General features: G+C 41.5%; 19 protein-coding genes across 49 annotated transcripts; 7 read left to right on the top strand and 12 right to left on the bottom strand.

The window, feature by feature from the left end:
• The first annotated feature begins 56,807 nt into the window (after positions 1–56,807).
• On the top strand, positions 56,808–215,421 carry camta1a (calmodulin binding transcription activator 1a). The gene is made up of 22 exons (XM_044351738.1): positions 56,808–56,871; positions 92,654–92,789; positions 154,874–154,945; positions 181,168–181,321; positions 185,746–185,886; positions 186,560–188,874; positions 191,117–191,243; positions 191,920–192,054; positions 204,464–204,550; positions 204,584–204,660; positions 204,829–205,025; positions 205,126–205,204; positions 205,369–205,717; positions 205,848–206,323; positions 207,144–207,322; positions 207,590–207,833; positions 208,690–208,761; positions 208,994–209,014; positions 209,140–209,339; positions 209,690–209,764; positions 210,168–210,198; positions 212,366–215,421. Exons 2-22 carry the CDS (start codon positions 92,670–92,672, stop codon positions 212,396–212,398), a joined length of 5,184 nt encoding a protein of 1,727 aa, XP_044207673.1. The 5' UTR covers positions 56,808–56,871; positions 92,654–92,669; the 3' UTR covers positions 212,399–215,421.
• Positions 215,422–218,305: 2,884 nt separating this feature from the next.
• Positions 218,306–220,788, bottom strand: LOC122982897 (urotensin-2-like). The gene is made up of 4 exons (XM_044352516.1): positions 220,003–220,788; positions 219,434–219,559; positions 218,912–218,955; positions 218,306–218,815 (listed from the first exon to the last, which is right to left on the bottom strand). Exons 1-4 carry the CDS (start codon positions 220,106–220,108, stop codon positions 218,702–218,704), a joined length of 390 nt encoding a protein of 129 aa, XP_044208451.1. The 5' UTR covers positions 220,109–220,788; the 3' UTR covers positions 218,306–218,701.
• Positions 220,789–224,185: 3,397 nt separating this feature from the next.
• On the top strand, positions 224,186–241,881 carry ccdc187 (coiled-coil domain containing 187). 2 transcript variants are annotated; one of them, XM_044351397.1, is made up of 13 exons: positions 224,186–224,627; positions 225,013–225,105; positions 230,932–230,994; positions 231,570–231,708; positions 231,989–232,079; positions 237,641–237,719; positions 238,278–239,645; positions 240,178–240,299; positions 240,420–240,491; positions 240,608–240,742; positions 240,922–241,010; positions 241,116–241,210; positions 241,294–241,881. In XM_044351397.1, the coding sequence occupies exons 2-13, from the start codon at positions 225,057–225,059 to the stop codon at positions 241,440–241,442; spliced, it is 2,451 nt and encodes an 816-aa protein (XP_044207332.1). In that variant the 5' UTR covers positions 224,186–224,627; positions 225,013–225,056; the 3' UTR covers positions 241,443–241,881. The 2 variants fall into 2 exon arrangements, with proteins under 2 accessions (XP_044207332.1, XP_044207333.1); XM_044351398.1 differs by lacking the exon at positions 238,278–239,645 and having other exon boundaries at positions 224,224–224,627.
• A 171-nt stretch (positions 241,882–242,052) lies between these two features.
• LOC122982233 (tumor necrosis factor receptor superfamily member 9-like) lies at positions 242,053–247,474 on the bottom strand. The gene is made up of 7 exons (XM_044351399.1): positions 247,073–247,474; positions 246,427–246,546; positions 246,175–246,312; positions 246,017–246,089; positions 245,766–245,881; positions 245,492–245,668; positions 242,053–245,348 (listed from the first exon to the last, which is right to left on the bottom strand). Exons 1-7 carry the CDS (start codon positions 247,203–247,205, stop codon positions 245,233–245,235), a joined length of 873 nt encoding a protein of 290 aa, XP_044207334.1. The 5' UTR covers positions 247,206–247,474; the 3' UTR covers positions 242,053–245,232.
• A 2,907-nt stretch (positions 247,475–250,381) lies between these two features.
• dvl1a (dishevelled segment polarity protein 1a) lies at positions 250,382–274,017 on the bottom strand. 4 transcript variants are annotated; one of them, XR_006403496.1, is made up of 17 exons: positions 273,565–274,017; positions 268,564–268,633; positions 265,579–265,700; positions 262,870–262,988; positions 258,828–258,966; positions 258,321–258,414; positions 258,114–258,183; positions 257,877–258,016; positions 256,569–256,645; positions 256,090–256,157; positions 255,886–255,963; positions 255,618–255,752; positions 254,898–255,065; positions 254,569–254,784; positions 254,274–254,323; positions 253,499–253,537; positions 252,397–252,464 (listed from the first exon to the last, which is right to left on the bottom strand). XR_006403496.1 is itself a non-coding variant. In XM_044351962.1 (16 exons), the coding sequence occupies exons 1-15, from the start codon at positions 273,732–273,734 to the stop codon at positions 254,313–254,315; spliced, it is 1,677 nt and encodes a 558-aa protein (XP_044207897.1). In that variant the 5' UTR covers positions 273,735–274,017; the 3' UTR covers positions 252,397–252,464; positions 254,274–254,312. The 4 variants fall into 4 exon arrangements, 3 of the variants coding, with proteins under 3 accessions (XP_044207895.1, XP_044207896.1, XP_044207897.1); XM_044351962.1 differs by lacking the exon at positions 253,499–253,537; XM_044351960.1 differs by lacking the exons at positions 253,499–253,537; positions 254,274–254,323 and having other exon boundaries at positions 250,382–252,464; positions 273,565–274,015.
• Positions 274,018–275,015: 998 nt separating this feature from the next.
• Positions 275,016–286,609, bottom strand: LOC122982850 (matrix remodeling-associated protein 8-like). 2 transcript variants are annotated; one of them, XM_044352440.1, is made up of 10 exons: positions 285,453–286,609; positions 280,753–280,779; positions 280,322–280,630; positions 280,132–280,233; positions 279,574–280,035; positions 276,825–276,983; positions 276,643–276,673; positions 276,446–276,525; positions 276,287–276,340; positions 275,016–276,164 (listed from the first exon to the last, which is right to left on the bottom strand). In XM_044352440.1, exons 1-10 carry the CDS (start codon positions 285,478–285,480, stop codon positions 276,139–276,141), a joined length of 1,278 nt encoding a protein of 425 aa, XP_044208375.1. In that variant the 5' UTR covers positions 285,481–286,609; the 3' UTR covers positions 275,016–276,138. The 2 variants fall into 2 exon arrangements, with proteins under 2 accessions (XP_044208375.1, XP_044208376.1); XM_044352441.1 differs by lacking the exons at positions 275,016–276,164; positions 276,287–276,340 and having other exon boundaries at positions 276,450–276,481.
• Positions 286,610–286,690: 81 nt separating this feature from the next.
• aurkaip1 (aurora kinase A interacting protein 1) lies at positions 286,691–289,042 on the bottom strand. Its single transcript, XM_044352442.1, has 4 exons — positions 288,936–289,042; positions 287,917–288,022; positions 287,355–287,818; positions 286,691–287,009 (listed from the first exon to the last, which is right to left on the bottom strand). Exons 2-4 carry the CDS (start codon positions 287,966–287,968, stop codon positions 286,893–286,895), a joined length of 633 nt encoding a protein of 210 aa, XP_044208377.1. The 5' UTR covers positions 287,969–288,022; positions 288,936–289,042; the 3' UTR covers positions 286,691–286,892.
• A 3,472-nt stretch (positions 289,043–292,514) lies between these two features.
• rap1gapa (RAP1 GTPase activating protein a) lies at positions 292,515–350,095 on the bottom strand. Of its 15 annotated transcripts, XM_044352086.1 has the most exons (26): positions 335,274–335,453; positions 323,941–323,976; positions 312,111–312,204; positions 307,191–307,226; positions 305,953–306,000; positions 305,462–305,500; positions 305,138–305,329; positions 303,635–303,738; positions 303,076–303,154; positions 302,899–302,952; positions 302,704–302,787; positions 301,699–301,799; positions 301,423–301,552; positions 300,532–300,687; positions 300,368–300,439; positions 300,181–300,267; positions 299,911–300,051; positions 298,631–298,762; positions 297,142–297,219; positions 296,053–296,162; positions 295,734–295,853; positions 295,436–295,571; positions 295,204–295,315; positions 294,874–294,953; positions 294,554–294,601; positions 294,161–294,277 (listed from the first exon to the last, which is right to left on the bottom strand). In XM_044352086.1, exons 1-25 carry the CDS (start codon positions 335,315–335,317, stop codon positions 294,593–294,595), a joined length of 2,274 nt encoding a protein of 757 aa, XP_044208021.1. In that variant the 5' UTR covers positions 335,318–335,453; the 3' UTR covers positions 294,161–294,277; positions 294,554–294,592. The 15 variants fall into 15 exon arrangements, 14 of the variants coding, with proteins under 14 accessions (XP_044208023.1, XP_044208015.1, XP_044208012.1 ...); XM_044352088.1 differs by lacking the exons at positions 294,554–294,601; positions 335,274–335,453 and adding an exon at positions 350,071–350,095 and having other exon boundaries at positions 292,515–294,277; XM_044352080.1 differs by lacking the exon at positions 294,554–294,601 and having other exon boundaries at positions 292,515–294,277; positions 295,436–295,553; positions 295,734–295,850; positions 335,274–335,455.
• A 581-nt stretch (positions 350,096–350,676) lies between these two features.
• Positions 350,677–361,377, bottom strand: nt5dc2 (5'-nucleotidase domain containing 2). Its single transcript, XM_044352715.1, has 14 exons — positions 360,900–361,377; positions 357,279–357,463; positions 357,116–357,190; positions 356,974–357,029; positions 356,646–356,739; positions 355,258–355,386; positions 354,720–354,780; positions 354,526–354,628; positions 354,320–354,421; positions 354,054–354,135; positions 353,833–353,919; positions 352,437–352,577; positions 351,867–351,931; positions 350,677–351,308 (listed from the first exon to the last, which is right to left on the bottom strand). Exons 1-14 carry the CDS (start codon positions 361,360–361,362, stop codon positions 351,047–351,049), a joined length of 1,905 nt encoding a protein of 634 aa, XP_044208650.1. The 5' UTR covers positions 361,363–361,377; the 3' UTR covers positions 350,677–351,046.
• A 5,668-nt stretch (positions 361,378–367,045) lies between these two features.
• Positions 367,046–385,788, bottom strand: zgc:162200 (uncharacterized protein LOC558638 homolog). 2 transcript variants are annotated; one of them, XM_044350956.1, is made up of 10 exons: positions 385,598–385,780; positions 383,658–383,990; positions 381,109–381,321; positions 380,745–380,897; positions 378,264–378,779; positions 375,034–375,915; positions 373,855–374,034; positions 372,571–372,722; positions 370,930–371,290; positions 367,046–369,779 (listed from the first exon to the last, which is right to left on the bottom strand). In XM_044350956.1, exons 2-10 carry the CDS (start codon positions 383,907–383,909, stop codon positions 369,774–369,776), a joined length of 2,715 nt encoding a protein of 904 aa, XP_044206891.1. In that variant the 5' UTR covers positions 383,910–383,990; positions 385,598–385,780; the 3' UTR covers positions 367,046–369,773. The 2 variants fall into 2 exon arrangements, with proteins under 2 accessions (XP_044206891.1, XP_044206892.1); XM_044350957.1 differs by lacking the exon at positions 370,930–371,290 and having other exon boundaries at positions 385,598–385,788.
• A 231-nt stretch (positions 385,789–386,019) lies between these two features.
• On the top strand, positions 386,020–389,373 carry apex2 (APEX nuclease (apurinic/apyrimidinic endonuclease) 2). Its single transcript, XM_044350959.1, has 6 exons — positions 386,020–386,222; positions 386,326–386,409; positions 386,677–386,857; positions 387,232–387,375; positions 387,743–387,812; positions 387,961–389,373. The coding sequence occupies exons 1-6, from the start codon at positions 386,108–386,110 to the stop codon at positions 389,113–389,115; spliced, it is 1,749 nt and encodes a 582-aa protein (XP_044206894.1). The 5' UTR covers positions 386,020–386,107; the 3' UTR covers positions 389,116–389,373.
• Positions 389,374–389,808: 435 nt separating this feature from the next.
• LOC122982921 (sodium-coupled neutral amino acid transporter 3-like) lies at positions 389,809–402,619 on the top strand. Of its 2 annotated transcripts, XM_044352559.1 has the most exons (17): positions 389,809–390,210; positions 391,101–391,229; positions 394,816–394,938; positions 395,067–395,151; positions 395,282–395,397; positions 396,581–396,654; positions 396,762–396,854; positions 396,991–397,075; positions 397,189–397,271; positions 397,477–397,535; positions 397,637–397,762; positions 398,019–398,098; positions 398,220–398,320; positions 398,506–398,630; positions 400,777–400,921; positions 401,044–401,147; positions 401,273–402,619. In XM_044352559.1, the coding sequence occupies exons 3-17, from the start codon at positions 394,898–394,900 to the stop codon at positions 401,375–401,377; spliced, it is 1,422 nt and encodes a 473-aa protein (XP_044208494.1). In that variant the 5' UTR covers positions 389,809–390,210; positions 391,101–391,229; positions 394,816–394,897; the 3' UTR covers positions 401,378–402,619. The 2 variants fall into 2 exon arrangements, with proteins under 2 accessions (XP_044208494.1, XP_044208495.1); XM_044352560.1 differs by lacking the exons at positions 389,809–390,210; positions 391,101–391,229 and adding an exon at positions 391,301–392,989.
• A 166-nt stretch (positions 402,620–402,785) lies between these two features.
• On the top strand, positions 402,786–408,164 carry LOC122982332 (wiskott-Aldrich syndrome protein-like). Of its 2 annotated transcripts, XM_044351536.1 has the most exons (12): positions 402,787–403,059; positions 403,965–404,105; positions 404,286–404,372; positions 404,570–404,666; positions 405,019–405,048; positions 405,151–405,186; positions 405,298–405,496; positions 405,637–405,815; positions 405,922–406,299; positions 406,432–406,493; positions 406,602–406,713; positions 406,802–408,164. In XM_044351536.1, exons 1-12 carry the CDS (start codon positions 402,958–402,960, stop codon positions 406,858–406,860), a joined length of 1,482 nt encoding a protein of 493 aa, XP_044207471.1. In that variant the 5' UTR covers positions 402,787–402,957; the 3' UTR covers positions 406,861–408,164. The 2 variants fall into 2 exon arrangements, with proteins under 2 accessions (XP_044207470.1, XP_044207471.1); XM_044351535.1 differs by having other exon boundaries at positions 402,786–403,059; positions 405,922–406,493.
• Positions 408,111–424,845, bottom strand: sema3ga (sema domain, immunoglobulin domain (Ig), short basic domain, secreted, (semaphorin) 3Ga). Of its 2 annotated transcripts, XM_044351534.1 has the most exons (19): positions 424,638–424,845; positions 424,381–424,543; positions 422,355–422,491; positions 419,202–419,362; positions 419,006–419,068; positions 418,771–418,890; positions 418,475–418,568; positions 418,245–418,364; positions 417,980–418,125; positions 412,400–412,514; positions 412,227–412,296; positions 410,682–410,826; positions 410,364–410,586; positions 410,183–410,271; positions 410,045–410,086; positions 409,768–409,925; positions 409,602–409,669; positions 409,373–409,500; positions 408,111–408,899 (listed from the first exon to the last, which is right to left on the bottom strand). In XM_044351534.1, exons 3-19 carry the CDS (start codon positions 422,464–422,466, stop codon positions 408,522–408,524), a joined length of 2,232 nt encoding a protein of 743 aa, XP_044207469.1. In that variant the 5' UTR covers positions 422,467–422,491; positions 424,381–424,543; positions 424,638–424,845; the 3' UTR covers positions 408,111–408,521. The 2 variants fall into 2 exon arrangements, with proteins under 2 accessions (XP_044207469.1, XP_044207468.1); XM_044351533.1 differs by having other exon boundaries at positions 424,381–424,845.
• Positions 424,846–429,237: 4,392 nt separating this feature from the next.
• tspy (testis specific protein Y-linked) lies at positions 429,238–435,790 on the bottom strand. Of its 2 annotated transcripts, none has more exons than XM_044350993.1 (8): positions 433,257–435,790; positions 433,070–433,147; positions 432,852–432,963; positions 432,328–432,482; positions 431,799–431,875; positions 431,342–431,505; positions 431,011–431,058; positions 429,238–430,812 (listed from the first exon to the last, which is right to left on the bottom strand). In XM_044350993.1, the coding sequence occupies exons 1-8, from the start codon at positions 434,169–434,171 to the stop codon at positions 430,754–430,756; spliced, it is 1,608 nt and encodes a 535-aa protein (XP_044206928.1). In that variant the 5' UTR covers positions 434,172–435,790; the 3' UTR covers positions 429,238–430,753. The 2 variants fall into 2 exon arrangements, with proteins under 2 accessions (XP_044206928.1, XP_044206927.1); XM_044350992.1 differs by having other exon boundaries at positions 431,342–431,508.
• Positions 435,791–435,940: 150 nt separating this feature from the next.
• si:ch211-167b20.8 (protein phosphatase 1 regulatory subunit 3A) lies at positions 435,941–445,940 on the top strand. Of its 2 annotated transcripts, XM_044350991.1 has the most exons (5): positions 435,941–437,086; positions 440,341–440,387; positions 441,009–441,091; positions 441,475–441,501; positions 443,958–444,045. In XM_044350991.1, the coding sequence occupies exons 1-4, from the start codon at positions 436,224–436,226 to the stop codon at positions 441,499–441,501; spliced, it is 1,020 nt and encodes a 339-aa protein (XP_044206926.1). In that variant the 5' UTR covers positions 435,941–436,223; the 3' UTR covers positions 443,958–444,045. The 2 variants fall into 2 exon arrangements, with proteins under 2 accessions (XP_044206926.1, XP_044206925.1); XM_044350990.1 differs by lacking the exon at positions 441,475–441,501 and having other exon boundaries at positions 443,958–445,940.
• A 2,758-nt stretch (positions 445,941–448,698) lies between these two features.
• LOC122983219 (probable G-protein coupled receptor 173) lies at positions 448,699–454,618 on the top strand. 3 transcript variants are annotated; one of them, XM_044353002.1, is made up of 3 exons: positions 448,699–449,286; positions 450,585–450,626; positions 451,463–454,618. In XM_044353002.1, exon 3 carries the CDS (start codon positions 451,629–451,631, stop codon positions 452,835–452,837), a length of 1,209 nt encoding a protein of 402 aa, XP_044208937.1. In that variant the 5' UTR covers positions 448,699–449,286; positions 450,585–450,626; positions 451,463–451,628; the 3' UTR covers positions 452,838–454,618. The 3 variants fall into 3 exon arrangements, with proteins under 3 accessions (XP_044208937.1, XP_044208938.1, XP_044208936.1); XM_044353001.1 differs by lacking the exon at positions 448,699–449,286 and adding an exon at positions 450,410–450,450; XM_044353003.1 differs by lacking the exons at positions 448,699–449,286; positions 450,585–450,626 and adding an exon at positions 450,409–450,450.
• A 3,728-nt stretch (positions 454,619–458,346) lies between these two features.
• wdr13 (WD repeat domain 13) lies at positions 458,347–465,136 on the bottom strand. 2 transcript variants are annotated; one of them, XM_044351056.1, is made up of 10 exons: positions 465,031–465,136; positions 464,396–464,485; positions 464,039–464,270; positions 463,517–463,626; positions 463,129–463,259; positions 462,714–463,021; positions 460,750–460,930; positions 460,442–460,583; positions 460,157–460,275; positions 458,347–459,273 (listed from the first exon to the last, which is right to left on the bottom strand). In XM_044351056.1, exons 2-10 carry the CDS (start codon positions 464,434–464,436, stop codon positions 459,089–459,091), a joined length of 1,449 nt encoding a protein of 482 aa, XP_044206991.1. In that variant the 5' UTR covers positions 464,437–464,485; positions 465,031–465,136; the 3' UTR covers positions 458,347–459,088. The 2 variants fall into 2 exon arrangements, with proteins under 2 accessions (XP_044206991.1, XP_044206992.1); XM_044351057.1 differs by lacking the exon at positions 464,039–464,270.
• Positions 465,137–466,901: 1,765 nt separating this feature from the next.
• LOC122982062 (protein-serine O-palmitoleoyltransferase porcupine-like) lies at positions 466,902–480,908 on the bottom strand. Of its 3 annotated transcripts, XM_044351055.1 has the most exons (18): positions 480,129–480,748; positions 479,890–479,998; positions 478,876–479,050; positions 474,046–478,586; positions 473,180–473,322; positions 472,884–473,076; positions 472,698–472,741; positions 472,354–472,535; positions 472,119–472,249; positions 471,999–472,019; positions 471,718–471,732; positions 471,482–471,607; positions 471,283–471,383; positions 471,083–471,159; positions 470,928–470,991; positions 470,640–470,725; positions 469,319–469,429; positions 466,902–469,046 (listed from the first exon to the last, which is right to left on the bottom strand). In XM_044351055.1, exons 5-18 carry the CDS (start codon positions 473,313–473,315, stop codon positions 468,945–468,947), a joined length of 1,389 nt encoding a protein of 462 aa, XP_044206990.1. In that variant the 5' UTR covers positions 473,316–473,322; positions 474,046–478,586; positions 478,876–479,050; positions 479,890–479,998; positions 480,129–480,748; the 3' UTR covers positions 466,902–468,944. The 3 variants fall into 3 exon arrangements, with proteins under 3 accessions (XP_044206990.1, XP_044206989.1, XP_044206988.1); XM_044351054.1 differs by lacking the exons at positions 466,902–469,046; positions 469,319–469,429; positions 470,640–470,725; ... (9 more) ...; positions 472,884–473,076; positions 473,180–473,322 and adding an exon at positions 480,810–480,908 and having other exon boundaries at positions 475,220–478,586; positions 480,129–480,259; XM_044351053.1 differs by lacking the exons at positions 466,902–469,046; positions 469,319–469,429; positions 470,640–470,725; ... (9 more) ...; positions 472,884–473,076; positions 473,180–473,322 and having other exon boundaries at positions 475,220–478,586; positions 480,129–480,557.
• Between the last annotated feature and the right edge of the window lie 9,926 nt (positions 480,909–490,834).

The raw sequence follows: 490,834 nt of genomic DNA on the forward strand, positions 1-490,834 counted from the left end.
TCAGGACAGCATTGTTTGGCTCATATTACTGTTTTCTATGCCTCCCTGAGAGTTAATGTTTTGTTTAGGTAGCACTTGGTTGAGGTTAGGGAAAGAAAAAAAAAATGAAATTGACAGTTGGTAGGAGAGAAGAAGCAAATAATTGTTTACTGTCTCAAAATTGGGCCTTTTGTAGACACAACCATCTACCCAGACCATCTCCCTCTGAGGTTTTGCATTGATGCAACTTGCACCTTTCCTTCTGAGAAACAACAGTCAACAAAAATTATCGCTTTTCCGTTGAGGACAGTCTCAAGAGTTCTCACACTCCGCGGGGCAGGACGGAGACATTTTTCTATCGTGAAGTCTTTGTTACAAACATGGATTGTTGATTCAAACCTTAAGTGGGACTTAAAGGAGAGACTGTGTCAATTGCAAAGCATTCAGCTAGTTTTATTGGGCCCGCTTTGCCTTATGGGTGCTCTCTGTTTAATTGAACACTCATTAGAGAGTACACTGTTATACCTCCACAGTTTATAGTGACATTCCCCCAAATGTAACATAATTAGGTTTAGGCAAAATGGTGGTCTGAATGGATCCAGATCTGCACTATAACTGCATATAGTTTGTGCTCGCGCTGGCTGGTCATAAAAGAAATAATTTTGGAAAAAGTGTGTGACACTGGCTGGCACCCAGAGCATATGACTGGAACAGGAAGATTACAGGCACGGCTAAAAGGGAACAGTAATTGAATTCCAGAGATCCTGACGCACATTACACCAGACCAAGAGACAAGAGAAAGCTTTTTTGCTCGATGAGGGAAACTGGAGGGTAGAGAGAGGTGAGTCCTCTCACTACACCGCCCCTCCCCCTGTTAGTGCCACTCAGCAATGCTGGAGCCATTGCTGTGTTAACAGTTTCTGTTCTCACGGGATGGGAGAGCCCTAACTGTCGCCCACCTCCAGTTGGCTGAGACCGGTGAAACCACTCCACTGTGTCTACTTTATATTGGTGGTTAGACGACACAGCGCTGCCAAGGATTGTCTTCTCTACTGCTGAACATTTAATAGAACCAAACTACCCATGAAAGACAAGCCAAAAGCCTTTATCACACTACTTGCAAATCTGAGAGAAGGAAAACCCGCCATATTTGTCTAAGAGTATCAAGTGTCTGTACACAAGAAACAGCTGGAAAGTACAATCAACACATAGTCAGGATAACCACATATTTTGCCTTGAAACAAATCTTGTAAACATGTCATTCTGTGTTTAAGTAATCCCATAACATGATGACAGAGGAGACAATGAAACTGACCATTTTAGAGCGAATGTAAAATGGGAGATGCTGCTGTATAGAAAGAGAACATCCTTATTTATCCTCCAAAAAAGCATCGAATTGCTGTAGTCAACCACTTCAGTTAATTTGTTGTTTTTCTGCTCTCCCTTTTTATTCAAATGAAAAATTTTCAGCCTCACAGATTTTGAAGCACAGAATGAGTAGAAAATGAAATGTGAATAAACGGAGGAGTTAAAATTTATTACAGCACATATGGATATATCCTATATTTTCCCCCCATTCAAAAGATTTTTGAAATTGGTGAAATCACTGTATCATCTAGTTTACTGCAACTGGAAACCTCAAGAATATTATTGTCTTAATTATTCAAATCATACCAGAAAACATCTAATAAGCTACAGTATAATGCTTTAACAGTTCAAAACAAATAGCGGAGCAGTTATACATTAGCCAGCTTATCAGATAGTTATGCATCACATCAGCGTTTGTGCCTCTGTTTTGTTTACACCAACAAAGTTACACCGTGGAGATTTAGTTGAAATAGAATATCGGTATGAATGAAAAAAAAAAGAGTTCAGTATACATCCACCGCACTTCAAATCGCGACAAATGCTCCGATTGTAGAAATGACAGAATTAATCTTTTAAGCACCCAACTTCAGCTAAGTCTGGAGGATAAACATGTATAAACTAATTTGCAATACCAAGTTTTTGTTTAATAAATGCAGCAAAATGAAAGAAAAGTCCAGAGAGGAGAGATTTAAAATAGATGTAACAACAGTGGAGAGGAGGGGAGATTGAATCTGTCCGTTAAGGCTCTTGTTGGATCTCGCTGGTACCCTGGGTCTCCTTTAGCCCTCGACTGATGCTGCTGCAGCCCTGTTAATTGGCCTAGGCCAAATAAATCAGGTTAAAAACAAATTGTGTAGCCTCTGCCCTTGTTAGACCAGAACACAAAACTTAGATCAATCGAGAAAGATGGAAGCAGATAAACGAGCAGAAAAGTGATTATTTGGTGGGTAAATGGTGCTATCAAACCTCTGACCCACTAATTTACCAGCTCGCAACAGCACAGTCACCTTCCTTCTTGCAGCATAAGTAAAGATGACTATATGGTGCCGAGGAAAAAGTTCCTCTGCCCTCTTTCTAAAGTTTTCTAAGAGTGAGGAAGCACATAGTGTGGATATTGCGGTGGGTGAGTGAGGTGGAGGTTCTGGGGTGCTTGAACTCTCTGTGGTACAGGCAGTAACAGTCTTTACATTCAAGAGGGAGAAGATCAAAGAGTGTAAGTTTAAAGGGAGGAGGGGCGGTTTTAGAGTCTCTCCTCCGTTTGGGAGGCATCCAGGTAGCTGCGGTGTGTATTGATGTGGAGCACCGTCGCGAGACACACTTTCCCATCCTTATTTCCTCTTGTCCTGTTGAAGCTAAACGGGCTGTGCTTCAAAAACACTGCTTTATCAAAGACACCACTTAAATTGTCTCTCCCTTTTTTCTGTGCAGCTCCTCTGTTCTTCTGATAAATATTATGTGTCTTTCTGGCTGAAGCGCTGTAGAGGAGCCTTCGGAGAGTGACTGGTTAGAAGTAATCCCAGAGAGAGGTCGAAAAAGGAAAGATGCTGGTTAGCATTTCTTCAGAGATGCGGCGTAGAATCGTGAACTGAAGTCAGATGCTGTTTCAGCATGCATTGTGTGCTTTTTCCCACAGTGTTTCTTTATGTGACCCACAGGGTCTAATAAGACACTAGAGGGGGTTCTTTCAAGCTGCTCTACAAATGACTTTGCTCCACAGTTCTACCTGTGTCCTCCTCTGGCCCAGCAAAATAATCAAATCAAGGAGTGGGTTGTCATTCAGACCAACAGGATGTGTGATCTGGAGAGAGGAACAGCTCTTGGACACTGTTTATTAGTCCGGTTAAACTGCTACACAGTCCTTACAATATGATGTCTGACACTGATGCCTAACCGCAAATCTTCTTTAACTAGATATCCCCCTCTGTGTTTATTCTCTCGTCACTATAATTATTGCACCTGTCCTGCAAAACATCCAGACTGTATGCCAATGCATGGCATTGCATGAGCCCCTATTAAAAACCTGCAGTCACAGGGATTAGTGTCTGCATTCTATACAGATTGGCACACTGTCAAAAGAAAGGAAACCAAACTAGAGCAGGGGTAAATAGGGGCTGGCAGAGATTATAACAGTGGATATAATAAGGCTGGTTTCACTCTAATTGTGACACCAAGCCAAAGCTTTGCAATTAGAGTGCAACAAGCAACACTTCTAAGTCCACAGAGCAGTGGGGGGATCAGAAATCCTCAACAACTTTAAGCTATAGTATCAGATTATGTCACTATTAATTAGGCGCTGTATGAGAACAACCCTGTACTGTGTCCTCTCTTCCCCACATGTAGCCAAGCAGGCAAGTAAACTTAGATCAATAATTACACAAGGACTGGCTCCTCCACAGTTCTGTCACCAAATTTCACACTAATTGGCCACACCAGCTGAGAAACCCAGAAACAGACTTTTATTGAATCAGGGTATGACTGTGCATAGTCTGGAGGGACACTTGCTTTACCTAAAGTAGCGACGTTTGAAACAAAAGGCACTCATGTATCAATACAGAGCAGATTCAGAGCAAACTGTTGTGTCCATTTTAAATGAGGCTTGGCTGTGTATTAGGCATGCAAGCATAGTAAGCATTAATCTGTTCATGCTTACGTATATTACACAGCCAAGCATAATTATGTGTTATATTCCCAACTAACCAACCATATATTTTCAGCCCAGTAATAGCTGTTGTTGTTTACAGTGTGTGTGTGTGTGTGTAGTGTGTGAAAGTTCTGTCACAGTTGTAACGTCTATGTTTATTTGTATGTCCTCATTTGCCTTTTAATGCTGGCTAGTGTTATCCTGCCTATTGATTGAAGAGAGTAAGGTGCCCAGGAGTCCTCTGGTTTGATCCGTGTAACATCCTTTCCTTAATTTTCCTCTGCGAGTTTAATACTGAGTACACAGGTCCCTCTTGACAAAAGCCTGATCGAGTGAAATGTTGAGCCATCGAAACAAAAGAGGTGAGAAACAACAACATCTAGAAACAAACGAATACGGAGACGGAGACTTGAGAGGCACGTCTTTCAACTGTCATGGATTGACTTGAGATTCAATTTCTTACTCACTCTCGCACCGAACGGTACACATAGAAGACTGAGAAAGGGTAGTTTTATCATTGCTTATGTTTAGAGGGACGTACGCTGTATGGCATGGTACTGTGTTTGTGTGCATACAGCAGATATTTCATTGGTGCACGACTGTCTAAGAATCAGATCATGTAGTAACAACTTTTCTTTGATTCACCGAGTGGCATATCGTCGCTTGTTTAAAGATGGTTGGGGGGTACTAGGGGCCCCCGGTTGACACAGAAAGTCAGACAGCCAGCTGTCACATGAAAGTTTGCTTTCCATAGCTGACAGGTCCATCTTTTTGGTGTGTTTTTCAAGCAGGTCTCATCCAGGTAAACAAAGAGATCAAAAGCTGACTCTGTGATGTAAGGCCTTCTGTCCTTAGATCTTGGGAATTTCTTCTGCCTCCTTCCCTGTGCCATATCTCTGATCGAATTTTAATGATAAGCTCACTAAGACTGAATTGTTATCTCGAATCACTACACCAACCTCTCATATCGCACACTTCCTCACCACTAAATCCTTGAGAGCTGAATGACCGCATTCCTCCTGAAAAGTTTCTGTCCGGACAGTTATCTCTTTTGACAGTTGCATACTCCGCAAACATTGTATTTCTGTTTGCAGGCCGGTTTTTGATTAGCGGCGGCGCTGACGCCTTTTAATGGTGGGAAAAAAATCTACTCTGGATCTGGTGCTAAGTGTTTTTTTAAGGTTGGGTGAAGTGCTGTAAAAAGCACCATCTCCTCCCTGAGGGGACACACCCACTCAGCAAGGGTGAGAGAGAGTGCTCGTGTGATGGTCAGAGAAGCAGACATCTCTGGTGCTGAAATTGAATCTGGTCCCAAGTTTGTAGTGGAAAAGCCAAAGTGACAGAATAGTAGATAATAGGTTTGCTGTAACGTCACGCCTGAGTGTATGTCCACACTTGGGCATTTCTGGAACAGTCCAGTTTCTGACGTCCTTATGACAGGCCTCTTCCCATTTCTTTTCCTGTTACACGGCTTTGCAGCCACAGCCCATTTTACTTCACCGCTTTCAGCATGCTCCATGGATTGCTCTGTTGCCTATTACTCTGAGTGCTGAGCTATCAAAAAATGTCTGATTTGTTATTGATAAAGTAATGTTAAAATGGTCATAAAAATGAAACAAAGCCCATTTGTGTGTTTGCCCAGTAGGATACAGTGCCTGCGTCTTTTTATTCTCTTGCTCCATTGTTTTATTGTTGTAAAGCCCATGTAATCCTCTCCACTTAAAAATATAAGTGAACTATGAAAATAAATAATTATTTAGGAGCTATTACTGTATATTGTAATTCAGTGTTGTAGGACACAATGTGCAGCAATGGCCCAAAACAAAAAGCACATCAGACAAGTTTTCTGTTTTTATTTTCTCCTTGCCGGCCTCATCTTCATTTAACCTGTCCCTTCAGCTTCCCTCTCTCCGTCTCTCAGTCACTCCCTTTCTCTTTTTTTCTCCGACGGTGACCTTGAAGGTATTCCCTCTCTGTTTGTTCAGACACACAGAACTCTCTGTTTCTTTTTCTCTCCCTTCCGTTCCTCTGTTTTCATTAGCGGGCTCAGTCAGCCTGCCTAGGGACAGCCCGGTGCTGTGCTCACGTTACAGGCCTATTGACTTCGGAAGAGAGAGAAAATACTGTGGACATGATTCACCATGCATGAACCTCGTGATACCAGTTTTATCTGTACCTTCTTTTCAATGGAGAAGGGAACAGATAAACCACAAGCGTCACCCTCACTTCAGGCATGTCAGTAATCAGATACACAGACAAGGCTAATTAATATTTGGAGATACTGCCATGCAGTCACACACTTGCACTGGTTTAAAAAAAAATGACATGGCGTTAACTCAAAGTGCACATGTCTCAGACTTAACCGAAGATGTGTAGCTGTTTAGTGTTACTGTTTTTTATGACTATAGTTCTACATGTTTTTCACTAGTCATTATCTACTACCTGGAATTGCTACGGGGCACTGATTTTCAATTTTTCAATGTTAAAAAATTACCTCAATTCAAAAGGTGACAAAGTGATGGAAAACATTTTTTTGTGCTAATTAATTTTAGTTTCATTCATTATGCATACTGAATACTCAGAGTGATGACAAAGCTTGTGAATAGAAATGGAGGTGGGTGTTCAACCCTCACTAACTTCTGTGGACCAGTCTGGCACCATATTGGGCATTAACCTTCAATAACCTTTGTGAGTAAATTGTGTGCATATTTGTATGAGCTCTGAAAACAATGATGAAGGTATTGGCAGGAAGTAATAGCCCACGGAGGTGGATGGGTGTTTTATCACAATTGTACCCCATTAATTAACTAGGACTGCCCTGGAATTCACTGTCTGTTCTTCTTTCTCTCTCCTTCTCTTCCTCTTTTCTAACGTGGAAGGGTGGGATGGGGGTTTGTCTCTGTTTATATCTGCAGCTGTACAATCTGAGCTTTGAACTCTGCCACTGTGGCATTATGGTAATCAAAAATGGAATACATTTGAAGAACTGTTTAATGCAGCAGCACACTGGGCTCTATATATATACACACGCACACACTGTTTTTGACCCTATGTTTCTGGAAGGAGTTGGGGATAAATTTTGTGGTGCGCATAGCAGCCCACATTCAAGTGATGATGCACCTGATAGGTTGGCAGCCATGCAGCAATCAGTTAAATGACAGACAGACAGGCTCAGAGCACAGCTGCACAGTGCAGTCTAAGCCAATTGTGTGACAATCAGAGGCTGCTATTTTAGGTTTCCCTCCCCCTACAGAGAACAGATTTCAGTGAATCAGTTGGCCCTCAGGCATCATAATTATGCAAAAGGCTCAGAAGAGAAAAGTTGTTTGTTCCACTATTGTTTTGACTTTTTCTTATCGCTTAATCATCTGAGAAAAGTGGTTGTGGTAATATATAGAGAAGTGTGAGCTTCTGTTGACTATAAACATAAGGCTTGAAACTAACCTGAAAGTCACATTAGAAATACATCCATATGTACAGAATCTGGAGGCATGCAAATGATTCAGATTTTGCAATTAAATTTTTTTTTTTTAACTAAATAAAGCTTCCATATGTATTTATTACTTCCAAAAGTGTGAAGAAGTTTTGAAAAATCATATAATTAATTATGTAGAAGTTATTGGAATTGTCCTCTGCACACTTAAACTTAAAGGTGCAGTGTGTAGGATTTAGTGGCATCTAGCAGTGAGGTTGCAGATCGCAACCAACTGAATACCTCTCCTCCCCCTCCCCTTTGTCCCTTCTGGGCTACTGTAGAAACATGGAGGTGCAACATGGCAGGCTCTGTGGAAGAGGACCCACTCCCTATGTAGATATAAAGGGCTCATTGTAAGCTAACGAAAACACAACGATTCTTATTTTCAGGTGATTATACACTAATTAAAACATTCTTGATGAATGTTATATTCCATTTCTGCCAAGTCCGTTCTGCTAGATGCCACTAAATTCTATACACTGCACCTTTAAATATGCTACATGATCAAGGGCAATTGCCGCATTAAGCTACATGTTCAGGCTTTTAAAAGGCATAACATACAGCTGCAGCAATGTCGCTCACCTGTAGCTCACACTCAGGCATCAGTTTGAAGGGCAGCTTGTCTTAAGGTCTCCCCACTTGCAAGAGACCTGTGAGAGGAAAGGGCACAGGCTGCCACTCTTTGACCGGCTCTCCCCTGCGGTGAAAAACAGAGCCGAAACAATTACAGGCCACTGTGAGGTCTTTCTTATAGTGATGTCTGAAAACACACATAAACACACAGGCTCACGCTGTCAAGCCAAAGTTATTAAAACTAATTAACTTTAATTAGCATTTAAAAAAATTCCTGCTGCCCTTTAGAGATTTAAGTTGACTGCTGTAAGTAACACAAATCCATCCGGACCTCCAGGATGTGTGTGTTAAGCCTCTGGTCAGTCTATCAATGCAAAGTGAGAAAAGCTGTTTCACTCCCCAGGCTGCACTCCCCCTCCAGCTGCACGGAGCACTACAAGTCCTCTTCGCACCCATGAAGGTGGAAGACTTATGTGTTAATCCTGAAGCCCCCACCTAAGCCCCTGTAATAAAGCACGCTCTCAATCAGGACCTGTCCCCACCCTGCAGGCTAGGCAGCTTAGGCCTCTGCAATCACTAGCTGGTGAGCCACTGGAAAGCTAATGAGCCCTCGTCTAGACGTCCAGCACCTGCATTCATAGCTGTTCTAGTGGGAGCTCTCTGGGGTGTAGGTAGACTGCAGGTGGAGATGATGGAGGTCTGCAAAAGGCCAGCAGTGAACCCCACCAGGGGGATCATCTGGTGACCGGTAGTTTGCTGGTCTGCATACATAGTAGTCAAACATACTGCTGCTATGGCCCCGATGGACCACTTGAACCCATGGCTAACCTGAAGCTGAGCACTCACTCAGAGGGAAGGCTTGTGGACTTCACAGTAAATTAATTAATGATGTCTAATTCTGTGCAAAGGTCTAGTTGTTAAGCTTACGCTCTCTTTACAAAGCATATGTGGACAGTTTCTGGCTCCCTGTAGACTACTGTTGTGCAAAATGCAGATAGGCTATGTTAAAGAGCACAATGCAGATGTTCTGTTTAGAGTTTGTACATCTGTTGTACCTGCAGAGAATTCAGGATGTGGTTTCACCTAGAGTGATACCTTGGCTTTTTCTTCCATTCCATCTGGATGAGGGAATATTTACTGAGAGGTTCAGTCTTTTTTTGTGCTTTTAGTGTGTTTATGATACTTGTTACGACCAAACAGAGAGATAGAAAAAAATATGGGAAATAACAACAATTTATTACCCCTATACTTGTTTTATGCTAAAATGATCTTCCATTTTCTTTGCTTTTATAACATATTTATTGGTTATCACAGCGGTGGTGTTAAAAGCTGAGCTCATCTGAAGCATTTTGCATAGTTCTTATGAACTGCGGGCCCAGAGCTTAGTTACAACTAACCAAATTTCGGCCATGGATAACAGGACCTCATTTATGTTGGGCATAATTGTCCAGGCTCCAATTATATTCTCAACACAGGAACAAATCCACTCTGATTGAGGGACCAACTAAAAGAGCAGTGAGCTTGTGTCCTGGATGTTTTCAGAATCCTGTTCAGGAGAGTAGAGCACTTGTGTAAGTGTTTGTTATTCAGGTTTAATTATGTCCACGGGGCCTGGGAGTGTAGGCCAATCTACACAGCGCCTCTTTAGCCTGAGCCACAGTGGACTGGCTTGATGTCTTCCTCTTCTTTCCTCTGCACTGAATGAGCAATTAAAGGTCATATCAATTAGAGCATGTTGTGGTCTCCAGACTCATTTTGAAACAGCTTGCTCCTGTTGCGCTGTCAAGAAGGAATAAGTATACAAATGTAAAGCTTGGCCTTCCTTGCTTAAATGTTATTTTTTTAAATATATTTTGTATAAATCTCTGCTCCAACGTTTTGAGTTATAGTGGTAATGAGCTGCTTGGCTTGGTCCTCACTGACCATAAAGTATATATACTGTACGGTCTGTATAACTCATTATTTGATCAATTAATCAAACCAAAGTCACGCAATATATGATAGAGATAATCAGTCATTAGCATAAAATCACACTCTATAACCACAATCGTGACCTCCTTGCTAGCAAACAATTGGTTGCAAGTTTTGTGTGTGAGTGTGTATGTAATAGTTAATGTATATGCTAATGTATGAGGCTTAGTTTTCATAGGTCCAAGATACAGTTAAGTCTTATTTGTTATTAAAATACGTTTTAGGGTCAACAAAAGCATGTTTTATTCAAGACTACAGTACAGTGAATATGAAACTATGTCTGAAGTACACTTTGCAGTCATTCAGTGGTCAGATATATTACAGCCTTGGTACCAGAAGCAGAACAAAAATCTATTTAGTCTAAATATAGAGGGTCTATATTTTCATCTCCCTTGTATTGGTGTGCAAACAATCATTCACAAATGAGAGACAGAGAATTGTTTTCATTGATGATCCATGAATCCTAATGAAGAAGCATGCACAAAGAGACATATTGCAAAAGGTGATACGTGCTGTTGCCATAGTGAACCCCCCGTCATTGTGCACTGCTAGATTATGTGTGTTTGTTTGCTAGTGGAACCACTGACGGAGGTTCCTTGGCAGTGTTGCAGCGAGGGTGGGTGTGTGTGTGTGTGTAAAGGGTGGTGGTGGTGGTAGGGGGGGGGTGGATTCCTGAAGTATGATTAGATGAATTTTAATTCATTCATTTATTCATGAAATTCAATGGGTCTCCTGTCTTCTAAGAGACAGCACACCAAATGCCCTTGCTCGTTTCATCATCACTCTTTGTATTATTTGTAAAGAAGAAATAAATTGTTTCCATCTCATACAAATAAGAAAAGGAAGAACCAAAGAAAGCAATATTACAGCGGAGCGCAAACATGATCATGGTGAGACAAGTGGTTTTGCATCAGTAGCCTACATTAATGGTGTGACACAGTTTTTAGTTTGTTTTTGTTGATAGCGAGCTGTTTGTGTTGATGACAGGTGGTGTTCCGTCTGCAGGCCCATTTCACACAGAATGTAAAAATCTGGGCTGCTGTAATGTGAATGTAGCGGTAGATTGCCAGGAACTATGGAGGGTCTCATGTAGGGATAACCGATATACTGGCGGGAGCATGACATGAATAAATCAGAAGGTGCCATAATATATATATATATATATATATATATATATATATAGGGTCAGATTTTTCTTTTTAAACATCCATGAAGAAAGTCATTTGGGACAGTTAGCTCATCAGTGGCTTTCCTGATGATTATTATAATCAGACTAGATCTGAATGAGTGGTATTAGCCAGAGACCACAACCTTCCACCAACCATCACCCACAGGCCATTAGACTGAGGTCTTCCTGTCACAGTGAGGTTACTTAGTGAAGCATATTCTATCATAGCTGCACATTTAACAGATAGACCCATAAATAGTCCTTCATTGCTGTAGATGAAAGTTTTGGGGGGAATGTGAGCAAAGTTATTTTTATTTGATTTCATTTTGTTAAATCTCATTTTGCTTTGCAGTAAACATGATCTTTCACTCCTGGAGGGCTGTGCTGCTCTTCTGATTTATACTCTGTATGTGCAGTCATGGGAAGTGCATGCATATATCAATACCTGTCAGCAGTCTCATACAGTAAATTAGGTGGCTTGATCCAGCCTGCCTCAGAGTGGTCTCCTCAGTGTCCTCCTTGGGCAGGTAAAACCAAGGTCAACGCAGGAATACCCATGTACTTTATAATAATAAAGTACATGGTACATATTTTCCATAAACAGTACAAAGGCATCTAATCAAATAGAAGAAGAGAAGTAGAATGATAGCCTTAGAGACCCATCACCTGTTGTTCTCTCTACATCCAATTTTGCTAAAAGTGACATGTTGCAGCAGCGTGTTTGCAAGGGATCTGTCTCTCGCTTATATCCACATGCAACAGCTAAAAAAAAGAAAACAAAAACTAGTAGATGTGCTTCAAAGAATGACGCTTTCATGTGCCGGGTTTAGTCAAAACAATTATCTCTTATTCCTTTGGATGTAGTGATTTTAAATGGATTCTTCATTATGTGTAATCACACGTATGACACATGTTGCCTCATCAAGGATACATAAATCTAACAAACAAACGCTTTCTCTTCTTCTTTTTTTCATGTCTATGGATCCTCCTGTGCCGTCAATGTCATCAACAGGTAAACACAATCTTTTTTTCCTACTCTGATAGTGTATAGTATATATTTAGTTTTAACAGATACACAGGGCACCAAGAATGGTCAGATTATTTTCCTGTCAAACTCCCCTTTGCCTCCCTTGACCAATCATATTTGATGTTTGCCACTGAGTGCCTGAGTGCGGTTGGGGTCCCCTGCTGTCTAAACAAGCCCCCACCCCCTGACTGTGCAGCCCTTTCCTGAGCGCTGTAGTGGAGAGAAAAGGGCAAGAGAGCAGCGCTCAGGCGAAACAATAGCACCGTGAGGAGATGTCAGGCCCTGGGAGCTGTGAGGTGGATGATGATATGAGCCCACTGGTGTTGTTGTTTCTCACTCTGCTGAATGCTAACACATGGCCCCCTGTGGCTGGGCGTCGACCCACAGTGTGGTCAGGACCCCGGTGGTAGTGATGGGAAGGGGTGGGTGGGATGTAATGAGCCCAGTCTGGACTGCTGGGCCGTGTTCTGTTGGAGCAGGTTTTATGTGTATATGTGTGTGTGTATGTACGCTTACATGTGTGTTTTAGTATGCCACCGTGGATGCGCAGTGCCCTCCTTCTGTGTTCCCTGTTGGCGGATATCAAAGGCCTGTTGTAGTGTGACTCCACCCGTCTGCAGCCGCCTGCTGCTCGCCTCTGACACTGTCCATTAAATTTAAGGCTTGATTTCACTGCCACAGTCTCACTCAAAAATATTGAGACTGACGTTTTCGCCTTTAGTCGAACAATTCAGTCTTATTTTTTTGGAAAACAACTAATGTCATATTTAAATAAATATATCACAAACAAAGCAATGCAGGAAAGAAAAAAAACATACATAATTGGTATTTTTATCGTGATGGTTTGCTGCATTTCCTTTTGCTTTTGTTTCACGTAAACATCGAAGCCGGACACATTTTGAGAGAAATACGGATGAAAAAGCAAAGTTTATCTGAACCATAAAATCTTCACACCAGAAATGTGATTTTTGCATTCATTCAGTCGAAATGTCTGCTCATCTCTATCACATTGCATCATGGGTGAGTAAATATAAATTAGGGTTTTAGTAATCCTATTTGAAAGTTTGTTTTACTAACACGGTTAACAGAAGTAATATAACGTAGAGGTGAGTCTTCATCCCGTCCTCCCAATGTACACTCGGGGTACTTTATTTTTTCTCTGTTTCATTCTTTTTTAAGTGAGCCTGGAGGACAGCCTGCTGGCAGGCGTGGATGCAGAGAGGTTTTCTCTAGCAGTACATGAGTGAGGGAGACAGATGGAGCATGCCAGACAGTGGTTTGTGGATTTATCCAGATTTAGGAAGGGAGGAAGTGAGGCTGGATGTGAACAGAGTGAGAGAGAGAGAGAGTCGGGGAGGCAGGGAGGCGATAGGAGGCAGGAGGGCCAGCTTTCAGTGGAGGATTCTGAAAGGCTGGAATCCTCTGGATGGGGGGCGTCCCAGCACAGTGGTATTGTTGTTTGAATTGATTGTGTTTTATTTTAGCACACTGCTCTGTGTATTACTGTTTTGTCATCTGCTGAGGAGAGCGTCCTTGCCTTCACATTGAACTCCATTACATCCCTCCCAGGACTCAGAGCTGTCTTTCACATTGCTTGATTGGCTGCTGGAGCTTCTTGGCATCTTGTTTTATCTCCCACTAATTTGGCTTCCCTGGTCTCTCAACTAATATTAACAATATGAGATAGTTAGCGCTTCCTCCCTTTGTCATGTCATTTAAAAGAGCTGAAAATCATGAATAACATCAAAACAATTGCCGGAATGTGATAAACATCACTGTTTATCAAGATAACAGTGCAATAAAAAAATGGAAAATGGCTGTATTCACAAAGAGGAAAACTGCTGTATGAATTGATCAAGAGATAAAAGATGACGATAACTTATCATAGCAGATGTTTGCTTTCATAGGAAATATCCCTTTGATAATCTACTTTTTATTCCACATACCGTTGATGTTTACAAAGCTTCAAGGTTGTTAACTCCTCCTCAGGGGAGAGGAAAACATAACAGCCATTCTGGGATACAGGATGAAAGAAAATAGAGATGTTTTTTCCTTTTTCACAACATTGAAAAGGTTGAACACATTCTTTGTAAAGGCACTCTATTATACTATGCTGTCACAACATTTCACAGGTTAATATAGTAGTCCATTTGAGGGAAAGACTGAAATCCAATTTAAAGAATATCGAGGGGTTCCTTGCCCCAAAAAGTTTACCCCATTTCTCAGTGTGGTGGCTGCAGTCGTGAAGCGAAAAGGCGACTCGGATGACACCTAACTGTGGCGTGTACATACGGGATTTTTATCCGCATTCACAAACAATTTCTGTTCTTGTGAGTGGACCAGTGGGTTTCTGACAAATGATACCTTTCATCCTTCATCCATTGGTTGAGAATACATGGGGTTTGTTGGATCGGTAAGAATAAATCAATTTTCAAACAGCTAAAAAACATTGGACAAGGCTCTCTCTCTAAGCCTGCCATTATTCCACTTGCTTGCATCCTGCGCTATCTAGGGTAACCCTTCTCAGTCTGGTATCCCTGCTTATAGCCAATCACAGGGAGGCTTCTGTTTGAGTAAACCAAGGTATAATGGAGCGTCTCCCTGTAGAGGAGTCACGTACGAGTGGTTTTCATTCATTTCATTTGTAAACGTCGGTGGGGAATGGCCCTCTCAAAAGGCCTTGAACAAGAAAGCGCTTGAGAGAGACAGAGTGAGGAAAAGAAAAATGCTGTGCAGCAAACAGTGAAAAGGGTCACAGTCAAAAAAGGCAGGAAGATATAATAAAGGAACAGAGGGATCCAGTGGACTTCAGAGAGAGAGAGAGAGAGAGAGAGAGAAGCAGTGGAGAAAGAGGAGAGCAAAGGTTTTTAGAGAATAACTAAGTAAGAATAGTTTGATTCACATTTGTTGGTTTGGGAAATAAAGCCTTTTACCACACAACAAATGTCTGAGGAGTTTCAGATTTCTCAAGAGACACACAGAGTGGCCATTTAAGAGCTGACCACAGTTCAGCAGGAGGCCAGAACAGCCCGGAGGACTGGTTGAAGAGCGGTTTTGCCAACTCTTTTTGTAGGCCAAGCCTGAGAAGTAAAGCCCATGGCAACTGTACAAAAGTGTGCAGTAGTAGGGTGAAGTTCAAATTCAAGGACAAGATTTGGCAACTGAGTTCATGAGACGGTGACTGTCCCCTGTAAGTAGTTTGAGCCGTCATGGATCATATAGGAGCCTGCGCTCTGCGTTTTCTTCTCTTATGACCTCAGTAACAGAGAGGATTTTGGGATAGGTTGTGATGCAGACCAGTGGGACCTGGCAGAGTATGTGGGATGTTTTACTTTGTCAACATCTTGATTAATATACTGACTCGTATCCTGCAGTCGCTGTATGGACCAAACCATCAGGGACAGCATATGCAGTGCACCGATGAAAGAACGAGAGAAAACAAATCACCTCATTCTTTATTATAACATGTGGATGCCCTAGAGTGTAGCAGCTAAATAAATTAACCAGCAAATAAATAAATGATACTCATCAGTGCCTGAAAAGGGGGAGGAAAAAAAAGACAGACATGCAAATGTGAAGAGTAGATAGTTCCTCATTTAGTTTACATCAAAAGATTTGTGCAGTGTAGTCCCCCTATTCTGTTTTTCTCACTTGACTCACTCTTTTTGATTCCATTCGTGCAACGCAATTATGACAATCGCAGTCTGGAAGATTGGCAAACAAGAGATCATCGAAAAAACTGTGAATGGAAAAACAAAGAAGCTTGATGAGAGAAAGGGAATCTTAATTACAAATCTGCATGAAGATACAGTAGTTAGATCCTAGCCTTAGGTAGAAATATCAAAAAAAAAAAGGTGATAAAACAGGGCCTGTTTGAAACTTCTACTGCCATCCATTCTTGTTACGTGAGCAAAAAGTTTTTATAGGACCTACTTGTATCGTTACAGTTCTATCTCTGTGAGAAAACAGCTTGTGCTCTGGAGCGGCACACTGCTCGATGAGCTGTGCTGCTGGTGAGAGGAGCTTTATTGTCAAAGCCTCCTCTGTCACAGCACCTCCCTGTGGCCTCTGCCTGCACCCACAGCCTGCCAGTCTTAGCATGGTGGAGATGGTTCCCTGGGTAAGGATTATTCTATCACAGTCATACTTCACACAGTACTTTACATCGTTACTCTTAATTTCCCTCCTTCATAGACAAGAGGCTCCAACAGAATTTTCCCTCTCTCTCCCTCCCTCTCTCTCTCTCTATTCAACTTCCTTCTCTTCCTTCTCCCTCATTCTCCCACTTCTCTCTGCCCTCACAGGCAGATTGGCTTTCTTCATCTCGCCTCCTTCACAACACCGGCCATTTTCAATTCTCCTCGTTCTCCTTCAAAAGAGCCCCCCCTCTGTATTTCCCTTGCACCCCTCCTTCCCCAACCTCCCCGACTCCACGCTTGTCTCTCTGGGGAGTTTGGAAGGGAGAAGGGGGCAGTCATAAAAGATAAAGATGAAAGCGAACAGAGAGAAACAAACAGGCAAACAAATAAGACCCCTAAGTAAAGCAGCCTTTTCCATCTCAGTCGCGGCGGGGAATACTGTGACAGGGAAACTCTGCTGACATGGGCGGGAATCAAAGCTAGTTATGGGAGGGGGGCGTAGCGATGGTGCGTCTATGAGTGTGTGTGTGTGTGTGTGTGTGTGCTTAGCGGACCCATTAAAGGGCTAACCACCTAGATGCAGTGTGGATGAATCACTACCATGACACCTGGATGAAAAAAAGGGCTAATTTCCATGTTGTGCACCCACCATAAGTACGCTGTCAGAAGACTAATATGTCTTGGATGAATGCTTAGATGTGTGCTTCCAGGGCTCCACACTAACTTTTTTTCACCACCGTCCCCGAAACCGTCCCGCAAAACAATTATATCTGTCTCGAAGTGAATGTAAACCGTCCCAAAATCAAAATGTTGCTTCTTTACTTTGTAAAAGCAAGGCAGAGTTTTCCTGGGTCCCCCAAATCACTGAATCTGCCCTTGTTCATGTATGAGTTTTATCTTTAACAATTTACTTTAGAGATTAGAGATGTTACTTTCAGTAATTGTCAGCGTTTCCATGGTGAGCTGTGCCTTTGCAATATAGTTTCATATTTATGTAGCCTACTATGTATGCCGCCTGCTGCGGTCCCGTTTCTGCTCCTGATAACCCATGCGGCCTGGAAAGATTGTAGCATGCTGAGTGCACCGGTTTCTCCAGCAATCTCTCTTGTATAATTGTTGAAATAATTGTTATTAGTGTCTTTGTATTTGTTAGTATTCCCCATTGTTAGTTCGCTTAGTTGTGAGTTAGTGGGTAATTCGTGCCTGAAGCTGCGGACCACAGTTCTGCTGCTCGGCTCTGCTCTCTGCTATGTTCACATTTTAGAGCATGTAATTAATATTTTCCTCATTTATGATGTATTATTTCACCACCCGCGACCCACTCGCCATTAAAGGTAATTTTTATGACCCGATCCGCGGATTAACTACGGTGCCCATGGATATAACTGCAATCTGCGCATCGCTGTTGTCCACATACAAGCTATGTTTGATAAGTGTTCAAGGCTTAGATTATAACAAAAATAAGACCACAATAATATATAGAAATGTCTAAAAGTAGCCTATGCTTTAGCTAATATGATTATACACAGCCATGGTAGCGCCGGGGTTGGTTTAACCAGCACAACATATTTACGAGGTCCTGCCAGCAAGCTGTTTGTGGCTGAGGGGGGTACCACGGGAACATTTCAGGTCTTGCGCTGAGCAGCCAACCAGTGATAGTAACTATAGCAACAGCATGAGAAGCTGCACTCCATTGTAGTCAGCGCTCGGTTCAGTTTGAAATTTTATAAGCAATAGTTTAAGATAAATAAATAAATAAAAACTATATATAAAATCCCTTTCGTCCCGGAGGCGTCCCAGGGAAGAACTCTGTTCATCCCAAACACATTTTCTACCGTCCCCGGGACGACAGGATGCCGTTAGTCTCAAGCCCTGTGTGCTTCCATGATGTATTTTCTTATGTGTTTTATTGTCTGTCTCTGCCTTCCTCCTAGCCCATTAGTGTATGATGGTGTCTAGTAGTGTGTGCATGTTGCTTCAGTCAGAGGGACTCCGTAGGATCTAATGAGGCTAGGCTCCCAGCCATCTCAGCAGCCAAGCCTTACTTACCGGAGAGGGCTGGATGAACACAGGGCCAGGGCAGGGAGGTAATTAGGCAGGGAGTGGTGGTCAATGACGGGCCGCCCCACACCCCAGGCCTCCCGCCTCCAGCTGCTTTGTGCGCTGTGCGGCCCGCACAAAAGGGCTGATGAGGAGGCAGGCTGACCTTCAGGCCTGGCACATGCTTCCAAGGGTGTCTACTAAAAAAACCTGCTGAGCCATTGGAGGTTCAGCTTCCCCGTACACATCCCGTGCACACCTCCGCAGGACTATCTAATGCTCACGCTTCTCCTAAACTTTCAAAATCTCCAAACCCCAAAGCTGCTTGAAGAGAATTTGTGGAGTGAGGAGTGAATACAGATCAAGTATCACCATTTGGCATCAACTGCTGGTTGAAGTTTTCCTGAGTTGTTCTCATTCTTCTTTTTTGTTGCTGTTTTTTTAAACTTTCATCCGCCCAATTTATCCTCTGCTTTCTCGACACAACAGGCTACATTCGCAAATGGCTATGTCAACTTTCTGTCCCTGACTGTGTGTAAAGTCCAATACTATGCAGACAGAGAGTAATCACCGCATGGAGGGGCAAAAGATTTATTACACTGCTGTTTGTATTGTTGTTGCTTAAAAGTAAATTCTCATGCACAATTGCAGAATGAATCATTTGATCTTTAGCATCAAATAAGTCGTTGGCTGTGGCTGTGACATTGGAAAATTTATTCCCTCTTAGGCCATAAAGCTGGCCATGGGCGGACAAGCGTCTCTCTTAGATGGGCCATATAAAGGCACAAGACCCAATAAAAGGAATGTCACAGGAAGTGCACTGAATGTCATTAATAATAAATCACAATTGTCTGAAACTGACCTGGCAGCAAGGATGGACGTAGTGGAAGACCTCAGAGTGGAGGGAGAGCACCTCTATTTATGTCAATCACAGCCTCGAATCTGGCCTTTTATTACAACGGGAAGCAATTAACCTTTCAGAAAACAGTGTCACTCAAGCACAGACAAAAGAGCATTTTGGAGATGTTCAACAAGTCCTGAGACAAATGACTTTGATAAGGTTGGTGTTAATGGTCAACCTGCAAAAATGAGAGCAAAGTTCACTTTCCCTTTACGTTCTGCAAAAATCCTTCCCCTCACAGTTGACACAGCTCACGGTGGCTCCTCCTGTCTTGATCTCTCTCTCTTTATTTACATGGTTAGAAATCTTGTTTAGCTGAATAGTTATGACTGTATGTTTTGCAGTGCCAAATAACAGAATGATGTAGATGATAGCTAATAATTTAGGTTGCATGTTCAGTGAGGCGTGAACTTGGCTCAGCACAAGTGAGGCAGAAAATGGTATCTTAGCTCAGCAGGTGCTCAACTTTCACCTCCATTTTTAAGAGGGTAGCGTGATCCTCAGAGCCTGAAAATAAATAAATAAAAACTTAGGGCCAAATCCACAAAAGGATTGCACAGCTTTTGTGGCCGCTAAACATGTGAGACAAAAAGAAGGACGCACCGCAAACTGGGCTGCCAAGCAAATAGCGTCATGGTGCACCTGTTCCATTACCATGTATGTAAATTAGGTAATATTCATACATTCGGTGCAAAATTGCAAATAAGTGTCATTGTAAAAACAGTCAAATTCACAAAGACCAGCGCTAATACCACACGCAGTTAGGGTGGAGTTATTAGCGTCTTCAGAGAGTTGGTGTTAAATGCGCGCACACTCACCCCTCACTCTCTCTCTCTCTCTCTCTCTCTCTTCAAATCTTCAAGCTTGTGAGACTTGAATGATATTGAATTGATATTGAATGATATCAAGGGGTGAAATCTTCAGTCAGACATTGGTAGAGGGGGAGAGGGTGATGGGCGGGATCAAGTGGGTATGGGGTTTTTAGGCTTATCTCTGACTTTCAGCGACTTAAATATAAAAATGTCCTGACAGCGCTGATGGAGCTCAGGATTCATCCATAAGGGCTGCTTTAATACAACAGTTCCACTGTATAAACCTGGAATCTGTGTGTAACAGCTGACCTGTGTAGATGCGTAGCAGAACATAGAACATTAATTACTGTCAGATCCTGACCGATCCGGTGTTAATGAAGTTACCGCCGCTGTGCTGTGCGCGTAAATGCGCATAGCCCTCTTTCCCAGTTTGGAGACGCACATATCGTTTGATGCTGCAGCCAGCTGTGACACACAGCCAGCTGTGGGCAACAAACAGAACATCACTACTGATGTTTCTGCAAAATCCTGGATACATTCAGTGACACCTGAACAACATTAATGTAAGATTCAGACATTAATCTAACACGTTTCAGACCTGAGACACATTAACAGCTGTAGCCTATTTTGATGGACATTTTTAGGTAAATTATGTTATAGATGCGAAAGACTAGAGAAGTAGAATAAGCGAAATACATGAAAGTTGGTCTGTGATTGTGCAGAGCTCTGTGCGTGAGCAGCACATTAAAGACACGCAATTTGATGCTTTTTTGCTCTCTGCAGTTTTCATTATGGATCAATTTGTGTGCTGAAATGTGAAGAAAAGTCTGAAACACTGGAAACCGTTCACTCAAACAGACGCAAAGCAAGGGCAAATTACACTCAGCTGCAGAACTTTGTGGGTGTGTTTGCGCTAGTATATTATTAACACAAAATCTTTTGTCAATAGGACCTTAAAAAGGGGCAGAATGGTTGCAAATACTGCGCAATTCTCGGTGCTATTAGCAGGCGCAATCCATTCTTTGTTGATTTGGCCATTAGTCTTTGAGGGGGGATAGTGAGATTAACGTTTGACATATGTGTGCACGTGTACAAATACAAACCAGAACGCATCAGAACATGCAAAGAGAGAGAGAGACACACACATACACCCATATAGTGTACACACTCAGCCCATAGTGCAATCTGTTAACAAAACGCTACATCTTTGTCACCAAACAGCTGGACTCAGATGAAGTTAGGCTATTAAAGAGTTCATGTAAATAGATTTAAAACTGAGCTGTATGTAGCAGCAGGAGGGACGACTCAGTGAAACAGGCAGTCGGTGTGAATGTAATTCATGTTTGCTGGCGAGGTTAGTGTGGAAGAATGTTTTTGGTTGTATGTGTCTTAATTGGAAGGCTTCCGGACCCCGGGGTTAGCACACCTGCTCCTCTATCTGTGGCTGCAGTGGGAGTCTCCTTTCCAAAAATCCAAAATGAGCTTAGAGGGTATGAAAGTGAAAGAGTGTGTGCGTGTGCATGAGTGTGTGTGCGTGTGTGTGAGGGGGGTGGGGAGGATAGGGAAGATAAATTGAGAAATAACTGGTGTGTGTGTGTGTGTGTGTGTATACGCATACATTCTCAACATCCAACGCAGCACAATGAATTTGGGTGAGATGATTGTGTTTGGCTGAGGATCAAAAGATCAGAATAGGTCCTGCATGCTGCCTTTAGTCCACAACTAGAAGGTTTTAAGAGCAAAAAGGCAACATTTCAATCCCGTAAGGATTTTCTTCAGGTCTACAAACCCAAAGACAAGAGGTCATTAGATTGGTAAACAGGAACAGATCAATCTGGTTAAGATTACTACAAATTATATAGCAGCCTTTGTGGGATACAAAAAGAACAAATCTATAATAAATTTCACTTCAGTGATAATTGGACTAAAGTGGATCAGTCTTTAAAAAGGTGTCCATTTAAATAGACTAATAAACAAAAATACTGTACGACTCATCAACCTGGTTCTCCTTTTATTGCTTATAAAAGTCTTTGTTGCCCCCTTTATTTGAATTTATGGGTTGTCATAAAACAATATATCCAATGTTAACCTGCATGCATAAGGGATTATTTAGATATGAAATTTAAACCTAGATATTTCTAGCATATGCCAAAATCCTTGATTGTGGTTTTTAGAAACGATGGAACTCTCCTTTTGCTATTGAATTTATCATTGACATGATTTGTTACAGTATGTACAGTAAAGTACAACAATTTTAAGTTTAACAATTAATATCTTCGCTTGGAGTAAGCCTATTTTTAGTCCCAAACATGGTTGTTTATATCTCGGCTTCCCTGATTAAGCCTTCAGTAATTTAGTTTTACAATATAGTGAGGTGGTTTCATTACATGGATAAACTTGTTTGTGAGTGGTAATATTAGTTTTGGTTCATGATCAGTTTTGATCCTGCAGCTCTTTAACAGGGTTTACTCAAGAGTCAGTTTTACAGCCTGAGAAGAATCTGACACTGTACAAATAATAATAAGAAGAAAGGGAGATGGTATGAAAACCAGATTTTGTTAAAAACAAATTATTCTAAGCTACATGAGCTGGACAGAGGGGGCTTTTGAGCAAGCCCTGAGTAAAAGATAGTCAGATCCACTAATGAAAAATACAAAAAAGATAAGAAATGTCCAGTGACTTTTTTTCCCTTCTGTTTCATCAAACTCTAAAATTATTAACTCAGTTTTTAATAAACACTGGCATATCTTATCATCCCATCCATAGCTAACGTCTTTATTCAAAGATCTCCTCTCATTGTATAAAAAAAAAGACAGAAATCTCAGAGACTATTTGGTTAATGCAAATTTTTAACTGATCGATCTCTTAAACTACTATAATGGGTATTTATTTTCAGTACTTTAATTGCTGTATCAGCTGTTGCTGCTTACTAATTAAGTGACCTCTCCTATATAAGGAGGAGCTAATCTTCTTTTTTTTCCAGCTTTGTACAGTGTTCATGACATTTTCTTTTCTTATCTTTTGTCCTGAGAGAGGCTTTTCATGTCCCTCAAGACTTTTAGAGTGCAGGAAATCTTTTACATGTTAATCTTCTGCAGATGGGTTCAAAGTAATTGTCGAGTCTCACTTCTTACTCTCATACTTTAGTTTTTCTACTGACCCTGCTACGGAAATACTGAATACATTATTTGTTTTTTGCCTATGTTGGCTGCCGTGTTTCAGTGCAGGACCAACATGCTTTGATGCGTTAGCTGTTCCCTGCAGGTTTATGGATGTTTTGGCCCTGCAGTCACCACTCCCTTAAAGAGGCTTCTACTCTGAGAGATTAAGACTGCCAAACCTTCACCTTTCCCTCTCCTTTTAGAGTAATTACGCAATTCTGCCTCTCTGAGCGAAGAGGGGAAAAGGCACTCAGATTCATTGAATGCTAATTCAAGCAAGAAATCCAAAAGGGATCTACATATTTTCACATTATGTGTACAAGGACGGGGCGAAGTAAAATAATAGCCTGATATTGTTAAGCAAGATATTGTTTAGCTCTCACAAAGACTTCTCCCCAACAAAACAATACTGCAGAAAGAGAAGGTCTTTGAGGTCAGGGGGAGACATCATGTCACAAGGCTTAGTTATATTCCATCCTATTTATAATGGATGAGATGGAGGAAAAAAAAGCGTTGCACAGTCTGGCTGAGACCTGGCAAATATTTTGGCATCTGGATGCTTAATATTTCATGAGATAAGATGATGGAGTCTAGGTAGATGATGGACACCACGCAGAGTGCCACTGGTATTTGTGTCTGCTTGTTATATATAGCCAGATTTACTCCTTGTTCTGTGCCATGGACTTGTCATAAGACAGTCCTCTACTCCTTTTTGAGATGCATAGAGGGGCAGAGAAAGCTAGTGGGCTGACTGAGGCAATTAGGTCTATTATTAGTACGACAGTGGAAGGATTGATGCGCACAATAGTCAGTGTGTAAGCAGAAAGCCTGGCTACGTGAAGGAAATTTTAATGGTGAGAATTTCCTAGATTATATGGGCCTTCATTAACATTTTCACACATGGCTGCCTAACAAATGAGAAAAGAGCCCTGGCATACCAGCAGATTTATCACGTGCACACAACAGACCGGCGAGCTCCTTCTTCCCCTCTACGGTGCAGAACACACTCTGTACCGCTCTCACAGCAGCACTGGCCATGGGCACTTTGGGTGTCTTTGGCTTTTGAATAATGGGACAGCAGGACTATGATACTGTTCCACGCTACATAATATATAAAGGTACTCGTTGTATACCTGGCTATCACTTCTCTGGTATGTTCCCCAGACAAACCAAGGCTGGTTAATGACAAGATGCTGCACTGTCAGTGCTGTCTGTCAGATTTTTCCAAATGAAGAGAACAGGCTCTCAAACACAGTATTCTGGATTTACTCCTAAATTCTGTATTCCCTGCCTTAATTTGGCATGAATTGTCCCTGTTAGGAACTGATACACAGGCAGGCCTCTTGCCTGCAGGGCAGGCCCACTTGAATTAACTGTGTTGCACACTTTACATTCTCTGCTCCCTGACATCTTGAGAAATGTTCCCTGGGATCTTTTTTTCCCACAGAGAAGTTCATTAGAATGACAAATAGCATCCTGCCATAAAGTGGAAAACATCAACACGGCACGACAGAAACTGCGATCTGAGGCAAGTGACATGCAGGGAGGGAAATGAATTAGACTCCATTTGATTCTATGCGATATCAGTAGCCACGGTTTCACTATCCTGTCGGTTCAAAGTTTCTGCTGACTCACTCCTGTTTTTTTTCTTGGTTGTTCTGCTCTCTCCATGGGTTGGAGTTGGATAGCTTTGTGCTCCTTCAAGTTGGCAAAGCCCATGGGGCTATTTCCTTTAGCTCAGAACTAACATATTTGATTTAACTGATCGGCTGGATGATATTGAGAGGTTCTATTTGAAGAGTTGAGCCCAGCTCTCTCAGAATGGTCTAATCTCCTCAATCTTGCAGTAGGTGCCATGTCAGCAGCAGTTCAGGTTGGAGGTAGAGTAGAGAGGTCAAAGTCGTTCTCTCCACTCAGCTTGTTTTGAGGATCGTTGCATGAACGACCTGTTGCCATGACAAAGCCAGCAGCTCAGAAAGCTCCTCTCCTCTTCATCCTCTCATGGTTGCCCTGGCTGCCTGCCAGCCCAGCCCTCCGTATCAATAATGAACGTTTTAAAGAGCAGCTTAGGCAAGTGCAAGCCTACCTAATGTCCTTAAAACAAAAGGAGATATTGCCATGGACAGGGGGGCTAGAAATCAATTTCCCATTTGCCGCTTTAATTTCAGCGAGATGGGCGGAGAGATTAGGGCCGAAGGCACCTGTAAGCCCCCTCGCTGATGAGCTTTACCTGGGCTTGCTGCACTGGCTGGCTTGACCCCCTAGCTAATTAAAGTTCTCAAATTGATCTGCAAACAACATGATACAGATCTGTCCTTTAGCACCCTCAGCAACACGTTTCACTGTGAAAACTGCCCCATAATGGCGTCATAAAACAAACAGTTGTGGTTGTTTGCTGACATCTATGCTGCCATCCATTAGACTGCCTTATTTTTGATAATGGTGACGGTCACTTCAGTGGTTAATTGCATAAACACAGCCAATAGCGGTGCCTGTCTCTTGCTGCAGCATTTGTTTATCTGTGTTTGTATGCACATGCATGTGATTTATGTGTTTTACTCTTTTTTGACTGACTGACTTTATGCTAGGTGTGTCCTGGTTACTCCAAATTATAATCAGATGCGTATAGAAAAGTACGACATAGTGTACATAAATTTGTCAACGATACAGCAGATATATTAACTGCTTGCAGATGTTTACATGTTTATGCTACAACATATGATGCAAACACCATGTAAAGCACATAAAAAAAAGTGTTTTCAAATCTGAAGTATTTATCTATAACATCAAATATCAGTACATAAATGAATACATCAAAAGGCAAGAATTAAACTTCTAAATACTTCTAAATAATCATCCTTAATCATAAATTATTATTGTCACTCACTTAATCTGCTTTATCGGAATAGTGGAGGTGTAGTTTGATCAGATTTGATTGACAGTGGCCTCTCCCCGGTAAAATAAGCAAATAACCCAACAACACCTGTCATCAGAGTCTGATCTTGTTAAAGTCCTCCTCCACTCAAAAATGTGTTTTGCTTATTTTTCGCTTCAGTTGGACGATTTGAGCTTCACAGAACAGAATAATGTATGTACAGAGTTTGACACTAGCAGGCTGTTTTCAAATTCTTGTGCCGAAGGAGGGAAAGTTTCTCTTTGCTCACCTTAAATCTCAGTTTAAGGTGTGTTTGTACAAGCATGATTTTTGACACCGCAACTAGTTCGGAGCAAGTCGTGTTGCAATATTCAACTTACAAAAGTGTGATGTGGAAACTTGAAGCCTCCAGTGCACAAACACTGAAAATGGACTTTTCAGTGAAGTAGGATATATCTTGTATCCAGCAGTTAAACTTTTGAAATAAACAATATTTACATATTTATAGATTCTGGATTTTTTCAGTGAGGGAGAAGGAGGAGATGTAATTTTAAGAATTTTTAACAAGGTATTTGAATTTTTTTTTGTTGTGGAAAAAACATCAGACACAAATTATTCGTCAAAGCAGAGTATATAAATCTTCAAACGTGTCTTTATATTCTGATTGGTGCCCCTTTCCAACACAGCCCTTCCCACGTCTTCTTAGTGAGAAGAGCACAGACGAAATACAAATACAGAAATGTCATGTGTAATAATGTAGGACCCTATCACTTATACTGCAGTATACAGCTGATTCATAGCTTTTCAGGGACTTTTCACGGCCCTGGTAGGATCACAGATCACCACAGAAAACACTTAATATACAACCAGTCCAGATTCCCTAGCCCCCCCATGTCAGATGCATCCAAAACATGGTTGTACTCCCAGGTGCTGTTCATGTCACACAGTCCTCCCTACCCTCCGTTCCTGTCTGTGTTTGGGCCCAGACAGTCACTGCACCCTGTCCTTCTCTCCACAGTGTAAGGCCTCTCTGAGGCAGCTGTGCTGAGGTAGCATTATGCTTCATGTCACGCTATGAGAGCCTGAAAGTCCTGAACACATTGTTGGGCTTACAGTGCTGTAGCCTGTGTCTACTCCTGCATCTAGGAATCACGTGAACGTAGCACAGCTCTGTCTTTGACTTGTTTTTATATAGAACTACAGGAATCTAGCACATCTTGGGACTTATAGGGAGCAGTATTTTTCAGTTTGTATTTTTTATTAGCAGATCGGAGCAGAACACAAAAGTTACCACGGCCTGAACTTGGTCTAGTTTCCTAGCCAGTGAAATTACATAATGGACCATCTTAGTAGTCATGTGCTTTGCTTAGAGGAGTTATTTTTAGCAACCTGCATGTTGCCCTTCCCTCTCGTACAATGGTTGTCGGCCCCATTGTGGTGAATTTTTAACAAGGGCCTTTTTCTAAGCCCCTCAGAGGAGTTAATTAAAGTGATAGAGGCTAGAGCTGATGAGCCACACCACCCTGACCTTGAGGCTCTGCTTTCCCCACCTCTCCACAATTATACCTGCATAATCAAGACACACATGCAGACACAGACACTCATGTATGTGCGCACACATACACATCATCGAGACAGCCAAAAGGGCCCCCGACCAGAATCCCAGCCACATTCCCACCAGTGCCAGAGCCAGTAAATCACCATGGAGCACCAATAGTCTTACCATGCACTCAGACATTATCACAAAGGGTGGCTACATTGTTTTGTAGAGACAATTTTTATTTTCCAGCAAGATGATCGCAGCGATGTACTATGTTTGTGTATGGGATTTTCTGTTCTGTTTGTTTGTGTGACTCTCTCTCTCTCTCTCTCTCTCTCTCTCTCTCTGTCTCTCTCTCTCTGTCTTGCTTTTTCTGTTCTCTCCCTCTCTCTCTCACCTTTCCCCCCTTTTCTCTGCCTCTCTCTGTGTCTCCCGTCTGACGGTATGGCCTCTGTGCAAAACAGGAGACGACTTGGTATTTTGTGATGTGGTGCATGCAAATGATCTCACTGTCAAGGCTGCTTATTCTAATATGACAGCGTAGTGAGTTATCTGGTCCGCTCTATATTGGCAACCAGATCTGCAGCTGCCAGCTAGAGGGTAAAGGAGCTCAAATGTTTGTGTGTGTGTGTGTGTGTGTGTGTGCTCGTGTCTGTGTGTGTCATCAAGCTAGACAGTCCGAGACAGAGAATAGATGAAGACATGCAAGAGAGAGAAGCCAGCTAAGACAGGCATCATATAAGCAAGAGATGGGAAGATGGCTATGAGCGAGAGAGAGAGAGAGAGAGAGAGAGAGAGAGAGAGAGTGCGTCTTCCCAGCCCTGTCCCCTCCTCTTCTACAAGCCCCATACGCGTCCTACTCCTCCAGTGTTAGTGCTGTTTAGTAGAGCTGTCTCTTTCAAGAACGCCATCGAGACATGAATAAAGAGAAAATGAGGAAAAAAATGTTTTGGCGAGAATGGGATGTCACAGCAGATAAGCATCATCAGCTGCTCCATATTTATTATGTGCAACAATTTGACTAACCAGAGAATTTAGATTAATAACATTGGGCCCCGGGAAGTAATTTCCTTTTTGCAAAAGTGATTTACATGGCGCATCGCGAAGAGAACAGCTCTCGCAGGCCTTTTTGTTGTGTCAGCTAAAAATAATGACATTTAAAGTACCAACCAAGGTTAATAGGCTTCCTCTATGATTATGAACTTTTTGTGCAAGCCCCTCCCTTTGTTCTCCCTACGAATCGACCCACTGCTTTTATAGTTTCAACACTCACACTCACAGTAAACCACCAACCTCCTCATTTCCATCGCCTCCCTCGGACACCTCTCTACTCTAAACCCACCCCCTTATGCAGAGGGATGTTCCTGTCAATCGGGAGGGAGTTACTATTACCATACAGTCGCAGCTTAGCTTTGCAATGGAAATTGGGAAGATTTTTGGACCATTACCTTAGATATTGGTGTAATCACTGTGCCATGGTCCAGTTGAGCAAGTAATTACACATTCTCTGGGAATGAAACCTCCAAACTAAATGTTTCTACAGGCAGCTGCCAACATAGTTTATTTCAACAACACCTTTTCATGGTAAAACACAACTCTGCCAGAGGAGCTGTTTGACGTGAGAAGCTCTAAAGCTCTAATGTACCTTACCCAGGCTCACCTTTTTCTGAGTCAGCATACGCAAAGCAGCCGCAAAGAAATGTACTGCACTATACAGGTGGAAATACTGGGATTATATTTTATACTGTGGATGCAACTCCTACATCACTTTACGCTGTGTTTGTGGTTAGGTTGGGAAGTGGGTGGTTAGGTGCTGGGGGGCTTCTAAACCTCTCTATCTCCGGTGGTAAAGCTGCTGCTTGGGCAAGGCCGGCCTACCCCCGCCCACTCCCATATTTTGGATAGATCCACTTTTGATGTCGGGTTCCTCCTCATGTCGGGCAGGTGTTTTTAATGAGGTGCGCCCAGCATCCCAGGCAGTCTGCGGGAGGGTAGAGTTATTGATAAATCATTAACGTCGGTGGAGGACGTGTGGAGGAGTTGTAGCTTGCTCTCCTCTGTAGAGCTGTCTTACTGCTGAATATTTCATCGGCACACAGATGTGCTGCTGTCTGTGTAACTGCTCATGGCTCCTCAGCTCTGCCATTACGTAGCAGTGGATAGTAATCCCCACACCTCATCCACTACACAAATGAAAAAAACAGGTTTGATAAAGGAGTTGCTGCACCCACCTTGTCCCAGCAGCCACCTCTGCTATGCTCAGAACCCCTCCCACACTTTGGTAAAGTGTATGTAAAGAAGGGCAGCTGCCTACAACACATGCCCCTTGGTAGGCAGAAACAGCAAACAAATCTGTGTCATAACAGAAAGAGGCGTATTGTGAGTTTTACCCAACCGTGGCAATGCGGCACTTCTAATGCTGCAATTCCATTAGACTTATCTCCAGTGGGGGAGACAGAGAAACGACTGCTGAGTCAGACCAGAAGGGGCCAGGGATTACTTATTCCCCATGTCATCTGTACAGAAGCGTGTAGCTCATGTGCTGTCCTTATCCCCTGCTTCCCTCTCACCAGTGCTTACTCTCCTGTGATGCCATCCTCAGTGCACCCATTTGTCTCGACTGTGTAACACTGCCACCTCCTGTCTCGGAGCCCTGGGGTGCCAGCAGGCATGGCCAAAGTGCGGGCAGCTTACAAGAAAGTGGGAGGAAGAAAAATGAAAGAGGGAGGAATAGGATTGATAGAAAATAGAGAAAGGCAGGGAGGGAGAGAGAGGGGAAGAAAGAGTGGGACGGGAGGGGGGAAAGAGAGAGAGAGAGAGAGAGAGAGTGAAAGAGATCTCAGAGCTCACCCAGCCCTGATCAAAGAGCCGTCTCCCTAATCCTCCAGATTCAGCAGTCAGCCTGTCTCTGAGCATTTCCAGTTGCAGACAAAAAGGAAAGGAAAAACACTTGCGGCTAAACTGCCCTGAAGTGGTGCTATTTTTACTTTGTCAGTAAGGCAAAAAAAGTGGGACCCCCTGCTGGGGGTGTGCACAAGGACCGGGCAAAATTAGAAGAACAAAGCACAGGAGAGAAAGAGGAGAATGGTTTTCTTATAGAGCCACTTAAACAGGAGGAACTGTGTACAATCATATGTTTAAACAGCAGTCAGTAAGACTATGTTTACAAACAATATGTGGAGTCAAAATTTGGTCTGAAATATACTGTGGTGGATGTTGTCTGTGAAAGACTGTACTAGTCTGAAAAGTTTCCTCCGTAACAAAATCAGATGTCAAGGTTCAGTACGAGATCCAGTGTTTTTATCCATATTCATGTTTCTACTTTGTTGTACCTTCTGAAATATGGTGTTTAGTTTCTCTGCTTGCCAGCGATACTCGGTTATATGTACAGGGAAAAAGCTAGAACCTCTCTAAGCTTGACATATTACATTTTTTTATTGTTAAGCTTTGCTGAAACATAGATGTTGATCGTTGGACAAGCAAAACACACTGTGGGCGCTCACCTTCAACCTCAGCGCGGCATTACCATGTCCAAAGTGTCAAAAATCAAATCTTTTTTTGTTGCTGTGTTTTAAAGCATTGCTGAGTGTTGACATTCATTGCTGGGATAAAGTACTTTGACTTCTTGGGCCATAGTAACCCTCCTTATTGTGAAAACATACTGTAAGTTTAGTAAATGAACACTAATGAGAACAATAACAAAAAGCGAAGATGTTTTATTAAGCATTGTGGAACTTCACTTGAATAATACTTTTAATAATGCACTGTAGATGTTAAATTAGTAGTTTAATATTTATGTAGCTACAGTTCTTTTGTTGCAGTTTCTGTTGTTGCAGTGTTGACATTACTGGTGACTCTTAGAGGACTCACTGACCTGTTATGAATAGACTGAAAAAATGGTAAATATACTTTGCTGTAGCTCATAATTCTGTGCAACTCATAAAACCATTCGGAAACAATTTCACACGACCCCTTTGACACCAAACATGCTTTTTCTGCTGGGGGACTGTGTCTGTATCACAACAGCGTCCAAAAGATCTCAAGGCCGCTGTAACAACAGAAGATAATTGTTAGGCGCATATGCATGAAGCAGAATTACAACGGCAAAGACTGAATGGGGTAAAGATGAGAGTAGAATACAGGGCTATTTGCAAAGCCCAAATTTGGTGTCCTCTGGCACGTTCTAATGCCACTATTCCATCATATACGCTAATTATTGCATGTTTTAATGAGTTTGCCTACTGGATTGTAACCATGTAGTGAATTATTGTAAAGGAGAATTAGGCTTCTTGTGCGCTTTAGCCTGCACAGTCTGTAAATAGCTGTTCATATTCAAAACCACACCTTTTCCTGAACTTTTTGAATTAAGATATTATTAGACTTTATTTATTATTTTATATTAATTTATTGACACCTTCACTGTAAGGTTTATCAAGACCACAAGGGTTAATATATTGTTTTACTAGAAACATAAATGCAATCTTATTCAACGAAAAAGAGGAGGAAAATCTAACCTATGTATTGGTTTCAAATTAGATTATTTATAAAATAAACCTACGCCAAAAATACAGTAGCTCTAAAATAACTAATCATGTGAATCACTTGACTGAAATCATGTGAATCTGCTGAATCAACTCAACTTCTAGTCATCTTCATTTTCATCTTCACTATCATCCTGAGTGTGAGGCATAGCCTACATTTAGCCTGTTCATTTGACAACATCGCCTATTTTAGTGTGTTTGCAATGCGTCTTAGAGATGTCAATAAAAATAATTAATTCATGCGTTCATTCAGTAAGTCCGTGGACGTCTGTGTGGCGTACATGGAAAATGCAGTGTTTTTAATACTTATTGCGCAATTGTCAAGTTGCTGCCACTGGTGTTTTCCCATCTAATGAGGATGTCCCCTGTCTCTGCAATCAATGCGATTCTTAATGTGTTTTGTCATCAGTTATTTTGCTAATATTTCTCATACACTGAAGACGACTCTCTGCTCTCTACTCGGCAAGGCACAACCTCTCAGCTGAGCGTGCTCACACACACACATTCATATAGAGCGCATAGGGGCAGGACCGATACAGACAGATAGGCTCGTTTCTCTATCATCATGCTCGCGTTGTTTTGAAGTAGAGGCTTGTGGTCGTAAATGTACACGCATAGCGAATCGCAACATGTCAATCAAAACTATTTTATAAGAATCAAACATTAATATTATAAAGTAACCGGCTAGACTTAAATGAGTAGCTGGCTGTTTGGCTGGTAGTGGGCTGTTTGGCCGACAGCCGGCGCTTATGAAAAGCTCTGAGAATGAATGCATTCTCAGATGGAGATGGAAAAAAAGGGGACTAGGTGGAAAGAAATAATGAATGAGTTGAGGAAAAAGGTGCAAGGAAAATAGCGAGGAATGGGCTAAACGGGAGCCTGTAAATCAAAGAAGGGAGTCAGGATGGAGGGAGAGAGGTGAGGTCAGTCAGATGGAGAAAGAGAGGGAGGAGAACTGGCCAGCAGCAGTGGAGGAGGAGGAGGAGGAGGATAAAAATGTGTGGTGAGGTAATGGCAGTGATGAATAGCCTGTGGCTGATCAGTAGAAGCCAGGTTGGTGTTTGAAGATTAGATTTTAATACAGCGCTTTGACTTCACTCTGCTTGCAAAATAATCACAGGGAGAAAAAAAAGCAAATTAGGAATTATTTCATACAACACAAACTGATTATGCCAGTTTGCCCTTGACGAGGAGAGCCTGCACAACCTGCCATGTTTAGGTTGTTCAGACCTATGTTATAGCGGGAGGTGAGTCAATAATTCAAACATAATTTAAAAGCAACTTAGTGTGATAGCAGAAGCGCAACCGTATTCGTGAATGTTTCCTTACAGCAAATGTGGCCTAATGCTGTTTGCCAAATTGCCAGCATGTATGACATCAAAGGCTTCTCTGTCCCAGCATGTTGTCCTGATTTGTTGAACACTGTTTCTGGACTTGCAAATAAACAGGAAAACACAACTATTGTGATGCATTAGATCCCATCTGTCTTCAAAGTGATGAAAAGATTTGAATAATTTGACAGCGATGCGGAGAACAGATTGACAGCCATCACTTGAGATGTAGCTCTGTTTGATTTTTCAATCTAAGTTTTGTGTAGTTTGTGTTTACCGGCTTTGATTTATCTTTGTCTAGTGGTTTGAGTGCTGAGAAGTACACGTGAGACGTTTAATGACTTTCTACATACATCAACTAAACACGGAGGCTGCTGCATGTGTAGACGTTAAAGCTGGGCTGTAGTTATATGAATGAGATGTTCATGAAAAGATTTCACTCTGTGTTCACTTCAGAACTGGATTGCCAGTGTCTGTCGTTTAACTTCTGTCTGGCCGGCTCTGCTGACATGCCTGAAAATGTATTGATTGATTTGGAGGCTTGATAATTGATATGAAATGTGATAAAAGATATGTGCTTCATTATGAGGCTCTTATAAGTAGGTGCGCTGAGTACACCTCTTTGTATGTGCATGTGTGTGAACAATACTAGCCATAAGCAGAGAGAAGATTCAGTTCGGCTTGCCAACCATCCCGGTGGCCAGTGGGGGGACTAAAATAGTACTCTGTCTGTTGCCAAGGTTACAACATTGACAACATGACGTGACCATTCATTCTCAATACTGTATCTCCCTGGCCTTCTGTGAGAAAGTGGCTGCTAATCTTAGCCCTCAATCTACCCAGCTGTCAATGTGAAGAGGGAAGCAGCCGAGGTATGGGATGAAGGGAGTCGGGTCAGCGCCGTCCCCCCTCGCGTTGCGCCCCGTTTTACTCATCCACCCCTCCCCCTCCTCCCCCCCCCCCCCCATCCGCCGCCACCCCACAGCTTCTCTCTTGGCGGTGCGTGTTCCGTCAGCTTGTAGATAAAAGCCATCGGTCCCCCCCCCCCCCTCGCTCCTGCCAGTGTGTGATGGGTGAAAATAAGAGCTGTTTCTATGCAGACCCGTGTGTCACGCTTTGCAGGTACGTGGTGGCATGAGGGGAAGAGAAGGGTTGAATGGCAACCGGATGGTAGTCACAATAAAACTGTAATTGAAAGATATGCTATCGTGACTATTTCAAACTTTCAAGGAAAGTGGTATCAAAGAGACATTCCTGCTAAAAAAAGAGAAGAAAGGGAACCTCTTTTAATTAAAAAACAGTGCTCAAAGGGGCGACCAAAAGTTGAAACTAGAGGCATGTTTGGCATGAATAAGTTGCCCCTCTTCTTTGTGTGGTGACACTGACAAATAGAGCTCCGTGTGTGAAAAGGAGACTTATCTTTGATGGGTAATGAATTCAAAGTCATGGAGATGAACGTGCTCTTTGAGGTTCAGAGGGCTTTAGCTGAAGTCATATTATCTCACTCCAACAAATGGAAGCAGCGCTGTCACATGGTGCCATCCCCGCAATTTGATTCGTCAAAAAAAAAGGAGAGAGTGCGATGTCTCTCCAGGCACAGCTGTACTGCTGTTGTTTCTGAGGTATTGTCATTTCGATAGCAATACATTTGTACATGCTGGTCATCCTAGCTCACTTTCAGTATGGTCAAGTTGTGTAATAGCCTGTGTAGCACACATAGCAGTCCTGGATAGACAGAGAATTGATTTTTGTGGTACACACATTGCTAAAGCAAAAGCTACAGTACAGTGGGTGTGCTGCTCTGATGTTGTTCCAAGTCAACAGTTGCCCTAGCTGAGGACACCTGCAGGCTACCAGTGGCCAGACACACGGATATTTAACCAGTTCTTTGTGCTGAACCTTTGTGTTTTTATGACAGACACAGTTTTCAAGACGTGCACAAACCCATTTCTGCTCAATTGCTCCCAGCGGCGTCTCCAAATAGATTTAGCAATGATACTGTGAGAGGGGAGATAGGGAGCAGGAGTGAGAGAGGAGAGAGAGACCTAGAGAACAATGAGAAGCCAGTAAGGGAGAGTGAGAAGAGAAAAAAAAAAACTGTCTGAAAATGAGCCAGAATGGGATTTTTGCAGTTCAGTTAAGAAAGGCTTTGAATGTATTTGAATCACAGACTTGATCTGCCACCAGCCTATTTTTATTAGCTGCTTGACAGTGCAGCATAGTGTTGGGATTACAACCAGCGCCTGTGTTATTCAGGGTTCCTCACAGCTAAATTTGTATTTGAGTATTCCTAGCACGCCTCTGCCTCCTCCTAGCACACACTTTAATGCCTTTCCAGTTTCCTTTTTTGTTTTCAAACTACATAATTTTAGTGTCGCGGGTCACATACTGTATTAGGAAACAAACATGGTACCAATTAGAAACGCTTATCTTGTTCCCTTTCTTCTCCTCATTTTTAACGAGTGATTCCTCATCCTAATATCTTGAGAGAATGGAGCAGATATTCAAATGAGTTCTTTTATTATGGACAATATTAAAGCTAGGCTTTGACGTTGTTCAAACTCTTAATTGAAAAGAAATGTATTGTATCCTCTTGAGTGGTGTACATCATATCCCTCCTCCATCCCCTGTGCGCTAGTTTATGTTATCTGTGGCTAATTTATGCCACACTTAATTTGGCCTTGATTGTAAATGTCCGGGGTGAGATGAGAGTCTTGTCGCTATTGTGCCTGTGCCTGAGTTGTACACGGTCTCGCAGGATTAGATGATTTTGAATTTCAACTGCGGTTCTCAAATGAGCATGTCTCTCATCGGATGAAAACCTCTTTATCGTTGCGACAGTTTTTCCCATCTGCTTGTTCTCCTTCTGAGGAGAACTGGGGACAAGGAGTTTAGTGTTTACACCGAGAGTAAAACTTAAATATTTTACAAGAAGGCAGAGATGTCTCCCCTCTGCCATTGTTGTTGACAGAAGTTGCTTTGAGCAATTTTCTTTTAAGCATCCTTCATTACTGGCAAACATAGTGAACACATGCGGTGGATTTGTCATAATTAAACCATGGCTTGGCTTGGACTAAGAGAAAGATGCAATAAAGACGACAGTTTATTTAGGATAAACTCCCCAGCTCCTAGGAGCTTCACAGGGGGAACCTCCACACACTAAATCTAGTTGCACGAACATATGAGGGAATAAAGTGGCTCTATTAAATTTGTTGACTCCAAAGATCCTCTCTGAAGCTGCAGCATATTGCATTTGTTGGCTCTTCCATCCCTGCTAGCCTTCTCCACGGCTCCTAGGATTGAATCAGACAGTGCCCAGATCCTCACCATTGCATGGGATGAACACTATTGAATTGCTTGGCTTGTAGATCCACAGTTCTAACTTCTTTAGACTATATTGAATTTACCATCCTGGGCAATCAATAATACTAAGTTTTGCAGGCAGTATTGAACTCTATCCTCACACATCTACCCGGTGGTTGGTTTCTCCCCAATTGCTTTGGAATCTGCAGGCTGTCATGCACAAAAGAACTGATTCTGAGTTGGCATTTTAAAACAAGGTTCATAAAGCCATGGGAATTGTGCAGACAGGGCCACATAGTAAAACAAAAGGAGTGTTCACCTCCCTAGTATGTAGTCAGATAAAAATGTGAGTAGAATCATTTTCCGGCTGAGGCGAGATGGAGAGGTAGGATCATCTTCTTTAAGTTCTGTTGCAGTGCAGATGTAGTGAAACATGGGCAAACTATTTTTTTTGTGTGTCTGATATATGTGCTGGATTTCTCATTTATTTTCGTAATCCAAATGATTGTAGTGTCTAATGGGACACTGTTCAGAAGATTATTGTGTCCTCTGAAAGCCTGTCTATGATAACAGTAGGCCTAAAGGGCAATAGCATAGCTGTGCATTGCTGTGGCATTCAGTGCATTGCGATTCACCAGTGGCCCCCTGGGTAATGAAAGGCCTAATAAATGAATCCATCAGAGTGTCTGTGTGTTGCTCTCTGTGTGTATCTGGAATGCAGTCAGGCCCAGACGTGCCCAGTCTCCGGGCACACAGAGGAAAGGGATGCCATTGCTGGCAGGCCTGATGAATGGGTGGCACGCCGCACCATGACAAAGACGAATGTGACAGCCCCCGTCCCGCAAAAGGGGGGCGGTGCTCAACTACGGAGGGGAGATCATGTGATGCTGACCACCTCCCCTTCCTAGTTACATCCCCTTCTGGCTGAGCTCAAGGTGGTGGAAGAACCAGAGGGAAAAAGGAGGAGAAAGACGAGGGGAAAGAATATCAGATGATCCTATTGAGTGACTTCCTCCCTCCTTCTTCCCTCACAGTCATCCTCAAACATTACGTACAGCGGTACAAGAGGCATGAAATCAACAGAGGGGCACCAAACTATGCAGTATATTTATTTTCCGTGGAGTAAATGATGGGAAATAACAAACACTTCTTTAAACTGAGTGCAGTATTTAATAAAGGCCCTTGACAAAATAACAGGCTTAAACAAACACAGAGGAATTCATCAATAGATCTTCTTCGACCAGAATTGATGTGGTAATCTGTGCAAGATGGTAAATAGTGGAAGGCCCGAAGCTCTATTTGGTTTTCAACATTATTAGAGGTGGGAGGAAATTAAAGACTGCAGATCAATAGCAATATTTGTTTTATATTACTTAGGTGTCCTTTGATTGTTTGCATGAGTGAACGACTGGAGTGGAGCGGAGAGTTTGGTGACTGTCTCTATCAGATAACTACATACTATGGTCTATTAGGCAGATCACTTACACTTAAGATGAAGATTCTCTTGTACTTGTCCAAGTGCCTATCAGTAATCATTCCTGTTTCAGGGCAGCTTATTATCATGCGATTTGAATGTGGAGAAGGGGTTGTTTGTAATGAAAAAAAAAACTTAATGCTTTTCTTATATGGTGTTTTAGTATGGTGCAACTGCATGCAGGATTTTTTGCACTATTACCCAAAAATGTCAGTCCAGACTGGCATTATGTTGCAGTGCAACTGGAGAAAACCTCTTTGACCTCAACTTCCAAACTCCCCAATAGACAGAATCATCTTCTCTGTGGCAAGGAAGAGAGGAGGGGGGTCGGTTAACTATCCCCTCCAAGATGGGCCTCCGGTGAGAGGGAGAGAAGCACGGAGGGGTAAGTCAATGGGAAACTGAGATGATTAAGAGGCTTTCACTGTTAACAGAAAAGCGAGGATTGGTTTCTATTGCGCCCTCTTCTTTTCATGGCCTGGTCTAGTGGACAGGGTGGTGCTGTAGTCTGAACAGAGCCAAGACTTGCCTATTAATAGACTATTGAGTGCTATTGATCCTTGGCTCGTGTGACACATAAGATACAATGAGCCATAGATCCCAGTAAAGAGCCATGTCTTTCTTTTCACTTTACCACAATTGCATATGATTATAGGAGTCTGAAGATCAGTCAGAGAGGCCTAGCTCTCTCTAACGATGACCAGAAGTGTGATGGTGCTCTGGGTAAAAGCCGACTGCAATTTGGAAACTTTTGTCATAAACACAAAAGCTCTTGAGCAAAATGGCCACAATGGAGACTTGGCTTTGCCTAGACTGAATACTGCCCCTCCATAATTTGACGGATAGGTTTTTTGTGTAAACTACCCAAACATGGATATGTTTCAAAAAGTGAAGATGCATCCAAGGTGAGAATAACTCCAAAAAGCTCCTATACAATTACGGATAAATTAGAGGGATAATGACAAGAGGGAATGGTGGTTATATCAATAACCACTCTAATGGTCAATTCCAGAATGCTGTCTGCTGTGTGCTAGATTTAGTGTAATGGATAAGGTGCCTGTTTAGCAGAGGCTTACTTGTCGCCAAACGAGGGAACAAACCTCAAATAGCCAAATTAAAAACTGAATAATAGATGAGCGATGCCAGGATGAGAGAGAGGAGAGTAGACAGCTGTAATTTCTACTCTTGGAAAAAAAAAAAAAAGACGCGTTGGCATGTAATTGTTGAGAATTTATAAGGGCACAGGAGAGAAAGAGAGACAAGAGGAGATACCCACTGAGAGAATCACCTTTACAGAAGGAAACTTAATAATGATGGTTACAACAGGTGAAAGTCTACAAAATCTTCAAAACATTGTAAATGCCGTTGTTATTAAGGTTGACTGCCAGTCTGTATGAAAGAACGCCTCTCTTCCATGAGTTTTATCCTCTTTGTAGAAAACAGCGGTAGTAGTCTTGAAATGATAAAAGTTTAGAATTCTGTTAGAACGACAGCGAGAGAGTTTATTTTGGCAGCAGCTTTCATCCAAATGTTATTGAATGCCTAACAAGGTGGTGCTCATTGTGTGCAGTCCATGGGGCATTATTCTGAATCTGCATATGAGAGGGATTTCTAAGGAGCCTGTCTGTGAGACATGTTCAGTACCTCCACCACCTCCAGAAGGCCATGCCTGAATGAAGCTGTGACCTCTGTCATGTGTTCAGAGACAGTCCCATTATCTGTGGAGAGGGCTGAAACCTGTAAGATTATTTAAGGTATGCAAGACGGCTGCCATAGAATGTATTAACTATTAGTTATACAAATATTATTCCTCCAATAAATATAAAAAATTATGCATCTGGGTTTGCATAAAGGAACAACTAGTTCACTAACAATGAACTATGGCATTATGGGTAATGAGGGTGAAATTGGTTCACACGGCAGAATATTATTAGCCCCAGTTACTGTCATCCGGAGGAGTCAGCTTCTACAGATTCGCTAATAACAGGAGTCTGACTCATTCTGTGTTTTTAGGTTGTTGGGTTTCCACTGAGCTTGTTTTTTTCCATGCACCTGTGAGAAAAAAAAGGACTTCCCTGCTTGGCGGCTGGTGATGCAATCTGATATGAGTGGGGGCTATGTGATCACAGAATAGCCTCTCTGGTGAAGAGGTGAAACTATTACTGCACCATTGAGTGCAGGTCATTTGCCACAGCCACCTGGCCTTCTGATCGCTGCTTTGGAGAAGGCTGTAGTAGCCGGATTGGTCTCTCTCCCCCCTGTGTTATCCTGTGTGCCTCTACAAAAAAGAAGTCCATCTTAAAATGTTTATTTTTTTTAAAATCAAAGGAGAAATACCTGTTTGTAATTCAATTTTAATAATACAAATTCACAATTTCTTAGTTTTTTTTTAGGTTCTAGTCTTGACAGATGGTAGAACAAGGCAAATATACACCAAAGTTTACCTTAACTTAAAATGTGGAATTGTAATGATGATTGCAGTTTTCAATTCAAATTTTCTTCTTCAAATAATATTTTGACTTACTGAGATGGATTTTTAAAAATATTTTCTAGACCTTTATGAGATATTGTTGAGAAATGACAAGAAATGAGTGAGAGAGAGAGATGCAACTAAAGGATTATAACAGGGGACATTACCCCTAAGCCACAGAAGTGAAAGGGGCAGGATGGATATTTTTTAAAGTGTGGGTAAGCCAGGCAAGTGCCTAATTGTTTTTCAGTCCAGCTTGTTGACACTATGCTGTGAAGAATCATGCCATTTCTTCAGGGAGGCTCTACATAGTACTCTAGCCTATACAGATATTGAATAACAACATTTCACAGGTTGTACATTGTAGACCACAGAGGGAAAAGAGATTCGGAGATGGCAAGATTGCTTTCAATCCTATGTAAAATTTATTTCATCGCATTTGTATGGCACATGGATCCAAGTTGTTGTTTTTATACACTTGTCCTCCAGAACATGTTACCATCATGACATGTCAAATGGGACATTTTCTCATCAAAGTTTCAGTGCTGTTTGGAGAGCCTCAGAGAAGCGATTTATATTGGAGAGACACTGAGGAGGAATCTCAACAGCGTGTTGGTGAAGAAGGCATGCTGGCTTCCCAGCTCACACACACAGATGGACGGTGTGTCAAGGGAATCTCACACACACTGATCAGAGGCCCCCCTCCCATCCCGCAGTGGGAGGAAATGGGACTGAACGAGAGGAGGAAGAGCGGGAGAAGGAGTTAATCACCACACTAATGCTGCACTTCATCATCGTTTCCTAAGCCCGCCTGCTCACCCTCACTGCTAGTACTTGACTGTCTACACAGCGCCCCCTGCTCCTAGTTTTAGCTATGGCACTGTTGAAGACTAGACCACAATGGGTTTATCACTCAGTTAGAGTAACTGGAACTCAAGTAGGATAGCGTGTTTGTGGAAGAGACACACAAAACAATATATGAAAGCTGTTGATCCTTAAAGGTGACTCAAGTGTCCGCCAATAGGGAGAGGATTTGAACTGACCTTGGCTGTCATGCATCAGATATGCATGCAGGCCAAAGTGCTTTTTGTGCTTTTTCATGCATGCGTATTTGACACTGGTCCTTGGAGGAGGACTACTTATTTTTGCAAAGGCCCACACGTGGTGTGCTGACTCTATGCTATGTTTGCACATAGCTCGTGTGACGTGTATGCACGTGCTAGTATATTTTTTTGCATGTGCACTTGTCTTAGTACTATGTGTGCATAAGTGCATGTAGGATCTATGCCGTGCACAGAGATGGATCTGAGGCCGGCGGTGAAGGTGAGTGAGTTTAAGCAGGCTCCTCCCTCGGGCTCTTGTTCCACAGACAGTTACAAACAAGATCTTAGGAAGTGCTGTGCTGTGCTGCCGTGCATGGCCACCCGTCAGCCTGGCCTAAAAAATATGAGCCCATGTGCGATGCGCATAACTCACAGTCTTGCTGCCACACTCGCCCCACTTCCCTGGCAGGTACTCCCTCAGACCATAACAGCCACCACAGCCTCTTGAACCCATTTTAGTCTCCCGGATTAAATACTGTAAGGTGCCATTCATGCCCAGGCTAGTGCACAAACCCTGTCTCTGTCTCTGACAAATGCACACATTATACCCCTGTTGAGATCTTTGTACAATGCATGCAAAGCTAATGCCAGCTTTATGGCTTTTATGTTGCATTTGAATAGCTGAAATGTTTGCTGGTACCTTCACAATTTGTGAAAAATAGCTATTGGAGAAATTGAACTGACATGGCGTCCTTACACAGGGTTGTTGACACACTCATAACCTCTACCGCTTTTAGGTATTCTGATGGTGACTCACATGGACTGATGATATTGTCTCTAGTGGTAATTTAAGGTGTTAGATATGTGCAAAAGGGTATCCATCTGCTTTTCAAATCATACCTCTTGCCCATACATGGGAGAACTATTTGACCAGACAAGTGCCTTACAAGCTACAAAGGAACAAAAAGTGTCTTTTAAGATGGGACCATACAGTCTCAGACGTTGGTACGGCTACAGCGTGATGTGGTGTGGTTGTGTGGTGCGTGTGTGACTGTGAATGATAGAGTGACAGCCACATGACAGGGCTGAGCTGTGATCACAGCTCTCTTGAGGAGACACCGATGGCAGGGCTTGGCTGGATGCCTGTCAGTTTGTCTATCTGTCTGCCTCTCTGGTCATACTGTAGATACGTATACACACTCAAACGTACCTGGCTCAGTGCTTAATGGGTGCTTGTCTGTCATACACATATGCCCACACACACACAGTCAACAAAGTGGTGATGGAGACACTACGGTGCAGTGATTTCAGCTTTGGTTCCACATCACCTCCTACTAATGGTGGTAATTAATTGATGAATGAGGTCAAATCGGAGATATCCAGGCACGTCTCAATTCAGATACAACCCTGTCTCATCCCTGTGTTCACCTCTCCGCCACCCCCCAAGTTGTTTTCTTAATGCGCAGTGCACCACATTCCCTCTGTGCTCATCTGCATAAGACCTTGGGATGAATGTTAACGATGTTTAATTAGACAAGACGTGGGATGGATGAGTGGGTGGAGGCAGTGAGGCCAGGGTGGTGCTGCCCCCCACTGGGGGGAGAGAACACATAAAACACACACATTGCAAACCTGCAATCATTCACACACATGTGCGCACACACACTTGATGAACAATAAATGACCATTAAAAGGCCAAAAGCTACAGCTGAACATGACCTTACATGTGATTGGTACATTCTGACTTAAGGCTATGAGCTCTGCAACCCATATTTCACCAACATCAAGGGCGCAGACCCCCTCATTGTTCATGAAATATAAATTAAATATTTGTAAATGCAATATAGTATTTGTAGGATATTATGTAGTGATTACTAACTGCCCTTGATAGTAAATCTAATTAAAAAAAAAAACTTTTATTTCTCACAAGCTTTCTGTCTGGAATCGACTATTTTCTCATGAAATTAATTGCCCCAAAATGAGAGCATTCAGCATTTCATGAAATTAAATTCACCCTCCTGGCTCAAGCCCTTGACTGCATTCAGAGAGTGTTGTACTACTTGAATACTGGTTAAGCACAATGATCCCATTCAAAATTAAAACTTTACTTTTTGGACTAATTAAACTCCACCCTACTAAGATTTCTGGTCCACAGTTGGTTGACTGAGCACTGTGACTGGGATAAATGCTAGGTGAGTGCACTGCCATCCGTGCCTGAGGCTGGCATGCTGACTTCTCATGCTTATCTAAGACATTGAGACAACTTTCTTGTCCCAGCTCGCCCTGTATAAACATTTCCACTACACTGATCTGTGAAAGAACATCAGGCAGCAGCTTACTGTAGGGTAATCCAGTAAATGATGGCGCGTCGTTTCGACAGTGCAGCCATTGCAGAGATAAGGGGATGCAGATGTTTCTCGCTAGCTGCTCCCAGATGAGGTGTCATTATCCTGGCTTGGTCTCAGACCTGCTGTTTTCAGCCCATCTTCTCAACTGGGTGACTGACTGTGGACTGAATTCGAAGACACACTCAAACGTGCACTTTGTGTCTATTGCTCGCTGCTGTCTCCTCCGGCTTTGGGCTTATCTTGTGGTCACGGCCAGACAGAGACACCTGCGAATGCTGTGGATTAGCAGGCTGCCTGGGGTAAGGCGTTTAATGCAGTGCCCCAAGGATCCTGGGCTAAAGGCAGGCTGAGTTGTGAGGCTGAAGCAAGCTCAACAGAGGCATCTCAGAGCCTAGATTGAGATCAATGACTTCTCAAAGCTGCCATATAAAACATTCAATGAAAGAGTCATTTGAAAGAAGTGGGTAAACATGCTTTGATTACAATAGAGAAAATGGGAGTGTGTTTGTTCTCTTTAAAGTCTCGCTGAAACAACAACAAGGCTGCTTGTTCTCCTTTGTGTTGGAGATGCCATGTTGAATCTCCACTCTTAATTAATTTGGTGAGCGCAGAGAGGGTGCGTTTGTCACCCCTGCTCTCGCCTGTTAGTGCTATTTGTCTCTGGGTGACCTTTGATTTCACACTGCATTGGTTTCCTCCCGTTATGGACAAGAGGCGGTTTTTGCTGACAACAGAGGAAACCTTATCTTTTAAATAAGTAATTCCTCAACTGCTCAGTGAGTTCAACAGCAGCAAAATATTGGGATTGCTGAAAAGGCAGGCACAGAAGCACACTGGGGAAAAGATCTCCTCTCTCTATATGCTACAGCACCTTCGCCCAACTCTCATTAAAAATTCCACAACGCAGTGTTTGAACAAGGCTCTCTACACAATAGTATATTCTGTACTACAGTACTGCTTTTGTTTGTAGACACGCTGAACTTGTAAATGCTTGTTTTTCTTTCTCATTTTGCCTTAATGCAAACACAGGTAAGTTCTAGGCTTTAACGGCGGATTCATATTTCATGCAGCATTGTTTGACTATGTCAGTTCTTCGGAGGCCATGTGGTTAAGAGGTCTCTTTGTGAGTGTGTATGGACAGCTCTTGGTTTGGCATCTGTTCTGTGTGTGACTTAGAAGGCACAGAGGGGGCAGGTTTATCGTTGTATTGTAGAGGGGTTCAGGCGGTGACACAATAGCACCAGCCAGGCCTCCTTGGCACCAGCTGGGGCCCAGAGCTTTAGGTTTTTGGGAAGAGAGCATTGATTGGGGTGATGGCTGGAGTGACTGAGGGGTGGGACGGATGAGGGAATTGCAAAGGGATGGATGTGTTGGCACCTGGCTCTGTGGGTTCTGGCTGGGTGCTGGAGCAGTCTCCAGTAACAGTGATGCATGGCCATGAATTATATTATGCCTTGGCAGCTGCTTACTCCCAGATTCATTTCAGCAGTCATTGGGTTATTTATTTATTTGTTTCCACAATTTGTCAAAAGAGTTCCCATGTAAAAGAAAAAAAAAAACTAACAAGATTAAAAAATGAGGCCGATTTAGAGTATTTTACCGAATGGGTATTTGTGCAGGTAAAAGCATTATGACAGCTTGCAAAGGTGTAGCCGCTAAATTCTGATGGAGTGCTTTGTTTCTGCCCAAATGTCACTGCGTGAAAAAAAGATGGTGTGGCGAAGTACAAGACGCTTTTTCTCTGAACATCTCTTGAACACCTGCCTGAAAACCTGCCGGGATAACACCTCATTCAATGGCTGCCTGTGAGCTGTAGCAGCTCAGGCTGTGTGAGATAGAAGTGATGCCTTGGGCCTTTTGTTCAACTCTGACATGGCTGTTCAGACACCTTTGTTCTGGGAGGAGAGGCCCATTCACAGCGTGCCCGGGGAACAAATTGAATCTGGTTGACAATTAATAGCCGTGCGGCATGTTTAATTAAGAGCATGTAGCCAGCAAGCGACGTGAGGGAGATAAACAGAGGAGAGCTGCACTGAGCCAGACTGGGATCACAAAGGAGCAGGCCAGTGGAGCGTCTGGCTGATCGATTCCCTACCGTCTGCAGAGAGCAGCCCTCACAAAGAGCAGACTGCGCCTCCCCTCTCAACAGGCCAAACTTTTAGAGGGGAGAGATGTGAGATTGATAATGCACACAAGGCAGATGGGAATATGCAGATAGAGGCAGAAAAGTTGAAGAAAAGTTAGCTCGATGAAAAATAGTGTAAGCGAAACCCATACAGCTTCACAGATGCGCTTCAATATTTGGTAACTTCAGTTTGATAAAAAATGACCTTGAACATGATGATTTGTGGCGTTGAATGGTCATTGACTGCAGCTCATATGGATGGTTAGTGTTACATAGATGTCTGCTGTTGGGGTCTGCTGTTGGGAGACAAAACATGCATGCCGGCAAGCTGGTTTGACTTCAGGCATCTGTGACCTTCACAGTCCCACATTCCCGTTATTGTAACATGAACACAAAGCAGCAGAAAGCCAGGAGAGAGAGAGAGAGAGAGAGAGAGGAAGAGAGAGAGTACTTGACAGTTTGTCTGATAGGCCGAACAATACCAGCCATGGCAAGGCGATGCTCTGGACAGATAGTTACACACAAGCATGTACACACACACACCAGTTTGCACAGCTATCCTTGTTAGGACATTGCATTGACTTCTATTAATTGTGGACAGCCTAACTCAAACCCTTTTAAGCCAAACCTAACCTTAACCATAACCAAGTCATGCCTAACCCTTACCTTAACCTAACCTCAATTCACATCTATCCCTAACCTCTAACCAGGACTTCAGAAATGACATTTTGCCTCATTAAGACCCCTAAGAGGTTCCCTGAGGTCCTCATAGTTCATGAGGACTACTGGTCCCGACAAGGTTGGTGTTTTTAACGGAAAAGGTCCCAGTGAGGTATCAAAAACGTGTGCGCACACACACACACACACATACACGCGCGTACACACAAGCACTCACACCCACTTCAATTAAAGAGAGCCCTCCTCCAGAACTAACAATCACATCAGTCAGCGAGATGGCAGGAGCTGAGAGGAGATAAAATGAGAGCAGTTCATGTGAGGATTTGACTGATACTGTATGTGTGCCCGCAAGTACAGTGAGTGTGCGCAGTGTGTGTGTGTGTTTTATGCTCGGACATGTGTGCGCTGACAGGCGTACAGAAAGATGACAGGAACAGAAAAGGCAGTTGCAGGGATATAACTTGTTCATGTAAGAATTAAAAGGGTATGTGTGCGTGTGTGTGTGTGAACATGAGTGTGAACCATACAGACGTGTGTACAGGAAGTAGCAATAGAGGATAAAGGCATGAGTCTGTCAGACAAAGGGTGATCCTTTCATGCTGACGAGGAGTTTGGGGAAAAAAAAAAAGACTTTCTGCCAGCTAATTGGCCTGAGCTGGAAATCTGGCCATCCCTTTGGTGAAATTTCAGACTTGTCTCGTCTTCATGTCTTTTCTCTATGTCTCTAGAGCAGAGCGTGTCACTTTCTGTGGTTAGACAGGACAGTGTGGGCTCAACATTTCATCCTGTTTCTCCTCACGACATAAGATGTAGTCGATTAAAGACATAACATTTTTCCACAAAAATCTTCCTCCTCTTCAATCTGTTTCTTAGCCTCTTTCTCTCCTGCTCCACCTCCTCCTCCTCCTCTTCCTCCTCCTACTCCTTTCTCTCCTTCACTTCTTTCCTCCCTGCCTTTAACATGGTGAGCATGCTTTAGTTTGTGCGTATCACAGTTTGTTCTCTCGCAAACGTCTCTCTGCTGTCAGAACATTCTGCATTTTTTTGTATAAGAGCTCTTTCACTTTTGCTGCAGATTGAGAACAGGCTGAACCAAACACTATAAACTTTACATAACCCCACATATTTTCAGCACAGCATGCTACTTCAGCACAGACACACACGCGCACACACACACACACACACACCCTCACACATATGTGCGCTGCATGCTAAAAGGCATACGTGTGTGACTCTATGGTCAAAGATAACTGCAATTTTGGAGGAAGACCTGTAGGTGGTTCTGGGGTGTGTCTCGGATTGAAAGTTAGAAATTGGTTTCATGCAAGGGTGCTCCAGTCATTTAGCTGCACTGAATAGTGGAATTCAGAGGATAATGCAGGCATTAATTGATTTTGGAGCCTGAAATAAAAAGGCTTTCAGGCTCACATGAGACAGAACTCTGCTCATTTGTGCCTTTCGAGGAAGACGGGGGAGTCTCTCCTCCTCTACCCTCCCCTCTTTGGATAGGTCCTGCAGGAGCCTTAAAATGAAAGCTGACATCGGTTGATTGATATGAAGTGAATGGTGACCTTCTAGATTCCACTGTCACTTCATTTATGCATGATACCATCGCTCCTTGACTTTTGGGAAAATTTGGGTGATATTTGAGGATATAGTGCTTAGATTCTTACAATGTCTCCACAGGGAGAAATCATACCTCAATTATATTTAGATGACATTTAATGCCCTCTCAGTGGATTTTCACTTGAATATCCTCCTCACACAAAGCATAAGAAAGCAAAAAAAAATGTAACATTTATGTCTGCACTCTATTAAATTGTGAAATTACATTAAGAATCAAACAGACTTAGCGGCTGTTGGCTGTGCAATCTGACACGGCACTTTCAATATCTGCTGTCTACCAAAACAAAACCATCTGTCAAATAGAAGACATACAGTAAAGAATTAAAGAGAAGGGAGACACAGAAAGAACTAGCTCCTCTAGTAGGTTTGATTGCCGCTGCGGGTTTTTTCCCCCTTTTTTGTTTGACAGAAGTTGGGTTTGAGGGGGAGAAAAGTTCAGCAGCAGAGTGGGGTAACAGTCTGGAGTCTCGGCAGTGGGCCTGGGGTAAGGTCAGCATCATGGAGGCTCCACCACTCTCCGTTCTCCTTGGTTGGGCTATCAGCAGGGGGGAATAGACATCCTGCTGCATAGATGATGAAGAGGACGTGCAGAGTGGACGCCAGAGGTCAGACAGCCAGAGGGCACCAGGAAGTGAACCTGGCCGCTTCCCGCCGCGCCCTGCAGCGCACCACAATGCATCCGCGTGCGCACACACATATACACATTTTTTTTGTTCAGTTTACTAATGTAGTGCTCCATATTTCCACCAAGCTTCCAACACGTCTTAAAGTCTTGCGAGAAGTTAGAGCCAGAGGGAGGAAGAGATAGGAGAGAGAGGTGTAATGGAATCATTACACAAGACACATCTCTCAAGGGTACAGCAGCAGGAGGTCCCATATGGGCTTTACATCAGCAGGCACACACATATCCACAGCAATAACCACAGGGTCACAATGCTGCCTAATTATGGCTGACAAAGATGGATGTATTTCATCTCAGTCAACTTTATGTACAATTCTCATTCAGTGTCCCTAACACTCCGCACGGTGTAGATCCATTCCCACATAAACTCCTCTCATCAGTCCTCCAGGTTTATCTGGTGCTCGGTTGTGCACCAATCTCTCTGCTTTTCTCTTCTTGAGTCTTTTCTGTTTTTGCTGCTGCTTCCTCCACTATCTCCCCTGTTCTAACACAAGACACGCCGCCGCTGCTGCACAAATGCTCATAGAAATAAATGATGCGGACGCACAGGTGTGTTCACACAAATTCGTTTACAAGCATAAGGGCCTCCTGAGTTCTTAGAGTGTGGGAGGCAGTGGCTGACCATAGTAGTTTTTCAAGGCCTAATTATGTTTATTTTGCAAATAATGTCTTTTGCGAAATTATGTTGCAATTTAGAAATATTAATTAAAACATAATAACGTCTTCTCCGTCTCTTGTCGCAGTCACCTGCTGTCCCTCAGAAAGAAATGTGAAGCTACTTGGTCCCTGACAGCAACTGTAGTTAATTTTAATCAATTAACTTTTTTCTTCTGCTGTAATACTGCAGTTTTATTGGTCTAATCGGAGCTTGCGGTATTGTGCCTGTTTCTGTATTTGGTAATTGCTTTTGCACTTGACTATTTCTTACAGCTTTCTTAAAGCTGACAGACTTTTATTGGTGGAAAGGACCCACAGCACTTGACATGCTGGCTGCTAGATTGGTTAATGAACACTTGTTCTGTCTTAAGAATATACAGGCAGGTGACAAATTAAACAAAATGCCAGCATAAAGAGTCTTAGTAAAGACACCAAAAGACTCCAGTACAGCTTCTGTGTGTCTTGGCATAGATTATAATCTCTGGAACTCTGATGGAGGGATGATTCTTCCACAAAGATATTCCCGTATTTGGTGTTTCAGTGAGAATGGTGGAGAGCTCTGTCTAACACGCTGGTCCTAAATCTCTCATAGGTTTTCAGTTACATTGAAATCTGGCCACAAAATGATCTGTATCACTGTCATACTCTTTAAACCATTCAGTGACCCCTTGTGCCATATATGGAAACATCTGCATTCATACTGTTTTCCCCTCATTTATTCTGGTTTTACCTTTAATTTGTCACCCCTCCGTAGAGGCACAGGTGTTTGCGTGTGCGTAAATTCAAGCTGGTCTGTTAAAGTAACAGTCCTAAAGACCCCTTCTCTGCAGCTATTCTAACTTACTGTGAAGTCTTCTGCTTGTATGAAAGTATATAGTGCATAGAACTAATATAGTAAACAAAAAGGAGAGTGCTGGTGGAGCAGCTGCTGTGGGTAACATTGATTGTGGGAGCAGAGAGGCGTGCAGCGTTGAGGAGCGAGAGGAGGCTCCCCAGGAGAATGCCTCCTTTTTCAGAACAGTCTTATGACCAGCATGCCAAGCAGAAATGTGAAGAGAGGCATTGACCAACTTCTGGAAAACATCTAAGCTATCCGGGATCAATGCCAAATTGATCCCAAAACTATGTATAATGTAGGGCAGTGGACGGCTTGTCTCACTCTTCCCACCTCCTGTAAGGCAAGAGAGAGCCGGACCTCAGGAGCTGAGGAGGTACATAGTGAGCTAGATGGAGAAAAAGAACAAAATTGCCTGAGGTGTGTTTTAAACATACGGTAAGGCCTTTGTGGTGAAAGTGTACATGTGTGGTGAGCAGCTATCCTAGGTGTAATGCATGAGCATGCATTTTTGTTAACTCGCTCACCGTTCCCTTACAGAACTTTGCTCAGCCATGATGATGCACTTTTTAAAAATCGCTCGGGTACATCAGTTGCCAAAACGCAGGGTGGTTTATGATGGTAGATAAGCTAAAGCACATCAACTATGTTGCTCTCTCACAATGGAGCAACAGAGTGGACACAGTGTGACTTCCTCCCCTCCCTCTCAGCTTGGGCATCCCTAGGAAGCCCCGTGCAGGTCCTAATGAGCAGTGCACTGGAGAGGGCATCTTTTTAACCCAGCACAGGGACTCATAGAACAGCCTCACTCCTCTTCAACAGATGCCAAGTGCAGCTGTCAACAGCTCCATACTCCATCGCTGTTTACTTTCACTTTCTCAGCTCTCTCACTCTCCTCTTATGTCTCTGTTTCTGTATCACCCCTCTCACTTTCTCTCTTTTCCTCTGTCCTGACCATTCGTCTTGATAGCAGATCCACTGCATCCTATTATGAGCCATGCTCAAACAATCTTAAAGGCTAGCTGGAGGTTACAGCTCGCTGGAATAGATTGACTCTACCTCACTACTTTCCCCAGCTTAAAAGAGTAATACGGCCATATGAGATTACATAGATACAGTGTGTGATACATTATTGCTAGTGCATTAAGAATTCATGAAGTATAAACAAAAAAACCCAAAATGATTCAGCAAAGGCGCTTTTGCTTGCAGAATCGAACCGAAGCGCACTTTTTTAATCAACATACCTTCACGCTTCTCCTATTTTAAATGCATTAACCACTGTCATGGGAAAAAAAACTTTAAACTTTGTTCCTACTCTCTCCTTTATGATTATTCTCTCCCTTTTCAGTAACTCTCCCACCCTCTTTCTCCATCCCTTTCTCCAGTGCCCGTCTCTATCTCTTCTATGTCTAATTGCATTTGAATTTTTTCTGGTGTAATCTTGTGATAGCCTGGAGCTTCAGCAAACCTCTCCACCCCCTGAAACCCCTGCCAGTCCATTTGTGCCTGGCCCTGGGCAGGTTAGTTTCCTGGGCTGCCCTGGAGGAAATATCAGATGACCTGGCACTCCACAGTAAAACCCAGGTCATCAGGGAGGGCTCCTTTCACCGTATCCCTCCCTTGGTCCCCTCTCATCCACTTCCTGCTTTCAAGTGCAGGGCAAGGTCAAAGCTTTGAGGACGCATTCCCCAGACTTCACCACAAGGCAGGCTGGAGGCGCTGTGCTCTACTCTGTAACCAGACTTTGCTCCATCTATTCTTTCACATCTTCCTGCTCGCTCATATTCATTTCATTAGCTCAAGCTTTTACTGCAATCAATACTGTTGCTAAAGTTAGGTTTTCTAATACAGCTATTCATTAAATGCCTTTTCATTAGTGTCACTAGAGCACCAGTATAACTGGAATAATACTTTAATGGACAAACACATGCTGTAATTGTTGAATCTTCTTTTTGGGTGATGAAGACTGGTTTTAAATGACTAAGCTCACAAAGAATGAGTCATTACGCTATGTTTGTACATAATGTGTCTAGTAAATTGTGGGTTTTAAAAAAACGAAGATTAAATTCTCAGACAATGATGTAAGTGTTAGTATTTTAATGTAGGGGCACAGAAGGGAATGTGCTTCAGAGTTTTGTGGAGCTCTGTATTGTTCCCACCTCTCATTTTCTGTCAGCTTAAATGCACTGTGGAAGCAGAAGGAGAGGAGAGACATTATGGATGGTGTTTAGAGACAGGTGTCTGATGCGTCCTGAGATAATGCCAAAAGACTCCTATCTCTCCTTCTAATGGAACAGCGACAGTTGTTTCAAGTGATCAGGTCTGTCATCCAAATGCTGGAGCGTTGGTCCTCTCAACGCCTCTCTTTTCTCCCATAAATCAAAGTTGCTTGTGAGACGGAGAATGAGAGAGAACAGCAAAACAATCTAGCCTCAGGTCATCCCGGGACAGTGTATCTACCGTGGAATATCTCCATCAAACACCGCTGTCATGTTTGACTGTCTTTTGTGCTGTACGAAAAGGTGAAGGTCTAATGAAATCTATCCAATTAGGTCTACAAAGAGTTGCTCCTAGAATAGTCATTTCAACTGATTCTGAGACGATCAAAATGTGGGACAAGTCAAATAGTGTTTATTTTCTGAGAGTTTACTGCTGCTGCTCCCTCCCTTGGTGCAAAGAAGTGAAATGGGATGAATATGTTAGTGTCATTTCCCATTTCAAATAGGTAGACATTTCAAAAGCTGATTCTCTCTGGAGAAAATGTTGTACCTCCAGAGTGAAAATATCATTTGAAAGGCGAGACAGTAAAAGCCAGTCATCTTAAAATGAAAATTTTCTTATGGTGGCTTTCCTTTTCACCTCAGCGGTTATGGGAAAGTGGAAAAAAAATGAGATTGAGTGAGACTCAGATAGGAGAAGGTGCGTGGAGGCTATGAGAAAAGAGAACCAGACACGAGACACGCTGATGAGTACAGGAGTGACACCTCCTGAAGAGCATGTTAATACCGTGCCAGGCCGAGACAGGTAACCGGTAATCAGACCCTCTGATTGTAACACGGTAGACAGAAACACACACACACACACACAAACATTCGGCTCTCCATCTCCATCAAGTCTGAAACTGCTAGACTGCTCCGTCATGTTTTGGGGTGGCCCCCCTCTCCTAACAGTGTGTCGCAGCTTTTACAGAGTCAAAAGAAACAAATGAGATGGCTGGGTTGCAACAAACAGCTCTGGGTTGTTCTTTCCCCTGGAAAATGAAAGGCCCCCCTTTTTTCTTTTCAACCACCGTGTCAATTAGAGGAGGTATTGCTCATACTCACTCTCCGGTTCACTGCTAGCTTATGCTGATTGTTATTTATTTAGATCAGCCTTGGAAGGGAATTTGCCTCAATTTAAGCTGTGCAGAATACAGCCCTTACCAGTACAGTGTATTTTCAACAGCACCCGGAGATAAAACCTCAGCAAAGATCATGTCAATGAGGAGGTTAAGGTATAAGGGGGAGGATGTACAAACAGCCTTGCAGGAGCAGGAATCTGACTTATGAGGTAGAGTGAGGTAGGAGCTGTGTGTACAGAGAGCCTCCTCTTAATATTTCCCCAGCGACGGAGAGCAGGCTAGAGGCGTCGAGGTCAGCAGATAGAGTCCAGAGCCCATTGACAGCTGCTGGTTTGACTGTGATGCACCATCAGTGTTCAGCACACCGCTTGCCCGCTTTCCCCCCCCCTCCACCACCCCTCTTGCACTAACCCGCGAGCGTGTTTGCTCAACCTGAACGCATGCTAGCCTCTCATTATGCTGCCCATGCAAACTTTGTCTCTTTGCAGCTGTTTAATGGCTGCACGTCTGTTTTTGTTTGTTTCCTCACCCTAAGATTATTGCACCTTTATGGTTGGTCGGGGGGTTGGAACAATCCCTGGCATCTGTTCAGAGAGGGAGGGGTACGCAAAGAGCCAGAGGTAGAGACTCACTTCTGTTTTTTTTTTTTTTATTTATTTATTTTTTTTAAATACGAGACCACACGGCCCCCTATTTCATCCTCTGCCACCGAGGCTGTGGCTGTGGCTGGATTTTAAAGACAAGAGTGATGGAAGGGGATGTGTGCTAACAGGCACAGAGGTCACTGAAGGAGCTTCCCGCTGCCGTTTATCCCTCCAAAAATGAACACAGAATAGCAGGGATTAATCGAATCACTGCCGTGTTAGTCTAATTTACTTACAAATGTATGCAGAAAAGTAACTTCACTCTGACCCTGGTAGTAAAGCATTATTTTTTTTTCCTTCCCTGTGAACACTATAATTATTGTTGGCACAACTATCATCACATTTGCTCTGTACTTTTTCAGTTCTCCAAAACAAGATTTTTTTTGCTCACTCCAAGACAGTTTTGCACTGTGGTTACTGCTTTTCTCAGCTTTATTGTTTTTTTTTTTTTTTTTAACTTTCTGATAGGCAAAGTTATAAAGGAGAGGAGCAGCCCTGAGCTCCTCTTGACAGCCTCATACCCTTCCTATCTTTTTCTCAATTTGAGACTCCATCTTGTCATGGCTTCACTGCCTCCGGTCGTTATGGCAGAGAACAGGAAGTTAATCAACGCAGCATTATCTTCCAGCCTGCACCTGGAGGCAAGGGTGCCAGTCATTGCTCCAACCCCCTCTCTGTTGGGACCCCTGCCAACCTGGGAACCCCTCACACCGCAGCACCCTGCAGCATCCCTGTGGGCTACCTCCAGTGTGTCGTGTCTCCGTGCCAGGTCACACTTGTGACACAGCCTCGATGAGCCAATGGGCTTGCAGTGGTGCATACTTTATTTTGTGTGCGTGCGTGCAGAGAGGAAAAGAGGAAGGGAAGAATGTCAAAAAGCCAAAAAAAAAAAACTAAAAAAAAAACTATTGGCTTGGTTTATGTGATCGCTGCACTGCCACATATGTCTCATATTTTTTCTGATATAGAGAAAGCTGTTTTTTTTTCAGACATTATTGTCCCATGTGGACAAGCAAAGTATCAACATAAAGCCCTGGAGTCTTTTTTTTTTTTGCAAACTCAAGCCTTACAGACCAAACAAGACTATTTGAGCAACATATTCACACTTAAATGTTTGTTGACACGCCAACATGCGGTGAGAAGTACATCCTTAGAAACTGAAAAGATGATATTTTTGTGGAAGATGTCAGCAGGTATATCTTTGTGTCTAGCTCTCTCTAACAGTCTGAGAAGCTGACAAATGTTCTTGCTGAAGAGTGAATTGCTGGCTGTCGCTGGTAATCATTAGGTTGTCTACCAGCATCCAAAGTGCTTTTATTTCTGCCCATTAGTTTGGTGAGAAAATGGCCGGGTATGGTCTAGCGTGTTCCCCCTTTACACTCAGACTGATGCAGTAGGCAGGGCAAGCATGGGAAACATGAAAGTGTTTGAAGTATCTCTATTTATGCCAGTGGCAGTTTGGGCTTTTTTTTTTTTTTTTTTTTACTTCAGTGTCTATAGCATCTCTTTGTACACAACTGACTCCAAAGGATCTACAGCTTTTTCTGAAGTAGCAGTACACACGCATGTCAATATTGTGAGACTGGCGTGTAATTATTATTCAAAGGTTAAAGAGTGGATTGATCCATAGAGGAGTGTCAAGGGCAGATCAAAGGGATTTGGTGGAGGATCCGGACCAAAAATGTTAAAAGCTGCTCACTCTCAAACACAGTCAAATCTTTCTGAGAGCACCTTGATGTCCTCAGAGGAGAACTTGATCAAAGCTTTCGTAACAAAGATAGTCTCAGAAGATGATCTGACCTCAGCTGCATTTCGCTTCTGTCTTTCACTTTACTTTTACCAGTCTCCATTTACCTGCCTGAGCTCCCCGGCACTGCCCCTGTTTCTGTCTTTCCTGTGTTTATGCTGCTGGTTAGACTGTCTGAATATCAATGAAGCAGTCTCACCGATGTATTACAAACACAAGAGAACAGTGATTAAAGATGACATATCTAAGCCTCACTCCCTTCCTCTCTCCTCTCTTCTCTTTTTCACAGGAGATCGCAGCTTACTTGATAACATTTGAAAAGCATGAAGAATGGCTAACGACATCCCCTAAAACAAGGTAAGACAATTACGCTCCCGTCCTGTTTTTAAACACCAGTTAAGATTCATAGCCCTAAAAGTATCACATTCGGGGGGAAAACCGAAATTTCCATTCTTAGTTTTACACATTTTTTTCTTCAAGACCATTTCCCTTATGCACAGCTTGCAACCTCCGTCAAGTTAAATGTAGCCTGTTTAATATTACAGGCTGCTGATGGCTGTTCTGAAAAGTTTACAGTTTTCAGATAAATGGTGGAATATTAAAATTGACAAATAATTGCCTTTTAGCAAGCCAATTAACATAACATGCACTGGTGCAGCATCTGCTTTGAATGGTTTGTTAATGTGTTCCTATCTGTCTGCACATTCACCACTCAACTAATAACACTGTTGGAGCTGGGGGTGTTTGTCTGGGTCAGACATTACACCCACATGTGAAACAAAATGCCAAGAGCTGCAGTGATATTTGAAATACAAAAGGGACGCCGGTGCAGTTAATTTATTTTGTTAATGTATGCAGATACATATAGGGGCAATTTGCAAATGAAGAACACATTCTCCTTGGCTTTTTCAGCAAACTGGAACCCTTGAAATTATGTTAGCTGTGTTTTAAACTAATTTGGTCCGTGGCAGCGTTGGCTGTGATGTCATTATATAAGCTATGTAGTATAATATATAAATGCAATGTGGCTTTGTGATAGCATTCCTCTACATTTGACAGTAGTGGACAGCCCTTTCCCTTGAGTAGCTTTTGCTGATCTCTCCGTATCGGACAGCTACAGGATGGACATTCTTGTTCTCTTTCGGTCTGTCTTGTCGTTGTCACACTGTCAGACCCCAAAAATCATTTCACCCGCTACAGCAAATACAAGCTGTTCACATAATGTTCCCTTTTCTAACGTTTACATGCTCATGCATTTTGAATCAGCTCAATATGTTAAACCTTTCTTTCTCTTTATCTGCTGGCTGGACTTTGCTTTGCTGGCATTATTAGCAGTCCTCATCCATGTGTAAACGGACCCTGGGCTTACCGACATAGAACCCATTCCTCACGTCCCTCACCCCACCCCTCCTGTCTTCCACTGCCTCGGAGGGACATTGATAATAGTTCTGCATAAAGACACTGCCAATTAGAATACGTTCTCTGGTGTAATTATGGAGCATGGGCCAAAAGAGCACTGAGCTCACCTGTTTTTTATCAAGAGTGTCCCCTCCTCCCCAAGCGTCCTCTCTCGAACTCACCAAAAATTAAACCGGTGTCATGCTTATTTTAATCATGAGATATGGCCTGCATAGTGTTAGACTTACCTTTATTACTCTTTCCAGAATGTACAGATGTTGTTATGTTGCTGTAGTATAGTAAATGACATTAAAGAACAAATATAAAAGGATTTAAAAAAAAAAAAACAGACTGTGAAGCGCCACAGCGCTGGTATCCTCCAGCACAACACAGGCCAAAAATGACACTTGTGTGAAATGTGAGAGACTTTTGATCCAGTGACTTTCGAGCCAAACGGTCCTCTGGATGCTCATGGCCACAGTCTGTCACCACTGGCTGTCTCTTATGCAGCGGTCTCAGCTGCCAGTGTGCTCAGGGATTTCAACCCCATGTCATGTCTCAGTGCAGGTGCTGATATCTCAGCAAACGTGTCACCAGGGAGCAGCCTCTAGTGTACACCTGCAGGTCACCTGACAACACAGCAACACATCCTGTGTTTTAGAGGAGCCATCACTGCAGGACGTGTGATGATGTGTGTATGTGTGTGTGAACTTGTGTATTGAATCTGTGTGATTCAGAGAGGCATGGAGGGAGCAAGGTTGTGAAGTGTTTGTGTTTTCCTAGATGTCAGTGAAAGGGTAGAGCATAGTGATGGATGTTGGGGCAAGGAAAGGTTGGGGGGAGTGAAAGGGTGCAGCGTATATGTGTGATTGATGGGAGCTGATTGATGGCTGGCATCTATATGAAAAGCTTTCTGCTCAAGGTCACGGGTGAAAGGTCAAACTTCGGACACCTGTGGTTAAGTGCTGCCTTATCATTTGTCATCACACATCGTGGGGTGTGTTTGTGGGTGGGTGTGTGCATCTGACTGTGGGTGTGCTGTCTGCATGTCTGTGTGTGGGTTGACCCCTGTGGGGAATAGGCTAAGTAGGCTAATTCTCTCCCTGCCAGCGCCTGTAGACAGGGTCAGTGGGGCATGATGGGAGGCAGAGATAAGCAGCAGGGTCATACACGGAGAGGCACCGCACTGCATGGCTGCACCGCATGCATGTAACAACTCTGACACATGCAGGTCGTAAACATGGGAGTGGGCCACAGCCAGAGCTCAAGGAGCTGACGCCAGCTGTTTGACCAAGGTGACACGCGATGCAGGACATGCCCTGAATAGAGATGGCATCCTGTCAACACACGGAAGATGAGATGAAGTGGACCAATTACATGCATGCACAGATGTATTTCACTACGCTAATGCTCGTGCACATCAGCCAAGCCCCTACAGTAACAGCGGAGTCGGTGCTGTCTTTTGTTTGGGTCTGTTTCTGTTTGTTTATCATTTCAAAATCTGAAGCGTGCCAGGGGAGAGTGGTGGAATACTGAGTGATTGATGTGCCTAGCTGTAGTAATACACATTCCCTTTCAGATAGGAAGTGCAACAGTGCTTAAAATCAATACCAGTGTTCTCCCACTGACTGCTTGAACAGCACTACAGCTAATTCAGGCCGCACCTGTCAGAGCTGGGGAAATCTTTCCCTCTTCGGGCCTTACACTTTAATTTACACCCACAGCCTCGCTGGCTTCCATTTCCATTAAAGGGAGAGCCTGGCATTATGGCTTTAATGAAGGCCGCGGCAAGGCTGTGATTTAAGATGGCCGTTACCCCGCACCTTCGCTCCACAGGAGGGAACACACTTAAAGGGACAATTAGGATTTTCCTCTCCTACATCCTTCCAGATAGCAATAGTCATTCTTTCCTTTTGCCTTTTTAAAGATGTGCCACGTTGCTTCAGCTGATGGGATCTGAGGGTGCCTGTGGGAGGAGAGTGAAAACACAAGCAAAGCACAGAGACATTATGGCTCCAAATCCAGACAATAACATGTGATTTGACCTCATCATAGGCGTTACATTATGCCCCTGTTGAGAGCAGGCATTCTTTATCCATCATAAATGACACAAATGTCTCCTTGAGGGGCTTTTTCAGGGGTGTTTGTATGCTGACAGATGGAGAAACTATTGACTAGAGGGTGTCATAGATTGGTCAGCCCAAAGAGCTAATGGACACCTGTGTGTCGTATAGTGATAGCTCGTTATCCTGAGCATCCTTCAAACGGCACATGAGTGGAACAAACTCACATTATTGTTTCTTTTCTCCACTGTTTGTTTTACAGGACGGTTTAACAACAGCCCTTCTCAAAAACACAACAGGGAGAGTCTCCTCACCAGATCTCTCTGTATGTGTGCGTTTGTCTGTGTAATCTCCTTTCTTGAATAGAATAAAAACATACAGTAGACTTGTTATAGCTGCAGCTATAGTGGTGGGCTGTGTCAGCCACAGGCTTTGACTTCTACACAAGTTTGGAACACACACAAATTCACACGTGCTTATATGACCACAGAACACACACTCTCTCACACACACACACACACACACCCACACATACATTGTATATTGAAACTATCAAACAATAAGCACCAGACCTTTGAGGGTCCTGCAGTGACACTGAACTTAGCCGCCCCCACGTCCCAGCGCAATAGCCCTCTCTCCTCCCACATCCACATCCACAGCAGCAGCAGCAGCAGCACTCCAAAATGAAACCAAGTCCCTTTAGACAGCTTCCAAAGACAATGCTTTTATTAAAACCTACAGCAGCGGCGCCACCCCAGAGGCGCGGGCACACCAACAACAGAGTAGAGCAGAACTGAGAGGCAGCCTGAAATCTACTAATGACTGTTTGTTTGCTATTGTGTATGGTGTTTGCCATTGTGTACGGAGCCTGTGAATTTGTGCAGATCTGTGTGACTGTTTGTGTACGTGAGTGTTTGTGTGTGTGTGTGTGTGGGTGTGAGTGAGAGAGAAACAGATACTGTAGAGGGGATTGTGCGTACGCATGTGTGTATACATACGTAATTGTACTCTTGCGTATGCACACGGTATGTCTAAGAGCCTGAGAGAGCATGACTACGCATTTGAAAAATGCATTGTGGAAAAACATATGCAGGCATTTATGAATGTATTGAGATGGTATGTGTGTCCATAATTGCCAGTGAATCTGTGTGGATGTGATTTGAATTAAATATAGAGTGCTTGTATGTGCTTTGTGTGTCTTTTTTTTTCTGAGAGAGGTAGTATCTGGGTGAGTCTGCCACCATGAATAAAACCTCCTATGTGTAAACTCTGTTTCTGTCACCAGGTCTGGCACATGGTGTGAGGAATTGCTGGGCATTCTCTCTGTGCGTGTGTGCGTGTGTGTGTGTGTGCGTGTGTGTGTGTGTGTGTGTGTGTGTGTGTGAGTGTGAGTGGGGGTGGGGGCTGATGTGTAGGATGTGCCTGAAAAGGGCGTCTAATGCTTTGTGGCACTCGTTGGCTGGCAGAGTTTCAGAGGAGAGTGGAAAAGGACAGGAGCAGCAGGAGAGAGAGATAGGGAAAGAGGGAGAGAGAGAGAGAGAGGGGAAAGCACAAAGAAAGCGGGACATGCACAGAAACAAAGGCATAAAAAGATAAAGAGGCATTAGATAAGATCTCATTGAAATGAAGGAGGACATATGGCACTGAATCAAGCCAAGAGTTATGAAAAAAGCCAACATGTCAAGTAGATGTGAAGAGACTGCTTGGTGAGGTGAACTAGTGTGATCTCTTTCATCTCTTTGCTCTGCATGTCCTTCTCTTCTGTTGTTTTTTTTATCCCACCTCACCATGACTAAAAGTTTAGTTTGTTGCATAGTGACACTTCTCCCCTGGCTGCCCCATTCTGTCGAGCCCTGGAGGACACTGTCCCACGCCGCCTCCACCTAGTCAACAGCTCTGACAAGGACAGCTATGCCCACCTGGGGCTATGTGGGCTGTGTGAAATAAAGCCCGTGAGGGAAAGCAGAGAGGACAGGAGTGAGGTGAACCCAACGAGTATGAGGTAAGAGTGAATGAAAAAGAGAAAATGAAAAATGGTCATCGAAGGAAGAGTGAATATGATGGAGCGAGAGCAGTTTAGAAAATGGAAACATGTCAATAAGAGAAGCCAACAGACTAGATGGAGATGGGAGGAATAGTGATGGATGGCGTGAGGAGGAGGAAGAGTGAGGGGGGGGGGTTGGGGGGGAGAGAGGATTTACGCAAAGAGACGAAAGAGAGGGAGAAAGATGGAATAGAGGGGGATTGAGCTGACAGAGGGCGAGGGAGAGAAAAAAGAGAAAAATAGAGTGGGTAAACAGCAGATAGAGATGGAGGGAGGTGAGCAATGGATTCAACTGACAGATAGAGAAAGGTCCTGTGGTTTTGGGGCATGGGAGGGAGAATGCAAACGGTCAATAGATTACAGCTAGTGCTGGGCCGAGTGCCTGGGCCTCAGACTCCAAGCCAACTTAATAGCGCCTCTTGTTTGTCTGTCCTCTAAAGTAATGCCCAAGCTGAGTCCAGGGAAGAAGCCTGAGCCTGAGGCTAGTGGAAATGGACAGGGGACTAGATATATGTTAGTTCTCATCCCAGCTGCTGTATATTACCCAGGCCAGCTTGCCCACCGGAGACTATTCAATAGAACATAGAACATCATCTAACTTTATCGCCTTTATTCCCTCTACACTCACCAGGACTACTGCTGAAGGCCAGGAAGGGCAGTCCTAGGAATTAATCCTTTTTATTATGTGTCCTTTTTTTGTATGGTAATACACATCGTATCGGTATTGTATTGTATGGCACGTTTTTACCTGTATTGCTGTGTAGCTTTCAAAAAAGAGCACTGAAGTCAAAGATACTTTATTCAGTGATGCTGAGGTTATTCAAGCTGAGGAGTATTTCACAGCACAGATAATGGAAGCTGCTTTAAAAACAAGCGGGCCTAGCCTTGCTCGGTATGTGAATGTGGAAGAGGAGGTGGAGGGGAGGAAGGAGTGCAGCCAGTGGCTTGCCACAGGAGAGAGGGGATAAATAAATAGAGGAGGAAGTTGATGTCAAGCAGGTGTTCAAGGAGAAAGTGTCAGCCAAGCGGGCCGAGATGGGGAGAAGTGCTGCCTCTGCAGCCTGATAATAAAGACTTAATTCAATTAGCACTTCTGCACCGGTGAGCAGCGTGCAGGCTGGCTGTCATGGAGCGGGCCATAGACACAGCAGAGCACACCCTCAGCCACCTAGACACATAGACGACCAGCATTACACCGACCCAGCACTTCACTGTGCTCTCGCTTGTTCTCTCTCTCTCTCTCTCTCTCTCTCACACACACACACACACACACAGAGTACTGTAGACCTAACGTATTATTCACACCTGAGTCACTGTGCAGTCCAGACACTAAAGCCTGCCTACACATCCCTCCTACACACACACACTGACACTCTCAACACACACACACACAGCACCTCATTCCTCACCCTCATTCCTCCCTACAAACTAAACTCTCTTCAGCTCCTCTCCCTTCACCTCCTTGATTTTCTATTTTCAACCCCCCTCTGCTCTCCACCCCCTCTTGTACCATCCTCTTCCACCTCGTCGCTCTGCTCTGTTGGTGCCGAGTGGCCGTATGTTGGCTTGTACAGTGAGGATTGTAACTGCAAGTCCCTATTTTCAGCTTGTCACGCCCTGGTGCCCAGTTGGGTGCTGTCCTGTAGGCATATGGTGTAGCGGATCCCGGATCCTGGCCCTTTAGAAAGCACTAGGGGGCATTTCAGTGAGCAACATCCTCCCATCCCACGCACCGCTCCATGGCATGCTCTAGAATCTGGTTGACCACTCTGTGCTTTGGGTGTGGTCCTAAAACATTTTTTCCTGACTGGTCACTTCGCGGTCCCATGGGTGGTACAGTGGCACCTGAGAGCAAAAACACAGTTTTGCTGTTTAAAGAATACACGCAGGAAAGTGGAGGATGGGGAAAAGAAGATCAGGAAGTGGCAGAGGAACAAGAGGAGGAGGAGGAGGAGGAAGAGAAAGGACAGGACACACAGCTTCAGTGATACCGTTTGCTGTTATGTAAAGAGAAGTAGAAAATAGGTCCTGGATGGCTGCCAGAGAGCTGGGTGAATCACCAGCAAAGAACAGGCACGACATGGGCGCACACACAGCACACACACATGCACACACACACACACACACACACACACACACACACACACACACACACACACTGGCACACATTCTGTCCCATTTCTTCGCCCCAGCTGAGCTTCACAGTACAGGAAGTACAGCGGATGATGAGTTGCCACGTGGCACCATTCAATGTGTAAAAACGGCAAATGGCAGTACTGACCTCTTGCACCTAATCACCATTTAGCGACTAAGAAAGAATGGCAGCCTTGCTTGCTATGAGTCTGCTATACTATGGCCTTCTTTGTGGATCACACACTAACACACACAGAGCATTCAGGTTCATAGCCCCCTTATTTAGTCGACCTTTAGCCCTCACCCATCTGGTTTGACCACAGTTTGTCTCCATCCTTCACCGTATGTCTTTCTCGCCTATTTAATTTTTTTTTTTTTTTTGTTACGCTGAAGCTTCTCCCTAAAGAGCACCGGCTCAATTAGCATGAAACACACAGAGTGTCTCTTACGTGTCTTAGTCGAGAAGTTAGTGAGCCTGTTGATTCTGATGAGACATCTTCATTACTACAGAATTGTATTCGACAGAAACCCCAGCCCTCCCATACCTATGCTCCTTTCCTCAGTCAGTACTTTACCCAGGCAAGACCCTTTACTTAAACTGCTTCATTAACGATGGGAGAGGATGGAGTGGGTGGAATGTGGAGGATAGCCATGTATTAATTTTGCATCAGTGAATTAATCAATTCAAATATAAGTCAATTGATAAATTATTCAAATCTTTTTTGTCGTGCACATTTGAGAGGAGTGTGCAGAAGGAAAGGTGAGAACCATTTCAGATTGGATAATTAATATTCATAACTTTTTTAAATGAAGTAAGAAAAATAGCTTTCAATTCAATATCAAGTTTTTTAAACACTGGTATAATTAAGAGTGCTTGAGAGAGACAGTTCCCGTGATGGTACAATTCCGCACAATTAAAAGCAAAGGGTTTGATTTCTCCTTTCCTCCTTGTCTCCCCCTCAACTCACTGTAATAGCTACTACCATCCAAATTGTGCTGCCTTTTCATATCCCTGCTTGACTGATAGAACTCCGGAAGAGATAAATAAATAAGAAGATGATGAATTCTCCTTATCCACATCATAAGCACAGATAATTAACAAGCCAGTGCAAAATGCGCACCCTCCACCTGCAACCCACTGCTGCCTTGCTGAGAAGTCTTGTATTTGTTTACTGTATTTTCAGTTTTTCATCATTTCCCAGTGCAGTTCTTCATCTTTATTATTATTTTTTTTTTTTTTTGGTTTGCTGGAGGGTGGTGCCCGGGAGAGTTATGGAGACAGGTCAGCCAAGATTTAAAGTAGTCCTGTGCCTGACCCAAAGGAAAGCACTGCTGGATACATTAACATGATAGCGATATGATTATGTCGGAATGGACATGAAGGGTTTCAATTATTTACAGGTGATGTGCCCGTTGAATTGGCAATGAAGTGGCTCGTAAATTACCCCCTCTGTCTAATCAAGCCTCCAGCGGAATAATGGAGCAAGTACTACCAAGGTGGATGCTCTCTCTCTCTCTCTCTCTCTTTTTCTCTCTCTTTCTCTCTGTCTTTCTTTCTTCTGTGTTTTAGGAAGGGAGTGGGGGGTTGGCTACTTTCACAGTAGGATGATGACACTCCAAATGACATTGGTTGAAAGGCAAGAAATGTGCCAGTGAGCGCAGGTTTAAAACCTCTCCACTTCATCACTGCTCAGTGCTTTACTGTGCTTTATGTCACCAGACAATGATACAGTGACAGCCAAGCATCAAAATGTGCAGCACCAGCACCTAATGTGCGCCTTGGTTTTGTGCCTGAAAGAGAGAGGGTATGAGACAGACATATAGACACATAGAGAGAGAGAGAGAGAGAGAGAGACTGAGAACCAGACAGGAAAATACAAGGCTGTTGTAAAGGTTGGCATGGCTGCGCTCCAATCCAGCCTTCCCAATAGTAGCGACGCTTCAGATAAAACACAGCCAGCCACCAGTCGCTGACTCCTTTCTAGCATCTTCTTCTAAGACCTGTGGTGTGGGATTCTGCTCAGTTTACTGATGACCTCTTTGATTAAAAGAAATCAAATGCCAAAGAGTTTAATAGCCTGTTTTAATGTGTCTCCTGTGAGTGTGTGTGATATCTTGCATATCGTACTGAAATGCAGACTTGGCACGATGGAAACTGCCAGCACTAACCACCAAGGAGAGTAGCCCACCAATAGGTACAGAGCCACCTGCGCTCTTTGTCTCTGTCATAAACAGAGACTACATATTGACATCAGTGTTTGTGGTGCAGAGATTGTTTTGCACACCAAACCATGTTAACAATCACACAGAGGTTCTCAACTGTGTTGGGTAATAGTCTATTAAACCTATTTTAAGGAAACAAAGACAGGGATTCGCCTTCCCCACCCACCACCATCACAATCCATAATCACCTTAGGCGGTTTACAGTAGAAAAAGGAGAGGGAGAGAAAAGAGAGCTAGAAATGACAGGAAGATGGAGAGGCAAAGGGGAAGTGAGATAAAAGTGAAATGTAATGGAGAGAGAGTACCACCTACCGTTCTGGTGTCTTCTGGCAGAGAGAATCATTTTGAGTGGAAGACAGGGTGGTCTGTTCTCAGCCAGAGCCTTAGCTCTCTTTCTCTTTTACCCTGAAGAAGTGAATCTGGGGTGACTGCACCCACAATTAGGGCATGAGAGGATTAGTGGCGAGTGGGAAGGTGGTTGGGGGCTGTTTTTTGTTTGTGTGCTTACTATTCCCTGCTATGCATTGTGGCTGTGGATCTGCGATTTTTTTTTTTTTTTTTTTTTTTCAATCCCCATGTTTTCAAAAATAGAAACATCACAAACAACATAACAAGCTAATATGCAAGAGGAGAAGAGGGCAAAATAAGAAGTTCAATGTGTGCTGCGCTCCTGTGTGTGTTAGCAGTTTTGTGCATTGCTGCTCTCCAGCTTTCCCTGTCACCACATAACATGTCCTGGGAGCCTGTTTACTCTCTGTTCCCTTCTTAATGCCTTTACAGACGCCAAATCCCCAGCAACCCTTAACATGTCTGAACATCCCCCCATCTTTGCATCTATTTCAATTTCATTTCATTTTCATACTGACAAACACAGAGCTCACAGGGGGAGACTAAGCATTAGGGTTATTATGAGTTTAAAGCACTTAAAAGCTTTTGGCCATCCTGACACTAGGAGATGCAAGGGTCCAGAGGAGCAGGAAGGCATCACGCTCCAGTTTTTAGACAGAAGCAAGTCCCAGATGTGTGTGCTTGAGTGTTTTATAAGTGTGTATGTGTAGGTTTGTGTTCTGTATGCACATATATATGCATGAAGGATTGGTCTGTCTCCAGGAGCCTTGCGTCATGCCTATAGCACTCCTCAGTGTGGCTTGTGGCAGACTGTATTAGCTCACTGCTCCGCAAGTCAAATTCTGTATCATGGCATCTTAGGCTGACTCTTTAGAGCTTTCTCCCTCAGGTCACACATGGAATTTAAGAGCTTTTCTGAGGCAAAGAGGTGTGACTCGCCCTGAGACTCCCCTCATGCTCTTTCTCTGCATCTGTGTCTCCTCTCTCTCTCTCTCTCTCTCTCTCTCTCTCTCTCTTACTTATTCCTCCTCTCTTTATTTCCCCCTGCTTTGCTGCTCCACTCAAGAGTCATGGGGCGCACACTCAGCAGTAAACCAATTTCATTTCGTATGTTTTCACATTTTTTATCCAATCATGGCATGCTCAGAGGTTTCAAAAGCCACATGACACTTTTATTGGGGCCTAATTAAGGATCTCTGATTTAATCCATGTAATTTAATAGAGATCAGTCATGGGTGTAAGGCCCTGGCTCTGTGCATAGGGAAGTGATGTTGTGGCATTGTAACCCCTGCTATCTACTGCAACAGGTCAGGGTAAAAGGGCTTTACATGAGGACTTGAATGAATGTATGGTGTCCACACTCCACCTGTTGGGCGACGGGGGTACAGAGGATGAACGAAGGCTTTCAGGAAATTTAGACTAACGCCCTGTGGCATTTGTACCCAGCTTCTATCAAATGCATAAATGTTTTTTTTAACTGAGAATTCATTTTGAAAGCAAATTTTGATTTAGTTTTAGTCATAGTCTTTTGACTAAAGGCTAAAGTCATATTTTAGTCATCTGAATTGTTTTAGTTTTAGTTGACTAAATGTCATAAGACTACAGTACAAGTACAGCAGATGTAGATACAGTAGATCTACAGTAGATTTAGTTGACTAAAATCTAACCGGTTTACTTAAAGTGTAATGCACTATTTAAAAGTTTCTCTAGAATTTCCAATTAATTTTCTGTATATACACAGATAGCTCTACAAACTCACTATAGACTCCTGGAGGAAACATCTATTTACCTGTTATTATGAAACATATCTTTATTTATCTTAAAATCAAACACAAGTAAAATTAAGTCTCATATAAAAGAAACAAGAATACAGCCTTCCTTTTTTGCAAAAGACCATTTCAGACAATAACAAAATAACAACAATGAGCATTAGACCTGCTCCCCCTGAATGATTAGATATACTCTACTGTCTCCATCATTAGAACAAAGTCCTCGTCTTCAGTCGTTGTGACCAGTAATCCTGCGCACCCAATCCATTTTGCTATGCCCTCCTCCTTGGTATATTGTTCGTTAGAGTCACTTTTGTACTTAGAAGCACTTGGAAGAGCTGTTGAAATATTCTGCTGGGGTGCACTAGCTTTATTTGCAGTCAGTGGCCCATCCTTGTCATCGGAGGTCTTCTGTATCTGTGAGGTTGAATAAAGGGGAAAAAAATCAAGTTCTAATTTTTCTCTCTGTCACCCCCTAACCTCCCCTCCCCCTCTCTCACCCATACACAAGTACACCCACATAGCTCCAAGTTGTCTCTATACTACATTTCTGCTCCTTTATCCTGTCATATGTCTAACATTAAGTAACAGTAACGTTAAGTTAACATGACATGCCGGTGTGGTACTCAAAGTGCAATGTAAACATTTCCTCAGATGTGTATTCTTCTGTTACATATTTGTTTCAATTTGAGGACAGTGAAACCTTACACTTATTATCTTTAGCATGTCTAAGATCAGCTACTCTCGGTCATTCACTTCTTTAATCAGTAAAGGACAGCTGTTTGTGTTTCTTTTAGCTGGTATTGTATTACAAGTTTCGCGAAAATACACCAGCTCAGGTTAGCTAATAAAATAACATTAGCTTGAGAAAAAAAAAAATGAAGTGTGCTTACCTTTGCATGAATTTCAGGATGACTCGTCTGAAAATGTTGCTTCAAATTCGTCTTGTTTTTGCCGGTGATTATCACTCCATATGGTTTACAAAAGCTTTTGTTTTTACGTGTCATCAAATGTGAAATTTATCCATATGTCTGATCTCTTCCCAACTTATCTCTCCCTAACATTTTCGTCTGGTATTCATTCGTTTGACTAAAGTGTCAGTAGATTTTGTCATCATAAATTGTTAAAGAACACGGGCACTCAGGTGGTTTCACTGCCACCAGCAGATCAGTCTGTACCCAAAGCCATACGCTCCGTAATTGCCTCTTGGCTTGCTCATTGTTCTCATTCATTTGCGTCTTTGCATACAAAAAGTGGCTGAAGTACTTTCAATTGTTAGTTTTGTTTTTCAGAGGTGTGTCTACATCATTGAATGATTGGTGCCGGCTGCCTCATTACAATTGTTCACACTTACAGTCAACCCCCGAGACTGTCTGACAAGTTTTAGCTAAGTCTTGGATTGTGATAATTTCAGTTGCTCTCACAGGAGGATTGAAATGCAGTTCTGTGCAGCATTTTCTGAGCCTTCCAGTGAATGACTTGAACAGGAGTGAGAGAGAGAACTGCATGGCATTGTTCTGTCCTTTTCAGTGGCCCTTCACAGCCCTCCAGCCAGCCAGTGTTGTGACGCAGTGTTTAGCAGAGAGAAAGCAGAAGAGCTGAGAACAGCCCGGGTTGGCTGGGGTGAGGGATTGCGTGCTGGGAGGTGTCTAGACGGTCAGGGATAACAGGCCAGACAGAGAGAGGGAAGGAGACTGGCAGGGGAGTCTGGGCCAAAGGGAGGCCATGTAGAGGGCACGGCTGGATGGGCACCTTATCTAAAATCACGTCTAGTCGCTGTGGACTTGAGCTTCTGGACACTAACGGCATTGACAGTTGACAGGGCTTCCTGGCCCAATACACCATCACTCACTCCTGCCTCAGTCAGTGACATCCCTCTTTGTTTCTACCCTGACTATCTGTCACTTGACTCTGTGTTGTGATGCATGTAAAATGCAGCCCAACCACTAAACCAGTCAACCAGCAAATTTTAATTGTTCTATGTATCCACAAGAACTCACATTGTTTCATGAAACCAATGTCTAGCAGTTTTCTCGAGATATGCACTCTCTCTCTGAGACATCCTGTCTGGCTCTGCTGTGCTAAACTACATAGCTTTCCTCTGTACAATCACAAATTCATGGGATCTCTTGACTCTTATACGAGGTAAGAGTTTTTTCTAGCTGATCTGTGGCAGATGAGGAGAAAAAGTGATGACTAATGTCTCCTATGTGTAGGACTTGGGCTCATCGCTCTACCACTCATTATGCCTGAGCCCTACGACAGTTTGGAGGGCGTTGGAGGCATTGCCACATTGGCCATATGCTTTCCGCGGCTCCTATCTGTCAGAATGTCAGGACGTGGCAGGGGTGCGCTTTTCTGCACCAACAGAGGAGTGGAGTGCAGCACTACAGGAGGGCCTCATTACCAACACACCCCGCAAAAGAGACTCGGGGATGGGCGAGCAGGCATACTGAGCGCTGTGTTTAGAACCAGAGGGTGAGCCATTTAAAAGGCACTCAACCCAACCAAGCGCCCCTCCCTCCCCGTGGCTCCATTATCACAGCAGAAAATGTGACACAGGATTTTTCGAAGTAAATGCTTTAACAAGTAACAAGTAATTAAAGCAAACAAATTGATTCCCCTTAAAATTTTTAATAGAACTTTTGCCTTTGTATCTCCATCTAGCCAAATCCCCCCCTCACCCACAACTCACCTCTTTATCTAGATTGCCATATGGGAATTTATGTTATGGCTCACACTCTCATATAGAACATCTAAACAAAACCAAGGTTGACAGTTATTTGATGATATGTCACAGTGCCTGCTTTTATTGGTAACCAGTGATGCTGCATCACTGGTTTCAAGTGTTTAAAGTGGAACTTGCACTTTGCACCAGTCTAAACGCCTAACTTGTTTTCTTTCTAGCCTGTGCATAGATCATTCTGCACTTAGTAAGGGTCTACAGAGCACAGTGATTCCAGTTGTGCATGGTAATTCACAACAGGAAGTATTAACGTCCCTCACAATTCACCTCCATCCACCATTGCTCCATTTAATATATATTGGGATTCTGCTTTTAGTTAGTCAAGGCAAAAATCTAACTTTTGACCTTGACAATCTGTAATCTATACTGTCTGAATTAGGGTGCATTAGTGGAATTAGGGTGCATTAGTGGCTTCTCACTCAGGTGGTTGAAATGCTCAGTGGAGGGAGGTTCCATTAGAAAACAGGGGAAACTTTAAAAGAGATATTCAATATTACTTTTCAAGGGAGACATTATTGTTCAAAAAGTTATCTCGGCTGGGGGAAAGTCACTGTTCAGTCAACTAATGACTATCAAAGTAGTTCATCTAAATCTCCACTTTATTTTCAAGCTGCTTTGCTTTGCTTTTCTGCAAAATTGCTCTAGCCTTTGAATTGGTTTATTTACAATATGTATTCATGTAGAAAATATCTATTTAAGATGGATGAACTGCTGTGTTCCTTATAGACAAGATAGTTGGTTGGTCACAAATATAGATACCTCAATGTTAATAGGCCTATATTTTGCATCCAGGAGCAATATTCTGTTATAATAACATCATAATAGGTCATGAGTATATCTATATCTAAAATATTCATGATGTTTAACATTGTCATATAATCATGGAGGGTAAAATGTATAAATCCTAATATTCTGTACCATTAAGATGTAGAAATTGACCTATAAGATAAAAGATTAAAAAAGACTGATACAAACCAGCTGCTCATCTGTATAATCACATCTAAGCAGGGCTGTATTATAGTGTTGTGATTTATCACAGTGTTTAATGATACAGTCATTAGAAACTTTTCAACTACTGTATTGTGTATACAGGGTACTGTAATTCAGTATGCTCTCCACTCTTCCAGAGATGACCACAGGTTCAGGTGGGATCAGTTTGGGATCAAGAGGGTGGGGCTCATTGCAGTGTCACACAACGCCATCCCATGTCCCCTAATTAAATCGCCCAGTTCCATGTAGCGTGGAAGCTAGCGGCTCGGCAGATGTAGCGCCATGTTAAACTTTATGTTGCTTGAAAATGGCTTCCGCTCCAAGTGCATTTGAGACAGAGATGGTTTGACTGTAAAATTATGTGTTTTATGGCACCGTTATCAGGGCGATATTCCTTAAAGATGCAGCGCTGCACACTGTGGCATTCTCCGTCTGGAGAAGGGAGCAAATTGATATGAACAGATCAACAGAGCTATGCCCTTCTGGACGTCCTTGGCACCATACTTGGCCCTGAAATTGATTTCTCTCCATATCTCCTATGCCAAAAAACTCTCATTCAGAGATTTTATACTCCCACTGCTGACACATTTTGTTCAGGTTTGGAGAGGATGTACTGTTGGAATGTCATTCATTTCCTCCCACATTTCTCTCCACACTTTTAAAGTAACCTAATAGTATTGCAGGGTATTGGATAGTGGTATTTGTCAGTTTTGTGTATGTGCATGTACAGGTACATGCATGTGTGAGAGCCCTGTGTGTATGAACTGCCAGGAGCAGAGAGATTGCTTTTGATTTAATGGCTATTGTGCTTGACTTTGTGTGTGTTCCACTGTAGCGACATGTCCTTCACTTGCCTCTGCTGTAGTGGGTAAACTCTCTCAGTCCAACATTATTTCACACACTCACACAAACACACTTATCGTGCCTTGGCTATGCTCCATTAGGTGGGCTGTGTCTTAAACAGAAGGCTGACGTCATCGCTTGGCTGGGGAATATAGGACGGGTTGTATGTATGCGTTTGTGTGTGTCTCTGTTTGTGTGTCTCTGGTCTCTGTTTTATTTTCAATGTCCTTATTGTCTCTCCCAAGGGACACCCCTCCACACACCCTCCGCTCTGTATTTGTGGCCTGCTGAATTCTATTGATCAGCTTGTGAAAGCTTGAATGCCTGAAGAGGAGGACAGAGAGAAAGTATGAGAGAGGGAGGGTGGAGAGTTTGCCCATATGTGTTTTCAATTTATGTGTGTGCATGTTTGTGTGTGGTACTGGTGATCAAATAAGAATAAAAATAAGGATTTGGCTCCATGTCTTTTTGAGGTACAAACTTTAGATCTTGCATTTATTAGTCTCATTGGTGATTTACTAATATTGTTGCTAAGGACGCATAAGCTTGTGTGAGCTGCCTCTATATGTTGCTTTGTTTGTTTGTTCATCTTAAGACCTATATAATAAACTTTGCAGTCAACTACCAGGTTGTAACAAAGGCACATGAGCAAAAGGCAAAAGCAGCAGAGCAAAAGGTCACCTCCTCCACTGTTGTCACGGATAACAAATTACAGTTGAATTTTTATAATTTGTGTAATTTTGCTGTGTGTGTGGCTTTTAAAGGTTGAGAAACTGTTAGAAGTGTAAATTTAGCAGTTGGCATGTTCGTGCACAGGGAGGTGTGAATGGAGGTTCCCTCCCATAGATAGGGTTTTTCCATTGGCACTTTTGGCCACACTGACTCAAATCATGCCACGTTGATTTGTGTTTCCATTACCAGTTTAAACTGAGTTGTGCTGAATCACGCCTGGTCATGCCCATCTCCAGAGTCAGACCAAAGCGTCCCCTCCTCCAAGTGGGTTGCGGTGATGTCTCACTGACTGTGGCCAACCTGTGATGACCCCCCTTCTCCTCCTCTGTGTGTGTTGTGACACTCAACTCATGTCTGTGCTGGAGACCGGAGAGAAAGCGGTTTTTAAAAGCCTCTCTGTGTTCAGCTCTCAGTACTTTTGTAGCTTCTAACTGAATCTCTTCGGTTTGGAGTTTAGTTCCTCTCCTGTGTTTCTGTTTGTATTTTCAGATATCTGTTTTATTTTACCGTTTCCTGATCACTTTCAGCTGTATCGGAGCCGTGTTAAGTTACCGCTGATGAAAACATTTCCTGCTGCTGCTGCTTCATATTAAAGGCTTCCCACTGACAAACTAACAGATGACTTTTATTGTGAAGAACTTACAGTAAATTAAATGTGTTTATCTGCCATTTTACAGCCGTGACTTTGACTAGTAGTCACAGCCATGACGTGTACAGCCCACTGCTTTTCAACTCAAGACAAGCGCGTCATCAGCTAAAGATACATCTTCAAGTGGGTAGCCCTGTTGTAATGGAGATGCAAATCCCTGTTGTGCTGGGCTGACACGCTGAGTCAAACCGAGTCAAGCCAAGCCAGCACATATGTATGGAAAAGGCCTAAGAGACAGACTGCTACTGTTCAGACTGTCCCTCGGGGCTGCATCACTATCAACTAAGCTGCTAGTAACTCAACACAATACAATGTTGGTACTATCAACATGGTTGGATCAGTGTTTGTTGCCGTAGGAGGTTGGAATTCCTCCCTTAGATCCAACAATCTCTCTGCTGAAATCTGGCTGAACTCTAAACAACCTTGAGGATATTTTTTTTTTATTTTACATAAAGGATAGAATAAAAATAAAGAAACACCACCATGAAGACATTGGGAAATCTGTTCTGTTGTCTTGGCATGTTGTGTTGACTCAGTAAGACTTACCTGAATATTTGTTTTAACTCACACACAGTGACTCTTCAGGGAAATGGACAATAGGACTGTCACTTTTTCATGAAGTCAAATTTGAACAAATTTGAACTAACAAGTAATTTGTTCGAACTAATTCAAACACAACCCATACACCATAATGTGTCGGAGATACAATTTGCTGTCACTGTCATCTGGCATATGGCCAGCAATGTCCATCCAACAGTGGTCAGAGAGATTACTTACCGTTAAGTATAGTCTTTATATTTTCGCGTGTGGTGTCATTAAATTGCACTATGTGTCTTGAGATTGCACTTTGTCAGACGACGTGTAGAGTTGATGTTTCTCTGCTCCTTTGATGCTTCCACTGCTTCACTTGTGTGGTGGTGAGTTCTCAGATTTGTTGTCGTTGTAGAGTAAGACAGCTGCATTTTACAAAGCTGGCAAAGAGTTTATGTTTGTTGGTAATTTTGCCACCTATGGTGTAGCCTCCAAAATACTTCCACACAGATGCTTCGGTGTCGTGATTATCCGCCCAGCATGGCTTAGCTCACTACTGTCCTTCTTCATTTTTATTTATTAGCTTAGTTCACTGATAGGTCAAAGAGCATGCAATAGGTCAAGCTGAACGTGGTTTTATGAATGCCCTCTGCTGGACCGCAAGGCAAACTACATCAAACGGTCTGTTGCCTTTATAGGCTGTAAATTTGAATAAAAAGTTACAGCCCCAATGGACAACACAGTATTTGCCATTATTCTATTCTATTCTATTCTCATATTGGCTCAGTGGACATGGGGTATTTTTCTGGCGTTGTTTCAGGCCACTCACCTCGTAAAGGGGGGCAAGGTCAATGCTAATCACTGCTTACATAATGGATTTGCATGATCGTGTGGGTCTTCCATCTTAATGACACCAGTGGAAAATGCCATCTCATACTTTGCTTCAGAATATCCCATCAATGCACAAATTGCATCCTCTGTAGTGATTAAGAAAGCCTTGACACATGGCTAATGTTTTTATCACGCTGTTCAAACCACTGGGTGACCATTTGTGTCTTGTTGATAGGGACATTGACATCCTGGAAGGCACTGTTCCCATCAAGAAAGAGATGCATTATGGGATAAAGGCAATTGCTGAAAATTAATATATGATCAGCATAGAGTTTGCCTAGCTGACAAAGAAATGCTGAAACCAAAATCATGACAGAAAGTTTACCCCTTGTCAGTGCAGAGCCACCTTATCTGCTGTTTATGCTGATGCTTTGATCACACCCTGTAAATATAACATGTAGGCAATGACAATAGTCTTCTGACTTGGCCATCACGCTCGTTATGTGTGACACAGAAACTTCTACTCAGGCTTTTCTAAATTCCCAAAAGGGCACACATTGTTTTTGGTCTCCTTTCTACTTTAAGCTCCAACAAATGGTGAATGAGGCACAAAACAAAGAGTCCTTTGAAGAACAAAGTGAACCTGGCACATACAACGACTGGCTGGAGAAGAATCCTATTGCAAAGATTGCATGCTTTCAAGACAGGGGAGGGAAAAGCATCCCTAACAACAAAATGATATAAATTACCACTGTTATGGTCTATACGGTTCAATTTAATGTGCTTGTAATGATAAATTATTTTGGTTATGAATCTAAAGTGGACCTGAGTGCAGTCGGAGCAGCAGGACTGTTAGAACAATTGCAGCTGTCTCCCAGGGCTGTGGCCATTAGTCAATAAATTAGAAAGTAATTAGTTTCTGCTTCTGTGGCTCTATTTGAAGCGCTTCACACAGGTGTAATGAAAATTTATTGGAGCTGTTGATCCGGAGGAGAAAAGAAAAGTAGAGGATTTGTAGCGTGTGATTGTAATGCAGGATTTCCATCTGCCTCTCTCCTTTTTTGCTTGCAGGGACAGGTAAAGTTAGCCATAATGACCAGTATAGAGAGATTTGGCTTCAGTGTTTGGTGCTTTGTCAACATGTCAATTAGATAGCGGCTATAAATATTTTTATATGTGGATACTTAATATGACAGGACTTCTGGTGAGAAGAGCTAAGTGAAAATGGCCAAAATCAACCCCCAGACATTCATCCACCAAACTCTGTTGTCTTATTTACAGTCATAAAGGGTCCTAAGGGCAAAGTTATGGGCAGATAATTCACATACAACATACAGCATCACATCTAGTGAATTAGCATTAAATTTCAGCAAGGTAATGTTTTCTTCTTTCTAATTTAAAAACGTCTACAGTGCTCACACAAGCCTAAGAGAAAGAGAGCTAGTTCCCTGGACTGTCTGTTTCATTCTGATTCTGTGTGCTTTTTGGCCAGCGGGCATCTTATCACCCTTTGCTCTTCATACAGCGCGCATATTTTTTTCAGTGCCATTTGATGCACAGTCTGTCTTCTTACTCCTACACAAAAAAGGGAGAACGTCAGACTTCAGCCATCAGGTTTACCTAATTGAACAGCTTCACATTTCTCTTTCATGGCATTGTGTGTGGATCAAGGCAGTCACACGAAGCTTTTTGTTGGCAGACAACATCAAGGCTATTTGTTTTGTCTGGTGGAATGTAAGGTCAACAGGAAAGGGAGAACAGAAATTGGAAAACGCTCGCGCAACTGTGATGTCAATGAACGGCATGAAAGACAGACAGAGGGAGGGAGCCAATGTGGCAGCATATGGGTAAAAGAAAAATTAGAGGTGAAAGAGAGATGAAGCGGAGAGAGGAGGCAGTGGGAAGATGAAGAAACAAGCACAGCCGTGAAGTTGTGAAGGCAGCAAGAGAGAGAGGGAGAGAGAGACACAGGAAGAGCAGGAAGGACGAGGAGTAGAACAGAGACGGGCTGGACGGATGAATCAGGACAATGATGCAGATCGGTCCCAGCTCAGGCTATGGCCAATTAGAATAAAATTAGCTGGACCTTGGCAAAGGCTAGGGCGCACAGTAGGGCAGGAAGAGAGGGGAGGAGAGGTGGGGGAGGGGCAAAGGGGGAGAATATCCCGGTGATTAAAACCAAATGATTAGTGGTGTGTAAGGCAGAGGGCTAGAGAGCTGGGGTCACCTGAGCCTGGAGGGAGAGAGAAGGTCTAATAGTAATGAGACCAACCTTCCCTCTCCTCGTTGGCACCCTCCTCCTCTCGCCGTCTCACCACCCCTACCTTTTCTCTTGTTCAGACTCCATTTTTTCCGATAACCATTTTTCTCCATCTCCTACTGCTCTTTATTTACACATTTCTCTCTTTTTCTATCAGTGCGCCTTTCCCTGTCTGCGCCTCCTGCCTTCCTTAAGTAAACCCTATTGCTGTCTATTACTGTCTCTTGCCACTGGCCAAACGCACACTAATGCTATTGTTGTGGGAGACAGTGTAGCTTTTTGTGATAAGCAAAGATTTATGAGTGGTTTGTTTATCTTTTTTAATCATGAGTGTAGATCTGCAGATGTATGGTAATAGATGGCTTGAGCTGCAACAAAAACTCTGGCATCTGTGGCAGATTCCCCATGCACCGGTCAGAGCGCTCACTACTGTCTAAACCAACAATTGTCTGAGATATAAAGCAGTATTTTGTCCAATATCCACGGTTGCGTCTCACAGAGTAGACGAGGCCAGATAACATGGATAGTCATAGGAATCCCCAGTGTCTCGGTTCGATTGGGCTTTGAGCTGCCTCCCATGAGTAACTCACAGATCCGGTCTTGTAGGCATCTTCTGTACTATGTGTGCATATGTAATTTTGTTGGTGTATGCAAGTACGTGCTTCTGCATGTGCAAGAATGTAAGCGTGTGTATCTATCAATAATGAGGCCTACCCATTGGCATGTTTAATGGCTAGAAGCATGCTAATGCCCAGAGGCAGCCTCATTGATGCATATACTCTTTAGGCATCAAAGCACAGCCTAGAAGGGTAAAGGTAGTGGGTTGTGTGTGGAGGAGCACTGTTTTTCCTGCTCTCTCTGATGCTTGCTATACTTCCTCAAGCACCGTATTCACCACCACCATCCTCCACCATCACCTTACTGCCTGCTTTTTAAGTCCAATTTTGGGCAACCTGTTGGAGCCCGACAAACATTTTAAAACCAAACTTCATTTATTCCACCAACCCAGATTGGTTTGTTTTACTTTGATGTAGCCCAGATCCTCTTTTTTTCTTAGTCCTCACCTTACCCCGTCTTGTTTTTTTTTGTTTTTTTTGGCTACTGGAGTGCCGAAAAATTGGACAGCTTCAAATATGTTAAGCTTATACAGTAAGCACCTCAATGTCTTGCCATTCTTTCATGTCTTTCTCAACTTTTTTTTTCTTTCATGTCTTTCTCAACTTTTTACAAATGAGAAAAGCTTTGCAAGAAAGGACCCCCACCCACCTAGAGGAGCAGCAGAGCAGTTAATCAGCTTCTCCTCGTGACGTCTGCCGTGAATAGGTAGAGATATCATTGTGTCTTTTTCCAGGGAGGCAGCCTGGGTAACACCAATATGGTGCGAATCAACAGGCAATCATGCAGAACATACGAGAGAGAGCTCTGATAGCCTGAGAGAAATCCAGCTCCTAGATACTACTCCATGCCCCAACTTGCCTTAATTACAAACCTTTGCAAGTTTCCCTAAATTAGATTTGCCTTTCTGTGGGCACACTATTTCTGGTAAGTCAGTATTATTTTTGCAAGACACTTATTTTGCAAGAGCAAAGACCTGATGGTTCCCTTTATCTTAAATGTCCTCTGACTCCCTGCTGCCCTTTTCCTTTCCCCTCTTTTTTGCTCTTTCCATTCATCTCTCCATCATACTCTCTGTCTCTCTTGTCTCTTTCAAACTCTCATTTCTCAGTTTATTTTTCCACTCTGCTGTAGCTGAGCAAAATTTCCTCTGCAGAGAGGTAAAGTACAGTAGGCCCATCAGCCCTGGAGGACTAAAGGAGATCAGAAGACATGTCAGAAGTCTGGTGGGTCTTTTCCACACAGATCCAACTCAATAATGTGGTTGAAGCCCATAGAGAAAGAGCAAACACAGCCCTGGGTCCTGACCACGGGTCTGCAGTCATGGGAGACAAAGATGGGCCTGACTGCAGTCAGACAGACAGGCCCGAATAAAGAGATATATCCACAGGGTGGATTGGTTGCTGAGAGAATGTATTTCTGCGTGTGTTCCACTCTACAATGGCAGGAAACACAGGTAGCTACATGCACAGAGGGAGAGAGAGAGGTAGAGATGTGACAAATAGACAGTGTCCTATATGTGACCATTGTTTGAGTTGCCAAATTGCTCTGTTGTTGGCCAGCGTTGTTTGCTACAGGACACCGTGATGAGTTTTTCAGTTTGGAGAACATCGGAGAGAAGGAAAAAGAGAGCAAATAAAGGCCTTCCCTGTTGGCCATCTGTGATGACTTAGCCAAGCCAGGAGACTTATAGCACGGTCTAACACATAAGGCCCGGGGACTTGTATCACTTTGAAACAAGAAAAGGAGAAACAGAGTAAAACTGCCAATGTTTGCTGCAGAGCTCCCTATGTACAGTATTGTACTGTATTACAGTGCCCCAGAATGGCCTCTGGTCGGAGGTGAGCGGTGGCAGTTTCAGCTGGCCGTAGGGACAGTGGACAGGAGGCCTGGTCAAGTAGACGACAGCGAGGGTCACAGGGTCCCTTGGGGAGGAGATATCCCAAAGGGGGTGGGCAGATGGGGTCTGGAATGAGTGTGTTCTCAGACAGGTGGATGGCTGTCACCCTCATTTCGCTTCCGCCAGCAAGCAGGTGGCCTCTCCCTCCTCCTCTTCCCCTCAAGGGTCACCTTCACATGGCACTGCTTCCCCCTGCGTCCCATCCTATCTTATATACTGTATGCACACACACTTATGCTCACACATGGACACACACACATACCAATGGTTCTCATACTGTGTGACTCTCAGTCAACCCCAGCACCTGGGGGCTGGGTGTGTAAACAGTCGCTCTCAAGGTTGAACCCAGGTGTTTCATTTCCATTAAGGCCTTCATCACATTCACAGCCTCCTCCCACTGACTTTGGTCATAACACAGACGGAATAGTCATTAAATTTCAGATTACCTTTTCTTTGCCTTTGTAGATGTTGAGATGTACAGGGTCTATTTTAGATGTCTGTCTATGAAATAATTATCTCCCAACTCTCTGCCCCTGACATCTTCAAAAGAGGATGTTCCATTGATGATTTTTGCCCTACATCATAGCTTTGCTCTTGCCGCGACTCTAAAACCCAATATAGCGTAATTAAACTAACAAAGTGACATCAATAAAGACAGAAGTGCTCTGTAATTACAGTCTGTGCTAGGACATCATAAGCAGGCAGTGTCATCACCCTAACGAAGGAAATAAATCGATGGCAGACAGACAAAGCCCCGCTTTACGATCCCCCTCTCCTCTGACACACAAAGCCAACCATAAACACGAGTAAGGCGAGAGTTTAATGGCAATCTTAAAGTTGCAGAGGCCACTAGCTTGTCTTTACTGCTCCTGCCCAGGAATACAATGGGTGCCTTGACACTTTCACCACTCCCTTCCTCTCCTTCATTAGTTGTGCTTCTCACTGTTTCTTTCCCTCAGTCTGCCTTTTCCCTTCTCCTTCCCTCCTATATGGTGTCTGGTCTCCTCACCCTCTGGAGACACATGAGTGGCAGGCCTCCCCCTTAATAACTGTGTATTCCAATTCTGACACGGTTGCACAAAACAGACACACATAGACTGACACAAACACACACACACACACACCCACAAAAAAAAAAAAAAGAAAATATGTTGCAGGATTCAAGATTGGCATTCCCACATTGCCTCTTCCTGCAGAGCGCCATGTGGACAGCGAGGCTAAATGTCAGGGAAAGATATTTAATTCCACGTGCACACACACACATGCATACAGCCGCACTCATAAACCCTACACAGACAAGACACCCCACACTGATAGTGTGTGGAGTGTGAGGCTAAATGTCAAGGGATGATGTAAATTCACATGATTGCTTCCAGAAGTAGTTCATCACGATGCCAACGCCGGCCAGATCAGTGTCTCATTGTCCTCCAAGAATTCTGCTGAGCAGGACAGTGGGGCTCCGGCAGGAACAGCAGACCATGTTTGTGTGTATGTGGGTGGCATGGGGAGGGTCCTCTAAATATATGAAAGCCACTGTCTCTCTCAACTCTGTGTTTCATCAGGACTGACCCAGTTTCCTGAGAAATACATTGTATAAACTCACTGAGGAGAAATATTCTGTAAGGTACATATATATATTTCTATGTGTCTATACTGTACGTCACAGGCTTCAGCTCACACTAGCCCTGGCTATATCAAAGACACGAGAGAGACTCAGATCAGAAATAGAGATATGTGCTATGTTTTAGTTTTGTATAACACTCTTCACACATCCAACGTGGTCTCTGGGCAAAAATAGTGGATCTCACTCAGCCTTCTTTCCCCCTACACATCATTTGTTCAAAGCAAACCCTGCTGAATACGACATTTGAAAAAAAATATGAGCAACTGATGAGTTGTAAAGTTGTGTATACTACTAAGTACGTATATGTACCACATTGATGAATAAAACATAAGTTCCATTCAAGAGCATGTCTCCCTTTGCCAGGCCCTATATGCGGCACAGAGCCAGAAGCAAACTCTTTTCCATGCTGTGGCTGTTGCCTTGACTCCCCACCCACCACCACCACCACCACCACCCCACCCCCACCCCCACCCCTAAATTCTCACTGCCTACTTGCTGAGGTGACTGATGAGCAGACTCACTGGTGTGTCAAATATGGGGGAAATAGTCAATCAGCCAGGCCGGTGTGACAGGCCTGCGTGCTGCTGTAGTTTGGAAATGCTGCTGCAGGAAGTGTGTAAAAGTCATGTTCTGTGCCAGACTGAGGATAAACATTTTATGGTTGTGGAATAGGAGGGTTACACCTCTTCCCTCTCTGGAAGGCATGGCTAGATCCTCATTGTATCTGTGTTTAGTCCACCCCAAGCTGTGTGGGATTTATTACGCTATGCTGCTATCGTGCCAGCCGGGCTTGAGTGTGTCTCTGTCTGTCTGTGTATTTGTGTTTGCGTGTGCTGTGTATCTGAGTATGTTTTTTTTTTTTTTAAGAAATAAAAGGAGTAAGGGAAGAAAGGATAGAGAGAATGGTTGTGTGCGGATCATTTATGGAGGAGAGAGCGTTGATGTGATTTAGTGTGTGGGAGCTCCATGGGCCACTGAACTTGGAAAATGAGAAGGCAGAGGTGGCCATGATTAGAGGTGCGCCTTGCTGACTACATTGAGTGTATTCAGATGTGTGTGTACATGCACCATGTAGATGGCTGTGGGAGTCTGTAGCTGGACGGGGGTAGATAAACAAAGCGGGACACACACAGACAGTCTATCATCTTCATTGTCCGGGGTAGAGCCTATCAGTGTTGGTGTGTATAACCAGGAGAAGTAGAGTTGACTTATCCTCTGCTTCGCTCAGTCACACTATGTGTGTTTGTATGTGTGTGAGGGATGTGAGGTCCTGGCCCCAGCTGATGCATCAGAGACGGAGCGGAGTGATCTCAGACATGTGCCAAGGGCCAAGGTCAAGGGTCATCATATACAAATATACCCAGAGAAATAGAGTGTGAGAGAGCACCGGGCCTGGGGGACCACTTGACTAACACTCTCACCCATAACATCATATACTACCCACATCCCTCCTTTCAGTCAGTCTCCCCGTACACTCCTATTTTTCCTCAACAAAACATGCCAGAAATAATTTTAAAATGTAGTTGGTGTCAAAACTTTTTTTTTTTTATTGCAAATAGTTAACGAGTGATATTTACTATAAAAATAGCAGTAGATGAGATGAAAAATGCCAGGAGTTCATAAAGGAAAGAAAAACAGTTCAGCTTAATATCTTTTAAACATGACAGTCTTTATGTCATTTAAGTTTTGTATTTGTATTCTCTTTGTTTTGACACACAGACATAATAAAACTATTTAAGCCAGACCCGTCACTTACATATCTGTTTAGTCTGTGACAAATAATGTCACTTTCAGAAACACAACTTCCTTATTTATTCAAGGTATTTCTTCTTCAGTCACGTAGTTCCATGAGGATTGTCTATATATCATCCTCCATCCATTTAAAAGTAACTGCAACAGATCTGTTTACAGTACTGTTTCATGGTCAATGACTGCAGAGTATCCACAGCATCTACAGAAGCAGAATGGTCTACTTTTAATTGTCAACAAGTAAACAAGATTTTCTTTTGTCTGAATTATTTTTTTTTTCTTTGTGTCATCAGTGTACAGTAGATTTGCTGAGTGTAGATGCAATTTTCTATGAATGCCCTGCTCCACATTGACACAGTTGTACACATTTGTAGCTGGAAGCTTCCCAATACAACCACATTTTGATCTTTCGGCCAGCTGAGCAGCTATAATCTTTTTTTGTAGAAAGTTGGATCATACTGATAGTCCCACACACTCACTGCTCTCCTGCTGCCATGCTGCAGCTAAAACTCATTTTGATGATCAATAAATTAACTGACTGCAAATTATCCACAGCAAGAATAAAAATACTTCCATTGAATATTTTTTTCTAATTGTCAACAGATAAAAAGGAATAACTAGCATATATATTGCTGTTGTTGTGGAAAAGAAATGCCATCATACTGGCATAAGATTCTCATTAACATACAGAGCACCACAGCTTTTTATGCAAGCAGATAGCTTCCTTTATGTTTCTTTATAATGAACAACGCACAGATGTGAAAAGGATGTCTAAAAATAGAAATCAAAAAAATAAAATTCAAAATTCACTTGAGTTTTTTCTTTGACCACTGAATTTACTGGGAAACATGACTGTTTTTCGCTCATTCTCCCTTTTATCTCATATCAAGACCACACACAATACAGTAGGCTCCGCTCTGTTGTCGCTCTGTATACTCAACATTCTGGCATGGATAGTGTTTACGGAGGCGAATCACAGTGTGTCAGTATTTGTGTAAAATCCCTACACCACACACAGAGATCAGAGAAGAAAGCAAGTGCTATACCATGAACTTCATCCTGGAATCCAATCCAAGCATTACCGCGGAGGTGGCTTGGTCTCCAATATGTTTAGTGTTACCTCACAATCGTATCAGCTCTGCAATGCAAGCAATGCTTGAAATTCGATTTGATCTGCATGGCCACCATCACTTGACCATGGCTGGTGTCCGTCCTTCTCCCCCCCCCTCATTCTCTATCTGTGGCTGAGCTGCTGCTGAGCCCTGGGCTCCAATTAATCCCATGATGCCTGGCTGTGGTTGGTATGGTGACCAGACAGGGCACAGAGAGAGCTGTGATTCCCAGGTGAAAGGTGGGATAGACTTTCTGATTCGCTCCAGCACACAGATAGAGTTACAGCTCAATTTCAACCTCTTGCCCTCACTGGTCTATCCTCATGACTAAAATAGGACCAAGGAATAGGAGAAGGGAGGGGAAGAATAGCTTCTTTTTTTTTCTTTCTCTCTGTTTTCCTTTCTGTCTCACTCACTTTTCTCACTCCTTTTTTTCTCACTCCCTCTTTTCAACCCCACCACACCCGCATCCTTCACTGTGCTGACATTTTAGTGACAGAAGGGACTCTGAGATGGGCTTTATAGCTTGGTCAGCTTGTAAAGCAGCACTTCCAACTCTGTAGTTCTGTTTCACTTTAAAAAGTGGAGTTTTTTTGACCTCACTGGCTCTTTATCCTTCTCTCTTTTCAGTTGTTCCTACTGCTTGTGCTTTGTTCTTTTACCTTTTTTGTGGACAAGGCAGGATTTGTGAATTAATCATAAGTGGTTCAATAGCTGGCCCTAGCTCTGCTCCGTCACTGGGGGATCAATAGGGGAAGGTCAGTGGCACTGTGGTGACTGCTCTGGAGGAGAGACAAGACAAGGGCCATGTCGCTCCATCCATAAGTTCGGTCTGGCATGAAGCATGATGGGAAGGAGACCCTGTCCTTGCCCCATCCTGTCTCTGCCCTGGTCTCTAGAGATACAGGCAACTGCCCTCTTCTCAGGTAGACTTCAAGGTCCCCTTGTCATCCCCATATCATCTTGGATTTTGCCCTTACTTTTTAAAAATCTGTAATATCTTTATTTTAAAGTAGTAGGTGTTTCATACTCATGAAGAAAAGTAATAATTTGCACCTTCATGTAAAACTCTTGCCAGTATAAAGCGGTTCACAATTTCAAGGTTTTACAGTTTGTGCTCCAGCTTTATGATCTAGGTTTTGATTCTCTTTCTTTTGCTTTTCTTCTTCTGATCCATCCTTGCTTTTTATTCCCATACTTGCTTTCACACTTCTATGTTAAAGACCGCCAATGAAAAGTTGATGTTACTTGTTGAACGTGGCATTAAGTAAAGAGAAATAAAAATCTTTGATTCTCTGCTCTGAATAGGGCTTTTGAAAGTACATGACCACATCATTAACTTGGTGGCTAAAATTCTCCTGCTTTCCATTTAAATAAAAAGCAAGGTTTTTGTTACTAATAATGAAAACCTGACCTTTTCTTACTGCAGTCTAGTTTGACTTAGATTTAATTGCATTAGTATTTTCTTACCATGGGAGAACATAAGCTGCTAAAACAGCAACTTTACCCCACGACATAAAATAAGGCTGTATGCAATTCCCTGCTGCTCATGCATTATTGAAAGTACAAAAGCATCCTCTTTATAGAGTGTCATAATAAGGCAGTGCTACAGGACTTAAGTCTACACATGCACGATGCACACAGCATGTAGTTGTCAGCAGGAGCCGGGCTATAGAGAAGCTTCATTCTGATGGCACCTTTATTTACAACGTACTGAGACACACCACGGATGATTTGTGAAGATTAGCAGAGGGGATGTGAGGTATGAATCATCGTCTCTATAGTCACTATTTCCAAGTAAGCATATGCATACTGACTAAAGGCTGAAAATAGCATTCACCACAAATATGATGTGGAAGCCTTTTGAGCAAGCAGTTGAAAGTCATCAACATTTCAGCCCAGTTAAACATATTATACGCGCTCACACACACACACACACACACACACACATACAGCAACAGTGTGCATTTCACGAGTGAATAAGAAATGTCTTCACAGCCAAAACCTTACAAGCACTGAAATTCAAATTCCTTGTCACCTAAGCTGTACATCAAAGCTATGATGTGTATGTGTTGACACAGAGAATGGAGTGGTGTAACCAGTGTACGACATTGCTATTTGTAAATAACCTCCCAACCTCATCCACTGGCACGAGCTGAGAGCTTTAAGTCTGAGAAGTGATGGCAGCCTCCCTGAAATGTGCATGAAACCGGCTTAGCGCTATCAGCGCAGCATCACCGCCAGTCACCAGCCTCCCTCTCTTTCTGCAGGGCTGCTGTGGACCAGATAAGAGCAATGGACATACACCACCCTCCTCCCCTACTGCTTCCATCCGCCTTATGTTGTCCCCCAACAATCCTCCCACCCTCCCACACCAATTCACCCTTATCCTCTTTACAAGGTCTTATAGGGACAGAGACACTGATGTGTAGCTACAACCGTAATTTATATTCTTTGTAAATTGTCTGTGATTTTTTCATTCAGATAAGTGCGGGGGGAACATCTGTTTTGTGCTGGAAGGCAGTGGGCCGGGGCCTGACTTCTGTGGCAATCACTGGCAGTATAGATAGAGAGGAAAGAAGGGAGGCTCACAATCTGTCTCCCTCTCCTGAATTACAACTCCAGGGGCCTAGCTACCCTCTCATCATTACTGTCGTATTTACTTGAACACATTGGGTAAACAAACATTGTTCTCCATCTGTACAGCCTTGGAGATCAGTAGATGATACCATGTTTGGCAAACTTCATCATTCATCTCAATCTATTTCATGGCAATTATTGTGCCTCTCTGTTTTCTCTCTTAATTATCTTTAATACTGTCCAAAGATGACTGTGGCATTTCAGCCTTTCCAGACAGTCAAGAGTAGAAAGAATAGAAGGATGTGATATGATTTAAACCAAACATGTTGCTTAACTTCCAGCTGGCTGACGCACCACAATACCCCTTACTCCCTTACTTACCATGTATAATGAAGCACTCATGGTTGAGGGCTAAGGCCACTCAGGACTAGAGTAGTAAGAACTGTGGGCGTCACAGTGGCCAGACGTTGAGGCCTCATTGGCAGTCAAAGAGGAGCGCGACCTGCGGCGTCTCGACATACGAACACTAGCGGGGGAGTTGGAGGGGTTCAGAGCAGTGCAGACATTGAATCTCAATCCCGGGGCCGTGGCAGATTTACATTTAAAGTAGTTTTAGCAAACGCCCCACTTCCTGATGCATTCTTTCGCAGGGCTGAAGGGAGCAGCTTATCTGCGAGTCATCAGTCGCACGTGATGCGTCCAGATAGGAGCTCCCAAGACAGAGCCCGCACCTTTCTGCTCACACATCCGGCGCAAAGATGATGCGCCATATAATGGAACACCGTCGCTTGAAGTATAATTACATTACATGTGGAAACACCTCTGCTCAGTGTCGACACCTCCGGATGTGTATCAGTTTGCACGCGCACACATGTTTTAACACATGTGACCTATGTTTTACCTGTGATTGACAGAAACAGTAATGACCAGCATCAATGTGTTATTGATGTTCTGTCATTCTTCTTGCTGTTAATGTTATCCCAAGATGAAGCAACAGGGTTACTAGAAACTTGGTGCGTGTGTGTGTGTGTGTGCGTGATTCATGCATGTGAGTGCTCAGGGGCATATTTGTTCCTCATATTTATACTTAATAGGGTCAGTGTGTGACACCAAATGCAGGTGTGCATATGTGTGTATGTGGATGTGTTTAGATGAGTAGTAGGTATAAGTGTGGTTGTTGACACAGTGGGGTAAAGGCTGTGATGGCTGAAGGCTCTGATGGGTAATTGAGAACAGCAGGTGTCGCCTCCCTTCTGAGCCACTTCAGGCCCCAACCAGCTCACCCTCCGATCTTCAAAGCCTCTGCTCTCCTCTCTCCTCTCCACCTTCCTCTCCTCTCCTCTCCTCTCCTTTCCTCTCTCCTCTCCATCTTCCTCTCCTCCCCTCTCCTCTCCTCTCCTCTCCTCTCCTCTCCTCTCCTCCCCTCTCCTCTCCTCTCCTCTCCTCTCCTCACCTCTCCTCTCCTCTCCTCTCCTCTCCTCTCCTACCGGCTGTACTGCCAGTTGAGCTTGCTGGAGAGAAAAACAGCATGTATGGTATTAATCAAACCCAGGGCACCATGGGGAATAGGGCAGAGTGAGGGTGTGGGGGAGGGGGGGCTGGAGCCCAGCTATTACTGCTACACCGGTTCACCAAGACAGAAATATTTCATTCTCTGTAACCCTTTTGACAAGAATACATCCAGCAGCACAGAATTCATACCATCATATACCGGAATGCCAATTAAAATGCTGTATGCTTGTCTTACACTTGAGTACACTTGATACAGTTGAGTAGTTTTGAGTCCGGTAATACAGAAATAGCTTATTTCATGTAATATAAGTAATATATTGAGGACATAATGTGTTAGATTTTTTTTTTTTGGTTGGCTATTCTATGAATAGCAAGTTACCAAAAATGTGTATGAACTTATACACTAAGCCTGTTTTTGTTATGCATAATGTTTATTCAATTCAGATCATTTCTAAGTTCCATTACTGTGTTTTCACAGAACATTTTAGTATGATTCACCAGAGCTGTGGAGTCTCCCCACTGATCCCTGTTGGAACAGGAGAATCTCTCACACTCAGAGATTTGTCTTTCTCAGTCTGTCTGTTTTAGCTTCTCTGTCTTTTCTCCTTTAGTGCCTATAGACCTTTAGACAGTAGAGCTGAGCCCGTGAGCCGGTGGGCCAGGGCTCCCCTGCTTTGGCTTTGTTTCCCATGCTGAACACGTCACCAGCCTCATAAACCCCCCACCCTCCCCTGACTTTTTCAAATGAACAAATCTGATTGAGCGAATGCCATTACCTGGGTAAATGAATGATTCCTAAAGGACTGGACAAGGCCTAACACCACCCTGAGGGTAAAGCTTATTATCGCTGCAAACTCCAAAGAGGAGAGAGACGGCTGTGGAGCTTGTGTGCACTTTGTCAGAGGCCTGTATTTCCATATTAATCTGCCACATTTAGGCATCTGAGACAGAGGGCCTCCTGTCACGCTTCTTTGATAACAGAGCAGTTAGCTTTTTCTCCTCATGTATAAATATGTATAATTCTGATAAGATTAATTGAAACGACTAAGTATACAGTGGTAGGAGATGAGTAGGAGGGAGAAGGAGGGAGACAGCGGGAGAGAGAAGAGACACATTATGTTGCCAAAGCATGCATTTTAGACTGGCCTCTGCCTCAGACCTACTCCAGTGTGGGTGCCTAGGCTCTCTCCTCTGGGTCCAAAGTGCCTTGAATTGAAAATAGCATCTACCTAACAGTCCCTCAAAAATAGCTGAGCGAATAAGTTTTTGCGCCGAGCCGATAAATACGGCGTGGAGCCTCTGACACCGAAGCCTCACCCCAATTTCCAGTGCTCTGGAGGAGATCAGATAGCCCTGTGTCATTTGATTTTCTGCCTTATCTCATCCGCGCCCATCTTTTTGTCTCACGCAGGGCTACATTTTAAGAAGCACACACTCCTTGTATCTTTTGAAGGACAAAACCCAGAATGATATCGAAACAAATAATAGGATCACACTGTTGTAGAGGGCCGTTCCTGTGTTTGATTGATACCAAGTGCTTACGTAGGCATGTCAAATGAGTGTCCTTCAAGTGACATTTAGGATGCAGATCTGTAGAAGTGCATGTCGAGATTGCGGCAAAGTTCTTAGTTCATAAGAGCCATTTATGATCACGCCTCCACAATGGGTGACATTACGGATGTTGTAAATTAGAACACAATTTACACTTTGTGTATATCCCATACAGCCATTGAGCAGTTCCACTTCTCAAATTGACCAATAAAAATGTCTGTTTAATAGTTGTTTTCTGCAAAGTATGCTGAGTACTAAAAAAGAGAGGGCAGTGAGTGAGGAGAAGACAGCAGGAGAGAGGGAGGTGTGGGAGAGTGGAGGTTAGGGATCCTGAAAGATGAAACAAGAGGGAGAGAGAAAGCAGAAGAGGAGTTGGAGCGAGGGAGGAGACAAAGACAGTCCCTGGTGCACAGCCTGAGTTGACTGACGGCAAGAAGAGGGGGCTGTAGAGAGAGGAAGGCAGGAGGAAAGGGAAGAAGGGAGATCAGCAAGGAGTGAGCACGTCAGTGTGTGAGTGGCGTCTCTCATTAGAAGGTGCTGTCAGGGGCCACAGAGGGGGACTGCAGGGACCCCACCTCCCCCCCACCACTCCTCCCTTTCCACTGGCCCTTGAGATCCGGGCCGAGAAAATGATTGATGAGTGATACCAAGATAAACACGCGCCCTGGCCCCCAAAGGCAGCCCTGCAAAATGATGCATGCAGCGTTATAAATAAACCATATGAAAAAAACAATAAACAACAAAACAATGCAAAACAAGCTTTGGGTTTTCTCTATTTTGGATATTGTTACAGAAGACACAAATCAACCCGGCTTTTGTTCTTTGCTTTGATGAGACTTTTTCTAGTTTAGGGGGGTTTCTAGTTTTATATGCATGTGTCTGTGTGTCTGTGTGTGTGTGTGTATTGTGCTTATGCATGTGAACAGCGAGCACAAGGCTAACAAGGCCCACCAGCTGACTGGATGGTTAAGCCCCCCTCAACAGTTACATTGCCTCCTCAGCAGCTTGGGCAGGCGGCTTTCCCACTCATTCACTATGAGGCACCGAACACCGAGGCAAACCTGTTCTCATTTGGGAGAGCTCCAAATCATAGCAGCTGTGTATAGTGTGTGTGTGTGTGCTGGTGTGCCTGCGTGTGTGTGTGTGTGTGTGTGTTGGAGGAGCGCAAGAGTGCATGGTAAAGTGTAGCATATTGTATGTATGGATTCATACTGACATACATAGCTACCCCACACTACACAAACACACACACACACACACACACACACACAAAACTATGTTCAACTGCTCACTAATTGTTGAGTAAGTCATAAATGTTTTATGTTACACTTTCTGTTAATGTTTAACACTGAGAGCCAAATGCCTCTGTTACAAATCGAAGTGGAAAGGCAGATTATCATCAAATAGTTACATTATATCATTATGAGCCTACAGGCTGTGGTCTGGTGGAGGGAGAATGAATTATGAATGGAGTGTGAGGGAGGATCTTCTCTTCCCCCTGGGGACTTCCAACACCACAACTCATTTAAGTTGGATGAATGAGAGATAAGGAAGGAACCCCCCCTCCACCTCCATACTGCTTGCCTCACACGCTGGCCTTCATGTAATTTACTCCGGGAGAAGGACTGTCACTTAAGCTGCTCATAGCACACACACTTCTCATTGGGAGAAATGTATGCTGAAGGGGGCTTTGTTCATTGTCAAAGCGTGCATACCAATGCTGAAAAACACCATAAAGAAGTCTTGTCATCTAAGTCACTGGTGCATTTTCTGCAGACTTGTGTCGGGCCTCTTTGTACATCTCTGAAATGAGTCCCTGAGCTGTGCTGTAGCTTTGCCTAAAAATTCTTCTCATCTCATCTCTCTCTCTCTTTTGCTCTCTCTCTCTCTCTCTCTCTCTCTCTCTCTCTCTCTCTCCTGTCTTTTACGGATCCAGGCCGCAGAATGGGTCGATGATATTGTACAATAGGAAGAAGGTGAAGTACAGAAAGGATGGCTACTGCTGGAAGAAGAGGAAAGACGGGAAGACCACACGAGAGGATCACATGAAGTTGAAAGTGCAGGGAGTTGAGGTGAGTGGGCTTTACAAGAGTTTTCGGATTTCGAGGGAGCGAATGGGGAAAGAGGCGGGGGTAGGGGTGGGTATGGGGCGGGCGAGGGCCAACCTTCACCCTGACACAGACAAACACAGGTCTACAGTGAGCTCTCCCCTGGCTGTAATGGAGACAGTCACATGCTGCTGTCTCCAAGGAGCCTCACCAAGAAACAATGCGGCACAACAATAGTTTTCCCTGGGAAGCCAGTGGAGTGGAACCGATTGTTTGTACCTTATTAAGGCTCTGGATGTTGCCTTTGCTCCAGAGAGCCTACATTAATCTTGCTGGCTCAAAGCAGTACTGTGGAGCTAGCGTTCCCTCACCTCACTCCAAGTCACTCCCCATACCAGCCGCTGCCATAAAAGGCCCAGTTGTATCTGTCCTTGGCTCACCTATGCTCAATTTCGCTCGACCTGAGGTGGTGGCAATGCAGTGTTGGCACCCTGGCTGATTTATCAGCATTCCCACACATGAAACCAGGCAAGTCTCAGGCCCAAATTCCTTTGCTTCCTTTGATTTCAATAGTGCTGAAGTTTGGGTTCTGGTCTCTTTCACATATTTAGCCAAAAAGCACTGATGCCAGTAGCACAGGAGTTGAGATAGAGTAGAGGTAGATATATGAGGGTGGGAAATTTTGGTCTCCCATTTGTGTGTGCGCACATGCATGCACACCATTCACACACACATAACCACACACCTCAGGGAGTGGTGTTGTTTGTGTCACACAGTGTGACAAAGACAAAGCTCAGGCATTCTCCCAACAGGGGCTATGCTCTCTGTTTGTACTCCTCCAGATATTTGTCACTCCAGGAAAATGGCCTCTTTCTTCGCCTAGCTAGCTCAGTGTCACCTCTGGTCCTGCAGTAGTCTGATAACCTGTTGGGACTGCACACATCCATCCTTTTGGACTCAGTTACATATTTTACAGTTTCTGACAGTCCTGGCTGTACAGAAGGTTTAGTCAGCCAACTTGCATTACTATGGTTTGGAATATAGATTATGTTCACATAACGATGTCTTTAGCTTACAGGAAAATCTCAAACTTATGGATATACAAAGTCTGTTTTTTTTTGTTGTTGTTTTTTAGGTGTTTGTTTCAACAGCAGGAGAGGTTCATAATTGCCAGTTTCACTTTTTAATGTTTGTTGGTGGCAACTAATGACAAATGAAAATCATTGTTAATTTACCAGGATGCTAAGACTTGAAGAGAGAAGTGTTTTGGTGTGAATGTACCAGGCCTTTTTAGGCTGTCCAACTAAGCTGTGTTGGTTTTCACTTGTATAACCATCTTCAGCTCTACTCAGGCCCCCACCTAAATTGCAGTGGGACATTGGTGTAGTATAATATTGTTGGAAAATTAGCTGACTCTTTTCTGGTAAAATTGCTTGTACAATCATTACAAGAGCAAGCTGTTTTCCCAAACCAGTCCTAAAGCATACATAAACAAAATGAATTAACAAATATTTAAAGCAGAAGATTTAAGTGTTAACAAATGTCACATGGAAATGTCCCTGTGTCTACCTCGTCTCTTGTGTCTGCTATATCTTCTCAGCGAGAGCCATTTCAGCACAGGTGGAAGCACTGTCCCCCAACAGAGCACTGGACTGTACTCCACTGTCCTATTTTCCAGCATCAGTGCTGGTCAATGCTCTAGAAAAGCAGACATTTTTCTTTAGAGTCACTGCCTCAATTGGCACATCACAGCTACTGTATGTTTGGTACTTTCCATGTCCTGTGGTAGCATGTCTTCTCCTGTGGTCTTGTAGCTGTCACAATGGATGAGGAGAAACTTATTGTTAAGGTATAAAAATATCCAGACCTCCGTGACCAACAGTCTCAGCTTTATAAAGATAATATTTAGAAAATAAATTTCCAGGCAAGCCATAACTTAAGACATTGGGTCGTAAGGTGAGGAATCAAGAGAGATAAAACAAAAAAGACTCTTGAATCCATGGCAGCAGTCCAGATTCATTTTATATGCTACATATTGTGCTGTATAAGCTGCGTGGTCCTAACTTGCCATGCCACAGCGTGTGCTAGGGTCTTCAGATGACATGCATCATATGATGCACTGCTTTCCTGTGGTGGCAGGTTTTGAACTTTAGCCAGACTGAAACAGAAACAACACATGCTGGAAAGAGGAAGGAGGGAGATTTCTTTCAGCTTCCAATTTCCGAGGCACAAATGTATGACTAGCTAAGAGCTTGCCGGCCAGTGGGCGTCACTCTCAAAACAACGATTGCTGTAATGTAAGAAAAACTGAATAGAATAAGAAATGCATATAATAACCGTTTAGTGTTTTAGAATGAGCTTTTCTTTACATCCGAGTCGTCACTTGACATGAACTTTGAGTAATGCACTGGTGACTATTTAAGTATTTTATGTCCATCAGTAGCAATAAGCAGTCAGAGGCTCAGATACAGTACATTTGTCAAATCATTAAACGTGTGTTGCGCAGTGTTTGCAACTTAAGACAAAAGGTCTCACTCACACACACACACACACACACACACACACACATTAAGACTGATGGCTGTTCACTGAGCTGAGGGCAGTAACTTGGAAGACAATGTAACGCTCCATCCTGTGACTTTGTTCTGTGAGCTCCTATATGTTGTAACCAGTCTAATTTACCAGAGCTAATTGCTGTGTGAGCAACCAAGCCAGAGCAAGATGTGAAGGTGAGTTTAGTGGAGAGACACAGCACAGGTAGAAACTGACTCAGGACTGCGAAGCCACATGAGAGCTCACAGAAATAGGACCACAAACAGCTATTTCATATACTGTAGAGACTGCGTTGTGTGTTTCTGTGTGTTTGTGTGCACATCCACATCTTGCAGCCTTGGAAGACCTAAGTCATGTCCTTTAAACACCTCTCCCCCTCAAGACTGACAGAGAGGGGTGATCCATCACTGTTGTAACCAGCCAATGATGGGATCCATAACTCAACATGCACAGTCATGTTTACTCTAAGCACATACAAATGACTTGACCTTTGCCCTCGGTTCGGTGAGGGTATGAGTCCACAGGAGAGGACGAAGAGATATCTATTTCTGCTCCCTACTCTAGTTACTACTATTTAGAAGGAGAAAAGAAAGATCCATTATTCATCATACCTTCACAAGGCAGAACCCAATGAGTTGACATAACTTGAGTATAACCTTACTTGTTTCTTTACGTCACTCACGCTGTGCTGTAACTGCTCTGATTCCCCAGCCATCCAGTGCTTAATAGAGGTTCTGTGGTTATTACATGGGCCAGGTTTAGTGCACAGAGAGGACAAGTGTTATGGGTGGTTCAGGCCAGTGATGTTCAGTGGCTCTGGTGAGGGAGAGGGTGTAAGTCCAGGCGCGAGGGGCCTTCTGGGGCCTGCAAGAGGCAGCCTAGCGTGGCAGGAGTAGTTGTCAGTGTGTGCTGCTGCTGCTGTCCTGTCTGCTCTGCAGTGCTGGCTCAGCAGCCCGTGTAAACCAAAGCTCTACTGTCTTGCGCCCCCTCTCTTTCCGTCTCTACGTTTACCTCTGTTTTTGTGTCTTTCTCCCTCTTCCCTCTCCGTGTCTTTCATTTCCTTGCCTTTTAATTCTTTCACTAAATGTTTCACTGTCCTGCTCTATCCCTCCACCTCTCTTTCTCCTTACTGCCTTTCTCTTCTCTCGCCTCCTCCCTCCACCACCCTCCAAGTCCACAGTCCAGACGGACAGAACCTTGAGTTGGGCGGTAATGCTCCCTGTTCCCTAAAATTGGAGCGCAGGGCATGTTGCGGCATTAGCGCTTAACAGGCCGTGAAATAGCAGCCTGCCTTCCTGACGTCTCCCCCATCACTCCAGGTGAGTTGGCCAGACGGCTGGATAAATGAGCAAGTAGCACCCCTAGCACCCAGCATGCGTTTGGGGCACCTGAGGAGAGATGTCCATCAGTGATTATGTCACCACACCCTGCTCTTACCGAGCTCAAGTTGTTCACCAGCTCTCGGCCATAGCCAAACTTCCATGAGGATCCTCCCGTCAATCAATCAGGCACCTTGGTTACAACAGGTTTTGATTGGCTTTATTCTTCCACAGAGTGATGTCATCTCAATTCAGGCTTTAGGTCTCTTGGTGTACATAGCTCTAGCATCCCCTGGCTTCTTGCTGTGAAATAGCAGAGACCTCAAACACATCTGCTTTGACAAACTCTAACTGATCTCCGTTCTGCTTCTTGTCAAGCTTTTACCCCAATTTTACCGTCTCTTCTTTGCTGATTAGCTGTTAATGTGGACTCAACACCCCCATCTCACCCACTCCTCCTCTCCTTCTATCCTATCTCCCCATTATTCCTAAGCTTTAATAAACTCCCTCAAACGCAGATCGATTTTCTCTTAAGTGAAGGTGGCAGTGTCTCTGACTTATTTCATTACCACAGGCTAATTATACCGATTGAAATGAGCTTCTCTTCTTAAGGTGTGCTGTGCTGCTCTGCGTCGCCCCCACTCTCCAGACTTTAATGCCAATACAGTTTTCTACCAATTCCCTAACTCCCATTCCTGCCTCAGCTTCACCTCACCATCCCTTCACCCCACCCTCTCACTCTCCACCACCTAAATAATCAGCTGGTGCGTCCTTAGCCCCCGTAACTTGTCATTTCATGTTGGATCCACCCTAATGTGTGATTTCAACTGTGCAACTGTGCAATGAAGGAAGGTAATGGAGCATGCTGGTGGCTCAATCGCCTCTGTTCATTGATAATAATGAAGACAAATGTCAAAACATTAGTTGCTAATGTTGTAATGGAGTGGATGCTAGTGAATGCGTGCTGGATGCTACACTGCATTGGCTTTCAATATCACATGACCTTCAACATTTAACTCCTCTTTTTATTAGTAGTCTAGCCCTTCCTTTTGCAGCAAGTCAAACATTAACATTTTTTGTCCATCCAAGCAAATTTTTATCTGAATTCTCATGACTCTCTCAAGGCACAAGTTTGTACCTTAACCTTTTTCTCTGCTAGTTAATATATGTTGGGAAGATATAACATCCCAATTTCATGGCCACCTGGGTGGGTAGCATTCATGTAGTGGGTAAGTTATATTCGAACTAGCTGTATATCTGTGAAATAGAGGTGTTTTGAGTGGCTGTATGTTTTTTTTTTTCAGTAGCAGTGGTAGCTGTGATTTACAGATGCAGCAGCTGATATCACCAGATTGTGAGGCCAGATGTGAGAGGGCACTAAACAAACCCCTGTTTCTGAGAGGAGGTGACACCATGCATGCTTTCCCTCCTGCCCCTGCTCCAAGTCAACTGTGAAATTAAGATCAGATTACTGATACAGGCGATGCCCAAAGCAAAAAAGTTTGTATTTTCCATGTTTATTCAAACTTGTAGGCTGTCTGTTAGACAACAGTCAGTTGCCTGCTTTGTAAAGACAGTAAATCGATTACTGTTTCCATTGTCTCCTCTCTCTCGCTCCTCTCCTGGAGCCAGCTTTGTTATTCACTGTTTTCTTTCTTTGCCTTGGAGCTCACACAGCTAGCTCTTCCTTTTTGAATTACTTGATAGTGGAGGAGTTAAGTCCAATCTATGTGTGATATTCTAAAGATGGTTACCATGGTTATAACTCTTAACCTTATGCTCTCACATAGAGCAATAGTCAGTGAGTGGTTGCAGAGGCACATGAAGTATATGGTTGTTACTACTGGTACATTTATTCAGGCTAATATGAGGTGAACATAAAATTGGAAAGACAATGAAATGTAAAAAGCTTCACAGTATAATAATGAACAAAATCACACTGGATACAAATTAAATTATAACAAAGGCCTTTATTAGAAATTGCAGCATTTAGCTTTAAATGTTACCTTCCACAGTAGGTTGGTGATGGAGCAGGATATCCATTTTAGTTATTGTGTGAATTTTTTTTATCCAGCACAGTAGATTAAAGCAGTGATCCTCTCCCCAGCATAATGGCTTAATGGGGGTTGTTATGTTGTTATTAGCGACTGAACCAAAGCCTTCCCTCATGAACGCCTTACTCCCAGCATTGGGAACGTCCACTTTACCCATGGTTTTCCTTTAAGCCCACTGTAATTAGTTTTCCTCTCTTACTTCTTACAATTGCCGAATCACTCAGTAGCAGTTAAGCCCTTGGTCTGCCTTTCATGCTGACCCCCCTATCACCATTTCAATCCAGTAGCTGGATTTGAGGGGCTAATTTTGGAAAGGTTGCTGTAGAGAGCAAATGTATAAGGGGCCTGTCAAAAAGCAGTGCATTATCGACAGCTTCCGTAATTTAATTTACCACTTGTTGCCACATGTTGCAGTGTTGTCATGCTGAGGCATCTCCACAGGGGACTTCTTCTTTATTGAGACGGTGATGGAGGAAATATCCCCCAAGTAAACGGCCTGAGGAATATTTTTATTTGTCGCAAAACTTGAGGACTTCCATTTATAGACTGGACTTTATTGAGGCTGCTCACTACAGCTCTCCACTTCCCTTCTTGGTTCCTGTGAAAAAGAAAGAACTGTCAGCAGTTATATACACCTTCTTCATTTCCACTGTGGGAAAAAACAATTCAAAAGAATCATGGAGAACAGTAAAATGAGGAAGTGAAGATTACTTGAGGCCAAATTACTTTTGCTTATTCTTCCGGGACATTTGGCACAAAGATCTTTTGAGACATACACAGGGATGCTTCCCAGTGCTTCACATGTCACTCATTATCCTTATTATTACTGTACAGTAGACGCACCAAACCATTGATATATGGTACCCCCCTGGGAGTGGTTGAGCAGAACCAACACCAGATATGCAAAGTAGGGGCAAGAGGTTTGGGGAATGGGTGAAGTAAACAGAGCGCTGCAGGCAGTGAGCAAGCTTTGCATGACTCTGTGGTTTGCTCTTAGAGTGTGAATTCTCCTTTTTTCCCCCTTTTTTTTTGGGGGGGGGGGGGTCTCGTGAGTGAAACAGATCCCTGGGCAACACAGGGCCTGGGTTTTATGTTAATGAGAAACTTTCACCAAGGCTTCTGCCTTCTCTCAGATCCAGACCAGAATACTTTTCATACTTTTCAGATATTCATACTGCTCAGACCAAAACACCATTACCAAGTGATACAGTGTGCAGTGTTATATACCAAAAGGCCTATTCTTTAGCCGAAAATGGTCTAGACCTCATTCCATCGCTCGATTCAGTTGAATTCAAAGATAGAGGTTCAAAGGAAAGCAAGTTGTTTCGGCGTCAGTCTTACACTACTTCTCTTATGTGAGGGTGCAAGTCTTTTGTAAAATCTGTGTTTAATGATCTATAACCAGTTTTTTTGGCAGATTCATACAATTCTTGGGTGTTTCTGTCTACAGGGCTAGGACCAAAGGGTCAGCTGAGGTCTAAGGAGTATTGAGCAGAATGAAAGAGTGGTTTTCTGAAAACCTGTAAACTGCATTATATAGATTGTGTGAAATGCCGGGGATATCTCTTTGGGATATGCCTTTTACTGAATCTGCAAGTCTCCCTTTTTCTCCATCTATCTTTATATTGCTGCTTTTCTTCTGTCTCTCTACCTTACTCCCCTCTGCTTCTTCCCTTTGAAAAAGCTGCTTACTCCGATGGTCTCCGTTAATATGGGGCCATTCCTGTAGTGAAGGCATACCCCTATGTCAAGAGCAGCAGTTTTCTTCGAATGCTGTAAGGCCTTGGCAGAACCATCTCTTCTTTCCCCTGCTGGCTCTGGAACACTTGGGTCTTTTAATATCCTTCAGATAGGGAGCACAGCACCGGTGTTTGGGATACTACTATACACGGAGGGGCAAGGGCTTTGAGCAGGAAACATTCAGTGACATTATCTACTCTTTACTCAAATAGGCAGTGCAGCTGGCCCCACAATTCTACGGGAGCTTTTCTGCCTCGTCTGCAAAAATATATGTGTATTGACGTTTGCAGTGAGATGAATTTGTTAATACTCAAGCGTCTAGCTCATTGGCTACCTTTATCTTTCCTTTTGCTTGGCTATTTACAATATTCTGCTGGCTAGTGCACATGGCCTATGTATTATTAACCAGCAACACAGAGGTTTAGATGTAATTTGCTTCTGTGTTACATTTAATAACTGCAAAATCAAAATGTACCAATGTTCCAACATTCACTCTTCAAAGGAGGTATAATGAGTGGAGCTGCAAAGTTCAAAGAGAATGGTTAAGTGTTTGTATAGAATTATACAGGGTGAGCAACTGTGCTTTCCTCAGAGTGATATTGAAAGGTTTGATATTTTACATGAAAGGGCGCTAAAGAGGAGTTTAACACAGGAAACAGGTTTAACCCTTCTGCTTTGGGCAACAGAGGAAATACTAATGCTGATAAAAGTCTCTTCATTAATGGTCTTGCAAGTTTTTGTTAGTCATAAATTTGTCTCTTCCTGCCTTCTATTTTTCTTCTTCTTCCCATCATCTGTTCTTGTGTTTGTATTGCAGTCTACATCTCTCTTATTCCATTCCTGGCTGACACATCAGTGCTAACCTTGTTCTTTTCACAGTGATCTGAATAGATGTTCCCTTCTGTGTCCAGTACACCACATGCATCTTTGTCTGTCCTTTTTTCTTCAGTTTCTGATGATTTTCAAAGCTGTTCCTGTTTGATTTTTTTGGTTGTTTTTTTTTGGTTGTTGTTGTTTTGATATGTATTTTTTTGTTGATAGATCTCAAATCAAAAGCAGCTAACTACAGCAGCAGACTTATGTGGATTTCTATTGCACATTTAAATGTGGACAGACTATGAGTCATTTGTTAAAGCCCAAGGGGGTGCTAAGCTTGTTCTGCATTGTGTGTCGACACTGGTCCCGTGTTAATGTCACTGTCACCAAATAATGATGCATGCATATAGACAGATGCTCTGACACGCACGCATACTCACACACACACACAAATTATTGCATCTACATTGTTTAGTTTCACTGACAGAATCTCAGGGGGGAAAAATCCTTGTTATTGTATGTATGTATGTATGTATGTATGTATGTATGTACGTATGTATGGCTCATGTGAGTCCATTTCCACACTCAATGTACACATAAGCAGATAAAGTAAAACCTCATTCCATAAATGGTGCCTGTTATTGCTAGAAAATTACATTTAAAGATACCAAAAAAATCTCCTATGTAATAAATGAAAATGGGAGAGATAAAAATTCATCAAAAAGACTGTAGACTGTGGAAAATAAAAGAGCAAGAGAGGGAGGAGGGAGCAAGAGACGCTTAGAAGGTGGATGGATGGTAAGGGAGGAGGGAGGGTGGGGAAGGAGGGAGGTAGAGGCGAGTGTTGAGCGGAGAGGAGAGAGAAAGCCGGAATGAACGATATATAGCCCCTGGCAAACAGAAAACAATTGTTACACTGCCTCCCATAACCCACTTCAACCTTAAACAGCAGATTTTTTTCACTCAATTAATTTCTACACATTGGAGCAGGGGCCTTGGCTGAAGCTGGGCTTTTATGTGCTCCTGCTGCTGCAAGGCCTATACACATCTCTGTCTCTCTCTCTGTCTCTCTCTCTCTCTCTCTCTCCCTCTCTCTGTCTCTTTCTCTCTGTCTCTGTAGCTTTCTTTTTTTTTTTCTCCAGAAAATGAACATTCTGCGTTAGAATAGACTGGAACACTTGAGAGATGAAGCCTGAATAAACAGGGAAATATTATATATTGTAAGAATGGCGCGCACACAAACAATTGATGAAAACTATCCTTTGATTCTCTCGTAGAACATGAAATTATTTAATATTTAAGATCAGTATCATCAAAGTCTGCCACATGATTTAAAACTCTTAATTATACAATTAGCTGAATTTACCCCTGTATACAGTTCTTCAGTGTTGTTTACCATGCATTTCATGTAGAACTGATAGAAATCACAATTTTGACTATTGATTCAAATGGCAAAATCCCTTAATAGTATTTTTAGAAATACACCAAATGGAAAACAAGTGATATTAATGCAAAGGACTAATAACAATAATAATAAAAAAATAATGATAGTGGTAATAATAATAATCACACACAGGAGAAAACCAGGCCATGGTGGCCCTATGTGGACAGCAGGTTGACTTGCCTGAGGGCAGAGAGAGGGAGAGCAGGCAGAGACAGATGGACAGATAGATAGGGGAGGGCATGACTGAGCTGTGTCTGTGTGTGGTGAGTGAGGGCCAGTCGGAACAACATGAATCATGGCTCCAGTTGAGAGAGGAGGAGATCAGATCAATAACAGCCCAGAGGAGGGAGAAGAGCGAGAGGGAGAGAGAGAGAGAAAGAGGATGAAGGGAGGACACAGGAGGTGTTCATCACTGGACCACACTGACTCCCAGCATGCTCACCTTTTTTTTTTTCTTTCTCAGGCTGCATAGTTAAAGGGAACCTATTATGCTTTTCTTTATTTTCAGTTTTATATTTAGTGTTGGAGGTTCATATTAAAGTGTCAAATAATGAGGTAAACGCATGCAGAAGTAAGCAAAAAGCACTGGCTTCAGACTGCTCTGAACACTCGGTTTCCAACGTTTTTTCCTACTTTCAGCACAAGCTGATGTCAGCTTGTGATGGATTTCTTTATAGAGACATCTGCTATACTGCTCCGCTCCACTAACATTATGGCATTTTTCCATTGTTTCTGGGGTAGTCATGCTGAGCTATGACTCCATTACACAGCACTGCAAAGTAAAATAAGTAGGTGTGTTGATTGTCTGCAGCTCTTCATCAAACATCATTATCAGCTGTTTCTGCTTGTACTATGCCTCCCTGCATTATTTCTAACTGATCCGCTGAACAAAGAGCCCCAAATATCACCATATGTTGTTGTGTCGACCGGTTTTTAGCACTGCTAACGAAGCGCCGCTAATTCAGTGAGGAACAAGTTTAGTTTCCTGTAAATTCTTCACAATAGAAGTCTCCTGCTGTTTAGTCATTTAAAAGCTTTTAATATAAAAGCAAGACATTTGGATCAGCAGTAACTCAACACGAACCTGATACGGCAGCGCCTCGGCAGGCTTCCAGAAAGATGGCCAATCAGAACAGAGTGGGCTCATCAAGAGGGGGGCCTTAAAGAGACAGGAGCTAAAACTGCCTGTTTGAGACAGAGGCTGAACTGAGGAGCTGTATAAAGGGCCAGTATAAGATAAATATGGAGTTTTTTTGAACTGTGAATCATGCAAAGCTACTCTAGTGGAGTCCCAGAATAAAAATATAGAGCTGGAAATGAGCATAATAGGTCCCCTTTAATATATTGCGCAAAATGCTGGTTAATAAAACTTAAATGTAGTTAGACACAGGCAATGTGCTTATGTGTAAGTATGACTTATTGATTATTTAAATGAAGCCACGCAGAGGCTAGTCATTCTTTGAAAAGAAGTGTCAGGATACTCTTGTGCTCGTTTCACTACAGCAAATTATTTACCTGCACTTAATCTAAGGAGCCAGTCTTAAAGTGCACTTAAAAATATTATAGTCTAATTATGAGTTTGCCATTTGATCAGTTGAAAGGAAAGTACTGAACGATTAATTCTCGCTTTACCCCCACAGAGCTTGTTTGACTGTGCAAGTGCAAATTTAGTTCCTTGTCTGTGTAATAAGTGTGTGTTTTTGTCTTTAAGCAGGGGGAGTGCAAAATCACAGCAGTGGTCATTTCTCATTAAGTGACCAGTGTGCCTAGGGGAAAGGTCTGTTTTTACAGAAAATGTGTGTGTGTCAGGAGCAGCTACAGGGGTAGTGGCCAGTATTGGAGTGACTGTCTGGATGTTTAAGCATGCTACCCACACGAGCGTAAGATGGCCAAGCTCTCCCCTCCACCATTGTACTGTGGAACAGGCAAGCAATTTTTCTCATCCCTCCTTTTTTTTATATAATTTGGTCGATAAAGGTGAAGGACGTTTCATCGCTATTTCTCCCTCCCGACACCCTCCTCCTCGTGTGCTCTGCTCTGTCTCAGAGTGAAATCCCGAGATAAAGCTCGGCGGCGCTCCATGTTTAATGGAGCTTAATCCCACAGATTTGAGATACGGAGCTGTGAGGTAATTCCCTCATGCCCATCTTCACTAAGACAGAATGGTCATGTGACCACCTAATTCTGCCCCTTTGCTAGACACAGACAGACAGGTGGACAGACAGAAAACCAAAGAAACATAGCTGCCAAGGACAAACATGTTTTCAATTTTTTTAATCAGCAATAGGGTTGTGTTTTTTTCTCAGAATCACAGAATACTCACCATCTCATCTGCTGTAAAACCAGTTATTTTCTGCCATACTTTCCCCTCAACTGTGCCTCAGTAAAAATGTGGTCATGTTTACTTTGGCTGGTCAGTCAACCTCCCTCTTGATGGGGGATTTATAAATTAATCTGCAACACAGAGACGAATATGAGCCAAAGTGATGAGTTTGGGGAGTCATAACTAAAAGCTTAGTGTCCACAGACAGGACTCCAGCCACAGCGTCACATCAGGACGCTTGGAGAGAGTTAAGAGGGGTTGGCTGGTTTGAGACTATTTGGAGAAGCCATGTGCTGGGAAGTATTATACCCACCAACAATCCTCCTTAAGTGATGAGCTGACACTAAGCAATTTACTATTCACCCTGCCAGTGAAAATATTTTCAATCCGAGTGCATAAAGCTCCCATGGCAGGCAATACGCCAAGCCCTCTTCTTCCATCTGACACTTTTTGTTTTAGAATAGCCACTGTGTGGTTCAATTTACCCCAAGACATGCTTGTCAGGCCCACTTGACATGAGTCTCGTTGTCAATGTGTAAAACAGTCCACATGGATGATTGCAGAGCAGTGCTGGTTGTTAGTGGTAGTGAGTAGGGTTTGAGAGAAAGGAAATGTGCATGTTACCAAATATACCTTTTTATATACACTTAAAAGCAAAATAAGGAAACAAGCAGCCCCACTTATTTAATCAGTATTAGTATGAGGACTAAACTACTTGCAGCTCCCCACAGATTTCCTTGTCTGGTCTTATTCTACCTTTTCTCCTTCTCTGTTGTTTTCTCCCCATCTATCCTTACCACTCTACAAATTCTCCTAGGTATAAGACACCTAATTGTCACAGGAGTAGAGGCAAACCGCAGAGTGAAAAACACAGAAACACTGTATAATTATTGTCCAAAACAAAAACAGCAGGCTTGAGCACTCAGAAACACCACATACACACAGGCATCAGGATGTCAGTGTACTGGGGCAGAAGCAGAATGTTCAAAGCTGTGTTTGTGCTTGTTTATGTGTGTGTGAGTGTATGTTTTTGGCAGGTGAGGGGGCACATCGTCCTTTATAGCTGCACTCTTTCTGGCACTGTCACTTCAAGGTCTCAATCGCTTGCCATTCTGGACCCCAACAACTGCCAACGCAGCCAATCCACCTCTGCCAAGGTCCTCTTCATCCCTTTGCTACTGCTCTTCTCTCTCCTCCTTTGCATAATTACCCAGGTAATTGTGGAGTAATTGACTGCATCACCTGCTCACAGGAAGCTCTGGCATTGTTTAATAAACAGCTGGAATATGCGCCACATGTTGTTGGAGGGAAAGAGGAAGAACATATTGGGGTAAAGAGGGAGGGCTGGAGATTGAGAAAGAAGCTAGGAGGAGGACTGAAAAGATTTGGGTAGTAGAGTCTGAAGAGGAGGCGGTGAGAGTTTACACATGCTAATTTTCCAAACACAGGCACAGAGATATAACATTCTCTAGGCGAGTCCTGAACTTGTTATGCAAGGTGAACATATTATTGCCTATGGAAAGATTACTGAGCGAGAGGGTAATGAGAGTGGGAGATGGATAGATTTAGAGACACAGGGAAGAGAAGAGGCAATAGAAAGAAAGTAAGAGAAAGTTTGAGGCATGAGAGAATGAGATGGATAGATGGAAGGGGGAGCAAGAAGGGAGAGAGGGGTGAGGCGAGCCTCTCAGGGCTAATGACATTAAGGAGGTCTGATGAATCGACACCCGCTGAGTGTTATTGACGTCCCCTGAGCCTGCCCAGGCAGAGCCAGCCTCCTAGCCCGGGTATTTGCTCCTCAATTAGACTGCCTGATTAGATTCCCTCGGTTGTGCCCTCTCATGGGGTGAGCAGGGTGGCATGATGGATGTGATGGGCAGGATTATCAGAGGGGGGTGTCACCCGTGCCCCGCCTGGGGGGCACCAGACGATGGGTTTGACCAGTCTTCACAGGGGTGTGTAGGCGGAGGGCAGGGGGCGCGGCGTGCGTCTCTTATTGAGGCTGTCAATCATAGCCGCTTACAAGACAGAGGCTGTGTCTCTGCACCGAGATGCACAGGAGTAATTACTATTCCATCTCACTTGGCATCTAGATATATGAGGCTGTTCACAACCACTGACCTCACGTGGCAACCCTTCTCCGTCTTTGAAATTGTTTGAAAATGCTTAATTTACATACCCTGTCCTTCATTCACTAATCCCTTGAAGAGGTGCTCAAAATGCAACTTAGATATTACAGATCTGTGGTTTTAAATTAGAGTGCCGTTCATTAATTAAATAAACGTGAAAAGTGCTAAATTCTTAAGAGTTCAGTTTTGCTATCTTCAGTGTGTCTACATTAGCCCCTAATGTTGAAGAGTTTGGCTAGGATATGTCCTTAACCCTATTCTCTCCATTTCCTGGTAGTGACAGTCTCTTACAACCATTCATCAACATCTTGGCTCTTGTGGTGCAAAAAATGGGGCAAGTCAGGTAAGTGTCCCAATTCAGCAGTTTTGAAAGGCAGTAACTAATGATATCTCAGGAATGGGGGCTGCTGCTTTTTCCCTGAGAACTTTCCTTCCTGTTCCATTGTGTGTTTGTGTGGCTGGATAGCTAGCTAATGGCCTGTCTCTGATGAATTAGGGGGTCTGACACCCTGCAAACACACTCTCCCAAGGTCATAGCAGCTCACAGATTACCATATCCGGGGGCTTTAACAATCTAACACAGCCTCAAGTCAGTCGGATGACAATTGAGTCAAGCACACAAGAAGATAAGGGAGTTGGAGGAATGGAAGGGGGGGGTGGGGGGGATTGGCTCCAAAGGAAGAAATTGCTTTTAAAGTGGAGAAAACCTGCAGTGATCTCTGACACTGATGTCCCCAGCAGTGGCTTTGATGCCAAGTGTCCATTTGTGCATCCCTCTCAGTTAAGGCGCTCTTGCAGTTGTTCACCTGACAATGTTATCCCTTTTCTTTATTGAAAGCTGGCATTCAACCCACCAGTCTGTGTTAAAGAGTCCTCTTACACCCAGCAAAGTGCTTAGTGAATTTGCTCTGCTCAGGCACTTCCATATATCTTCACAATAACACCAAGTTGTTTTCAAATTCAGCTCGGTATAATGCTCTATTATGTAGTGTAACATATAGTATAATGCATTACATTGATTTATAACCGAATGTGTTCCATGTGTCGGCCTTGCTGTCAGGTGGACACGTCACAAAGATGAAGATAAAGCGATCAGATAGATAGAGGACAAGGGATTGTTGATAGAAAAATCTAGATTACTACAAACAAATACTGCATGGACTCATATAACTAAACAGAAAATGCAGGCACACACACACACACACACACACACACACACGTATGCTCACGGAAGCAAATTGTAACACATAAGGGCATACACACATCCACCCACACACTTGCCATATGTGTCTGCAGGGAGCTGGCTAAAATGTCAAGCTATGTGCATGGCTGCCTCCTGTCGACGCCTCTCTCCTTATTTCACAGCAGCACCTGGTGGTGACAAAGAGCACAGAGGAGAGAGGCTCCCCAGGAGAGGAGAGGAGAGGAGAGGAGAAGAGAGGAGAGGAGAGGAGGGGAGAGGAGAGGAGAGGAGAGGAGAGGAAAGGAGAGGAAAGGAGAGGAGATGAGTGCAGAGGAGAGGAGAGGATAGAAGTCCACCTATTCCTCAGACATCAGACCCTCCCTGTCCCATCATGTTCTACTTGCCTGTCAATCCAACTCAGGGCTGCTTAATTTCACTTTGAATTGATGATGTTCGAGCCCCTGCCAAAGTTTGAGGGATTTTAGACGTAGTATCAAAGCCAAGGAGCATAATGAATGAAAAGCCCCTTCCCAAATTGATTTCAAACTAAATCAAACCCTGGTATTCAATTATCTGCCAGAGCTGCCACTGAGGAACTTTAAAGTTGTATAGGCAGAGATCGAGAGAAAGAGAAAGAGGGGAGAAAGTGAGGAGAGGGAAAGAGGACGGTCGGAGCAGAATGCAAATGACTCCATCCCTGCGTGGTGTCAGAACAGGTGGCCCAGTGGTAGCGCTGGGGCTGATGAATGAGCTGTTGAAGTGGAGCCCATTGCTACCTCTAGCTAGTGGCAGCTCCAATTCTGCCTAGTTAAGCATTTGGCCTCCTCTGCCAGGAAGGCTTAATTGAAGAAATCATCACAGGGACCGGGACAGATCTGGTGTTACTGGGACCAAATTGTCTGTCTGCCTAACCAGACTATAACATCATAATAGTGTGATACTATCCGTCCACTAATCATAAGAAAAGTGTTTCATTATAGGATACCAGACTAGGACCAAATTCATTTTAATTATGTTCCACCCAGTGTGAATTGCTTCAATTCAGTCATAAGTTAAAGGATAATGCTGGTATATCCCCCACCCCCACCCCCCAACTCTCCACCCCCATTGCTGGTTTAAAAAATCCATTAAAAGCAGCTCACAGAGACATGCTGCTGTTTTGACTAATGCAATACATCATGCTGAACAGCACGTGTATTGCAGGTTTTCCTAACATGCCTTTATCACTGAGCTAATGACTGTTTTAGCATTATTTGATACAGTATTACAGCTGCATCAGGAAGACAAAATGTCCTGTTCTTCTGTGACTTTCGCTTTAGTTTTTTTTTTTTTTTTCCTCGTCCTCTCTAATATTTACTTAAGTCTGGTACGACCTATTAGACATTTTTCACACCAGACAAGCAGACCACTGGGCAGGGAGCAGAAGAAATGCACCCTGACTGGTTTATCTTAGCAGAGACCAGTGACTTTTTTATTGTATCAGAGAGTGAGGGTAATTATTGGTAAATTACAAAAATCTGTCCTGTCAGCGATATCAAGCAGAAACCAATCAAGCCATTGACACCGCAATTGCGTTCCAAAAAACAAGTAGCCTTTGGCCCCCTTCCGCACCTGCGCACAGTGTATCGAATGTTTGGCCTAACTAATGAACGACTAAATGCAATTATAACGTACTATCTCTGAAATTAGGCCTGCCATGGTGTTAATTACATAATTACTGAAGATGTCAGCTCTATGCGGGAGGGTGGAGTGTCAGTGGAGCGAGTGGAGCATACAGGGAGGGAAGTTGCTTTGCTTTCAGGGATGAACTATAGACGCTTCTTTGATTCATGATGCCGGCTTTGTGGAAAATATCGCCTTTGCCAAGTTAATTTTGAAAAGGCCAGCATATTTGGGCAGAGACAATCAGCCTGACCTTTCTGAGAACAACCCCAGTTTTCACTCTTTCACCTCTTTTTTGGTTTGCTTTTTTTCCATTTCTTTTTTCTTCTCTTTCTCTCTTTCATTCTTTTCCCCCGTCTCGCCTTCACTCTCTGCTTTCTCGCCTCTCTCTGCTTGGTGGGGCTGACATGCACGTCCTTGACAGCAGCGTCTGCTAATAGAGATCACCATTGTTTATCAACACATCCCACTGATGAAGCAGCCTTCCTGTTTCTGTTGGAATATTTGTACAAATTTATTGGAGGCTGCCTCTATTAGACGCAGGCCTTTGCTAGGAAACAAGAATGCTTCTAGTGTAGACAGACAATTGTATTCTCTTGCTTGTGTACTTCAGTAATCAAAGCGACGCAGATGACTTTGCCGTTGTTCTGTGTGCTGTTATATCATGCAGATGATTGGAATATCAATTCATTCCACACTTGCAGCCTCATGGCTAATTTGCAATGGCTGTATATCAAATGTGTCACGAGAATGGGGAGCCATATTTCCCTTACAGAGAATATGGAACAGAATTTGTCATTTGCTATCTCTCCCTGGTGCCATTTGGTATGGAAACTGGAGGCTCTGTGTGTGTGTGTGTGTGTGAGAGAGAGATAGAGAGAGAGAGAGAGACAGAGAGAGAGAGAGAGAGAGAGAGAAAGTGGATTAAAGTGTTAATGTATTTATGTTAAGTGTGTTTGACAGTGTTTGTCACTAAGATCTGGGGCTGCAGAAAGACAGACAGTATGATGGGGCCAGGGCGTCCCAAACGAGATGCAGATGAGGAGCCATGCTGAATAATCATGCACCATCACAGACAGGGAGGGGTCTCCATCACAGCTGTTTCAGCATAGACACAACCCTACCACTGCCCTTCATATCCCTCTATCCCCACCTCTCTCCCCGTCCACCTGTCCCATGTCAGTACTGCTAGCAGAAAAAAACTCTGATGAGACTTTTCGAGGAACTGAAAATAGTTTACCTCCTCCCTGTTCTCTGTTATACCTCCACCCGCTGCCTGCTGCCTCGGTAGTCTGCTGTTTTCACAGGAAATTAGCCAGACGTCCCCTGAGGTGGATCTCGTGCATAGCAAGATATCTGCCTGTCAAGGTGTTCTACGGCTTCTGCATTCATTTGCTGCTCAGTGTCTCTCTCACTCCCTCTTTCCCTCTTTCTCTACCGCTCCATCTGACCCCTGCAGCTGCACCGTCATCTAAGCCTTATCCCGTCTGGCTCATCCATCAGATGGACACTTACTATAAGAGGGGCATTGTGAGTGACGCTTTAGTCAAAATCTGACCACTTTACTTCAAAATCAAAAGTGAGTTGAGAACCCCTGTCTGAGCCACAGTATGTGAGCAGCGCTTTTCCTTAGTTTTATCAAAACCAGTATTTTTTTTTTACACCATCTGCAAGCATGTCATAGAGGTGATTTATTCATTAAGACAGCAGCTCAGTCAGTTTCTCCCTCCCATTGTTCCTGTCACTTTAAACAGTTTGTTGATATTGTTCTTCTGTGACTGTGTGGGAGATTACAATATTAGATGTTAATCACCACCTGTATTTCTAGTGTTATGCTCTAACCCTTGCCATTCAGGGCTTGACATCACTCTCAAGAGTAATAATTGCCCTGCCTTAAGCTGATCTAGCCCAGATCCTGGCCACACTATGAATATCAGTACTTTACAACTCTTTGACCTGAGGCACTGTATTTATCACGCCTTGGTTTATGACCCCATAAAAAGTCCCTTGATGAATTTGATAGGCTTATGAAAACAATTTCATCCAGACGGGCTGTAATGGTTTCAGAGGGACAGACCTGTACAGTAACTTTCTCCATCACCATGTGCTGCCTGAGGCCAGCGTGTAAACCAGTCGCAGCACTTGATTCCATTCTTGTTCTGCAAATTTTTGTGTGCTCCCAGTCAAAGAACGGTATGATGAACGACTTTGAAGCTGAGTTGTGACTGAGAGACTGGTCAGGAATCTGGTCCTTTTACACAAGAGATGTTGAAAAAACAAAACAAATGCCGTTACATTAAAGGACCAGTGTGCAAGATTTAGTGGCATGTAGTGGAACGCACAGAAATTAATATAATATTCATTAGCATGTTTTAATTAGTGTACAATCACCTGAAAATAAGAATCGTTGCGTTTTCGTTACTTTAGAATGAGCCCTTTATATCTACATGGAGGCCGCCATGTTGCACCACCTTGTTTCTACAGTAACCCAGGATGGACAAACCTAACACTGGCTCTAGAAAGCGCCTTTCATATTTTTCACAAGTTTTGCAGCCACTGAAGGTTCTCCTACACGCTTGGAAGGGGAGGGTGACGTGAGGTGTATTCATTTGCTTGCAATCTGCAACCTCACTGTTAGATGCAACTAAATCTTACACACTGGTCCTTTAAGCTAATTGAAATTATGCATTTTTAAGCGTTTAGTTATGTTATTTTGCTTCCATGACCCACATATTTTCTGCGACTCTTTCTTGGACCTTCTTGTGTTCATACTGATGTGCTCATTTTCCAAGCCATTATAGGTGACCTCTCCTGTCATCACATCAGGCTTTTAAGGACACTTGGGTTCAAGTGGTGGAGTGAAATGGGTCAGATAGTGGCCCATTTTTACCCCTCTACATGAGAACAGAAGGTGGATGTCAGTCACAGTGGGGGAGCCCAGGGAGAGGCAGCACCTCTCGGGATCTGTCCCCAGTAAAGAATCGCTGAAACAGGGAATTCAGTGGCCCAAGACTTCTGCAACACAAAGGACTGTCCTCCTGCTCTGGCACACAGGGGACGCAGTCAGCAAAGTGCCTCTTAGAGCCAAGACCAGAGCACTGGATTCATTGTGTGTCTTTTGAGGCTCTGCCCCGCTTTTTCTTTCTTCTCTTTTTTTTTTTTTTGTTCAACTCATGCAGACACTTGAGAGGTGCCAGCAAGGGATGGCACTCATAGATGTCTGACACAGCATCTTACAATTGCATATTAAAGGCTCATGATTGGCTTAAACGACAAAAGCCTGTTGCCCTGTTTTGGTGCAGTGGACAAAGGACTTTTAAGGCGAAATGACCGAGTCAGGCCTTGATATCGAGGCTTTTAAGGTGTAATGATCTCCAGTTTATATCCTCTGCCTATTTGTCATCTGACTTGCTAATGGGAAAGTGCTTTCTATTCAAGATAATGTGGTACCTTAACAGGATGCATGTTAAGGCAGCTTTATGATGTTACGTGCTTTAGTGGTGGACAGGTAGATCACATTGCCGGAAAAAATAAGCCCTTTCTGCAGCGCTACACCTCTTCAGTTCAATGATAGAGGCTACCATCACTAATCCACTGAATGAGCGTGTTGACCACTCAGACTTGCTCTTCAATGCATTTACTCTACATTGTCAGGAAAAGGGAGAAAGAGACAGACAGAGTAGAGTCACATGCAGACATGCTGCTACATGTACAGCACATGATCCAAACACAAAAAGAATATATGCGACAGGACACATTTGAAGTCTGACCCAAAGGGGGAAAGCTAGGGGGGTGTAGGGATCTCCGGTGAGCTTACACCTGCTTATACTGTTGGTTGGCCCATGAAATATTAACAGTGGCTGCCTCCCCTCTGAATAAGCCAATAGAGTAGCAAAGGGTGAGGTCTGCCTCACACAGTGTTTAATGCATGCCCCTTAGGGCCTCAGCTTGGTCTGAAAAATAGGGCCTTTTCTCTAGCTTTTACCATCTCTCTTGTTTCACTTCTTTCTTTCTTTTTGTCTTTCTTTTCCCTAATATTTTATTCTCAATTTTTCAACCTTTCTCTCTTCTTCCCTCATCTGCTAGCAGGAGAGAGAAATAAGTAAAAAGTAAGAGAGAAAGTAGCGGAGAGCAAGAAAGAAGAGAGGCTATGAGTGGTAGGATTCAGCGGGCTTAATGTTATCAGATGGCCAGTGCGTTGGCTCCTCCGCCTCAGCCTGTTGTCTGTCCTCTAGCTGTGTTTTTCACCATGTGCAGAGAGGAAATGGTTGTTCTATGGCGATCTCTGTTTTATGAGGCATGGAGGCACTTTCTCATCTGTTCGTTGTTTTTCACCCGCCACCATCACAATCTTTCCCTCCCACGGCAGAACAACAGACCACTCTTTAAAAGGTGACTATAACAAAAACAGCAGAAAGCATGAATAAATTAAACAGATGCTTAGCTATCTCCTTTTTAATGGTGGATGTTGGCAGTTGTACAGTTTGTGGAGTTTCACTTCACACATCCTTCAAAGCCACCATACTGGTCAAAAGGACAGATATATTAATCCTTTCTACAATATTTTACATCATGTTTGGGAACTCATACAGTGACAATATTACAGCCAAGGTGCATCCCTGTTTCCACACAACCCTCGTGAATTTGCACACCAGTTACTTTTTAATCCACAGCCATCTGGCTGTAAATGATTGAGCGCCTTTCCAGAGCGTCTTGCAGTACGTTCACTTGGCACCACTGAGTACAAAAAAACCCATTCCAATATAATTAAACTGAAAGAATATCATTAGGATTCTTAATGATGATTAATGTCTAAATAATAATAACATTTATGAAGTATTAGGGTATTAGAGTTCTAGTTGGACGTGAAATTGTTCTTTCAGTAAGGTACAAGACATTGTTATAACAAATACCAACCCTCATTACTTATATCATTGGCTCCTGGGTTAGAGATTCAGACGGATTGAGAATCCATTTTATCTTCACATTTACTCTCCACTGGATTCTTTCTTCTTCATGAACTATAGAACATTTGGCCATCCACTCAGCCCTGAAAGCCGCTGACAACAAACTCTTGTAGTTTTCTTCCTGTTGACTTATTTTCTTACTTTCCTCCCCCTGTGTTAAAACAAATGGCAACTGCAGGAAGCAAAAGGAGAAAAAAAGCTGAAAAGTTGACATTTAGCTTAAATGGGGGTGGAATGGGCCGCAGGGATGCAGCTGTAACGATGCAGGGGAGACTAGGGCTTCTTCTCTCTTCCCATCCCGCTAAAACAAGATTTATGACCTCACAAATACCATCATATTTTAGCAGCTGATGTACACTGTGGGTGGTTTATCTGGGATTGAGGGCTTTGCTGTTGAGCCTATCACTGTGGGGCTTCTATGACTTACAGAACAACATGCAACAAGAGGTAGCAAAAAGGACACTGTGGTACTGGTTTGTGATATCTCTACCACAACACGTTTTCCCCACAAATATTAGCATTTGTATGCTAATTTCCTTTTTTTTTTCATTTTCAAATCGAACCCAAAAACAGAAGAAGAGAAAAGAACTGGAGGCTGGCGGTGTAGGAACAAAACAACAACCTGAAAGTCAACCTCTCTGTTTTCTAACTAAAATTCCTCCTCACACATTATCCATTTTTTTCTAGGGGAGCGTGGGGAGCATTGAGTGAGAGATCTTATATTCATCTATGCCCCCTGCTTTGCGTGTCATTGCTATACCCTCTTGCTCTTCCCTCATCACTTTCCTCTGGCAGTGTAATTGACAGGCTTCAGCAGTTAAGACCTCCAACAGCTCTTTCTTCATTTGGAGACACTTTGTCGGTTTTAATCAGGGCTTTAATTGGCAGGCTGGCAGTGGGTGAGTGGCACCAGGGGCTGGAGCATAGAGGGGACACTGACTTTCCCTAGATACACATTTGTGCTTTTTTCCTTTGTCTTTTTCTCACCTTCTCGCTCTCTCTTTCTTTTTATTTTCTTTCTTTCTTCCTTAGTTTCTTTCTTTCTTCCTGTCTCTCTCTTCCCTGTCTTCGTTCTGGCTCTTTATTTACTCATAGATTCACAAATATAAGTCATAAATCAATATGTTTATCCTTCTACACAGTGTTTTCTTTGTATATCTTTGTGCTATCTGCTAACTCACTCAAACACATTGTTATACACAGATAAAAAGAGAGTGTGCTGATGACATTACTGATATAACAAACATGTAATAATTCTAACATTACACATTTCATTCCCTTTATCCTCAGTTGTATACGTGTGTTTATTTGACTGGGGGTTCTTCGGGCTCTCCTGTATTGTGTTTGAACTGGACTGCTGTGTGTGTCTGATTTTTGAGTCCTATATGGCAGCTAGTAGGACAGGCCAGTATGTGCCGCACTCCTGCCAGTGTTGCTGAATCTAGGACACCAGGACTCTTGTCTGCGATTCTCCCTCCCGCTGAGGTGTTAGTAATGCCAGGGGACAAGCTAGAGCGGATTGAAAAAGAGTGAAAAATAGGTGGTGGGAGGTAGAGGGAGAGAAGTATAGATAGGCTGAAGAAAGAGAATATGTCCCATAATCCATTGTCAGAATCCTTTGTTGACAGCCGAAGCCCTGCTTTTGAACCTGGCACTGCAAAGCCTTGAATTGTCTGTCATTTTGATGACATGACAGTTATTGTCAGTATTGCCTGCGCTAAAGCACGCCTCTGTGCTAGTTTAGTTGTATCTTTCTGTGTATAGACTTTGTGTATTTGTGCATCTGTGTAGAAGTACAAGCACTGGCTGGAAAAAAAAAAAAAACTCCCTATATTCAACAAGCATCCTGTGTATTTGCCAGGCCAATTAAGAGTCATTCATTTGCTAATGAAGGCCCTGTCGAGGTCTAAACAGCTCCTGGGGGCATGCAGACATGCAGTCAGCACACACGCAGCCCTCAGCAGAGCTCAGCGCCACCAACATAGTCATCAGCCTGTGCCCGCTGCTGTGCACGCGCTTTGTGATGCCCACTCAGCACATCTCACCAGCAGTCCCTAAACACTAAAAAGTATAATTGAATTCATTATTTCCTGTTTTATGACTTGTTCCGCTGTGGTTTTAATTTGTCCTGTAAAAGATGAGGCAGGCAGGCAGTTCCTCTGCCTTGAATTCCCTCCAGTTCCCCTCTCCCAGGCTCCCTTGTTCTGCTGCCGCGCCCGGGATTTTATGAGGCGGGGGTCTCCTGTGTCGTGGGAGCCGTCTCTACCGCTAATCAACTCCTCAAGGTTGCTACCTCCGTTCCATGCAGGAGGAGGTAGAGATGTGCTGCCAAATCGCATGCCTAGCTACCTCTTTAATGGGCTAACTGCTTGACCTTCACGATGACTCCATCTTAACTCCTTTCTGAAGAGATGGCCCATCTGTGTATTGATTTAGTCATGAGAATATAATCTGAAAACATTTCTGTCAATATTTCCTCTCTGCCTTCAGCTTCCTGGGGAGAGATGATGCTCAGCACAAGTGCAAGGTTATCAACAGCATCTTTGTGTTCATTGGAGACGTACTGTATTTTTTTTTGTGATAAGAAGCCTTCATTTTAGACTTTCTTAGACACAGACTTGGTAGAGCAGTTGCGCAGTCAGTGCCTCTAGGCACTTCATTTTGGCCCCAATGACTGAAGATGACTGCTCTGCTGCCAGCAACGTCTGCCTTACCTGTTCCCCTGACTCCAGAGACTTCCTCCCTTTTCCCCTCCCTTTTTCTCCCTCCCATCATCCTATTCTCCCTTCTTTTGTTCTGTCTGTACATCAGTCAGTTCATCATTTGCTGCTTTGCAGTTTGCTCAAGGTCTCTGCTGGGTAGGTTGGCCATGGCCTTTGTGGGAGGGGTGACCCCCTCAAACAAGTCAATGACTGTCAGTGAATTTGACTACTGTGTTCGTATGACCTTGAGTATGAATAAGATCTTACCTTTTCTGTCTTACATTGTCATATTTTTCATCTGCATGGATGTGTATTGCAGCGTTAGTCAATGTGATTTCTTTACTTTTCACAATCATTACACCCCCCCCCCCCCCCCCCCCCCCCTTATTTTTTGAAAGGGCTACTGTTTGTTTCTATCATGCAGGAGGACACTGGTCCTAAGCTATCCACAGGCGCTTTGACACTTGGGCTATGGAGCAAATGTGGTTTGTGTTTCACCATTGCCGAGAACAGTGACAGTTTAGTTTCATGGTGTCAACATAGAGTTGGAATCAGATCATAAAGCATTATGGCACTTATACAGAGAGAAATAGCACTGTAAAGCGGCAGAGTGCTCCTCCGCCTCAAATGGAGTCAGATCTATTGGGCATTTTTAGTACATATGTGTTTAGGTTGGGTTGAGCGTCAGCGATGACGATAATGATAACAGGCAATGTTTGTGCTATCTGTTTGTTTTAAGGACTCAATTTGGCTGAAGTATCTGGTGAGACATTTTGTATCGCATGAGAAACACTGCATATACGAAGAACCAGAAAAGATCCTGTATCTTATGCAATTTGGAAATGTAGGCCACCTGGTTGGTATAGGGGTAAATGTAGGTCTTTCTTTGTTCCTGTTGTGTGTGGGTCGAGCTCTGATGATGTCGTGCAGTTGTTTCTATAGCAGGATCTGTCGTGGGCGGCTGGGCCTGGCACAGAGGTACAGGGGGATTTGGTAAGTGCAGTGATTTCACTGTGATCCAGCAAAGCCCTAAATACAGACTGAGATAAGCAATGTGTCAGAACGCAAAGTGACAAAAATCCAGAGATAGAAAGACATTTAGAGAAGAAAATCAGGCGAGATGTGGCCTATTGCTTCAACAACAGAAAGCACCTCATTGTATTACTGTATTACTGAGTAGAATACCATGGTGGTGTTTATAGTTTTTAAAGCAGAGCTGCACTTGGTGACACCTCCTTATATTTTTGAGTCTGGGATTAATGCACTGTGTGATGTGTAAGCACTGTCAGCACCAGCGTTTAAGTCCTCAGTGGAGCCGCAACGATTAGTTGATTAATCGATACGTTGCCAACTATTAAATTAATCGCCAACTACTTTGATAATTATGATACCAGCTCCTCAAATTTGAATATTTTCTGGTTTCTTGAGTCCTTTATGACCATAAACTGAATGTTTTTGAGTTGTAGACTGTTGGTCAGGACAAAAGAAGACATCTTGGGCTTTGGGAAACAGTGATCGACATTTTTCACCATTTCACTGACATTTTATGGACCAAACAACTAATCAATTAATCAAGAAAACAATCAACAGATTAATCGATATTGAAAATAATCGTTAGTTACAGCCCTGGTCCTTTGGACCTACCTTTGGGCACAGTGTATTAAGAGACATTAAGATTTTTTTTTAAAAAAAAGACAGCCTGTATGCAATGTGCATTTGAGTAGCTTGGGGAGGAGGGAGGTGTTTTCAACACATGCCTGGCACGTACGACTCAGCCGAGCAAAAGAGCTTTGTATCCTCCTCACCAGGGGAAATAAAGAGAAGGTGAGACAAAAAAACTTTTCCATTGCCCCAGGCTACTGTTACCTGGCAGCCGCCAAGGAATTTAAAATATCATTCTGCCGCTGCATATATTGTAGATCTCTGTGAGAGACACATACTCCCCTCACAGAAATGCTTTCTCTCTCTCTCTCTCTCACACACACACACACACACACACACACGCACATAATGTGTCGAACCTTCAGGAATACACTACAGATGGAGGAGAGAGATTCCTACCAGGCCTCAGGCAGCAAAAGGTGGTGGCTTTTGTTTTGGACATTGTTTCAGTGGATGTCTAAAAAATGATGATGTTAGTTTCTCACTGTCACCTAGGCTGCTTCTTTGACTCCCAGCCATTTGCATAGGCAGCGTTATTCCACCAGGAAATATGGGGCAGCTTTAAGAAAACTCCACTTTGGAGAGGCGGGCAGAGGAAAGGCGGGTGGAGGAGAGTAAGTGATAGTGATGGACGGTGTGATATAAATAGAAGTGGTGATGGCAGGATAATGCATGGCTCTTTCTGCTGGGCCGAGGTTCAGACCTGTCAGTGAGATGAGGAAGAAGGGAGGAGGAGAGGGAGAAAGAGAAAGAGAGGAAGGGGGAGAACAGGGGAAAAGAGGTCTGGGTATCTTTTCCAGGGAACCCTTGATTAATTATGATCATTATTATCATCATCTTGGCCAGGGGCATTAATCACAACCATGTCAGAATAAGGAGTGGACAGGGGGCAGGGGGAGAATGGGAGTGGGCTAGCAGGCCTCATAGTGGACGTGGGATTGTTGGCATGTCAGACACACCCCTATGCCAGTGCCCCTCGCATGTGTCAGTGCTCAGCATCCATATGTCCACTGTCAGCCCAGCATCTATCAAGAGTAGGTAGGCCTGTTGTCAATCCATCCGGCTCCCACTGCTCGGAAACAAACTGACTAAACACACAGTGATCAATGATGGCTCTTTACTTGAACTACATGCCAATAAAGCCAGCCAAGTATGAATTGACTGCAGCTAACTTGACAGCCAGTCGGCTATCCTGGAGAAAACATTGTTTGTCAGGACATCCGTCATTAAACTGTAATGAGTGGTTATGACAAGTTGTGTTAGTGTCAGCACACTGGGATTTGCAGTAAAGCAGTTCGTCTCAAATGAGTGTGAGGTTTAAGTACTGTCCTCACAAATCATTTTCAAATACTCACACAAGCTTAGGGAAAGGATACTCCATTGCTTACCTCTGTATTGATCATATTTTTAAGCAAAGGCCATAAACTAAGATTTATATATTGTGGAAATTCTTGACCCACTCACAAAAAAGCCAAATCGCATCAGTCATTAGACTAAGGGCTCGTGGCCATCTCCTGTTCCAAGTTTCAGTCAGATTTGGACTGTCTTCTGTTTGTTTCTTGGGTCATAATGGAAATACCTAAACTTTGGAACAATTTCCTCCCATGTGAAATATAAAACTAACTAAAAACACTTCATCATCTTTTGCTTTTCACTTTCTAGCTCAATTGTATTCATTTGACTTTTTCCTTGCCGTCTACTTTTCACCTTCACATCTCCCCTACCCTCTTTGTGTGTTTCACCTAATGATGGACAGCTCCACGCAGCCATGACAACCATGAGCTAGGATGTGTTCGTCGCCAGCCAGCCGGCAATGCTGGGCACTCCACTCTGTCGAGACGTCTCTCTGACTTTTATGAATACATGTACACAGCTCAGAGCGGTGGTGGATTTGTCTTTATAAGTCTGGGTGACACGTCCGCAGCGGCCCCACTTCATTTATTCCACTTGCGTAGATTAAGGCTGGCATTACAAGTAAGGTCACACCATGCATCAATGTTACCTCGACACCACAGCGCTGCTGAGCGTGCTCAGGCGTTGCCATTACTCCACCCCAGCTTCTCCACAGGAAATTTCCATCAATTTCTTGTTTTTGCATCTTCCTCTTTCCCTGATTTCCCTTATCCTCAGCCCCTCTCATTCTTTCCCGTCGTGGTGTGTTGCTGTGAGGCTAGGACAGGTGTAAACACTGCTCCAGGAACAGCTCTGAGCCTCACACTGTGTCAGAACAGGTGCGCTTCTGGACAGGAGGTGTGAGGCAGGTGTTAGATGAAGCCTCGGCTCATGAGTGTAACTGTCAAAATGTCTGTGTTCCCCCTTCTGTGATGACATGTTAATCCCTAACACTTGGTCTCCACTGGGAGCTTCTACACTAGTCAGTCTAATAATAAACAGGAAGTCAAGGGACATCCTTTACTGACACTTAAAAACTAACCAGACCAATCAAACTTCTCCTCAAAATCTTTCTGAGAAGTTTGATTTCTTGTCATATTTTCTGCCTTAGACAAAGTCCTTAATGTTACTGTACCTGTATGATAATACTGTGTGTAAAGTAGGTTATCTGATACTTAGGCTTCTCATGAGAGGAGAAGTTTAAATGCAGCTTGGTGGTGGATGGTGGGATGAGGTCCTCTTAACCTTAACCTGGCCTCTTTTAGCACAGGGACTCAGGGACAGCATCAGGGACGGTCATTTGTCCTTGCAGGTCTGGGTCCTTGTGAGGCAGAGAAGAGCTCTTCACTGTGTTGGTATTTATATCAGCGTACTCCTTGTCTGTCCAGGACTTCACATGAGTTCCCTCGGCCTCTTAAGTAGGGAATATCTCCTTGAAAAATAAACTTGACAAAGGAGAGTGTGACAGTCTTCAGGGCTACTCTTTGCCTGTTTTCAGTGCTGTCTTGACTGTGGGTAAAATATTAAAGTCTGTGGGAAAAAAAAGTTGTTTGAAGTGGCATGGCAGTTTGATGTGTATTTTTTGCTGTTTACTATATCTGGTGTTGATTTAAGGTTAGATTTTCTGGCATACTGTATTTGTGTCAGCCGCCAGTGTCTCAGTCTTCTGCCTGTTGTCTTGTATGAGTCTCCATCACAAGCCTGAGGTTGTATTTCTTTCACAGGCTGTTGGGAGGATTTATTCGTCTTTTACTACATCGCTGAAACAGACTCGTAACTCATGAATGAACTCCATTCCACTCCAACGCCCTGGCTTGCTGCGCTTCAAGCTCCATCCTTAGCATCTTATAGCCGTCAATCAGGCTAATCTGCTCCCTCTCACGTAGCCGCAAATGCTTTGGCTTGTCTCATTGACATCAAAGAATGGCAGGCCTGCCTTCTAACTGCGCTCCCCAGCACTGAGCTGTCCGAACATCTGCCCAATCTAACACGGGCACCAAATAAGGGTCAGAAGCAATCTCGCTGTTGTTTCAAGAACAAGAATTCACAAGCAGGTATAGCTGAACTAGATGAAGAGGTATAAAAAAAAAGGCTGGGTATGATTTCCACTGTTTAGTCTTTTTTGTTGTTGTAGTTGGCGACAGTGTTTTATAGAGAGTAACTGATATGTTGTTATCATTGTTCAATAAAATGGATCAAGAGCACTTCCATTTTAGCATAGTTCAAAATATTTTTTTCATTATTATGGTTGACTTGCTTTTGAATGTTCGCAAAGAACGATTGCTTCATATTTTACAGGCTCTATTGATTGTGTTGTCACCGAGCGTTTTCTTTTGGTAGTCACTCAGGAGATAAGATTTCTCCGTCGCCAGCCTTTTGTGTCACGATGGTGCAAGTCTATAGGAAGTAAGGGCCATCACTGTCACCCCGGCGTATCTACAGTAAAAATGACACATGGATGACTGCATCATGTAAAGGTGACATTTGAAGTGACACAGACATGTTGCATTACCAATGCAATGTTTGCAGCATTGAGGTGACCTCCTCTGCTCTCATCCCAGCTCTTATCCTGCCTGCCTCACCTTTGCCAAACGCCAGAGCTGTTTGTCATGGATGATTTGGTAATAAAATGAGAAAGGTGTTGAGTCAGCGACAGAAGTCTCCGTTCCACCTGGCCCTCTGTCATCCCTTTCCCCTTTCACACACACACACACACACGCACACTCTCTCTCTCTCTTAGGCATTCACACACACACACACACACACACACGAGTGCGTTCTCACAAACACTTTCAAAATCTTGTGCACACACGCACAAGCCTACAGTGCTTGTTTCTTGATCTCTTTCTTACACGCACATACACGATTACACACAGGCATAAAAGCAACACACGCGATGCAATGCTGTACAGGTATTGTAAGCATAGTGCGCACATATATCTCACCCTCTCCTCTCTCCCTTGTTCTTTTTCCTAACCTACCTGATACCAGATGTTTCATCTTCCCTCGCATAAAGTTGGCCCCAAAGACATTTTGTGGTGCTGATTACAGCATACGTAAATTTGCTGTTAAACACTTTTATACACCCAAGTTGCAGTATGGTGTGTTACGTACTATGGTATGTACTGGCATGTCTGTCAAATGCAGAAATATGAACATATTGATGTCAAAAGTCACAGTACAGTATAACGCTCTCTGCATTTATCATAACTCACTTGATTTGGCTGGGTCAAATGACTCAGCAAGCCAAATAATTGGTCTAATGAAGTGCAAAAGGGAGTCTGTCAGAGTCCTTTTTCTGTACCAGATACACATTAGTTCACCCTACTGTAGCTACCATTACTGACTGACTGAGAGGAGAGTATGGTAATGGAGAACACGAGCTTGATGGGCTCTTGGGAGCTTCAGCTGACACGAAAGGGCTGCTCAACGGTGTTCTGCTAACTTAAATATTTATAGCAGTGAAATTTCATTGCACATGAATGGTTTGAGTGATACTGTTACTATGCATGAACTTTGTATAGAACACAGACGCCTTGTGCCACTTCCTAGATGACAGGCTTTCGTAGATTTGGAAGAAAAGGTACTACTGAGTGATATGAAATTACCGTTAATCTTGTGTTATTTCAAAGCAGTTTTCTTGTTACGTTGGTTGGATTTATGCAAAGTGGTGACCCACCAATGTTTTGGCTTCAGTTGTGCAGCAAAATATTATGTGCCTTATGATAATCCATGGTACCAATGTAGTGTTTGAGGATCATACATTATGCAGACTTCATGATATAAAGCACCATACAGTAGTAGGATACTGTGGACCTAACCACCTTCTGTTCCTCACACGTCCTTCATGGACACATACACGCATTCAAAATCACACTTATTCGCATAACTCATATCACACTTGCTCTACCACCCTGCCGGCTCACCTAAGCAGTGTTGATTTTTTCCAAGCGCACAGACCAAGTAAACAAGAGTTACCAAGCAGCAGCTCCTCAGATGAATATTGTATACACCTAGTCTGGCTAAGTGTTGTTGTTTATGTCAGGGACAGTGTTTATGGTGCTTGGTGGGCCTCTTAGTGCAGTTAAGTTTCTACAACATCCCACTATGGCCATCAATTTCAGTACAAGATCGTCTAGGTTTGTGTTTTTTCTCCCCTCTCTCCTTCTGCTCTCTTCTTCTCCTACCTTCCTCCGTGCTCGGCTGGTGTTGCCTGCCTTCTCCCTCGTCTCTGCTTGCCCATCTCACCTTCCTTCCTTCCAGATGGCGCATTTCACAACCTGCTAGGCACGATCAATCAAGCCCAGATGCAGACTGGGCTATTAAGGTCAGTAATGATCGGCCTTTGAGCGTTATGGGCCCGGCTCCTGTTGTAAAGCCATGCATCAAACTCTGTTCCAGCGCTCAGCTCGCCTGCCCTTAACAAGCCAGCTTAAAATATCGGCCGGAGGATACAAAATGAAAAGGGTACAACCTTATCTCTCCAAAGACAGGCCGCTGTAGCCCCAAGGTGTAATAAAACTACAGAACTTGGCCGTCGCCTGGAGTCATCTCTTTTATAAGCAATATCTTTCAAAGATCAGCTAAGCGGTGGGCTATGGGTGCTGTGTAGAGAGATGTAATGCATCACACAATATTCCCCTGCACAGGAAAAACCTCTGCTCACTATTCAAGTCTTTTCAGAGGGAGCTAGGTTCCTCCATCCTTGCCTCATACCCCACATGGGATTTAGATTTAATAGTGTGAGAAGCCCAGGGTTTGAGGGAGGATTTGACAGGGTCCTGAACTCTGCCCCCTGAGCCAGCTCCGACCAGGTACAAATGCATGAAGAGGAGCTGAACCGAATCACTCTTCAGGGAGGGAGATACCTAGAGGTCCTGGAGGACAGCGGCTCCTTCAGCATGGGACTGGGCCATCAGGCCATCAGCTCACTGTGTCTTTAAATCCTCCTTATTGAGTTACCTTCCCATCAACCTTGTATTTACACCTGAAAAAAGCCAACTTCGGAGCGTTTCAATCCAAGTAATGATTTCATTTGGATCCATGGAGTGCCAAGAGGCAGCAAAAACAACTGAGACTGCAGCCAAGGAAGATGGGAGGTCGTGGGAAATGTGTGCTCATTGGAAGATGGGTGCTCAGGAGGGTACAACTGTTATTTATTTTGTCATCCAATCCCTATTTCACGTCTTCCGTCCAACCTAAAACATTTATTAACATAGTTTCTGAGCAAAGAGACTGCATATTCTCAGAGGAGATAATAAATCTGGGTTATACAGGCTGCAGCTGCTGTCTATAATTTTACTATGACATACATTGTATATTTAGATGTCAGACGGGGTTGTTATTGAATGAGGTCACTTGAATGGCCACCTACAATGCACTGACCGCTATCTAATATTCCACTGATAAGTCACTGATGCAATAAATAGCCATTTAGAGCTAATGCTAAGATGGGCCTCAATGAATGGAAGCAGACAGGACACTCAGAAAGAAAGATGTGGCTTTTACCTGGTGCTCATCATTAGCTGTTTAACATAAAAGCAGACCCAAGCTCCTCCATGTGCTCTGATGCTCTGACTGTACAGTAGCTGTGGTTTACTTGTTCCATCCATCTGTGTGTACAGGTTTAGAGTGGAATTTCATTTCCCTTTTAGCCTTGCATAACCCGTTTTCACAGAAACTGGAACAAAAACAAAGACTAGCTCAGACTCTTTGACTGTGCCACTGAAAATCTGCTTCGTGTTCAGAGCAAAGGCTGGGCCTTATGAAGAGCCATAATATTCTGGACTAAAGCAACTGTCACCCCAGCCTGGCGGTTTGTGTTATGATTACTCTCTGTATGTGAGAGCACTGCATGTGTTGCCAGCTTGTGTGGAGCATGATGTTTTCCCGTGTATCTGCGGACGGGGTGTCTGGGTGTTCTGTGGTTGGCTGATCATGTCGCGTGGCCCTGTCCCTGGTTGGCCAGTGGCCTTGATGTCACCCCAACCACGGCACACACACCGACAGGCAGGGAGTCCAGGTCAGCCCATCTAGTCAGTCTGGAACCTTTGCACAGGCCCATAAAACACAGAGGCACAGAGCAGAAAATTGAAAGCATCACGGAGGTGCCATGCCTGTGCTGGGGAGGAAGATAAAAGTCTTTGGCCAGGGATGGAAGCATCTTAGCCGGAGATGCATGCTGGGGGCTGTAGGATTTAATAACCTAAGACCAGGGGTTGTGGGGCTGCAAGCACATACTGGCAGAGCACCGTAATAGTTTACAGTTGTATGACAGTAAACTGCAAACCCCTGTGATTAATAATATAGCCTTAAGGCATGACCTGATAGTGGTGTCCTCTGTATCTGTTTTACTATTCTATGTATTATAGATAGACTTGGCAAACTGTGTCTTGTCATTCACCGTCTTAGATATGAGACTAGTTGTCATGTTATGGCCTGTCATGAGCACGTCTCGCAGGATCAAATAATGCTTGCCCAGTGAGACACGGGGTGTTTGTAGCACTGCCTGTGTGACATTTGGATGAAGTCATCACAGCTCCTGTTTGATCACCACAGCCCCTTTGTGGACGTCACTGTGACTAAAGCTGTCATGGAGGCAGAGGCAACATGATTTATCCTCAGAGCCACACCTTCCTGCCACCTTTGGCATTCTGTTATAACATCACTAGGCAATAAGCTGATGGATTTTCTCCAATTTGGTCCAAGCCTAAGCCCTGTTTCTCTTCCTTCCTTCCGTCTCTGCAAATTATTCTCTTCCATGCTGTGCTGTCCACCACTCTCTGCCACATACCTCTGTCTTACCGATGCCTGTTATTCTTCCATTTTTAACTGCTTGTACTCGTAAAGCCACTGTGGGTTTTATCAGCGGAATAAAAGCTGAATGTTAGACTTAGTGCACTGGGCCATTCCTTCAACTCAAAGCCTGACAAATGAGTTGTGACCTTGAGTAATATTTGCCCATTATTCAGAAAGCACCAGAGCAGATATTAAAAATAGCCCTCATTTCACAAGCCGCGGTGGAAGAGGTGGTGGAGGTTGGCTGTTATCAGAGGTGTGTGTAGGTGTACACAGTATATATATATATATGCATATGTTTTGTTCTTTCTTTCTTTCTTAGGAATATGCTGTATTTTTAACTTTATTTCTGATGTGTCGCGATAAAGATACAAGAGATTAATTGTATTCTGGCTCAATAAACTGGCTCACTGCAGATATTATACAGAAACATACAATAGCAGTATAAACTACTTTTGTTTTATATACAGTTTGGTGTTACTGTATGACAGCCAAGAGTTGTGTTTATCCAGTAACAAACCTGTTGGGCCCATTTTCCCATTCACTATCAACCATGTTAACATATTGTAACTGTACTTCTACCACTATAGCCACATAAAGTCTCACTATCTAATGTGAAATTGGATGTTACTCCAAGTTGATAAAGTGCCCTGCATTAATCAGGAACCAGTTTTAATTTTGGCACCTGATTTTGATTTAGTTTTAGTCTCAGTCTTTATAAAAGAATATATTAGTTTTAGTGACATTTTACTCATTTAATCTTGCAAGTTTTATTGCAGTTTTAGTTGATATCCAGACAGTTTAGAGTACTCTTAGTAAGTGAATATTTTATAATATTTAGTCTAATTTTAATTAATTAGAGTGGTACTCCAGCAATTTAGTATTGCATCTCCATAACATTGATGTAAAAATTTTAAGACTTAAGTCAAAGTCTTAGTGAGTGAATATTTTACAAGATTCAGTCTAAATGTAATCAATCGTGCACATTGAGATTTAGTATTGCACTTTCCATAAAGTTGGGGTAAAAACTTTAAAGTCTTAAGACCAAAATGGGATAAGCTGATGACATCATTAAGGTTATTTCATCAAGCCATCTCCAGAATACGTTATACAACTGTTTTGATGTGCTGTGTAGTACACCTTGTGATATGTCAACTGATCTTTATGTGTAAAAATGCTGGAGTGTGTCTTTAATTTAATTACCTCAAAGTGTACTACTATCTCAGATCTTTACAGTCACCATTTAAATAAGACCCATAATCCATTGAAGAAAATCGCCCAAATAGTTTCAGTTATGTCTGATGAAATTCCAACAACAGCCAGAATGTGAGTGCACTTAATAACACAGTGATATCCAAGAAAATGGCATCATTATATTTGTACATAAAAAGCCAGACCAACTGAAATACATCTTTAAGCAAAGTGATGTCACCAGACAGTCGTGTTTTATCACAGTGTAATGGACAAATTTATGTCTTGAGCTGTAAGAAAAAAAGAAAAAAAACAAATGTAGTTCCTAAGGTAACCACAGTCACTATTTTTGGTGTGTACTGTCACTATGGTTACATGTAATCATCAGTCAGGAGTGTAGCCTTAGTGTTGAGATTAGATTACCTGTTAATACAACTGACTGCCCATTTGTCCTTTCATATTATTCTTTATTTTTTTATTTATTAAAACATTTTGTGATAGTTCTTGTTGATGAAATGAACACTGGCAGAAACTCGTAGGCAGTAGTCTTGCTCCAGCTTGGATTTACCCACAATAAGTTGGGATCCAGCCCTGGGCTTAGTCTGAAAGTCTCTGACAGTATTACGGGGTCCAAAACCCTTATCCTTCCCCCTATCTTTTCCTCCTTTTCCACCCACTCTGTCCCCTCTGCCCTTCAGCCCACAGAGGGCCGTTTAGCTTCCCAGGGGCCAGAGCATGACCGCATGGCCACTCTGCTGAAAGGCATGATGGGTAATAAGTGGAAATGGCAGTGATCCGGCTCACGGCTCTCGCTGTTCTCGCTCCCCCAGCTCACAAATGCCAGTGGATGAAGATGGATCCATCCCTGGTGTGACCCCAGTAAGGGCTCTTGCTGTCACACCCCGCCTGTCGCTCTCTTTATCTCTCACTCCTCACTCCTCTCTCATTCTGACCCCAAAACACCACTTTGCTCTGTCTCCCACTTTCACCCTGTAACCTCACTTATCTCCAGTCAGTCTCCTCCCTCTCATTTTCATTCCTATTATATTTTTTGGTCACTTTTTCCTCATTTCCCATGGCTTATTACCTGCTATACCTTCCCTGTCCTCTTTGTGGTTTTCGCTCTCTATATGTCTCCTGTTTTCTTTTACCAATGCAGACACAATTTTCTCTCACTCTCCCTTTTCCCTCACCCGTGCATTTGACTCGTTCTCTTCCTGTTACTTTCTGTTACTTTTATTCTATAACCCTCCTCACCCTACCCCGCTCCCTGACCTGCTCTCTCCATCCCTCCCATCCTCCTCCCTCCTCTGTCTGTACTGGGTGTGCATGCAGCTCCTGAGTGGCAAGGTGACATTGTGTGTCATATCAGCATTCCACGGCAGTCCCCTTTCTCTCCAGAGAGTAATTATTTCTTTCAGAGTGAAAGGTTCAATTTGCTATAAAAGAACAAGAGCCTCAGGTATAGAGGGAGTGATGGTGGGAGCGTGAGGAGGGGAGGGAAGGAGGAAGTGATAGGGTGGCAGAGAGAGAGAGAGAGAGAGAGTGGGGGAGAGAGGGGGAGAAAAGTGGGGGAGAAAGGGGATAAAGGCTGGGAGAGGAAAAGAATGAGAGGGTGGGACAGGGAGGGAATGAGAGAGAAGGAAGGAAAAAACATTGTGAGTGAGGGAGGCCAAATGTTCTCTGTGTGTACTGGTACTGTTGTCAGAGAAAAGCTTGTGTGTGTGTGTGGGGGGGGGGGGGGGGGGGGGGGGATGTTAGCAAGGTGCTAGAGGTGCTGGGTGACGTCACTGCCCCCTTGTCTCCCTCTCCGGCCCAAGATTACATCATCTAGTCGGGACAGAGTGTGGCTCACTCCACAGCTGGACACAGACACAGAGGCCAGAGAGCACAAATACTGTCCAGAAACAGAAACTGAGCAGCGGTAGGACACACTTACTGTAGATATTTGGGGCCTTGTTGCTGTATCCTGGACTTGTATATTTTTATTTTTCTTTACTGGTATTTTTAGGCCTTTTCTGTTTTGAGCAGCTCCAGTTTTAAAATGTAAATTTGTGCTAGAGTCCCCCCCTAAAGGACGTATTTTAGGGGGTGTGGGTGCGGGCACTGAGGTATTTGTAGGTAAGCTGTCTCATTTCCATTACCTGTATATTCCCTTTCCACTTCTCCTCACCCCCCACGCGCACTCTGCCGCTCCCACTATCTTGCCTCGCCGGTGAATCCTGCTTCCCATAGTCACCTGCTGTAAATTGTTCCAGTCTCTCTGGTGCAGGAGTGTTTTTTCACCCCAGTGTCTTCCTGTTGGAGTGTCTCTCACCACTGGGATTAAGGAGCCTCTCCAAGCAGGCTGAGGCGCTTATTTAAAGCAGCAGGCTTGTCACCAGGACTATTTTAAGTGGGAGCTTGAAAGCAATTGCTGCCGCGTTCCAGCACGATGTTGGCTATGAGTTATTATGCACTGCTTCAGTGGCGAGGAGCAGTGGAACCGAAGAGGCTTACCCTGTTGCTTTCTAACTGGAGCCCATAGATGAATAGAAGAATGAGGGAGTGGAGCGATGGATGATGAAGACTTTAGGCAAGACAAGGCAAGTTTATTTGTATAGCACATTTCAACAACAAGGGAATTCAAAGTGCTTTACATTATTTAACACAAATGTTGCCATTTATTAGTCTTTGTAATATCGCCTTTAGCAGATTTCTGTCATAATTTAATGACTATTCCTTTCATCCAGTATCTGTCTAACCACTCGCCTCGGGGACAGTAAGAGGCATTCAAAATTGGTTCACTGATCATTTAATTTCATGAATTCTTACATAGAATTTGCACTGATTGGACATAAGTACTATGTTTCAGGCCAGTAACCTCTATATCACATTCAAATATTGTTGCAATATGTTTTATTCCGCTCATATTGACATATTGCCTCCCCTCCACCAAATGTAATACACAAGGCCTTCCTCTGAGGTGTGTACCCAGCTTTGCCTGCTGAATATTTGGAGTCATTCCCATCAACAGAAGCAGCAGAGAATCTTTCTAGGCGAAAGAGCTGCTCGATGCAGCTGGGTCTTGCTCTGTTGACTGAAGCGATTTTAATGTTTTATTGATTTTTTGATTTATTTTTTTTCTGCTCCGGCCTCCATATACACACTCTCACTCTATCTTCGTCATGAGGAACAGCCAAACAGGCAAAAAAAAAAAAAAAAAAAAAACCCCAGCAGGCTCTGGTCCCGGTGCCCATGTATCCACATCCGGCCTTGCCAGAACAAGAATGCCAATGACGATAGTTGGAGGTGTTTGATTTTGACTCACCTCCAGTTTTATTGATCAATGGTTTTTTTCCCCCAGTGCTACAAGTTTCTAAAACAGACCCACCCTGACCACTTAGTAGCCTTTTATCTCCTATTCGCCAGAAAAACAAAACAAAACAAAGAAACAGAACAATATACTTGAGAGGCAGAATGACAGAAAGGGGAAATAAAACTCATTTGCATACCCCCTCCCAGAGGTCTCTGTTAAAATGGGAGGGAAGGAGGGAGAAAAGAGGGTAAGGAGTAGAGGGCAAGAACAGAAAGAGTGTTTACGAGGGAACTAAAGCAGCATCTGACGCCACTGAATGCAGGCTGTTGTTCTGCTCTCACAGGCATTAGAGCAAACCGCACCAATCCATCTCTCATACACACATGCAACAACATCTCCAAGGTTGTATAAATCACACCACTCTTGCTACTGAACCAGCATATCCTGCCCACCACGAACAATTACCACCCCACCCCTTGCTCAGATAACAAAGCATCCTATCTTAATAAGCATCCACCATGGGGAGCTAATGGTCTCGCTGCTCCTTTTAATTTTATTCATACCTAACTATGAGATATTAATAATGAATGCAGAGTAAACAACAGTTTAAGATGCCGGCCACGCCATTGTGGACTAATTGGCTCATTAAATGTAACATTAGGTGGGAGAGGGGCCCTTGATTGGGAGCTGTAGGCCCCAGTCATTGCTAACACTCAGAGATCATTGATCTTTACCCAGCCAGCACTGCTCTGATTAAAGAGCAATAAAGATGGGGCTGGTTCCCCTCGGCTCTATAACACCGCCACAATCTCCCTGAAAGTGCCTCAGACACTGTCCATCCTTATACCAGGCGTGCCAGGGTGAAGCTGGCACTGTAGGACCACACAGACACAGCTGTGGCCATGCCCCCCAGAGTAGCAGAGGTGCTAAATGGTCTGAGGAAGAAATCGATGAGAAAGGGACTGGCTGCGTCCATCAGATCCTAAGCACCCAGCATTTCACCTCACTGCCCAGCTCTTGACGTGATGTGTGTGCGCGATTGTGTTTGTGTGTGTTTCAGCCAGGCTCATCTCTCATGTTGCAGCAGCTGCAGGGGTCTCTAAAGTGCTTCTGGCCAGTGCTTTGGTTCCCCTTTAAAAAATTGAAGAGGCCCAAAATAAATAGAGGAGAGGATCCCAGAATTCAGCCCTACACTGCCCACTCTGTCAGGCATGGGAACTGTTGCAGTACAGCGCTGCTGAATTGGGGGTCTGGCAAATATCCATTATTCTTCTGTGTCCTTGCTAATGTATGGCTCACATGCACAGATGTTTGTATAGTATGTGCTATAAACATTAATTGAGCTACCGGTATGTGCTGGTAGAGGTCACATGTTAGCGTAAACAAAGCAGACATCCCCTCTGTGTGCATGAATCTAAGACCTTCCCGGGACGACCTGGTGGTAATGGGGATTGGGGACAGAAGTGCTCCTAGCAGCCAGTTCAGTTCACTTTCAGATTATTCATACTTATCAGTTAAGACACAAGTACAATCATATAACACATAATGGAGATAAAGCCCAGTGGCATCTGGCCTGGGTAGGCCAGCAGCCCAGTTGACTGCCTCTACTGGCCAGCTATAGAGGGCAGTTTTATAGCAGCGCTCTGGCCTGGGCATTGACTCCAGGTACAATAAACATCCAATATGTTATCCCACCCTCACACAACAAGCAGAGATGATACTCTGTAAAAACACAACAAGCCCTCAGATTGGCCTGCAATAAAACCTTTTTACACACCATGTGAACCTGTAAAGGCCCTACATGGCACACAGGCAAACAGACTCTAACCAGTTATTTAGGGACTTCGAGTGTTACTGGTAAGGTAGACTGCTATGAAAATAATTGCAACACTTCTCAGACATGTTAGTGAACGGATTACAATTCAAAATAGATGTAAGTAAGCATTACTGTGGCACTGCTAAATAATTTTTATTACTCAGCTTATAATGTAGGTCATGTGAGGGGGCAGCGTATTCTTTTGTGCAGAGTAAAATGAAGAAAACAGCAGTGAGAAGTCCATTCTCATGTGTGCTCTCTGGTATGACACAAGGTACAACACAAGGTCAATGTGCTATTATGTTAAACATAATGATTTATATGGGTCTTCCATCTTCCTGGTGCGTGTAAAAATTCTCTTGGTTCTATAAATGCTGAAAGGTGACCATATCTGGTTAAGGAAAAGGCCTTGTTATGTCTACTGTTATTGTCAATGCCGTTTGAAATGTTGTGATTTACTGATCTACTGATTTACTGGGGCATTTCACATCGGGAAGGCCACGACTTAACATGCATCATGTTGATGTTTCGTTTAACTTGACTACACTGTGGGGTTTTAATGGAGGAAGTGGATTTTTCCTCAGGGATTAGATTGATATTATTTCCCTGTTGCCTTGGATGTTCATTTTGATAAATATGCTAAAAGCCCAGCACTTGAAAATAAACATCTTCCCTCCTTTAAATGGCTAATCCCTTTGACTTGCAGCTGCCACGTCCATGTTCACACCCAACAGCCATTACAATGAGCTGAGTATGTGGAGCAGCATAGCAAGAAATCAAACCACGATAACGAGTGCCTCGAGCCTGGTTCAAGGCATGGGCTGATATCTTCCGTGCACAGCCCTCCTCCTTCCCATCTCTCTTCCACACTCTCATCTGCCTCTCTTCCCGCTTCGAGCCTGCCTGTGCTTCACCCTTCCTTTGCCCTCCACTGCCCCACCTTCCTGATCTCATCTGGAGACAGAGCAGGTGCTATGGAGAGATAGAGGAAGGCTGAGAAAGGCATCTCCACCCAGGCTAATGACGCCTGCTCCTTTTCTCAACTCGCTATGCTGAAACTTTTTCTCTGCAGCAGCCAGGCTGAAGCCAGATGAGAGCGGGAAACATCACAGACGTCGTGGCAGACTGGAGATGGTCTCCTGCAGATGAGGAAGAGATTGTTTCGAGTGTATGCACTTATATACAGTAACAAGATGCTTGCCTTCACAACCGCAGACGTATAGGCATACTCATCTAGATGCGCGTGTGTGCTTTCTCAAAACACTTATATCTCCCAACTCATCAACTTCCAGAGATGCCAGCACAGGCTCCTGTCCTGTCACACACACCCTACCCCTGCAGGGGTGCAATAAACATATACATATATATAGGTTATAGTATACTATCTGTTTTTATCTTTCTCATTCTCTCTGTCACTCAGACACTAATGGACATAAAACACACACACACTGTACCACACTGTAATGTGGAAAGGCAGCATTTTCCATTGACCTCTTTGTCACCAGACTGTGATATTCAGCCAAGGTCAGCAGCCATCAGCAGGAGGCCTGGAGAGGGAGAGGCAGTTGAAAAGTTCAAACAGCATGCATGTAAACACACTCAGATGTATGGCACATGCGCGTGCATACACAAACTATGGCAGAGAGCATAATGGGCTGTGTTGAATCATAGACACCACAGGTCACAGCGAGTGATTGTCAAAGAATACACCCGGTGCCTCACACTCTCAATAAGTGCAGCACACACACACACACACCAATAATAAGAAGACAAATCTAATATCAAAATCTAATATGATTTGCAGTTACACTGTAGAGTTCTGTAGTTCTACATTGAAATATATACACTGAAACTGAATGTGAAATATTTAAATTACTGTGCTTGCTGTGTTCATCACTTTTACAAGACTGAGTTAAACTAACTTTGCATACTTCTCCAATATTGTGAACACACACACACACACACACACACATACAGATACACACATTCTCACATCGAATGAGAGACAAAAGGGGATGGCGGGATTAACGGATCAGTTCCCAATTTCCCCCAGCTGCCCAGCAGTAATCAGATCATCTTGCACCTGACGTGAGGCCTGAATTCCATTAGGCTTTATTAGCAGTAATTATCCCCTGCTTCCACCCCATGCTGTTCTCTCACTCCCTATCCTCTATTTTTCCTCCGGATCCTGACATTGCCCTCTCCTTCCTCCATCCTCTTCACTCCTCTTCAATTTTTAACTGTTGTTCACAACTCGAACCCTCGCTGTGGGTGTCATCGCACCACTAAATCGTCTGGACGGCTCATTGTAATTCTTGTAATTCTTGTAAAGTCTCTGTCTTTCTCTTTTTGGTCATTTCCCATATGTAAATCCAAATATTCCTGCTAAAGGTCACTGTGACATACTATACAGACAGACACAAGCACACACACACACACACACACACACACACACACACACATGCACATTTTGCTTTTAGTCTTAGTGGACCTAAGGATGAAAAGGCCACTTCACTTGATCCCAATAGCGCTGAGGGACGCATCAGACAATTGCCTCTCTTTTTTTTTATGCGCTTGTTTCTTTTTGCAGCGGGCCCAGAGATGAGATGGACAATTGTGGGCTCTTTCAGATAGTGTTTCTCACTCAAGCAGGAAAGAGCATGAGGACTACAGAAAAGGCAAAATCCTCCTGGGAGCAGCTTTTTACTCCCAGTTTGTGTTCATTTGTCCCCCCGCTCCCCTCGGCTGCCTTTGGGAGCGAGTCAGCACTTGTTTTATTGGCCGTTACTGTGTGTCAGGGAGCAAATCGGTTTTTACTCACAGGTGCGAGTGGAGGACAAGTGTGAGTGTTCCATTACTTTTTGTATCAGGTTGGAATTATCTGGGTGCGAACGGGTTTGTCCGTCTCTCTCTGTGTGTTGGTGTAGGACTGTGCATAGATAGGAGATGTGTGTATTTGTTAAAAAGCGAGAACTGTATTTTTATGTTTACTTGTTTGTACATGAGAGAATGAGTATATGCATATATATGAGGTGTAGCAAAGTAGATGATGGAGCTGATTCCCTCTGTGCTGTTTATTATCACATTTTGTGTAATTATATAATTACTGCTAATCACCCACCTGAGGTGGCGGTGCTCTGCGGCAACACACTATTACAGAACAAACACAGCGACCTCAGCACATCTCACACTCATTAACACATGAGCGAGGGAGGAGCCCTCCCTCATTCTCTTTCCCTCTCTCTATCTTTCCCTCTTGCTCTCCTTCTCTATGCTCATTATCTCTTGTCTTTATTTACATGCATGAAAACACACATGCGTGCACATGCTCGTGCACGCTCTATAATGTAATGAGGATCCCAATCAACCGTAATGAGATGAATAGCATTTCAGCGCCAGATAGGAGAAATTTATAGAGAGAAAATCTTCCCAGCAGGTATGTTTCTGATGTGAAACGGAAACAAGAAGAAAGCATCTCCAAATCACATCTGATGTTCCATCCTTTCGACAGGCAGTTGAGAGAATGGGGTAATAGTGTAGCATTGCCATATACTGCACATTAGTTAACTGAATGTGCCAGTCTCCAAATGAGAGAGAATGAGGAGTGGGGGGGGAGCGGGGGGGGATGGCGAGAGCTATTCAGAGGCAAAAGACAAATCTCACATTTCAGACTCCATTTCAAAGAACATGAAATTCAATATACCACTCCAATCTAGTGCATGCTGTCATTGCTTATGCCAGTAATAGCAATCAGAGATATTGTATTCACTCCCCTCAGCCTCCCGGTGTCAATTTATGTTTATGTTTGCCAGTAAATATATTAAATGTCATTTAAGCCTTTTCAAGAAGTTGATTGTTTTACTTTTCTTTTGTGTCGTCTGGTTCTCGCTGTTTGTCATCCTCCAGATCTTTGCACAGGCTTTTATTAATCTGCAGGCTGGATGGCAACTCTCACTTGCACTCTCCAATGCCCCACTGTCATCTGGTTGTGTAAATCTCCCTACTAAATTAAATTTTTACCATCAGCCATATGCACAAATTGAAAAGACATAGAGGAATCTAGGTATAGTATTTACACTGGTCAGCTGAAAATTGAGTGACATTTGAATCGTGCATTAGTTTGGACTGCCTCTGCCCCTTTCTACCCTTGTTTTTGTGCTCTGAGAAAAGAATCCAGCAGGAGAGGAGAGGAATTCTTCACACTCACAGACACACACAAACACAAACTGTGTGCTGCATTAGCTAGGCGCCCACTGAGAGGCATTATGCTAGCTGACAGTGCGAAAGGATGGCACAGAGAGACCCCCAAACATCTCGCCCACATAATGAGATAGGGCAGAGCATCGGGGCCTCTGGAGGAAGAAGAGGGATGGCAGTGGGAGGAGCTTTTGGAACATGTCGGTCCTCATGTAGCTCACAGAGGACGTGCTGGACCCCTCTGTCACCAAGTGTATCTGAAGGATGGCAGCTGCAGACAGAGGCTTACACGTACAGCTCAGCTGGCTCATATCTGGCAGGCAGAATGAATTTATCAGAAGGCAGGGACAGACAACACAGCCCAACCATGTTCATCAGATGGAAAAAGGAACTTTAATTAAGTCTGTGTGTATATATTGTGTGTGTGTTTGAGAGAGTGTGTGTGTGTGTGTGTTGATAAGAGAGCATCTCTCAGCTCTCCCTGACAGATAACAACCTGCATTAGACTTAAAGAAGACTTGAGACAGAGACTCTAGTTTGCACATATTTTTTTTTTTTTTCCATCTCCTCCCAGATTCCCCTTTACGAACTCTGTAGCACTGCAATTCTACCCACTCTAAAAATGCAGTGGCAGCACTTTTCAGGCCTCAGCGAAGCCTATTACTGTACAGCACAACTAGTGCTGGAGGCCTGTTGGTAGGTACAGTATACACAGAAGTATGGCCATCTTCATTCTCTTCAAGTATCACTTAGGGATACACCTTGTTTTCAAGGAGCTAATGGGTTGTAGCAATTGCTTTCAAACTGTGGCATCTTTAGAGTAACTTTTAGCTCTAGGAGGAGACTGTCTCCATTACTGTCATCATCAGCTAGAGGAGGAATTATCTAAAAATCTGGCTGCAGTGTTCATTGCGTGTCATGAAATCAGCAGCTGGGTAAATGTTAGTCCAAATCTCTTGACTAAAGACCAGACCCTCTATCTCTCTCCCACTCTTTCTGTGTCTGTCTTTTTCAGTCTGTCTTGCTGACCTCTATATCTCCCTCCAGTGTCTGTGTCTGTGCTTCCTTTGGAAAAGCAAGAGGAGGTGTGCACACAGAGATGAGGGAGACTCCAGCCCAATCTCATTTGGGCATAGAGAGGGCAGAGTGCCACCAGGAGCCTCCACTCAGTTACACCTGAGGGGCCCCTGCTATGCAAGGAGGATATGCAGCTTTGCATGCAAATCGCTGCCGGGAGCCATCCGCCTGCCACCTTACACAGGGGCACAGAAACACTGGTGCCTGATTTACATGAAGCGTATCAAACCCTGCTCTGCAAACATGTGTTAAAGACTGTAATTTTCTCTCATGTGTTGTATCCGTCACTTGTGCTCTGGCGCCTGGGAACATAGAGATGACATTCCATGACATTTCATGCAATCCATGTGTCATAAAGCTGACATAAAGGTTGACATACAGCTTACTTGAAGATGGATTGACTGTCATAAACATTGATGGCACTACATAACAAATGATGCTAAATTTTCATGGCACTGTCGTGACATTGAACAATGTCGTCTCTGCAATCGAATCCGGAGCTCATTTTCCAAGCGCTGACCTAAATCTTAGTAATGTCACTTCGACCAACATGTTATGATTGAATGACTCCGTGATCGTACGCTATTTGTCATAAGAAGTCATTATACAGCGTAAATATCATAATCAAACTGTTATTTGTGAAGCCGTTATCCGTACATTGAGGTCTGAGGAAATCAACATCTTTCAGTGTCTTCTGGATCTAGTTCCCCTGCAGAACATTGTATTTTACTTTGAGACAGTGGGGAAGACAGTGTTTTTTTCGCCTTTGAAAGGTAAATATGTTCTGTGGTGTAGATTATATGTTACAACAGCTTTTTTTACTGTTTCTTTTAATAACGTTTTTGACATACGGGTATACTTCAGCTCTACATCCTGTTTTGTGCAAAAACCTCCGTATGAGTGATAAATATAACATGAGACATCCTAAAATTAGAAAATGATACTGTTTTTGTGTGCCTTCATTCTGTTTGCTCAGATGTGTTCGTGCATGTTCATATGAGTTTGTGTACCTCTGTAAAATTCGGCTAGCGGCTCAGGACAAGCCAAGGAGATTGGTAGATTGGTCTCCTCCTCATCCGTATGCATAGCTAGGCCTCCTCCAGAACTCTTTTGTTTTTAATGATAACTGGTCCCATGCATTGTTTACTAAGATGACAGGTCTATTTTCTTTTGATTTATAGCACTGTGGCATTCAAGGAGATACTGTACTTATTACTTTAAATGCAGTATGCAAAAACAAGTCAAAGAGACAGGCAGAAGGAGGGAGCAGGGAGGGGTGTGAACATAAATTAAGGGTCATTGTTTCCCTCCTGGTTCAGACTGAGCAGCTGTTTGTTGAGGTCTAGACAGAGAACTGAGAGCTGATCACCTTAGGAGGTCACCGCTGCTCTCAGCCCCCACTTACTTGCCTGCCAGGACTCTAGAGTGGAGGTGTTGGCATTGCCAGAGTACCCTGTCAACTACATCTTTATATTTTGTTTTGTGTGTTTGGGCAAGTGGCCGGGCTTCCTCTCTGAATCCTGATATACACTTCAGGGGGAAACTCCCTCTGGTGGTTAAACACCAGTGTCACACACCTAAGTTTGTTGATAAGACAGCACTCGAACTAACCCTTCCCCTTCCCAGTTCTACTCGGCAGAAAACTGAAAAGTTTATACTAGATTAATTTTTTCAAGAACAACTTAAGTGTTGAGGAAGTACGGCGAGGCGCAGGTGAGGAGAGAGGTAAAGAGGAAGTGGTAGAGAGGGAGTCGGGTTGTCATTGTTTTGACAGATTTAGTTACAGTAGCACAGAGATCAATTATTCAGCAGAGGCATGCGTGGTCGCAGGATTAATGGCGCATGCAGCAGATAAATCAACCATTGGTCTCGAACCTCTCTGGGAGTGAGAGAAACGGTACCAGACAAACATAGAAACACATTTGATGTTGGCATTTTATATTCATCCTTTACCATTAGTAACCTTGAGATTTCAGAAGAGAATGGGGACAGAGAGCACATCCAGCTACAAATAACACATCCAGATTTGGGGATATAATGTCAAAAAATGAGCACATTATATCATCTTGAATGCCGATTTGGCTCCGAAGGACAGAAGTATCTCTCTGTCCTCAGACTGTGGAAGGATATGAAAAAGGAGGGCTGTAGTTGCTGTTGAGAGATTGAAACGATGCTATATATTACAACCTCTGGAGACCTGTCGCCACTCCAACTTACTACCCCCCACCACCCCACCCCAACCCAACCCCCACCCCCACCCCCACCGCCATCTCTGTCTCTCTCTCTCTCTCTCTCTCATTCTCACTTTGACTTTGCTCTGGGTCCTTTTCCCCTTTCTGCTTTACTGTTACATTTCTCATCACATCCACCTTTGTGTATATATTCATACAGTGCATCTACAATATCCATGTTCTTGTCTGCCTGGCTCTACTTGAATTTGTATATATATATATGTGTGTGTGTGCATCTCTCTGCCTGATTGAATTTGCTACATTCAGGCACCCTCCCCACCCCCCCTCTTCCATCCTTGTCTGTTTTGACTGCCAAGTTGTACCTGTCTGGTATTTCAGGTACATCTTAGCCCATGTATCTGCGTGCTCCTATAATTCCCTTCCTCTATTTGTCTGTCTCCTTTATCTGTCTGTCTCCTTTATCTGTCTCCTCCCTAGCTGCTGCCCCAGCCCAAAACAGTCCTCACGGCCTTCCTTCTCCTACAGTTGAAATCACATACTCTGGTCAGGCTCCCATCTTCAAACACCAAGCTTTGCCCAGCCAGAATGTCAAATCATTTTAGTCTCAGTCCTATTTTTCTTTCTCTCTGTGTTTGTTTCTATGGCCCTAGTTCTCACCCTGTCTTTCTGTTGCTATTTCTGTGCGCATCTCTTTCTCATAAAAAAACATGTTCACTCCTCTGAATGTATTTTCTCCGTTTCTCTCTCTTCTCTGTGATTATCTTCATATGTAGTACAAGTGCACCGCTGAGCCCAAAAGTGTTTCTGTGAAGCCAAAGCTAACCTTTGCGCCCAGATTTGAGTAATCGCAATTAATTAAGAGTGGAGGGAGCAAGGAGGACTTTGGCCATATCAAAGCCGCAACAGGACACAGAAAGACATTTTGCAAGGCAGTGAGGCAGCTATGGTGGAAGTGGGAGGATCAAAGCAGAGGATGGTGGCAGAGTGCTGTCCCCTGCTGTGTAGCTCAGATAAAGACAGGTTAGCGCCACAGGTCTCCTCAGTGAGAGGGAACCAGGCACGAGGCCAGGGGAGATGCATGAACAAGCCAGCTTACAAACATCTCATAATAACTCAGGCAGAAGAAGCCCTCTGAATTAAAGTGTCACTTTTCATTTGCTTTCCTTTCCCTCTCTTTGGCTCACTGGCTGATTTTTCCCTCTCTTCCTTTCTTCCATTCTCTCTTACTCCCTCTCTCTTGTCTGCCTACCCCACCCCCATAACCACCCCCCCCCCCCCCCCCCCCCCCCCCCGCCCCCCGCCCCCCCCTTCCTCATCACAATCTGAACATAACATGGACTCCTTCAGTTGCGTTCCCCACTGTCTTCATCACAGGGCTGCCTGGGGGCTCTCAGGCTCCTCCATCTGCCTGCTGTGTGTCTGCAGCTCTCCCTGTCTTCCTTTGCTTGCCTCTCTGTCTGTTTGTGGCAATCCCAGTCTCTCCAAATCTGTCTACTGTGTGTTTGCCTGTGTGTCTGTCTGCAGGGCTCTCGGTCTCCCCACACACGTACAGTCAGAAGTATAAGCATTGGCAATATGAGCAAGTTAAAGTTTTTTTGGCTATATCTTCATCTATAGTGGAATAAAGTCAGATTAATGTTCCACAAAGGACATATAATACTGTATGTGATTTACCAAGTCAGTCTGGTTATCTATCTAGTTGACAGTGGAGTCCTCAGTTTTATGCTGTTGACCTTTTATAAACCCTGTTATATTTTATTAAACTTTTTTGAATTCAGTTGGTTGTTGAAGTCGTAGATCTGCTCAGGGGGATATGACAGGAGGCAGAATCTACAGTCTGGCTGAACTTGCTGCTGTTTCCATAGTACCTCTGTGATCATTGTCATTACCGTCATTGTTCTCAATCCCACTAATCCCGCCGCTGAGCCTGGCTGTCCAAATTGGGTGTGCAGGGCAGGGGTGCTGCCGGGGGGGGGGGTTGAGGAGGAGGAGGAGCGAGGAGAGGGGGTAGAAGCGAGGTGCATAGAAGCTGATGAAGGTTGTTGCCATGCTCTGAAGTGAAGCACCATCTTCCCTGCAGTGTTAGGAAGGGATGGGGCAGCTATCAGTCTTTAATTGGGCACTGTGGGCCGTAATAAAGAGATCTCAGAGTATGGAGAAATAGAATGCGGGAGAATGAAAGAGAGATACAGAGCGATATGGAGGCCAGAGTGTGGGTTTGGTGGAGAGCGGAACCTAATGCGCTTTAATGCAATGTGTATTGGCAGGTGTCGCTCTGCCTAATTTCACGCCTCCGTGAGCGAATGTGCACCCAGACGATCGCCACTTCCAAGTCCCCCTCTCTTTCGCTCTCTCCCTCTCTCTCTACTTCAGGCTCTCTGGTTTAATGTATAGTCGGTGATGTGTTTGTCCTTCCACATGACTGTGATTTGGCCTGTACAGAATGTGGACTTTGGTTCCCCTGAAACCTGGAATTGCATGCCAAGCTCCACGACAGGCTAAATGTGCAGCATAAGCACTAAATAGAGGCATGGTGACAGTTAAGGAAGCACAAGAGCCCACCTCTTCCATCTGTCACATCCAGGCCATATTATGAGGGATGATGTGATGCGTGTTCTTTTGCTTCTGTCAGTAATCTGGCCTGTTGGACTTATGGCCAGTGGGTAGACACAATAATAGGGGGGGAATGGGTCAGCCAATGGTTTGTGTTTGTGTATGTGTGTGTGTTTGTGGGTTTGTACGTCACACACAGTGGGACCGTCACGGGGGCATCCCGTAGTAGCAGAGACAGAAACGAGTTCTGATCCTGGATGCCCTGCCTCGCTTCTCCTATGACCCTCCGTTGCTCCTCACCCTCTTACCCTTCCTCACCCCTCCTCTCTACTTCTCACTCATCCTTTACCCTTCTCTCCCCTCATCACTGTTCCTCCCTCCTCACCCGTTCTCGCCCCTCCTTCCTGTAGTCTGTGTTTGTGTTGGAAAGATTAAGCTGCTCTGACAAAGCTGTGTTTACAAATATGCAGGCAGAGAAACAGGCCAAGCGACGCTGAATAGGAATAGAATACAAATTGCTTTTTTATCTCTCTTAGGGCCAGGGCGAGAGAAAATGTGTTTGCGATTGTTGCTCCTCCGCCTGTGAAGGATAAAGCCTCAGTACTGGGTTTGGGCTCCCTGTTAGCATTCATTCTATCCTCTCCTCTCTCTGTCTCTCTCTCTCTGTGTCTCTCTGTCCTCCCACTCCCTTTCTTCCCCCCATGCTCTTTCTCCTCTTTGTCTGCTCCACACTCTCTGTCTCTTTCTCCCCGGCAGGAATTTTTTTCTTGCTGTTTCCTTGGTAATCATATCTCCTCTTCTCTCTTCTTCCATCCCTAACTCTCTCATGTCTCCCTTATGTGTGCTCCTCTCTCCTCTATATGTGCACTACTCCCTCTCCCATCACCTCATTCCCTCAATAATTTTCTCCATTCCTCTCCCCCCCCCCCCTTCATGTTTCCATACAAGCTGAATATCTCTCCGTCGCTCACTCTCTTTCTCCCTTTCCATCCATCCTATTTTCTCTCCTCTGCTCAGTAGGACTTGTCATGATTTACAGTCTCTCTCAGCTCTTCCTTGCTCACACCGGAGATATTGGAAATTTGGAGTGCCTATAGATCACGGCAGGGGGAGAAGGCGTGATCCACCGCTAATCAGCCCTAACAGAACTGCACAGCATTACAAATCTGAGCCCTCTCTTACAATTAGGCAGCACGTCTGCCTGGCATAACACACGGCAGGGAGGCTGAGCCTGTGATGTCATCTTTAGCAGGTCTCCGCCGGGTGTGTGTGTGTGTGTGTGTGTGTGTGTGTGTGTGTGTGTTTTAGGGGGAAACAGAGGGTTGGATGGTTTGCTCTCATTAATGCAGAGGACGTGCTCCCCTTCTCCACACAGTGGCACTTTTATCCTTACCTCAGCTAACACAAGGGAAGGTTAATGGGCGGTCATACAGACTCAAACAATGCCATCTATGTTTATTAAGCAGCAGCAGCCTCACCATGTGATGCTTAATTGATTATTTAATTTTAAATATGGGACATTTTGACTTTTGAGTAGCAAAAACTTAAGCCACATCAAACTTCTATGGGGGTTTTTACTGTTCATCTACTACTGTAGCCACTAGGGGTGAGCCCCAATACAAATACGTTATTCGGCAAAGCACAAATAGTGGGTTTTTTATGAATATTTGTTTTATACAAATATTTTTAAAAGTATTTGTTTTCGAGAAGAAAAAAAACAACATGTTAAATACCAGCGGGCAGGTCAGTTATATCGCTATCTCAGTCTCTCTCCTCTGCTCCACTGTTACATCTATCAGCAGGTCTCAACGAGGGGAGTCACATCCACCTGCTACATGATGCACATTTCCTAATTTGGACATCACTCTCGAAGTTGGGGGTGTTCCCCGGAGATAAAGCTGAGCTACTGATACAAGTTAAGTGCTCCCAAGGGAACACTTCATGAACACTTATTGCAACACTTTAATTTTCTAAAATTAAAAGCATAATAAAAACAAAAACAGGATTTTTAACCCTCTTACCACTTTTATTGAAATACAAATGATTTTGCTGCCTCAACATATACAGATACAAATATAAATACTGGGCCTTCTGCACATCCTTAGTAGCTACATCTGTACCTGTAATGCTATATCCCCTCCTTCCCTGTTTCGATCTAAGGGATGGGAATTCATATCAATGTTCTGTGTTGATATCGCTTTGGCTATTCTCCAGCACATGCATTTGGGTTTGACTAAGCGGAATGGAGACACCAGGTACGGGAACGTCTTCTTAGACTCAGCTGTTTCCCACTCACTAAAAATGACAGCTAAAACCTGACCTCTGATCTTGTGTCTTTAAACTGTGGCCCGATAACCTGATTGCTGTATCCATTACTCCACTTTTAATGGAATGAAGTGCCTGTCGTGGTTGATAGCCCCAGGCTTGTAATGCAAACAGATGCTCATTACTCTTCTCGCTGCGAGACATTTTTTACATGTCTATTCTAGACAGGCAATCTAGAGGTCAGCTCATAGGTTAGGTGATAAGGAAGTGGTGTCTTGAGATAATGACTGGTTTCCATTTGCTATTTTACCTTTTACACATATACTTAACATCCATTTGTAACTTGTCATCCCTCACATTAGTATAATTTGCTGATCTCCTCACATGCACTTTTAACTAAAGCTATTTTGCATTATCAAGATGCACGGAGTTCAAACGTAAATTTGCAAGACAACCTATTAGCATTTCAAAAACAAAACCTTGACTTAAGCTAATTTAATCTGTCGTACATCTCCAAAGTAAGGCCACTTTCTTATGTGTGGAGCAAAGTCAGTCGAAGAGAGGAGAAAGATAAGAAAAATGAAATCCAGAGTGAGGGAAAGTGGAAAGAGAACATTTGGGCCTCTCCTCATAGTGTGGGTACTATAGAAACACAGTTTGACTTTTGAGAAGCTGACAGAAGCGCTGCAAGGTTTACTGAGCTTTCCTTTGTTGACAGGCATCAATGTGTTGACTGCTGTTGTAGGCTTAGGTCAAGGCAAGGCCTCTACTGGCTCTTTGTGAAGTATAAAAAACAGTCTGATATATTTACTCGTCCAGCCATTTCACCCCTCTTTTTATGTAAAGTTTTCAACATTTTTGTTACTTTAAGTGAATAGGTCTTTAGGCAGTGCTGCATTCAGTACAGATGTACAGTAGCCACGGTAACGTAAACCTGCTCAAGGTCTGTTTGATGTTTGATGTGTATGTGTACTCTATATCCATTTGGCACAGGATTGTGTTAATTGAAATATTATAGGATACATGAATATGTGATTATCAGTCTGATTTGTCTATGAAGACACTGATAGTTAAGTCTATAAAGCCTTTAGCAATTACATTTATGGTCTGCATTCATCTTTTCACTCTGTAGCACTGGCTATTTATAGTTTGTGATGTCAAGGAAACACCCAACTCGCTATATTTTTGTTTTATTTTTATATTTTTTGCCAAGCTGTGTCGTAATGATGTTGCTGGCTTGATGATGATGATTCATTTTGCATGTAGTCTGGCTGTGACCCGATCCTGCTGAGAATTTTTAAGCAGCTTGTGTCACTGTGTGTCAGTGCTCTCGCGGTTGTGTGCATAATGCATGTTTGCGTGCTTGTGTGTGTTGTCTTGCACTTGTGTGTGCAGTCACATATAGATATATTTCTGTCTCTGTATGTGTATGTGCATTATTGTAGTTTGCAGGTGTAACTTGGCACACAGTAAAGTGCGTGCGTGTTTGTTCCTATGTGTGTTTGGGCCTTTGTGTATTAGTGTGTGTGTTGGTGTATGGTGGCATGCCGTAGGCTCCATGCCACCCTTCCATCCCATTAGCTGAGCCCAGCCCCTGCCTGTGTCTGCTTTAACCTTGGCCAGCGGGCTGGAGGAGAGGGAGAGTAATTCTAACCTTAAAAACCTGCTGATTAAAGCTAGTTTGGTGGAATTCGATTCCACTTAATGCCTTTGGCCGTGAGCCCAGCTGGCTAGCATTAGCATCAACAGACACCGTGTCTTCAGTCAGGGAGACAGACGTGCATAGGCATGTGCATGAGCTTCCTCTGGCACGTGCAAAAGCCCCACAATCCCTTTCTCTATCTTTTCTGTCTCTCTATTCTTCTCCTCTGTCCTCTGCCTCTCATCTCACTCTCATCATTTTCTATACCCAACCTCATCACCACAGTTTTCCTCCCTAAAATGTCTTTCCTCTCATTTGTCTTGAATTTGTTCTTGTCTTCCTTAGCCTCAGGAATGAGGCCAGAGAGAGTCAGGTATGTCGGTGTGGCAAGCGGTCAGGGGTTTCTCTCTAACTGCCTCAGCCCTGTTATTGTTTTCCTCTTGAACTTGATGTATAGCTGTGTTTACGCGTCCAGCGTGGCTAATTAATTCTCCTCTTCAGGGCCTGTTTATCAACTGTTTGTGTTTATTTTACAATGAGTACGCTATTTTTAGAGCACACTCATTTCCATAACACATGCATTTTTCCAGAGCATCATTTGTTTTGCTTTGTTGAGAAATTTAGGTTTGTTTTTCATTTTTTCCTCCAGCTCGGGTGAAGCCTGCCAATTCATTTTGTAGCCCACTCAGTTTTGACTGATTTAGAGGCTGCAGCTGGTCCAACAGAGAGGACCGAGGAGATAAATCTAAGCCTCTTTTGATTTATTATGTATAATGTCTCATCAACCGTTGCTTAAGTCTTCAGATGCACTAAAGAATTATACTGTTACAACTTTACAAGTAGTGGCTTATTTAAAGGGGTATAAAGAAGGAGAAGAATCTTAATAGAGAAAGAAATAGCTGGGATAAAAGCCATAGTCATTGTGCCAGTAACATACAGGATCTGTGCATTTCTCTCTGAATCCAAAATGCAAGAGAGATACAGTATATTATGGGCATTCTGGGCATAGTGCCACCCTACCAGACACTACAGATAATTTGATTCCCGCTGAACGGTTGGGAGAGCAGAGCGACTGACTGTAAAGACAGCAGGTGAAATGCAGAGCATTACGGTATCTGTCGAAAATGAGCTCATCCTCCAAACTGGAAGTGGCACTTTTCAGCCGTAAGTCATCTAATCACGTCTGTATAGAGCCAGAAATCGTTGGTTGATCAATAGTCATCATGGATGCTGTCAATGGCCAGGGTAGCTCGAATCTTGCATGGTCCATGAATCTCTATTGAGTATGGATTTTGCGTTCCCTCCCCGGATGGGGTTTGATAGTACTGCCTGATTGGCTGCTGCATGAGCTCTATTTATGCTGCTGTGCCCCAGGCTGAATCACCTGCCTCAGGCATCCATGTGAACAGACATATGCAAACATGCACACACACAAGTACACACACACAAAATGATACATTCCCTCTAATGAAGCAGTGAGCCAGAAGTGACTTTACCAGGTAGATGTCCATGTCAACAACTGTATAATAGTGCGAAGCAAGTCATTCAATACAGCAAGAGCTGAAAAATTTATATTAGATCCAACTGTAGATTTTTTTTGTCTCCCCCCTCTGGCAGTGAGAGTAATTACAAAAACACTGTCGACATGTGCTTACGTCATAGGCTCCACCATAGCCTACTCCGTTGCTACTGTTGCAGCTATAAAACGGTGGATAAATTGTTTTCAGTGCGACACAACCCCTGTGAAATGACTTGTGTCACTATCAGAATTTGATCCATTCAGTCTGATAACATTTGGAAAGCCTAGAAGGGCCGTACAATAAAGTTATCCCCATTCAAGTTAGCAGAGGCTAACCTAAAGCTAGCTGCTTGGAGGTCTCTGGTGATGAATGCATACTGCTCATGCTCTGTGGGCAGTATGCATTCATCCGGCCGGGTGCGGAAATATCAAACCCGACACCAGATTTAAAAACTCTGTATACTGTGAAATACAGAGCGATTTATCTGGCAGTGACAGGTTTAATCAGCATTGTGTGAACTCATTTGACAAGGGCTTGAATTTAACGGATGTTCATTTATATGTAAAAGTTCCACACTGCAGGTTTAAGGAAGCATTAGAGGACAAAGGAGTCATACATAAGTAAACTATCCTTGAAACAGTTGGCTGGGCATGATTGCTGGAAACTTGGAGTTGGACACAGGAATTTTAGTTTTTTTTTTTTAAATAGGGAAAAATAGTTTTTAACAAAATGCCAGGCATATTATGTGTGCAGGTGCATATTTCTTATATTTATTAGCAAGTGTGCGTGTGTTTACTTGTACATCTATCTATGTGAGGACTAATTTGAGTTTTAGGCCATGGGAGTGAGGGCCTTTTTGGAAAATGCCGACATTTTGGTCAGTCTTCACTTTGTTACAGATCTATAAAGGGCTGCTTGAGGGCGAGGGTTAGGGTAAGGTTAACGTTGGGGTAAGGGGCTAGGGAATCAATCATGTCAATGAGGGTCCTCACAAGGATCGAAGTACAAACACATGTGTGTGTATGTGTGCTCTTCCCAGTTGGACCAACAATCCAACAGACGGACAAATGTGTGGCAGCCTCTGACAGTAAGACGTTTGAATCACGGCAGGAAAACAGCAAATTGCCAACATAAATAAGGTGCCACGCTCTGATTAGGACTGTCTTCACACATCATTATGGTCTAATGAGAGAGTTTCCACTCTCTCTCAGTCTCACTATAACGGTGTGTCTGCTTGCCAGTTTTGCCTCCGCAGATTTTACATTTTACTAACCCATTTCTAGTTGTGCCTGACACCTGTCAGCCATGATGGATGAATGTAAGTGAGGTGTCATCAGGGCAACAGGCAGGCCAGGGGCAGCTGTGGCCTCAAGAGGCAGGACAGGTAACCGGTGGTGGCCCTGCCTTAATATCTGAAGGCTTTATTTAGGACAAGCTGTTTATCACTAGGCTGTCTGGTCTGTTTGCCCTGTGTGAACTGCGATCCTGCTCCACTCGGGACCGCTTTAACACCCCAAGGGGGGGCGTGTTCAGGCCAGCCAATAATACCCTCTCATTGGGCCAGCGTTTCATCGCCTTGGCCACTTGCTTGAGTGACAACTCTAAATGAATTTGCTGCATCAGTGTCTGACTTTAGAGGACACACATTGCTTTAACTCTTTTTTTCCTGCTGTCCGCAGTGACAGCGCATGAATATATTATGGTCACGCCACTTGTGAATTCTTTAAACTGTTGTGTGTTGTGTATCATTCTTCTATTGTGTATCGACCCCCAACACGACAGTGCACCAAACATAAATTCATATATGTATGGTGTTTAATTAGTCTCAAAACCCACTCACATAAAAACCAGGCGCATGCACATGATAGGAACACACAGAAAGGAGCATTTATGCTCTGTAAGCTCAGAGAACAGTACCCGCGAGCAGAAAGCATCCTCACGAGAGAGCATTTCTGCTCCGCATGCACAAATGCAGTCCCACGAGCACGGGCTGTGACGACCGCAAGCTCGACCCTCCCTATGCACTCACAAATGCTCAACACTCGCTCGCTCGTCAAGTTGACTTTTGAGACTTTGAAGGCGGGGACGGAATAGACAGTCCGCTCCTTTGATTGTTCACTTTGAATACTGACCATGACCTTTGATTGGCTGTTTGGTTTGATCATTGACACAGTTGAAGACGCCAGTTGCCTGAGGGAACTAAGGGAAACATAAATAATGATATTTAGCGGCTTATTCTCAATTTTTTTACTACTTACACTCATGAAAAAGTGTTAAGCATAGTAGCAAAAGCCTTAACACTGTTTAAACCCACTGAGGTTTGTGAAACCTTTTCTTGCTTATGAAAACAGAAAAAAGGGCGATTTTAATGATATTTCGACGTTATACCAGGTCTAAATCAAAAACCACTTTACTTAGACTTGTCAAATCTGGACTAAATTACCAAGGAGACCCCAAAGACTCATTAAAACACAGTTTCAGATTTGTGAAACCTTTAATCTATTTGTGAAAACTGAAAAAATGCGATGAAAAAAGACTAATTAAATGCCATACATATGCGTGAGTGTGTGTGTGTGTGTGTGTACGTGTACACCTATGTATTTGTTTCGGTGTGTTTGTATCAGCGTGCAAAAGCCCTTCAAAATTATACACTGCGAGACTGCACATTTTATGAGAGGATATGTGTGTATGTGTATATAATTATGGTTTAATTGCTTGCCCTGTGATGTGCTGTCATCTGTCACAGCCCAAAGACAGCAAATAATGGTTCTGCTGCCGTCACTTTGTCACCCAGACGCTCAGCATGCAGAGAGCAGCAGAAACACCAGTAACTGATATGCGTCTTGAATTACTGATAAGCGCTCGAGTATGATGAGCTTTGTGTACGTGGGCGTGCTTGTGCTCTCAAAAGTATCTTGGTCGGCCTTTCTATCTTGGTGTATTGTGTTTGCCTGTGTAAGTGTGCATAAGGGTGTGTGCGTGAGTGTAAAAGCATGTGTCTGTGTGCTTGTGTGAATATTTCTGTGTTTACGAGTGGGTGTAGTTTTGTTAGAGCTCATTGTCTAATTCTACGTGTGTGTGTGTGTGTGTGTGTGTGTGAGTTGGTGGGAGTGTGACGGGAGGGTGAGGGCGTACAAGCTCGCGTGTGTGTGCAAATGTGTTTGATGCTGACTGTATATCGGCACTGACAGGTGCAACAGTTGTGTTATGCTTTAAGCTGCTTGTTTGTCTGGCACGCTGCTTTGTGTGGTTGAGAAATGGAGTAAACAGAGGGAGAGGAAAGCAGCCTGGGGGCTAATTTATTCACTCCCCAGTCGCCCTAGTCACAGAGGCCTGTTGCACCGACCCACCTGCCAATCCTGAGGAGCTTGCCATAGCCTCATCCAACTGCACACAGCCACGGCAACAGCCCACTCTCAGTGGGCCAAGCGCTTTAGGCTAGAGCAGTATTAACCATGATATATCAATAAACCCTTAATCAGAATTAACAAGACAGCAAGTTTCTTTAGCGCACAAGCAGCATTTGATAAAAGTCTGCCATTTTCTGTATGCAGTGAAAACGAATGCAGAGTTACAGTTATATGTTGTTGTTGGTGGCATTTCTGTTTGTAAGCACCTTTCACAAAGGTATCGCAATATATGACTGTAGTTAAATGCATAAACAGTTTAATGTCCACACGTACTATATTGTATGACAAAATGCCTAATCCCTGAAAAGAGCACAAAGTACAGTTTATGACATAAATACTTAGAAAACTGCACAGTAGAAATGTGTGAGCTGGTAGCAGTTGTAGTTGACTGTAGTAATGTGATGTTAGATGCACTGTGGGAGTGGGAGGAAGTGTCTGTCCGTTGCCAGCGTGGAGTAATGGATGGCAGAGCTATGGGAGTGGGAGGAGGCATACATCCTATTTCAGACAGCTGTAATGGATGAGAGTACAGCAAAAAATAAGAACAGGGGGAAAGTCTGTATGCTTTCACTATCTCAAACACTCACACACAGAGTTAGGTAGTGTTGAAATCAATTCACAATAGATGTGATTGGAACAATGGAACACCTGGAGAAATAGTTGAGGCTCATGTTAATGTTGTTGTTATTGAATTGGTCACAGGATGTCTGTATGTGTGAATGTGAGGAACACACACACAGCCACACGCATACATGTTTGTGCATTTGTGTGATGTGTTTGTTTTTTTAGCTATGTAATGTGTCTCTCATCATATGCCCAGCCTGCGTAGCTGTGCTGTGGTGCTCTGGTATAATTAATCAGACGGTTTGATGTTGGCAAATGAGTGTTTATACAGACTGACTTCTTCTGCGGGCCCTGCTCTTTTTAACTAGGTTTTAGTTAAACAAGACAAGCACATAACACACTTCAAGGTGCCTATTTATCACACGGTCCTCCAAGCTATGTAGCCCAGCGTCCTCATGCCCTGCCACCCTCCTTCCCTCTTCCCTTCACCCACTCCTGCCCCCTCCTTACCGCCTACCCATTCACATCTACAGTGCCCCAGGAAACCCGCCTTAACTTATTGAACACGCACAGCTGAATAATGAAGCTGTGCCAGTATGTGTGCGTGCATGTCTGTGAGTGTTAGAGTAGGTGTGAGTCCACAGGCGCATTTGTGCATGCACACCCTGACTAATAGTGTACATGTATGTATCACCCCAGCTGTGATTTCTCCTGATTTCTAAACAAACAGCTATATCAAAGTGGATTGGAGTGAAGCTCACTCCTCCCAACCTGCTTGTTTGATTTATTCCTGTAAGAGCAAAGCTTCCTGTCTTAAGAGCAATTCACCCTACCCTCACCTTTCACAAATATTGTATCGCGCAAAATCACAGCCTGTCTCCTAGTTTGTAAGGGAAGGGGGAGAGTGGAGTGCTGTAGACTCTTGTTGCTGCTGTAAACAAGCAAAAGCAGGCTAGCCATCCCTCTGGGTCCCCTGAAAGCTGTGGGTCTCCCAGAGAAGAATTGAGGAGTAGAGAGGATGGGAAGAGGATAAGTGCAGCCCTGCTCCTGTTCCTCGCTGACGGTGCTTCGCTGCGTTTGCCTCTGCTGCCGGCTGGTGAAAAATGTCTCCTGGCCCCTCTGCCAGATACCGGGAGGCGTTATCAGCCCTGCCTAGCTCTCTCCACGGTAACGAGCCCCCAGGCACAGTATTATCTGTTTACGATAAGGATATTAATAACACTGTGCTTTAGTTATGTGCTGGGGTGCCCTGAGGGGTGATGGAGGAGGGGGTGGAGTAAGGAGCACGTGAATCATTCTGTCAGGGGCTCTCTCCAAACAGGACAGGTTAAGAGTGGAAGACAGGGAAGGAAAGGAGGGAAGGAGTCATATGGTGGGACATTGCTGAGGTGTTCACTGGTTAACCCCATCCACTTTCTCCCTCTAGGTCACTGTCTTTGTTTCCAAGAACAATAGCTTGACCATCTGCCAGCAGGTCCGTGTGGGAGTTATCCTAAGGAGGGAAGGGGTTAGGGGTTAAAAGGTCACAGCTGTCATGGTCAGCAGAGAGGTCAGCCTATTGTCTGTACTTTACTGTAGTGTAATGTCCTCTTTCTCTGTCCCTCTTTCTCTCTTGCTCTACTGTCTCACTCCCTTCCAGTGTCTGTATGGCTGCTACGTCCACTCCTCCATCATCCCCACCTTCCACCGTAGGTGCTACTGGCTGCTCCAGGTAAGAACTCTTCTTCTCCTCTATAGTTCGCCACACTTTAGTTTCATTCTCAAACTCCCCCGGCCTATCCACAGGAACTTGAATGAGTTGCATGATATCAGTGTCCATTTAACCAAAGCATTTTCCTTTGACAGCTGGCAGGCAGACATCAACCTATCCACCCACCGCCTCCCTCTCTCTCCTCTCTTTTCTCTACCCCGCCTCCATTTCCCTTATCTTTCCCAGTCATTCACTTTTCTGATGGCATTGCCCATACACGCCGTCCAGCATGAGGACGGTATCTCAGTCTGCTAAAAGCTTTGCCATCTCCCCTGTCTAACAGCTGCAGTGATGGGCAGTAAAAGCATGATGGAAGAGGTTCCCTGTACAGTATAGTGTGCTTACAGTGGGTCGTCAAGTCCGCAGGCTGAGAGTGGTTGTAAATAGTAGTCCTTTGATCACCTCCCCAATACATCTCATCATTCTCGTTTAGCATGGCAGCCATTATTGTCGGAAGGTGCCTGATACGTACAACCATTCACACACACACAATTTTAAAGAAGTATAAAGCACACACAGAGAATAAGGAGATGTGGAGCTTCTGCTATTTTGCCTGCTTGCCTGTCTGTCTGTCTGTTGGTCTGTTTGTCTATAGTTCAATGTCTTAAATATATTCCAGTATATATAAAACCATGTGGACAAAAAGCATCTTTGGGATAAATACACTTTGTCAAGTGTATTTCCTGAAGACAAGAAATGTCGAGTCACAACATCCCTGCTGTACTGAGTAGACCCAGAAGACAAATCCATTTGTCGTCTAACCAACCACAATGTCTGTTAGCAAAACAGAAGAGAAGACTGGCTGGGAAAAGACAAAAGAGAAAAATTGGCCTCAACAATGCTTAAATACTAAGACACTCTCTCTCTCTCTCTCTCTCTCTCTCTCTCTCTCTCTCTCTCTCTCTCTTTCTCTCTCTCTCTCTCTCTCTCTCTCTCTCTCTCTCTCTCTCTCATTCATTCTCTTTCATTGTTGGCTATGTGTCAAACGCTGTAATAAAAACACTAGCAGACAAAAACCATGTCACTTCTGCATTCAATCAGCAACGCCACTCAGGTTATTTCCACTTATAAACTGTGTTTTCTACAGGATTAGAAATATTATCCACAAGTATAAAGCCCATGCATTCTATCCTTGAAATGTTCAGGAACATTTCCTGCATAGGGTCACGCTAGCCTTGCCAATGCTTTCATGAGTGATTTGATAACTAAGAAACAATACAAGTTCTTTTGTTTGCAGACAAGCTCCTTTTTTCAAGAATGGCTGGAAACTGGACAGATTCAGTCCACCACATACACACATCTGGCCTCGCCCCATCTTCTTCTGCTGTTGAGTTTTATGGCAGTTGGCATCCATAAGTGTTGCATACTGCCATCTGCTGGACTGCCCCTTGCCCCATCTATTCCGGCGTTGCCATGGCATGTGTGAAAAGGTGCAAGACGGAATGTTCCTGAATGTAGCTTCAGGCGTGAATAGTGAAAATCACTAGTGGTGCCTGAAAAGTTATCCCAGTAATTTAGTGGGAACTATGTGTGAAAGAGGCGTAAGTAACATGGGAACCAATTGAATATTGTTATATGGAATATATCATTCTGATTTGGGGAATAACACAAGGGTATATGATCTGAATTGGAAGATTGGAATGATAGGATAGGAAGCTCTTGTCTTGGTGGGAAAGTATATAATTTTTAATCTTCTTCCATTTGCAAACTGTAAGGGAAATCTTGTGTTGGTTTTCTGGAATCATGGTGTGGTGTGTACATTAGGAGCTTGTTTAAGTCATATTCCAGCTTAACAGAGTACAACTGGGGAATGAAACTTAACCACAGATCCAGGTAGAGACAGACCAAAGCTACACTTGACACATGCAGAAAAATACAAGGACACATGCAGACATTCAGAAACACGTGTACACATTGCACAGAGAGCAAGTAATGCAGAGAGATTGGGTCACATGGGGTCACTCGCTTTTTAAAACTACACCTTCATTTTCACCCTCTGCCAGTTTCAGGATACTCATACATCAACACTCATCAAACTTTGAGGAGTTCACTGACTCAACTTTTCTTTCCTGTTACCGCAGAGCATCAGCCAAGAACAACTGGTTAGTGAATCCTTGGCTTTCACCTCTCCTTCACTTCACTCACACTGCTCAGTATATCTCTTCACATGACTCACAAGGCCCTGGTGTGCAGCTAACACATCCACTCATTCAAAAAAAGAAAAAGTACCTTATGCCGCCCAAGAAAAAACATTTATTTACAACCAAGTATTTTCTTTGGCACTGAGCATGCCTGGAACCGCAGATTTACATCTCTTTTCAGGCAGTTTACTGCAGACCATCTGTGCTGACAGGAAATCACAAAAACGATGACAGCAGAGGTAAAAGATTACACCATTTCAGTCCATATCTCTGCATATGCAGATAGACCTTCAGCACCTCTGTGTCTTCAAGCCACTTTTAGTAAGACAACTGACTGTCCTGGTTCCAGCGGACTCTCTCATTCTCTCGCTCTTTCTCTGTCTTTTTTTCCACCTTTCTCCAGTCTCTGAACCCTCTATCCCTGACTCCCTGTGTACCATTTGCTGTGTCCATATGAGATTTGCAGTCAGTAGTCTGTCAACAGCAGAGCAGCAAGGAGACTGGAGCTCCCAGAGCGGCAACAGGGAAAGGTCACCAGTGAGTGAAAAATGTAAATATTCAGCCATCCAGCGGCCACAGTCACGGAGAGACAGGGATGAAAATAACTCCTATTACACAGCACAGACAGGGAGGGAACACAGAGGACAGAGAGGGTAGAGACAGCCTGTGAATGAGAGAAAGAGTGAGATAATAATAATAAATAATATTAATACATTTCATTTATACCGCACTTTTCATTCATAGTGAAACTCAAAGTGCTACAGTATTAACAACATAGAACACACAATATAAAGAAAATAGTAATAAGAGTTAAGATGAAAAAGTCTTCCTGAATAGAAAGGTTTTTAGGCCTTTTTTTAAAAATAGTTTAGGCTCTGTGCTGCCCTCAGATGGTTAGGAAGGCTGTTCCACAAGCGTGGTACAACAGAGCAGAAGGCTCGATCCCCCATGGTGCGGAGCTTAGTATTGGATGCCCGGAGGAGTAAGCTGCTGGCAGATCTGACGGTGCGGGTGAAGGTTTGTGGTATAATCAGTTCCTGTAGGTAGGGAGGTACATGTCCATGGATGGATTTGTATGTGAGTAGCAAGACTTTGTAGTCAATCCTGAAAGAGACAGGGAGCCAGTGCAATGAAAACAGAATTGGTGTTATATGTTCGTGTTTTCACATTCTCATCAGGACCCTGGCAGCGCTGTTCTGAATGTACTGGAACTTCTGGATGCCCCTGCCAGGGATCCCTGTGAAGCATGCATTGCAGTAGTCCAATCTTGAGGAGATAAAGGCATGGACAAGTTTCTCTGCATCTGAACAGGTTAGAAACAGGAGTTTGGAGATGGTTTTTGTGATGGTAGAAAGAGGTTTTGCATAGATGTCTTATATGGTCATCAAAAGTCAGCTAAGGGTCAAACCTAGTACCCAGATTACTGACTGAGGAGGAAAGGGGTATGTGCTGGCTGTCAAAGGTGAGATGAGGTATGAGGGATGACTGAATCTGGTGTGGGGTGCCAGTAAGGAGAGTTTCAGTTTTGCTGCTGTTTAACTGGACAAAATTTGTGCTCATCCAGGCTTTTATCTTCTTAAGACAGGTGCTGAGGCATGACATGGCTGCAGAAGGGTTTGGGGCAGTTTTGATATACAGCCGGGTATCATCAGCATAGCAATGAAAATACGTCCCATGGTAAAAAGGATGGGGCTGAGAACAGATCCTTGTGGAAGACTACAGGTGACAGGGAGTGATCTAGACCTGCATCCTCGCAATGAGACATACTCAGTCCTACCAGAAAGGTAGGATTGAAAGCATTTAAATGCAGAGTCTGACAGTCCAATGGTGGTGTGGTGGTGCTCTAAGAGGATAGTGTCATCCACATTGTCAAATGCAGCACTCAGGTCAAGGAGAATCAGGAGAGAAAGGGATCCTGCATCAGCTGCCATAAGCAGGTCATTCACAACCCTGAGCAGAGCTGTTTCAGTGCTGTGTGGTGAACAAAATCTTGATTGTCCAAATAGGTTGTTGCGTTTAAGGTGGTCCTGAAGCTCAGAAGCAACCACCTTCTCCAATACCTTGGACAGGAAAGGGAGATGGAGATAGGTCTGTAGCTGGCAAGAACTTCTGGGTCCATGGTTGGCTTCTTGAGGACAGGTGGATGACTGTGACCTTGAGGGCAGATAGAACACTACTAGTCTGAAGAGACAGATTGACAGTTTGGGTGATCAGGGGGCTGAGAAAGGGGATGTATGATTTGAGCAGAGCTGTGGGAATGGGTACAGGGTTTCATCTTCCTGAGGATTTCTTCAAAGTGGCTCTGCTTGACGCCAGTAAAATTGAGTTGAGACAGCGAACTCCCAGACAGAGGGTCGATGACAGGAGAAGGCAGAGAAGAAGAGCTGGACATCAGAGAGTGGATGTTGTTGACCTTGGCTCTGGAAAAAGTCAATGAAGCTTTTACATCACTCTTCTGTAGCCTCAATTTGGGAAGATGATTGTAGTTTCAGGAGATGATTTATGGTGGAAGAAAGATGCTTAAGGTTGCCAGAAGTGTAGAGTGTAGAGTGTAGAGGAATAGAAGTGTGACCGAGCATCTTTAAGGGACTTTGAGTAAGTCCTTTGATGTTCATGGAAGGCCAGTTTATGGACAGTGAGCCGAGATTGTCTGAAGTGTTGTTCCAGGACACATTCAACTGTTTTTATCTCCCACAGGTCATGAGTGAACCAGGGAGCAGAGTGTGAAAAATTGACCTCACACTTTTTGACAGGGGCATGAAGATCAAAAACACTGCTCAGAGATGTATTGTAGAGTGCCACTAGTTCATCCACTGATGCAGAAGCTTGGCAGGTGATGTTCTGGAGGTCCATAGTCACTATGTCTGGGTCAGTGCTTTTCTAGTTCTGAAAAAGCATTTGACGCTTAGGTTTAGTAGGGAGTGACAATAATGTCAAATCCATTGAGACCACCTTGTGGTCAGACACACCTAGATCTTAGACCTGTAGGTTATTGATGGAAGTGGAGTCACTGATGACCAGGTCAAGTGTGTGCCCCCTGGTGTGAGCAGGGACATCAAGATGTAACTGTAGCCAGGAGGGCAGGCCTCATTAAGCAAAGAGTAGTCCACTGTTTTACGCCAGGTTTTAGTTAGGCACATGAAATTAAGCCCCTTGCCCAATATAGGGTCATGGAGGAGGGGGGATTTATTAGTGAGAGATTGTGTATTTAAATGTTCCATGGTGGCAGGAGACAGAGCTGAGGATGGAAGTCTCTGCAAACTCCAGAGTACACTGTGATCCACTCCATATTTTGCATCTCACCTGGTATAGGGTAGTCTTGCAATGTTTTCAACGGTGACACCCAAGTTTGTTTTGCTTCTGTGTTCCACATTGAAACCATGGTACAAGCCTGTATGGATGTAACGGGGTCTGTTTCTTAAAATCCCAAACTCTTGGCAGCGGGTTAAAAACCCCTTGTTGATATAATTAGGAAGCTACGTGAACTCCATAGCTGTGTGGAGGTGTAGGACAACATAATTCAAGCAGTTGTGTCATTTGGGCAGAATGGCAGCACACAGTTAAAGTCACACAGTGGAGATTGTTACAGCAAGAATGAGGGGTGCTCCAGTTGAAGAAAAACTCCAGTCACTAGAATCCATCAGTGACAGCACATCTTTGAGTGATTTCTGTGCCGAGAGTGCAGGGGAACCAGACGGGACTTTGTGGCACACCTGAGCCAGCAGGCTGGAGGAAGAGACAGCCACTGTCCTCTGGAGAAAACAGATCCCAGTAGAGCAGGTAGGAAGCACTTTACATTGAATAATTCAAAATCCGTAAATCCCAGAAGAGAAGCTAGGCAGTACTTTACTTAAGTTAATCCAAAATCTACCAGTTCGATAGAACATATTTCAACTCAGGGAGCGATCAAAACACGCAGACAGAAAACAGAAAAACATAAAAAAGCTTGAGACAACTTTTAAAAAGTTAGACTTAAAAAAAGCACTGAAGGGAGAGCTGGAGAGACAGATTTAAAGATTTGAAGCAAAAAAAAAAAAAAAACACACAGCAGGATGAGTGAAAAGGGGGGGAAAGGACAGTGTGTGTATATGTGTGTATTTTTGGATATGTGTGTGACAGTGCAAGAAAACCAGAAAGAGAAAGACAGACAGAGTGAGGTTTGTGAAAGGTCTTCTAGGGAGGGGGGGTTTAGCCTGTGGGTGTGTGCCTCTTTATCCACTCTTTATCCACTCTTTATTGAGTCAAAGCCTGGGTAATGAGACAGGGGACAGGAATGAAGACCTGTGAGGGGGGTCTCTCTCTCACTCCATTCATTTTCTTTTGTTCTTTTCACCTCTCACTCTCAATCTGCTCATCCCCGCCACAGCACCTCTACCTCTCTATGGCATTAGACTACTTTAAAATGTCTGGCCCATCCCCACAAATGGCTGAGACTGAAGAAAGTGCCACCGCAGTTATCTGGGGTTGCAAACAATGAATCCAAATTGCTGCTGAGACAGAGAGCTGCCCAGAGCAGGCTGTGTGGTTTGTCACTCAAAAAAAGTTCCCATTTCAGTGGATTTGGTAAAAAAAGGGGGGGTGGGGGGCTCTGTGTTATACCATGGTATATTTTCAATAATACCAACAAAAAAACACATTCACATACAGTAGTGCACAAGTCATCATAAACATCATAACATCATGTATTCACCATTTAAATGCTTTCAGTTATAGTTTAAATAAATGTGAATAACCTCATCTTTAAAGGCATACCTGTATGAGTTTAGTACTACACACAGTCTTTCCAGCCTCAAGTTGTCATGACACACACACACAGACACACACACACACACACCGACAGACACACACTCATTGACACAAAGGATCTCGCCTGGTGGCACTGATTGATTCTATCGCTTCGTGTCCCCTTCTCTTGTTTAGTGCTAATCGAATGTAATTCCCCGCTTGCGCCTCTCCATCAAATCAGACAGTGGAGTTTGCGCTGGCCGGCAGGGGCATAGAGGTGGGGATAATTATGATATTAATACAGAGGGGGTCTGAGGGGAAACTTCATTTGTCCTGCTGCCTGCCATGAACACAGAGAGGGGTCAATAGCCTCTCCCGCTTTTCCTACTTTAAAGAGGAGGAGAGAGGGATGAGATAATGAAATGACTACTAAGGCAGGAGGGAATGCTGACGACCTTGTTTCTTCACAGCTATCACTTTCTCCCTCATACCTTCCTCAGCTTAGGCCACTGTGCTCTAGTCTCTGTCTCACATGAATACATTATTAATATCACTATTCAGTGCAGTTACATTTTTCTTATTACATTAGTCCTTCAGACTATAATGACTTTGGAACCACTTGAATTAGTGTTATGTGGGAAAATGAGTTGTCACTGTTGTCCCTGTGATCATTCCAGCACTATTAGACAGTATTTCAGTAATTTTAATTTATGGAATAATTCAAAGGTTACTTAATTGGACAGGCAGACTGATAACTGTAAAGAGAACCCTGAGCAGCGTAGGCTCTGTGCTGTTTCTTGGCGCTGTCCGTGGTGCTGAAACCTACTCTATTCTAACTGATCACCACATCAGAGGCTTTTATTTTTTACTTTTTTTTCGTCTTTGTTTTTTTTGGGGGGGGGGGGGGGGGGGCTGTGTTGATTTATCAAAAAACATCCAGAGCCTTTGAACTCCCATGCTACTCTCCTCTCATAACAGGCCCACCAATTTCCAAAGATCAGTACACCTGGCCAATGCTGTCAGCAGATCATGTGCAGGACCCAACACACGTACTCATCATGCCTGACGTCTCGACACCAGTCAAGGCAGAGACTTCTCTCTCTCTCTCTATCTATCTAATTGAACGGGAAAAGTTGAGTAGCTCCTCTGCTGTGGTGATCCGTCATAGGTCGGATGTGCAAGCAGGATACAGTAGCTACAGACCCAGAGCGTACATGCCTGGAGGCTAAAGGCAGACAGATGGATTCTTTATCCATCTTTATCTACCAGAGTCCTCTATTCATTCGGATCAGTTTAGTTGCCTCTGTGTTGAGCACTGGGAGACAGGTGCCGGATTCAGAGTGGCTCAGGTGATGTGTGATGACGAAGCAGAGCTGTCAGGTCCAGATTCACATCAGATGCGTCCAGACTATGCAAGGCTACATAATGAATATTTCACAGAGATAAATCATGGATGAGCCTGGGCACCGTTCAGTTGATTTCACTGAGAGGGTAGAGAGGCAGGAAAACCTGGCGAGGGTTTGACTGGCTGTCTACAACCTCAGGGCAAACGGAGGCAGTAGAAATATAATTGCCTTTAGCTATGCAGGCTGTTGTTTGTATCAAATGGAAATGCACCTCTACAGAGTACGAGATCAGATCTACAGTATATCAATATGACTTCACCACCTGTTCAACTCAAAACCTCAACACTGGACTGGCAGGAGACAGGATGGCAGTATCTGCAATGTGATTGTGTGTCTGTATATCTGTCAGCAGGTGCACACGCTTGTCTTTGTGTGAGTGTGTGTGTGTTTGTGTGTGTGTGTGTGTGTGCTGTGCCATCCTGTTTCTGTGCTATGGAGGGAGACCATGGTGCTCTCGGCAGCATGCTGCTGCTGGCAGGCCCCCACTCTCTCTGCCATGAGGAGAACAGCTGCTTCACAAGCATGTTGGGGTGTGAGCCATGTCCCCGTGGCTCCCCTCATCTCCTTCGCTTCTCCTCCTCCTTGTGTGCAATCACACAGACACATGCATCTGACATTAACCCTCTCCATCCTCTACTCATAAACATTCAAATATGACCCTCTCATTGCTAACACTTCTTTTCTTCGATTCCTTTGAACACTTCTGCCACCCTCTGTTTCCACTCAGAAAGAAAATATAGTTAGTTGGTCTCTGCCCAAAACAGTGACACTGGGGCTTCTGACCTCTAAACAAATTGAAGGTTACTCTGGTGCTTAATTAATGGCCCCTACTGGAGCGTTCTCTCCCCATACGATGAAAGAGAGTAGAAGTTTAGCTAAACCCCAGAGGCACACAGAGCTTCCACTCCTCCTGGCAGACTGATCTGTTCCTCGGTGCCTGCGACCTTTTCTCTAGGCCCGTCGCCTAGCCCACCAGCACGGCCAATTATCACAAATCCCCCGCCGCATTTGTCTTGCCATTTTCACTCTGCGGCCAAAGAGGCGTGCGTGGCCATAGACTCATGCAGCCTCCTAACCAGCCTGAGCCCAGACGGAGAAACAGAGGCCCACAACAGGTATGTGGTGCTTAAATAATTCAGTTATCCTGAAAGGTTAAGGCTCTGCCAGTAAGGCGAATTGACATTCATCTTGCTCCAGAGTCACGCGCCCCATTTTCAGAAGGAGCAGCCATCGACATGTTTACATTTTGTAACTTCCAAGATTGTTATTGACTCCAATATTTTACATGTTACTCTACCATTCCTGCTGTCTGTTCACTGGCTAGCTCAAAAGAGCACAGAGAACTGTCTCACTAAGAAGCGCAAGAGACAAATTTCCCCCGCTGATAACGTGAGCTTTGAGATTAAAGTCGCTCTAACTGTGTAAGCGATTAAGGATTGCAACAAACCATGATCCTGATTTGATATTACCCTATACATTATACTTGATGAGCTTTTTCTTTCAGCAGTCTTTTGCTGCCTCTCCCATATTAGACAATAAGAGTACCTGTTTATAGCATCGAGAACCAGGTTTATTTGTGTTTACTTCCTGCCTGTGTGTGTTAGAAAGCAGAGGAGATCAATGGCTCTACACTTAGTCTGTGTTCGGTGCTGTGCCAATCTATGTCCCCACTCATGTCAAGCCACGTTCTGCCCGTGTCACTATGCAGGCTCAGGCGTGATGGCAGAAGCATGCGCGCATCTCCCAGCTTCCCAGAGAACACTGGTCACAGCTAATGACCAGAACTGTCCGATTTGTCCTGCCCTGATTACTCCTCTGAGCCCCAATTAGCCGTGGATGAGGGCTGACATCCCGACACGATCACTTGGACATGTCATAGAGGGAAAGATGAGACAGGGACGGAAAGGATAGTGGTAAGGGGGAAGACAGAGAAAGTGTGTGTTTAAGTTAAAGAGGAGCAGAGCAAAGTGTCTGCATGAAAGTTGTTGTAATATGGGGCCTGAGTCATTCACTCTGCTTTCAGTCAGATATCGATCAATCTCTCGCTTTAACCAGCTAGCACTCATCAACATACAAACCAACAGCTCTGATTGCAATTTCTATAATTGGCAATTTTCATTGTGAAAATCTGTCTATCTGAGGGTGTTAGCTGCATCTGGTCTCAGGCAGGCTGATTTCTCTGTGGGTTAGGGATGTTGATACTAAGGACTGTTTGTGGAAAAGATATAAGATAAAGATAAAGCACTGGGCCAATGTGGTTGAATCAATTTACTAGTTGAAGTGAATAGTGAAGTTCTGGGAGCCTCAAAGCTATTTTATTATGGATAAAAACATTGTCAATAACAACCTCTGTTATGAACATTGTTTTCATCTGTGTATCTTCCCTTTTTCTTTTCTTTTCTGTATTGCATTCTGTTCTGGTCTGACCCCCCCATCACACCATTCTATCTGCCTTTATTTCTCTTTGCCACCATGTCTCCCCAGGATTGCTGAGCTTTCTCCCCTCTGCAAGTTTTGAGAGAATATCTCTTTTTTTTTGGCTTGCTCTCATTCTTTCTCAGTAGGGGGTAGTGGAAAAGTAACTACAAGGGCACATAAAGCCTTCAGAGTCAAACCAGACTTCTTTTAGTCTTTTTTGATCTGGATAGATGTCATATTGAGCACACACGCACACATACACCCTTCAGTGGGATGACTCTGCTCCTATCTCTGTCTGCTCACCCATCTCAAAACTCACCCACGCAAACCTGAGAAGACACAGAGATTGAGAGGAGGAGGGAGGAGGAGGAGAGAGAAAAGGGTAGGAGAGGAGGAATGGCAGGAGGGAAGGAAACAAGAGGTGGGAGGGGTGGAGGTGCTTTGAGAATGGGGGATTAGAGATAGAAGATTAGAGGTAGAAGATGATATCATTTGGTAGAGATGAGCAGGAGCAAACGAGCAGTGCAAATCACCCGGCGTTAACAAGCTGCCTCGTAAATTACTGCAGCCGAGTGTGTGCTTGAAGCTGGATCTGGATAGGGCTGCATAGTGCAAGGGAGGCATAACACTTGTCTTAACAGTATTTACTGCCCCCTCCCAATTTATTTGGTTGTCTCCCATTGCCCCAGAGCCCAATATTGGCCCCCTGTGGATGCATCAGAGGATGTTTCCTTATAAATAGTGGGAGGCTGTAGTCAGCCTGAGTGCCCTATCTGTGGCCCATTCTAATCCTTATACAGACAGCAAACAATAGACTCCCCTCTTCTCGTACCCCAACAGGGGAGCGCGCATCCACAAAACACAAAAGGAATATGACTTCCCCAGTGGCCCCATCAGAAAACACAAATTTGACAGGCTGTTCCTCATCTCCCTGTAGAGTTTAAAATGTTTAATTCCTAAACTGTAGCAAAGCAGGAATAGGGAGTTGTTAAATGATATGAATTAATATCTCTATTTTATAATAATTAATATTTCAATGAAATGAGATTTAGCTTTTTTTTTTTTTCTTGGTGTGCTAAAATTCCTTAAACTATTTAAACAAATCCAGCAGGGATTGCAGCAATTCAGTTTCAAATGTGTGTGTAAACCTGCAGCCTGTTCTCCTGGGGAGGCAGCCCAAGAGAGAGTGAGGACAGACAGAGTCAGGGATATAAATGGCAGTGAGTTGGTCTCTCTCTTCTTGTGCTCTTAGGGGGTAAAGGAGGGTAGAGTAGAGGGAGGAATATACATTTCTATTTTAGCCAGATATATATATATATATATATATATATATATATATGTAAATATGTAAATATATATATATATACATATATATATATATATATAATGTTTTTCTGTAATGGAGCCTCCCAAAGTAGTAACTGGAGTGACAACATCTTGAATCTTGAAGCTCAGCAGCAGGAGAATGACTTTCATTGGCTGGATTCTAAATATTGCATGACTTCCTGATGGCAGTGTGCTGTCTGAGGCGCTGTCTGGCCTGGTATTAACCTGTCCAGATAAATCAGCCGTTTACCAAACTCTGTTCCTCTATCCAAAGTACCGTTCTCTCCTCTCTTTCCTCAGTTTCCTTTTCTTCCTGTGACCCTTCACCTGTTTCTCATGCACCATTTCTGCTTCTGGACCACTTACTATGGTGCAACCCACTTTGTGTGTGTACAGTGTGTATTCATGGAGTTACTCTGTGGTCCTCTGCCAAGGCCCCTAATGTCATATGCAGCCTGGCAGGTGACAAATAGTTTTTTAATTGCTTGCACCAGGAAAATCATTAGTCTCTTCCCTTTCCTTGGTGGGACCAGGCAGGACGTGTGCGCAATAATAATAGCCTCAGTCCCGTTTCCCGCTTCCCGCCTGCTATTTTTAGACCAGGTATTTTAAGGGCCCTTCACTGTGTATGTGTGTGTGAGTATGTATGTGTGTGTGTGTGTGTGTGTGTGTGTATGTATATATATATATATACATACATATTTATATTCATGATAGTGTGTGTGTGTGTGTGTGTGTGTGGTCCAGGTATTCCGTGTGTGTGTGTGTGTATACATATTTAAATTTATGATAGTGTGTGCGTGTGGTCCAGGTATTCTGTGTGTGTGTGTGTGTGTGTGTGTGTGTGTGTGTGTGTGTGTGTGTGTGCATATGCAAGTGTGTGTGTTAGCCCACTGTAAGGGTGGGCTAAATGGTCCAGGGGTGCTTTTCCTTGCTTGTGAAGGGGAGAGTGTGTTTGTCAACCCTGTTCTTGCCTCATGAGAGTTTTTCTCATTGCTGTTGCTATTCCCCAGCCCCTGGGAGCATGCTGTTTGTCTCTGTGTATGTGTGTTTGTGTGTGTGTGTGTGTGTGTGTGTGTGTGTGTGTGTGTGTGTGTGTGTATGTACCTCTGTGTCTGGCAGGCTCTGGCCTTGGCCATTGTGCTGTAGTGCATTACTGTAGCAATCCACCGACACAGCGGCCAGCCAGATGAAGCCGTCCAGTTTATGGAGCAACCTGCAAACTCCAGCTGCTTTTGGTTGGGATTGTGCTTAGTGGTGAGATATAGTATTGATTTTCTCTCCTCGGTGCCCTTGCCATTCCTGCGTAGATATGCACCAGTGCTCAGCATCCATTCACTGAGAGAGGGGAGAGGGGGGGGAGAGAGTAGAGGATGATGTTTATGTGACGATACTGACCCCATTCGTTCACATGGAAAAGGCGTGGAACGTGAGGTGGCTAGACGGCAGAGGAGAATTGAGTTTACAAGGCTCAGATTGCAAGATGAACTCTGAATTTGATTTCAATGTTATACAAGCATTTGTTATTATATATCTTGGCGTCTGAGGGTGTTTGTGTGTCTGCATGATTGTATAGGTCTATTACACATGTGGGATTGCGTGCAAGGGTGTGTGTGCACATGTGTGTGTTAGCAAGCAATCTGAATCTGTGCTGTTGATGTTTGCCTGCATTTTTTTTTTTAGAAATTTTCTTGGTTTGAATTCCAGTGGGAAGCCATGTTCAACACTGTTCCAAAGCTGCCCAGATCCCACTCTCCCTCCACTCCCTGCCCTCCCTCCCTCCTACCCTCTTTTTCTTTAACAACATAGTAAAATCAAATACACGGTCAGTCTTTATTTGAAAAAAGTTTGTGGAACCCCCTAGCCGCACTGCAGTGGTTCAAGTAATGTAAGAGTCTCATTACACAAAACATTTCATATATAAATGATATAACTTAAAAATCTTATTAAGTATTGTATTAAAATGTTAGTGTGTGACCTTTCTGTGAATTTTAAGTCTGGTGCTTATAAAATGTTTAAGCAATGAAAACTGAATTGAACCTTCTAGACTGTGAGTGTTAATGATACCTTTGGGTGTGAAGTACATCAAACATCATGTCCTTGTCTGACACACACACGTACACACACCAGCTTCACAAAACCATTAAACTTTCTGCTAAAGTTTGCACCAAGAAAATGTATTGCAAACAGCGTCAACAATAGTCCCCGTTCAGACTATTCAGTCCCCTCGTCACTTTTCCTGCTCAACATTCCTTCTAGCAGGGATTTGTTTTTTCATGCCTGTCAAATGTATGATTAGTAATGATTAAGTCTATAGCTGACTGAAGAATTAAATGTGTGTCCTGTAGGTGAGTTGATAGCCGCACATCCCCATATATCTTAATGTAATGTGTAAGGGTCTAATGTCTGAGTTCAACCTGTCATTACTGACCTGGAGATTTACCGCTGACCCCTGGAAAGATTTACTGATTACAAATTCATTCATGGTGTTGCAAATTTTTTTTTTAGTCTTTTTTATATTCCACTATATTGCTGAGCTTTCAAGTCTGGCATTAACAAATATTTTGCATGCACTGAATATTTTGCAGCTTCTACCAATAATTAATCAAAGCAAATCCAAGTGAAAATGACCAACCCATGAAGAGATTATAACAATTTGTACACATGAATTTGTGTGTATGATGGCCCACATCAGAAGTGTCACGATTTTGGCGGGTGGCTTGCCAAACAGCTGAAAACCACTACTCTGTATATGTGTGTTTATGTGTGTTTATGTGTGTGTGTGTGTGTGTGTGTGTGTGTTTATGTGTGTAATCAGGCTATGTTATCCAAGCCAAGCAGCCCTACCCTGGCAGTGCTGAGACTGGGGAGACCCCGTCTCTTTCCAGATTCATCTCTCCAGCTTTGTTTGACTAAGTAGTGCCATGGTGTTGGTGTTGGAGAGGGCTGGAGTGGCAACAGCAGCAGCAGTGCAGCGTATGCGTGGGTTGCCTGAGCCAGTGGGGCTTGGCACGGAGAGGTAGCATATGTTCATGGCCAGCTTCCTTCCTCCTCTCCCATCTTCCTCTCTCTCTCATCTCCCCCCTCTCTTTCTCTCTTTCTCTCTAGCTCGCTCTTGATAACCCTCGTCTTTTTTTCCCTTTTCTTTCCACTTCCTTTGGCTTCACGTGTCCTGGCATCACCTGTGGGAGACAGCAAAGTGCAGAGATCAAAGGGCGCTGGGATCCCAGTGTCCCCCAAGGACAGCCCACCATATCTCATTAACGCCACATCCCAGTCTTGTAACAGAGACATGCACGCACACTCCTCTTTGTCATTTTGTCATCTGGCATACGATCAGAGAATATTCAGTGCAGCAGGTAATATGTTGTGGCTGTGAGGGGGCTCTCTGCTTCATTTTTGATGCCTTTCCAAGGGTTGGTCACCAGCACCTTGGCCTGTCTCTGCCCTACATAAACACTGGATGTTATCCAAGCATGTCAGAACCAACCTTTTCTGAATACTACTGACTAACTGGTAGATATGAACCACCATCCTGATACCCAGCAAAGGGTTAACTGTGTCCCAGATAGCCCCAACCAGCTGTTTCAGCCTTTCACACCTTCTCTCCTGCTGCCTGCTCTCCTCCCTGCCTCTTGGACCAGTAAATGAACACTCATTTGCAAGTTAGATAAATCCTTTGAATGTATTATTGATGCAAACAAATTAGCCTGTAGGCCCCAGACAATACCTAATGGAGCCTTGGCTTATGGGTGAGGTAGTTTCCAGCGAGGGCACTGTCTGTGTTCCACGATTGATGCCTGCTCTTCTGCCCCGTAATTATTTCTCCTACAAATTATTCAGCTGTTCTGATGCAGTTTGGGGTTTAAAGCAGTGCTACTTATTGCTGCCTATGTGATTCCAGGCCTCAACCCAGCCACATTCATTAGTTTATTAAAGAAAGAAAAGACACAGGCAATTAGATAACTGGGATAAAGCCACCGAAATTAGGGGATGTGTCATTATTCAAGTTTATGCATGCTGCTCATAATTCACTGGGGTTTATGTTGGTGTTACTTTTTCAAGGATATTCTCTTATCTTGTTGTACACAGACACATGCACACATTTTAACAGTCTTGTATAAGCCTGTTCACGTATTTATAGAGACTCAAACTGACTTCTTTTAACAAATGAGGCAGAATGTGTGTGGCTGACATGCAAAGCTGTGGACACATATGGACACATACACACACAAACACATACATACACACATAGGGAACAAACAAGTGCATGTAATTTATGCTAGCTGGCAATAGCATAGAGGCAGAGGTTGTAAAACCAAGAGAAGAAAAAGAGAGAGGAGATGAGAGAAAGAAAGGACTACCACACTGTCCTCTGTGATTAGGACCCTTTATTGATCAGAGAAGGGAGGGGAAGGCAGTCTGAGAGGGGGAGGGAGAGCAGAGGCCCCAGGGTTCGGCCCCCATCTCTCTGGTGGCCTCTGCTCTGTTCCTCTCCTGCAAGCTGGCCAGGGCCATCGGGAGATACATCAAAGGGTCTTATCCTTCCATCCGTCCCACATGCACACACACAAATACATATATTAATGCATACCCACACCTCTGGCCTTTGAAAAACGTTCTTTTTGATGACATCATTTCCCCTTTTGTTCCACTGTTAGACATTGTTAATCAAAGCTGATGTGCTATCGCCAGGGTGTTAAAGAGAGCCAGGGGCCCCTGTTCTCCCATAAAGTCCAATTTGGATAGTTTGCGCAGTGGTGGTGACTAGTAGCTACCTGTCAATGAGTCACTTTCTTTCCCATTAAAATTTCATATACATTATAGTACCTTCCCTTGTCTCCTAACACAGACTTATCCATCTGATGCCAAGTCAAACCTAGCAATTAGCCTGAATGTACCTGCTGTTTTTCAATAGCATCATTTGGTGTGCTCAGCCTTTCAAACACATCAGAGAACAGGGATAGTGTCAGTAGTGAAGTCTCAAGTATGGCAGCAATCAGGCAACGGATCAAACACAGACACACACACACAGCATCAATCAGCTGGTCATGATGATGTGTCCATATTCTCTCCCCAGTATTCAGTGTGTGTAAAAGGAAGTACTCATTACTCTGCACTCTCTCAGGGCCAGATCTGTGTTAATGCATTTTCTCCTCTTACTCTCTTTTTCTTCCCCCCTCTGCTCCTTGTGCCTGCTTTTCAGCTGACTCTGGGCTTTGGCAATCTTATTTGCCTTTCGATCCAGATCAATCTCCATCTTATCTACAGCTCCTGAATCATAAACATTTCATAGGCTCAACCTTGACACTGACAGACATGAGGTGGTGAAGGCTTGGTGTAAAGTGCCTGTGGAAGCTAGTTGATGCTGGACTTCATTCAGTCTGAAGACAGCGTTGGGCCCATCACTCTGACGAACAGCCGCACACCACAAACCCCCATACTGCACAGCTGTCGCATTGTCTCAGCAAGAGACACACACAGTGGTGCATGTGTCTGTGTACTATCTTGCACACGTATATAAAGTGTGTGTCTGGTTTTGTCTGTGTGTGATGTATTATTCATAAGAAGAAGCATTCATCTCAGTGAGACACCTTCAACAATTTGGAGACGTGGTGTGCTTAACGGCTTAATGTAGTTGCTGCAATTTGGCTCTCCTCTGGCTGATTAACACCAGCACTCCAGTCCTCACTGTGCTCTGCCTCACGACGGATTAGGTGTTATAAGAAACATGGCTTCCAAGGGAGTTGATGAATATTTCCCCAAATTTACCTGACATTTTCTGATCTGAATGTCTTTCAGAATACCCACTCCAATTCAATTTCTGTCTCACTATTTAGTCACTATCGAAGGGAGCTGAAAAAGAGAGTAACCGTTTTTTAGCAAAGGAAGAATGACCTTGGATAGCTGTGTATAAAAAAACTGCCCCACTGTCTCTGTGTGTTTAAATGGAGGATACAGACTTTACTGTTTGTCATTTACCTTTGTCTCTACTTCTCTTTTTGTCTCCACCTACATTTTTGCAAAACAGCAGGTCAAACTTTTACCGTGTGTGTATGTGAGTGCTGCCAACAGTAGAGCAGTCAGCAAAGTGCCACCTCAGCACCTGTGCTTTAATGATTAATACCATATTGATGGTCTCAATTAATTTCCTATTACACCACCAGAAGGCTGCGGTCGCTCTGTCTCTGTCACAGCCCTGCGCTTGTTTTGGGAAGCCTCTTTGTGGCAGCTGCTGGATGGAGATAGTATGCTTCTCACTAACTCACACACACAATTTTACAGACAGATGTACCAAACAAGCACACACACACACACAATCACACACACTAGTATCTTAAGGAAGCACACACACACACGCTATTACACACTGCTTTGCTCCTCGTATTTCACACACAAGCACACAGATAAACAAATAAAACGTAACTCCGTCTTTGTGTTGAATCATTTTTAAAGGGGACTTGCTGTGTTTTAGTTACAATGTTCAGTAATGATCAAAAAAAAAACTCAGACCCCCAGAGATTCAGCTACGCCTTTTTGTGCTCTGCAGCAATTTTACAAACCCCTACTCTCACCTGATTGTCTGACTTTGGTATTGCACAACCCCCTGTGTTTTGCATTTGAACCTGGTGTGATACACAGCACTGCATTTTAGGCCATTTTCTAAAGCCTGTGCTTTGGTTCTTGCATAATCCCCTCCCCTGCAGCGCTGCTACATATTTGTAACAGTGTGTAAGATACTGATTTATTCCCATGATGATCTCTCTCTGAGCTGTGATATGACAACCCATTCCCATGACCTTAACTGTCTCTGGACCTGCTCCATGGATCAACTCACAGTCAACACTAACCCTGTAGAGAGGCTGGGGAAATGCTTGTGTTTGTCGATCCGATTGTCAGACTTCTGATGGCACCTTTTCTCTTTCTCTCTTCATTACCTTTTCATATCCCATTCACGACTCCTTATCTCTGACCACTCCATACTTCACCCCATAAACCCCTCTATCTCTCTCTAATATGCACTGTTTATCTCAACCTCATTCTTTCATTCTGTCTCACACACAACCACACACTCGCACAGTCTTTATTTTTCATTTTTCATGTGGACCCAATACACACCATTGGTTGCTAGGAAACCATTTGAGCATTTTTTTTCCCAGGGGCAGACGTTTGATTACCCATTTGTATGGTGTGTGTGTGTGTGTGTGCATGTGTGTGTGTGTGTGTGTGTGTGTGCGTGTGTGCATGTGTGTGTGTCTGTACTGGCCAGTGTGTGTGTGTGTGTGTCTCCAGAGAGAGGTCTTGCCAAGCTGAGCTCTGGGGCTGCTCCAGTATCCAGCCCAGTAATAATAATGAGCCCCTCACCATGTTTGACAGAGCACACAGGCTCAGCAGTCCTGTGGCCACTGCTGTTGTCATTGTGTGTAAGCCTCTTGATGCGTATGTGGTGTGAGTACATATCTACATATATGTGCATTTATGCTCGACTAGTTTGTGCTTGACTGGGTCAGTTGTTGTTGCTGTTGTTGATGCTGACAACCAGTGTTATCTATTGTTGTTCAGTGGGCCATTGCAGAGGCAGATAGCAGCCAGGTTGGACTGTCTTGCTGCTGGACACACATCAGTCCTCCCTGTGACTCCCTGTTTAGAAATGCACCAGCACATCTCTCTCCCCTGGCTGCTCCTGTGAAGTCCTGATTCGCTCACAGACACGGGCAGAGGCACATAAATAGCACGCCTTGTCGACTGGCACGGGGAGAAAGACGACGCACACAAACAAATCAGACTCAGCACTGATATGAAAGGGAGCGAGAGCAGAAGAGAGGGAGTAGAGAGAGATGGCATTAGCTGTGTTTTCCTCCTCCAAATGAATTGCCCTATGCCCTAGGAGGAAGGGATGAAAATGAGAGAGCAAGCAAGTGTAAAAGACTCAGAGAAAGCCAAGGGTTGAGAGGTTATTGTGAGGCGGAAACAAAAGAAAAGAACCATGAAGAGAGAGCACTCGGTTAAATCCTCCCTGTGTCTGCAAGGGCTCAGTAACTTCCTTTCCTTCCTTTTATTCCAGTGTGACTTGGTGTCACCTGGATGGCCACTGAATATTAGGATCAGTGCCATGGGCTCAGCCAAGGCCATTATGGCAGCCGGATGGGCTCCTGATGGGCCTTTCTCAGCTTGCCCCTGGGCAGCGTAGTCTCTCACTTGGGACCACCACAACTAATGGAGAGGGTAGTGTGCTCTGCAAGGGCCTTAGGAAGAATAAGTAGGCTGTAAACTGTGAGTTGAGTTGTGGCAGCTAAAGGGGCTTCAATGCCTCACTGCCCGGCTTACCGCCTGACTTACTGCCTGCCTGCTTGGCATCCAGAATGCTCCTCCATATTCAGGCTCTGAATACTGGCCTTTTGCACTTTTATTGTAATGCATGCAGACGCTTGGCACAGCAACAAACACACTCCACCTTTTACTGTGGTGCACTGCACAAATAAAATATTTCAAAGCAGGGAGGAGCCACCCACAAAAATAGAGGAGCACTCTCTTGCATACTCACTCATAGACATGTAGAAATACGAAATGCACTCACATATCTGCACAATTACACACACAAGCGCACAAACACGCACGTGCACGCACACACACACACACACACACACACACACACACACACACACACACACACACACATAGACTTGCATTCCCCCACCCAGAGTGAAGCAGTTCTGTCCCTCTAAGCTGAGTTATTTAAAGCCCCGCTCTCAACTCCATCGGAGTGATTATGTGCTACTGAATTAAACATCACAGGCCTCAGCCCCTGGCTTCCTCTGAAACACGCTCAAACATGCTGGCCTCTTCCTGTTCCTCAAAAGTTCCAAGTTCTGCCTTTTATATCTCCCAGCCAGTACACAAGGTAGTGGAGGTAAAGAGGTGGAGTATGAATCTTCTCTAAATCAGGATCTCCTGCTGCGCCTTCTGCTCTGCCATCCCTCTTACAGTCCTTGGACAGAGGCAATCGAGGCAATTCACATTAAGAAGCCCTCTGTAAACTGGCTCTTACCCTCGGATTGGTACGCACCCCGGGCATCGTTTTAGCTTGGCACTCAGGCAGAGTTGTAGTCGGTGGAGAGCGGGGTGCAGTAGAGGGTGAACTGTAGCAGTTAAGTTGAGCGTTGACTCCAGACACCCCAATTAGGGTGTCTGTATTCTAAACTGGGAACATTTAAACAAAGACTTTGTCATAGAGGACCCAGAGAGAGAAGGGGGAAAGCAGGTTCAGATAGTCGATTGCTTTGCTACCTAGACAGGAGCTTCAGGCTGTTTGCTGCCTTTTTGGGAGGGTTTGACGTGGGGTTTTGTTTACCTCTGTGTGTGTGTGTGTGTTTGTATGTGTATGTGTTCATGTACTGAATGTGTGTCTGTGCCTCTGTGTGTCTGCACGAGGCACGGCACCAGCCAGCCACCCCCACATTCCAAAACATACCCATTGGCAGTGAGCGATAAAGGTTCCAAACAAAAGGAAGAAGTCTTGTGCCTTGTGGAGGTGAACTTACAGCACCACTGAGGCAGTTGACCTTGAAATGAGCAGTGGTGTTTGGGGACTGGCAGGGGAGGGCAGTGTATAAGAGTGCAACCTCAGTGCCAGAGGCCAGGAGGCTGCCTAATGACTGGCACCCCATGCCATCCATCACCATGCCACTGCCAGGGCAACTGCCCCCGCACAGTCGAGAGAGCAGGGCCTTAATCACCCTTCGTACCCATTCAGCGGACCACAGCACGCGACATGAAACACATACACGGGTGTTTCGTATGCACGTGAAACTGCACAGACATATGCAAAGATGCACACCACAAATTCTAATACGCATTGCACGCACAGACAGTATGAATATGCAGTCAAAATAGCAGATGCGCTCAGACTCACACTCACAGCTCATTGCACTCATTCTGCATGCATACTGATGTATGTACGCCAACCAACATACAGAAATCTGCCTCTAGACACTCATTCAAACGCTATTTATAATTTAATGTAGGCAGACGCAGATACATAAAGGCACAAATACATCCACAAACACAAATACAACAACACATGCACCTCCCCTCTGTATTAGTGCCTTGATGCTGAATGTTTTTGACAAAACAATTGACTGCTCCTGCTCCTTCATGATATTTTGCATTGAAATGGATATCCCTGTAGCCTGCTAGTTCAATTCTCCCATGAAGAACTGTCTCATTCCTTTATGCCTTTGCTTATTTTCCCCATTCCTCCTCAGAGTAAAAGTGGAAAAGAGGGGCTTTTCCCATACCTGAGCCCCTCTCTGCTCTGCTCTTTCCTTCAGTATGACAGGCTTTGAAGCCCCCATTCCTCGGTGTAGGTTATTTTATCAGAGAGGAACAAGGTTTCCCCCTGCACTCCCTGGCTCATCCACGTTCCATGAAGCATCCCCTCTCAATTAAGATCCTTTCATGTTAATGGTGTTCTTATCGCTCCTGTGCACGGGTTGTGAAAGCGAGGCCTACTATGGTAGAGTACAACCATGGAGCAGAGCTGCCTGCCTGGCGATATAGCTGTTACTCTCATTCCTCTTTCTGTGTCTCTGTCTTTCCCCATATCTCTATCTCGAACTCTGTTTCTTTCCCTTGCTCCCTCTGCCTCTTAATGAGCTATAGTGGGCTGTTGGAGTAGCGGCTACATGGAGGTGTTCCAAGAGAGTGGAAGATTTGTGGCAGGGTCACAGAGACTTAACGAGACAGTGGACACATTACTTGAATACTCATACCAGCTTCCACCAATAAATGTGCTTTGTACTCGAGTCTCAGTTAGTTATATCTCAGCTACAGCTCAACATACACATTTCCTGCCTCACATTCAGTATAAAGTAGAAGGTCATTGTATCCGTCTCCATTCGACACCTAACTCAGTCTGTGTCTTCAGCTCCATTAGCGAATCTCTCTCTCTTTCTCTCCCTCCTTGTCTTTTGGAGTAGAACAGGGTGTATGACTTCAGGACGAGGTAGGCAGTCACTGAGAGATCGTAGGAGCACTGGCTGCTCGAAGTGCGTGGGTGCGAGAGAAACCTGTTGCCTGGCTACAACAGCACCTTTATCCTCCGGTTGCGATGGCGATGTCTTGCATATCGCATATGCATGTGTGTATGTGTGTGTGTGAGTGTTGGCACACCAACTTTTTCATGTGTGTCTCATGCACTTAGACTTTGAACGTGTGTGTGTGTTTGCATTACTGTGTGTTCTTTCATATGTGCATGCATGTCTTTGTATGCTGGTGTATTTGTGTGTATTTGTGAGCGAGAGAGTGGAGGAAGGAGGGGCAGGAAGGCGCTCCACCACCCACTCAGCAGGCCTTCCGCCCCCATGGCTGACTCCCCAAGACTCCGCTAGTAATTAGCTCAACATCTATCCATCTGTTCTAGGGAGGCGCAGTAAACATTAACACAACACAGCAACATCAAAACGCTGGCTGGAGACATGCCACATTTTATGCATACATGCTACATTCATGCTTAAAGAGGCCTCAACATGTGAATGGTTGGCATGCATTCTTACAGATCTAGCCAACATGCTGACATGTATGTATTTATAGTCTCAGGCTCACATACACACATGTATCATACAAGCATATATACATACTGTAGCGATAGATACAGCTTCACATCCTCACCCACATGCACACCGCAGGCTTCTGCAACCATATCCCAGTCTTCCCTTCCACTGTGGAAGTGAAGCTGGAAAGCTGCCCTGAGACCCGCATGGGAAACGAGTGAAAGAACAACCAAAAGACTACATTACACAATTAATCAATAAGTTAATGAGATCTCATTTTCTCTGAAAAAGAGTATCCAGGAAAAAAGTTCCCCCTCAGCCTTTTTCCTCCTTCTCCTGAAGAACCAACTCCTGATATTACACTGTGGAAAAAGAAAGCAGCTAGGAGGAAATTAAATTAAATTACCATCCTGATAGATTTATGTGACGCTTTACATTTTCATTGTGTTGTTTTCCTCTCAGAGTGGAGGTGTGCCTGAGTTGGGAGAGAGCTGTTAAATGTGTTGTAAAGTAAGAGGAGCGAAAAAAGGGAAACAAGATTGGGGAAACAGTTCAGCAAAAGTTCCAGACATCATACGCCTCTGGCTCCCTGCTTGGTTTACAGCAGATAGCAGATTCCTAATAGTAAAGCACAGCGACACAGATTTCTTGTGTTTGGATGAGCTGTGAGACTGCCACATGGTCTCTTTCTTTTTGTTTAGCACTTATGTGTGTATGCATATTTGTGTATTTATGTGTGAAAAGGTAGGAAACAGCTGGGAGTGTGGGTGTTGGAAGGAGGAGATTGTGCGTAACCACGTGTATGATTGTTTTCAGCTCACCCATGTGTGTCTTGTGAGTGTATACGTGTCTGTAACAATATGCTAATGGGTTTGTCCTTGCTCAGTGTGTTTGTTTGTGTGTCTGTGCCTGTGTGTTTGCACATACTTATGCGTGAGCTGTGTGCGTCTATGCGTATTCACTCTGCCTGCACCCATACATCCACATACGTTTATGTACGTGCATAATTGAGTGAAGCCGTCTACATTGGGCACTCTCATAGTAAGTAAAGATTGAGGGCATCTCTTAGCTATTGACACAGCTGGTGATGCCATCTGGGGGCATCACACACCACCCTGTGCCATCTCCATCCAAACAGGACAGCAGTTGTTGCCTCGTGTCCATACCAATGACAGGGGACATGGAGAGCAGCGAGATAACACACTGCAATGTCCAGCTCCATCTCTTTGTAGAGGCAATGGAGGGAGGTCAGCTGCTTTACATACACTGTGTTCCTGCTCCAGTCCTGAGCTGTAACTTCCCAGACACACCAAACATGGCGGTAGTTGTTTGTATGTTTGGGTTATTTTTTCAGAGAAGTAATTGTTTCTGTGGATCTGTGAGCCTCCAACCACACCCCTGTCTGATGAAAGGGGAGAAGGAGAGAGAGAGAGAGGGAGGGGGGGTGCAGTACCCAGATTAATGGTACACACTGAGAGGGAGCACAGACCTACAGTAACAGCGCCTTGATTTATTTGCCACTTAGTACTGATGAAGCTTCAAACTGCAGTCACACACACATGTTGTCACTGCATTTTTCTCTATCAAGGTCTTTGGTGTTTGTCGATTCTTGTGTCTTGTTTAGCTGCGAGTACATGCATGTGTGCAAATATGGCTTTGTGTGCATGTTTTTACTTGTGTTTATTCATACACTTGATTGAATCGTTTTCCCCCATATACTTTATAATTGCTTATATTTGGCTGCCTAAAGGTCAGTCATCAGTGCAGCTTTCATTTGTATCATACACATCAGTGTGGGGATATTGCACTTTATTTGTGGGTTACGTTTGTGTGGGCTCAATGGGAATCGGATGTCTATAATAAATTGGAAGCGATAAGGACTGAAACAGGAACATTCCTTGTGTCTTGAGTCTTTGCTATGCTTGGTAATCAAAGCCTTTCATGATTACAGAAGCAAACTGATGTTATTCACACCAGCACAACATTCCTTTAAACGCTACCTATTATTCATAAGCTGTCAATTTAGGGAATTTGCCGAGGTAACCCAGTAACAATTTGCAGGCGGCAAATTGTTGAGTTTTGACTCGGTAAATACAGGCAGAGTTAATTGAGGGCATCAACTCACCATGTGGGAGGACTTGACAAAATGCCATAAGTGTGTTACATGAGCACACATTGTAATTATCACACATATGCACATACAAATACACACATGCATGAGCACAAACGCTGGTATACACTTCCAAGCGCACACACATTTGGAGATGTAGAGATACAGGGAGTCACATAATGAGTGAGATTATTGACGATTTCTGATCCCAGATTTGTTCTGCTCCCTGGTTGTGCTTTGAGTTGTGTATTTCCTCCTCTGTTCTTGGGCTCTGTTCTCTGTGTGAGGGTTGCCATGCAGGGTTTCTAGCTCAGTAACATTTTACTTCTCACCAACCAGCTGGCATGTTCCAGATATGTAAAAGCACTCACAGCTGAGCCACAGTATTTATGTGTCACCACCACTCTTTACTCTGGTATCCTCAAGAAAACATGCTCCTTGTCTAGCTGAAACTATCCATGTCATATAACCTCCTCCAACCCTCCCTCTCTGTCTTCCCTTGCAGAACCCTGATATTGTGCTCGTCCACTATTTGAATGTTCCAGCCATTGAGGATTGTGGGAAACCATGTGGTCCGATACTGTGCTCCATCAATACAGACAAGAAGGAGTGGGCCAAGTGGACCAAGGAGGAGCTGATTGGCCAGCTTAAGCCCATGTGTGAGTATTCCATTCAGAACTATGCATTTATCAATTATTGTGACCCACCCTCAACTTTTATTCATAGCTTTTTATGTAAACGGCTGATAATTTAACATGTATACATGCATGGAAAGACTAAACACAGTGGCTGTTGTTTTTGTCTGAGGATTTAATGTCCAGTCCTATTAGCTGAGAGCTGGTACACTAAGTGCTCTCAGCACCTCAGTCAGAGAGCATCTTCGGTCACTGAGTGTTCCTACACTGTTATATGAGTGTGTGCTCTTCCTGGAGCCGTCTGCTAGTTGTGGGTCAAAGTTCAGCCCTTCCCTTAGACCTCTGGCACCACTCTGACCAGGCTGAGAGAGCGCCTGCTTTCTGGCCCAAGAAGGAAGTCAAGGCAGAGGAGGGCAGCAAGCTGGTTATTGATTCATGTTAGTGCGTGGGAGCAAGAATGTCTGACTCACCAGAAATCCCCCCTCCACCCCTTCTTTGGCTCTCTCTGTATTTCCCCCCCTCATTGGATTGATCCTTGTTGTTACCAGCTTTACTTATGTTCCGTGAGATGCACTATGTGTTTTTTTATGAGTCGCTAGACCTGCCTAAAGATTGAGGCAATGTTTTGGAAAAAGTCAGGGTTTGTCTGATGATGATAATAAATAGGGACTTTGTGGGGCATTGAAAATCTTTCAGAGAGCTGTTAAGATACCTTTAACAACCAGACTGTGATTCGGGTGTATCTGACAGGGGCCGGCAGGCCGATGACTGATATTCCGATGGCCAATTATTAGTGATGTGGCCAGGTAAAGAGGAGCCTGTCAGCAGCTTTACAAGCACACATTCATGCTGGCTGCATACTGACAAGGCAGTCCAGACCATCATCTGGAGGTTTTGGCATTATTGTTATCCCCCTCACTGCTCCGCTTGCTATCAGTTTTAGGACATATTTTAACATAAAACCTTACCTCAGGACAGCCACTGAGCAACAACGGCCTACTGTATTCATTACGTCTGTGACTTAATGTAAAAACCAAGCACCATTTGCAGTAATGCGTAAAGTCATTAACTTTGGGAGTTGTTGGGACAAAGAGGGTGAGTGTGAGATGCCCTCTAGCTGCCAGGCTACATGAGGGGGCTACATAAAAAGCAAAAAAACCCTCTCCTGCTTTCTGTCTTTCTTCTCCTCTGTGTCCCTCTCTCTTTTCTGTGGAAAAGCCGACATGTCAACACAAGCTCAATGATGGAGCAACATTGCCATCTAGTGGTCTTATGCGATAACAGCTCCTATTTCAATGCTGGAAGCAAGGACTGGTGATGAAGTCATGCTGTATTATCCATGCATTATTTAAGCTTAAATTATACTTTAGCTTAACATACAGTATATATTTACTAGACTGGCCTGTATCTTAGAAAACGCAACTTGCATCTATCAGTAGGTATGCTTTTTTGCAATTCACAGGAATTTTATAATATGTGTGTACTGCTATGGATTTTTTTTTTTTTGAATAAATAGTAGAACATACCCGATTCCTCACAGGTTGCATAAATAGCAGAGCATATATCCTTTCTCCCCTTATCAGGACTGTGCAAAACCATCAAATTTTGTAGTTTGAGTATTGAATACAGAATGCAAGACAGTGTAATGATGTGTACTGTACAGTATGTTTGACACTAGGTCACCTAAAGTATGTGTGGCAGTGTGTTAAATATTGTTCTTATCTAATGATGATGGTTACTATTTCACAAGCTGCTTTTTTCAGCTCAGGAATCCTTAGTTTAATGTCGCAGTTATTTTTCCAGAACAGTGTCAACTTTTGCAATATAATTGCCCTCTTCCGTCTTGCTCTTCTCTTTTGTTATTCTCTTCGTGATATTTTAGCGCACAAACCATTTGACACCTCTAATGATACAAAAAAACAACAAAGGGAAAATGTGAATTTCATGGATCAGCTGAGCTTATTCTGTCTCCCTACAACAAAAACACACTCACATACTTGTGCTCTCTGTCACTAAATTTTCACACGCACAGATGCTCACACACGGCAGTTCAAATATAAACCCCATGATACATAGCCTTGTCTGACCTCGTCCTCCTTAATGCCCTGTGGTGTTTGATGAGAAAGAGAAGAAGCAAGAGGGTGAAGAGGGGGGCAAGAGAGTGGCATCAGTACTCAGTCACGCTACAGTTCCATAGACAAGGCAGCCAGCTTGATTCACTCTTTTGGTCTAATGCTATAAACACGCAGCACTCTCCCCAGCTATGCCCCTAGCCTGCTGACAGATAGCGCATGAGCGGCTTTAACAAATACTCAGACAGACAGAAGGCCTGTCTCCAGGCTAGAGAGACAGGGTCAGAGAAGAACAGACCAAGGCAAGACAGACAGGGCTGGCCATCATGTAAACTATTGTACTCCGCTGTCCCATATAGTGCCCAATGGTGCAAAGGCAACCAGATGGGATATGCGTATGCCCTACAGATCAACTGTGAGTCATTAGGGCTGTGTGATGCTGCTCATGACAGGATGCAGTCATCAGGATGATGATGTGACTGGGTTGCTGTTTGGTGCCTCTGCTGTTGCTGCCACTGGGATTAAACCTAGTGGCACTGCTCCTGTCATTTCTGCTTTGGAACATAACCCTCAGTTAGAGGAGAAGACAGGCAGACACGGTGGTAACTGTACGTCAACATTCCAGAGCCTCAGGGAGTGATGCCCGTCTAGATGAAGAGGGCTGTGGCAATTCTGGCATGAGGGATCAGGGCGGAGGAGAGACAAGATTGTTTGGACAAATGGGGATGGCACTACATGGTGGATGTAAGCTGTTGCGTTAGGCTTTCACTCTTGCTCTGTCACCCTCTCTGAGTCAGATCAGCAGAACGGATGCCCCTCTGTCCTGCAGCCTCCCTGCTGGCTTTGTCACGGAAGGAGATTCATGACAGCGTTCTTATTATGCTCATGGCCCTATCATCTCTGTGTTAGTAATACTAGCATCATCTCATTTGTACTGTTTGCATTACACACTGTCATGAGGTGAATGGTGACTCAAGCTACACTGTCTAATGGGATCTCCAGACAGACACAATTATTTGTGCAGTAATTATACTGACATTAAATGAAACCTTCCTGTCACATTTGGTGTCCAATCTTTTTTTTTCAGCTCAGTCACTGTAAATTAATGGCTGAATAAATCTGACTTTATAATAGATCAAATGAATCCTGTTATGTTTTTATGACCTGCCACAGTAAGTTGTCAGGGGAGCGTATGATCTCAGCTTGATCACAGCAGCTCTACTGACATCTGCTGGTGACCAGCCTGTAATCTGCCAAAGGATCTTAAAGCTTTCAAGTTAGATCCTTATCACAGTCATCCAGTCATGTTTTCAACTGTTTTTTTTCACTTGCCTTTAACTAGCTCTGTCTTTAATCTGCTGTACCCTTACCCTCTTACGCTGTTTCCATCTCCTTTTATCTCATATACAAACAGACATGCACTAAGCAAATTCTTGCTGTTTTTCATACGTGCTCTAAACCTCACTCTCTCTATATCTCTCTCTCTTGCATATTTAACCAAAAGAGGTACTGAAGTGTGAGGAACTTGTATTAAAGCTGGCTTGATTTTGTTTGATAGTCTAAATATGCTTCACTTCTGAAATATTACCTTTTTCTCGGTTGAGAGCCTGAGCACTGCAGCACACAGTGGTGTCTCCTACTACCTTACTGCCACTAAAACCACTATCTGTCTCATCAGAAGTGGTGGCTGGTTGGCAAGTGGAGCGATGAAAAGTATTAGGGGGTACTAGCGAGGTGTGACTGAGTCAGGGAGTGAAGCTTTACAGGAGAAAGCCTCTCTTTTTCCCCAGGTACAGGAGCAGATCCAGCAGCAGTTAGGTGGTGTTCCTTCCCAGAAGCATTCCCTGTCAGAACAACAGAATTGGGTCAATTCAAGAAGGAGTGGGTTTGCTGTCACCTTCATCAGCTCTCACAGAGTGGCCAGGGAGTAGCAAAAGACATATGGGAGGGAAAGAGGCACCATTGAGAATGAGCCGTGTGATATAGAAGACTTGACATTACATTGACGGGAGACTGGAGAAAAGCAACTGTTCCACTCTGGGTGTTGTTTTGAAGACAGGATAGAGAGCAGGGCAAATAAGAATGATCAGAACATGTATAAAACCAAAGGTGTTTCTCAAATTCTACCAATAAAACTACTATATCATTTTACCCGAGGCAAGTTAGTTGGTTGTTTGTTTCCCTTCAGGGCAAACCAGAAAATTTAATTTCTCTGTTGTACCATGGTAACTTTTAGCATTTTAGAGAGGTGTCCAGTGAGTGATACGGGGCATACCGGCAGGTAGACAGGGAGGGCAGTGTTTGGGGCGGGGGGTTGGCGTGGCTGGTGGTCTGTTGGGCTGGCTGACATCTCTGTCTCCTCCTCTCTCCCGGCAGTTCATGGCATCAAGTGGACTTGCAGCAATGGGAACAGCAGCTCTGGCTTCTCAGTGGAGCAGCTAGTGCAACAGATTCTGGACAGCCACCAAACTAAGCCACCTCCCCGGACTCACAACTGCCTCTGCACGGGCACCCTGGGTAAGGGCTTAGTGTGTGGGATGGAGTTTGTTCTCAAGAGAGAACTGGAAAATTCAGCCAGAGAGGCAAAAAGGTCATAAAGTTACAGTTTGTCATATGGTAGATCAGAGAGGGTGATTGAGGTATTTTATTGGTACTGTAGGTGATTTACAGTAAAATCGAGTGTCATGGTTATTGGCTCATTATTTTTTGTTTACTGATAACTGTCAGGGCCATATCTGAAATAGCCCAGCTGTTCTCAAATGTTATGCTAATCAATCGAAAATTTTCAGCTGTGTAATTTCACTAGGCTGTAGCCAGGAGATGAAGATAAAGCAGTGGTTTACTAATTTATAAAACAAATTATTCTGGATAACCCCCATCTGCATTTTTATTTCTAATGACTTAAAGTAACAAGCCATGCAAAACGTCCCATACGCTTCACTCGCTGTATACTAAAAAGAAAGACTAGTTTTATCACCCACTGAGAAAACTGTTGTTTCCAAACTAATTCTTCCAAAAACAAATTGATCGTCCGTCTTTGTCTCTGCTCCTTGAAAATTACTAAGTATATGCCCAATTATTAAGTACATAGAAATCAATGTAATTTACTTGTCTTTTCTTTTTCCCCCTTCTTTCCCTCTCTTACCCATCCAAATCCCCTACCCTTTTTGCTCTGTTTGTCCTCATACAGGTGCAGGGAGCAGTGTGCACCACAAATGCAACAGCGCCAAACACCGCATCATCTCCCCTAAGGTGGACCCCCGCTCAGGGGGCTACAGCAGTGCTCACTCTGAGGTGCAAAACAACGATGTGTCAGAGGGGAAGACCGAGCACAGTGCCCATGGTGGAGGCAAAGGCTCTGGGGGAGGAGGTGGAGGGGGCAGCGCCAGGGAGAAACGCAATGGCAAAGTCCACAAGCCTGTCTTGCTGCACCAAAACAGTACAGAGGTGTCATCCACTAACCAGGTTGAGGTCCCTGACACCACGCAGAACTCCCCTGTCTCCATCAGCAGCGGCCTCAACAGTGATCCAGACATGGCTGACAGCCCCGTGGTGACAGGGATGAGCCATGTGGCCTCTGTCATGTCTGGCCTGTCCCAGAGTGTGTTTATGTCTGAGGTCACGGGAGACCCTGTGTACAGCATGTCTCCCACTGGGGGCCCCAACACTCACCTGATGGGTGCAGATGCCACCTCACAAGGCTTGGTGCTGTCTGTGACCTCTGATCGTCACAAATTTGCCTTCCCCAGTGGAGGAGTAGGGGAACCTGGGACTACTGCCGCAGGAGACCTGTCCATGTTGTCTGCAGCCGGGGTGTCTGAGGAACTGGTGCTCTCCAGCAGTCTGGACTCTGGAACCATCAAGATCCCAGAGACCAATATGAACTTTGACCCTGACTGCTTCCTGAACAACCCCAAACAAGGCCAGACCTATGGTGGCAGTGCAATGAAGACAGAGGGCAACTCTTCCTCAACCTCATCTTCCTCCAGTGGCAGTAATAGCACCAACGGCAATCTGCAGCGCTCCCCCTCCATGTCCGACAACGGCTACAGCTTCAGCGCAGCTTTGGTAAAGAATATCAAGACAGAAGACACATCCTTTGAGCAGCAGCTGGCCAAGGAAAGTGGCTACCAGGTGGGGGCAGTAGTAAACTGTGGCAGCGGGGTGTCTGTTTCATCTGGTGCTGGCTCAGGCCAGGGCAGCCTCACTCTGACCCCTGCAGGCTCCCTGCTTCCTTCTGGTGGGGGTCTGAGTCCCAGCACCACCCTGGAGCAGATGGATTTCAGTGCCATTGATGCCAAGCAGGACTACACGTCCAGCGCTACCACAGTGAGCTATGGTCAAGCCATGTCCAGTCCTCACATGCAACATCAGAATCGTTCGCCCAGTTTCTTCCTTCAGGATGCCTCTCAGTCCAACCAGGCTCAGCAGGGGAGGCCCAGCATGGGCCAGAAAACACATATGATGGAGCACAACTCCCATGACTCTGGAGCTTATATGGGGCTGCAGGTGGTGAAGACGGACTCCCCTGGCAGCAATGGCCATCTCCATCACCACCACCAGGCCCACCAAACCCAGCATAGGGCCAACTGTAATGGAGGTTCACCCACTGAGGGGCCCGGCCAGACTGGCTCTCTGCAACTGCTGCAGTACCAGGGGAGCTTTCCTGGGCTGGGCGCTGAGCATGAGGAGGTGGTGGGTCTAGAGCAACCAGGCAGTGTGAGTTCAGCTCAGGCTGGAGCCACTGAGAATGGAGCAGAGAATCTACTCAAGCCAGGGGATCACATTCAGGCCTGTGGGGCAGGAAACGGAGAGGGTGGGGGGGCAGAGCACTATCTGCAGCAGGCCTCAGATGGCGGAGGAGGAGGGACCGGAGGTGCAGGGGAAGGAGTAGCGCTTCATAATGGAAACAACAACAGTGATGGCAGCAGCCGCACCCAACAGCAACAGCAGCTGCAGCCTCTCCTCCAAGGCACAAGCATGGTCCAGGGACTCTACAACGCTGTTGGAACCCACCAAGGCCTGGGTGGAGCAGCCAGTAATGGAGGAACAGGGGGGACAGGCATGGAGATCAGTCTAGATCACTTTGATATCTCTTTTGGAAACCAGTTTTCTGACCTCATCAATGACTTCATCTCAGTGGATGGCAGTGGAACCACTATGTCAGCTGGAGGGGCCCTATATGCTCACCAGCTAGTCACATCCCACAGCTCTGATAGTCAGAACACAGCTGGTGGGGCCCCCCAGCAAGGCCAGGAAGATGGAGGCGCCAGGAGCTCTGGCTACAACCCTTCAGAGCTCTGCCTTCAACCTTGCTGCAGCCCCCAGTCTCTGAGTGGAGGGGCTGCAGCAGGGGGAAACACAGGAGAGGCAGGCTCCTTGTCCTACATGAATGTAGCAGAGGTGGTTTCTGCGGCTGTAGCCCAGGGGGCTCTGGGGATGCTCCAGGCCACAGGCCGACTCTTCATGGTTACTGACTACTCTCCTGAGTGGTCTTACCCTGAGGTGAGTGATGTGATGAGACTCTTCCTCCTTCAAAGAAAATTCAATCTTTCACAACTAATGTCCATTTTTGGTAGATAGTTTTTGGTTTTTGCTAACATTTTTATTGGTTATAATGACATTTTATGAACTAGCTCAACTGTCAATTACATTACAACCTAGAGCATTCCCAATAGGTTTTTAAAAGGTTAAGTTTATCCCACTTATCTAAACCCATTCATTTTCAATAAAATATAAGCTGAATGGTAAAAAACTTTAGTAGAATTACAAACAAAGGTAAATAAATAACTAATCTGTTGTAAAGATCCATGAGATTTTTAGGATTTTTCAACAGTTTTAATGGACAGTTCAGGGATGTTCACCATTTTGACTTCCAAAAAAGTGGTTTTGATAATGTGCAGATCTAGATCTGTGACAGCCAGACTGTGCAGCAAGACAATTTGTTTTAGGTGTCTTGGTTATTTCCCATATTAATATTAATGTTTCATATATTCTTGGAATATGAAATATAAAAAACATTTTTGTATGCATGTGGACACTAAATACTGATGGAAATCATTTTAAACTGATCTGCATGTTTTATCATTTTTTCAGCAAAAAGCAAAAATGTATAAACTGAAAACTATGAAGTATGGTGATCTGTCAGGAAGTTCAACACCATATATTTGGAAGTCCCATACAGAAAAAAGCCAGATTGCAGAGAACAATGGAGAAAAACTGACCCTGCTGCATACATGGGTTAATCAATCTTTTAAATACCATTTTATTATGAAACACCCCCTGTAGGTTTGAAAGTCAGCTGTTAATAGTTTGTACTTTGCTTACAAACAACTGTGGTCAGATTGAAATCGTGTCATTTGTACTAGGGCTTAATTTCCTCTAGGGATAGGGGGATATGTCCCCCTCACTTTTCAAAAATGTATTTTGTGCCCTACCCCACATTTACAGTTTCAGTTTGATTTACTCACTGTGTCCTTTTACTGTCCAGCTGCCATAATCCAAATGAGAGATACTCTGACTCGAGATTAAAATGTTGTCAAACTCATCTTGGTTGCCCTCAATTATAGTATTACTGTGTGCTATCAGCAATAACCTTTATAAGCGCCTTGCAGACTTTTTCTGCTTGGATTTAGCTTTTCCACATACAAGCGTCCCTACTCTCTGACTGTGGAGCTTTTGGACCTGTGCAGCCTAAGAGCTGCAGACACTACTCAGGGTTGAAAAAACATGCTACAACCTGTTCTTCATATTGTTTGGGTTAGAAAAATTATTTAATCCATAGTTTTATTTGCAGTTAATATTCTCCTAAAAATAATTAAATATTAGCCAGATAAGGCAGTAGAGTATGGTGTTCATTTTAGTAACATTATCTATCATATAGTGTAAGATCTCAGTCAATGAAACTAAATGAGATTTAGGGTTAGTGCATTGATAATACAGCAATTTACATAGCATTTTTGTTAGACTACCATTATTATGGAAAGGGTTTAGGGTTAGGGTTGCAACTACATAAATGTACGTAAATTCAGCAGATAGTATTCACATAGTTTCATTTTTTTCCCTTTACCATACCTATGCCCTTGCATTTGTATCCCAATAGCAAGTTTTCACACAGTCAAAAAAGTACCAACATGTTGAGTGAAACTTCTCGAATTGATTTGCAAAAAGAAGCGACAGGGAATGGCAAATATATTTTGAAAATATTTATTGCAGCAGCAATAATGTCTTGAAATTACCAGAGAGATAACGACATGGCATAGGGGAATGCTGTCATGGCTTTGGATAAATCAATCTGGATAGTAGCATGTAGTATGAGCTACAGCAAGTGTTTTAAATATATAAATTAGCATAAAAAAATATGCTCTGAAACTATTTTGATCAAATATTTTACTAAAAAAATGTAGATTTCCTAATAATGTTCTAACTATGTAATGCGCAGTCTTGTCAGTATTACAATGATATTGTCAGGAGTAATATCCTCCTTCTACCTCTGGATGGTAGCACAATGTTTTTATGTCAGTGTTGGTTGGGTGTTTTAGAAAAAAGGGTGAAATGTAATTATATTGGCTCTCCACATGATGGCAGCAGAGGTGTGTGTAGGGAATTTGTTTTCTCTTTCTTGGTGTTGTTCTTAGCTCTGCACTCTAGATGGCAGAATAACAACAAATAATAGAATCAGATATACTTGAACCTGACCTGGCAGGTGTGTTGTGAGTTTATTTTAATCATTCCTCCTGTTTTTCAGGGCGGAGTTAAGGTGCTGATCACTGGGCCCTGGCAAGAGGCCAGCTCAAACTATAGCTGCTTGTTTGACCAGATCTCAGTCCCTGCCTCTCTAATCCAACCAGGGGTGTTGCGCTGCTACTGTCCAGGTAAGTCAAGAGAGAACTCACACACAATAAAGATGAGAGGGGACAGTGACGGGGAGGTTTCAGTATAATATGACCCATCAGAGAAATGCTGCTGGCATAATCAGCTTTACTACAAACATGTCAAACATTTGTCTTTTTTAGCAATCTTTGCTTCTTAGGCAATTTACATTGGCAAAGATTGTTGGGGCGTGAAGGGATAAGAATCAACAACATGCTTTATATTTTGCACTGTGGTGTCAGGTTTTTGTTTTGTTTTGTGTTTAGCTTTCATTTATTAGTGTGCAGGCTGTAAATATGATTTTTGTGTATATTTATTAATGGTTTATACACATGCATTTTGAAAGATTTGCTTTTACTTTCTTAAAATACTGACAATACAAGTCCGGTTGGTGAGCACAAACAATGTAGTAAATAATCTTTCCTTTTTTTATCAGAAGCTTCTGTCTATCAAATGGTCAAAAATCTGTTTTTGTTTATATACATTTGCAATAAAGCAGATTATGTCTGGCTCCATGTGAGTCACCGTAATAATTTGTATATTTATAATAAGGTCATACAGTATTTCAAGCCCAAAATTATATGTTCCTTTTACACTTATAGTAGTGAATGACCTTATAATAGTGGCATTGTATATACTGTATAGTCACTGAATTCTCATTATCCTCTCCCTCCCCAGCTCATGACACAGGTCTGGTGACGCTACAGGTGGCTGTCAGTAACCAAATCATCTCCAACTCTGTGGTGTTTGAGTACAAGGCCCGCGCTCTTCCTTCACTGCCATCATCACAGCACGACTGGCTCTCGCTGGATGGTATGTCTCTCCTCAGTTTTACTTTGACTTTGGTCGTGTCTTCTATGACGTGATTCTTCCTATCTGTCCTCTCGTTTTTTTTTCCTCTCCGTCTTATTAACTCACTTCTTTATGTAATTCTTGATATCTCTGACTTTGCTCTTTTCCCACTTCTAATTCTTCTATCTCCAAATCTCCTGTGGCTTTATTAATTTTGATTAATGATCTGCTGGATCATCATGTATTACAAATCCTCTCTCTTGCTTTGCTTGAACTAAAGTGTCGCAAGTTACACAGTCATATGTATTAGTTCTCCCTGGAGCCAAAAAAGTCTGCAGGATATAGTTAGATATTGAGGAAACTGCCAAAAGATAAATTGTCCAGGTTTTTTTCTACCATTTTTACACACTTATGTATCCACATTTGCAGTAACAACATTTTCTGTATTTTGTACAATGATGGAATGGGCAATATAATTCACACATTATGTTCTTTGCTATTGTTAAATGTTTCTGTTGCACAAATGTTCATCTTGGACTGAATTATGGCTGGGATTAATGTTGTTACATCTTGTATCTCAGAACAGCAGGAGCACAAAATTAGAATGATAACAAAAATGTAATGAATTTGTTGTGTATAGAGCCCGATCAATACTGGATTTTCGGGGCCAATGATAATACCAATATTAGGGAGTGAAAAAATTCCGATATCAATATATCGGCCGATATTCTTTATATATACATGAACACACATTTTTTGCAATGATCCCTCAAATATTAAACACTTGTGACAAACATATGTAATTGAGGCAGGATATTTTACAGTTTAACAATAAACTTTATTGTCCAAAATGACATCAGTGCACTGACACAGTAGACTTCACTGGGAATACTATAAGTAAAATGTTTATATAATTAAACTTGAATTAAGAAAAGGATCAAATATACATAAAATGCTGCATATATAACATAAAAAATAAATAAATATCAGTACATATCGGACAACATATACAACAATACCAACATATCTGGGATAGGCCAATATCGGCTGACCGATGTATCAGTCTGACTCTAGTTGTGTATATAATGTTGTGTTTTTTGCCGTAAAATAGGGCAAAACTGGTTCTTTTGCCCTTAATCAAGCAAGGTAAAAGAATGTGAATGTAGAGTAGGTGAATTGTTGGAAAATTTGTTGATAATAGAGCTGGACAATAATTCAATATTATCATTTAGCAAGTGTCATTCAAATGATATTGTTATGATGTGATCATTTAATGTTATGGTTTTATAAAATTCTATTGCCCAAATTAATTAATCAGAGCAAATTGGATTTTAAAACTGAATTTATTGATTTTTTTTCTTACACACATTTGAAGAGTTGTGTCTGATGTAATGCAGTGGAACACAGTCGCAATGAATGGATATCAGTTTGAATGTGTATATTTATATCAGAAAATATTCTTATTAATATTGTGATGTTGATTTCAACCCTACGGCTCAGCCTCATCTGGTTATATCCTTTGTTGAGACAAAAACTGATTTGATTGGGACATTTTCACTTTCACTTAGATTTTTCTGAGATGTGAAAATGAAATACCAGGATACATTTGTACATGTCATATTCAAAGTTTTATTTTAAGGTCAGTTCAGTAAGAGAAAGCCTCTCATCTCGTCTTGCTTATTGTTACAATGAGCCGATAGGAAAGCTATTGGTGTAGCAGCAGTGCAAATGCAATGACTAATTCAGATATTGTTTTTTATGATTATTTGCAAGTAGTGATAAAACTGGTTTGTGTGACCCCATTACAGTAAAAGAGCATTTGCAAATCAGCATTGTAAAGGTTTTCTATATATAACAATAGATGATGCAGAGCTGGCAAATTTCCATTCCATTTAATTTCAAGTTAAGTCTGTGAGTCAGATGACCTACCCTAGGCATGTTCACCAGAATGTAATGAGTATGTAAGTCATTGCATGTTTGGATATGTGTGTGTCTGCTGCAAGGGGAAACATTGCTGCAGTGCTTGAGCATTGACAGGATAAAGTAGGGCACGGTGAAGCACAGGCTCACAGGACAGCTGCATTGCAGACGGCCCTTGAGGGAGTGGGAGTGAGTAGTCGAGAGCTGGCGGCTCCCATACATGGGAGAACCAGCGGATCCCTCCGCCATTCATACCCTACTGCCTCACTGGCCCATTCACAGAACCAGTTAAGGAGGAGCTGACTGTCTCAGTGAAAACACAACCCACCCTATTACCTTACTTATATTAACCCCTTGTCTGCCATCTCTCACTATTTGTTTTATGGCAATCTGCAGTCTCCTACTTGAGGATGACAAAGACATGTATAGTGATTCACAAAGCTCACAGATTGCATTGGGATTTTCACTTGTGAAATTTGGCTTGATTTCAGCTTAATTCATCCCTCCAGCTACTAATAAATCATTTGTGCCCGCAATGATTAGACAAAGACAGTTAATGTAGAAAAATACATTTACAGTCATCAGCTTGCCAAGTTGATTTGGCACCAGGTGAGTTTCTGTGTTTACCTTGTTGTGACAGAGAGAGAGGAGAGGGTCAGCCTTACCATAAGGAAAGGCATGTCACTGTTAAAATATTGATGGGTGCCAAACACACACATGGTGGGTTGTTACTACAATAAATTAGTCAGACGCTTATGGCAAAAGCTTATCTGACCAGTAGTTTCAGGACCACCGCACTATGGACTCTGGCGCAGAGCGCACGTCCAAATCCACGAGGGTTAATGTAGAAGACTTTTTTATTTATTGGTTTGAAAAGTAAACGTTTGAGTCTGTTTAGCTTTATGTACCCAGAGAATTTCAATTCCCCCTGTGTTATCACTGTGATATCTAGACCATATAACTTTTATCAGAAGTAGGGCAGAATGTAATCATTGGTGCATGTGCAGTCATCACATCGATAATGTCCACAGTGTTGAAGCACAACAGAAGAAGCAATAAGCGCTGCACATCTAGAGTGAAAAGATTCCTGTCACCTAGCGTGACTGCACAGACCCACGCTATTTAACCCCTATGGTCAGCCACCTAATTAACTATATAGGCTGCTGACACTACGTGCCATACGTGCAATATTTTGTCTTAGTCCGCAGCGGTGTGCTATAGGCTACAGCTTTGTGAGTTTGTTCTCCCAAGGAAGACTCACTGTGCTATGATGTGCTAATGGCACAGCTGCCTGCCTGCCTGCCTTGATTTGTCATAATGCAGAGTGGGGGAAGGGGCGCTTTTTCTCTGCAGCACTGCAGGTACGGAGCCATGGGCAGGACAGAAATGCTGTCGGAGCTGCAGAACTCTCATCGTCCGCCCCAATAAGTCCCTGTGCTCAGATCCCACGACACGAGCCGGGAGAGGTTCGCTGGGAACTGCCAAATTACAGCCTCGCATAGCGGCATACCTACTGTTATTGTTCAAGGGAGCGTATTGATAGTACTGACTCTGAACAGCCTATAGCTACTACACCGGCGTGACAAACGGCAGACCGTGTACACACAATGCAGGAGCGGAGGAGTGGGCGTGTTTGGGTAAACATGGTAAACTACCGCAAACAGAACAAGATTTAGTTTCAGACGGCAGCAAGGCTGCGAGAGGACGAACCGAGTCGTCTTTTAAACGTTTGTACCGACTTTCTCCAATGTGGGAGAGACTTCGTGCAGGCGCACAGCCACACGCGTCGAGCAGCGCAGATCACCAACCTATTTGAATGATAATTGTTATTTTAATAGACCTAACAATAACTATAACAACAACAATGAGGGAAGAAGCGAGCTCTTAGGAGTGAGGAAGAGGCGGCAAACGGGAATTGGGGCGTCTGTTTACCGGCGGCACGTGCGCACAACGTCTCCAAGCAGCGGTATTTGTCATTTTACTGCAGGCTGGGATAGCAGCGACTACTAGAAACACTAAGAAAGTGTGTATGTGTGTGAGGTGAAACAAGTGAAGAGGAGGAGGGGGCTATTAGAGGAAGAGGAGTAGTGAGCGGTCTTCCTCTCTCTCCCTCTCTCTCCTCACGTCGCTCTCTTCCCTCACTTTGTTCTATTGTTGACGAGTGCTCTGTTGAGATTGAGACTCAGTCTACACCAAGGATATATATTTTTATTTTTTTCTCCGTATAACACCATGCAGTAGCCTGACCATCAGACTGTGGGGGCAAAACTGCAATTTGAGTGAAATGCAGCTATGGTTGGACTTCTTTGGGTCAGGATATGCCAGTGAATGACACCTGCATTTCCTAAAAGACAAAAGAGGCAGTGTTTTTGGCTTTGAGGTGGACTCTACCAATGGAAAATAAAATAGAAGGTTAGAAGTGTTAAGTTCAACCTATGGCTGTAGTGCTGTGCTGTGTTGTGTTTGTGTTGTGTTTGGGCTGCTTTTATATTCTGTGTGTTTCTCGTGTATGCCAGAAGAAGTTGAAGTTACACGTTTCTTCGAACACCCAGCATGCAAGTTATCGTTGTAACCCAAGTGTCTTAATATAGTCCAACTGTGCTGTAGCGGACTTTTAAAGGAATTGTCTATTTTGGCCACATGCTTTCTTCAAGTGTTTCATGTGACTCTGCCTCATTGCAGAGCACAGGACGTTGATAGTAGCCAACTCCTGACTCACGACTATTGCTAGAGCTTATTAGAGACGTCTTTTAACACCTTCAGAGCAAAAAAAAAAAAAACATGATTTGCTTTGCTGGTATTTTGAATAGCAAATGAAGTTAACTTAAAGCTCTCGTGCACCTGTTTTCCAAGTCTTGGCACTTTTAGTAAAACCGTGGTACTCATTACAAGGATTCACGATTCTTTCTTGACAGTTTTAGCCCGTCTGATCTGTTGAACAACACGATCACCGTGTCCGTCTGTTGTCTTTACACTGACAGCTGCAAGTGCTGTTTCACGTGTTGTTGAAAGTATGGTAGTTGCTCTAGCGCATTAGAGGGTTGACGCATCCCTGAGTGCTGCTGAGGTTATCGGGGCCAGCGAGTCTTCAGCGAAATCTATGCTGTTGTTTCATAGTTCAGATTGCCTTCAGGGCTGACCTTAGCAATAGCAATGGGCTAATTAAACAGTTAAAATGGGGCGAAATGAAAACTACACGTTGCTACAGTAGTGAGTGTTGCCACTCAGCGTTTCAGCACCAACGATCTGTGAACAGCGACTTCACTTTAACCCCGTTTAGTCTTCAAACTTTTCTTTGGTTAAGCGCTTCTCAGGCTATTTAACGTGAGAGAATTGCAGATATACATTTATCGACCTGTTGCGTGTCTGTGAAGTTTTGAGTTTTACTATATCCGAGGCTTAGAACTAGATGCAGCGCCCATATTTTAGCCTCTTAAATGAAATTTCACGGTAAAAAAAGATATAATTCAGCAGACCACCCATTGCAAAGTCTTGCAGAAAATATTTTGAAACTGCTGGGTGATTTTCCACTATGCTTCTGTGTGTTTTGCATAATGCAAATGCATCTATAGTAGAAAGAGTGAATAATGTTGTTTTGTGGTCACTTTAATGCAAAGTGGTAGCATGGTTTGCAGCAGTAGGAACAGTTTGTGTCTTAGTATAACTGCACAAAACCATCAGTTTTACTAGTACTGTAGTAGTGTTAGCAATATAATAGCACTTGTAGTAGTCCTGTGCTTATTGCATAAGCAGCAGGAGCAGCAATATTCTATCTATCAATCTATCTATCTATCTATCGAGCAGTTATATTTTGGCAGATGTGGAATACGGCTATTACTAGTAAAATAAAAAAATAACTAGTTCTTGTAATTTTATAAGCAACAGCGTCAGTGTAGCAGTAGTAGTTTTTCCTGTGGTAGTATTAATACGAGCAATAGCAATGGTTGTAGTTCTAGTAACAGCAGCAGTGATGTGGGAATGCTTACACCTGGAGGTGATGGATCACCTCAGACTAGAGGGTTTATAGAGATAGGGACATTCAAAGGGAAACAATCATTCAGGGAGAGCATATCATTTCTGTCTGTTTAAGTTTCCCAGATAATTTGGAATGACCTGAATCAAGACAGCCTGATTTTTATTGACTTCTACATAGATTATTTAATTGGTTGAAATATGTATTATGCAGTCCAACTCTGTGCTAACAGGCTCCAGTCTGCTTTTAAAGCACAAGGGGATAATGTATTTTTCTCTATTCTTAGCTAACTGTATATTTCTTTTATGTTATGTTGTAAGTTTTACTTTTCATTTGTGGGGCAGTCTGCTAAAGTGCTTATCAAATTCTTGATTGTGTAAGTCCAGTCCCTGCTCATGCTGTGCAGTTTTATCCCTCTGAGTTGTTATAAACTCAAATTGAAATTAGGGCAGTAATAGTCCCAAATCAAGTCTAAATTATGCCATGTTCAAGATCATATGGCTCGATTAGCTGCTAAGTCTCAAGTCCCTATCTCTCCTCACTCTCCTGTCTGTTCCTGATTATAAATTGTAATAGCATAGCATCCCAGTGACAAAAGACTGAAATGTGATTTTAAGTACCATATTCAAATCGAGTGAGAGAAAAATAGGGAGAACAAGCTGAAAAATCTGTGAATGCATTTAGCCTAACTGTGTTGTCTTACTATTAATGGAAAGCTTTGGAGACATCCTGTCCCTTGGGCCACTGTGTTTTATATCAGATTGATTCATCTTTGAAATTATTTCTCCACACATCTCTCGTTTGCACTGCTGCCTGCAGCTGATGTGTCAAGCAGTATATAGATGTTTATGCAAATAGAAAGCTTATGGTATGTACTTGTTACTGTACCAACTGAAAATCTATGAAATCAAACTGCCCTGCTATCCAAGACAAAAAGCCAATACTATATCACTGTATTAGTATGATAGCAGATGACAGTAAATCCCCATGGTGTTTACGCTTGGCATTTTACCTTCAATGTGACACAATTTATCTATTCAGCGTTCAGACTGTACTCATATTGACCTATATAGCTGGACAAATGCCAGTAGGTTAAGAGCTGCTTCACCTTTGTGGCAGAACAGAAAAATATCATTCAAGAAATGTGACCTTTGTTTTCTGTTGTTAAACTTATGTATATGGATGAGAATGAATTATTTGTAACTGTGTGGGCAACAGTGAGGAGACAGTATTGACTAACAGGACATAATGCCTCTTAATATAACAAATTTTCTGACCTGTTGCTGTTGTCATTTGTTGATCAACTTCAAGAGAAGTATACCAGTGATGCAGGCATCTACTTGGCTTAACTTTACAGTAGTTTTTGTCTTAAAATCAAAATGTTGAAGCTGATTGTCTTGTGTGCATGAAGTATTTCTGCTAATGATTACAGGTTGCAAAATGTGAGCTAGGGCATTCAAAAAACCAAAACTGTATCTGCATGAATCTGTAGTGGGCATTTTATTTGCATTTGTTGGTTCTGTGTGGAGTTTGCATGTTCTTCTTGTGTCTGCAAGATTTACTCCAGGTGATCCAGTTTCCTCTGACATCCAAAGACTTGCATGTTAAGTGAATTGGAAACACTAAATAACCCTTGGGTGTGAATGTGAATGTGTTTATCTGTTTGTGTGTGTTAGCCTTGTGATGGATTGACGACTTGTCCAGTGTTTACCCTGCCTCTCGCCCCGCCCCCCCATGATCCTAAACAGGATAAACAGCATAGCAGTTGGATGGATGGATGGATAGAGGGATGTATTGCTCTAATAGATTTGATGCCAAAATAAGAAATTCTACAGAAGGAAGATGTGTATATCACATACAATAGTATTCTTTGAACAATTTAAATCTTCTTCAACTTCTGTTATTGCTCTACTAACAAGAATAAAAAGGAAGTAAAAAAAAAAGAAGAAAAAGACAGCAAAAGACAGTCATTGCATTATGTCAAAGTGAAGTGAGCCTTTTATCATCAGACAGCCATGTGTTCCAGCTGTGAGGGCTGCTGCCAGATGGCTTGGCCCCTTCCTCTGCACGGTCACAAATACCAGCCCCTGTCAATCAGCTCACACAGAGACCCAGAGGGAGGCTGGCCTCCAGCCTTTCTGCTGGGTTACATGTGAGAAGTTGACTGGCTGCGGAGACATAATGAGGTCCAGCACTAAACTTGATTGGCATGAACACAACCAGAGGTTCAAAAGTGAGGATTAAAGATGTCCTCCCACACTCCATCAGAGTGTCACCATATGAATAAGCCTGAAAGTCGTTTTAGGGTAAAAGTTGAGTATGCCTTTTTGATTAGGATTAGAGATGGCCTATCCATTCATCTAAATTCAAAAAATAAATTGACCCTAAATGATTCTAACACATTTCTAATTTTGAGTATATATTCTTTGTCCAGTACCCTGACTGAAAAATAACTTGTAGCTATAACTGACTTGTCCTTAGCAGCTGTGCACAAGCTTCTTGTTCTTGAACTCAATGAAAATGAAAGGTGTCTGATTGTGTGTCAAGTGCCCACATGTTTCCAAAATAATGTGGCTCCAATAATAGTTCTCCTCCTGCCCTCATCCTTGACATTTCCAAGTCGGAACAGACAAGCTTCCCTTCACTGTCCACTAACCTGACCCAACCACTGAATTCTCCAACCTGTCTCATGACAATTTCTGCCTTGGCGGGTCCTCTCTTTCCTGCCCTTCTCCTCCCCTCCCCTTTCCTTCCCCTCTCCATCACGCTCCTCCTGTCCTCTCATCTCACTTCACCCTTGTCCTGTCCTTACCTGTAATCTCTCCCGCTGCTGCCTTCTTCCTCCCTTCAGCCTGTTCTCACTCCCACTGTACACAACTGAGCGTCAATAAACAGCCCTGTCCTTCCTTCCCTTATCCGTCTGTATATCAACCTGTCTCATGAGGAGCTGCTGCCATGTCCCAGAGATGGGACAGATCACATGGGGCAGGGCTATGATATTGTGTGGATAGAAATCCAATGCACATCTCATAGGTCCTCTGCTCTCTGCTTCTCTCAAAGGATACTCATGCCCTTTGAGAAAAGCTAATGAGAGGCAACAGCAGCGCCACACAACAGTCATCACACGTTAAGGAACATTACTGACTCTGCAGAGATCAGGCACTAGTTTCATCATGCAGAAAGTATGCTACAGTACTCCTGCCATGGATCTTATGCAGAAGTGACTTCCCAATCTAGACTTGTAACTTTCCCCATTGAGCCCATCTTCTTAATGTAAATTATGGGACCAGGTCAGTGGCTAGACACTAGACAGGGTTACTGTGTGGTGGGTCCTGCAATGACAACACAAGTAATTTATTCTAATGAGCCTCAGTCCCAAGGCAAGTGACAACTCATTTGAGTTAGTGGTCATAAAAGTTCAAGACCTCTTGTCACAAAGTATTACATGGATGTTTTTTCACATTCTTGGCGCTAACTGTCCTTCGATTTAAAGATCTAAAGTGTGGTATTTTCTCATCCTCTCAGGCATTCATCCCAGAGGTGAGAGGTTTCCCTCTCATTTCTAAGGGGAGACAGGTCAAGTCACTTTTTTTTGTTTTTAACTTTTTTGTATTCACTGTAATTTCAAGTACACTACAAGAGTTATGTAATAGACTGAACAGTAAAAAAAACCTTTACTCTTAACTCTAGCTGTTCTCATATAAATCACTCTCACTAGATAACACTTAACGCTCCACATGACTCCACGTGACACACCAGAGTTGAGTTAATGTACATAGACATAAATGATGTAGCATGAAAATCAGTGTAGATTTTTATTCAGGAAAGTGAAGAGTTCTCCCCCCTTTTGTATTTTTCATATCCAATTTGATGGGGAAAGTTAGCAAGAGTCCAAATCCTGCGGGGGGATACAGCCCCGAAAGCATGGGGAAGATGTAAAATAAACCTTCACTAAGCGAGAGAATCGGGCTCATCCACAAAAAACCAACCATCACTTTAGAAGGCATACTTGTGTCATGTGTCAGACGAAGTTTTCACATCAGTTTACACGTCAGTTTACTAATCACCATTCATTCAATTGCTGTAAATATAATGAATGGTAGTCTGCCTCATTTTTGCTTTTTTAAATAGCATGTCTCAGTCTGCCCTAAATGTGTGAGAGTGACCACGTCTGCTGCCACACACCGTCACAAGGGAGTAAACCAGAGAGTGGGAGGGCATTAACGACGTCACCATGTTGTTGCAATTTCTGTTTGGCTTCTCACCTTCCATGTCTCCTCCCTCTCTCCTCCTACTCGTCTCTACCCCCATCCTCCCTCTGCAGTGGACGTGCATCGCATTTGGAGCAGCAGGCAGCAGGTGGAGATGACATCATCTGCACTGCAGCACACTGCAGCACTGGGTCTGAACAAAGACATGTCAGCCTACCGCTAACTATCCTCTCTCTCTCTCCATCTCTCTGTCTACGTCTCTCCCCCCCATGTCAGCCAGGGGAAGAGGGAGAGCATAGCCTTGTACCAAGGCGGGTTGTAGTGCTGTGACCTATCTCAACCCCCTGACTCGCCTCCAGATACAAGCACTCACTCTCAAACAGGCTTTCAACTCTTCACCTCACCTGTCTCCACAAGTCACCATGTGAATAGATGAAGATGGATCCCACATAGGAAGAAACACTGCAAACACTCCAAGCATCTCCTCTGCTTGAGAGTGATCTGCTGATCTGACAGCAGGCTCACTTAGACAGTCTACAGCACACACAGGAATAGAAAGCAGAGACCTCAATGTTGTCCTCTAAGTCCATTATTCACACTGCAGCATGTTGTCACTGAGAGCAGTAATTTACCAGCCACTGACATTATGTTTTTCTGTCCAATGATAGCAGTTACTTGACCTCTTTTACTGTAGCTTATAGGGGGTCTGACTGTGACATTAGCTCTCCACAGAGCTGTGAGCCGTGACTGCCAAGATATGGTAAAGCGCAAATGTCACCAGGTCATGCTGTTAAGGCTCCCCACTTAGAGTCATTAGGTCCCTACCTACGGCGTCAACATTGTGAAAAAAAGAGTAGGCCAAGTACACATAAAGCACAGCAAAGAAGATTTATAGACTCTGTTTTTTCATTGTTTGCCTTTCTCTCTCCATTTTTTTTGCTGGTGTACTGAGTCCTTCTCCTCCCCTTCATCAATAAGCCAATAGCACGCAGGCAGACCATACACACACAGCCATGTTCCTGTCGCCTAGTTACCGCTCGGCAGCAGGTTGCCACAGAAACGGCCTCATAGTGGCTAAATGGGGAATGCTAATGCAGTCTATACTCCTTGCTGCAGTGGGCTCTCTGTGCCCATCCCATTCCACTGTCTGTACACAGCATACTTTGGATGTGTGTGTGTGTGTGAGTGCGCACACTCATACACACACGTATTTGTTGTTTGTTTGTGTATATGTGAGTGTTTTGGGGGGGGTATTCCTAAATATCACAGTGAGCCTTATGTCTTATAATGTTACATAGACTTATTGTAGCGGGTCAAAAACAAAAACATACCCAGTAATTTTGCTGTCATACCTCTATGTGTTTGTGTAACTGATTGATATACATTTACAAGTCTGTAGAAGTCACTTGCTCTGTCCTATACTCACTTAGGTCTTGAATTATGCAGCAAGTTCTATATTTCTGACAGAGAAAATAGCTTTTCTTGCTGCAAGGCTGAAAACCTGAGCAGAGACAACCCGTAAAACTGCTCTGACTGATACAGGGTGCAAGGCAGTAGTTGCCTCCTAAGCAGCATGTAAACACTCTGAAGTCTTACACACCTCCATCCATCTTGATGTATGGAAAAGCTGGGTTTTCAAGGACTCCGGATAGGTGCAAGTTGTGATTGATTTTGTACTGTCACTTCTTAGTCCTCCTACTATACCAGCTCATAGAACGGGGGTGGGCTAGGACTCCTTGGCCATAATAGGCTGTACTTAATCAGCTGTAGAGTGTGTCTGAAGCCCTATGTGAGAGGGTGGACAGATTTAACATGCCCCCACTCATTGGCCAATCATTCAACCTGTATTAGTCTGCTGGGGCTGTGTTTGAGTGGTGCGGCAGGAGTTTAGTGACGGGAGCCATTAGCAGATGATTGATGGACTTTAAAGGTTATTTTAGGAAAACCAATTGTTTTGATGAAGTTAATGATTGATGCTATTGTTTTCAGTCACATTCTTGAGAGATTAATAATGATTAGGTTTTGTGTGTTATAGGTAAAAGTAGGAAATTAACTTATGCTTTGCAGTATGTCAGAAATAGACATTTGTTCTTAAAAGGTTGATTATATGCCTCATGATGTTAAACCCCAAGTCACTGCGACAGTCCCACTGCTGCTCAGAGCAACATATTTGGCGCAGCTTGTGGTGCATACTGTGTGATCATTTGTCTTGTCAGGACAAAGGGTTGTTTGTGCTGGTAACAGCAAAGACAGACATTTTTTTGCACACTGGATGCTTCTTGCGTGCTGACTTGTGTTCTTCTTCTGTGTCCCACTGTTTGCCCAGATAACCAGTTCAGAATGTCTATCCTGGAGCGCTTGGAGCAGATGGAGAGGAGGATGGCGGAGATGGCCAGCCACCAGCAGCCAAGCAGTGCAGGGAGTGGCGGAGGTGGGGGAGGAACAGGGGGAACAGGGGGAGGAGGAGGTGGAGGGGGAGGAGGCGGAGGAGGTGGAGGAGGAGGCAACAACAGCCAGTCACAGGTAAAAAGCAACATCATGCTACTCATATGTTGTGTGCATGTGACAAAACACAGGAGGCTCATTGTGTTTAAGTACTAGACAACTACATATAACAGAACTCAATGATTTTGTGTTGTTAAAGAGAAATAAACAACAACCAATAACGATCTGCTCTTTTCTGTATGTGAGTGTGTATCTGCCCAGACGCAGGCCAGCAGCTCCTTTGAGAGCCGTGTCGTGGTGGTCTGTGAGAAGATGATGAGCAGAGCTTGCTGGGCCAAGTCCAAACATTTAATCCACTCCAAGACCTTCAGAGGCATGACACTCCTTCACCTGGCTGCTGGCCAGGGCTACGCCACCCTCATCCAGACACTCATCAAGTGGCGGTGAGGACAAAATACTCAAGATATAATAGTGCTTTTGTTTTTAATTAGTGTTCAACACACTTAATAGTAGAGAGATGCTAATTTTCTCTCTTCCATCCAGCACCAAGCATGCTGACAGTATTGATTTGGAGTTAGAAGTGGACCCTCTCAATGTGGATCACTTCTCGTGCACGCCTCTGGTAAGAGAGCTAACATCTTTAGAACAGTATGAGCAATGATGATAACATCCTAGTTCATGTGATCTGTGGTAACAGAAACCTGTATTTGGTGCAGACTGATGTTTTTAACCCACTAAGTCTGTTTCTCTTTTCCACTTTTTCTCATCCATCTGTTTTCCATCCAGATGTGGGCGTGTGCGCTGGGTCACCTGGAGGCTGCAGTGGTCCTGTATAAATGGGACAGACGTGCCCTAGCTATCCCAGATTCTCTGGGCCGCTTACCTCTGTCAATTGCCCGCTCTCGTGGCCATACCAAATTGGCTGAATGTCTGGAGCAGCTACAGAGGGAAGAGCAGCAGCCACCAGCCCCTCTACCACCCACAACTCGCATGTCTTTCTCCCCAGCCCCCGACGCCCCCACCACAGACAGCTGGATGGTCAGCTGGGCAAACGACAGTGTAGTAGCATCCAGCTGCAAGAAAGGAGGTCCTGCCACCACTACAACCACAACCAGCACCACCAGCCTCAATCCAGGCCAGTAGAGTTCTCTTTGCGCCTCTTACACTTGGAGGAAAAGTAGTTAGGCTGATGGCTTCACATAAAATCCTCATTTTCTTGTTATTAGTGTACTGTGCAGCTAATTGTTATGTTATGTTTTTTGCAGACTTGAGAAGACCCAGGTCAGAGCCTTCCAACTACTATAGCAGTGAGGGCCAAAGAGACCTCCCTCTAGCTAAAAAACATAAACCCAACCCAGAACTGTTTCAGACCCGGCCTGACAAGGCCATGTCTGTTCCTCTGAGCCTGGAGCAGCAGCAGCTCCACAAACTGTCCTCTAGCCCCAAGAGCCTGTCCTCAGAGGGCCTGAGCTCAGACAAGGGCCTGTCTACTGGAGGCAGCACGGGGACAGCCAGATGGACCTCCAGAGAGAGTTTCTCCAGCAGTAGCTTGGGGAGGAAAGGGTTGGGGGTCAGTGGAAGCAGCAGCCTGGGGAAGGAGAAACTGGTCAACCGGTTACGTCAGCGGGAACAGCTAGGTATGCTGGTGATGGCAGACAGGGAAATGGCTGATGCAGAACTACTATCCTATCGGGAGGATCTGGAGAACCAGGACTGTCTCACACAGATGGATGACTTGCAGGTGAGAATTGAAAAAATGTTTACTTGGGCAGCTAATTGTGTAGAACTTGGCAACAGCAGAGCCATAGATGAAAAGTTCAAATGCATTTGGGCCAAAAATATTTTGCTGTTGATTTAAATACCTGCATGCAGCAGCATACCACAGAAATTACATAACACAATACAGTACCTGTTTTCTTGCAGCAAATAAGAAACATGGGAACAAAACTTGAACACTTTTAACGGATCTACTCCTGAAACTTCATAAAAATTAAAATAAGAAGCCTTGCATGTAAAGTACGTATAATGTACTTCTGAGATTACATGCATGTTATCAGAGGGAAGATGCAGCATATATAATTCAGTGGTGCCATTGCAAAGTGGCTTACATTTGAACTACACAGTCACTAGTGAAGAAAGCATGGCAAGATGAGATTCAAGTTGGACATTACAGTACCATGCCACCTCTTTTATATGCAGCTTATGCACCGGGTAGGCGGTACAAAACAGGCACCTGGCACACTGTCGATGACCATCACTGCATAATAAACTCTCTCTATTGATCCACTTCCATAGCCAAGGGATTCTTTCAGCCATCCATCTCAGTCTCACTACTCCTGCAACAAATGAAGTGCTGGATTAGGAATTTTAGCCTCAAACAATGTCACTGTCATCATTATTACCCTCCCCATTGGCAATAAAACCAGCATTTTTGTCACAGGGCCAAACAATTAAACCTGTATGCCCAGAACATGTGCAATCACTAAAATATGTAGTCTTTCAACCTGTATGTACATGGTGAGTTATTTCTTCACTCATCTTTATTTGTCTCAACAAAACAGGTAAACATGATGACTCTAGCAGAGCACATCATTGAAGCAACGCCAGAGAGAATCAAGAGGGAGAACTTCACCGCCACAGACTCTGTGCCCTTAGACACGTCAGGGGTCAGCAACACCATGAACTGGCTGGCCAACTACCTGGGAGATGTGGAGCAGCTGCCGAGCATAATACACTTACGGTAAGGAGGATCATGGGGCAGGCAATAACAGATGTGCATATTACCATACAGTATAGACTGTGTAGACATGTATGCAGTATGTATGTTGTCCCCACTGCATAGAACAAAAGGACAAAACAGTATATATAAAGTTAGATGCACAAATTGATCATGAGTCTTAGGAGACAGGTGTAAATAAGACTATATGTTCACTATCTGCTGGATTCCCTCACTATATACTGACCATACACAAATGAAGTGAAAATTTCTGTCATCTTCTTCGCTCAGATCTCTGTATAATGAACCCCTGACCCCATCGTCCAACCCCAGCCTCAGTCCTGGTGGGTCTCCGCTAAGAGAGGGGCCCCTGGAGAGGTCCACGCTTCCATCCCCAGCTGACTGGAGTGAGTTCATCAATGCCTCCAACAGCAAGGTGGAGCGAGACCTGGCCCAGCTGACTCTGTCAGATCCAGAGCAGAGAGAGCTATATGAAGCCGCCCGCCTAGTCCAAACTGCCTTCCGCAAGTACAAGGTACAGGCCTGGCGCTCAGGCGCCATATGCTGTGTGTACTGCAGCCCGCAGTGATGGGTGTGCACTGTTAGGACTGGTGTAATTAGATGGTTTTGTTATTGGTTTTTGGAGAGATGTTGAAGGGTTCACTTTTATTTGGTTTATAGCTCCAAATTGTGTAGGAGCTCTGATTTTTACAGTAAAGTTCAGGGTTGTGATGTACTGTTTCTAATCACACTTATTTTTCACATTTTCCTATCTCTATCTCTGTCTCATTCTCTATTCCTCTGCTAATATACACATGACAACATGAACAAAAAATATACATATATGTCCCTGTGGTTTCAGCATGGGAAGGTGGCTTGAGCAGAGCATGGCCTTGCTTAGAGGAACGACTGCACTGTCCCCTGTATCCCTGCTCCAATTAGACATGATTAAGCTTATGTTCTCCTCTTCTGTCTTTGTCTCTGTCTCTCTCTCTCTCTTAGTAAGGTGTATGGAGCCTGCTACTGCCTGTTTTTAACTAGCTCTCCACACACCAGCCCTTTTCCCCCTGCCCGATCCCATTCCTCAAATCGCTACCCACCCCCCAGCTACTTTTAATGAGTTTTCCTATGACAAACTGTTCGCTGTTCTTTACAGTCATCTATTGTGCCTATCTACAAGCTGATACTGAGTTGGACCTTTGGCTCTCTGTCACTCAACAGTTCACCTCCTCCTCCCTACTGCCCACCAGGGGGGGACTCATGCCAGGGTGGCATTCACATGCGAGCCACCAGGAGACCTCAGGGAGACTTGACAGAGCCACTAATATCCTCTGTGGCAAAAAGCAGGTTCTACTTTGAACTCTGACCTATCCCACTCTACTCTCCAACAGGGGCGGCCGCTCCGAGAGCAACAGGAAGTAGCTGCTGCTGTTATTCAACGTTGTTACAAGAAATATAAACAGGTAGGCACACCGAAGCATTCAAGTTTTCCTGATATGGTCACATCTGGAAGTGCTTTAGTCTATATTCCTATATTCCTTTTAGGAGGCAGATATCTACATGAATTAACTCATCTAAATACTCTTCTATATCTGTAATGAAGCTCATCAACATGTTTAAACTCAGATGAGTTTTAGTGAATATTAGATCATGTTAGTGCATCATTCACAATCTTTCCCTTTTTCTGTTTGCAAGCTAACATGGATAGCCTTGAAGGTAAAACTCTTTCACTACCAGTAGCTGAAATCACTGCCAAACGTCAGGTTGTTTAATTCCACTGCAGACTGAACCCAAAGTGTTCACTCACAGCAAAGCGTGACATATTTTGTTCTTGTTCGCAGTATGCACTTTATAAGAAGATGACGCAGGCCGCCATCCTTATCCAGAGTAAATTCCGCAGCTACCACGAACAGAAGAAGTTTCAGCAGAGCAGGAGGGCCGCCGTGCTCATTCAGCAATACTACCGCAGCTACAAGGAGTTTGGCAGGCTGAAGCCCCACCATCGTGGGGCAGCCGCTGCCCTGGTGCAGCACAAACTGAGGTAGACACTCAGGCCAAATACTGGAATGTACCAATCCTGCAATAGACAGCATGATAATGAAGATTCCACTTTGTCCTAATACCAATCATAAAAATGAAAAAATCCTTGTTGAAGGTTAAGTTATGCCTTAAGTCATTCACGGACACATTTACAGACAGATGAATAGTCAGCTTCAGCTCATTTTTATGTTTTAAAATAATTATTATATACTGTTTTAGAAAAGAACCCTTCACATTTTCACTGAAAGATAAAAGCTGAGTCAAATTCATATCAACAGAGATGTGTGCCAATATCCAGCTGTTGCTCCACAAACAAATGTTTAACACTCTTCTCTATCTGATGTTTTATAGAGGTAGTCTGCTCACAAAGAGGCAGGATCAGGCTGCCAGGAAGATCATGAGGTTCCTACGTCGCTGCCGTCACAGGTAGACCCCGACACTGACTCACACACATGCCAACATACTCATATACACACACAGAAAACTTCACATAGGCTAGATAAAACTGCACATTTAGATTTATTGCAAGGGTTCATTCATGGTCTAAGTGAATAATATCCCATTGAGCTAATCAGTAAGACACAGTAGAAAATACCACTAGCTTCATAATCTTGTCTATCTCTCAACTATTTTTTTTTTTTTTACCGGGTGTTATGTGTTTGACTTATTTTTGCTGGAAAAAAATTGGGTGGTTAAAAATGTCTCCAACACCTAAGCTCCACCCCCCTCCCCCTCACTGTATTTGGCCCCCACCTGTCCTCACCCCCTCCTTCACAGTGCCTACTGTGTGCTAATAGCTGTCTGGTATTGTTTTGCTGTTTATGCCAAGCCCCTTGATGGACCATAGACTGTTCAAGCGGGTGAGTGCAGCCTCAGCAACTCAGTTCGTGCCTCTCTCTCTCTCACTCTCTTTCACTCTCTCTCTCTCTCTCTCTCTCTCTCTCTCTCTCTTTCTCTCTCTCTGTCTGTTTACTCTGTATGCCTCTTTCTCCCTCTTATCTACTCTGTTTCTCACTCTTCAATAATACAGTTATCTCTTCCTGAGGTCTCGGCCTTTGCATTCTCTCCCTCCTTCCCTCACTCTCATTTTCTCTTTTGCTCTCTCTCTCCCACCCCTCCACCCACCCTACCTCCTTCTCCATCACTGTTGCTTGATGCCTGCTTGCATGAAGGCTGCCGACTGGAGCCACAGGTGGACTGAGAAGCTCAGATTTAGAGCAAAACTTATCTCGAACTAACAAAATGCTTATGAATGACAATATCACTGCAACACTTAACAGGCACTTCTCTGACTCTCTTTATCTCTGTCTTTCTCTCCTTGGAAATTACTTTTTGTTCATGATTGTTTTTGTTTTTATTTCAGTTTTGTGTGGTTATGCAGATAGCCAGTTTGAGAGAACGGGAGGCTTTTTCTCAATCATGTTTTATTCTGCTGCATGTCAAGTGGTGACAACTATGGGCCTTGCTCTTCAACCTATAGGCATGCTATGGGCCTGCTGTTTTCTCCAGTAGTTGTCTGTCTGTCTGACTGGCTGTTTGTCCTGTTTCTAGCCACTCGACAGACTGAGAGGGGGATTTAACTCCTCTAATATCCTGTGTCAAAAGTGTTGAATGTAATGTGGCCACTGGGTCATCCAAACAAACAGATCAAGATACACCTGAATGCGAAAAACTCAGGAGGACATATACAGCATATTTAGAATTTTTACCATTTGATTACTTTCACAAAATGTTAACCTCTTTGTTGTTGACCTTCATATCATATGATTTAACTATCCTCCATATCTGCTGTATACTGTCCTAAAATAGGGTACCATGCTTTTAGAGAGGGTAAGACTGTTGCTGAAACCACCTCTGATGGCAGACTCGCCTGCTATACTGTGATATAGGTTACAAAGCTGTGATAGCATATAGGTCACAGCAGAAAAAAAAACAAACAATAGGCTCCTCCACCCATTGGGACTACACCACAGAGTTTTAATAGATTCATACCTCCAGGGAGTACAACAGCTCAGCATGAGAGGATGCAGCACACACACACATACATACACACTGCATCCAACCATGCATCTACATAGTATGCTTCAATGCATAAATGTTGCAGTATTTACCTTCTGCTAAGAATAACCAGAGCGGGGCTAAATCCATTACACGGTGGTGGTTGATGTGTTAAAATCAATTTTTAGGGTTAAGAGTACTTTGTACACAGCAGGCTGACCACTTTCTGCTCTTACACTCGAGACACATATCTCTTCTATGAATCCACACCAGTTTGGTGATAATCTTTTGTGAACTGCCAAACAATGCATTGTTGAATTTCACTGAGTTGCACTGAGAATTTCTTCTCAGCCTTGACCTGAGTGTCTGGAGAGACTTCATTTAGTCTTTTATATGTGAGAGTGAAGTGAGTTCTAACTTGACCTTCAGTGAAATGATTCATGCTTTTAGTCATTGACTAAATAGACTCAGAATGTGGAGGGATAGCTATTCTAATCTTTATTTTCAATCAAAGGAGTAGTCACGTCATACTGGTAGGCACCAGTGTCACATGCTGCATTTAAACAAAAAAATGCAGTTTGTGCCACGTGTTTCAGGTGCCAAGTGTCACTTTGAAATGAGTAACATCAATTTAGAATAATTGCATTACAATAATAACATCATTACCATATTGTTTTGGAACATTTGAAATTAATTGCAATTCATGACAAGATTTCTTCATATTTATTCCTCCCAAAATCATAGTGTGTGCAAAGTGCACTTTATCCCAAATTTATTAAATGAATATGGTAATGATATTGTAATCATGTTATAAATATCGCCTTTTGTTCAATTCAATCCTGACCAACATTTCCTTTCACAGACCAGCCGTAGTTCCTGATGATCTGGGCTGACTTGATATTGTTATGATAGTTGTGGCTGAACAGTGTGATGCTGTTAGGCCTGTGTGTGTGTTTTTATAAGCGTCTTACTAGAAACTCGAGTCGTGGATGTTGTATTTATGGACATTTATCTCTCTCTGTGTTCCAGGGTGAAAGAATTGAAAAGGGCCAGGGAACATGAGACCTCTCAGAAGAGCCCCCTCGCGATGTGACATCACTCTCCTGACTCCTCTTTTCTTTTTCGTTTTTACCCAAGACATTTTACAAGAGAAATGGAAAAAAAACATCAATGCAAACACTGCAATTATTACTACTACTGCAGTGTTACAGGTTCAACTACTATTACATGTACAACAGCATTTTTTCACATATCTATTCTTTCCACTGACTTGATTTCGGTTGGAGAGGATTCAAGGATTCAAGGATTCAAGGATCATTTATTTGCCAAGTATAGAAATACAAGGAATTTGCCTTGGTTCAGCTTTCAAAACACGCAAAGACATTTATATTCAGTAAAAAATCTAACATAACATAGACACTGTTACGCTGGGTGGGTTCAATAAAAAACCTAACAAATAAATAAAAATCTAACAATAACATAAAACACAGACACTGTTATGATGACACTGTTATGCTGGGTGGAGGGGGGTGGGGGTTAAAGTGGCAGGTGCAGGGGCAGATAGCAGCAGGTCTGTAGGCTGAGGGGGGAGTTAGGCTTAGGAGTTGATGAAAAAAGTGTTCTTGTGTCTGGTGGTATTGATTTTAATGGTCCGGTATCTCCTCCCAGAGGGGAGGGGCTGGAATATGTGGTGGCCAGGGTCTAAGGGGTCGGCCAGGATGCCCCTGGCCCGTTTCCTGGCCCTGGAGGTGTGGATGTCATGGAGGGAGGGCAGGCTGCAGCCAATGATTTTCTCTGCTGAGCGGACGATGCGCTGCAGCCTGTCTCTCTCTCTCTCTCTTGGTGGCTGAGGGGAGTGGCAACTTCTATGGGATTATAAACTTAAAGGGTTAGGGTGGGGGGTGCAGAACATTTGCTTCATGGCATTTTTTGCACTTTTTCATGGATTGCTTTGTCTTTTCTGGATATGAAGAGGTTTTGGACGGTGAAGGAAGTGAACGCAGGACAAGTCTAAGGAGGTCTGTCACACGTGAGGACCTGAAGAGACGTAAAATTAAGACTGCTGCTGAAGATCTCAGAGGATAGGGAGACCATGCAGAAACACTCTGGGCTCTAATTGTATTTCATAATTTTTTAAGTGACCAATCAATTCATTTGAAGACGGATTTTTTTTAACCAAATATATTGGTAACGACATGGCCACTTCTATCCACTGCTGTAGATGATATATCCAACTTAGCTCTACAACTCCTCCTGTCCCACTGTGCTCTTCCCCACCAGTCTGCCCACACGGGTAGAGCTACAAATGAATGTAGTCGGGGGTTTAACCATGCAGAAGCAAATGGGGGATAAAATATTTCTGTTTTGCCATTTCTTAAAAAACCCTATGCTTTATCGTATATATTGTCACTTTATTACTTGAATTTGTTCCATACTGTCCAATGTATTTGTTCCATCATGTCTAATGTATTGGTGATCTGTATCTTCAGATTCTATGTTGTTGAATCCTACCAAGAAAAAATGCATGACTTCTTGGCAAGAAAAGTCTTTGCTTGTGTGCTTACGGTCTAGTCTTTCAGCCTATCCTCTGATTTTCTTTTTATTTCCAGTTTAGTGGTTCACATATCCATCTTCTCTCACTTAAGTTCCACCATCTAAGTATTGAAGCTATCCTCGTATTGTCTTGTTTTTTTTTTTTTTTTCATTTTATTTTGTTTCATTTTGCCTTGTTCAGTTGATTGCTCCTCTGGAACCTAACAAGAGAAAAGAACTTGCCTATTTTGTGTTGTAATGGTTATGGTCATGCAGGTTATTACTGTTCTTTTTAAATGAACTTCAGAGCCTGTGAAGGCTTTTGAGGGGAAGATCACATACATTGCCTTGACGTCTTAGAGATTCTTTGAGGGGTCCCTAAGCTTGTCCCAAAATAGGGGTTTGACAAATCCATATTTTTGACAATTGAGCGATTTCTGTATATAAAGAAGGCTGAAAGTACGTAGGAAAAAACATTTACCCAAAGGGGATTGTATTTTAGAAATATATTATTTTATTCATTAAAAATGGGTCAAAAACAGGTATGAGACAAAAACAGAATATTTGTATAGTTTTGTTTGAATGCCTAAGAAGTATGGTTGTATTGTTTGTATATAGTGTAAATACCTGGGATAAAAATGAGCTATGTGCATGAAAAGTATGAACAGAGTCAAAAGGGAAAAAAACAACAAAGCAGTAGTGGCTATGCTCTGTAAAATTAAAACTATTTCACTATTAGAGTATTTTATTTTATTTTGATTGTTCTTAAGAAGAACATTTTGCTAAAGCATGATATTATTGCAATGTGAAAAAGTAAAAAAAATCTGTATTTAGAGTTAGGAGAAGTCTGCAAAATTATCATAAAACAAGTATGGTTATGTTTACTTTTTTTTATTATTTATTTGTTTGTTTTGGGCTACCAAGAATCTTTTGCCAATGGTGCCAAGGTATGTGAACGCTATATAGCTTAAGAAGAGAATTAAGTTAATTTTTGCAGAACAGATAATCATACAGTGAAATACACACTAGCACTGAAGACCATAAGATCACAACTGGCCGAGGATCACGAGAACAATAAGGTACACAGTTTGCAGAGGGAGTTGTATTTAAGCAGAAAGCATTGAAGTCTCTCATGTCTCCACCATTCCCATAGCAAGCTGAAGCATTTTGCCATCACTGAATACACCATAGCAGAGTTTGAGTTTTACTTTTGTTGTCATTGCAAATGGAATGTGATGTGTTACTGAGGTATCTTGTCTGATCTTAAAGATTGTAAATGGCAGCCTTGCCCATGGTGTCCCTACAAAGCAATCCATGTTATTACTCTCTGTCACTGAGAAAGATTGAATTCACCTCTTAAAATGTGCAGTATGTTGCGGCAAGCATTGAGTTTATCAACCCTAGGCTGATCCCTGGAGTAAACTGGTGACATGATTTTCCTAATTCGGTAAGTTAAAAAAAAAAATCCTTGATCAAGGCTGCCAGGGTCTAAATAGACCTTCCATGTAACAAACAAAAAACAATGTCAAGTTGAAAATGTGTAGCATACTGTTCATGACTGGATTTCTTTGATAGCAGCTGGAAACATATTTGCAAAATGAACTGTTCCAACAGTCAAAGGTGCTAAAATGATTCTACCCAGAAGGACAACGCTAAAAGGTTGTCACTCACCTCGATGCAGGGTCAATGAGCCAAAAATGACTGTAGTAACTAACGTGTAAAACAATACACTGGTGCCATTTATAATTATGAGGCATAAGATGTGTCTTGTATATTGGATAATATATACATATATAGCAGTTTTGATTATTGGGCTTGAGGAACAATCTGAGAGAGAATACACATGAGCTGCTGGATTAGAGGTGCCTGTTGGTTGCTGCCTAATTCCTATAATATATTCCTACCAGAACTACCAGAAAGTGTATTCTGTATCCAAGTAATGACATTTGATTATTCAGCCAAGTGCCACTGAAAAAACTTTGTTTATTGAAATGTTGTCATGTTTGTTAAATAATTATTAGGCTAAATAGGTATTTCTCAGATTTATTTGACTGACTGGTTGTTTTTTTTTTGTTTGTTTGTTTGATTGATTTGTTTTTCACACACCTGATACAGTATGTAATCTTTATTTCCCGAGTGTTTATGTAGAAAGTGCCTATTCATATCCTGATCACACAAATCCAGTGTCAGAATGCATACAATGTACCTGAGTTTGAGAAAATGTGAGAGAACATGGTCACCCACACACAGTGCTGTATCCTCTACATGAACACACATGGTCACCATCACCTTACACATCACCAAAGCTACAATATGGTATTCCCTGTTCGCAGCAGTATGAGTACAGCACTCCAGCTTGTCAACATGCGAAGCTTTCTTTTTTCTTTTATGCCTTATTTTATGTTTTCTACTGGGACAGCTTGTTAAAATCACATTTAGAAATGCCACTACTGGGGTTTGTTGCCTTGCATTCACCCTCTAGTCTGTGGTTAGAATGCATAGCCAATGCAATGTCGTGGCAAAAGGAGAAGGATTTATTATGCTTGCATGGGTAAAATAGTTAACTGGGTGACAGAACTGCACCTAAAGCATGCTTATTTTCCTAGAATCGGTAGTCAGATAGACTTGTTAAAAGACTTACTGTTCTGTAAAACGATGAACCATGGTTTGACGTGTCACAGAACTCAGAAAGACAGAGGGCATGTGACTGGAGGGCGGATGGGAAACTTACAAATTGAGTCAATGATCAATACTCAGTAGCTACTGATGTATTCATGGCAAAGCATGAGGACAGGATTGTTTTTAGAGCAAGCTCTAACTTTTAGACTTTTTTCTTTTGTTTTTGATTCATTTAGATTTGATCAGTGTGCTCCCAACTTCAATTAGGAGAAAATGGACAAGGTTGGAGACCATTGTGACAGTATATATAGCGAGTATTAACTAAGTGACACACGGTACACACAAACACACGCACAAGACACCGCACAGCACACATGCAGACATGTCAAGGTGTCAGTTTCACTTGTACACTGAGCGGTGAAGGCAGCATTGCTCTTCTCCAGGCTGAGGGACTGGTTCACCTCCCTTCTGTATTTTACTCAGGGTGCCAAAATGGGGAGGAGGAAACAGAGCAGGACACGTGATTCACAGCAGAAGAAGCTGAAAATGAAATAGGGAAACCTTTCAACAGTGCTTTCTGAGACAGACAGTTTCACCACTGCGATACGGAAGTCTTTAAAATGAATGAAAATAATGTATAATCCAATTTCTCTCAGTAAGTTTGAACATTACAGACACCAGTGGAGCCCTGGAATAAAGTCCTGTTATATAGAGCTCATTAAGATAAATGATTTGACATTCTGTCTTAGAAGCCTGTCAAATCATAGTATAATTCTGGCCGGTTCTTTAGGCCTTTAATTTATCTATGTGACAAAGTGTAGAGGGTGTTTAAGATTAACGGTGTAGTTACATGAAAAGTTCACATGCAAATCTTGTTTTTACTGCCATTTATGAATGGGATGACTGGTTAGCTGTTAGGCACTCTTCATTAGTATACAGTGTTATCAATTTTATGACATTCTGTGAATTGACCTGGGAATCTGCCTTTCCTCCTCTTCTTTTTCCCAAGCACCCAAACCAGAGAAAGGTAGGCACATCAGGACAACAGAACAGAAACAATTTTACAACATATTCCACTTGTGGACACAGAGCAATAAAGAACTATTTTGTGGAGACCTATAGACCTAGTGAAGTTTAAAATGATTGGACACATGTAGTCGACTTACTCTTATGCAAATGCCAGTATTGCAAGACAAGCATTCAGTAGTTTATGGACAGCAATTATATGGCACCCTTTACCGAACTGCACGTTTTCATCAATTCCAAACCGAGAAGAAAAAAAAAGGCCCTGCTTTGATAGAAAGTTACGGGTCCTCGACACTTTGCATGTGAACTAGTGATAGATCTATTTTCCTCTCCTCTATAGCTGTCTTTCTCTCTGTCTTTCCCTGTTATGTGACCCAAGTTTTCTCCACTCCCAACCCTTACCCTTAAAACTTTCATCTCCTCTTGGTTCTCCTAATGTGTTTTGCTTTCTTCCTTTTTCTTCCCTTCTCTTGTTTGTAAGTTTTATTTTTGTAATTGTGCATGTACAAGCGTCACTGACTCGATGGATATGTTAAAAAAAAAAAAAAGATTTCAGCTGCTGAAGCCATGCAAAACATTTTGAATTGCCCTTAAAATATGGAAGATGTTTTCTGAATGCTTTATATTCTTTCTGCTGTAAAATAATAAAAAAAGGAAAAAATGAAGAAAACTCGAGAACAAAGTTTGCTACGTCTTTTTGTTCCCTCCTTGTGGGGTCTTCTGCTGCCAGTATGTTTCTCACCAACACCTTTTTATCAAAAAAGACATTCAGCACAGACGGTATTTTCCATATAGTTTTAATTCATTTTCAACATACTGTACAACCTTTGACTTTTACATTTTAAAGACATTCGGTCATACATCATACATCAGGTGTGTACATAAATATAGTTTAACACAACATAAAGGTAATGTTAATAAATCTTAATTTCCCCAAGCAACATTTCTCAATCATACCTATGGCATTGTTCTGTATATGAACAAATACTGACAGCGCTTATGTGTGTGAGTGTGTGTATATGTGTGTGTGTGTACATGCATCAGGGCATGCATATGTGCACATACAGTATATGCATACATGATGTTTCTTATTTTGTCTGCATGTACTTATGTGAGTGCAAGATAGGGATTTTTTTTTTTAGTGCAAGCCCTGTCTCTTATGTTTAGCGTTGGTGCCTGTTGACAGTTTTAGACACAGTACTTCCAGAAACACTCAGAATTCCCTGCTCTCTTTCTGAACTGCTTGCGGATGCCCAGCACACGGCTGAAAGGATTTAGGAGACTTTGTTTCTCCAATAGGACCTGAAAGAGAAGATAAAGTCATAAACAGTTTTAAACTTACAATATGTAGTTTACTTTTCTTTGTCGCTTTAAAAGTAACATTTGTAGAAAACCCACCTCTCTTTTCATTCCCCTGGGAAGCAGGCCTGTGGTTCTGACACCTGAGAGAAAATAAAAAATAAGAATATACTGATAATTGAAATACCTCATGTCAACTTGTTGCACTGTTGCATAGCCATGTTTGTGTGCATTTTATGTTTTTGGCAGTGGTAGAGGAGAGGCTATTGAAGTAGGTTTGTAGCAGAATCCGCAGACTTCTCTGGGATTTCGTACCAGGAAAAATTAAGAGGTATCAGTCACACCTTCCACAACAACTTACTTCTCGTTCTTGATCAATACTTCCAACCTTCTGGTTCTCCAGTAGTGCTGCTTAGCAACCACCCATAGAATAATATGGTTACACTGGTATGAATGTGTGTGTCAATTCAAATTTATAACAAAGTTTGGCTGCAAAAGAGCAATTCCATGAAGACAATTGTCCCTGAATAAAATCATTCTGTGTATGTGTCTGCATTGAGTATGAGAATTTTAATATATTAAGTGTGTAGCAAAAACAGATGGTATGTTTGTGTTTCTTACCATCTCTGTTGATCTCCCCAGATATCAGAGCAGAATATCTGAGACCAGCACCATCCTGAGGAGGGAAGGTTTGCTCAGAGAGAGTCAGATCGTCCAGAGGTTCGACTCCTCGGTCCTCAACTGATACTGAGGACAACCGAACAAGCACACACAGATGGTAAAACCCCACCAACAGCTACATTTTATCTCTACAGACATGCTATTATTTCATTCATTCATTCATTCATTTAAATTATTTGTGTAGTTGATGCTGAATAATAAAGACACAGACTAAGATAAAAAGATGTTATCACCACATATTCTACAGTAATAAATAATAACTAAGTGTTTTGAAGTATTTCGACAGAAAACGGCACAGAAACAGAAAAATCCAGCATTAATGGTCCATGTGTGAACTTTGCCAGCATAATCAATGTTCAACACTGAGACTTTAAAGTAATTACTTCAAGGCCTCACAACATAACTCGCCTGCCATTAATCTTCACAAGTTAGGTATTAGTACTGAAAATGTGAATTAGGGTATTAAATGAGTGAAATACGGTGAATAAATGGAAATATTTTTCACTCACCAGGTCCTGGATAAGGCATCTCAGCAGATTCTGTGAGGGGGTGAGCCAGCAGTGGCCCAGAGGCCACAAGCAGGAAGGCCCAGGACAGGAGATGGTTACACTTCATCACTATTGGACGCTGTTGTTGGAAGTGCTCCTGATTCTCACGGAGGTCCTCAAGAGGGAAGAAGACTTGTACATGCTCTGTTGGTCCCAACTGGGTTATATACTTCCAGCTGTAGCCTATCCCCCCTCCTGCATGCCACACAGCAGACACACACACATAAACACAGACCCCAGCCAACTCACTTGCTGCTCACAGCAGCCATCAGCAATATCCAGAGTCCCATCCCCTCTAACCGCGATAAATCAACAGTCACAGGTGAATTATAGACTCAATAAAAAGACAAGTGGCGTGGCCCGTGTTTCAAGGGCAAAGTCATGTTTTATCAGCTCGTCGGCTTGATTGACTGTTTTTACTGACTTTGTAAATGGGATCGAAGCAGGTGTTTCAGATATCACTCTCAACAACATCTCACAGGGGAGCAGGTGGAGAGACAGGGCAGCCAAATGACTAATGCTTTTATGCTACCAGTTCATTAAACTCTTGGGCTATTTGAATCCTCTTGACTCAAAACCCACGGAAACACACTACAATTGAACCTGCATACAAACCACTGAGGATTCATAATGAAACTACATAATGACGTGTACGGAGGTTCAGTGGAAATGTGACAATGTTCAAGGCCTTGTAGCCTATAAGCCATCTGATATTTTAAGTCCATTTAAGGCAACAAAGGATTTTCTGTGGGTTACTGAATCAGATTGATTCATGCACATTATTTAGAGGCCTTCTTCTGAAAAGACATTATATTTGTCCTCTTCTTAGTCATACAATAAAACTCAATTTTAGGAGTATGCCCAGCATAGATGGACAGAGTCAGAAAAGCTTTCCTATTGGTTGGGCAACTGGGGGACAGGTGCAGAGAGCTATTTACAAAGTCACATTTTGCACCTCTGTATGTTATTTGTATATTTATTAGAAATGTGACGTCAATGTTCAGTCTCTTGTATGATAATGAGGGTCTTCGAAGCGACAGTGACATTTAATTTTATGGTCGAAAAGGCCAGACACTCCATTAGGTGTTGCTGTATATCATGAAAAGCTATTAAGATTTATATTCTGTATTAGTCAAGTCCCCGCTGCCAATCCTAGCTTATTCCAGCCTCTAAAATAAAAGTTGTCTCCCCTGTACTTGAGGTTTATCCTGTCGGATATGAGGTCCACTTTACAATTCACGAGGGATCTAGAATTTTTTTGAGGCATGGGAGTTTTGTAACAAACATGGACACATACTACAGTTTCTTGAGATTCTTACAACATAATGTGGATCAGTGCCATCCAAGCTTGATCATGGCAGACAGAAAACAGTGGAATTAACAGGAAATAAATTCAAACAGGTGCATGTTTTTGAACAGCTGAAAGAATTGAAACAAGTCTAGGTCAAAATCTGGTATATGGCTGGACTTTGTATGAAATGCTAGGGGGCTTGTCATTTGTTTATCATCTGGTTACCGTCAGACATGGACATCACCAGCATTTTTATGATGTTTGTTTTTATATACGTTTATTTATTTGTACAGCACTTTTCATACAGTAGTTGTAACTCAAGGTGCTGTACACATTTGAAAAACATTAAAAATACTTAAAATACATTGCAGCAGATTTTGGGTGTAGACAATATGGTGCTGTTGTAAGAAGGGTTCAGTTAAGATTTAGGTTTTTTTCTTATATATGTTTTATATTTTGTTTCACTTACCCTCAACCCAAAAAATAGTTTAAATGCAGTAAGTTAATCAAGTTAATCATTAATGCTAAGTGTAAATGTGTTTCATGTGTGTTAAGTTTGCATTAGTAAATGTGTTTGTTTTATTGCTTTTATTTTATTTACTGTGAACACGGAAGTGCTTTATTTTGAAAAAACATGAGACATGCGGAAGTAACGTGGAAGTGGACAGGATTTTATACTGACAACGCACAGGTCCCATGGAGCTCCCCTCTTCTCAAACAGGTGTTATTTGGATAAACTGACCATATATTGGGAATCTAAATGGTTACTTTCTCGCCTGAAAAATATTCAAACTTAATAAAGTGACATATTAACAGTCCTACAGTGAAAATTACAACAGTAATCTCCGCTGTCAGTTGATGTGAAATACATTATGGGGTACTTAGCTTCGGCCAGCTTCAGCCAACCAATGGTGTAACTTCATCACCCAGCCAGTCAGTCAATGCAAGCAGTCAATCAGTCAGTCAATGAGACAGGCAGGCAGTGAGTGACTCAGTGATGGACAATTGGGTTTGTAGGTCTGGCCCTGCTGTTGTGGCCCAGCCAAAAACTTGAAAAGCAACACTTATCATTGTGTTTTATAGACGGTGAAGATATAGACATCCCAACCATTCACCATAAACAAAATTTTGTGACAAAATATTTCCATATACTTTCCATATATTATATACTTCTATGTATTTGCTTGAAGTAAATCTTTACCATAAGTAAGTAGCAACATCTCAGTGCCATTACAAATGAAGTCCTGCTTTTATGTTAAATGTTAAATGTGCATATGAACAAATATAAGCAGTGAAAATACACAAAATTAGCAAAAGAAACTGTACTAAATGTGAGTTTGTCCCTTTTGGAGTGTAGAGTTCTGTTGAATTAATACATAAGCGGCATTTTAATCTTGTATGTATCTGTTCAAAGTGGTGCTTGGTCTGACTAGATCTCACCTGGTGGGTGGTTTAAAACACAGCAAGTCATTATATTCTGTGGGTGTACCATTTGTTTGGAAATAAAATCTCAATATAACGGACTGCAGCCAACAGTCAGATGAGTGTACTGAAGTAGAAACAAAAATATTTTTCCACTGAAATGTACTTGACAAAAAGGTATATATTTTCACAAACTGAAATTATTTAAGTGAAGTGCCTTGTATACATCTTGTAACAGTAGAATGACTTACAGTTAGTCTTAATGTTCTGACAGTCATGGGTCCCAAAGCTACTACAAATCAAACAACAGGTTTATGATTTGTGTACAAAATGTGGTGTCATACATGTCAGACATAAGTGCAACCAGCAGAGGGCAACATTACTTTAAGAAGAGCCTTATAACTGTACACTTTGTCATTTCAAATCAGCTTGCAATGTAAACTCTTCTGTGTGGCTCTGTGGGGTTAAAAATATAATCTTCGGAGACAGACTTCCTTTTTCTTCCTTATCTTATCGGTCTTCAAAGAATCTCAGATGGACGGGGTGCAAATCGAATCTGCCACAAAACCTGTAGCCTTAAACAAAATCTATGAAGTCTCATCATCAGTGACATTTCCAAGACAGGTTTTAAAAGCAGCATATTATCCTGCTCAGAAGTAAGACTTCCAAAAAGATTTTCTGTACATCAGACATACAAGCAAGGCAGTTTCCTGTCCATCTGAATAAATAAATAGAAAAAAACTAGCTCCATCCAGCTGCTGCTGCTGCTGCACATTGCTGGAAATGTTGTTTAATGACTGTAAATTCCATACTTATCTTGCAATTTTGTAATTTTTTATAATAATGGGCTATTTTACACTGCACACCACTGCAGCTGAACAGGAGCTGTGCTTGCAAACTTTGAAAAAGTTGGTAAAAATTGGGCAGTTGGCGGTACACCATGTATTATTTTTCTGTTTTCCATTCATATTTAATGATTGGAGTTAGATTAATCAAATACAGACTATAAAAACTGCTAGTATTATACATCCCAGCTACAATCTTTGAGGGACTGGAACATTTGGCTGGTTGAATGCTGCGTTCAAGAGCCGTTGGAAATATTGCAATTCAATGAGTGCAAACGAAAGTGTGCGTGGCTCGGGCCTGTATTAAATTCGAGTTTTAACATTACGTGATGAAGGTATCACCAACTGATGGTAAAAGACTACTATTACATTATTGTATGACATTGTAAGGATTGAGTTATTGTGTGTTTCCCTGTATTCTGTATTTCACAGTCTAACCTTTCGTCATGAGTTGACTAGTCTTGTACAATATTTACAAGCCTTACAAATCTCTCAACACTGACGTGTACTTTTCAAAATAGTTAAAAGAAAGGGTATTGCTTTTCATAGGTCGAATAAAACATTTAAGCAATCATCGTGACTAAACTTTGGCAGAGGTAAGTCTGAGCTTGAAGGAGCACTGAAGGCAGCAGCCGTTAACCGCCCCCACTGCTGCCGAACAGGAGCTGTGAAGAAGCAGCCGGAGAGCGACAGACTGTGGGCTAAAGTTTGTCCGCCCTGGCTTCCCATCACAGGTCGACGGGGCTTTGTTTCATTGATGAACAACAACCGTCGGGGTCGCTCTAAAAATTCACAGCACAGTACAGGCGTTAGAAACCGTCAAGCACGTTCCTGACCTTTTGGGTAATTTGTGGAGACAGCAAAAAGAGAGGAAGGGAGAGTGGAGGGAGAGGGAAAGTGCGACTCAGCAGCGGACGACTCCAAAGTTGACACCTCGCTGTCATGTTTGGTACTTGTTGAATAGGCTGTTGTGTGCATACACAACACTGGATAACTGAGCCTGTGTGGGCAGCGTGCTGTGGGAACAGGTAGGTTATAAAACAATGACTCTTTGGTACACAGAGTGATTGAATGTTTGTCTGGTGGTAAATTTACTTTGCTCGACAAACAGCAGTGGCCTTCTGCAATGCAGATATTGTTCACATTATAGACACGAGTTAGTGTTCACTGCAGCACTGCTCAAGTTAGATATCAGCAAGGTTAGCTATTGGTTTCAGCTAGCTTAGTGAGTTTGTTATTTGACTTTTTGTGCATGAATGTCACTGAGATAAACCAGTTTTCTGGTTAAGAAAAAGACAATAATGTGCAAATGTCTCGTCATGTAGCCTGGTTTCTATCTCCTTTGTGCTTAGCTTCTAGGTCCCATTTAATTCTGCTTGATAATAACTTCCAACAATCCCTGTCTGATGCCAGGGTCTTCAGTATCACCATGAGGCAGTGACAGCACTGGGACAGTGATGGCAGAGCTGGAGATTGACCAGTCCAACCTTCCACGTGTCCAGGAAGGTAAGCACTTATTCTACACTGACCCAACTCCTACATCTGCAGGAAAAGAAAAGCAAACCGTGCATCCCACAGCGTATGGAAAAGGCATGTGCAGAATGTGCTATGCTTTATGGGTCTGTCTTGGGGAAAAGTTGTTTTTGTTTAGCCCCTCCATAGGAAGGGTCAGAGGTCAGGGTCAGCTACAAAACTGAGCCAGTAGGGATACTTTAGCACAGCGGATGTTAAGAAAAGACTTGACTACCCGTCTGCTGCATCTTTAAGAGAATGAGACAACTTCCCATGGGTTTTTGTTTGTGTATGTTTTAAGAGTAATGGTGGCTTTTCTTTTGACTATGTGTGTCTGTACTTGATTCTCGTGATATCAGTATGCTGTGTCCACCACAGATAGGAAGTGGCTTGCTAAATGTTTTGACTATATGCAGCAGGCATTCACAGGTCCTATCATACAGTACAATAGTACAGAGAGAGATCTCATAAGGTGCGTGTGGTATGCCGGGTGCAGATATGAGCAAGGAATGAGATAGCTGTTCCTGATTTGGGGAAAGAAATTGTTCCCACTCAAGAGACGAAGGCTTGTTTCTTTATATTGAAATAGTCTGACTTGCAATACAATAGTCATTGTGTAGAATATACAGTTCCAAAACCTTAATGGAAAAACTGTTTAGTTTAAATTTAATTTCAAAGTCAATTTAACTCAAACAGTGCAACTATGATGCATGTTTGGTCTCTGGACTGTAAGACCTCAAATATGAATTGACTGTACAACATATGCAGACATTCAGATATGGAGAAACAGCAAGTTGGAATTAGGATTATAGCAGGGGAAATGGTTTAACATTTGAGAGCTGTTTGCAAACTGGTGGTGGAAAAAAATCCATTTGTTTAAAAATATACAAGATTGTCTCATTGTTATGCTAATGCAGTTCTAAATTAATTTTTGCTTGCTTGTATGTAAGTATGAAAACATTCCCAGGTAAGGGATGTCTAAGCTGTGGCGTGAGTGTAGACCGTTGACTCAGTGTTTGACACGTCCACACTAATGAATAGGATAGAAATAGGTCTGCATGTCTTTTATCAAGGGAGATAATTCAGCACTCCACCACTCTTGTTTCCATACACAAAGGGCACACTGTGCGGCTTTGCATTTTCATGCTTTATCGAGCACAGGCCAGTGCACAAACAAAACCGGTAATAGCAGCAATAAACTGCTAATTGAGACAATATCAGTATGTAAAGCAGATGTCTGGTCCGTGTTCGTTTCTCTGCTTATCATCATCATCATCTGCTTAAACAGGACAAATTTGTCAAACTGTGTTGCTGTCACGCTCTGTGGCACGGGAGTCGCTCACTTAATGTCCCATTGTGAGTGTTTATGCTTCAATTTCCTTAAGAGCTGTAGTTCGCCGTGTCCCACTTCTCCTTCATTTTCCTCCCCATCCGAGAGTCTCGGCCAAGTCAAATCTCTTTGTTTTCACTGCCCCCCTTATCAGTTCCTGTTTTGTCCCTCCTCTGGCTGCTCCTGATATAGCCTGATGTGCCGAGGGAATGCAGCTCCCAGAGGAATTCCCCCGCCTCCCCCCCCCCCCCCCCCCCCCGTTCCTAATTTCACTCTCACCAACTGACCCAGACTCCCATTACCCCTCACCTCTCTTTGTTCTCCATGACAACCTGGTCCAGTTCATGAGCTGGCTGGCCTAATGCTAGTTTATAACAAAACACAGAGAGCTGTGAGATGGACAGACACTTTTTTTTTTTTTTTTTTTTCTTTTTTTGGCGAAATTTTGTGCAGAAAGCAGCGAGCAGGAGAACACAGAACAGACCAGGGAGGAGGAGGAGAGAGAGGGAGAGAGCGTGTGGGCGGTCGGTGGGGGATTTTGGCTGAAAATAGAACCCTTGTCATTTTCTCCTTTCGCCAGTTTCTTTGTTTGGCAGGCACTTGCCACTGCTGCTATCCAAGTGGTTGCGAAGATGAAAGAGACATATCTCTGTTAGTGTTTGATCTTTTGCTACCTTGCGCTGGATGCCTGAGACAATCTGCATAATTTTGGGTTTGGGTGATTGGCTGTCAGTTCTCTTATGTTGGTTGGAGTTTTTCAGCTCTTCTACTAAAAAGACAAAGTGCACACGCATCCACCTAGGAGATGACTATTTAGTTACATCAGCAAAAAGGTAACAAATGGCCCCCTTTTCTTCAGCGGTATTTAAAAATATGAAATAATTGAACTTTAAGGTCATGGTTTCCTGCTTTGTAATGTACCCTTCTCTCACATTCTCACGGTAGAGACAGTCCACACACACGCACAGACTGCTAATATTTTTGAAATCTTATCTGTTTATTTCTTGGCCTTTACACTCCTCTTCACAATCTCACCCCTATTTGGATTTTAGCTTCCCGTGTTCAAATGCCACAGCCAATTTCTGTTCTCCGCTGGATCTTTGATTCGCTATCCTCTTAGGAAACAGACACAGGCCTAAAAGGGGTCCTTTCAGTGCCCTTATTAAGAAGCTTAAAGCAGGAGTCTCTTTTAAGATTATGAAAACACTGACTCGCACTGAGCATTTGTTTTTACTGTTGGCCCCTGAATGCCTCACATCCTGTCCCTCAAAACCTGTTTAGCAGTCATAATAACACAGTCTCCATGTCCCTCCCCTATAGGGTAATGTGACTGTAGTTTTAGGACTTTGGAAAAACAAGTTAACCCGCAATGCAGACACACCCACACACACACACACTTATACACACAGACCGACTGTCATTCGCCTCCATCTTTGCCTCGTTCCGTCATTTCTTCTGCTTTTTCAATTCTGGAGTCGGACTCAAGAGTAAACTCATGTTTTGAACTGTCAATTTGTCCTGTCGGATTAAAACCAAGGCATTGACTTAATCCCTCCTCATTGACAGACTGGACACATAAGGGCAGGTTGGAGATCCATTTAGCGGATAGTCTCTTAAGCTCCACGACAGGTGTAAGTTGTAATGCATGTCTGTCTTGGTATGGGTTAACTCTCGGGTGTAGACTTACGGGGTCATTTATGGTGTAAACAGACCCTTTTGGTGGCTTAGTATTGTCAGGGTGATTTCTATGAACTTTGACTGTTGAGCCTTTATAGACTGAAACATACCAGAGACTTATTCCTAGCAGAAGTTTCTCCATTTTGAGGTTTTAAGGAGTGGAATTTGACTAGATTTGACCACAGCAGTGATTCAGAGGCCTGTTTTTCTCACTTCCCCTATTAACAGAACAGGACAAAGAGGAGACATCCTCAGTTTGACCTGTTGTATCGACTCCAGAAACGATTCTGTAAATGTTGAAATTTAACATCGCATTGTTGGTGCAGACTCTAGTAGTTCAGGTACGGCAGAGCAATAACGAAGGAGAAAATGACTCACTTTTAATAGAGCATGAATGTGAAAACAGTAGCGAGATAGAGATCAAGGAATGCCAAGTCAGTGTGTTTGTGTCCGTGGAGAGAAACCATCCAAAAATTGTCTTGAAGAGTGCAAACTTACCAAGACGAACAAACACAGAGAAACATTCTTAAAGTCTGAGATGGATTGAACGCTTGATCTTTTAATGTGTTTGTACTTTGTAAAGATGCTCACAGCTGTAGACTGTAGGCGCAACATGTCTCTCTTACAATGAATCTCGGGGCCTCCAATTTGTTCTCATCATCCGTGATACCATCCAGCACAACTTCAGCTGGTAAGTAAACTTCTGAGGTCTTTGCTTGGCTTCTTCTTCTTCTTTTCATTTCTTTGCTTTAGATTTCTTCTTCTTCTGACAAAAGGATCAAAAAAGCGTCATTGAAGCTTCAAGTAAACAAACTGAAAGCGACTCTTAGCTTTGACTCGTCCCCTGCAGTGCATATGACGACAGCGTGGTTTATATGCACAGTATCGCAGCTGCTGCTTCATATTTGCTTCTCAACAGTCATGTATGTAGTTCACTGATTTTTGCAACTTTAACAATATGCTATCAAATAAAGTAAGCATGTTACAACTACAACAGCAGGCTTACCATGTTTTCCTGGGATAGTGTTCCAGATAATATAGAAATATCCTCTCTAACATTAATGATTTAGTTTATGGTGTTACAGCAGTGTAAAACGTATCCGAGTTGCTTATAGCCGGGCTAAGAACTTTGACAGGTTATTACAAACAACATATGGCTTTTATGTGCATCAACTCAGCTCATAAATGGAATACTTGAGTATCACAAGTATTAAGTGCAGGGATTTAAATGTAGCTGTTGCATCCACAGACGTGACCCAGCCTGCTCTGATAAGCCTAGCAGAGGGATTAGTGGTCGGACAGGTGTTTTTAATTGGCCCTGCCTCTGGCTCAGGTTGGAGACGTTTCCCTCCGCACTGAGCTAAATCTCTTCTGTGTCCTTCTCCTGGCATTCGACAGCACCGTTGTAGGAAAAGACAGCTTCTCTAGGTTTCCTGATAAAAAAAAAAAAATATAAGTGAAGTGGCAAAGCAGTTTTTTTCTGGTCACGTGGAGCTGTGTGTCTGCAAGTTGGAGGAAACAGATGGACAAAAGTGCTGCTGTCTGTCTGTCTGTTTATTTTCTCTTGAGTAACTTTTGAGTTTGTTTGACAGACTTGGAGCACATTTGCACTACAGCACATAGCTGGGCTATTGTGACTCATTAAGGACTACTGTAAACACTTGACATGTTTATATATGAGAATAAACGTCTGCAGGCTCTGAAATGATTGAAATTAATGTGCAGATCAAAGAGTAATGCAAAAATTTATATGTATATCACAACCATATGACTGGATTTTTACATTTTCTTTAGGTCAGAACAGAGCAGTTAACTTCTCACGTTTGAACACTTCTTGTATTTTCATTCCAGTCTCTGCCTTTGTCAGCTTTCTGACAATAAAGGACAAGGCTGAGAGAGAATTAATGACATGAAACTGATACGCTTTATTAACATATCCAGCAGCAGGTGGCCAGACTGAACGGTCATGAAAGACTTGGTTTGCCACAGAGATATGGTTAACCAGACACAGTTGGTGCATAGAGAGCTCTTAGTTAAAGCTGTTGGATTTATGACAGACTTAGATTTCATTCTACGTACATTTGTACCAGCTGCACTGGCTGCCCTGTGAAGGGGTAGTCTCTGAACTTTGCATCTTAATTTGGTAGTCATAGTGAGCGCATTCATAAAAGAATGAGAGATCCTTTCAACAACAGCTTTAAAGATATTCTTTTGTAATGCTTTTTTATATAAGATGTACACGCACATTTTCAGAGAGTGTCACATTATTGCTTTTGTTAGAAAGAGGCGGTCCTTTTTTGCTTTACCGCTACTAAACTCTGTGACTTTGGGAGGACAGTAATAATTGTGTACACTTGGTGCTTCTCTGGAGCACTGGTACCCTGTTATGATGGGGCTTTTATGAGAGCCTTCTATATATTTTACAGCATATTCATGCCAGAGTGGTGTGTGGTTGTGTTTTTTTTCTAAAGTTTTAAGGCATACTCCTCTGTCTTTGTCTGAGTTGTATAAAGAGCCATCATAACATACAGCACTTATACTGTATTGTTTCCCTTTTAAACAAAGTGCTGAACCAAAAGCTCCGCTATATTGTCTCTTTTTAGGGTGTCGAAAAGTTCAGCTCTTGTTCTGGATGGAGCCCAGAGAGCCACTCAACATTGTTGTCATTTTTCTGTTGTTTTAGTTATCATCAAGCTGGGATAACTGCTCACTTTATTAAACGGTTATATTCTCCCTCTATGCATTTTTGAACACGCAACACTTTGTAACCTTTTGTCTGGTATTGAAGTGTCGCTGTCCTTTTGTTGTTTCAGTGTGCCAGTGTTTTGCTGTGCTGGAGGATGGAGCGTTGGCACACCACCTGCAGGAGCAGGAGAGTAAGTCCAATGTCAAGCTACGTGTGACAGCTGCACAGCTGCATACTACAGACATGTAGAGTAATTTATATTATGTGGGCTGCTCTCAAGTCTGGTATAGTGAATCACCACTTTCTGTGTTGTGAGTCTTCATATTTAGTTATCTCGATAAATAATTTAGCTGAGGAGTGTACTTTATGTTATGTTAATACAAATGACAGATTTATAATAAATCATAATTAAATAAAATGCTGTTTTATGACTGCCATATATATATTTTGTTTTTGTGGAGTAACTGTAGAACACATTATGGTTTTTCAAGGCAAACTGGGAAACCTAAGGTAGTTATGTATGAACTTATGTTTGTCAAGCTCAAAACAATCACTGTTGTGGTTTGTCTTTGCATAGTTAACAATGTGACATATAATTTACTTTCTGTGTTTAGGATTCCTCAAATGTAAGCCGAGGATGTTTCAAATAAACAACGCATTAATCATGTGATTAATGTTTTACAAATCTAGATCACACATGTTCCTTTATTGTAAATATTGAATACGGCCTTACCCTCTCTGTTTTTCTCTGCCTTACATCCACAGTTGAGCAATTCTATACCACCAACATCCAGAAGAACCAGCTGGTGCAGAATGACATCCGTATAGCCAAGAGGATGCAGGATGAGGAAGAGGAGGAACAGGCCCAGCAGAGTGCCCTCCTCAGACAGGCCTCCAGACAACTGTAGGTGACCCTGTTCAGACATCAGTGCATGTTCTTCCTGATCCAAACACACACCCACTGCTGATGTGTAGTTTTTGGGTTTTAGAGTCTAAAATCAGAGATCTATTTGATAATATATAGTATAGGCACTATTAATGCAAATTTACTATATTGTATGTACGTTTACGATGCAGATGTATTTACTGTTGATTGCAGTGTGTTGAATTTTTGTTGTCTATCATGTGTTGGTTGTTAAGTAACAAGTTTCAGCAGTTCTTTTCTCCTCTATCTGTCCCTGTAGTGAGGAGCAGGACTTTGAGTTTGCCCGTGTGATTCAAGAGGAGATCCAGCGTTGTGCTGAGGAAGCCCGAAGGAGGGAGAGGGACGATGAGGTGAGCAGAAACAGTTATACCCCATCTAATTCTGTCCGCATCTAATTACATCCCTCCAGTCCCTCCAGTGCTTTAAAGATCTATCAATGTTTTTTACAAGGTCCAAGGTCAATGTGGACATTCAGTCTACGCTGGTGGTCATCTGGTCCAAACTACACTTTTACACCATTTATATTCAGAAAGGAATTAGGATTCACAGCCTTTCTCACAGTGAATACATACTCCAGTTAGATTCATCCAGAAGTTTTCAACTTGAAATGCTCAGACCAACCCAGTATAAAGAGTACAAAGGTCAGTTCTGATGTCACCTGAATCCTCTTGTCAGTTATCTACTGACCACTTTTTATATGACACATCTTTTCAATTTAGAAATCCGCACCCATCAGTGTTTGTATTAGACCATTATTTCTCATAGTATTATTTGCTTAAGGTGCTCTTGAAATGAAAAGATGTCATACTTGGGACACTGACAGTAGGCTTACTAAAGCATGCCAGACAAAAATGAAGCTTCAATGAAGGGTGAGTTTTATTCATTTTTCTTTGCCCATAAGACATATTTTATTGCCCAAATTACTAATTAACCTGTCCCATAATACTTTAAACACAAAATGTATCAGATCATCTTTCAAAAATGAAAAGGGACAGGTGAAATGGCTAACACCTCCGATAATACAGACAGGTGACAAATTAAAGGAAAAACTGGTACAGGTCTGAATGTTTGACCCCTATAGTGAGGGGATCTGGTGGCTCTGTTATGTTGTGGGGGGGCATTTTGCTGGCATTGTTTGGGTCCACTTGTCCCCTTAGAGGGAAGAGTCACTGCAAATCAATACAAAGTTGTTCTGAGTGATCACCTTTTATCCTGTGATGAAACATGTCCATCCTGATCACATCAATGCAAGCCAATTCATTAGACAGAAAAACATGTCCTCAGCTCACCTGATTTGCATTTTGAAGGCTGTGGGAGGTAAACTCACACTAAGTAGTGAGTGACCATGCAGTCCATCATATGATATGATTGGTGGACTGTACAAATTATCAATCCATCAGTGCATTAGAGAGATGAAAACAAATCTTTGTGGTTCTAAGATACAGCTGGTCACAACAATATAGGAAACCAATTATTGTGGAAGATAAAGACATAACCTTTGAATGACTGATATCTGGAAACAAGGTTGAAAATCAGTGTTCCTTTAGCAGTCACTCATTCTGTCATTTTTAAATTAAAAACTTCACGGTGTTAAGCTTAGCTTGAAACTGAATGCCATCCCAGCTAATAAGAAGACACAGACATGACAGCAAATTTTGTAAAGAGAAATATTTTGAGGGATTTGCTCCTGAAAGAGGAACAAATCCTTTCCCGTGGGTGTCAAGTTGCCAGCAGTAACCAGAGCAGAGCCAGACGCTGTATGAACAAGTTCAGCTTTGGCACATTGCAATGATAAAACAGAAAACCGGACAAAACGAAATCAAGACTTAAAGTGATATTCTGCCCTTTGAGTATCAAACACTCACCCCATATTGGCCTGAAAGTTGTATGTTAAAAGACAGTGGCTAGTTTCCTTCTTCACAGACAAAGTGGCTGTGGTCCACTTGAATTCTTCTTGAGTTTTATTAGTCGGGGAAAAAAGTATCAAAATGTCCATAGAAACATGTCAAACCACTGTCTGGTTTGAGACATAGTAGACATAGTCATAATGCAGTGCGGAATTATTGGACTCGCTAGATGTTCAGGCTTGTTGAAAGTTATTTTTCACATGGTGTCCAGAGTAAAAATAGCTGCTTTTAAACATAGATTAATGATTCCTTGTATCTCAAACTACAATACTGAGTGCAGACAAAAATTGGCATAATGTAATCCAGAGGGGCAACCATGGCAGTAGGCACAAATTTAAAATAGCACCAGCATAATCTGTAAACTTAGTGAAAGCACATTCAGCATAGGAACTCATAGACTTGTATGACACTCGGGACATATTTGTATATCATTTATTTGCTACCTGTTACCAGCAGGTCAGGAAATATCCTATGGTTCTCTTTGCTCTCTCTGAGGAATAACTGAGTCCATAATGAATGGTAGTTGCAGAAAAGTGCTGCTCTGGGCCTCTGATTTATCCTCTGTACCATAAGAGGCCCGTAGGAGCCAAGTCAGCAGTTAAACACACAACTTGTCAGCTACCCATCCGCATGATGGCTCAAGCAATTTCTCTGGTGGTTGATTGGAGACATGGACCATCAAACTCTTCATACCGACTGCACTCATGTGTGCACATATAGTCTCACTGAATGTGCACACTTGTTATGTGTAAAACCTTTATTGCACAGTTAGAGGAAGAGGCAGGTTAAGTAAAACGCCATCTAAGGGCAGTGTTTAATCAGGAGTGACTCAGCCTTCATTTGGTTATCCTCCCATTATATGGTTTAACATTGTCACTGGGTTTCCAAACAGGTTAGTTAAATGTTATCCTAATGACATTGCGAGTTAGATTAAAGGACATTTCTCATTTGTGGTAAAGCTGGGCAATAATTCTTTAATATCGTTCATGTCTCCATATTTTCATATAATGACATTTTAAATTCTTGACACTTTAGCCAAGCTAGCGGTGTGACTACGGATAGCAGCATTGTTCAGTTAGTCAGCTGATCCACCACCTCGGTCCAGACTCAGATATCTCAAAAACTACTTGATGAATAGCCACGACATTTTGTACAGACATTCATGGTCCCCAGAGGATGAAACGTACTCACTTTGGTGATTGTCTGACTTTTCCTCTAGTGCCACCATGAGGTTGACGTGTGGTTTTGAGCAAAATGTCTTGAACACTACAGTATATATCATGGATTGCCATGAGATTTTTAACAGAGATTCATTGTAACAACTCTGGTAATGCCTTCACTTTCCATCAAGAATTTATGCAAAAAACAGTCCACAATGCAAAAAACAGTCCACCAATAGAACTTTGTTTATGACCAAATACCTGCAAAACTATTCCCATCAGGCTCACTCGTCCTTTGCATGTAGTGCTAATTAGCAAATATTAGCAGACTAACACTCTAAACTAACATCGTGAACATGGTAAACATTACCTGCTAAAAATCAGCATATATTGTCATTATAAGCATGTTAGCATGCTGACACTAGCATTCAGCTCAAAGCTTCACTATTATAGCCCCTCAGAGCTGCTAGCATGGCTGTGGACTCTAAGTCTGGTTTAAGTTATAAAAGTTTTTTTCACCATCTGATTTTGGATACAAATATAACATCATAATATCCAGATAACTCTGATAGTTGTGGTTACATATATGTTGTCCATATGCCCTACTTTCTGATTTGTGGTATAACACTAGATTTCTCCAAAATGTGTTAATACAAAAAACAATTCATCTTGTAACCCAAACACAACAGGGCAACCAGATGGTACCCATCAATCATCTCTCCCTTGCTGCTCCAGTATGCACTCAGAAGCCCCTGAAAAACTTTGTTTTTATGTCTCTGCGCATTTTTACGGCGCGCATGTGCATTTCTGAACATCAGTTGCTTTACAAAAAAACAGTCCACCAATAGAAATGAGGAGTTGAGCTGTGTAATGACAAGAGCAATGTGGGGGATAAAATGCCAACTCTGCCACGAAACTCCCCAGCTGGTCCAGTGGAGCTGTCTGCGTCACAAGGCTGCTCCAGCATAATATTTTCCTTTACCCTGCAGTTTCCTTTTTAGAGAAGGCTCCCTTGAACAGGATTATAAAAGTTCCTTGTTTGAAGGATGTGAGGTCATAGAGGCTGTGGGGTTCATTCATCATTATTAAAGGGGTTGAGTTTGGACTCAGGTGTGTACACTTAGTGTTAAATTTGAAAGCCTAGTTTATCTACTGGGTTAAAAGTCATGCCAGGTTATGCAGCACATGGTATTTGAATGTTTACTCCTCTGTGGATGTAATAATTTCTTTTTATGAGTGTTGATGTTAGGATCAAATGAACTATTACCACTCCTGTTAGCCTACCTACCTTAATGACCGGCTGATCAGAGGTGTTGATTAAATATATGCCTCCCTGTAGATAGTGCCTTTAATTAAGGAACAGAAGGCGTCAAGCTGTGCAGTTTTAAATGCCAGTTCCCTGTGGCACTCCACACCTAACCTGCCATGGCAAGCTGTTAATTGTCTGCTGATGCTGGCAAAGTGGCTGACACACACGCTCTGATTGCAAAGCAAAAGGAGCTGCGTTAGCTTTTAGTTATGATTTATGTTGCAGATGCAGCATACAGAGAGATTTTATAGAATTCACTGATAGAATTTGCTGATTGGTAGGGAACATTATTAGATCTGGCCTTTTCAAAGAAAAAAAACAACACAGACATGGTGGGGGGGGCTCTCCTTCAGAGAGTAGACAAGTATAGCAGCTCTGGTAAGAGCTGGCATTCCCCAGTGACAAGGTGTTACTTCAAGTGAAACAGTCCTGTTGACCTGCTTCTGTTGGAGTTTTTCTGGACCAGAGTGCAGGCTGAAGGAGATGAAAAGTTAGCTTGTCTCTCATGTAGTCTCCTAGTTTCTACTGAGTTAGCCACAGCCCCACCTAGAACAGTTAGTTTGGCCACCTAGAGTCAGCTTTGTGTTTAATAGCCACTATTAAGATGTCGGGTCACCTCACAGTGGCACTAAGTCACCAAACATGGCTCTGCATTTGGTATAGCCTCTTCTGTAGACATGTCAAATGTAGCTCGCACACTAGATAGAGTGAGATTCTCTTCGTGATGTAAAGTCAGTAAACTCCTAACAGGATCTGAGAGTTTGGTTTATGTTACAATGTTGTTGTTACTTGAACACTAACAACATAGATCAAATTGAAGGGAGCTCAGGAGGCAAGGAGTGATACTAGGTTAAACAAAGTAGTATATACAGTGTAAGAGTTTTCTTCTCTCAATATTTATATGTAGTGGAATCAAGCTAACAGAAAAACACAACCCTGGTGCAAATGAACTCAGCCATTAATCAAGTTTCCTAAGATAATATTTCTTGTGACATTGAATCAGGGGTTAACTTGTTACCTTGCTTACTTTTTACATGGTCTATGTTATGCTGCCACCTGCTGGTTAAAAACAACAAAGTATACATGATGCCTTAGACAAGATATTTGAAGTCTTGCCAATTCATGGTTGCACACCAGTGGTAGAAGAGGTAAATCACAGTGAATGGTTTTGGTTTTGACATTTTGTAATGCTTTAAACATGTTATGAGGGTATCAGGACAGTCCATTATCAACTGTGCCGTGAGTTAGTTTCATGGTTGGTTTTGACTTAAGGGCAAATGAGCCTCATGAACAAAATTATATGACCTTATTATTGATAGAAGATACAGGTTAGGACTGATGGGTTGTAACAAAGTCACTAAGTGTTACATTTTTCTCAAAGCCAAAAAAAAAACTGCGTTAAATATGTGTCTGTTTAATTGCTTATGTGACAGAACAGCTCCATCTCTGTAACCTTCAATTAGCCTAAATTCATGTTGGTTAAACATTATGGTTTATAATGCAAACAAGTAATCAGTCTGCCTGTTTCACCACAGGAAATTGCTAAACAAATGCAGGAAGAGGAGGAGCAGAGGACCAGAAGGAGGAGCAGAGGCCAGGAGGGTCGTAGTGAAGGTACAGTTTAAGTTTTGTCATTCTGTCTGTTACAAAATAATTTTAAAGCAAAATGTTTACTTTCTTCAGGATGTGATGTTTTTAACTAAATGTATGCAGACATTTGCAGAGATATATTTGTTGCAATTAAAGTAGGACAAAACCCAGTGCTTCCTTAGCTTTTCACTGACCATGCTTTGCTCCACTGCTACTGCTTACGATTGTTGTACTTAAGTCATTCTCCACATGAACAGAACATGCTCCACATAGTTATCACACTTTTTTATTTTCTACATAATGTGTTGTGTTGTAAATCAGTTGCATGCATATCACATGTTGTCTTTTATATTGTCTTTTACGCATGACAGTATATCTGTATTCCAATCTATAAATGTATTGGAATGCCTTAGTTTTATCTAAAACACTTATATAAATAATTTAACAAATACTCATACTTAAGTGACATGCAACTGTTTTTAATGCTATGTGTCATTATTAACTGCACTTGTCTAATAGTACCCGCTAACAGCCTCACCCACCCTCCCTGCTTTTGTGTTTGCATGTTTGGCATTATTAAAGGCAGCGCTAGCAGTCCTGCACCGCCATCCCCAAACCAGCACACACTCAGCAGCCTTCAACAAGGAGAGGAGCAGTACTCATCTACCGCCACCAGGTGGCAACGTTCTACCTCTCGCAACCATTCAAACCATTCATCTGGGCCTCAGGCTGACTCCCCAAGAGGGGTTGCAGCTCAGAAAAACACAACTTCATGGTCAAATGAAGGACACACATATTCCATTAGGCAAATCAAGAGTGAATCTTTGTCTTTGAGTGAGGATTCAGAGGACTTGGACACAGTTTTCTCTGAACAGCTCTCTGTCAGGTCCCAGAGACTGAATAAAAAACACAACACGGCACCTCCTCGACGGCGAGCATCGTTACATCAGCCACAAGAGAGAAACTACAGAAGTCTTTGCACTCACAGCAGCTTCACAGAGGAGCATCGAGACCGGGAGGAGGAGAGGGGAGAGTGGGATGAGGACTATTATGAAAATGGTTACCTAGAGAAGAGGAGGCCTAGGGATCGGAAGCAGGAAAGGAATCATAGAGAGGAGTATGAGGGCTGGTACAGGAGCAGCGATCAGGATAGAGACTCTAGGTTATTAGAGGTAAGAGAAAGGCGATGTAGTCGCAGTGAATCTGTTAGGCTACCTGACAGGAGTAGACACAGCAGCAGAGACTTAGCAAGTACCTGGACTTATAAGGACAACCCTGACAAACATGTTCGCTTTCAGGACAATACCCTGAGCTCTAACAGGCACCAGGGTGAAAGCAGCCAAGTTTGGGAGATGCTAGGCCAGGTCCTCAGAGAGAGGGGTGTGCCAGTGAGGTTTGGCGGCAATGGGGCACCACTGCAAATAAGGCCTCAAAGCAGAGACAGCCAAGCACTTCACGGGAGTGAGGTCTCCCACGGCGATTCCCAACCACATCAGAGAGTCTTCCAGAGAGCTGCCACCACCAGGCACAGTTTCCATGGAGATATTAGGGAGAGGAGGAGATTGTCATACCGAGAGAACAGTTTGAGAGATCATAGAGAAGACCGTGACAGGCAGCGAGATGATAAGGGTCATGATGAAGAGGTTTATGAAATTAGTAGTAGAAACTCATATCTGACTCACAGAGAAAGGGGAGGCAGTAGGAGGTGGGAAGAGCACAGGTATACTAACGATGACGAGAGGGAGAGGAATGCAAATGATTGCAGGGTCAAGAGGACAACAAGCGAATGCAGGCATTGGCACATGACCATAGAAGAAAGGTTAAGCTCAGAGGAGGAGCAGGAGGTGGAGAGGAGAGTAGAGCGGCCCCATCGCAGAGCCTCACAGCGTAGCCAAAGCCTCAGCAGCCGCAGGGATTCAACCAGGGATAGGTCAAGGCACCAGGCAGCAGGTACTGTAACACCTAGAACTGCAGCCAACTCCAATCTGCAGAGTGAAAGCTTCCAAAGCTGTGCTCTCTACCTCTCTGTGTACATCTGCTCCTCTCATCTTCCCTCAATCATCGTCAATCTAAAGAAATTTGGGGTCTCTAACTGAAGTGGGATATTTTTCTGTTTCATAACCACAATTCCTGTAGTCCTGAAATAATCTTCAGTGTGTGCTTTCATTCTTATCTCCATCCTCATCATCAGTCTTTCAGTCTTGATGTAGCCTGAGAAAAAACTATGCGGTCTCTTTCAAAACATAGCAACATGCCTTTACATGCTGCGTCCTGTTTTCTTTTGGTATGATTCAAATTTTATTGGAGTTTGTGTCATTCAGTTTCTGTTTTACTACACTTGTAATATTCATCACTGAATTTCTTGTTTTATGTTTGTTTTATTACCGGTATACTTTGCCCTCATCGTCATTTCAGTTCCTCTGTACCATTTACTATTTAAGATTTAACATTTGATTTCTGTCACTTCAAACGTCACCCATAGGAGTGTCACCGCAGCCACAGTCAGGCGAGGCGAGCCTGAATCTGGGGGAGCTGCAGCAGGTCCTACAGGATGAAGAACTGGCCCGCAAGCTGCAGGAGGAAGAGGAAAAGGTTTTGAGGAGGGTAAGAGACCCAAGAATTTATCATGACGCACTGTGATTGAGGAGTCAAAGTGAAAGGACAGAAGATCAGTTTCTCTTTTCATTCATCTTTTTTCTGACATTTACTGTTTTGTTCTCACAGAACTCCCAGCCCTCTCCACGTACTTCTTACCCCAATGGAGACTTCAGAGTAGCACAAGTGGCGCAGGATGAGGTACAATGATGAACTGACATGTCGTCAGTACCCATGTATCTAGTGTTTTTAACATCCACCTGTTGAATGATACCTCATTGTTTTTGTTTTGGTATTTTGGGGGGGTTTTGCTTTAGGAAATTGCACGTTTTATGCAGAAGCAAGAAATTAAGTCAAAGCGAAGATCTCGTGAGTTAGAAGGGCCAGCATCGTGGCGCGAGCACAGAGCGATGATCAATCATCATGACAGAAGAGCTGCAAGAGAGAGACAGGTAAACGTGTCTTCAGTATTGAAAACGGTTTAAACTTCCAAAGACAGATTGTACTTATCTTTTGAAAGATCGACTTTACTCTTTGTTAGATTTGGTATTTTCATCAGTTCATTTTTAAAATGAGCTGATGAAATAAGTTATATAAGACTTTTAAATAAGACTCTTTTGTCCACTTCCAGCGAGAGAGACTTGACTCAGAGGGCCTTCCTTCCCCGACTGAGGACTGCTTCCCAGAAAATCAGCCACCCAGCCCGACCTCCACAATATTGTAATTGTCCCAACATCAATATGCGTGAAACTGAAGAATGTCCATATTGTTACCATTTGTCTTTTATCTACTGCATATGCTGATCTACAACTGCTGTGTTTACAGACAATCCCAGCAGATCAGAAACATTGCGGAGGAGCTGGATCCGACCTTCCAGGCCAGGAGGCAAGGCACAGAGAACATTCAAGTGGGACAAACAGGTAATATAAACAGGACGAATAATATTTGAAACTGAGCTGTTAAAACAATGGCTGGACACTCACATCCTTTTCCTCCAATATAGGCCCAACCAGTCAGTCTCTTCCCATGCCGCATTCTGGCTTAAATGACTTCCTAGAAGAGCCTACTTTCATACCGCCCACAAAACGTCAAACGGATAAAACGGGACGCACTAAACCCAAAGAGAAGAAGGAAAATTGCAAGCAACAATAATCTTCAACACGGTGTCCTGTCAGAGTGCAGACATAAACATTTTATAACACTAAATATCAGTTCAGCTACAGAGTTCTCATAACTTAGTACTTACAGGTTGAAAATGACAAGAATTAATGTCTTTCTGCCAGCCGCCCCTACTAGCACTTTAGACCAGTGGAACAAAGAGAAAAGATAGAGAGAAGTTGCGTTTTAGAGTACTTCTTCATCAGGTGAATAATTGCAACACTTTGGACTGATGCCTTTATTACTTTCAAAGGGAATTCTGTGATTTATTGAAGTATTGTTTGAATTCTTCAGTGTTGATGAGTGTTTAATTTAAACAGTATACCTTTTTATTATATTTGTAACATTTATTTGTCTGTTATTTAGTTAAGCAGTATACTGTCAGCATCCAAAATGTCATGTTTGTCCATATTTGTTTAAAAACCTGCCAGAATTTCTGCACACCTGGAGTTTTTCTTTTCAAATTCTGCAACAAAAAGACTAAAAGGAAATAACCAAGATATAACAATTAGACACTGTTAATATCAGTTCAGCATTGTTTAAATGTTGAGTAACATTAGGGTTTTTGTTTTTTGGTATTATTGTTTTGTTTTTTTTTTTGGTATATATATATAGAGTTGTACTCTAACACTACTTAGGTTGAGGGAGAACAAGTTAGGTGCTTTCTCGTAGGCAGACTTTTTAAAGATGGGAAAGTTGCACACTCATAACTCAGATTAACTTATCTTAACACCTGAAGATTGTTTTGGCAAAAGTGTTGGGCTTTCCCTTTTTTTTATTGTACTAATATCTCAACCACAGCTGTCACAATACTGGCATTTCACTTGAAAACAAAACAGACCAAAGCCAAACAAGAAGTTTTGCTAACCCTTGAACCTGAGTGACGTGGTTTTCAGTCAAGCTACATCCACTCTTTGAGTGTCTGCCAACATTGTTTCAAATTAGTTTAATAGGATTTCAGGCATGTTTACAATGGTACAATGACAATCAAATGAACTTATTTAAACCTTATTACAAGTAAATGGAAATCCTATTTGTTGTAAAACTATTTACAACAGGCATCAAAGTATGTTAAAATGTTTTGTGATATCCTAATATAGATATAACCAAGGAATTTGAGCATGAAAGTTTAATTATGACCTTTTGGTGACAAAACAATAGTCTGAGTTCAAAAGTTCACTTTCAACCACATATAATGGTCATTCACATCCAGAGATAATCTTTGAACTAAGACAGAAGTTGATTCACATGATGACACATTAGTCAGCATTGTTCACTGAATGACGACCAGTAAGTGGACCTTTGATTTTAGATTATTTTGTTACATATTCAACTCATGTTTTTTATATTTTGCTAGCTGGGTTTTTATCAGTCCAGAGCCAACTATGAAAACCAGATAACATTAATAATACAGAACATTTGCTCTAACTACAAGGGTTTGATTTGATTTTTACACACATGTAACCATTCATTCATTGGTCTCTGTTTTTATGTATGTTTATTCCCAGGTTTAAAACCCTCCTTTTGTTGTTTGTTTTTTTACAAATGTAATATGCCACTGTTTAAGTGGACCACTATGAATGCAACTGTTCTGTAAAAAAAAAAAAAAAAAAAAAGGCGCTACAAATAAAAATAACAAATCTACATTTTTTATTGGCTGTTTAAACAATGTCAAGAGTAGAGTGAAAAAGAATGTATACAGTAATCCACTATTCATGTACAGTTTTAAAGGCAGATATTGTAAAAACAAGTCATGTAAAAAATATAAGGCAGCAAGATAAATTCACAAACCAAACAAACTAAAAGTACATAACAATAATCAGGTAACAGTCAACAGGTGAATAAAGTGCTACAGTTCTTATAAAAATGTCATTGTATGACTTATATTGTACTGTAGTAACACATCTCTAGGCAGCACCTGTGAACTTCTTGGCTTTTCAACAGAGATCACTTCACTTGAGTTGTGACTCATACATATTCAGTGATACATTACTATGAATGTGGGCTAACATTTTCACCCCTAAGCCCACATAGCACATTTCCTAAATGTTCCATTTCAGTAGAAAGATCACGCCTGCTACAGTTCAGAAAAGAAATATGTTTTAAAAAAAAAAAAAAATTCCACTTGGTCTCACGTAGCTGCCCACTCTATTGTGCTAGAAGACAAACAACAAGAAGTACAGGACTGATTGTGGGTTTTCCACATGACCCTTGAACCTCATTTTGATGTTGTGTGCCAATTATATTTGCCAACTATGTAGTTCTCCTGAGGATTTCCCATATGACACAGATATGATAGGAATCTCAAAGATATATGTGAAGAAGACGTACAGGACAGACAGGGGAGTTTTCCAAATGACCCTTTAGCTTTATTTAATCTTTTGTTTGCCCATCATATTTATAACGTGTGCAGTTGTCCTGACGAATTTACATATGACACACTTAATAGGAATCTCAAAGATGTACGTGCAAAGAGCATGACTTATCACATCATCTCAGATTTCTCTTGGCGTACCCAATGTGCTTTCTATTCAAGAGGAATGTTTCAGCTTGCCAAAGAGAGCTGTTAACTAACATCTTTGCCTCATTAAAAAACAGACCAAAGTAGTTATCGAGGACACTCTGTTGCTTTAACAAGTGTTGTAGGATAACAGATATTCAGAAAAAGGGAAACTCCCATACTGGACTTTTTGATGCAAATGATACAGTAGGTAAGTCCATAATTCCTGGTAATGTAAAGTAGGCCAAAAGGGATAGCATTTTAGTTTTTTTCACGGTCTATAATACTATCCCCATCCATAGACAAGTTTAAATAATAAGCCAACATCTGTTTACAGAAAAAAAAAAGAAAAAATTAACTTAATCTGTCATTGCTCTAACAATGCAGCTGCAACATAATTGAGGCTACAGATGTACAAATTCAGCAGTAAACTGGTTTTTAGGTTGAGCATTGGTTCCTGAGAAAACAATAACATCTATTTAAGGAGACATATGTGGGCTCAGCATCAGGTTTAACTAAAACCTGTCTGTTGTCAGACTTGGTACACCAACTACACACCCACTTGCACTTTAAATTGCACTTACATGCAACAGCCCAGACATGCAAATATCAAAGCAGCCAAAATCATTCACATTAAACACTATAGTATTATATTACACAGTCCTTAGTCTAAATGGCACTTGCTTTCTGTGAACTTGTGCCATTTTGTTTGAAAGTTTAAGTAGTTAGAAATGTTTGTTATTGTTAGTTTTGTTTTTTTTACAGTTATCTGGCACCAAACTTAATCGAATAACTTAAAATCTCCCATAGCTATTTTAGGATTACTGTATCTTTTAAGCTTAACTGAAAGGGAAGAAACATAGCTGCACTGTCCGCTAAAATTTACATGATGAATATGATGTAACACTACTGATGTAGTGATGTCCACTTTGTTTTTCCCCTCAGAATTTCCCATCCTTCTCCGTGTCATAAAAAAGATCACTGTATAATTGTATCCTGGTATAATTATTAAGCCAAGTCTCGCCTGTAACCTGACTTAATAGCTTTGGTTATTTCCAATTAAGGAAAGCAGGGTGGATAAAAGACAGCTGGGTGAACACAGTGTTCTGTTTCCTCTTTTTAGACCCAAGTAAATTCACACAACAAAGACATCTTACAAACTTGTGGCTGAGTATTACAAAGAAGGATCTCATGTTATTCGGGATATCCTGTTTTCTCTCCCTGAATTCAACAAAACTTTGACAGGTATTTCAGATTTCAGAGTGGGGTCCAGTCCCCTTCCATTCATGCAATGAGCGGGAATGAGGAGTCCTTGGAGGCCAGCGACTCTGAGCTGCTGCCCTGCTCTTGCTGGGCCTCGTGGAAACTGCACTCTATGGCCACCAATGTACAGGGGTCATCTAAATAAGATAAAGACAACAGATCAAATATTTCCTTATTGTAGTTGTAAATGACTTGATGAACAACCCATATAAACACCATCATTCATGTAACATGGTCAGGACAATATCTGACATCTGCTGACATGTGCAGTGGTAATTACCTGTAGGGGTTCTGATTATCTGTGGTTTTATGGGAGTCTTGTCTGTTGGCTTCCCATGGTGGATTTTCACAGACACAGTGATGATCATAATGATGAAGATGATAAAGGCCATCAGAACTATGGTGGGGACCACGAATAAGGCCAGTGGCCACTCATCTTCTGTGAGATCAGTTACAGCTGAACCAGGTACAAAACAGAAACACATTATAGCTGGCTTCAAATAAAGGTAAATATTAAAGCACAACAACAATAGAGGAGCAAAATCAGCTCTTACTAGATTGGTTTGGTTTGGTTGGTCCAGGATGAGTAACTGCTGAAACGTTCTCACACTTGATGTCATTAAATTCATCCCCCATGGCAACAATGACCTGGTGATCTGGATTGGGACACCTTTGAAAAAAAATAAAACAGTGACAGAAGGATTCCTGTGATTTTTCTGGTATGTCATCAAATCTGTCAACAACAACAACAACAAAACATGGTCACAATAGTAGATGTTAATTTTCAAAACAGGGTGTTTCTCACTTTTTACTCCTTGGTTTACACTTCTGGTGATCTTGGTCATTGAAGGTTCCTTCAGGACACTTTCTGCAAGCACCTGTGACAGACAGTTGACTTGTCAATCAATATAACCTGTAAATCTAGAACGTGTGAGTGCTATAGTCATTTTTAATTTTACTTACGGTCCTTTGTAGGTTCCTCGCCTTTGCCACACTTTTTATAACAGAAGGAACAGCGCTTATCACCACAGGTGAGTCCCTCTCTACAACGACACTGTGTGTCAGTTGTGGCTGTGCACTCTTTGGCAAGGACTTGAGCCCCTACACATATGACATGGAGAGAGAGAGAGTTCTTACATCTTCTAATTTTACAGATTTCAAGATCTTTCAAGAGAAATGTCCGATGCAGTTTTATAACCAGTAGGATATACTAACCCACACACTGTGTACACCTTTTACACCGGAAGGCTTGAGACTCATCAGTGTAAGTCCCGGACTCACAAGGAGTACAAAGATCTTTTGGGTCTAAACCACACTTTTTGACCAGGCGGTGTCCTACAAACACACAAAGAACAGACACTAATAGCTATGCTGTAAACTGTGTCACATCACATCAGCTCTTTCAATAGCAGGTCATGTAACGGGTTATTCATGAAAACAAAAACATTTATTGTCTACTGTTTTGGGATTACAATGACTTATACAAGTACATATCACAACTCCAAATTTCATTTATCAGTTGTATCATTCCACTCTTTTTTTCTTTGTTGTGGTATTAGCTGAAAAACCACTGAAACTATATTCGGTTAGATGCAACCACCATGGAGGAGCTGCTCAAAGGCTGGAATATAATTTTTTTTTTATCCACAGAGAAAAGAGAGCACAACTCAAAAGGCTTTTTACTATTATTAGATACTACATGGAAATACTTAAACTCTTTGATTGTGAGTTAAATGCTAACATATTTTTATAACAACTGAGTTTATATTGAACATGAGCAGAAAGGACAGCACATTCAATCAATTTCATCCATTCAAATTCATAGGGACATGTTATGATCAATATCTCCTTTATTACTCACCTGGATGACACTCATCACAGCAAACATCAGTCTTCCCCTCCTCTGTCCATCTCAGGCAGCCAGTCTGTCCCACACTGCTCAAACAGCCCTGGACGAGCAGAGAGAGTCCCAATGCCCACAGGATGACAGCCATACTGTTTTCAGCTCTCCAACTTTGTAGTATGATGATACAGCAACCCGAGGAAAGATGCAGGTAATCCAATCCAAGAAATATTCCAGGTTTTTGGAAAAAAAATCCACTTGTTTCTCTGAATCTGTAGCTTTAGTCTAAAATATATGACAGTCCTCAAAAGTCATCTAAAGTCTTTAGGCAGTCATGTTATGGGGTTGAAAAATAACTTGACATATGAAGAAATATGTCTGTGCTCTGCCTCAGAGAGCGCTAAATACTAACCACTGCCAGCTGAGCTTACTTTTCATACTCATACTTTCTTTCTGCAGGGGGCGGGCCCTACTGCATCACTACGATTGACAGTCAGATAAAATATGAAAGTGTGTAGATGTCCTAACTGGAAAGTACATTTTAATCCTTACAAATGACAAACTATAGCCTGTTTGCATTTCATTTGAATAATTGTAAACAGATATGGCTCATTTCCTTCAGTGAGAATCAATATACTGCAAGAACCAGAAACAGAACAATCAGTATTAAGTTATAAATACATAAGAGTTGTGTAGCTGGTAAAAAACAAACAAACAAAAACAAACTATTAACAGACCTGGCTCTAGTATTCTGCTCTTTCGTTCTACCACAGCTGCTTTAGGTAAATACATGCCAACAGTGCATGAATGGACTTCCTGATTATGAATTTGATAGTAGCTTACGCGGTAGCTATCACGTTAGTTCCACTCTGATCATTTAAACTGGGACTACTCACACATATATGAAGTCCCCTTGAGTTCATGCAAGTTCCTCTTTTTAGCAGTACAGCCTATAAAGAGAGTGGATGATGAATGAGGTTTTGACTAAGTCTCAGTGACACATGGACACATAAGTTCTCCTGGAAACCAGCTTCACACAAAAACAAGCAAACAAACAAACAAAAAAACAGCCTCGGATGTCCAGACTACTTCCTATGATGAAGTTCTTAGTTAAAGTTTTAAATTACAGCATTGTCTTCTTGTTTTTGCCACCATGCTACGCTTGTTCCAACAAGAAATTAAAAACAGTGTGTATGTTTACTACACATGTACCATTTTAAACTCACTATTGTATAGCTGAAAAGCCACAACTCCAAGGTGTGTTGGGGCAAACTAATATGCCATAAATAAGTTTAAACCAAGTCATTACAAGTATCATTATTGTAGCTTTTTTGTGTACTTGTACTTTTTGAGTACATTGTAAAATCAATAATTACACATTTACTTATGCATATTGTTGATACAGCATTGCAGTTAACTGTTTTTAGAATAGCAAATAGCCTACGGGGACCGGGGACTTTCTTTTTCTCAGGGGATGCATGAAAGACAACTCACCAAAAGCCACAAAACCCAGCTGAAAACTTTGGTTTATTTCAACAGCATGACAGGGTTTTTTTTTAATCTATAAATGAAGACATTGCTTAAATATCACATGAATTTGGGAAATAGAGAGCATGACAGCCACAAGGTCACATCCACAAGCTAGTAATGTGTTGACTAATGTGGTGAGTCATGTTAAGCAATAATAGTACTCACAATAGGAATCACGTGTTTACTTTAGGGCACTAAAAAGTTTAAAATTTTCCTTTGTTTGCTCTAATCTCTGTATGTCAGTTGTATGGCTGGTAATTAACACTTTTAATTCCCTTTATTATTGACTAGAACAATAAGCCCTCAAGATAGGGAAACTGAAAGGAAAAGTGCAGTATAAATACCTCCTTCCTCTAAAATGAAAGTATGGCATTCAAGGGGCTACTGATCTGTTTAGATGAATCATCAATGTGTTCAATCCCAAATAAAGTTCACGTTGTTTTTAAATTTACTGAGAAAAGGGAACTGTCGTCTCCTTACGGTAAGTACTTTGACTTTGGAAAATGGGGAATTTTGCTGACTAATGATGAGACGGTATGTGACTAAGTTATATCACAGTCCATCTCATTAAGGTCACTTGTGTATGTTATATCTTATCCTCTGACTAATGCTTCAAAATTTAGTGCAAAAAAAAAGACGTCATTACCACAGCATCTGCCTGCTGTGTCATGCTTAAAATATTTCATGATCATTAAATGACATTTTATAGATTTCACCTTTGACATTATAATGCATCGTCGTCAGCCTACTATGGTCCGCCTACATTAAGACCATACGTATGTTACATGAGACGGTGATGTCAAAAAGTCGGCACCTCATCTGCCTACTCATCTCTTAGCCAAGAAACACTTCCCACACTTATCATTCCCCTAAATTCAGTTATGAAACACAGTAAACCCCAATAGCTCAATTAACATACTGGCTTGGGGAATACTTTTGATTTGCTCAGTAGGTGGTGTTGTAAGGATATTCTGCTGGTAAATGAGGGTGTGTGTGTGTGTGTCAGGAGGGGGGGGGGTATTTATTTGCATGTAGGCTGACATCAGCTTCAGTGCAAGACAAAGAGCAACTATGTGAGTTGTGACAGAAGTCAGAGTCAATCTTAGATTAAGTTTTTCACTGTATGCTCTGTAATAAGATTATTTAGACCACTGCAGTAGCACCATACTCTTGAGGGCTGTTTCTTTAGCAGGGTATTTTCTAACCTGCCTACGCATTGCGAGGGTGTCGTTAGAATGCTTTGATATAACTTCCTTCCTGACAAACATCTCTCGTGGGGGCATGTGACAGCGCATCATCTGTGGTTAGTGGGTCAAGCAGACAAGAGGGTCTATTATGATTGGTTTTACTATACAGTTGAGCCTGAGTGTAACGTCAGCCCACTTGGAAAGTACACGCACAAGCGCTGGTGCTCGGAAGTTCCACTCAGGGGTGTTAACTGTTGCTTTTAAGCAAATGTGGTGTGGTTGACACGTTTGATGTTGTGGTAATATCATACTTCTAAAAGTTCATCTATATCAAGTATAGTTATCTACATATTGAGCACATGGCCACCATCCAGTTTTGAGAAATAACCACCTCGTTGAATTAAATATTTTAAATACTTGTGCTTACTTGAAAGGCCTGCAGCAATACCTACTCATGTGATATAAGTAGATGTAAATTAATTGAATGTCTCCATCTAGTGGCCCTGCTAAAAAAAAAAAGAGCATTTAAGAGTGAGATGTTTTAGTCACAAGTGTGTAAGACTGCAAATAAAATGCTACAGGTGACTGTCATAAAAAATGCAGACAAAAATTTGAACATATATATTTTTATTCATATATATAATAAATTTCTATGTACAATTTATTCTTCTTTTGTAAAGAAACAAAATTAAAGAGAGCTTTGATTGCAAACAGTGTTTCATACTAAAGGGAGGGAGAGACAAAATGGGAAAAGTGCTCATAAAACTAGTGTGTGTGTTATTTCCCTCTTGTAGCTATATTTTAGGTAGATACAACAGGGGTTTGCCATTGTTTTGCAAGGGTATCAGAATCTGATGAGCAGGATTCCCCTTGAAGTCACTTTGTAGTCAAAAAATGAGAAGTGTCTGATATCATGAAGAGATCTACATCATAGACGGCCTCTACATCATAAGTAAATATCCACCACACAGTGTGAGGCTTTGGCTTTTATCGCACTGACTTTTATCGAAGCTCACACTCGCTACGAAGAAGACAAAGCTGGTTTACCTTATGTCAACCCTTTGAATTTGCTTTCACAGCTGTGGTGGGTGTCCACTGTTTGCAATCCGGTTTGCAAAGTTGATTTGCTTACTTAAAAGTGTTTAAACCAAAGTGTTATGAATGTCAGGGTTCAATCACTGACAGGAATAATGATACATTCGACAAAGCACAGCTAAGACAGTGGTAACTGGCCACTGATTCACAAAGGGTGATGTCTGATTGTCTGTCAGTCAGCCGTGGTAGACAAAGTATGACACCATCAATGCAACATGATCACATAAATAACATCACAAAAATCATCCAGTGTATGGATTCTTCCTTTAGAACATTGGCAAGAGGCGACCCCTCCCCCCAATAATGGTAATACTTTAAACAATATTTATTAATAAAATTTCTTTTCTTTAAAGCAGTTGAGACAGTCATGCAATATGCAGCCTAGTTAAACTAATGGCTGGCTACAGGGCCTCCCTTATGAAGTTGAAGAAATCCACCAATCGTGAACTGATCAAGGTTAGCGTTTTACTAGTTGGCAGGTAAGAGCTAAATAAGCCAGTGGCAATGCCACAGCATGAAGGACACGGGGCCAGACGTTTGGTGTAACGTGCTAAGTTTTATCAGTATGCACAGACATGAGTCAGGATATCCAGTCCAAGTTATAGGCCGAGAGAAATGTTCCTAAGTGCGAGATGTAGTCGGTGGTCTGGGTCTGGGGGATTGAGATCCAGGCCCAGCCAGCTTAAAGGTCTTGCAGAACAGAAAATATCCTAGGTAGAGTACACATTCCCGTGAATGTCTGCGTGGCAGCTTTAAAGAATCACCACATTGAATACCACTCACGTTTCACAAACTGTACACGTCACGTCAATACAAAAGAGGGTTTTCAGCCACAGAGGACCAGTGCTTGCATGGTGAGACCAATCCCTCCTGTTGTGCTCTTGCTGCCCATATTCCTTTGCTTAAACATCAGAGGGATAGACATATAGCAGTGGGGTAGGTAGTGGGCCAGTCAGTGTCTACATTCTGAATTTAGAGGCGGTCAGAGACAAAAGATTGAGAGGAAAGAGAGAAGGGGCTGAGTGGGTTTCAGGGAGAATTGTTTTGTGCTCGATGAGTTTTAAAGGCACTGTCCTGTCACATTATGTCAACAAAGAACTCACAGGGATTGCCCATAGCATGCTGGAAGGACTGGCGACTGGCGGTGAGCTCAGGAGGAACGGCTGCTAACTCTCTCCCAGGAGGGGCTCCAGGTGGTGTGCTGCTGCTGACTGAGGTCTTAGGGGCCAGGCGGGCCAGACAATATGGAGGAGGCAAGCCTGGGGGACCGTAGGAGGAGGCATGGCTTCGCTCGCTGTGGGCACAGGAGCCTGGCCCTGGCTGGGTGAAGGGAGCGTGGCTGTAGGTGAAAGAGGGATGGCTGTTCTGTGAGAGAGAGTGGCTCCTGTGTGACTGACTGTGACTTAGACTTGATCGGGCGTGACTGTGACTGGAGACGGCATGGCTGTGATGGCTCATTTGGCTGGCGGACCTATCACCGCGCCTCCCTCCACGGACACCTGGCTCTGATTCGCTGCATGTTGACCTGTGAACCTTCTCCTGTGGGGAGGAGCGTCTACCTTTGCCTGCGCTGGGGTTGGATCCACTGCTTCGGCTTCCTGTTGAGAGGGGGGGAGGAAAAAAAATGCTGACATTTTAGCTTGGTCTTGACAGTAGTCTAAGCACATGATCAGAAATACACAGTCAGCAGCTCCAAGTCATGAGTTACAGCTGATTCAGACCAGCTGGTTTTGCTACTGATTAATATGGAGGCAGATGGTCACACGTTAAACAAAATATATTATAAAAGCTTAATGAAGCCTTCTTGAACCGCAACAGACGCCATACATCACACGAACATGTTATTAGTCAAAATATATTCTTTTGCTCAATATACTGTAAAATGTATTCATATAAATTAAAAACTGTACCACACTTTGTTTAAGGTGTGACTAGATGTCATTTTCTTACGCAATCTAGCAAGAGTCAAAGGTCAAGGGCAAACATGATTATCTCAAAGTTTCTTCCCCAAGTTCCACTAACTAATACCATGGACTTCATACAAACACTGAAACATTCACAGAGTATAAATGTATCATGATACACCTGCATCAGAAAGACACTATTACACAGCACTTTGTGGATAATGCAGAATAACACGACAGATTTTTGTAACCAAGTTTTTATATTCACAGTGTCAATTTTGTTCAAAAAGTGTTTCACTTCTCAATGCTGGTAATACACACTGATAGAGGTGTACCACACTGTTTCCTAATGAAACATTCCAAGTCTCCACTTCCATATGAGTCCAACAGTACTGGGTAAAGTGGTGCATGAGCGCCCCCTATCAGTGAGAATGATAGCACAAGCCTCAGAGTGATCATCCTGCATCATGCACCTCCCAGCACAGTACGAATGCATGCCCAGAGGTGCACAGAGGGAGAATGGACTGTCAGGAGAGTCACACACAGGATACACACGGATGACGGGAGACGCATGGGACGGGCGGAGGAAAAAAAAAAAAAAAAAAAAAAAAAAGCTATGATAGGTGGAGAGAGAGAGGAGGAGGAAAAGAATAAGACTGAAGAGAGGATGAATGGTAAGATAGAGAGAGGAGAGGAACAGAGGAGGAGAGGGGGGTTAGCAGGCTTACCGGTTCCCCCAGTGTCCTGGGACTACCTCCTCCTTCAGTCTACCGTTGCCCAGCAGAAACAGAGGGAACAACAGAATTACACACACCTCCCAACCCAGCCCTTCCCAGCTACCTAATGTACTATATCTGGCCTGTGAGCCCATAGCTACTGTTACACCCTGTTGTTAGTCCTTTCTTTGTTATCTAACTTAAAAAAAAATCTTCAAGTTATGGGAAAACTGCCCCTCAAAAATGCACACATGCAGTCATTCAAACACGCAGGCAGACACATAATTACCCACGAATCCCTGTTTGGGAAGTGCCGAAAGAAACAAACTATAATTTTAATAAATAAAAAAATGCAACGCTATTCTTTGTTATCTGTCCTTCCATGTTTCAAAGGTTGCAGATACACCAACTGAAAGCGTGACGACTGGCTGAAAGCAAGATATGACGATGTTTGGATGAATCACTAAAAACAATGAGAATTAAACTGATAGATGGTAACATGTAACTTACCATTATCTGTCTGGACTGCCTGGTTTGAAATGTGTACTACAACCACACTATCACAGCCACCCACATGTGTATAAAAACCCCCCAGTTTTCCACTCTCCCTCAATGCAGATATCAAAAACCATGCAGTAGCAACACAAAGCACTATCACGGTTTTGATTCAAGATGAAAACAAAGGATCATTTGAGAACTGATGGAGAGGGATGGACTCGGTGTTGATTATTTCAAGCTTGAGATTTGTAATCACATGGTTGATCGGATTTTTTTTTTGTGTACACACCCAGTACTGCAGAGCTGTCCGCTGCATGACTCAAGATGCTCATGATTGACCTTGACAATACAGGACGCGTTTTAGAATACACAGAATGAAAAATGCAATCCAATGTCAACTTCCTGCCCAGAAAGCCAGAAAAGCTAACATTAGCATGAGTCAGACACTTGTTAATACTGGCGTCATATGCCAGGAATACTTAGATTAGGGATAATGTCATGTTGCATATTGAGTCAAATTATCACATGAATTAATAAAATGGAAAATTCAAAGGCCCATCTTGCCCCTCCCTGTCATTGCTCACCCTCGCTGTGCTGGCTGCCTGCACTCCCACTGTGGAAACTGTGGCAAGGGTCTGAGTATCCTGGCGGGAAGCTGGGGGGTGCGGAGGGAAAGGGAGGGTAGGGGAATGGCTGCCCGCCCAGGGGCCAGGGGTTGCTGGTGGGAGGGAGCGGTGCCAGAGTGTCCTGCTCAGAGCCTCCGCCGCTGGATCCCTCATTTAAATTGAGCGATGCCATGTCTTATTGGAGAGAAAACAGAAACAGAGAGGGAAAGATTTAGTACAAACCCTCTATTCATAAAAAAAAAAAAACCAATGGAGTTGCATTGACACACTAAGAGAAGCGGCTATACTTTGGCAGAGGTCCCCGAAGGTGTAGTAGCACTGTTCGGAGAAGGTGATCTTATTGACGGTGTGTCTCAGATAGCCATGTTTCAGCAGACTGCTTGCGTACTTCCTTGCATCCCGCCTGTCCTTGAATCCATCTACTCTGGAGTAAAGCCAGTCCACCACGTCAGCACCTGACACAGCAACAAACACACATAGAGACAGACATGTAGGCTCCTGCTCTAATGGGTTGAACAGATGCTACAAATACTATTGATATGCACAACCGCCACAGTGGCCACAGTGGCTAAAGTTAGACAAGCAGCACAATGTTGCAAGAACTTTGAATAAAATTGGTGGGTTTAATTCCAAAATGCTTGATACTTTTCAGGGATCAGACTTAGATGGTGGCTGGTGACTGAAAAAAAATAATTAGGTTGATGCTATTTCTTGTATTTAGTGATTAACTGCCAAAAAGAAATGACTTGATTTGAGATAACAAATATTCCAGTTAACTTCTTTATGGATCTCTGTTGCAATGTCTTAAAAGAGGAAATGGGAAATTATTCCACTTACACAGCACTGAGGTTAATCATGCATATACCACAAATATGAGTGGATCTCCAACCTGCCAGCATTTGTTACAGTAAATCACTTTAAAAAAAAAAAACCCCTACTCTTAATTCACGTGAAACAAAGTTTTGCTCTCAGTTTCGTGCATGCCCACACAGCTCAGCCTTTCTTACCGATAACAGCATTAGCAATGGTTATCTTCAACCACATTCTGTCTCGAATCTCTAGGCCAGAGTCGGGCAACTGCATCACCTTGACGATGGTTGCCATGTCCGTTTTACTTGTAGATAGAGGCAAGTCATCAAACTCTGAGACGGGAGGAGAGATTGTGAGAAAATATTGACAAGCAGGAACTTAACATTCAGTAAGTTTGTGATAATTATGACAGTTGGGAAAAAAATAGATGTTTCATAGATGGAGCTGGCGGTTGGTGGTATTTACCGTAGTGTGGGTAAGGTCCTGTCAGGGCGGTGGTGTGTGAAATCCAGGCTGCAGGGTCGATGGGTCTCACCGGCTCAGCTGAACAAAGGAACGTTAAGACAACTTTGATAAATGACACAACTTCAAACCTGGAACAATAAGTTTGATATGGCAAAATATGTAATTTTATAAGTCAATGAAATATAGCAGTAATGTATGTCTTACCACGAGGGATAGTGAAGTAGCTTCGTGGTGACGGATCCCAACATTTGGCAACAGTAAGACTAATAGGACTGGAGGAGAGAAGAGAAAATCCCAAATTTTTATAAGACTAAAGACACAGGAGAAAAGTTTCATTGAGCAAAATAATACAACAAACAGGAGTGAACAGATTTCTGTCTACTACACCTTACTAATCACATTACTTTGTATCACAAAGCTGTCAGATGTGTGAGATTGGTGACTGACATTTAAGAACCTGACTTTTTCAACTCTATCATCAACTCATTTAGTGTTTTTCAGCTTGAATACAAGTCACCACATGTCACTAAAAAACACACACAGCATCTTATCTGATTGATGTGTTAGTCTGAAATGTAAGATTACTATCTCAATGTGATAATTTTCCAACAGAGAGTGAAAATAATCACAAAGCTCAGTAGTTGGTTTGAGTAAGATGTATGTTCTGCTTTGACTGTTCTTACCCTGTTTTTGAGACAATCTCTCTTAGGATTCTCACGGCATCGTCATTGCTCATGTTCTCAAAGTTGACGTCATTCACCTGGTCGACAGACAACAAAATACATAAATATACAATGCATTTTAATGACTGGAATATTATTTTGAAGCTCTGCAGAGGTTTTTTATGCACTGTGCACACATTAGGCCTTAAGATGCCTGAAAATCTGAATCTGCTTTCTATTAGATACACAGTCAAAATAAAACTTATATTGTATAACCAGAAATTGTTATCAGCCATCATGTGTGATATAGTGGGCGGTGTCACACAGAGATCAAAGAGGCAATAACAGGAAGGAAAAGGAGAGGCAGATTTACAACTTTTAAAAAAAGCGTCTAGGAGCGGAAGTGAGTAGAGCGTTGTGGTTATTAATACGTCACGAAACCCCAGACAGACATACAGTAATTTCCTTATGTGTCACGTTCAGCTTTCAAACTGTACAGACAGCAGCAGCCAGTTTCTGTCTAACTCCAAAGTGATGTAATGACATGAATATATCTAAACTGAATATATCTGGTTTGCCATGAATATAAGTGTTCACCACAAAAATGTAGATCTGAAACAATGTGTCACTTAATCAATTATTAGTTAATCCACAGATTAATAACTATTTTAATAATTGATTAACCCTTTACGTTGTTTTCAAGCAAATATGTCAAACATTCCCCAATTCCAGCTTCTCAAAATTGAGGATTCGCTGTTTTTCTTTATCTTATAAGATAGTAAAATGAATATCTTTAGTAGAGCTGCAACAATTTGTCGATTAATCAATTAGTGGATTGACAGAAAATGAATCAGCAACTATTTTGAATGTAGAAAAATGTGGAAATTCAGTGGAAATACTCTGGTTCAAGCTTCTTAAATGAGAATATTTTGTGGTTGCTGACTGTTGATCAGGACAAAACAAGACATTTGAGTTTGCATCTCTGACTTTTGTGAAATGGTGATCAAAACTTTGTGGCATTTTGTGGCATTTTGTGGCATTTTGTAGACCAAACAACTGATCAATTGATTGAGATATTGAAATTAATCATTAGTTGAAGCCCTAATCTTTAGATTTGGGATTAAGGTTGAACAACACAAATTCTTGATATCACCTTGGTAACTTACATTTTTCAGTATTTTCTGATATTTTATAAACCAATTCATCTAAAAATCTAAGAAAAATAACCTGAAAATTACTGGAAAGTAAAAATAATTGTTATTTGCAGCCCCACTAAATTCCTGATGATACCAATTGATAATCTAAAACTGGAAGGATCTGTCAGTGTACCTGGAGGAGCATGTCTCCAGGCTCTATTCTGCCATCAGCAGCCACAGCTCCTCCCTTCATGATAGAGCCGATGTAGATGCCGCCATCTCCCCGGTCATTACTCTGACCGACAATACTGATACCCAAAAAGTTGTATTTCTCTGTCAGGGAGAAAGCATGGGAAAAAAAATCACACATTAAATTCTGGTGTGGAAATTTTTTTTAAATAAATGATAATCATGGAAATATCAGTTTTACCCATATTAAGTGTGACGGTGATGATGTTGAGGCTCATGGTGGAGTCTGTGATACTGCTGAAAGATGAAGACTGGAGAAGCAGGGAGACAATACAATGAGTGAGGCACGTTATAAAGGTCTATATCAATCAGCTCTTTCATCTGTTTCTCACACTCAGTGTCAATTTCAATCTCAGCACGGGAGTTGATGTGTCTTAGAGATGCTCACCCGGTCTATTTTAGCCACTTTGTGCCTCCGTCGGCGGCGCTTGTGTCTGCGCATCAGCTGTGATGAAGAACTTTGTTCTGTGGAGCTACTGAGCCTGAAACACACAGAGACAAGGAGGAAAAATAACGACATGGAAAGGAAGGGAGAGGAGATAAAAATATGATAAGAATAAGAAAAATATTTTTTGTATTGAGTAAGTCTACTGTCAAAACTCTGTTAGATCTGACATACAGTATGTATACTGCTAATTGAAAATTGCCAATTAGTAACTTAATATGTAATACACTCCTGTATCAACCAGAACTAATTCAAAAATACATCATGTTCAAGAAAAAAGTCTCAAAAATCAACTCAAGAATAGAGTCTCAAAAAAAAAGTCTCGAGATTTTATATTTTTACATTTTAAATAATAAATAAGAAACTGTTGCTTCAGAAATAAACAAAAGCTACTGCTTTAAGTGTTTTGATGTAGCAGAGACACATTTTGATGTGAGTGTAGTATGTTACCTGCTAGCATCTTCATCTTCCTCACTGTCAACAAACGAGCTGGACTCCAGCTCGCTGCTCATTACCGAGGCGCTGTCATAACCCATGGCCGAGTCCCTTGCAGTGCGCTCTGATTTAGAGTGGCCGTTGATGCGAGGGACTGGTGAGAGAAAGAGCAGAGCAGCAGTGAGTCAGATGGGAGGTTAACGTTGCTGAGCGCGGGGTCAGATCAGAGGGAGAGAGAGCAACCGGGAAGGGTGGAAAGTCAGAGTTACTGAGATTGGCAGTATTGCAAAAAAGATCATAGTTATCTGAGTTACAGTGACAGAAACAACAGAGGAGCATTAACCTTTGATACCGACATGATCTGAAAAACAGAAGTGTGATTTAAGTGAGTGGAAGGAATGACAGATAAAGCATCAACTGTTATTTACATTAAAAAGTTAGAAATTGTTGAGGAAAAATACTTGAGATTTATTTTCAACACAGTGTCTTACTGTACACACATCTACATGAATATACTTCCTACCAGACAGATAAGACAACTCTCATGACCACCCCTGTCCATCTCCATACGTACATTGCCAGTGAGGTGGTGCTGTCTCAGGATAACAGCGGATTGGTTGGAAAGGTCTCATAAGGCGAAGAGGGCGTGGCAGAGAGCATATTCGCCGAGAGCAAGCAAAACATTCCAGCAATGTGGTAGTTCCCATTGCTAGTTCCGCCCCAAAAAAGCTGCTTTTATGAAAGCTGAGCTACAGCATATAAGCACTCAATCAGCAGAGGGACATCCACTGTCAGGATTCACACAAATACTTCCTCCCACGCTCCGAAGACTGCCATAGCAGAAAAAAAAAAAAAAAAAAAAAGACAAGTATGCGGGTTCACCAAGCCAGACTGAAATCTGTGACTTTGTGCTCGGCTCCCTCTGTGCTAGTCGCTCTCTAAAACCCAGCCTGAGCCCCAGACAGTCTCTGCCCACTGGCTGGCCGATGACAGGCTTCACAGCTTATCTACAATAGAGGCAGTGACAAAAATAGGGAATAAGCATAAACATGCTCTACAAAGAGTAGCAAGTAAGAAGTAAGTGAGTGACTGCTATGACTCAACAGCAGTGTCAAATGACTTTTTGGTTAGACAAGTGAAACTGGACACAATGCAGTCGTGACCTTTTCAAAGGTTGTGACATTTTATATTATAAACTGGTTGTAAAAAAAACGCATGTAGTGTTTAATGTTGTATTAATGATCTATGAATACATACACAACCCACAATGTGATAAAAGTTAAAAGTCTCCGTTGGTGGTTATCACCCTATAAAAGCTCACAACATGTATAATATAACTGTCTCCTCACTGCAAAGCAAGAGTACTTATTGTTCAACTTTCCATAATTACACCAGAATGACTTGAATAATGAGCTGCATTAAGGTAACCACAAAAAAAAAAATCTAACCACATGTATCATCTAATATAATTCAAAAGTCATATCAAAAGACACACAGTTATACGACAAATCCCTCTCACCACAGCCGACAGTCTGCCTTCATCCGATGCAAAGGGAAAGTGAGCTGAGAGTCAGGAGAAAGTATTGCCTCCTCCCTTCCTCCCAATGGCACGCAGCTATAGAATGACTGCTAATCTGTCCCTGACCAATCAGACGACGGTATTCTCCAAAAACAGAGAGACATAATATGAGATTTGAGATGATGTGCTGTCCACTCCCATCTCTGCCTCAGGTGAAAACACCCATCAGGGTTATTAAAAGGCCGAACGCTTTCATCGGCATCACAAAAATGAATTTCACGATACTTTTCATTTCAGAGGAGAGTTTAAGTTCACCAGCTGTTTTTGTGCTTTGTGCTAATACTTTAATACAAACATAAGTGCTTTGGCTTAACCATGTCTTTTTTGACCTCAACCTTGAAATCCTGGCAGTGCTGCACGGCATAATGCTTAATGCAACGTAGGGTATTAAATGTTCTCTGCTACAATGTTATAACTGAATATTGGGAGTCTTGTCTTACAACAGGTTAAGATACAGAAGCACCTGGTGGCCTTGGAACAGATCATATCCCATAACTTCAGCTGCCCTCGGGGTCCTACACCTGTTCACCCTCCTAAAATGTTCAACTGCTGCATTATTCATCCATTCAATCTCAAACGCTACAGCGCAGACTGAAAATAAGAGGGGATATGTTTACAAGGGTTGAGCACTTTAACCGATCATTGTAAAAACAGCTAGCATTCACACTGAGGCAGAATCACTTGAAGCGTGTGTATAAGGTGACAGGGAAATTCCTGCTGCGGATGCTGCGGGCAGTGAGGTAAAGACGCAGGGATACTGGTTCCTTCTTCATATGTCGTTACATCCAGACCGTATGACTGCGTCAGGAACCGCTGCCCTACCACAGCTAAATTGAATTGGATTTTATTGGGTCTTGCCGGCTAGATTTATGAGCCACCAAACTGCTTGTAGACCATGAGGGACACACCCGATTCCCCTGATGGTTTCACTTAATTAGAGCTAACAAACTAGCAGACAAGAAGACACGAGGTGAAGAAACAGAGAAAGAGACACGTGTGTGTGTGTGTGTGTGTGTGTGTGTGTGTGTGTGTGTGTGTTTGTGTGTGGGTGTGTGTGTGTGTGGGTGGGGGGAGGAATACATGACCTGCTCTAATTCTCTGTTCTGCAATAGGTGTCTGATTCGTGTTGAAGTCAGTAAACACAGAGGAGGATAGAGGACAGACGCAAAGTTCATTAGTCATGAGGTATTTCCGAATCATACACAAAACAACAGATGTGCGGCTGGAAGCTAGCAGCAGTGGATCCGACATAGTGAGTGCCAACGATACGTCTTGAGCCAAATCAAGAGCACAAGATACACAAGAATGAGATCACAATGAAATCAATGGATACGACTGTGCGATTATCCTGCTATGATAAAGTCAAATTTCTTTCCAGCATGAAAGACAGTTACAAATCTTCCACAACCATAACCTGATGCTGTACTCTGTGATACTAATTGCAACACATAAATTAATGAGTATTTGGTTAATGAGCCTTGAGCTCAGGATGCCAGGTTTGCTGTGAAGACAGGACACGGGGAGGGGAGACTGGCTTTGCTGTACGCATGAAAACAACAGCAGACTACAAGCATTAGGAGCTGCGGGTTTATTACTTCCTGCCATAAAAACACAAACTCATCTCAAAACGTCTGTGTGACAAGAACATGAACAGAACGGAGTGGATATCTCCAAACATCGCGGGTATGATTACGCTGATAACAAAAACCCACCTTCTCCTGCAGCACCAGTAAACCCTGTTTTCTCGTTGTGGACGGTGCAGACATGTGATGTTGCCTAGCAAAGCTTTCTTATTAAAAACATAGAGACCGTAGAGGAGAGGAAGCCGCCCTGCCCCTACCAAAGTGATCTTCATTGAATTGACTGCAGTCGAGTGCCAAAACACCTCAGCGAGCTGAACAATAAAGCAGATGTTTTTGCACTTGATAAAAGTTCTTGGGGGCTTTTAAAATCGAGATCCTAACAAATTGCTTTTCCAGGTAGAGCATCGATGTCGACATTAATATGTCAACAATAGCAGCAGCAACAGATTTTCCTCTGATATTTCACACAACACTAATGTCCTCTGACAGGGTATAATCATCCTGCAAGATCGGAGTCTGACTGCCGAGTGGAAAACAGCCTCTGACCGTAAACCTGAGGCGCACACAGGAAACAGAAGAAGGACAATTATTGGGCAAGACAGCGAATTCCAGTATCGGTCTTTGACATGCGGTGTCATTTTTGACTTTCTTCACTCTTCCGAGAATTTGGATATCGGTCTCACACGTAGCTCAAGTTCAATATGCACCATGTGATCCCTGGGGGTCTTTTTTTTTTTTTTGTACATGTCCACCTTTTTTTTTTTTTTTTTTTTTGAGTGACTTGAGCAGAGCGGAGAAGTAAGTGTTGAGTAAGAGGCAGTGAAATGTAATAACTTCGAAATGACAAGATAATTGCATTTTTAGGATCCATCTGTTCCTCGCTGATAGTACTCACGCTCTGTTTCTCGAGCTCTCCTCCGCGCGCGCTCTCTCTCGCGCTCTCTGCGGTGGCTCAGGAGGGACTCTGTACCCGTCTCGGTGTCCAGGCCATCACGACTGCTCACTGCGTTGGCACTGCAACACACACGTCGGAAAACTTCAGTCGGATTCATAATGATGTACGAAACACACACGCACACACACTCTCTCTCTCTCTCTCTCTCTCTCATACAGAAACTCTTTCAAATTAATTCTCTAGCCAGCTTGTGACCATCTCTCCTGAATATAATCCCAGCTACAATATACTGTCTGTTATAATATCTGTTTGCCTGCCATTTAGCCTTAGGGGAATATGCAACTCATATTATGACACTGTTTCAAATTCAATCCCTCTGGCCAAAATAGCAGTTTCATTGTTCTGCGGTATGTGATGTGTTTTTCACTAAGTGTCATTAATGACCAGATACCCTGAGAGGGAGCCATTCTGGACAATACTGGCATTAATGAGACCTATTGAAAGCCCAGATGGTGCCTGGAGCATGATTGGGAGAGAGACAGAGAGGAGAGAATGACAGATCACATAAAAAAAAAAAAAGCGAGAAGTGGTAGATCAGGTGTGGGCTGAGCAGCGAGCGGGCCTGTTTACTCGGGGTCTGGGGGTTCTGGAGAGCAGATTGCTATTCTGTCAGAGGGCTGGAGACACCGTGGCCTCAGGCACCGGGGTTAAGGGACTTACACAGCCACCGGGCACCTATGAAACTTGAGGCCAGTGAGAACTCTACTCAATCCTGTCAGTCTGTCACACGCACTTAGGCATGTACGCAACACGTACTTTACACCTGCATAAATAATTGCGCTCGCATGCAGGCGCTTTCATGCGTTCATGCACATGCTCCAATACAAAGTGTCATATTCAGAGTGTATAAACAGAAGAAAAGATGCATGAAAAACAACAAACATGTGCACAAACATCATCCTACCGTGTTTAAAAAACAATGTTCCTACACACCTCGGCGGCGACGTAGGGACGATCGATGCAAATTAAAAACACAAGAGCAGACAGGACGCTGTGTCTGCTGTGTTCACTCAGCGGGATGAAGTGCTCAATGAGGCATGCTTACACGCTTCTGCTACGGAGCACTAATGGGCGCACCTGGGCTGAGCTTCACCAGCACAGGTCAGTGCACGTATGCAAATATCACTGAGGATGCATAGTTTAGATACATTTTTATTAGTCGCTATAGGGAAGCTGTGTAATGATTTGATGTTTGCGGTGTCTGTCTGTCTGTCCGTCAGGCTGTCGGTGGCTGCTGACCAGCCGCGTAGCAGGTCTGTTGATCCGGGGGGGAGATTATCCAAGGCGCTAGGCTGCAGCTGTGAACAAATGCAACCCCCTTTCAATTCCCCCCCCCCCACCCCCTTTTCTGCCAATCGCGTCTCCCTCCCTCTTGGGAAATGGAGATGGGTGCTTTTAATGTCCGTTAATCCGGATTACCAGGCAGAAGCACATCAGTTGTGTCCATTCTCAGCCCAAAACACCTATTCTGTGAGCTCATCAAATAGACCCATTCACGCCGACAAACACATGAAATGCATGAATAAAGCACAAAGAGAAAATGAAGTGGTAATAATATTCTAGCTATTTACAGAGAGCGGTAAAGGGTTGGAAGACTGGATTCATTTCAGAAAGAGAGGAGGTTCGCTATAGGGAATTCACCATGCTGTTTCTCTGAGAGAAAGGCCTGCCTGTCTGACTCAAAGAGGGAAAGAGAAAGGGAGAGTGAGTGAGAGAGGGTGGGGGGAAATGACGTGGGGTCGGTACTCTGTCGTTTTGATCCACAAGGTGGCAGTAGTCCTTGTGAAAGCTGACTGGGAACAATAAAATCATCAGGACAGCTGACAGCCAAACAGCAGGGAGCAGCCCATAGAGGGCAAAAGCGAGCTGAGATGTCAAACACAGGATAAAGAGATACACTGAGACATGACAGATTGCATGTTCTCAATATAGAGCCTCAGCCATATTGCTCCAGCGCTGTAATGGCAACAACCCTTGCCCCCACTGCTCCCAGCCCTTCTAGCTATATTTAGCTCGGGACCTCTCCTCAGCAAGTGCAGTGATATTCTCCAATCTGCCTGTTTGAAGTCAAAGTCTGGGCTCAGGTATTTGTCATCAGGCTGTCGAGAAACTCTCCATTTCTGAGCTTTTAGGCACCGATGTGTTTTCGGGCCGCATGTGCCTTTATTAAGCGAGTATGGATGAATGCTCTGAGTGAATGAATACAATGCGCCTCACTGAGCGCCAGCATTTGCCTGAAGATGTTTATGCTGTGAAGGCTATTTCAAGAATCAAGCAGCACTGGCAGCGTACGCATCATTTCTACATATATGAGCGGACTAACGCTACACTCAACGGCTGGGTGGGCGGCAGGGATCATACACGCAAGTGGGAAAACTACTCACACCCATGTATGTTCCCACACTTAAGCTTTAGCACACTTCTCATGCCACATTCACACACAGGCGTATACCACCTACACCTCCTATACGAGCCTTGGATGATGATGAACGTCTCGGATGAGCTATCCGTACTCTGATTAGCACATATGGCGTGCTGTGAAATAAAAAGGTCGCGCGGTGCACAGGATTGTGTGCTCGAGTACGTCTGCCTACATGCCTGTGTGTGTGTAATCGTGCATATACGACAAGCAATAATCAGCCTACTTACTGGAAGGAGGGGGGCCGGGAGTCTCCGATGCCCCCTGTTCTCTCCAGAGGAGGGGGCAGCTCGGGATGGCTTTCTGTGCACTGAGATCCTCCATCAGAGTGGGCGCTCTCTGCTAGCACCAACTGAAAGAGAGGTTGGAGTGAAGAAAAGATTTCAGATAGAGCAGATATATCAGCTTAGAGAGAAACACAAACAATAATAAATATTGTGTCAAATGATATAGACCCCATAGTGTGGAGAGAGGAGATCAAACGCAACCGCAGCAGACTCCACAACACTCAAAGACAAACACATATAGTCATGTTGGCACCGCAGAGAGAGACACGTCTTTGTGTACCAGCGCACATAAGGAAAGAATATGATATGAGATGCAGCAAAGAGGCCTAGAGATGACTGGTGGCTATGCATAAACAACTTGAGAAATACAGGGAGCGACATAGAAACTTAAAAGAGCACACTGCTTTTACACGGTTGCGTGTCAGTACAGAGGATGATGTACAATGACCCATAGATACAGCGAGTCTCCTTTCATCCGAGCCAGAATAATGAAAGTTAAACCAGGCAGCCGTGCACAGACCAACAATTGTATTGCATTATTGTAACGCAAGCATCGGGATTCACAGGTGTCACTATAGTGCCACTAGATTTCTAAATGAACCCTGTGGGCTTACTTTTGCTCCATTTCAAAGACTGAAAGTATTTCTGCACTCTCCATCATCTTCTGTGTCTGTCTGTTGACTGGCTTTCTGTTTGAAACACATTAAGAATGAGCAGATTTTTCTCTGCTTCTTGGCTCTCCAGTTTTATGGAAAGCTGCCTGAGAAATACCTCCATACTTTTTGGGACTCATCGATCCGACTTTTTTTCCTCCCGATACCAGCTACCAATCCCGATACCAGCGCCGTCTTTTTCCTGATTTGAATTCTCTATAACGTGCAGAGCTCATAGGATTATGTTGTGTGAGGTAACATGAGGGCAGGGGTTGCTGTAGATCTGTGGATAACTTATCATGATTTAATGAATATAACAGAAAGTGGAAACACTGAAATTTATGATGATTGATGAAGAAACTGCATTTAATGTTGATCTGTCATGTCTGGTTGATATCGATCCACTTAATATGGTCAGTATTGCCTCCCTACATACTTTCCATAGTGTACATTTGCAAAAAAAAAAAAAAATGAATCAGGCACATTTACAATAGAATGTTTCTTAGGTTTCTCTAGTCTGTTAAAGCAATTTATCCTTGATTTAACAGCAAAGGTGGGTGTACTGCGATGCCTTTAGGATGCAACAAGATTTGCTCACTTCTATTTTTATTGCATGTTTTTAACAATATTTCAACACATTACAAAATGATGAACATTTAGATTGATGCTGAGTACATTTTGAATTTGTTTGCAAGCTTATGCTGCAGCTTAAATAGCTCATGCTTGCCATAGTAGTTATCACACAACATGCTTTTAAGCAGCCAGGTATAATGATGTAAAGATTTGTCACTGTAAACAAAGAAATGCTAATGAAGGGCTGGTGACCTCACACATTTTCCAATCCAATACCAAGTAATTACCACCAGCCTTGGTGCATCCGTGAGCTGTCTCTTGTTTTTACATGCCCTGAGGAGGACCGGGTTGAAATGCGTAGGCTAGGCGCTAAGCCCATTTATTTAAGACTTTTTAACTTTTGCACAGCAGTGTGTCTTGTTTTTTTTTTGGTTATAACTTACTGATAACAAAACAAAGTACAAGTCTAAACTCTCTCCTCCTTTTTTTGGTCTCATGATATGTTTTGTTTTTTGATACCTGCATTTGTGAAGCAGCACTCAGCCAATCTACTGGTATTTGTTCTCCCAATACCAAGTAATACCATGGTGCATATTGCCGATACTAATACTTTTAATTAACAAGAACTATATATTGACGTAGCCTAAATACACCTAAACAAACACAACTGTATATTTCTGCTAATTACATTACAGGCTCCTTATATACATTTATGAACAGTGTTATTGTGTAAAACTGAATGCAAATGTTAAAAATATGAAATGAAAAACACTGAAACCGACTTCATCACCATCTTTGTGAATCATCTATAGTGACAAAAAAACAGGAATGCTCTGGTTTAAAGAAAATAGGAACCACTAGTTTAGTGCACAGAGCAATTCTGGTGAATCCAACATGAAGATGCATCAGTTTGAGTGAACTGGTTGTTGAGCAGCAGTGTGGTATGGTAGAGTCTTCAAGCCCTGCTGTTAGATAGTATCGACACTGCTTAAGTGTTATTGAGCAAGACGGTCGCTAACAACTCTACAGCCACTACTGTGTGACCGATTCTGACTTCTGACCTCACTGTGGAGGGATGCATGCAAACTAATGATTTTCATTACTGGGATCAATAAAGTGTAACATTTATATACTGGATTTAAAAAAAGGCAGACAAACAGCCACTATGTAGATTAAATGTGCAGCCTGTAATTTATACTTACTCTTACTCTTCCATCAATATTTAAAGCTAGAGCATTAACCTGTGTCTTCTGTCACATATGATAGACCAACGATTACGATGTAAATCCTCCTCTAACATGACAGATTGATTTAATTTAACATGCTTTATTATCCCTGAAGGGACACTTGAGCTCACAACACTGTTTATCTTCCATAATCGCAAAACACTATAAAGCTACAGAAGTCAATAGATAGATTGCACTGATGGTATGATATCTTGTTTTAGTAGTCAAACGCAGACACCTCTGATTGTATTTTGTAACAACTTTAAAATCTAATGGAATTACTCACACCTATAAAATACAGCTGAACAGTAAGATCAAGGAGAAGAGTGTTTCAAAAGCACTGTGGAGGCGTTACATGGCTACATTTGCATGATCTATGAGTGCTCCACATATCTTTGCTTAGAGCTGAGGCTTTACAGCCAGGTATGCAGGCAGGAGAGAGGGGTTAGCACGGGTACATTATCCATCTCACTTACCCAGGACACTACTCTCCCGTTGAAGCAGGGCAGCTTGGCGTTATCGTCGGATATCTCCTCTTTGACGACCCTGGGGAACGAGGCAGACAGATACAGTCAGGTTAAAGGACACAGTCAGCTCAACAACACAATGCTGTATAGCCTGGAGACACTTCCCTTCCCTGCCTACACATACTGAGAGACATTCACGCTTTGTAAGTCACATTTTCCACATGGCTTTTCAACCAGCTTTGCACCCTTGCTAGCACGGTTAAGCTTGATGATGCCACTCTCAGTCTTTTTCTACATTTCGTCCATCCATGTGATTAGGGCTGCTTAACCTGGCAATAACCTGGGCCATAAATCACTAATGAATGGATCTAATAGTTAACCTGTGCAGGTGTCACAATCATCCACCGTAGGTAGGTAGATAGGTATTTTTTATGTGTATTTGTGTGGGTATGAAAAGCCTCGGAGCTGCGACAACAAGGCGTCAAGGCACAGGAGAGTGTATTAATAGAGACATCTTGTGTGTGAGGCTCCCTCAGTATGTTCGTCTTTGGCTGTAAATTCCCTACAAAAATACCTTCCAGTTACCCTTTGACCCTCTGGGACATAGTTCAGCAGCCCCCAGTCACCACACCTGCTAGACTTGTGTCAAGTAGATCAAGCCCGGAGCTAGCCGAGGGGCAGGAGATGAGCTGGCTTACACCTTACACACTGACACACATGGGGCTAAAGCACCCTGATATATTCACCAGTTTCCATTATAACTCCCTGTATGTCTTTATGTATGTTTTTTTTTTTTTTTGTGGCTACGGCTTTTCCATGAATCGGTACAACCAAACATTTCTGAAACTGTGGAGATCTCACATTAGCTTTTTGGCTTTGAACATGGAACATGAAAAGAAAGAGGCACGACACGAGAGCAGCAGGAAAAGCCTAAGAAGATTTTATGCAGGGGTGTCTCTGACAGCTACTTTATAGCTTTTTTTTTTTTTTCTCCCCGTCGTTGTTTGCCAGAGCTTCCCTGCAACTGAAATGATTAGCCAAGCTAGTTGTGTTTTTGTGCGCGCTGCTGCTGTGGGAGCTGTATTGCAGGGAGTGGTGGACGGAGATAACGTAGCCTTGTGGCTGGAACTGACGACCACAGAGTCTGCTGCTGTGGCCTGTTCCACCTCAGGGAGGAAAAGGGAGGGAGGCGAGGGCTGACTCTGCCGGCTGCTTGTTAGGTAGGAAGTGTTTGCATCCTCTCTCTCTCTCTCAAGCTGCATAACCAGCTGTAAGGTGACTTGTGAGGATGTGGGAGTGGCCCGCACAAATAAAATATCAGCTACGCTTCTTCCTCATGTTTGACAGGAGTCGTGTTGACTGTTCCACTTGCGTACACACACATATTTCACCAACGCAACTGTATTTTTATGGTTACTGAAAGTACTGTCATGCAAAATAAATCCCCTTTGTCTGTTACAAGAAGTGTAACCAGAAGAGCCAAGAAACAATTCTAATGATAACAGATGACGTCTGTAACATGTGGTAAAATCAGCATGGCCTGCATTCTTTTTTAGCTTCCATCTGATATCAGGAGCAGTGTTAGTTCCACTCCTGAACTTTTAACAGGCACAGACACACACACACTCACACGCATACAAACCGTAAGCCCTGTTTAGAGAAGCGTCTGGTGTGGGCTGCTGTCACAGATCTGACTTCTTAGAGCTGACAGCTTAAATAGGTCTTAACAGATTTCACAGGATAATGACACAAGATTTACCCTGGTGATCGCCGAATATTCCACTGCTAGGGATATTTGTGTAGCTGGGGAAGATTAGAAGTGTTTGTTTATGCTCTGAGAGACAGAGGAGGGCTGGGTAGTTACAGCCTAAACCAGAAACCAGGGGCAGGAGAAGCCAGCCAAGACCGGACAACAGTCCAAGGACATTCGTAGGCTGATGCTAATGATACTATAAACAGGGAAGCAAAATATTTGTGGTCAAATACAAGACTTCAATATGACACAGTATGACTCAGTTATTTAAACTTTAACAATCTGGAAAACACTTAGGAATAGCATGCATCCTGTTGTTGGCACGTTTAATACTGTCATCATGTGATTTTCACACCACAATAATAATAATGTTCAGACGTGTATAGTTTTCCATTCATAATGTCACTATCACAGTAAGAGCATTGTTGTTAAAGCTATGATACCCAAGTGCAGTATAACCTTCAAACCTGCCACAATCCTCAAACAGTTTAAAAAAAAAAAAAAAGTGAGGTATGGCAGTGGTGCATTTGTGCAAAAAGCTGCAGATTTCCGTCCTCTAACTACAAACTACAGGGGCTCAGCATCACTTCCTCAGCAGAAGAAAGATCCCCCTACCAGCCCCCTGTTTTCTGAGGCACAAACAAGACTGTTTCTTTCAGACCTTCAGCTTGGCTGCTTCCTCAGCTCCAGAGTGCCTCTGTGACTTGCATTATAGTGAGGTCTCAAACCCACTTGCCACCACTGGCAATGACAAAACGCCATATCATCACCTTGAAGTCTCTGAAAAAGCCAAGTGGGTTGCTTCAAAACAACCCAGCCTCAATTAGCTTCCTGTCTTATGAATATTGATGAATGAATGAATATTATGAAAAAAAAAAAAAAACGTGCACAAAGAACAATCATCTTTTAATTTGCTGCGCTCTGTCGTGCGAACGGAAATGCCACAGCCCATGGTTACATACGAGTCCAAAGGCAAACTGAAATGACATGTTCACTGCGGTAAAGGGGTACACCGGGGCGTTTGTCGGGGGAAAGCGTTTATCGAATTTGTGTGGCCGTTGCTTGGACAGCTGATATGGCCGGCACAAATGTAGTTCAGCAATCCCATAAGAAAATGGCTGGTTTTTCCTGCACAGCAGGGGGTCTACTACAGAGGACCTTGCACTGACTGCTCATTTACATTTCAAACACTGTCTATAACTGCAAGGGATTTGATGTTTTCCCTCTCTGCTCAGCAGTCTTATTCCTCCCTTGCTAATTCTCCAGCAACCATACTGTCTGTGCCTATGCAGTACAGCCAGCATGGCTACCACAAAGCACTGCTATCCTCTGTGTCTTTGACTGGCTTTGCTTCCATACTGTGCCAATACCATACGGCATTCACAGAGCCTGAATATCCAACCTTAACTCAAAGGCTGGAATGCTCATGGAGACGCCTTTTTAATCAGTGTATAACAGCCCTATGTGGAAACACAGTCGTTTAACAATGTCCAATTCACAGCCTAATTTAACATGCTTTGTTGATGCACGTGCAGGGGCCAGTCAGCCTACTGTAGCAGTGTGTTCAGCAACATGGAGCTATGTCTCCATATGGAGAGAGCAAACATGCTTTGTTTGTTTCCATTATCTGCTTGTCGATCACCTGAGGCCCAGTGAGCAGACCGGCTTGCAGTGCAAGAGAGGCAGGAAGCCGGGGCTGGGGACAAAGCAGCGCACCAAGCCTTGCCTGCCACCAGGAAGAGCCAGTTTCCCTCACAAGGTCAGGCTGCAGTGGAAATGTATGACGTTTGGCTCTATTGACACTGCCTGCCTCTGCATTTCCTCCAATCATGTTTGCGATTACAGTGCTAGATGTTAATGTGTGTGGGCCAATGTATGACTACTCACTGTGGAATGAGAAACAGGCGCTGACACAAATATGTCATCCTCAGCAGAGGCGTGATACAAGTAGATCTCTGTGACCAAGAGCTGAAGAAAAGTAAAGGCTCCATCAGAGAGCCTGTATCTACAGAGCTATGTAAACCTGGTGTAACTCCTGAAAATCAGGAAGGGATTTACAAAGAGAGGAACAGAGACAGAAATAAAAGGAGAGAAAGAGGGAGGAAATATTTCTATAATTCATAACGTCCAGCATCCAGTAGATAGGAGAGGTACCGTGGTTCCTGTGGCTTTCTGGGGTAAAATTCACCATAAAAATAAATAAATGTGTGACATTAAACAGGAACATAGACATATGCTGCTAAATGAGTTCACATTTCTATCATCAGTGAAAAACTTCTTTCACGTGACTTGCAGTGAATTATGAAAATCTTACAATCCTATCACATCATCAGCAGTTAAAATATGCCTGTAAGTTTAATCATTCATTTTACTTCTCTATCTCTAACATGACAAAACTGGACATCATACAACTACATATATGACCAAATGGCCAGTGGGCTGTGGGGATGTGACGGGGTGGGCAAACATAATTACCCCTTCCAGCATTTATAATTAGTATGTTCGAAAACTTCCAAGTTCAGCATCATTGTAATAACACATTCTTTAATACGGTGTCAAACTGTATGTAGTCGTGTTTGGCGGATCTCCTCCTCGGGGGCATATTAAATGTAAAAGGTGGTTACATGACTGCACACCTAATAGTCACAATTACTGACTCGTGGTTGCCATATTCCCTTGGGATTCACCTGCAGTCCATTGTGTGTGTTTGTGTGTGTCTGTAAAGAAATATATCATCCAGGGCTTCTACAAGTGGGTGAAAATAATATATATATGTATTTTTTAATAGTCATCTACTTATAGTCCATACTGGAAAAACACATGCAACAATAAAGCACAAACAAAACAATATGAAACCTGAGAACTTGAACATGTGGACGCTTTCTCAACATTACCCTGACATGTATACTCCACATGGTTAACATATTATAATAAATATACATGAATGTGGGGGGAAGCAGGGGTCCGACTCTGTGTAATACATGCAGGGCTGCGTCATTAAGACTGTGGACAGATCTGGTATCACTTCAAACACTCATGTGTCTCCTCCACTGCGCACAGGATAGCCTGTAATAATGAGCAGGTGCCAGGAGCATGGAAACAGACACGGCACTACTTTACACACATGTAACAATGTTGCAGCCAGCATCGTTTGATGTTGCCTATCACGGCCTGTAATAAGCGGACTGCAACAATAAATAGCGAGTCAAGCCAGACGAACAGGCTAATAATAATAATCACCGACGGCGGCCACTTACCCAAAATCCTGGTCCATCGATTTGAAGAAGAATTTGTAGCTGTTGACCGGTCGATTGTTGAGGACATTTTTAAAATCCGCTAAGGTGACTTTCTCTGGAGAAACGGACAGCTTGACCAGATAAGGAGTCTCCTCCTCGTCTATGTGATATATTATTTTAGTCTCCGCCATGAGAGTGAGGGGAGGACAATCATTGACACAGGAAAGGAACAAGGGTTGGCAGCGCAATAAACAGGCCTGCTATGTTACCAGCTACCCATAGAATAACATAACAGCGTCCACTAATAAATAAACCTGTATAGCCCACGATGGAAAATACAACTCCGTGTGTTGGACAAACACTGCGAAAATCCAGACATAATCGCGTTATGACTGCCTGTGTTCCTGCTCCAGTGTGAGTCGGTACGGTGGCTCTCGGCACTAAAACAGGAAGGGACAGTCCACATCCTTGCGATATGGAGTTGGGAATATTGCTTTATTTTTTCACAAGCTAATTGGTTAGACAGTGCTGTCATCTAGTGGTGTGTCTGGGCTGTGCGCGGGCCTACAAGCACAGCTTATACAACAGTCATACTGTACACTCAACTGCACAGTCACAACACGAACAAAGAGGCTGGATGAAGTCTGGATACTAGTTTCTTTCAGTGGATATTTCTGTCAAGCCTAATTTAATGTAAACCCACTCAAATAACGTATGAATGAAAATTATATAATTGTATTATACAACAATAGCCTATATAATAAAAAATATTGTTTATGTAACCTGAAATATATGACGATCTATTTTTGGACAACTAATAAATGTCACATTTGTTTTAATAATCCTAAGAATATGTATGTATATATATTTAAATCCTATAATGAAAATCTTAATTAAAATAATAAAAAATAAAAAATAAATACATACAAAGAAAAAAATATCTAAAATGAAATACAAATATACAGAAGCAGCAATGTGATTGACTAGAGGGGAAAAAAGAGAAGCTGCACTAACTGCACAAATGATAGTATAAAAGTAATTCATAGATCTTATTAAATACAGTATGTCTATAACAATATTCACAATTAATAATAACAATAATTTGATATATAATTGTAACTGCTTTATTATTACTGGGCTTGATTGAGCACCCAAGGGATGCCAGTACGCTGTAGTAAAATGTCTACTCCATTGTTATTTAGCAAAACACATGAATTTTGTATTTATTAGACTAAAAACACTGCCGTTAATGCCTGTCAAACAAGAGTCATGCATCTGCATCACTCTACATTCTAAAATAATCACTTACCTCAATTATTCATCCTCTTGTATCCATATTCCTCAAGACTTCAGAGGCGACTGATACATTATATTTTCATAGCAGAGTTCCCAATTCATCCAAACACCCACTATGTGGGTTAATGTCTGTGGAGCACCCTCTAATAACTGGATCAAATTGAGGAGTCTGTGGCCAATGTTGTGAATTTTTAATAGAACAATGTTTTATTAGAACAGAGCAATATTAGAGTTTGTGCAAATGGATGAGAGAGCAAGACAGGGAGCGAGAAACAAAGATTTTTTAAAAAAAGGGGTGTGATTTAGCATTACTGAGATTGTAGACACACTTCTTCCTGCAGTAAACCTCGTAGAGCTGCAGCCACACAGTTTATAGCAGATTTGTACCTGTATCACCAGCAGATTCAGTAATGAAAATTCAGTGTTTTATTAAACCAGGGTACATGGTACATGCTTGATGCAAACAAGTACTACACTGCCCATTAAAATCCATATAAATGGTTAAAAGATTTTCTTTTTCCTGAGTTTTGATAGACTGAGCCTTTAGTCCATGGTCCTACAATTTCATTATCTTTCCCCTAATAAGTTATTAATGAACCGATCTATTCCAAGAGGCCAGTGTATATGTCCATTTGAGGAAAGATTATTTGGAGAAGAATTTAAGTCAGTCTGTATTTCTAAAATAGGTTAAATTCAGAAAAAAAAAGTTAAATGTCGTCACTTTGAAAGTACCATGATCATCTGTTTAAAACCAATCACTATCTATAGCTAGAAATGTGTGGCACTTGTTTCCAAACACTGTCTACATACAGTAAATTAACTTTTGAAACATGATGCAATATCTTTTGCAAATTACAGTACAGCAGAATTTGTGCAAAAAAAAAAAAAAGAAAATGATCAAATTTCAACAACTAAAAAGAGCTGTTAACTTGCAGCTCTGTAAGCATGCACCGTACAAATAAAACATACTTGAATAAACATCATGCATTTAAGTAAAAAACATAAAAAAACGGACGATAAAAATGCCTAATATTCATCATAAATCAACCAATGAATGCAACGATTAAGGATCATATTGTTATAACAGCTGTGAAATTGCAAGTTATATAAAAAATAACATGTAAAAAAATGTCGATGCCTTTTAGTGAAAAAAGCTTAGTGTGCTAGAGTTACAGCAGAGGGAGCATTCCTCCTGTCCTCTCTTGGGTTTCCTCTTTTTTTTCTCTCCTTCTCTCCAAGGTCCTTCACTCCTCTGGCGTTTGCCCTGGACCTGCCAGCAGCATCTCAGAAACATCTCGCTCACTTCCACAGCTTCCCATCAAATTCTGAATGAGGAGGTGGCAGAGGGACATCATATCAAAAAAAAAAAAAATGTGGCTGTAAGGAGGTTACTGTTGAGTGTGTATTAACTGAAATACAACTGTTTTACTGCAGGATGTCTGCTCACCCATATTGCAGTCTTTGGTCATATCCCTCTCTTTCAGTAGGTTGTTTTTGTAGTCTGTGGATTGTAGCAGACATGTAGTTTATGTCAAAGCAAAAAGTACTTTTGTTTTATTAATGCTATGTGTGTTTACTGCATGTGTGTGGATGAGGTTTACTGTACCTGAATTCGGAGGCTCTTGGTTACAGGCCTTCAGCTCTGTGCAGTGTAATGATATTTCACCGTCATTGATCATGTTTCTCCTGCATCGAAATAAATCATCTTTTGCTTACCATTGGAATTAATTAAAAGACTTTTTTAAAATTTTGATTATATATTCTTTTTAATTATTATTATTTGTTGTATAGTTGATGTCTTACCGGTCATATCTATGAATGTCATAGTCCAGCACTGAAAAATATAAAATATAAAATGTGACCCTTACACGAGCAACCATAGTGAACAAGCTTTTTATAATTATAGAATACAAGCAAGTTGTGAGGTAGAAGCCGAGAACAAAATACGGAATAAACACACACACACACATGCACATACACAATACCTCTCTTTTTGCGTCGTCGAGTCAGCGCGATGACAGCGACAACGATGAGTGCCAGCAGTAAGAGGGTTGCCAGGAAGTAGCCCAAATGCTGCACGAAATAACCTCGATGCTCAGGAAGGATGACGTTCACCACTCGTGGACTCTCCACCTCTTCGGTCCCTAAAGACAGAATATCAGTAAAAAGATAAATAATTACTCCATTCTCTGATACATAGGAATAGAAATACTAATTATTTCACACGGTACATAGCAAGTAAACTCAAGGTACATTCATATACAGTGAAATAACAATGGGAAGTATTGTAGAGGATTTATGGACATTTTTTAACAGTGATATATTGGGTTGTTACAGTGGATAGACGTAATGGCAAAAACAAGAATCCAATTGAAATACTTTTCAACAAAAAACATTTATTTCCCTCGAGGCTTCTTCCTTTTCATTCGCTTTCAAAAGCCAGAGAAAGATGGAGGGAGAGCAGGAGTTAAATGTCAAAATGCTGTTCGGCGGTAATGACTTCCAGACCTGATGTCATGCAGCTGTTATTTTTTTCCTCAGAAAAATACAGGCTGACCATAAAAAGAGGAGGAGAAGTGTGAGGAAAGAGAGACGAATACTGTTATGTGGTTTGTCTGCGTGTCTGTATTAGTTTTACATTTTTTTACCGTCTGCACACAAACACAAAAGTCTAGTTTCTGCATGCATGGAAAATAGATCTGTGACACCTCCAGCAGAGCTATCGGTTAACTATAGAGTCTGACAGGCCAGTTTGAATACATATCTAACAACACTGCAGGCAGCTCCCAGTTTCGCAGCGTACACTTTTCAGAAAGTTGATCATGATTATTAAAAACAACAAGCACAGAAAATAAATGCTGGGTTTCAAGATGCAAGACCATAACAACTACAAACTGATCTCCTTCTATTATAGTCCAGTGTGCTGTACCGCAGCTACTTCTGCAGAATGATCCTTCAATGCATCTTTACAAATCTGTTGAAATGTAAAAATACTTGCTATTACAGCTTTTCAATTTCTCCCTAAGTTCACAAACAACCTGATTACAGAAGCGATATCACAGAAAAGGATCATGAAATAGACCCAATCTTTCCCTCTTAGATATTTCTCTTCAATATACCTTTACTGTGTGGCCTCTCATTAAAGCTGCTAGTAAAACTAGAGACTACTGAGGGACTAATGAGGACAACATGCAACGTACAATATCTGACCATTCAAGAAAAAAAGCTTATTGTGATTTAATTACCCACCTCCTAAGTAGGAGATTGGTCGGTAATTATTACCTGTCATTGGTTTATGTACCTAATATACACGAAACTGCAAAGACAGGTCCAAGGTCATTGTCTCTGGAGCACAATCGTTGAAACCGGAGCCACAGCCATGTCCCAGCAGTAGCCCATTTCCATTTTCTTGACAGATTTGACACGTGTGTACATGTTAATGGCTATTTCACATATGGTGCACAGAGGTCATCCTGTGTGTGTATTTTTTTTTTTCTCTGTGGGAAATTCATCATTTGCAAGTCAATGAACTGGAGGAAAGTATCTTCATTTTCAAAGATAGAGATTTCTGTTGAATTGTTGACAACTCACGAAATGCTTCCTTCATGATTACAAAGGAATAATGGTCTTTTCATTCCAGCCATAAATAATTACAGCATTAAAGTGAAAGGCTCTCATGACATTTGTAATTTCAGATGATTGCAGGCGCCTGCGTGAGCACAAACAACTTGGGTTCAATCTAGTAGACAAGATCAGTGGTGCATAAAGACGAACTAAATTCTTCGTGGAGGTTTACTCAAAGGACGCAGGCAGGATGCCATCTATCCATGTGTGCATTTCTTCACAACACACTTTACAGAGTTATTAAATGGGCTAACGTTTTTTTAAAGGGGGAGGAGGATCTATAGTCTAACACATACCTTCATCCCCTCCCCTTACTTTGCTCTTTCATGTCACAGCTGGCCCAGATGTTGAACAGATGTATCAGACTTCCTCTGACTGCTGGTAAACACGCCTCTACCAGAGGCTGATACACATCAGCACAGAAACAGGGCAGAAACTGGGAGAAAAGAAAGATAAACAAAACTCGAGATACAGTGTAACTAGTCTAGACATGTGGTTGGAACTTTTGGAAAAGGGGTTCAAAAGGAGAAAAAAACATAAGATATGACCCTCAATTCCCTAAATCACCGGCTGTTGGAACCGACTCCTCTGCTCGGCACAGTTAAAATGTCTCCAGCTGTAAATGAAGAAGCTGTAAATGATAAAAAGTCCGCAGGAAAAATTGAGCCCACTTCCGTTGGAGCCAATTTAAAGCTATTTACTGTAGACAGCCTCTCAAACCAGAACTGCAAATAGTTGACTCTAAAAAACTTCACTTTTTATTTTTGCAATGCTGAATTCACAGTCAACAACTACCAGAAAGATTTCTTTCTTTCTTTCTTTCTTACTCAACCGGCCTACATTCTTTGTACCTCCTCCCTCCCTCTTCAGCTCAGACACAAAAACAGAGGTCTGAGGAGAAAACTGGCAAGAAGAGGAACTGATTTAACTGACCAACTATGCCTATAAATATAACAAAAAACCCAGGAGCAGTGTTCTTGCTCTGCGTAATTCAGTCGGGAAACCATATGGGAAAAAACATTAACCATTACTAGTGTCTGGAAAAACAAAGTTCAAGTGTTGTCAAGTGTTGTCAAGCATTTACTTTGTTTTTAATTGCGAGTGGCTTACTTTCTACTGGCTCATCATTCGGGAAAATTCTTGGTGCTTCAGTGGGAGCGGACGGAAGCGGAGGTCCCACAGTCAGCCTAAAGATGCGTCTCTCATGCAGACCGCAGTAGTGATGGTGCAGGTGGCAGGAGTACAGGCCTTTATCAACTGGCTTCAAGTCTGAAATGGACAGTGAGAAGTCCCCTAATGTAAAAGCATCCTCTTCCACGCTCATCTTGTTCTGGCCAAAGAGTGGTCCGTAATCCCGGCGCTCTCCGGAGGCATAGAGGTCCACCAAACGGTCAGCCCTATCAGGACGCACTCCAGGGGGCTGGAAGTCCCAGTGAGCCACCTGCTGCTGGTCCTCCTGGAGGCCCTCTCTCCACAGGGGGCGCCGGTTCACACAAGGCAATACCACTGAGCTGCCCAACAGGACCACAAACACGGTCTTCTCTCCATCCCAGAAACGTTTCTCTTTCCGAACTGGCAACATATGAGTGTGAAATTAATTGTTATTTAAGCTGTGTCATATATCACGACTCATGGAATAACATTAGCTGCGTGATTAGGAAGACTCACCTGACTTGGTGACATTGAGCTGGATTTGAATGGACTGGTGAATCTGGCAGTAATGATGGTGCAGATTACAAGTGTAAACACCTTTATCAGTTGTGGCCACATCTGAAAAAAAAGCATCCAAACAACATGAGATGAAATATAGATGGAAGAGTGCAGTCAACATTGTGCTACTGGAAAATAAAAGTCTCACTGTTGATGACAAGGGAGAAGTTGCCATCATTGAAAGCAGACTCTGGGACGGAGATGCGGCCCTTATTGAAGCCATTATAGACTCTCTGGCGGGCTCCAGGGGACATGTCCAGGACTCGCTCCACAGAATACTCTGGGCTGTTGCGGGCCAAGTCCCAGTGCACCACCCTCTGACGGTCCTTCAGTCTGTCCCGGGTCCACACCATGCGAGGGCTGTGGCAGGGCAGTACGGCCTGAGACCCTGCAGGGAGGGTGATGTTCTTGGCCTCCACCACCACACCAAGTTTGTTGCTGCCGCTCTGACCCCATGCTGATACAACAAATACATAAACAGACTCAGAAAATCAATGCCAGAAAAAGAGACATCAAACATGAGCTGTTATACATTTACCACTCAATTAGGCAGTTCATAGAGAAATAAAAATGTCTTACCTCCTGGCAGGAAGAGCACAGCAAGAACTGAAAGAGACAAAAACATGTTTAATTAGTTGTATCCTTCTGAAGCTCTTACTTCATACTGCCTAGTGTTGCAGTTTTACATAGATAAGATGAACAAGACTGTTCACTAATCAAATCTTGAGAAATATTTATGTTAAGACTCCGGAAATGGTTGAAGTTTTTGGAGTGTTACGGTTCGACCTGGATTGACCCAAAAGTGAAAAAATTCAGTCGCAGCAGATGTGGGTTCAGTAAGAGGACTGTTTTATGAAACAGAGAAGGAAATTGGAGAAACAAAGGCATGGCAAAGTGTCAGGATTTTAAAAAAGAAAAGTTCCACATGGGAAAACAACTTGAGAAAAATATACCAGATGTCAACAATATTCTCTGGAAATATATTTTGTCTATGTTTTCGCACTGTAGAGATATTTTCCTTCTGTGCATTTGCTATTTCTAATGCATTTTTTCCCACAGTGCTATTTCGTCGTCTGTTTACTGAAGGGCCAGCGGAGATGCATGCAGCCAAAGCATACAGAGGCTCTATTCATCCTAGCTGCCGCTGGCTTGTCGCAAGGCCGTGATCCTGAGAGGATGAAGAACCGCGCCGCTATTCAGCTCACTTCAGTCACACTGTCTGGTGTCAAAAGTCCAGGATCATGACCAAACACCTGTGTATTGTTACTGTACTGGTAATGAGTACTGTGAACTATAGAGGCTAGAGGTGCAGAACCTTCAGTGTGATGTTAGTTTTTAATGTATGCAGACATTCAGTACTATACATAAAAAAAAACATTCTCAAGGCTAAGATATTGCAGATTTGAAAAGGCAATGATGTTCCCACATCCATAGCTCCTCCTCCTCACTCTTATCATTATTTTCTTAACTTTTCTGTTTAATTTCTCTGTCTCTGTTTGTTTTTTTTCTGACCTCTTATTGGAGAATTCAGAATTTAAATTCTATGTTGAGATAAAGAAGAGATGAAGATAGGAGGGAGAAAAAAAGAATGAAATACCTCAACATAGAAAAAAGCAATGATGAATTATTTTCAAATTGGCAAATTACTGAAACTTCATACCAGATTAAACTAGCAAGTAATCAATGACAACTGTTGTTAAACAGTTGTTAAATGGTTAAAAACCATTTATTGAATAGCTGATTGACAGAAAATTATTCTGGAACAATTTTGATTTGCTTAAACTGTTTAATCCTTAGGAAATGCCTGCACACTTACTCCAAGCTACAAAATTTAATCCGGACGACATTTCGATCCTACTCGGATCTTCGTGGCTTGAGGTAAGTGTGAAGAATTACCTTTTTTATTGATACTGCTTTCTGATAGCTTCATCTTCTGCTTCCAGCTTCTAAAATGATACCATTTCCTGTTTTTTATTATTGTAAATGGAATATTTTCAAGTTTTGAGTTGTTTTTGGACATAACAAGAAGTCTGAAGATATCATCATGGGCTCTCAGAACTTTTCGTTATTTTTTTTAGATTTTTCAGACTAAGCGATTAATCAAAAAATAATCAAGAGATTAATTCCACAATGAAAATAACAGTTAGTTGCTGCTCAGTCAAGTACATCTTTATCTACACTGATGGCCTCACAGTGGGTAACCCTAAATTTAACCCCAAACTACAGACAAACCTGACGAGAGACGGTTTCCTTGTGAAGGCAATGTGCTGTCTACAGTGAATAGATGCTTGTGTCTGTCTTGAGCACACTGAGACATATACCATCCAGCATTTTTCAACTAACTGTTATCATAACAACAAAACTTTCTGCGTGGGTGGAAGAAAGCAGATTTTTAGGAGTTATATTTTTGTTGGCCTTCTCCATCCAGGTGCTTTACTCATTATGGCTGCACGTCATGTGAACACAGGCAACCGACACATGAAAACAGTGTTAATTTCATCCTATCTAAACAATACCTCGGTAGACGGCTACTACTGTGCTTCTAATCCAGCGGTTTCACATGCTGTGATTTCATATTTCAAGCTGGGCTAATTTATTTCAGCACACACACTGGCATTGGAGAGGAGACCTCATGCTGGAAAACTTTGGTGGGTTCTCTATTGAGGGGTATAAACTTTCTTGCAGAAGGTAAAACAAAGTGTCCCAGCCCCTATAATTTGCTCTCATCTCTCCTCCAGACACACATAGGCTGGTGACTCACAAAGCTGGTTTAACACTAAAGACTTAACAATGTGCTATTGAATTAACGGGGATAATAACAGACATTTACCAAATGACCTGTAAAATCACTGTTGTCATTTGTATCACTTAGTAGACCGTCACCCCTGAGGTGAAACAAAAAAAAAGGCTGATACTGAACAGTATGTACTACTCAAACATAAAGCATGTATTTACACAGCATAATTTCTGTGATTCATAGGTGTTGTGGGCGTGTGAGGTTTACTCACAGCCCCGTCACAGGTTGCGAATAAATCAAATAAATCTGTCCAGCTGCAAATTCAGCTAAATATACAAAGACACATTCAGAGACTTTGGGAGCCTGTTGACTCTCCTGTGTACATTAAAATGCAGCCAAGACTTTCAGGTATTTTTAGTCATCCATGCATACACACAAAGTACTTTTGAAGCTTTATTGCAAATTAGTAGACTTAACGATTGAAAGTACTTTCCACTGTATAATTATATACTGCAACATTGTACACCATTGCTTTGTGAGCTGTTGAGAAAGATATTTTTGTGTGTATTGTTTTCTATATGTATTTGATGTTTATAGATAACTTTACTGAGTTTATTATAGCATTGAAAACATTTTTATCTTTCAGATGCATTGTAAACGTATACATGTAATTATGTAGAGCTCCACTGGAACCATAAGTGTGCAGAATCAGGTGATGTCTACTTACTATACCTTCTTAGTCATGTTTTATGTATACCTGATGAGGGCATAATACCCAAATATCATAGCTAACTTAATATATCGGTTCACAATTTTTCAAGTCTGTCCTAAAAGGTGTCCAAAATAACATTGACGTGTTTTTTTCTTGCTGTAATCATTCCTTCAGTTCATACTGGCCCTTTAGAGATCCTTTCATAATGCACTTTCAATGGAAATGACGGGGGCCAAAACCCACAAGCCTCCTTCTGAGCAAAAACGTATTTAAAAGTTTATTTGAAGCTAATACAAGGCTTCAGCCGTCCAAATTAGCGAATTCAAGTCAGTATCTTTCAAAGTCATTTTAGTGCCAAATTCCCTGTTTTTGTTAAAATCTTTCCACTGCAGCTGAACAGGAAAACACTGCACATCACAAAGAGGCGACTTTTTTTTTGTTTTTACTAAAAAAAAGACTAACTGTGGAAGATTACAACTTTATTAGACTTCAACTCAGACAGCTGGGGTCTCATTTTATCTTCAAATAAACTTTTCAATGCATTTTTGCTCAAAACAAGGACTGTGGGTTTTGCGCCCCCCCCCCCCCCCCCATCATTTACATTGTAAGCACAGTTTCTCTGATGGTCAGTATGAACAGGAGGAATGATTACAGCAGGCAAAACCTGCTTCAATGTTCATTTAGGCACTTGACTATTAGTTTAAGACACTCTTGAAAAAATTGAACCTATCCTTTAAGAAAAAGAGAATCATTTCATCATTTCAATGTGGGGGCACCTTTTTCTATTAGAATACCTTCCTGCTGAGGACAGCAGGCTCTCAAACTCGTGGGATTGGGCTGTACAGAACACAAACATTTTATTTCAACCTTGTCATTTTGTGCCTTGAATGATCACATGTTTAAAGGATTTTTATAAAAAAAAAAAAAAAAGAAAGAAAAATTCCAAAACAGCAATTCTAATCTTTTCCCCTGGCCTGTTGTTGGTGCCCCTTAATTAAGACAGAACCCATCATAAACATGTTTGGAGTGGTAATCCCCCTCCTCCACGTCGTCCGGACTCAAGGCAGCCCACTCATGGTGAAACACTCATTACTGACACATATAATGACTGGCTGCTGGATTGTGCTGACTCCTCTACTCAGACCGCAGTTAACTAGAAACACATTGGGCTGAGGCCATAAAAAAAAACCCACATACACAACATCAACAGACTGAGGCAAAGCAAAGCTATGAAGTGTTACTGTATATGTAATGATCCGTTTCACTTTCAAGTCCATGTTGCTCCATATTGTTTACAGACAGATAAGACAAATAGATATGGCTAGATGAAGAATGCACAGCATAAAGTTGCAGGAATGAAAATAAAGAGGACTTTGAGATGTTACCAAAAAATAAAAAGGACTGAGTCTTAAAAATTGTAGCCTACCACCCGTAAAAACTTTATAGCCTATTGTTAAATCAACAATAGCCTGCATAAATAAACGGCAAAGAAAAATGAGCAGTTTTAAAGTTTTATAACGTCATGCGCATTGCTGGTAGAATAGTAAAAAGAAAATAAGATATGCAAACAGAAAATGAACAGGAGTCATGGTTTTACAAAATGTACTTTAACTAAAAAATCAGTCAGATGCTGTTGGGTCAACATTATAGCTCATATTGCAAAGATCTTCTGAGTAGATGCTTTTAAAAAAGATGTTTACAGACCAGAGAAACTTCGTCTTTTGTCCCCGAGAGGTTATTCTAACCTGGTTCCAATTATGGCACAAAGAAAGTTTCATCAGATTGTTTTTTTTTCTCGTTTTTAAAAAGCAAGACAACCGAGGGACTTACTTCGAAGCAGAGTCATATCGAGGTGCATCTTTTTCACAGTGGTGTCAGCGGAGGTGAGTTAAGTCTGACAAGAGGAGATGTGAGCGTCAATTGTGTTTCAACACAAGACACCGAGCTGCAGCTGCAGCGCCTCAGCTGGATCCTCAACACGCTCCGCCTCCGCCAGCCGATCAAATCCCAAACTGCCACACTTTGGTTCTGCACTCGTCTCGAAAAACATGAGTAATAATCGTATAATTACAGTTAAACAGTTTGTTGAGAACTGTTATACACAAACATACTAGATAAATATGAAAAAACGCACTTAAGACGCATTCCTCCAAATGTAAAAAGGATGTCCCCTGCTACCAAAATGAAAAACACAGTATTGTATCTTTCTGTCAATCAAAAATGGCCTAGTTTTATAATATTTGTTACTTGGAGCTGCTCCCTGTTTAATCTGAAGACTGTGAAGATAGAGGATAAGCAAATGAAAGCAGTTCCTCCTGCGGTTTGGATGCTGAAACGGGATTTTTTTACTTTATCTCTGAACTTGTTTACAGTGAGGTCACCTGCCAATCGTGATAGAGAATGTTTGTCTTGCCCTGATTATTGTGATAAAGCATGAATATGAGAAAAATGCACTAATGTAAAAAGGACATCCCCAGCTACAACCAAAACTAAACAGTCTTGTATCTTTCTGCCAATCAAAAATGGACACGTCTTCTAATACACTCAAGCTTGACACTATTAAATGAAAGATGTTCTTATCAGTAAATCAGTTATATTTAAACACATAAAACAGGCTTATACAGTCAATCTTGCTCAGTGGAGAAATGCTTTTTTCCATAAAGTCAACTTCTTTTTCTCTCTGAAACCAGTGATTTATATAAAACATTTGTAAACAATTGGGAAAAGTTACACCCATGGAAGCAGCTCCTTCCTCTTTTTCCCTGATCTTAGAAAGGCTGGTTTCTGGATTAAATTAAGTTTTACTTCTAGTCTGCTAAAAAAAAAGGTTTTACTGAACAAGCTAATTTGATTTTTAAAATAGCCAAATAGTTGACTTATATTTCAGAGTCATATTTCTGTTTTAGTTTCGCCATAAAAATTAATAGACTGAATGATAGTTGTGATTGTGGCTGAATGCAACTGTTTCCAGACTCTGCACAATACTGCCATCCACAGTATGAACAGGAAAAAATGTTAAAATAATCATGCTACTATATGACAAACAGAAAATTACAACATACCATGCCTCGGGCTTGACAGAGACAGATCTTTATTATATTATGTACACGTTGTTAAAAATTAATTGTACACACATAGGGAATACGTCCTCATCATTAAAACATGCTTCAGTTAAGCTGCGAAGCGGACTTGTCGGGCTTAACTGCAGTATGTGTGAAGTGTGGTCCAGTGTGAAAGATATGAGACACACACACACACACTCAGTGTTTCTCAGTCCCTTTTGTTTCCATGTTGTTTAATGAAGATCTTAGGCGCACTCCATCCCTCTGGAGCCTTCTTCAGGCCAGCTCGGGTCCAAATCCTCTTCAGGTCCTCCTCAAATCGTTTCTGCACAGGACAAACACACACTGGCTGTGTTAATGTGTGAAATAAATTTTTATTCAGCTAGTTATGGAGAGTTGTGTTGTAATTAGAGCAAATCATAAAAACAATGCTTAGAATAAAATAAACAGTTTTCAACTATAGAAAAGACCGTTGTAGGTGAGAATATACTGTATATCATATATCATAATGAAATATGTTGAGTAAAACAGTTAAACACCACCATTAGTAATTATTATGCATTAAATACAGTACATTTGCTCAAAATTAGCTAAATTATTTGTCTTGTTGTGACAGAATTGTTATGTGACCACAGAATCCATTTCTCCACCAAAAAGAGGAAACTCTTACCTGCTTCTTCTTGCCCCTTCCTTCCATCACTCTCCTCCTCAGGAATTTAGTCCGTTTTTGCAGCTTCTTGTATTTATGCCGGTTCATCTTCCTTCGTCGGATCTCCAGAACATTCTTACAACTAAGGGGTGTTACTGAACTCTCCCCATCCTCCAAAACGGGGACAGAGATGGGTGGCAGGACCTTCTCCTCCAGAAGCTCCACTTCCTCCTGGGGCTGAGGAGCCTCCAGCTGGGGTGGAAGTGAGTAGCGCAGGGAGAGCCAGCTCTCCAAAGGACTTACTGACAGTTTACGCGGCACAAGAGCGTCTTCCAACTCCGGTTCGAGTTGGACCCATCGAGGTGGAGATCTGTTGTCTGCTGCTGTTGAATAGTTTCTGAGTTTCTGTTTCAGTAAAGAGCAGTAAGCAGGAATGACTGGTTGTACGCATCCATTCAAAACTTCTCCGTGGGGTTGAAGTGTACCTGGTCATCAAGAAAAAAATTAGGTCATCTTGAGTGACATTACTTACACCGGAAACATTTAGATGAGATTAGATAGATATAAATTTGTTCATACTTACAAGTTGCTCTACGTAATAGAGTAAGTCGAGGGACAACCTTTGAAGTAAACATCGTTAGCGGTCATCCAAATAAAGTCATCAGGAGTCTGTTGACCCTTCACTGGTCCTGTGGGTGTGAGCAATTAAGTCAAGGTTATAAATAAAAATTAAGAATTATCTGGTTTCAGCTTCTCATATGTGAGGATTTGCTATTCTTCTCTGTTTTGTATCATTATAAACTAAATATCTTTGGGTTTGGACTGTTGGTTGAACAAAACAAGCAACTTGTAGCGTCACCTTGAGCTCTAGGAAATTGTCATGGGATTTTTTATACTGTAACAAATACAGATGGTGGAAATGGTTGTCAATTGCAGTTGTACAGTATATCAACATGTCCAAACTCAATTAGGTTAGCATTTGATTTAGAAATGCAACAATCGGTCGATTAATCGATTCTATAGACAGAAAATTGCAAGTATTTCCATAATCAAATACTCATTTTGGTCATTTTAAAGGTAAAATGTCAAATAATTGCTCATTCCAGCTTCTCAAATGTGAGAATTTGAAGCTTTGTTGTGTTATACATGACAATAAACTGAATTTCTTTGGGTTTTTTGACTGTTAACTGGACTCTAGGAAATTATAACGGGCATTTTTCACCTTTCTGACTTTTTATACGGAAAGCCAGAAAATAATCGTCAGATGAATCGATAATGAAAATAATCGTTAGTTACTAGACGGTGGTTACTGACGTCTCAAATTGCATTCAGACTTATGAAATGTGCTGACGTTACTTAGCAAATGCAACAGAACAAATATTGACAAAACTGGCAAAAAATGAATTACTGGTTGCCGGTTGTCCCCCGGCAAAACACTACAGGAATATGGAGGCTGTTGCTAATGCTAGCTAGCAATGGTGCTCCGCCGGGGACGTGAAATTCGTGATATTTTCATTTAAAAAGACGAGAGCAACTTGAGTTTATGCCATAAACTATCTGACTACAATCATTTCACTTATTTTACGAACAGCGTTACGTTACCTAATATCACTGTGACCGGGATTTTCGTCTTCAATGTGACTTCAATGTTTTTTCATGACCATGAGAAAACCTCTTCCGTTCAGTGTGACACTAATTTAATTCCCGCTCCTCAGAGCGAACAAAGGTTCCGTCGGAGCAACTAAATAGACCTCTTAGAATGAGCTATTGAGAGCCACTTGATTTGTTGATTTACTTTATCTTTACTTTTTCTTTATTTTTTTGATGATGATTTTAAAGAAAAACGACTCTACAAATGAATAATAATACAGTTCTGTGTTTTGTCCTGGTGTGTGTAGCACTATGTGTAGCATTTATTTTGCCTGTACTTACTGTTATTCTACACTTGCAAAATAATAAATAAATGAAACTTAGATATAGCCAATTTTGGATCATTTAATAGTACCGTGTTGTTGACCTATGCTTAGCAACATATGGCAGGTAAGGGGAATGCTTGAATGGCTCCACTGGAGGGCACTAATATTCTAAATAGTAATGGTAGGTGAGCAAATGAACTAATGGTTTCCTTATAATAGTCCATCAGTCTAATTCAGGGGAGGAATATAGAATTAATTGTAACTTACGTAAGTTTTCAAGTTCAAGTTTTCAAGTTTCATTTATTACCACAAGACTAGGCCAGTGGGATTAATCACAGTACAGATGGAATAGCTGTAACAATACGTCACATACAACACCTGTGCAAACATAAAGGACATAAGTGCAAGAAGAAACATGCAGTGGCCTACCCTGGTCCACATACCTTAAAATACAATTAGACCAGCTTTTCTGTGTTCATCAGCTGTACAGCTTTGGGGAAAAAGCTCCAGTTAAGGTGTTCTGTCCTGCCCCCTAGTGAGCTGTATCTTCTGCCAGAGGAGAGGCGCTGAAACAGATGGCGGTACTATAGGGCTGAAGTATATTATTTTAGACCTCTCCCTGGCAGGAATGACTGTGGTCCCCGCTCGTTTAAGAAGACCAGTATGTTCCTGTCCCAAAAAAATGAAAACTGCCTGCCTCAATGACTATCACCCAGCAGCACTAACCTCCATCAATATGAAGTGCTTTGAGTGACTAATCAAAGCCCACAAAGCCCACCAAACCTCCTCCGTGCTGGTCTCACTGGACCCCCTACAGTTTGCATACAAGCAAAACAGGTCCACGGATCTGAATTGCCCTCCACACTGCCCTCACCCGCCTGGAACAGAGGGACACATATGTGAGAATGCTGTTTGTGGACTACAGTTCAGCATTTAATACCATTGTGCCCTCTCAGCTGGTCATCAAGCTCAGGGGCCCTTGGACTCAGCAGTGCCTTTTGCAGCTGGATCCTGGACTTCCTTACAAACAGGCCCCAGAGGGTGAGGTGACATCACTTCCTCCACCGTCACACTCAGCACTGGAGTCCCCCAGGGGTGTACGCCAAATCGGACCCTCTTCACTAACAACTGTGTGGTAACACACAGTTCCAACACCGTCATTAAGTTTGCAGACAACACCACCATCATCGGCCTGATCATTGTGAGTGATGAGGCGGCCTACAGAGAGGAGGTAAAAGCCCTGACGTCATGTGTGTCAGAACTACAACCTCCATCTCAGCATCTGCACCAAGGAGATGGTGTTGAATTTCAGGAAGGTACAGGAAGCACACACCTCAGTCTACATCCAGGTGGCACCTGTGGAACAAGTCAGCAGCTTCAGGTTCCTTGGGGTTCACATCAGCGAGGACCTGAAGTGGTCAAGTCACACTGAGTCGGTGATGAGGACTGTGAACCAGCACCTCTTCTTCCTCAGGAGACTGAGGAGGTTTGGCATGGACAGGAGGAGACTCTGCAACTTTTACAGATGCACCATTGAAAGTGTCCTCCCTGGCTACATCATGGCCTGGTATGGGAGCAGCTCTAAGCAGGACCCTAAAGTACTGCAGAAAGTCACCAAGTCTGAACTGCCATCCATGCAGGACCTCTACATCCAGAGGAGCAGGAGGAAAGTTGGAAAAATCATCAAGGACCCCAAACACCCCAGCTACAGACTCTTTTCACTGCTACCATCAGGCAAGCAATATGGAAGCACCAGAGCCAGATCCAGCAGGCTCCGAGACAGTTTACATAACACACACACACACACACACACACACACACACACACACGCACACACACACACACACACACAGACACACACAGTCTCTCTCTCTCTCTCTTCCTCTACCACACACTTCCTCTCCCCCCACCAAACACACAAACACACACACACACACATATTTATCACCTATCACTTATGTGCAATACCACACCTGCACACCGATGTTCAATATAATGTATGTTTGTATATGTATTATATTATTCATCTGTCTCTTATCTTCCTTTTCTCTCATTTTATTATATACTCTAATTGGAACTGGAGATCGAAGAAGCCACTGCCTTCAGTGTTGCCATCTGCTGTGTTGTTGTGCATGTGACAATAAAATCTCTTGAATCTTCATATTAAGAAACATTTGAAAATAAAAATTGAAGTCTTCAGGCCGGGGGAAATGTGAGACAGAAAAAGTTCTACTTGTAGCGTTCCTCCAAATAGGGTCACATGACCTGTTTAAACATTAGATGACTAACAGTTTTAGAATAAAAATTGAATCTGGAGATGACAGCTATGATTTACCATATAGTTTACACTAATACAGTGCACCAGGATCAATAACTTCAGCTGTAAATAAGAAAAGGGCTTGTAGCATAAGCCTTTTTAAAACAGATTATATATCATATTTTACAAAAATTATGTTTTTCTGCTGGTATTGGTATTACCAGCAAATATTTTAACATGTGTATGATGCGTTGTTTTCGACTGTATTTCAAACATCTGCCAGCGTGGCCCAGGAGTCTTAAGGCACACCTCCTCACAGAGCAGTGAGCTGCTGCTGTTTATGCATAAAGACTGACCTTCACTTTACTTACTAGACTGACCTTTTTAAAAACGTTACTTACAGTATGAATATTTTTGCACATAAATTCAGGCACTAATCAGCATATAAAACAGGATAGTAGTGAGAGTATTCAGCACAGAGTAGAACATAAACTATTTAGTTTGGTTTTCTATTATATATCATCTGTGTTATTTTTTCCATAGTAATATTTCTAAATCTATTTGTGAAGTGTTATAAACATGTTACAGTTGGCACATTATTGTTTTTTTGTGTAGACACATTTGGAAAGCCCATTTCAGTCATGGTTCAGTTTTATTTCCTTTTGACTCATTAAAACGGAACATGTTTCTTTCTTCCATGTGGCACAGTTGTATAACCAGGGAAGCCTCCACTTTTAGATTGCTCTAGTTTTACATACTTGTGGGCAGCCACATCAAATCATTTATTCATGGGGCTTTCTCTCTTAGCTTTCATTAAGACTGTGGGAAATGGAACATCTACAGTATGTATGCATCTCACAGCAGGGATTCTCAATATATGGCACTTTGAATACTGCATTTGTATACTGCATATTTTTTGTACAAAAAAAAAAAAATGACATAATGCTGAAAAATAAGTTAAAATCAAAGAACAAGTTCCCATTGAAAGATGTGACGTACAATACAGTGTAAAGTTCTTGGGGCATTTATTTACAATAAAAACAACAACAACAAAACATTCAATTCATTGTAAATCCTGCTGGCTATTGACTATTTGTTTCACTATCTACCATCCATTTGTGATGATAAGGCAACTGAAATGATCAGCAGGATGTACTGTATGATTTTCCCTTTTACAGAACAGTCTGAATAGCTTTTAAAACAATTTTATTCTACAAAACTCCCTCAAAATAATATTTAAAGATAAGGATACTAGATAATAAAACAACAATGAACTGTTTACTTGGCAGTCATTTCAAGGTGTTGGTCAATCACATTTTAAATCAATGGCCTATACATTATATACTATGTACTCCAACTAAATATCTATTTACAAAATCAGTAGTTGTATTTGGAGTCATTTTCTCACTTTAAAAGCAAATAAATATTCACTGTTTTATCATAATTGCATTGCAAGTTTACTGCACTGAAAGAGATTCAACCCCTGAAAAAGACAGAGCTTTACAGATGACAACATTATAATTTACTCCAAAGCAACACCTACAGTCTAAGCATATAACAGGATGCTGAATGTAGTCACCATAGAGGTACAGTAGGCTATAACAGATGCACACAATAAATGCCACTCCAACGGGAACCAAATCAATAAATAAAGACATATATTAGAAAGAAAAAAGCAACTCAGAACATAATGTAGAGACTGGTCTCTGCATCAATAGACAAGACAGAAATAGCAGTTAAATCAGTCATTGGTGGATATATCCATACTTTAGAAGACTATATAGGCAGTGCTGAAGCATGACCGCATTCCACCATGATTTCTTAAGAAACTAGTGTGCTTAAATATAATAAAAATGGTCCTGACCAACACTACTTTACCACTGACCTATTACTGCCGTCCCATTATTGGCCGCAGAACATGTGAGTAAAAGAAGTGATGTAAAATGATTTGAGGGGCAAAAAAAATGCATTTTTTTAATTTTAAGGCCATTTCATTTGATTTATGATACATTGCTGTCTTCACTGTGACCTGTGGTTTCAGGTTTGAAATCTGTTATTGTGGAAATTTTGGATGGTAGAGGAAAGAGCGCAGCTACTGTCAAAGAAATTATTTTGCTGCAGCTACACAGTACTTCTACTGGGACGTTACCCAGAAAATAATCACGTTAAACAGAACAATGCTATATGTTATACATATCGGATTGGACGTTTTATTAGAAAACTATTATTTGGTATTGTGTACTAGAGATCTTTATAGAGCCAAAACCTTTGTTGATTTGGTAAAACCATCCAGGCAATTATCTCCTCTATGTTGCAGCAAAAAATCCTTCACACAATTTCTACAAAGAGATCAATGGCACTGTCTTTACCCTGTATATCTAGCACACCCAGGCTTCGACAAGACAAACTAAACCAAAGTCATATATTTTACAAATAAAACTATTTAATTTGTAGGTAAAATGTGTGCTTTTGAAACAAAGGTACAGGTGAAAAAAAACAACAACAACTAGGCAACAGATGTGTGAACAGGCAAAGAAAAGTGGAAGGAAACAACACTTTTTTGTGCAAAAGCTGGCCCCTCTTTGTGCGTCATCCTCTCCAGTGTCCTCCAGGTCTCTGGATACACTGCTGTCTGGCCTTCACTGAGCAGCAGACTGACCAGGCTCCACCTGCTTTTTCTCCTCTTGCTCATCGTCCTCCTCCTCATCATAGGTCATGGCGAACGCCTGCACTTGTCTCATCTCCCAGAAGGACTGTGACTTATGGGAATGCTTTGGGAATAAGAGAGAGACGTCTTTTTTAAAACTCTCAACACAAATTAAGGTGTTAGAATATACTTTATACATGTCATCAGCCATAAGATATTAATTATTAAAATGTATACTTTGCAGTTTTGTACGATGCCAAAACATCTGTATGTCTTGGTTTGGTTTATTCCTCAGTATACAAGCAGCATTTAGTTCTGTTTCAATGTATGTAAAGGATATCTGCTCCATCGGTCCATAGTTTAAATCCATGGATTGAAAGATTACTGAGGAAAGTCTAACCTGAAGATGGAGATCCAGGATACAACCAGGTGGGTGGAGCTAACAATTCTGCACACAGAGACGCACAAACAGCAATAAAATAACAAACACAGCAGAGCATCAGCACAACAGCACAAGAGAAGCAATGAAGCACCAAAGGGCAGTAAAGGAGAGGTCGTACTGTTGCACACTACAGCTTCAGTGCATTTGCTCAGTTTAACAGGAGAGTATAAAACATTTCAGTGCCAGTGTGCCCTGTACATCAAGAGAAAGAAGATCATGCAGAGCAACAAGTGTGTTACTGGTAGCTGGCAGTTTAGTCTGAGATAGGGATGACTCACCGATGAGGACTGATGATCGTGTGGTCGTTCCAATTTGATACGGATGTCCGTCCCCTTCCCTCGTTCAGGTTTACCAGGCCCTGAGGAATTGGTGTGTTTAGTCATATACTGTATGCCGTAGCCTGTTCATTTCCTCATTACAACAATAAATCTTGAGTCAGCTAAGATATTGAATCACAAAACCAGAAATATGTGCATCTCTGTTCACAATCTGCTTTACTCTAAATCCTACTGTCTATCTTTAAAAGCCGGACTAACATCCTGTAACCTCACGGTTTGTCACAACTTGCTAGCCTTGCTTCTTCAAGGACCCCACCTCTCACCCCTCACCTGGGGAGCTACCGCGACTGGTGGCACTGGTGCTGCTGATGCTGTCCTCCAGCCAGGTGCTGTAGGTGAAGGAGTCTCGCTTGTGTGGCGTCCCGGCAGAAGACAGACTCTCCTGGGGAGCGCACAGAGGAGAGAGACACAGCAGAAAACACACATGCTTATTAGCCTGAAAGAAAAACAAATAACTTAAATACAGTTATCTTGTTTTTTTCACTCACTGAATGTCACTCACCATGCCTGTGTCATAGTCCTCTGTGGCCTCTGTCTCGTTCTCCTCCACCACACTGGCGAAGCTGCTAGCATTGGAGGAGGAGCGGGAGAGGTCGTGACCCTCGGGGATGGATGGGGCCCTGCCACCAAGACAAGAACTACACCCTGGGTTAACCACTCTCCAGCACAGCCAAACTTGATTTTATCTTATGTATAGAGCAAAGTCATCCAACATATTGCTGCAGCAGAGGATAACCCGGCTTACACAAACACAGGTATGGCTTCATGTGATAGGGCTGTAACCTGTATATTATACACACCTGTTCTTGGTTGTTGTGAGCACCTCAGGAGAGCTCTGATTGGACGAGTTGTCAGATTTGGGGTCTTGGGAGACATGGCCGCTGTCAGGGGTCTTCTGGATGCTTGGGGAGTTTTCCCTGCTGGACATGAGAAATACAGCACAAAATATCAGAAAAAGCAAATAGGGTGTAACCTGGATGAAAGCAATAAATGTGCATGCACTGATATTTCTAACAAGTAAAGGGTTGTAAGTAATGAATTTTAGTTGCAAGGTTTTATATACACAAAATATAGGAGGTAGAACAAATACAGCAGTACTGTGCAGGAGTAATTTCTCACCTCTTCTCCTGGACTTCTTGAATGTTTTCAATACCGATGGCACTGCTTCGCCTGGAGCTGAAAGGACCAGACTTTTTCCTGGTCGGGCTTTTCCCCGGGATTATCAAAGACTGCCAGGGAGAGAGGCAAAACAGTGTCAGACTCAAAATACTTCAAAGATCTTTGAGTAATATTAAGTTCATCTCAAGAGCTATTTATTTATTACTGAGGGGAGTTAATGTTTGTTTTGACTTAACCGTTCAAATTTCCTCTTTATTTTATTCATTTGGAAAACTGCTTTTCAAAAACATATGTCACCCTGAATTACCAGGTTGAGGAGTAACACTGCTCCCTTCGAGTTGTTACTATGATGAAGGAAAAAAGTTAAAATATGCACTTAGCGGCTTAATGTCAAGCCCCAGTGCCAGTCTTTCAGCCAGAGCAGAACACACTAAGGCGGGAGATGAAAGATGGATTTAAAGGCTCCAGGGCCAACCACTAAATATGCTTTCTCAGTGACTGCTTTGTTCATTCAATCTCCCTTTTAAAGCTCTCAAAATAAGAACTTGAAAAAGCCTTTTATACAGTGTGGCTTCAAAGAGCAGGAGGATTCTTTTTCATAATTTCTCTGTAAGGGGGACATTAAATCATTAATATTCATCATTTTTAAACAAACAGAGAATTAAGCATACTGGAATTAAAATACAGAATAGTCAGAAAAGACTATAGAAGGCAAACACACACTGCAGTAAAGCAGATAGGACAATGCAAATAGGATTTTTACTGTCTATACGCTACACTCATATCGCAGAGCAGCTTATCTCTTAATAATTTGAATGTCTAGATCATAGGTAAAATCCCAAGGATTGGGAATAACCAAATCAATCAGTTAATGTAAAAATGTCTATATCTGCTTTTGTTTTATCACAGATTGAGATCATGTTCTTTATACAGTAAGTCACATCTGTAACACACAATGCTTACTACATTAAATACATATTGGCATGTAGAGAAAAGTGTTTTGCCATGATGCAGTGAAGCCATGCAGACAAAAAAGGGGGCAAAGAGGAGAAGTGAGTAGTTAGAGAGTAGTTAGAATTAGACATGAACCTCTTCTACTGTTCCTATCCCTATGGCACTGCCTCGACGTCCATATTTACTGGGACTTTTGCCTGGGACAAGCAATGACTGAGTCACACAGAGAGAGGAGAGAGAGAGAGAGAGAGAGAGACAGACAGACAGAGAGAGAGAGATGTGACAATGACAGTCGACAAAGGGGGAGAGAGGAGGGTCAAGGGGGAAGAGAAAACATGAGATACGTATATACAAATATATATGAGATTCCATGCAGTACGTCATGTTAAAACAAAATACAAAGCACATGTTAATTGGAGAATACAAAGAGAAACATTTTGGCTCCATGGGTGCAACACAGGCAGCTGAATGGGAGAGAGAAATGTTATGTGAGCCATAGGCCTGTGAGAAAGAAGATGAAGAAGAGATAAAAAACAGCAGGGGAGGACATACAGTAGTTATACATTAGGTTTCACATCAAGACAGGGTTATGAACAAGAAGCAAGCAACAGTTATATTCATTAATATAGCTTGTTACGGTTAATTGTGATTAGTTACTTTTGAAGGCAACCTTAAATGTGATCTACAAATATAATATCAATGTATTTAGGGTGTCTGTTTCCCACATATGCAAGACTGAACAATCCTGTTCAATGTCTAACAGAGAAAAAAACTGTTAGGTTAACAGAAAAAAAACTAATTTCATAATGATTATACTTCCATACAAATCGAAGAATTTAATTTAAAAAATACAATTTCCCACAGCCCTTCAAATATACAGTACATGTCAGACAAGCAATTATATGCATAATCACTGTTAAGTGAGGACCTTGTAACTACAAATTCAGGGAGTTACATGTATTATTTCAACTGTAAGATGAAAACATCCTCTATGAGTTAAAAAAATGACTGTGACACTCAGATTTTAGTGTTTTCAGAACCAATTACTGTATATAAACTCCAGGATGCCAAAAAACATTGACATTTGGAGATACAAGGTTTTCACCTGATGATAGAAATATTCATAATCACAATCAAAAATATCGTGTCATCACCAAACAAAGTCCACAAGCTTTAGCTTACATGCGCGCACACACACACACACACACACACACACACGCACGCACGCAGGACTCAACCAACATTCATCAGAATTCAAGTGAGTGTTTGTGAACAATGCAGATGCACGGGGGATTTTGTTAAACGAGAATACAAGTGAAAAACAGTATTATAAGTATTATAGAAGCAGCTTTAACCCAGGAGAGAAATTCACCTTGTGTCCTGCAAGTTATTCAAGTCTGTGAGTGTCAAGTCACTCCATCTTGTGGTGACAGACAATGTGCAACCATTGCAACGTGAGAGCCAAGTTTCAGACCCAGGCATAAATGCTCCACTCGACCAAGTGTGAAGCCCTTCAGTTAGTGCAGCAGGCAAGTGAGGGAGGAGGCATGAACTCTAGTAGAATTGCTAGGGGAGGCAGAGGGAGCGAAATTGTCCTCCCTCAAGGCCAGGAGGCTGTACTTACTATCCCTGGGAATTTGGGACTCTCTGCGGGGTTGTGGTTAAAGCTGCCGCTGAGGCTAGTGGAGACTGTGTGTGGCTTCTTGAAAGAAAGACCCATGGCATCCATAGACTGGCTCCTGCTGCGGATCACCCGCTACAAGGAGAGACGAGGAGGAGATACATTCAGATGGTGCTGACCCCTGTGATCTCTCAGCATCGCTGTGCGGCATTATAGGCCGAGAGGAGCCTCGGGGCTGTCCCTGAACTCTGACCACTACAGGCAGAGAGCACTGGCCTGATGCTAATCCTGACAGACAAGGAAGCGACAGAGAACACTGCTAAGCTTTAGTGCCTGGAGGGGGGTTCAGATGAGTCATTATGTTTAGGTAGGTAGTAAAAGAGGAGAAGGGAAGTAGAAGGGCCAAGTGGCTCACAGATGTTTGACCATACTGAGTTTAAACACAGCCAGGAGAAGTTTAAAGCCCAGTGGACCTCTTTGCAGGCAACAGAGTGGAGAAGCAGATGTATCTGAAGGTGGAAGAAATCTATCAATTCCCTTTGATATTATGACATACGAAGGTGACTGAATCATATATATACTAAGTGAACAGTGACTGAACCCTGAAGCATGCGGAGAGCATAGCAGCACCAAACAGCTAGGAAGCATGTAGAAGAAAAGCTGGGAAGCCAAGAGTGGTGTGTTCCAGCAGGACAGAGCAGCAGATCTTCTCTTTATTTAAATTAACAGAGATTGAGAGAGATTGATAAAGCCCTTACGGTACAGTACAGCTTGCATATAGACAAAAACAATTCTGAAAGTCTCCCAGAGAGAAGACAGTTTTTTTTTTACATCCACAGAAAAATCAGACAACCTGTACAAAAATAGGTAACTAGATGCCAATTTTATACTGTTCCTGTGCAGTGACACTGATCTTTAGAGTCTTATAATGGCACTTAAAGGAATACTTCGATATTTTGGGAAATATGTGTATCTGCTTTCTTCCCAATAGTTAGATGAGAAGATTGATGTCATTCTGTTTGTAAAAATCTTCTCATCTAACTCTTGGTAAAAAAAAAGCGATTAAGCGCAATTCCCAAATTGCCAAACTAGTCCTTAAATTGTCTGAGCTTGAACTGAAATTGCTATCTATGTAAGTCCCTGTCTTAGTGCTACCATAATATAGAATTTAAATCTTTACAAAGGACTTTGTTGCAAACACATTTAACTTCTCCCTGTGTATTTTGCAGGAAGTGAAGCTGTTAGTTTGAAGCTCCAGCCTCTGCTGCTGCCTCTCCAGTTACCTTGAAGGACTCAAAGAAGCCCCCTCCTCCTCCACTCCCATTTTCCAGTTTGTCATCCTCTCCTCCAACACCCATCATGGTCTGGCTGTTCACATGGAGCTCCTCATACAGCGTCTCTAACAAGGCCGACCGCGTTCGTTCCTTAAACACAAACACACACATGTACAAAGGTGGGATTAATATAAAGGGAAACGAATGATGGTGTCCACTATTCTGGTCAGAGATGCATTAATAACAAGAAGTGTTTTAAATATTTTTCAAAAAACTCACCTCTAATTTGGCAAATTTTTCAGCTTTGTAGCAGGCATACTCTGCATTGATGAGCTTAGTGAAAAGGAAATCATGGAATTCAGGGCCCTGAGAAGAGAGGAGCGGAGAGACAATTAAGGCATCATGATGGAAATTAAAATATAATAACATGCCATTGTTGAGATTGACAAGTTATTCTTTCTCTTACTTTTTTAAAGACAGCAGGGTTTGGGAGGGCCGGGCCAAAGAAAGGTACATCATCCCGTGCTGTCACTGACACCTAAAGAATAAAGCGTGAGATAAAGTTTAATAATCGCCATTTGCCACAGGAAGTAAATAGTGATTCAGCCCATAGTGAGGGAAACAGATCACCTTGTAGAGAACATTGTCAGAGCAGGGGTTGACCACTTGGACCACGACGTAGGCATGGAGAAAGTTAGAGGCGATCATATCTGGTACAAATGGAGTATTTTCTTCTTGGAATACGATGGCCACAATATCGTTCCCTACGTGCCTCTTTCTCTGCAACTGCAATTCAAGACATAGCCACATAGCAACTTAATTTGATACTCTCAAGACAGTTATTTGGTCATCTGCAGGTTTCTGAAAGCCATATTTATGTATTTTTTTAGGACATAGTAAATAATAATAATGATTTGTACAGTATGTAGACAATAGAAATGATAAATAATTTAAATGTAGTGCTTATTCTTCATGTTTCCCTCTTCCAATCTCACGGCTGAGGCATGTGAGTTTTTACAACACCACCAGGGAGTGCTGCTTCCCCTGATGACAGCCTGAACAAGCAGTGATTGGCTCAAAGGAGCCGGGGCCTATAACACCCACTAGGACTGGGAAGACTGAACATATAGACATTGCCTCATCTGTGTTTGTGTAAACCACGATAGCAAGTGGTGTGCAAGCTTCTGCTAATTAATCAGTGTTTGTGTGAGTATGTGAGACAAATTAGGGGGTGGACTCGGTTGTGTGAGCAATACAGTGCTGCATCTCAGCTTTAAATCACTGTGAGGGAGGACTGCTGCTCATATATGCAGACACTAAAGCACGTTTTAAGTGATTCCTGTTCACTACAAGTGTTTTTTTTTGTTTGTTTTCTTTGCAAATATATGCTGCAGGTGTGTGGTATAATAGAAAGGTAAATGCAAAATATTGTACTATACAATACTACACCCAGGGGGAACCAGTCTGATTGCTTGCAGTGGATCATGAAAGGTGTGTTAGTCTGGTATTGTATTACAGTACCTGCTGGGTGTCCCCTTCTGTGTAAGGCAGCTTTGTGGACACATGGAACATGACCTCTTTGTTACGGTAGTTGCAGTAGACAGATTCTGTGCCAGTCTGCCCGTGAGTCACATCTAACCCTCCGCGAAAACTGCAAACACACAGAACCATGTCTAACAGGATATTTTCCACCATCACTGCATTAGCATCATTCCTGTATCTAGCCTGATAAAGTGTGAACTGCAGTCAGTATCATGTTTTGCAATGTATAGTTGAGTATCGTAGTTAGGTCCTTACCCTTTAAAGTTGTGCAGCTCAATTTTCTCCCCTAGAAACTCCAGGAAGTCTACAAAGGCAGGACTCTCTTCACTGTTTCCAAATAGCTCTTCCTCTGAAGTCTGTAAGATTTGCATGCTAGAATGTCAGCAATGACACAATGGGTATTTTATGTAAGGTGTGTTTTTACTGCAATGGATCAGTAGGGTCAATAACTTTATGCAGAACGAATAAATATATCAGATGTGTGTTTGGCACTCTTGTCCAAGCACACTGCATTTGCATTTGAGAATTCAGAGGTGGCCTTGATTGATTATAGCAGTAGGTATAACAGTAGAGCTAGGCTTCAGGAAGGCTTGTACGATAACGATCAGCTGTGATGGACAGTTGATTATCTATTGTCAGCAACAGGAGTGGTGATTTGAGCACAAAAGCTTGCCTTGACACAAACACATAGAGGAATCTTCCATTGCTTGTTGAGTATTTCCATTTTGCTTCCCTTTTGCAAAATGCCTACTCAACCTCAGCCTTTCTCCACTTAGCACCTCTCCTGGATAGAAAATGACCTGAGGGATGAGCCGAGGGCCCTCACTGCCTTTGTGAGATGACCCTTGGCTCATTTACAATGTACTTAATAATATATTCAAACTTCTGCACGCTTTAAGAGATCAACAGTGCAGATCTCTACACACTGAGGTCTCCATTTGAAGGTATAAGTGCCCTCAGCTAAGCATTCAATAGCTCTTCTGCCCCCCACATAGTGAACAAAAGGGCTGTGATTGCCACAGAAAATGAGAGGGAGCATTGAAGACAGCCACACTGACTAGGCTAGAGTGAAAGCCATAATTAAGACCGAGGAGGACTCAGCACAGTCGGCTTCCTTGAGGAAATCAGAAATTACAATTTATAGTACATGCTCATTGTTCTCGGCTGAATACAATGAATATAAATAATGCACGCTTCTACAGAACCATCTCAGACCAAGAAAAACGTATTTTTAACCTACATTGAGGCTTTGTAGCTCACCTGTCCAAACTTTTGATAAATGACGCCAAACTTGAAATTGTTGCTTATCACTTGTTCATCAAAGGTGACAATAAGTCTTGAAGCCTGTGAAACATTACAGATATAAGATGCAATGTTAAATTGTCATATATGTGAGACTGGAAAGGACATACAGTATACAGGAGCTGCAACTGTACAAACCAAAGCAAATCTTACTTTTGGATAAAGGACAGGAAAGAAGCGGTCCACGTTGACCTCTTCACAGACAAGCTTGGATAAAAGAAAAGAAGAAGAAAAATGTCAGACAGACGAATCTCCCGCATATGTACACTCTATACTGCACATTTAACACATGAACAGTTGTGCATTATCATTAAAACCAACCCTTCTCACCTTGGCCATTTGGACCACATTGGGAAACTCTGTCAGACAGGAGATGGGGATCACATCATGGTAGGTTTTCAGTTTGGTCCTGGTGAAGTCATAAAACAATCAGTGTGGTCTCAAAGCCATATAACGTGATGAAACAGTTCTCAGAGCCTATCACATGGGAACGAGATGATGCAGTATGGACCATTATCAAACTTCCCCACCCTCGCCTCTCTTTGCCTTCTCTCCTTCCCTCCCTCCATCCATCCCCACCCACTCGTTGGCCTAAATAGTCCATCTGTTACTCTGCTGTGGAAATGACAGTGCTGTTGACACTCTCTCCAGCTTTATGACTCTTATGATAACACTCATGCTGGGAGGATGTGTTTATCCAGTCGATGTTGGGCATTTCAGGAACAATAAAAATGGATTATTCCGGATCTATTTTCTGTAGATCATGAAAGAGGTCATGTTTTGTTTAATCTTACACATTCAGACCCTGATGTGCGTAACACAGATTTAAAGATTTTCTCTGTAAATTAAGCAACATTGTACTGAACCATGTATGCATAATGAGCGTTACCTGAGCATTAGTCGGAGATGTTCCTGGTCACCAATCACATCGTACTTTAAAGAGAACACCAGATGTCCAAGCGCACTGTCCACTGAATAGTAATTAAAGTGTTCCTGAGGGCACAGTGCAAGGATTCAACCGTTAGTATTTGTCATACACAGGCACACTCATGTGCATGACACACGTGCATGCACTCTAGTCAAGATCTTTCCAATCTGAGTACCCTGAGTACTAAGTGCCAAACAGTATGGCTGGTCGCTGTTAGTGGTTTATTCCTCAGGGATTTGCTTATTGCTTATTCATTTCATTACTATAATGAGCAAGAAGTGAAAATGATTGTGAAATATTCTATGAGAGTAATGAAGCTCATTTGAGGAGGAAGGAAGAGAGCTGTTACAAGAGGGCATTCATGAATATGACTTTGGTCATATCACTTTGGTTGTAATTGTAGAACACACCTTTTGAATATTTGTAGAACTGACTTAATTGCTAAATAAACAGGATCATTTGATATTCCTATCAATATATTTAACAGCATGATTGCAACCATAAAAATTGTACATGGGAAAACTATGAACTAACTCTAGGTAGGTTGAAAATCAAATTGAAAGCATACAGTATGTTAGGGTTAGGGCCAGATTTTAGCACAAGGATCAGATGAAGATGCACAATCTAAGAAAAGATGGGAAGATATAGGAATAGGCTTAACTAAATCAGGAATGGGAGGAGATATGTAGAACCACACATACAACTACTGCACCCAGTTTCAAAAATGCTAATTTGATCACACAAATTCAACAAGCTAAACATCATTTATCAGTGAGTAATGATGAACAGGATGTAGTGAAAACCATGCTTCAATAATTATATTTTTTGGTTTTGCAGTTTCAACATCAAAAACATTCTGGGAAAAACTGAACATACACAGAATTTTAACAGAAATTCAGTGTAAGTGTGATATATATTTTCTTACATTTTATTTTTTTATATTTCAATTTCTTCTTTGAAACTTATAACTAATTTATGCATACAGAAATCATGCCCATGCATCCATGACTGGCAGGAAATAATAGAAACCAGAGACTAAATGACATTTGAATTAAGTGGGAATTCACATTGTTGAACATGACAGGAGATGGAGGAAATTGTTTCATTATGAAAAACAAATATATAGGCCTGAACATTAATAGACAGAATTATTATGTTTTGAGAAACGAATGTGTATAGGACAAGCATCACCCCCACATCTTCTCCCTTTTTGCCCTTTTTGTTTACCTCTGTTAATGTCAGCTGTCTGTTCTTTTTATATTGTGTGTCTTGCCTTTGTTGTCTTTTTGTTTTGTTTTGTTTTGTTTGATTGAAAGGTCATCTTTGAGCTTGTGGTCACAAATATTGTTTTTTCAGTTTGTTTGTTTTTTTCAAAATGACAATAAAAAGTATTGAGTATACAGCATAAAAAAATGTAAATGATGGCAAAAGTGATCTCTTTCTGTGGTGCTCAAAGTGGCTAACCTTGCCCAAGAAGTGTTTCCGGAAGAGCGTAGCTGTTGTGTTACATTCCAGCTTGGTGCGTGTGTTCGGGGACAGAGGCTGCAGCTGCTCTGCGTCCACTGTGTCACTCAGCTCATGATTAGTTCCCTCAATCCAGTAGCCTCCAAACTGCGGCAGAAGGATGAGAGGAAAGGGGCTTTTTCTGCCCAACACCTGTTCCAAATTGCACAGAAAGGAAATCATAAAAAAGTCATTTCATGAGTGTAGCAGAGAATAAGATACAGAAAATAAAGAAGTGAAAATCTCATGTTTCCCAAATGGACAATAATGAAAAGTGCATCCTACCTCATGGACACTTGGGTATGGAATGTAGTCCTCCTCAGTCTGAAAAAAGGAGAAAATCAGCAAAGAATAAAAATAACCACACAGTCCAACTCTATAATCCCAAGGGATACTGTTTCAGAGTAATTGCATAACTGTTATGCAATGACAATCAGTTTAACAATTACACAAGAATAAGTTGTCGATGCATCATGCATAAAAGTATTCTTTTGATATGTTGCATTACTGATATTATCATCATTCTTTGTCAGATTTCAGCCTTTTCAGTCTGCAGGGCGTAACATCAGAGGAAATGTGATTTTGAATCCTAACTAACTCCGCTGGTATAAAAATGATGGCACGACTTGAGAGCATTTTACTGCATTATGAATAATACTGTGCTACTGAGTGCTGGAGTAATCAGCCTGTCTGGCAGAGCAAGATATGGTGGAGCAGTCTTGAGAGAATGACCACATCATGTGAATAATACTGTATCTCTACATGGAGAGTCATACCTTGAGTGGGGGAGGAAAGGTGCATCTCTGCTCATCCATCCTGTTGCCCTACAAGAGGAGAGGGGGAGATAAGAAAACCAGAGAGAGAGAGAGAGAGAGAGAAGGCCCATGCTCAGTTATCATCATAGCAGCTAGTTTTGCTTTCAAAAAACCCGAGTCAGTACAAATACCTAAATTCAAACACTTGTCATTGATTAGAAATGCAAAAAAGCTACATAAAGCAGTGCAATATTTCTGTTCCAAATGAACAGCAGCAACCAAACTGGTAGAAATTTATCAACCTTATTACATAATGACACAGTTTTCCCAGGAGATATGCAGCAGGCAACAAAGCAAAGTCAAAGAGGGACAGATGGAAAAGTACAAAAAAGAGATACATTACGTAGTCAGAGAGCGGATGCCAAAAGACAATTAAAGGATGCTAAAGAGCAGGCATTTGGGAGTGACTGAAAAGTCTGTTATCACACAGAAGAAGTGTGGTAATAAGACCCCAGGGATTAAAAAGATGCAGAGCTAAGTGACTCTCCTGCACTGAAACATCCTTTGGACCTGAGCTGTGTGTATGTGTGTGTGTGTATGTGTGTGTGTGTGTGTGTGTGTGTGTGCGTGTGTGTGTATGTGTGAAAGTGAGTGAGCGAGAATGATGCAGAGAAAGAGATGCAGCAACACTAAATCAGGGCTAGGTGATGGCACCTGACATATAGGAAAATGATACATCTTATCAATATATCGTCTGACTGTGAAAAACATACTCCCAGCTAAAGATGCATATTTCTTTTTAAAATATTCAGTTATGCCAACAAACACTGCCAGACATAAAATAAATTATGGCCACTAAATGTTTGCACAAAAAAACATTATGAGTTTTGATAAGCTCTATCATAAAACTTAGCTCGTCATGTGTGGGATCGCATGATTAAAACAAACATCCCTCTAAAGCCCTCAGAAACCAGGAGACAGTTTTTGAAGTGCGATAATAAGCTCACAGTGCTGTCAGCCAGTGTTACAACCAGAATGTTAACAGAGACGCTGAGACACACACATATAATGCTCTGACAACTCTCCTCTGAAACCACCCGATTCAATATCCTTCTCATGTACAGAAAGATAAGTGTTGTAGCCGAGGAGAGGGCCAAAGTGCTGCAGGATTAGGAAGAGACACACTGACTGGTTAGTTGCTTGGTGAGTAGAGCTTAGAAAAGCTGAGACAAAATAAAGAGACCAATGCATCACCTTACCTGCATCTTTTCAATCATTTCAAATAAATCTGTGGTCTGGAGAGAGGAGAGTGAGATGAAAATGTTTTGAGTTCATTGGTGTTGATGTTCATTTATTTCTAACAGCAGATGAGTCTGATTGCTACGGTTCAACCCTGTTCAGCACTTATTGGGTGGAGAACCATCACACTCCATCCAGTTACAGCAAAACACAGATATTAAACCCTTGACTTTTGTTGACATTACTGTTGGATTTACTTCCTCGTTTCGTTTCCTCATTGTTTTGGGACCTACAGACCCCAGTGATATATATGTGGGAAAAAAAACACTTGCAAGATTTATTTTTTTTCCTTTGAATAATTGTTTTCTTTTCCTCTGATCTCACTAAAACACAATATGTAGAGAAGTATTTAAGTAGTAACTCTTCCCTTTGCCACAAACTGGGTTTGCATAAGATGAAAAAAACAGAAATTACCATAAAGTGTTGTAAGTATAACAAATAAGGTAATATTTCATGTTTCATATGTTATATGAGCTATGCATGAATAAATATATATTTCTTTTTTGTTTGCCAAAAAGTCATTCACATACCAAGAAATGTAGAGTATGTTATCCTACATAGTGATGTTACTTATGTCATCTAACTCACTTTTAGATCCCTTAAAAAAACCAACTGTTATAAAACAACAGAGCAACAGAAATCCAAATAGCTGCAATTACAGCTGAGGTCTCTGCAACCCCAAACTGAAGTAATATGACATTTTATGTAGTGGACTTCTGAAACATGTCACCAAGGGTAAATTGCTTAAAACATTTCTGTCAAATATTGAACACTTACATTCAGGAAAACTGCTGCCCTGTTGCCCAGTGCTGCACAGCAGATGCAAAGATGTAAAGTAGGTAAAGCTAAACTTTTCTGTCCTATGACTAGTCACCCTGCCAAAGTTCAGACAAATATTTATCTTCATCAATATTTTACCTGATTGTAGCATCTGATCTCTTGCCTTTTCCTTGTGGTTTGTCACACTAATAACATAATTATTTGACCAACAGGCTTTTCCATGTTACACTTACCGAATTCATATGAGCTGGACAGCAGCTGCTGGCATATTGTCCTTTAAATTTTCACGTGCAATACGCAGTTTGTTGCTGAGTAGTTCAGTTGACCATGACGACTCTAACTACTGCAGAATAGGCTAAATTACAACAGTCCGTGGAAACATCAGGCTGAAGTAGTCTAATGAAGACTAGTAGGTTTAGCCAGTATAGCCTGACAATGTCAAACAGTTTGTGTACAGAGCAATTGTGTCTTAGCTTTCAGTGTGAGTATGAGTAAAGTCCTCCACCATGTGCAAACAATAGTCCGCCACAAACCCTGAAAGTAAATAAGCCCAGCTTCTATAACATTAACTAGAGATTAGAGCAAGAGCAGCTGTAGGGTTGAGCTACACATCAGCCCAAAAAATGCATGGGTATGTCTCACCACATCTTATAATGTTACATTTCTTTACATTAAAATTAAACACCCGATATTAGCCCTAAATTCAGCTCATCAAATCAATAAATGAGCAAAATGAAATGTCAGGTTTCAGATCCACAACTTTAATCTCGATTACGAGTGACTAGTGTCTAAGCCTCGGCTGAAAACGCTGCCAAATTCCCTCTCTAGTTTGCCATCCAGTGATGTCGTCTATCCAGCATGTTACTTAAGGAGAGCTACTGACACGGCTGGGTTTCCTCCACTGTGCCTTTGTCACCATTGAAGCACTGAAGTGGTTGTCATGACTGTTGGTAGCAATAACTTTCCTCAAACTGGCATCATGCAGTTTCTTGACTGACTTGACTGACTTCCACGGGTTTCCATTAAACGGCACCAAATCATCATCAAATGGCAGACAGATGATGTCCCACTGTGACACCCGAGGTAAAGCTGCATCCCTGCTAACCGCGACCATGACTGACAAAGTGTCGGCTCAGACAAGGTTGAGATCCACAGGCTTTCCCAGTGTGTGCGCTCTAAACATAGAAGATTATCAGCAAGTGTACGTCTCAGGTTGCGTTCAAAGGCAGGAGTAATCGTCCGACTCGTCGTCCGAAGCTAGAGGTGTCGTGTCCTCTCCTGATCCTTCTTTGTCACTCTCTCTTTCTCTCGTTCTGTAGCATTGCAGAAAGAAACCCAAACCACATATCATCCATCTCTATCACCAACGCCCTATATTTACCTTGGATGACAGGTAGCCAGAGGTGAAACCAAACTCTTGTATTCTAATAGAAACATCCTTCAACTACATCCTGCTCACAGAGCTGTATGGGCAGTCCTAATACACTAGGCTATCTAAAATATAAGATGAGAAATGGAGTGAGAAATAGAGAGATGGATTGAATATAAGAAACATACTATAGGTCTTAAAAGGAATCTAGATAAGCATGCAACCTGTAGTGGAAACAGAAACAGCATATTTTAAAAGGAAAAAATCTAATTTCAGCAGAAAAAAACACTTTGCAGAAATGACCAGAGCAGAGGAGGTGCGGGGATCCGCAGGGAATCAGGCTAGCATACAGTGCAGGTGTTAGAGCTGGGACCTTTCATTATGAGAGCTAATAGGATTGTCATTATAACAAGAAGCAAATTAAATGCACAAGACTTCCTCTCTCTTCCACACTTGTCAGCTGCAACTCCGTGCGTCCTCACAGAGCTCATTAAAACTTGGGCCAACTCTACAAAACTGAAGACTATCAGCTGGATCCAGGGACTTACTTGGTCTTTTTTCTTTGATGTATGTCTGGTTCTTAGTTCTGCATTTTGGTTCCAGCTAATTTAAAATTGTTTAGGATCTCACTGTCACCCCCAAAATGTTTTTTGAGAGTTAAAGGAATTCAACCTCATTGGTGTAAATTCTGAGAAGAGCAGGTTGTAGTTCATCAGCGTTTGAGTTTAAGGTCTCATAGCAAACAGGACATAAAAACATGTTGACATTAGGAATTCCACCAAAATCCACTAGAGAGGCAACACCATCCACGAGCACTGGACCATAACACGGCTTTACGTGTGTGTAAAGTTGTTGATTTAAGTGTGTTATTAAACCTATTTGGTTAAGCGTAGGACTACTAGCATCTCACAATAGAGATACATGCTTTGTTTTTAATTAGTTTGTGACATAGAACTGTGCAGCAAAATCTGTATAACAGTGTAGTTTGAATTAAGCAGTGACTGTAAGACCTGGTGGGGTTAATTGCAGATTGACCTGGTTTTCATGGGGCTCTGATTAAAGTGATACTACAGTACATCACATTACCATGCTGTCCCTCAACATTCTCATCAGATATGTGCCTTTATAAGTCAAAGGAAGTTGCATTTAAGGGCGTTAAAGTTTAAATATAACTATTTTAACTGCTGAGTGAAGGAAACTAAGTATCTTCTTCTGTCCATTGACAAACCCATAATGCATTACACTATTATTTTCCTGGGGGAATACTATAAGCCAAGTGAAGTATACCTTCAACAGTGCCTTTGTGTTTGGCTTGCAAATCTGTAGAGACACAGAACTTTCAAAAAAAATCCTTTCTCTACGTCTGACTACTTGTAACCAGTAAGTCTCAGGCACCTACAGATGGTGTGTGTGCTGCAGGGATCAGGAATGACTGTTAAACAACCCGATCCAAAATCTCCTTTAATCCCTTTCTCTTCCCGTTCCCTCTGCTCTACTCAGATCAAGTCAGATTGCTGCAAGTGTAAGCCCCATCCAAAGTGTGAGGGACCTTATGAAACCAATCCGACATGAGCGAGATTGTATCCACTTTTAATCACCGTGGAGCTCAGCTCTGTTCACTTTCTAAGTTCCCAAAATATCTCTGGCAGGTTTTTCCACGTCAGTCACTCAATTTATAATGATAAGACATGCTGAGAGGTAGGCATGAGGATTCTGACAGCAGAGCAATCATGAGATGAATCTGAAAGGTACTGTGACAGTCTAAATAGATGAATTGAAATTATTCCCTCCTAAATAATTTTCACTTTCAGCACTTTATAATCTGCACAGCAGTTTAATCTTTCTCTGTAAGAAAGAATAATAGATGAAGCTAGAGGCAGATTCGTAAATGCTGAAAATTTTGCAAGATCATTAAGAAGTGTTTTAGTTCACAGATTATATTGTTCCAGGGAAAAGTGACACAGCTTTTTATTTCCCCCCTGATGTATCACCTCTTTGTAATCAATGTAAGTGTACAGCCAGAAATTTCACTTGTTCTCTCTGGTGATGCAGTAAACTGCACACATACTGGGAATGCATCTTTCATTGTGTCTCAAGGCTTTTGGAAGAGCTGAAATCAGCACATTTTAGCTTGCCAAAACAAAAAGCCTGCAAACACTGTCGACTACTTTTAACTGACACTGAAGTAAAATTGGCTTGTAGCTTAGGACAGCATAAAAACAACTCTATAAAGACTGAACAGCACACAAAGACTGATAACACATTACAGAGTTTCCAGTTTGGTGACACACTGCAGATGATGACGGGGCAAAGGAGTTGAACTTTTGATTCGAAAATGACAATTGCTCAGACAGGCTGTGTTTTATTTGCTTTGATGGGATCAGACTTGTTAAGCTTGGATTGAGAAATTGTCGGCATTAGGCTGACAATTTCCCGCTGAAAATAGATGTCTAATAATTGAATCAGGCAAACATAATGATCCCACGACGCCAACTTCTGTGCACTCTAATTACACAAGTTAAACAAGAGGAGACAAGAAAATCAAAGTAACTAATTCAGTCATGAGAGATTAAATATAGACAGAGAACTGAGCAAGTGCGCTCAGGTAGAAGCAGGTGTAGAGACAAGATGAGCAGAGACACCTGACAAAGATCACAGAAGGAAAGGTCACCCAGAGGTCTATCAGATAAGGTCAAGGGGTCAAAGTGTGAACCTCTCATTCTCCTCCTACCTTGTGGAATGGTGAGGTGGTGTATTGGACCGTAGGCTGGAACAGCTGGGGCTCTAGTGTTGCAGATATTCGGGGGTCACTGCCATCTTGTTTCCTACGATCAGACAGATACAAGAGAACATTCAGTCAGAAAAGGTCACTCAGTCTGAGATCGAGCAAGAGGACAACAAAAGGCAATGCCTCAGGAAATGTTTTGGTCTTATTTAGCAACAGAATGTTTTTTTTTTATGGATTGGTGGTCTAGTGGTCATTGCAGTGGCCTAAAGCCCAGAGATGGAGGTTTTCTTGTTATAAAAATGCTTTTTTTTTTTTTTTTTTTTTTTTTTACTGATCTTCTGTGTTATTGATCCAGTCTTTGTTGTTTATGTGTCTCGAATGTGAAGCCCACTGTAAGTTGTAACATCTCTATTATTCATATTGCGTAGGCAGAGTGTCTTCATTAAATCTGACAGATGTTACAAGAAAATATAACATTACAAGACACATAAAATAGGACCTCTAATCTATCACAATGTAAAAAGCAGAGAATATGAGTTGCAATTTAGATTAACACCTCTATGAATCAATTCAAGAACTGTAGTGATCATACTTTCTCACTGAGAATAAATCTATTTTGTCTAACCTGCTTTCCTCAGCCCTCAATTTACTAATTTTAAGTCTAGTTGCAGGATTCCCCTTAAGATGGAACACACAAAATGTGTCTCACATTTTGTAATAAATTCATGTATGATTTTTTTTTTTTTTTGCTGTTTGCACTAAAAACAACCATGATTCCCCAAAAGATATCAAACCACACTCCCCTATGCAGTTCTTTCGCTTCTTTTAGTGCATAAGCTGCTATTCTCGAACACTTCAGGGATCGAGGGACACAATACTCATAGTTTCACATTTATTCAAACAGAGCATCTCTCTTCTCTAACCCAGGAGAGTAACACATTGCTAATGCAAAAGTGAGCCATACTACTGTCACGCATCCTTTACTCTAAACTCAATATCTCGACCATGACGGCTTTATCCCCACAGGATCACTGATCAATACCCCTGCTGAATATGGTGCCCTATTGACACTGACAACTGGCTGGTTTGCACAGCAGGCTTTCAATTTGTTTGATTAATTCAATCTATTTCAAACACACAAAGTGGTCGATCGGTTTGAAAGTGGACCTGAAATGGACATGAAGCTGTGATGCTGCAGGGTGAAAAAATGTATGTTGATGTATGATGATTAAAAAAGGCTACAGTAGCAACAATGCAAATACACAGTATATATCTCTGTATCTACAAGCTGCTGTGTACTCCAACAGCTCCACATACAGAGACATATTATTCAATGCATTCAATATCTAAATAAGATAAAACAGACAACTATTGAACCCAAAAACTCAATCATTTTCCTAGTAGATAGTGCGGCAGTGCGAGCTGACACAGTATTTAGTCACATTAGGGAATCTATGGAGCTCTTTTGGTCTGGGGCTGAGGATGTAGATAAGACGAGCGGCTCCTCAAGAGGCACAGTGACCGAGCTGGAAATGTGTTTTCACATTCACTGAGTGCACTCACAATCAAATATAGGTGAAGAAAAGAGAACATAAATCACTAGCATACGGCGTTTCCTGCTTTTACACAACGAGTGAATCCTGAATCAAAGAAAGTCCTGCATCATCCAAATGAAACGGGAATGAAACTGAATATGAGCTTTTTCTCAGCGAGCTCAGTAAACACGAACGAGGTGAGCCGAGCAGCCCCAGCAGCTCTCTCGTGGGAGAGCAGGATATGATATGGCATCAGCTGTCCTGAACTCTTAATTAGAATTGATGCACAATAGATAGATGCCAGACACACACATGCTCACACACACACACACACACACACACATACATTTTTTATGTGAAATGAAAATGCTTTCATTTCTAACAGTTGGTGTGAAAGTTAGATATTACAGTTAGATATTATATTTTGTTTTTAAAAAAAATATGGGCTTATACTTATATGTTGGACATGAGTATAGCACCTGTCTGTCTAAAGTCTCAGTGCAAAACACATATTTAATGCCTGACATAAATAAGTGACAATATAAACCATCTATATTCTACTCTAGCATAAGTATCAGTTAAAACACACATCAGAGTAAAAGTGACAGACAAAATGCTCTGTCCAGTCTGTTACAAACTCCTCTATCAAAACAAGCACGTTGTTCAGCACACATGACATACTGCTGCTCACACACACACCTGCCCTACTCTGCGTACTACGTAAGCCCTCCTGCAGATCAGTTTGCAGCACTAAGCCACGGCTTCATCCTAACACCACAACAAATTACATAACACACCCCAGCTGGTGCGATGCACCGCAGAAATCAGCCGTGTGAAGAAGTCACAGCTTGTCATCTGGACGACCTGATGTCCTGCGCGGAGCGGAGCAGCAAACTTACTCGCACGGTGGCAGCTGTACGCTGGGCGCTCCCTGGGAAGTCCGGACAGAGACCAGCACTCGGGTAGATGACTCACTGTCTACGCTTCTCCTCCAGTTAAGCGTCTCTCTCTCTATCCCTCTCTCTCTGTCTCTCTCTCTCTCTCTCTCTCTCTTCTGTTTACTCTTCTCTCTCTCTCTCTCTCTCTCTCTCTCTCTCTCCGGCTCCAGTGAGCTCACTTGCTGCTTCACATCAGTTGTTCACCTGCTGGCCTCACTCTCAGCTCTTAAGACTATCGCACACTTCCAGCAAAGCATCCTCTCTGCCGCTAATTCTCCTCCCTCACTCTCTCTCTCCTCCCACTCAGTCTCCTCACACACACATATGCGCTCTTCAGTTGTCACTTCCTCCATCTCCTCCCTCTTTGTCTCCTCTCCGGCTCACTCATATGATCTGCTACTTGTCCCGAAACCTAGAACTCTAAACCACCACCACCACCACCGCCACCACCACCCTCCTCCCCTTCAAAGCGGGATCGACAGCTTTACCGCACCAAACTTTTTTTTTTTAAAATACAACTTTAAAAATACAAATTCTGTGCTTAAATTTGTCTGACTTTCATTTCTGTCTTTAATATTTCCTTACAACATATATGCTGTCATAGCATAGTGATGTCAGAAATGTGAAGCCTGTCTCCTGCCTGAAGCACTTCATGCGTCTCTAACTAACAAATAGCCAGGCCATCATGAGCCTCTTAGCAATCTAGCAAGAAAAAACTGTTCAGCCACGTTAATAAAGTTTAATACAACATATGCTGAAGGTTCCTTTCACCAGATGAGCTAACTGCAGGTGCCTATGTTCGTTTGGCCTCATGTTCTGTTTCACGCCATTTATTTTTTGAGATATATTCATATCATTCATATATTCATTCAGAAGTGGTCTCTCATTCAAGTACAAATATTTGTTGTCTCAGTGTTCTATGATTTGCCTAATGTCTTTTGATTTTGCACTGTTTATTAAAGGATTTTATAAAGGTTTCATGATTGATATGAGCATGCGTGCCATTTTTTATTGTCATAATAATAAAGATGCTTTGTGAACATCTAAATCTTACTTCCTAGTTTTCTTAATAGCTGTATAGTTCTCAGATTATTTGAAATCAAAGCCCTGGGTCTGTCTCATTAAAAGCTCAGTCTAATCAGCACTGCTGTATTGGACAGAGCTGTCCAGGGTGGGGCAACATGAAAGAAGTGATAAAGAAGTAGTCCATGTCCCCCACCCCCATGAAGGGTTGCCTTCATTCCCCACACTTCCTCCCGAGCCAACTAGGACTGTTGCTGTGGCGACCACATCAGCCACATGTGAAAAAGAAAAAAGAAAAAAAAAAACAACACTCACATGCACATTCATGATGTTAATTATGATATGACTTGTAGCTACAAGGTGATTATGTCCAATATTAAGCTCCCAAAGGTGAACCAGCATTGCAGCTTCCTTATGCTCATTGTGCAGATTGAGAAGGCATGTGCGGAAAGGTTTTTAATTACTGTAATGAGTCTCATTCAATCCCCGCTGAACATGTGTGTTTCCACCACTAAGCTACCATCCGCACTTCCCTGCAGACCTATGTCACCAATAGTGCCTTTTCCTGCTAAATCCCTGTGAAATAATACACTAATGCAATGAGTCAGAACTCATCTTTCCTTTCCTTAGAAAGCTTCTCAATGAACAAGTATGCACCAAAAGTATGTGTGTATTCGTGTGTGTGTGTGTGTGTGTGTGTGTATGTGTGTATGTGTGTGTGTGTACTGAAGGTGTCACATGAAGAGATAACAAGGGATTACAGCACAGTCCTCATACTGTGCACCATTAAGAGCTGTGTATTGTAATAAACAAAAGAAATAATCCTCTCACTGTCCAAAGCTTACTAGTAAAAAAAAACTGTATTATATATACTGTATTATAACAATGTCCAGATTAGCAGTAATTTCCTGCTGTTGTGGGACAATAATTTCTATTTCTCTTTCATAAACTCCTGAACAAAGCCTGCAGATTTTATATATGATGTTATATGTTTTTGGAAGACCTCAGCATCGGGATATGTGGGGGTTTTTCAGTTATAAAATGAAAAAAAAAAAGAAAAAGTTGTCTGTGGGGGCTTTGTCGGTGGTGCTTATAGATAAAAACACATTATCAGATAAGAGCAGGCAGATTTTGCTTAAATGTCATCCTTAAAATCTGATTAGCACCGAGTGGTGTTTTAACACGGATCACTGCAGCTGGTACCTATCAAATCAAAGCCGCATGCATTTAGGATGACAGCGTGGGGCCCCACTGAGGACTCTTGTATGATGATGAAATAATACATAATTGCACAACAAAAAGAAAATCCTGAGCCACGCAGAGCTTTATTTTTATCCGATGCAGAGGAAGATATTTGGTTTTAAATTGATAGTATCCAGACTGCACCAATGTCCTCTGCAGAATCACACACTAAATCCCTTCTGACTGGCCCCGCTGCCAGGGATTCCCATCCCATTAGCCTGGTGAAATGGCCTGTGGTCACTCCCCTCTCCTGCCCCCACCCCTTATCCTCAGGGAATTGCTGCTGTCCTGAAATCTCCCACCCTCTCTCAGGCGCTCTCACTTTCAGTTTTTTCCCCTTCTCTTCTTTTTTAGCAATTTCTCAGTCAAGTCGAGTGAGTTAGATAACAATATCCTTTGAGACACAAACTCAAATAATGGCTAAAACTTGCTTGATCCTATAATTCCCTCCCCTCAAAAAAGGGTGAGCCCAATCAAGAATCAGCTATTGTGTGTTCATAAAGGTTCATTAAGATGTAAGGATGTAGGACAAGCAATATAATTTTTCTGATGTGTGTGTAGCAGGCTGTGTGTGTGTCCAGCCAGTGACCTCCAAAGACAGTTAAAGGTTTAGGACACACAGTCATAGACACATTATATGCCAGAAACATGTCAGACGTCTACAGCAGGCAGTGTGGCTGCTGTTCTGAAATATGAATGAATGGTGATTTATGCATAACCATTGAGTGTCTCCCACAGGTTGAGATTTAATTAGTGGTGGTCGACCTCAAGGGGGAGAAAGGGATGTGGGGGGGTGGGGAAGTGAAAACAACACTGAGCCGCGAGAGGTGACTGCATTGAATTCACAAGTTATCTAATAACAGAAGATGAATGCATTATTGCAGCAAACTTTGCCACAAGAAAGAAATAATAATTATAGAAATATTATTTTAATCCAAGGTTATCAGAGGTATTTCCTCTGTCACTTCTTACAAATAAGGAAGTTTCTCACAAATATCACATGTGGTGCCTTTCTCTTTGTTTCTACTTAGCATCATTTTGCCTTATCATTTGTATCACTTCATAAAGTAACAGAAAAATCTTGAGAGAAAATACTTTATGTTATAATCTGTGAATAAAGACACAAGTCAATCTAAGATTCTTACTCTTCCTGCAGCAAAGCTTTGGATGTAGGCGGTCTGAATGTTCTCATGCTGGTTTTAGGTTTGTTAAAACCCGCCTCCAGGTCACTCTTAAACAAATTTGCTGTGTTTAATCAAGGCCATGGTTTGTTTGCAAGGCAAAGCAGGAGCGCCAACTGCTTCCTAACTTTTTGAAGAAACTTTACATCCCCACCATGATTTCTCTGCAGTACCCCTTGAACCCCATCGTGATTGTGATTGTGACTGGTTTGATAATCATGCTGCTTTTTTTTTTTACATGCCTTGCTTTGAACTGGGTGATGGGTTACAGTACATTAAAAGGGCCTTAAAGCAGATATGAAAGGTGTTAATGTTTGAATAATTATGACTTTTCTTTTTCCACAGTAGATTCTCTTTGTGCACAAAGCCCAGTTAAATAAGGAAGTGACCACAAAATAAACAGTAAATTGTGGCTGCTACGCTAGTTGTACCAGCCCTGAAAGATTAAAAGATTCAGGGCTGTGATAACTAGCCTATTAGCTATAATTTACTGAGTCTACAGCCATCTTACGTCAGCATGCGAATATGCCCAATGTGACAATGCTAAAATTCGAATGTTTAGGAGGTGTAATGGTCACCATCTTAAATTAGCAGGTTAGCATGCTAATATTTTGTTATTAGCACTAAAAACAAAGTACAGCCGAGGTTGAAATGTCATTATTTTGCAGGTATTTGGTCATAAACTTAAGAATTGGACAAGTTTTGACATGATGACTAAAAGTCAGTAGATGAACGAGGTTATTAGTTCATCCTGAGGGAAACATGAATGTGTGTACCAAATTTCATGGCAATCCATCTAATAATTGTATTGAGACAGCTCACCAAAAAATGTCAATCTTGTGGCACAAGTTAGTCAGTAAAAGTTAGGGAATCACCAAAGTCAGTAGGATTCATCTTATTTAGACCACAAATGTCTCCACAAAAGAGCCTATTTGTTGAGATATTTCGCCAAAACCACCTACTGAACACTTCAGGTTGTTCTTAAAATAAATAAAGGAGGTCTGATTTGAATTAATTTATTAGACTTGTCAACAATCCCCAAACACTAGTTATTTAATGAGCTCACTGTTCATAATGTGTGTGAAAATTTACTTCAGAGGTCAGACACCAACACATTTAGCTGTGCTGCTCAGTGTCATCATATATTACGATGATGACACTGAAGAGCTTGTCTGAGCTGGCAACCCTTGTAGATTTTTCCAAATTCATCATGAAATAGCAACACCTGCTGCCTTGCCCACCATCATTCCTCCGACAGCCAGAGATATAAGGAACACATGTGCTATGAATTACCACACAAATAGACCCTGGAATTGCCCTGTTCTCAGGGCTGTTCTTCCCAACCCCCTCAGACTGACCTGAAGCACTCAAACAAACAGGAGGATGATTGTCCCTGGTGTGAAACCATTTCTCTGAGCGGTGCTTGTATCTGTTACTTGTGTCTTGTGTGTATGTGGCTGCACTTTGAACCTCAGAGGCAATCTTTCCAGATAAGATGATGATGAGACATGTTTCATTTTGGTGGGAGTTCAGCAACATAAATATATGTAATTTGTAATGTAATGTTATATGATGTTCAGCCTCAGAGTCAGCTGGAACTACCCTCACTCTGTTTTGGAAAATGCACATCTCCAGAGGTCCACTTGTCCTATAGCTGTAAACATTATAGCTACAGCAATCAGACAAAAGCAAATATTGGGTTAAAATTCATAAAGTCCATAAGTCTGACAATCTGTCTGTTCCCCAGGGAACCGTACTTCTGAAAGACCTTTTATACAAACAGTCAGATATGGAAATCCTGCTTCGTAGTTCTTATCAAGAAGCTAAAACACAAGCACATTTTTAATGCTATACTACTGTATTCATGGCAAGAATAGAAAAACACTTGAACAGGATGACAGTATGATTAAATGCTACATGCTAGGAATTATAAATAATAAAATATCGGTGGGATATGATGCATGAGGAGACTCCTTGATGGATTCTCTTGAGCCCACACCTCCCCTGACAGCTGGTCATATTCAGTATGCATTAAAAGGCCAGGTACAGCAGGTGTTTTTGAATAAAGCATGTTCATTCTACCAATAGGTACTGATTTACAGCTTGCTTATCTCTCACAATGTCACGGTCCAGATTTCCTTGGAAACACGCCCCCCCGGGGAAATCACAGTCATGCAGATGTGCCTTTTCAACAGCAGAAGGTCACTGCGGGATCATTTTGTGCTCTTTTGTGTTTGATATAAGAGCTACTAGTGTATTCAGTTGTACTAAACTTCATTCAGTTTCATCTAAGAAGTGCACATCCTTCCTGTCACTCAAGACAAGAACAACCACAGCAAAAAGATCTAAGCAGAATTGTGCAAAAAATTTTGATCATGCATGAATTTACTCCCCCATGTGAGAGAAAAAACAGGAGGAAAGCTGGGAATAGAACGTCCTGGACTGAGCCTCTTCCTCCTTCGCTCAAGTGTCAATAAACAGGCTGCATGAGAGATAATACCACCTCCTAATATATACTCAAGGATAAACCCATCCACAAACACAAAGTAGAAAGACCTCTCCAACACCTGAATCCTTGTCTTCCAAAAAAATAAAAAAAAACAGATGCCACAGTTGAACAGAAAAAAAGCTGATAGAACAATTTTGCCGCTGAAAAGCCCCCAAGAATCAGATAAAGTGAAAGGGAAGTGTCTTGTCTAAGTTTCCTGGCACCCGTCTCAATCTTCAACAGCCTGCTGTCATCTGAGCTTTATGGTTTTTTTTTTTAAGACATCTTGTGCTGGTGCTGGATGATGGATGACATGCTCGGATTTGGATTATGGAGTCGGGTAGAACCAGAGGCGAGCTTGTCACTTTGGTGCTATATTTGGTCAGACAGCAGGAGACTCACAGAGAGACAGTCTAGTCTGATCGGGCTTGACAGTTTGCTCTCCCACTATGTCCGCTCTTCCAGACAACTCAGTTTGACATACACAGATGAGCTTGCACAAGCAAACTGACACCCGGACTGGCTTCATAGTGCACTGACGCTGTGGTGAGCGCATGTGCAGGGAAGACAGACAGAGGATGATGCAGAGTGACATCTCATGGGAAATCAGTGAACACAAACAGAGGAGTGTTTGCAGTGACACCTCTTAAGTGTTTATGGGCAGAAACAGGACAAAAACAATGAAATAGACCTGGAATTTATAAAGCATCATAAAAATAGAATGAGGAATCACATCACACAATGTGGAATAAATAGCAAGGGAATTCTGCAGCGTTAAATTGATCTGTTTTGGGAATGCCATTACCCACTGAGAGCAAAACAATAGATATTTGATCACTTTGTCCCTGTCAAAACTGCTACAGGAGTAAATGTTTCTTGGGATTCAGATGATGCTAGCTTATTCAACTTGTGGACACAATTGTTTTTTGGGGGTTTTTTTATTCATAAACATTGCTACGGCTGAATGAACCTGCTCTATGCATGTTCTCAACTTTTTACCACTAGATGGCAGAGGTCAGGGCAACCAAATCCTACTCAACCATACCACTACTGTACTGTTCTGCTCAAATTGAAGTCTTTGCTGCAAGATACACTGTATATTTAGCAAGAAACAAAATAAGTGTTAGAGAAAAAGTTCTCAGAAGTTTTGTTTTTCATTGCATTTAAAACTCAGAACCCCCAAATGATGTCAAGTTCTTCTCTTCTCTGAAATCTTCCTTGCTAGCAAAGGTAGTCCCCATAGGTGGTTTAAAAGTGCAGATGTGTCCTGCATGAAGATCCGGTGAGGTGAAGCATGGATAAGATAGTGAGATCATTGGCCAAGTTGTTTTAAAGAATGGGTAGGGAGACATACGATGGACTGCCTGCTCCAATAATCCATTATACTCTTGGGACAGAGAGGCAGAGTGCACTTTGTTTCTGGATGTATGTATGTATGTTTGTGTGTGTGTGTAGAGAAAGAGAGAAGCTCTTATACAACATCTCAGTATAGCCATTATCCACACTAACCCTCCTCTCCCATTTCCTCCCATCAGGGGAGCTTAGCAAGACAGGATTACAACCAATTACAGGCCTCCCCCAGAGAGAGCGGAGACTGGGCTTGAGGATCATCTGTTTATTGTGTATGACCCACAATGACCAGATGGAAGATGGTCATTTAACATTTAATCAACTACAAGAGTCAAAGGATCAAAACCGAACAATTCCTGACATTAAATACATAACAGATTAGGCATCATCACTCGTTGAGCACACATAGAGTGTTCTGAGAACATATTACCTCTATATGATAAGGGTTAGGTAAGGGATAAGGGATAAGGTTAGTTGATGGAATATCTGGGTGATCAGTAGTATATTACTGCCGTCATAAAGAACACACAGGTTGGTTTCACTGATCACTTTTTGAAGGCTGTCATGGCACAAACCTCCTGCAGGAAAACACTGCATCAGGCAGGTAAAATGAATTCTTATTTACCAGTTGATTGTGTATTCAATCATGCAGTTATTATCAAAACAATCACGAGGCAGGTTAAAAAGAGACTCACCAGAATTTTCTCGGCCTTCCAATTCGGAAAGGTGAGCACGGCATTTTTGCAGGGTTGTGCTGTTACAGTTTTGCCGCCAGAGGATTCAGCTCACTGTTCTAATTTCCAGTCACATCCTGTGCAACATACATTACCTAGAGGAAGATTTTGACTTTGGCTCCCCCAATTTGTAGAAGTTTTTTTTTTCTATCTTTTATTTAACCTTTGTCTTTAGGCTTAACACACTCTTAATAGCACTAAAGTGAACATCCTCTCTAAAAGCAGCTGTTTGTGGAATATCTGATGCCAGTTTCACTGTTAATTCATCCTTGCACCACAGGTTTTGTTGTGCAGAAATTGATGTGTCCTGCTGGGCATGAACACTGATGGTTATGTATAAAAATTCAAGTTCTATTAACACAGTGGGAAGGATCCTCCAAATGTATCAAGCAGAGTTTGTTGAATTCCTTCATAACTCTGCCAAAGGAATGTGTCTGACAGGACCAAGTTTGCTGAACTAAATGTGTCTTTGTTGTTATGGGAAGAGCTGCAGACGTTACGTTTTACTCTTCTCTTCTTTTTCTTCCTGTCACGTCACCTTATCCACTCACTTCCTTTTTCCTTCTTCCTCCTCTTCACGTCCACAAGTCTTTTGTCCCCTGTCTTGTTTCTTGATTCTCCTCTTCATCTTTGTTTTGCTCCAACGTCTCTCCTCCTCTTCTGTAGCGTGTGGCGCAGTCCTTCTGTTAGTCTGTTGCAGTACTAACCCAATGGCCACACTGCAGTCTCTGCAAACAAGCTGAGTAATGCAGGCCTAGTTGGTAAGAGAGATCCTCCTGTATCTGTATTCCTGAGGGAAGGACTGACAATACTGCGGCGAGGCACTGTTTAACCTGCTGCAGTCAGACAGACGGGGTTGAGGGCCAGACATTCGTGCCACCACACCTAAGGATTTCAGAAATGGAGTGGTCTATCCGCAGTGGCAGGAGGTGTGCATGCTCAGCTCCCTGCCTGCCTCACACGTGCCACACACAGACACACACACACACACACAGCAGCACTCCAACCTTGCCAGCACTGCAGAGATGACAGGCAATAAGACCAGACTGGGTATCTGTTTCCCCACTACTGCCCATCTGCTCTACCTTTTACTGCTTCATTCATCTTATTTATGCTTCTCTCAGTGGACTGACTCACACATTTAAAACCTACAAGGCCAGCCTGAGTCAGTGACATTGAACAGCACTCCAGAAAGCTACAAGCTTTGCAAAATGTGATCCATTGTGTTTGTTTGTTAAAATGAAAAACTGTTAAAATGACTAACATATCAGATAAGTGCTGTCATGTCATTGTTTATCAGGTTTAATGACAAAAAGAGAGAAACAGAAACAAAACAACTCACCATAAGCTTCTTGCCTTGGAGAAAGTCTTATCCACTCTGAAAAAAACACAAAAGTACAGCAATTAAAAACAGCACTAATTGAATATTTTTTACCTACGAGTTAACACTTATTTTATGATTGTCTCTGGATGTTTTTCATCTCTGCATTTAAGAGAAAATTGTCAAAAATCTGCTTCAAAGTTTATGAAAACAGCAGGGGAAACAACATCTAAAGTCAATACATATTATTATATGTTCATATTATACAAGAAATTGCTGAAAAATTATAATACATGAGCATCAGGTGCCATGTGACTGAATCCTACGCTCAGCAATAATATCTTGCAAGTTTACCCAGTCTAATTTAAGCACAGAGCAAAGTGCAGAGCGATAGAGGAAAGTCCTTTCCACTTGCAAAAACTCCACTGAACTGAGAGAGGTTGGATGTGTAGTGGGCTGGGTTACCCTGAAATAACTCCTGCCATCTGTTGAAGTAGCAGCTCCAAAGATGAAAGGATGATTACTAGCCTGGCGTTTCCTGAGACAAAATGAATCTTGTCCTGGTTTGAATCCACACTATGAGGCTCATTACTCACTGCCAGTCAAGAATCAACTATCATCTGTCCTTAAGTCACTCTGAATAAACAGATTTGAGCAGTAATCACTGGGAACAATAACCAGAGGATGCAGTGCTCAGTGTTCCTCAGATGAGAACACAGAGTCCTCACTCTGCCAATAGATGGCAGTGTGTGTGCAGAAGAAACATCAGGCTCATGTCTGACAGGTGAAAAACTTGGCTATCACTTTACTCATCAACAGAATATCAATTTATCATGATATTTATGCCCATAAGGAAGTTTTTTTTTCACAACCCGCCTTTGGCTCTGCTTCTAATCAGAATATATCACAATCATAAACACACACCGTCTCTTGGGACGCAGCTCTTTACGTGAGAATACTAGCAACAGAGAGGATGTCTTATACTGATAACAGTTGCACTACGGCCCAGTGAATGACTCATGGCTGCAGGCCTGTCTCTTGTGATAGCTGGTGGTGGTGAGACAGGGAAAATGGAATGTTTAGTATGTTTGTCAGGGCTCCTGCAGCTGCCTCCGGTGCTTTATATTGACTCCTCTGAAATTTTCAGGATGATACACTACCACACAAGAGAAGGGAAATACTTATTACAAATATCCCCAAGCTGTAAGGTTGATTTTATGTTGGTTTTCTACTCTTGCTGTTAACTCCGTCTCCTATGACTGTATGTCCGGCTTCATCCGTCAAGCTACAGCTGGGTTTCCGACTGCTGTCCTCCTTGTGTCTCCCAGTAGAGCCACCAGAGTTCAGAAGTCTTCTCATCTTTTCCTGGACTGGATTAGTTTGCATGACACAGCAACACCCATAGGATCAAATAACCAATTCTGGAAAGAGAAGTGACTCTATCTGTACCAGAAACATGTGTAAGAAAAAACACAAGCTCAAGAGAAGAGTCAAGTTACAGAAGGCCGCGGTTTTCATTCATATAAAAAAAACGTGTCATTGATTTTGAGAAATCCCCAAAGAGGTAACGTTCGGACCAAAAGTAAAAAAAGTTTGCACTTCTTCTTTTGTTATGAGAAATTCTGAGAAGATAAATGAAAGCTTGAAGCTTCCTCCTTCTCAGAAAAGCATGTTAGTGAGAGGAAACAGGCCCTGGGAGGTTTGTTTGCTCACTGTACTGTGGAGTCACAAATCAACAGAGTTGTGTTGTTACAGTAGGTTGTCATGTGATTGCCCCCAGTGCAGAAGATCACTCATCATTTTCAACCTCAGGCCTCCATGTGACATGTAATGACACCGAGATGTATTTTTTGTGGCGCTGTTCTGTCTCAAATCTACCACCAGAGTTGATTTCTCTGAGCCTCACAGACACGTGTGTGCAGATAAATCAGTACTCCATCTTAAGTGGAATGCATACTGGTCCTTGGGAGAGCGCCAAAATACTTATGGGCTGTCAGCTCTGCTGTTAAGAAGTGGAGTGTGAGGAGTGGAAAGCTGTTTTCATATGTGCTGCATCACTAAGAATAACATTTTCTAAACCTCATCCTGTGCTGCTCACCCATTCTCATGTTTCATGGAATTCCCATAAAATGAAATCAACCAGGGTGTGTCCAGATTATTGGATAAAGGCTACAAACTGAAATACCAAAACCAATACAGGAAATTTGCAATAAAATTCCCCTAGCTACAAAACAGAACATGACACCCAAGAGCTGAGGTCTCCCATCAACATACTGGGGCAGAGGGGGAGATAAATCTGTCCAAGATTTGTTTAGATTATGAAATGAACATGTTCTTCTGTTTTCTTGTGTTAAACTGCTAAAACATGTGCTTACATGCTAATATTGTACTTGTCTTACATCATGCCAAAAGCTAAAAAAGAAGCTACAGGAAAAGCTGCTTGCCTTCATTCCCATAAGTCACTTTACATTCCTCAATTTATCTGAACATTGTGTGAAGCACTTCAAGTGTGTCAGCTGGGGATTTGCTTGAAGTGCAGAATGATGATTTATTTAAGAATTTATGTAAGAATATGCTAAAAAAAAGAAAAATCATATTAATTTGTGTAATATGTCAGATCAAGATGTTTGAATGCTTTTGTTTTCTTTTTACAAAAGATATAAATAATCAAAAGAATTATAAAATTCAACCAACAATCATTCAGTTAATAATTTTCCCACCAAAGAGGAAGTTAACTCATCCTCTAGAGACATGAGAGAGACATTCCATTCAAAAAGCAAAGCAAACCTGGACTGAGCGGGACAGTGCAAAGATAAAGAAAAAGCAGAGAAGCTGACAAGCGAGACGCGAAAAAACTCTCAGCCTTATCAGCAAGACAAAGACTATTCTGTCCCTCTCTGAGAGAACAACGGTTGGAGTGGACAAAAGTAGGCTATAACAAATCTGCCTGTGCTAATGCATTTGTGGGCTATGAGTCATATTTGCACATTCAAATCTCACAGTGAAAGCAGTGAGTGTAGCCTAGTTTTTATTTTAAAAAAGACCAGATGAACCAATGCATTTAGGAACGCAACATGGCACGGAGAGGAATTACAGCTCAGGCTCAGCAGGTGCTAGCCAAATACTGGCAAATTGTTTTTTATGCTTCCTCCACGCTCTCATCTAGGTATCAACTACAGGCTGGTTTCCATGGAAACAAACATCAGTGAGGGATAAGCAGGCTCGAGGCGGTGTCTAAGAAACCTTAGGCCAACACGGTGTCAGCAGCCATGACACTTGACAATTGGTTCATTCAACTTAATCTGACTTTAAGTGCAGCTCGTAATTTTCTCCTTCTCTGCTAAACTTTTAAACATTTTTCCTTCAAAAACTAGCTGAGGCCTGCGGTATATATCGAGTCAGCAACACTGCTTATGGCAAGTAGGTCACCAGACAGGGCTGAGGAGTCAACTCGGAGGAAATCCAGCTTAAAGCAAACAAATTTGTTGTTCAGCTACCAATGTGCTCCAGCAACATGTTCTTGCAAGCTAATTCTATATGCGCAATATAAGATGTATTCTATATTTGGGGTAATCCTTATGGAGACAAACACATGTCTAACTAAATTATTTTAAAAGGTCTGGCGATCACTTAGACAAGCCGTTGCCATTGCCAAATGTTTGCTTTTGTACTGGATTATTTCTCACCTATAAAATACTGAGATAATATAAAGACATTGGAAAATAACTCTCTGACATTAATAGTCATCATCAAAAAGAGGTTTTACACAAACGTATAAGCTCATTAGTGTTAGTTTGCATATCATAAGGATATGTTTAAATTAAGAGTCATTTGTATCAAATGGCAACATGCTGTGAATCTAATGCCAAGGACGTGATCCCAGTGAACCCAGCTTGCACAGAAATTATTCCTCTTCCCTACAGCGACAATAAATCACGACTGCGTAACTGCTTACAGCTCACCAAGCAGAAGCTCAGAACATGCTGATGAAACTGTGTTGTCACAGTCCAATTTGGAGCTTAATACTAAAACAGGAGTGAAGAGGTCACGTTGGCTATCAGTGGTCCAAACCGGAGACAATGTGAGGTCCAGATACAAGACACACATCATCGACTTGTACAGTACATTTTCACTAACGACACAGCTATAATTGTAAGCAAAAATATACAGTATAACATCAAAGCCACACCTGAGTTCCAAAAGTTCATCTCGTGGACAAATAGCCTGACTGAGAAAGCTAAATATAGACTAAAAGCTCAACCATGTACACACTGATATTCATATTTTGGTTGGATCTATGGGTATGAAGTTCTTTGGTTAGGATGTGATATGTTGACAGTGAGTGTTCAGCAAATTCTAGAAAGGTGGATGTCTGGAATGAAAACATTATGCGAGCCTGTTCGGTTTATCCTGAAGGTCTTTCTCACATTAACACCTATACACACACATATTCTCCTATTTGACTCCGCCGTTCGCCATTCAGAGCGTGTGAGAACACAAACTGTCAAAAATAGATACACAGAGAGACACACATTGATAAACAATACAGAAAGTGACCAAATCTAGACTGTATACTGTATCTCTCCTCGGCATCGACTGAATGAGCCCATTGACTGAGATGTGGGCGTAAAGTGGCTGAATGTTCTCATTTAGCTACAGTACAGTAGCATACAGTGTATGTGTTAAGACACACACGCATACACACACACACACACACTGGTACCACAGTTATGCTGAGTGTTAGTAGCCACTGCAATATCAATCACATCCACCAAACAACAAAAACAAAAAAGACAAATTAAATTTTTTTGTTTTATGTTATGACGGCATATAACTAACATAGTTTCATTTAATCAGTTTAATATTTTCATATTTTTTTTCTTTGTTTATGTGTAGGCCCCATTGAGACTAGTGTTATTTTGAAGCTGAGTGGTGTAGTGTGCCTCCCTCATTTGATTTTAAGATATGATGGTCCCTGCCTTCATGCCAACATCACTGTTAAACATGTGTGGCCATGCAGGCTCACGTATCAGATTTGTAGTTCCCAACGTGAGAGTCCAGTGAGTGTTTTAAGCTTTTGGGAGTTTCATTCCTTGGTTCCTGTTATTACTTTCATCCAACTTAAATCTTAAAAGTGTCATCAGAAATTGTTCACATTGTGGAGGTTAGTGCATGTTTGTGACCTGCTGGTCTATATTAAGATATAGATATTTTGGTAAAAAGCTTCTAGAGAGAGGGATGGAGGAAAAGAAGGTTATTTCACAGGTGAACTGGTTAGATGAATTAGAGAAGCTAACAGGTATTTATTTCCATTTGAAAATATATACACACTGTAAGGACTCTGCTATCTAGTGATACTCGATCTCTGTAGCAGTGGTGGATAGTAACTAAGAACATTTACTCAAGTACTGTACATATAATATACTGTTTACTCCTTTATTTGACAGCTACAATTACTTTTCAGATTCAGAAGATTTTACATTAAAAAAAACTTACAATAAATGTATAAAATGTTTTATTTTATTTATTTAGGATCCCCATTAGTTATATTCAAACATCACATTATGGACAATCTCCAATATCAGCAAACAAAATTAAATAAAAGGTATTAAGTAAATAATAGGGTTAGTAGGCTAGGTATATATAATTATATATAACTGCCTAATACTACTAGTGTACATTGAAGCATTACCTAAGTTAGCACCACAAATATAATCAACCTTCACATATAGAATATCATATAAATCTGATCTCACTTGTAATCTGGGTTAAATGTATTGGGTAGTTTGTTCCAGTTTGACATATCCTGATACATTACAGTTTTCTTTAAAGCATTGGTTTAAATGCTATCATTGTCTATCATTGGTGTGTGTTAGCTGTGAATATAAGTATGGAGGTTTTCTTAAGGCACAAATGTTTCTTATATACTGGACCAGGCTGCTTGCCAGTCACTCATCCAGCCTCATCCACGACAGCCTGTCATGCAACCCTTCCACACTGTCCCTCATTGAGCAGTGAAGAGCGAGGCAGGCAGCTCTGTTTTGAGTGAGCTGGATCTTATTAAGCCCTTGTTTTGAAGCACTAGACCAGATTACTGGACAGTAATCGAGGTGGGATAAGACTAAAGATTGTGTTACTTGTTTAAGTGTTATCTCTGTTAAAAAGTAAGCACACCCTCTGATGACTCATTTTGGCAACCATATTATTAATGTGAGTTGAACATGAAAGTGTCCCCTTAAGTGTGACACCCACTGATTTGGCCTCTTTAACCTGCTCAATAGCTACCCCTTGCAAAGAGATGCACAGCTCCTGTCTGTCCTTAGAACATGCCTGGAGCCGAATATCAGACTCTTGGTTTTTGAGGTGTTAAGCTTTAGCCTGTTTTCATAAACCAGCATCAACTCCTCTTGAAGCATTTTGTTAAGATCCTTGGTATTTTCTGCAGATACATATATTGTAGTATCATCAGTATACATAGCCATGCATGAATTTTTTAATACACATGGCAGATCATTTGTAAATATGGAATATACAGTAGAAGAGGTCCTAGACAGCTGCCCTGGGGAATTCTGCATTGTAGTGATTGATAAGACTGTTCAATACCTCCTGAATTGACTGGATAGGTTTTTGTTTTTATATTTTGATGAGCTCTTGACAATTTGAATTTCCCTTCAGGGATCAATAAAGTAATATCTATCTATCTATCTATCTATCTATCTATCTATCTATCTATCTATCTATCTATCTATCTATCTATCTATCTATCTATCTATCTATCTATCTACTTAATATTTAACAGGGTACTATTAAACAAAACACACTGTTGTTTGTTAAATAAATAACTTTTCAGACACTTTTCAAATAACCTTTTTTAACCTTTGCTATTTTCCACATTTGTGGATAAACACTTTCATTCAGACATAAATTAAAAATATGACACACTGGCTTCGCCACAATAGTAGTTGACAGCAGTAGTAAAATAAAAAATGCAACAAGATGAAACCAGTGGTTCCCAACCACTTTGGCTTGGACGAACTCGTCACGTTTCAGATATCTGAGTTGTTAGCAGTTCCACTTCTCATATGGTCTCATATAAATAACTTTTGAGACTGAGAAAGTTCAAATTAAACATTATTTCCCCCCCAAAAAAACAAAAAACAAATATGAATACAAACTTGTGTAGCATATTTTTGTTCATCTTCTTTCCTGTCCCATTAATTACATGTTGCTTACACATTGATGCATCCTTATTAACAATAAAATAATGTCTATATAATAATATCAGTCACAGTGGACATTTTATTGAATAATGACTATTTTGTAGACTTGAATTACATACATTTTTTGATAATACTTCTGTATTTGTAAGTAGGATTTGGACTGCAGGACTTATACTTGTAATAGAGTATTTTTACATTGTTGTATATGTACTGATAAATTACCTTGTTGTGCAATAGTCGGGCATCTTTTTCTCTATTTTTGGTGTCGTTTTTCAATCAGAAACATCATCTGTTGAGGAGTTATTGTTTCAGTGACTGCAGCAACACACCTGTTTGAAGCAGGCCAATCTGGTCTAATGGGGGCACAGAGGAACTACAAGACTATAACAAAAAAAATCCCTTGTGTTTAAATACTTATCAGAGCAAAAGTAAGTAGTCTGGTGAACATTAGGTAATTACTGCAGCTCACCCAGCGCCTACCCTTCCCCATTCTCCTCTGTGGATAGCTTGCCATTGTGAATATGAATGTGAATGTCAAAGTAAATATGCAAGGTGGACTGACTGAGTAGGCAATGAAGAGCCCTCTAGTCGCCCTACATCTCCTGTTTGTTTTGCTACTGTCCTTGGAAAGGTACTTGAATGGCTTCCTGTTCTCAAGTAGCCCTGCCTTGCAGTCTAATCATCTTTTGTCATGCAAAAATTTGCTTCTGTCAAACAAAAAGACCCTCTCTGTGTTGTCTTGTTGTCCGTGGTATGATATTCAATACAATGAGCTTGAGACTCTAGATCATCAAAAATCAAACCAACACAAAAGCCTCTCTTTTTTCAAACAGCACTACTGTAGGTGTAAAATAAACAAAGGTTTTCACCAAAGTAAACCTTAAAATTCTTGAGAAATTCACAGCTCATACGCTTTTTTAGTTGAAGCCACAAACTACACAAACAATGTGAAAATGGTTTACTGGCAATTCTTTGTGAAGTTGACAGCTTAAACATTTTCACATGGTATTATTATAGACCAGGTACTCAGTTTAACACTGGGAAACACCTTGTCCGCAAAGACTTTTGTTTACTCGTTGAAATGACATTTTCAAATCAGCTGACCAGAGAATACCAATTACAATTCTGGCCAGTTCAGATTTCAAAACAATGTTGGCCTTTCTACTTGGTTGTTTTTGAATAGGATAGACACACATTCCTCCACTCTTTCGTCCAGACACTTCAGCATACAGCATCATTGTTCATGTTGCCTGAATGCCTTGGCCCAGAGGTAACTGGGAGAGTATTCAGTTCATTTAAGACACACGTCGTAGTTCTGTGTTTATTTTTATGATTTCAGAGTTTATGAGGAGACTATAGACAAACAGAGATACAGTACATTTACTGAAGTAGCCACAGTCTCATGTGACACACAACAGGCGCACAAGACCAGATAGCAATATAAGTGTTAACAGTAGAAGAACTGCTTGGAGACTTGTCAATAAAAGGATATGAAAGCTCAGTGTTGCAACATCATGATGGACCTCATGCTTAACTTAGTAAGAATTCTGCTGCCACGTAACAGTATCCAGTAAAAACAAAAGTAGTCTTCCATGTAATAAGAAAAAGGAAGGGCTATAAACTATCCAATGTAAAACAAAAACCTAACACATAAAAACTCAAATTAAGTGGCAGCTCCACTCATATTTGATGTCAAAATTATAGAGCACGCTGCGTCAAAGACCAATCTGCAGAGAACAGAGGGGCTGCCTTCCCTTCAGTGAATGCCAATGGGATGCAGGGGGCAGAGTGCATTACAGATCACCCGCTGATGTGAGCAATTAGGCTGACCTATCGAAATGTGCAATGGTATTCAAGGGTGCTGCTAAATAGAAACCAGAAGAGCAAGTTATTTGCTTTGAATAGAAAGCTGATCTGCTTCCCCCAAAGTCTTCAACTCTCAGCTGTTCAGCTGCTCCACTACATGGATGAAATAAGTAATGGATGATGGATCCAAACATGGTGGCCCATTTGATACAATTAATGCAAAAAGTTTTGGCTTTATTTAACAGGTCCTGGTCAATAATTTCCTCAGATGGTTCCTGGAAATAACTTTTTAAAATCTGGTACATGGAAAATAGGAATTTCCTTAAATGAAAAGCTTAATTAATTAATATTTAAAGTAAATATTTGTGATTAATAATGATTAATTTATTATTGGAATCTTTATTTTTCATGTATGTTGAATTATTTGCTAATATGAATATATGTTATTATCTAATCTAGCTAAAATTATATGCTTTCACATTTTTACCACATTTAGCCAACCTACAATGACTAAAGATTCTCTAGGTTACAGGAGCAATTAATTTAAATGTATTAATTAGAAGTGTACCAATTAAACTCCCTGGAATTAGTACCAAATTACATATTTTTTCCAGGAAACTTTCAATTAAATTATTAGGAAATTGCAGACCTGTAAATAAAGAGTTACCCGCTTCTGCATGCACTTCCTACCATAGTCTCTCTGACTCCACGTGGTCAGCAGCCTACACATATGACATGAAAATAATAACTAAATGTGTATTGGACCTAATAGTTTAATTATGGAGGGAGTGATTTTTGATTGTGTGTGATGCTAATTTGTAGCCGCAGTAGCTGTGTGATTCTAAGGATGGCAATATCAGTCTATCAGTCCACCACTTTTGTGCAGACTAAAATATCTCATCAACTATTGGATGGATTGCCTTGAAATGTGATGCAGACATCTTAATGACTTTGGTGACCCCTGACTTTTCATCTAGTGCCACCAGCCTGCTCCACCAGCAGGTTCTCAATTAACCAGTGAAATATCTCAACATCTACTACATGGATCAACACAAACTTTTGAAAACATTAATTGTTTCCAGAGGATAAAGCCTACTGACTTTGGTGGATCCTCTAACTTTGACTCTTGCTACACTTCTTGCTACACCATGGATTGCTATGAAATTTCATACAGATATTTATGGTTCCCACGGGATGAGGAATAACTTTAGTGACCACCATGTTATCGTTGTCATTGCGAGCATGTTAGCATGCTGACATTAATTTTTAGCTAAAAAGCACCATTGTGTCTGAGTACTGCCTCACAGAGATGCTAGCACGACTGTAGACTTTTAACCTTGTTTTTCATAGTTTTACAGCGGCTTCACTAGTCATTAGGTAACACACATAAAATTACTATACACACAAGTCCATTTTAATTGTATAGCCCAATTTTACTACCCTTAGACTCTTTCTCTTCAAATAAGGAAAAAAAACCTAAAAAATGTGAAAAAACGGGGAAAACAACATTGTTGAGTGAAGACAGGAAAGCATGCAGATGCATTGGAGCACCTGTTCACCTTCTGACCATTAAAAAACTCTGTTGACTGTACATCTACTGCTTAGTAACCTGTAAAGTATGAACTGTACACAGGCCATATAAATAAATACACTGGGGACATGAGCGCCTACACACGGACAACACACAGTACTTTTTTTCTATTCAAACAATACATTTCCCTTTTATTTCACAAGGGATCATTTAAAATCACATACAGAATGCACATAAATGCAAACCATACACACACAAAATACGTGCATGCACTCACACAAACACACACCTTGGCAAACTATGAGATGGCATTTTTTTGTGTGTCTTTTGTATATGTATGAGAGAAAACATACATGTAAGTATCGCTAGTTTCACATATTTGTAACCCAGTAATACTTCCCTGTAAATGATACCAAGCCTTTGCTCACTGTTGATTGTGTCACCTTATCTTGTTTAAGCTTTTACATCTGATACCTCACCGTTACTGTCGAAAAATGTAACCCCTAATGATTCACCATCAAGCAGCAACAGCAGTATTATCAGGTCTAATTTGCAGTGTATTGGAAAGCAACAAAAACGACAAATAAGACCTTTAAGACAAAAGCTGGAATGAAAAATACTGCATTCCAGTGGGAATGACACAAACATGCAGACACAAATACAGACAGAATCTGCACAGTCATCAAACGGCGAGACAGACACAGATAAACAAACACACATACTCACTATCACACAAACGTGAACAGTGTATTTTGAAGAGGTTTAGTTCTACAAATTATTAGGATTTTAATTCTTACCCTCCGTAGGCTCCAAAAGTGAAACTCCTCTTTCTCTGCGGCATGCTGGCTAATGGATAGCTGTGAGTCAGTCAACTCAGTGCTGAATGGAGCCAGCACTTGTGTCACTTACGCTGACTGAGCATGTGTGCGTGTGTGAATGTGTGTGTGCTTGTATGCTCTGCTTGCCGTCTGAGTTCCACTCCCCCAGCCTTGGCTAACGTGCCCTGCCTCTTCCTTGCTCACACGCCTCCTTCACAAACAGGGGGAGAAACGGCAAGAGGATGAAGGAGGACGAGGGAGGAAGGGGGAGGGGGCTGCTGACCATGCCAGTCTCCCAGGGAACCAGGAGTGTGGTGGCAGCCTTTCTCACGTACAGGCTACATCCACTCTCTCATACGCCAAGATCCCAGAGAACACGCTGGCAGGTGTTTTTTCTTTTTCTTCCAAGTTTATCATAATACATAAAACCACACAGCACTGATACAAGTCTCAGCTTATTAAATTATCAGCGACTTGAGCAATTTAAAAAACAGCTACAGGCACAAAACCAGTTCTTGGCATTGTGAGAGTTTGCTTAAAAGTTCATCTTGCAGCACTAGTTCTGCTTCTTTCTGTCACTGGAAGACAGCTGGTCAAACAAGCTGTAGACATCAGACAAACACCTCACCGTTCTTCACAAATGTCCTCACAGAGTCAGGAGCTCCATTCCTGCATACTGTAGGTGACGACCTCTGAACAAGTTCCTAATCTGTTCATTCATCTCCCTCATAATTCTTTCCTTTGTAAGACCATCATCTCAGGTATGCACGCAAAATGAGGGTAAATGTAGCACAAAGGTACCTTGTGTTACTATTAGCTGCATTGATTAAATTAAGAAAAATTCTGGACATAGAGATTCTCCTTCAGTAGGCCGTTGAGTCTGAAAAACTGGCAGCAGTGACAACAATGCATTAATCCTGCCACAGATTATTGAATAAAGAAGGATTGCAGTCTAGAGCATCAGCCAGTTATCTGATAGACACTCACTTCCAAAACATTTGCACTACGTCGGGTGAAACACACTCCTGTTTTTATGGTCAGTGTTAGGCAGCACAGAGGTAGTTGTGTTAGATAGGAAAAGCAAAGTTTTTTAATTGACAACAGTTTATTCTACCCTAAATCATGAATAAATGGAATATCTCACCAATCCAGGACCTCAGTCTCCCCAAGGACCAATGATGTCTTCATTACATTAACTGTAAAGTGCTCATAGTAACTGGGCAGGAAAGCACTTAATTCATCAATGGGCCTACCAAACAAGCACAATTATGCTGATAGACAGTTACATCATCTCTCCACAATTACATCACCCCTTTCCTCTGAGACTGCAATTTTCTGAAAACATTTCACCACAGCGTTGCAGTCCTTGTCTGACTTTGTTGGTAATGGACCTCACTTTGTCTTGTGGCCATGTGGTAATTCAACTGACAAGGCGGATCTTTGGCTGATAGTGACTTCATTGATTGTAGCGATTGTTAATTTGATTAACATTCTTGACTATTTGTTTTTGGGATGGCAATGTCTGTCAGCCAGTCTGTCCACCACTTTGTTCCAGACTGAAGAAACTTAACAACTATTGGACTGATGGATTGCCGTTAATTTCTGTAAAAATGTTCATGGTCCCCAGAGGATGAAGCCTACTGACTTTGGTGATCACCAGACTTTTCCCCTAGCACAACCATGAGGTTGACATTTGAAGTTTACAGTGAAATAACACAACAATTGTCATCATATTTGGGACCTTTATGTCCCCCTCAAGATGAATTGTAATAACTTTGGCGATACCTCAAAGTGGCTAACAATGTATCAAATGACAATGTGTAATGTCAGAGGTGTAGCTGATGGTGATGAACCTACAGAGAATTATCAGCAACTCTGCAGCTCCACTCGGCTTCATGAAGCCTCATATCAACTTTCAGCTTATTGTTTAGCAACAATAAGCAACTTTACTGTTTTGGTTCACTCTCAGTGCTCTCACTGTGTTGTTTGTGGCTGCAGCAGGCAGCTGTTATCTGGGAAAAAGTTCAGTAGCTAAAGATCAAGATATCTCCCTCAGGGAAATAGAGACCAAGACCAGGAAATAGAGACCAAAATCAGAACTAAAGGAGAGTGAATATTGGATAAGAGAAGCAACTGTTTGCTAACAAATTCTTATCGACTTAAAAGGTAATGATACGACAATGTTGTGTTCACAACTTGTTTCCACTGCCCCCAAGTGGCTAGAAATACCATTTAATTCAGGTTTAACCATCATAAGGTCAAATGTCATTTAATTGTCCGATCAGCCTCACCTGTGTTTTCTGTTTAGTGCTGATTAGCAAATGTCAGCATGCTAACATGCTAAGCTAAGATGGTGAGCATGGTATTACCTGCTAAACATCAGCATGTTAGCATGCTGAAATTAGCATTTAGATCAAAGGTTTGTGCTAGCATGACTGTAGATTCTTGTTTACTAACAGTCTACTAGTACGTAATTTTTTTCATTAATTTATTTTACAATGACAATGGTCACTTATTAATATGAAAATAACATAAATGAGCCAGAGTTTGCCATAATTTGTTGTCCCATTTGTTAAAAAGGTACCCCAAATGTAGAATAAAATTGCACTTCTTTTGAAATCCACTGAATATCACAGTTCACATCCACCAATAAATAATGCCACAGTATAACACTTGGTAGTTACCCAGAATCCATATTATTCGAGGTATTCATAATTGTGACCATTTTTTAAACACCAAAACTGTATCTCATCCAACGTGAAAACAGATCTCAGACCAAACCATTAGCTCAAACCATCAGAAACCACTTGATCCCAACAAACAGCCAGCTGGATTCAGCTCCCTGGCACAGCCATCACCCAACTTTATTTAAGTGCCACTCTATTGATTCAGCACGTCAGTCTTGGTGCTACCTTCAGTCCTGTCTGCTTTCCTGACAATTCAATTAACTAAAGCAGCTGTGGCGTGTGTGAGGCATTTGAATGGGTGCAGCCCAGACAGAAGCCTTTAATCACATCACCTCAGGAACAAGGCCTAGTGCTACCAAACAGCTCTGGCTCCTCTTTTGTCTTAAAGGAAATGGACGGGCAGGAAAACTCTCAAGAGGACAAAGGCAGTGGAGATCCCTCCCCGATATCCATGTCGTCACACTCACATAAACTACTGATTCTGCAACACCAACAAAATACCAGACGGAAAACAAAACAAACACAGAGATCAGAATACATAAGAGCTTTTACAGAAAAGACTCTGTGTCTCCCCAAGTAAAATGTGTATTGTTAATTCAACTCTGTTTTATGTATGGCTAAACAATAATACCAATCAGAGTAATCATGATTAAAATCATAGCCCTAAAATTATAATCATCACTATTCAATTAACCAACACGTTATTATTGCTAGCATCAAATGAATAAATGTAATCAAATGTGCTACAATAGGTCTGGTGCTGTAATTAAATACACAGTATCATTATTATTTTTTTTTTTACAGTTATATACCACTACTGTATACAGTATCATGAAAATACAGTGGTTTATTTTATTGTTACAATTTCACTGCTGTCACTATAAATACACTAAACCTACTGTAATTCTTTTTTTACAGTAAGTTACTTGTCAATTGCTGCTGGTTAATTACTGTGAAAATAACGGTACGTTTCTTACAGTATACAGGTGTAAACAGATGTGGGATGTCTCCTCTATCTTTCACTTTGTGGATGGGTAAATACACCTACATGTATTTCCAGTCTGGTCTGTGAAAAGGCAGCAACAGTGGGGAGGATGTGGTGGCAGAGTTGCTATGTGGTACATACGAGGGCTGAGGAGTGGATGGAGCAGAAGCAAAAATCATTCGTTCGTCCTCAGCTCCTCTTTCATGGGGCAGGAAATTTGCTCCTGGGGAATAGATCAGTGTTGTGCCTCTCTAAAGAGAACACTGTTTAAACAAGCAACACATGCAAAGGCCTTTGTTAAGGAGGCGCATCGTAATTTATCATTTCGGTTCCTTTAAACGAAAATCTAATTTTCTATGAGCAGGGGTTTAATGTGTTTGAGGCTGAACAAACATCATAAATCAACTGCGCTATGAAGCACTGTGAGGTTCAGGGCAAAGTATATCCCTGCTGGTTTAACAAAAGCTTTATTGAAACAGAAACCAGTCGAACAATTGAGCCTTATGCGCTATGTTTATTCTCATTAATATTTGATTTCTTTTCTTGTAATTTTAGTGTCTCATGGTTTAATCTCATAGCCTTTCTCTGGTTATAAAGCAGGGCCCCATATGGACCACTTTAGATAAAACCTGTCATGCCTCGATGATTTCTTATACCAAATAATATCAATATAATTTTATTGTTATCTTTTCAAGCAAGGTGCACAAAGTGCTTTCCAGAGGAAGGAAAATAAAACAGAACTCAGGAGCCAGTGGAGCAAAAGCCCCAAAGCCCCAAATCATGTATGTATATAATAAAACTGTGAAGGCCCTGCAAACTTATTTCTCAATAAGCTTGTAACTACGGCTGTTGGGATCTTACATGAACACACATTTTGCTGCCAACGTTAGAACAGTTAAGGCTATTTCACATGAGAGATTTCTGTTATTGTTTTGTTTTGTTTTTCTCTGTGCTCAGTGGTTCATTGAAATGTCGCATATGATGCCACACACTTGTGCAACGTGCATCAGGACTCTGACGACAATTGTTGGGTTGTTTGGTCAACGTCAGTCAAATCTGGTCAAACCACAGCCAGAGTTTTAGGATGTTAAACTCATCATAAACAATATATAACAGCAAAGGAGTCATGACTACAGGGGCAACAACTTTTCGTCAGTCATCTGTTTTAGTAACAGGCTACCACTATCAAATCTATGTTACATATTATATACATACATGATATCACACCTACAGTACTCGTCAAAGGTTTGGACACACTTTTTCATTCAAGTGAATGGGAAAGTTTTATGGATTCATTTATTTCATTCTTTGAATCAAATAATGAATTTTGGTTTTAAAAGTCTAACCAGGGCTGCAGGGGCTGCAAATTAACTTCAGCTAGACAGTGTAACAATATTAATCTGTACGGTCCCTGTAAATAAACAAATTAAACAAAATAAAATGTGTTTTTTTAACATATTATTAACTTATTTAGTCATGAATATTTTATGTTAAAGGGAAACTTTAGATTAAAAATCATGTTTTCAGGGGCTTTCATATGTACTCTAAAGACTTATAACTAGAGTAACAAAGTCAAGATCTGGGTAATACAGGAAAAATGTTTTTGTTTTGGTATGGCAGCAGAATCCTGCATGATTTGAAGCTAAAGCAGATAAACAAGACATTATTGTAATCTTGGTTACGAAATGATGGTGTTGCTCTGATTTTTTAAATATTGCAAACAGATGACAAAAACATGACTGGACTAATTTCTTTGTATGTGCCTCCAGGCTCAAACTGCTATTAATTTATTAGATGTTATTCAAATGATCAGTATTAGGGCTGAGGGGGCCAAACAGGCTGTTTTTGTTAGGAGTGGCCGATGACCAGGACCTCAACTCTAAAAAAGGTAAAACCTGGGCGAGTGAACAGCCTCTTAAAGAACGAGGTTAATCATTCCACAATATTTATACTGTATCGTGATGAACACACTGCCTATAGCTGCTGTATACTTTCTAAATATTTTGCAGATACTTGACTGAACAAGGAGTACACATACACTCGGATATTTGGAGAGCTGGAGTTTGCGGAGGAAGGGGTGCCATACAAATATTTGAAGGGAGCAAATATTCAAAGGGCAATTGTGCTTTGAAGCATGAGGAAATAAGCTGAGCTTTATCTCTGCAAGCAATTCATTTTCATTACACTTTTCTAACTTCAGTAGCTGACTGAGCGTAAGAGTGCATGACTGAGACCATGGACAACGTAATTATTTGGTTTCTTTGTTTATTTGCTAGTTTGGGATGGTTTAAATTGTCTGTCCAGTAACACTGAACAGAGGAATGTCTGTTACCTCACTTGACTTTACTTTATTGTCACTGCAAGGGAATTGATCACATTTGCTTTGCAATTCAAAACTCCTTCTTACTTCTTCTTCAGTGCAAAAATTACATTGGTTTCACATCCCTTGCTGCATTTGCAGACACATTTAGTATCTAGATTCCTCTGGCAGACAGCTGAAAGTGAAAAAGTTGCAAAGAAGTTACAGTAAGGGTTTTTGACTGTCTGACTGGGAGGAGTGGAGCGAGCCCACTGAACCGTCTTCCTCCCAATGAGGTCACGTGCCCCTCAGGCCCCTGGGAGCCGCTACAAACAGCCTCACGCACACACTGTGGCCTTTCATAGCCTCTCATTAGAGGGCCAGGATATTATGGTGGACACGGCAGAAGAAAAGAGGTGTTGTTGCAGCGTGCTTGCATCGAATGAGCCCAGTCCCACTTTGTGTTCCACTCTGTTGAGGTTTGAATGCAATTATCAGTTCTCTATATTGTTCCCATTCTTTTCACTTCATTATCCAGAGACTTACTGTATAATCAGCGGGTGACAAGAGAGTTATTATGCATGTTTTTTTGTTTTTTTATCCTTCTACCTAAATTTTGAATAACAAAAAAACATTTTAAGGGCTTATCAATTACTTCAAAATGGAGGGACTTCCTTTAAAGTACTGGCTTCCAGATCAGTGATGGCAGTCTGTCTTCTTCAGACAATTATGATCTGGAGCAGGATGAAAGTGACAGCTACAGGGACGTGTTGCTCGTTGATCTTTGTTGCACAGAAAGATCTAATTCTGTTTTAATGGATGTGCAGTGCCATACTATCTCCCCATTGTGTCCCTGGCAGCTCCATGATGGATGGTTCCCTGCGACTGAGGAATACTTGTCTTCATGCCAGGTGATCAATAGATGACTCGCCACAGCAGAGACAGACTCGGGCCCGACACCACTCAACTTTTAATCCCCTGGCTGGTGGAGAAATGCCACAAAGTTAAAGGGCAAGTTTTAATCCCTTTGCTTTCAACTCACAGGGGGAATAGTAAATTTGATAGCTTTCATTTTCCAGTGGTCACTACTGCAATATTGACCATTTCGAAATTTATCGATTCCAGAAATGTTTGCAGTGAAAAGGTCAATAAGAAAGTTGAGGATATTTTTATGTTGTGAGTGTCTTAAATGTTAAGTCCATGATTGTGCATTTATTAATGAATTGATGCTGATGAGAATGCAGGCTAACAGTGCCCTCTCCTGGACACCGGGATGTACATCATATCATATTATATCAACAAGAAAAGTAAGGAAATGATGAAATAAAGTCAGTATTTTAAAACTTTTAATCTATTTTGCTCTTTAAGAATGACTAATAATTAAAGGCAATTTTGATACATTTTTCTCAACTTTACAAAAACTGGCCACTTTATTAGGTACATCTGTGCAATCTAATGAAATATAATACAACAGCTCGGCCATGAATTTTACTTTTATGAAGCTTATAAATTGTCTGTTTTTATTCTGATACATGATATTTCCACTTAATGTTTATAATTGAGGTTGTAGTGGGTGTTGGTGTTGTACTGGAAATTATATTATATTGAAAGGGGTTTCTAATATTTTATCTAATATTTTGTCTGCCCTCGTTTCTGTATAAATGAGGGCAGCTTTAAGGTAATTTTGTCACCAAATGTCCAAGTCCAGTTTGTGGCAAGGTGTGGGGTTACCAATTCAATACTTTTCCACATATTGAGTTCTAATAAGGTCAGAGGAAAATTTAAAAAAAAAAAATGCAATTAGTATTATAATTTTTACACATATTGTACAACATTGTGGTCTGTGGGGATCTAAACAACAAGGAAGGTTAATATCAACAGAATGCATGGATTAAAGGTTGTAGTGGGTTTTGGGTTTTCTGGCAGACAGAGTGCATAAATATCATCAAAAATGTGTATTTAAATTATTGAATGCACATTTTTGCTCCTTTTACACATGATTTCATTGCAGTAATTAGGTCAGGCTCATTTAAGAGGTTCTTAGAAACCAGGAGAAGATTGCAAGAGCTTTAAAAGTAATTTCACTAAATAGCCTTCAAAATAAATACCTAAAATTTCTTGTTAGACGACTTCTGTTCTCTAATGCGTCAGACTGGCTATTAAAACCAAACCAACTTTTTGTCATATAGACCCAATTGACTGAAGTATGTGTGTGGCCAGAGCCTCCGCATGGGAACAGCAGGTGTCTCCACAAATAGAGGCAAACATTTGCATGTGTCACCCAGAAAATAGCAGACCGTGGTGTCAGAGAGGGCAAGTGGGTTGATGAGTCAGGAAATGTGTGCTCGGTGTCCTGCAGTTTGAGTAATACCAAGCTAATCCGTATCTGAAATATATTACGAGTTATCTTGCAAGTTTTGTTATCAGGGCTTTTTCCCAGCTTGCAGAACACAACATTGTGTGAGGTTCCCTCCCCTGTATCTATTCTGAATCTATCTGTCATACAGCTCAGTGGTGCGGAGAAAAAACAACATGTAATCATTATAGAGAGGAACAGCATATAGTGTTTGTCATTTACATTGACTTCATGCTCAATCGAGAATAACCTTTTCATGTATATTCATGAATATTCATAACATCTCAATAATTTGTTCCGGATAATGAGTGAATGCTAAATTGCAGTAAGTTGTAGAATTCCCTACTTTAGCATGCTATAAGTGCTGTATGTACAGTAATTATGGTAAAACACTTAGGTTTGAATTCATGAATAATAATAATGAATAAAAAAAAAGGTTGCTGGCTTGCCTATGCAGATGAAAGACTGACATGTAATACTTTTCATTCCAGCAAAAAGCTGATAAACAAGTGATAAGTAACTGAAACTCAGCATCCGTAAATAGTAGCCTGTAGTTTATACAATTACACCATCAGTACCCTAAAAAATAATGAAAAGGTAGCACATCTCAAATTTCCAAGTCAAGGAGGACAAAGTTATAACATTTCACTTGTTCATTCGGCTCACATCACAATTATTTATTTTTGGGGTTTTTTTGTGATGTGAGCCGAATGATTTGAGATGAGCCACCTTTTCATATTTTTTTGGAACATGCTCACTGGATTTTGGGTTTAGCACTCCACTGAGAATCCCATCACTGAAACTTCCTTTTCCAATTCACCATCAGTACCCAGTCGGCATTTTTGTCTATTTGCTTTTCTATATATGAACAGAACCAGCATGAAGGAAAAATCAAGATATCATGTCAGCCCTGTTCATACAAACCCTTTACTACAGCAATACGTCAGCACAGTGTGGCCACTTTAACACTATCATGGCCTATGATGTCAGCTTTTACAATTTGTCCATTAAACTTTATTGTATACCAATTAATTTTATCTAAATGTTTCACTTGCTTGTAATGTACACAAACCATAACATAGAGTCACAATGATATTATACTACATCTAATTAAATCCTTCTCATTAAAGGATTACTGTGCTGTTGGACTAGGTCAGACTGGGCCACAGGGCAATGTGACAAGACACTTACCTGAATGTTAATGAGGCTAAAATCAAAGAGTGTAGATGTGAGGTGTAAGAAATTCAAATATAACTCATTATTATGCCTGTACAGTCAGGTAGGTAATGAAACTGCTGAACGGGCAACACTAAAAAGGAAACTTGTGATGAGAATCAAGAATAAATATAGAAGCCCGACAGATACAGATACAGTACAGAGGCAGAGAGTGGGTGACTCATTCAAAGCCCATCAAAGAGACTGTACACTTTCGCTCTAATAAGCTGTTTGCCGTGGTCCAGCTGACATCCTCCTCTGAGGAGAGAATGCACATAAATGCAATTTGCAGATGAATAATTCAACAGAAAGGAAAATTATGCAAAAAAAAAAAAACGCCTTAAGTATCAACATGAGGTTTTAAATATTGTTTGTACTGGAATACCTGTATAATAAAGATATCACAAAATACAACCCAGTGACTTTTAATAAAAAAAAGTGCTGAATCCAGTTGCTAATAAAATATCTCTGCTGTCCAGTCACATAACTGCTCTCTCTCTCTCTCTCTCTCCATGTTCCTATCAGTCACGCAGGTCTCCACAGCTCCACAATGAGCCTTCATTTAATGCAGCTTCTCATCCCTGGCCCACTGACTATGTTAATTATAGCGCAGGCTTGTATTTCAGATCACAGACAGGGCTGTAATTTACAAAGGGTTCAATAACATATTAGACATCAAACTATGGTATGAGGGGGACAACAGCGCAGGAGTGAATAAATTGCACCCTCAAAGAGTGCATCTTCACAGGCTCGCATCTTTGACACAATGCCAAAGGGGCAATCCTATATGTATGACGATGAAAGAGCGGCGTGTCTCAGGAGCAGCCAGTGGCCTCACATAAACGAGCATATAAATAATCCATGTGAAATCTGGCAATGCGTGTGTGGAAACTGACTGGGTGAAATTCTGAGGCTTTTCCACAGCTCCTTTAATATACAATAGAGGCTCATGACGGAAGAAAGTGCTAGGTTCTCCATACTGATACTTTAATAGGCTATCGAGGTGAATAAAACAGAGAAAAAAAAATGAGTTAAGGGTTGCAGTCAAGCAAACAAAACAACTAGAACAAAAATAAAAGCTGAATAAAAGCCAGAGACTATAAAATTCTTATAATAAAAGTAGCGGCAGTCAAAAGGATCCTGCTTATATCAGGATCAACAGTTCAGGTAGATTGTTACAGACCAGCTTCGGAAGCAATCAATTAAACCTTTAAAGTCACTTCCAAAACAAAAAGGCAACTAATGAAGTATCATTAGAAAGAGATGCAGTCCCATCTGTTGGTTTTGGTCTGTTAGGCAGATGGCCGCCTACCTAGAGCCTCGTTCTGCTTGAGGTTTCTTCCCATTAAAAGGGAGTTTTTCCTTACCGCTGTCGCCAAGTGCTTGGTCATGGGGGAATGTTGGATCTCTGTAAAATAAAGAGTCCGGTCTAGACCTGCTTTATGAGAAAAGTGCCCTGAGATAACTTCTGTTGTGATTTGGTGCTTATATTTATATACATATAAATAGGAATTGAAAAAAAAAATGGAATTGTTGCAGTATTTCAGCACAGTGGAGCCATCATAACGCCACATGATAAAAGCAGGTAAACAGCAGCAGTTAAGGTGAGGAAAGATAAACACATGTATAATCCAATATAGTGCACATCACTGAAATTCAAGACAGGTCCAGTTTCAGCATGGTGCCTGAGATGAAGCAATGACTGGACAGAAGTAATTAGTATGCTGTTCATGACTGAGCAGCAGGAAAACTAAAATTAATTCTTGAAGCATGTTTAATACATCCAGTTAGCAGTTTAGACACGGAGGGAATTTGGCTACTAAAGCCTATAATAAGGATTTCACTATTGTCTGAATTGTCCAGTAAAAATGTCACAGGTATAGTATTAATTCGTGAAAATATCTTAAATGATTAATTTAAAAATTATTTATATGCACCCAAAAGATGTGTGTTTTTTATTTGTTTCCATCACACACTTTATTACTTTCATAGTACTTTTAAATTTATAAGTGTCTGGTTCATTTTTGCATGTGTTTTAATGTCCTTCCATGCAAAAACATGCAAAGACTGAGATATGGTGTAATTATATTATAAAATTTACAAGTTTTCACTGTTGCAGTGTGATATCACAAAGAAGCCAATAAAGACCCGTAATTCATATGACACTGTACATCCAGTTTCATTTAACCCTTAAGACAAAATAAAGACAAAATAACAACAAAAACTATTTGGGGCAAATGGTGATTTAACCTTTTTCATACAGACTAATAGCTCTCATCATGTGACATCTGATTAATAATTACACAACAGTGATTCCAAACTGCCACGCTACAGGACGTTGGCAGGGGCCAATTAGTCGCTGCCCTGAGGCCTCTCACCACTGCTCATCTCCCCCGACTCTGTGTTATAGCCAAAACTCAGATTTCCAATCCCACCAAGCTTTAATTTATCTGCTTTTTTCTTTGTTAGCTGGCTGAAAGGAATACAAACCTCATGAATTAGCAAATATGTTAGGGTTTTTTATAATGTTTTGCAGAAGAACAAGAACGATAATACAGTAAAAACAAACAAGTCTGTGTTTTCTCTGCGGGGTTGCTCTCTGTTTTTTTTTTTTACTTTCAAGGGCACAAAGAAGGAATATCCTCTGCAGCAGGGAAATCTTCCTACAATGAGCCAGAGATCCTAACGTTGCTCAGCTGTAAAAGTAAAAGGTCCCGTTACATTTAATAATAGAAGAGGCTGCTGGGTAGAAGGACGGGCTGCCAGAGCACACAATCCTCTGAGTGCACAGCCTCCCGTGGCCAACATAGTGACAGACACAGAGGCACTCAGCTGGAAGCATAAAGAAATGACGGAAGGGAGGGTTCTATGAGGAAAAGAAGGAACGGAGTGACTCAGAGGTGAGAAAATGAAGCAGCGAGGGTGGAAAAGGGAAAGGGGAAAAAAAGTCTATAGAAAGATGAAAGAGAAATGATGAGGAAGTGGAACTGCAAACGGATGGAGTGGTGTGGTTTAGAGAAATCCTGGATGGAAGCAATGAAGGATGAAGGGTTGCAAGGACGGGATGGATAAAGCTCGCTGGCAAAGGATGGACTGATTTAAGAAAGTAAAATCTGTGCAATCATTCAGAGCTGCCCCGTAAGGATCGTATATCAGCTGATGAGTCTAAAGAGTGCATAATAAAAACAGGATTTATTCCTGCTCGCTTGTTTTTTCTGCTGTTGTCAGTAAAGTGAGGCTTTAGGCTTTCTTGCCTGATTCCAAAGGCATCAAAGAGAGGTCAGCTGATGTGAGAGAAAAGTTTGTCCTGGAAGCTTCTGCTGCTCAGGTGCAGGCTTTATTCACTGAAGGCAGGCAGCCATGAAAATGAGTGAAACACCAGTCAGCCCCGCAGAAACACAGATGCACCACTGAAGATCGCATGAGGCGTTCAGTAAACAAACATTGCAGCATTTTTAAACAGGCAAAACTTATCTTTATGAAGTATTTGAATTCAAAACTATGTTAAATGATCATCAACCACCAGAGATAAATATGACCTGAAACCAGTAGTGGACCTGGGTATCATCAAGTTTAAAATAAGATCCTGGTATTAGGGAAAAAGAGAGATACACTGCAACAACAAAAGAGAGCAAAAAAGACCTGACACCTTTTCTATTTCTGGTCTAAGAATATCTCACTAATAAAAAAAATTAGACACCCATCTCCATTACCTGAAACAAACAGCCAGTATTTCCAGTAAATGAGATGGGTCCAGTTTCTACAGTTTTGTAAGTCCTTCCTTCTTTAAAGCTCTGAATCTTCACTTTTCCTTAGTTTCATTAAACACAACCTAAAATAGGCAATACCATGTTTCTTGATGCTATAATGTGATACAATTATATTTTCCCATTGCCTTTTCAGTGAATAAACTCGTGTTATATCTTTCTAGTCCATGATGGAACAAAACAAACAGAGGAGACCTGTATTCTCATATTTTTGGTAGGATTCTGAAATACAAGGGGGGAAAAAGTTAAATATATAATCACAATGAAGATTGTGTTTCATGCACAAGAACATGCCCAAAGAGAATTTAACACGCAGCCAACAAGGATCGTGTCAAGAGGTGGTGACGTGTAAAAAGATGTAGTCTATTACTCATGCTGGAGGGTCAAACAACACACACTCATGGATAGTCTCAGTTAACCACAGATGGATCAATAGCTTGGATGATTTAGACTGAGAGAAAATGTCATGCTGTCATAAAATGGAACATAAATCTATAAATCCTGAACAGGAATTGAGGAGCAATTAATAATTGAATGTCACAGATTGAATATGACCATTTGAAGATATTTACTAGAAAATAACTATAATTTTCAAAACAATGTAGAATATTTTTGTAAAACATCTTTTATTTAGACATGATAAGTGTTTTGTCAGATTATGATTTCGGTGGAGAGACATAAACAATAGCACTGGAAAATTTTGCCTACCTTGAGGTGACCCTGCATGGCCCCAGTTTGTGCCTGTAATGCTACATAAACTGGGGCTCAGGTGACTCTAACATATTTTTAATGACACAATGGGGTGATAATAGCCACATGTGACACACCTGCAGTGACATAATGGAAAACACATTTTGCTTTTCAGTATTTTGCTTTTTAAGTCACCTGATATAAAGGGATAAAGAAAAGGTGCCAAACTGAAATGGTTTTGCTGCCATATTCCTCAAGAACTATCTGAAAAGATATTCAAAAATAAACAATCTCATAGGCTAAATATATCTGGAGACGAACCCCAACTTCGCTATCAACATGTAAGAGTCCTGTCAGCGGTCAATACACGAGAATTGATTATAATGGCGTCTCGGAACCAAACTTTTGGCTTATCTTACAGGCTAGAAAATAGGCATGAAAAGAAAGAAGGAATAAAAATATTGCCATGCAACTATGAATAAATGATTTCATTGACTCTATGCGTAGAGAGAGATTTGTCCATTAATAATTACACACATCATTAATACAGCATATATGCACCTTAATCAACACAAACGTCCGTGAGATAGCAGCTACACGAATGATTCCTGCGCGGGACAGCACGACTAAACTTCACTAAGACCGCTATACTCGCACTTCCAGCGATTAAATTTCATCTGAAACTACTGTACACTTCTTATATTATTATAACAACAATCCTACATCAATATTTTGCTGCCCAAACCCCCGAGTTATAGCAAGCAAACAGCACGTTACCTTTGCTGTTGTCTTCAGTCAAGCGGCTGGATGTGAATGAGTTAGTGATGCTGAGTACGGTGATGATGAATGGATGCTGCGCTGCCTAGCAACCAAACGACCAATGGAATAAATGCAAACATATACGATATGCACAACTCACTGTATGCATTTACTGGATTAAATGTTAGTCTCCAGGCAAGGATATACTCGCTCTGTTCAGAGAGTTTGACACTAGCTTTCATCTTATGAAAGGGGAAAGTTTCTCCGTGTTCACCTTAAATCAGATTTTGAGACAGTAGAAACATGATTTGTGACATCATAGCTAGTTTTGAACTAACCAACAACTTTTGGAATGAAAAATATTAGCATTTTCAGAGATTCTGGATTTTTAAATGAGGGAGAAAGAGTAGATCTAATTTTAAGGATTTTAACAAGGTAACTGATCCTTTCTTTGTGGAAAAACCATATTAGACAGAAATTATTACTCAAAGCAGAGTATTTTTGTACATCTTAAAACATGTCTGGAGGGGATCTTTAAAGGTAACTTGCATCATTGTCACTTACCTGTTATCACATGGGAAGTGAGTTATGAGAGGGTTAATAACAGATCAACACATAAACATGTCCGGTTTTACTTCTTTATTTGTTGTAATTGTGCGACGGCAGCTCAATATTGCTAATATCCATAAAACTCAGGTAAAACACTGAATGTCTGTTAAACTTGTACCATAACACGTTTAACTGAATTGCAATACTTCCTAGACAACAGCTAAATCTACAGCACCCTCTAGTGAATTCAGTGGGTAAGTGGGTCACTACAGCATGTAGAACAGCATTGCTTTGTAGAGGAGGCTGTGCGGTACCTTCCTCGGCTAAAAAGAATCCCTACTATATGAAAGAGATCCTCAGGCTACGTCAAGTATTCTCCAAGCCTAAAATTTCATTCATTTCAGGATTTCATTCCTGAAATCAGTCACTGAGGAGAGCCCAGCTCTCATCGTATGTGAGACATTTCCTCCAGGAAAGGTATCTTCATGCAGCCTGTGCAGAGCTGATCCATCCACAGAGGAGCCTCGTGCTGCAGAGGGGTGCGGCGTGGGTAGAAAGTGTAGGAAAGGTCATAGTTCAAAAGACAGCTGAGGGAGGCCATGTAGACATCTGAGAAGCGACACAGACGTCTGGAAAAGTAAGTGGGGTTGTGACACGTTCTGAAGATGCTGCCGAACTGAGGGTTGAAAAAGTTCTTTGTCATCACCCTGGGACATAAAAGGATAAGGGCATTAGTTCAAATGATTTGAAGTATGTATGTATTAATATACTTTCAGATAATTAAAGTTAAAGTAAATATACCATTAAGTAAAACTACTCAATTGCCAGTGAGTCTTGCATTCCTAAAAGTCCTAAAAATATCAGAAGTACTCACTACGCAGGCCCATGTTATTATGTTACTGTTAATATCATGCAATTATTATTACTAATACTTAAACATGTACACAGAATTTCAATGCTGTAGCTGATCGAGTTAAAGCTAATTTTAAATATCCTTTATATAGTCAGCAGTTCAGTTTACTGTATAGATGTCTTATATAGTCAGTATAGTTATCTTAATCTACAGATTATGTGGTAACTGTAAAATAAATATAGTGGTGTAGAATTAAACTGAAAGGCTTGAGTAAAGCACAAGTACCTCAGCATTGTGCCTAAGTGCATTACTTGAGTAAATGTATTTAGTTACTATGTACAACTGCACATACTTGATAAAAGCAGGGTCATTGGGTTGACTGGGAGTGAAGGTCTGAGATAACGACACTCACCTGAGTTCCTCTCTCTCCTTCTGCCATTCCTGAAGAACCTGCTGAGACTCTGCGTCCCGATGTGTCTAGGATATTGAAGAATACAACTGTATGATTGAATTTGATTAATGCACATACTGTATATGATGTGTGTGTGTGTTATATTGTGTGTATGATGAGTATGAGTATATTCTTACGTCACCAAAGTGAAACTGTTGTTTTTACTGAGTTTTTATGCTTTTTTTCTTTGAGGTTCCTTCATATTACAGGCAACTAGGGCTTGTAAACAGAAGTTATGTGGACTGACAAGCAGCTCCATAACTGACTATTGTTTCACATCCTGTTTTTCAACATGACCACACACAAGTTAAGAAACCACTTAACGTCATTGAGGATTGAAGTTTGCCATCAATTTATTTCAAAGCATGACTAACTGGCTATGAAATGTCAACATATGAGGTTGTTTCATGCTGTTGGCAAAGACTAGATGAGATTTTTAGGCGTGTCAGGATGTGTGCATGTGGTCATAAGTGAAAACAAATTAATTATTGAGAGTGAATTCTCCAAACAGGCCCGGGATTGATGTCTCACCTGTAAGCGTTCCATCAGGCCGGTTAGAGCCTGCAGCCAGGTGAGGTTGAGAGCATACTGGTTTGTGCTCACCACTTTGGTTTCATGCTCCAGCTCAGGTACTATGGCTGCTGTACGCCAGCCATGTCGCAACATCAGGTCCTGCCACAACAAGTAAAATTGTTTTGGTCAAATTTCTGCCAATAAAATTATGAATTGTAGTATCCTGCAAGGATGCATCAAGAAATTACATTGGTTATCTTTATTTAAGAGAGAAACAGCAGAACACAACAGGGGAATTACACCCGCAGCAACATATTTAGTTCCTTCCTCAGCCCTCTGAGAACACATATTTAGTCATCTTCTGAGCAGAAACCGAAAATATACTGAGCAGGAAGATGTTTTATCGGCGTCTTTAGTTTCATTCATTCTGGATGTCTTCGTTTTATGAGTTTAACAGTTGCTTCCCGCTAATTAGAGAACAGATTAGATAGAAAAGTGTTGCTGCTGGGTTACAACCCAGTAGGCCCCTTAGACCTTTAGGAAACAGTCAGCTGGTAGTGCCTAAAGTCAAAACCAAACAGGTTGAAGCTGCTTTTAGCAACTTTCCTGCACACAAATGGAACCAACTACTGGATGATCTTCTGCACACCAAATTTAGCCACTCTCAAATCTAATTTCAAAGACTCTTCTGTTTCCCCATGCCTTGATTGATTGGTATACTACTGTATTTAAATTCCTCTGAATATGGAGTACCATATCTTACTGCTGCAAATTGATTTTATTTTGTTTTTAAATGTTGTTCTCATGCATTTCTTCACCTCATGTAAAGCACTTTCTTTGCCTATGTTTGAAAGGTGCTATGCACATAAAGTTGCCTTGCCATGCCTTCAATGCTAATTAGACACACAAAAGAGTACTTGAACAATGTATATGTTTTTTGCTAATTTGTTTGTATACCCTCTACATGGTAATCCATGCCATTAATTCTACATTTCTGAGGCAGTCTGTACTGCCATCTAGTGTTTGAAATTTGCACTCTGCAGCTCGCTCTGGCCCCACCCAAAGTCCAAATTGGAACTTTTCAGAGTTGTGTAATAGTTGGACACTAGCTTTAGGTAAATACAGTATGTAATTGGTTCAACATGTCAGTCTGTGGTAGAACATATTTATTTTTCCTGTCAAGACTGCAAAAGTAGCAGTGTGCACATCTGGATTTCTGGCTTGGACTGAACATGCACATTAAATCATGTATAAAAGACATGATTATAATACTTCATAATACTGCTGAATGACATTTCACCAGTTCTGAAAATAACATTTCTTGTAAATTTCCCACTTTGGGAGGAAATGGGTAAAACATTAGATAAATAACATGCATTAAATACACAGAAAACCACCATGCTTTGACACTTACAGCTAAATCACTGTAGAGGTGGTCTCCAAAGTAGAGAACCTTTGATCCTCGCCAGCCCGTCAGTCTGAGGAAGTCAAACAGGTTTCCCTGAATCACAAGACAAAGAAAGCTGTTCTCCTTAGTTCATTTAGACACAGAGTATAACAAGTAAAAACATATAACATTTAAGCCAGAGGGAGCCCAATAAGACAACATTCAGCTTTGCCTGAAATAATACAAACCTGTTTGTAGATCTGTCCTTTGTCCAAACTCTTTATCTTCTCCCACCGGAGGTCTCCATTTCCATCCAAGCGTCTGAAAGGTCTGTAAGAGAACCCATTTCAAGTACACTGCTGACATTACACTCACAAACAAGAAAGAAAGTTAAGTGAATGTATCAGGTTTGATGCTTTTAGTGAAAAGTACTAAGTTTTGAAACAAAGAAACTTTCCTGAATCAGATGGCACTCATCATACTTAGGAACACTTAATTGAAAGCATTTACTCACTTGATACAGTCAGTGAAGAAATGAGGTTTGTCTGCTTGTACAATAACAACATCGAAGAAGTCTCTCCAGTTTTTTCCCACCATGTGTTTCATTCCTTTATCACTGCGCACAGGGAAAAAAAACCCAAAAAACATGATTATAACAATCCCTAATTCTGAGTCAGAGTAGACTCATGAAAACGTGGGCCTCAGATGAACAAAACTTACACAAAGCTGAAGGGACTGTTGGTAATGAGGAAGAGCTTCTTTCCATGACTGACTAATTGGTGCAAAACAGCATCTGTCTCTTCTCCTCTCAGAATGAACTTATCTGTGAAGAGGAGGAAGACAACTCAAAGTGTAGCAGTCATGTTTTTGTACATGTTCTGACTTGACACAATAATAAGAAATGGATTTCTTACCGAGATCTTGCATGACCCATTTGTACATGTAGCCTTTGAGGTGAACCATGCCAATTGCTTCCTGAGGATAAAGTAAGTGTTACATAGAGGTACAACAGCTTTTTACAACAACAGTTGATGGTAATCTCTTTGATTCAATATGAGTATTTGCTGCTAGGATATAACTCCAAACAGTCAGTCACTCAGAAAGAAATTGTCCAGTATGTGAAAATGCTTAAGAACCTCACAGTTGGCATCTTTTTCTATCAAAGCAGATATTATGGTGAAGTAGCTGTAGTGCACTGTAACTAGAAACCCTTGCACCTCAGCACCAAGAGGAAAAGCAGTAATTGTTCTTTGTTCTACCCGACGAGAGTCCATTGCAAACTTTAACTGAGCTCAGCAGATTCCAGAGCCTCCAGCTGGAGCATCACAGAGTATGAAAACAGTGAAATACACTAGGTCGGTATACTTTATCAGTATGAGCTAGAGGGCGAGGACGGGACTAAAAACATAGTGTGTAACATTTAATACCGTGAGAGTTGGAAGGCATACTCACCGACACGTCCTTAAAGAGGTGAACTGGATCGTAATCAATGTCATTGGTGACGAAAAAATCATTTACAACAGCCAAGAGAGTCATCTCAGGAATGGAGAAGATGTCCATGAACTGCTTCACCTTTGGTCCCTATGTTACAAAATACATATAAATACTTGATATTTATTTCTGCTTGTTTACAAGGAATGCAGTATATGTTTGTGAACTTTTAAAATTAGCGTTTATTATAGTCCCTGTGAACTTTTGAATAATTCTCTGATCTCCACAAAAACTACCCACGGACAGGAAGTCCCCGGCTGAGATGAGAGTCTCGCCAAAACTATTTGGAGAGGGACCATTTTCAGTAGGATTACAAGATGGAGAGGCACATTTCCTGTGACAGGAAAGCACTTAACAAGCCTGATGAACTGAAAACTATTTGACCCTGATTCAAAACATCAGAGCCCAAACTGTTCCCTAATGAGCAAACAGAACAGTTTAACCTTTGTAACTGTCAGATCCAAAAGAGATTAGTACTTTGTGAGAGTGATGAAGTGCTGCTGTTAAAAAAAAAAAAATCTGAAGTATTTTGTTGGACACAGTTTTTATTAGTCAGCTTTCTTTGACACTGGAACATCGCCTTCCAGCTGACTCATGACGACAATGGAAAATGAGATTACAAAACTCACCATCAGTGCTTATGCAATAGTAAAGCCATGCAGAGCCAGACACTTGAAATCTCTGTGGACGGTAACATGTTTAATCCTGAACTACATCCTTGTTTGAGAGTAGTTGGATAAGATTATAACAGATGTGTTGTTCTCGTAATGTTATGAAGAGCTTTCTCATCTGTGCCAAACTTGTATTAATACAGGTTGGATGATTCAACAAAAAGTGTATTTCATAGCTTACATACACTCACAAACCACTTTATTAGGAACACCTGAGCAATCTGTTATGTCCTGTGTAGTGTGTAACTGTTCTGTGTAATGCAATCCAATACAACAGCTCTGCCATAAATTCAGCTTTTACAAAGCTTATACACATTTTCTATTTTTGTTGACATTGTCAGAAAGGTGATAATTCTACTTTATGTTTATTAGTGAGGTTGCAATGGGTGGTGGTAGTGTCATTATATTGAAAAGTGTAATATTTTGTCCACCCCCATTAACATACATGAGGGGGTAAATAGAAAAATTCTGAATGCAACGGGCAATAACTAATAAATGTAAGGCAGCTTTCTACACCAAACTCTAGTTCAAAGTTATTATAAACATTCAAAGCCTCTGATATCAGGTCTTCATTCCGTAGAACTAAAGTTAAGCATCTGATACAGATTATCAAATTGTACTCAATTTACTGTATACTACCATGTAGTGTACAGTAAAAAAAAAAAACATTCTCCTCACCTTTCCATAGAAGCCGCTGTCCTGCTGCAGGGGTACATGGTAAGTCCCCCCATATAGCTGCAGGACTTCATCATCTGGCACTGCGCTCAGGCCCCTAGGAGCATGATACAAGAAGGAATGTACTCGAGCACACAAAAACACACAACATTATCAGACAATACAAATAGTGAGTTTGCCTTCAGCAGCACGGATTTAGATAAAGAAACAGAAAAAATATCCATGTGACATACATGTATATGGATCAAAATTAATTAATTGTGCATTTCAGTATTGTCTGAAAGTCTTACTAGTATTTTATGACCTGTACACTCAGCAGTCAACCTCTTACCTGTATACTGTTCCTGGTTGAATGTAGTGGAAGGCGTCTATCTTCATCAGAAGACCCTATGAGAGCAGGTGAAAAAAAAACCATGTGATTATCTGTACAGAACAATGCAAAGATTTCCCATTATTGATGTAAAAGAATTTACCTTTTGGATATCATAGTGAAGGCCTCGAGCAGCAAAGTTGGGAATGTAATCATATTTGCGGATATCTTCAGGGTACTGTGGAGCAGGAGGACAAAAATGAATGAACTCATGTGAACCTAAAATGAGCTGTAAAGTAAATATACTTAAACAAACTAACACACACCTTGAAATGCTCAATGAGGAAGCCTCTTGCCGTATTGTAGATCATTGTGTTGAGTGCGTTTGAGTACAGAGCCAGCGTGTAGTCATAGTCAAAGCCGTAGATGTCCACTTCGGCCAGGCTGACCTCGTTGTTAGCGTAGATGGTGGAGGAGTTGAGGAGGTTACAAGCTCCTGGTGGGATCAGGTCTGAACCAGGGAGAGCAGATGGGAAACTCTCATTCAAATTAAACAAGTAAAGCTCAAAGTGTTTTCATCTCAGAGAGGGCCAGGTTAGGCTATTCACAATGTCTGATTTAATGTAAAAAAAACAAAACAGTAATATTCTTTTTTTAATTTTTAAGGATTATGAATCTTGCTGAGTATGCACTTCTAGAGGGAGGAAAAAAGTGACTGCTGCCATTTTCAATCTAGTGAAGCTGGCAAGCTCAACGGCGGTTGCGTAATGTGTGATTATAGGATGCCAACTGACTCTTCGCTCTACTAAGTAAATCCAAAAAACAACATTTTGTAACCACCCTTATTAAATCAAGATTATTTAATCCGTCACTGACTGGGAAAGTCATTATCACAATATTCATTACCTCTAGAAACAGAAGTTCATTATCTGTTTTGTTTGTTTTGCTGGCCACTTTTGATAAATACAACAGTCATGCGGCTGACACATGGACACAGATTAAACAGTTTACAATCTGCTCCTGAGACAGTCTCTAATACCCTGACTGGAATATGAGCTCAGGACTGTGTCACTTTCAGTATATACAGCAGGAGAAAATGGGCCATGGCCTTCTGGGACAGTTCAATGAGGGCTGCAGCTGGGCAGCGGGCAGGCATGCATTTACTAACCCTGAGAGTATTTTCCCTCTAGCCGCTCACTGCTATTGGAAATGTTGTTCTTTCCAGTGCTGAGTCACAACTCAAAAGATTGGATCCGTGAAATCACTGGTTTATCCAAGAATCACTGTTCAACTTTAAATAAAACTTATGTTGAGAATTCATGCTTTGATTTGGCAATGAGTCAGACAGTGAGAAAAAACTTCTATATGAATTATATAGGCCTATATTTTGTATATTCTATATAATACATATAAACAAAATGTACATTAACTACAAAGAGAAGCAGTAACATGCCATATAACCAGTGGTGGAATGTGAGTACATTTACTCAAGTACTGCACTTCATAACAACTGTGTGGTGCTTGTACTTCACTTGTGTATTTCCATTTTATGTTCCATTATACTGTATTTCTATTCTGTTCTTGGTTCAAACCCACTGGCCAGCCGGGGCCTTCCTGTGTGGAGTTTGCATGTTCTCCCCGTGCCTGCGTGGGTGGGTTCTCTCCGGATACTCTGGCTTCCTCCCACAAACCATAAACATGCAGCTTAGGTTAAATGGTGTCTTTAAATTGCCTGTAGGTGTGAATGTGAGTGTGAACGGCTGTCTGTCTCTCTACTACATGTTAGCCCTTTGATTGACTGGCGACCCGACCAGAGTGTACCCCGCCTCTCGCCAAATGTCAGCTGAGATCGGCTCCAGCCCCCCCCCCCCCCCCGTGACCCTCTAGAGGACAAGCGATAAAGAAAATGAATGAATGAATGAATGAATGAATGAATATACTGTATCTCTGGAGGTAAATACTGCACTTTTTACTTTAGAACATTTATCTGACAGTAACAGCTATACTTACTAGATAGTTTGCAAATTAAGATTTCAGATACACTATAAAACATAAGGTCAGTTTAATAATTGATACGAATTGTTGCAGATTAAACTGCCAACATTTAAATGTTGTTTACATGTTAGTGAATCAGTAATAATAATCATATAGAGCTAAAGGGGTCATTCTGCTTCACATAGAGTACTTTTATTTTTGATACTTAAATAATAAGAAGCCTACATTTTAGTGATAATATTTCTTTTCTACTTAAAGTCCCCATCCATTCAAACACGTGTTTTACTTATTGTTACTTCAGTTAGATGCTTCATTATGCAGAATGATTTATGTGCAGAGGTTAAAACTAGAAGACATTTTGAAACCTGGAGAAAGTTGGACATCTCATTTGGCCTATGAGCAGGATTTGTGACAAAACAACTAGTTTGGAGGCTGACTGTGGTCCAATATTTAACTTACACGAGTGTGGGAACTTGAAGCCTCCAGCGTACATACACTAGGAATGGACTTCTCAGCAAAAGGGGGGAACATCTTTTGTCAAGCAGTTAAACTCCTTAAATGAAAAAGTTTTTGCATATTCATTGATTCTGGATTTGTCAATGAGTGGATAAGGGATGGATTTGAGGCTTTTTTTTTTGAGGTAATTATACTTTTTTGAGGACAAAACATAATAGACACATATTATTCCAAGCAGAGTATTTTTATATATCTTACAAAATGTCTGAAGGAGATCTTTAAGCAGGAATTTGAATGCAGGGTTTTTACTTGTAATTGAGTATTTTTTGCAAAACATCAGAATACTTCAGACCATATGGCCCAGCCCTACAGCCAACATAGGTCTCGGCCATATGGTCAAAATGTATAACAACAACTCTGAAAAGCAATTTGATAATAGTAACACACAGCCATGTGTTTACTGAATATGGGTAGAATTAACTACATATCATAAGTTTTTGTCAAGCTTTCAGTTTCAAAAAGAATTCCTCTTTTTCATGCCTCATTTTGCTGAACACTGTCAACTCTACTTTGATTATGAGGCTACTTTACACCAGCTGCATCTCTTTTTATTCTTCTTCCTACAGTTGAATGTTTGAGCTTCACTGTGCAGAATGATGCACGTGCAGAGTTTAACGCTGGAAGGCTGTTTTCACATTTATCTGCTGAAAGTGGAAAGTTTATCTGAGCTCATTGAAAATCCAATTTTAAAGGGGTGAGCCTGCAAGCAGGATTTGTGACATCACAAATAGTTTGGGTGCCAATCCTGGTTCAATACTCAACTTACACAAGTGTGATATAGAAACTTAAAACCTCCAGTGCACATACACTGAGAATGGACTATATAGTTAAGTAGGAGACATCTTGTGTCCAGCAGTTAAACTTCTTAAATGAAATATATTTATATATTCCTAGATTGTGTCATTCTTATTAAGGGAGAATGAGTAGTGGGTGTAATTTTCAGGATTTAAACAAGATAATTTAACTTTTTGGGGGGAAAAGCCATATCAAACAAAATTATTATTCAAGGCAGATGCATGACATGACATAACTCTAAAATCGCTAATAGCAAAATGAAATGACTACCAAACACATATATGGCCATATATACAAATGAGTTGTTTTTAAGACCAAATCCTGCAAATTTGAGAAACTGCTGGGGAGCAAATGAATTCCCACTTGACTTCTTATCAACGTGTCGTTTTATTTTAAAACTGCACAAAGTTATTTGAACTTAATCCCGACATGCATTTGAAATGGAGGAACCACCAGCATTAATGTGCCATCTGTGCGGCTATTTGGAAAGAGGATGAACACACAAAATGTCTTCAGAGTGAGCTGCTACATGTTGATGCTGCTGGGAACATACACACACACACAGCCCTGATGACGTGGATGGTTACCGGTAACTTCACATGCCGTTGCTATTTGGGACAAGTGGGGATCCTCATGCTTACCGTAAACCATCCGTTTTGTGTCATTGTAACGAGCCCACAGTTGAGACTTCTGGTCCACTGGAGCAGCGGAGGAGCTGTATAACCGTCTCCTTACACCAGTAACACCGGGAGCACCCGCGGGCTCCTCGGGTCGCTTCTCTCCCCCAGTCGTGGATCTGTAAGGAGGTTCGCTGGAGGAGGGCACGTCGCCAGTGCTCGGCCTGGTGGAATCCGAGCGGCAACTTTGTTCTTTTGTTTTTCCGCAGCCATGCTTTCCTCCTCCAGATACCCTGCATGTGGTAGAAAGTCTGTTTACTTTAGGGGATCTGGCAAGAGGAGGTGTCCTGTTTCCTTTAGTCCATAATGTTCGGGTCAAGACTGTACCCGCTGTCTTGAGAGACATTTTAATGTGCAAAGCAAACACACCTAAAAACTGCTGCCTCTGCAGGCTGTAACTAGCAAGCCGATGAAAACATTCCCTCATTTCATTTTAGCCACGCCCCGCGTGCCCACGCCTCTCTATTTAAAGAGGAGGGTCTTCAGTACCTGCAGCCAATCAGAACCGTAGACCAGTGGCTCTCAAACTTTGATAACATTTTGTTCCAGTGTCACCCACATGATAAGATGTTTGCCTGTAGATATTTTCTAACGGAAAGTGTATGAAACCCATGCGCGAAATACTTTAATATTCTGTCATTGTATTACTAATGGATGCAATTATAGGGAAAATATTTTTTTCTTTTTCTTAGGGACCCCCTGGAACGTCCTCAAGGACCTTGGACCCCACTTTGACAACCACTGCTATTGGCTGTATCTATGATCATAACACCTATTTACATTAATATATTTAGGTAAAAGTTTCAAAATGCATCCAGAACCTTTCTTTCTTTCTGCTCCTGACCACATAGATTTTTAGTTTATTTTAGTTGACATTATGAGAAAGAGAATTTCACATACAACTTTTTAAAACTGTGTTAGTTACTTATTATTTTAATATGCAAAGGAAACTAATTTAAATCCCTGGCGCCAGAGCACCTAAAGCAACAGTTTTCCATGCTGTATTTCTGTAATTTATCTTTCTTGTTCTATTCTGTACACACATCTATTGCATGTCTGTCTGTCCTGGAAAAGGAATCCCTCCTGTGTTGCTCTTCCTGAGGTTTCTTTCATTTTTTCCCCCCATTATAGGTTTTTATAGGGAGTTTTTCCTTATTTGAAAGGGTCTAAGGACAGAGGATGTTGTGTGCTGTATAGATAGTAAAGCCCCCTGAAGCAAATTTGTGAATTATATAGGGCTATACAAATAAAATTGACTTGACTTAACAGGTGCCTGTGTTATTAGTAGGACTGAACCCTAGCAAGCACAAAGTCAGCAAAACTAGCTCTAGTTCCCAAAACCCTATAAAGGTGGTCTTTGAGATACTCAAAGGCCTCTGTTGTTATAAGCAAAAAATAAACCAAACCCTGACACATCAACCATCATTCATTTAACTCTATGTAGCCTAATGGTCCAGAGAAATTCGGATTTTGTGTAAGTTTTTTATATATATATATATATATATATATATATCACTTTAAAACACACAGATACAAAGCGCTTTACAGACACATACACATATAAAATTGAAACAGATAGATTAATAAAATAGACAAACACAACACAGAGAGAAATCAACCAAAATGAAATAAAACAGGACATGGGAATAAGAAGGGAGGTCTATAGAAAGGCTTGCCAATATGAATGGGTTTTGAGGCGTCATTTCAAACAGTCCAAGGATTAGGCAGATCTAACAGATTGTGGAAGATGATTCAACAGAGTTGAGGCCAAGAATGTAAATGTGCAGTCAACTTTTGACTTGCGGTTTGTGCAGGGGATAGATAGAAGGCCAAGATTTGAGGATTGAAGAGGTTGTGAAGTGGAGTGGGCAACAAAGAGCTAAGAAATGTAGCTAGGGGAGAGGTCATGGAGTGCTTTACATGTAATCAGCAGGATCTTGTAGTTTATTCTGAATTTTACCGGAAGCCAATGGAAGGACGCAAGAACAGGGGTAATGTGGGACCTACGGCTAGTTCTGGTTAGAGGTCTAGCTGCTGTATTTTGGATTAACTGTAAATGTTTTAGAGAAGACTGATTGAGGCAGGTGTAGAGGGATTTACAATAGTCTAATCAGGAGAAAATTAATGTGTGGATAAATCGTTCAAGAACAGTGGGGGACAATATAGGCCTTATTTTTGCAATATTTCTTAACTGAAGAAAACAGGACTGGACAAGCTTATTAACATGATGGTCAAATGTCATATACTGGTCGAAGATGATACCGAGATTCTTAGCAGTGGATTTAATGTTCGAGTGAAGTGGGCCAATTAACTGAGTAGCAGCAGTGACAAAGATTTTGGGACCAATCAAAAGAACTTCAGTTTTGTGAGGGTTTAGATGGAGGAAATTTCGAGTCATCCACTCTTTGGTAGCAGCTAAACACTCATGGAGGGAGGGCAGCTGGTTCAAGTTATTGAGTTTGGCAGAGAAATAGATCTGAGTATCATCAGCGTAACAGTGATATGACATTTCATGAAAATGGCTGAACGACTGACTGAGAGGGAGCATGTAAATGAAAACAGGATTGGCCCAAGGACGGAACCCTGAGGGACTCCGTATGAATGAAACCAGTTTAAAGCTGTACCAGAAATGCCCACCCAGTTATGCAATCAATCAAGTAGGATGGTATGGTCGATGGTATCAAATGCAGCAGTTAAGTCAAGTAGAATAAGAATAGAGTATTCACCTTTGTCAGCGTGCATGAGGATGTCATTTGTTACTCTTAATAGTGCTGTCTCAGTACTGTGTTTGTGACAAAAGCCAGATTGAAATTTATCAAAGATTTTATGATCCTCAACCGGGTTCAAGAGTTGGTCAGTGACAATTTTTTCAAGGATTTTGGATAGAAAAGGAAGTTTGGAGATCAGTCTATAATTCTCTAAGTGGGCTGGCTTGAGAGTGGGTCTTTTAAGGTGAGGTTGGACACCGGTGGTTTTAAAATAATCAGGTACAGAGCCAGAAGAGAGAGAATAATTAATAGTGGAGAGTAGGACAGGACTTAATACAGGAAGGAAGGATTTGAGAATGGTGGGGATCATATCACATGAGCTAGAGGAGGGACGCATTTGGGCTACAGTGTTAAGAAGGCACTGGAAGGTAATAGGAGAAAATTCAGACAGTAGAGCAGGACAACTGGATGGAGCTGGAGGTAACACAGTAGGGGTAAAATGTGATCTGAGACCATCGATCTTGCCAACAAAGAAAGATAGAAAGTTTTCACAATCAGTAGAGAGTGAGGCAGGAATGGCAGGAAGAGAGGGATTTACAAGATGCTTGATAGTGCTAAACAGAAACCTTGGATTATTTCTATTACTGTTAATTAAATCAGAAAAGTAATCCATTCATGCATCTTTAATAGTTTGATTCAGTTCAACAAGTAAATCCTTCATATGGAGATGATGGATTTCAATCTACGTTCTGCCTTCCTAGATTCCCTTCTTTGCTGTCTGATACTTTCATTGATCCAGGGAGTTGTGAGACAAATAACCACCAGTTAGGTTTCGTTTCATCTTAAAAAGGCAGTAGATACATGTTATGCAAGACATACAGATATCCAAACCACCTGCGTATTAAAGAGAGGACTTGGATATCCCCACAGTGAAAAAAAGAGAACCAAAATAATCTTATAGTAACTGGGACAGATCTGGAAATGAGTGGAGAAAATCAAGAGCTGTACATAAATCATTAAACCCATTAACAAAATCATTAATATAAGTGAAGGGAGGAGGACAATTGACCAAACTAGAGAGGTAGCTTGAAAACAGGACAGCTGTTTGTTCATTAAAGATGCAGGAGCAGATTTTACATATCTGGATTATTGGAGGAGGTAACAGGTGTACATCAAAGATAATACATTTATGATCAGAGGCAAACTCAATCATATTCAAGGAGTTAAGAGGCATGTCCACAGTCAAAACTAAATCAAGAGTGTGTCCACGGTTATGAGTAGGTCCAGAGACGTGCTGCATAAGGTTAAAAGAATTGCAGACGTTTAAAAAATCTAGGGCAAATGAGTTAGATGGGTTGTCAATATGGATGTGCTGAGAATTCATCTAGAAAACCAACAAATTAATTACGTGGTCGATAAATGGTTACACAGCAAACCGGGTTGTCACACACCATTTTAAATGAAAGAATTTCAAAACTGTCAAAGGAGCCAAAACTGAATGGAGTACAAGTAAAGTTATTATTAAAAACAGTTGCAATGCCGCCGCCATGGCCTGTTAGTCTAGCAGCATTCGGAGTACTGTAGCTGGGTGGGCAGAGCTCTACTAAGGGTGTGCATTCCCCAAGGTTTAAGCAAGGTCTCAGTGAGGAACAGGAAATCAAGATTATGGGCTGTGATTAGGTCATTGAGAATGAAAGATTTGTTAGACATTGACGGGGTGTTTAAAAGAGCAAAGACAACAGAATTGAGTGGCTTAACTGAATTGGAGTTAATGTGGCAAATTGTAATTAAATTATCAAGCCTAGCAGTTGACAACAAAGGATGTTTAAGATGGTGGGTATTTGATCTAGTTGTGATCCTAACAGATGGATTGACTGTCAGTCAGGCAGCAGAAGCCTTACAAGATAGCAAAGTCAGTTCAATGTTGGTTGATAACAGGTGAGAGCCTTCCAGGGAGGGTGGAGGCCATCATCATCAGGCCAGATTTTGTGATGGAAACAAAGTGACCACTGTCTGATAGCCTGTGTTAGAAATTCAAAACAGGTCCTCTAACACACAGTCTTAACTGTCTGAGCTTGTCCAGGCATGTGAAGTGGGTGAGGGGACTCAAAATCCTGAACTCAAGATGGTGAAAAATGACGTTACTAAAACTTGAATTTTGTTTTAAATCAATTAACACATAAATTTGAGTTTGAATTACACATAATAGTTTATATTGTGAAAAACAATAAGTTGATGTAACTACCGACATTATTATGTCAACGCAACTCATCAAAATAATGTTTGCAACTTAAAAGGTTTATCTAAATCAATAAATTAGAATTTTTATCTTGCAACCATGCATTTAATTAAGTGGTGGTAATAGATCCCCTGAATTACTTTTTAGAGGGCAGAAGAAAGGTGAAAGCCATTTTTTTCAGCAAGAGAAATCTTAGGATCTTCATTTACAACTGATCTGTATCATACTCATCACATTCCTGATCTATCCCCTTCTAAGACCCTCAAAAACACAATGAAATAACAATTTCCCAAAAGCACATTTAACACTAAAACATGTTGTAAAAGCAGACAACTAATTATTTCTAAAACAAGAGCGACTAAGCATCTGACTTTGAAAAGTCAAACTTTCGATTGAACCAGCATTAAATGAGTCTGTGACTATAAATACCTGGTCAATCTGGATCAATGACAAACTGGGAACTGCAATTTAACACTGTTTGACAAGTTACAGGTGATGCTGAGTTTCATTTATAACCTGTTTCTCCAGATTCTGCACAGATCTGTCTAAGCAATCTTTCTCTCAGTCCTACATCATGGTGGTATCATCTGACTGTATGCATGAACTGCCACAGCTGCCTAAAACCTCTAGGTCCTGTTTATCACTCTGTTATTAGCTTCATAACCTGAAAATTGTATGATAGACACCTCTTAAATCTTTATGAAATGTGGCCTGGCCTCTCTGTATTAGACTGCATCAGTGCCTCTTGTTTGCTTATAAAGGGTTCTCTAAACAGACTACTGTTTTATTTATCTTAACTTCTCACAAGTGGATCTGGAGCTTATCAAACTTGTTTTTCTGGTTGGCTTCAGTCACAGGATCCATCAGTAGCTAGCCTGTATAGTCTGCTGTAAAATGTGTTACTCCGTGCTCAAGGGAATAGTCTACTGTAGATTCAGAAGCTTAATACTCATATAAGATATTAATGTTAGTTGTAAATGTTTTTTGTTATTGGTTTTATCCACTAAAGGACATTAAAGTTCAAAATAACAAAGAAACCTTTGCATAAGATTGTGTCCTGTTCACAGAAAGGCCACCTTATTTATCATTCCACACTTTCCCACAAATAATAGTTGCCTGCTTTTTATCCCATATACTAAACTGAACAAAAACAATCATCAATATACAGTGTTGGCTTGTTTTATTCTTCAAGAAAAAAGTGGTTCACAGGTCAATGAAAGGAATTTGCATACACTTAAAAAGTTATGCGGAGTGTTTGCATGACATCTTCTAGAACAATTTATACAGAATGCAGACCACATAAATACATACAGTTAAAATATTATACAACCATGGTAATTAAATTATACACACACATCTGAACAGAGTGAATTAAATAGATTAAGAAATCCATTTACAACCTTCAGAGCAATATGACATCATGTTAAAACATTTTCACTTGTTAGCAGACGTTCATGAACAGTCAGCTATGCAGACCAGTTCAAAAACTGTCACTTTTCCAAACATTATCATAACATTGTACCTATGTTTTAACACACTATACTTACAATTCTGTATTCATGATCTTTTCAGTCACTTTGTCTTTTAACCACTTTTTCGAGATGCTAATGTCAAATGTTGCCTGTTAATTCATTAGTTAATACTGATGAGTTCATACGAAGAATGTGAGCTAAAAAGTGAAAATATTCTACCAAAATGAGATATCACTTTATTCAGTGCTGACATTGCTCAATGAGTTTCCTCAAAAGCAAATACCTTCAAAAAAATCACAACTACAGTGTTGAATAGTTGCATCTAATTAGAAAATGTGATGTAGTCTAAAAACAGACAAGATCAAAACCAAGGCACTAAAAATTAAAAAAAAAAAAAAAAGGTTGGGGAGCGGCAGGGATCAATCAGCAGGATGTGTAAACCACAGGACAGTTGAGATTTAAAAATGGACATTTCAACATTTCCTTGCCTTGTATTCAGTTCTCTCTTTTTTTTTTTAAACAGCCATTTCCAAATGTGGTCTTAAATGATAATTGGTCTCATCAGGTAAATTCAATTTGAATTTAAACTGCACTTAATGAGACTTAATGCGTTACAGTGACAATGTTTATATATGTGGTACTGTTCTCAAATCACAGCCCCAGCATCAAACTACTTATAAGCAACCCATGTCGGGCCAATTGACAGATATATATATATATCTAAATGGTGACTAATGTATTTTTTTTCTGTGTCTTTTCTTGGCAATCCAGGGCCCATGTTCATGGAGCTCCAACTAGCAAAGCAATGTCATGTTTGAGTTACTTCTCACTTTGAAATATTTTATTTTCATGAATTTATTTATTCTTTATTTGAATTGTGAGTATTTGAACTGTGTGTTCCTGGATGTAAAGCACTGTGTAATGCTTTTAGAAATCACGGGACATTGTTATTAGTATCATTATTATTATTTCATTTTTCTACAAGCAGCAACCCTAACGGCAACCTGCAAGCGCGATTAGTATTCCTAACTGAAAACAAAGGATGCTGTTGCCACAGCAGAAGAGAGTAGCTTTCTGTGGGTAATACTAGTTCATTACAACATGCTTACTTTGGTAGCACACAAAAGCATGGTGATATTAAATTATGAAACACAACACTTTATCATTGTTGCTTAGCTGTTAAAAAGGAGTGAGGAATAAGCAGAAGTGGAATGGGAATTGTTCTCGTAACTATGTAATCAAGAGAAACGAGCGTGGTCCAACGTGTTAATATTAGTTTCAGGTAAACTGAGCCACTGAAATTCTTGAGTGATATGAAATGATATCATTTAAAACCCAAAGTCCAAGAAGCAGGAGAGTACATTATCAGCCAATGGGGATGCTTGCACCCACAGATGACTTCCAAAAGCTGGTTATTGTGAGAGATGCTAAATGGCTGTTGTAAATTAGCTGCAGCCAGCCACTGTTATTGACTGAAAGTGAAGGCAAGTTTCAAAACCCACCTTAATCCTATTGAACAACAGGAAGTATACAGGCACTGTCCTGAATTGGTCTGCATAGTTTGCAAAATAAGATGCACATTAAATATCTCCCAAATCATGTATCTAATTACTTGGTGTTTGACCTGAGGTGGTGAACTTATGGCTGATTTATTTCCATCAATGAAATGGCATGTTTACTGACCTCTTGTTAAAGGGTGTGGCTAATAGGCCAAAGCCAAAGGGTCAGACACATCACGGGGATAAAAAAAAAGGGGCATGTAACTGCACCACGAGTAAAAGGGAGGAACTTCAAGACGATAGCAAGCTCTCTACTGTTGGGGTGGCAGTCCTGTTAGTAAGGCTGCATTGTTCTATAAAAACACTACCGGGGGGAAGTTACTACAGATGAGCTAATGGTTTACTGACACTAAAAGACGCCAGACAGGCCTGACCAGGATGCCAGACTAAAGGCAAGAGAGTAAAGACATACAGCCTTGGAACAGATTATAGCCTTGAATCAAAGTCGGAGGACAGAAAATATTGTACATGAAAGTCTGGTGTTCTGGAATAAATACTGTCAATGGTTCGCCACAACACACAGCCTTGAACAAGACCAGATGGAAGTTGAAACCACTTGGGACAAGACACAGTCAATAACATCTTTCTCCAGGCTGCATGCAGGCTTCTCCGCTTTTAAGCAGAGAAGACCAAGAGGGTGGGATGAGAGATTTAAAATTTTTTCTTTTGATTATTTTTTACATTTTTTTTTTTTTTTTACTTTTTTAATCCATGGTTCTGGTGGGTAGAGTGGGGAATGTAGCATCACATCTGGGATGGACAGGATGTCTTGAGTCACGAAAGGAGGAGGGAGCCGGGGAGTCAACATGAAGACAGGTCCTTATGAAGAAGAGGGGGTTTGGAGTAATGGAAGGAGTGTTTCAGCGCTACAGAGACAAGGGTGAAACAGAGACAAGAAAGAAAACATATTTAGTTCAACAACAAAAATAATGAACAGAAAAATGAGGATAATTAATAAGGATAAACAGATTAGTACAACACACTGACTTATAAAAGGATCAGGCAATTTAGGGGCTCTATCAGTTTAAATGTAACACATGTATTAAAAACAAATAATTTGTAACCTCAATAAATTATAATCTAACCAAAATCTGCAAAAACATGTGATTGTTCCAAGTAGTAACTTATTTAATATCTTACAGCATGAAGTAAAGCTTATTTAATATTTACAGTATGACATAATGTATTGATATAGATAAGAAGTTTAGTGCTGGGAATAAATCTGCTGGGTGCTTTATCTCATCGCCTGCGAGATGATTTAGAGTGTGAGTTTCTGGCTCTGGCAGATGGGGCCTGAGCTTTGTTAGCAGAACTCTTACTGACACTAGTGTGTGATTCCTCCACGGTTCTACTAACAGAGGCGGATGATATACCCCTGGACTCTCTACAGATCCCAGTCATCCTAGTCTTACTACGTGGATTGTGACCAGGGAGAGATGTGGTTGTCAGGGCCTCTGGAGATTTTGCATTCACCTGAGAAGAGACTGTGCCTGACTGAAAGGTGTTACAGCATGCAGCTGCTGCCTGCACAGATTTAGACCTGTGAGCTGACTGTTGTTTTCTTCGCACAGAAACATCTAAGTTTGGCTTTACATCAGGCATTTGTTTACTCTCAACCCATGCTTTAGACGTGTTAGGATACACACACAAAGCATTAGAACAGGTTAGATTATCTATGGATGAAAACAAAGAGGCCTTTAGTTTGGTGGAAGAGGCCGGTACAACACGAGTTGTGATGAAGGTGTCCTGACGTGTAGGGACTGAAGCTCTCCGGCCTGACGCACCCTTTCTTGAATCACTTACTTGTGTTTGTGTTTTCACCAATAACTCGCTGTTTACAGTACTGGTGGAGCTCTTACGTGTCGGGGAATAGCCAGGACTCAACTCTGTATTAAAAATATCACTGACACTATGGCTTCTAATGAACGTGGCATCTCGTGGCAGACCTTTGCCTCGGCGAGACCTGCTGCTTGTCTGGATGGGCTTGTCAGGACAAAGAGAGAGAGGGGTTCTTACAGGGCTTGTGTGGAGGCTTCGGGTTAGAGCTCGCAGGTGGTGCGTGGCCATGGCAGGAACGCTACTGCCGAGAACCGGGCTAGCTCGTGGACTGCTCCTCACTGGGGGGCGCGCAGGACTGCTTCTGGGGCTACGTGGACCTCGGCCTGACTTGGTGGCCAACTCCTTGGCTCTGGAGCGACGGGGGCTGCTGCTCAAGCTGTGGGGAGACAGAGGGGCCTCCAGGTCCTCCAAACGTTGAGTAAGAGCTAATTTCTGCTGGATGGCCATACGCAGCAGAGAATTCAGTGTCTTCTTCTCATCCTCGGCTGCTGCCAGCTGCCTCTGCATCTCATCCAGCTGGGTGACATACTGGTCACACCTGAGAGATGCACACAAAATAAAAAGATGCAACATGCACAAGCAGGCACAAATAAATTAAGAGCACAAAGCCAGAGACACACAGCAAACATGTTAAACATGACACAAACCAACTGTGACCAAACACAACTAAAGATTATTTTCATTATTGATTAATCTAGCTGTTTTTTGATTAATGAATTACTTGTTAGATTAAAAAAAAACCCAAATAATTACATAATTATAAATACCATCACAAGTTATGAAAGCAAAAAGTGACGTCTTCACACTGGTTATGTTTGTTTGTTTGCAAAAACTGAATTTACCTTGATATGAAACAGAAAATATGCAAATCTTTAATGCTTGAGAAACTGCTACCAAAAAGTTTGATATTCTTACTTGTTGAATAACATGAGCAATCCTCAGGCACCATATACTCTACAAATCATGCAGTAACTTCAGCCATCCACATGATGGCACTACGAAACATAATTATAAGAAAGCGGATCTTTTTAAGCTGTAATCTTTAGCCTATTGCAACAGACAGCAGTAGTCCTTGACCACTGTCTGTGCTCCAATCCCTCTTAAGGATAATCAAATACCAGCTCATAACTGTCTGAAGAGGGGCTAGACAGTCTGATGCAACAAGTTTCCAAGAAGTGTCTCAGGCATTAAATAACTAATAATACACACACCTTTGCTACCCATTACAAAAAAAGTGCAAAAGCCAAGAAAAAAAAACATTAGATCATTCACTCAACCCAGTACAAAAACACTCTTCCCACATGACTCATGCAAACTGATGCTCGGAAGAGGTTATTGATTAGTGAGTAAAGTGTTGTGGCTTGTAAGTTTAACCCTTGACAGAGTCTTCCCACAAATCCAACACCCCATCCCTCTCCCACAGACATTAGGCTTCTCCTTCTCTAAGGTGACCTGGCTTGATGGGACAAATCTGTCCTTGCCTCCTCCCCCGACAGCACAGGGCAGAGCATGTGGTTTGTAATCTTCACATGAACCAGTGGATTGTCCACAGGCGTAATAAGCATGGTAAGCTTATTACATGAGTGGTAGCAAAAGCTGTACCACAACAAGAGCACCATTACTATGCATGAAGAATACTGGCAAAGAAGAACAGACCAGACATTCAGAACTAATTCCCATTTTTCACTTCAAATACATTTTAAAAGCAAACATCCGCTTCATCCTTTCTTCATCTTCTTTATTCTTTTATAACCTTGTTGAATGTAATGCTTTTCTCTCAGATGTCTGGTCGCAAATTAAATAAAAAGGACATCTTACCGGCTGGCAAACATGACTCGGAGTGAAGAGAAGGTGGCAGCGTCTTCCTTCAGGGCTTTGAGCTCATTCCGCAGTTTCATCATAGTTTCTGACACCATGCTCTTCTCAGTCTCATACTTGGTTTTCAAATTGGACAAGGCCAACTCTGCGGTCTGCGTTGACAAAAATACAATAGCATCATCATACCCCTTTCAAAGTGGGGTGTTAAATTGTATATTCTCATGCATAATTACAGATATAGAATAGGCAAAGTATGTTAATAATACACTTATTTCAAACTGATAGCATCATCATACCCACTAAATCTAGGGAGACGCCTGATGCAGGGTGCAAGTGTTATAAAATACATTTTGTTCTGTGTGTTCTAGATTTGATTACCCAATACATTGATATGATCAAACAAGCCATAACTGTCATTACCGTTACAATGCTATGAATGTATTAATACATCCCTTTATTCCTATTTCATGTGACTACAACATGCCCTACTTTTCCCATCTTTTGTGAACACCTTTTACATGTGTATGAATTGAGTGCTATCATCAAGTCTTTAAAGTAAATACCATGATCACATGAGAGGCACAAACTGGAGCCAACAAAGTCCTAGAAATCAGAGAGAAGGTAAACTACTGTGTACGAGCACTACCCAGCTAAACAGATTACCTTGAGTGCTCATGTGTGTGTGTGTATAAAAGAGAGAGTGACAGCTCAGAGAATGACAGAAGCAGGTCACGCACTGCTTGAAGCACAGGAAAGGGAAGGGGGAAGGAGCTCAATCTCTGAGGAGAGAAACATCACACTAGTCAAGGTGCAGACCCATGTGAGCCACAGGGACTGTCTAGACACTGATGATCCAGGTCAACTGTATCGTTTATATTAATATTACACATGCATAATGCTGAAGGAAAAAAGACTTGCTCTCTTACCTTATCAGCACAATCAATTAAATTTTAAAAATACTGAATTTGTTCAGTTTTAAAAAGAATGAATAACAAATATTGGCGACAGAAGGAAAACAAAATTCTGCAACAATCTCTCTGTATCAAGGCAGCTGTTTTTCAGAATTTCTTGTACATACACAAAGAAATAGATGAGGCCTCTCATATCAGAGAGTTAGGGAAAGCTTGTTTTTAAGGGCAAGCCACAAAAAGCTGCACACTGACCTTTGACATTACAGGATTACGTTTTATGGAAAGTCCTTGATGAGTCAGGTTGACTGAGAGCAATAACCTTCGGTGGGGAAAAAAAAACATTACAGCGTAGCCAGTGCTTGCTGTGACCTACCTGTTTATTAGCCTTGAGGACAGTCCTGAGGGTAGCAATCTGCTCTCTCTTGGTGCTGAGAAGGGACTTGAGTTTTAATACTTCATCCAACAGGCTTTCAGCATCCCGCTCTGACTCTCCGCTGCTGCTCAGTCCTGAGTATGGCATCGCACCCCTCTGACGACAGAGGTCCACTGCCACCTGAGGGAATATAAAGGAAGTTATTCATTAAAGTGAGTTAAATGTCTTCATGCTTCACTGACAAGGTCAAATTTGGTCTCAAGTTCAGCATGGGGAAACTTTTTGTCCAACAGAACTGGAGTTAGGGCTGTCACAATAACCGCAATATTGCAATACTACGCTATAGACAAGCCAACTACGGTGGATGGCAAGCAACCGGTTTAAGGGAACTCTGTAGGCCAACGTTGTTTCCTGTCACAACACAATTTAAAGTCTTTTCTGTGTTTGTCAGGTACTGCTGCTCCATTTGCCCGACTCATAATCAGACCAACATACCTTGATTTTCACACACACAAAAAGTTGTAATACCGCATAGACCGCATACTGCTGTGAGCCACCCTGAATCACCGCAGGGGGGATTCCTTCACCACAACAGCCCTAATTGGTGTGTGTATTTTTCATATACAATATGTCAAAATATCACATTACCAACAAATGCCCAAAACAAAATAACCTGTCTACAATGTTCAAAATTAATCTCAGACGTCTTGACAATATTATACACTTGTGAAATTAATCTTAAGACGTGTAAAACAGCAACTATATGCATTTTTAAAAATGTGTTTCACTATTTAAAAGACAAATTACCAATGTTCCAGACACTGCTGGTTTTTGAGAGGATTGTCTGTAGTGGAAGCCACAACTCAACTTTGAACTCTGATAATCCAATCCATTCAAACCCAAACACACGTGTCAACAAGGTCCACACCAGGCACTGGATTTGTAGACACGGGAGCTACTCAGCTACATTTAACAGTCTGAGCTGAGCATTAGGTCCAGCAAGAAATATGTTCAGGAGGAACGGCCTTTGCCCAGAGCAAGAGCCTGGCTTTAAGGGATTTAGGCATAATGAGGGAGTTAGAGAGTTTCCACTTTCAGTCCACAAACAGTCGGGTAGCAGTAAAGCAGCGCTCTAATGAATGTCTCACATACTGTATGTAATAAGCAATGTTATCTTACCCGGAGGTGTTTGATCTGGCAACGGATGACTGCTACCAAATTGCGAACGTTGGAAGGGTCCCTGAAATCCAAGGTGGGGGATCCAGGGCAACTAGGAGAGTCTCCACTGGGTCCTGCGCTGTCCATCTCTCCCATAAACTGCAATGCTGCAGCTTTGGAGACGAACATGTCATTGGCTCGTGGCTTCTTCTGGGAGTTTTGCTGGGGGTAGACGTGATGTAACCTTCGCACGCTTCCTCCTCCGCCGCTTGCCCTGGCACTATCACGGTAATAGTCCAGGGTGACCCGTTTGGGTGTCAGGTTGTTGCACACGCAGATGTGGTGATAGAGGTTGGACAGCTCCTCGGAGAAGGCCAGCAGCTCTTCCTGGGCCACGCTCAAGTGCCCTTCGGAATCAATTGCCACTTTCCGTGTGGCTCCAATCTCCTTCTCCAGCTCACCGATGCGCTCCTGGTCCTGCTTGCTGGACTTGATGCATTGACGGATCTTGTCAGCCAGCTCCTGGGCCTCTGTCCTCCAACGATCCTTCTCATGCTTGTATCGTTGCTCCAGGGTGTTATAACGAGAACCTGCCTGAGACAGTTCATCTCGCAGCTTCAGGAGCTCTTCGCTGGCCGAACGCATGCGTGCCTCCAGCACCTCCTTGCCCTTGGTGTCTACCTCGTAGTCAAATACGGCATCGCCACCATCCCCATTCTCTGTCTCATCCTCGCCCCGGTCGTCTGCTTCCTGGTTGTGCTGCTGGCGGTTCTGCACAGCCTCTAGCTGTTGCGTGAGAGATCCAACCTTGTCCTCTTGTTGACTGAGGGCTTGCTTGGACATTACCAGCTGCATCTGCAATTCCTCCACCTTGTCAGTCAGACATGACTTCTCTCGTTCTGCCTGAGTACACAAACAAAAAAAACTTCTCAGTAAACAATATGCACATAAATGTCTTAAATTTGCTAAAATTACTTATGAGGGTAGGTTCACAATTTTTCAAGCTGTCTTAAAACAATAGTCAGGTGCCCAAATGAACACTGAAACAGCTTTTGCTTGCTGTAATCCTTCCTCCTGTTCACACTGACCATTTCAAGATTCCGTCCTAATGCACTTTCAGTGCAAGTGATGGGGGACAAATTCTGCCTTTTATGCAAAAATATATTCAGAAGTTAATCTGAGGCAAAATTGTCTGTTTGTTTCTTCTGTGGATAGCATATTTCCTTGTTGAGCTGTAGTGGAAGGATAGTAACAGAAAGGCCCAAAGAAGGCTGTAATTTTGGAAGATATCCACTTCATTTGATCAATTTGGACAACTAAAGCCTCATATTAGCTTCAGATAAACTTTTGAAAATATTTTTGGATGAAAGGAGTGGATTTTGTCCATCATCACTTACACTGAAAGCACATTAGGAAGAGATCTTTTAATGACCATTATAAACAGGAGGAATGATTACAGAAAGCAAAAACATATTTAATGTAAATATTGTCTGAAGACAAACTTACTTTAATCTGAACATAAATTTAAGTAATCATCCATTTCAGCCACTAAGGTTTAAATATAAACCAATACTGATTGCCAATTATTTTCCACAGAACAAAAGGACAGTTCCGTGACACGAATTTCTCACCCAACCACCTTTGCTCTTAATGCATTTTTCATGTAAAACAGTGGCTGACCCCATTCAGCTCCTCACTCCCAACATCTGTTGGGTAGAAGCTTGCTAACCCAACCCCCAATTTAAGTGCATCATCAATAATATATTTCCTTCAGGCTGAGATGGATGACAGTTCAAGACATTCTGAATTTTCTTTAGTGCCCTTTATTTGTCAAGTATATATATATGTATATATATGTATATATACACACATATATATATATTTACAGTATGTCAAATATAGTATAACTATATGAGGAGTTTACAAAATCTGGTTCCATTGGTGGTGATTTTTCTCAATGTAGAAAGGTTCACTCCTTCAGCAGCGGATGTGGTCTAAAGCAGGAAGCAGACAGCCCTGACAACAAAGTCAAACAAACTAACCTGCCTGACAACTCACTACTCAGCAGAGCAAAAAGGTGGCAGCCTTTTGAATTAGCCCGATAAGAACAGATGCTTTCATCTTGATATAAATATATTTCTGTAAACCATGAAAATGATTTCAATATAGATTCTATATAAATGAGTGTTAAGTATTAGTATAAGCAGTATAGTATTAGTATAAGTATTGTGAAGGAGCCATTTGGTGCTCCTTGCCAACGACTCTCTATGCTTTCAAAAACTCACATTTAAAACCGCAAACACGTCACCATAAGGTTAAAGGTAGAATCAGTCACTCTGGAGAAAGATCTTTGATATTTGAACTAAACACCCACACAAATACAGCCCTCCCTTCATGCTCCTTCAGAAACTCATGTGAGCACAACAGCCCGTCTACACTCTCCGCGGCCTCCCCACTTCTCACTCGACCTGCATTCAGCGTCTCTGTCCACAGATGCAGCCGTCTGTCAGCTGCAGCCCCTGGGGAGCTGGGAGGACCTTCCCCAGGCTGACAGACAGGCAGCAGAAATTTACTGAACCAAAATAGTTTGCATGTCAGCTCCACGGGAAGAAATTGATAGTGTTTGTAGTTATTGATTCATTGATACGGTTAATAACTTCAAAACACATAAACAGTGGGATATTTGTGTGATTTAAACAGCTGCTTGCTCAGATTATGCTTCACTAAACGTGAGACTGTCTCGGATTCAATGTGGTTTGACACGTTTAATAAAAAGTAAGCACATCTGTTCCGTGAAAAAACGCTCTCTTCCCCACCAATCAATGGCTGTTGGAGACGGGAGACTGTCATGTCCTCACACAGACAGCTACTGTATTAGATTACAATCACTGATTCTACCTTTAATACCACAATAACTACTGAACTATTTTCAGAGAATGTTCTTGTGCCGGTGATGAGGAACCTCTTCCTCCTTTTGACATAATAGTAAGATTGTAACAAATGTAACAAATGATTATTTTCATTATCATCTGTTCTACTTTACAGATTGTAAAAATGGCAACTAACTATTTGAAGCGTAAAGCATGAGGAGCCCAAATGTGGTCCTAAAATTGTTTAGTTTGACCAACAGCCAGAAATCTTCAAGAAAAGCCGTACAATTTACAATAGTATGAAAGATTCCTAGTATTTTTCTTTGGTACTATACCATGGCTACTGTCTAAAAGAGTGCTACATGTTATCTTGTTGCCTACCTGTAAGAGTTGCTGTTTTAGTTTCTGACTGTCTGAAAAGTGTAGCTCACTCAGCAGGTCCGACACCAGCCCAGAGGCTGGAGCACGCAGGAACACGTCACTGTTGCGTGGAGTGGAGTAGCGATGGATGAGGCCATTACTTTTGGAGCCCGTCAAATGAGGAGGGTGAGCAAAACCGGGAGCAGACCCAGGACCATTATTAAAGCCGCTGTCCTGGTCCTCTCCCTCAGCTTCACCTTCTCCCCCTCCCCCCTGGCCCTCCTCCTGGCTATCATCTAGCTGCTCCAAGTGGAGCTCCAGGTTCCCCACAGAATCAAAGGGGTTAAGGGTCAGGGCAGAGAGCTCTCGCCGTAGTGTGTTCTTCTGCTCCCTCTCCTCCTTCAGGGCTTCCAAGGCCTCATCCAGCTGCTTCTCCGCAATCTCCCTCAGCCTCGCTGCCTCATCCATCTGAGCTCGCAGCTCCTCCTGCTCCTCGTTCTTCTGGGTCAGCTCCAGCTTTATCGATTCAAACTCAACCTGAAATGTGTCCAGAGGCACAACCACAAGACATTTTATGTAATATTATATAATATGTGTGCACAATATAGCCCAAACATACAAATATACCTATCAGTGCATTCAGTATATTAGTGTTACAGTCACACCTAGATGGTCTCCTGGCTAGAGGCCCATATGGCATGTCCTCTGTCCCCCTCTCTGATCTATACTAATACTATATATACTAAATTAAAACATGTATCTTAGAACTGATGGTTTATGACTGATCATTTGTGGGTAAACATTAAAAAAAGCAAGTAGAGGTTAGATTAGGTTATACCTTAAAATCAACTAACAGATCATTCACACACTAACAAGCCTGCACTAGACTTAGAAGTGGTCATGGACGGAGATCAGCGAAGCCAGAACATATGACATTTAATCTGACATTTGAAACACTAAAACCTATTAAGTGATTAACTGCAGAACTCGCTTGCAGACACCTGTCAAAGCAATTACAGCTGCTCTTTGGGATATTTTAATAAGGTTTCATTTTCATAACAGACATTTGACGATTATCACCTAAAAGTCCCTTTTATGTTCAATGAGCAGAACCGTACCAATATATGCACCCAACATCACTGGCATACCATATTCACCAGTAATATCCAGTTGTTAACAGTGATCAAAGTGTGGAAACAGTAAAAACATTGTGGAGCATGATGCAGAACATAAAATGAGACTTATGTCCAAGAATCTATGTGTGAAGCATTTGAGAGGTATGCTTATCTCTGAAAGAATGTTCTTGGCCTACATTTTTAATGTTTCTTATGCTGCAATTCTGCAAAATTATGGTAAATCATATAAACATCCTTCAAAAAGTTAATTATTGCATGCTATTGTCCAGAATGATACACAACTATAATTTAAATTCAAAAGTGTGTATATTTTCATTTTCTTACCAACAAAGATTTAAGTGCAAAAAGTAACACTTTTTGTTGAAATTATTATTTAGGTTTTTTTTTAACCAATCAGTCAACTAGAATTTCAGGGACACATTAAAATTAGTTTAATCCTTTTAATAATGTAATCTCCTATTATTCTGAGATAACACTATCACCATTTGAATCATATCAATTGAAAAGAAAAATATTTACTCTAGATTGTGAGGCATTCTTGATAAGTTATTAAATGCTGCTCTGCATTCAGCTTCGCTCACAATATCGTGATGCGTTCAGAGCATTTTCCAGCATAACTAAATACTGCCGGCTTCAAAATAATCTCATCCATTAAGAAGCATTTGAAGCTTATCTGGTCTTGAACATAGCCTTGTCAGTTGCTGCCAACTGTTCAAGGCTAAAGTTAAGTAAAACAATGTAATAATACATTTCCAAGACATTATTTCTCTTAACACTCAAAAGTCAATATATATACTGTGAAATGTAGTGTCCCACAATCATTTGTAAAATTGCTAGACTGGACCCTTGTTGGCATAGTGCTACTTGTAGCTAGAATTATGTCTTTACTTCTTACTGCATTTTGCCAGTGAGATGTTTCATTGGACATGGTGTCTGGCTCTCAGGGAATTCACTGACAAATGGAAAAAGATGGTAATCAGGAGATGAATTATTCTCCTCTTCTGTGAGGGCTACTTCTTTTTCTGGAAATAACTACATTAATCACCCAGGAACAGACTGGTCCATTATCTTCAACAGAGGGCAATTTGTAACCCGGCTGTGACGTTATGTCAACAAACACGTGAGAGAGATTAGAAGTTTGTTGCATACAAAGCAGTTTTGCTGTCAGGCAGGAAAGGTAAGTGCGTGATGGTATGGTCCTTGACTTACACAAATAGTGTATAAATCCAGGAACAAATGTCGGGCAATAAACAGGACATTATTTTGTATGCTTAATGTTATTCATTGTGGATATCCACTTCCAATTATAGCATGTAAGTTCAACTTAAATGTACTTGGAAAAATTGTAGCTTGAGTGATAACTGACCTGGTTTTCCTTGAGCACAGAGACTTGTTTTTGCAGTGATATGTTCTCTTCTTCTAGCTCGCCATTATCCTGCAACTGGCGCAGCTCACGTACTTTATATTCCTTCATCTCATCCCTCAGATGGCCTTTCTCTGCCTCCAGACACTCACACTCCTGCAGAACAAAACTCCAGTGTGAAATCAGTGCATAGTACAAAATCCAAACTGCACACTTGCCAATGCCATGTCAAGCTAGGTTTATTTTATTCTGGAAGTAAGTTTACACAATTAATATATCCACCAGCGATTCTGGTGACGAGGAGATGGGGCCTGATAGTATGCAGTACACCACCAGTGTACAGGTGTACATTTTGAGCACACCATACCTTCTTTAGCTGGGTGGAGACCACCCCAAGTCTATCGATATCTGCGTGGGCATTGCTCAGAGCAAGGCGTGCTTGCTTTAGCTCTGCCTGGACTTCATCCATGCGGGTTGCCATGGCAGCCTCCTTAGTGGCAGTCTCCTGCAGCAAGCTCTCCTCCCGGCACTCTCCATCAGCAGCTGCACGCTTCTGGCTACTCACAGAATCTGCAAATGCCTTTACAGAAACAAAAAAGGGTTCAGGAAAGGGCAAAACTTGCGGTATCTTGTGGGCTACAGTATATTACACATTGGAACAACAGTAGCTGTGTTACTCATATCAAGGCAAGCAAAGAGGACATTTTAGACAAAGGAAAGGAAATACCACTTCCCCAACAACCATCATCTGAAACCTGATCACACAGAGGAAATAGCTGTTATGGTTCAGTAACCTTACACGCCAACAGCAGCTCCACAATATATTTTTATCTAGCCAATGTAATAACATGAGCCTAATACATTACACTTAACACTGTAGTACCAGGCTTTTCTTCACAGCTTGCCATAATTAGTAACCTTGACACATTATGCATCAATGACTGTGGATGAAAGAACTATCAAATAAGGTGTTAAATGAAATGAACATGCTACTAAACATGCTCAACTGAACATCATGTTGTGGTTATATAATGATTCTAATTTACAACACATGAGTCCGCTCTGCTTTGTTAAAACCCTGCCAAAGCCTAGGTAGGTAAAAAGCCAAGAAATGAGGTTTATGCAGATTATAAAAAATAGCTGAAATTCTGTACCACTAGGTCCATTAAGACATAAAGAGCTTTGCTTGACATGCGGTTATAAAACATCCGTATGGACCAATTTTACTGTTTCTCTGGCACTAATGTATTGCTAAATGTCCTGCAGTTTGTAAGCAGGGTTTTAAACATTTATTTCTCTCAATTTAACCAGGTGGAGAGAACTATTGCAAAACCAAAAATCTGCCCACATGATGAGATTGAATTTTATGGGATTAGCTTCTTACATAAACCAGTTTTATAAAGCCTGTTCCGCTGATACTAAATACCTTTAAGGCCCATATAGTGCATTTATGACAACATTTACTTCAGGAAACCCTTCACAGATCAGTCATTTCAGTACTATGTCAACGTATGCACGAACATAAAGATGTCATAAATATTTTTACAAAATACACCTTTAGCTGCAGCCTAACTGTGCAACCTATACTCCCCACTTGTGTAAACACAGCTGATGTGGTGGTTGTCAGTTTTACTACAGAACGGTCACTTATTAATAAGAGAGAGGGTGAGCATATAAAAAAATACATGAAAATAACTGGGAGTTACAGTTTGTTATTAAGGCAATGAGAAGCATACTGTATGTCCCAATTTTAATACATCTGTGAAAAGCATTATGATACATTATAATCTGAGCTTTGACACATCGGTCTAATCTTTTTATTTTGACTATCCGGCTCTAATTCAATCCTATAATGCCGTCAAAACGTATCAAAATCAGTTTAAGATGGACAGAGAAATTGCAGCACCGGATATGCTGACTAACTGGTTAAGGAGGCTGTCCTAGTCACTAAACCCCCCCCCCTCTCTCTCTCCGATGCCATCAGCATCAGATGACATTATGAGAGCAAAACTGACTCAGCATGCGATCACAAGCCTCTTCATTGGAAGTAAAATATGGGTTCACATCTGTAACAGAATGGTTATTGTGAACACTGAAAGACAGACTTATCAAAAAACACGTAAGGGATGAGCAATCGAATTTGCGTCATAGGTCACTTGCACAGATTAAGGGACAATGGTATCTTTATAGAAATAGCACACCGCAAGGCAGCTCCCCAGGTGTTAAATTAAAATGAGCAGCACCAGCAGAGGGTTTGTGTCCTCATAAAATATCAGCCATTGACACTTTCACTGTATTTACATTTTGCTAACATTGTCATCTGAAACCAGGTAATTCTATTTTATCATTTTTGTACAATGGTGAAGCAGGTGAACAATAAAAAGCCATGCTACTACTGCTCTACTCTGTTTTGTTGATTGCATCCTGCAATGGTATATTTCACAAATATAAAAGATAGTAACCATTGTTGTATTCATTCCTCCTGTTCCAAATAACATCCTCGAACATTCTGTGAAATTCCACTGAACATGCTTGACCCAGATTACACTGGAATAAGCTGTCAACATGAGAAATTCACCTAACTGAAAAATCTTAAATCTAATCTAGTCTTCATGAAGTCCTCTGACAAAGTCATTGTGAAATATGAATTCGGGAAATGCTTGTTTCGATTAGTAACAGCACATCATAACACCAAAACCTGTTTGAAGTAAAGATTAAGTCTTATTTATTAAGGCAAACAAATAAAATAAGGAATGTGCAAAACAAATGTGTCGGGAAAAACAAAGCTCACAAAGCAGTAGTGTGTTATCAGAAAATAACACTTGGAATGCGGGGGGAGATAACTTCACAAGCGTAGATGAAAAATCTATACAATATGTTGCTTAAATATAACTAGAAAGCCTTGGGTGTTCCTACCTCTTTGAGTTGCTGTAGCTCCACTTTGAGGGCTTCATGCTCCTCTTCCAGCTGCCTGTGTTTCACCTTGAGAGCAGAGCTTTCCTCCAGCACCACCAGGCCATAGCGGGCCGCCTGTAGCTTCTCCTCTGTGGCCTCCTGGAGCTCGAGAGTCAGCCGGAGCACCTCAGCCTTCATGTCTACGCTCCCCATCTCCGCCTCCCCTTCTCCCACTAGTGCTGCACCTGCTGGGTCTGCATCTGCCTCCAGCATCCTTGCCTGACCTCCTGCTTGTCTGCCAATGTTCTCCCGGGACACCTACGTCCTTCACTCCTCCACTCTCATTACTCCACACTACAAAGCACACAACACAAAGATGGTGGTTATGTAAACTACTTAGAACAACAGCTAGGGTGGCAGAGATTTTGTATAAATCATGTGACACCAATTAAACAAAATGCATAGGGCAAGATTAACTTTTGAGGTTGGTTGAGTGGGAAAACACTTGTATTTCAGCTCAAAAGGCCAAATGGCCACTAAAGCCATAAATTACTTGACGGCTGCAGTTTGTAAATATTGATTACGGGTGAATACCAGCCAGTTATTACATACAATCTGAGTCAACATCAAAAATGTGACTGGTATTCATCTTTTTAAGTAGGCAGTTAGTGGCTTGTTGTATTTAAAGATTATTACTGATGATTCCTCAGCTCCCCACAGTTAAAGGACAGGTTCACAATTTTAACAAGTATTTTAATTTTAACAATAGTCAGGTACCCAAATGAATATTAAAATAGTTTTTTTCTTGCCATAATCATTCCTCCTGTTCATAATTAATATGAAGCTTCAGCTGTCCAAATTAGTCAAATCATGTAGATATCTTTCAATGTTACAGTCTTTTTAGTGCCAAAGTCCCTCTTTATGTTACTGTGCTTCCACAGAAGCTCAACAGGGAAACACTGTCCAAGGAAACACAAAGAGGGAATTTTAGCCACATATAAGCTTCAGATAAACTTTTAAATACATTTTTGCACAAAATGACTGTGTGTATTTTGCCCCCTCGTCACTTACATTGAATTTGAAGGGGATCTTTTAAAGTCAGTAAGAACAGAAGGAACGATTACAGCGAGGAAAACCTCTTTCACTGTTTATATGCGTAAATGACCGTTGTTTTAAGACAGAAAATTGTGAACCAATCCTTTAATAGACTGTCACTATTAAACTGGGATGCAAGTCTAGCCTGTACACATCACTGACCAACGTTATTATCGACAGAGTCGCATCAGCACCATTTTATCTTTCAGAATAAGCAGAGTTATTAATGTTAGCTACACGGTTATGACAGCTGGTGTGAGTCTCGTTGCCCCCCAAGTGTCCACCACAAAGTGACTGTAAATGCATCCGTGTTGCATGGGTGGGGCAGACTCCCCCCCTATTTCCTCACATCCTCTTCTTTGACCGAAGATGGACACACCAGCTGCCAGTTGTCCGGTTCCAAATGATGTATCCCGTAAGCATCTGCTATCCCCCAGCCCACAAACCTGTTCATCGCAGCTTCAACTGTGAGCGAATTAAGAGGGGCTACCAAATGTTTGGCAGCCTACAAGTCCCCTAGTTTGCAAAGTAAGGTATCTTAAATAAGGATTGAAACGTATTCTGACAGGGATACAAGATACGAGACGTCACCAGGCTGCAAACATGACACGGCCGGAGGGTTAGCAAGAGTAGCTTTAGCCGCAGACGCAGCAAATGACACCACAGTAGTAGTAGTAGAAGAATTTAGCTCGCTAGCTTCGTAGCTGTGTAATTATCTAAATTTACATAGGCTTAGCGGCATACACGAGATCTATTACCCGGCTCACAGGGTTGTTCTCTTGTCGTAACGTCACTCGGATCCCAGTCAGGCTAATTAGCTAACTTATAAAGCTACACCATCAGCCAAACTAACGTTAGCTACTTACCCTCTCGGTTTTATTTCAAAGATGGGGCTCGCCGGTCGCCAGCAAACGTTAGGTTAACTCTACGCTTCGGGTGCTGTCAGTAGCAACGGTTGCTAATCACGTCCGCAGCCGGGAGGACAGGGTGACTGAGCCGCCTGCCGCTTCCCTTCCTCCCACCCGGTTCTCTCGTTTCCCAGCGAGGTCGAGTGTCAAAAGCGCGCCGAAAATGTGAAAGCACGAGTACCCCCTCTAGCTTAGCAACGGCGCAATGCAACCTCACGAAGAAACTGTCTTTATTTTCTTTATTTAGCCGGACACGACCTATGTTGTCTGTCTACGTATAAAAATTGAACCTTGATGTAATTAACACACTAATTGTACTTTATCAACAAACATGAAATGGCAGAAAAATGACGAAATATAAGTCGACAAATACACTTCCGCTCATGCCTTTCTTGACTTCCTTTTTACTTCCGGGCTGGCTAGTTTAACAATTGCTCAATCAATTGCTACAACATATAGTTTTGCAGAATGAAGGTCGTCACTTGGAATATAAATGGCATCAGGACGTTCAGAGGCGGAATCAAAAAGGCTCTTGATTCACTGGACGCAGATGTTATATGTGTTCAGGAGACAAAAGTGACAAGTAAGTTGGTTAGCTTAGGAGTTTGCAAAACGCGGGATGATATATAACGTGCCACTGTTATGAAAGAAATACCATTTAAAGCCCAACTTTATCCCCCTAACAGGAGACTTGCTTGATGAAAGAACTGCAATTGTTGACGGCTACAACTCCTATTTCAGCTTCAGTCGAGGACGCAGCGGCTACTCAGGTTCATTACACTATCATAACAGTTGATCTCGTGTCTTTCAATCACGACAGAATTGTTTTTGTTTTTGAAATATCCCTCCCCACGTAAAGTCAGGGACCCCAGACAAGAAGACACCTAAAATAAACTTCACTGAATGAGCAGTGATTTTTAAGTCTAATAGAAGATCCCTGTTAATGTCACTGCCCCTTGTTACACCTGCTCTGATTGCTGCTGACACACAAGCTGCACCATGCAAACTAATTCACCTCCCATTCCTGATGTGCACAGGGGTTGCCACTTACTGTAAGGACAGTGCCACTCCATTTGCTGCTGAGGAGGGTCTCACAGGTCTGCTGACCAACCATGAAGGGGCTGTTGGATGCTACGGTGACCATACTGAGTTTTCTAGCGAGGAGCTGCAGCTTTTAGACAATGAAGGACGAGCTGTTGTCACACAGCACAGAGTCATGTAAGAAAAAAATAATCTACTTTGAGGTGTCCTTGAAGGAAGCATGTTTTACTGTGTCTGTAATGAGTATTTATCTGTGTTCATGTAAGGATGTCTTAGAAAAGAATTGAGCAACCATCTACGCACTGGAATATCCCTTGCAGCCTTTTCTAGCAGCTAGATTTAGATCTTCATCTGACAAGAGTCATGTAAGTCTTTGATCAAAACGTCATTGTTCACAAAGGCTACAAGAGAAATTCCAGTATGTGTGTGTACTTCACTTTGTACTTCAAGTTGTAAACTGTAGATGCCATTACCAATGTGTGTGTGCATTTTGTAAATAAGATAAACTGTAGATGTCCGTATCTCTTATTGATTTTCTTATACCCCTACAGGTGTCAGGACAAAATGCAAACCGTTACTGTAATTAATGTATACTGTCCACGAGCTGACCCTGAAAAGCCGGAGCGAAAGCAGTTCAAACTGCAGTTCTACAAGCTGCTTCAGTGTCGGGCTGAAACAATACTGAAAGATGGGAGGTGAGAGTTGAGGCGGTTTCCACAAACTGAAAAAAAGATAGTAGTTACAGTAGGGCACAGGTGTATCCTGCTGCTATTACCACAGATGCTATGGAACTGTTCTAATTTCTAAACAAACCAGTTCATGGCTGCATTTTTTTTTTTAAAGCAAAACTACTGTATGTGAACTTTTATGCATGATTCATGTCAGAAGTTAGTAAAATTCAGTGAAACTTAAAGCAGGTCACAATTTGGTAAGAGTAATGGTATATAAAGAAATTCTGTATTTAGAAAGAAAATTTAACTAGACAATGTGTCATCAGATTGTTATATTGCAGCTTTTACTCTGTTATTCCTTCTTAACTGTATTTTCTTTTCTATTTTTCAGCCATGTGATTGTTTTAGGAGATGTAAATACATCTCACCGACCAATAGACCACTGTGACCCCAGTGACATTGTAAGTAAAAGGTTGGAACACTGTCACACTGTCACACACACTTCATGTTTAATATTACATTAAATGTACAGTGATAGGTTGCCAGATGTGCACAGTGTATCAGCATACACATCTTGAATAACTTCTTTTTTTGTTTCTCATTACTCAGGATGGTTTTGAGGAAAATCCTGGCAGGAAATGGCTGAATGGCTTTTTGCATGGTTGCGCACACGAGGAAAGTAATGAGGAGGAACCTGATGAAGCATCTGAGGTAACTGATACTACCCACAGTGGAAAATTTATGGATACCTTTCGCTATTTCCACCCAACTCGCACCAACGCCTTCACGTGCTGGTCCACTCTCACTGGAGCTCGGCAGACCAACTATGGCACACGCATTGACTACATATTTGCTGACTGTCAGCTAGCCAAGGAGCAGTTTTTGGCAACGGACATCATGCCAGAGGTGGAAGGGTCAGACCACTGCCCTGTGTGGGGGCAACTGAGCTGCTCTCTCTTGTCCAGCTCCAAGCCTCCTCCCCTCTGCACACGCTACCTGCCAGAGTTTGCAGGCAAGCAGCAGAAACTCTCCCGCTTCCTTGTTAAGGTGGACCAGAAATCAATTCAATCGGAGCCAAAGGATGCATTACCTGGATCTCAAGAAGAGGGGGAAAAAAGGGAGAATATAAACCCCTCTGGAGCTGGAAACATCTCTGGTAAAAAGCGAATATTGACAGCAGACTCTGTTGTCCCAAAGGGGAAAAAGGTTAAGATAGTAAAGACTTCTTCAAAGCCACAGGGCAGCCTCCTTTCCTTTTTCAAACCAAAGCTCACAAACGCGGTTCCCCCCACTGAAGCAACTGTCAGGCAGTGTGAAAAAACACTCGACCTGGATGAAGTAACCTCATCAAACAATTCCCACAAAGGGTCCACAACTAGAGAAGATGTGTTGTCAGTCACAGGAAGGATAACTGAGGATACTGAGCTTGTCTGTGATAGTTCACCACAGCTGTGCACCAGCAGTACCACAGAGGACAATGACAAACAGATGAAGACTAAATCTGAACCTTTAACCTCTCAGACCACTGTGGGACACTTGGCTGCAAAAAAAGGGGCATCATCAGTGTTTTGGAAGTCAGTGCTTCATGGACCGCCTCCACCACCTTCCTGTAAAGTGCACGGGGAACCCTGTGTGCTCCGTACTGTAAAAAAGGAGGGGCCAAACATGGGCAAGCAGTTCTTTGTGTGTGCCCGTCCTCAGGGACATGCTTCCAACCCTGAGGCTCGGTGTAATTTCTTTGCGTGGGTTGAAAAGGGGAAATGACACGTTTACTGTAAAGACCACATGTTGTTTTTTTTCCTGACTCATCAAAAACTGTAGCACCAGCTAGTACTGTAAGAATGCTACACAAATGTGAAAAAAACTTGTTGATTATGTGGTTGTTGTTTTTTTTTTAGCTAAATAATAAAAAATGTTAGTTTTCTATTACTTGGGGATTGTTTTGGGAGTTTCTTGTTCTTAGAGCTGCAACAATTAGGCAATAAATAGAGGAGTTGATCAAAAAATGAATCAGCAATGATTTTTTTTCCCACAATTTTTTCAAAATGCTCAAACATCATCTGGTTCCAGCTTCTCAAATGTAATGATATGTTGCTTCTCTCTGTTTCAAATGATTGTAAACTGATTATCTTAGAGTTTTGGACTGTTAGACAAACAATTTAAAGATGTCAGCTTGAGGCTCTGGAAATTGTGATGGGTCCACTATTTTCTGACGTTTTCCAAACTAAATGATGAATTATTTAATCGTGAAAGTAATCAGCATATAAATTAATGATAGAAATAGGGCCGTAGTCTTCTGGTCGACTGGTCGATTAGTTGGTCGATATGCTCTCGTCCGACCATAGGTTGAATAATTGCCTTGTTACTTTCATAAAGAGAAAAGTGCTACATCAATAGAGTTCCGGGATTAATCCATTATTTCTTGCGGCGGGAGGGACAGACTAACAAATTACCTGAAAACGTGTATTCAAAACACCCTCGTTGTTTTCACAACGTTGAACTCGCCCAACCTAATGGAGACTGCTAGGTCTAACTGTACCCAACGTTTACTGAGCGTTTAATGAATCATTGTTTCTCCTATAATGATAACAACAAGAACTTCCGCCAGGCCAAAAAAATATTTTTTTAATGTCAAAAATAACGCCAAATATCCATTCATTCGGAAATCAAAAGTGTTTGGGAGTATCTGCGCAGTGCTGTTCCGGTACGTGAGTCTACCTCTGTGTCGTTGCCTGGGAAACTATTGGTAGCGTAACTCCGCCAAGGAATACGGCATTGCGTAGTATGTTTGCGTAGCGAGCGGGAAAAACTGAGCGGCAGGAAAGGTTAGGAAAGGATGTGAGCGGAGCAGTGGAAAAGGTTAGCAGTAAGTTGTCTGGCAGTAAATGTACAACACAGACTCCAGTGAACAGTCAATAAATGCTAAAAAAAGTCTGTTGTTTCCCCAAGTGCTGGAAAAGTGAAGGGGGATAGCTCCAAAGTTAGCAACAATGGGTTAGCCTGTGCACTCTGTCCCTTTATTACCCCCCCCCCCCCCCCCCCCCCCCCCCGCGGCTAATCGATTAGTTGAAGATATATGATAATTGGTTCAACTCTTCTTGCCCTCATTTTATGATTCTGTATAGAGTATGAAATTGGTCTGTGTAAGAGTGGTTGGGTCAAAGTACCTCATATCATATGGCTTCTGATGGCCTCATATGTCAGTTATTTTGTGATCTTTATTAAGGATTGCAGATTGAGTATTTAATATTCTCATATGGATGCTGTTGTTGGTCTATTTGTGTGATTTACCTTAATAAACAGCAATCTAGATTGTGTCCAGTAGATGGCAATGGTACTGTAACGTTAGTGTATGATGACAGAAAACTGAAGCTCAGAGGAGAAATGGAAAGTAACTTTTCACAGAATTTTATTGACACTACTAACTGCACACCCACAGTTTAACCACTGCCATGTCAGCCAGTAAGCAGAGTATTCTAATGAGAATTTAGATTTCATGTCTCAGCTTTAGGCCTATATTAGAAAGACTTCTTGAATATTTCAGAGTTCTCCTGCTGTGAAAAATGTGTATGTGTATGAAAGGTATGTAAAAGTAGATTACAGTATTTCATAAAGCAACAGAGCACCACATGTGGCCTGATCAGTGTGCTGGAACTGGGAGTGGCTAGGCTTGTGACATGGCAGGAAATTTCTTAACGCGCGCAATTACTACCTCCCTCCTTCCCCCATTTTCCTCTCTCTTTTTACAGCTGCAGAGAACGTCATGGCACTGTGAAGAGCAGATTTTTGTGAAGTGATCCAGCCAACCAGTTTTAACTTATACACTGTTACGTCTGTCTAAACTGAAGACATCCCTCTGTCTGACTGTTACTGGAGAGGTGAGTACCAGACGAAGGCTTCCAGGCCAGCACTCTGCAGCTGCCAGAACACAATTTCCCATTCATACACAAGTAACAATAGCGAAAAAAATTGTTATTATTAGCTCCACTGATAAAGCACTGTGTATTTACAGTAAAACTAAGGATAACACTCTTTCAGCAAGGTTCTACTTTAACCATTCAGCTGAGGATATACTAATGCTCTCATTCGCAGTTTTTTTGTGACATGCTGGCAGTATGCACAGCACAGAGGTGGGATTTTAAATGACTCACTAAAATGGGATGAAGATCTTGGCTCTGAATGCTGGCATGACTGTTAGATATAAAAATTACATTAAATGTTTGATCCATGGTTTTACTGGTACAAAATGTGTCCTGATCAACTGTGTTTTACACAAATATGTCATTCCACAGTAAGTTAGTTCGTTGATTTGTCCTGGAATGACTTTCTAGGTCATTTAAGGTGAATGAGGGGACCATCATCTTTTCATTATTTAAATTCACTCAATCTGTACAGACCTTAATCTTCACATCTTGAGTGTAAACTGCTCCAGATAGCCTGACCTTGACAAAATTATTGAAGTGTGGAAGTGATGTTTTGTTTTTTCTTATATCGTGATGTCCCGTTTTCTGAAATTGAACCCTAGAAATTCTTTACAAGGTATGAAAACAATCTGTCATCTTTGTGTGCTCCCGCTAGATGAGATCTTTTTTTAACAGAAAGACACGTTTACCCATGAAGGATTTGTGTCATGTTGAGATAAAGAGAATATGGGTGTTTCTTGGGTGTGCGGGCAAAGCCCGTATCGCAGTTGGCTGAACTTTATCAGTCAACGGAAATGTCCCTGAGAAGTGGATAACATTTTGAGTTTTGACAGAATCTCCGCATCACAGATCACAGAATCTCCTAATCTGATATATACATATGGAGATGTCCTCTGGGTTTTCTATTATTTATCAAGTGAAAAAAAAGCTGCTGGAAGTGTGAAAGAGCATTTACAGGAGCTTTCTATATGTGTTATGTTGCATGACTTGTTCATTTCTCCTCCTCTCATGTCAGTCCAGGTCTTACTGTTTGTTTGGGATCAAGCACATGATAACTTGCAAACATGCACAATGTTTCCACTCTTAAGCACAATCACATGTGGGCTATCTTAAAAAAGCACTTATCTCCTAAGCTAATTAACATCACTGTGACTTCCAGCAGGATGCAAACTGTCTGCGAGTATCCGCCCCAAGCTGTAACAAAGCCCACCTCAGGTGACACCCACTGCGCCCCTCCTCTCTACTTGCATAGACTGTAATGACATGGTAATTATTCTCTAGTATGAACACCAAAAGAAAGACCCTGTTGAATTGATGGGCTCCTGGGTTTACCTGTAGCCCTGAACTGCAGACTGTCCCTGAAAACTTCAAGCAATTCCTCTTTTTTGTTTAGTCATTAGTTTTGACACCTTTTGAGTGCAGACACAGGATGAGTGAATCCTTGCAGTCTCTTTGCATTGGACACTACCTGTGGCTGGTATAACAAAGGGTTAAGTGTGGGTGTTCCCATTTCCCGCTCACTCCCTCCCAGCCTCTAATCTCTCTCACTCTCTCCTCTCCTCACTACCAAGGAGCTTTGGAGAGCCTCCTAAGAACTAAGCTATATATAAACATTGGAAGAGTCAGAAAATTGAAATTTAACTTGTGCAAGGATTTATTGTGTCAATATTCAAGACGTTTCTCTGTGAAAACTAGCCTTGTTCTTGTCCACAAAGGTAAGTTCTTTAAAATGTGTGTGTGTGTCCTTGTGTTTTAGATGTTGAGGAAGAGAGGGGAAGGGCTAACTGTCAATAGTGACCTGGTCTTGCGTCAGACAAGAGCCATGTGGTACACACTGCTGGATAGTAAAGCTATTGTGATTTCTACCGTTAGTTTACTTTAACATGTGTTGTTCATTTAAAATATAATTATAGATTATTTAATGTATTATACAAATACATTTTCTAATTACACCATATGGCACACTTTTTAAAGGGCATTAGGGCTGCTTGTTGGGAAACATATAAATAGATGGAAAGTACAGGGGTATTTTTTTTTTTTCCTTTTTATTACTTTTTTACTCTATTTTCACTGTTTGTAGCAGCTGCTAGCTGTCTTGGCTGATGAAATTTGTAACATGAGCTTCTAGTTAACCAGGTTTGTCTAGTTACTTCATTACCCATCACCATTAAAATGCAAAGCATGGCCAAGTTGTAAAATCTGTGAGAGTGGTATCAATCCACTAAAACTGTCTTTTTGTGAAATCTGAAAGTATTCCTGACATTTAGTCAATGCTTTTTTGGTTGTGTGTGTTGGCTACAGGCCATGGGAAAGTTGTCGGGTATGTAGCTAAAGAAAGTTACTCAAACCAAACTTGACCTGAGGCCAGTATGCAGGGAAAAGGCTACTCTGTATTTAGACTAAATAGCACCATTTACACAGGAATCCTTTGTTTATATCTGTGGCACAGTGCTATCAACCACCAAGTTGTATGGATCTTTGTACGTCAGCAAGCCTGTTCAGTGATGAGCGTAGGAAATTCTGGTTTTGTGTGAAACTCCTTTGGAATGACACAATGTAGTGTGAATGTGTCCTTAGGGGTCAGAAGTGAAAATCCTGAGGGCAGTATGGCCCACAGAGAAGGCAAGTATCCCATGACCCCGTGGCAAGAGCACAGACCTACGCTCATTCCCAGAGCCCGTCCATGCCAGCTTTGTGTGGCCCGCAGCAGATTAGAGCAACATAAGTCCTCTGACAACATTTGTTATTTAAAGCCTTTCATGTCACACAAGCTTTAAATGGACTTCATCCCAAGCATAAGTTTCCCTTTTTGCTGGAATCGTATTTTGTGAACCATCACAGTAATCTGGATGTTTTCTGTCCTCATATCTGAAGTAGGGAGTAAACCTCCAAAATAATGTTTTGTCAAAGGATTACTACATTGCCAAAAGAAAAAAAGAAACATTCTTGTTGGCCTTGGCAAGTAGAAAAATTACAGAGTATGCGTCTCAAGACTTTATAAATAGGGCTGTCCTTTTCAAGCCGCATAGCATTTTCGTTTCCATTAGTCATATTCAGTGTTCCTGGAGTGCCGTGGCTTCGTTCTGTTTAAGTACAGGTAGCTAGTGTTTGACATCTGTCTGACAGTGTAAATTTATTCTATAGTCATTATAATATAGACCAGAGCCAAAGCCTTACATCCATCTCATAAAGCATTACATACATACGTCACAATTGTTCTACGACTTCTGGGAAAAGCCATTCTGAGATCTTGTCTGAGAGTTAACAAGTTAAGACAAGATCTCGGAAAAGGTGATGCATACTGAAACAACATAAAAAAGCGTTAAAGACTGAGGTCAGCCTGCTTGCAATTTTCTTCACAAATAATGGAAGATTGGCAAGATAAGTGCATGAGGTGTGTTGGAATGTAGCGTATGTGGTGTAAAAACAATCCCAGTTGACATCATACCTCCTCCATGTATACATAATGGCGACATTTGTGGGAGAGTTTCATGAGTAAGTAAGTATAATAAATTAAACACATGTTTTTCTCCACTTCCAGCGAGGTGAAAGTTTGAAGAGGAATTCAGCCCAGCAAAAGTAGATCTTCAAAGTCTCTAAAGTCATAACTCAAGCAAACCAGAATGGAGCTTCAAAAGATGAATGGACATAGCAGGGAAGAGGGGTAAGACTCACAGATGAACAGTTATTACAGATGGGTATATCATATCGCAACAAAAGCATTAAAAGTTCAACTCAAAGTGGATCATGTGTTTTTTCCAAGTTCTAACCAAAGATTGTTTTTCATTGTAGCTTCGATGGGCTGGATGCCCTGGCTGAACAAGAGGAGTTTCTCCCACATAAACCTGGTGTCAAGAAAGAAATGCACTTCACAGATGTAAGTGCTTTTACTCAGTCATATGTTAGAAAATGCAGATTGATTTACCGGAGTAAAATGAGATTTCGTATCTGTTGATGTGTTTTTTTTTTTTGCTCATGAATTGATTTTTCTCGAACGTCCTCCGCAGTTCGAGGGGAAAACTTCATTTGGAATGTCCATCTTTAATCTCAGCAATGCCATAATGGGCAGTGGAATTTTGGGACTGGCTTTTGCGATGGCCAACACCGGAATCATTCTTTTTCTGTGAGTATGGAAGCCAATCACGCAGTTGCGATTTTGGCTTAACTTTCCTTTCTTGCCGTGTTTGTCAGTGCGCTTGTTTGTCTCTACCTGTACAGGTGCATGTATTTGTTTACAGCACTGTGTCCCCTTTAATATTGTCCCCTCTTTTACAAAGGGGGCACTATTCATTCTGGCTTCTTGTGATTTATATTCAGTATTTGTGTAAAGGCAAATATGCACATTCCTCAAGGTTACAAGAATAGAGTTGGGCTGTTTGTCTTGTGTGTGTTTTGACTTTAAAAGTTGTATACCAACCCCTTCATTAAGGGGCTATTTTAGGTAGGAAATTTGGTTCAAGGTTTATATTAGAATTAGATTAGATTAAAGTTTGTCAGTGTATACAGATTGGATGTAGTCAATGGAGGGTCCTTATAAGGCTAGAAGTAGGGCCACACGGGTGTGTGTGTGTGTATCATCTAGCTGTCTGTGTTTATTTGTGTTTGCACAGGTATGTGTGTTGGCAGGGAGAGGGACTCTGTATTTGAGTATGTGTGTATTTCCGTCTGTCTACCTGTGCGAGTTGTAGGTGTACACAACAGTATGGAGCCTGATCTGTCAGAATGTACATTAGAGCTCATACACACGCAGCTTCCCTAAATCAGATTTGAGTGGTTAAATATAGCTCGTAGTGATCAGATCCAAGACATGCCTGCCTGGATCAGTCCTGCACTATGTGGCGGGGGTGGGGTGGGGGGGGGTGGTGGTGGAAGCCAGTCGCGCAAAGCCGAGCTCTCTTGTGTGGTAGGGGGAAAAGACAATGAGACAGATAATCACAAGAATTGCTTAACAACAGAATTAAGTTCCTAAAAATAATTTTATTTCTGTTTTTGTTTCTGTTCTGTATTACAAATCACAATTTGCCTCAGGACATCACAAACTGTACAGCAAAACAACATCCCCTATTCTTAGACTGTCCATTCAAATAAGGACAAAAACTCCCTTAAAAAACACTTAAACAGGGAGAAAATTGAGAAACCTCAGGAAGAGCAACAGAGGAGAAATCACATGACATTATATAATGATCACTGTTTTAACTTTTAAAACAATAATGTCCAGATTTGTGAGCCCATTAATATATTTTTGTCATGTACCTTTTACAGACGAAGTACATCTCCTAACAGATCTCCATTGTTCTGTGTTTCAGAATCCTGTTATTGAGCATTGCTATTCTGTCTGCGTATTCAATTCACCTCCTGCTGAAAAGTGCTGGAGTTGTCGGTAAGGCAGAGCCATAATCAGCACATATAATTTACCATATAAAGCCACGTAGTCATTTCTGTATTCATAACTTATTACAATCATATATAATGTTTGTGTGTTTTCAGGCATCCGGGCATACGAGCAGCTTGGGAATCGGGCTTTTGGTCCCCCAGGAAAAATGCTGGCCGGCTGCATCATAACAATACACAACATTGGAGGTACTTTCAGGCCATTTTCAACCTTTTTTTGCTTAATTTAACAGCCGTCAGCAGACAGTGGAAGCATATCTAATCAGATAAGATTGAACACATAAACAAATAGCATAAGATAAGATTGTTTTCACTTCCTTTTTAGCAATGTCCAGCTACCTCTTCATCGTCAAGTCTGAGCTACCATTGGTTATTCGAGCTTTCCTTCAAAGTGAAAACACACACACAGGGTGAGTGTCAAAGTGATATTCTGGCTTTGATCCATGTGTAGTTCAGTAGTTTCATTTTTTTGTTAAGTAGTGTACTGACTTTTTTTTCATCTGTTTGTCTGGCCATCTCTTAGAGAGTGGTTCTTGAATGGAAACTACTTGATCATCATCGTTAGCGTTCTCATCATCCTTCCTCTCGCACTCATGAAAGAACTTGGTATGTTTTTCACTCTGTCATCACAGTTTCATTTTTTATATTCCTCATACTCTGTACATGTACATCATGTCCACTACCTGTTTTTGTTGTGTTTACTTTCATGTCTAAAATTGAAACATGATCACTTTCAGAATCTGTTTTCTGTCTGTGACATAAATAATGACATAAATTTATTCTGCAACATCTTGTGCTCATTGCACTCCAGGTTACCTGGGCTATACGAGTGGCTTCTCCCTCTCCTGCATGCTGTTTTTCCTCATTTCGGTGAGTCTATACTGTTGAGCCAACACAGATACGTGCAATATCATCAACTGGTCCTCCATTAAATATTTATCTTTGATTAACCAATGGGTGTGTCTCCCCAGGTTATATACAAGAAATTCAACATCCAGTGTCCACTGGAAAACCATGACGTAACTCCTATTGACAACTACACTGGCATTAATAGTACGGACTTCTGTGAGGCCAAGCTATTCACCACGAACTCAGAGGTTAGAGGAAAAACATTTTTTGGCTTCTCGTTCCCTGAATTGTCAGCTATGTTTTTATTTCTTGGTTAGCAGAGCAGATTCACAGCCACATGTTCTGCACTAGAGCGTGATATGTCAACAGCATTAAAGTGTGTTATGTCAACAGAAACGTTGGGTATAAAACAGGCATTTAATTGATGGATGTAAAATGCTGTGCAGTCTTCTTTAAACAGCGAGTTGTGGGTTACTCATTGACCTTTGGATGTTTGGCTTTTAGACAGCGTACACCATCCCAATTCTGGCCTTCGCTTTTGTCTGCCACCCTGAAGTGCTACCAATCTACACTGAGCTACGAGAGTAAGTGAGAGTGTCATAATCCGTTTCACAAAAATCCAAACGTGGTTTCTTTACTTACACACACAGAGCTGCTGAAAGTTATTTTAAAATTAATGTTGTTTTCTGTTTGTTTTTAACCCAGTGCCACCAAGAAACGCATGCAGGCTGTTGCCAACATCTCCATCTTGGCCATGTTTGTCATGTACCTGCTAACTGCTCTTTTTGGTTACCTCACCTTTTATGGTAAGATACACTGAACTCCTGAGAATAAAGGTCACCTTGTTCCTATTTTTTGAATCACAAGATGTGAAATGAATGACCCGCTTGTTCTCACCTCACATTAGTCATGGCACATATTTTGCAGTGTTACAAATGAAGGACTAGACCATGCAAGATATGTAAGGGGGTGTGTGGTTTTCTGTGGGTAGGTGCTGTGGAGTCCGAGCTGTTACACACCTACAGTAGAGAGGGCCCCTCGGATGTGCTGATCCTCTGTGTGCGTCTGGCTGTGCTGATGGCTGTCACTCTGACCGTCCCTGTGGTTCTCTTCCCGGTAAGACATCTATCCTGTTAGTTTAGTGTGAATATTTAGATCAACCACAGCAGCAGTAATAGAAATAGTTCTTATACTTTCCTTAAATATCTAACACTTTCCACACATTAAAATAAACACAGTTTACATAAAAAACAAAAGTAGGTACAGATAAATTAAATACAATTTACACACACACAAGAGATGAAAAGAATATAGAGCTGAAACTATTAGTTGAATAATCAATTAAATACACAGGAAATTAATTGACAACTATTTAGATTATTAGTTAATTGTTTAAGTTATGTTTTTAAGCCAAAATGGAAGAAAAAATCACTGCATTCAGCTTCTCAAATGTGAATATTTTCAAATTTTCTTGTCTTCTGTGATAGTAAACTAAATATCTTTGGGTTTTAGACAATTGATTGGACAAAACAAGACATTGTGAGGATGTCACCTTTGGCTCTGTGGACTGATTTTTTTTGCTATTTGCTGACATTCTTTTTACCAATCAATTAATCAAGAAAATAAAAATAATACTTGCACCCCTAAAAGCAAACATGAAAATATTAACTTTTCAAAAAACACATTCCAAGAATATATAAAAGTAAAAACAGTATGTAAAAGAACCTTGACATCACTACATTAAAGTGACACCTCTTCTTACAAATAGTTATCTAAAGAAAAGGTCTTACCTAAGAAAAAGTTTTATAGGATAAACTGTAGTCAGTAATTATTTTTAAAAAATGAGATAACCATACATTAACGATTCAAATTCAAAGTGTACACTATTGTCATCTGTGTGGCAATTCAAATCAACATTATGATGGTAGCGAGTGGTAAAGACTTAAGGTTATTGGACTCAGAATCAAGCCATGGGGCACTCCACATGCAACATTTTTTCCAGGTTGCTACAATAAAAGTCTTAATTGAGGGATAGGCCTGAAACCAGTTTAATACTTTTGACATACATTTTTTCATTCAGCGACATAAACGAGATGCTTAGTGACATAGAGGTAGCTACGTATAGCAATAGCCTGAAGTCTCTTACTTCACTTTCTTACAGTGTCGTCCAGGCAGATCTTGAACTCACTACCTGCACGTTGCAATCCCAGAACATGGCTAATACAGCCTCTACACCACATAATATATGTTGTCAAATTAGTCTTTTTTCCATCGAAGCATTGAAACTGCTTTACAGTTTTAGTGCTGTGTCTGCCAGAGTGAAACCTCCAGCTGTTTCTGTTTCAGTAGTGTGCTGACTGTATCGAGATTTTTAAGCATTCGCCATCAAACTTCTGAATTATCTATAGATGATAAAAATTACCAGAGGTGTTGTTTCAAGATTACATCAGTTTTTAAACATTCACTTTCAAGCAATTATTGAGAACACACAACAAACACATACTGTGGTTATTAGACTTTTACAGGGTAAATTAAAAGAGTAATTTCCGCTTACTTGTTTCCTTCCAGAGTTAGATGAGAAGATTGATACCACTCCCATATCTGTTCGTTTAATATGAAGCTGTAGCCATGAGACCATTAGCTTAGCTTAACATTAATACTGGAAATATGGGGAGACAGCTAGCCTGGCTCTGTCCAAAGGTTAAAAGATCTGTCTATCAGCATCTCTAAAGTCAACTACTTAACACATTATATCTCATTTGTTTGTAAAAATGTGGAGTTGCAGTTTTAGGGGGGTATTTTCATGTGCCAGACTATTTTTAGGCCCTGAGCAAGGAATTCCTGTATTCTCCACAGGTTGCCTGTGGTGAGCCTTAAAGTGTTGGTAGGCAGATTTTTTTAACCCATGAGGAGCCAGCGAGCTGTTTCCAGTCTTTATGCTAAGCTAAGCTAACCAGCTGCTGGTTCATATTAAACAGACAGATATGAGAGTTGACCTTCTTATCCAAAAAACCCCCCAAAAATGTCCCAAAATGTCAAAATGACAGAAAATAACTGTTAAAATGTTAGCTTGTTGATATAGAGTTGTGTTGACATGTATAGAAGCTGATGCTATACATGGCTTTATCCAACAGCATTGCTGTGATATTTTACTGTTCACTGTTACCTGTGGTGATTAAAGAAAATCTGCCATTACTTTTCTATAGTTTCGCTTATGTATCCTGATGCTATAGATAAAAACATTCCTCCCTTCCTTCTGCAGATCCGCAGGGCTGTGCTCCAGATCATATTCCCTGAGAAGCCTTTCCACTGGGCCAGACACATCGCCATTGCATTTTGTCTCATCTTCTTGGTCAACCTTCTTGTTATCTTCGTGCCCTCCATTCGTGACATTTTTGGCCTCATTGGTATGTGTACACAAGACTCTCTGGTCTGGGCTTCCCTGCACTATGTCATCTGTGTGTAATCACTTACTGTGTACAACCTTCATAAACTCAATTCTGTCCTCCTCCTCCTCCTTCATCTGCAGGAGCCACATCTGCTCCAAGCCTCATCTTTATCCTACCTGGAATCTTCTACATCCGGATTGTTCCTGAGGACCAGGAGCCTTTGATGTCCAGATCTAAGATTCAGGTACTACTCAGTTCCTTCGGTCAGAAAGAATCATAAAAATACTATGAATTTATCTTGGAGATTTAACATCAATGTACTTTTATTTGTTGTTGATACAGATGTTTTCTCTCATTCCTTTCCTATAGGCCGCAGTCTTTGCTGCAGTGGGATTCATCTTCATGATTATGAGTTTGTCATTTATCATCATTGACTGGGTGACTGGAGAGTCTAAAAGTCGAGGCGGTCACTAGTTGTTGTGACAGAAAAAAGGTATTACGAACAGAAAGCCAACCAAAGCTCTCCCTTTCATTAAATTACCCCTGATCTGCCGAATTCTCAACCAAAGCCAAACAGGAACGTTCGGCTGCATAAGACGAAGGATATGTGAAGAACCTTCGCCTACATAAAAAAAAGAAAGAAAAAAAAAAGAAAGTATTTTGACATGTGATGGGGAAAACAAAAGATCCTGTAACGGAGGCGAGAATACAGATGCATGACAAAACAAAGCATTGTGTTCTGATGGCCCCCAGTGAGGATGTTGTTTGACGGCATGTGTAGAAATGGATGAATGGCAACAGCATGACTCAAATGGAAATCCCATTTTAGAGTATCAATGTGTACAGTTCCATGGAATAGCTCAGTCACTGCCAAAATCAACTATCTACTTCCCTACCATCTTAGATTTTACAGGACGTAAATTCTACATTGTCATAAGACAATCATTTCATTTTCCCGGGAGTTTGCTTTATATTATACCAAATAAGACATTTCAGTTTGTTCATTCATCAGTTTTTATTTCGTTGTGCATTAAAGACAAATCTGCTGGTACAGTGTTATCCAAATTACTCTGAACTTCTCAGATTCAGCTAAATATGACCAGCGAGGATTAGTCTGCAGTACCACATCAACCATTCCAATCTGTCAAAATGCAATTTTTGATGACTTTTACATGGATTAATGAGATATTTTATTAATGTACTCCGACACTTAGCATGACTATTGTGAAGGTGTTCATCTTCAAAGAGTCTGAGGTGACCTTTTATAAATGATGCAACAGATACAGTGCAATTTGTGGGGTTTTGCTGCTATTCATGAAGGTCAACAGATGATTACTGACAATCAGGAAGGTGGTTTGTACGATTTTTAAGTGTTTGTTTATCGTCCGTTGTTGCAAACCAAAGAATATAATTAACGTGTCACATAAAGATAGGAAATAACACATATATTCAGCAAAGACCAACCAAATTGTGCTTGAAAAATGATGTGTTAAAAATGCTTTGTGTGTGTTTAGCAGTCCCATAAACTGTGCAGTATGGCAAATAATGATCTATGGATTTTAAGTTAAAATGAATGGAGTCTCTTCTCTGTTTTTTTTTTTGTTGTTTTTTTTTTTTTGTTTAAAATTTGACTAAAATACTTTGTTATTCATCCTGTACATTTTTAAATTAATTTGAATGTTGTTATCTGTCAATAAAATATGTCTTTCATTTGTATATCTGTTTTGAGTTGATTATTCATCTACATAATGTGTTAAGCGCTCTAAGAAGTTATCTGTATCGCTGTTAAAATGAATGCACCCACACATGAGAAATGCAATAGTGCACTGCCTCCCTCTGAAAATGGAAGTAACACTGCGTCTGAGAGACAGAAGAAAAGCGGGGGTTAGAGAAGTGCGGTTGTCCGTTTCCTGCTTTGAGTAGATGTGTGCATAGAACAGAGAAGAGAAACTTCCTTGACGCTATAGCTTTGTACTCTGACAGTGTTGAGAGGACGCCTTTTCAGATGCTGTACACAATAATTTAAGAGACACTGGAGGATTTATCAGAGGACCATGAGTCGTGGATCTAAAGCTAAATTGGAGAGCGTCCAAAGCTCTCTGCTGACCTTACAGGAAAATGAAAAGCTGGAGGAGTTGATGGGCAGAAGGTGTGCTGTAAGTTGTGGACTGACCAGGGAGGGGATTGCCCACTGTGGGTATGATATCCGCTGTACGTGTCCTAACTTGTGTGCTGCTCTCAGATAGAAGGTTTTATTCACAAATTGAGAGGAGGAGGTATCCAAAATAGCACAGGTTGTTCTAGTTGCCGCATGAAAATGGAAATTGTTTCAGCTTTCGAAAACTTCTCTCTCTTGCTTTTGGTTTTTAAACATCATCTCCTGAATCTGAATGAGCAAAGTTGATAGTTTAACACAGAGTTGAGAACTTTTACATTATATACTCATCTTAACTAACAAAAATGTTTAAGTTTGACTCTTTCTCAACAGCTTTTTGTTAGTTTATTTCCTCACTTTTTTAAATCACTTTTATATATTCAGGTAAATTTCAGCTTATTGTAATTATTCTGACATATATTTTCTTTCAAGTGACTTTAAAGTAATCTACTGTACGTTGACGCAAAGGCAGTTTAAAATAATAACTTACATTAGGTCATCAAAAAGGAGGTAGCTGTAACAGGAAATTGTGACTGAACCATTTCTTCCTCTGCTGTCAGAATTAGACATTATCGTTGGGTTTAGTGTTACTCTATAGCAGAAGTTGCTTTGTTCCTTGATTTCTTTTAGCTACCAAGATAAACATAGATGTGTCAGACTGGCCTAACAAAGGAAGCAATAGAATACCATTTTTTCATGACATTTAATGACATTTTAATGACTTAAACATCTGTAAATGTAATGCACCACAGCACTTAAAGCTGTTATCTGAACAAATGAAAGCAAACAAGGAAGTGAATCCTCACCACAAAACTGCAAATTTACATTTCAACTGTAATAAAATGCTACGAAGAACCCTATCAGCACTGAACTGCTTTCAATATATATCTGTGTCTGTGTGTTTAGTCTATGGCCACCGGAGTAGCACAGTTGTTCATGGCTCTGCCGAACAGTTCATCCATGTGGAGCTTGCAGCACACTGGAGTGGTCTGCTTCGTCAAAGACAACCCCCAGCGCTCCTACTTCATACGGATGTTTGATTTGAAGGTAACGTCTCAGACAATGGTGCCAGTATAACAAGATTTACATGACAATGCTGCATAACAATGTTTAGGCCCTGTGCTTGCAGTATGTTGTCCTGTGAATTGAAACTAAAGTAACAAGATGGCTCACATCTCACAGTATTATTATTGAGAGACTGAAATGTTAATAATGTTTTTTCCACAGGCAGGGAGGATGATTTGGGAGCAGGAGCTCTATAACCAAATTGTTTACTCACCGCAACTGCCATACTTTCATACCTTTGCTGCAGATGTAAGCACACCCTCATATGACCTCTTCCTCCAATTTTAGATTCAACTTTTGGTTTTAATTTCTGTTGGCTGGTTATGATGTTATGCCCTGCAAATATTTGTGTTAAATCATCATTAGATCATTGATGTAATTTTTAGAGACAGACAGTTTTACAGACATGTGTATATGATTCATTGTTCATTTCTTACACAATGCAGGACTGTCAAGTCGGACTGAACTTTTCTGAGCAACGGGAAGCAGAAGCCTTCCAAAATGCTGTCGAGGAGAAAATCAACCAAAGACAAAACCGACAAGGTCAGTGAGTTCATAGCTGCCACGTTGTTGTTTATATTTATAATGAGCATGCATAAACTACATTTTCAACATTATGTTTCATTGCCATATTCGCTATACTGCAATATGTTATTTTATATATTTATGGGCTGATATGTTCTATGCATGTTTCTAGTAAAAATTAATTTCTTAAATGAGATTCATTTTTAGCCAAGTGAGTCCTTCGTTATTGTTAAATTCTATTAGATCAATTGTTTCTTTCTTCCTCATTTAGACAATAGGTGACAATATTGAAGGTTCTCATCCCTATAAATATTGTTTTATAGTGTAAATTGATTCAAAATGGTTTCTCTCACCTCCTTGTTATTTACAGACAAGAAACAGCGCCCCCCGCAGCATAGTGGTAAGATACAATAAACTTGATGGATATTATATGTCATTCAAATATTTAGCATATTAAAAGAGTAAATGCATTAATTTCTTCTTTTTGTTCCCATAACTGTAGACAGAGGTTCCCTGCCTCCAGTCCCACATGAAAAAAGTGTGTAGCTCCTTCGCCTCAACATGTCTCTACTGTAACTATTACTACCACCAATGATGCATGACATTAAATCAATACTAATCTGCATGTTCTCTGTATCTCACATCTCAGCATCTGCCAGTCCTGGTAATTTTCACATGGCCACTGTGGACATCCAGAACCCAGATATCCAGACCTCACGCTACCGTTCAATGCCTGCACCTGTTCATGCTTCCTTACCTCTGGGCAGCAAAGGGAAGAAGGACAAGAAGAGCAAGAAAAAGGGCCCCAAACTCTCCAAAGCAGACATAGGAGCACCCAGTGGATTTAAGTGAGTGTTTGAGCCAATTATTGTGTTGCCTTGATCTCACGCATTGAAGTTTGGTTAATATCTACAGAGGATGTTGTTTTACAATGACTTTTCCACAAGTGTCACCGTATTATTGTCTCCTTTTGTTTCCTTCCTGTCAGGCATGTTACTCATGTTGGCTGGGATCCCAACAACCTTGATCCTGACCTGTGGAAGCTGCTCTCCCAAGCTGGAATCAGTGAAGCTGAGATGAGGGATGAAGCGACCTCCCAGCTCATCTACAATGTCATTGAGCAGTCTGGAGGCATGGACGCAGTCAAAAGGGAGGTGAACAGAGGAGGTTAGACGGCATCATTTTATTCCTCCATATCAATCTCAGTACTCCCTACAGACTAATGTAAAGCTGGGCTGTACTGTAATGCATATCTTGTTCCACTGCATTGTAGCTTCTGGACCTCCACCCCCTCCACCTGGCAGACAAGGGCCTCTGCCTCCCGTGCCAGGCCCCGGTCCAACCCCTCCACCTCCACGAGGTCGTTCTGGCCCCCTGCCTCCTGTCCCAGGCCAGTCACAGCGAGCATCTCCGTCCTCCCAGCCACCTCCGCAACGTGGAGGCCTGCCACCCCCACCTCCGACAAGCAGAGGCGGTCTTCCACCACCGCCGCCACCAGCACACTCTGCACCTTCTCACTTCCCTTCACCGCCATCCTCGAAGTCTTCTCAGTCCTTCCAAAGCCCGCCTCCTCCCCCACCACCTTCTCACCAACAGCGCTCTATGGGTGTCCCACCTCCTCCTGCACCATCTACACCCAACAGAGGAGGAGGTGGAGGGCCTCCTCCTCCTCCTCCTCCTCCTCCGCCCCCTCCACCTCCCCAAACTTCAGACTTCCCACCACCTCCTCCCCTCGCTGGTGCTCCACCACCACCTCCCCCTTCATCCGGAGGAGGAGGAGGAGGAGGAGGAGACAGCAGGGGAGCTCTGCTGGATCAGATCCGACTGGGGAAGAAGCTCAGAAATGTAAAGCATACTTCTTTTCATTTTCTTTTTCTCCAAAACATTTCATATATGCCATATATAAACATACACATCTTGTCATACTACAACACATCCTGGTGTGTGTTACAGGTGACAGAGAGTCCTGATGCAGCTCCACCTACAACGCCGGAGTCAGGTGAGGGCATCGTTGGTGCTCTCATGATGGTCATGCAGAAGAGGAGTAAAGTCATCCATTCCTCTGGTAAATATTAGAACATTAATTCCACCTTTACATAAAGGGTGAGGTTGAAAAGTTTGTTTTCCTGACCATGTTTTGTCCTCTCTTTCAGATGAAAGTGAAGAGGATGGTGGAGATGAAGATGAGGACGACGACGAATGGGATGACTAGTTTAAAGGTCCTTGGTTAGTGTGGATTTTGAGCCTTGTTCTGTACGATTTTAGTTGTAAACCTCTGAATTGTAACACTGTTACAATATCTGTTGTTGGACTTGTTACATGCTCAGTTATTGCAAACTAGGGTATGACTTGTTTATGACTGAAACTGTGTAGCTGATTATATGAATAAACAATCAAACTCAATACAAAGGACTGGAAAGGACAATTTTAAGAGGATTCTGAAATGTTTATATATTTGTTCGAACATTTCCAGTGTAGGGATTTATCAGCATGACGGCACATACGTAGCACTGTGTTACTCACAATGAAGGTGAATGGTGGCTCTGACTGGAAAATATCTTGTTCCTTGCACTTCCTTTAAAAAGAGCCATTTAAAAATACAGCATATGACAGAACACCAACAATCAATATTAAATCTGAGCCATTTTCATTCCCGTTTTTATAATAACATACTGTACATATAAAATTATGTTCCTTGTATCATTTACTCATACATCTGTGCAAACATCCCAATTCCCTCTAATACCACCACCGACAAAGTGCATAACTGCAAGAACACTGTATGCTATTCATATCTTCAACACTCACATACTGTAGGTCACTATAGAGCACATGGCAGTAAGGGAGTCTTTATATGACAACATCCAATGGAATTAGCTTAACAGAACACATTACACCTTACAAACATCATTACACACCAAGGTTGAGAACAGAACAACAGTAAAATGTACAACTTGCAACAAACAACAACAGATACGCATGCAACCTATGCATTTATATCATCATATTATCTTCATACAATACAAGAGTAATCCAATGACCTGACCATATATATTATATTCACAATCAATATATTACATTTCTGTTTCAAGATACTTAAAAGGACCATACTTGTGGTTTTGCATGTTGTAGCCCGTTAACTACATGTTGCATATACCTACATGACACCAACTATTTTCCAAAACATTACTATTTTCCAGGCAGCAGCTGGTTTTAGTTGATTGTAGCATGAAAGTCAAACTATGAACAGTGTCTGTTATTTTTTTGTCACGGTAAAATTGTAACTGCATGGTAATCCAGTTGTGTTCTGAAAACTCTTCCTTCTTGGTGCATTCGAGGACTGACATTTAACAATCAGCTGGTAAAACTCCCTGCTTAAAACGAGCTGTTGTAAAATGAAACCTGGAAGACGAATAATAAGCAAACATGAACGTTGTGAAATGGATAATGTGTGTTTTTTTAAAAGTTTCTTACAATAAAACCATTGAACAGTGATTCTGAAGTCTCAGATAGTGACATGATCCCACAAAGCACCTTGATGCGCCAAGAGGAAAAGGTTTTAAAACAATCCCTGTGGTAGGTGATCAATCAAGTATCAAGTCTGTAAGCTGATTTCTATGATAAACTAACATGAACTGATACCTGAAAAATATCAGTATTCAAAAATGTACGGTAATCTTTGGAATGTGGTCATCAGTGATGTAAAATATACATATGTATTTACTAGGCTGACACTGACAAAACCAAGAGTATAGTACAGCATGACAGCATCACCTGCAATGCAAGTAGGTGATGCACAAACATGCATGTAAAACATAAAAGTCCACCATGAAGTCCAGACAGGCCAGTGTTGGACAGCGTCAGTCTTGTCCTCTAGCCGAGGCCTTGGTCCTGGCTCTCTGTGTGCCTGCGGCTGGTGCGTTTACGCTGCTGCTGCTGTTTGGGATTGAGCTGCTCCCAGTAGGACTGGCAGTATTGGTTAATCAGTCTTATCTCAGGTGGGAAGGGAGTGGAGACAAGGGAAGGCTGCGGGTAAGGTCCCGCTTGGCGAGTTTTTGGCTCTTCGTCCTCATCTTGAGCAGTGAGAGCTAAAACGATGTCTCGATCCAGGATGCGCAGCGCCATACGGGCCACTGTGTGTTTAAAGTTGTTCTCAGTGGCGAGGCAGTGGTAGAGCCCTGCGTCTGACTGGTTAAGAGACTTAAGAAGGATACCATGGTTGGTCTTCACGACGCCTCCTACACGGTTGAGCTGCAGAAAAAAAAAAAGAGTGAAACAGCAGGAAAGTCAAAGAGAGGGAACAATGAATTTGGATTTATATACAGATTACAACTGGGTTGATGAGAAAATCGATACCACTCTCATATCTGTCCGGTAAATAGGTTGGTTAGCTTAGCTTAGCATAAAGACTGGAAACAGAAGGAAGCAGCTAGCCTAGCTCTGCCCAAAAGTAACAAAATCCACCTACCAACACATCTAAATCTCAATAATAAACATGTTTTATCTCATTGGTTTAATGCATAAAGAAATCTAAGTGCAAATATGGCAAGCTGTGGTTGTACATGAGGTACAGGCCGGACTATTGGTCAGAGTTACTCCTGGTGTCAACAAGTATATTTACCTGACAAATATGAGAGTGGTAAGCAAGAAAGCGAATAATCATATCTACCAATATATCCAACTATTCCTTTAACATTTAGAAAAATATAAATGTTCTTCCTCACCACTTTCCTCTTTCCCTCCCTCTGGAAGAGCCACTTGACGGTGGCCTGAGGAGAGCGAGGCTGACACTCCAAGAAGGTACTGCTGCCCTCCACCCCAAACTGCACTGTTTCTCTCAAACGTTTCTCCACTGCACAGATATAGAGAGAAGAAATAGTGACATCTGCTTTAAGCAAACAAAAAAATTATAATTCATAATAACTATCCTTAAACTCAAAAAAATTGCCACACCTTTGGCATTAAAGCCTCTGCACTGCCTCAGTGGATCACCATGTTTAACGTCCTGTCTTCTGCTCCTCCTGAGACAAAGATCAGAGATACGGATTAAGTTTAACTGACACATCCTCACTTTATAGTCTAGAAACAGCGCACTGTGAAGATATGAGATGTCCCTGACCTCTTGGTGGACGGAGTGAAGGCAGAGCAGCTCTCTCCATCCCAGGCGCAGTAGGGGTCCCGGGCCAGACAGCAGTCAGAGCAGGCCCTGCCATACACACCACAGCGGTGCAGCGATACTTGGGTCAGCCCCGCGTCTGATGACACATACAGCTGTTGCTGCGGAAACAAAAGCAAAACAAACTCAACTCAACGTGGTTATGAGGAATCAGTTTCAGTATACGCACTGAAATGTGTATCACTAAGTCACATTTGTCTTAAAAGAACAAGATGCTTACTCTTTTAGAAGATATTTTCATTGTTTTAACAGGAGCTCTGGTCTGTGAGTTGATAAATAGAAAAAAGATAAATCAGTAATACTTCATCTTTGAGATCAGTGTATTTTAGTCTTTGGGGAACCACATATTCTGACATACCCGGAAAACCTCCACTTCCTCTAGTGTCAGTTCTTCCATGCTGGTTGGGTCTTTAGGTAAAACTATAACTTTTTGGACAGTGCCTCGATCTGAGAGTGAGAGAAGTTACATTTAAGATCTACATTTTTTTTTTGTTCACTTGTTTATAATCATTCAGCCATCAGACCTGCAGCTGTCTCACCTGTCCCCAGGAAGAGCACCTCATAGCGTCCGTCCACGGCATCCACCTGATCCACCACCAGGGCAGTGAAACGGTAGTCCACGCCAGTTCTCACCACCAGGGGGCGGCGGTGGATAGGATACACCGGATGGTACATGAGGGGATGGGCTCTGATGAAATTCACAGCCTCATCTGAGAAGTTCTTGGAGGAGCGGATACCAGGAGTAAAGGTTCCTCCTGGACACTAGGTGGGAAGGAAGAAGAGGTTTTCTTTTGATATAGGTTTGTGTAAGTGTAATTTAAATGCATCACATTGCAGATAACATGACTGAGACATACCGTTCCTGGCCGTGGGTAGGGAATCTTGCCAGTATACTCTGTCCACTGGTAATTATGACCATGTTTGTGGGCAAATGGTCCATTGAAGACATTGCGGATATCAGCCATTGAGTAGACGCAGACAGCTGAGCCCTTGAACACAGAGCTAGAACAGAAACAGACAATTAAGTTAAGAGTAGAGGTAGGAGGCAGCTTGCACCCAACCCCTGAAATTAAAGCATGAATCGGCCACAGAAATGTTTGAAAGTGTAAGAAAAAAAAAAAGAGGTGATGAGGCTGCGTGAGGTGTGAAATTATTAATTAAATTCTATGAGCTTTATTGGCATAAATGTTTCAAGAACAATGTTGCCAAAGTATCAAAATACAATTTTTCCAAATATTTGGACAGGATAAAATAACAATAATATGAACATTAACACAACATTAATAGATTGATATACATGAATTATATATATACAGTATATACTATGCATGTATTCAACTAATAATACTATGTATTTAACTGATAACTTTTAAATATCGTTTGACTAATCTGGTGAACAAATTTGAGGAAAAAAATAGGTTTCTTTTATAGGAATAAAACTTGTTTTCCTCTGCATTGTAGAAGGACGCTTATTAAGGCAACTTTCCTATCAGTATTGGATTTTGGTGACATTTTAAGCATGCTTAAACTGTGACTCTGAAGTCCTTGGACGCTGTTTATCACTAAGATTTATTACTGGTGATAATTATAATAGTCGTCATTGTGAGCTGTGTGCTAAAGTTGGGTGGCCCTCTCTCTCCCTGTAAGGCGTGACAGACACTGGGTTTTATTTATTTATAAAGGCCCTTACTGGGTTTTTTTTTTTTACCCCCTTACATTATTTCGTAGTTGTCTTTTAATGTGGGCCCCTATCCAACACGCAGGTGCCAGCTGTTTTTACTAAGCTTGGAAAATCCACTTTTTTGCACTGTGCACCTGCAACCTGGAATTACATGCAGAACATTTTAAAGCTTACCTCATTTTTATCCCTAGGGCAATATAAATTTTTAACCTCATCTTATTTCACTTCCAACTGCCCTTGTTTTCAGCTGACTCATTTGCAGTGCTTTATTTTTTTTTTTTTAAATATGTTTAGGTTAGGTTTTAATATGTTTGTATTTTTACTAGTTTGTTTTTTTTTAATTACTTTTACTTTTTTATTGGCATTTTTATCCAAGTATTTTATCTGTGTTTCTTGGCGCAGAGGATGTGTTGTTTGTATTTTTGCTTGGCTATATTGTAAATGACGTCTCTACCTCAATATATTTCCGAGTCTAAATAAAGGTTGAATGAAAGAAATTAATTTGTGTGTGTGTGTGTGTGTGTGTGTGTGTGTGTGTGTGTCTAGGTCATTCACTGTCCCTCAGGTTGTGGCATATTGATACATATTGGGCTCCTTCTCCTAGGAGTATTTTTAATTTTGAGAGGTCATTAAGCTCTTTGAAATCTGAAATTACTTGAACTCGTTGAAGTAAACGTTCCTTATTTCATTAAATGTTTTCCATCGTTTTCCATCGACTCACCCGGCTGTAGTGAAGAGAGCATACACCGTAGGGTTTCGTTCATCCTGTGTAGGCTGAATAAATACATCCCCTGGAAGACGAATGACACATAAATCAATAAGACAATGATAAAAGCAGCTGCAATTAAAATGCAGTCAGTTTAAACAAAGTGCTTATTTTTATTGTGGCCTCACGTAGTTCATCAAATCGTGTCTCCACTCCATCTTCGCCTATCACTGAGCAGATAAGGCGAGCCTTCAGGAACGTTGTCCAGCGGTTCACCAGGGACTTCTGCCCTCCTTCATCATTCTGGACAGGAAGGAAATTAGGTCAAACCAAGAATTAACATTATTAAATTATACACTACAAGGAATTTAGGAGGGGCGTGATTACCAAATGTAGAGTTGTATGGAATATCATTTAAAATGACAAAATTGTCTAAACATTGGAATAATGGATACAGATTTGAGAGGCGTTGTCACAGAAAAATGTACCAAGTATTAATAATAACCCAATCTCAGAGCATTCCAGAGATCTGGGTAAACGCTCATAAGTTGTTACATATCTCTTAATATAAGCAAGGATATTCATCAATTTGGAATGACCCATTAATCTTGATAGGAAAAAAAACTATTCTGTGAAATCATGGTTGGATAAGAATATCAGGAAAGTCATTTGTACAGAGCAAACATTTCTCAGTCCCGTCAAGAGCTTAAAAGGATTTTGGCTTAGCAGAGAAGAGGGAGTTTTGGAGGTATCTACAAATAAGGAGCTGCGTAAAGAGTCTGGGGATTATATTAAGTGGAAAGGAGAACAACCTATTACCCTATTTTAATTTGCCTAGGAGTGCACAGTCAGCATCAGTTTTTTATTAAATGATGGCAAACACTGTACGGAAACTGTGAAAACTTAAGAAAAACATGGAAACTTTTTTTTTTTTTTAACAACAGTTAAACTTCAAAAAAATAGGACTCATGGATGACAATTATTGTTGGAAGTGTAAAAATTGAACCGGTACTTTTATTAATTTAATGTGGGAATGTTCTTTTGTTTCTCCTACTTGGAAACAAGTTATTAAAAGTATTGGAGAGTGGCTGCATAGACCACTGCCAGAACCTCCCTGGCTGTGTTTATTAGGAGACCAGTCTCTCCTGCCACCAGTATATACAAACAAATATTTGGACTTGTGCTGCCGCTTCAACGATTGTTCTCCATCATTGGAAGAATCAGAAAAAAAAAACGATTTTACTGAATGGTTAAATTGATGACAGACATTGCCTCTTTTGAATCTCTAATTGCACAGACTAATAAATACCAAGGGAGGTTTTATGAAGTTTGGTCTAATTTTCCGATGTTTATAAAGGGAGGAATATTCCTACAATTTTTAAGGGAAAATGTGTCACCTCATTTATGTATTTGTTGATAATTGCACTCTTATTTTTTTAATTTTTCATTTGTCTCCACAGTTTGCTGTCTTTTTTCTTACTGTACTTGTAGCTAATGCTGTTTGCCTATATTTATTTTGTTTGTTCTGTTACTTATTTTTTAATGATTTACTGTAATAAGTGGTCTTGTGTTTCATTGTTTCCTATATATTAAAAAGGTTAATTAAAAAAACAACTGATCACAAAAAGGAAGGAAATTCTCTCATGGCTCAAAACATTTCCTATTACAAGATAAGCTGCATGTACAATAACAATCAAAAGTGTGGACACACCTACTCATTCAAGGGGGGTTTCTTTATTATTTTTTGTTGCTATTTTCTACATTGTAGAACAACACTTAAGACATCAAAACTAATAAATAACACATATGGAATCATGTAGTAAACAAAAAAGTGTTAAACCAACCAAAATATCTTTCATATTTTAGATTCCTGGAACTCTTTTACAACAGTCTTAAAGCAGTTCTCACATATGCTGAGCACTTGTTGGCTGATCTCATCCCAAACCATCTCAACTGGGTTTAAAATTGGGTGATTGTGGAGACCAGGTCATCTGATGCATCACTCCATCACTCTCCTTCTTAGTCAAATAGTCCTTACATAGTCTGGAGGAGTGTTTTGGGTCATTGTCCTGTTAAAAAAACAAATGATGGTCCCACTAAGCACAAACCTGACGGGATGGCGTGTCGCTGCAGAATGTTAGGGTAGTCATGCTGGTTAAGTGTACCTTGAATTATGAATAAATCACCAACAGTGTCACCAGCAAAACATCACACCTCCACCTCCATGCTTCACAGAGGGAACACAAAGTCCGCAATACAATTTTCACTGGGTTATTGTTCATTCTTTGTTTTTCTTGGCCCAAGCGCCTCTCTTCTTCTTATTGGTCTTCCTCTGTTGTGTTTTCTTTGCAGCAATTCGACCATGAAACCCTGACTCATGCAGTCTCCTGCGAACAGTCGATGTTGAGATGTGTCTGCTACTTGAACTCTGGGAAGCATTGATGTGGGCTCCAATCTGAGTTGCCTTCAACTGGCGATTTTCAAGGCTGATAACTCTGATGAAGTTATCCTCTGCAGCAGAGGTAACTCTCGGTCTGCCTTGCCTGGGGCGGTCCTCAAGGGAACCAGTTTCATCATAGCGTTTGATTGTTTTTGCGACTGCACTTGCAGAAACCTTCAAAGTTCTTGAAATTTTCCGGATTGACTGACCTTCATTTTTTAAAGTTATGATAAACTGTCGCTTCTCTTTACTTAGTTGAGTGGTTTTTGCCATAATATGGATTACTACAGTCGAATAAGGCTATGTGCTTTATAACAACACTTCCTCTGCACAACACAGCTGATGCTCTCATTAAGGGCGTTTTCAGACCTGGTCCGGTTGAATGAGACTCGTTTCGTTTTCCCACCTTGTTGCGATGTGATCCGACCTAAATTTAACAATTGCTCGAGATCCCACCTGGACTAGGGTGACGTTATATTTTCCCAGGAGGCCTTCTGCAGGACCTTATTCTTCGGATGAATTTCCCCGCAAACTAGACGTACTGCTGCAGCTTCTGTGGTTTCACAATATTCCGCGATGAGTATTGCTTCCCAATGAATGATCTGTAACTCCCAACTTCTTATAATTCAGCTTGCATGATGCGTCTTTCATTGCCATCCGGGTGCTTACCAACCAGCGCACGATTTTTCAGCCTATTTAATGACCACTCTGTCTGTGGCTGGCTGCCTTTATTTCCCTCCTCCCATTTTTTTTGCTATAATTGTGCTATTCGTTGATGTATTCATGACACTCAGCTCTTCCAGATGTAATTTCTCCCGGCTGATGGCTCCTTCAGGACCTTTGTTCCTTTGTTTACGCTCTCGCTCCTGCCTCTGACATATCTGACCAATGAGCGGGGAGAACGCTGTCACGTGGCTTGTAGTGATGCAGTTTGGTTCGCTTCTTCTTCGTGAGGTTTATTGGCGGTTTGCAAACAACGAAATGGTGCATTACTGCCACCAACTGTTATGATAAATAAAACCCTCAAATTCTCTCAGTTAAATTCGTTTTCTAAAAAGGAAAGGTTCACAGTTTTTTCAAGTCTGTCTTAAAACAACAGCCAGGTGTCCATATGAACATTGAAAGAGGTTTTCCTCCCTGTAATCATTCCTCCTGTTCATACCGGCTGTTAAAAGATTCTCTTCAAATGTGCCTTCAATGTAAGTGATTGGGGCCAAAATCCACAGTGTGTCCACACAGTCACTTTGTTCAAAAATGTATTTAAAAGTTGATCTGAAGCTTATATGAGTCTCTGTCTGAGGACCTGATATCTTTAAACATAAACTTAAAACTTACCTCTTTAGCCTAGTTTTTCCATTAAGAATTTACTTATATACATTATTTATTTTATTCATTTATTTTAATTGTATTAAATGTTGTAAGATGTTTTATTTTATTATCATTAATATATTATTTTTCCCTCATCAATTTTATTTGTCTTTGTTTTTTTTATCGATTGTATCTAGTTCTTTAATCTGATTTTTAATTTCACTCTATTTTGTTAATATAGTTTTTAAATCTGTTTTATTTTATTACATTTTCATAATTTTTATTTCTCATGTGCATTAGTCTCAAATTGTTGTACTGTTTACTGTCTACATTTGTTCTGTCTTACTGAAGCACTTTCAATTGTGAATTGTGAACCTGTATGAAAAGTTTTATACAAATAAAGTTTGATTGATTGATTGATTTAGCAGTCTGTATTAGTCTGCCATATTTACAGTCTTTTTAGCATCTAATTCCCTCTTTGTGTTTCCTCAGACAGTGTTTTCCATTTAAGCTTTGGTGGAAGTAAAGTAAACAAAAAGAGGGACTTTGGCACTAAAAAGACTGTAATGTTGAAAGATTTTTTTCAACATTACAGACATTACAGACTGCATTTTTTTTTATTTCACTTGACTAATTTGGACAGCTAAAGCTTCATATTAGCTTCAGATAAACTTAATATGTTACATATTAATTGGGCACCTGACTGTTTAAGACAGACTTGAAAAATTGTGAACCCGTCCTTTATCTTCCGTCCTGCTGTAGTTACTGGTACTATCAATGTGGTTCTTTTTTTGTGGCTTTCTTTGCAACTTTATCTGTTAGTTTGTTTCCTTTAATATGAATATGTGCTGGTATCCATAATAATCTCACAGTGAGTCCCATCATTTGAATTCTCTATAACGTTTGCTGTATCTCTGCCAAAATATCTGGTCTGCTCTGAATGACTAACTTAAAGTGGCTAATGATAAACTTGAATGTGAAAATGAATGTGAACACACAACTGCTCTTTAATGGTCATGCTTCTTCCATCCATTGTACTACTAATAGTGTAGCAAGCATTTCTCCCGTGTAAACCGGTAAACCATCTAACTATAAATTTAGCTGTGTTTAAAACTTATTAACTATTTCCTTCCTTTCCCGGTAAAACTGTTGCATCAGGAAGTACCCAAGGTGGTATTGCTGGTGATGTTACTGTTGGACTATTGTTAAGTTGAGATATTCTTAGCTCTCTTTCTTTTTGTGCAGTAATCCATCCTCAACTGTTTGTTTCCCTCCTCTCCTTTTCCCAACAGGGTTTTAAAGTTCCTTGTGTTGGATGATCTTGACTTTGTCCTTGTAAATGAACCCATTAATTACCAGTAAAAGCTGTGTCTTTCTTATTCCTAGTGGCATTTCTCCCATTTCCACCTGTAATACTGATGTCGGTGTTGTCTTAAATGCACATGTACACAGTCTCAAAGCCAGATATTGTATATGATCCAATTTTTTAAGAGCTGTATTTGCTGCAGATCCATACAGCACACACCCATAATCTGATACTGATCTTATTAATCCAGTGTAAACAGTTCTTAGTATTGTTCTCTCTGTCCCCATTTCACTTCCAACCAAACATCTCATTACATTTAATGCTTTCTTACACTTGTCTATTATTTTCTGCATATGCACCGCCCATGTGATTTTTTTTGGTTCCCTTTCTCTGTGTGAAAAAATACTGAACCAAGGGGAAAACGCCCTAAGACGGCAAGAACTTTGACAAGGCACACCTGTAAATTGAAAACCCTTTCAGGTGACTACCTCATGAAGGCAAACAGTGGATAATTTGAGGAATTTAAAATATAAAACATATTTTGGTTTGTTTAACACTTTTTTGATTACTACATAATTCCATATGTGTCATTTCATGGTTTTGATGTCTTCAGTATTGTTCTACAACATAGAAAACCCTTGAATGAGTAGGTGTGTCCAAACATTTGACTGGTACTGTATTTTTGCTAGATAGATACAATATGGTTCTGCTCACCAGACACACTCTTCCCACCCTGGCTAAAACGCTGGGGCTTGCCCCACCGCTGGAGTCTAGAGTCTTCTCACGGAAAAAGAAGTAGAGTTTGTCGTCGTTCCTTTCTGCACTGTCAGGGATCTGCTGGATCTGAACAAACACGGGCTCTGGAGAATAACACCAGATAAGCAGAGAGAGGATTGAGGCAAGTAGTTGTCAAATAAAATGAGAGGAGCTATAACCTGTAATCAGCGACATTTACCTCCTCACACCCACACTTACTTACCATTGAGCCACCTGGAGTCATACTGTTCTGTCCTGATTGCCGTTCTCCCTCCCATGGTCCTAAACATTGCAGCATCTGTACTCATGAAGTCAATATGGACCCCTGCATATAGGTTACCATCTGCAGTGGTGAGAAAATAAGAGAATAGAGAGGAGAGACTTTGTGATTCAGCAGCATGAAATATTTTAATTGAAAGACTTTTTTCTACTTATAAATGAAGCATGTCTTACTGATCAGAACTGCAATGTTCTCCTGTTTGGGATCATAGGAACATTTTCCCTTCCCTGAATCCACATACCCAGGGACCAGCCTAAACAGGTAGTCCTACAGAAGTAGATTAGACAAGAAGTATGTATAAAAATAGATTACTAAAACGTCACAAGGGAGCATGGGGAAAATCATAAACAAATCAGTGTCCCAGTTTGTAGTCCTGAAATATTTAGCAGGACAAAGATTTCCAGGCCTACTCCAGAGGGATTTTTGCCGTAAATCCCACTGGGGGAACTGTAAATGTCTTTGTGTTCACCTCTGCCCTCCAGCCTCGGTTGATAAATGTGCAGATAGGTTGGTACGCCCCCGTTCCACAGGTGTACAGGTGGGTGCGGTTCCACGGCTCTATCATCCGCACAAAGTTGGCACATTCCCCCTGGACAAAGAAGAGTAACGCAAATGGAATTCAAACATCATCATCGTGATTGTCCCGTCATGAAAGCAGAAGTGTCAGATTTTTGAAAGAGCAGGATGTAAATGCATGACCCCACCTGTCTTCCCTTTCCTGTCATCTGGCATTCTCCCTTTCTCTTAGCAGATGCTGGCCAGTGGATCTGTTTTTTTTTTTAGAACAGCAGACACCCAAAAATACTGGATTATTAGGGATCACTGCATTTTAGAGACTTAATGCCACATATAAAATAGACTGGATGTAAGGAAAAGCAAGGTGGTGGAGTTTTTACGCACTATGAGTGGCTCCTTGTTGACATTTTGCATATCCAGAGCCACCAGGTACTCCCGGCTGCCCAGATAGAGACGGCCCTGGTCCTGATCCATCAGGAGGATGCGATAGTCGCTGGTGTTGAAGGAGAAACTGAAGGGTCGCGCTGCCCGTGTGTCCATCAGTTCTGTGGGAAAAGTGTTGCAGCTTTGTTAAAAAAAACATCTACACCATTTGAAAAACCTATTATTTCTTATCCAGCAGGGGGAGCAGAGGTTACCTCTCAAAATCTTTTCACATTATTCCCTTTATACCTTTAACATGTTTCATTACTGACTTGGATGAACTTATGGTCCCTTGAACAACACCCTTCTCACTTCTTTTATGGAAAATGTGTCACTGATTAAATATAACTCAACTTCAGGCGTTTTAAAAAACATATTCGCTTTTAAGATCTCAATATTTTATGTGTCCTGACTGTCTGATTGAGTTTAAGGCACCACATGCCCGGTGGAGTTAGACGAAAAAGCAGGTCCCTTAGGAAACACGGTCAGTGGAACTCAGAGTTAATTCTTAAGATCAGGATTGTGTTCAGCAGAGCATAACCTGTTAAGACACGCTGCAGTGGAAAATATTTCTCCTTTTTTCATCTCCTGAAAGCCTTGATTGAACAATTTTCATCTACTGCGAGACAAATGGACTCAGCGCTGCACTCTACCTCTGAGTGTTATTTATTTTCATTCTTCCATCCAACAATTTATTGCAATATTGTGAACACACAAAAAGCAACCCACACACACACACACACACACACACATCTGTGGCATGTGTAAGATATCGACCACCATATGTGCACAGGACATTGGGACATGGCAGAGGCATGTTAAAGACAGCAGGCTTAAACAATGACAAATGTTCGCAGAGACTCTCAGAAGCTGGCTTACAGGGATTCAGCAGGAAGCACAATCTTTATTTACATCAAAGTGACTGCCATCTTCCTTTTGAGGTCACTGTTAACAGGATGCAGTCAAGGTGTCGCTAAAATAATCTATGCAATCGGATCTCCGGACAACACGGGATGGAGTCTTTGAGGTGGGACGAGGTCCGGTTCTGTTCCTGAGAGGTAAACACAGGATAACAAGCCTCTGGCCAAGCTCCACTGGGCCATAGTGGATTCACTGAACAGGCTAAATGTAGAAACACCACACCCCTATACATGTCTCCATTCTCCAAAAATAGCAAACAATGTACTGCCATCATCTGGTAAACATTCAGCAAACACTTATCCCCTGACAACATTCTGACATTGATAGGGAAACACTGGGAAGGACATACGATTCAAGTATGAAGCTGTGGCTGGGCCACTATAAGCTCTCATGTTACAACTTGACAACATATTGTCACAAAGGCACTAATGACGGCTGCTGTTTAGTCCCAGGCCTATCTCAAGTATGAACAAACTGGTGACAGCACCATGAGAGCACGAGATTCTAAAAACGTGGCTTCAATTACACTGCACATTTTGCTCTCTAGCAACGCTGACTAATTCTGTCAAACGAGAATCCCTTTGAAGTACGAATAACTGACACAACTTCCCGGTGACAGAGGAAACAACACAGGATCTCTATCCTCTGCAGGCCTCCTGTACCCCAGAGTGTCACTCAAGCCGACTCATTCGTTCAAAAGAGTCACATGTCCCCCAGCCGCCCCGAAACCTCCTCCACAGGCGCCTCTGGGAACAAAGAGACTCGCTGTCACAAACAATGAACAATAAATCCTTGGAGTGGCAGAAAACAGTTGGGGAGTAAATCCAACTTTTCTCCTTTTTGTTTGGTATTAGGGGGAAGGGTGACTGAGGTCTGTGAATGTGCCTGCTTTATCTTTAAGACCTCACCAACAATCTAATAATTCAACACCTCTCAGCTGTTCTGGACCAGCTCCTATTAGAATTTGTTATGGAGAACTCTGTACAGATGTGAATTCCTGTATCCTTCACAGGAGGAGGAACGTAATCAAGTTCAAGACCAAACTTGTGTAATTGGTCAGACTACTACTTTGCGCACCCTCCTACAAAAACATACTGGTGTATATAAGCTGTTTACTGAAAGAGGATTAGTGTTAAAGGTCATACAAAAATGCAGAGCAATTATTCTCAAACACACAACGGCCACGTACAGCATGTAAGCAGCTGTTTTCAGTCTTATAAAATCAGTTGAATTCAAAACAGCACTGCATGACGACTCCAACTGCCGGTTGTTATCAACCACAGATGTCATGATTAGCTCACCTCTAATCTGCTTCAGATGGTTCTTGTAAAGATTGTGCAAAATCATAAATAAAAGCCATGTTTCTCACCGAATCATTGTAGTTTAACATGATATATCACCAAACCGCTCCCTAAACCTGACCTGGAACCAAAACGTGTTGCCTCAGCACCACATGAAAGCAAAGAATGTTTTTAAATCTGATTCACACCTTTAATTCTTACTTGCAGGCACTTCAGGTGTGACGTGTGTGTGTTTGTGAGTGTGTACACATGTGTGGGTGCATTTGAAGTGACAACATGATAGAGATGCAGAAATAACTGTAATCATCCAACAATGTTTTGATCAAAGGTGTCATCCGCATATTTGTAACATGAATCTCTGCTATTAGAGTCAATGAGGAAGGGAACAGACAACACGGGAAAATCCCAAAAGCCTATAAAAGACTTTAAAAACACTATCTCCCCTCATCTTGAATTTACACCTTGCGGCCAAAACATTAAAGTTCTACGATATCATTTTGCTCTACTGATCGAATTTCAGGTGTTTCCTTCACGTGTCGTCGTATCAGACACATCAAAAGACAAAGATGAAATGACAAGTCAGGCTGTAGTGCGTGTGGGTTTTAGGGTGTGGAGAGAAACTTTTTCGAAGGGCACTAGCATTAACAAACCACACGTAATATCCACCTTTTGTTTTCAGTGTTGCACTGTTTGACATGTGGCAGGAAATACGTTCTTTACATATGTATAAAGAGGAAACATAACCGGTGGTGTGGATGTGTTCGTGCGTGGGTGTGCACGTAATGTGAGTGAGTGACTCAGTGACTTTGTGGGAGAACCCAAACAAGTAAAAAGAAACTATTATGATGATCCCTGCTGTCAAAAGAGTTTTAGTTAATCTGTATGAGCTCACCTTTGAAGGAGAGGCGAACTCGCGGAGCAGACTGCTGCAGGCCCGAGCCTCTGTAAACACATAAGGCCAACAGGAGGAGTTGGGCTCCAGATGTTGTCATGGTAACAGTCATGCAGGTAGCCCACAGAGATCTAAATCTGGATGAAAAAAGAAAGGAGGAATGAACTATTATTATAGAGTGCCCCATGAGAAATATGAGACAGAAAAAGAAGGAAGGACAGGCAAGAGAGACTCTCTCTCTCTCTGATCTCTCTGATCAGAAGTTTGGCCTGAAGCCTTCTAAGAGACGTATAGTTTGGCAGGAGAGAACAACGTCCAAATCTTCACACCTGCTCTGGAAAATATGACAGCCCTATTATTTATTTAAAGTGTAAATGTAGTGAGGTATGTGTTAAGACTGTATAATGGTATTTGCAAGCACAGTTGCTTGGAAAAAGTCTAAAAAAAAGAGATTAACGTCCTCTTGTCTGCGTCTTGTACATTTTATTAAACATATTACCTTTTCTTAAACATATATTTAATCCCGCATTTTCAAAGAAAACTGCATAAAACAAGACTCCAGTGCACATCAGTGATTCCCTCTGCCTCTCCCTCTTGTCTTTCAACAAAGCACGTCTACGTACTTCCAGAAGTTGACGAGTGAAATACATGACAGATCAAAGAAACAGGTAGTCCTCGCTGAAACAATTTCTGACAGTTTAGGGGTGTTGAAACGTACCCTAACTGTTAGACCTTAACTCAAGCATTCATTATGCATCTGCACTTTGCTGGAGAGGATCCCATATAAATTATGAATACTAAAAGCTGAGTCCATAACATCCATTAAATTGTCTCCCTGAAGGTGTGCTTTGCTCGGGCTATAAGCCATCCCACGGGCTTTTCTTTTCCTCATGACATCCATGTAGCCAAGGCCTCCAGTGGCACATGGTACATGCCTCGAAACAAGGGCTTTTAGAAGAAGAGGTATTCAGGGTGAAAAACTAGTGGGATTTCACAAAATGTTCATTACGTCTCTCACAATATGGCATTCATTTAATGTGTGACACGTTACATGATAACGACATTGAAAAATGAAAATCAGAAGGTTCTGATGAAGCTAAAAAGACTGGCTTGCTGAACATTTAGAAATGAAAAACAGAAGCTGCCTCACAGCCTTCCTGGCATAATCACACAGTTGCCATATATCCGCTCACCAGGGGAGCTTGATTTCTGTCCCTCCTATGAAAACACTGTATATTTTATTGTAAATCTACACCATGAGATGTGAAATCAAAAGGATGTGGACACTTTTTTTTTGTTATGGAGAGTCACAGGTATTTGGAAAAAAAAAAGATCACCCATTAAAACAGCACTGCAACACTTTGACTCATAAAAAATAAATGCATAAAAGAATAAACTTTGCCACAGAGATGTTATGAGTCAACTGTTTATAATAAAATGAGCGTATGATCAAATGAACACTGCAGACACGTTTACAAGTCCATTTTTGATTTTTTTTGTTAATGGTTAAGCAACACAACTAGGCAAAATGTCTGTGGCTTGATCTACTTCATGAAGTAAACTTCGGGCTCTATTTATTTAATATGCCATCATTTAAATAAAGAGAGAAAAATAATCTAAGGGTAAGCGTTCATCTTGTGAAAAACCTTGAAATATCTAAAAGCAGCACTCAGGAAATGTGACTAAAACATTATCATGTGCCTGTAAAGCTCCCTGTATGGTGGCCTGAATTTACTTCGTATGAGTGACGGTATTTCTGCTGGTTTTCTGTGTTGGGTGTTCACTGCAGAACAGATTAAACTTCTGCTGTAATAATATATATGGTTTCCCTTTTAAAAAATAATTATAGGATTCCTTTAACCTCGTTCTTTTTTCCACGGAGGGGTGCGCACTTACCTGTGAACTCAACATCCAGAAATAACCGAACAAAATGTGTGCACACTTCAGTCATCTACCATTCAGACTCCGATACAGAGTAACCAAACATGAGTTAAAAGTTAAGCCAGAAGCGAGTTAAAGGTCCTACCTTTGATTTCAGACTTTCTCGATACCCGCTACGCCTCTTGAGATCCAAAACTTGCGGGATGTTACCGCTGCATACCCCGCGTTTTGCGCCTCGGAGCTGGATTGGAAAATCTCTCTCAACAGCGCTGCGCAGGCATAAACAATCCGATAGCTTTGCAAATTCCCTTTTGAGGAAAAAGAAACGCTGCCTAATCAGTCGCTATTAACCGAAGGCATTTATTCCATTCAACATTTAAAAAGCCAGAAAAAAACACACACACACAGCTGATCCCTTAACGCTTCCCTTCCTCTCTTTCCAAAACTTTAAGCCTGGATGGCAGCAACCATCACCAAGATGCGATCAAGATGTTGGTCCATTGATCCTTCAGAGGGAGTTTGAGGGTGTCTGAGTGTAAATCAAGTGACCAGGTGCAGGTGTTGGAGAGTGTCTGCCCCGCTGTCCTCTCCCTTCTGTTCTTCCCCCACCCAGCCTTTCCTCTCCTGTTGGCCCACAGCAGCATTGGACCAAACCTCTTGGTACACCATATGGGTATGATTAACCCTGTCACTGCTGGTGGGTTTAACACACTGCTCCAGTCAATTGTAAAACTGTTATTAATCCATGTCAGTTTAATAGTTCTTTGTTTGGAAAGTTTATTTGAGCTTAATAATTCAGTGAAATGGTGATGGGCGTATAGTCACTGTTTTATATAAATGCTTTTCTCATGCACCAGGAGGGCCACAGACTTCTTATACATGATGCAGGGGCTGAAATTCACTATTAAAGAGAAGCCAAGCCTGTCGCTTGGACAATGTCACCATTACTCTACATGAGAGCCAGGTCAGCCGAAAAAGATTCCTGGGATGCCTCTCTGGCTGGCTCCAGCGCTCATGACAACGGTGACAAAGTAACCAGGAGGGGGTGGGGTGGGGTTGGAGGTGCTGGGGGTGGACTGGGACTGGAGGTAAAGGGCATCCATCCTGTTAACAGAGCCATGAAATTAAAACTGCATTTAGAGCGGCTTTCATCATTACTGGCCTTGTGGTAAGCTCTGACGCAGTATGCTTGCTCTCAAGACACAAAAGCAGAGGGTGAACATATTCTGAGCGACGGCCCTGCAAGACAGTAAAATAAACAAATGAGGCAATGTGGTTTGTCAGTGTGTAATAGGTCACAGAGGAGGGCAGATCCTGGCAATTCTCAGGAAAGCTTTAATTCTAACCTTTTTTGAATTTATCTTTGATGCACATTTTTGGATTTGATTCATCTCCACATAGAGTATGTAAGCTGTGACCTTATCTCAAGCTGGATATCAGCCAGACGTGATCTACAGTCAGCGGTGTGTCAAAATGTGTTCAGGAGGAAGTCTTTCGTTCCCACCCCACAGGAGGTATCCCTCAGTTTCCAGCTAAGGAAATGACTCAAAAGTGTGTGCTGAGTTCAGGTTTCCGTGTGCTTTCAACTTTGACCATAGACATCAGCACACTGACCAGCTCCCACTCGTGATTCATGAGAACCTCTTAATGTCATCTCTATCTCTTACTGTACCATCCTGCGGGCTTATCTGACCAGCATGCACCCACCAATGTTGCCTCAACGTGCTGATGAGATAACAACAGCTAGAATGGGTATTTTTGCCCTGTGTACGTGAGAGCAAAGGCAGGAAATAGCAGCCAAACAGGCTTTCTACCTCCAACATGATGGATGGATTTTGTATCATGGAGACAGACAGCGTGGATTAGAAAACAAACACTGTGTCTGTTTTTCTGGTCCACAAAAAGCTCTGTCAGAAGGACCTTCTCTTCTAATGGATAGGTAATGTGAAATGTGAGGTAGACATTTATCCCTGCAGGCCAACCAAAGGCTCCAGATGAATCTCGGGCCCTCAGACACATCAATCAAGACAATCCTAGGGGCAGAGTATTGTGCCTTCAAGGAAAAACAACCCATTATTTGACTTACTTATGGTCTTTCCTGTATTGATGAATTGAAGAGTGTTTGAACATGCCTGCTGTACAGGCAACAAGCTCAGGGCGTCACCAGTGCATGCTGGGATAGACTACCATGACCCTGAGAGGAAATTATAGGGTAGAGAAAATAAAGGTACAATATTTAACAGTTTTCAACCACAATACTTTCTTTTGCTTCTAATTATTATCTTGCAGGTCAGAAAAAAATGTAAACATCAAAATGCAAGATAAGGGAACAGGTGCTGTGTGACACCCATAAACTTCACACACCAATGATTACCAAAGGAAAGAAACTTTCAAAAACATCTTTCACTTGAGGGGTGCATTCCAGTCTCGGCCTGCTCGCCTCATGCTGTATTGGAAGTGAGGTGATTGCAGGTTTTTACACTGTACAGGCATACTGTAGCTGCAGCTTCATTGAGATGGAGCACCGTCTGCAGTCGTCCAACGTGCCACGTGTCCACCGGGCAGGCCAGCCAGCCACCATCTGCCTTGAAGACAAGACTTGCACTCTCCCTCGCTATAAAATGCAGCTGGGAGAATCAACAGCTGTTGAAGAAGAGCTCCTTTCAAATAACACAGGGCGCGTGTTGAAGACGGAGGGGAGGAAGGGAGTTACTGTAGATGAAAAGGAGGATAGTGAGGATGTGAGGTGGATGAGTGAAAGTACAGGGCTTGTGTCTTAAAAAAGTAAATCTGTCAGCACTCTTGCAAACAGTTTAGTGTCCCAGAGCAAAAAAAAACAGACCAAAATGGCTTTGTTTTGACTAGGTGTGACTTCAGCTCCATCTTAACCTCTATGACAGACATTGTGCTCAGAGAATCTGTGAAAAATCTGTGAAAGAATCTGTGAAAAAAAAATCTGTCATGTTGGAAAAAAAAGTGAGAATAGCGTGCATGTGGCTCTCGCTTTGGCAGACTAATTTGAATGATGACATACATTTATACATTGTGTGCATGCAGACACGGATTCACACAAACACACACACACACACATGCACTTGCTCTGGTGCTTCAATTAAATCGAAAATGATTTCTCTTATCTCTCTCTCCACAGCCTTCCTCCCTCCTCTCTTTTGCGCACATCCTTGAGACGCTGGACTCCAGGTGAATTTCAATGTCAAAGACACGAAGGTAACGCAAGAGCTGCAATCTGTTCATTCTGTCAAGTGGTTGTGTGTGTAGGTGTGCGCGTACACGTGTGTGCGTGTGTGTGTACTGTATGTGCAGTGTGATTGGTGGGGGGTAGGCCTATTCATCTGTCTGGTGTGATCGTGGCTCTCTGTAACTGGGCCTAGGCGTGAGTATGCACTCTGTGATCTCCCAGATAAGAGTCATCCATCTGCTGTGTCTATCTGTCAGGACCCAGGCAGCTCCGCTTATCACTGCACTCATCCATTTCCTTCAATCATGCTTACTCTATTCTCTTTTCTCATCCCTCTCTGCCCCGCCCCTCTGCACAGTTCAAATGCTGTGTTTAATCTTGATTAGCTGACAATCACGCGTACGTGCACAGAGGTGTTGAAAAATCTGCAAATATGTTTGTGACGTGCAGCTTCTGCATATATGCATGCATGCATGGAGGTGCACAAAAGAAGGAACGCTTTCACAAACAAGTCTATAAGCATGTACACCTGTGCAGAGACACACACAGGTAGTTGGTATTCAGGGGCCCTGCCTCAACCTATCAGATTACCTACTATAGATGAACCTCAGAGAGCAGCACAAGCCCTTTTCTTGTCCACTAAACAGGAGAAAATATTCTCCCCAACATCAATCACACAGATGAAGAACGAGCTGCGGTGTGTTATCTTTTCATTTTTCATTCTACAGTGAATCCGTCTGAGTAGCAGTTTTCAAGGAACTACTTTGTGAAATGCGAGAGCATGAAGCAGCATGACAAGATGATTTGTGTACAGTAGCAAACACCAGCTCAACCCAAGGGAGTGTAGTTTACACTAGGGAATCCATTTAGGCTTTTGCCACCCCATACAACAAAGGCTTCACAGACAACCCCCAGACCACAAAGCAGCCCGAGGATGGCTTTGTTGTCCCAGCAATCTGTACTTAGTTTGTCACGATCAATATTGTAGGAACCAACCCCATTATTAATTCATCATCATATAAACATGTTGTGCTCTGAGGTGGGCTGCGTAAAACTGCTTCAAAGAGGAGACAAACACTGTGTTTCACGTGGGATCATTTCATGGGGTATGTGTTTCCATCATCAGTATTAATAGTATATGCCCATCCTAGACTGCATACCCTGGGTGCTGCTGGGCCTACAGCAGGACAGGTTTTTGCTCGTGGAATATTTATAGCTGTGCATTAAAAGTGGAATCAAGGGTTTAAGTGTACCATTGCAACACCACTGCTGTTCCTTTGTCTGGGCCTGTCCAAAAATGTCTTGCCCGGGGCTATTTGCAGTGCTACACTCAAAATGTCAACGATATCACACACTGCCATCATATCAAAGATGAAATACATTAAAGTACAGCTGTATCTCTGCAGGTTTTGTTTGATTTTTCTCTTTTACGAAGAACATGTTGCAGCCGAGCATACCAGGTGGGTGAGTCTGATGTCATAAGTCATACCCGTAGGCTTTGTTATTAGGAGTTCTTAAGATTGAAACAGCTGATTAAAAGCACAATGAACTATTGCTCATTATCGCACATCTGGGCGCATAAATACTGGCATCAAAGAGCAATTAGATATACTGTATTCACCCATAAAATTTACACCTACAGTTGAACAACAGATAAGACTATTAGCTGAGCTACACTGCCATCTTGTGGTTCTTTTCTAAACAAATCCTCATTTAGTGTAGCTTATTTTAGAGAAAATACAGAAACGTGATTAGCTTTAGTTGCAGAATGTTACCGTATGTGAAGCACAGCCGACAGCAAGGTGAAACAACTGCCTATTTTATTAGGTCTGAGTCAAAAGGTGGACATTTATCTTTAAGCAAACAAAATTAAAGCAACAAACAAGTATCTTTAAACTACAGTGTTCTATAAAACACAGCACACAAAATATAACTTTCTGATCATGTTTATGAAAAAACTCCAGATTATTCAATAAATTTATCCATGGATTAAACACGTGTACTGTCTTATCCAAAAGACAATGCTGAAGTATTATTTACAGGTCATTGCTAGGAAAAGTAAGCAAATACACATACTAGTTTTGTTACAGTGCACCCCATAATGCTGCTGTGAATTTTAACATTTACTGACACTGTGCACAGCAAATTATTTCCTCTACACAGCCTTGTAAATAATGTAATCATCCTGTCTTACATCTCATGCTCACAGGCATGCCATAATGTGGACGTGTAGAAAAAAATGTAATAAATACCATCTTTTTAAAAAGAAGATAACACAAATCTTTAAACACATTACATGAAAACAAACCTTGGATGTTTTAAAAAGCAAAATCAAATTAAGTTAAAATCTATAGAAAAGAAAATACAAAAGAAACCTCAGCTACATATAGTAGGAGCGTGTTAGAAAAATGTGGGAATCCACAGAAACATTGGTCAAACTACACGATGATTGGAAACATCAGAGATGGTTTACAGATCGTTAACAGGGGTGGAGGCTGGTGTGTCTAACAAGAAGGAAAAACACAGATAGCATATTAAAACAATATTTGTTCCTATTTACTACAGTAGAGTACACGTTTCCTTATTCACAGCCAACAATAACCAGAGTGTGTAAATGTCTCAAAATCAGTAAGGTTCTTTCAATAAAACTACCACCATGATCATCCCTGAGAACAAATTTTGGTTCAGTACTCAGTGCATCTGAAATGTACTGTCATTATATCATTTTTACTTTGTGACACGTTCAAGTGTCACACATCGCTTCTAAAAACAGCCAAAACTTTGTCTTGAAATGACCACTGATAATGCCTCTGAACGTTTTGTTTGTTTGAAGAATTTGCAATGCAAAAATTTAATGCCAACAAGTATTGGCAATCAGTCTCACCTACGTGTGTGTGTGTGTGTGTGTGTGTGTGTGTGTGTGTGTGTGTGTGTAGGTTGTCATACAATGTTCTTCATTAAATAGAAGAACACTTCTTGTATGAACTGATCGGCATAATATGCCTAAGAACCTGTTCTAGAAAAAAACATTTTTGCAAAAAGTGCAGTATGTGTACATCAGAATACACAGTACCGACTGTATAAAATAGAGGGGAAACATGATGCCTTGGCTTTATTGTCGTAGTTAACCCTGATTTAAAATGCTTCTATGTATTTTAGGTACAAAACAACAAAAAAAAAAACTGATATTCTGTGCATAAAAATGACCAACATCAGGAAGAAGGATTCAACATTTGCTCTGGTACTCTTCAACAACCTCAGCGTCCTCCTCATCTTCCTGGTCTCTGGTCCCTTGATGACTTGCCCTCACTTCTCCTCGTTAGGCCTCCTCCTCCTCCTCCTCCTCCTCCTCCTCCTCCTGGTCACTGTCATCAGAGCCTACCGGACAAAACACATTATCATTTCAAGGGATCCTTGCTGATATGGGATGTGGGTTAACCCAAAACACAGCCAGACTATAAAATAAACAGCAGAAGATGTAAAAAAAACACCAAGATGAGCCGCCACTCCACCCCTCACTGATTGTTTGTTATAGTTGTGAATTTGCAACACTGCTGTTAAAGAGCGATATCTTACCATCAATCACAATTTCTCCACCATCGTCCTCTTCCTCTGGGCTCTCATCTGAGGAGGAGATTGTTCCGGTCTAGTTAGTTTAGGAAGCATAACTCAGACATTTATCATTCAGCTACAACAAAAAACAGTTAACTTGCTAAAAAAGCTGTTGGCCTCTCATTCACAACAGCAAACACTGCAGAGTTCACACACAGAACCATTCTTACAAAAGATTTTATAGACATCTAGGATTAAAAAAAAAAAAACTAAAATAAAAACTTCAAAAATACATATGTCTATATAATATAATTTCATGTGAACAGTGTATCTGTATATTTATAAATATACTGACCTGCACTTGGCACCCTGTCCTCCTCTTCTTCTTCCTCCTCTTCCTCCTCCCTACTGTGGCCTTGCTCAGCCTCACCAGTCTCCTCACCGGGTTCATCATCGGAGTCGGAGATTACCACACAGTCGTCCCCGTTACCATTGTCAGCTGCTCTGGCCCCGCTGGCGCTACTGGAGAAAGAGAGACACACACACGTACACTTATTTGTTCATGTTAACGGTAAACACACTCATTGTTTCGGTATGTATCCCATCTGGTCTTACCAGCAATGGGGAAAAAAAAAAAATAGGAAACTGTTAAAGGTTTCCACTTGAGCTATAATTTCAAGGCCCTGAGGCCAAGAATATTTCTAGAATTTACAGCTTAATAAGTGGTTTGTCCACTGATTACACATTCAAATGTGTCAGTAGCTTAAACACACATTGAGAAGCAGCTACAGTGTGGGATCTGTTTGCCGTACCTGCCGTTCTCCCTCGGTTCCCAAAGCGGAGTGAGGTAGTATCTCAGAGGGTCTCTGTACAGATCATCCTTTAGTATCTGAACAGCAGCACAGAGGTCATTTCAATACATTTCAATTACAATATGTTTGAGTACACAGGCTCTACACAGTCCTGCTAACCTAAGACAAACAACTCATTTTAACATAAACTGCAGTCAAAGTTGAAGAAATTATGAACACTGCCAACCATGCAACACACTGTAGGCCTACTATATTTCCCTTTTCACACATTTTGATAAACCATTCATACTTTAACCCTCTTCCCGCACACATTTGGTAAACAATGGTTGTCTAGTGAGATAAATGTTGCTCAGGTATCAAAATACCACTGAAAAACAGATACAGGTTGGTTGGCAGGTCTGAACACATGTAGCACACTTCAAAAACGAGTGACCCCAGTTTACAAATCAAACCTCTAACTGTGGCAGTGTTGATGCAATGTGCTATGATCATGAACTTGGTTCACTGGGAGGGTGCAGTCAGCTAGTACCTGTGCTACATCGTCCTGTCCTGGGTTGCTATGGTCACTGAACCAGCTGAAAAAGGTCTGGTAGACCCCACGCGACAACTTCCTGGGTTCGCTGTGGGCTGTCAGGTTCTGTCCACGATGCCACAGGATAGGGTTGGAAAATGACATAGGAGATCCTGAAACATGGGCAGCCAGGATTAGAATTTAATGGCCATGTAGATTTTAGGCGTCCTCAAAATAAAATCATCTTTCGATGTCATGTATTGTTAAGAAATTTCATTTCTGTGAACCACTCAAAATGTAAACTCTTTTTTCTTGTACCAAATGTGGAACAAAATGTACAACATTTGGTTTTAGTAAATAATTCATTATTATATATTAACAGATTATGTTATAGCAATATATTCTCACATGGCTCTACAGTATACATGACATTTACAGTACCATGTTGCAAAGTCTGACTCACTGCATCACAACACTGTGCATTCATTATGTATGACAATGACTGTATGCCTTGACATAATCACCACATGCTTATTTTTTACCTCCCATCCCGAGGTGCAGCTCCTTCATGATGATGTTGTTCTGGAAGTAGGGGTTCCGTCTAAAGTGGAAGCGGATCCTGTAGCCCAGTTTGTTATTCTTGAAAGACTCAATCTGAAAGAGACAGAAATGTTTGACTGTTGCAACAAGAAGGCATAAAAATATGATAAAAATATGAAAAAATATGACCAGGCTTTGTAACAACACCAGCATTTCCTACCTCAAGATCGGTCATATAACTAAGAGCATCTTCGTCAGTTTCGTCAATGTGAGCTGAGAGATGAGGGTGGTTCAACAGCTGGCAAGGTAAAGTCAAGGTAAAACACAAACATATATTAATTACTCCAGTAACTCAAACACTGAGTAGGAACAGAGAGAGAGAGGGAATGTTTTCATTTTAAGGATACAGCTGTCACCCAGAAGCCAGGAATAGTCTTTGTGATGGAGCTGCGCTGGTCAAGATGCGGGCGCCGCAAACGGCTAATCTTCAGCTCCAGCCGTTGGTGGAGCCGGGCGCTTTTCTTCTCAAGAGCTTCCAGTCTCATCTGTACCTGCGCCAGGAGAGCTACTGATTGTCTCATCTCTGGGGCCATCTTAACTGACACAATGGCACACTCCCCATCGTCATTGTCCTCATTATCTGATGGGAAAGAGGAGCTGGGTGTGGAGGAAGATCCAGATATGGATTCATCCCCTTCATCTGCGTCTGGCATGTCATCTGCATCTTCTCTGTCAGTGCTATGAACAGACGTGGAGCTATCTGCTGCAGCTGCCTGTGTTTTAGAGCCTATTCTTGAGGACTGGTGGCCCCCACGTTGTTTGAGTTTGCTCCCCTGTTTCACATGTTTAGCTTTTTCAGAGGAGCAAGGAGTCTCTCGGCTGTCTTCCCCGTCTCCTCCTGTGAGACTGGCAAGTGCTTCAGCAGCTGCTATGGCTGCTGAGTCGGACTGGTCCAGAGGAGTTGAGTTCTTTGCACCGTCAGCAGATCCTTGCGCATCTGAGGACTGTGGTTTTTCGGTGTTGCTGGCATCGTGACCATCAGCACTGGAGTTGTTGACAGACTTTGTACTGGTGCCACCCGTACTGTCTGAAGTCTGCACGGCAGCTGGTTGTTCCCCGCTGTCTTTTGACTGGCCCTCGCTCCCAGTTGCTTCTTTACTCTCAGCTTCACTGTTTCTACAACTTTCCGAAGCTTCGTTTGATGCGTCGCTTACTTTTGTGGACTTGCTGGGGATCGTGCTGCCTTCATCCTGGTCGGGTGATGAACACCGTTTCCTCGATGCAGAGTCAGCGGACTGTTTGCGGTCCGTCAGTTCACTCATGCTAGCTAGCTAGCCAAATAGCTAACAACCTATGTAGCCCGCAAGCTCAATTAAAAGAAATGTAAATGCAATCGATTACACCACTGAACTGACTACTTGGATAACGGTTGTGGTTGTGTTACGCGGATCGTAATGTAACCTACATCCTCAATGAACCTAGAACAGGAAGCAGCTCTCGTATTTCTCCGCGGCCTTGCGGAACGTTAAAAATTAGCAGGCTGTTGCTAACGTTAGTTAGCTTACATTACCTAAGTCGTGTGTCCTCGCAGTAATGGCTGCACCATATTTTCACGAATACAAGCCCAACAAGAAAGACCCGGTCCAAGTAATCAAACTTCTCTGTGCTATATATCCTTTAGTTTTCACTCCGTGTTCTTTATATTAGTTTATGTTTGCATTATCCTTTAGCTTACTATCCGTGCACCGACGTGACAGAAAAACAATCTTCTGATTGGTTGCAGTACGCCGCGCTAAAACCTCCCCACCAATCATCTTCAAGGGTGTGTTTACATGGCAATCTGTAGCAGTGGTGCGTGCGCAGCGAGAACGCGCAGCAGTTTAACGACTGTCGTGAGGCTCCAAAACGCCAAGAGATGTACAGAAAAACCCACATTTTTACGTTTACAATACATCTATAATAGACTGTAGGTTACACAATATTTTTTTATCTCTCTATCTGTGGCATTAGCTACTGAAGAGGTGACATTAAACTGTAGGAAAATTGTAATTAATCACACATGGTTCAAGACCTAAAACGTCGAGCCAGATATAAACAAGACTTGACTTTGCTTATGAATCCAAATGAGACGGTAAACAACGGCCTGTGCGATGGTTTGGACAGCACCCACACGTTGGAATGACATGTTTATTAGAAACGATTTTAATGCACAAAATAACGTTTAGCCTCCCACAGCTTGGTTATTTTTACACTCAGTCCTTTTTTCTACTGCCTGAAATGTTTCTTTCATGGCCTTTTGGTGAAGTAATAAGTGCTTAAATTACTAATTTTTAAACAACTAAATTGTCAGCACTTACTTCAGCACCACAGTCTTTGGAGAGATCCATCAGATTCGTGTTACTTTACGTAGCCTATGAAAATACCTATAAGCCATATAAATCATCTTTATGTTAACTAATATGTTCGGCTGGGGTTTACTTGATTTCCTAGTCCTCAAATAGAGGACACACTTTTAGCAGGCTTCGTGAGCGGGATTACATAACATTCATAGCAATCAAATACCCATATGTCTTCCATTGCTTAGATGAAATAAACAAACAGCAGAGTAGCCTATTGAATGACAAAACTTTCATCAGGTCGGCCGTGTAATATTCCACAAACTCCAAACAGGGCTTACATTTATTAGCCTATATACAAAGCATGTGGATAATTTTGGCTTGCAGCGATATGCATGTTGTAACACATTAATATTATACGAGAGTCTAAATGAATGACATGTATGTTCGTGAAAAGTGATGTATTTTCATGTTGGCACTTTAAACTATCACTAGGCTGTCACCTAGTGATGAAATAGGCTCCATCCTAAAATAAACTCCCCCTGATGATGCCTGCAGAGGATTTTTTTTTATACCGATGGCTATACATCGATTGAAATAAGTGTCAAACATGACTGGAAATTGGCCGATGGGATATTACTTTAATGTCCTATTCCCAGTAGAGCATTTAGCCAGCCCGAACCAAACGGAACAAGGGGGAGTCGCAGGATTATACCAATTTAAAAGACAAATATGGGACATGGAGAGCCCGGTAGGTCAGTGCTAAAATTAGACGCTGCTCCTTCCGCGACAGCAGCCAAACTGCGATACATAAAAAACATGTAAACCAGGGGATACACTATCACAAGGGCTGGCGGTACAGGCAAGTTTTCCATGGGTGACATTTAACGCCACACGTTGACAGGGGAGGCTCTGTGCGTAACGCAGGGACAGCGCTGGATCCACACGGGACATTGCTGCGCAAACCATGAGTGTTTGGTAGTGCTTTTTGGAGACGCCATATGTACTGTCTTCCGCGCACAGCTTCCTTCTGCAAAAATGTCTTTTTTAACCATACCAACTCAAGAGGGCCTTTTTACCACGATTAAAAGTGGCAAATCAGCCGAGGGCGAAGAGAGTAGGTCCCACATGGACGACGAGGATAAGGATGATGATGATGAGGATGATGATTCCGAGGACGTCCACCTCATCCCAAGATGCTCCCCGGTGCCCAGAAAGCGAGGCCTGTCCATCTACGAAGAGACTGCTGAGTATATACGGACCCACGCGGCGCTGCCTGCCGGAAAGAGGGTGTTATTTGCCGATACAACAGGTGGGGATCTGGTCGACGTGAAGGAATTTGTTGCCTTTGATTCGGACGACGATGAAGAGGAGCGAGCAAGGTGGGAGGAAGAGGAGGCAAAGTATCGAAAGCCAAAGAGAGAGCCGATTTATCTGGTGCAACCAGAGTTTATCGCTCCCACCGAAAGTGCCCTGCTGCAGGCTGTGCGCGCTAATAAAGTGGAGGTTGAGGAGATGTCTCTAGTAGAGGATGAACCCCTTGCCTTCACTGGGGTAGTACGAGTCCTGAACGTCTCCTTCCACAAAGCAGTTTATATCAGATCGACCATGGACAACTGGGCTTCTTACTTTGATTACCCAGCAGATTATGTCCAGGGATCCAATGATGGTGACACTGATAAATTCACCTTCAAGCTGTCTTTTGCACCACCTTACATCACAATGGGCTCTCGCATTGAGTTTGTCATCCGCTATGAAACCTCTGATGGTGATTACTGGGCCAATAACTCCTCTATGAATTATGTGGTAACTCTGCTCCTGGCCTATGAAGATGATTCTGATCAGACAAACATGGACATGCATCAACTTAAAAGTATCATGAGACCTCCAAAAGATTACAGGTAAATTCCCTGTCAAATGTGTGTGCATTCCTTTGTCAGACAAAGATCATGAGATAAAGGCTATTTAACAGGCTATTTGTGGAGTGTTTTGTCCACTGTCTAACAGTAAAATTCCTCTGATTGACCTCTGACCTCCACAGATTCACAGCTCACTGTTAACTATGGGCGGTCAAACCTCAGTCTCCTTAAGGACCTTGCAAAGTGTCAATCATTATAATAAAAGGGAAAATTAAGACGCTAAAAGGCACAATAAATTATGAATAACAACACTTTCAGTGTCAGGAAACCAAGAAATGACCTAATTTTGGGCATAAGTTCCATATTAGCAATCAAATCATAAAGATGAGTGTAAAGAAAACCTCGAAAGCACAGGAGTTGGGGCTGTGCAACAGCTGCAGGGCTCCAGTTTCCTACTAAATATCATGTGTGGTTTTGTGGCTGAAACAAGCGTTCAAGTGCAAGTAAACAAGCAAGTATCAGTGATTCTGCCTGGAGATTGCATTAAGCATAGTAAGAACCCAAGTCTAAAGCAAAGCAGGTTCTTAAAAACAACATTAAGTTGTGTAATGAGAGCATAAGTGGAGTATTGAAGTCGCTGAGTGTTCATAAAGTGTGTGGCTTGGTTTACAGTCTGACGTCTTCAGCATCTGCAGTGAATGATAAAGACGATTTTTTATAGAGTACACACCCCCCCTTAGAATGCCAATCATCCAATGGTGTGTGAGGACGATCAAAATAGGCAAAGGGCAGGTGTCGTTTTCATACCCTGCGTTTCCCTGCACTAAAATGTACCTCTGACCTTTTCTTTCAGAGTCAAGGGGGAGCAGAGCAATGTCATTGGAACAGATTAGCCTCTTTTCCTGATGTAGCTGCTGGCTGGCACACAAACCCCTTCTCTTATTTACTCCATTTAAGTCAACTAATCCTTGCATTTTGGCATCCCCTAAATGCCTGATTTATTGTTACACCAACGTGGAAGTGCGTGATGAATCTTAAAGTACGCAATGACGCAGACAGCCGGAAAGATTCCTTAAGATTATAAGCACCCATAAAAGGAGCAAACAGGGTATCAACTGATGTAGTTGTCATGTGGGTCTTCACAGCCATAGCTGCTTGGAGAGAGGAAGGTGCCAAATGGGTTGTTAGGGATGGATGAGTCACTGATTGAAAAGGAGTTTGGGGAGCAGCAACTGTACCCACACTCCCACCGCAGCAACCATTATAGATGCATTAGGTGCTTTGAAGTTAACTGATAATTGGGTGTCAACACATTAAAGGGGCAGCCATGTGAGATGACAGGTTACTATGGGATGAAACAATTTTAGATACCAGAATGTATTACTTACTATATGTTGATATGAATTATGCATAAATTCAGTATCTGCTCCAATTTAATTAAATCCTGCTCGTTTAGTTTTTATTTAACTGAAACATTAGTGGTATCAGTGCCCTTCATCTGATAGTGAAAGTACTGCATTCACTCTGCAGAGCAGGAACAATACTGTTCTCTAATTCAATGTCATCTGACTTGATCGCTAAGTGATGAGGTTGCTGAGTTTTGCCTCAGTCTGAATTTTTTTTTTTTGCATCAACTTGCTGCTGAGTCAGTCTAGAGTTTTGCAACGTGACCATGTTTCTAGATCAAGCTCAAATGCAGCTCAAGCAAACCAACAGAATTAGTTTTGTTAACTTGGTCTAAATTAGTTTTTGCACACACCTGTGCACACACCTGCCCTCACAATTGCACTCATATATCAAGCTCAGACGTGCCTGAGTGTCTAGGGGCAGAGTGAGGCTATGTCAACCTTACCTCTCAAATGTAACCTTCAAACGCACAAGAATACCTTTGTGTCTGCTTCTTTCAGAAATCAGGAGTTGTTTTTTTTTCCCCAAACTTACAAAGAAGAAATGTTGCGGTTATTTGTTGAGGATACTTTGCACGCCTGAATGGAGCTTGAAAACTTCATTTAAAAAGTTATCAGGCTGTGCAGAGTTCAAAAGATGACTTCACGTCACCAGACATGTATAATGCAAAGATCTTTGTCAGATCTCTTATCAGTCTTTAAATACTTATCTGCCTGGCAGATATAAAACTGGAAGGGCAATAAGTACATGGAGTTTGAGCAGGTTGCTTCACTCTATTTGCGTAGCTCTCATCACATGCTTGTCACACTTCTTGACCTTTATTTCATTTGGCATGCTTTGCAGGACTCTTGCCAAATTTACATCCACCCTCTTGCAACATACATGCCATCATATAGGAGACATTCCTGCTTCATGATTTTGAAAAAGGTTATTTTTACCTTTAGCTCTCCCCTTAATGTATTAATATTTAGGATCTGGTGTGCAAAACATGCACTGTATGTCAGTGAGGCATAGGAAAAGAAAAACATTTAACTGAATTAGCGCAATATCTCCTCCAGTAATCACTGTCACTCCAATTACATTAGATCCATAACAATAATCCATTACAACAATATAGAAATATGATTTCTGCTGGGTTATATTGTTCTTGCACTTTACAGTGACCCCAACCCTCAGGGAACAATATCTCACAATATCTATAACCGTCTATTTTAACAAACAGTCATCGCTGAGGCTTCTGGCTTCTAAACACTTTGGTCAACTGGTGCAGTAATGCAAAAACAGTGTTGCGCAAACAGCATAATACAGTACAAAGTGATGTTCGGCTGTGCTAGATTGAAATGGCTAATTCAGCGCATTAACAGTTGAACTGCATCAGCAAATAATACACCTAATTATCCAAAACAGGTGTTCATGATAGTATATGACCACCTTATTACACGAGCTACAGTCCATCTTGGAGGCCAAAATGGTGTTTCTTAGCATTTGTTAGCTGATTCAGATGTTACCTAAATAGCACAAGATGAGCTTTAAGTACAAAAGTAAACTTGTAGAGGATGTGGCCATAAAGCCATTGTGCTGCAAATGTACAGTACTGTCCATCCTTAGCTACAAACTGAGTATAGTAAGATATTTTTACTTCAAAGGTCTCCCCTGCTGTATCTGCCCACATGTTAACTAGTTTGTATAAAGATGACTCACTGTGTATTTTAATAGTATAATCAGTATCAAGCCTTATATTTTGCACAAATACAATGATGTTTTATAGACACGAGATACATGTGTGAGGTTTCAATTGTATGTAAACGTGAAAAATCATGAAGACATTTGGCTGCGTGCTTTATAGTGAACTTTTTAAATAAATTTGCCTTTGCTCTGTTTTCTTTCAGTATGGAGACTGAATTCGATTCAGAGGATGAGCTGGAAAAGATTGACGGTACAACAGAAATATTATCATCATTTATCAATATCTAACAGATGTTTCACTATATGATAAAAATCCACAAAGAGACATTTTAATATAGTATTTAAATAGTAAATGAATAATTGGTCATTTTGGGACATATGCTGATTTGTTTTCCTCCTAAGAGTTAAATGAGTACATTGATGCCATTCTCATATCTGCGGGTTTGATATGAAACTGGAGACAGCGGTGGGTGAGTTAAGCTTAGCATAAAAACTGGCAGTTAGCCTGGCTCTGTCAGATAACAACATCCGTCTATCAGCACCTCTAAAGCTCACTAATTAACATGTTATATCTCATTTCTTTCATCCGGACCTTCCAACAGATATAAGAGTGCGATCAATCTTCTCAACTAACTTTAAACGAATAAGCATTCTTCCCGAAATGTCAAACTATTCTTTTCATGTAATGCCTTTTTACATATAGCGGTACTGCATAGGATGAAAAATTGATCAATGAATTACTTATTATTTAATTAAAAAGTGCAGTTCATAATAACAATTATAATGTGTTCTGTCAAACAAGGTTTTATCTTTTTCTCTATACATATTCATCATGAATTATCCAGCATATTTATTTGTTTTAAATGAGCAGATGAAGCAGGGACCTCCAATTCAGGAATTGTTCGACCTGCACCTGTCTGCCCAGTCATCATACAGCCCGAGATTGACATAGAGGTAAGTGTAAAATAAGAAGGAAAGGAACAGCCTTTAAAGTAATTTAATAAGTCATAAACTAACAGAAAGCTTCATTGTTGTTATTCTTCTTTATGAACTTTCCATGACCTGCAGAAGTTAAAATAGTCCATCATGATTAGAGTGTGCGAGCTTGTTGGCTTACTTGCCAAAGCAGAGGGCACACATTTAGCAAATTACTTGTTGGATTATGTTCAAATTATCTTGATTTGCATGCATTTGTTGACACATTCACATTTAACAGGTAAGCAGGCTAAATGCATTATCCCTTTATGCGAGTCATGTGTCTAATAAAACATAACAAACATTTCTTTTCAATTTTTATAGCTTATCATCATTGGCTTGGTTGTTTATATTGTTCACAGCTCATTGAAGCTTCTGCAGAAACTTAGGTAATGTCTCGCTTCTTACCGCTGTAGCACGAGAATGTTATGTTCTTTGTCAGATTCTTATAACATGATGCATGCTCTTTATGTCATTGCACCTTCTGATTTTGTCCCTATTTGATGTTAATTCATGTCTTTTTTAATTTCTAAGTGGTTCAGAACACTAATATTAAAAAAATACAGTGTGGTGTGACAATGTGTAACCATGTGTATTCATGTCTAGTATCCAGTACTATCAATGTAATGTGCTGTTGTGTTTATAGGTGTTTATATTGAATCATTTGTATCCAATTGTGACAGAATATAGTTTTAGTCTTTGAAGAGAAACCCAATTCAACCAGTGTGACCTTCTTAAAGGAAAATTTTGACATTTTAAGAAACAATATCCACTTTCCTGTCAAGCGTTACATGAGAAGATTGATACCACTCTCATAGCTGAGAGTGGTATCAATCTTCTCATCTAACTTTTGCCAAGAAAGTGAGTAAATCAAACTATTTTAGCTTTTTTTTCCTCCACAGTTTCGCCCCTGTTTTAACAATATCCCCGACTCAATAAAGGCTTTTACTACAACTTCTCTCCTTGCAGAGTGCCTGAAGAATGTTTTCTTTTCTAATCAAACTATTCCTTTAAATGTAGATTCCCCAAGTGTGAATATTAAGCTTCACAGTGATGCAAAAGACAATGCAGGCGACTTTCTATGAATTTTGTTCTTTAGCCTACAGTAAAATGGTGGAAGAAAGAACAGTCGAGTTGCTTAAAACGGGGATTACCAGGGGCCTTGCATTAGTTTTTTTTGGCAAGCAAAAGTTGATTTTGTAACAGTTCCGTATGTAAAACATATCGGACTGAAATAAATGTGTTACTTCAGAAGAAAAGGGAAGTTACAGTCGGCCTGCATAACACTGATTACCTCAGAATTACCTCAGACAGCTCAGAGTCAGTCAGTAAAATTATGACATTTCAACTTCGAACAGAATAACAGAATAACATGTGATCTGGTATTAATGTCTCACTGATGCGACAGATGTATCTGTTAGGCATGTACTCACCCAGCTCATCTTCATGTTTGTATGACATCAGTATTCACAAGCATGCTGTCTCTCTTTTGCTAGAGCAAGAAAAATAAAGGTGAACCAGTCTACTACTGTGTATGAACATCATCTCCCTCTAATTGGTAGTTGTTTTTTTTCCTTAATCCTCACATCATCCAATGTACTTTAATAAGCTAATGTAAGGATGTTATGTAATATTTTAAACTTTCAAATTTGCATTGCAATTGTCAGCAATTGCAATGCAATGACAATTTCTTTCTCCAGGTTTTGTGTAATAATGTTCAAGTTAAATGTTGGCGGCATAATATGCAGTAGCCTTCGTTTCAGTGATTCACTTGTGTGCTGAAGTTTGGTTTCCTCTCAGCTTTTTAGTCATTTTATAATGCTATGAAGTAATTACTTAATAGATTTTCCTCTGAGATTTACAGTAAGTGCTCTCTCGAGTCAAATTGAAAACAAGTCTTCTTGGAAAGTTTTTGAAGCATTGAATTCCAATTCCAATAGCAGCACACAAAATTACAGACTTGTTAAAAATGATTTACACCCAGAATTGCTGTAATTCTGTAAATTTTTTTGCCCTCAAAAATGATACTAGGTCAAAATGGGTTTTCTGCTTGGAAATATGAGAATAACATAGAATGCTAGATCTATATCTATCTGTAGTATCTTCTACAGTGCCTAACACCTAGATGCTCTATCTTAGCTCTTCTTAGTTCATTGTATTTTATGTTTTGCATTTGCACTTGTTCTCATGGATGCTGATTTTGTTATCTGTCTTTTTGGTCTTATATTGTGATGATTTAATCTTGATGTTACCTTGAATGTTTTTTTTAACACAGCAGCCTTATAGCGGGTATAGCTATATATAGGTATATTATTGAAGAGCTTTGAGTGCAAATGAAAATAAGGTTCTTTTAGGGATGGTATTAGCTCCAGTTCCTGATGTTTAAATGAAAAAATAATCTCCCCCTAGTTCAATATGTGAAAAAAAAATGTATATTGGGTAAACTGCCAGAGGAGCTGCACTTTTCATATTGAACCTGAGGATAAAATAATTATGAAAAATTGCATTGATCTAATTTCCTCCTCCCTTGGATGCCCTTGTACTGTATGGACTGTACTATCCCTTTATAGTATTTTGCACTCATGATGGGAATTCGTAACATTAGGATGTACATTTTTGCCAACAATCTTAAAAAGATTCCATGATATTGCTCCTGGGTTTTTTTTTTTGCATTTCCTTACAATTACAATGTCAGCATGGGATCCAGTTCACAGAGAAGCATTAGTATGCGGTAAAATGCCTTTCGTCTCTCTGTGTGCAATGTTAATGTGGAATACAAATCTTCCCCCTTTTGTCTTTTTACTCTCCTAGCTTTCACTGTTGTCTCACTGTTTTACTTTAACAGATTGCAGTTCACCCATCTGGTCCCTCTGTCCCATCCAACCAAGAGCTTCCATCTGTTGATGGCGTACTGTCCTCCCACAATGTATCCCCAGGTGAACAATTCCCTCGTATGTCGTCCGAAACCACACCTCAAACTAATTTATCCTTTGTACTCGGTGCCAGTGAATCAGTCCAACCAAATAAGTCACAGCCTTTACCCAGACTCCACTGTGAATTAGGCAACCAGACCTCAGAGCAGCCCATAGACAATAGTCCCTCTGCACTGCTGCCTGCCTCAACTCCTTCTCTACAACAAGAGTCAAGGCCAAGATCAGACAGCTCCCAGGCTAGAGAGGAAATCCATCTTTCAGAGACGAATCTGTGGCCGACAGGAGAGGACAGATCGACCGACAGCCCAGCCAGTCGTCCTTGTCTTGAACTGCCTGCTGAGCGTGTCTCTTCTCCCAGTGTGACTCCATGCTTTGAGCGAGAGGTTGCAATGGGATTGAGTGAACTTGTTGCAGGATTATCAGAAGACTCCACCAGGTCTGCAGCACGTGATGAAGGCAGTACGCCTGCACTCTCGTCTCTTGTGGCAGAAAGTCCAGCATCTCTGGGAGCAGACGGTGAAGCTTCACCGTCACCTGAACTCACGGAGAGCGCCTCAGTGAGTACAGGTGTCACTGAGGTGAGCCAAAATGTAGCTGTTCATTCTGTCTCGACCTTGGAGGAGAAGGAAGATGCTCCCCAGATTTCCCCTGATACATTATTAGAGAATCTACCAAACACGCTGTCAGAGGCGCAGTCTGAGCATGACGTAAACAGGAATCTGATGCCATCCATCATCTTTCTGAGTGGAGTTGTCTCCCTCTCGATAGTGTTTCAGGAACCCAGTGCCCTCTTTATCATGGGACTACTTTTGGTCTTGCATCGTTTGTGAATGTGCCAAAATAGTTCTATCCGATCTCCTCAAGTTAAGTGCCTTTTCATGATTCCAAAGTAAGCCAACAAGTTAAAAAAAACATATGTCTCCTGTCGTAGTGTAGTTGTGGTTATTTCTACATTAGGTATCACTGTGTGAGTCTTTAGATTAATATATGTTTTCATCAAATGAAAGACATATGGGGTACAATTTATGAGTATTTCCATACAAAGTCAAAAGCGAGGACTAAGTAGTTCTAAAAAATATTGGAGATATTTTTGTACATTCTGTCAAAAAAACTCCTGACATATTGCACAGTACAGAAGACATGACACAAAAACAAGCGTTAAGAAATAGAAGTCATTCATTACCCCACATCATTGTGATTAGTATTTATTGTGTCCAGTGCTTAAGCACAGAATATTGTCAGAAATGTTTTGTAAGTGGTTTGTAATTACTTTTTTCTTGTCCTGTTTGATAGTGTACAAGGTGTTATATTCTGATTTAATTCATCAGCACCATAATGCACTTGTTTTTTGGTTTTTTTTGGGTTGTTGTTGTTTTCAGTGTAGCCAAGGTTGTTGTCTAACCACACCACCATGAATTTAACTTTTGTGAATTCCATGTGTTATTATGTCTTTAATGAAGGACAAAAAACATTACCATAGAGGGACACTTAAGAGACTTGTTACACAAATAATATTTTGTTTACAAAATGCAAAAGCAAAACATGGTTATGTGAAGTATTTTTGCCTTAATGCTTAAAAAATGCTAACCTGATGAGCGTCAGTAAACATCAGATTGAAATGGATGCTGCCTAGAGGACAAAACAAGTAAGAAATTGTCCAGTGTGACTTCTGAAAAAGATGTTTATTATTGGAGAACAGCAGCCTCCTCACTATTGCACATTTCATTAAGTCTTCCTGTTGATTCCTGCCAGTGAACCCATATTGTTGTTGCACAACACAGCATTTTATAGCACCACTTTGACAACCTCACAGACAAACTGAAGCACTGAATGACATGTTTGAAGTGATGAAAGTTTTTGCAGAGTATTGCCATTAAACATGGTCTTATACCCTGCACCGCTACGTGTCTTTGTTTATTTCTTTTCATCCATTCTTAAAAAAGAAAAATGTGCATGAGAGTTTCATGCAAAGTAATGACACCGCAGTGCAGAACAGAACATTTTGGAAAGACTGACACACCCCTAAAATAACACGGGAGCCTTTAGCGCTGCCATCTGTGGAGCGCACTCAGCTTTGCTTGAAGTGGAAATACACAGACAGCAACATGAGCTGCAGATAGAAGCCAAAGGTCACGCATTGCACTGAAGTCATGGTGTCATGCTAGATTATAGTACACACTGGCCAGTGTAAACTGATATCAGTGTTTGAAGGCTGACAATTCCCAGGAAACCTCCTTGGATGATACATGATGAGAAGTCACAGACTATATCTGAAATCATCATTATTTTTTGAGTCATAAGTATATACCTGTATACTGTAGAGTCTTTAAGAGTTATATACACTACTTCAGTATTTTCTGACTTAATCTTGTATTTAATTTAAATAACTTCAAACCCATAATTATCTCTGTCAGTCCTTGGATGTCAGATATCCCTTGGATTATGTGTGGATTATGTATTTGGCCTTGAAACAAAATTATTAATCAGAGCACACTTGCATTTCAGAGACAGGGGGAAAAAAAGGGCGGGAGTGATTCATTTGTGTGATGGTCACATAGCTTGAGTGTGGAATGTATTAAAAATTTAAGCAGACTTAAAACTGACCCAAGGAGGATAATCAGTGTGAGTTCTACAACAGACATTCACTTTGAAATAATTAATGCCTTTTTAAGCAATAATCTACACCACTGAGAGCCATGTTAAGCAGTAATTTCAAAAGAGGTTATGAGAGTGTTGTGACATTATTACCAAACAGCAGTTTAAGGGGGTTTCTTCTCACTCTTTCTCTCTTACCCAGTGTGGCATCACTCTGAGAGACAGTTTGGCTTGTTTGAATGGTGGTAATCATCACCAAGAAACAGTAGGTGAAAGAGTGAGGAGTAGGTTTAAATACAGTAACATCTTTGACAGCAGAAACCCCCAAGACAAGACAAAATGTTGTTTTCTATATCACCCCTATTTAACATGTCATCGTACTAAAAAAGAACAGGATCCATGGATGTTTATTGGATTTATCTTGTCAATCACACCCAAATTTGACTGTTTAGTCTTTTTATGTTCATATAATTCCTTAAAATCTGTAAATATTTGTATTTTTAAAGACTGACAAGACATGTTTTCAACATTTACTTGAAAAATGAAGAGGGCATAAATGTTCATTAAACTATGTTTACTTTACTGTAGGCATGATACCTCGGTATCGTTCGTTGCCAAGCATTTGTTCTCGGACTGTTAATAATGTGGTTGACTGTAGCCTCAGAATCAGAAAACGAAGCTTCCAATTCGGGGTTAGTGCATCAATTTTGCAGGTTTCTTTGGTGTTGCGACTGCAATGTTCCTGCTTCAAGTCTAGCTGGGGACATTTGTTGCAAGACGTCTGCCCTCATTTCCTGTCACCTCTCTTCTGTCTGGTATAAAAAAGAGGCAACATTAACACTTTAACTTTGGTTAAGGTCACTGAGTTTGAGGACAAATCAGATTGTGAGTTTTTAAATTCCTTCTACAGAGTGTAAATCTCCAGTGTATACAATACACCTTTATTCAGAAGAAAACTGGGATGCATAGTGAAATAAATGTGTGCATGTATATATTTATTTGTATAGCCTACATAGTATTTATCCATACAATAATACACTATGTATAGTATAAATATACATACTGTATACATACATAATAAAAAATGGGGCTGCAAAGAAGAAATGATGGTGCAAATCATTCATTGTACCAGTTACAATGTTACCATGTACAAGCAACTGTGCAGAAAGGTGCATCTGTGTTACTGTGTTACATATAATGTTACAAAAAACAAACATAACAGTCTACAGCTACATTAGAGGCTCTATGGGACTGTACCTACAGCAGTGCTTGGAGCTAAATGCTAACAGCAGCATGCTAATAGCATGAGCATGTTAGCATGCTGATTAGCAGGTGCAATGTTTACCATGTTCATCATCTTAGTTTAGTGTATTAGCACGATAACATGAGCACTAAACACAAGCTGATGATAATGAGAATGCAGTTTTTCAGGTGTCTGAATAAGTGAAATTTTAGTTTAATAACCTGTCAGTCCAATTAAAATCCAAGTTTAGTCATCTGTGCAGACTGCTATGAAGCTTAAAGGGAGGGAAGAACTGCATTCTCTTCAGGTTTAGAAGTTTGTGCTTAGAGGGGCACAGAAAATATCTAATTATCCCTCTTACATTCATCATTTTGAATACGAGTGTTTACATTCTGGCAGATGGTTTAGAGTTCCAAAATGCAGACTGAACGGTCATAAAAACAAATTTGTCCCGTCATCCATTAAGAATTTAACCAGCAGCAGTTTAATGCTGCGTAGATGATAAGTTAAGGGATCAAAGATATTACAGTTAATCATGTGGAGCACACAAATGTGTCTATCTAATTTTAAAGTAATCCATCTATTTGTTGCGAAAATTAAAAAAAGCCCTCTCTAAAGCCAGTATTTGGTTTGTCCATTCTGGGCTACTGTAGAAACATGGCGGTGCAACATGGCGGTCTCCGTGGAAGGGGACCCACTCAGGGTTCATTCTAAGGTAACGAAAACACAACAATTCTTATTTTCAGGTGATTATACACTAATTAAAACACACTTATGAATATTATATTCCATTTCTTTCAAGTCTGTTCCTCTAGATGCCACTAAATCTTACACATTGCCCCTTTAAATCAGTAGGATTCATTGTCAGATGACCATGAATGTCTGTACAAATTTTAACACTGATCCATCTTATAATTTTTCATTTGCAAGCGTGGCAAATAAAAAGTACACACATACTATAATAATACTGGATGAAGTAAACATAGAAAATATAAACTACAGGAAGGTGCAAAGTACAAACGATGGTGCATCACATTAATGGAAATGCAGGGAACTAGATACAGTGTAAAAAAAAAACCCTGCAGAAAGCTGCATAGTGTGTTCCCACTGCTACAAATCACAAACATTAAAATATCAAGAACAGAAAATGAAAACACTGTATTAACCGTACGGGATGATGATGATGATGATGTTGTTTTTATGGAGGCCCTATATATTCTTCCAGAGGACCCAGAATTCCTTGCTGCGCCCCTGTCAGGCCTGTCTGTGTCATTTTAGGTCCAGTCTGTCACCAAGGGCAGGGGAGCCAATGAAAGACATGCGCAAGTTTGTTGACAGCTGGAGCTCCTCTCTGTGTTCGTACTGGAGAAAACAGACGCGTCATACATGATGCGGGAGAGACGGTTAGAATAAAACATCACTTTCAAGTTACATGGCCCACCATACTGCACAGGTCCGCCTCTCTCCCTCTCTCTCTCTCTCTCTCTCTCTCCCCCCTCCATCTCTCCCTCCCTCTCTCTCTCTCTCTCTCTCTCTCTCTCCCTCTCTCCGAATAAAACCGACGGATTCCGCGAATGTGCGAGCTGCCTCCTTGCAAGCAGCCATAATTGGGATTATTCAGGAATAATTCGCCTAATCCAGCCGTGTTGTTTTTCTTTTTCCTGTTTTTCTTTTCTTTTTTTTTCTTTTTATTAAAAAAATAAAATAAAATCGTGATTTCGACAGCGTCGGCGATGTGAATCCCCCTCCCTGTGGCATCGCTGGATTTGTCGAAACATGCATTTATTCTGTCATGGAGGCTTTAATTGTGGACTATTAAGATGTAGCCCACCTTCGCTGGACAGCAAAACAAAGACTGCATATTAACTGTTCGGGGTAAATACATCGCCTTTTTTTTGTGACTGAAAGATGGGAAAAAGAGACGTATCGAGGCTGTTGTCTGTGTGGACTAATTGTTCTGGTGCCACTAGCCAATATACATGCCAAGACGGTTCATTTAGGGGATGCGCGATCTTTTTTTCCTCTCTAACGTTTGTGGGTGGGTTATTATAAGCATTGAAAATCTGACATCATTTGGATATATGAACAGAACAAGATATATTTTTTTTTGTATCGCGTCTGCTTCTAGTCTTCTGGAAATCCATCTTCGACGTGATGCAACATAAAATCTGTTTTCTCGGATGATATTCAGACACAGACCAAATGAACACATCCCTCTCTATGAAACAGTAAAAGGGTGGCAGTGGATTTTTTTTTTTAAATATATATCTGGCTTAACAGCAGACTCCTCATCCTGGATTGTTTGATCAGCTGTTGATTATTAGATAGCCTCTATAACGTCTTATGTTTATTATATGTTGCTCTATTCGATTTCCTTGCGATGGATTTATGCATAACAGGTGTTGTTTGAGCCTGAGAGCACAGCAAGAGCATGAGGCTTTATTATGTGTTTTTCTCTCGATTTAACAAACAGTGAAACAAAGCGACTGGGGTCATTTTTTTTGGTTTTTTGCCGTGCCAGAAGAACAGATCCAAAAAAATAAATAAAAAAAATGAGGGGATGAAAGGTAGGTTATCATCTCTCTCTCTCTCACACACACACACACGCACACACACACACACGCACACACACATAGAAACACACACACACACACGAAGCAGAGGTGATTTTGACACCTGTTCATCTGTTTTTCCACTTCAGCCTGTGTTTCCGGCCTAGCTGACATGGCAGCCATCTAATCAGGTGAAATGATATTTGTCAAGGTGGCAGAGGGCTGTTATGTATGGGGGGGTGAGAGGGGGGAAGAGAAGCCTATAGTTACAGCAAATCACTTTGTGTTTCATGGCCTACATAGACAAGGCCCACCCAGACAAGCACAGTTATGCATCATCATTACCTTATGCCTATAAATGAGTTTTTAGGTGAGGCTGCATCTCAGATCTGTTTTTTTTATTAGTATTATTGGAATGTTTTTAATCTTTATATGGCTCATTTTTTAGGTTCCTTTCTAAAATATTGAGGCCTGATCCTTTTCTCTTCCACATTTCATATGTAGGCCTGTATGGTAAAAACCGAATTGCTCCCTGCCCTGCCTTTGTATTCTTACATTTGTTATATCCTGTGAATGGTACAGATTACACCCTCTGCTCTTAAACTGACTTGTCACGTGCACACACACGCATACACAGAGCAGCAGAGAGAAAGCATAAAATGTTCTTTGCTCATTTACAACATCTCTGTTTGTTGGACATGCCCAGTGTTGGTTGTACTGTGTCTGCTCCATCCCCCTGTACACCCCCATGCATTCACTCAAACACCCACACTTGCACAAAGTATGTGAGCTGTTGTATCTTAGCAACGGGCAAGGTAATTACTGAGAGAGCCAAGGAGCTGGCATGCTGTAGAGCTGCTGATCTGATCCCAGCCTTAGAGAAACAGGAAGGCAAAGATTTCCACTGTGTTGCCCAACACAGCACTTCTGTATCCATGCTGGTAACTGTAAGTTTTGTTTCCATTTAGTGGAGTGCATGTCAGACATCTTGTTTTTCATTCTTCAAAATGTGTGTCTCTGTTCACAGGTGGTGAGGTTGTGGACAAAGAGGAAAGATGAGTCTGTCATGTAGAAAGGATCCTTACGGCCTCTCCTTGTAAAGACGAGAGAGCCGCAGGAGACGACGGCTATAGGAGGATCAGTAGTGTTTATAAAGGGCCTGTACCAGGCAGGCTCCTGTGGAAGGTGATAGAATGGCTAACCAAAGCTTTGCCATCGATGGCCCAGGTAGTTTACTGGCTGTGCTGGCTTCACAGAGTGGACTGGCAAGAGGCGGCAGCAGCAGCAGCAGCAGCAGTGACGGCAGCAGCAATGGAGGAACCTCTGCCACAGATGTGTCTGCCTACTTTAAGCTGGTCTTCTTGGGGATGATCATCTGTGTCAGCCTTGTAGGCAACCTCTTGGTCTCCCTGCTGGTCCTACGAGACAGGACACTTCACAAGGCCCCCTACTTCTTTCTCCTGGACCTGTGCCTGGCTGATGCAGTTCGCTCTGCTGCTTGCTTCCCATTTGTGCTGGTTTCCGTCCACAACAGCTCGGCCTGGACTTACAGTGCCTTGAGTTGTAAAGTTGTGGCTTTTATGGCTGTGCTGTTTTGTTTTCACGCTGCCTTCATGCTGTTTTGTGTGGCTGTCACCCGCTACCTTGCCATCGCCCACCACCGGTTCTACGCCAAGCGCATGACCATCTGGACCTGCGCCGCCATCATTTGCATGGTGTGGACTCTGGCTGTTGCCATGGCGTTCCCACCTGTCTTTGATGTGGGGACATACAAGTTCATCCGTGATGAGGACCAGTGCATTTTTGAACACCGCTACCTGAAGACCAACGACACCCTGGGCTTCATGCTCATGCTGGCTGTGGTGGTCCTGGCCACCCACGGTTTCTACGCCAAGCTGCTGCTGTTTGAGTACAGGCACCGCAAGATGAAACCTGTCCAGCTAGTGCCAGCTATCAGCCAGAACTGGACCTTCCACGGTCCTGGGGCAACAGGTCAAGCTGCAGCTAACTGGATTGCAGGGTTCGGTCGTGGCCCCATGCCACCCACTCTGTTGGGCATCAGGCAGAATTTACACAATCAACACCGGCGGCTGCTTGGGATGGAAGAGGTGAGGTCAGAGAGGAGGCTGGGCAGGATGTTCTACACCATCACCCTGCTTTTCTTGGTCCTCTGGGCTCCCTACATCGTGGCATGCTTCTGGAGGGTGTTTGTCAAGTCCTGCACCATCCCTCACAGGTATCTTTCCATCACAGTGTGGATGAGCTTCGCCCAGGCTGGAGTCAACCCCATCTTCTGTCTCCTGCTCAACGAGGACCTGAGAAAAGTGCTGAGAGCTCACCTGCCCACCTACTGGAGGACTAAACAACACCTGCCCCAAGATGAGGCCTACTGCATTATGTGATAAGATATAAGCTTAACAAAGAGAATGTTTCAGGTTTTTAAGGGAAATTTGGAGAATAGAAGCGATGTAATGCACCTTGGTTAAGTGTCAGCGTCTGTTTTGTTGTTTTGCACTACAAAATCAAATTTTTGCCAACAAATGCAGGCACAGTGCCATTTTATTAAGAATGTTGATATTCGAGTAAATGTTTAAGGTGCGGAGGTTTGAACAGGGCGATAAAAAAAGCCCTGGTAACACTTTAATGGCTTGTATTTCTGATGAGGTACTAGAATGATCACAACAATCACCACTCCAAGTAAGTGTGACAGTTGCCATTTTAAAAATATTGTTGCCTTATTTCAGAGGGACACGCCCCAGAGCTTTCAACCGAAAATTAGTTTCTGTGTCACATGAGGCACAAAACAGACACACGGAGAGTTGAAATCCTTGAAGAAATGTGCTGTGGACTGTGAATAGAAAGTGTTGATCAGAGCGTTACTAACTCTGAAACACATCAAGGAACTCAAAGGGTCTAAATGGATTGATAGACCACCCTGGACGCCTTTTCATGTAATTCAAAGGAGACTGCAGAATATCGAATGGACCCAGTACCCTTGGATACATTTAAATAGCTGTTGTGAACCCAAGAAGCCCCTAACATGCTTGATTTTTTGGACTTGATTTAGGGCGTGTCAGGTTTCTTTGTATCATAAAAAAATGCCTGTTTTCCTTTATTTGTAAACAATACATGTTAAGCAGATGACACTATTTTGAAATATGACTTGATTTCATATTGTACAGACTGTACAGGAATGTATATTCCTGCTTGTGTGTTTTTATATAGCATTTGTGTGTATGTGTGCGTGAGAGGTAGGAAGAGAAGGAGGGAGGAAGAAAAAAAGAGAAATAATGATGATGAAAAAGGTTCCAGTAATATTGAGTCAATATGAAAGCAGTCTCATCTTGCGGTCTCAAAATCATGCAAAATTGAGTAGTCATCATATGGAAATTTATCCTATAAATTGATTTTCATACCTGAAAATGTCTGATTTTTAATGTTAATGTACAAGCAAATGTTAAATACAGATGGATTATGAAAAAGGGGACCGAATAATTAGAAAACTATACTTGTACATTGCAAACAATCCATAGGATTTAATGACTTGAATGATTATGTAAATTACGTATTTTAAAAAAAAAATCATTTGCAAATGAACATTTATTTGCAAATGATGATCTTGGGAATGTATTTAAAGTACTGTTATGCTCTCACCAGAATACAGAAAAATGAAGAAGAAATGAAGTGGCACTTAATATGAAGGAAACTTGAATGTTACCAGGCCCTCTTATATTTCCCCTCAACATTAATGTCACCATTTGAGTGTGTGGATCAGTATGTTCAAAATCTAAACGTCTTCAGGCTGGATACGACCCCAGAGATGTTTGATGTATGGAAACCGACTTAGACTACATTGAGTTGTCTCTCCAAATTATGATTCATGTAATGCAAAAGTCTGACCTACAGTATGTTAGGCATAGATATATTTGTGCAGTAAATTTTCTAAATGTGGACACTTGCACAGCATACTGTATTAGCATGCATTCCACTGCATTTCATAGATTCAAGACCGGGGATTACAACTTGTACAGATGTTGATATGGAAAGACAAAGTGAAAAGTGAACTGAGGTCCATAATTTTTACGTCTGGCATTCCTTCGCGAGATGATATTCTGTAACTGTACAGTTTAACTGAGGTGGTTCTTTTGCCCACTCATCAATAAAGACTCTACTTTTGATGCATTCTGAGTTATGACCTGCCTGGATGTTGAAATGGCTCGACCGCTGTGGAGAAACACTTCACAGGAAATAGACCAATTTACATGTAGCACAAATTACATCCTATGTGCATTTTAGTCCCTGAACATAAACAACAAAAAAAAGGTAAAATTGTGACACATCAGTCTAGCTTTGCACACTTGACTGCATGAAATGAAAAAGATGTCTGGACTCTTTCCCCTCCACTGAGCACTGACCAACAATCTCTGTGGAGTCAAAAGGGTTTGTGATTTCTTACTCTGGTACCAACCTTTCATATCTGTGGAGGCAGGTGTACAAATACACAAAAGAGTGAAGAGATATCTACAAAATTGAATTGTTATACGAGGCTTGAAGTGAACAACTATAGAAACAAATAATGTGGCATGTGTGGATCCAACTAAGGTTTTGAAGCTTGTGGTCTATAATCTACTTAAACCTTCCTACAATAAAACTAAATGCTAAAACATAGCGTCACAGTAGCACAAATAGAGAAGAGAAATAAAGTCAACAAACTGACAAAGCAATGTCTAAAGTTTACTAACATTAGCCACCATAAGCTACCAGTCATACCAGACCAAGGAGCTAAACCCTTGAGTGTATTGACTTGAATGAGGATGCATTTTATTTCTTATGAATTCAAGAATGTGTATTTCTTTCTATAAAAGTTACCCTAGTCTCGCTTTAACCGATGAAGCATAAACACATACTGTAAATTGCGAGGTCCTTGAAAAATGTGTTGCAAAAACAGATAAGAAAGGCAAAAGAATGAGAGCACTCAAGTATAAACGTACTGAAGGACTTGCAAACCCCAGAGATTAAGGACATTTAAAACTAGCATTTGATGTTGATGCTCAGATGTAGAACCTGGATATGCGGTGTCATTACATCAAATGACATATCCCAGAAGAGAACATTTAATACCACATAAAATCAGAGAAGTGAGGACTGTAAAATCATATAAATAAAAATAACTGCAACTCTCTCCCAGGCTTTCCAAGTAGCAGATGTCAAATCTTTTGTGCAAACAGAGAAATGGATTTAAGGCGAAATATATCCAATCACTCAACAGACCAGAAAAACAATATTTTCTCATTTATTCAAAATTGTAGGAAGGTTTAAACTGACATATGTTACAGTATGATGTCTGGATGAATTAAAGTTAATTTTACAGGTATGAGGATTCCACAATCTGACAAATTTTAAGAATACTACTGCTAATAATAGAATATCTTAAATGTTGTTGTAAAGAGTTCCTCTGCAAGATAAGGAACTTAAAGCACATTAATAAAACATGTAATGTCCTGAATCTCTTTCTCCCTATTGGAAAAAAAACTGTTCATACAGATTCCATATATACAGCAAACTTTATGCAACCAACCATACCACATAATTATGTTTCTGGCATTATAAAATAAAATGGAAAGGGTTGGTAAAAAAGAAATTCAATCTTAATTATAGCCTGATTGAAATCCAGCAGTCGTATGATTGTGTATTCTCTCAATAAACAATTAGCCTATATTTTAAATTTGAATGAGAGATAATTTCCATTGTCTGTATTTGCGCACTCAAACAGAGGCGGATAGAAAAAGATGTTTCCATAGTGAGAAGCATCAACTGTGTGAACATCCTCTAAATAGTCCAGGTTTAACAGGTTGTATCCGACTGTGCCTCTCTGTCTCCCCAGAACTGATGTTGAAGATTCATCCAAGTACTTTTATTTTTAGTTTTCTTCCCACTTCTCTCTAAGATACATCACAACAAAGGCCGTCTTACTCATTTGTGAAAACTTATCCTCGCCCACTGTATGTTCTGAAGATACAGAGTTGTGCAGAGGCCTTGTTGCATTGTCCTATCAGAGCACTCAGGTTCATGCAGGAGAAGTTTTTGTGTAGCTCTCTTAGACAGGTTTCCTTGCTTTTATCACCTATCCTGCCTGTTTTAAACAAAGCCCCTGTCCTGACCTTCCCAGACAGCAACCATTCATTGTGTTTTCACTCCCACACAGCCACATTTGTACGTCACAATACCCTCACCAACCTTGAGAGGAAAACAATCATGTCTCAAGATGCTGCATTTGTGCATAAATCACACATCTGTTCCAACCGTAAAACTACACATTCATACAAATGCAGTTTTGTACAAAATGTACAAAAATTGTTCAAAATGTACAAAAAATATGTTTCCCTGTGACTTTTTTCCAATCTCTTTCTACAATTTTCAGTTGATTATGTATTTCTTTTTCGTGAGCTGTGACGGTGCAAACAGTGTGGAAATGGCAATGTGAGACTAATGTCTCGCATAGCCATGATACATTAGTCTGACAATGCAGGACTAATATGTCATTTTTATAGCTTGTCTAAGCCTAGAAAATAGAAATTCTTCATGTGTAGGAGCTGTGTGATTTGATCTACCTCAGTGGTTCTCAACCTGGGGGTCAGGACCCCTCAAAGGGTCCCAAGAAAAAAAAATGAAGGTCACAAGACCCTTCTGTTAAGCTTTTTTTCCCCCTGATTTTGCTGTTTTGTGAAATACTTGATACTTTTACCTCTTGTGCTTCTAAAAATCCATCAAATGAAACAATATTGGAAAAGAAAAAATCACTCTTTGATTGAACTGCTCACAACTCATGTCAACTCTAAGACCATATGGGGTTATACAAGTAGACATTTCTTTATTTTAAAGGTTGGGAATCTACCTGATGGTTAATGTTGGCAGTGTGCGTACAACTACATCTTGGTGATGTTGACAAAATTCAGTATTGATGATGTCAGGACATTTTAGGGATGATTAATGGTGATTTAAGAAGATACTAAGAAACTGAACAAGACAAGTAAAACAAAACTTCACCGCAGTGCTTTGAGCTCAGTGCTAACATGCTCGTAATGCTAATTTTTAGCAGGTAAGATTTACCGGGTTTACCATCTTAGTTTTAGCGTGTTAGCATTTTAACATTTGCTCATTAACACTAAATGTATAGAACAGCTGAGAGTAATGGGTTTCAGGTATCTGGTCATAAACTAAATAAGCAGATTGAGGAACTTGAACATCTGTAGCAAATTTCACAGCAATCCATCTGATAGTTTTGGAGATATTTCTCTCTGAACCACTAATGTCACAAAAATCTCTTGGTGGTGCTAGACAAGAGGGGGATCCTAAAGTCGTAAGGATTCATCCTCTGGGGAACATGAATGTCTGTAAACAAAAAGAGAAATCATGGTAATCAATGCAATAGTTTTGAGATATTTCATCCTGGACCAAAGCATTGGACAAATCAACACTGCTAGCGTGGCTAAAACAATCATTAATGCAATTATGATGATTGATGGCTAAACTGGCAGGAGAATTGACTATTTTTCTTAGCTAGAACACATTTCAAAGGTCAAGTATTATTGAACCTTTAAATCCACAAAAAGAGAACATATAAGCTCTTTTATAATGCCAAAATGCCAACATCATCTTATCACATGACACAATATTATAGATATGTTGCTCAGGTCCAAATGCAGCAGTACATTTTTACACACCTTTTAGTCATTCATGTAGGGGAAATCCTGTGTGGATGTTGAAGACCCACACAATGACTAATACTCTCCTACACTGAAGGTTTCACCAACCCACTACATTAAGCTCTTCTTTTTTTAAAATATCCCATTGTTTCAAATATATTTTTGTAAAAAAAAAAAAAAAAAAAGAGAAAGAAACAAAGACTACTGACAGTTACAGTAGTTTTATTCTGTATACATGTGCGTTAAATAAATTATATGAATAAGCAACCAGCATGAACTGAATACACACACATACACACACACACACACACACACACACACACATACAAATAAGTACAAACATACTTAAAAACACACTTGTTTATCTTTTGCGATGATCAGCTTGATATGCCGACTGACCGATTCTGAGTTCAACATCATGCACATGGTCTCAAATTAAAAACAGGCGACTGCAGAACTGAAATCAAATAAGGCGGTTTTTTACTACACTTGATTACGCTGCTTGAATAACAGTTACATAAATAGTGAACTAGATCTATGCCAGAGGGACTGTCAGTGTGATACAAAGTGATGGAACTGGTTTCTCTGGAAGATTGCGTCGTATCCTCTTCACATGAATTCAGTCATACCCCCTACAAGTAGGTAAGCCATGACACATGCATGGGAGTAGTGCTCTTTCTTTTTGTGTTGAAAAGCAATTTCCTCAGCTGCAGCTGTAGGAGTACTGACACATACACACATAACCCGCCCCCCCAAACCCCTTGAATTAAGAAATCCCAGCCACCTACACAACATGGTGTACTGATTGCACTTGAGTATCATTACATTAAACGTTTAACGCAGCCTGTTACATCCCGGTGAAAATCTACAGACGTTGTTATTGGACGGTTAAGGAGCGGCAGGCCTTTTGTATGCAGTTGGATGGAAGCATTTTATTGGTGGATCAGTCACTTTTGCTCCCGCCTCCAGATGATGACCATGCCTGTGGAATCAGCTGAGGCCAGTAAACTCTCGTCACAATTGAAGCTGACATCCAGAACTGGTCCCCCGTGACCCTGTAACTTGTTCACTATCGCCTTGGTGTTGCGTTCGACGTCGAAGAAGTAGACACAGGCGTCCTCGCTGCCGGTCACTGTATTAGAGGGAAAGAATAAGAAATGAATTGGTGAGGAGAAATGACCATGGCAACTAAATAAATAAATGATGAATGTCTTGTTATGACAATTCCTCCAATGGTTCGATGAGAATTTGAATTTTAAATGAATATCTCTGTAGTTCACACTGCTTCTAAACAATCTGAAGACACAATTATTATTGTGACAACCATAAAATGGCCTGCATGTGCAATAAACCCTTTAAATTTCTATCAGACAAAAAAAGTATATAGAGATGCTGCTCAACACTGCAGAGCTACAGATATGAGGCCGAAGCACTTCTCAGGTATCCTCCACTGTTTGTCAGTTCGTGTCCTTTTTTAAAAAAAATGTAATGTAAGCAATCATGTTGCAAAACATCAGTGGCTTTTGTAACAATTAAATTACAACACAGCCTCAACTGAAGATTCTCAAGGGTATTTTTTATGACTGAGATACTTCTGTTAATTGGAGACGCAAACCTGATAATTTAAACACTGACAAGCCTTGAATAAAATGAACTGTGGGGAATAATTACGGTGAGGAAAGTCAAGGAAGGTGAAGCTCTGAGGTAGAACGGTGTCAAATATTAATGCTCCCATGTAAACAACTCACTGTATAACTTCAATTGATTATATACTCCTGTGATTTTTGAACATTCTGCAACCTTTTGGTTGATGAACAATAATCAAATTAACTCAAAATGCATTCAAGCTTAAAAACAAGATAGGTTGCTTAAAGGTTGCTAATTTGGCTTGTTTTATCCAAAAGCAGCACTATGCTATTTTTTGCATATCTTTCTTTCACACCGGATTGCCTGCAGCATTTAATGAACTGTGGACTAATTTTCTATTCAAATATCACAGCAGGAACACTTCTTACCAACACAAGCTCCCTGTCTGAAAGACATGAGGGGACAGAAGATGCTATGAACGAGCTGGGAACCGTGCTGGATGGGGAAACTCCTCTTCAGCTGTAGTGTGCCTTCATTATCTACCACCCTGTAAACGCAAAGGTGGCATAACGGATCATATTCAATGCAACAATATAAACACATCATCACATACACGCATCACAAGTGAAGACGTTATAGCTTTGAATTTTATTTCTGCACAGCAGAGACAAAACTGCCCATTACTAAACAGTGACTTGTCCTTACAAACTGACCTGTACAGCAGAAGCTTATTGACACAGGCGTTGACCAGCAGGGAGGGGTCTCTGGCCTCTCGGCTAATCCAGGACCGAGCAGATATGCTGCAGATGGAGCTGCCTTCACTCACCACCAGACGCTTGGCTTTGGTCAGCTTCCCTGTGGGAGGGGGCAGGCAGAAACAGCGGAGACCGGCAGTAACACATCAACCGCTTTCCCTCTCAAACAGAGACACCATTAATTCACAACGCAAAACCTGATAGTAATTTGTAATTCAGTCATGAAACACTTTGCCCTCTGCCAGATGGAGATACTGTAAGCATACCTGTGGCCATGTCAAAGAGGAAAGAGAAGATGCTCCCCCTGTCATCACCAGCCCAAAGGATCCTCCCCGGAGCATCAAAGGAGAGAGACAGCACACGGCCTGTCAGCTTACTGGAGCCCCCCTTCACCTTCTTCCCAGTGGAGATGTTCACCACCTGCAGGTGGTGCTTGCTGTTCCCCACCTGCAACACAGAACTGGTAGTGAGGACCTTTATTATTTCCAAAGGCAGCCCTGAGAAAAGCACTGGTAGATGTTTTTTTTTTTCTGGTGCAATTAGACTAGGTGAAACCCCATGTAGGTTGATCTTGTAATCTCTGCATAACGTGCATTAATGTGCCATGTGTTGGAAATGTAGATACTTTCTGTTTCTACTCTCATCTGGTGTTCATGCAAATGAGACCAATATATGGCTGCTCTGGTAGACCAGTCAGTTAAATTTGTACAAACCAGATTTGAATGTCTGTGCTTAAGACATCTATTTCTTCCACTCATAGTCCTTCTTGTTGGCACTGACTGTCAATTAAAAACAAATATCTATCTCCCTCATCAATTTAATGAGGCATAAATGGACACGGGTGTGCAAGTCTCTGCTTTCATTTCACATTCTGCTCATCAATTAAAAGTATTTCCCACTGAAAAAGCAGAGTTAAATCCAAATTATCCAAGACATTTACCACTTTTGTTTTTGTTACAAAAGATGACATTTAATTCTGAAATTTTAATCAATGTCTGCACAGTAGCTTTGCATGCAACGTTTTGTGAATACACATCACACAAAAAAATCAGACAAGGTTTTAATAAAATAAAATGCATGATGATTAATTAATTTGACAGCATGTTATGAACTTTGAAGAGGAAATAAAAGCTGCACAAGTCATTCTTTATACCAGGATCACAGAGGCCCAACTGTAACAAAATTGTGCCTGTAAGTATAAAAAGTAACAGACAAATGACAAGAGTATTTCTGGCATTTTTCTGGTTTAACCAGCACCTTGCCTCACAGCCTTTTTGCCATTTGACACAAAAACTGATATATAAACGTCTTTCTCACTGGTTCCAGTCCTCTCTGTAAGGCAAAATCTGCTAACACAGTTTCAAACTGCACCATGCGGGCTTGGGATAGAAATTCAGACCTTTGAAATGTAAAAATAGTTTGTGACATACTGAATGTTTAATGTTCTATTTGAGGCTCTCATGAGACTTATTACAGTAATATATACAGCTACGCAACTCATTTCAAGTGCCAAATATTTAGGGCTGAAACGATTAGTTAATCAATCATCAATTTTCACAAATTATCTACATTATCTGGTTCCAGCTTCTCAACTCATTTATCTAATATAATAGTTAATTGAATTTCTTTGGGTTTTGGACTAACGGACAGATAAAACATGCTGAGAAATTGTGATTTTTTTTCATTTCATTTTATAGAAACAAAATCAATAAATCCTTGAACAAAATAAGCAAATGAAGTGATCACTACTTTACTGTGATATCAATATAAGGTAACTTCAATATTTATTCCAGAAACACAACTATTATCATTTGTTTTTCCCCAAATAATCACAGAAATGAAAGCAGGCGGCAGATGATGATGCTGCAAACATATAATCAGAGCTTTATTCATATGATGACTGTAGTGCAGTAGTACACCTTAAAAAACTGAAGGTTAGAGAGGAAAAATATTTAAATATTCTTAAAAATCTAGTAGAATGATGGCACAGAATATTGACAAAAAACAATGCCTCCTCATTTATCAATTATAAAGGAGGACACAAAAGAAATATTGGCAGAACAAGGAAATTAGATTATGAAATAAATGATCACACAATAAATCACAATAAATGTTTTTTTTTCTTACAAATATTTTTAATGTAATTACCTGTAATTGAAAACAATTCTCTTGCTCAAGGTTTTTTTTTGTGACAGTATTGAATTAGTATTAAAAAATATATGAGACTCACCACAGTAAGGTTATTATTCATGGGCTGGAAGGTGCAGCAGAGCAACTCGCTGGATTCTGGGTCTCTGACCTCTCGTATGCATCGACCATCCTCGGTGTTCCAGATACGCAGAGTCCCATCTAGTGATGTCGACACGATGATGTCATTGCTGAGGGACCAAGCAAAGTCTGTGACCGGACCACCGTGACCTTTCAGAGTCACCTTCACGCTGGCAGGAGGCGGGGACAACGTCATGATGGACAGGGTGCCATCCAGTGAGCAGCAAGCAAGGAGGTGCTTGTCATCATTGGCAAACTGCAAACGTGGAACTAAAAAAAACACAAGTGGAAGGACAAAAAGATAAAATAGGGTGAAATAAATGTTGAAGCTTAATGTTTATAAATGGATTATTATAACTTAGTAACCATTTACTCACCAGCAGAGTCTACATGTTGGTCAAATATGTGGTGCATTCCAGCAAAAGCATAATTTTCACTCAAAGTTGTGTCCCCGGCCATTGCACGACTGGCCTCTGCCACTGAGGTGGGCACCAAACTGCCCGGAGGCCTGCGGCCAGAAATAAAAACCACCATGTAAGCATAAAATCAATACAACACACCTCACAACCCTTCCCCACAGCTGACAAATCAATATGAGAGGTCTGATCATTACTCAGTGCAACCAAATCTGAATTACAACCTATAAATCTAAAAAAAACGCAATAGTTCAAAAGAGAGATAAATCGAAGAATTCATTTGCTCAAGGTGATGAGACAAGACGTTGGATGCATGTTGAGCATCTTTGTGAAGTGTTCTTCTGGGTACCTCTCATCATAGACAGCTCTGTTCATCTGGGCCTGTAGCTGGTAGGAGCCTCTGCTGACGGACCGGCGGTGACCACGAGCCCCTTGGGCGCGGGGGTCCTCCTCGAAGTCCTGCTCAAGAACAGAGAGGGAGAAGACAGCCAAAGGGGGAGACAGAACCTCGTAGGAGTGAGTACAAGTGGATACAACTTCAGACCACAAATAATCTTAAATTAGCCATCATTAAATCTTGAAAACTTACTGAAATTAGCATGCATTTTTCAGTTAGTCATATATCCCATTCACATGGGCAGTGCCAGCCATTTCAACCAAGCTGCTCAGCTTAATATGCATGGGCAACCAAAGTTTTGTTTTGCTATGCTGCTGGTTGTTGACAACTAAAGTCAAACCATCCATATGGCTCTCATATGTTGTAACTCTGAGATGTTTTTATATTTCTTTTTCCAAATTAGTACAGAAACCCCCCCCCTCTATTCCTTCTCTTTTTGTGTTCCTGTCCTTTCTCTGTTTCTTTGGGTCTGACCTCCATGCGGTCCAGTGTGGTGCGGGAGCTGCGCACACTGCTGGCCCTGAAGCTGCTCTGCTCAGACAGGGGCCCATAGCGCAGGGCCAGCAGCTGACTGCGCAGCCTCAGGTACTGCCTGCGCAGCCCCGGCTCAAAGCCACACTTGGCGTTCTCTCTGAGCAGCTGGCTGCGTCGGCGGATGTACTGAGTTCGGAACTGTGGGAAGGTAGGCGTGCGGTAAGCATTGTACCTGGAGGGGAAAAGAAGTGACACAGCACGCACAATAACTCACAAGTGATCCATAAGCAATTACATGTCTGAACAGTTTCTTCATCAGTTTAGACTATTAAAGCCTGCTGCCTGACTGAGTCTCACCTTGCGTCCACTGCCAAAACCTGCTGCCAAACTGCTGCCATTACACAAGCACTCTGGGTAGAGAGAGGAAGCCACTGCCAGGGCACGTTCCTGCAAAAATACACAACACTCAGTTCACATTTTAGCCACTTTCACTAATAAACTTTACATTTATGTGCTGTGTGAGAGTGTAGCTTAGCTAAAATTAATGTTACATTCATTTAAGTGAAGTATCATCCCCACCCTCCCTCCACAACACAGAGCCAAGTGATGGTGCAGAATCTAATAGCACCACAGGAAAAGACTTTGCTGTTGAGCTATGTGAGTTTGACACCTGCTAATAATTATTGAGGTGAACCGAAGGAGTCAAATGGAGTCAAAAGATAATTGGTTTGGGCATTTTTTCCCCTTGCAGACAGCCAAGAACAGGCTTGACAGCTAGGTTAATGTCGCTAAGCTAACGTTACCTAGCAAGCTAGTAATTAGCAAGTTAGCCACAACATCATCTACGATCTCCTCGCATAAACATTTATTTTCCATTCACTCTTTAATGTACTTTGATAGTCTATCAGTTGGCAGTTATATACATAGAACAGGGCGTTTATTGTGGTAATACAGCGAAGAAACACCGAGAAATATATGTGGAAACGGCTCACCTTCCTAGCTTTTCTCCATCGCTGCCTGTTCAGTAAAGTCACATGACACGGTGACACCAGCCCACTGACTGATGTGCAGCTACATGATGACTCACAATATTGAGTTAGATTGTTTTTATCGTTGGATAAAACACGACCAAACAATCACAATATGACTGGATTAGGGTTCATATTTAACAGACCGACAGCCAGAAACAGACACAAACCTGATTTACGACATCATGTTTTCATAGGAAAGACATTTTCAACACTATAAAATCTCGCTGGATTATGATTTTATTCTGTTTAAGCACAAGCTGATAACAATGGCACTCCTTATGTTTGCATACAATGTTGTCTTTAGGGATTACACGGGTTGCTGAGGTGAAAATATAATCAATTGCTTAATATCAGCACATAAATAATTAGCCTACTAGCCTGCATGAAAGTCCACACAATGAAGAATGCAAAGAGTGACACATTTGAGCACACTTACTATTGTCCTCAGCTCTAACAGTGCTGACACATATGAGGACTAATTTTTTTTGTAATAATATGTAACAACCAAATGTGAGAAGTCACATATGGTTTCTAAGGGGGTAAAAATAATCTGCTATCCTCTATTCAGTATATAACATTTAAAAAAGTCCCTATTTAAAAGAAATGAACATAAGCTGTCACCTCGCCTGTAACATGATGGAAACGCTTTCTTGTCATGGACAATAGGTGAACACACAGTTCCAGTGGGTTCACAATGGCAGTATTACAAGGTCAGCTCTGAGGTTTCGCCTGGCTCAGCAAAGACCTGCAGAGCTGTGGGGCATGCTGCTCAGCTGACGGGGCTCTTTGCTTGTTCATGGTGCTCTTTCTCGAAGGGGCCCCAGTGACAGAGCCATTCACAAGCTCCGTCCATAAATGCCCGAGTTGAGCGCCACATTAAGCACAGCATTCTCAGAAACCAGCACAGACTCTGAAGTACAGCAAACATGCCCGGAACAAAAGGTAAGTAACGTAAAACAAACATTAATTTCCAAAAAAAAAAGAAAAAAAAAAGAATATAATTCTTTAATTTACTACTAGAGAAGCTGCATGTTCATTGAATTAAAAAAAAATGATATTTTTGTGTAGCAAAAGTAAACTGGTTTCCATGTGATTATTTCCGCCATTTTCAGGTAATAAGTCGGACAAGAAGTCAACTACCAAGGTAGGAAAATTATTATTATGTAGTACAAAATCCTTATTTTCATCTCTCAATCTATAAATATTTATTCTATATATTTAATATTGCTTTCACTTCACAGCAACCTCAGAGTCCTAAAGAGCAGCCGAAGAAAGGTGATCAGAAAGGAGATGATAACAAGAAGCAAGGAGGTAAGCATTTATAAAAATTTCTTGCGCATGTTATTTTCAACCCAGTGAATTAAATCTGTGCACAGACTATACCCAAGTTTTAAAAAAAAAACAGTTTTGTGCTGAATTCATATAAGCTTTCAGTGTTTTGGGACACTACTGGAAATCACCTATATGTGGCAGACAGTGTGGAAATGAGGTGCTGTGATTTGCTGTGTCCCCAGTGAAGGTATCTGTCTGTGTTTCATCCCCTCGCAGGACAGCCGAAGGGAGAGAAGCAATAACTTCCAGGCATTTGTGAAGATGGCTTTGGAGACACTGCTGGGGTCCTGCCGTCGTAAACATGGAGGTCCTCGGGGCAGACAGGGCTGAGTGCACTTCCCTTGCGCACTTTCCCCTTGAGCTTTCACTCTGGGCTGTTGTTTGGCCTTCCAATACAGCATCTGCTCACCTCTCACAGAGGCAGAAAGTGAACTTGATCTCCATCCATCACCATCTGTAGTTCAACCTCTGTCCCCCCCACCCTCCCACCACCCCTTCCCTCCCCTCTCTCCTACCTTTTTCTGTCCCCTTCCCCACACTGTCCACTCTGGATTATTGGATGCTCAAAAATAGACTCCAGATTAAACCGGACAAATTCTTTGAGCAAAAAACCAGTTTGTCACCCTTTTGCAATCTTCCCCTAATTTAGCCTGAGGATTGACTGTCTAACAGTCCATACACTCTTCTTGTAAATAATTATTCAAATAAACGACTATTTCGTAAAGCACTCCAGCATGTATCTGACTTTTGTTTATTCCTGAACATTTCACATCTTCTCAGACACGTTTGTATTTTTCTCACTTTCAATTAAACAAAGACAGCAAACCAGGTTTCATGTAAAATTTTATAAAAATATCACAGGTGTATCAGTGCCTTCACATTTACAGGGGGAAAAAAAGTTGGTTCAAAGTAAATATTAGAATAGTATTTAAAGTACTTGTTGGATTGAGTGGTATTAGCTCTCAGGCAAACATTCAGGCTCTAATCTAAAACACTACATCTGTTGCACTCTCAAGAAGCAAATCCTTTGATGTTCTAGATTTAAGAAAGATATAGATAGTATGTGAACACAATCTGACACAGACACTCCTGTTATTTTTATCAGGTAATTATCAATTACGTAAATGCATCGTTAAAAGCAGCAGTGTAATAAAAATCTGTGGTTAAGGATAAATATTTAATAGGATGTACTCTATAATTTCATCTTGAATGTGTAACATGAATTGGAAGAGAAACATTTTTAGTCCTACACTAACATGTGTAATACCCTGATTCTAAACTTTTATTATCAATACCGAAGAGTGAATGGGTGTTTTAAATGTTCACAAATATTAACAAGACCTTCTCTAAGCAAAGACAAAGAACTCAAATTATAAAAGAATTATCAAAATAACACAAAACAAAATACAACCACTATTAGGAAAGGATACCACAAAAATCCATTCATAGCCTTATTGATTAAATTTCTTTATCTAAAATTCACAAAAGGGGAAATAATTACTGACAACAATGACATTTCTGCCTTATAACCTGTGCTTTTTTTCCTTCAAATGTAAACTCTTTGTTGTCTTACACATGCTCAAACAAACAAGCTCTGTTAAAGGATAAGTATTTTTCTTATTACCAACAAATCTCATGAATAGACCAAAACCAAAATCAGTTCAGCCTACTAGTATTGTCTCCGTGTGACAGACCTCCATTGTTGTCCGAAAACTATTAAATCCTCATGAACGAGCCACACACAGTTGCGCTGGGAGACATGTTCCCTTCCCTAGTTTGTTTTGTGTCAATCCAACGTAAATCAGCAGCTGAGAATAGATCCCAACAAATACACTATTTACTCCCATTCAAGTAATATTTGCTAAAAACTACAGTGCCCAGGTGTTTTAGGTAATGATATAGCCTTTTTTTAAAAAATTAAAAGTATATACTCATGATCTGTTTTTTTTAAGATTTATGTTGAATTGGCTCAGGGCTCAAAGCCACAGGCAGGCTGGTTTTGGTATTTTCATGTGAATTGTTGGAAAACTAGAGAATATCACCAGCCTTATCCTTTAAACCTAAAAATACGATTGTAAAAACACTTGAGGTGAAGGGAAAACCACATCTGGAGGACATCTGGCGCGGCTGACTCTGAAACCTAGATAATGGGCTCTATCGTGGGTCCACAGAAAGGAGCAGCCAATCTCCACCATGCTGATAGGTATCGATTGTGACTCACAGTGAGACATCGGTAACTGCTGTCACAACATGAGGGCTTGTCAACTGCAGCTCAGATAAAAAGGATGCGATACGGGGGGAAGAAAGAGGGAGGAGCGGGCTATCATTTCATGGATATCAAAACTAGTCCCCAGCAGGTTAGAATAATAGATTACCCAGCCAACATGCAGCGTAACCTGAACGCTGCGTGTTGGTTTATTGTACACAAGGTTGATTCTGTTCTCTTCGGTCTGATGCGTGTTAAAAGTCACAGTGCAGAAGTGGAGAACCAGCCTTTCATCTCTCATTATTGCTTCTTTCACTTTTCCTCTTGTCTCTTATTATTAGAGGATGAGGCGGTACAATATCCAGCATCCAAACGTGACCCAGTGGCTCGTCCAGCTCAGCTCTGACCACTTTTGAATGGTATGATGGGTTATATCGTCCTGTAGGGGGCGGTACATACTATGTAAGCTCAATCTGTCCTTATTTATACCTTTTATGAAAACATTTTTATAATAAAAATGGAAATCATTAATATGTTCTTGGTTGCATTTATTCTCACTCTCTAAAAAAGAATAATCCAAAACTATTCATACACAAACCAGCTAAGGTTGCATTCCTATACAGCATTTCACGCGTTCACATCCATGTCAGATAGTGTGCTGTACATTTCATGAGTACAGAGTGTATAAATATAGTCAGGTCGTGACCTCACCTCATCCTCCTCCATGTAGTCCACACTGGAGTTGAACACAGAGCCCAGGTACGTCAGGTGGAGTATTGCCAAAGCGCTGAATGCTATATTAATCATATACACCCAAAGCTCCTGCAGAGATAGATAGAGAGAGAGAGAGAGAACGCATCATGTGGGAACAAGGATTCTAGACAATTTCATCCATATCCTTTTCATTGTAATCTGTGTCTTTTTCAAATGTATTGTTGCCTCAATTGTGATGTTGTACAGTCCATGTAGGCTGCTTTTTTCTGGCATGAGTCATTATTCCCTCTACCCGCTGCTCTTGATGTGTATAACCAATCTAACATAAGGGGTTTTTGCTGGGCATCTTGCCAGGTAACTCCCAAAATATATCAATTGAAAGACAGAGCATTGGGGCTGCTGTAATTTAACTGCAGCAGATGTGTTTTTTTCTGGCATTAAAACCTGATGTCCGCACTACTTTACTAATACAGTAATTATATCTTTTTAACAGTCATAATATTTCTTGTGTTTTCTAATATGATAGATATTTTGCCCATTGAGGAGTATTCTTATTATAGGCTAAATCAAAGGGAAAATTTTTAAGGGGCTTAGTTTTCATATTTTTGTTCATGTGCAGGGTAAAAATAGAGAACATATTTTTTTTCCTGAATGCTAACTAGGCAGAAGATCTACTAGGTAGGCCCCCTTTGAGCGCCTCCTGCTCTGTAAGGAAGTGCCAGCAATGCCAGTACAATGGCCATTTGCACAAATGAAATAGCAGAGGGGAAACCACAATATGTTAAAAACAAGCACAAAACACTGCAGTCCTGTGGTCAAAACTGGGATTTCTATTTGTATAACATGAAGCAAGGAACAATCCTAAAATTATATCTAAACAAGAATGAAAATTAAACCCATAAACAATGTAACAAACCTTTTTTTAAATGTGCAGCTGTAAAAACTATGAGTATAGGTTACATCTGGAAAAAATACTCATTCGCTTTCTTGCTGAGTACAATGAGAAGATTGATACCACTCGCTGGAGCCAGGAAACTGTTAGCTTAGCTTAGTATAAAGACTGGAATCAGAGGGAAACAGCTAGCCTGGCTCTGGTTGAAGGTAAAAAACATCCACCTCATATTTACAGACAGAGAGAGTGCTATCAATCTTCTCATGTAACTCTTTTGAAAGAAGCAAATAAGTCTATTTCCTAAAATGTCAAACTACCCCTTTAATATTTATGCAAACCTGAACAAAACTGATAATCTTAAATGTCGGGAAATAAAGGCCATTTTCTCAAAAAAGAAAAAGAAAGGAAGAGAAAGGTGCGTATTACCTTTTTGTGCTGGTGAGTGCAGTTAGGCTGACATTTCTTTGACAGTATACAGGCATTAAAAATGGCTGCAAGCCTCTTCCGCAACACTGAAACACAAAACAAGACCAAAGCATTAAAAATAAAGCCAGAGGAGGGGTTTCTTTTTAACCATACAAGGTAAAAAACAGCACTGCGGTGAACAGAAACAGAGAGTAATAGCAGGTGCAATTCATCATTACTGTGAAGCTAAGCACCTTCTGTAAATGGAAATGTTCTAATGTGGAAAAGAGACATTAGGCGGTGTCTTACCGTGCTCAATGTACGTGATAAACCCGAGAGATATCAGCACAGCACCCAGATGAAAACTCAGACCCTACCAGACACATGAGTTAGAATCAAAACCATCCACTTGTTGACACAGATACATAACAATTTCTTATGTAAGACTTCCACAAAGCACTCACATGCAGAAGGGCGCTGGCTGTGTATGTGACCATGACGGCGGAGAACGTCCCGAATTTGAGAGCACTTTTAAAAACATCTGTGAAATGAGAACGTCGGTTTGCTTGAGTGTCCGTTTAAACGAGTCATTATCATCCCATTTATAACGAAAAGCAAAAACAGCTGCTTCCATTAAGCAATCGGTGTTAACATTATAACTCACAGGTGTGCAGAAAGCGAGACATCGGCAAATTCCATGACGTCACCACCTCCACCATCGACCGAGGAAACTCTATATTCAGCGGCTTGGATACGGTCATATCCCTAGAAAACAAAAAGGTAAAGAAGTGGCGGACTGTTTTAAAAATGTCCACAAAAAAGAAACACACTTGTGATGTTAATGTTGTGTATGAAATTCTGACCATTTGAGGTTTTCTTTCTCCTCGGTGAAGCCTGCTCCAGCCAGAGTAGTAGTAGTCTCGCTCAAGTAACCAACAAAATAATTACTGAAGTGGAAAGACATTGTGTTCTCATACGCAAGCAACCACCTGATGTAATGACATTAAAAGAGGAAAAAACAGACAGCTATTACATTCCAATATCAGATAAAATCCAATGTAATGAATTAATTATTACACTATAACACTAAAAGACATACTTTGCTGTTGTACCTCTGAGCAGCAACGGGATAAAGAGAGAAGATGTAGTAGTTAATGTTAGTGACACATTGACATTGATACAAATGTTTTATTGACTTGCCATATGATGATCTACGTCTCACCACGGTTATCAAGATGGTGAAACGGTTTCGGTTAATGAAGGGGTGAGACGAGTGTCCTGGTACACATGTGGCTGCACAGAGAGGGGGAGTGATGTGGGTACATGCATGCAGGTCAGGGCGTTACACGGGTGGTAATCAGAAAATACGGATGCAATTACCTGATCTTCCTCCTCTTTTTGCTGTGAACGAAGCAGGTAATAGAAGAAAAGAGATGATGTGTAATGCAAGCCGGAGAAGAAACAGGCATTTAGATTTGTTTACATCTATGTTCCACTTACCTTCGTAGCAGCTTGTCTCCATAAACAGGTATAAAATACGGGAAGAGGTAGGGTGCCACACAGTTGGAAATAACAAGGCAGATCTGGCTCTTCACCCAGCTAACAGACACTTTTAAAAGCCACGAAAAGCTCTGAGAAAAAAAAAGATTTGAACAGTTAGCAGCTAGTCCCAGAATAAATCTTTTAAATAATCCTCACCTTTTTCCATACTTCAGAGATACTGTATCACACTTACCAGCTTACGCCCTTCTAAAGCTTCTTTGTAGCTGTTGAAGCTGATCCAAGGACCAAAGATGACTGTGCCCACAAAGTAAATATAGCCCATGAACTCAATGGGTGAGGGTACGCTGGTCACAACACCTCTGTCCAAATCGAAGGCCAGAGAGATGGCTTTCATAGCGACCACCATCTGTGAACCTGGATGACAGCAGCAGCACTTAAATAGTCACCATAAAAACTAAATAAAACCATAATTGATGCCAAATATAAATGAATACCTAGAATAATCCCACTTAATGTTTTTTTATCCAGCAGAAATGTGTCAAGTGCTGCTGCCAAAAGAAAAGATGCATGCCCTACCTCTCATCTTGTGCCAGTTGGTGGTGTCCATCATGTGCAGCTCTCTGATGAAATTATACAAGAATAGTCTGTTTTTTATGCAGTTCACGGCAAATTAAACTCTGCAACACTGACTTTGAAAAGCATTCACTTCAAAGGCTCTCTTGATATATGCTGCTGAGCTATCAGGTATCAGCTGCCTCTTACCCCAGTAGCAGGTAGATGAGCACAGTGATGGAGAGGAAAGTGCCTCGGATGGTCGAGTGGCGGCACAGGAAGAGGAAGAGGTAGCAGAGTAGGCTTAGAAGCACCACCCAGATCATATGAAGCTCAAAAAACAGGTAGAGGGTGTAGAAACCTCCAGCCACTGTGCCCAGGTGTTTCACAAAAGATGGGAGGCCTGACGGAGCAAGATAAAGAAAATAAAGGAGATGACTATGATGATGCAGGCTGTATGAAGTGGTGAATAACACTGACGAGGCACAAAATAACAAGACTCTCACCCAACATCCAGAGAAGCCGACACAGCAGGCAGATAACCAGCAGCTGCCATACCTGCTCCAGACCCTGCTGAGCTGTGGGCAGCAGGCAGCCGTGAGCAAGCTCCTGGAAAAACTTCTGTCGGCTGAACGCTCCCATCACTAGACTTAAAAAAGGAAGAGACGCCAAACACTGCATTGTTACATCAACAGAAACATGGCATCTGTATTAGCAGTGTCTGCATATCTGTGCATCATACTGTATGTGCACACATACGCAAACTTGCAAGAAGTTGCAACACACACCGTCTCAAACTTCAAATCCCAGCATGCAAAGCAACTCAACTACAAATCTGTGCATATCCATGCAATAGCTGTCAGACTTTTTTTTTTTTGTCTTTTTAGTTTTTGGTATCTAAATATATAATATTTTTATTTGGTAACAAATGCATTAAACTGGATCCACGTGTGAGAATGAAAGCATGAAGAACAGAGCACAATAACATGCAGATTTAGGCCTAGTGACCGCTGTACTGAAGACTTATTTACTGGGCAGTAAGAAGAATATTAGACACATGCTATTCTGCAAGGCATGCTCTAATGTAGCTCTCCGCAATGCAGTCGACCAAGGGGATGAGTTGACTCGCAGCTGCCTTACAAACCGCCGCATTTATATTACAGTATGTCATAAATAGAGCAAAGCATCTCAGATTTAAAAGCTGCTAAAGACTGCTAACCTTGCTTCACCTAGCCAGCGGATGTACAGTCTTGTTACCAACGTACTTGAGAGCTGTTCCCCAGCCCCCCACATCAAAAACAGCTAACTGGACCCCCCCACCTCCACCCCCAACCCCCGGGCATGTCAGTTTGTTTTCCAGGAGAAAACTTACCCCCTTTCCGAGCAGCAGCTGGAGGTTCCTCTATGTGTTTCTACACAGCTGCTTCCACGTCCTTCACAGTACTGTTAGTTACGCGTGTGTGCTGCCGCTGTGTTTTAAGCGTACTCGGTCCAGATGATGCTTATCTGGATGACTCCCATTGTCACAGCATCAGCACCACTTGCCTGTCATCTATGCAGCCACGCGAAGACGTACCGACCAATCTACTGCTTAGATCCTCGGATGTCAGCCAATCACTGCCGCCGTTAGCCTTGAGTGACAGCGGAGATGGCCAATCAGGATTAGCTACCAGTGCTTCCCCGGTGCCTTCCCACCAATTGGACGTGTACAGCGTGCAGATGGAGTCAGACGGCAGGCTGTGAACTCTCATCTGGCTCTGAGATGTGGTACAAGAGGTTGCGGAGGAATGCGCTGTCGGCATGAGTAATAAAAACCAATAAAAACACTTGACCCATTTTTTCTTTTGCCACAATTCTTTATTCACAAATCCAGATTTAAGAACAGAAATCAAATTGTATTTCTGGCTCAGAAAGTCGTGCAATATGTTGTCAGCACCAAAAGTAAAATTGTAGAAAAACATAAACAGCAGGCAAAAACAAATATTGTTCCTTAGCAATATGACTGTCTTGTGTATTTTTACTGTAGGTAAGTGTATATTATTTACTTTAAACTATGCTTAACTACAGTTTTACATTCTACATAATGCAAACAATATTGGTACCATTCTCTAATAAGGGTTTAGAAGTTGTGGATTTATTAGTGATGAAAATCTTTTACTGTCTACTTGTCAGTAATAAGCTATTAATAAGAACCTTTGGGTTGCCAGGTTGTGAAAAGATCCTTTAATAAAGGTTAACAGATCTAACTTTCTAATAAATTATACATTCTGCATGTTAAAAAACCATGGGCCTCCTTCTTTCTAATAAGTATAAATTCAGTTATAAATGTTAGTAAGTCATGAATGTGCTGAACGGGCTGAACTTTCTAATAAACCGTTTGTACCTTTCCGCCATTGTAGATGTTAATAAACGAATAATACATTGGTCTAGATGCTAGAGGAGGATAAACACCAATCAGAAGGATTTATCACAACCTGGCAACCTAAAAGTATATTCACTTAGTCCTCTAAACAATCTGACTTGTACATTCAAATAAACAGATTTTACTTATTCTTTATTGTAAAATTGTATCTATATATTTTACCACCTGCTTTTTGTGGTATTTTTCTTACTATATAGATATAGATCCTTTTATCTTACCTTCTATTCTTTGATTATAATGCACAACATTTAGACAAAGTCCTTGTATGTGCAAACTTACTTGGCAATAAAACTGACTCTGATAAACATGTTACTATGTAGACTGGTTTATAGGTTGTAATTTTGAGCAGCTGCCTTATTTTGTTTTACTTCAAAACCGAGCAGTAGTTGAAAAGTATCCTTTGAGAACCACAACTAAACACAGTGACAAAAAGACCCAGTGAAAGAAGGCATGAAGGCATCTTGTTATTATACTCTGGGCTTTTTTCTGCTATGGAATTGTACTGCAGCTCACAGAACAAACTGGCCATTACAATGCAATATGACACAGTGACAAGAGTCCAATCCAAGAAAAGCAGAGAGACATTTTTGGGTCAATTTAACAATCCCTCCAGTGCCACCATCAGGCCATGGACAGTTTGTCCACAAAACTGTCCCCCCCCCCCCCCCCCCCCCCTCCCCAGAGCTCTATAACTCAAGAAAACTGCAGCAAATATAGTACGCTCATTTTATTTCTGCATACATCGTTACGTACAGACTATATTTCAGTTTAGACATATTGCAACGTTAATTTCTTTCATCTCTTCTTTCTGTGTCTAAGTGAGAATCAGCCTGATATGGTCGCAATGTAGTTTGGAGTCTCATCTACAAATGCAATCATCTAGTAATACGTCCATTTCAGATTTTCTCAACTCCAGTGCGTCTACTTTAGTGAATCTATTTAGCAAATGAAGCACAGCCACCAAAATATCATTTGCAATTTCATCTATTTCAAATGGAGTGTTTTGATGACTGTTGCAATACCCAAATGCTATCACAGTGAGCGTGGCATGAAAGGCAAAGAAAACATTTTGGAAACAGTTAATGTTATAAAAGTGTCATTCACTGACTGACTGACTGACTGAATGATATAAAGTAGATTTAAAAACTACACAAATACAAGATTACGTTAACAAACCGTTTTAAACATCTGACTTCAAAGTCAGTGAGTATGTTACATTCAAAAGATGCACACAGTAATGGTATTATAATGCAATATGTTGGACTTGGGGGTCAGTGTTAGCTACAAAACAGCTGCCCTGCAGCAGGTGGGGAACTAGTGTCTTGCTCAGTTACTGTTTAGCAGGTTAGGTGCTTGCTGGTAAGGAAAAGAAAGGTAGTTTCCTTGCTCAGTATGCCACCCAGCTTTCTACCACTTCCAGATTTTAGTCCACACAAGCAAACGGAAAAATGCAACACTTGTGTATCCCAAATACCGGAATTGCTGTATTTGCTTACAAAGTGAGAGAACAAAACTATACATCGTATGCAAATATATTTCTATAATATAAAAACAACAAATGTTTGTTTGTATGGCTCTGGGTAGCTGAGGTAGTCGGGGAAAACTAAATTCAGTGACAATTCTTTTCAGATATAATGCTAGATAATGATAGTCATATTCTTGCAAGTCATAGCACTGCGGATTTGCTCACAGCCAAAACTGATTACTCCACAAATTGCCAAGCACAGAATATAGCCTGCAGTCAAAATGCCACCTGGTGCACAGTTTTGCAATCCGGGTCAGAAACGGATCCTACATACAGAACAGTATTATTTACCAATGGTGGGCACAGTGGGCAAAGAAATTTCATCTCATCAGTGTAACAAGTGGCAGCATCTCAACTACAGAATCATCAGTAAATAAAAATAGCAGCATTAGAGTTCAGTCACTCACATTAATTAATGCAGCATGTTTAAAATATATCAGTGTGCTGAACCAGGTTAGGTCTACATGCAAAAACAAAAAAAAACTATGGAAAAAAAAACATGCAACCGATACATTAACAGTAATATCATAGGAACACTAAAAAACGGAACCACTTCATGCTGGACGCAAAAGTGCAGCATATAATAACAGTTGAAGTCCTTCAACATAAATCCAAAGAAACTCATGTTTATCTTGTGTCGTCCAAACACACCATCGAGTTTGACAGAACGGCTTAATAGCTTAATGATAGAAAGCTCAAGTCTTGGTACAAGTAGTGGTGGAATGTGAAACATCACGGCTGAGACAAACAAGCCATTCAGAGGCTAAATCCCAGTAACACAAAGTACAGCCTCTGTTTTTTAAAGTGTAAAAATCTTCCTCCACTGTTTCCATCAGAGCACAATCTCAAGGTCATAAGCTGTTCTTTCCTTCTTTTCTTGCACACTGCTTTGTTCAACCAGAGGAATCAGTGGCGTCTCGCACGGTTCCTCCTTCACATGATCCTTCTCCTTCTCCTGCTTCTTCCTTTTCTTCTCCTTGACATTCACTTCTTTGCTGAGAATATATTTATAATTTCTTTTAACCTCAAGTAATGCTGAGGTGAGGCACTGCGGTGAAAAGATCTGTAGCGAGGATGGGAGTTGTGGATGTAGGGGGAGATGCGGCTGAATGAAGTCTGCAGGGTAGTTGGGTGGTTGTGGTGGCTTAAACTGAAAGGAGGTACTTGGGTTACTTGACTGTTGGGGTTCTGGCGGCACAGAGGAGTGTAAGGGTTTAATCAACTTGGGTAAAGGGATTTCTGTTAAGATTCTTGCGTGTGAGGCTAGCAGTGAGGCTTTACGGCTCTTGGGTAAAGGCTCAGGGGTTCTGGTTGTGGGCAAAACAGTCTGGTCAGTAGCTGACAGCTGAGGTATAATAGTCAGGGAGCTCTTAGCGTCATCAGCCAGATCAGCTGTCTGGTTTGGCTCAAGCTCCTCCGGCAGATCGTTTTCTGGCATCAAATTTTGTGACTCAATGATGGAAGAATCTTGCTCAGATTCAGTTATAGACTCCGTCTGTGGCAGGAATAAAACGTGGTTGTGACGTCGACAGAACAGGACGCCGCACTTGCTGCACTTCCTGCCATCTCTGACATGCAGCAGCTTATGACGCTTGAGGTTATGGCTTGAAGTGAACGATCGATCACACATGTTGCACGGAAAGGAAGGCTCATCCGTGTGGACGCATTGGTGCTCCGTGAAAAGAGCCTGACTCGCGAAGCGCTTTCCACAAATCTCACAGGGAGCGGACTGTTCTTCTTCATGCTGCTCTTTGTGTTTTATAAACTGTGAGACATTGGTGAAGTTTTGATCGCACTGCTCACACTGATACCCGCTTGACAGTGAAATTAGAGGTTTTAGCAGCACAACAGGGCTCATTTTGCTTAGTTTTGGGATGCCTGCTGGTAATTTAAGTGAAGGTAATGTCTTGTTTGGGCTGGGTGTTGTTTGTGGAGTCTTGGCTTCTGTAATCAATGTTTCTCTCTTCTAAAAAATAGACACAGAGAAGGGTGGAGGAGTTAAACTCAATAAAATAAGAAACAATTTCTTCATAAGATATGGCGGAAAAATATAGCTCAGAAGATGCAGCATGTTCTCTTTCTTACAGCCAAGAAAAAAATCCTCTATTGATCCAACAGCTACTAGTCCCGCTGTCCACCCTCCCAAGTAAACCTTTATGCTTCCTAAACACAATAATTACACAAAGTTGAATATACAGGTTTTGTGTTTTTCTAAAAAAAAACATAGAATAAATGCAGGAAAAAATAATGGCTACCTTTGAAACTGTTGGGGTTGATGGTGTCTGTATTTCTTCTGAAAGTTCACTTCCTGTAGTTTCCATTAAAACAGAGGACTCAAGGTCCATATGAGAATCAGCACCAGGTGGAGTTTCTTCTGTTTCTACATTGGCTGTTTGGCTTCGATGGCGCCTTTTTCTGCGGCTGTAAAACCTTTGAAAAAAATAGTGAAAACAAATTTCTTTAAATACCTTATAAATAAGTGTGTCACATATATGTACTCTTCGAAGAGGAGTAGGAAAAGTTTGCACTCTTCATTTGAAATAAAGATGGTATTAGGTCTGACAGGCTGTAAATTTACACTAAAATATGAAGCAGTTAGCTACTGTACTGTACCATTATCCACTAACAGCTAAAGTTTACAGACTGTTTACAATGGCACAAATGCAAAATGACAATCACAATACTTGTAAACAGAAACCATGTTCAGTTGTGACAGTGGTGAATTACAATAGTTTATCCAGCTCTGTTCTTTCCGTACAATGTGAGAAACTGTGACAGATACCCATCATAATTACCCAAGCCAATGTTTTCAAAATGCTTGATCTGTCTGACTAACAGTCCAAAACCCAAAGATATTCAGTTTATTTTCATGTATGACAAAGAAAAACACCACATCTGAGAAGCTGCAACCACATAATGTTTTGGATTTATTCTTTAAAAATGACTGAGACGATTAATTGATGATCAAAATAGTTATTTCTCTGTTGACCAACTAATAGATTAACTAACTAATCGTTTTAGTTCTATATGAAAAACTTGAATTTTGTGTCTTCAAGTCAAATGTCCTCACGAGCCAAAATGACAAGGAGCTAGATTTGGGTTATAACACAGTTACGGTAATAAAGTATATGCATGACAAGCTAATGTAAAGTTTCATCGTGTTTTGTTGTTGCTGGTTTGCAAGCCACCACCCTACAAACAAAGACGATTTTACAGTACGTCCTCGCAGTTAGCGCTAACTCGTTTTGTAGTTAGCAACATAAACTTACATGTCTCTCCTTCTCGCTTTTTTCTTGGGGCTCGGGCTCTGTTTAGGTTTGGTGCATGTAAACACAGAAGGCACAAAGTCAGGACTGTCGTGGTCCATGGACGCTTCTCCTGTAAACACACAAAAGATTTCAGACAACTTTACATCACATTTTCCACTAAATCTAACCAGCTTTGCAGATGTGTCAGCTAGCTGCAGTAGCATGAAACTACTACAATGAAAGCAAACCGGTTATCTTACCTGATATGAAATGAGCGCCACAGATACGAGCGTTTCCATTGAGTTCTTCGGTGCTGCCGTTCGCTTGTTTGATAACTTTTAGCCATAAACGCCGCCGGTTGGCCTGAAACGGCCTGGATCCGGATGGTATTCTGTAAAATTTGAGTTTGCTGGATGAGGAATGTCGATTTTTACAACCAGACACGCAGCAGGCGGACATTTTTACTTTAAAACAGTTATGGTTTTGTGTTTTAGCTTCGGTTGAGGAAGTTATCATCGGCAGTAACAAAACTCGACTTCCGTTGCCAAGACGCGCGCGCATCCTCGTGCTGTGGGTCGTGTCCACCCCCTGGCCGTGTCTGGACGGTAACCCTAGATTTGCAAGAGTCTCGCGAGATTCGTACGCGTTGTTTCTTCATTGTGCGCGTTGTTTGTCACTGAAAAAAGGCAGAGATGTTTTATAATGTGACAACGCTTAGGGTAAGGTCTGGTTAGGTTCAGGCACAAAAAACACTTGGTAAGGGTTAGGGAAAGACCTTGGTTTGGGGTAGAATGACCATTCTCGCGAGATCCGTCGTAAATCTAGGGTTATCATTTACGCACGACCATCCTCGTGTGGACTTCAGGACCGATTTTTAACCGTTAATGTTAAACAACCGCTCAATAACAATATTTAAGAGCAGTATATGTATTATATCTTACTTTATTTCCAGTAAACATAACATTGATGTAGGTGAGCCGTTATTTTTGGTATTCATTCAATCAAAACAGCTACGTGAAGTATATCAGTTACACGTTTGTTGTTGCTATGAGTCCCTTTACGTATGGCACTCTGTCTGGCCACCACACGGTGCACTGAGGACCCCTGCTGGCCGGTGTTACATCAAATTCTGTGACCCACCAGGTTCTCTGACCAGTTTGATTGTGGCCGAATTTCCTCACTAACTTTCCTCAAATAAAAAAAGAGCCTATAGATGCAGACAGGGTCACAAAATGTATTACTTGTGATGTACTGTAGGTGTATCACAAATCTGACGTTAGTTGTTATATTTGTTAGTCCTCAACTCACCAAAATATGTGACCCCCTGTATCCATGGGGTCCATTATTTTTCCCCCTTATAGTTTAAATCATTTGTGACCTAATCTATATATTGTAAGATCACATTTTTTGGTTCACACCTATCACAATTTATACCCATCTAAATATTATGGAGGCACAACTTTTGGTAACAGCTATCAAAATACAGAATGTGATAAAGGATGACAAAAACAGAATCTGATGGGCCACAGAATTTTTTGCAACACCTCTAGGGCTGCAACTAATGATTATTTTTATTATTGATTATTTTCTCGATTAATTGATTGATCATTTTGTCCATAAAATGTCAAAATAGTGAAAAATGTCTTTACATTTTATTTTTGTCCAACCAACAGTCGAAAATCCAAAGATATTCACTTTACTGTCATAAAACAAAGAAAAACATGAAATTATCAAATTTGAGCTGGAACCAGCAAATATTTGGTATTTTTTCTTGAAACATGACTGATTGATTTTCGATTGATCTACTAATCAATTAATGGACTAATTGTTGCAGCTCTAAACACCTGTGCAGTAACCCATAGCCTACTTACAGAACAATAACACCTATTTTACATGTTGTAGCAAATATAACTCAAAATAACAATGTCGTTAAGTGGTAATGAAGATTGATTTGGTTATTACTGCATTATCTTGAAACACTTCACTGTGATGGATTCTAAGATTGTAGTCTAAATTGTTTTGGAAAACATAATAATAAATGTGTTAGTCGGAACTATAATTTTTCTTCTCTCAGATGTAGTTTTTATGCAAATATTTTCAGTTCAAATAGCATTGTACAGTGTGTGTATGTGTGTGTGTGTGTGTGTATGTGTGTGTCTGCACTCTGAAATTTATACTAGATCGATGTCTGTTTGTCAGCACTCAAAAAGTGAAGTGTCCTTGGTCTTCTCAACAAAGGTTTTACTGACATCATTTTCAATATTCAGCGTTGTCAAGGGCACTTGAAAACATGAAGCATTTCAACATCAAATGGTTCCTTCTGCAGAGCCATACCTAATACATATTCCTAATACCCCCACAGCTGCGATGGCCTCTGTCTTTTGAACAGCTTGTAATCATTTGCCATATGTTGATATTTCTCCTGCTGTCTTGGGTGTATTTGAATTGCTCATTACGCCCTAGCTGGTGCTCTATGTCTGTCCAAATACCTGCTGGGAATCTCTTACCTGTCCTGTTTTTTACTCTCTCACATGCACTATTACAATTACTTTATGTTCAACCTCTTCATTTCAATTTTCACTCAGAAACACATCACATTTGAAGTCCCATTGAATTTAGTTTAAAACACTGTTAGACACGTGCAATAACTTCTTTAGTACCTTCTTCATAGACATTGGTATTGGTTTGCATACAATGGCCTCTGAGCTTTCTCCTCCCCATGATAATCCTTTGCAATGAGGGACACAAAATCCTGAGTAGTTACCAAATAATTAATAAAGAACAAACTAGGAAGTAATTAGTGGACAGCTAACAATTAGTTCCCAAATAACTCAGAATCAAGTATTATAGTCATGCAGTGAGAGCCCATGAAAAGGCATGAATTGAAGATGAATCATGACTTAATGATTATTTTTTTGTTAAAACTCTGTATGATGGGCTACTTTACTTGAGGGGATACCAAATAGTAATTAATAAGTACATAATATTTGGCAGCTGACTGAGCATTAATCAGGAATGATGCATTAAGAAATGGCCGGTATGTATATACAGTACAGTCAGTAGATATTGAGGAACAAATCACAGACAACGGTTCTTTAACATAGTGTCTAGCAATCTGTTCTTAAACAACTTACCAATATTTACTAGTCTTTAATTCATTCAGGGGTTATCCAGGAATTGTTTGTTAGCTATTTATTAATTAGCTCCTGATGTGTTCATACACCTTCCTTATACTCAAGATTTTGTTCATCTTTTTTTTTAAAGTGTTACCCCGTCCATTTCTAAAACTCTTTGTTCATATTCATATGCGTTGTGACAATATTGTATACTTGGTAGGCTCCTTTTGATCCAATGCACCATAACAAGCCTTTTTCTCAAGAGGCATTTTGACTTGTTATAGTAGGAAAAGCACAGGTGTTACTAATGATATTAACGATAGCTGTGTTATATTCAAGTGTCCCAGTAAGCTATGACTGTGTGACAGTGAGCCAACGTGCACAATGCCATGACATGAAACTGAAGCAGTCTTCTATGAAAAAGGCTATAAGGTAACTGGAGAAGATTCATCTCAGCTCTCCAGTTACCACCATCAGCCCACCCAATGGGCGTCCAATAGGTATGGTTTCTGCTCAGCAATACATGTTTTTAAAAATAATAATTCTTAAGCAGGATTGAATGAAGTGAAGTCAGTGTCAGTACATCACCAGTGGATGTCACTGTTGTTTAATGTGGGGAAACTGGATCCTTATTGGTTTTCAGGATTTAAAAATAACAGTTAAGATAACAGCAACACCTGACACCATTTTATAAAAGAACTATTTGAAGCAAACTCTGGTAATTTATGTTAAAATGTATAATATTATACTTTACAATCAGTAATGTGTCACAAACTCTTCGATTAATCCTTCCCACTGACTTGGCTTGTTTGAGTCCCTCTATAATATCTCACTACAGAGCTCAAACCTGAATCTGTTCCTGTGATAAACAAAAACCCAGCTGAGCTTTATCACAGCACTGTTGTGGATAAATGCTACTCGGACTTCTCATGAAGTGCACTCATATTCTGGTATGAAAATCAATCTGTAAAGCTGTGCCTCAGAGTTAAATCAATATTATTTCATTTCCACTCGCACCTCCGCTGAGAGAAGTCAGCGGAGGAGTCCCACTGACTTTAGTGTTTTGTCAGCAGTGAACAGGCTGCAAACAGTAAATAAACAGTAGCTGACACCTGTGAGGATTTTGTCGGGATTACAGGATTTTCTACTGTAGTTATAACCTTTTTGCACAACTGTGAACTCCACACTCCGCCTCAGAATACAGTTTAAATTTTTATCAAGTGCATTCCTCAATATCTACAACGAGCATATGACCTGAAAAGAAATAAACTGGCATTGCCACGCTGTTCCCTCCCTCCCTGCATCCCCCCCTCTTCTCCCTCAAGGTGACTCCTCCATCTGCACCCTCCCTGGTCTTGCCAATCCCTCTCTTTGCAGTAAACATGTTACAGTAACTGAGATCTGATTCCACTCTCCTTTTGAGAGCTGTCACTATCTCACCTGTTTTGATAGTTTTCCCGCAGCTATACACATATCAATCAAAGCTCTGCACTGCTGCTTTGTTCCTCATGTGCGTGTGAGAGAGAAAGAGGGACAGGTGGGTCATAAAAGTTGGATATTTCTAGTCTCCATGTAAGAAACGTGGAGGAAAATAACACTGAAAATAATGTATTGTTTACCTTTTTCTGTAGACTGAAAAAACACTCAATCATTTTTTATTCCATTCACATTTTCATCTTTTTACTGTGAGGTGTGTCTGGCTTCATTTGACTGCACGCACAGTTTCCCCATTTTAATTACCCTCTTCTTCACCCCTCCTCGTATCGTTGTAGGTGGAGTAAAAGACGGAGTGAAGGAAGGAAAATAAAAGGGGAGATTGAGGAGAGAATATTAAAAAAATATGTAAGAAGGGCGGGGTGGGCTGTGAATGAATGGGTGGCGGAGGGAGATGGAGGTATATCCCTCGTTTTTCTTCACAAGTGGGACAATAATGTGGCTCCTATTTTTAATAGCTGAAATATACAGTGTAGTTTTTTTATTTTCTTTCTATACACTTTTCCTTCTGTCAATCAAAATGACGAATTGATGCTGGCTTCTAGCATTCCTGACCCATGTATGCACATCACCTGCCATGTTTGACACTTGGCAGTAGGGGATGGGCGTGTTGCTACCTGGTGGTGTTGGTGCCTGAACACTAATGCTGACAGCCTTCTCTGTTTACCCAACAGCACAGGAGCCCACAGGCTCAGCCATATCCAGCGGCTGTCGCTGCTGCCATCACTCAGTTGTCTGGTGAAGGGTTGAGCCACTACAACGCAATTACACATTCATTTCACCCACACAGCAAGTCAGCCAGCCAGCCAGTCAGGCTCCCCTCCCCCTCATGCTCCCCATCTCCTCCCTACTTTGCTCTGCTCCGGTCCCCCGCTTTCATATCTCTGCAACGCCTGCCCTCACCCACCATCTCCATCTCTACCTGATATGTCTCAAATCCCCCCCCCCCCCCCTTCGCCCCTATATCTTTAACCCTCCTCTGTCTCCCATTTTCACCCTTCATTCGCACCATCCAACACATCAGTGGCGGGTTCAGAAAGAAATGCATAAAGCATAGAAGCAGAGCAGGAGCGAGAGTGGGGAGGTGGAGGCCAAAGGGGTGAAAATGAGAGGTGAGGTAAAGGGAGAAAAACAGGAAAAACAGCGTGAAATGGTGTGAAATGTGAGGGGAGGACACAGTAAGAGTAGAGTGGGAGGTAGGCAAGGTTTTCTGGATGGAGAGAGCGGGGGGTGAGTGGAGAGACTGGCTAATGATATATTGATTTGGCTGAGCCTGGGGCAAATAAGTAGGAGTATGTGGGAGGAGGAGAGTCACAGCTTGCAGATGTCTAAAAAACACCTGGGTGGGATAAGTTTAGTTCATTATATGCTTCTGCTAAGGGGAACAGACACACAATTTGTAACGTCTGAGCAAGTCTTATGCTTGTTTACAGAAACACCATTTATATGTCAGCGTTGTATTGCAGTGCTTGCATATGAAGAGCAATTTGAAGGGAATTTTATTTTTTTTTTTTATTTTAGAAAAATGATTGCTCAGCTGTCAGCCAGAGCGCTGAGCTGGACTTGAATAATATCAAAGCTTCTGGCTATAAAAGCAGGCGTTTAGACAGAAGATGGTCATTGGGGATCACATTTGGTGAGATCACTAAGGGGGGAGAGGGAGAGATGGAGTGGAATTAATGGGATTTTGCTCTTCATAGTGCATCTAGGTGTGCATTTATGTGTATGTATGCATCCGTGCACATATGTCCCTGTGGGCAAGTAGGTAAAAGATGTTATTATTTAGATTATTGATCTGAAGAGTCAGTGACGATAAAGCACCATGATAGGAGAACTGCTCAGGAATAATCTGGAATCCCACAGCTGGAGTCATCACACAGCCAGCAGGTTTAAAATTTTTAAATCTGACATAACATATTAATTTAGGAAATTAATTTAGCTCATACTGAGCCTTTGTTAATACAATTTTCTATCTGGCTGTTGTAGCTGAGCCATCCACTTTCCTGTTGTGCTAATACGATGCCTGGTTTCCGTCCATGCTGTTATATCTGAATTCATGTGTAATACTGAATGACTACAGACTGAGACAGGGGCTGGAGCGAGCATTCATCCAGGCGTAGGAGATGAAGACTCCATATTGTGGTCTCTGTATTAGCACTCAAATTAATTAGGCCACTCTCACTAAGCCTTCCTCCTCCCCTACGGTACTGTGGTAATCACCTTTCCCTTTGGAAAATCTGAATCAACGCCCACTGCACTTCTTTTTTGTGGTCTCTCAAAATCCCTTTGTTTCTCAACCTGCTGCTTCAGTTATAGACTCTTCTCCTCCGCCCAACTTTCTCTCATGCTCCCTTCACCTTCACTTTACTCCCTCTGTTTAGTCTCTCCCATTTCATCCCTTTGTTCACTTCTTTTTCTTTTATTGCAAAGATGTCACAAGCAGTAGATTATAGGTGCTGAAATCTCTTTGGTCTCAGCCTGTCTGGTATCTACAGTATTCCTTGTTCACAAGTTAGATTGTGGTGTACAAAATCAACCCCTTGCCTCCCTTTTACTCCCTGTCGCTCTGTGTTAAGTCTGTTGTGACACAGAAGGAGGTGAGAATTGGGAATACAGAGTACAGAGCTGTGATGAGTGAGGATTTGAGAACAGTGATGGGTAGACATTAGGGAATAATGCCCCTCCCATCACTGCCCCAACTCCCTGACTACCATGAAAAGCCGTTAATTTGTGTAAGAGGCCTTACATGTCCCACACGCCAGTCAGACTCTTGTGATAGACAGATTATTCAATTCTTCGTAGTGTTCAACAACTCTCAAGTGTGTGTGTTCATCTCTGCCTCACTTCTCTCCCCTATAATAAAAACATACTCATCATTACTTACATGGTATTACCCCTTTTTGGCTGGTGCTGTCTTTTAAACATGCTGCTTAAAGTCAAAATGGTTTCTACTTTTCTTAGATTAGTTAGTTAGTTAAGCTTGATTTATTCAGAAAGACTGAGATCTGGTTTGCATGAGAGAAATGAGAACAAAATTATACATGTGCAACATCACAACATGACAAGTTAGTCACAAGAAATCACAAATCACAATCACAAATATTATTGAAAACATCAGCAATAAGAACTTTAAAGTCTGTAAACCAGTCTTCCCCAGTTTGGAGTTGATATATGAGGAACTTTTAAAGCTAACCTTTCTTGTGACCTGATGTCGTGGTTGTTAAATTTAAAAAAACAGGTATGCTGATGCCTTTTAGATGTCAGCGATGATGGCCATTCAACCTTTTCATATAACTCACAGTGACGTGTGCAATAGCTGTCTTGAGTAATTAATCAAATGCCACTGTGGTAAATGTCATCCAATGGTTTAAGGGTAGTAAAAGCAGCATGAGCGTACAGTATGTCTCCATAATCAAGTATAGTTAGTAAAGTGTAGATTTGAAAGGAGAAACAAGCTATGTCCTGCTATAAAATCCAATTTGAGTGGCTGTTCAATATGAATTTTGACAATCTGCTATCTAACCAAATTCCTAAAGTACTTATAATGCTGAACTGAATCCAAGACACTGAGGGACATCAAAGGTTTGTACTGTTGTGAAATGCACAGTATGTAATGTAATGCAATGGGGGAGGTCATCAAAAGCAGATTATAATCTGGAAAAGGCCTCGTTTGCAGTAGAGCCAATAAGTCAATATGTATAGAGTAAATAGCAGGGTGCCTAATATTGAACCTTGTGGGACACCTTTATCAAAAATTCTGGGACATGATTTGAATCCATCAGCAAATTTGAACTCTACCAGAAAGATATGATTTGAACCAGCTGTAAGCAGAATTATCAAAACCAAAGGAAAGCAGCTTATTTAACAAAATGTTAGGATCAATAATATCAAAAGCCTCGGCCAGATCTGCAAAGAGTGCAGCACAATGTCATCCACAGAAACCAAATTAAAAACACATTGGCAATAACTTTACTTTTGCAAGAGAGTTTTGTTTTTTTTTTTTTAAAAAGTTAGCACAGTGTCTGCACTCAGGTTTTCTTGTCTGGAGTCTATAGTTTCCTCAGCCAGTTAATTAACTACTCTGTGCTCCTGCTGGCCAAAGTTTCCACCACTCAGGTCCAATTAGACACAGGTACCGCTTGGTCTCATCTCCTCTCAGTCTGGCTGCTGGCTTTCCCTTTCTTTCTTTCATTCTTTCATTTATCCGTCTCTCCAGTCTATCTGAGTCCTCATCTCATGCCACCTCAATGCTGCTTTGAGGCAGCCGGCCCTCATCGTTTCCTCTGTGAAATGGCTTTCACACACACGGTGACTTCTCCGGAATGTGAATGAAGTCGCTGCGCCGGGTCGTTTTCTACTACCTGTCAATCATAACCCTTACTGTGATATGGCAATCACGTCACACGCATACAAGCACACACACACACATGCGCACACACACACACATATGCAAAAACCACAAGATATGGTCCTTGCAGCAGTGTATTATGTACTGGGAGTCTTTTCCTCAGAGCAGTAAATAAATAATGAGAACACTGTTAAAATTCTGCCAGTATTCCATTGCTCTGCTGGTATCAGCCCACTGCTTCTCTCTAAAGAAAAGGAGGGCCTCACTGGGAAGAAAAGAGAAAGAAAAGAAGCTGTTTTTCTTTTTTCTTTTCTATTTTTTTTTTTTTTTTTTACATATTCCTATTCCTTCTGCTTTAATCACCCCCCCCCCCCCCCCCCCCCATCCCTCTCTCAGCTCCTTTACTTCTCTCTCTCCATTTTTACTACCTTTGAAAAACTTCTCCGCCGTGCCTCAGTCAAATACTGCTTTTGCTACCTTCTTTTTCCTTTACTCATGCATGAATAATATTTTCCATTAATATATTTTGTGAGACAAGAACTCAATTCTTCTCTCGTGAATTTTGGTAATGCGCAACATGCAGAACGGATATTACGGGAGATGTGAATATCTGTCAGCTTTTGCTCTGCATTTCTGTTTACCATGTCATCGCTTGAGATCTGTGGAGGTAACTTAATGTCAGGCTAAAGGTAGAGTTCAGTGGGGAAATATGAGGGCACCATTCTCAAGTCTACCTTCTCCTTGTTTAGCTGAGAGTGAAAGAAGTGCAAGAAACAGTAATGGATAATGTGACACGACAAGCGCTGGTATTTAAGCTGGAACGCTGTATGTACAAGGCGGATCTGTCTGGTTAAATGTGATAATCTCTAGTTTTCTCTGTTTTGTGAAACAGGCAGTTGATATTTCAGAGTATTTCCTCATAGCACTTTGACCTTTTTGTGTTGAGATGAAGATCTAAAGCAGGCAGATTGGATTTGACTGATGCATGAGTGTAACAGATAACGAGACAAGGGGATGTCTGTCTGTGTGTCTGTGTGTGTGTGTGTGTCTGTGTGTGTTTGTGCGTGTAAGTATTCAGCGTGTGGGGTGCATTCAGTATTAGTGGCTCTGCAGCATTCTGAGGCGTGCTAAAATATGTGTAAGCCTGTTGAACCAGACACAGCCACCATGAAATCCTGTTTCAGACTGGCTTACAACGAATAACCCAATAGAAGAGGCTGCAAATGTGTATGTGTGGGAGAGCAGCAGATGAACACAAAAAAAAAGTGACACAGCAAAGCATGGTTACAGAAGTTGTTCTTCAATTCTTGGCAGCTGATAAATGGCTGTCTGATGTACAGAAGAGAGAGAGAGAGAGAATTGGAGCACATAAAAATGAAAAATAGGAAACTGACAGGTAGAAAATTACAGGATCCCGATATAAAGGTCAAACATCAACCCTGAGTGTGGTTGCGTACTGTAAATAAAATTCTTCCGAGCATCTGTGACTCTACTGTCTCACTTCTCCAGTCGTGAGGTACTTGGCGGTGCCACTGCAGTAAATGTGCCAGTAAAGCCTTTTTTAAACTGAAAATTAGCTCACAAGTGGTGTTCTTAGTGCTTGTGTAGACTTACACAGAGACAACAAGAGGGAGGAAAGAGAGGAAATTCACTCACAAATATCTCCCGGGCTGGGGAGATATTTAACATGAAATGCCTCCATATGCCTCCGCCTCACCACCCCTCCTCAGCAGGTCATTTTGATTACTGCAGAAAACTATTGTTCCACCCCATCTCCGCTTCTCCACTGCTCTCCCACACAGTCATTTGCATTTTCTCTCTTGGCTCTCCTCCATATCTTTCAATTCATCCTGTCACACCTGTTATCCACTTGTTTTCTCTCTTTTTTTTCCACCCATTTCTTTTCCCTCCTTATTTGTGGCAGTGCAGAACCTCATCTAAATGCACAGCCAGTCATGAGCTCTCTACCTGCTTTGGGCATTTTTACTGCTATGAAAGAGTGCAAGCA

This window comes from Thunnus albacares, chromosome 5 (assembly GCF_914725855.1).
Source record: "Thunnus albacares chromosome 5, fThuAlb1.1, whole genome shotgun sequence".
In the NCBI taxonomy this organism is placed as follows: domain Eukaryota; kingdom Metazoa; phylum Chordata; class Actinopteri; order Scombriformes; family Scombridae; genus Thunnus; species Thunnus albacares.

Bases quoted from the DNA above. Each gene is read 5' to 3' on its own strand.
- zgc:162200 (XM_044350956.1), bottom strand. From the start codon at position 383,909: ATGCTGGAGGCAGATGCAGACCCAGCAGGTGCAGCACTAGTGGGAGAA. The intron at 381,322-383,657 runs GTAGGAACACCC...GTTTCTGTAAAG, and splicing joins AGCTACAGCAACTCAAAGAG to GCATTTGCAGATTCTGTGAG. The intron at 374,035-375,033 runs GTAAGATAACAT...ATATTCCCTCAG, and splicing joins GCCAGATCAAACACCTCCGG to GTGGCAGTGGACCTCTGTCG.
- LOC122982233 (XM_044351399.1), bottom strand. From the start codon at position 247,205: ATGGCTGTCATCCTGTGGGCATTGGGACTCTCTCTGCTCGTCCAGGGC. The intron at 246,090-246,174 runs GTAAGTAAAATT...TGTCTGTCACAG, and splicing joins CGAGGAACCTACAAAGGACC to GTGCTTGCAGAAAGTGTCCT. The intron at 245,882-246,016 runs GTGAGAAACACC...TTTTTTTCAAAG, and splicing joins TGTAAACCAAGGAGTAAAAA to GTGTCCCAATCCAGATCACC.
- rap1gapa (XM_044352076.1), bottom strand. From the start codon at position 335,317: ATGCCGCAGAGAAAGAGGAGTTTCACTTTTGGAGCCTACGGAGG. The intron at 295,316-295,435 runs GTGAGTGACATT...TGCGCTCCCCAG, and splicing joins AGGACTATGACACAGGCATG to GAGAGTCTGTCTTCTGCCGG. The intron at 294,954-295,203 runs GTGAGGGGTGAG...CCAATTCCTCAG, and splicing joins CAGTCGCGGTAGCTCCCCAG to GGCCTGGTAAACCTGAACGA.
- LOC122982921 (XM_044352559.1), top strand. From the start codon at position 394,898: ATGGAGCTTCAAAAGATGAATGGACATAGCAGGGAAGAGGG. The intron at 395,398-396,580 runs GTGAGTATGGAA...TCTGTGTTTCAG, and splicing joins ACCGGAATCATTCTTTTTCT to AATCCTGTTATTGAGCATTG. The intron at 398,099-398,219 runs GTAAGTGAGAGT...TTTTTAACCCAG, and splicing joins ATCTACACTGAGCTACGAGA to TGCCACCAAGAAACGCATGC.
- camta1a (XM_044351738.1), top strand. From the start codon at position 92,670: ATGATATTGTACAATAGGAAGAAGGTGAAGTACAGAAAGGATGGCTAC. The intron at 207,323-207,589 runs GTAAGGAGGATC...TTCTTCGCTCAG, and splicing joins CCGAGCATAATACACTTACG to ATCTCTGTATAATGAACCCC. The intron at 209,340-209,689 runs GTAGACACTCAG...GATGTTTTATAG, and splicing joins CTGGTGCAGCACAAACTGAG to AGGTAGTCTGCTCACAAAGA.
- ccdc187 (XM_044351397.1), top strand. From the start codon at position 225,057: ATGGCAGAGCTGGAGATTGACCAGTCCAACCTTCCACGTGTCCAGGAA. The intron at 240,492-240,607 runs GTACAATGATGA...GTTTTGCTTTAG, and splicing joins CACAAGTGGCGCAGGATGAG to GAAATTGCACGTTTTATGCA. The intron at 240,743-240,921 runs GTAAACGTGTCT...GTCCACTTCCAG, and splicing joins GAGCTGCAAGAGAGAGACAG to CGAGAGAGACTTGACTCAGA.
- LOC122982850 (XM_044352440.1), bottom strand. From the start codon at position 285,480: ATGCACCTCGATATGACTCTGCTTCGAA. The intron at 280,631-280,752 runs GTAAGACATTTT...TTGTTGTATCAG, and splicing joins TGTGCTCTTCCTGCCAGGAG to CATGGGGTCAGAGCGGCAGC. The intron at 276,984-279,573 runs GTAAGCCACTCG...TTCTGTCTTTAG, and splicing joins GAATGATGAGCCAGTAGAAA to GGACCGAAGAGGTGGAGAGT.
- tspy (XM_044350992.1), bottom strand. From the start codon at position 434,171: ATGAGTGAACTGACGGACCGCAAACAGTCCGCTGACTCTGCATCGAGG. The intron at 432,483-432,851 runs GTAAAAAATAAG...CCCATGTTTCAG, and splicing joins GCTGCACCTCGGGATGGGAG to GATCTCCTATGTCATTTTCC. The intron at 431,876-432,327 runs GTACTAGCTGAC...GCTGCTGTTCAG, and splicing joins GACAGGACGATGTAGCACAG to ATACTAAAGGATGATCTGTA.
- aurkaip1 (XM_044352442.1), bottom strand. From the start codon at position 287,968: ATGTTTACTTCAAAGGTTGTCCCTCGACTTACTCTATTACGTAGAGCA. The intron at 287,819-287,916 runs GTAAGTATGAAC...CTTGATGACCAG, and splicing joins TCTATTACGTAGAGCAACTT to GTACACTTCAACCCCACGGA. The intron at 287,010-287,354 runs GTAAGAGTTTCC...TGTCCTGTGCAG, and splicing joins GAAGGGGCAAGAAGAAGCAG to AAACGATTTGAGGAGGACCT.
- LOC122982332 (XM_044351535.1), top strand. From the start codon at position 402,958: ATGAGTCGTGGATCTAAAGCTAAATTGGAGAGCGTCCAAAGCTCTCTG. The intron at 405,187-405,297 runs GTGTGTAGCTCC...CTCACATCTCAG, and splicing joins TCCAGTCCCACATGAAAAAA to CATCTGCCAGTCCTGGTAAT. The intron at 405,816-405,921 runs GTTAGACGGCAT...ACTGCATTGTAG, and splicing joins AAGGGAGGTGAACAGAGGAG to CTTCTGGACCTCCACCCCCT.
- nt5dc2 (XM_044352715.1), bottom strand. From the start codon at position 361,362: ATGAGGGAATGTTTTCATCGGCTTGCTAGTTACAGCCTGCAGAGGCAG. The intron at 357,464-360,899 runs GTAAGCATGAGG...TCCCTGGTTCAG, and splicing joins CACAAAACGGATGGTTTACG to ACCTGATCCCACCAGGAGCT. The intron at 352,578-353,832 runs GTAAGTGTCAAA...TTGTTGTGGCAG, and splicing joins ACCTCTACAGTGATTTAGCT to GACCTGATGTTGCGACATGG.
- wdr13 (XM_044351056.1), bottom strand. From the start codon at position 464,436: ATGGCAGCAGTTTGGCAGCAGGTTTTGGCAGTGGACGCAAG. The intron at 463,260-463,516 runs GTACCCAGAAGA...TTCTGGCCGCAG, and splicing joins AGAGCTGTCTATGATGAGAG to GCCTCCGGGCAGTTTGGTGC. The intron at 463,022-463,128 runs GTGAGTAAATGG...TGTTTTTTTTAG, and splicing joins CCAACATGTAGACTCTGCTG to TTCCACGTTTGCAGTTTGCC.
- si:ch211-167b20.8 (XM_044350990.1), top strand. From the start codon at position 436,224: ATGTCTTTTTTAACCATACCAACTCAAGAGGGCCTTTTTACCACGATT. The intron at 440,388-441,008 runs GTACAACAGAAA...TTAAATGAGCAG, and splicing joins TGAGCTGGAAAAGATTGACG to ATGAAGCAGGGACCTCCAAT. The intron at 441,092-443,957 runs GTAAGTGTAAAA...TTACTTTAACAG, and splicing joins AGCCCGAGATTGACATAGAG to ATTGCAGTTCACCCATCTGG.
- dvl1a (XM_044351960.1), bottom strand. From the start codon at position 273,734: ATGGCGGAGACTAAAATAATATATCACATAGACGAGGAGGAGACTCCT. The intron at 265,701-268,563 runs GTAAGTGAGATG...CCTCTCTTTCAG, and splicing joins ACGGGAGAGTAGTGTCCTGG to TTGGTGCTAGCAGAGAGCGC. The intron at 255,753-255,885 runs GTAAATACCACC...CTCCCGTCTCAG, and splicing joins AGGACCTTACCCACACTACG to AGTTTGATGACTTGCCTCTA.
- LOC122982897 (XM_044352516.1), bottom strand. From the start codon at position 220,108: ATGAAGTGTAACCATCTCCTGTCCTGGGCCTTCCTGCTTGTGGCCTCT. The intron at 219,560-220,002 runs GTGAGTGAAAAA...GGTTGTCCTCAG, and splicing joins GATGCCTTATCCAGGACCTG to TATCAGTTGAGGACCGAGGA. The intron at 218,816-218,911 runs GTGGGTTTTCTA...CTTCTCTTTCAG, and splicing joins CCAGGGGAATGAAAAGAGAG to GTCCTATTGGAGAAACAAAG.
- LOC122982062 (XM_044351053.1), bottom strand. From the start codon at position 480,429: ATGCGCGCGCGTCTTGGCAACGGAAGTCGAGTTTTGTTACTGCCGATG. The intron at 479,051-479,889 runs GTAAGTTTATGT...TTTTTTTCAAAG, and splicing joins AAAGCGAGAAGGAGAGACAT to GTTTTACAGCCGCAGAAAAA. The intron at 478,587-478,875 runs GTAGCCATTATT...TCTATTTTTTAG, and splicing joins CAACCCCAACAGTTTCAAAG to AAGAGAGAAACATTGATTAC.
- LOC122983219 (XM_044353002.1), top strand. From the start codon at position 451,629: ATGGCTAACCAAAGCTTTGCCATCGATGGCCCAGGTAGTTTACTGGCT.
- apex2 (XM_044350959.1), top strand. From the start codon at position 386,108: ATGAAGGTCGTCACTTGGAATATAAATGGCATCAGGACGTTCAGAGGC. The intron at 386,223-386,325 runs GTAAGTTGGTTA...TCCCCCTAACAG, and splicing joins TCAGGAGACAAAAGTGACAA to GAGACTTGCTTGATGAAAGA. The intron at 386,858-387,231 runs GTAAGAAAAAAA...ATACCCCTACAG, and splicing joins GTCACACAGCACAGAGTCAT to GTGTCAGGACAAAATGCAAA.
- sema3ga (XM_044351534.1), bottom strand. From the start codon at position 422,466: ATGACTGTTACCATGACAACATCTGGAGCCCAACTCCTCCTGTTGGCC. The intron at 418,569-418,770 runs GTGAACACAAAG...CTACTTCTGTAG, and splicing joins ACCGAGGCTGGAGGGCAGAG to GACTACCTGTTTAGGCTGGT. The intron at 410,087-410,182 runs GTATGTCAGAAT...ATCAACTCACAG, and splicing joins AGGAAGTGGAGGTTTTCCGG to ACCAGAGCTCCTGTTAAAAC.